Source organism: Haliotis cracherodii, unplaced genomic scaffold (assembly GCF_022045235.1).
Source record: "Haliotis cracherodii isolate W230 unplaced genomic scaffold, xgHalCrac1.p SCAF_11, whole genome shotgun sequence".
Taxonomy (NCBI): Eukaryota; Metazoa; Mollusca; class Gastropoda; order Lepetellida; family Haliotidae; genus Haliotis; species Haliotis cracherodii.
The window spans coordinates 32,886,391-33,352,492 of record NW_027266266.1 but is presented as its reverse complement, the minus strand read 5'-3'; the positions used below and the strand labels follow the sequence as shown (position 1 = coordinate 33,352,492).

Here is a 466,102-nt window from a genome sequence, read left to right as displayed (position 1 = left end):
TTAGTGACTGATTGATATAGGAATTGAGCCTTTCTACACAGCTGTTTGTTTGAGGATGGTATGGGCTGGTATGGGTAAATTTAATTGCCAAAAGTTCACAAATTGCTTTGATAAGTTTGGACATGAAGTTCTGACCTCTGTCTGAAATTAAGGTCCGTGGTGCGCCATACCGACAAAATATTTCTCTGACCAGAACATCTGCTACTTCTTTGGCTTCTTGGGTCCGAAGTGGAAAAGCTTCACACCATCTAGATGATGCATCTGTGATAACCAAAATGTACTTGTACTTATCTGGTGTTGTTGGCAGGGGACCGAGAATGTCAACGTGCCATCGGGTGAAGACCTCTTCTACAGGTAGTGGACGAAGTGGTGCCTTCTTGCCATGGTAGTGCCTCTTGGTCTGTTGACATACCTCACATGTCTGGACATAAGTGGCAATATCGCTGTACATTTTGGGCCAGTAGTACTTAGGTCTCATGGTGTTGTGCATCCTTTCTTTCCCATGGTGGCAACCGCCAAACTCTGAGTCATGATAGGATTGCAGGACTTGATTTCTGAGGGTTCTTGGGACTGCCAGCTGTTTAATGAACTTGTCTGCATGGCCTTTCTGTCTTTGTGGAACGAATCTGTATAGGATGCCTTCATCAATTTCAAAAGTATTGGCTTCGATAAGAATCTTTTGACGATCCTTTTCATTTTGTGGAAGGACATCATCCTCTTTGTAGTCAAAGATTTGGATGAAATCTGGACAAATCCTTTGTAGGTGACGTAAATTTGGATGTTCTTTTACACTTACTTCAACCAATGCGTCTTGGGTAACATCAGCATTTGTAGCATGTAATGCTGCGACAACATTAACTGGTACTGACTGATAATCCTCTTCATATTCAAAGGTGACTGACCAATGTGTTGTCTGTGTGTCTGATTCTAAGTGATTGACAATAGGTGTGCAAATATCCTCAGTCTGAGTTGTCTGTGTGACTTGTGTGGATGAATGGGTGTTTGGCAAGATTGTGGTACTGCTAGTTGATTTGCTTTGCTGAGTTGAAGTTACTGAGAAGACTGTTTTCTCAGCATCTTCTTCTGTCTGATCATTACAGTTAATATTTTCCTCATATTCCCTACGTGAGAGAGCATCGGCATTCCCATTGGCTTTGCCGCTGCGGTGAACAATGTCAAAAGTGTAGGTAGAAAGTTCCAAAGACCATCGCCCTAACCTACCTGTGGCATCCTTGATTGATTTCAGCCATTTCAATGCTATATGATCAGTGTAGACTGTGAATTTGGAATTTGCAAGGTATGGACGAAAGGATCTAATGGCTTCAACTAGAGCTAAGCCTTCCTTTTCTGTAATGCTCCAGTTCTTTTCGCTGCCATGTAGAGCTCTACCACCAAAAGCTATTGGATGTTCATTATTTTTCTCGTCTTTTTGACTCAAAACAAAACCTATGCTCATATCGCTGGCATCAGTTGCGAGAAGAAATTCTTTGTCAAAATTTGGATAAGCCAGAACAGGTGTATTACTCATAGCATGTTTGAGGGTGTTGAATGCCTGATCACACTCAAGTGACCATTGGAACTTTGGTTTCTTTCCTACTTCTGACTCTGAATGCTTTTTTAGCAAGACATTCAGTGGAAGCGCTATGTGAGCGTAATTTTTCACATACTTCCTGTAGAAGTTCGTGAGACCTAAGAAGGAGCGGATCTGCTTTTGTGATTTGGGCACTGGAAAGGTTCTAATTGCTTCAATCTTTTTGTCATCAACTTGAACACCTCCACATGATAAAACATGACCCAGAAAAGAAACTTTGTCCGTTGCAAAATTGCATTTGGATGGCTTTAGTGTCAATTTTGCCTGTTTCAGATAGTAAAATACTTGCTCCAGATGTTGGAGATGCTCTTCAAAATTTTTGCTGTAAATTATCAAATCATCAATGTAGATCAGCGCAACCTTAAAAAGCAATTTTCTTAGCACTTTGCTCATGAGCTGTTGAAAACAAAGTGGAGAATTTGTCAAACCTTGGGGCAAACGTTTGAATTGATAAAGGCCTTGATGGGTGACGAAAGCAGTTTTATGCTTTGAATCTTCATGTAATGGCACTTGGAAGAAGCCATTAGCAAGGTCTAAAGTTGAGAAGATCTTAGCTTGTGCATTGGCTATGTTATCAACAACATCATCAAAAACTGGAATAGGCCATGACATTGGTAAAGTGACAGAATTCAACTTTCTGTAGTCACAAACAAATCTAAATGAGCTATCACGTTTCTTGACTAGGATAATGGGAGCTGAATACATAGAAGTAGACTCCTCGATCAAATCATACTTCAGGAAATCATCTATAAGCTCTTCAGTGACTTTTTGGAGATAAGGGGATTGGCGATATGGTCTACACTTAACGGGTGGGTGGTCGCCAGTGTCAATGATATGCTGGTGCATGTCAGTCTTTCCTAAATCTGCAAGACTCGTTGAAAACATGTCTCTATTTTGTCCCAAGAATCTAAGTAGTCTGTGTCGTTGGTCTGGAGTCAGTTGTGTATTGGTCAAATCAAATCCTAATTCTTGTGCAATTTTAACATAATCCCTGGTGTCATTGTCTCTCTTCTCATTGTCAGTGTTAATGGTACTGATGAATGGTTGGTCAGAGTCGATTGCATAAACAGAGTCTTGGTCAATGTAACTAAATTTGCCTACAACTGTACCCTTGTCAAGAACTTTTTCTTCTTGGGAGGGATTCATAAGCCTAAATGTAGCAGTTTTGCATTTCACTTTGGAAAGAGTTCTACCACCTGCTACTTCAGAATGAGCAGTGAGGGAAGCAATGGGTTCAATGAGGATGAGGGAATCCTCTTTGGTCTCTGACAGTCTGACCTTGAAATGAATTTCACTCTGAGGGGGGATGTAAATCTGATCTATTGTTTTTGCTAATCCACTAATCTCTTGCATTGAATTGGCTATGAAATTGATATATTGCCCATCTGAGGTGCTGTTGTTAAGTATCAAGGAATGACAGCTATAATCTAAGACTGCATCATTGTCATCAAGGAAGTTCTCGCCTAGTATCACTGCTTCTGGTAGTGTAGGCAGAACATAGAATCTTTGAGAAAATTCCTGATCCTCAATGACAAAATCTAACACAACTGAACCTAACACTTTATGCAATTCGCCGCCAACACCTTTAACCTGTGGAAAGGGTGAGTTTCCAAGAGTAAGGTTTTCAAAAGCTGTGCTCAGAAAAGCAGACGAAATACAAGAAATGGATGCCCCTGTATCTACTAAACAATTTGTTGTTTTTGTGCCAAATTTTGCCTGAATTACACTTTTGGCAAGGGGCGTAACTAAAGACACTGTTGGAATTTCACTTTCGAAGTTACTTTCCATACCAGACTCCATATTTGCCATGACACCTATTAGTATGTACCGTACTAAATTAAAGGAAGACAAGTAATCAACAATGTAGTACTTACAATATTTGAAGACTTTTTCTTTCGTTGTTGGTGTCTTTGCAGGAGTTGGTTGTCTTTAATCCAGTGTTGAGGTCAGAGGTAGATGCAGCTTGCTTGTTATTCCATCAGATGATCACGGTTGGACATGTCCTCCAATGGGTTCTTGTAGCTGGTTGTAGGTAGTTCCTGGACTCCGTGGTTCCGAAAACGATGATTCTCCGCCAAATTATCATGGAACTGTTCTAGGTGAACAATACCTTCCAAATGACGTGCTGGTTTTCTTGGGGAATTAGTCAGCAAAGAGCCAGAGTCACAGGAGACTAATCACAATTTTATTTACAAGAACAATTAACAATTTACAATATACTTAGAAATAACTGAGGGTGCCACAGAGAGTCGGTACACACTCTGGGCTGTGGGAGAGAGGTCTGCTTGGTAAGAGAGTCAAACCCCTTCTCTGCTAGAACTTGGCTACAGTATGTATTTAATGAAAGTTTGAACAATAGAAAGGAATGTGATTGGTTGATACACGATTGGTTGTGTCCTATGCTAAATGGATGGCTGGACAGAGGGGAATACTAAATCCTGTTAATCCTGTTGGACTGGCACTAATCTTGTTGACATATTTACTGGATGCTTGAAAGAGATTAGGGTGTCACTATAGATGAGCTTGTGTGGGGCTAATCCTTAATGAGTCTTAATTGAAGTAATGTTATTCTAATATACCCCGGTAGGTGATGACAGATATACTTAAATAAATATCCTTTGTCTGGGAGATGGGATCTTGATACCTTAGTCTAGCAACCATCTAAAAAGCTGTAACTGAAACTACTGATATTTTATATATGCATTTTACCTGATGATAATTATTACTTGCTAAACTATAATTATATGCAATGGTGTATAAATATTACACCATGATAACTCATAAAAGCACTTGATGTAGATCTAATTATTATAAGATAACTTAGTATAAATGTTAACCATGATATAGCTTTCCCAGTGCTGAACCTAATGCTTTTAAATGCTTTTTTATCCACTCTCTTATACCGTTTTTATCATTAGGCGGTGATCCGCCTCCACCTGTGCCACCTGTTAATGAGAGAGTCAAAGTCGATATGATAAATCCCAACGCGGTTAAAATACTGGCAATTGTTATTCCCTGTTCTCTGAACAATGTTTTAATTTTATCGGCCAGTGTAGTGTCATCGTTGAGGACTTGATCGATAGTTTCTCGAATTCGACTGATTTGCGAACGAAGTGCCTTTCTATTACTGGAAGATGCTTCGAGGCGGGCCAATCTTTCCTCTTCTAGGTTACGCAATCTTTCAGCAACGCGGCGTCTACTGAATTCATCGCCCGCCTGTTCGAGTTTTGTTTTCTCTTGAGCTATATGTTTGTCGATTTCGGATAGCTTGGCTATATTATTGATGAGTTCTCCCCGCATAGTTTGCATTGCTTTGTCAAGACCTCGTAATTCCCTAATACTGAACTCTGAATGTGGTACACTGACCAAGGAATTATCGTAATAGGTATCCAAGATTTCTCCGAGTCCGTCCGAGGCCACCATCGAGGCTGCTTCCAAATCATCTGTATTAACGAGTTCTTTCCTCATAGTCTGAAGAGCCTTAGTAGTCTTCGCGGGAAGTCGTCGGTAGTCTACAAAACCTAATTCATCACGAACAAAGCCGATGCCTTTTTTAGCGGCTATCGTAGACAAGGCTAGGGGCTTACGAGTACGAGAATGCATAAGATCAATATCCGGAGCGCCACGCAGTCGCAATATTCCTTTACTATCTAGCATAAACTTTGAATATTCACGACCTATTGGGATAACATAATTTTTATCATCTTTTAATGTATCGTAATAATCATCAACGGCTGATTGTAAAAGTTCATCATTTACAGTTGGGATCATAAAGCTGGTGTCATCAGTACCCTCTTCGATGGTACTAGTATCAGTTATGTTATCTAGATCAAAGTCATTACGTTCAAAATCAGTCATTTTTATATTAAACATAGGGTACATGTTTTCAATATAACAATGTCTTCGCAATACGGACGCAAGTTAAACCCACAACGTAGACTTCGAGATCCATTGGGGGTCAAAGCAATTCGTCAGTCTGTTACTATAACTAATAACCCTAGTACCATCGATCAGAGTCAAACGCTTCTGGTTCGCTTTCCTAATCTCGGCGCACACGATGTGTTAGTTCCGGGAACTGTCCGACTAGCATTTACGATTGTTTTGAATTCTACCGACGTTAACAGGGAGCCGGTTCAGAACTTAGGTCGTGCTATCGTTAAGAAAATCGCTATTAAAATTAGCGGTAATGAGGTTTTGAGTATCGACGATAGCGATGTATACTATTGTTACATGGATCTCTGGAGAACGGATAAAGAGCGGGAAAACTTACAGTACCAAGGTATTTGTAATAAGAACACATTGAGACTGCGCGTAGGTGCTTCTAATGGTGTTGATACCAACGAAAAAGATCAGGCCGTTGCCGACGCATTAGGTAACAGATTCTATATTCCCCTAGACTTTGAATTACTAGATTCCCACATGCCTTTTTATCAAGCATCCCTAGGCGATAGGTTAGAATACGAACTCACTTTTAACGACTACGGTAGAGTAATCAGAGCTGCTGAAGATGCTAGCTATTCCATTGACAATATCTCGCTCGAGTACGATATGATAACGGATCCCGAATTAGCCAGACAAATTCGTAACCAGTATTCGGGAAGTTTAGCCATTTTGTACGATCGCGTGCTGCGACACCGAAAGATCACGAGAGACAAAAAAGATACGATGTGGAATATCAATCTAAACATCCCCACGAGGTCGTTGAAGGGTATTTTAATGTTGTTCGAGGACCCCTCCGATGCGTTTAAAAGAAATACCGAGAAGTTCTACAATCCCAAGATTACAAAAGTAGAATTGACTATTGAGGGCGTTCCTAATCAACTATATAGTCAAGGAATGCTAGCGTATCACCAGTGGGATGAGATTAAAAAACTTCCTTCTATAAAACGTTCCCCGGAAGTTATTGCGGTCGTGAAAGATTTGTCTCTCGGGAGTGTATCGATGGGTGAATACCTCACCTCGAAGTACGCACTATGGCTCGACATGAGAACAACGGACGATGACCAACCACACGGCAGTGGGAGGAGAATAGAAAATGCTAGCGAGGGTGTCACCATACAGATAACGAAGCTCCAGGAATCGGCTGGTAAATTAAACATATATTTGTACGTGATTATGGATGCGCAACTTAATATACAAAATGGGAGATTCGTGCAAGCAATCTATTAATAATCTTTTACCTAAAGATACGCACTGCGCTATCATCTGCGGGCAAACGGGCTGCGGAAAAACAGCTTTTATTCTAGATATTTTACCAAGTCATTATCGGGACGTTTTCGATCATATTATTATTCTGTGCCCGACTATAAGCGTTAATAAAACATACTTATCGAGAGATTGGGTAATGAATGACGACGGAATACACAGAGTCGATCCGGGCGATCGTTTACAAGACTGTCTCCGAGTATGTCACGAAAAATACAAAGGAGAATCAACCCTTTTCGTAATAGACGACTGCAGCGCGAGTAAAGAATTAACAAAAAAGAAGGATAAGCTTTCGTATTTAGCATTCTCCGGACGGCATACTCAACATAGCGTTTGGGTACTTACTCAAAAATACAACTCTGTCCTGAAAGATCTGAGAGAGCAGACCAAATGGGTAGCGCTGTTTCATTGCAAAGATCGAGATTCATTCGAGGAATGTTTACGCGAAAATGACGTCATTTATACCAAGGGTGAACGTGACAAAGTCAGAAAAGTGTTAGCAGCAACGAAGCACTGTAAACTCGTATTAAAAACCGATCAACCAGCTGCTTACGCAATTGCTTAGCAAAATGTAGCAAAAATGTAGCAAAATTTTAGCAAAAATGTAGCAAATTATAGCAAAATTGTAGCAAAATATAGCAAATTGAACATTAGCGGTTAATATTACATAAAATGTGGTTCGAAATCATCATTCTTTCGCAACAGTTCATTATTACGGGATGTATTGGATACGTCATATTATATTATGTTAGACTTAAATATCTCCTTAGGTATTACATTATGGAATGCGACGAACTCATCGAACAAATGCTCAAAGAATCTGATGTAGATCAAAATGTAGATAAATGTTTAGATAAACATAGAGAAAGACTCGCGGCTTTGGTAGCCGGTGGAAAATGTTCCCAATATTTGGGAGAAAATTATACCATCGAAAAAATTGATAACATGACCGACGAAGAGATTAAAAAACTGTACGCGCATTACGAGTCTAGACTTGGAGCTACAATGACTAAAACGATAGGGTCGTCTATATTACAACTATACACAGTCTTAGCTAGTACGTTTCTCCCCATCCCGGCAGAACATCGCATGTATTTATGCGAATCTCTCGAGAAAGACCCATTCATCGAACACGCTATAAGCTCAGTGAGCTGTGAGTTTTATCATAGCTTCGGAATGTTCTTAGCTCCACTCACCACAGCTTTAATAACGGCTAGGTATTGTCAATTTAAACATACGTGCCCACTTAATAATATAAATGGAGACACAACAGGTGACACCACAACAGATTGCGCAACCACAACAGATTGCGGAACAACAAGTGAATGAGGATGCACCACAAGTGAATGAGAAACCCAGAGTTACTAAGAACCCCCAAAAAATAGCTGCAGGAAGAAAGGGAGGGCTGGCGCGCAAAGCAAAATTAATAAATAATTCAAATCCGATTAAAACATGGGCACTATTAGGAGTTGCTGGTATAGCGGCTCTATGGTTCTTTTATAAGACCGGAGAAGAGAAAACGTCACCCCCTATGCAACAACAAGTTCAATTAGAGGTTAGCCCCCATATAATGCTATAAGAAGCATGACTACTCCAGTTACAGACGGTAAAATGTTGGTAAACGCAACTTATCATTCAGCGGTGGTATGGCTAAAATGATTACTAAAGCCACACCTCCCAAGCTAGATTTTAATAGTTATGATATACCAATGATGGTTCTGGATATCGGATTGGCTATGGCAACGAAGGATATGCTCATCAAACAAGGACTTATCCCAGAAGACATAATGAAGTAATTAAACATTTGAATATTTTAAATATTAAACATTTGAATATTTTATATGGCATCAATTGCGATGATGGTCGGTGGAGCTGTTGTTAATGCTCTAGCTTTTTCGGGGAGTAATTATTTATTTTCCAGTATGAGGGAATCAAACGCTAAAGAAGTTGAAGAGGAGCGTAAACGACATAATAAAGCATTAGAACAATACCAAGCAGCTCAGTTACAATATACGCAGCAGAGAATGAAGAGATTAGACTTTATTCATGAACAACTGATTAAGGAAGGACATTCAATTCAAACGTTCAAGGATGTCGAATCCGCCATGCACGAATACTACCTCGTTTATGGGAAAAAACTCGACCCAATACCTAGACCAACAATGAGTCAGTTTTATACACCGTCAGAGGCTCAGAAAGACCGAGAGGTCGCATTTGTTATTATTGGGTTACCCGCAGTATTGATTTTCAGCTATACACTAGTGTAGATGTGATTTGCATTTAGACAAATGATATGATAGATGTATATACCATGAATAACTGCAAGTTTACACTCATGGGGAAGACGACTCTATGTAACCGCCGCTGTGTTGATGTTTACTGCGGTATACACAATTATTACATCAAGCGTGGACACATAAACTATACGTGTTCTGAATGCGGGATAGGGGTCAAAGGTCGTTATTGTTTATGTAAGAAACATGGTGCTGATAGGGTCAGGAATCAGATTATTTATGCTAGGAAGAGAGATTACATCAATGAGAGGAATAGGTTGGGGAGGATACGTATTTAGATATATGAAAACAACCAATTAGACAAATGAATCATTTTGCATATACCATTCAACCACTATGGGTTTTGTCAGAGAGTTGAAGGCTATGGCAAAGCAACGTGGTCTACATGGATATTCTCGAATGAGAAAAGCTGAATTGATTACCTTACTCGGTTTGGAACCACCCCAGACTGTTAGAGAACTCAGAGTTCGAGCGAGAAACAGTGGGCTGAGAGGTTATTCTCGAATGAGAAGAGCTGAATTGATTGCTTTACTAGATAATAATCAACAAGAACAAGACGAGGATGATATTCAACATAATGATGATGATAATGATAATGTTAATCAACAACAACAAGAATTAATATTTGTACCCACATCCGCCGGCGTTGGTAAATATCTAAGAGGTTGGAAGATGGATATTAATTCCAACATGGATGTTAACGATATTAAGCCCATCATATCGAGTAAAATTAACGAGGAATTAGATGATTTACAAAGTATAAAATACCAGCTGACGATTAAAATGACATTGAGTAAAAGTAACGCAGACGATAGCGTCGAATATACCGAACCATATTTCCGTAGCAATCAAGAAGTTATAACCGAATCCGATACTATAAACACATCATTAGATACATCAATTCAGAGGATACAGGAAACTTTAGAACGCTGGACTAATAGAGGTTCGGGTTGGGGTGTGGATAGAATCGATAGTTTATATTTAGATATAGCGAATTATATGCCCTTCAAAGGTGGATCTTATATAGATTTACCCCCGTATTATAAGAAGAAAAAAGCCATAATTAACGTAAAAAATAAATCCGATGACTGTTTAAGAATGATGATAAGATCTGCATTGTTCCCCGTAGACAAGCATCCGGATAGACCTTCTAGCTATCCCCAAAACGATGGACTCAACTTCGATGGTATAGACGAACCTACACCAATATCACAAATTGATAAGGTGGAAAAGCAAAATAATTTAGCTATAAATGTTTTCGGACATTCTAAAGGAATTGTTGTACACAGGATAAGCTCCGCTCCGGAACATATTCCCAGAATCAATTCATTTCTGATCGAAAAAGATGGTAAAAATCATTATACGTGGATAAAGAGTTTAAACAGGGTGCTATACGATCAAACAAAACATAAGGAAAAGAAATATTTCTGCGAAAGATGTCTGCATGGGTACAGCAGACAAGATCTATTAGATTCGCATAAAGAAGACTGTAGAGGTGTTGGACAGACCGCTATCAGGATCGATATGCCTAAAGAGGGAAAAAATATATTAAAATTTGAACATTATTGTAATCAAATGCCAGTACCGTACATAATTTACGCCGACTTCGAAGCGCTTATCAAACCCATAGAAAATACCGAACGCAATACTGATAGTAGTTTTACGTACAAAACTCAAGAACATATTCCTTGTGGGTTTGGATATATAGTTGTAAGGTATGATGGGAAAACAAACACTCCCGTGATTTACAGAGGTCCCGATGCAGCGGGAAAGTTCCTAGAATATCTACAAAATGAAGAGAGAATAATCAGGGAAGAATTATCGTGTAAGAAACCCATGCGTTTGACGATAGATGATTGGAGGGCCCACAAGAAGTCAACGAGTTGTCACGTTTGTAATAAACCCCTGGATGGGGATTCCGTAAGAGATCATTGTCACGTCACGGGTAATTATCGGGGAGCCGCTCATAACGAGTGTAACTTGAAACTAAAAATGAATGCTCAAACAATACCCATCCCCGTTGTGTTTCATAACCTTAGAGGATATGATTCACATCTCATTATGCAAGCTATCTCAAAGACCGACGGCGGTTTAACGTGCATTCCTAACAATATGGAAAAATACATTTCGTTCTCGTTGACTAAACCTATACATTATAGGGACAAGGATGGGAAATCTAGAATAAAGCAAAGTAATGGGCTTAGATTCATAGACTCCGTACAGTTTCTGTTATCTTCCCTGGACAATTTAGCTAAAGCGAACAATCCCGATGACTTCGCTATAACAAATCAATATACAGATAAGATAACTCGTCATTTGCTGCTGAGAAAAGGTGTATATCCTTACGAATATATGGATGATTTGTCTAGATTCGAAGAAACTGAATTACCACCCCTCGAATCATTCTATAGTAACTTAACAGAATCTAGAATAACAGATGCCGATTATGAACACGCTCTGACGGTCTGGGATAAATTAGGTTGTAAGAATTTAGGCGATTATCACGATCTGTACTTAAAAACCGATGTACTGTTACTCGCCGATATATTCGAGATATTTAGAAAGACGTGTTTGAAACAATACGGCATGGTACTATTCCAGTCCCGGACTATCGTGGGATGCATTGTTGAAGAAGACCGGCGTAGAACTAAAATTACTCACAGATTACGATATGCACTTGTTTATTGAGAAAGGATTAAGAGGTGGTATATCGATGGCAGCGAAAAGGTATTCTAAGGCTAATAATAAATTAGTGGAAGGATACGATCCGAATAAACCCGACACGCATATATTATATCTCGACGCTAACAATTTGTACGGATGGGCTATGAGTCAACCTTTACCCACGGGTGGTTTTGAATGGGTCAATGATATCAATAATAATGATGAGAATAAAGGGTACATACTAGAAGTTGACCTAGAATATCCGAGTTCCTTACATAAAGACCATAACAGTTATCCGCTAGCTCCCGAAAGATTAATGGTTAACAAAGACTGGATGTCGGAATATCAACGTTCATGGGTAATAGTAGGTTAGCTAATGTAGAAAAACTCGTACCAAATTTGATGGATAAGACAAAATATATAGTTCACTACAGAAATCTCCAGTTGTATCTATCGTTAGGTATGAAACTTAAGAAAATACACAGAGTTCTTAAGTTTGATCAAAGCCCTTGGATGGAGCCCTATATAAGACTGAACACAGATTTAAGAAAGATAGCCACCAGCGATTTCGAAAAGAATCTGTATAAGCTCATGAATAACTCGGTATTCGGTAAAACTATGGAGAATCTAAGGAAGCGTGTTGATGTTAAATTAGTCAGATCTAATGAGGAAGAAAGACTCAGGAAACTTATAGCCAGTCCGCCTTTTAACAGAAGCAAGATATTCGATAACGACTTAGCCGCGTTGCATATGCAGAAAAGTAATATAAAATTCAACAGACCGGTGTACGTCGGTATGAGTATTCTTGACTTGTCAAAACACTTAATGTATGACTTTTATTACAACGAACTTAAGAAGCAATACGGCGATAGATGTGAGGTGCTATATACCGACACAGATTCTTTGTTGATGGAAATACAAACCGAGGATGTGTATAAAGATATGGCAGAAAAAATAGATATGTATGACACGAGCGATTACCCTAAAGATAATCCACTGCACAGCGTTGTAAATAAAAAGGTGTTAGGTAAGATGAAGGATGAATGTGCTGGGACTCCTATAGCGGAGTATGTAGGATTAAGACCTAAGATGTATTCTATAAAAAAGTCCGATAATGGAGAGATAAGAAAAGCCAAGGGTGTTAAGAAGTATGTTGTAAAAAAGCATATCAAACATGAACAGTATAAAGAATCATTATTCAATGGTAGAACGTTCAAACACGAGATGAACTCTTTAAGAAGTTATGATCATAGGATATATGGATTAAGAATGAACAAGACATCATTATCCCCCTTAGATACAAAGAGATGGATTGATAATGATGGTGTAACTACCTATGCTTATGGTTATGGTGGTAATACCGTACCGTCAGGAACTATGAACAACTCTTCTCGTACAAATGCCCTACCCGGTCCATCTTGAAGATAATAAAGAATAGGCTCACCTTCTTTCGTAACCAATCGACTAATGTTATACGTCTTAAGGGACCATATGGGATCAGTTGCGCGACGTAGGCCTCCTTCGAGTTCACCTGCCTGGTATAAATATCTTACCCTTACTCTATCCGAAAGTTTTTGTTCTTTGCCTCTCCTCGGTGCTGAAGATTCGGAAGTCACGGATTTCATTTTAATCGCATCGGATGGTTTCTTCCCTATTAATCTCGTTACTTCATTATTCAGCGCTGATACAACGGCTGATAATCGTGTCACCCATTCGGTTGATCTCAATCGCTCGGATTTCATTTCGATCCCATACTGATAGCCAAACAAACGTTCCGCTAGAGTCCTGTTAAATCTTTCAACGATGGCTTGACTGCGGTGGGCCTCTCTTTCACCACGGACGATTTTGACGTTGTTCTTTGTTAACAGTTTAGTTACGGATCCCATAAACTCGCGACCGGGATCTGCTTGAAATAGCTTAGGCCATTTTAGTGGTCCGCGTTTATATATGCGACTCAGTGCATTAGCTACTTCTGTTGAATCTTTCGAGGTTAATGGCTCAGCCTCTTTGTATCGACTAGCCACATCCACTACTGTTAAAGCGTATTTATACGTTTTGCGTTTTACCTTATCGTGAGGAAGAAACAAGAGGTCAGCCTGATAAACGTCATTCGTCGTAAAAATATCAAACTTCTTCCTCGGTATATAACGCGGTGCCGGTAAATATATTTGCCACATTGCTTGTTTCTTTAACCAATCCTTGGCCACATCTTTAGATACCTTAGCCGCGGTGGCTAATTTTTTTATTGCTCCTACACCTTTCCAATATCCTCGTGGGCTATAGTAAATTTTATTCATTATTAATTAATATTGATGTTTCGTTTAATACAAATCATGACTATCGTTGAATCTCATAGTCATTTACACATAAAAAATTCCCCTGTAGTAGCAGTATAGGTATATGAATCCCGCTCCAGTGGAAGTGGTCCAGAACCCCCATTACCTATACTACTCATGTAGTAAATATGATGGAAGTCCAAACATGCCACGAGTTTTACCTCACCTAACTGCAGTTTGTAAAGGGGAATGTTCTGTTAAGGGGGCTACTTTGAATTATCACCTTTATTAGACAAATGCACTGCAACTTTCTGTCAACTAAGCTTATGCTCTGGCACATTGTCTGCTGTCTGTCTAAGTCATAAACTCAAACTGAAGCTGAAACTTCGCATGAATAATCCCAGTTGTGCTGTCTCTTAAAGGTGCTCACAGAAATCTTATCCAATTTTTGACATGGCAACCATATTGAAATTGTCATGTATACCTCTGCATTATAAAATTTCGTATGAAGCAAGTATGTCCTGTGCTCAACAACACATTGTGTATCAGGTAGTTGACAAAGCTTCAACCTTTGAAGCTTCCGAACTGAATGAGCTGAAATTTGGCATGCAATTTTCTTCTGATCAGGAAAAGATGGCAATTTTTCCATGTAATACTCTAGTTTAGAGTATATTTCATGATGACACAAACATTAAGAATACAAATACTGACCCTTATGGCTCATTTCCCTATTTCCCTTATTGTGTAGTGGTGAACTACAGCCTTTTGATTGTTTGGGATTTTAAAAAAAAAATTATTTTTCCTGTTTACCTGGCAACAAGTTTCATATAATTATCTACAACAATTATTTACAACAATTATCTATGACTTTGTTCTCTTGATAAGAGTTAAATGTGATGTGATCATTATGGTCATAACTTGGAGATAATATATGAATGTCAACTTATTATTTATGACATTATTTCTGGGAAAAATTTGCCCCTCATTATTTACATGACAAATTAGGAATTGCTTAATCAATATAAAATAATGAAATTTTCCTTGTGTTCGTTGAAAATCCTGCATTCTGATTAGCTGGATTGGTCATGTGTTATTGCATTCATTTCACCATAAATGTAAAATACACACCCACTGAAATGGACTACTTTTATTACTACGGAATGTCAGGGAATCCCAATATTACATTTGAAGAAATTCCCTTTCTGCTCACGTGTATCGTCATGCACAGGACATTTAGTGAAATTCAGGCATATTCATTGTCCAAACAACCCTTTAAGACTGAAGGCCGAGAAGGATTGAAACAGCAAATTTGCAGGCTCGCTCACCGAGGTTCAACAACTCGGTTCAACTGTTTGAATCTGGCGGTAACTGACCATGTCATTCTCCCGGACATATTTGTTCAGGCTCGTGACACTCTGACTGTTGAACTGCTTCTTGCCTTTTGTCTTGATTGACAGGTCCTATGAACATTGTTTTGATCTTACTCTCCATTGATTGGCTACTCACTTTGTAGGTGTGTCATGTTATGTGCATAAATTAAACAATCAACTGATTCATGTCACGCCTCAGTATGTATTCCTACACCTGGAATGTTTATCAATCTTGTCATTTTTGTCTGCTTTGATATACACAACTGTTTTTGGTTAAACTATTGTGGATAAAACATGTTTTAGTTGTGCAAACTGATGTGCAAACTTTTGTTAGAATCCGCTATGCGGATTCATACAGTTTGCACATCAGTTTTTCGATTCATACCTCAATGAACCGAACAAAATACACATTCAATCCTTAAATGTTAAAGATGTTGAAGTACTTCATCATTATGGCTGTACAAAACCCTTATTTTCATGTAGAATTTTGTTCTATTCAATACCAATACATGTTCTTTCTTTTGATAGAAATGGTTCTAGTTTTTTTTCTAACTGTGATAATGTTATGGATCTATCATATTCCGACTTAGGGTATAGCTTAGCCAGGTAGAACAAGAGACATCTAGTACAATATACACAGATGTTTTTACATGAAAAATACATATATATATGTGCCTAACAAGTCTATACAGCAAAGGTGAGCATGCATAGATTTCCTAGGGACAGAGCATGTTCCTTGGAAGGAGGCGAGAACAAGCCTGTAGTAGCCCAAGGAAATTGGGGTGCTCCTTAGACTTATTGAATACAGAGGTAATTAAGTTGTTTTGACAATGTTACCTCAGGGAAATGTTTTTACAGTTAGATTGTTGGTATTAAGTTTTTTTGCATTGATTTCTAGCCACCTGAAATTAAGTCATAGCTTATGTTTCAAAAGAGATAATTCTTAGTAGTATTGGTAATAGGGGTTCTGGCTCACTTCCCCTGGAGCCAGATTTATATACCTATACTGCTACTACAGATGGAATTTTTTTATGTCAAAACGCTGATGCGATTCAACGATCGTCATGAGACTTATTAAAAGAAACATCAATATTAATTAATAATGGATAAAATTTACTATAGCCCACGAGGATATTGGAAAGGTATAGGAGCAATAAAAAAGATTGGCCACCATGGCTAAGGTATCTAAAGATGTGGCCAAGGATTGGTTAAAGAAACAAGCGATGTGGCAAATATACTTACCGGCACCGCGTTATATACCGAGGAAGAAGTTTGATATTTTTACAACGATGTGTAACTTCTTAAAGAGTTCATCTCATGTTTGAATGTTCTACCATTGAATAATGCTTCTTTATACTGTTCGTGTTTGATATGCTTTTTTACAACATACTTTTTAACACCTTTAGCTTTTCTTATCTCTCCATTATCTGACTTCTTTATAGAATACATCTTAGGTCTTAATCCGACATACTCCGCAATAGGGGTCCCAGCACATTCATCCTTCATCTTACCTAACACCTTTTTATTTACTACGCTGTGCAGTGGATTATCTTTTGGGTAATTGCTCGTGTCATACATATCTATTTTTTCTGCCATATCTTTATACACATCCTCGGTTTGTATTTCCATCAACAAAGAATCTGTGTCGGTATATAACAACTCGCATCTATCGCCGTACTGCGTTTTAAGTTCGTTGTAATAAAAGTCATACATTAAGTGTTTTGACAAGTCAAGAATACTCATACCAACGTACACCAGTCTGTTGAATTTTATATTACTCTTCTTCATATGCAACATATGCTAAATTGTTATCGAATATCTTGCTTCTGTTAAAAGCCGGACTGGCTATAAGTTTCCTGAGTCTTTCTTCCTCATTAGATCTGACCAATTTAACATCAACATGCTTCCTCAGATACTCCATAGTTTTACCAAATACTGAGTTACTCATGAGCTTATATAGATTCTTTTCAAAATTGCTGGTAGCCATCTTTCTTAAATCTGTGTTCAGTCTTATATAGGGCTCCATCCAAGGGCTTTGATCAAACTTTAGAACTCTGTGTATTTTCTTTAGTTTCATACCTGACGATAGATATAACTGGAGAGTTCTGTAGTGAACTATATTTTGTCTTATCCATTAGATTTGGTACGAGTTTTTCTATGTTAGCTAACCTAGTATTACCCATCAAGGAGTGTTGATATTCCAACATCCAATCTTTATTCCCCATTAATCTTTTGGGAGCTAGCAGATAACTGTTGTGGTCTTTATTTTACAAATCTGGATATTCCAAGTCAACTTCTAGTATGTACCCTTTATTCACATTGATATTATGGATATTATTCACATCAATATCATTCACATCGACCCACTCAAAACCACCCGTGGGTAAAGGTTGACTCATAGCTCATCCATACAAATTGTTGGCGTCGAGATATGATATATGTCGGTCGGGTTTACTCGGATCATATCCTTCCACTAATTTATTATTAGCTTTAGAATACCTTTTAGCCACCATCGATATACCACCTCTTAATCCTTTCTCAATAAACAAGTGCATATCGTAATCAGTGAGTAGTTTTAGTTCTACACCGGTCTTCTTCAACAATGCATCCCACGATAGTCCGGGACTGGAATAGTACCATGCCGGGTCCAAGCCGTATTGTTTTAAACATGTCTTTCTAAATATCTGGAATATATCGGCGAGTAACATTACATCAGTTTTTAAGTACAGATCGTGATAATCGCCTAAATTCTTACAACCTTATTTATCCCACACCGTCAGAGCATGTTCATAATCGGCATCGGTTATTTTAGATTCTGTTAAGTTATTATAGAATGATTCAAGGGGTGGTAATTTAGTTTCGTCGAATCTAGACCAATCATCCATATATTCGTAAGGATATACACCTTTTCTCACCAACAAATGACAAGTTAACCTATCGGTATATTGATTTGTTATTGCAAAGTCATCGGGATTGTTCGCATTAGCTAAATTGTCCAGGGAAGATAACAGAAACTGTACGGAGTCTATGAATCTAAGCCCATGACTTTGCTTACATTTCGTTTCCGGAGCAGAACACAAAAACCGTGAGAGATATCTCAACCAAACTTGGCACATAGATAGGTCTTGTGGTGAACTGGTGCCTTTTGATAGTTTAGGATTTTTGAAAACATTATTTTTTGAGTTTCCATGGCAACGACTTTGACTTAGACTGAAAATGGTGGTAATCCTCGTTTCCGGAGCAGATCTTGAAAAACGTACAATGTTTGTTCACCAAACTTGGCACATAAATAGGTCTAGTAGTGAACTGGTGCCTTTTGATAATTTGGGATTTTTGAAAAAAATTTTTTTTTCGAGTTTCCATAGCAACGACTTTGACTTAGGCTGAAAAAGGCAGTAGTTCTTGTTTCTGGAGCAGATCTTGAAAACCATGCCTTTTGATAGTTTGGGAGTTTTTACGAATGTTTCCTTAGCAAGAGCATAATTCAGAAACTGTTTACATATTCTACAAAAACATCTACACAGGGTTGCCTGAGAACTGTTACCATAATAACCTAATTGAGATGTATACCACTTGACAAAGGGGCTTTGACAAGGTATATGGTGAATTATTGTGAAAACACAATTTACCCAAACCAGCCTACTTCATCACAGTGCATGGTGGTAACATGAACAGTGGCACCTGAACCAGCCTACTTCCTCACAGTGGGTACCGGTAACATGAACGGGGACACCTGAACCAGCCTATTTCCTCTCAGTGCCGTGATGCAAGAAAGCGAAGTCCTGTCAATTTGAAACATGCAGTACCAATTACTGCTGTAACAGCCTTGTTCTCTGTGTCAGACAATGCTAAATCTGTCATGGTTGAAAGAAAACAGTATCCAGGAACTTTAGCATTGGCCCTCACAATCCACAAGTCACAAGGTAGCACCTATGAGCAGATGATTGGGAACATGACAATTGCACTAGGAAGTAAACTTAAAGCCCAACCTGGTCAAGTGTATACGATGCTGAGTAGGGTCAAATCAAGGAAAGGCCTAAAGCTTGTAGGTTTTGATGAACACAAAATTGTAGTAAACCAAAAAGCATTGGATGAGATGACTAGATTGCGGAATGAAAGACTGTTCACTTGAACGTTCGATCCCTCAGTGCACATTTCAAGATGTGAAGAAGGACAAGTTTGTTGGTGTGCTTGTTGTTTTGTGTTTCACAGAAACACACATCAATGATTACAGTGAAAGAGACCTGCCAGGATATAAAGTCTATCCAGGAAACACTATACACATGGTATTGCTGTGTATGTTTCAACAAGTTTCAAGAACAGTGTCCAGCTATGTGATGTAATGTCAATCTCGCAGTATTGAATACATTTCCTTTTTTGTTGGCAAGTTCTGCATTGCTTGTGTGTATGTTCCTCCAAAAGTGTCATGGACACGGTTGTCGCATTCAGTTGTTACTGGGGATTTCAACTGTGATCTGAGTGAAAAACTCAAACTTGAAGAATTCTTTCATGTGCGGAAAATGACTCAACTCATTCCCTCTTCAATTCACTGTCCAAGAGCTCCACTGGACTTGTTGTTTACTGATCATGCCAGTGCTGTAGAATTCCAGACTCCAGTCTACTACTCAGATCATCAGATAATTGGTGCTGTACTTCTCAGTACACCTCATGGTGACCCCTGCTCTCAATGATCTCTAAGTAAAGCAAGAAGTCCCTTACTTCTTATTGTTTAAGTTATAACACATCTCATTACAAATACAACTGTAAATGCATCTTAAACCTACTCAACTGTATAAACACTGCATTGCAACCTATCCTGTATATATTCTTGTCAACCAAATTCTGTACTTCACTTGCTTGATAACGGTGTTAGAACCTACACCGAAATGTCGCTCCTAATTGTAATAAAGAAGTTGTTCGTCCATATTGCTCATCTTTACTCATTACGAATACAGTTACGTATTCTATCATAAACTGCAGATGGCAAAACAAGACCAGTAATAACTTTTTTAGTGCTGCAATTAGGCCATTACTAAAAAGTCCAGTGAACATAGTTCACAGGAGCTAATGCATTGCACACAACGGACATGTCATATTGGCGGGGGATATGAGTATTTCATGCTTGTTCTAGCTTTCCCATCCTTGTCCCTATTATGTATAGTTTTAGTCAACGAGAATGATATATATTTTTCCATATTATTAGGAATGCACGTTAAGCCGCCGTAGGTCTTTGAGATAGCTTGCATAATGAGATGAGAATCGTATCCTCTAAGGCTATGAAACACAACGGGGATGGGTATTGTTTAAGAATTCATTTTTAGTTTCAAGTTGCACTCATCATCTATTTCCTCGTTAATTTTGCCTGATACGATGGGCTTAACATCTTTAACATCCATGTTGGAATTAATATCCATCTTCCAACCTCTTAGATATTTACCAAAGCCGGCACTGCACTGCAGCGCGGCTCCTCGATTACTCGTGACGTGGCAATGATCTCTTACAGAATCCCCATTCAGGGGTTTATTACAAACATGACAACTAGTCGACTTCTTATAGGCCCTCCAATCACCCCTCGTCATACACATGGGTTTCTTACGCAATAAATTTTCCCTGATTATTCTCTCTTCATTTTGTAGATATTCTGGCATTTGATTACAATAATGTTCAAATTTTAATATATTTTTTCCCTCTTTAGGCATATCGATCCTGATAGCAGTCTGTCCAACACCTCTGCAGTCTTCTTTATGAGCTTCTAATAGATCTTGTCTGCTGTACCCATGCAGGCATCTTTCGCAGAAATATTTCTTTCCCTTATATTTTGTTTGATCGTATAATAGCCTGTTTAAACTCTTTATCCACGTATAATGATATTTACCATCTTTTTCGATCAGAATGAATTGATTCTGGGAATATGTTCCGGAGCAGAGCTTATCCTGTGTATAGCAATTCCTTTAGAATAATGTCTGAAAACATATATAGCTAAATTATTTTGCTTTTCCGCCTTATCTATCTATCTATCTTGTCAGCTGGTATTTTATACTATTTAAATCATCTATTTCCTCGTTAATTTTGCCTGATACGATGGGCTTAACATCTTTAACATCCATGTTGGAATTAATATCCATCTTCCAACCTCTTAGATATTTACCAAAGCCAGCTGTGGGTACAAATTTTAACTCATCAACAGTGGGTTTATCAACATCAACTGATTTATTATTATCTAGTAAAGCGATCAATTCAGCTTTTCTCATTTGAGAATAACCTCTCAGCCCACTGTTTTTTGCTTGAGCTTTGAGTTCTCTAACAGTCTGGGGTTTGTTGTATTCCAAACCGAGTAAATCGATCAATTCAGCTTTTCTCATTCTAGAATAACCACGGAGACCAAGTTGGTTTGCCAAAGCCTCCAACTCTCTGACCAAAACCATTGTGATTTAATAGTATATACAAAATGAATCAAATGTCTAAATGGTTGTTTTTCATATATAAATACGTATTCTCCCCAACCTATTCCTCTCATTGATGTAATGTCTCTTCCTAGCGTAAATAATCTGCTTCCTGACCTTATACCGTGACCTTTACATAAACAGTAACTACATTTGACCCCAATCCCACATACAGAACAAACATAATTTTAAAACCCTTTCTGATGTTATAAGAGTGGGTCCCACAGTAAATACCGACAGATTGCTTCTGACATTGAATCGATTTCCCCATGAGTGTATATTTGCACAGATTCATGGTTATACACATATCATATCATTTGTCTAAAAGGTAAATCACATCTCCACTGGTGAGTCATAGCTGTCATCGTTATTTATAGATTAGCAGTCACGGTTATTTATAGATTAGCAGTAACGGTTATTTATAGATTAGCAGTCAGGGTTACATAGCTGACATAGTGGTTGATAAGACTCACCCTAACTAGTATGTTTACAGGTCATGGTTTATGCGTAGTTATTGTATAACTGAAAATTACAATGACTGATAACCCAAACATTATAAATGCTATCTCTCTGTTTTTTTGTTCCTCTGATGGTGTATAAAACTGACTTATTGTTGGTCTCTGTATTGGGTCAAGTTTCTTTCCATAAACAAGGAAGTATTCGTGCATGGCAGATTCAACATCCTTAAACCTTTGAATTGAATGTCCTTGCTTACGTAGTTCTTCATTAATAAAATCTAATCTTAATATCCTTTTTCTGGTCCATTGTGACTGGGCTGCTTCGAGTTGTTCTAATGCTTTATTATGTCGTTTACGCTCCTCTTCAACTTCTTTAGCGTTTGATTCCCTCAGAGTAGAAAATAAATACTTACTCCCCGAAAAAGCTAGACCATTAACAATAGCTCCACTAACCATCATCACAATTGTTGCCATGTTCAATAATATAAAATATTCAAATGTTTAATTACTTCATTATGTCTTCCGGGATAAGCCCTTGTTTGATGAGCATATCTTTTGTTGCCATAGCCAATCCAATATCGAGAATCATCATTCCGATATCATAACCATTAAAATCTAGCTTGGGTGTTGTGGCTTTTGTAATCATTTTAGCTATACGGGCATAGCCAATGGCCAAGCCGCTGACCACCGCTGAATGATACGTTGCGTTTACCAACATTTTACCTTCTGTAACTGGAGAAGTCATGCTTTTTATAACATTATATGGAGGCTAACCTCTAATTGAACTTCTTCTTGTTGTGTAATCGTGGGTGACTTTTTCTCTTCTCCGGTCTTATGAAATAGGGAGCCCAAGTTTTAATCGGACGACTATGTTCAATCACAGGAGTCCGTATCTAAAAATAGACGCCCTCATGCATATTCATGACCATCTCCACACGCGAGCCCGAAGGCCTAAATCTCCCTGCCGTGTTACGTAGGGATCTATTATTGGGTTTAACCAATAAAATCCAAGTGTATTTGCTATGTTCTTATCAAGAAATATTTGCTTTTCTCCAGCGCTTAAAATCAGCATCCCATTTGACTCATTTTGTGTGAGACTAATTCCTTTAGGTTTAAAAATTTCATCATTGAGTGAGCATACGCTGTAATACCCATCAGATATAACAATGTGAATGTGACCATTATCAAAGCTAATTAGGTCTATCTTTTTATTTTCTCTCGCAGCATTTATATTGGTCCACTGCGGGTAATACGTTACATCACCGATAGGGACTTCAAGTTGACCAGGCGATTTATCGATAGCATGAAGCAATTGAAAAGACTAACCATTTGTGTAACATACATATCAATTATACAAAGATACTCTATCATAACTTAAATATGAAATCAACTTACATTACTAATCAGTCGATTTTAGTAAGTGCCTCTGGTGCTAATTTTTTTGGTTAAATTCACTGATATCTTTGAAAAATACATGGTCACGGCAACTAGCTATAAAATGGTGCATGATTGGTTCCACAATCCGGTGTAATTTTGGCAGAACCAGTTAAACTTTGCCATATGGTGTGCCACAACAGGATGTGGTGTGTCTGTTAATGCCCAAGGATTTGAACTAAATAAGTCTGTTTTATTATTTCACGTGTACTATCGATCAGATGTATTCTTAAAGAAATTAGTGCTCCATTAACGCAGGATCGAACATGGAATTCCACAAACTCATCAACCATTCAATCCATTTAAGTAGTTACAGAAGAACAATCTTTTTGTAAGAATGCATAATCTTTATCATGGCTGGGAACTTTTGAGTAACGATTGGAGAGGAGATCTTATGAGTTTTAAGGATGGTTTAGCTTATATTGTTACAAAATTTGTGCAACTCAACGATACCGCAAACGCTTGGAATGAATTTCTTTATGATAAAACGGAAAATAATTTTACTAACCTAGGAGTTGTAAGAGTTAATGAATCAATAAGAACTTATGTAAGGGCAATTCTTGGTGCACAGTCGCAAACATGAACGGGAATAATTGGTTCTGGGAAGGCGCTCGATGCGCAAAAACAGTTTGTCGCAAACGTAGAGGATGCTATTAATTCAGCCAATGATATTCCATCTTCTATAAAGCGTTATAAAAAAGCTATAATGATAAAATTGTTATTGCTTCCGATCAACAAAAACCAGGTATAAATTCAGATATTAACATTGAATTAATAACGCAAACAAACACAGGCGAAATGGGAATAGTCAAGCCACAGACACCACATGTTTCACAACCATCTACTGACGCACAACCACAAGTGCCACCACATTTTGCCACTAAAAATCAACAACATATCGATGAAAAAACAGCGCTTATAGTAGGTGGAGTCGCGGCTAGTTTACTCATGATTTGGTTAAATACCGTATATGACCGCGTATAAGCCGAATTTTGAGGACCAGAAAAAAGATTCTGTAGAAAGGGGTCGGCTTATCCACGGGATACACTTTCACGATAGTATTTTTCAGATCGTGTTCCGACAGAAACATCGCCTGAATGACGGTCCGATAGATTACAACCCGAAAGTTTGGAATCAAGTTAAAATTATCAATAAAGTTATAATTATACACCAATGTTGTCATTAATAAAGTTATTATTATACACCAATGTTGTCATTATTAAAAAAATGTTATGCATATTACTACTTACGATAATAAGTTTTTAATTGTTTCCAAGTTTATCGTTATTCATAAACTCCACAATCTTTACATTTAACAATATATAATTCACAGATGAAATCGCCATAGCTACTACAGGTACGTACGTTTTGCAAAAATCAAAAATTGATAGTGAACAAGTATCTACCTTTATTGAAAGGGGCAAATAAACAACTGTAGCGGCGAGTTATTCCGTTCGCCATTTGCAAAAACATGTGATCAGCTGTTTCCTGTGACGTCACAGACGGTGACCACTGTGATTGCTTCCTGTTGTTTAAAGCAACACGGTACACAAGGAAATGAGCACTGATAATAACGGGCCGATTGGTATTGTTATGTTGTTTACACAAACACTTTCAAGTTGCGTGTGCTTACCGATCGTGTTGGGAGTAGGGGCTTAATTCTTTTGTTTTCGAGAGATTAGTTTAATAAACTGGAGAAGCCTGTGAGTAAGTGATGGTCATTTAATTTGTTCATAGTTTATTTAATTCAATTGGATTAACATACGATAGTGGCGGCAATGTTTGAAGTTGAATTAAAGTAAATTGGTGAGTTATTGCATAGGTGTATAAAAGTTGGGATATTTTTATTGACTGGCATTCTCATCATGAGTTCAAAACGAAAACGCCACGCTTACGATGCTGCTTTCAAACTGCGAGTCGTCTCTGTTGCTGAGTCGACAAACAACAGTGCGGCTGCCCGACAGTTTGACATTAATGAGAGGCAAGTTAGAAATTGGAGGAAAGAAAAGACGGCACTAACAGAAATGCCGAAAACCAAGAAAGCTAGACGGTTTGCCGTATCACCATACAGTAAACTAGAGGATGTTCTGTATGAGTGGATAACAGAACAAAGACAGTCTGGTTACATGGTAACCAGAAATATGATTCGCCAACGGGCATTGACGGTTTACAAGGCGAAGAAACAGGAATTCGACCTCCCAACAACGTTTAAGGCATCGTCACACTGGTGTTCAAGGTTTATGGACAGGAGACACCTTACTCTCAGACAGAAGACCCACATCGCCCAGAAGCTGCCTGACCAGGTCAACACAAAAGTGGACTTGTTTCATGCCTTTGTCATCAAAGAACGGAAGGCTGTGGCCTATGAACTTGGACAAATCGGCAACATGGACGAGACCCCTTTGAACTTTGATATGCCAGGCTCCAGAACAGTAGACCATCTGGGTGCCAAGACCATATCGGTGAAGACAACGGGGAATGAGAAACAACATTTTACTGTTGTTTTAACGTGTTTGGCAGATGGGACGAAACTAAAACCTGGTTCGGCTTATCTGCGGGTCATATCATTTTCTTTCGTATTTCAATGGTCAAGTTAGCACCTCGGCTTATCTACGGGGTCGGCTTATCCGCGGTCATATACGGTAGTTCTTAACAGATACGTACAACAGCCCTGCAATTGTTACAAATGTGCCCACAAGTTTTGACAAAGCCAAGTGGTGGTTTTAGCTAAAAAATTCAAAAGCCAGGAAACAATACTCCCTATTATACCGGGAAGTGCAGATGCAGCTTTCCCAGCAAGCTTTCCCAGTGTTTCTCCTTATGCTTTTAAATGCTTTTTTATCCACTCTTTTACACCACCCCTATCACTAGGCGGTGTGCCACCTCCTGTACCTCCTGTACCACCTGTACCACCGGTTAACGTGAGAGTCTAAGTCGATATCCGGAAAGAGCCGCTTAGTCGCAATATTCTTTTACTATCTATCGTAAACTTTGAATAGTCACGACCAATTGTAATTTCTTTTAAGGCATCGTAATAATCATTAACGGTTGACTGCAAAAGTTTATCATTAAGATTCATAAAGCTGGTTTCATCCGTACCGTCTTCGATTGTACTCGGATTATCAAAGTTATCTAGATTAAAATCATCCATTTTTATATTGAACATAATTTCAATATAACAATGTCTTCGCAATACGGACGCAAGTTAAACCCACAATGTAGACTTTGGGATCCATTAGGGGTCAAAGCAATTCGCCAGTCTGTAACTATAACTAATAACCCGAGTACCATTGATCAGAATCAAACACTTCTGGTTCGCTTTCCTAATCTCGGCGTACACAGTGTGTTAGTTCGAACTGCCCGACTATCATTTACAATTAATTTAAATTCTACCGACGCTAGCAGAGAGCTCTATCAGAACATAGGTCGTGCGATTGTTAAGAAAATCGCGATTAAAATTAGTGGTTAATGAAGTTTTGAGTATTGACGACAGCGATGTATACTTGTGTTACAAGGATCTCTGGAGAACGGCTAAAGAATGGGAAAACTTACATTACCAAGGTATTTGTAATCAGAACACATTGAGACTGCGTGTAGGTGCTGATAGTGGTGATAATACCGTCGTAGGAGATAAGACTGTTGCTGATGCATTAGTTAACCGATTCTATATTCCGCTCGACTTTGAATTACTAGATAGTCACATGCCCTTCTATCAAGCATCCCTAGGCGATAGGTTAGGATATGAACTCACTTTTAATGACTACGGCAGAGTAATCAAAGCCGTTGAAGATGGTACTAGCTATTCTACTGACAATATCTCACTGGAGTATGATGATAACAGATCCTGGATCAGCCAGACAAATTAGTAACCACTATACCGGAAGTTTAGCTATTTTGTACGATTGCGTGCTTAGACATCAAAAGATCACCAGGAACAAAAGAGATATGACGTGGAATATCAATCTAAATGTCCCCACTAGACCGTTGAAGGGTATTTTAATGTTTTTAGAGTACCCCTCTGATGCCTTTTCAAGAGATAACGAGAAGTTCTACAACCCCAAGATTACAAAAGTAGAATTAACTATCGAGGGTGTACCTAATCAACCATATAGTCAAGGCATGCAAGCATATCAACAGTGGGATGAGATTAAAAAACTCCTTTCTATAAAACGAGGCCCAGAAGTTAACACAGTCGTGAAAGATCTGTCTCTCAGGGATGTGTTGATGACTGAATTCCTTACCACAAAGTATGCGCTATGGCTTGACATGCGAACCACAGATGATGACCAAGTACACGGCAGTGGGCGGAGAATAGAAAATGCTGGCGAGGGTGTTACTATGTAGATAACAAAGCTCCAGGAAGTGGCTGGTAAATTAAACTTACATTTGTTCGTGATTATGGACGAGCAACTTAATATACAGAATGGACGATTCGTGCAACCGATCTATTAATAATCTTTTACCTAAAGAACCGCACTGCGCTATCATCTGTGGGCAAACGGGTTGTGGGAAAACAGCTTTTATTCTAGATATTTTACAAAGTCATTATCGGGATGTTTTCGACCATATTATTATTCTGTGCCTAACTATAAATGTTAATAAAACATATCTATCGAGAGATTGGGTAATGAATGATGCTGGAGTGTACAAAGTTGACCCGGGCGATTGTTTACAAGACTGTTTACGAGTATGTCACGAAAAATACAAAGGAGAATCAACCCTTTTCATAAAAGACGACTGCAGTGCGAGTAAAGAACTTACCAAAAAGAAAGATATGCTTTCATATTTAGCATTCTCCGGTCGGCATACTCAGCATAGTGTTTGGGTACTTATTCCAAAATACAACTCTATCCTGAAAGATCTCAGAGAGCAGACCTAATGGGTAGCCTTGTTTCATTGCAAAGACTGAGATTCCTTTGAGGAATGTCTACGTGAAAATGATGTTTATACCAACCCCGAACGAGATAAAGTCAGAAAACTGTTAGCAGAAACGAAGCATTGTAAACTCGTATTAAAAACCGATCAACCAGCTGCTTATGCAATTGCTTTGCAAAAAATATAGCAAAAATAGCAACTGCTAAGCCAAATAATAGCAACTGCAAAGCAAAAATATAGCAAATTTTAGCAACTATAGCAAAAAATAAAGCAAATATATAGCAAGTATAGCAAAAATATAGCAAAAATAGGATTAATTGAACATTAGCAGTTATTATGAAATAATGTGGTTTGAAATCCTCATTCTTTTACAACAGTTTATTATTTCGGGCTGTATTGGATATACCATATTTTATTGTGTTAGACTTAAATATCTCCTTAGGTATTACATTATGGAATGAGATGAACTCATCGAACAAATGCTCAAAGAACCTTATCAACATGTAGATCAACATACAGATAAACATAGAGATAAACATAGAGAAAGAATCGCAGCTTTGGTAGCCGGTGAAAAAATGTTCCCAATATTTGGGGGAAAATTATACCACTGAAAGTATTGATAACATGACCGACGAGGAAATTAAAAAACTGCACGTGCATTATGAGTCTAGACTGGGAGCTACCATAACTAAAACAATAGGGTCGGCTATGTTACAACTATACACAGTCGTAGCTAGTATGTTTCTCCCTATCCCGGCAGAACATCGCCCGTATTTATGCGAATCTCTCGAGAAAAACCAATTCATCGAGTGAGTGAGTGAGTTTGGTTTAACGCTGCTTTTAACAGTATTCCAGTTATATCACGGCGTGTCAGCTTAATGTGGGAGCAAAGCCCGAAGTGATGCAGGTCTCAGACGTTTACTACTTCGGTGAAACCCACGAGCACGGGTATCGTGCTGACAAACCTAGAAACATGATTGGGGCGAACCGGGATTCGAACCAACAATCATAGGTTTCTGGCGTGCCCAAGGGACGCAACTCTGCACAGCAAATCGTGGCGCCTTGACGACAGTAAGCTGTGAGTTTTATCATAGATACGGGATGTACCGCCGCTTTAATAACGGCTAGGTATTGTCAATTTACACATAAGTGCCCACTTACTAACAATGGAAACTCAAGTGACACCACAGATTGTGGAAACACAATCACAACATGTGAACGAGTATGGATTATGACGAACATTCTCCTCTCCCGGGAGTTACCCACGTTCATTCTGAGGCGGACCTATATGAAGAGGTTAATCAGGCTGACAATTCAACCCAGCGGGATTACACATAAGTATACTGCTTTGTTGAACCCATTGAAGAATTGTGTCACCTTATGCCTGTACTCCAACCTCCAATGACAGAAAATTCACCACCTAAGATGCCAGGATGTCATGCTCCTACATCATTTCAACATATCCACCAGACACAGCCGTGGCAGGCAAGGTGGTAGATCAGGCGTCTGAAAATCTACACAAGCTCAGACATGATGACCGGCTACCCTTACCTCCATTGAAGCAGAAGTTGTATAAAACACATTCCGGAGCATCAAATTTTGGATGAAGATTTTATGAAGCTAGTACGCAACCCTAATACTAACATCAGATTACCTGCTTCCCAGATCAAAGACCTGTCTATGGCGTCCAGACATTCAATGGACATTTGGCGCATATATATCAACTGGTTTGTCGACGGAATCAGTGACATCCTTTCATCGTTGCAGACATCATATGAGGGCATATCCGGAGAGACTCCTATGAATATTACGACGGATCAAGTCGGAGACATCTCAGCCTGCTAGACACCAAAGTCAATATGCTAGAAGACTCCACCGAAGTCGGGTCGGGTAGCCTAGTGGTTAAAGCGTTCACTCATCACACCGAAAACCTGGGTTCGATTCCAGACATGGGTACAATGTGTGAAGCCCATTTCTGGTGTCCCCCGCTGTGATATTGCTGGAATATTGCTAAAAGCGGCGTAAAACAATACTCACTCACTCTTCACAGCTACTCTGGGTTCAGCATTGAGAACTACTAGCTCAGATTCCTTCAAAGGTTGTTTTCAAACAAACGAAGAGGTTGATAATGTCACAACCAATATCTGCTCCCAAGGTGTTCAATGGCAAAGTGGGACATGTAATAGACGAGGTCAGACAAGATACTACAGAACGATTCCAAGTATCAACCATCAACCAAGCTGCCAAGGCACATGGATCTTCCTAAACCCCAAAGCGTTCCTGAGATCAGAAGAACTCATCGCGTAAAGAGCCACCTAAGAAGAAGTTTGTCCCGTCCAGGAAGGATTCGTTCCAACGGGGTATGACAACTGTCAGTCTTATCAGGAGGTTTTTTTGTCAGTCGGACTGCAAGAAAAGAGGTTCCTATTGCCGGGGCAGATCCGGGGGCAGAGATGAACACAAATTCTGACTTCCTTGCCACCCAGTCAACCGTTAAAGACCCTTTCGACCTGGTTATGTCTATGGACTGCGATTTACACCTTCCGTCTTTCAACATAATACTGACTCCCGCGCCCGTGGAAGGGCGTCTTACGCTGACAATTGGAAGCAGATTAAGCCTGACCACTGGGTCCTAGATGTCGTGGCTCATTGATACAAACTGCATTTCAAGAAACATCCCATCTTGAAATCAAAAGCCATCGGATGCTCGTGGCAGCAGATCTGGCTGCCAGGAAGCTACTAAAGAGGTGAGCCATTCAGCAACTATCGGAGACCAACAAAAGCAAAGACTTTTATTCCCTCGTATTCTTAGTTCCGAAAAATATTCACCCAGGATGATAATTGACTTAAAGATCCTCAACCAGCAAATCCTGGTACTTTATCCAAAATTTATCCGACTTTAAGGACAGGAGGTTAGCTCATCAGCCTCGACCTACAAGACGCTTATCTTCACCTTTCTCATCATGTAGACCCTTTAATGTTGGCGATTTAACAATGAAAACTAAGAAAACACATACAATCTATCGTAGTATCGACTCAATCCGAGTCTAGACAACAATGACAGTCTACAGCAATCTATTAATTTACCTTAGTATCTATATGAGACATCTTTGCAATCACCTTTCAATGATGGTCAATTTATAGTGGTGACTAACACAGGTTCATATTATTCAAAAACAATTTCAGATGTGCTGTTATTGTGATCTATGAGGTAGTTCTTAACAGACCTTTCTCATCTAATGAGGATATTATTTGAATATATTTGTTGTAAAGAAACTACAACAGTTGTTCCTGAAGAGCATTGAGCATCTCTCGTTTTGAGGAACGATACAGCTGGTTGTTGTATGTCTGTTAGTGTAAACGGGAAGACACACGCACTAGGCCTAAATATAATTGTGTATAACAATAGGTCTACATCTTTTTGGGTAAAAAATAGTGATATAAAAAAATAATAAGAATTGACTTTTATTTTGTGTTAGTTCTTTTGAGTATGAACCCTTACACAGTGAGGGCCAAACATTGTATGAAGTTTTGTCTAATACATGTATGTCCTTTAAAAATACTGTAACATGGAAAGTAAGTTATGTGTAAAAAGCGAGACTGTGAAGCTTATGCTTGCTGTTTGAACTGAAGGAGGTAATCACCCCTTACATTGCACTGTACTGTACAATGATTCCTGTTAGGCAAAACCGAATAAATCAATGACTTGGATCTGATTATCATCGATTAGTAAATGTATTTCAGACACTTCCGTTTCGGGTGGTGTAACATATAGGAAAATATGTATTTAGTATACAATTAATTAAATTATGTAATATGAGAATAAAATACAACTGGTGTCCAAAACAGAATCCGTTTGTCGCAAAAAACTCAAAGCGGTTAAAATCCTATGAATGAGATCACTGACAATCAGTGATGACGCCATCTGCCCTACCGGTAACACCTGCCGCTCACACAGTTTGCATAAAATGGTAAAGTGTTTGTTGCCTGGCTGCTCCCATATCGCCTACACGCCAAATCGCCTACGCTTCAATGGGCCTACAGCTATTATGTTGGCGATTGGGCACACACCTCTGTTAAAAAAAGACTGTCCCGACATGTCATTAAAACATTTCACAGTAAAAAAGATTAAATTACAGATTGTTTTGTGATCTCAGGTTCTCAGACTTTTAACACAGGTTCAATAGTCATTACATTCAAACATCTTACTGCACAAAAGATTAAAGAAGTGCTTCTGAACACACTGTCAATGACTGTATTACGGTTATTAAGGACTTCAGAATCAAGGCTTATCTGGGATATGTAACATCACAGCATCGTGGTCAACAGGTCCTACATGATGGCTTTCGCTATCGTTTAAACGTATGGCCTCCAACTGGTTGTCCATTTGAAGTGTGTCTTTGGTGGATGGCAAAGGTCGACTTACTACCACTGGAGACAATTAGAGATCAGCAGCAGCCGGTAAGCAAATCAGAGTTTCAAGTGATCAATGGACCAAAAAAGGGAGTGATTCGACAGAGGATTTACTGATTTTGTTGAAACTAAAAACGATACACTAATTTTGAACAGCTCTTCTGAGTCCCAAGTGCAGAAATTCTGCTGCTTCAAAGTAATGAAAAACATTTTAGAAATATACAGATTAAAGAAGTAAACAATGCATAGGGCGCAAAAAGCAAAATTGGCGAAAGGATATGAATGTATCACTGAAAATCAGTGATAATTTCTGCTCCATGATGTAACTTACTGCTGAAGTTGTTCTCTGACAAGCCATGGGAGCACTCCTCAAAGGGCAAGTAAAGTCAACATAGCAACTTTGCCGATTTTAATACTCTAGGGCATTCCTAATCACAAATGCATGATCAAAATAAAATTTTGAAAACGAAAATAGCGCATAAACGACAGGTGAAATCGTCCCCAAGATGAAAAATTACATCAGTGAGGGGATACTCCTTACTGGGGTTCAAACAGGTTCCCGCTGCACAGTTTCAATGATCGGGCTAGCGCCTAGTCTGCCTGGTGGTTGTTGGGGATCTTCCTATTTGTCCAGCACCTATTGTAGTGATTGTCAAGACAATAGAGAATAAGGGGACACAGCTATGTAATTGGGGAATATCTCACGAAACATATTGACACAACTGAGTGGTGAATGATATTCACATACGCTGCACTGAGTGAAAACATCTATAATATATATCAATGAAGCAAAACGTAACTATTGTGCATTTTTTGGGAGCAAATAGTTAGCTATGTGTTACAAGCGTACAGCGTTTGATAGGACACCACCCCACCCCTAGCTGTAACATACACCATGGGAATTATTCTTGGGCCAGCTACTGGTACCCGACATGATGTCAGTAATAAAGTGCCAATTACAGATTGTTAATTGTTAGTTTATTTATTCACAATATTAAGATCAAAGGTGATGTTTCACACGTTCAACAATGAATACAATGTTATTTTTGTTGGATTAACAGAATATAGCAGAAACAGTACATATAGTAATATAGCTGCAAAGGACAACATATCAGCCGATGGAATCATTTTGTCACACAAGTAGTATGCATCGTCACAAGTGGGTCTTTCTCCAAAATGGTGGCACTTCCAGTGCATGCTGGGATGAACTGGAAGTGCCACCATATTGGAAAAGATGCCGTATCCCGGCAAGATGTCGTCATGCCCAGTCACGTGACCTTATGACCCGACATCTTGATGGAATCTCGCGGAAAGTGACGAGATCTTGTGGAATTTCATGAGTGGTTGTGGTTGTTGTTGTTGTTGACCTTGGTTACCTTGTCACTTAAACGTGTGAGTAGGTGATTGTATGCACCCTGGCTTTTAGCAGAGACCATATAATAGATCTATTATATGGTCTCGGCTTTTAGCTACTTTCATGGGAGGCTGACCTGGCAGCTTGACAGCAGTTGTATCCACAGGGGCTGGACGTTTCAATGTCTTGTTCAGGCAGTTCATACTGTGATGATCGTCTTTGTCACAGTAACGGCATGGATGAGGGAAGTCGTAACTTTAATGGGCTTTGTGTTTTCCATCGTTGTAGCAGGTGTTGTTATCATGCTGGCTGCTGCTGTTTGCTGCTTGTTTCTGTGGGTATCTGTGATGACGATGTCCTTGAACCCCACACACTGTGCCGCTAACCACAGGACAATACAGATAACTATGGTCATCTGTTTGGCACAGTCGGCATTGGTAGGAGGAGGAAGAGATGTCTGCATACTTGTAGATTCAGAAAGCAGCTGATGGTGGACACCTGCTACCCCTGTATCTGCACCAATATCTGATGGAACGCCATAATAACACTCAGAGGACAACAATCCTTACAGATGGTCAGGGGACGCCGCATCTTCAAAGATTCACTGAATTTCTTGACCATGGCTCTGAAGCAGTTTCCAAGAAAGGCTACCTCCCTCTTTCAACACGGAAGCTAACCAAGGTTATGTGGGTTCTTATCCTCCTGTCTCTTCTTATGATCCTGGTGGCATGTTTCTTGCTGAACATGAAGCTTTCTTGACCTGTTATGAAGCATGTGTTGCTGAAGGGGCTGTCTTTGATCTTGATGAGGAATTGTTGGCCTTCAGTCAGAGTGATGTGGACATTTTGCATCAAGTTTTGGAACCAAAGACCATTGCCATCTTATGCTTCAAGGCTATGACCGCAGTGTCGCTACTCCCTTCATTGTTTCCTTTAGCTCAACTGGATCATGCATGAAAACGCTGACCTGCACATGCAGCATGTCCATAATGGTGGTGAAGTTGGCTTTAACTGTGCTGGTGGCAGTCAATACATGGTGGACAGCTACGACTCCACAACATGCACTGTGTATGAATTCTTGGGCAGGTTCTGGCATGGATGTCCTTGCTGTTACAGGAAAGTATGTCTAGGAGTTGCGCTCCCATTACCTTAGGCTAGCATCTATCTAAAAAGCTATAACTGAAACTACTGATATTTTATATATGCATTTTACCTGATGATAAGTATTACTTGCTAAATTATAATTATATGAAATGATGTATGAGTATTACACCATGATAAGTCATAAAAGCACTTGATGTGGATCTAATTATTATAGGAAAACTTAGTATAAATGTTATATCATGATAATATCCTGTATCATCTGGCTGTATTACAGCAAAGTGGTGATCAAGTGGGAATTTGATTTTGGGCAAGAACAGAAAGACCAGGCTGACCTGACAGCGTTCCTGACTACACTACAAGGCCCACATGCTTTGGATCCCAAATGTGCCTTCTTTGGAGGACAAATTAATGCCACCAACTTGTTCTTCGAAGACAAACCAGGTGAAACCATTCAATATGTAGATGACTGTTCACACTGTCCTTACATTTGCAAGTATAGTAACATCCCTGTGGGACATCCTGTCATCAAAGATCATCCTCCAGTGTCTGCGCTGTTTGAGCTTCATGAAACACAACACTAGTTTCTGAGAAATGGCATCACATGTCAGTATCTCGTGTGTCCACCATGTGCATTGATGACTGCCGTGCAACGTCGATACATGGTGTGAGTGAGTTGGATTTAACGCCGCTTTTAACAGTATTCCAGTTATATCGCGGCGTGTCAGCTTGATGTGGGAGGAAAGCCTGAAGTGATGCAGGTCTCAGACGTTTACCACTTCAGTGAAACCCACGAGCACGGGTATGGTGCTGACAAATCTAGAAACATAATCGGGGCGAACAGGGATTCGAATCGGGGCGGACAGCGAATTGCGGCGCCTTAGACGACTGGGCCACCCGTGCCCCCTCGATACATGGAATGGGTGAGGTGGCTGATGAAGGGCATAGGCACTCTCTGAGGAACGCCTGACGCAGTTCAGCTACAGTTGTCGGCCTTGGTCGGACGTGATTCAGCCGTCTTTGAATCTCGTCCCACAGGTGCTCAGTCGGATTTATATCGAGACTGAGGGCAGGCCACTGCATGGTTCTGATGCCATTCTGCTGGAGGAAGTCTCTTGTTGCTCTCGCAGTGTGGGCACGTGTGTTATCATGCTGAAACTCATGGTTGCGGTGACGTGCCAAATGAGGTATGGCATGTGGTCTCAAGACTTGATCAATGTACTGAGTTGTTATGACACCATGGACCATGGCCTTACCCTGGACCGATGTTCTGGAAGACCACAGGGCCGACCCTCTGTGCAAGACCAATCCCACCTCACACCATGATGCTTGGACCACCCCACGAGTCTCAACAACACAAGCATCTGAATAATGTTCCCCACGGTGTTGCCATACTCCCTCTCTTCCATCTGCTGTTGAGATACAGTAACGGCTCTCGTCTGAGAACAGGACTCTTCTCCACTGCTGGTGGTGCCAATGCTGGTGCTGTATTGCCCACTGAAGACAGTCCCGGCGATGACGTGGTGTCAGAATGACGTCGGGTGGTGACCCTTGGTCTCCCACTACGTGGTCGGTCATCTGTAGTGTTGGTGGTCTGGTACCGTTGCTAGAGCCTGTCCCTTAAGTGGACTTGAAATGCATTGGCGGTTTGTCCAGCTTGCAATCGTCCAAGGGCTTGGTGTCTCTGATTTCTTGTAATCTTGGAATGTGGTAGCAATTCAATAACAAATGAATGTTATCCGTTCTGGGTGGTGGTGAGGTGAGGTGAGGTGAAATTGGGTTTAACGTCGCGTCCAAGATTATTGCACTTATATAGCGACGTGCATGCACGTGTATGTGTGTGTGTGGCTGCTTGTACTAGTCCGGACTGATGCCGATTTATAGTGCTAGCCCACTGAGATACCATGCCGCAGTTTAACATGAATACCCCACTCAGACACAGTATACTGACTCCGAGCCGACCAGTCCTTGTTTTAGCCCCTTAATGCCGAGCGCCAGACAGGGTAACAACAAGTACAATCTTTTAACGTCTTTTTGTATGACGCGGCCCGGGATCGAACCCTGGACCTTCCGCTCTCCGGGCGGACGCTCTACCACTAGACCACGGAGGCGGTCCCGTTCTGGGTGGATTTTTATAGGGCAAGAAATGGGGGAACGCATGTGCATTTCAATTTGCAAGGAACTCACGTGCATCGGGTTACCATGGCCAATGTCGTGAAGCGTTTGGGCGATCGGTTTTATTGTCATCTGCTTTGTTTTTTTATCATCAAATTTCATTTTCCCGGACAGGGTAAACTTTGACAAAAATTACCCAGATATTTGAATGACAACTTTTCATGCAATGCTACTTGGGGTGATGTTTCTTTTGCGGTTCAGTATATTTCACACTCAATCTGATGGCACCAAGACCATCTGTAAAATCCGTGGAATTACACTCAATTACCAGGGTAGTCAACATGTGAACTTTGATACGGTGAAGAACCTCATCTGCTAGGAGGAATCAGCAAACTCTTCCTGTCCCCTCTCTTCATTGTATTGTTTGTGGAGGTCTGCGCCAAGGTACTCGTTTCCATGGACACTGTCAAAGCCTAGTGCCTCATCTGACGTCAAACAATGAGTTCAGTACGACCCTCAAGGTGTGCCTCTGGAGAGACTTCCCAATGGCTACAAGGAGTGATGTCATGCTGCTAATCACATGTGTTTGACATGTCAATTTAAAGAAGTGACATCCTACCAGAGACATCATTCATGGTGGCTACTTACATGGAAAAAAGACGATTCTTAGAACTGTTTAGACAAGCTGTACAAGATACTCTTCAGAAACAACTCACACTTGATGTCATCAGTTATGTTCCTGTGATGTCATAGCTCAATCATGACCATCTATAAAACACAGGGCTTGGCCAAGGTCAACTACATGCATCCTTCAAGGGCTCCTTCAGGTTTGATTATCTCAAACTAAATTTTGTCGCGGTCCTGATGTCATGGCCTCTGCCAGTCCCTGAATATGTCATAGACAGTATCGAAGATGCCAAGGCAAACAGCTTCACCACGTTAGATTCAGCAAATGGTTTCTTTCAAATTCCTCTGCATGAAGATTCTAAGCACAAAACTACTTTCATCACGCAACAGGGGTTGTACCAGTTCATCAAACTCACCAATGTGCTTTCAGCAGCTAATGAAAAGGTGCTCTATTCAGGTCATGGTCAGCAAGATAGAGGCAGTAAAAAGCTTTCCAATACCTAGATCACAAAAAGATGTCCATTTATTTCTCGGGTATATGCAATTTCTATCACAGGTATTTAAAAAATTATGCTAAGTTATCCCTCTTAAGTCACTTTTGCAAAGTACTGCAAATCTAGATGGTGTAAGTTCATCTGAGGCCAAGATCCACTGGATACCAGAATGTGACAGGGCTTTCAATGCACTAAAAGAGGCTCTGTGCACAACCCCTGTACTTGCTTATCCAAATTTTGAAAAGGAATTTTGTGTGTCAACAGATGCTTCGGATTCATCTATTGGTTTTGTCCTTTCACAAAGAGATCAAAACAATCAAAATCATGCCATAGCATATGGTGGCAGATAAATGAAAAGAAAAGAAAAGAGTATTATAGAAAAAGAATTACAGTTAGCAGTACTTGAGGCTATTAGAACATTTCGACCTTACCTTGCTAATTCAAAATTTACTGTGTTCACAGATATTCTAGCATTGAAATGGATAAAGTCAATCAAAAATGCTACAGGCAGACTAGGTAGATGGTCACTTGAACTGTCATCCTACATTTTTTACATCATTCACAAAAGTGGCAAGTCCCATGGTAACGCAGATGCCTTGTCACATTGTCAGTATGAAGTCAACATCAACTGTCACACAAATCCTGAAACAGAACAAACAATCTACACAGTTTCAGGTGGTACACAAAGTAAGACAAAGCATACCAACATGTCAACTCCTAGAGCCATACCTTACACCAAGTGAACCACCCATATGTGCTTCTTTTGCTTTGCTTTGTTTGTTGTTTAATGGCACACTCGGCAATATTCCAGCTATATGACAGCAGTCTGTCAATAATCGAGTCTGGACCAGACAATCCAGTGATTGATATCATGAGCATCAATCAATGCAATTGGGATACGATGACATGCATCAACCATATATGCTTCTAAGAAGTCTAAACCATGAAGGCTTAACAACTTAAGTCCACTCCAACCATATTCTTTTGACTATGCATTCCTTGTTTTGGACGATGGGTAGATGACTTCCTGAGAAAAATACAAGCAATGAAGAGGTATGTACATGCGCTGGATCTTTAATAATGTTTATGAATCTGTGAAATTTCCTCACAGGAAATGTGCATCCTTTCATTGACAAAAGGGGCATTGGCCTGATCAACCAATGTCTGTACCATGCAGGAAAATACTAATTTAATTAACATGCTGGCATTGGCAAATCATCTCACTGAGAAAAACACTTGCACAAGGCACACTGCAAATTCTGCACTTGTAATTCTTTGATTCATGCGTCATATAAAATGTCTAAGCTCATGTGATACTAATATACACCCTTTTCCAATTATCTAGGTTGTATGCTGCAGTCCATAGCCATAGCCTTGGTCCCAAGAAAATCTCAAGACAGAATTCATTCCCTTGGAAACCAGCATCATTCCCAGATCGAGTGTCGGCCTACAGTTTGACTTCTTTCAAGAACTTGGTTTATGGACTCAAAATCATGCCATGCTGCATTCCATCAAATGACCTGTATCAGTTGTACCTACCTTATATGCACAAGTATAATTTATAACTTTTCAATGATTTTACATCTATGAATTTAATTCCACGTCATGTAACTTTTCAGTTTGGAGGCCAAACTTCTCGGACCGGAGGGTGATATCATGGGCATTAAATATGAACATGAGTTTTGTAATAATGTTTAATGTTTATAAACTAAAATAACTGTTGGAAACTGGTAGTTATTCATTAAATATACGTTAAGGAATAAGGTATTAAAATTTAAATAGCATTGCAATGTTATAAATATGAAAACCATTAATACATTGCCACATGAACCAAAACATTCAATAGTTATCTGTATTGAAACAATGTTTAATCTAAATGCCATGTAAGCTATCACTTAAATTGTGGTGTCTAAGTTTCAACGTAAACAAACCTTAAACCCTATAATCCAACTATAAAAATAAAATCCTAAAATAACATTGTCGACACCACTTGATTACCTCCGTATACAATGAGTCTAGACAGCGCCCTAATTACCTGGTGCTAGTCGCCTAAAGCAATAGTGAGTGAGTTGGGCTTTAACGCCGCTTTTAACAGTATTGCAGTTATAGGAAAGCCCGAAGTGATGCAGGTCTCAGACGTTTACTACTTCGGTGAAACCCACGAGCACGGGTATGGTGCTGACAAACCTAGAAACATAATCGGGGCGAACCGGGATTCGAACTCACAATCATAGGTTTCTGGCGTGCCCAAGGGATGCAACTCTGCACAGGGAATCGTGGCGCCTTAGACGACTGGGCCACCCGTGCCCCCCTGAAGCAATAGATGTCATCCACCACCTAGTTAGTGTCAAAGAATACACATCTTAAGGGATTGGTATCATACCGCCTATACTCCACTTTTCCTACAGTCTTATAACAACAAGTTATGGTCTGATAGTCACAAGTCTACCCTTTGTGAAGAATGGACTGGATCATTTTGTAGACAAACAGTGGGTATTAATGTAAGAGATTTTATCATCTATGATTTATGAAGGTACCTTCCATGTAGATAGCGTCAGAGTCTGAGAGAATGTGCAGCATCTCTGTTGTGGCAAACACAAGTATCTTGTTTACGTCTCCATCATTGACACACAGGCACTGACATCTGTCTTGAGGAGACATGATCTCAAATGATCTCCAGTGGTAGTTAGTTGACCTTTGCATCCACCAAAGACACACTTCCAATGGACAGCCAGTTGACGCTGGACATTCAAATGATAGCCGTCATGTAGGACCTGTTGACCACTACGCTGTGAAGTTATATATTCAATTTTTAAGATAAGCCTCTAATCCGACAGTCCTTATTTACCATAATGCAGTCATTGACAGTGTGTTCAGAAGCACTTCTTTAATCTTTATTCAGTGAGATGTTTGACTGTAATGAATATTGAACCTGTGTTAGGAGTTTGAGAACCTGAGATCACAAAACAATCTGTAATTTAATCTTTTTTACTGTGTGAACAGGCAGTTTCTGTAGTCTTATCTACCGTGAAATGTTTTAATGACATGTCGGGACAGTCTTTTTTTAACATAGGGATCTGCCCAATCACAAAAAACCTGTAGGCAATTTGAAGTGTGGGCGAATTGGCATGTAGGCAATATGGGAGTAACCCATCTTATGGTTCCAAATTGTTTTAAACCCTCATAAAAAGATTCACATAAATGTTAATCCCTATAACTGGTTGGTCCACACAACCTAACCTTGTTGTGATTGTTCAGCTTACCCAAACCAATGATATACCATGTATGCATGTAAGTTTGGATAAATATTGGTCCGGAAGAAGTGTCTATAGACTTGGTCCCTGGAAAGTCTATTGTTGTTCACCATTGTTGTATATATTTGTTAGCTACCTATATATATGATGTTCATCTAAATAAATCTGTGTGTATTGTACTAGTCATCTTCTACCTGGCAAAGACACACACTTCTGTCAGAACAGGCACTCCTGAAGAGCAACCTCCTCGTGGTGAGTGCTGGGTAGCGCTAATAGCTCTTCCCCCGTGTGGAACCGGGGTAGAATATTTCCACAGCGCCCCATTGCTGGTCGTAAAAGGCGACTAAATTGGGCAACCCGTTTGCCGTGGGTTGCGCCCCTGTGTCAGTGGAGGACGGGATTCTGGTGGTTGAGGGCACTGGAGCCAGGAACAGTGTTCCTTTTGCCCAACACACCACTTTGACCCTAACTTCACCTAGACGGGTGGTAGAATGGGCCCGGTTCTATCAATCGGCTGGTCACGCCATGCCCTGTCCATGGATAGGTTGCACTTCCAATTTATTGTTATAACTTTATCTTCAACATGTATTATTATAATAAAAGTCATGTTGTAAATAACTTTGCCTAGAGTCCTATGCCAGAAGGCGGTGGCTCATGGGCCAATCTGGCATTATTGACCTCCAGGTTCTATTGGTCTTCAGGTAACTGTCTTGGGCGGAACCAGCCTGACTTTTACCCTGTTTGACAATTTTAGCTACCTGTGTCCTTTTTGCTGGAGTATAGCACCCTTGTAACCCTGGTGTTTGTAGTCGGTTACCACTACAACACTGTCCTTGTTGACACTCCATGGCGGGTGGGGAGCAGGGGTGTCGAATATCTATCTTTCATCATGGCTACCCCCATGTCCACTGGTTCTCGATCAAAAACAAAAAGACGTCATATTGACACAAATAATGCAACATCTTCTGATGAAGAGTCTGCACACATTGTTGATTCTTGGCCCCGTTTTCTTGTTGTAGAAGGAGTTGATGGTGTACCGCTTAAAATCAACCCCTTTGTAGTTTCCAAATCCATAGAAGGTATCTGTGGAAATGTTACCAATGTTACTCGTCTCCGTTCCGGCTCCTTGCTTGTGGGATGTGCATGGAGACAACAGTCTCTAAATCTACTCCAAGCTCATCACTTTGCAAATACTGAGATTGTTGTCTCAGTGCACAAGACTCAATTCATGTCGAGGTATTGTACGTGATCGTGCAAAATGCCTTTCCGACATGTCTGAGGAGGAGATTGCAACAGAACTGAAAAATCAGGGTGTGACTTCTGTGAAGAGATTCACAAGGAAAGATGGTGACTCCTTCGTAAAAACACATACATATCTTTTCACGATTGCTCTCGCAAAGCTTCCATCGTCTATCAAAGCAGGGTATTTCAACATCGGGGTGGATGTATATATACCAAATCCACTCCGGTGTTTCAAATGCCAACAATTTGGACATGGTGCTAAATCTTGTCGCAACTCAACTGTTTGCTCCCGCTGCAGCCAGTCTCATGACAGCACAGACTGCACAGATGCCATCAAATGTGCAAATTGCAACGGTGCTCACATGTCCTCATTTAAATCATGCCCTTGTTATGTGAGACAAACAAAAATTCTAAAAATCAAATACAATAATGACATTTCCTTCACAGATGCTAAAAAGCTTTTAGACCAAGAGTCACCTACTTCCTCTTCTAGGCTGAATTACTCTGCTGCAGTCTCCTCGTCTCCACTCGAAGTTGATGCTTCATGCCAAACGGCTATTAACTGGGTCTCAGACGAACAGAACATTTTATTTCCAGTTAATGCTGACAAGACCACAGTTTCATCGTCAACAGCTTCACAAACTACAGAACCTCGGCCACGATCTGCACCTGAACCTGCACCTGAACCTGAAACTATCACTGAAATGCTGCATAATGTAAGCATGACAAGAAAAGGAAAAAAACAACAAAAGAATCAAAGGCCCTGAAACACATCGAGGTGCCTTTACCATTGACAGTCCCTCTGGAGGTTCATAACCCCTTTGAACCTCTAGATATGGAAGTCACCCCATCTCCGCCAATTCAACGGAGAGGGTCTTCCTCCCGCTCAAGATCTCCAGTTGAACCCCCATGAGTTGCTCTGCTACCCTCATTCAAGTGAATTGTAGAGGACTTCGGAATAATTTTAATGATCTTCAGCTACTAATTCAAGATTTGAAACCATCAACTATTTGTTTACAGGAAACTTTCCACAAAACCTCTGATAAGTTTGATTTACGACAGTACGACTCCTGCCATTGTTTTCCCCTCCGGGGGATAAGGCAATTGGAGGATCGTCCGTTATAGTGAGGCAGGGCGTCATTCACAGTTCTGTTCCTCTCAAAACCCCTCTTCAGGCTGTTGCGGTACGTGTAACATTAAATATTGTTTTTACATTATGTTCATTGTGTGTACCACCGTCGTTTTCTCTTCGACAGTCTGATATTCAAGCACTATATGACCAACTCCCTAAGCCATGTGTTATCATGGGAGATTTGAATGGCCATAACCCTCTTTGGGGTAGTAGTGACACTAATAATAAAGGAAAAGTACTTGAGGATTTTTTCATAATTAATGATTTGTGCATTTTTAATGATGATACTCACACATATCTACATCCTGCAACGGGCACTTACTCTTGTCTAGACTTGTCAGTTGTAGATTCAAATTTACTTCAGGAATTTGAATGGTCAGTCCACGATGACCTCTGTGGAAGTGACCATTTTCCTACCATTTTAAAATCTGTGACACCATCTGATGTTGCTCCATCATCAAGATGGAATTTTACTAAGGCAAACTGGGCTTTATACGAAGTCCTTTGCACTAATCAACTAAAACCTGATGGTTTTCTTGATGTTACCGATCCTATTAAACCTTTTGCCGATGAACTTAATAAAATAGCTGATGAATGTATTCCGAAGTCCTCCTCAAATCCTCACATACGTAAACCTTGGTTCAGCAATGATTGCAAGCTAGCTAGGAAGGCAAGGAAAAAAGCTGAACACTATTTCCGTCGCCATCCTATGGTCCACAATTTAAATAAATCTAAAATATTAAACGCCAAAACACGGCGTACATTTAAACAAAACAAGCGTCAATCTTGGCACCATTATGTCTCCAAATTAAATTCACGTACACCAATATCCAAGGTATGGAACATGATCCAGAAGATTAAAGGAAAGGGTTCTAAATCTAGTATCCATCACCTTAAAAATGGGAATGAATTACTAATCGATAGTTCTGATATTGCTAATAAAATTGGTGAAACTCTGGCTCAACACTCTTCATCCTCAAACTATGTCCCTAAATTCCAAAAATTTCAAAAGCAGCAAGAAAAGAAACCTGTAAATTTTAGTTCCGATAATGGAGAAGATTACAATGAAACCTTTTCCATTCATGAGCTCAATACTGCCCTTGGGCAAGCTCATGATACTGCTACATGGTCTGATAATATACATTATCAACTCTTAAAACATTTACCGCAATCATGTTTAGAAACCCTCTTGATGATATTTGATAAAATCTGGACGTCAGGAGAATTTCCTTCTTCATGGCGTGATGCTATAATTGTTCCCATACCCAAACCTGGATGTGATCATACTGATCCTTCAAATTATCGACCAATTTCATTAACAAGCTGCGTTTGCAAAACCATGGAACGCATGGTCAATAACAGATTAACATGGTACTTGGAATCAAATGACTTAATCACAAATATCCAATGTGGTTACCGTAAAAATCGCAGTACCATTGACCATTTAGTTCGACTGGAATCATTCGTTAAGAATGCCATTGTAAATAAGCAACATGCAGTGTCTATCTTTTTCGATCTAGAAAAAGCATATGACACTACATGGAAGCACGGTATTTTAAAAAACTTACATGACTTTGGATTGCGAGGCCATTTGCCTCAATTAATATCCAAGTTTTTATCTGACAGACAATTTCAAGTCCGCGAGGGTACTACCCTGTCTGATCATTATAATCGGGATCAGGGTGTCCCACAAGGCAGTATTTTGTCTGTCACATTGTTCAGTATTAAAATAAATAGCCTCTCTAAAGTTTTAAATGACTCCATTGATGGATCTTTATTCGTTGATGATTTTAACATATCATGTCGTGGTAAAAACATGCATACTATCGAAAGACAATTACACATATGTCTAAATAAGATAAATAAATGGTGTTTAGAAAATGGTTTTAAATTTTCAAAATCCAAAACAAATTGTATACACTTTTGTAGGAAATACACACTCCATAAAGACCCTGATTTAATTTTAGATAGCACTCCGATTAAAGTTGTAAAAGAGGCTAAGTTCTTGGGTCTTATTTTTGACCACCATTTAACGTTTTTACCTCACTTAAATTTTTTGAAAAATAAATGCCTGAAGGCCCTTGATCTCCTAAAAGTTGTTTCAAATTCCAAGTGGGGAGGGGATCAGAAAACCCTCCTTCAACTGTACAGAGCACTTACTCGCTCTAAACTTGATTATGGCTCCATCATCTATGGTGGAGCCTGCAAAAGTAATCTTAAACTTTTGGACTCTATCCACCATCAAGGTCTGAGACTCTGTCTTGGATCTTTCCGAACTTCTCCTATTGACAGTTTGTACGTTGAGGCTGATGAACCATCCCTCAAACAACGCCGAATTAAATTATCCTTACAATATGTCACTAAATTACGCTCTAATAACTCGAATCCAGCATGTGACTGTGTTTTTCACCCCCTTTATGAAAATCTCTATAATAAAAAATCATCGGTTCTCCCCCCACTTGGAATAAGACTTCAATCTGATATATCTGCCGCTAAAATTAATCTTGTAGCTATAGCCCCCACGCAGCTTTTGTCTTCTCTACCTTGGCAGTTGGTAAAGCCAGAGGTGGATCTGACATTAACTAAATTAAAGAAATCGGAAACAAATCAACTTTTTTATCAACAAAAATATAATGAATTAAGAAACACATATAATACTTACAAATCTATATTTACTGATGGATCCAAGGATAGTGGCGCTGTTGCCAGCGCCACTGTCATTGGATCCAGGACTATTTCCTCCAGATTACCGATAATAGTTCTATTTCCACAGCTGAGGCCAATGCCATTTTAACAGCTTTACAATATATCAGTAAACAGTCAAAATATCAGAAGTTTATCCTATTTTCCGATTCTCTTTCTTGCCTGCAGGCTATCCATAACATATAATGTCAACATCCACTTTTAATCAAAATTATTGAATTATTTAATGAACTTGCTACTGACCAATACGACATTGTCTTTTGTTGGTTGCCCAGTCATGTGGGCATCAAAAGCAACTCGATGGCTGATGCTGCTGCAAAAGCAGCACTCAACAAATCTGTGACACCACTTCTTATCCCTTACACTGATTATAAACCTGTAATCAGATCTTATATTTGTGATCTGATGCAAAAGAAGTAGGACTCCCAAGTCGGTATCAATAAATTACATGAAATTAAACCAAATATTGGTTACACCTACTTGGGCTGTCAGTCCAGATTTGAAGAGGTCATTATGCGACGTTGTCATATTGGCCATAGCAGGTATACACACGAATATCTCTTAAAAGGTGAGGATCCTCCTTTTTGTATCCCTTGTGATGAAAGAATCACCGTCAAGCATGTCCTGCTTGATTGTGTTGATTTTTCCATCACAAGGGATAAATATTTCAAAGTTTCATCCTTAAAGGATCTTTTTAATATCAGTGTTCATTAAATTATTAACTTTTTAAAAGAAATTGAATTGTTGCTTAAATTTTGATTGATATGTTTTGTATATAGTATAGTTTTTATAATTGGTAAAATAAATTTGTTAACTGAGAGTGTTAGTGGCTGTATCCTCGAAGGGGGTTGAAGTAGTGTAAAATTATTGTCCCCCTGAGAGGGTATGTAAGACCACGTCTTTCAAAGTATATTTATTTCTACCACGTTCTTAATAGTAGTATATATGTTCATTTAACTTTGGCTAAATTTGTCATAATCGCCAACAGCTGAAGGGATGATCCATGCAGGTAGCAAAAGTACTGGAAGTCCCCATGGACCCTAGCATGGTGATCTACCTTCAGCTGCTGGCGATCTATAGCCTGTTTTTATCTTGTATCGTTATGTATAGTGCTATTCTCTTTTATAATTCCGTACTAGTTTTATAACTTTTTCTGTGATGAATCTAGTAATTTTACTGTCCTTCATTGGCAGGTTTTTATACAAGTTTCAATGTATGTATTATATTTAACTATTGATAGTCACGATATGGCTGAAATATTGTTGATGTGACTTAAAATTTAACTCACTCACTCACTGTCAGAACATGATAGATATCCAAAACTGCATTCAAGTGGTTGCAAAAGTTGCACTGGATCATCCTAAGATTGCAGGTATTTGCCCTAAAAGAGAGACACTGTATGTCCTGATGAGTCGCCTCTGAGGCAGACTATTATTAGACTTATCATCAAGAACACCTACAGTAGCTCTTCACCACCACCACCACCTCCAACAAACCCTTGTCATTACGAGGCATGAATAACGTGTGTGCAGAAGAGAATGCAGGAGAGAAATTCCTAACCAAGGTCTTGCATACTGCCTTCAAGCTGAGGAATGGGCACCCCTTGCTGATAGGCAATGACATCTACAGAAAACTATTGGACAAACTGCAGGCGAAAGACTGGACTCGCCCACCCAGCTATGATTATCATCGTGCCACCAGAGCCCTTCCTTTGTTCTCCAAAGCAGTCACCAAGACCCGTCCTTCGAAAAGCAGTGAAGGCTCAAGAGACAAAGGCATCCACAACTACTACGAAAGCAACTTTTAGTCCCCAAAAGCTTGTCAGTGAAGAGACAAAAAGAAGAGAAGAAAGCAACTGCTGCAGTCACCACACCCTATCCCAAAACGCCCAAGACCCACAAGATGTCGAAGACCCCCAAAGCACCTGGGACACCTAAGAAATTATGCCACACAGCACCACCACCCACACCTACTATAATGTTTTCGAAAACTCTGAACGGAGAAACTGAGTATTCATGATGTTTATTTTACAGAATTTCTAATATACAGAAACTCACAGTTGTCCAATTCCCTGAAATCCGTAAAACATCTTGACAGAATGCGGATAAACAAAAGCCTTTCTCACCGGAAAGCATGGTACTCGCTCCATACCCCAAGGGAGCTAAAAAATACTCACCACTAATGAAAAGAAACAATAAATCGTTATTAAAATATCTTATTACCATATCTGATTGACTACCGTTACACTCCCCCCCGAAATTAGTATTAACCTAATTTACATTAAACAATGAGAAATGCTGATGTGGTATAAATATATACACAGTGGTTTGGCTAACAATACAGTATTGCAGATAGGCAAGTGTAATACCCTGACAATGAACAAAGGTTAATGCTTTTTGGCAAAACACATAATCATACAAAATATGCTTTTTGGCAAAACACATAATCATACAAAATAATTAACATGAAAATACACATCATTGTGACAAAGTTTATAGTTCGGATCGGATTCGGAATCATCACTCACAAAGTTTATAGTTCGGATCGGATTCGGAATCATCGGAATCATCACTCACAAAGTTCAATGAACCCAAAAATGAATTTAGCACAGTTCGGGACACCATTCTGCAAATGAATTTACACACATTTGAACACAGTTCTCTTTTTCTAAGAGAAGCACAAGTTTGTGAACTGGTCTCACAAAGTTTGATTCACCACAGTCTACTTTCACAGTTAGACTATCTTTACTAAGGTACACTTCTGAGATGCGCACAAGTTTCAAATGATTCCTTGGAATATTGTCGTCCTTGATTATCACGATGTCATTTACAGAAAGATTTCTACATGGGGCAGTCCACTTCTGCCGCAACTGAAGACTTTGCAGATACTCTTTCCTCCAACGACACCAGAATTCATTAGCGATGTATTGAACTCTGCGCCATCGCTTCCTGGAATACATGTCCTCCTTAATGAATGTTCCAGGTGGCGGAAGGATTACCTTAGACTTCATGGTAAGAAGGTTATTTGGTGTCAGAGGTTCTGGAGAGGACGGATCACACAGAGTGTCAACAGTTAAGGGTCTGCTGTTTACAATGGCGGCAGTTTCACACATCACAGTACGGAGGGATTCATCATCCAGCTGTGATCCAAAGTCATGAAGTAAAGCAGATATGACATTTCTTGCGGTTCTAATCTGCCTCTCCCAGACACCACCCATATGGCTTGCACATGCTGGGTTAAACTTGAACTCAAAGAAATCACAGTCTCTCTGCAATAGGAATTGTCTCAATTTTCTTTGATCAAGATTTGTTAGAACATAATACATTTCTTTCTTTGCCCCTACAAAGTTAGTACCTTGATCGCATAGTAGTTGACGGATCGGACCACACACTGACAATAAAGCGTCTTAGGGCGTTGATAAATGAGTCTTTATGTTCTAATTCACTATGTTCAACCGAACATAAAACATTTACTATGACAACATACTCCACTCATGGGTAATGCCTACCGCTGTTAACAGGCGAGCGGGTTTATTAACAAAATCATACATGTAGACACGCGACTGTCGTGTTCCAAACACCGACACTGCATATTCTCTAAGGTATTCTTTCTGTAACAAAAACGTACATTTTAATATTTTGGCACATAAAACCGTTATGAAATACTGCAATATCCTTGTAATATAGCGCTTGAACACTTTATAAATTACTGCGAAATTAACTTTTTGAAAATATAAAGATAACTTATCTGGACGGTGGGTCTTCTTGTGTATCCGAATCCATGTCCGGACTCCTGAATCACCTCTCTGTGGGATCACTCACTGAAAGAAAGCAACACCCTTCTCCGTGCTAAACAGCACTCAATGCCCTGCGGCAATTTTTCCCATACGGTTTCACCTGCCATTCGGCAACACTGCAATAACAGGCGGTCCAACACAGACAAGCATTACATTAAAAGTCTGATTACCTTTATGTGTATATTTTTCACAAACAAAGAAGACAACAGCTCGCCTGTGTGACGTGAAGGCCTCGAGTGGTGTTTCTTGCCCTCTCCTCTGCACCTTAAGCACGTGACGCCACCGCTTTCACGTGCACAGCCTTCTTCAAATCACATTCGTTACCATATTTACCTCATAGTAAATACATTTATGTTCTAATTCACTATGTTCAACAGAACATAAAACATTTACTATGACAACATACTCCACTCATGGGTAATGCCTACCGCTGCTCGAATTAAAAGAACGGGTCCATGCAGCAGATTTATTTCAACTTATTTACAATCCCAACATTGATGACACACTCAACAGTTCAGAAACATTGTCTTTGATATCACCGTCTTTGGCCTTATCTGACGCCCAGCGTCCATGTCTCTTGAACAGTCTGTCTGTTACTCCGGCGTTAGCTGCAGCAGTCGCTCCGCCTGACCGAAAACTGTGAAGACCCACTTTTTTGACATCTTCACCAATTAGTTTGAATTTCTCAATAAAGATTTCCCTCGCTCTGGTATATGATAAAGGTTTCTGACCTTTAAGTACATACTTTTGTACAGATTTACAGAAGGAAAGTTGACGAAAAATATATTCATTGGAAGTTTCAGCAACATTTCCAGCAATCAGGTACCTGTTTAGCATATTTACTGGACATAGATCTGAGCCTGTAGCAGCGATCAAAACATGACGCCCATCCCTATAAACGTCAGTTTTACTGTTCTCAACAAAAATACTCATGAAGCCATCCTTGAATTTAATGTTTGACCGTCTGATGTTCACTACTTCAGAAAATCTGAAAAACCCAGCAAAAGATAAAAGTGACATTGTTAAAAACCTTAAATCAAGTAGAGAGGGAGTTTTCCCAGATATAACAACCAATTTCTTTAACGTGTCACAAGTAACAGGTTCTTTTTTCTTGACTGGAGTACTACAAGTTCTTAATGCCGCTTCTCTGATGTTCACAATCAAATCATGTTTACAAGGATCTGGCAGACATGCAATCTTGTGCGCCCAACTAATACCGTAAATAGCTTCCATGACAGATGGAGCCTCCTTACCTCCCTGAACAAGTGATGTAAGATACAAAGCAATATGAAATGGATGAGCAGGCAAACATGTAATCTCCTTAAATTTTGAACTCCATTTTTTCCATCTATTATAAGATCTTTCATACTTATAGACTGTCGCTGGGGCCTTAGACTTGAGAACTAAATCTGGCATATGTCCTGCTAGATCAATAAGGTCTGTATGAACTAAATTGTTCTTCAGCTTCCAGATACCGGTGGAGAACATGTCTGAAACAACAACATCGATCTCATGGAATAATCCTTACTGCTAATGCGTAGCCATCGAATTTGTCCGACAAGGATTTTTTGCTGTCGCCTGAAAATGCAATTCTTCCGTTTAATTGCAAACTATCAGCGATATAATGTTTGAACTTTCCGTCATCAAAAAGTGAAGTCCAGAACACAGCTGATTGCCACCTAGGCACTACTAAAGTAATGCTAGCTTTACTTTGAAGAGCATATCTAATAGCCTTTGTCACCAAATGCACAGGGGGGACAACCCAGTTGTTATCATATTGCCATGACTGTGTAAAAGCATCTACTGCTTCTGTGCCAGGGCACCAAGATCTGGAATTGAATCTGCACAACTTAGCATTATAATGACTAGCAAATCTATCAACAGTATGTGGACCCCACTTCTGGTTTAGCAACTTGAAGACAGCATCAGTAACAATCCAGTCGTCAGCATCTTCAAATTTACTTAACGCATCTGCTCTGTCGTTCTCTGAACGTGGAATCCAGCTAAACTTTATCCTGTTGTTATACATCCTAACCACGGTGAACACGGACAAAGCAAGCTCCTGTAAAGATGAATTGAAACTACCAAAAGAAATAATTTGACAGCAAGCCTTGCTATCTGAGAACCACTTAACAGTCTGATTAGACAGAACCTCTCTGAAAACGTTCAAAGATAATTCAACAGCCTTAAATTCCCGCCAAGTTGAACTCTTGCCCACTTGATCCTCGTCCCATAAACACTGAGATACCCGGTCAGCATTCTGTATATAAGCGGCACAGCCCTTGGAACTAGCATCTGAGAAAACGGTCAAAACTGGGACAAAAGTTTCATTAAATCTTCTGCTATTAAAAGTGTAAACATTATCTCTCCAGAATATAAGTTCAAAAACACACAGGGGGTCAACTAGACTTTGCTTTCTATCCCAACTTGAAGCTCTTTGTATTACTGAATACATGCGTCTAGTCAAAAGTCTGCAGACATCCCCATAAACTGGTGAAAGAGAGATAATTTGTCCTGTTAAACTAGCCAGGTTACGTGCTGTTAATTGCGGTAAACCTGCCAAGAATCCTGCGCATGTGTTTCTCACATTATCTAATCTCCTAGAAGAAATAGATATCACACCTATGTCAAGATTCCAATTCAGCCCGAGCCATTCAAGGTGTCTTGTGGGTTCCCAAACTGACTTCTGATCGTTACAAACAAAGCCTGCTCTGCACAAAGAAGATTTAACAAAACCAGGTCGCTCCTTGCCTAAGGCTTCAGACGAAGCAAACCCAAATCCATCATCTAAGTAAACTACAACATCTACAGAATGTTTTTTCCAGTATCTAACTAATGGCCTAAAACACTTAGTAAATATATAAGGGGCCGAGGTTAGACCAAAAGGTAAAACTGTGAAACAATAAAAACGCTGTACACTAAGTTATCTTATAATAATTAGATCTACATCAAGTGCTTTTATGAGTTATCATGGTGTAATATTTATACATCATTTCATATAATTATACTTTAGCAAGTAATAATTATCATCAGGTAAAATGCATATATAAAATATCAGTAGTTTCAGTTATAGCTTTTTAGATAGTTGCTAGCCTAAGGTAATGGGAGCACATCTTCTAGACATACTATTCAATAAAACAAGTGTTACGTCTACATAGTTAATTGATTTGAAGCTTTTAGATAAATGCTAGCCTAAGGTGTCAAGATCCCATCTCCCAGACAAAGGATATGTCTACATAGTCTTATAGATTACCTTACTTACTTACTTTGGAGATTTAACGTGCGCTTTCCGACTGATGCGTATTTCGCACACGGGCCCGGCCAGGCCATTTAATGTGTTTCCGAAAGGGGCGAAGGTGGCGAAGGTGGCCTGTGCAACCCTCAGAGGGGGCTTTAGGGGCTGCTTATATATAATTTGGGAATTTTGAGATTTGGAATAGATGCCGATGGGGTTGGGGAGGAGAACTAAGGGAGCTGGGTATGGTGGATGTTTGTTTATTTATGTGATTTTGATTTGGTAGGTTATTATGTTTTTAGATGCGTTTTATTAGTTCTGTTTTGATTAAGAATACGCCTAAGGCCTTGAAGTTTTCTAGTTTATTTTGTGGGTTTAGTATTGCCTCTCGAGTGAGAGCCTTGTTTAGATTGAGGGTGGTTTGTAATGCGGTTCGATGTGTGAGGTAGTGTGTGCAGTGGATGAGTGCGTGTTCTGGTGTTTCTAGTTGCTTGCAATGTGGGCAGTTACCTGTAGTGTGTTTTTTTATTTTTTTTAGGTGGTTATTTAGGTTGGTGTGTCCTGTTTGGAGTTAAGTGATTACTCTGTCGATTGTTTTTGATGGATGCAGAATTTTTGGTTTGGTTAGTGGTTTGCTGAGCACTTTTTTGATTTGGCTATTTGAGTTTAGATAAAGGTTATGCCATTTTTTGGTGATTTTTTGCTTGTTTACACTTTTAATTTCTGATTTTGAGATGGGTAAGTTTAAGCTTATTTCTGGGATTTTGAGGGATAGTTTAGCTGCTTTATCTGCGTTTTCATTACCGTATATTCCTACGTGGGCGGGGATCCACAAGAAGGTTATTTGTTTGCCTGCCTTAGGTCGTTGGAGCTTTTAAGTATTTGATTTATTAATTTAGGTCGGTTTTTGGTATTTTTGTTTTGGAGGGCTTGCAGTCCACTTAGGGAGTCGGTAAGTATTAGGATTTTTTTTGTGGTTTTTGGATTCTTGATTATGGAGGGCTGAGGCCATGCCCATTAGTTCTGCCGTGAATATTGATTGGTTATTTGGGAGTCGGAAGGATTGTGTGGTTTTAGTTGGTTGTGTGGTATGGACTCCGAAACCTGTGTGTTTGGAGGTCGGATCTGAGGATCCGTCCGTGTAAATGTGACACCAATTTGGCCAATTTTCGTGTATGTATGCTAGTGTGGTAGTTTTAGCTATGTTTGGGTCGGTTTGTTTATTTATTTGGCTAGCTAGTGTTGTGTCTATTTTGGGTATTTTAAGTTTAGGGGTGAAGATATTTGATTGTTTGCAGTTTTGTTTAAGATTTTTAATTTGGTGTTCATTTAGGTAGTTTGTTATTCTTTGGGATATTGGGGTAAGTAAGGGGTGTTTACGAGCTAGAGCTTGGTTTTTAGGGCTGATGTTTTGGTTTATTAAGTTTTGGATGAGAGGGTTTGATTGGGACGCAGCCCAAAAATTTAAGCTTAGCTGTTCCCTGCGTAGACTTAGTGGCATCTCTCCTGTTAAGGACTGAAGTGAGGTGTAGGAGGTGCCATGTTGGGTGCGTGTAATTAGTTTGAGAGCCTGATATTGTATTGAGTCAAGTTTTTTAGATAGGGAGTTGTTAAGGGTGTTGTATATGGCGCAGCCGTAGTCTAGTTTTGATCTAATTAGTGATATGTAGAGAGAGAGGAGAGTATTTTTGGAGGCTCCCCAGTTACAGCCAGTTAGGCATCTTAGGGTGTTTAGGTCTTTACTGCATTTAGTTGTTAGGTTTTGGATGTGAGCATCCCAGGTGAGATGTTCATCGAAAATAAGTCCTAAGAATTTGGTTTGTTTTTGAAATTTGATTGTTTAATTGTTTAGCTGGAGGATTGGGGAGGCGGGTTTCATGTTTTTATGTTTGAATACTGTTCCTGTTGTTTTTTTCTGAGTTAAGGGAGAAGCCCCATTTGTCAGCCCATTGTTTGTATTTTATTAAGAGATTTTTGGAGTAAATTTTGGGCCATTTTCATGCTTTTAGTGCGGATCCAGATGGCTCCATCATCCGCGAATTTTGATGTGTTTACTTTAGGGGATAGGCCCTCGAATAGATCTTTTATCATTATATTGAAGAGGGTGGGGCTGAGGATACTGCCCTGTGGAGTGCCATTTTCTAGGGGACATTGGTCCGATAGATTTTGGTCTATACCCACGGTTATTTTACGATTGTTTAGGAAGTCCTGGATGTAGTTTATTATCTGACCTTTGAGTCCTATTTTTTTAAGTTTTTGTATTAGCCCGTCGTGCCATACCATGTCGAAAGCTTTAGAGAAGTCTAAGAAGATGCCTGTGGTATATTGTTTATTTAGTTGTCCTGTCTTAATATCTTGTTCTAGTCGGGCGAGGTTATCTAGGGTTGAGCGGCCAGGAGTGAAACCGCTTTGATCTGGGTTTATGATGTTATTTTGGGTTAAGTAATGTTGTAATCTATTTTTAGCCATTGATTCCATTACTTTGCATAAGTTTGAAGTTAGGGATATTGGTCTATATGAGTTAGCTTGATTAGCTGGTTTATTAGGTTTAGGGATTGGTATGACTAGGGCCTGTTTCCAAGGAGTAGGAACCTGTCCGTTTAGGCAGATGAGATTGTATAGTTTGAGTAGTGCCTGGAGTAGTTTTAGGGAGAGTTTTTTAATTATTTGGTAAGAGGTTAGGTCTAATCCTGGAGCTGTGCCCTTTTTCCTGTTTTGGATTACGTAGAGGAGCTCCTCCATTGTGTAGGGTTGATTTATTTCTAGATTGTTATTGTTTGATTCTTTTGTGGGTTTGTTTTCTGTTTTAAGTTTATTTTGGATTTTTTGCTGAAGTTGCTGTTACTGCCAACGGCCGAAAAGTGGTTGGCGAGATTATTTGCTTTTTGGGCGGGGTTGGTTGAGTTGTTAATGTTAGGTTGTTTTTTATGTCGTTTTAAGCCTCTAATGGCGTGGATTTTGCGCCAGACCGTTCTGGCATCTGTACGGTTATTTATACCTTCGCAGAATTTTTTCCAGTCTCTACTTTTGGCTATTTGGACTAGTATTTGAACCTGGTGGTTTAGTTCGTAGGCTATGTTTAAATATTTGTAGTCGCGTTTTGCTTTATTGAAGGCTGATTTACGTTTTCGTCTAGTCTGTTCTATTTCCTCATTCCACCATGGTACCGTCGGTTTGCCTGTCTTAGATGTTTTGAAGGGGATGGAGGTTTTGGCTGCGTTTATTATATAGTCTGTTAGGTTTTTACAATAGGTTTCTGGATCCTTATTTGCTATTTCGTTTACGTTAGCTTCGTTGCAGATATCTTGGAATTGGTCCCAGTTAGCTTTATTGTAATGGAATTTTGGTTCTTGGTTTTCTGTTTGGATTGGTACGTTTGTATTTCCTATGGTTATGTTTATGGGGAAGTGGTCACTACCTAGCGGGACGTCGTGCACTTCCCATTGAGTGCTTTGGACTAGATCTGCGGTGCACATGGTTAGGTCGATAGCCGACATTTTTTGGTTTATCTTATCGTACCTCGTGGGTTGGTTGCTATTAAGGAGTACTAGGTCGTTTGTTTCTATCCATTCGGAGATTAATTTGCCATGATTATCTATTTTATCATGTATGCTCCATGTAGGATGGTGAGCGTTAAAGTCTCCTAGGAATATAGTAGATTTATCGCTTATTTGGAGTAGTTTGTTTAGATCCTCAGGTTTGACTTTTTGTTCCGCCCAGTGGTAAATATTTATGATGTTTATTTTTCGGTTATTTAATGTGATTTTAATGCCGTTGGCTTCTAGGTTTGGCGTGTCTATTTTTATTTCTTCGTAATTTATATCTTCCCTGATAAATATGATTAGTCCTCCTGCGGCTCTTCTTGTTTTCGGTTTAGCTCTGTCAGTTCTAACTGAGTTGTAGTTAGGTAGTGTGAATTTGGATTTTTTTGAGAATTTGGTTTCCTGTATACAAGCAATGTGAGGGCCTTTATTTAGTTTAAATTTAGTTTTTAGTTCATGGCCGTGGGAGGTTAGTCCGTTGGCGTTCCACTGAAAAATATTTAGTCCTTCCATTATTGGTTTCGGGTGATTGGTGATTTTATTTTTATTTTTTATTTTATTCGGTGAGTTCTTTTAGATGGAGGTTAAAGAGGAAGAAGGGAAGATCGGTTAGTTTTAGATTGAAAGCTACTTTGTGGAAGGATTTCATACTAGCTTTTGGTGAGATTTGACTATGCATGTATGCTAGGAGTAAGGTGAGGTTATTTTGGTTTGGGGTGTTGGCTGGTTGGGGAGTTTGGTTTGTTTTAGTTGGAATAGTGTCTATTGTTTCGTCAGTAGTGGAGAAATCTTCGTCATCGGTTGGGTTAGGTTTAGCTGATTGAGTTTCCATGGGGGAGGCATGTGATGTGGAGGGTTGTGAAGGTGTTTGCGGGATGGGTGTAGCTGATGTTGTCTTAGTGTTTGTGTTTTGTTGTTGTGCTTGCTTGTGGGAGAGTGTTGTTGCCACATGGGCTGTAGGGTGCTTGGATGAGGGTCGTGTTGTGGTGGTCATTTTGAGGTTTGTTTTGCATGCGGGGGTTGATGTTTTGGCTATATGAGATGTGGGAGGGTTCGTGGTTGGTTGAGTGGCTGCTTGTGTGTGTGAGGTGGGTGCGGTTTCTCGGTAGGGGTCCCAGACAGAGCTGTCGGTTATGGGTGTGGTGTTTGTTTGTGGGATGGTGTTTGGGTGTGGTGTAGGGAGGAGTGGTTTATATGCAGGTGTAGCAAATTTTCGTTTTTTGATTTTAGCCATGTCTATGTTTATGTGTTTGTTGGCCTGCTGGGTGAGTGTGTGTCTGTGTGGGCATTGGTTTGAAAGTGAAGTGTGTTGGGTGGATTTGCAGTGGATGCACCAGGGTGTGCATGTGCCTGGGCAGTCTGTTTGTGCTCATTTTTTACATTTAGTTTTAGGGTATGTGCATTGGGAAGCAGTATTGTTGTATTTGAGGCACTTTGAATATTGCTTAACCTGCTTTATATAGGTTTTGACTTCTAAGTTGGTGTGGGCTCCGAAGGATATGTGTTTGGGAGCTTCAGGGAATTTAGCGGTTTTTGCAAACAAATGTTCATCAGAATAATTGAATTCAGTTAGTTTCCCATGTTCACTACACACAACTGCCATACGGTCTTCTAAACAATCACAAATTGAACGCAGTTCAGATATGTCCACACTGTCAGATACTAACTTCATGACACTACTCGCCTGCCGACGCCATGCAGATAGTGCAGATTTGAAACGTTTCACACATAGTTCAATCTTATAATCAGTGTATTCTTGTGTAGGTTTAGCCGCACTGCTACTTAAATCATCATCACAATTGTTCATATTGTCAATATTCAAATCCATGCAGACACTATTGAAATTCAACTAACTCCCGGTACACATTTTTTCCACTCAATCGATGTTTTACTATAATGTTTTCGAAAACTCTGAACGGAGAAACTGAGTATTCATGATGTTTATTTTACAGAATTTCTAATATACAGAAACTCACAGTTGTCCAATTCCCTGAAATCCATAAAACATCTTGACAGAATGCGGATAAACAAAAGCCTTTCTCGCAGGAAAGCATGGTACTCGCTCCATACCCCAAGGGAGCTAAAAAATACTCACCCCTAATGAAAATAAAAAATAAATCGTTATTAAAATATCTTATTACCATATCTGACTGACTACCGTTACACCTACGGATAAGAAAACCATAGCCGAATTGTAGGAGAGCAATCAGAAAGTCACCAAGACGATTGAAGAATCCAACAGTAACCCCGGTCAGCTGGTAAGCCTTAGTCCTGGCAGCCCAGACATACCCCAAGAAGAGATGCCCCAAGGGGACATGCCCCTGCCACCACCCAGTGCCCATATTCTCATGGAGGCGATGCTAACCTTCAAAGAAACAGAAGAGGTCCAGAGTGTTCTAGAGGAACCCACCCTAATGTTTTAAGATGAAGCACATTTAGACTTTCTTCCACTTGCAATCCCAATGATCACCTGAACTGGTGGTAAAGCCCATTGTAAATACGAATGATGATGTTGTTTAAAATATCAGTAAATGTTTTCTGATGCGAACATAATGTGTTTGCTGTTATCTTTTAGGATCTTAGATCCCTGAGGTCATTTCCAGTGAAACCTGTATCAAGGTCGGACATCTTTCTCTATCAGTGACAATGTCGATGGTAACCTCAGAACTGGTGGAAGCAATGGTCACCCCATTAGCATTAAGTCATCCTTTAACCATGTTGATTGCAGGACCCACACGGCCTGGTAAAACATTGTTTGTCAAAGTCTTCATGGAACATGTGTTCCCATCTCTGGGGATTGTTTGAGTGTATTGTGAATGCCAGCCCATGCATGAGGACTTGGAAGTTCTGACACCCAGGTTAGGTATTCCAATCACATTTGTACAAGCCATAGGCGAAGCCAACACTGAGCGGTTATGATGAGAGAGGTTACAGGAATCTACCTGCCCCACACCGGTTGGTCATTGTTGATTTGCTGGGCAACTATACGCAAGGGGAAGAGGCTAAGGTACTGCAATGGTTTGAGAGAAAAAAGTCATCATTGTAACTCATCTGTGTTGTACTTGTCCAAAAACCTATTTGTCGCTTCACCTCATCATTGGACCATTGGTTTAAATTCCCATTACAGTGTTCCATTTAAAAAAACCTTAGGATGCCTCTCAAATTGATCACTTGGCTAGACAAGTCTTTCTTGCACAGATGGCCTATATTGGGAAGCCTATAAGGATGCCACCTTGGCTCCTTATTCCAACTTATTTTTGGACTTGAAACCCACCATGTTAAAAGAACATCTCTTTACGAGAGACTCATCTTTCCTCCCTCTGAAGGACACCCTTGACAAGCTGAATCCCATAGCTCCTCCACAGCCTTCGTTCCTGTCAGTTTGCATTGTCTGACCCCTCCTTCCTTCACTCCCCCAACCTCTCCCCTGTCTCCTTGACTTCCTTTCGATCCTTGACCTACCTCCCTCCACATCCCACATCCCATCCCAACGTCCCCCAAAAACCCATCTCCATCTCCCAACCACAACACAATGCATTCAACAACGCAAGGAACAGCCCAAATTCCCTCCACAGAGACTGTGGCCATCAAAAGACGCAGTCATTTGTTGCAATGGTTTGTCATTTCCGTGAGAAATCTTTGAGCAGGGCATGTTCCTTTGAAGACTCAGCATAAGTCCTGGTTGTTGAGACACCAAGGTGTGTTGACCAAGATTGTGAATCCTCTTCTCTCTGATGGTGAGTAACCTGATTCGAGGCAGTGGAAGCGGTACCTTAGATGGTGTTTTGACATGCTTTTTTGATGAACTGGCAGTTCTACCTGCAACAACCCTTCCCCTAAAACCTGCTCTGTGATGAAACAAGGCAGCATCAGGTGCTTTACAGGAAAGAAAAAGCAGAGGAAAACTGGAGCATCAACAGCAGCAGCGGCTCCTGGTGCAGCCTTTTACACATATGGTGTCACGAACCGAACCCAGATGAAAATCTCCACATAACCTCCATTCCTTTCAGCTACATTACGATAAACAGAGACATCCAGCCACTTCCTTAATTGTCAGCTGAAGTTGAACAGCAGTACCATCAAACACCCATCATGTCTCGACATTTGACACACCACGCCTGTCAATGGGTGGTTAATCTGTATGCAGGCAACATTCCCATGGCAGCACAGCAACGGCAACATTTACGACAGCATGGCAAACTTATGCATACGTTGATGAAAAAGAAAGTCTCTGTGGCCAAGAAACAAGTTATTACAGCAGAAAGGTGGCGGATTTGGTATGTCTGTACGGTCATCCGCAGTGGATCCACTTTTATCTGGGCTGTTGGGTGGTGTGAGATAAATAGAGAGAGCATCCTAGGTTGTGGTAAGTTGAATCAGCACCACCCACCATGAAGCTTGCACGGAAAATGGGCATGGTCAGAAGATGTATGGCAATGTCTGCAAGAGGAAAAACGCATTTTGGATAATTAGTGATGTAACTATGGTCACCATGGCCATGTAAATAATAACCTCTACTATGATTTTGAATGTACGCAAGGGACGGGGGTGCACTTCCCGGATTTGTGCGTGGCCCATTTAGGATGTGGACGATGCATCCGCCAAGCGACAAAGGAGTTGTGCGAAAACTGTCCATGGAGACAAGAAGGGTATGGTCAGCGAGAAAGTGTTTCAAGGCCCCACCACGCTAGATGATGTGACGCACGCAAGGGGACAGCAGCACGCTTGGCAAAAGAAAACATGACAGAACCCTCTCAAGCAAGCCCCCTTCAAAGCGTCGGCGACGTCCACCGTCCAAGGAGGGGAAGGAGGATGCCATGGAGGTGGATACACCCACCCCGTTTGAGGAGGAGGAGATGTAGGAGGTGAAGAACACCCCCGTCCAGTCGCCTTAGAAGGATGACATGATTTATGCGATTGCTTATAACGCACGAGGGTATGAGGGTACAGATTTTACAGACAACCCTGGGACGGTTGTGTTTCAAAGACAGTTTGAATTTCTTACCCTGGGCGCTGAAAACATTTCCAGAGACCTTTGAACTGATTGAACTGAAGAAAGGGTATTTTCCTCACTTGTTCAATACCGAAGCCAACCAGACCTACAGAGGTCCCTATCCATCAGCCGACATGTACGATCTAAATGGCATGCCTTCCTCCAGTGGCATACCAAGAAAGTTCAAGAAGGAGCCTTGTTTGACTTGCAAGAAGAACTCTTAGCCTACTGCCAGAGCGATGTCGATATTTTGGGATGCACTAACTTCCGACAGAATTTCATCAGGACGGATCACATGGATCCCTTTGTAGAGGCGATGACACTCCCTGCGCTCAGCGCAAAAACCTTCAGAAAACATTATCTGAAACTCAAAACCATGGCCATTCTTCCACCTCAAGGCTACCAACCCAAGGGAAGATATTCCCAGGCCTGTATGAAAAGTTATGTTATCTCATGGAGACCGACCCCGATCTGCACAACCAGCACGCCAAGAATTGAGTTGAAATGTGGATGGCTGCGATCCAGCGACAGGCACCATCTATGAATTCATGGGCTGTTTCTGGCATGGGTGCCGTTCCTGTTATAAGACCAAACGTGGAGAGCCTCATGCCATCCTTGGCACGCCGATAGGAGCACGTTATACCAGCACCCACTATCGCCTGGGCCTCTTGAACCAACACCCTGATGTGAAACGTGTCATCACCCTGTGGAAATGTGACTTTAAGGCTCAGCAGACCCAGTTTTGCACGCTTTCTTGCAGGGACCTCACTCTACCAACTTACTTGGACCGCTAAACCCTCACGACGCCTTCTATGGAGGACGAACCAATGCCCCAGGATTATGCCATGAGGCCCAAGAAGATGAAACCATACAGTATATCGATATCTGTTCGCTTTAGCCCCACATTTGCAAGATTGGAGAGTTTCCCGTGGGACACACAACCAATCTCCATCAACCCCCTGTGGAGACGTTTGATCTGAAAGGTCTTATCCAATGTCGTGTCCTACCCATGACACAGCTCTTCCATCCGGTACTGCCCTACAGATCGGGTGGAAAACTGCTCTTTCCTTTATGCCGCATGTGTGCCGATACCCAGTCAGAGACGCCCTGCGAGCGCACGGACGAAGAGAGGGCCTGGGTGGGCACGTACACCACCGTAGAACTCCATGAAGCCATGGAGAAGTATGGCTACAAAGTGCTTCAGATCTACAAAGTTTGGCATTTCGACACCTTTGAGAAGTATGACCCCAACACCCAGGAAGGAGGACTCTATCCACCGTTTTTTCAAGCTGTAGCTCGAAGCCAGTGGATACCCCGAGGGATGTACCGATCATGATGCTTACATCAAGGAGATCTATCTGAAAGAAGGCAACATCAAGAAGAAGCCAGGACTCCGTGCTCATGCCAAGCTCTTTCTGAATTTGCTCAGGGGCAAGTTCGGACAGCGCTTAGACTATAGTTGAACCATCTATATGAAGGAGCCTGCCCAGTACTTTGCTCTGTTGTGAGATGAACGAAATACCATCGACGATATCACTGTCATCAAAGAACATATGGTGGAGGTGACCTATACCCACAAGGAAGAATTCCAAACACCTCATCCTTATTTCCATGTCGCCGTGGCTGCTTGGGTCGCACAAGCGTGTCTCAAGCTGTACGAGACCCTCAGCCAGTTGGGCAGTGTCATTTACATTCATCAACCCAACGAAAGGAATCCAGAGCTGGGCAATTTGTTGGGTGATTTTGCAGACGAACTGAACGGAAACACCATCAAGACGTTTGTGTCAGGCGGTCCCAAAAACTATGCCTATGAGTGAATGAAGCCAAGACCCGATGGAACACGCAGCATGACCTGCAAAGTGCGAGGGTTCACCTTAAATTACAGAAACCAACACCTCAACTTTGACACCATGAAAGGACTGATTATGGGACAACAGCCTGGGAAGAAGGGGGAGAAAATTGGGATGCATTACCCCCATAAGATCGTCCGTAAAGGACCTCAGCATGGTCACGATCTTGTGACCCAACCAACCAGAAAAGACTACCGCACCATTTACGACAACAGACGCAACGTCAACGACGCATCCACAGGCCTGCCTGTAGACACGCTCCCCTTTGAGTACAGAGACTAGACCATTTATTCATGATGTTCCTCATGCTGTGTTGGCTGTTGGTGTTTTATCTGGAAGACAAACGTGTTCGGAGAGAGTACCATGCCCTGCTCACTATCCGTGAAGCCATGAACCCACGGACCGAACATGGATCGACATACACCACCTCGAGAGATAAAAACAGGATCGAAAATCTGACCAATGAGACACTTGGGTTTTGGACCAATCAGAGACCGCCCCGGCCCTGAGCAGCCCTATGATTGGTCGAAACGCTGTTGTGCTTTCTCTCCCATGGTACAAGCCTGACCCTATGGAAAAGAAACACAACAGGTGTGCCACAATGGGGTGCCATGTGGGACAGAAACCAACCAATGAGAAGGTCGGGTTCTTCACCAATGAGAAGGTTTGATTAGGAAGCAGGGATTCAGTGCCTTTAGATACAACGGACGTTCTCTTGCCATCACTTTTTCACCGAACTGTCCAAGCAACTACAACATGTACCCCCGGGATGACAACATCTACTACCGCATCCTCAAACAGAAGAGGGAGGGGGGCAAGTACGAGGACGTTCTAAACCATGACCAATGCCAACCGTAGTGAAATGGCCGACATCATGGAGGTGCGGTTAGCTTTACATGAACAGATGATGAGATCAAGCTGCTTGTACACAGCTTCCTATGACGAGATACGTGAGATTGTAAAGGTCGTCCTGGAGACATTACCTCCATGGGTATGCCATTTGGATCCCCACCATGGGACTACATATCCAAAAGAAAAGGAAACAGACTGAACAATCCACTCTACCTGATCCCAAAAAACAAAAACAATATCATCCACAACAACAACAGCAACAGCACCCAAAGCAGGAGAGGTAGCAACCACACCCGCAGCAGCATTCATAGTAGCAGCAGCAAAAGCAGCAGGAACAACACCCTCAGCAATATTCTTCGCAGCGGTAGAAGCAGCAGGAACAACACCCTCAGAAACACTCACCGCAGAACTAAACTTAGCGGCAGAATTCTGCTTCTTCGCAGCGACAGACACAGAGAAAGAACTAGCATCAGAAGCAGCAGTAGAACTCGTTTCAGCACTATATGTAGCATCAGTAGCAGCAAAAACAGCAACACCCACAGCAGTAGAAGCAGCAGCAGTAGAATTCGTCGCAGCATAGTGTCGCAGACCTGTGTGATGACTGTGACGAGGGTTGTTGTCCGTTTTTTTCACATTCTTTTGCATTGTTCGCATTGTTCTCCTTGTGTCTAAGTTAAAGTTGTTATTGTTCATCATTAAACAGTGATTGATTGATCTCAACTCCGAGAGTAGAGGCGGAGTTGAGATGTCGTTTATGCTGTCTGTCTGTCTGTCTGTTGGAAAAAAAAATAGATAAAAGAGTCAGCCCATGCTTGCAAGACGCAATTGCCTGGTGTCAGTCACCCCGAACACAGGAGGATGACGTCACATGGTGAGGAGGAAGATGTCATGACCTCCCCTTTGACTCTACGTCACCCTTTTACGATGTTCATTGTGGGACCCACAGGATCTGGAAAAAGTTCCTATGTGAAATCATGTATGGAGCAGATGCATCATCCCGAGGTTTTGGATACGCCATCCCATTGCATCGTGTGGGTGTACAGCGAATGGCAACTGCTCCATCATGAGTTGGAGGAGATGGCAGACCGCTTAGGGGTCGCTCTTGAGTTTGTGCACAGCAAGAGAGAAGCGGAGCGTGCCTTGCCTGAAAAAGGGGTGGCCCCGCATTGGCTTGTCATCAATGATTTGCTGGGCGACAATACGAAAGAAGAAGAAACGGAACAGCTGCGATGGTTCACCAAGAAAAGTCATCACCGAAACACTTCCGTGCTGTATCTCACTCAGAACTTGTTTGCCCACCCACCGCAATATTGCACCATTACTCTGAATGCTCACTACATGATCCTCTTTAAAAACCCGAGAGATGTATCATGGTGTAACATTTATACTAAGTGATCCTATAATAATTAGATCGACATCAAGTGCTTTTATGAGTTATCATGGTATAATATTTATACATCATTTCATATAATTATAGTTTAGCAAGTAATACTTATCATCAGATAAAATGCATATATAAAATATCAGTAGTTTCAGTTATAGCTTTTTAGATAGATGCTAGCCTAAGGTAATGGGAGCACATCTCCTAGACATACCATTCAATAAGACAAAAGTTATGTCTACATAGTTTAATAGATTTGAAGCTTTTAGATAAATACTAGCCTAAGGTATCACGATCCCATCTCCCAGACAAAAGATATGTCTACATAGTCTTATAGATTACCTTGTACTATTTTATTTAAGTAAATCTGTCATCACCTATATTAGAATAACATTCAGCAGTTACTTCAATTTAGACTCATTAAGGAATAGCCCCCATACAAGCTCGTCAATAGTGCATTCAGGATGAGCCCCATACAAGCTTGTCTATAGGGCATTAAGGATTAATCCCCATACAAGCTCGTCTATAGTGCATTAAGCATTAGCCCCAACACAAGCTCGTCTATAGTGACTCCATAATCTCTTTCAAAGCATCCAGTAAATATGTCAACAAGATTAGTGCCAGTCCAACAGGATTAACAGGATTAAGTATTCCCCTCTCTCTAGCCATTCATTTATCATAGGGCACAACCAATCGTGTATCAACCGATCATATTTCTTTTAATTGTTCTAATTTTTGTTAAATACATACTGTAGCAAAGTTTTAGCAGAGAAGGGGTTTGACTCTCTTACCAAGCAGACCTCTCTCCCACAGCCCAGAGTGTTGTACCGACTCTCTGTGGCACCCTCAGTTATTATCTAAGTATATTGTAAATTGTTAATTGTTCTTGTAAATAAAATTGTGATTAGTCTCCTGTGACTCCGGCTCTTTGCTGACTAATTCCCCCAAGAAATCCAGCACGCCATTTGGACGGTTTTGTTCACCCATAACAGTCCATTATAATTTGGCGGAGAATAATCATTTTCGGAACCATGGAGCCCAGGAACTAACTACAACCAGCTACAAGAACCCATTGGAGGACATGTCCAACCGTGATCATCTGATGGAATAACAAGCAAGCTGCATCTACCTCTGACCTCAAAACTGGATGAAAGACAACCAACTCCTCCAAAGACACCAACAAAGGAAGAAAAAGTCTTCAAATATTGTAAGTAGAGCATTACATTGTTGATTACTTGTCTTTCTTTAGTTTATTACGGTACATACTAATAGGTGTCATGGCAAATATGGACTCTGATATGGAAAGTAACTTTGAAAGTGAAATTCCAACAGTGTCTTTAGTTCCGCCCCTTCGTCTGCTTTTCTAAACAGCTTTTGAAAACCTTACTCTTGGAAACTCACCCTTTCCACAGGTTAAAGGTGTTGGCGGCGAATTGCATAAAGTGTTAGGTTCAGTTGTGTTAGATTTTGTCATTGAGGATCAGGAATTTTCTCAAAGATTCCATATTCTGCCTACACTTCCAGAGGCAGTGATACTAGGTGAAAACTTCCTTGATGACAATGATGCAGTCTTAGATTATAGCTGTCATTCCTTAATACTTAACAACAGCACCTCAGATAGGCAATATATTAATTTCATAGCCAATTCAGTGCAAGAGATTAGTGGATTAGCAAAAACAATAGATCAGATTTACATCCCCCCTCAGAGTGAAATTCATTTCAAAGTTAGACTATCAGAGGTCAAAGAGGATTCCCTCATCCTCATTGAACCCATTGCTTCCCTCACTGCTCATTCTGAAGTAGCAGGCGATAGAACTCTTTCTAAAGCAAAAAGCAAAACTGCTACATTTAGGCTTATGAATCCCTCCCAAGAAGAAAAGGTTCTTGACAAGGGTACAGTTGTAGGCAAATTTAGCTTTAGTGTAGACCATATCGCCAATCCCCTCATCTCCAAAAAGTCACTGAAGAGCTTATAGATGATTTTCTGAAGTATGATTTGATCGAGGAGTCTACTTCTATGTATTCAGCTCCCATTATCCTAGTCAAGAAACGTGATAGCTCATATAGATTTGTTTGTGACTACAGAAAGTTGAATTCTGTCACTTTACCAATGTCATGGCCTCTTCCTGTTTTTGATGATGTTGTTGATAACATCGCCAATGCACAAGCTAAGATCTTCTCAACTTTAGACCTTGCTAATGGCTTCTTCCAAGTGCCATTACATGAAGATTCAAAGCATAAAACTGCTTTCGTCACCCATCAAGGCCTTTATCAGTTCAAACGTTTACCCCAAGGTTTGACAAATTCTCCACTTTGTTTTCAACAGCTCATGAGCAAAGTGCTAAGAAAATTGCTTTTTAAGGTTGCGCTGATTTACATTGATGATTTGATAATTTACAGCAAAAACTTGGAAGAGCATCTCCAATATTTGGAGCAAGTATTTTACTATCTGAAACAGGCAAAATTAACACTAAAGCCATCAAAATGCAATTTTGCAACGGACAAACTTTCTTTTCTGGGTCATGTTTTGTCATGTGGAGGTGTTCAAGTTGATGACAAAAAGATTGAAGCAATTAGAACCTTTCCAGTGCCCAAATCACAAAAGCAGATTCGCTCCTTCTTCGGTCTCACAAACTTCTACAGGAAGTATGTGAAAAATTATGCTCACATAGCGCTTCCACTGAATGCTTTGCTAAAGAAGCATTCGGAGGCAGAAGTAGGATGGAAACCAAAGTTCCAATGGTCACTTGAGTGTGATCAGGCATTCAACACACTCAAACATGCTATGAGTAATACACCTGTTCTGGCTTATCCAAATTTTGACAAAGAATTTCTTCTTGCTTCTAGGCTTAGCTCTAGTTGAAGCCATTAGATCCTTTCGTCCATACCTTGCAAATTCCAAATTCACAGTCTACACTGATCATATAGCATTGAAATGGCTGAAATCCATCAAGGATGCCACAGGTAGGTTAGGGCGATGGTCTTTGGAACTTTCTACCTACACTTTTGACATTGTTCACCGCAGCGGCAAAGCCAATGGGAAAGCCGATGCTCTCTCACGTAGGGAATATGAGGAAAATATTAACTGTAATGATCAGACAGAAGAAGATGCTGAGAAAACAGTCTTCTCAGTAACTTCAACTCAGCAAAGCAAATCAACCAGCAGTACCACAATCTTGCCAAACACCCATTCATCCACACGGGTCAAACAGACAACTCAGACTGAGGATATTTGCACACCTATTGTCAATCACTTAGAATCAGACACACAGACAACACATTGGTCTGTCACCTTTGAATATGAAGAGGATTATCAGTCAGTACCAGTTAATGTTGTTGCAGCATTACATGCTACAAATGCTGCTATTACTCAAGACACATTGGTTGAAGTAAGTATAAAAGAACATACAAATTTACGTCACCTACAAAGGATTTGTCCAGATTTCCTCCAAATCTTTGACTACAAAGAGGATGATGTCCTTCCACAAAATGAAAAGGATCGTCAAAAGATTCTTATTGAAGCCAATACTTTTGAAATTGATGAAGGCATCCTATACAGATTCGTTCCACAAAGACAGAAAGGCCATGCAGACAAGTTCATTAAACAGCTGGCAGTCCCAAGAACCCTCAGAAATCAAGTCCTGCAATCCTATCATGACTCAGAGTTTGGCGGTTGCCACCATGGGAAAGAAAGGATGCACAACACCATGAGACCTAAGTACTACTGGCCCAGCGATGTTGCTACTTATGTCCAGACATGTGAGGTATGTCAACAGACCAAGAGGAACTACCATGACAAGAAGGCACCACTTCGTCCACTACCTGTAGAAGAGGTATTCACCCGATGGAAAGTTGACATTCTCGGTCCCCTGCCAACAACACCAGACAAGTACAAATACATTTTGGTCATCACAGATGCATCATCCAGATGGTGTGAAGCCTTTCCACTTCGGACCCAAGAAGCTAAAAGAAGTAGCAGATGTTCTCGTCAGAGAAATATTTTGTCGGTATGGCGCTCCAAGGACTTTAATTTCAGACAGAGGTCAGAACTTCATGTCCAAACTTATCAAAGCAATTTGTGAACTTTTGGCAATTAAATTTACCCATACCAGCCCATACCATCCTCAAACAAACAGCTGTGTAGAAAGTCTCAATTCTTATATCAATCAATCACTAAGAGCCTATTGTAACAAGTCTCAAAATGATTGGCCCCGTTTTATTCCTGGCATCATGATGGCCTATCGGATGGCCCCAAATTCATCAACACAAAAATTCCCAAACGTTATGCTTTTCGGCCGAGAAATGAGAGCTCCACAAGATGTAGCATTAATTCCAAAAGAGAATTTAGGCCACAATAACAAAAGTTATCTTTCAAATTTGCTTGAGGGGCTGGAAATCACTAGAACAATTGCAGCTGAAAACACTGCTCGGGCTAAGGAGGTGTATTCAGAACAATATAATCGAAAGGCTAAAGAACCAGAATTCGCCCCAGGTCAAAGAGTTTGGCTTTATTGTCAAAAAGTTGAAAAAGGCCTTTCCAACAAATTAACCAAAAAGTGGTATGGTAGCTATTATATCATCCATACAGGTCCAAATTATACCTACAAACTACGCCAAAGTTCTGACGACAAAATACACAAACCACTGGTCCATGCCAACCGTCTGAAGCCATATTTTGATCCTGCTGATCGTCCACAGTATCCTCCACAGTATCCTCCAGAACCATACCTCAATGACACAAGTAACATAGATTCAGGAGTCATGGATGACAACGAGGAACCAGTCAATGATACTCAGTTTGACAGCAACAATTCCTCATCAACAAGTTTAACTTTCCAGGCTACTGATCAATCACCTCCACAACAGAAAGGTAAGAAGGTCAATTCCAAAACAAAGGCAGGTACTTCCAGCAGCAAGAGTTCGAAGCCAAAGACCCCAACAAAACAGAAAAACCCTGCTCCAAATACAACAGCAAAACATGCAGGTTCCAGTACGACAACTATGAAGGAAAATCATGCCACACCAGGTCCTAGTGCTCAAACCAAGGTAAATGAAAAGGTAAACAAAGGGAAAAGAGGAGTGAAGAGTAAGCATCACCAGCCAAAATCCAGAAAACAACTTGACGACGGCCAGGTACAACCTCCAAGTCAGAGTCCAACATCAGGTAATCAAACCAAGGATATCCCTCAGGTTTTCAATCCAGAGGACATCCACTCAATTGTAAGTTCTAAGAGAGCAAATGGCAAAATCTACTACAGAGTGAAATGGAAGGATCCAGAAAGAGGAAACACATGGGAGTAATATTTTGTCGGTATGGCGCTCCAAGGACTTTAATTTCAGACAGAGGTCAGAACTTCATGTCCAAACTTATCAAAGCAATTTGTGAACTTTTGGCAATTAAATTTACCCATACCAGCCCATACCATCCTCAAACAAACAGCTGTGTAGAAAGTCTCAATTCTTATATCAATCAATCACTAAGAGCCTATTGTAACAAGTCTCAAAATGATTGGCCCCGTTTTATTCCTGGCATCATGATGGCCTATCGGATGGCCCCAAATTCATCAACACAAAAATTCCCAAACGTTATGCTTTTCGGCCGAGAAATGAGAGCTCCACAAGATGTAGCATTAATTCCAAAAGAGAATTTAGGCCACAATAACAAAAGTTATCTTTCAAATTTGCTTGAGGGGCTGGAAATCACTAGAACAATTGCAGCTGAAAACACTGCTCGGGCTAAGGAGGTGTATTCAGAACAATATAATCGAAAGGCTAAAGAACCAGAATTCGCCCCAGGTCAAAGAGTTTGGCTTTATTGTCAAAAAGTTGAAAAAGGCCTTTCCAACAAATTAACCAAAAAGTGGTATGGTAGCTATTATATCATCCATACAGGTCCAAATTATACCTACAAACTACGCCAAAGTTCTGACGACAAAATACACAAACCACTGGTCCATGCCAACCGTCTGAAGCCATATTTTGATCCTGCTGATCGTCCACAGTATCCTCCACAGTATCCTCCAGAACCATACCTCAATGACACAAGTAACATAGATTCAGGAGTCATGGATGACAACGAGGAACCAGTCAATGATACTCAGTTTGACAGCAACAATTCCTCATCAACAAGTTTAACTTTCCAGGCTACTGATCAATCACCTCCACAACAGAAAGGTAAGAAGGTCAATTCCAAAACAAAGGCAGGTACTTCCAGCAGCAAGAGTTCGAAGCCAAAGACCCCAACAAAACAGAAAAACCCTGCTCCAAATACAACAGCAAAACATGCAGGTTCCAGTACGACAACTATGAAGGAAAATCATGCCACACCAGGTCCTAGTGCTCAAACCAAGGTAAATGAAAAGGTAAACAAAGGGAAAAGAGGAGTGAAGAGTAAGCATCACCAGCCAAAATCCAGAAAACAACTTGACGACGGCCAGGTACAACCTCCAAGTCAGAGTCCAACATCAGGTAATCAAACCAAGGATATCCCTCAGGTTTTCAATCCAGAGGACATCCACTCAATTGTAAGTTCTAAGAGAGCAAATGGCAAAATCTACTACAGAGTGAAATGGAAGGATCCAGAAAGAGGAAACACATGGGAGTAATATTTTGTCGGTATGGCGCTCCAAGGACTTTAATTTCAGACAGAGGTCAGAACTTCATGTCCAAACTTATCAAAGCAATTTGTGAACTTTTGGCAATTAAATTTACCCATACCAGCCCATACCATCCTCAAACAAACAGCTGTGTAGAAAGTCTCAATTCTTATATCAATCAATCACTAAGAGCCTATTGTAACAAGTCTCAAAATGATTGGCCCCGTTTTATTCCTGGCATCATGATGGCCTATCGGATGGCCCCAAATTCATCAACACAAAAATTCCCAAACGTTATGCTTTTCGGCCGAGAAATGAGAGCTCCACAAGATGTAGCATTAATTCCAAAAGAGAATTTAGGCCACAATAACAAAAGTTATCTTTCAAATTTGCTTGAGGGGCTGGAAATCACTAGAACAATTGCAGCTGAAAACACTGCTCGGGCTAAGGAGGTGTATTCAGAACAATATAATCGAAAGGCTAAAGAACCAGAATTCGCCCCAGGTCAAAGAGTTTGGCTTTATTGTCAAAAAGTTGAAAAAGGCCTTTCCAACAAATTAACCAAAAAGTGGTATGGTAGCTATTATATCATCCATACAGGTCCAAATTATACCTACAAACTACGCCAAAGTTCTGACGACAAAATACACAAACCACTGGTCCATGCCAACCGTCTGAAGCCATATTTTGATCCTGCTGATCGTCCACAGTATCCTCCACAGTATCCTCCAGAACCATACCTCAATGACACAAGTAACATAGATTCAGGAGTCATGGATGACAACGAGGAACCAGTCAATGATACTCAGTTTGACAGCAACAATTCCTCATCAACAAGTTTAACTTTCCAGGCTACTGATCAATCACCTCCACAACAGAAAGGTAAGAAGGTCAATTCCAAAACAAAGGCAGGTACTTCCAGCAGCAAGAGTTCGAAGCCAAAGACCCCAACAAAACAGAAAAACCCTGCTCCAAATACAACAGCAAAACATGCAGGTTCCAGTACGACAACTATGAAGGAAAATCATGCCACACCAGGTCCTAGTGCTCAAACCAAGGTAAATGAAAAGGTAAACAAAGGGAAAAGAGGAGTGAAGAGTAAGCATCACCAGCCAAAATCCAGAAAACAACTTGACGACGGCCAGGTACAACCTCCAAGTCAGAGTCCAACATCAGGTAATCAAACCAAGGATATCCCTCAGGTTTTCAATCCAGAGGACATCCACTCAATTGTAAGTTCTAAGAGAGCAAATGGCAAAATCTACTACAGAGTGAAATGGAAGGATCCAGAAAGAGGAAACACATGGGAGTATGGCAGCAGCATTCCAGCCTCCATTCGGAGAGAATTTCACCTCAAAAGAAGTATGTCAGGAAAACGATGAAAAGTTTTTCGACCAAAAGGAATCGGCACAAGACAATAAATCAGTCAATGTTCTGTCAGGGAATACAATGTCAGGGAATGTCGAGCAAGACAACACCAAACCATGCATAGAAATAGATGTCAAACCATATCTGTTTTTTCCAAAACACCTACGAAAAGGCGGTCCGAATCCATGAGATGGGGAGAGGAGACTTTCATAAAAGCAGGCAAACCCACTGACCTTCCTTCAGTGTCACAGCCATCATGGGGTGAAGACGGAAACAGACTCATTCAACGAAGGGAAAGAACAAAGACTAAGAGATGGTCATGAATGATCTCTATGACATGGTCTACACCTCCTCTACACTTCAGAAGAAGACACCTACACCACCAAGACCGTCTCATTCTTTGATGGTACCAGTGAACATGCATCGTCAGCAGCAACCACCACGTCCTTCAACATCATCAGCACCCTCACCACCACCATCTTCAACGCTTTCAACCTCTGCAGCAGCAGCAGCAGAAGAAGGAGGAGGAGAAGGAGGAGGAGAAGAAGTGAAGAAGAAGAAAGACAAGCGACCGTCTATGTTTCCAACAAGGGATGCGACAACCCTTGCCATCAAAGGAAGAAATCGACTTTTGCAGTGGTTTAAGATTGTCGTGTAGAAGCTGAGAGCAGGACGCGTCTCTTGAAAGCTCAACATAAGGTGTGGTTGCAGAGACATAATGATAGCCTGACTAAAATTGTCAATCCACGTATAGCTATGGATGAACGTCTCGGCTACCTGATGCAGTGCAGTGGCAGTGGCAGACTTGCAGGGGTCTTGACACGCATCCTGTTGCAATGGCAAAAGTATCTTCATGCATCCCTCCTAAAAAAACAGGATCGCCGACGTCGACGAAAGGCAAAAAGAAGCCCAAAGGAGTAAAGGCTCATCATCCTTTCATGAAAGTGTATCAAGCTGATGCCCTCATGCGGATGGTGCAAATGCGCACCAAAAGAAAGTCCAAGAAGACAGATCAACAACAGCTCCAACTTCCTCCTGCCACTGTCTGATAAAAGAGAGAGGCTGCAGATCAGGTGCCTCATTCAGGCTAACACCGACATGCAGGAAAGATATATATGTATTTTATGTGCTTTTGGCTTGATTTGATTGTCCTTTGGTGAAAACGAATGTTAAATTGTGAGAGCAAATCCTTTTCCCCTGACCGTTAAAAGACAGGAGACTTTGTCTGAAATATCAACGTTGAAGTCGTTTATACACTAGCCACATAAAGAAACTGTGCACAGAGAAAATATAGATATAAGGGCACACCGTCCACATATGAAATATAGGTTTGAACACAGCAATTATTGGAGACATTCAAACTCTCATGCACATGCCATGCGATATGACGTCATTGATGGGGGCCTATGGACGTGCAATGTGTTACTGCACGTGCATCCTGTGCAGCTGTACACAGCATGTGCAACTCAAAATTCGCTGTCACTTTGGAAAGCATGATCTGTGGTCATTCAAAAATTCAAAACTTCTCAGGCGCAGACACAAGCATATCACAAGCAAATCATGCCAAGATTGACAGCTGCACAGCGTCATGAAGCCATTGGAATGATCCGAGCGGGAATGAGGCAACAACAGGTGGCAACACATTTCCAATGCCATCGTAACACGATATCGGCATTGGTGAGGCGTTATCAGAACACAAATGACGTTGCCGACCACCCACGTTCAGGACGTCCCCGAGTAACGACGCCAAGACAGGACAGATGGATTCGAGTTACACATCTCCGACACAGGTTCCAAACGGCAGTAACGACGTCCCAGACAATTCCTGGACTGCGCCGTATCCATCCCAACACTGTCAGGAATCGTTTACGTCAGTACGGGATTCGACCACGACGCCCTGCCATACATCCCATCCTGACACACCGCCATCGAGTCAACCGTCTAAGATGGTGTCAAAATCATGTTCGCCAACCTCGAATATGGTGGAGAAATGTTGTCTTTACAGATGAATCGAGGTTCAACATTTCCCACAGTGACGGGCGCCAACGTGTCTACCGGCGTTTGGGAGAACGTTATGCACGCAACTGTATTGTGGAGAGGAATCGTTTTGGAGGTGGCTTTGTGATGATTTGGGGTGGGATAACAGCACGGCACCGAACCCCTTTGGTGGTTGTTCAGGACAATCTCACCGGTGTTGGCTACAGAGATCAGATTCCGAGGCCTGTGGTCATTCCTTTCCTGCAACGTCATGGCCCGGGATTGACATTTCAACAGGACTAGAGTCGCAATGGATTTCCTTCACCATAACAATGTCATGTTACTGCCATGGCCTGCAATTTCTCCAGATGGAAAAAATGGAGCGCCATCTGCGTCGTCTTCCACATCCTCCAGATAACGTCCGTGACTTGGCACAGGATTTGAGGAGGATATGGCAGGCCATTCTCCAGGCCTTCCATGCCAATTTGGTGGACTCCATGCATCGCCGATGCACTGCTGTGATTCACGCACAGGGTGGTCATACCCGATATTGACTTTGTCGTTTGACCCCCTACTCCATTTTGATCTTCTGACGTCATCGTAACAGATGTTGTTCAGGTCCCGTTGACATTTTCTAATGGTTTGACCATTCAGCTGCTTCAGCGTCTGCATCTTTTTGTTCTGGCTGTGTTGTATTTCAATCCAGAATAAATTTTCTCCGTGCACAGTTTCTTTATGTGGCTAGTATATATTCGGAAATCCATTTAATAGTAAATATTTATTAAATGCATGTCCTGTTTTGTATATATGTATATATTATTATGTTTAAATGGACAATTCATTATCACAGTTTAAGTACTGTTCACAAATGTATGAAAATCTGCTTCGTGATGAATGAAGCATGGCAATAAATGTATGCATCTGATTCTTCATTTGTTCTGTATTCTTTGATGAGAATGAGTTTCGTTAATGATGATCACTCTCACAGATTATTTGAAAGAGGATAGGACTTTAACTTGAGAATAGTTATGAAAAATAAATATACAAGTATAGGCGGTCTGTGCGAATGTGGTGAAGCTTATACCTCATTGATTTGATAATCGGGACTTGGAAATCACAGTCATTAAATTGATTTTAAAATATATGGATTTGACTGTAGTACGTCCTGACATGATAATATTATGTTGTAAACAACTTATCTTATCTTATGTTAAGTAAAACAATTATTGATAACTTCTTGAATTCCAATAGTTCAATGAACAGAAATATTCAAAGCTAGGGCGTGAGACAACAATAAATTAGATGTTACCAAAGATTGTACATTTTATGATCTTAGGCACATGTCGGCGCACTTACATGTGAGCCGTCTAGACGACTGTCCATTTTGTAATTAAATGGATGCCATCCAGCCAGATACTTAATCTTGAGACCTATTAGTGTCTTGTCGAGTCAAGTGCGGGTCTCCCTCTCACCTTTGGGAGAATGCGACTGTAAAAGCCCCTCGCTAGACAGACAAGTAGTGAATGTTTGAGATAAGTTTATTAATTATTATATATAGTTTAAACTCAGTAAATAATTCATAGTCTTTTGATTGTTCAAATTACTAATAAAACATATTTTAACTTGTCCCTTCTAACCATACATTTCCTGTGTTGGAAATATGTTTGGAAATGTTGCCAATCCAATTTTGGATTTTTCCGTAAAGATCGATCCTTCCAAGCTTTGGAAAGGTTGGAATGAGCGATCTTTCCAAAGCAATCCAACGTTCATTCCAAATTGGAATGGACGATCCTTGGTCTTGTGTTAGTGCGTCACCGGAAAACCAAAGAGGGGTCGGCAAGGTGGTCCCTTTTGAGTCACGTTCCTGAAGAAATGATTGGAAATCCTCAATGATGGCAATGGATGCAGAAGCAGAAGCAGAAGCAGCAGCACCATCCTCACGCCATGCCAAGGACATACCACACCATGTCCCCCTTCCCCAAGCTCTCCCCGCAAAGTCACCCTAAGAGAAGAAGGCAGCGGCGGCAGATGGATCCTCAAGCGGAAGAAGAAGAAGAAAAAGAGGTGATGCCAACCCCATGGGTGATGACCCCACTTCCCTCGGATACCAAACAGGACAGATTCATCAACAGGCGAGGTTCATGGATACCTTTCAGCATCACATAAGAAAACATCTCTCCCCTCTCTAAGACCAACCATGTACCGAGAGGCATCAGTCTGATGAAAGAAAATGACGCCACAGGCCAAGACGCGACAACGTCTTCTTGCCGAAAATCCTGAAATGAAAGCAGTTTGGACAAGCTCTCCAGAGCCCAGTCACCCTCATCTGCTATGAAGAATTCACAATGTTCTTGAAATAGATCGTTTCCGGAATGCGATGATGGTATAAAAATGAGCAGTGATAGACGGTCATGGCACACTTTTTTTACTCCTCCTACCACGGGAAATGATGGATAGCTATGGACTGTATTCATTACCTCTGTTTAAAGAGACTTTGAATCGTATGGGTCAGATGGAACAACGATGGAATACACGTCCCTTACAACATGAATACAGCACGTTGTGTGGGGCGTACTGTCTCTACATGCTGACCTATTGCGTTCATGGATGCCCAGACGCGTAGCCTACATCAAAAGAACCAACCTTTCTGACCATATTGACCTGACACTTGTTGACTGTGTTTTAGGAATTTATACTCACATGCAAAAGAAACGCAAGTCGAGTATGCAGTATACATGTTATTTATTTTCAACAGTAAAGACAAGAAATACTAATAGGGCAAGATTGACAAAAATTTGACTGAGGACAGTTTAATGGATTAAAAGGCAGATGACATAATTGGGTTTTTTCAAATATTAAGGGCTTACACAGTTTCGGGTCAATACCCAAAATCTCAGCCAATACCTGGTGTGACCACCATTAGCATTGATCACTGCCACACATCTCCTGTACATTGATCAGACGATTTGTGAAGGCCCTAGGGATCCTGCACAAATCCAGAGCAGCTGTGCGTAGTTCATCAGCAGTTGTAGGGACTTGGCGCACATTGTGCAGATGCCTTTGAACCTCATCCCACAAGTGTCCGATGGGGTTCAGATCAGGGCTGAGGGCTGGCCACAGTAGAAAACGGATGGCAACATGGGGACGAGCGTTGTCCGGCTGGAAAATGTGTTGTTGATGTGCAAAAAATGGAACAACGTGGGGTCTGATCACTTGGTCGATATAACTCTGAGCAGTGACGCCGTGTTCCCGACCTTGACCAACATTCAGAAAGCACATGGGTCCAAGTCTCTCATAAAGTCCAATTCCTGCCCATATCATGACGCTAGGTTCTGTTGGCGAAACGATCACCTGGACGGTGCCAAATTCTGACTCTTCCATCTGCATGGGAGACACAAAAGTGACTTTCATCAGAGAAGATGACACGCCTCCAGTCACGATGATGCCAATTGTGATGACCCTCTGCCCACTGAAGTCGTGCTTGTCAATGCCATGGTTGGAGAACAGGATGACGCACAGGTCGGCGACATCTGAGGTTGTTGGGTTGTCGACCAATCAGAGGGCTTGTTCGGCCTGCTCTGGTCTCTGATGGGTCAAACCGGGGTTGTGCTTTCTTTCCCATGGTAAAATCCATTTCCTATGGAAAACAAACACAAGGGTCAGGCCGGTTTGGAAAACCAGGGCTCAGGCCCAGCGAACGGACCAATCAGCGCACTGCATTTTGGACCAATCAGCATGCAGCGATGTCGATCCGGTCCCTAGCCTATAAAGAGTTAAGCCACTCGAGTTGAGTCACTTGTGAAAAAAAATCATCACATCGTGAGAATGGCAGAGAGGAAGAGCAGAATGAACCATGGTGACTGAGCTGACGGATGCTTATGGATCCAAGATTTATCTGTGGAGTACGAATGGTTGTGTTGATAGGTCGCCACCGACACCATCGCCGTCGCCACCTTCCAGTAAGCCGACGTTGCCATGTCACCAATCTTTTGAAAGCAGGGTCACTTTGTTTGAGGCGTGGCCAATGCAGATGGCCCATGCGGGCTTCGCGTACACGCAGAGCACGGATAGCATGTTCTGCTTTCATTAGTGGGGTGCGGGAGTGAAGATGGGCGACCCACAACGATCCTTGGCTGGAACACCTCAAGCGGTCCCCTCACTGCCCCTACCTCAAGCTTACAGGGGTGGTGAAACACAAGAAATTGGCAGCTACTTTCTTGCACTATCTGTGTGAGAATCAGATCTACCAGGAGCCTACGAATTGGAGCAACACGAATGGTGTAGCATGGCCACCTTCTTAGGATGACGTTTCCGTTTCCCATTCCTAATTCCCAATTTCCGGTTCCCGTTGCTGTTTTTTCATCTTTCCTCCAAACAGCCCTTTTCAGGGCCACCCATCTCTCCCGAAAAATCGCTTTCATCCTTGCTTTGTCTACCCTCCACCTGCACCACCAAACCAAAACAAAGAACCCTCCTCCTCACGCCTTCCTCCTCCCCGCCTTCCTCCTTCCTGCCTTCCTGCATTCCCGCTGCCACCATCTTGGATGCGCCGAGGCGTCATCTTGGATGGGGAGATGCCCCCTCAGAACCGGACGTGCCGCCATCTTGAAGGCGCACACGCCCCTCCTCTGGAACCGGACGTGCCGCCATCATGGAGGCGCACTCATTACCCACATTACCCTCTTCGTGCATGCGCAGAACCACTTCCAGATACCAAAGAGAGGCCCTCTACTACTTCCAGAACTTCGAAACATGCTCCAGCAAGATATGGACAGATATCCCACAGGAGTTTGTGCGACCCCTGGTCCATTCCATGAGACGAAGATGTGTTGCTAGCATCGCAACCAGAGGTCTGTCCTTCATATCATGAAGCAGTTCCGGTTTCAATGGAGCCCCCAGTGAGGACTATGGCCTAGCAAGACAGAGACAGCTACCTATTGACTTCATCGTCCCTTGTCCACTACATGTGCTATGACGTCATTCTGGGAAACATCGTAACATGCTGTTACACGCGTGTGAGACATTTTTGTGATTTTGAATTATATAGACTCAATATAAACAGTTTATAATGTGCCTCAATCCTGTATTTCATCTGAACTCTGTCAGTGGTTATGCGATGGGACGAGATTTCAGCGTTCAGTAATATGACATTACAGAGACGTTTCCGATCTATGCATAATGCATACTGGATCTAGCAATGTAACCTTGAGTTACATGTACCCGGGTTGTGTTTTGCACATATGCACATAGACCGTTTACCATGTTGTAATCTTTGTCACGTGATATCACTAAAATTATAGTTACAAGTTTATTTTCTGGCTTTATAGAGCTTTATTGTACATATGCTTGTGATATTCCTGTGCCTGCGTGCACATATTATTGAAATGTGTTGTTTCTTTTAGTGAGCGCTCACACATTTGATATTTACTAGTAGTTAGTTTAGATCATATATTTTTGTGTTACCCTGTCATTGCAAGTACAATGGCTGAGAGTACCATGTTGGTATGATGTGTGTGTGAATAAAGTGAGATAGCAAATCTTACATCTAAACTTGAGCAAATAAATAACTAGGCCTTAATACACCTTTCAAATTTCACCATGTAGGGCTGGTGTTGTGTTCCAAGTTCAGTGGTATTTGTATTATTGTTGTTACTTGTCTTGTGGTAGATCAATACCTTGTTGTTTATTCAGCTGCTTCATGTGTGTCAATATGGGTTGTATTTGTTTTTTTGAGGTTTGCTGGGTTTATTGTTAACTTTGGTATATAAGCATTCCCCGAGTCCCATTATATTGTCCCCGCGCACGTAGATATACACTGCATGTGCACATGAGCAAAGCTGTTTGCACAACTTTCAACTTTTTTTCTTGGTATCTTCTACACGTGTGAAGTAATATGATGTTCTTTATCTTCACGTTCTAGCTTTTTAGGCCATTTTCCTCAGGTATTTCTCATACATCTCAGCTTGTTGGTCATTATGCCTTGAGCACACACTCAATTGCATAATGTTTTTCGTTGTTCAGGTTATCCTGAATATACAATCATATATTTGTAGTATCACTTGCTTACACAAGGGTATCCTGCATGTGGTTGTTGACACAACATTTATGTTATCCCCTATAATTTCCTTATCACTTGCTCATGTTACAGCATCATGAGTAAACCACCACCTGAAGAGTTCGAGAAACTTATTTCTTCTTTTCAGGCTCTTGGTACCTGGCCTACTGTTGATAATCCAGAAGACCTGGTACAGTGTATGCGAGCATACACTCAGACCAAGGTCAAGGCTGAGGGTGGTTCGTCCAACCCCGCCTTCTATCCAAGGTACTCTAGCACCTGTTACATTAGCACAGGCACCAAAGGTTCCATCATTTTCTGGTGACAAGAAGGGCGAAACATCTTTTGATGTTTGGAAATATCATGTTGAGTGTTTGTTTCAAAACAAGTCTCTTTTACCACAGGCTGTTGTTAACATAGTCCAACAATCCCTACGTGGTAAGGCAGCAACGGTTGCCATGTGTCTTAGGCCTGAGGCTGATATCAAGCAGCTCATTTCAAAGCTAGAGGCTACTTTTCGAAGTGTAGATAGGGGACAATCACTACTAGCTAACTTTTATAGCTCACATCAAGAGGCCACAGAAGAAGTTGCTTTATGGGCATGCAGGTTGGAGCATTCACTCCTCCAAGCAGAAGCACAAGGACCAGTTCCCCAGGCCACCAGGAATGAGATGCTCCGCACACAGTTATGGTCAGGGTCAAGGCCAGAACATCGGGATCAGACAGCTCATATCTATGACCAAGGAAGCACCGTTGACGACCTTCTCAGAGCCCTGCGGAGAGCTGAAGTAGATTTGCAGCAGAGAGGAGCTGGAGCCAAGAAGAAGATTTCGACTCCTAATATGGCTGCTGTAAGCACACAGGACACTGAGATGAAGGAGATAAAGGGAATGTTGAGACAGCTGTCAAGCGAGGTTGCAGATCTGAAGAAGCAACTCCCGGTTCCCTCTGTTCCTTGGATGAACAGAAACCCAGGACCTATAGGACCATCACCGAATCTGCAGCCTCCACCTGAACAGTATTGGCCACCTCCGCCAGGAACACCATCATGGTACCAGGACGAGAGAGGGAATTCTAGGAATCAGCGACCCTCTAAGGATTCCATTACTGGAGAGCCTATTTGTTTCAGGTGCAACCAGCCAGGACATCTACAGTACGGCTGCCATGTAATTCTGGACCACAGGCGCACTTTACACAGGAAGAAGCCTATGGGACGGGGCAAGCCATAGGCTATAGGAGGAGGCGCCCCATCAATAACCAGCAAGTTGCCAAGCTAGTAGGTCAACCAAATGAAGGCACAGTTTACATTAATGGAGTTAAAGCCACAGCTCTTTTTGATACAGGTTCTACTGTGTCAACTGTTTCCAACAGCTTTTATACAAAGTTTCTCTCAGAACTTCCCATTAAGCCTTTGGATGTATTTTTACAAATTGATTGTGCAGATGGACAGCATCTTCCGTATTATGGCCACATCGAGGTTGAGTTGCAAGATACAGGAGCCCTATCTTCACTGCCATGTATCTTACTAGTTGTTTCAGATACACACACCACTCAGCAGTTCCTGTGTTATTAGGTACAAACATCTTGTCAACTTGTATAGACACCTGCAAAAAACAGTATGGAATTCGTTTTCTCCAAGAGGCAGATATTCATACAGCCTGGTACATGGCTTTCAGGAATATGATGCTGCAGGAGAAACAACTGGCAAGAAACAACTTCTCACTTGGAAGGATTAGAAGCGCTGAGACGGAACGAGTTATAATACCACCCAACACTGAAAGAGTTATTGAAGGTTATATTTTAAAGCCTCTAGGGATACATGTGCCATGGTGCAACCAACTACAGGATCTGCCATACCATCTGACCTTGATATAGCACCAACCATCATCAACTACCATCATGATGACAAGTTTATGGTACAGGTACATGTCGCCAATGTAACAACTAGGACTGTGGCTATTCCAACCCGTTCAGTACTGTGTGAACTCCAGGTCGTTAATGTTGAGGATGTTCCTGAGGGTAAAAGTCAAGGTGAAGGCCAGGATGTTATCAACCTCATGGACTTCAATGAAGCAGCAGTCACACCTGAACAGTTGAAGATTGGCAAGCAGGTTATCTCACAGTACGTGGATGTATTTTCCAATGGTGAGACAGACTTAGGACATGTCCCCAATGTTAAGCATCGGATTGACCTTGAGGATGAATGACCTTTCAAGCAGAGACATTGAAGGATTGCACCATCAATGTACCAAGAAGTCAAGGAACACCTTCAACAACTGCTTGCATGTGGAGTCATCCGTCACTCATACTCTCCATGGTCATCTAATGTGGTTTTAGTCAGGAAAAAGAATGGGAAACTACGGATGTGTGTGGACTTTAGACAGCTGAATCGTCGGACTATCAAAGACTCCTACTCTCTGCCACGGATAGACGAGATGTTCGACGCATTTGCAGGATCAAGATTCTTTAGTACACTGGACATGAAGTCATCCAAGTCGAAATTGAGGAATTGCACAAGGAAAGGACAGCTTTCACCGTAGGTCCTTTGGGGTTCTTTGAATACAACCTTATGCCGTTCAGTCTCTGCAACAGCCCTGCAACATATCAACGGGTGATGAACGAATGCTTTGAAGGACTCCACCTCAAGATTTGTCTTATTTACATGGATGATATCATCGTCTTTTCCAGCTCATTTGAAGAACATTTAGAACAGCTTAGCCAAGTACTGCAACGATCCAGAGAGACAGGAATGAAGCTCAGTGCAGACAAGTGTTCTTTCTTCAAGAACAAGATCAAGTTTTTGGGACACATGGTGTCTGAAGATGGCATCGAGACAGATCCGGACAAGATACAGAGGATTTTGGACTGGCCTACACCTGCAAACCCAGATGAGATACGAAAGTTTCTTGGATTTGCAGGTTATTACAGGAAATTCGTCAAGGACTTCGCCAAGATTTCCAAGCCTCTATCAGCTTTGATGCCAGCCACAAAGACCAGGACACAAGGAAGAAACCATCCAGCCAACAAGCCAGACAAGCCATGTCAATGGGGACCACAACAGGAAACTGCGTTCAAGACAATCAAGACATGCTTATCAACACAGCCAGTTCTTGGGTTTGCGGATTATACCAAGCCATTTGAAGTCCACACTGATGCCAGTAGCCAAGGACTGGGAGCTGTCTTGTACCAAGAACAGAATGGATTGAAGAAGGTCATCAGTTATGCAAGCCGTGGACTGAGCAAGGCTGAGAGTAACTATTCAGCTCACCGTCTAGAATTTCTAGCTTTGAAATGGGCGGTGACTGAAAAGTTCAAGGATTATCTGTATGGCAATACATTCAGTGTATATATAGATAATAACCCTCTGACCTATGTGCTCAGTTCTGCAAAGTTGGATGCTACAGGTCACCGCTGGCTAGCGGCCTTGTCAGCATACAATTTTGATATCATCTACAGGCCAGGGCCCAACAACGCAGATGCTGATGGACTCTCCAGGCTGCCTGGAATAGAAGCTGAAAGACAACAGATAACATCAGAGTCAATAAGAGCTGTTTGTCACACTTTGCAGGAACATCCTTTGGTACACAGCCTCTGTTGTTCAGCAGCACCAGATTTAGAAAGCCTAGAAGATCATGGAGAGAACCTTAATGTGATGACAGACAGGGACTGGAGAAAGGCACAAGCTGCAGATGTCATTCTTAGGCCATGGATTAACTTGGTGAGAAATAACAGGAAGCCAAGACGACAGGATTATCCCCATTGTCAAGCCAATACTTCCATGCACAGGAACTTTGACAGCATGTTTCTTCAAGAAGGAATCCTTTACAGGAAAGTTAATATTCCAAGAACGACATCAGTGTGTTTTACCATCAGCCTTGGTTGAGGATATGCTCAGAGGACTTCATGATGATGTGGGACACCCTGGAGGAGAAAGGACACTGTCACTCCTAAGAGATCGGTTCTTTTGGCCAGGCATGACCAACGACTTGGAAAGATTGGATCCAAAGATGTGACAGATGTTTGAGAAGGAAATCCCCCGCCAGTGCACGTGCTCCTCTGGTCAACATCATCACCACCCAGCCCTTAGAGCTCGTCTGTCTGGATTTTCTAACCTTGGAAGCATCAAAGGGAGGTCACCAGAATATTCTAGTCATCACAGACCACTTTACGAGGTATGCACAAGCAATCCCGACAAGGAATCAGACTGCAAAAACAACAGCAGAAGCCTTCTACAAGAACTTTATAATGCACTATGGGATTCCAAAGTGAATCCACAGTGATCAAGGCACCAACTTTGAGAGCCGCCTTATGAAGGAATTGTGCAGCCTCTTGGGAATGGAGAAAAGCCGGACAACATCTTATCACCCTATGGGCAATGGTATGGTTGAACGCTTCAACCGGACACTGCTTATTATGCTGGGAACACTCCAACCAGACCAGAAAACAGATTGGAAGACCTATGTAGCTCCCTTGTCCACGCCTATAACAGCATCCGGCATGAATCAACAAACCAGTCTCCATTCTTCATAATGTTTGGTCGTGAACCTCGTCTGCCCGTAGATCTTGCTTTTGGGATCGAGACCAACAAGAATCATCGGTCTCTGACAGAGTATGCAAAGTCTCTGAAGAAGAAGCTCCAAGAAGCCTATGACCTGGCATCAAAAGGCATCATAGACTGCCCAAGTCAAACAGAAAGCCAGCTACGAATTGAAGACTAGAGGGGCCACTGTACAGACAGGTGATCGAGTTCTGGTGAAAGCCTTAGCCTTTGATGGTAAGCACAAGTTTGCATATCGCTGGGAGGAAGATCCTTATGTTGTTCTCTTGCAACCAAACCAGGATATCCCTGTGTTTGTAGTGCAGAGAGAATCTGGTGAGGGGAGGAAGAGGACGTTGCATAGAAACCATCTCCTGCCCATTGGATCAGTACCAGCGATCATGGATAACAACAGAGTACCAGCAGCCAAGAAGCCAACTCCAAGACCAAGAAAGACAGTGAAGAAGACTATAGAAGAGGATATCCAGGAGGATAAAGAGTCTGACTATGATGCTCCATTCTATTTTCCAGCAGTTGCTGAGGATGCTACCATCATCAGTGAAGACACTGTGGAAGAGAGTTTGGCTACTTCAGAGACAACAGGTGACGATCTACAGTCTCTTGGAGTAGCAGGTGATGCTTCTGGTGGTGACGACCACATACCTGAAGAAGACAGCAGCACAGAAGCAGATCCTGAAGCAGTGCAACCACCAGAAAACAATGAAGAGGAGCCGGAAGACTCAGTCAGAGAAGAGCTACCTCCTCCTGTACCACCTGATGCTAATCCTCAACCCATACCTGCACCAAGAAGAACTGGTAGACTAACAAGGAAGCCTGCCTGGCAAACCTCAGGAGGTTATGTAATGTGTCAGACTTCTGACCCAGACTGGCAGCAGAGGAGTCGACGCCTGGAACAACTGGCAGCGACCGGCATTTTAGGACACATCAGCACCAGCATCTCCAAGGCATTGCTTTCCGTTGTTGATGAAGAACCGGAATGACGAGGACGCCATTATTCAAGGGAGAGAAGTATGTGACAGGATCAGATAATTGTATATGTTTTCAGAGTTTTTTAGTTTAGATTTTTACTGAATTAAATATTCAGTCAAGTGTGTTTTAAACATTATATACTTCACACTTCAGCTCTCCTAATTTCTCTGTTTCAGCTTACTGCATGAGTACTTTGCCACAGCCTCAATCACCTAGAGCACTATCACACAATAGCCTGCCCAAGCGCGCCCCTCAAAGCCCCTTTGTGTTTAACTTTCTAGCTTACTGTCTCCAGTTTAAAGGGTTTAGTTTTTACTGCAGTTTATATCACATTTGATGTTACTGTCGAACGCACGTATCACGTATATTGGACGTTTTGGAATTCACAATTTGGACTAATTGTGGTGTTTGATCTATGGACTTTGGAATTCACTTCTAAAGGTTGGTCTTTTGATGACATTTTATTGTTTGTGCGTATTCCTAGGGTTTGTAGGTATATTGTGTTTATGCTGTCGATAATTTGGCTGTTTTTGTCATGTTGTAAATATTAGCCAGATCATAGTAATTAGTTGTATTTCTGTATGCATTACAAGTGTTATTATGTGCATAAGGTAAATAATTCAGTAAGCACTAAGATTAGGACTAAAATACTATTTAACTAAATCTTCAATCACTGTGAAGCTGATGTATGAAAGTATGAAGGTAAGAATGTGAAACATATGTGTTGCTAGGTTACATATTGGTATAAATGAATGTGTAATGTATGAATGTATAATGTATGAATGAATCAGGGTTTTACTATTATATTTTAGAAATGTTTTAAGTTACTCTGCATTAACACTATGTTTCGGTTTGTAGTAATATTGCTGCTATCAGATTGGTCTGCACAGTGTGTAGATATATATATATATATTCATTTATTTGTCGTGCAGATGTAGCTGTATTACTTGTGCAGAGGTCTGTGTCTGGACTGATGAACCCAGGTCCACACACTTGGTGGGTTTACTAGGTTTTATATATATTTCTTGTATATTGTATGTACACATCATAGTAAATGTATCATGTCACGTCTATCTTACTCTATTTATATGATACACATATATAAGTATATATGCGGGTTAAGTAAGTTTATAATCTAGGGTTAATTAAATCTTGATAAGATGTAAGTTTATCAATTAGGAGATATAGCATTTTGTATATATCATCGAATGTAATGAACTATTTGATGTCAGCATATGTTTATATTTTGTGTAATGAATGTTTTACAATTGTTTCAGGGTTTAAGAAATTTATCAGTAATAAATAACTGGCTATAACTGCGAACAACACCTGCGTCTGTCCTTCATATCGTGAAGCAGTTCCGGTTTCACTATTGATTTGTAAATTGACATTTTGGCATGTTCATGTTTTTTTCTATGAAATCACGCATTTTCTGAAGTCAGTATGGCAAATTAAACCATTTGAACACTCTTTTATCTGTTGCAAACCGAAATTGTTTCAGATTTGGTAAAAAACATAACTTTGCATTAAATCTTATTCAATGTCACAAGAACGTTTGTTGTCCAGTATAATGGAACTTGGTTCTATTCTGACATTGTAAAACATTCTGTGAGGCTGTGATAGTGAGTGAGTAGGGTTTTACGCCGCTTTTAGCAATATTCCAGCAATATCACGGCGGGGGACACCAGAAATGGGCTTCACACATAGTACCCAAGTCGGGAATCGAACCCGGGTCTTCGGCGTGACGAGCGAACGCTTTAACCACTAGGCTACCCGACCGCCCCATCGAGGTTGTGAGAATCCACATGATATCCATATCCTATGATGGACATAGAGGCAATTATTTTGCCATGTTTATCATTTAACACTACACCCTCAGCTTCAAGCGCCCACGTCAGTAGGAAACATGTTATAAAGTGTGAATCATGTCTGAAGACGTACAAATCTAAATATGGCATAGAACTGCATGTGAGAAGAATTCACTGTAATCAGTATTCAGTAATAGCAATGAAAATGGCTTCTATCGCCATAGAAATAAATATCCTTAACACGACATCATTGTAGGCTGATCGCCAATCTGAATGCAGGAACACGATGTAAATGAGATGTTGCCAAGGTACAACTACCCTGACAGGCAGCTTATATAGAAAATCAACAACCTACACAGTATTGACCCAACTACCATCAACTCGTACTGGTTTGTATTTTTCTTTTAAATATCTCAGAATACATTCGTCATACAAAGGTTATACATTGACACTCGAGTCCGAATGAATCGAGTCCGAAAGGTAGGCCATGATGAATTAATAATGTCGTTTTCTCGCAGAAGAGCACCTAGTTTTCGATTCGTCGCTATCATCAAAAGTAAAGGAAAGTAAATTGAGTGAGTGAGTTGGGTTTTTATTGCCGCTAACGGGATCGGGTGGTCAGGCTCGCTGACTTGGTTGATGCATGTCATCGTGTCCCATTTGCGTGGATCGATGCTCATGATATCAATCGCTGGATTGTCTCGTCCATACTCGATTATTTACAGACCGTCATATAGCTGGAAAATTGCCGAGTGTGGCGTTAAACAACAAATAAATAAATATACAAACAAACAAACAAACCAATGTCCGGTTTGGTATGGACAGCGCTCACCCCTTGTGATAACGATCTGCCGATTATAACATTAAGATAATTGTTACATCTACTTTACAGATGAAGTGATGGGTAAATGCATTCCAAAATGTTCATGGGGACCCGGGGAAGACAAGAACCCCGTTGCTGGTGGTAAAAGGCGACCGAATTGGGCAACCCGTGGGCAACCCGTGGAGGACGGGAGTCTGGTGGTTGAGGGCCTTGGAGCCAGGAACCGGTGTTCCTTTTGCCCCAAACACCACTTCGACCCTTATTTTATCTAGGCGGGTGGTAGAATTGGTCCGATTCTATTCATCGGCTGGTCACGCCATGCCCTGTGCATGAAAATTTGAATTTCACAAGACAATATTACAAATGGCTATGACGCAGGAAACATTATCATCTAAATTATGATATTAAAGACTTACAAACGTCGACATGTGGAGTCTGTTTCTTCTGATGAAGAAGCAGTACCTCAAAATGATGATTCTTAGCCCAGGTCCTTAGATATTTCATCTGCTGATGGTAACCCATTAAAATTTAATCCGTTTGTGATTTCCAAAGGCATTGAAAGCGCCTGTGGAACAGTGAAAAATGTCACTCGCCTCCAAAGCGGTTTACTTCTTGTAGAATGTGCACCGAGGCAGCAATCTGTTAATCTGCTGGGTTTACAGCAGTTTGTTGCCACCAAGGTTGTTGTCTCGGTGCACAGGTACACTGAATTCGCGGCGAGGCATCATCAGAGACTGTGCATGTTGTCTTGCTGACATGAGTGAAGAAGAGATTGTGGCGGAGCTAAAATCTCAAGGTGTCAGTGCTGTAAAGCGTTTCACCAGAAAACAAGATGACTCAATAGTAAAAACTAACACATACCTTGACATTTTTTATCTTCAAAATCTGCCAAAACCAATCAAAGCTGGCTACTTTAACATCGGAGTTTAGCTTTATGTGTTTTACCCACTCTGGTGCTTTAACTTTGGACATGGTGCAAAATCATGCAATCGCAAAACTATATGCGTCCGTTGTGCAGGAATTCATGATAGCTCTGGGCGCATAAATGAAACACCCAAATGTAACTACTGTGGTGGCGAGCATGCTGCTTCCCCATAATTGTGCAAAAGATTCTGAACCAAAAATACACACAAAACTCGCTGGAAGCAAAGAAAATAGTTCAGCCCATGTCTCAAACAACTGTTGCCAAAACTTATTCCGCTACAATCTCTTCTCCAGTTCCAGTTACAAAAGTAAACCATCCGTTTACTAATGTCTGCAAACAAGCTAGGAGGGTAAGGAAAAAAGCTGAACACTATTTCTTTCACCATCCTGTGGTCCATAATTTCTGAATCTTAAATGCTGAAGCCAGACGAACATTTAAACACTATAAACGCCAATCTTGAAAGAACTATGTTAAAATAAATTCACGGACTCCGGATGTCCAAAGTATGGAACATGATCCAAACGATCAAAGGTAAGGATTCTAAATCCATCATCCACCATCTTAAAAATGGGGTTGAAATGCTTACTGATAGTTCAGATATTGCTAATATACTTGCAGAAACTTTGGCAACACATTCTTCCCGGACTAACTGTGTACCTATATTTATAAAATACCAACCGCAGCGGGAAAAGAAAAACATTAATTTCAAATCAGTTAATGGGGAAGTCTACAATGAAATATTTTCCATTAATGAGCTCCATACTGCCGTGAGCTGATAACATACATTACCAACTCCTGAAACATTTACCGGAACCTTGTTTAGAAACTCTTTTGTTACTATTTGATGATATTTGGAGATCTGGTAAGTTTCCTTCATCATGGCGTGATGCTATAGTTGTTCCCATACCAAAACTGATACGGGATCATACCGATCCCTCAAATTATAGACCCATTTCATTGACTAGCTGCGTTTGCAAAACCATGGAATGCATGGTCAATAATAGATTCACATGGTACTTAGAATCCAGTGATTTAATAACAAATATTCAATGTGGTTTTCGTAAAGATTGCAGTGCCATTGATCATTTAGTTCTATTAATGTCATTCGGTTAGAATTCAATTGTAAACAAACAAAATGCGGTGTCTATCTTTTTCGATTTAGAAAAGGCATATGACACTGCATGGAAGCACGGTATTTTAAACGTTTTACACGATTTTGAAATGCGAGGCCGTTTGCCTCAATTTATATCCAACTAACAATTTCAAGTCCGTGTGGGTTCTACCCTGTCTGATCATGATAATCAGGATCAGGGTGTCCCACAAGGCAATATTTTGTCCGTAACTTTGTTTAGTATTAAAATAAATAGTCTCACTAAAGTCTTAAATGATTCACTTGATGGATCACTTTTTGTGGATTATTTTAACATCTTGTCGTGGTAAAAATATGCATACTGTCGAAAGACAATTGCAATTATGTCTATATAAAATACATAAATGGTCTTTAGAAAAAGGTTTAATTTGTCTAAATCTAAAACAAAATGTATTCACATTTGTAGGAAATACAGACCTCAAAGAGACCCAGAACTAGTTTTGGATAGCATCCTATTTAGGTTGTCAACGAGTTCTTGGGTCTAATTTTTGACAGACATTTGACATTTTTACCTCACATCAAACATTTGAAAAATAGATGCCTGACGGCCCTAGAAAGTCGTTTCCAATTCAAAGTGGGGTGGGGATCAGAAAACTCAATTCCACCTGTACCGATCACTGATTCGCTCTGAGTCATCTATGGTGTAGCTTGTAAAAGTAATTCAAAAATACTGGATACCATTCTTTATCAAGGTCTGAGGCTTTGCCTTGATGTCTTCAGAACTTCTCCCATTAATAGTCTGTACGTGGAGGCTGGTGAGCCATCCCTGAAACATCTTCGCTTAAAATTAGTATTGTAACATGTCAAAAAACTGTATCCCAATCCATCTAATCCTGCATATGAATGTGTTTTTCAACCTTCTTATGAGCATTTGTATGACAATAAAAACCAGCACTTATTCCACCACTTGGAATAAGAATAAAACCTACCATTTCTGATGCTAACTTGAATCTTACAGTTATATCTTCCATACAGATAATGTCTTCTCCTCCGTGGCAGTTTATAAAGCCCCAGGTCGATCTGACATTAACCAGCCTAAATAAATCAGATACAAATCAGTTACTTTATCAGCAAGAATATAATGACTTGAGAGGCAACTACAAACTAACACTTACAAATCTATGTTTACAGACGGATCCGAGGACGGTGATGCAGTTGCCGGTGTCACGAAATATATTCGCCGCCAGAATATAATCTCCCCCCGGCGAATTTATACCGGTACAGTTCCGCCCCTCTCGAAATAAACTCTCCCCCACCCTACGAAATAAAATCTCCCCCAAGAATATTTCCTCCCCCGGTCGTTTTATAAATACTTGCCATGCAGTTCAATAGTTGATGTTATTTTGGGTTAGGTAATGTTGTAATCTTTTTTAGCCATTGATTCCATTACTTTGCATAAGTTCGAAGTTAGGGATATTGGTCTATATGAGTTAACTTGATTAGCTGGTTTATTAGGTTTAGGGATTGGTATGACTAGGGCCTGTTTCCAGGGAGTAGGAACCTGTCCGTTTAGGTAGATGAGATTGTATAGTTTGAGTAGTGCCTGGAATAGTCTTAGGGGGAGTTTTTTAATTATTTGTTAAGAAGTTAGGTCTAATCCTGGAGCTGTGCCCTTTTTCCTGTTTGGGATTACGTAGAGGAGCTCCTCCATTGTGTAGGGTTGGTTTATTTCTAGATTGTTATGGTTTGGTTCTTTTGTGTGTGTGTTTGTTTGTTTTTAAGTTTATCTTGGAATTTTTGGCTGAAGTTGGTGTTACTGCTAACGGCCGAAAAGTGGTTGGCGAGATTATTTGCTTTTTGGGCGGGGTTGGTTGAGTTGTTGATGTTAGTTTTTTTTATGTCGTTTTAAGCCTTTAATGGCGTGGATTTTGCGCCAGACCGTTCTGGCATTTGTACGGTTATTTATACCTTCGCAGAATATTTTCCACTCTCTACTTTTGGACTAGTTTTTGAACCTGGTGGTTTAGTTCGTGGGCTATGTTTAGATGTTTGTAGTCGCGTTTTGCTTTATTGAATGAAGGCTGATTTACGTTTTCGTCTAGTCTGTTCTATTTCCTCATTCCACCATGGTACCGTGGGTTTGCCTGATGTTTTGAAGGGGATGGAGGTTTTGGCTGCGTTTATCATATATTAGTGTGTAAGGTCTTTACAATAGGTTTCTGGGTCATTATTTTCTATTTCGTTTAAGTTAGCTTCGTTGCAGATATCTTGGAATTGGTCCCAGTTAGCTTTATTGTAATGGAATTTTGGTTCTTGGTTTTCTGTTTGGATTGGTACGTTTGTATTTCCTATGGTTATGTTTATGGGGAAGTGGTCACTACCTAGCCGGACGTCGTGCACTTCCCATTGAGTACTTTGAGCTAGATCTGCAGTGCATATGGTTAGGTCGATAGCCGACATTTTTGGTTTATCTTATATCGTACCTCGTGGGTTGGTTGTTATCTAGGAGTACTAGGTTGTTTGTTTCTATCCATTCGGAGATAAATTTGCCATGATTATCTATTTTATCATCTATGGACCATGTAGGATGGTGAGCGTTAAAGTTTCCTAGGAATATAGTAGATTTATCGCTTATTTGGAGTAGTTTGTTTAGATCCTCAGGTTAGACTTTCTGTTCCGCCCAGCGGTATATATACTAGCCACATTAAAAATATAGATATAAGGGCACACCGTCCATATATGAAATATAGGTTTGAACACAGCAATTATTGGAGACATTCAAACGCTCATGCACGTGCCATGCGATATGACGTCATTGATGGGGGCCTATGGACGTGCAATGTGTTACTGCACGTGCATCCTGTGCAGCTGTACACAGCACGTGCAACTCAAAATTCGCTGTCACTTTGGAAAGCATAATCTGTGGTCATTCAAAAATTCAAAACTTCTCAAGCGCAGACACAAGCAAATCATGCCAAGATTGACAGCTGCACAGCGTCATGAAGCCATTGGAATGATCCGAGCGGGAATGAGGCAACAACAGGTGGCAACACATTTCCAATGCCATCGTAACACGATATCGGCATTGGTGAGGCGTTATCAGAACACAAATGACGTTGCCGACCACCCACGTTCAGGACGTCCCCGAGTAACGACGCCAAGACAGGACAGATGGATTCGAGTTACACATCTCCGACACAGGTTCCAAACGGCAGTAACGACGTCCCAGACAATTCCTGGACTGCGCCGTATCCATCCCAACACTGTCAGGAATCGTTTACGTCAGTACGGGATTCGACCACGACGCCCTGCCATACATCCCATCCTGACACACCGCCATCGAGTCAACCGTCTAAGATGGTGTCAAAATCATGTTCGCCAACCTCGAATATGGTGGAGAAATGTTGTCTTTACAGATGAATCGAGGTTCAACATTTCCCACAGTGACGGGCGCCAACGTGTCTACCGGCGTTTGGGAGAACGTTATGCACGCAACTGTATTGTGGAGAGGAATCGTTTTGGAGGTGGCTTTGTGATGATTTGGGGTGGGATAACAGCACGGCACCGAACCCCTTTGGTGGTTGTTCAGGGCAATCTCACCGGTGTTGGCTACAGAGATCAGATTCTGAGGCCTGTGGTCATTCCTTTCCTGCAACGTCATGGCCCGGGATTGACATTTCAACAGGACAACGCTCGTCCTCACACGGCTAGGGTCGCAATGGATTTCCTTCCCCATAACAATGTCATGTTACTGCCATGGCCTGCAATTTCTCCAGATCTCTCCCCAATAGAGCATGTGTGGGATGAAATGGAGCGCCGTCTGCGTCGTCTTCCACATCCTCCAGATAACGTCCGTGACTTGGCACAGGATTTGAGGAGGATATGGCAGGCCATTCCCCAGGCCTTCCATGTCCATTTGGTGGACTCCATGCGTCGCCGATGCACTGCTGTGATTCACGCACAGGGTGGTCATACCCGTTATTGACTTTATGACTCTGTCGTTTGACCCCCTACTCCATTTTGATCTTCTGACGTCATCGTAACAGATGTTGTTCAGGTCCCGTTGACATTTTCTTATGGTCCGATCATTCAGCTGCTACAGCGTCTGCATCATTTGGTTCTGGCTGTGTTGTATTTCAATCCAGAATAAATTTTCTCCGTGCACAGTTTCTTTATGTGGCTAGTATATTTATGATGTGTATTTTTCGGGTATTTAATGTTTCCTTTTCCTTTCGTTTTTCATAATATTATTTTTTTAAAGTTGTATATAACGTATGAATCCCTTTTCAGATTACTTTATCTCATTTCTATATGACGTGTTATTTTACTTCTCTGTGTATTTCTTGTTTTCTCTTCAGTGTGAGGTTATACTGTATCATTTTTACTATTTTGATATTTTGCAATATGTTGTGGTCATCAGTTATGCAAATCAGTTTCGGTGTGTCTTTTTAACAAGGTGTTCTTCATTAAGATTCACCGCCAGCCCGATTGTAACAATTACATGTACACTTTGCTTTGACGATACCGGTTGATGTTGTTCAATACAGGCTGGTGGTGGGTGTTTTTGAATCTATTCTACATGCTAATCATTTTGGAAAGATGATACACATTTCTCTATATCTTGGGTTACTTTGCTTATATAATTTCCGATTATCATTCTTAGTTTTACTTTTTTTCTTCGGCTGCGGTGATATCCATCCGAATCCAGGACCTTTGCATAGTCCAGATTTAAAGATTATATATCTTAACGTACGCAGTCTTAAAGACAAAGTAGATTTTATCAGTGCTGAATTAGATAGTTATGATGCTGTATGTTTAACAGAAACCTGCTTGCACCATGATATTCTAGCCACTGATATTACACTGATACCATTTTCAAATCGTAGCCTGTATTAAGGAATATATTTTAGATCTTAAATCAGAGTATAACGAACAGCCTGAGCTGGGGAGGCGCGCGTGGATATGTTGACGGTTTTTACGTAGTTAGTGTTAAAACCGAATGTTTACGAGGATTATTAAGATTTTTAAATTCTGTTACAACAGTAACCGTACATGTATTTGTTACATTAAGTCATTTCTTTCAAATTTGTTTGGTATGATTATGTCTTAAAATTATTTTATGACCATATTTCATAATCTATTTTTCAAAGTAACCCTCCTTACATTAAAGATAACTATTTAAAGAATATAGTACTTAAAGACATTGCAACAAACCGAATAATCAGGGGGAGAATCTGTACCGGTATAAAATCTCCGGGAGGAGAATTTGTACGGGGGAGAGTTTATACCGGGACACCGGTGCCACTGGCATTGGATCCAATTCCGTATCATCAATTTTTACAGCAGAATCAAAGGCAATTTTAAAAGCTCTAAATATATACATACACAATCTAAGCATAAACAGTCCGTCATATTTTTTTATTCCCTTTCCTTTCTTCGGGCCATTCAGAATATTTCCTGTCACCATTCACTTGTATGTGACATCATAGAACTACATAATGATCTTGCTACAGGTCATTATGACATCGTCTTTTGTTTGTTACCCAGCAGTGCTGGTATTATTGGTAACACAATGTCCGATGCTGCTGCAAAGGCAGCGCTCAACAAATCGGTGACACCACTTCTAATCCCATACGGTGATTATATGCCTGCTATTAGATATTGCAGCAGAGATCTAATACAAAAGAAGTGGGGCATCCAAGTAGTTACATGAAATTCAACCAACTTTAGGTTACACCTACTTGGGCTGTCAGTCCAGATTTGAAGAGGTCATTCTACGACGACGTCGTATTAGCCATTCCCGATACACTCATGAGTTTTTGTTGGATGAGGATCCTCCGTGTTGTATCCCTTGAGATGAGAGAATCACGGTCAAGCATGTCCTTGACTATTGATTTTCCATCACAAGGGATAAATGTTATAAATCATCATCTATTGCGGGTCTTTTCACTAACGAAAGTTTTTATTTAATTATCAGATTTAAAAAAAAGAAATTGACCTTATTGATAGTTTTAATTGTAGAATATATGTGTTCTTTTAAATTTCGGCTAACTTTGCCAATAATCACCAACACCTGAAGAGATGATGAAAATCCTGCTTATCTACAAGTTTCAAATAAATCTGTGATAAATCTAGTTATTTTACTGTCCTTTGTTGACAGTTATTTATAAAGTCCAAATGTATAACTTGTTATAGTCACAATATGGCTGAATTACAGCCGATGTGACTTTAAATCTTAACTCACTTACTCACTTTTCATGACCTAGTTTATAGCTTGTGGGCCATGTCCATACGAGATATACTGGAATTTCATTAGAATGTCAGAAACTACAACTATGCCAAGTTACATGCTATTTTTCCCAAAGTTCTGTGTTTACTCAATAAGGCTGGATTAACTAAATACGATGTCAGCTGTCAAGCACAGGCAACAGAGTCTGCTTCATGTGGCGCGAAGAATTAAGAAAGAGTGGCCATAACAATGGCACACGACTACCATCACATTTTCTTTTTTCTACACGTTTTCTACGCAATAATTTATTACCCCAAATAGTTCAACGCCCTCTAAAAATCCGATTACAAATGTTCTTTCAAAACACTAGTCGGTAGTATACCTGACATGGTAAAAATTGTAATTATTTGGGCATTTGTTTCTCATATGAAATATCAACTTTGAAGTCAAAATGATGGTTATGAAATAAGTATTCGTCAGTAGTATATGGTGCTACTTTGTCAACAATATTATGTTATGAATATGAAAAAGCAACACCTATCAAAGTGTTTCATAACAACGCTTCAGAGGAGAGAAGACGACGCACTGAGTTGATACCGACTATCACCAGGAATATGTCTTGTAAAGGCAGTAACAGCGATTGTCTCCCTTTTGTTGTCCCTGTAATCGAGCTTGTCAATTTCCTCAGGTAGTCATATGTGCAGGTGAGTTAAGAAGGTGCGCTATCTGTGACCCACATAAGAAAAAAACCATGTACAATCTATACCTTTACACCAAAAGTCAGTAAAACGGTTCGTATGATAAAGGAGATGCCGTTTTTCGTGTCTACTTGTTGATCGCAGCCTTGTATCACCAAGATATGGATATTGACAACTTTTAGTTCAGTCCACAACAATGTCACTGGATTCAAACATGGCGGACTTCAGAAATTGTCATTGGATAAACGAAGAATGGAAGGAAGCGATTCACTGGAATTACCTGGCTGTTGCTTTTGTTTAGTTTCAGTGATTTTGTGAAACATGGAAAACAATAAACAACGGCGATCCGACAAAAAGGTAAATATGTGATTTAGGTTCAGTCCGAGATACCAATTTAGCCTTTTTCTGACGTTCAATAGAGAACGTGTTTTCAACCGAACACTCTAAAGACGTTTCAAACTAGTATTTGGGTATGATTTCGAATTGGCCGTTTATGATATCGTACTTCTATGGCAAAGAAAGTTGTGTTTATGACGAGAGTGACCGTTCAGAGACTTGTAATTTGCAGAGACATCTTCAGCAGTTCATAGTGTATGTATATATGTGCTGATACCTCCTGAAGTAATTTATTTAGTAGTTGATATATATATATATATAAATATAGTAATAATTAAACAAGTGGATTAAGATTGAACACAGTCTTTATTGGCTAGCGCTTTCAACTCATATATATATACATTAGAATTGGAATAGTAACATGACTATGTGTATGTATTTTGATATTTGTTATGCCTCATAATTGGTTTTGTGAGGGCATAGAAAATCTCTGAGATATTGTCATGACCCTGGCAATCCAGCTTGTCATTCAACTGGACTATATGCTCTAGTTAGCTTATGTCATCCTCAACTTATCCATATGCTGGCAAAAGCTCTCTGTCATTAAACTGCTGTGAGTGAGTTTGGTTTTACACTGCTTTTAGCTATATTCCAGCAATATCATGACGGGGGACACCAGAAATGGGCTTCACACATTGTACCCATGTCGGTAATCGAACCTATGTCGAGAATCGAAACCCAGTTCTTTGGCATGATGAGCGAATGTTTTAACCACTAATCCACCCGACTGCCCATTAAACTGCTGTGAAATGGCTCAACTAATAGCGATGAAGTCAAAATATGTCACAGATGTTCCTACCATCAATTACATCAAACTTTATATAAATGGTTCTAATCAGTGGGGTTGTTGAGTCCAAACGGTCTCATGTCCGAAAGGCCTCAAAAGCAGAAAGTCAAGAGGGCCACAAACCCATTGTCAAAATGGCTCCAAAAATGTTGTAACGCCCACAACAAAAATGTCGTAATGGTCATGGGTAAAATGTCAGAATGGCCATGATAATAATAATGATCATGTTGACTTAATTGCTCTTTTGGGTATTATTATCTGTACAAAGGCTTCATAAAATCCATGAGATATGTGTTTTCAAGCTTGTTGCATTCACATCTTTTAATCCACTTAATAAAGATTTGCATGCAGAATAGGGTCTAAGTTAACAGCATGCACTCTTGAACAATTGTGGAAGGCAGATACAACAAGCCAACCTTAGCGAATTTGCGAGACAATTAGAGATTAAATTTAATCAGTAATTGATAATAGATTTAACAAAACCTTAATCTAAAGCAAAAGATAAATATTTTCACAATTGTATACTTATCCTGCATTACTCCTTAATGCATAATTTTGACCGAAATGAAGCTATGTGACGTTCAGCTCATGAAAAAGTTGTTTCATCCAGTTGTGAAGCGGGCCCCATTGTACAGCACACATGTGACAACGCAAGTGATGACGTCACGTAAACTTTACTGCTTGTCATGTGACATCTGAACATATTTTAGGGAGGTAAGTCTTTTGAGTGGTGGGCCCTTAGATGTACTACGCATTACTCCTTAATGCATTTGAATTGGATGGTATACAGCGGAGGGCATACCTTCAGATGTTTCTTGAGCAAAAATCCCCTAAGTTGATAGCTTCAGCCGTCGAGTATATCACTTTCAAAGATCTGCAACTAATCTACCAATCCTGTCTGTGGAAGAAACGAGAATATGAGGAGGTCCTGGTAAAATGCAGCAAAAGAAAATAGCGTGCACTTGACATGCTAGTGTCTAGAAATTGATGTATAAAGTTGGGCGTGCAAACACTCAGGTCAGGTACAGGGCACAGTAGGAGTTCCTCCTCATCTACAGCGCCCACACTGGAGGAGAGAGGTGGGATGGTAAGGACCTGTGTAGCTGTCCTGGTAGTTGATTCTTGGCAATGAAGTCCCAGCTCAGCCCGAGGTGAACAGCTCTGTGCGTACCACACTGAAAGTGTACAGGTGTAATGAAGTGCATGAAGCTCGATAACCCTTGTTGCCGTGGCCAGTGACAAGAGGAAGGTCATCTTTTCTTGGTGTGGTTTTAAAGAGATGTTGCATGGAGAGACTCGAATCGAGGACCACGCAAACACAGAAGTACCACATTTAAATCCTATATCGGAGGGCGAGGGATGCTGTTTGCATTGACCACTCATGCCATGAGGGAGACATAAGTATGGATCTTGTAGTTCTGACAAGTGGAGAAAAGGCCGAAGTTGTGATGACCAAGGCGCTGACACACAGGATGACCAAGGCGCTGACACACAGGATGAAAAGCCATGGGATGGTGCTTCCATTCTGTGGGCGCCATCCTGTCTTCTCTGGATAGAGCGTCTGCTAAAATGTTCTGATATTTGAGAATGTGCAGGACCAGAATTCAAGGTTGTTGATGTGCCGTCTGTTGGACCACAGCCCAGAAGGCGTCAGGCCCACTAGATGCACACCCCAGGCATCTACTAACAGGTGTGATGTTGTGGATTACTTACTTAAGGAGTTCCCTCCAAAGACATTCAAAGCTACCGTCCACCAGCTGAGATGAGTCCTGAGGTGAGGCAGTAGAGTGAAGGATACGCAAGGATCCAGACATCTGATGTAAGGTGCGAGGACTGTTTTATCGGGTGTAGGTGACCTCAGACGTTAGGTCCTGGGCCGATGTGAGCAATCCCAGGAGCACCTGCCACTGGCGAAGTGTGAGTGGTTGCTGAAGGGTAGGTGACACATGGCGCAGTAACATGAGCAATCTGTCCCATGGTAAGATGGAATGAATGCCGACTTAGCCCTGTTCACCATACATCTCAGTCAATGGAGAAAGCGGCAGGTGAAGTCCCAGTGACGGAACAGGGTGACTGCGTTAGGATGGTTCAGAGGGCAGTTGTCTATGTTTGACTCAAACCAAATGTCCCTCAGGTGCAGGTTGCAGCTATTGGCTTGGTGAAGTGGGTAAATAACCACAGGGCCATTCAAGTGCCAAATGGGAGGTCTGCCCATTGGTAGTGGACACCATTGAATTGGAACCTAAGGAACTTCCAGTTGCTGGGATGGATAGGGACAAGCAGGTAAGCATCCTGTAGGTTGAGACAGATCAGGGAATATTAGGCATGGATTATGGTCCTGAGCAGTGTAAGGCTCCAACTGGTGCACTTTGGACAGGGAGAGATTGTGAATCATCCTCATCATCGGAGTCTTTCTTGAGTATGAGCATGATGAGGAAGATGGGAGAGTAGAACCCTAGTCTTAGGGCTGGGGCATGCACAATCTCTATGGCTTTTTTTTGCAACAGAATGTCTGTGTTGGCCACCAGATGCGGCTGCTGCTTCCTGGGGTAGAGCCATTGTGGAGGTTCTGTTGTCAACGGCGGGTCTGCAGCTAGTTAGAGGCAGTACCTATAGCCTAGTATGTTTTGGATGAATGGATCCAGAAGAGACCCTGTCTCCCACCTACTGAGGAGTTGACTGCTTGGACTGGGTGTGGGAGTTCCCAGTTGTGGTTATCCGAGGGTTCATTGTCTACCCCTCCTCTTTTGGAACTTACCATGACAGGACTGAAAGGAGCACCAAGCGCTGTAGTTATCCGTCCTGGAAGAGCGGGGTGTCAGGTTCTGGGACACATGCTCCAGTGCTTAAAGGGCCATCTCATCTCAAGCACTGCTCGAGACCTTGGTGTGAGTGTCAGATATCTTGTTGAATCATGACATAACAGACCACGACTGATGAGGAAGCTCGTGCTTGAACTCCCAGTTGGACTGCCAGGTATCCCAGATGGCGGATGGCAGTGATTTCATGAATTTGGGCACCTTTACCATGTCCTTGAGCATAGGACCAGGAGAATAGAGGTGGGATGCGACCAAATGGTGTCCCTCTTGTCAATGCCAGTTCCAGGTCAAGGAGCTACCACAGTCAGGCGATCTACCATCAAGTCCAGCATCTGGGCAAGGCTGAGTTGGGTGTCCCACTCAGAAAATGCCTCATAGTCATCTACCAAGGATCCTTCAGAGGAATCTGACTGGTAGTGCTGCGAGCGGCGGATAGGTGAATGGCTCTTGGACCGGGACTTTTGAAGGTGACAATTGCTTGGGGGAAGCACCGGGTCATGCTGACCCATATGGTGACGGGACGCAAGAGGAAGACGGCATACCCAAGCTGACCAAGCATGATGCTGTAGACATATAGCGGTCGGGAATGCAGCAGATGCTTGGTGACCTTGATGAGCTGGCGCCTCCACAGGCGCTGTGGTTGTCAGTTTCGCTGGAGGTGCGTAAGACACAAGAGGTTCACACTGGTAGGCAGGTGCCGGATACAGTTGAGGCGCAAACGACCGCGTGGGACGGTAAGCACAGATGTCATGGTGAAGCCGGAGGTGCAAAAATCACAGAGGTGCACAGGTATCGTAGACGAGTCCGAAGTAGCAGGTCTTGTAGATGAGCCCAGAGGTGCACGGGGAGAGATATCACTACAGTTGCTGTCAGCCGAGCCTTGGAGGTCATAGCAGGTGTAGATGCTCTAACTACCCAAGGCGCCTGGGTAGGCACAGTTGGAAGAGTGACTTTGGACATCCCTGGAGAGGTGGGTAGAACCCAACCCGATGTAGAGGGCTGGGAAGTAATCACAGGGGACTCCTGCTGAAGGAATTCCTGTAAAACCCGACATCCTCCTCGAGTGCTGCAGGGACTGCTGAACAAAGCGCTTACGGGAGACCTGACGATACCCTATAATGCTTGATGGGGAAGCACTTCAAACCCATCGTACAAATCTGCATACAATCAATACCCCGTGGTTGAGGATAGCAAACATGTATAGTTTACATCTCTTCTGAATCATTATCTTGTTCTAGTTTCACATGTTTAATCTTAATGGATTTGCTAACCTGATGTCAAATTTTATAAAGATGTCATATAAAAATCAAACTAAAAATATTATGATAAGTACTTTCGTGATGATCTCTATGTAATCATAATTAAATTTTCGTTATTGTGTCACATGTTATTGCCTCCATTTCCCAATAAATGTAAAATATTCATATTCGCCCACCGAATCAGACTACTTTTACAACAGAAGGTCGGTGAATCAAAATATTACAGTTGAGGGAAATTCCCTTTCTGCTCACGTATAATGTCATGCCAAGGACATTTAGCGAAATTCATGCACCTTTATTGTCCAAACTACCCTTTGAGACCGAAGGCCGAGAAGGAAGGAAACAGCAAACGTGCAAACTCGATTGCCTGTTTTTGTCCGCTCGCCTGGGTTCCACAAATTTCATGTCTTTGGGTTTCATTTCTAACCCGCATTTTACCAACTGTATCTCCCTTTCTCGGGGAACCAATGTTTGCATCTCGCGGTAACTGACCTAGTAATTTGAAACAATCCCCTTCTCCCAGGAAAATTTGTTCCGGTTTGTTACAGTCTGACTGTTGTGGCTCTTCTTGCCTCTTGCCTTGATTGACAGGTTCTATGAACTATGTTTTGATCCTACTCTCCATTGTTGGGCGATAAAATGTTGTGGGCGTGTCAAGTTATGTGCATAAATTGAACAATCATCTGATTCATGTCATGCCTAAGTATGTATTCCTACACCTGGAGGGGGGCACGGGTGGCCCAGTCATCTAAGGCACCACAATTCGCTGTGCAGAGTCGCATCCCTTGGGCACACCAGAAACCTATGATTGTGGGTTCGAATCCCGGTTCACCCAGATTATGTTTCAAGGTTTGTCAGCACCAAACCCGTGCTCGTGGTTTTCACCGAAATGGTAAACATCTGAGACCTGCATCACGTCGGGCTTATCTCCCACATTAAGCTGACACGCTGTGATAACTGGAATACTGTTAAAAGCGGCGTTAAACCCAACTCACTTACTCCTTCACCTGGAATGTTTATCGATCTCATTATTTTAGTCTGCTTTGATATATAAAACTGTTGTTGGTAGAACTATTTCAGATGACACATGTTTTTGTTATCAAATTTAGATATAAGGATTGACTGTGTTTTTATCCGTACGTCTGTCCGTCATGTTTCATTTCCGGAGCATAACTCAGAAACCGTTCAATATTTTTTCATGAAATTTTGCAGGTTTGTCAGGTACATGCTGAACTGGTGCCTTTTGCTTTTTAGAAATATTTGGAGATTTTTATTTTTTACGTTTCCATGGCAACAAGATGGACTTAGGTTCCAAACACTTCTTTTTTTTACAATTTCCATGCCAAGTTCCACCTCGGTTAAAAAAGGTTAGGGTTTGTTTAGATTTAATTATGTCATAAATTCTGCAACAGGGGCGGGATAGCCACGTTAATCGCAAACTCTTGTTTTTTGTTCATTGAGGTATGAATTGAAAAACGATGTGCAAACTTTTGTAAGAATCTGCTATGCTGATTCATATAGAACTGAAAGATATCCACAGTCAATCCTTAAATGTTTGTCATGACCTTTATGATATGAGGTACAAGGTATGCGGGCATCAGTCATTGCCATTTTGCTCAGTCCTCAAGATAATTTGTCTTGGATAAGCAGTATTTTTTAATCCTAGGGTTTCAGTCTGTTTGGTATTGTGAAACTAGTAAGTAGACATATTTTGAAATCTAGATCCTCTCTAAAAGTTGTTTTCATCAGTTTATATTCTTAAGGAACAAGTTATGGAATTACGAATCAGTTACATTGTAATCCTGATTCACTGAACTACGAACACCACAGAATATTATGTGTTTTTGGCATGGACTCTCGTCCCTGGTGATCCTTCAACAGGAAGCCATCTGATCCTCACTTCCAGATTACAACACCACTAAATGTTGCAATAAGTGCCAGTGCTTCGATACATTATTCACTTCTGTAGATTAATTAATTTGTAAATGGTGATATATGTTGTGTATTTTAGGCAGATACAAAACTTATTTTGAACACTGTCATGCATTCTTGTCACTTGGAGGTGGCTCACCTCAATACAATCCATATCATGTTACTTTCACAATGTGTTTCTTTGTGTTAAACGTGTGAAAACATCCTCATCTTAACATAATCAAAGAAAAGAAAAACAGATTTTTTTTGTCACATGTTACCCAGGGTTAATTCGTTATTTTAAGGCAACACCAAAACATCATACATCATGTACATGGTCAGGCAAATTATGTATCAGAAAATAAAACCAAATTGTTACACAATATAAATATTGGTGTATTTTATATGCAATAATACATATTATTACCACATGAACATGATGAAGGCGGCAGTTTGTCATAGTTTTTCCTGTGTTGTTGTTCTGTTCCACCATTTTGAATTGCTAACATGTCATGGTCCTTCATAAATATCATTCTGTATTTCATGGCCAGCTAGGTATTAGCCTTGTGTGTAAATACCTTTAGCACTTTATCCATGGTTATAGTCTTATACTATTCTTATATTACACTTATTATCCACTATTGTAAATTTTAACTTGATTAGTTCTCCATAATTGGAGTTCATATTAATCATATCTATAATAACCTTTGCATAACAGTTGGCACTAGTTACTTGCACTTTAAACCGTTGTACGGTTATTATAGTGTTATACATTAATTTACTTTGACATAAATTCCTTTGTGGGTAATAAAATTTGTTTGGTTTGCTCTTTATTAAAGACAACCAACTTGTTTATTATTTCAATTTAATTTGGCTTGTGTTTTATGCTTGTATGTTGAACTAATTGCTCAGGTAATAAACTGCTCAGGGCAATGCAACGATTCCTACACAACCTGCCAACAAACACTACCTTGGTTGCGTCTACGGGTCAAGTGACTACACCTGAGCTATCCAACCCTCAGGGCCAATTATTACCTGCGCCTCCTCGGTTCCCATCCACGCCTTTCATGGACCTGATGTGGATGCAATCCTTTATGCAAGCCATGTATAGAGCACATACACCACTCTTTGTCAGGCGCCTGCGTCTTCCACTCAGCAATTTACTGTGGCACCTTCAGTGTCTTGCTGACCGCCTCCGTGGTCTAGTGGTAGAGCGTCTGCCCGGAGAGTGGAAGGTCAGGGGTTCGATCCCCGGCCGCGTCATCCCAAAAGATGTTAAAAGATAGTACTTGTTGTTACCCTGCCTGGTGTTCGGCATTGGGAGGCAAAAACAAGGACTGGTTGGCTCAGAGTCAGTATACTGTGTCTGATTGGAGTATTTCATGTTAAACTGCAGCATGGTATCTCAGTGTGCTGGCACAATAAATGGGCATCAGTAGTATAGATGATGGGGGTTCTGGCTCACTTCCCCTGGAGCCAGATTTATATACCTATACTGCTGCTGCAGAGGGAATTTTTTATGCCGAAATGATGATGCGATTCAACTATCATCAGATTAACTAAATTGTAATGAAAATATCTCTATTATTTTTACTCATAAGCATACCATTATTTTGAACAAAGTGATATTCAACATTTTTACTAAGTTCTTTGTTCATTTTACAAGGAGACCAGACTATATACTCTTTTTCGAAATTGGAAAGAAACAATTGAAGACCGTATTTGGTTGGTTTGACATCACTGATATAATATAAACCCTGTGGTTATTCTCGCCATTTGATTGGCTTGTAATTCTCCATTATTATAGATTGTGTAAGCATTTGTTTAAATGTGATCAAACAATCTATTTTCAATCTCCAACCAGTTCTTTGGTTTTGGCACGGAATAATTGACGTGCTTGTTGTCCCCCCTGTTCTATGAACTTTTTTTCCCTCGTCTTCGCTAATACCACTGGTCTTACGAGAATTGGATCGAATCTCCTGTTTCATTACGTTGTATTTGGTGAGTTCTGACAACACTAAACGAAACCATCCTCGGATATCTTACTATCAGCCAGTGCTGTTGAAATATGATCCTCAATGCTGTTCAACTTTGCTTCGGCAAGGATCCAAATATTATCATGTTTTAATACTTTCTTTTGCAACTTACTAGAAAGAAATTTTATCGCTATTCGTGCCAGTCCAGAGACTCTGGCTGCTACTTCCATACAATGTACGATAGGCGCGGCGATTATAGTCGATAATAACTAACACCGGCTACTCCGAATCCCATGCCAGCTGTTACAAGCGCAGTGTCAACTCCATCGAGAGCATTCACAGCTCTGTGGTACTTTTTATACAATCCAAGTCTCAACTCCCTCTCCTTCTCTATTCCATGGTTTATGTCGCTTATTTGATGTAATCGAAATCCATCAACAGTATCCATCTTTTCAGATGCTTCATCGAGTGCGGGATATAAACCCATCATGTATATTATTATATCATATAACAGTCTTTAATGGGCGATCTTTTTGTTCCAAAGGGCAATAACTCTCATTTTGAAATTATATAAGCGACGGTCCACCCTGTCGCTTACGGTCTGGTTCCCGGATCAATGCGCGCTGCGACCATTAGTGACATGTAGAGACCGAGCCAAGCTGAAGAGTTACCCTGTTGCACCTTCATTCAAAAACTGTCGTTTATAACTGAAGTTTTTTAACAAGCAGATATGTTGTAGTGATTATTAGTTAATAATATCAACATTTGTTGAGTCTTCAACTACAAGACGAATTGTCACTATGGAAGATAGCGGGAAAAAACATCATGAAAAGCAGTATATTGCCACGGTATTTTCTACGTCAGAAAACAGCGAGGCATTCTGTCAATCTGGGCTAACATATTGCATCGATGAAATAATGCAGACTCATTGTATTTATCAGCCTTTGTGTTATTTCCCACCACAATTCGAAGCATTCAAATCTCAACAAATACTACCATGGACTTCAATTTAATAAATAATTTCTTACAGAATTCTGATACTCATGCTCTTAAAATAGTAGTAAATTACAGAGATTTGTCCCGACAAACAACAAATCATACTGACTACCCAAACAAAATGTGTATGATACATAAATAGATGTAAACCATTGTTTTATTTTCTTGTTTTAGTAACATTCTATTTATTTTAATCATGTTAATGTTGACAAATTATTTCCAATATAAACCCACACACTATCCTGCTGTAGCTATGTATCCTGATTTTCATTCAACATTACTTCAAGATACCAGTAGTATAAAGTATATTTTGTAGATATTATTTTCATATAGCAAATATGAATTTAGAAAGTTTATCATAAAATCTTCTGATTGTTAAATAAATGCAAATTGAACCCCATGATGTAGATAAATGGATTTTTTTATGTTATTTGTTTTTGCATATAACAGATTATACTTACATATGTTACAGTCAGTGTCTATAATCAGGCCCAATATGTATATTGACTGAAAATTTCAGTCAATATGTACATTGACTGATTCACTCAGGCAAAGTATATTTTTCTTAAATTTTCATTCATTTATCATTGCCTGAAAAATAGGACTGGATTGTAGACAGACTGATTGAAATGAATTAGACTGCATAATTTAATCTCCTCAATTTAATTTGGATCTATTTTGATCTTATGAAGATCAAACTAACTCATGTAAGAAATTAAATATGTTTTCACAATGAAATTGATTTATTCTCCAAACATGAAAGAATAACAGAGTCCTTTTTTTCTGTTACTTATCTTTATTGGCATAATATTCAGTTCAGAAACAGATCACTGCTAAAATTTCATGCAGTGTAATCAAATACTAGTACACATTAACAAGTATGCCAAGATATTGAATAAAATAATAAGAGTCATTGTGCAATGCAGATATCTGTTGGTGTGAAGAGAAAAAAAAAATAACATTAACAATTTGTTATTGTTGGAATTTGAAACATCAGCTTAGAACAAGGAAACATAAAAAGCAAGGCCTGATGAAGTTAAGTGTCATAGCGACTGATTTACGACACCCATTGTCTGAAGAACATTTAATTGCAAAGGCTCATTACCCTGGATCCATGACATCTATATGCCTCGAAACACTTAATTGCTGTTATTTATAAGATGCTAGTCCCAATTGTTAATCCCCTTTTTGTGTACATCGACCGTCTGCCATCCTGCTGATGAATTACTGTTGACATTTATATTTATTACTTACAAAATGTCAGGTGACCTTGGCTATATAAAAGCCTTGGTCCAGAGAGAAAGGAGACCGTGTGTGAAGTACGCTAGAGTCCGAAAGCTCACGTAAAATCTCCAATGTAAGTAAGTAAGAGAAAGGAGAAAAGAAAGGTCTTACCCGTAGCCTAGCTAGGGTTAGGCTGGGTGCTCCGGGGCACCTAGACAACAACCACTACCACTATGTGCTGACTTGGCACTGTATATACCGCAAGCCATCCTCTCCAAGTTGTCACTTCCTACAGGAACCATACGTCACTGACCACACACGTTGTTAATTAATGAGCTTTATCTGTGTTAGAATCATATGATTATTGTCAATGCAAACTGGATGTAGACACTGCAATGTTAACATGGTTAATGCAATCAACATTATAGAGATTGAAAATTAGTATGAATATATTGTTTTATTTTATAAAAATTGTAGTTGGTACAAATACTCTTGAATATGTATTTTAACTAATATATAGGGTCCTCTGTGTCTGAAAATTATTTTTTTTCTACTTTGTAAAATTTAAAAAAGTCCGAAATAATATATATCTTTCATTGATCATATAGAAATATAATCATTGTAGTATTTGGCAACAAACAGCCACCATTCATACATAAATTCCTTTTTTACAACATGCATCAATTAACCCTTAAATATCAGATTTCAGTGATTTCCATTTCCTTTATTTTAACATTGTATTTTGATATCGAGTTGATGAATTTTACAGTGCCTGTTTCTCATACAATTTCTTGAAAACATTTCTCATTGCTCTCAGTTATATATCTGACAAATACTTACATGTGTTGCTGTCAATATTCACAACATTGAGGCTACGGGCAACTTTACGTTGCATTAGACCTTCACATTTTGCGTACCGCTGTAAAAACTGAAATGCATGCATATGATGTAGCCTGCTCGGCAATACTGCAACATAGATATAGGAATGTATACAAAATCTTCTTAATTTTTAAAAGTGTGATATTCATGTATCAAGGGCAACACTTTCAGTACCGATTGCAAAACGTCAACAAAGCGACCTGGAATGAACGATCAGCTGATCTCACCGCATCGCATGGAACGCCTATCTAGTGCTTAACTTACAATATAATCAGTCGTGGTCATCCCTGATGTATCATTAAATCAAGGAACATTTATTTCCGGGCATGACAATAGATAAACCATTGTTTAGGTGAAAAGATATGCTGTCCACACACAAGCGTGACCGTTGCCGTTGCCGATAGAAGTGAAGGTTATACTAGTTGACTGTCTATAGGCGTCATAGTAACATGTAGTGTTCGTATCACGCATACCACATGCGCCGTCAGTTTAAGGTTGGACCGTCCGGGTCAGCACACCTAGTGGGTTAGTGAAGGGAAGATAAATTAAAAAAGATCGCCCATTGATCTTGCTTAAATGTTTTGAGAGTATACATTAACCTTATGAAATGTATATTATGCGGCATAAATATCTTAGTAAGCCAAGCTCTTTCACCTTTATTAACTTGGACCCCCTCAAGGGTTGCAACGGGTGATAATCCCATATAAATAATACTGCAACGTTGATGCTCATGTTTCTTGAGCCATTTAATTATTAACCTGGTAGTATTTAGAAGGCATCTTCTGGTGCATCTCCAAACAAGACTTCAATAATAACATGGTTCCCACTGGCACTGGAAAACCTGGAAAACCTGGAAATGTGTTGGAAAGATTTCCAGTCAGGGAAATATCAGGGAATTCACTAAAAACTTCAAAATCAGGGATTTATCAGGGATTTTTTGCTCTAGGAACTCATACTCTCTAGATATTATTTAATGGTTGTGGCAGCCACTCAAATTTAAGCAATGGAGTTTATTCGTTTGAAAAAGAGGTATTTGTCAAATTTTACTATATCAAGGTCAAGGTCAATGTGGCTGATAGGGATTTGCGCCCCTTACCTCCAGAGCTAACTAAATTCTAAATTTAAAATATTTTGAGTAAAATATTACATTGCCTTGGTATTAGTTTACCATTTGAATTTCAGAAATCAATTTGAATGTAAAATTTCAAATCTCATAAAGTTCTACTGTTCAAGAACAAACAAAATAATGCAATTAGGATTCTATAAAGCTCTTTGTTAATGAAAAGTGTATCAGTGTTAGATAAATCATTGGAAAAACTTAGGGTGACTTCAGTTGTGGTTATAATTATCTATTCCCTGGTGACCTTTTGAAAGTGCAGATGTAGATTTGAATGGTTAGTTTGTGAAATGCTGTGCATGAATGTTGCACTGAAAGTAGTGATGGTATTTACTTTATTATAATGTTACTAATTAGTTCATGTTCATGTTTCTAAAGTTGTGAGATCCTAGTCCTGAAGTCCATTTTCAATAATTGTAATACATGTTTTGATTAGGCAATGATTGATGGAGTTAATTTGTACTTTGAACTCTTTAAATGGTGGCAGATGGATGGCCTTAAGGGGAGGATAATTACTTGGTGACTTAGTTTTCCTTAAACCAAACATAACACACTTTTGTACAGAAATATCTAAAAAAAGACGTTTCCATTGGTCTATTTTATATAATAAAGTTAAAACACCACTCCCAGTTGTTATAATGGAGGCCGTGTAATGCAGTCTGGAAAAGTTCTAAGTTCTCTGGAAATATCAGGGAAATGTCAGGGAATTTTTCGGAAGAAAAAAAGTGGGAACCATGAATAAGTGTAGAAAGATCAGGTATAGCATTCAAGTTCTGTTTTATATCATTGAATTCAGTAACCAAATTTAAACTGACATTTTTTAATGATGGACGACTCAATAACATATGACCTGGGTTTTCTGGCAGGGGAGAGACTTACACACTTTTTCGTTGTGAGTACGACCCCACTATTTATTTTCTTAGCTAATTGATGTGCCTTACCAGTCATCACATATGGTGGGGTAATGATGATATTCAGTAGCCACTTGATTTTTGCTTCGACCATTGTCCATTTATCATCATCATTGTAAGTAAGATTGTGTGAAGTGTTTTTATTGAGTCTACTAATGTTGACATCACTTGAATCTCCTGGATTAGCTGTGAATACAACTTCTTTCCGATTGTACCCATTATCTTGTAAGTGTAAAGCGTATAACTTTCCATCGGTACCAGGTTTACCGAATCCTTCTCCAAGATTGGAAAGCGCAATTGTATAACATTGTCTAAGGCTATGCGTTCCAGAGCCTGATGAAGCAACCATTATTTATAATATGGAGCATTACATTCATGTATCCTATATGTACAGGTTGATGATTTACATCTTATACAGAAATTTTGAGATCTGAAATAATACCCCGCTTTCACTTTTTATCCCGCTGGCATATAATGCGGGGAGATATAGCGATCAGCCCGTCCGTCTGTCCATCTGTCCATCCGTAATCATTTCCTTTTCCGGGGCAGAACTCAAAAAAAATTCAGTGTATTTGATCGAAACTTGGCATATCTATCAGTCACATACTGAAGTTGTGCCTTTTGCTATTTAGAAATTTTTATTTTTTACGTTTCCATGGCAACCAGTTGGAATTAGGTTCTTTAGGGTAGAGTTCGTTTCTGGAGCATAACTCAAAAACCATTCAAAACTTTCTTACAAAACTTTGCATGTCTATCAGACTCATGCTGAACTGGTGCCTTTTGCTACTTAGGAATTTTAGAATTTTTTATTTTTTACCTTTACATGGCAACAAGTAGGACTTGGGTTCTATAAGGGTGGTGTTCGTTTCTGGAGCGTGACTCAAAAACTGTTAAATACTTTCTTACAAAACTTTGCATGTCTACCAGACACATACTGAACTGGTGCCTTTTGCTAGTTAGGAATTTTTTTAAAATTTTTTTTTACGTTTCCATGGCAACAAGTTGGATTGAAGTTCATATAGGGTGGGTTCACTTATGGAGTATAACAAATAAACTGTTAAATATTTCTTTGCCAAACATTGCATGTCCATATATAAAGTACATACTGAACAGTGGCCATTTGATATTAAGGAGTTTTAGAAATGTTTATTTTAGCATTTCCATTGCAGCTATTTTGACATGGGCTAAGAGAAATTTTGAGTCAGTTACCTTGTTTGGGACCATAACGTGTTAAAATGGGTGGGGGATATAGATGACTTCGTTGACTATACGTTTGTTTCTTGTAATTTGTCATTTGTTAGCAGAAACACACATTTTTCTTTCCATTTTATATGGATGCGACCATGGTGGATCTTTTGTTGGTAAACAATGTATGCTTCTTAAGGAACATTCAACTCTTGACTCATTACATACAGAATTGCACATTTACTTGTGGTTACTTTACAGACAGCTGCCGGGGGGATATGTCATCTTTCTGATGACTCTTGTTATATTGTAATGATGAGAAAGATTCCGTTCTACCGCTATTGTATTTTTCAACTTTGACTGGAATAGCTCGTAGCAGAGTTGAAGGACTTTTGAGTTGAATGTTATCCGTTGTACTGATCTGATCAAGATGGATGCACAACTCTCTATAGGGAACTATATCGGGTAATTTAACTCCATGCAATGTTTCGATGGGTAATATATATTCTCTCGGTAATCCAAGCTAAGTTCTTGTAAAGATATACATCCTTTTCTCCAGGGCTTAAAATCAGCATCCATGTCGACTCATTTTGTGTGAGACTTGCTCTCAAAGCTTAAAAATGTCATCATTGAGTGAGCATACGCTGTAATACCCATCAGATATAGTGTGGTGTTTGCCACCTATTGCAAACACATTATTATCTCTCACAGCATTTATTTTGGTCCACCACAGGTAATACGTTACATCACAAAGAGCGACTTCAAGTTGCCCAGCTGAGTTATCGATAGCATGAAGCAGTTGAATAGACTGACCATTTGTTATTCTCGGGAGTGTAACATACATATTAAATATGCAAAGATACTATATCATAACTTAAATATGAAATCAACTTATATTACATATCAGTCGATTTCAGTAAGTGCCTCTGGTGCTAATTTTTTTGTTAAATTCCCTGATATCTTTGAAAAATACTGGGTCACAGCAACTAGCGATAAAATGGTGCATGATTGGTTCCACAATCCAATGCAATTTTGGCAGAACCAGTTAAACTTTGCCATATGGTGTGCCTCAACATAGAGGAGACTACGTTTGGGGGCAGGACTATACATGTCTCCGAGTAATATGGAACTTAAGATCGGTCAAGTGATCGGTTATAATAATAAAATTGTTATTGCTTCCGATCAACAAAAACCATGTATAAATTCAGATATTAACACTGAATTAATAACGCAAACAAACACAAGCGAAACGGGAATAGTAAAACCACAGATATCTTCAAAACCACATGTTTCACAGTCATCTACTGACGCACAACCACAAGTGCCGCCCATCTGAGGACTTACCCCAATTGGTGGACAGTAGAGTTGAACGTCGTAAGAGGTGTCTCCTTAGCATAGCTATCTCCAGCATCACACCTATTTGTAAGACAATAAGTTTGAATTGTTTGACACAGTAAGCAAGTAAGGACATTACTGCAATCATGTATCACCGGAAATAGTATGTCAACAATTCAATACTGTACCCTGGTTAGTTCTGTTATTACGCTATGATGTTACTTAAAGTAGTCAGTGTATTTCTGGCTTTACATATATTATCTATTTCATTCATGTAGGTGAAACTGTGTGAGTGATCCCCATTATTGACAGTAACAACACTCAGATCACTGCGGCTGACACATTGAAATGGACCCCATTTATATCAGAATGAATACATATACAATAACTGCCATACTCACAATGAGTATAAGATTTTGATATTTGACCATTGTATGTAAGTACGATCGATATTGTTTTCATAATTCAAATAAAACCATGGGATTCATTCATGCTGTGATTTCTGATTGGATGATATCAAACTATAACATGTATAATATACATAAAAACTAACTGGTACAATATAACAAAGTGCTATGCTTATGATTTCTTTTTCAATATGTGTGTATGTTATGGGTCTCTGTTTGCTTTGAAACTTAAAATTTCTTTTTCTGCTGAGATACATATCAATATTTTCGCTTTGCATCTTTTACAAGTCCCAAGCTACAATGAAGTAAACTTTTCATTTTGAAGAATTCAAAATGGCTGCTGCAGCTGCTCAATTTAGTGAAAACAACAGGTTTTATGCCAACCACTTCTCAAACTTTCAGTGTATGTGCATATATTTCTTTTCTACAAATAAGGTTTGTCTTTTGGAACACTAAAAAATGTTGTCAGGACATGTTCGAAATAGGGTGTTTGTAATGGGTTGAATATACAAGTTTGTCTACACATACTTACGGAACTTGTCAAATGCGTTTGGGTATGTTAAGAAGACCCTGTTCATGATCACATAAATACATTGTAAACTAAAAATATCATAATATCTGTATTCTGTTGTTCTTTAGAGTGCGACTAAGAAAGGGATGCAACTCTCAACATGTATTTAACTGATACAGACTGAATACTAAGTTATATCCTAAATAGACTGATTCAGTTGCCTTGACAAATTGTGCATATTCAACGTGTATTGACGTTGAGCTTCTTCAAATATATTTCTTTTTCTTTAATTCTTTTTAATTACAAATTTACAGGAAAAAGGCCCGATTTTCATGTCACCCCTACATCCCCTCATGGCTATGTGGTAATGGGGCATTTGAAATCAATGTTGGGGATAAAATAAGCTTCCTTCTGTTACAGGCATCAAACTTTCATTGATGCCTACTTCATTTCTAATTGTATATTGCAGACCGTTGTTGGTGCACTTGGCGGAGAAATGGATACTGTTGGTCGAGACAGCCCAAACAATCAGGCTCTTTTTTTGCAAAAAATAAGGGAAAGTAATGAAGCTGTCAACAATGGGGACTACCACCGTGCAATTCAGCTATATTCAGAAGCAATCCAACTGGACTCTAACAATCACATCCTATACACCAATCGGTCCGCTGCATTTCTCAAAGTTAACCAGTATCAACGAAGTCTTGAAGATGCACAAAAGGCCAGAAGTCTGAATTCAAAGTGGTCTAAGGTAAGAAAATCTATTGTTTACAGGAATGTGAGCTTATTGAGCTAATGGTAGAGCATGACTTCCTTCCTCTGTTGGGAAATAGTGTATGACTTGCATGTTAAACTTCTCCTGCCTTTGATTAGCCGGAAAGTGTTTACATTCCTAATATTTTTTTCCCCCAGCACCAACGTAGTTTCCGGAGCATAACTCAGAAACCGTTAAATATTTCTTTACGAAACTTTGCATGTCTATCAGACGCATGCTGAACTGGTGCCGTTTGCTATTTAGGAATTTTATAAGTTTTTATTTTTTACGTTTCCATGGCAACAAGTAGGACTTAGGTTCTAAAAGGGTGTTGTTCGTTTCCAGAGCGTAACTCAAAAACCGTGAAATAATTTCTTACAAAACTTTGCATGTTTACCAGACACATACTGAACTGGTGCCTTTTGCCATTTAGGAGTTTTATAAATTTTTATGTTTTACTTGACATATGCAGTATATTTGTATTACTAGAGTGAATGTAAGTGAGAAAATCACAAAATCTAAGATGTACTGATAAGTTGTGCTGTATGTCGTGGGTTTTCTGCTACCCTGGGTGGAAGCCCATTTGTGTAACAGGTACTTCTTTTTATTAATAATTATGAAAAAAAAGAAAGAAAAAAAGAACACCAAGTATGCAAAAGGTCAATCATTCAATGTTGACAATACAGAGTGCCAGATTGTGCTGCAATTTGTACAACATTCTGATTTTAATCTGCTTGTTCAGCTGTGTACATAATAAATATTGGCATTAAGCAACAAGACAGCGAGGTGTTCAAAGCATTTGTATTGCGTCATTTCTCATGTACCCACTGTACTGCTACTATTATTGTGTACTTCTGTCCTTTATTTCAACTGATGTATTTGGCCACCCACCCATTGCATCTGAGTAGGCTGGCACTATAAAACAGTCTCTCTCTCTCTCTCTCTCTCTCTCTCTCTCTCTGATGATGTTGATGGAACAAACTCTCTCTCTCTCTCTCTCTCTCTCTCTCTCTGATGATGTTGATGGAACTAAGATATTTTACTATTTTTACTTCATGCTGTTTTGTATAGAGGAAAAATTTAAATGCCAAAAGTAACATACATTCTTCTAAATGATGAAGTTCAAGACAGATATAAACAGGTCAGTTTGACAAGACTTTCTTTTTCATATCAAATGTCAAGACAAACGTTGCTCGTGAAACCATCTAAATTACACCTTGAAAAATATAACATCAAATTGTTTAGAAAAGAGCACACACACAGGTGTGACACATTGTCAAGCTTGTTAATTTTATTTTGTTATTTAAATGTCCAACATATAACATAAGTAATTAAGTGACACAAACCGTTTGCCATATGTTTGGGGAAAAAAATGAGGTAAACCAATTTAAAATTAAAAGGTCTTAGAAGAAGTCCCTTAAATAACCCTAACTTAATTTACATATGTGGCAAGTGCTTCCACAATGTGAATGCTCTGTCAGCTGCATGCTTTTGCTATAACATGGAGCCCAGTCAAGAACAATGCCAACATATTTCACCAACTTCACAATTGAAGATTTTGATCTTTAATCCAAGTCTGTTTACAATGCATTGTGCTAAGCTAAGATTTCAAGTGGAAAAGAAATAGCTGTGGTCATTCTTAAGTTGATGGTAACAAAGGTTGTTGAGTGAAAGCGGACCCCCTGGCTTTGACATTGTTATCCTGAAACTTTCTCATAAAGAAAAGGGACTTTCTGCACCTGACCTCTCTCTTATATGGAAATGGGCAGACCCCATCATATTTGGCCAGTCCATTGTGTGGTTCTCCTCCCATCTTGCACTACTTTCAGGGTTTCATTGTTGTTTCATATTTGCATCAGTTTGTGTTATAGATGTACAATGAAAACAGATGGAATATGTCCCCTGGAAAAAGACTATTGAAACCTATTAAGTATTGGAAGGTTGGAAGACTGTCTGCTTGACTGTTCTATAATTGTAAGTGGTGACAAAAATGTTCTATCCATTTGGAAACCGGGTAGAATGATGAAATGGTCCTATCGATATCGACCTAAAAGAAAAAAGGTTTGTATTATTCTTGAGAAAATCGTACCTATCAGATTTGCAGTTTTAATGGTTTTTTTGTGAGAAAACAAATGTCAGAATATGACATTTATCTCCATCATGTACTGCAAATTACCATTGATTTTTAAGTGAAACATCAATTCCATCAGGATCATCAGTTTCAGAGGGATTCAGGGAAAACTGATCCACTTCTATACAACATAAAGCTTTTGCAGTAGAATCTTAGCCAGCAACAAGTCTGTGAGTGAAAGCATTTCCATTGCATATATTTTTGGCCTTTTGTGTTGTTCTCAGTATGCAAAAAGAAATACAATGTATCTCTGTGCTGCACTTTGGATTTCCAGTTAACTGTTTATTGTCCCCCGCCACGCGAAAGCGCGAAGCGGGGGATATAGTATTCACGACCGTCCGTATGTATGTCCGTTCGTCCGTACGTCCGTCCGTACGTCCGTCCGTACGTCCCAGCTGTTTGTTGCCGCGATATCTCAAGAACTAAACACTGGATTGTCTTCATATTTGGAACTATGGTGTATATACAGACTCTGCAGATACCAGTTGGTTTTGGTGACCTTGACCTCATTTTCAAGGTCACAGCAGGCAAATCTGCTTTTGGAGTTGGAAAACGGTGTTGCTGCGATATCTCAAGAACTAATCGCTGGATTGTCTTCATATTTGGTACTATGGTGTATATACAGGCGGGGGACATTTCGTCACTTTGTGACAAATACTTGTTTAGCTATATTGCCAAAATATTGTGACATGTATGAGTAAAGAAGATTGTGGGCAGATATTGTCAAAGTCTGTTGATTGTATTCCTGTTTGTACATTATTTATATTCTACCTTCTGTAGTGATGGGGGGAGATATTTACATAACTGGTACAAGTTTGTTTGTCTGCAAGGTTACATTTTTGCATAAAAGTCTATGCTCATGATGTCAATCACTTCATTGTCTGGTCCAGACTTGATTGTTTACATAACACCGTCATACAGCTGGAATATTGCCGAGTGTGGCGTTAAACAAACAAACAAACAAACAAACAAACAAACAAACAAACAAACAAACAAACAAACAAACAAACAAACAAAACAAAACAAGCATAAAAGGCAACCATTTTTTAATATATCATTATGAAACATTATTACATACAGTATTTCTACTGATGGTATGTGAATAAGATACATAATACATTTTTCACCCTACTTTGATTTTTTATACTGCTGTGGCCTTTAATCTTTTCATTTTCAGTTCATCTAATTGTACTGTGTTTTTAGACTCCTTAATCCCCATGAAGCTGAAACTTTGCATTATGTCTCTAAAGTGTGCTTCAAAAGTCTTATAATTTCTTTATATGTCTGCTATGATAACATTATTAAATTTGTCATTTTGGCTCATTGCTCATCCATTTGTGCATTGTAAGTTGTAACAGTATCACTGAGGATATGTTATATATTTTAGCAGTATCACAAGGGCTACATCTCGCATTAGGTTTTATACCACGATCAAGAGGGAGTAACCCGAGTAATACTGCTACCCCGAGTGATACTGCCACAACAAATTTATCTTACTGAAAAGATTTAATCTTCCATTGTTAAAGAACACATTCAAAATTGATAGAAAACAGCTGTTAGATTAAACTGAGGAAATTAATATGGTTCCAAATGGCGTGCTGGTTTTCTTGGGGGAATTAGTCAGCAAAGAGCCGGAGTCACAGGAGACTAATCACAATTTTATTTACTATAACAATTAACAATGAACAATATCTTAACTATAGCTGAGGATGCCACAGAGAGTTGGTACAACCCTCTGGGCTGTGGGAGAGAGATCAGCTTGTTTAGAGCGACAAACCCCTTCTGCTTAACATTTTGCTTCTGTATGTATTTAACAAAACTTAGAACAATAAAAAGGAATATGATTGGGGTGTGCCTTATGGTTAATGAATGGCTAGACAGAGGGGAATACTTAATCCTGTTAATCCTGTTGGACTGGCACTAATCTTGTTGACATATTTACTGGATGCTTTGAAAGAGATTATGGTGTCACTGTGTTGCTAGTTTGAAGATTCTGAACTTTTTAATTTTTGCCGTTTCTATGGAAACATTAAGAAACTTAAACTTTTAGGGTGGGTGTTTTGTACGGCCTTTATCTTTTTAACTATACACCCTAGCTTCACCAAACTTTCTACACACATAAACACCTTAATAGACCCGTGCTAGTTTGAAGATTGTGAATTTTTTAATTTTTGCCGTTTCCATGGAAACATTATTAACTAAAACTTTTAGGGTGGGTGTTTTGTACGGCCCATATCTTTTTAACCATGCATCCTAGCTTCACCAAACGTGCTACACCCATTTACCACAATGAGAACTTGTGCCTTTTGCTAGTTTGAAGATTATGAATTTTTTTATTTTTGCTGTTTCCATGGAATGATGGTGAAACATTAATTTTGGGTAGAGTTTTTGTACGATCCATGTTTACAATATTATGTATCCTAGCTTCAGCAAACTTGCTACATTAACCACTATGATTGTTTTTTATCTTTTATAAGATTCTGAAAGTTTTCTCTTCTGCTGTTTTCATGGAAACATGATGGAATTTTGAAATTTTGATGACTGGTTCTGTATAGCTGATATATTTTCCAAAATTGTTTCCACACATGTAGATCATCGTAAGTATCTGTGTTTTGTGTTAGTTCGAATTTATAAATTCTTTACCATGTCTGTTAAGGCTAGATGGAAATTATTAATTTATTGATTTTCTTATATGATATTGTTCCATTTTTTATGTGTTTTTATATCAACAATTTTTGGTCCTTTTGTTAATCAACTTATGTAACTACTCAATCAAATTTTTATTCAAAGATGTTCATGGTGATCTACTTCATCGTAGTGAAAACTGGTAACATGGGAGATTTGTCACTGGAACTCAATCTTAGTTTTTAAAACATTAAAGTTAAAATCAGTTAGAAATATGTAATATTTTATTAATTAACAAACTATTTACTATTTGTTGTTGACCAGCGGGGATAACGGGGGTATGTGAGCTTTGCTCACTTCTTTCTTGTTACTGAATGTTATTCTAATATAGGTGATGACTTAAAAAAAATAGTTCAAGGCAATCTATAAGACTATGTAGACATATCTTTTGTCTTATTGGATATTATGTCTGGGAGATGGGATCTTGATACCTTAGGCTAGTATTTATCTAAAAGCTTTAAATCAATTAAACTATGTAGACATAACTATTGTCTTATTGAATAGTATGTCTAGGAGATGCGTTCTTGTTACCTTAGGCTAGCATCTATCTAAAAAGCTATAACTGAAACTACTGATATTTTATATATGCATTTTACTTGCTTAACTATAAATATTATGAATTGATGTATTAAAATTACACCATGATAGCTCATAAAATCACTTGATGTGGATCTAATTATTATAGGAAAACTTAGTATAAATGTTATATCATGATAATAACTTTTAGCTTTTTGCTTGGAAGTGGAATATGAGGCATTAAACTCCTGCTCAGTAATCCATATGCAGCCTGTTTTCTTTATGGTGGGGTTTTAGCGATTTATTCTTCTGCTCAGAAATCTATTTCCCTTCCAGGTGGAATACATAGTATTTCATCAAGAACACATGAACAAGTCAGATCTCGTCATTCTGACATTGAGTATGATAAGTAGTTTTATGCGTCCTGAGTTACGTTTTATACCATGAGCCAGAGGTGGAGTGAAATTAGCCCTCTCTATCTTTGCAGAAAATATGTGGATATCAATACCAGCAGCATTGTTTGTTTAGTTACTGTCTTTAGTTACATTTTATGCTATTGTGGACACCGACTGAAAGTCAACTGAACTTTTGTTGTGGCCTGTTTGTCTGTGTGGCAAACATTTTCTCCTCAGAGATCACTGGACCAATGAAACTAAAACTTCACATGCTTGTCCCCACCAATGACAACACCCTGGTTTTATCAAGATGTTCAAATCTGACCTTCAATAGTCAGCCACAGCTGCAATGTGTGACCTTTGCACATACACCACACTAGAAGTTTAAAGTTTGAAATTTGTAGTTTCGCTTGTCACGCCGAAGACCCGGGTTCGATTCTCGAAATGGGTACATTGTGTGAAGCCCATTTCTGGTGTCCCCCGCCGTGATATTGCTGGGATATTGCTAAAAGCGGCGTAAAACCATACTCACTGACTCACTAAAATTTGTAGTTCGTCATGGGGCTCAACACATATATTCTTTTTTAAGCAATATTTTGATATTCCTTTGACCGTGCTCTTAAATTCTCTCAAAGCCATAGTGACTCTGAAAATTTCTTCTCCAAGGAAGCTGAACTTTTGCATGAATGTTTCTCCTTATGAGGACATCATGTCTTTTTACAATCAATTGATTCATGTGTTAGTTATTAGTGCTCAGTATGTATGAAGAAAATATATAGATGAATAACAATGGTGACAGCACAGTTTTTTTAGTGTCAGTCTTTTGACTACATATTCAGGTGTGCAACATTATCAGTGGCACTGGTTTTACCAATGCTCTTATGGAATGCAAAACAATCAAACCCAAATATTGGTGATTGGGTTGGGTGGGATTGAGAAATATCATAGTCATGTGGCCTAAAAATAATACACTTCCTTTTGATGTATATAGATATAACTATAAAAAAATAATGATAATACTGAAACAGAGATTGTCTTCTCATGAGATACTTTGTGATTATGTGAATAATCTGCAGGACATAACTACAACAGCACCAGCACCACAGAATAGCCTATTTACAAGCAGGCAGGTCAGTCGGTAGATTACCATGTTGGTTGCTGACACCAAGTTGTTAAGTGCAGTTTGAATTGATTCATTTTAACATTTGATTGATTGATTCTTAGCTGAAAATGTATGATCTTCCTGGCTTGATATCAGTGTAATCTGAACGCTGATGCAGTGAGGGTTTATTCTAACACACCTGTGGGGGAGAAACCTATTTGACATAACTTGTACCAAACATTTGTGTGAAATCGAATTTCAGATCTGTGATTGGCTGCTCCATGGTGATGACCTGAGGTCAGATTATGATGGACAACTTCCCTGATTGTAATTCATTGATATGTTACTGGTGCTTCAGTCAAATTTACCTACATTTGTGTCAAAACTTTGAGTCTATGTGTTAATAATTGTTCTTTGAGCTAATCTGATTTGCATTTTCAGCAGCATCTTGATAATCAACTTATATGGCAGGAATATTTTGTAGAAGGTCAACTAGGTTATGAGTAGTCAGCAGTATTCCGGATGATGTCACTCATGACCCTTGTTTTATTTTAATGTGCTACTGCTGTAATGAGTGTAGACAACATATGCATCGACTTGATGGCAAAATGGATGATTTTAGGGTGTACCTGTCATTTACACTTGTGTAGCACTCTCTGTTCACAGGCTATAACTAACACATTCTAACTCATTTTTCCTTTGAAAGTATTTTGTTATCTGAGGGACATATTGTTAACAGAAGGATAATGAAATGAATTATTTTATCATCTGTATTAACTAAAATGTCAAAGGTTATATTTTGGAGGTATGACTTGAATTCAGGGTCAAAATTCACGGACCAAGAGCACTTTTATATGCATTATAATACAGAGCTATTTGGTTACAGCTTATGGTGTCAGAACATAATGACACTTTCTAAAGACTGGTAGTCAGTTTCTTTTGTGGTTCTGTAGTGGTGTGGTGGTGTTTCTTTACCAGAAACAAAGTTCAAAGTAAGTACAGTGAAAACAAGTAATTCTGTTCCTGGCTAAGACAAGACTATGAAATTATGAGATTAAGATGAATTAGTAAACTGATTGCCATGTTCCTCAAAATTAATCTTTTCAGTTGGTGATTGTCATTTTGCAGTGCTATGGTTTGAACAGCTACATTAGGCCTGCACAATAGTTGTCTATGTATGTTCTGACAGGTCTTTTTCATTTCTGCTCAGATTTGTACATGTCGTTATCATAACCACGCGGTGGGGTGGGGGATATAGGAGTACGTCCTTCCGTCCTTCTGTCAATTTGTTTGCTCCTTAACCTTTAGCCTGCTGAATTGTTTTCACACTTCTTAGCCCAGAGTCAGAGAAATTAAATTTTTCACACTGATTTTACTGGTCATGATCTCAAATGAGTTCGAAAATTGGTCCCTTCAATTATTGTTTTATAGAGTTATGGCCCTTGTTCTGTGCTTTCCAACTTCTGCGTGAAATGGGGACAAGTTTTCTCAGAAACTCTTGAAGTTATATGAATGAAAGTTTGCATGCTTAGGCGACACTTTTTTTATTTCTTGGTTTACGGATTTCAAACTCATTTCAAAAGTGAGGCAGGCCAATTAAAAAAAAAGAAAGAAAAAAAGCCTCTCACATTTTTTTTACCTGAATTTTTTCCTAAAAAGTTACGTAGGTATGAAAAAAAATATCCTGGCGTAATAAAAGTAAAATAACTCAATTTTTCAAGAACATTTTATTATATCCCTGGCACTCAGCTTGTGTAAGGATGGGAACATAACAATATTCATGTCATGGGTGGAAATGCATGAAAGACGCTGCTATTTTGGCAGCATGGGCAACGCTTAACTCTTTCAACACCAGCCAACCAGAAGATTACTGCTGTGACACCAAGTTCCCAGAGACTGTTGTGTGATAGATGAAACCAACATTTATCAAGGAATTATCTGCTGAAATTAACATCTTTGCTACTACATGTTTTGCCATACACTATTTGAAAGGTCTAATTAATCCTATTGTTTATAAATATGAAAGTTATGTGTATTTAATTATTTAAATAATTCATGAACAACTAAATAAAGTTCGTTTTAAATAAATAATAATGTAAGCTAAAACATTCATAACGTCCAAATTAAGAGCAAATCTAACATTTTCTTCGGCAAATATAAGAATTCATAAAATCCACTTACCTATTTCTTTTTAATTTTCATTTGTTTACGTTGTTGGAACATTATTTTAAAAAGAATTACAAATAATACCTGTCATCACCCATTTCCCGATGATAGTGGCTGTCCGCTCACTAACATGAGGAAATACCTCGGTTTTCAAAGCTTCGTATGAATAACACATACGTCCTGCCATGTCAGTATACATTAAAAAAACTTATATTGTTTCACCGACAAAATCTGCTACAAGGTTCGTGATTGGTCAAATTTAAGCATGTGACCTAAGGCAGCTAATCAAATTACAACAACGATAATTTTCAGAATTTGGCGAAAGGTTTGGGTTAAGTCATGTTATTCTGAACATTTTAGCATGAAATCGCGATCTATATTAAAAATATGGAACTTTATGGATGTATAGAGCTAGGTTACGAGCTGTGACAAAGATTTCTTATGCATATATTTTGGCATTAAGACATCGTGTCCGAGCCGAGAAATCGAGATGTCATTTGACTTACGATATGCGATCGCATGAAAAGTTGGAAATAATAACTAAGATGTCAGTTTGGCAACTTTTATAGATATATTTTTGATGATTTTATTACTTTGTAAATAAAGACGTTTCAGCGCGTGAAACATCTTTATTTTGCTATTTGACATGTTCGATGAGGACCCGTTGTCGAAGTGTGTCCGAGAATTTTATTTTCAATAACATTGCGGGAAATAGTGTCAAGTGAATACATTTTTGATCTATAGATAAAAAAATGATAAAATAAAATGGAATACGTATTTCAGATATTGTGAAATGTGATAGATTTAATAAATGAATGATATGACAAGTAGGTTAATATAATTATAAACTATTTTGACGTGGCTTGGACGGTCAACCGTGCGGTGTGACTTGTGGCTTTGAACGGCCAACAGTGTTGAAATAGTTAAACTGGTCACCACTGCGCTTTGCGTTGACAAGCTTTGATGGTATTAGAGAAGGATCCCAGCAAGAAATACCTTTGCTTTACGCTCGACGAGGAAAAGAAATCTTTTTTTGTTTGAACTTTTTGTCGAAAAGATTGGCGGTAATAAAAAAAGGGTAATTTTCATTTTTATTTTTTTTTAACATTAGGACTTTGAAAGAGCGGCGCATCCGTAAACCAAGAAATAAAAAAAATGTCGCCTTATGTAAGAAATACTTGTCAAGACTGAATTCATAAATTGGTCCCGTCAATTCTTTTTATTTTTTTAGAGTTACAGCCCTTCATACATGTTATTTTACTTTGTGCATACTGCGTGAAATGGTTTTGAGTTTTCTCAGAAACTACGGCATGAATGAAGTTTACATGCTTATCTAAGAGGTACTTGTCAAGACTGGTCCCGTAGATTATCTTGAGCCATGTTATTTTACTTGATGCATAGTGTCTGCAATGAGCACAACTTTTAGTCAATGAGCCAGACCCCCTAATTTCTTAAAGCAGTACCACCTGGGGGGCAAAATCTCACTATGATTTTTTGAAAGTCATATATCCATAGATGGAAAAAAACTTTGACTCACAGCTTAGTGGTAGTAATCACCACATAAAGGGGGACTCCTGAGTCGAATCCAAGAGGCCATATTTTGGGGTAGGGGAAACTAAAAAGTGGAATCACTTTACAAGCAAAAGTCATATAGTGAAGTATGACCCCTCAAAATGTTGGAAGCTAGATGCTCTATACACTGGTATGTAATATATGTTCAACACAGTAATTATATAGGTCACCAGAGGTCAAAAGGTAACAATATTTGACCCCTGACTAAAATCTTACCTCTCGCTAGAAAATAGACTAAAAATACCACACCAATGGTACTTTCTCAAACAAAGTGGGTTTATGATTGAAGCCAAGAAGTAGACAAGTCTTTTAAAAGTCTGAAAAGATGGAATTTATTGTCTTTGCTGGTGTTGTGCAGAACCATTTTTGATTCATTTTTAATTACATGTGATTTTGCGCTAAATGCATTCAAAATTTGTATGCAGTTTTACTTCTTGAAATGTATCGTTATATTTTGACAGGAAAACAACTCCCATTGCTAATAGTAATGTCCTTTAAGTATTCAGGTGTTGGTTAAGCTATATTTTTATTATGTAATCAGGTTGCCACTAATCCAAGATGAATGCCATCTAGTATCATATATGAACTTGGTTTTAACCCCAATATATTGCTAAATATTACTCTTTGACAAATATGTTGAGTTAGAAATATGAAAGGAAGAGTGCACATTTATTCTGCAAAAAAGAAATAAAAATGTTTTCTTCTAAAGTTGAATTTTGAGACAATGACTGGTCCCTTTCAATGGCTGCCTAATGAAATCAAGAACAGGGAAGTGATCCAAGAGCATTATGTGAGTATTTGCATTGAACATATTTGTTTAAAGGAAATCATATTCTAATATTTAGCCCTCCTTAATATGTAGAAGGGTTTAAATGATCAAATACACATTTTCCAAGTGAAATTAATAAATGTTTTTAAAAAGAAACTCAAGCAGTTGCGTCTGCTTTTCAAGGAACATAACTCTCATCTACCTTTTTTTTTCCTAAGGGAGCAGTTAATATTTTGATTTTTTTCAATTTTTTTAATGGAAATTTTGGAATAAATTCTTGCTACTATTTGTTAAGCACTCTTGAATAGAACTGGCTATTGAAATTTCAGTGCAATCATGGAGGATGACAGCACAAACATCAACATCAGATGTCTTGACATTCATGATAAAAAAACCTTGTGGCCAGCCAAGTTGAGATGATTGGCATGCATATTTGATAGTGATGACAAAGATCCTGAATTAAATTCATCGAAGGACTGGGAATCATGGGTACGTCTTTTGAAAGCAGCAGAGATCCGGAACCATTCAAGTATTCTCAGGATTGCTGCAACAGTTGCTGATAATGAAGTACCACAAATTCTCTACCACAGAAACTGTAGGAATAATTTTACACTGAAGAGAGACCTCGATGCAATTGACAAGCATACAGAAGCCAAGGACACAACAGGTCAGACTAATAGGAAGCAATTTCAAAGGAGAACATCCTCAATGACATCAGCATCGACAAGGGTTTGTCAACCTGTATGCATCTTCTGTATGAAGAGTAGTAAATATATCAGCAAAAGTAACTCAAGAGAATTCTTGGTACAATGTGTTGATCTGCGCTCAGACCAAACTGTCAGACAGCCTGCGCAAGATAAAAGTGATACCAGAATGATTGCAATTGTCTTCAGAGACTTAGTCGCTGCAGAAGGACATTTCCATCGATCTTGCTATAGACTCTATACTAAGCCTGGAAAGATGCCACAAGCCCACTCTGGTGCTGCTGCAACTGCCACACACTCTGTTTCATGTTATACTCAAATTGAAAAACATTGTCATGAAAAATTGTTCCAATTCATCAGGGATGTTTTTTTTGACACACCTCAAGTGGTAAGACTGTTGGATTTAACCAAAAGACTGGTTGATTGGTTGTTAGAATCTGGTGTAGGCCAAGATGAAGTGAAAACTTCAACCAAAAAGCACATACACAGAAAACCTAAAAGTGAGTTTGGAGAAAGTATCCATGTGATACCAGATGACAAAGGAAAACTTTTGGTTTATCCTGACAACTTATCATTGACCGAGCATGTTAAAGAAAATCAGAAGGAGAAGCTCCTAGATTCCAAGCAAAACACTTCTCACATAGATAAAATGATGATGAATGTATCTATTGTGCTCAGAAATTATGTCAAGGGGCAAGATGTTACAATGTCTTGGCCACCAGTACCAACAGAATTGAAGTATGCATCTGCCTACATTCCTGCATCATTAAACACATTCTTGAAAATACTTTTAACTGGAGAAACTGACACATCAGTAATAGTATCAAACCATGTTCACAGACTAACAGAATCTATAGGGCAGGATATTATTTATGGCATAACATGTGCCAAGGTGAAACCCCAAAAACAAATCCTTTCATATGCTGTGAAATCACTCAATGGGAGTGTGGAACTAATTCACATCCTAAACTGATTTGGACATGGCGTTTCATATTCTCAAATTGAAGAGATTGACACAGCACTTGGTCTTCATAAATTGTCAAGAAGTGAAGAAAGTGTTCTACTACCAGGATGCATACAGCCAAATGTCCAAGTAACATTGGCATTTGATAACATCGATTGACTTGAAGAGACACTAAGTGGAGGAGGAACATCACATAGAGTGAATGGAATCGTCGTGCAGCCAAAGGTGTTTGGTCCTCATAATCTGAAGGATGTCTGGAATGAAGCAAAACAGAAGCACATTATTTTCTAAGAAACTACTGAAGTTCGCTTATCTAAGGAATACTTATCCGTTATTTTTTACAGAGAATGGACCTTTTGTGGATATTGATTTCACATTTAATCATTTTTTCTGATGACGTATCTATCTGGCCTATCTCTTCTGAAGGCTTCAGTTCATCCCGACCCAACATCTCTTTGTTGACCCTTTGTCATAGGCTGCCAAGTTGACGTCCCTCTTGTCACGGACGCTTGACTTGTTCCGGTTGATTGACTCCCTGGACATTCAGGTCCCAAGATCCATCGGTGTTGGGGTAGCCTAGTGGTTGAAGCATTCACTTGTGATGCCAAAGAGACGGGTTCGATTCACATGGGTACATAGTGTGAAGCCCACTCACTCACTCACTCACTCGTGAAGACCCAGCGCAGAATAGGTCTTCAGCAACCCATGCTTGCCGTAAAAGGCGGCTATACTTGTCGTAAAAGGTGACTAACGGGATCGGGTGGTCAGGCTCACTGACTTGGTTGGATCCACGCAATTGGGATTGATGCTCATGTTGTCAATCACTGGATTGTCTGGTCCAGACTTGATTATTTACAGACCACCGTCACATAGCTTGAATATTGCTGAGTGCGGCTTAAAACAACAAACAAAACAACAACAAAACAACAACAAAAACTCACTCACTCACTCACTCACTCACTCACTCACTCACTCACTCACTCACTCACTCACTCACTCACTCACTCACTCACTCACTCACTCACTCACTCACTCACCCACTCACTCACTCACCAATACCCACCCACCCTTCCACCCACTCACACTCACCCTTCCAAACACACCCACCCAAACACCAACCCACTCACACTATTTTGTATTTGCGGAATCGAAGAAGTATCTCAAACAAATCACCTTGAAGTTGAAGTTTTGGACCCTGGTGTTTGATATCATTCATTGAAATACCCTGAGATTTCACTGAAGCATCAAAAACAACCCTGACTTTGGTTGTACTTCTATCTGGTCGTACCACAGGAAAATGTGGTAAGAACCACTGACTGCAAGAGTTACAATCCGAATATAATGCTTCGCAAGGTAGTCTTAAATAGTCTGATCATAAACTTCAGCTTCAGCTTTGTCTCTCCTCTTCAGTACTGTGGACTGATAGTCTTAATTTGCTATGTTGGGTCAAAAATCACAGCTGTTATTTCAAGTCATTTGTAGCCAACTGTGTTGCTTTCATTCAAGAGCATACTGATACCTCTCAATGGAAGCATGTTCCATCAGAACTAAATGCTGCAGATATTATCACCAGAGGAACATCAGTTCAGAAATTATCCTCTGCTTCTTGGAAATATGGACAAAAATTTCTGCAGTGTGATGAAAGCAAATTGCCTGAACAAACAGTGAATGTCAGGACATCACAAAAATCTGAAATGAAAAAGAAAGATACAAAACAATCTGTATCCCTAGTGACTTTTTCTGATACAGTTTGGTTACTGGAACCTACAAGATTTTTAGATTGGAATAGCCTTACACACTTTACAGCATGGGTGTACAGATTTCTGGATGGATGTTTGAATCAATGATTCGGACATTTGCCTGTGGCTGCCTCTGACAGTGTCAAATCAGGGCACAATGTATGTTAATTTATAAAGTCAGGTTTCCATTGTTATCATAGTCAAATAAGGACAAAAAAATTGTGAAATGAGGACAAATCGGGGTAAGTAGTGATTTTAGAAATTGTTTCTGAAATCATGGGTTAATTTAAATATGGTGTAAATTTGAGGTGTTAAAAACATTTCAGTTATTAAACAGACATTTTGTTGAGTTATTTTTGAGACTTCTGCTGCATATCACTTGCTGTGTTTATCGAAGTGCTGCCCTTTTCACGTAAAACCACAACTGGTCATCCATCAATTAATGTTTCTTTGCATATCACACAGTGACAGCTGCAATCCATGGTGTCACATCTGAAGTGAGTGAGTGAGTGAGTTTGGTTTAACGCCGCTTTTAACAATATTCCAGTCATATCATGGCGTGTCAGCTTAATGTGGGAGGAAAGCCCGAAGTGATGCAGGTCTCAGAAGTTTACCACTTCGTTGAAACCCATGAGCACGGGTATGGTGCTGACAAACCTAGAAACGTAATCAGGGCGAACAGGTATTCGAACCCACAATCATAGGTTTCTGGCGTGCCTAAGGGACGCAACTCTGCACAGCGAATCGCGGCGCCTTAGACGACTGGGCCACCCGTGCCCCCTCATCTGAAGAGAAAAATCAGATAGTTAGAAAATAATTTTCATGTTTTGGGTCATATTAATTTTGATATTTAAATATTGGCATAAATACATAAGGTTTTCTACAGTGAAACCACAAATATTCATTCTTTGTTTAATATTAAAATGTGTACACATTTGTTGACATTTATAACTTACTTCAACTATATCAACATACATGTGTTTGTGCCAAGTTTTTAATGGATATAAGTATGAACTTATAAATAGTTTCAAAATGATGAAAGTGAAAATTAAATGGAGATCAAACGTACTGCAGGTTATGATATTCAAGGAAAATGAGTTAGATTGTTAAACAGCATCAACAGGACAGATGGACACTGGGAGACTGAGAACTATTACCAACACCAAGAAACAATCCATGCTACGACATTCTGATTTACATCTGAAATAACATAAATATAAAAATATTACATATGAAATGCTATTAAGAGAAGCAGTTATAAAATGTAATCAATGAGAAATACCTTTGCCTCATAAAACACATCAGGAAAAGACACACCTTATAACATGTTGTGCACAAATTAATAAACTTTCATTTTGGTAGAAAAATGTTTCCATGATATTTTTCTCTAGACAGACGTGTGACAAATAATGTTAAAATAATCGCACCAAATTGTTCAGGTAGCCCTCATTGGTTGATATTTTCGAAAAAGAAGCATACAAAATGCATATAATATGATATTTCACTCAACAAAATGTGCATACATGCATAGCAATGTTTACATTACCATGCTTCATCAACATCAGTGTGAGTTCATGTACATTTTGCTATGATCATTATTTTCCTAGGATTCAGGTTATCGATTTGATAATTTAAATGATTCTATTTATTGAACTCAAAATATATCTATACAATGTTTTTTCTTACCAAGAAAACTGGTATTTGACTGATTATTTGCCAAATGCAGACTGCAAAACGACGTCAACTGGAAACGATCGCGTCAAAATATGCTTAGGGGAGTTATCACCCTTTTCACAAATATTTCAATGTTCTGGCTGTCCTTTATCACGTAATAATTAGGATATTTCCACCAATTAGATTATCCTATACTTTTGATATGTTCATATACAATCATTTCTCTTTTCAATACAGCTTCAATAAATTCTTTTGCAATTTGTTCTAGGTCATATGTTGTAGTGACGGGACTACATTGCATAGAAAGTTGAAGGTTTGTTTGTGTAATATAGACCATGAGAAGTGTCATCATGAATAACATTTAAATTTGGAAGACACAGACAATGGTGCAAAAAAAGTTTTTTTGTTTAGAATACCTTGAACTAAGATATTTTCACAAGTGGCATAACTGGTTAAATAACCAAAATGGTGCTTTGCGAAACGAACAGTCTCGATTGATGAGTTAAATGAGAAATTTACAGTTTAAAATGAAACATTTTCAAGAGAATAACAAACGGCATGAAGCGATATTAACTCCATAAATGACCATCTGTCTGTATTCTGCCTTGCCATGTTGAACCAACGTAAAAAGGAAGTCAACAGTTTGTGTACGGTCCAGACACTTACGATGAAGGGAGACAATGTGAGGGGAGGTAACTTTTGTATGACAATATTTTTGTAAAAGTGCTATATTCACAGCAGTGGAATATCAAGTGTTATGTTCACTGCAATGAAAATATCACTTTTGTCAACTTTGGAAAACTCAGTCTTTCAAACTGAAGAATATATTAAAACTTGTTACTGTTTCAGGCATACCTTCGTGAAGGAGTGGCATTGAAGTACCTGGGGCAGTATGGGGAGGCTCTGGCATCATTTGCTGCAGGACTGGCACAAGAACCAAGCAATATTGTTCTACTTGCTGAATTGTCACAGGCAGCAATAACTTGTCCCCTTAAAGGTATGGATGCCTTGATATATTTTACTCACCTTGACATTATCAATGTCTTTTGGAGTCCCTATTTTACATAGCTATTTTAAGCAGCCCCATAGAAGATGGTCTGAATTAAAGATTTCTTCGAGGGAGCCAGAGTTGGAATCAATACATGAGATGAGTAGTGTTCAATAGTTTATCCATAATAGGGAGAGGCATCCGAAAATTTCAAAGGACATACTGTAAATGATGGCTAAATAATCCAAACAATCCACTAAGTGACATTGCTCAGTATTGGACATGCTTGATATTTCTAAATAATCTACAAGAATTTGAAGGAACACAAAGTGTAGAGTAAGCTATATTTATCCCCCGTCACGAAGTGGAAGGGGGATATAGGAATGGGTGCCGTCCGTCCGTCTTTCCATCCTCCGTCCATCCAAGGTGCCTTTTGATAGATTGGGAGTTTTAACTTTGACTTAGACTGAAAATGGTGGTAGTGCTCTTTTCCGGAACAGATCTTGAAAACCATACATTATATGTTGCGTGGTTCATGGGTACGTTTAATAACAGTTGAAACAAGTCGGGTCTGGTACACAAAGTCAATTCACAAGGCTAAAAAATCTGGTTCACTTGGATCAGGATCAACACATGTGCTCCAAGTGGTGGCTGACACCTTGGATCTAACAAAAGTGGAATTTCAGAAAAATTGGATATAGACTTGGTTAATACTAAAACAATGAATAGCATTAATTAATTGAAGCCCAGGTAAAATATCTCCAAACACATAAACAGCTATCACTGTATAACAGCCGCCCCAAATTTAGGAACTAAATTTTAAACTAAATAAAGATCATGTCAATGTTTCACAATAAATCAAAGTTCATGATTTCTTCAAACTGAAAGAAACTCATTTGAAACAAAACATGGAATCAATGGATATCAAAATGTCATTAATTGTCAACTGGTTCAGGCACATTGTCTTATTCAGTCAATTTTTTAACTTATCCTGCATTACTCCGTAATGTATTTACTGCTGTCTTTGACAGAGAGACGAACTGTGTGAGATCCAGCGGCTGAAGAAAGTTGTCCCAACCAGCTCAGGAGGCAGCGCCCTCTCACAGTTGGCACGTGACCCGGAAGTCATGACGTCACACCAAAACACATAACTGCTTTGTCACCTCCACGGACAGACGTACTTTGTATCCCTTGTGGAAATTAAAGCTTATTGTTTGTTTTTTATATTTTGCGTGTTTCTACATTCATTATATGCTGCTACATTGTTACCTGTTATGGGCCGTGACCTTAGGGTCTTCCCATTCATAAATTGTAATTTAGGGGCGCAATGTTGTTCCCGCCATTTTGTTTTCTTTCATGCCATTTTGGCCATTCACCACGTGGCCACGTAATTTCGTGTTCTGCGTTTTGAATTCTCTCTTTGGCTTGGGTTATACATTACATTTATGTATGTTGTTTTGGTGTGCTTAAAGCCTTGCCTTTTCCCTACCTTTCAGCGTAATTGTTTCCTCTCATAAACTTCAATATAATACGAAGTTTTTGAGTTACATTATGTCTCCCGTACTCTGTGGTTTTGCCACATGGTTACGTGTTTGCTTAAGGCTATGCCTTTCGCTACCTTTTAGCGTAATTGTTTGATCTCATAAACTGCAATAAAATATAATGTTTTTGAGTTACTTTATGCTTCCCATACTATGTGATTTGGCCACATGGGTATGTGTTTGCTTAAAGCTATGCTTTTTTCGCTACCTTTAAGCATCATTGTTTGATCTCATAAACTTCATTGAAATACAAAGTTTCTGAATCACATTATGCTTCCCGCACTTTGTGGTTTTGCCACATAGTTATGTTTTGCTTAAATTCCAGATTTTCTGCCTCGCTGCACTTGTTGCCGCGGGAACAAATCTGGACGGGGCCGCCCCTTTCTGCCGTGATTGTACGACACCCTGTACTTTCACAAGGTAGTGCCGATGTTGCAGTCATTCGTCGCTGTGGTCCTTCAGCTCACGCAAGTATCCAGGACACACCTCGCTCAACGTGCTTGTCGACCCCCTTCTACGTTGACGGCAGCAGCGCTCAGCGGAGCTTCGCAGTGCTCCCAACACCACCTCTGATGTCTCCGGCGCTCCCGGCGCCTCTTATGTCTCGGCACTCCCGGCGCCTCCGGCACCTCTGATGTCTCCGGCGCCTCTGATGTCTCGGGGCGCCTCTCATGTCTCTGGAGCCTCCGCATCCTCTGATGTCTTCGGCGCTCCCGGCGCCTCTGTTGTCTCCGGCACCTCTGATGTCTCTGGCGCTCCCGGCGCCTCTGATGTGTCCGGTGCCTCTGAGGTCTCTGATCACAAGATCTTCGACGCCTCTAATGTCTCTGACACCTCTGACTACACCGGCTCCTCTAGAGTTACGGCGCTCCCGGCGCCTCCATAGTTCTGGCGCCTATGATGTATCCGGCGCCCAAGATGACCTCCGGCGCCCAGATCAACAAGCTTTATCAAGCTCAGATCAACGAGCCGAGTATCTCATCCGATCTTCTGCTTCGGCTTAAGGGGCACCATCGGCAATCGCCTCCCCGGCGCCACTGCCCTCTTCTTCTCTTGCTGCCGTTTCATAGCTCGTCACACGGAGAAGCTTGGTGAAATAACTGTCTCCGTTCCTGTCACTACTCTCCCGTCGGTCTTCGTGATCGTGACTATCGTTCTACTTCCTGGGTGGAATCTTTTCAACCAATAGACAGTTGGTCTGATTCAACTTGCCCACTGAGATGTTATCCTTAATCCCGTCGTTTAAAGCGCTATGATTCCGGAGAGATGACCAGCGGGTTTCCATCGAAACAGAGCGTCATGTGAACAGCGTCTGTATCAGATTCGACGACGACATCCACTTATAAAGAGTTGACTTCGTCGACATCGCCGACACCAACGCTGTTCTACCCTACCCTAGCGCCAGCGTTCCTGAAAGAGACTCTTCCTCGGCGCTCCCCGGGTTTTCCACGATGCCCATGGGGTTCCGTGTTTTATCGCAAAACTCGGGTACACCACTTGTTTGTCTCTCACACAGTTCATTGAGGATTGTCTGTGTGTGGAGTTTGCACCTCAGTTCCGACTCCAATGCGGCTTTCTCGGCTACTGCTCAGAGTGATTTACATGTCACGTGTCAAGTACTCGGACTGTCAACAACTCCGACCGGAATTAGGTCAACTTACCATGGCAAGGGGTGCCATGTATTTCTACAGATTGGTTTCCATGTTTACATGTACGCTTGGTGCAACCACTCAACCAGGCGCCTGTCGCAGTCCATCCATGCACGGATATTGGAAACAATTGACCTCCTCTACCAACACGAGGAACCTTGTTTCATCAACCCTTTGCTATAAGAACGATAGCGCCTATAGGCGTTTAAGGGATGGAAAAGATCGTCTTCCTTCGTCCGGTTTGATCTTTTAGACTACGACACCTTTCTATCTTCCGCCTTGACTACCGGACACAGTGTCGATTTGATACTTACAGTCCCTCGGCCGTCCCACTGACCCCTGTTGCATACCTGCCTCGTATCGTGTTGTAGTCCTCCATCATCACCTCGATATAAGAACAGGAGTACTTATACGCTGCTTCAGGGATGAAAACGATCTCATTACTTCGTGCAATGGTCATAGTGCCTCGACTTCCTACTACCCGGTTACGTCAATGCCCCGGCGGTCGATTGTGAAGCTGGTTTACTTCGTCTACTTGAGGTTGGTTCGCAGGCGATCACACCTTTTTCCGAATCGTACCGACGGTACGCAATCGCAGACCCCTGTTGCTGACTTCTCCATTTTGCAGTTTTGTAGACGACCTCATGTCAGTGGCTAGTGGCCCACACCAGCCCACATTGTGACCACATTGTGACCACCTGTGATCTGGAGATAAGCACCATTGACACAGCAACAGCCTCGAGATAAAGGCTTATCCAGGACGTCACTTGCTGACAGTGCATTCTCTGTCACGCCCTGTTGATCGTGTCCACTGATGACGTCACGGTAGTGTGGTGTTTGAGGTCCGAGGGTACTCGCCCCTCTCCCGGCGCTACAAACTCGACCGGCGCCCCCGAGAATCAACATCTCCGGCGTTCCAGGCGCCTCAAGCTCACGCCTCACGCTCTCCGGCGCCTCTGACCAGACTATGTCAATTGATCGACACCCCAACCCTAGATCTGTTTGCCTCATATCTGAATGTTGCCAGCTGTCGTCTTTCCTTCCACCAGTGCCGGATACGACCGCTGTGGCAGTTGAAGCCTTCCGTCGTACCTGAGAAGGATTACGCGCGTACGCTTTTCCGACTCCAGTTCTCCCTCCCACGGTTCTTCAGAAATCCAGGCCACTCGACCCCTGCCATTGATATCGTCTGCACGCCTGACACAACTGCAGAAAGCCAAGGGCTCTTCGGCTAGAGCGACCAAGGCTATTGCTTCAGCCCACCGTCCATCTACAGGGGGACTGTATGCTGATAAATGATGCTCGTTCCAGGCATTTTGTTCTGACAAACACCAGGATCAGATGACAGCGTCACCGCAGATCCTGGATCAGTTCCTTCTGTACTTCCGCAGCACCCGTCGGTTGAAGGGCTTTACCACCCCCACATACCTGGTCGCCATCTACTCCGTTCTGGCCATCCCGGACGATTGGAGAAAGACGAAAATTCCCGACCTACGGGCCTGGCTGCGCTCGTTCAGTCTTGAAGACCTGACGACCAAGTTCAGACCGTCTGCGTTGGATCTGAATGTGGTCTTCAACGCCCTTCGAACCACTCCCCTCGTCTTCCTTCTACGACCTAAATAAGAAGACGGGTGTTTCTACTGGTTTTGGCTACTGCCGCTCGAGTCCATGTACAGCACGTCCTCGTCGTCTCCTGTGCCCTGTTCGAATGCGGTACCCAGGGCGCTGTTCATCATGGACCGTACTGGGACGTCAGCATAAAGACTCAACTCCCAGGACAGCCTGATAGATCATTCTTTGTCCCCTCCCCCCCTCGTCCATTGTGGGTGCCAAGGATGAGGAAGAGCGTCATTATGCCCAGTAAGGGCACTGAAGGTTATTCTACGACGATCTAAAGCCTGCCGCAAGTCTAGGATACACCTTTTTCTGCCGGTCTCCCCTTCGTCGCAGTCGTTGGTCAGCCGGAATACTTTTCCCTGTGGCTCCGGGCGGTCATCCTTAAAGCTTATGAAGCCGCCGGATTGGACCCTCCCCCCAAAGGCTATCACCTGACACGAGATCAGGGCGATCGTATTTACACTGGTTCTTCACGGTATACTGTTCCATCCAGTCGTTCAGGGAAGCCTGTTCTTGGCGATCGGACACCGCCTTCACCAACCACTCCTTCCGTGATGTAGCCTTGAAAGTTGTCGCCGGCGTTCACAGTTTTGGTCCCTGGTTGTAGCCCAACAGGTCATCTATCACCGACGCCACTGATTCTCCGATACCCTGAGCGGGGCCCGTCGACCTCTCTGGTGTTTATCACCCCAGACGAGACGGCTCTCTTGTGTTCCGCATTCGCTCTTAGGTCAGTTTTAGTTTTGGGTTACCCGACTCATTCTATTTCTGTCACCTATCCGGGTTTTACTTTTTGCATCAACTCTCGTTTCCTGACGACAGGAATGGTAGTAGATGTGGACACCGGCGCCGACGCCAACGCCGCTGCTTCTCCGATACCTGAGCGGTGCCCGTCGACCTCACCGGTGTTCCTTGCCTCCAGCCTAGAGGGCTCTCCTGCGTTTCGCATTCGCTCTTGGGATTGGTCGTAGATTTTGCCGCCTACGCCGCTGATTTTTCGATTCCCCGAGCTGGGCCCGTCGAACTCTCTGGTGTTTATCGCCTCAGATTAGAGGGCTCTACTGTGTTTTGCTTTCGCTCTTCGGTAAGTTCTGTATTTTGGCTACACGCTTCATTGTATTTCGGTTACCTATTCGGGCGTTTCGTTTTTGCATTGACTCTTGTTTCCTGAAGACAGGAATGGTCGTAGATGTTCCGGTCATCACATGTATGCGGTGCGGATTCATCGGACCTTGACAAGGGTTTATCATGGTTCACATCTGCAGGTATGCCCACCGGCCATGCCGTCTGATAAAGATGCAATACGGAGTAATGCAGGATAAGTTAAAAAATTTAGTAAAATCTAAATATTTTTTACATTTGTATACTTATCCTGCATTACGAAGTCTAAGTGCCCTCCCTTTCGCTACGCTACCTCCCCATGAAGTTTCAGATGTTATGTTTAAAGCAGTTATGTGTTTTGGTGTGACGTCATGACTTCCGGGTCACGTGCCGACTGTGAGAGGGCGCTGCCTCCTGAGCTGGTTGGGACAACTTTCTTCAGCAGCTGGATCTCACACAGTTCGTCTCTCTGTCAAAGACAGCAGTAAATGCAATACGGAGTAATGCAGGATAAGTATACAAATGTAAAAAATATTTAGATTTTACTAATATTTTGGCAAATTGATCAATTTTCACACCGGTCGGAGAATCTCATTGTCACTGGTTTTCACTTTAGTCTTTTGCTGATCGTACTCTACCGTTGGACCCTGCATAGGTCTCTATCACTTGTCCAATCTTCCACTCACTGCGAGTGTGAAGAGGGCCAATGATTAGCACAACATCATCAGTTTGTACATTACGCCGTTCATCAGTCCATTTCACACGTGGTTGGAGATTTGGCAAGTACTCCTTGATGAATTTCCTCCAGAAGTGATCAGCTAGTACTTGACTTTGACGAAATTGTTTCTTTGTTAGTCTGTCTTCATTCAGGTAGACAACCTGAGGAAGTGCTGGATCTGATCTCCCGATCAGCAAGGTGTATGGAGTTACAGGATCGGTATCGGAGATGTCAGATGAGGTGTATCCCAGAATGATTTTTGATATTGAAAATTACTGAACAGCATTGTTTTATTCTTCACTGAACTGAAGGTATCTAATGGCAGTGAAGTGGGGTATAAGTAGCCAAACTTCATTTCCAAATTGCAACAGACTGGTAGATATTTCATCACCTGATGACTCTTGTTTAAATATATATATCAATAAGTGAGTGAACATATTACATGTATTAGGCATTTAGTATGATTTGGGTTATAAAAGGAAACTGCGACAAGAAACGGTATTCCTCTAGGGCATATACATCGGTTGATGTTTTGGCTTTGCTGGATTGAAGTTCACAATTAAGACCAGACGTCAAACTTCCATTCATTGGAAATGTTCACTAAGGGGATGTTAAGCCACCATTAACACAATAATATCCATATCATAAGGCTGATAAATCATGAATAACCTTTGATAAGTTCCTGATGAACTATGAGCAACAAATCATTCAAACCTGAAGAGACTTGAACGTGGCCATGCTAATCTGTCCAAATTCAATGAGATACTACAGAACAATACTGAGACCACAACCATCCACCTTCGATCAGGTAGCCTGATGCCACCGAAGAAGAAGTATTGAAACCTAGACCGAAGAGAAATCTTCTTGCCAGCTAGAAATGATCAAAATTCCGTTTCATATCTACATGCACATGTAGGTTGACTGTCAATTATGTTCATGTACATGTTAGATTAAAACTGGACAAAAAATATTAACGATTTTAACTGTGCTCATTCTTTTTATTGATTGGTTATTGTATAATTTGAAGTAAACAAATGATGTTTGTATGTTATGTGATTTTTTAAATGTTGTACATGCTGTTGAATGGTGTATGTATTTCAAAATGTATCAAAACTTGGCACAGGTTAATAGTGTTAGGGATGACATTTATGTTCCATTCTTTGCAATATAATGAATTTTGACCTAGATTCAACCTCAACAGCATGATAGTTAGTTTAATGAAAGTTGTTATGGGCATTAAAAATCAAAGTATTTAAAGTGCATAATTTGAAAAAGATATCTTAGATCATACCATACAACACTCTAGCCTGCCACCATGTTTCATCAAATTGTCTGGAAACATTGGGGAGCAGTGTCTTAAAGTAGATCTTTGCCATAGTGGCCATGGAAACCAAACTTGACTTAAAAGAAAACTGGTTTGAGTGACATTAGGAGAGGCTGTTGGTTGGATGGTCCAGGCAACCTACACCTTTCCATATTGGAGAAAATAGGGAACGCAAGGTGTATGGAGTTACAGGATCGGTATCGGAGATGTCAGATGAGGTGTATCCCAGAATGATTTTTGATATTGAAAATTACTGAACAGCATTGTTTTATTCTTCACTGAATAGAAGGTATCTAATGGCAGTGAAGTGGGGTATAAGTAGCCAAACTTCATTTCCAAATTGCAACAGACTGGTAGATATTTCATCACCTGATGACTCTTGTTTAAATATATATATCAATAAGTGAGTGAACATATTACATGTATTAGGCATTTAGTATGATTTGGGTTATAAAAGGAAACTGCGACAAGAAACGGTATTCCTCTAGGGCATATACATCGGTTGATGTTTTGGCTTTGCTGGATTGAAGTTCACAATTAAGACCAGACGTCAAACTTCCATTCATTGGAAATGTTCACTAAGGGGATGTTAAGCCACCATTAACACAATAATATCCATATCATAAGGCTGATAAATCATGAATAACCTTTGATAAGTTCCTGATGAACTATGAGCAACAAATCATTCAAACCTGAAGAGACTTGAACGTGGCCATGCTAATCTGTCCAAATTCAATGAGATACTACAGAACAATACTGAGACCACAACCATCCACCTTCGATCAGGTAGCCTGATGCCACCGAAGAAGAAGTATTGAAACCTAGACCGAAGAGAAATCTTCTTGCCAGCTAGAAATGATCAAAATTCCGTTTCATATCTACATGCACATGTAGGTTGACTGTCAATTATGTTCATGTACATGTTAGATTAAAACTGGACAAAAAATATTAACGATTTTAACTGTGCTCATTCTTTTTATTGATTGGTTATTGTATAATTTGAAGTAAACAAATGATGTTTGTATGTTATGTGATTTTTTAAATGTTGTACATGCTGTTGAATGGTGTATGTATTTCAAAATGTATCAAAACTTGGCACAGGTTAATAGTGTTAGGGATGACATTTATGTTCCATTCTTTGCAATATAATGAATTTTGACCTAGATTCAACCTCAACAGCATGATAGTTAGTTTAATGAAAGTTGTTATGGGCATTAAAAATCAAAGTATTTAAAGTGCATAATTTGAAAAAGATATCTTAGATCATACCATACAACACTCTAGCCTGCCACCATGTTTCATCAAATTGTCTGGAAACATTGGGGAGCAGTGTCTTAAAGTAGATCTTTGCCATAGTGGCCATGGAAACCAAACTTGACTTAAAAGAAAACTGGTTTGAGTGACATTAGGAGAGGCTGTTGGTTGGATGGTCCAGGCAACCTACACCTTTCCATATTGGAGAAAATAGGGAACGCAAGGTGTATGGAGTTACAGGATCGGTATCGGAGATGTCAGATGAGGTGTATCCCAGAATGATTTTTGATATTGAAAATTACTGAACAGCATTGTTTTATTCTTCACTGAATAGAAGGTATCTAATGGCAGTGAAGTGGGGTATAAGTAGCCAAACTTCATTTCCAAATTGCAACAGACTGGTAGATATTTCATCACCTGATGACTCTTGTTTAAATATATATATCAATAAGTGAGTGAACATATTACATGTATTAGGCATTTAGTATGATTTGGGTTATAAAAGGAAACTGCGACAAGAAACGGTATTCCTCTAGGGCATATACATCGGTTGATGTTTTGGCTTTGCTGGATTGAAGTTCACAATTAAGACCAGACGTCAAACTTCCATTCATTGGAAATGTTCACTAAGGGGATGTTAAGCCACCATTAACACAATAATATCCATATCATAAGGCTGATAAATCATGAATAACCTTTGATAAGTTCCTGATGAACTATGAGCAACAAATCATTCAAACCTGAAGAGACTTGAACGTGGCCATGCTAATCTGTCCAAATTCAATGAGATACTACAGAACAATACTGAGACCACAACCATCCACCTTCGATCAGGTAGCCTGATGCCACCGAAGAAGAAGTATTGAAACCTAGACCGAAGAGAAATCTTCTTGCCAGCTAGAAATGATCAAAATTCCGTTTCATATCTACATGCACATGTAGGTTGACTGTCAATTATGTTCATGTACATGTTAGATTAAAACTGGACAAAAAATATTAACGATTTTAACTGTGCTCATTCTTTTTATTGATTGGTTATTGTATAATTTGAAGTAAACAAATGATGTTTGTATGTTATGTGATTTTTTAAATGTTGTACATGCTGTTGAATGGTGTATGTATTTCAAAATGTATCAAAACTTGGCACAGGTTAATAGTGTTAGGGATGACATTTATGTTCCATTCTTTGCAATATAATGAATTTTGACCTAGATTCAACCTCAACAGCATGATAGTTAGTTTAATGAAAGTTGTTATGGGCATTAAAAATCAAAGTATTTAAAGTGCATAATTTGAAAAAGATATCTTAGATCATACCATACAACACTCTAGCCTGCCACCATGTTTCATCAAATTGTCTGGAAACATTGGGGAGCAGTGTCTTAAAGTAGATCTTCGCCATAGTGGCCATGGAAACCAAACTTGACTTAAAAGAAAACTGGTTTGAGTGACATTAGGAGAGGCTGTTGGTTGGATGGTCCAGGCAACCTACACCTTTCCATATTGGAGAAAATAGGGAACACATTGTAGTAAGTCCAACAAATGGCAAACCATCGTGTTTGCCCTTTTGACTTGTGTGTCAGTTACCTCTTGGCTGGTCAAAGCCAAAACAGCCATTGCAGGGTCTTTTTGTCAGAATCTTTTGCACTAATTTTTCTGTAACTCAATAGATATATGTACCAAAATAAGGTTGAAGTGTAATCATATTTTTGTGTCATAAGTTTATAGGTGAGCTACAGACACTTGTTGCTGTGTTTTTTAGATCTTTGTAATGATATTTCTTCCAACTTATGTGTAAACATTGTATATCCAGTGGTAGATTTCCATCAGTACTTACTGTAGACAGGTGTCCCTGCAAAATACTCTCAAAGAATAATATGAATATTGGTCTACCGCCTTTTATATGCCTTGTACCTTAGGTCTAAATCTCTGCCTATATGGGGCCGATAATATATGGCACTTTTTCAATATTCACCAGATAAAGTGGCAATAAGTAGCCCTGAAACTTTTCTACAATCAATAAAAAGGTTGTTATCCATGTCTTCCTGTTCTCACAACAATGCCAGTCAAAGATTTTCAACTTTTCAAGGTATCTGTGTCTATTGATGGTCTATTGAGGTGATACACAGCGGACATGGATGTTTGGTAGGACTATGGATACGGTGTATTTCCTAATGTAAGGAAGAAAACATGTAGCAATTTTCTTTGTAGGTATTTAGTACATAAAAGCATGAAAGGGGCAGTGTTTGGTTGTGAGGCAGGCGAAGATGAAGAATCCTAGGATGATTATTGTGGCCTTCATGTCACTTCTGAAATATGTGAAGAACATTGTGACTTGAGACTTCATTACAGGATATAGCTATCAAATTTCGTGTGATTTTGGGCGATATCTTTCCAAGTCCATCATAGGATGTGATGTGAATCAAAGGACTGTTTGTTCATCTTTAAGTAATGAGGTGTTGAGACATCTTGGTGACAAGTATCAGTCTCTTTTAACTGGGGACATTTTGTAAAATTGTGAAATAATTACTTTGACAGTCTCACCTGCAAACAAGTCAAGCTCATTTTTTCCTCCAAAGGATCGTTCCATTCAGTCACTGTGTACAGTTAACACCAACAGCTTCAAATGTCCAACAAATATATCTTTTAACAGCTAATATAATTGTTTTCCAATGTCAATAATCAGTGTGTTGATATTTCAGATAAGCTGGCTCCCACCTTCCTGCAGCTGGAGAAGTTAAGACTCCACAGAAGTCCTTTCGTCATCATTTCTGTGATCGGGCAAGAACTCTTGGCAGCCGGAAACTATGAGTCTTCTTTATTGATGCTAGAATCAGCCTTGCACATCGGAACATGCAGTCTCAAATTAAAAGGTTCAGTGTTCTCAGCACTGAGCAGTGCATACTGGGCAATGAACAACATGGACAAGGCCATCTACCATATGCAACAAGACCTGGCTGTATCAAAGTCTTTAGGTAGGATATATTGTTTGTATCTTGCTTTAAAATCAAACCTTTTATGGGGCCTTTACACATGAGGGCGACCTTTGTGCCTCCCGTGTGCGACCATAAAATTTGCCAGGTCGTCTTTGGAGGCTCAAAGGAGGCAGAATGGTTGCCTAGGTTGTTCAAATGTGGTACTCAGGAGGTTCAGGCATCGCCATGAACGCCATGGTCGCCGTCAATTTTTGAATATGTTCAAAACAGTCGCACAAAGGTTGCCGAGGAGGTTGGTTGCTCAAAGGGGGCTCAAAGGAAGCAGAAGGGAGGCACAAGCATTGCTGTTGTTGCAGAATGAAGGCACAGTGGTCGCCCAATGGTCGCCAGGTAATAGATGCGTTCTGGCAATGTTTCTGCCTCCCTTGTGCCTTCTTTGGGCGACAACAGCGTGCATTGAACGATGAGTATGGCGATCGCCGTGCCTCCATTCGGCGACCACGGCAACACTTGGGACACCATGGCAATGTTTCTGCCTCTTTTCTGCCTCTTTTCTGCCTCCTTTGAGCTACCTGTAGTGCCTCCTCAACCTGATTATAAATAGAGGGCCTGTACCTGCAGTGTTTCATTGTGGTTGCAGACGTTGAACAACTGCTGGAGCAGTTACATAAAAACATGATTTTCTGGGTTTAGGCAACCATTGAGCGTCCTGGCCAGTTTTGGATCGCTCGAAGGTGGCACAAAGGTCGCAGCCCTGTGTAATGGGGGCTTTAGCTATCAGCTTATAATTGTCATTTCCTAACACATGTAATATTTAGGATTTCACTTTCTTAGTAAAGTAGAAATTCTGGTACTTCTTTGGGTGGAGCCCCATCAGAGGTGTGAACCCACACTTTTTCAGACAACCTGACTTTGTGTGCTGGCGATCAGGTGGCTTGCTCTGAGAGTGTGATTTTGAATCCTGGATGGGACAGATGTTAGATTTGACAACTTTCTGAAAAGCATTGTCTATTCAATTTTTAACATTATGTTTCAATTTTTTACAGACATTTTGACATTTGTTAAAGCCCCATCCTGACTATAAATAACCAGTAAGGTGACGTTGTTTCAGTTTCAAACAGTGACTGGTAACGTAAACACATACAAGTGTCGAGAGAAGCTTTTTGAGAACTGTACATATACAAGAACACCAAAGACCTTTTTATCGACTTGAATGGCAAGCTTTGGATACCACAAATGGCTCCATATCTTGATATAAGTCAATAAATGTTCTGTAGGTTTTATCATAAAAAATCAAATCGGTTGTGTTTGAGCATCTGCGTCAATCATAGTGGACGGAGCTTATTTAGGGTTGTGCTATAAATAGCAAAGCTCATGGTTGTGTACATGTGACACATCTGATGTATTTGTAGTCAAATTGGATTGTGGTGTATATATTATACGTCAGAACAGCAGCACAACAACAATTTTGGTAAATGTAACAGTAACAATATATAAATACGAAAATGACGTTAGTTACTTAAATATTAGTGACAAGATTCTTTCAGTTCAACCCGAAAATGAAATAGGTATTTGGGTACTTTGTTGACTATACGCTTGTTTAGTTATTGTTTCTTGTAATTTGTCATTTGTTTGCATAAAAAAAACCCCAAAGAAACATACTTGTTTTACTTTCCATTTCATATGGATGCGACCATGGTGGATCTTTTGTGGGTAAACAATGTATGCTTCTTCAAGAACATTCAACTCTTGACTCATTACATACAGAATTGCCCATTTACCTGTGGTTACTTTACAGACAGCTGCTAGGGGGATATGTCATCTTTCTGATGACTCTTGTTTGTTTTGGTGTTTTTGTATACACTTCGCACACAAGTTTCAAAACAGAGTCTGGCATCACTTCCTGTACTGTCCACCCCAATCCTTCATCTGGTGCTATGTTTAATGTCCGTTTCTTCAAGTCCAAGTATCTAGGATCTCTCCAAACACTTTGTCTATTCAGCTCAGTCCAGAAGTATATTTATAGCACTGTGTTTGGATCAACAAATTTCTGCAACTTGGTGAGGCACCATGCCCAAAACCCAATTGCCTGTTGCTGTGGTTGACAGAAGCAGTGTGAACAGACATCTTCGCCTTCATCTGATTCCACAATGAAATCTGACTGTGACACTGATCCCAAGAATTGGCACTGAATTTATCAAAGTTTCTGTTGCACTTGCAAGGGCGAAAAAAGAGGCGCCATCTTGTTGATTCAGATTGACAGCCGGAATGACGTCATCTTGAATTGGAACTTTCTCCATGATAAAGTCATCAATGTCATAATCGAATTGACCAAAGGCTCCCGGTTGATCATCTCGAACAACTCTTCCATCAAATTAAGGGTCACATGAATGTGTGATGTTGCTCACACTGATGACAAGTGAACTTGCAAAGTACTTGACAGATGTTGTAAACTGTAATCCAATTCAGGTGAGCACACAAGGCTTGGTTGCTAGCAGATGGGGGCAAAAGTTTTAGAATTTAAGTTTGAAGAAATCTGCAGTGCAGGCGTAAAATATTGTGTACAGCATGTTTTTTTCATTTTTTGTAGCATTCATGAAACAGTTCTTAACTAAAAAATGCAAATAAATTTATTAATTCATCCCAAAGTCATAACCCTGATCACATTGGGATGTGTGTCGAATGAATCTTGTGATGATGCCGTGAATGAGGCTGTGTGTATCAATTGACCAGGAATATTGTTGAGGCATTGACATTTTGACAGATGCTCGTCATGTATGGAGAAAAAATGCATCTGAGAGCGACATTATTGCTTTGAACTGTGAGACCGAAAAATGTGTTCATGCCGAAGAGAGGATGATCCTCGTAGCCATTGACTTAAATGATCTTGATGAAAATAATGTTGAAATTCATGTTCACCCACATGACAGAATTAGTGTGATCAAATATTTATCTGAACATTGTTTTGAAGTTTTTTAAGGCTGTCCATGTTTTTATCTAAGTTCCCAATCTCCATTCCAACATGAAATGACATAAAGTTTTTTATCATATAATGAGTAGGTTTCTCTGCAGGATAAAACCAACAGATAAAAACGATATCCGTTGGGGTCAAATGCGGATAGAAATGCAAATATTAAAGGTCAAGTAGGAACTACTTTCACTGTTTACAAACAAACATGGCGTCACCCATATCATTCGACGATTAAGTCAGAATTAACCGTGGGGAATCTGGAGAAACTACTGGGATAATTGCTATCATTATCAAAAGAATAGTCTAATATACTGAAAATCAGTGTCTAACTGTAATGTAGCTAAGGCATTTTATTGCAAAACAATTTTGCGAGGGCACTAGTCCTAGCCAAGCGGGTTCAATAGCCATATCTGTGCTCGTAGACCTCTGCAGGTTGGAACCTTTTCCACAAGTTAAAAAAGTTGGATTTGGCCGAAATATGTTTGAATTCTTACCTGCTCTGGCTGCACTTCTTAACGTTATGACATGACAGACTGTCAACAACGTCTGACCGTGGCCGTGACGTCTCATAGACTAGGGTTAGAGTTTCTTCCCTTTGACAAAGGGTAGCTACTCTAGCAGACAGACCAATAGATGGCCGCGAAAGGCAAGTAAAAACAATTTGTGTTGGCAATTGTTGTTCGCCAAGGCTCGCAAAATACAATGTTTATTCCTAATACAGCATATTTACCATCCCAAAACACACTCTCGTGATAACCTTCATGTATCTCAATTTCTTTTGCAAGGTCTACTTTATCTTTCTTCAAATGTTCATTAAATATTCGTTTCCAAAGCAAAGAGACTTGATCTTCATCATAATTTAATTTATAGACCAGTACCAAGTGTTTTAAAATAATGTCATTTTATGACTAACACAATTATTGCACACTATCTCGTTAGTTGAGTTTTAAGATGAGGAACACATACAAATAAAATGTGTGTGGCCTTATGCAAATTATACCTGGCATTTCATATACTGTATTCGACCCATTCGGGCGCTTAAAAAAAGACACAAGGGATGGGCGCTTATTGGTAAAAATTCAGAGTCAAATTGGCGTAAATTCATCGGTAAGCCTTATCGTATTTTCTTGAGAATAGTGCGCACTTTTTTTTCATAAAAAGCACAGCTGTGTAGAAGGGGGTTCGCATTATACACGAAATAATGAGTTTTGATGTTTTTTTCCCCCATGGAAAGACATTACTGTGAGCACGTAACACCGGAAATACCATTTCAACAAATCCATACTGAAGTTCGCATATTATTCATGTAATTACACTGTCTGGCTTTAAAAAGTGTTCTTTGTATATCTGGACTTATATATCTGTTTGTAACTTAATTTATTAATTTTATTCAAAATTCCTTTTAATATTGTTTTAATTAATTTCGGCAAAATCGTGTGTGAAGCGATCGGAAGATCGCACAACTCGCCGTTATTAACAGCAGCCACGGTCAGATTACCGCTATTGACGCCTTGAAACAAACTTTAGTTGACAGAGAATGGATACATATATCATAAATGACATACTTTGATTCGTTAAAAGTCATATTTGTTTTTGTTGGACGATTCTATGTCAACACGTAATTCTCGCGATCACGTGCACGGGAGCTTTGACGGTGACTGGTCAGACTGGTTCCACGTGAAAAATATTACCTGGCAATAACGATCAGCTGCTTCGCTTAGGGTTATTATTATTTTAAATATGTTTAGTAAAAGCTGCATCTAAATTAACAAGATATTGAAATATATTATTCCTGATAAAAAAATAGTTTCCGATACAACTTTTGCCGATTCTTGCATTTAAAATCCTGTAAAGTTATATCATTGGGTGTGTCTTGACCGAATAACCGGTAGATTCCAAGCAAGTGTTTGTACAGCTGATTGCTGTGTCCGGCTTAGTTTACAAGAAAATGCACAAGGTAATCTTAATCCCTGGATATAAAACGATGCCTAGCTGAACAAAAAATACAATTTAAACGGTAAATCAACATGTCTGGTGATTTTTTATCTCAAATTTCGAATTTGTGCTGACGAAGTTTCTCATCACCCGTTCATTTGCCGGACTTCGCTGAAGGGTTACGGTGTAATTTTTCTCTGCGCATGATATTCAAAGTCACAAATATCTAAAATAAACAGAATACAGTCATGCCCCGCTTATGCAGACTTCAAATATCCGGAAACCTCGCGCTTATTGGGGGAGAGTCAGTGATCCCTCGCTACAACGCTACCAATGGGGTCCAAATAATTGGTGGGCGTTATAGACGATGAGCCGTTTAACCGAGGCCGAGGCGGGGGAGCGCGCTCGGCCAATCTCATGATCTTCGCCTTGTCTCGCACATTGCAATGATACAGGTTGTTTAAGGTTGATAGTGTAAAAATAAAGATATTTCCATTGTGTTTTCGCCGTTTGTTATTATTTACAAGCCTTAACTGTCACATTCAACGTGATAGTAGTCTACTTACATGTAAATATCGATCGATAATGGTAGTAACAGACGCTATGAGTGAAGGGCCAATCACAATTCATTATACAAGCACGGAGTGTTTCAGTGGCGTTGATTGGTCATGTTGCTTAAAATACGGAAAACGAGAGTTTTGACCAGCACTAGAATTTATTACATGTGCGCATTCACACACAATCATACAAATATAGATACACACATTTAAACAGACATATATACATTATCAAAACAAAAAATTAGATACACATTCATACAGAAATATATACATTTATATTGCATTTGATACACATTCATACAACAACATTCAATAGATAAGATAAAAACATGTCAGGTTTGTACATTGTAAATATGTACAGTACACTGTATTGTCCGATCGAATTGTTAGCTCTCATTTAAAATAATTCGTAATGCATTGTTGCTTCTTTGATTTCACAACATCCCTCCTCATCATATCCAAGAGGAGTTTTGTGTGCAGCAAGGTCGTGGTGTTGAATGAGCTATTGGGGTTCTGCTGTATATATTGTATGGAAACCTCCAAACCGGCTACCGCTTCTTCCGCTGTACGTCGGGGGACACCGGGAGGCGGCTGTAGAGGTTCAGCATCTTCATCTTCATCATCATCATCATTGTCGTCATCGCTACTTGATCGGGCGTCCTTGATCAGCTAATCATCGGATTTGTTTTCTGAGGTCGGGAGGTCATTGTCGCATGTGGCCCATAGTTCAACCGAAGTCGGATCGACCTCGAGGTCTTCTTCGCCGGCATAGTCATTGTACTTAGCAACAGCCTCGGTTATGTCCGTTTCTGTGAAGCCGAGGAAATCATCATCAAAGGCGCTGCCCAGGCCCTTTTTCCAGCAATTGTCGATGGTGCTTGTTGTAATTTGACCCCATGCGTAATGCGTTGTGAAAATGACATCCTTCATCGTGACCGTCTGTATGTAGTCTGTTGGGGGCATAGCGGAATCAAGCAAATTGGTGATAAGTTTCCTCTTGCAATGCGATTTAAATGCCTTAATTATACCTTGATCCAAGGGCTGTATTATTGACGTTGTGTTTTTCGGCAGGTGAACGGCCTTGATTTTGCCGTCGTGTGAAGACAACGTTGAGGCAGGGGGATGGGCTGGGCAGTTATCCAAAAGCAGGATTGCTTTTTCTTCGAGTTTTTGTTGTCTCAGGTAATGTCGTACGGCGGGGATGAAATTCTTAAAAAAACAGTCTTTGAAGATGTATGCCGTCATCCACGCATTCTTGGAACTCTGGTAGACCACTGGCAACGTAGAGCGGTTCACGTGGTGGAGGGCGTGGGGGTTCTTCGCTGTTCCTATAACAAGTGGCTTCAACTTATGATGTCCAGTCTTGTTACAAGCAAGCAGCACTGTAACACGTTGCTTGGCCTTCTTGAACCCTGTCTTCTGCCTGGGGTCATTTTTCTCGGCGAGAGTCTTGTCTGGGAGCATCCGATAGTACAGGCCGGTCTCATCTGCGTTGTATATCTGCTCGTCTTGCAGGCCTTCCGCGTCAATGATGTCTTGGAGTATTGTTGGATAAGCCGCAGCAGATTCAACATCGGCAGATTTAGATTCCCCGCTGACGGTGATGGACTTGATCCCGTGACGTAGCTGGAACCTCCACAACCAGCCATCACTTGCCTTGAAGGTGTCGTCGTCCCCGTTTATCTGCCTCGACATCTTCTGGGCCTGGACCTTAAGTAAAGTTATATCATTGGGTGTGTCTTGGCCGAATAACCGGTAGATTCCAAGCAAGTGTTTGTACAGCTGATTGCTGTGTCCGGCTTAGTTTACAAGAAAATGCACAAGGTAATCTTAATCCCTGGATATAAAACGATGCCTAGCTGAACAAAAAATACAATTTAAACGGTAAATCAACATGTCTGGTGATTTTTTATCTCAAATTTCGAATTTGTGCTGACGAAGTTTCTCATCACCCGTTCATTTGCCGGACTTCACTGAAGGGTTACGGTGTAATTTTTCTCTGCGCATGATATTCAAAGTCACAAATATCTAAAATAAACAGAATACAGTCATGCCCCGCTTATGCAGACTTCAAATATCCGGAAACCTCGCGCATATTGGGGGAGAGGCGCTTATGGGTCGAATGCGGTAACCACATTCCTGGTATAACAGTTGGATGCTGATACCAACTAATTTAACAGTTGGCTGCTTATGCACGGCAAACAATATCTTGGCAAATGTTGCAGCATGCAATGTCATAGATAAGCATGAAAAACTCCCCACACACATACATAGGCGATGAATAAAATAAAAATAATGGCAAAGCAGTTCAAGACCTGGTCAGACTTGTAGAGCATACAATATCATGGATTGATACTACTTGAATCATTCCGAATACAGCCACTTTACATACTTATTTATATCAGATAGGTGTTGATGCAAGGCAATGCAATAGCTTGGTAAATTTTGCAGCATGAAGTGTCATAAATGATAAAGGATGAGAAACTCCCTACATAAAACGAGTACATTGTGTACCTTGGCGACGAAAAAAAATCCAAAAAATACTGGCAACGCAGTTAAAAACCCTGTCAACCTTTGCATCATGTTTGATAATGCTTGAATAATAAATTCCTCATACAGCAAAACTATATACTAGTTTAATTATATACAGTTGCATGTTGATGCGAGGAAATACTATATCTTGACAAACTTTGCAGTTGCAGCATGAAATGTCATAAAAAAATATTTAAAAAATAATGTTTGAGAAAACACCCTACCTGAGACATGTACAATGTGTGCCAAAGAGACGAAAAAATAAAATAAAAGGCAAGGTAGTTCAAGACTTATTCCAATTTTGCAGAGAATGTACTTTCATGGATAGAATAATTCCTCATCCAGCTAACATGGCATGGGATGGGAGGGTGGGTAACCCACTTTCTGTGGCAAAGCTGAAAATTCACATAAATTCCGGATGTGTACGCAGCCCGCCCGACCAGAAGTTAAACTTATGTTACTATGCAACATGTACCATGAATATACTGCAAATATACCGTCCACCACAGTATACATATTATGATGAATGTTTCAAAAACAAATACTCATATCATCACATCCATATTTTGTTCTCGTCCAGGAAACACAAGGGCAGGACTAATTTGTGTGTGTTGGACTGGAATGAAAACATAAATCGTTGAAATTCCCAAGTAGCATTTTTTAAAGATGTGAAGATGACATGGCATGTAGTTTTTGAAATCCAAGACCTATGGTTTTGTTGAAAAATCTTGGAATTGTTTGATGGATATTTGTTACCATAAAACCTTTCGTCCTTGTTGTCAAAAGTCCCACATGGGTGGGTGTTGACATGTTGTCCTCCATTAACCCACTAACCAATATCTGTATGTTATCATGACGTCCTATTGACCTGTCAGATCATATAATAAGCTCCGCCAACTAGAATGTGGTAGCTCCTACCGCAAATAACGATTTAAACTGATATCAGGGTAAGATAAGGGATCTCTGTTTATTTTTCGGATCTGGTAGAAGTCTTGGCCAAAAATACTTAATGAAGTTCATATTTTATCTCACACTAAGCAATTCATCCTTTCTTTGATCCCTGTATAGAAAAATTCTTAAAACAGGTTTCAACCTTCAAAACATATCTTACACAAACATATCCCTGTCCTTACCATGGTCACCCCACAAACAATGGGTCGAGCACTTCCTGAATCCTGTGCGACCTGAACACATTACTTATCCAGCACACTTATTCTCTTTCTAATCATCTTGGTGTTTGAATTATAGAGCCCCGTGAAGATTCGGTTAGAATTGGTTTTCAGCAACCCATGCTTGTCGTAAGAGGCAACTAACGGTCGGGTGGTCAGGCTCACTGACTTGGTTGATGCATGTCATCGTATCTCAATTGTGTGGATCGATGCTCATGATATCTAGCACTGGATTGTCGGTCCAGACTGGATTATTTAATATCCGATACCATATAGCTGGAATATTGCTGAGTGCAGCATTAAACAACAAGCAAACAAATAAGTATAGAGAATAATATACTTACCACCAAAAGAAACGCGGACCATAATATATAGAGAAGTATATACCGTATTTTCTTGAGTATAGTGCGCACTTTTTTTCGAAAAAACACAGCTGTGTAGAAGGGGGTGCGCATTATACACGAATTATGAGTTTGGATGATTTTTTCCCCATGGAAAGACATTACTGTGAGCACATAACACCAGAAATACCATGTCAACAAATCCATACTGAAGTACGCAAAATAATCATGTAATTACACTGTCTGGCTATAAAAAGTGTTCTTTGTATATCTGGACCTATGTTTGTAACTTATTTCATTAATTTTATTCAAAATTCCTTATAATATTGTTTTTATTAATTTCGGCGAAATCGTGTGTGAAGCGATCGGAAGATCGCACAACTCACCGTTATTAACAGCAGCCACGGTCAGATTACCGCTATTGACGCCTTGAAACGAACTTTAGTTGACAGAGAATGGATACATATATCATAAATGACATACTTTGACTCGTTAAAAGTCATATTTGTTTTTGTTTGACGATTCTATGTCAACATGAAATTCCCGCGATCACGTGATCACGTGCGCGTGAGCCTTGACGTTGACTGGTCAGACTGGTTCAATGTGAAAAATAATACCTGGCAATAACGATCAGCTGCTTCGCTTAGGGTTATTATTATTTTAAATATGTTTAGTAAAGGCTGCATATAATTAAGAAAATAATTGAATATATTATTCCTGATAAAAAAAAATAGTTTCAGATACAATTGTTGCCGATCCTTGCATTAAAAATCGTATAAAGTTATATCATTGGGTGTGTCTTGACCGAATCACCGGTCATTCCAAGAAAACATGTGTACAGCTGATTGCTGTTTCCGGCTTAGTTAATGAGAAAATACACAAGGTAATCTTAATCCCTAGATATAAAACAATGCCCAGCAGAACAATAAATACTATTTAAACGGTAAATAAACATGTCTGGTGATTTTTTATCTCAAATTTCGAATTTGTACTGACGAAGTTTCTCAGCACCCGTTCGTTTGTCGGACTACGCTGAAAGGGTACGGTGTAAATTTTTTCTGCGCATAATATTCAAATTTCTTTTTTTCCAAAATATTGAACCCGCTCTAGGGGGGTGCGCATTATACATGGGTGCGCATTATACATGGGTGCGCACTATACTCAAGAAAATACGGTATGTTTTAGAGATGTTTCCAGTGTGCACTAATAAATGACAAAACTAACAATCAGTCAAGTGTTACAACAGAGTGTCTTTATTGTTATCACGATATACTGCACATGATTTCCAAATTTAAACTCTAATCCTGCTGGTCATAGATCTATAATTTTTTTATTTGAAGTTTACACGATATACGTCTTTCCCATACGTCACATGACTGCGAAATTGACGTTCATAACTGTATGAACGACACAATTTGACGTTCATACGTTTTTCACGAGACCTTGTTCTTGAAATGACGTAAACATTGACGGACTACTTCCACATTCCTGGGGAAACCACTGGGAATTCCCTAGCACGAAAACATGTGTGAGCGTTCTTTCTGATCATTTAGAACCTTTATTCTTGGTCTCAGCGTTTCAGTATACTATCATGGAACTGTTCTGGGTGAACAATACCTTCCAAATGACGTGCTGGTTTTCTTGGGGAATTAGTCAGCAAAGAGCCAGAGTCACAGGAGACTAATCACAATTTTATTTACAAGAACAATTAACAATTTACAATATACTTAGATAATAACTGAGGGTGCCACAGAGAGTCGGTACAACACTCTTGGCTGTGGGAAAGAGGTCTGCTTGGTAAGAGAGTCAAACCCCTTCTCTCCTCTCTGGACCAAGGCTTATATAGCCAAGGTCACCTGACATTTTGTAAGTAATAAATATAAATGTAAACAGTAAATCATCAGTGACATACTTGCACATCCTGTTCAGGATGGCAGAACAACCTGGTCGATGTACACAAAAATGGGGATTAACAAATAGGATTAGCATCTAATAAATAACAGCAATTAAGTGTTTCAAGGCATATAGATGTCATGGCTCCAGGGTAATGAGCCTTTGCAATCAAATGTTCTTCAGACAATGGATGTCGTAAATCAGTCGCTATGACAAATGTCAGAGAGCGTGACTGCATGATTGTTCACGAATATCCTCGCTACGGCCCATCCTAATGAACAAACGAAGAAATGCACATCTAAACTATCGTAGTATCGACTCGATCCGTGCCTAGGCTAACATTGACTGTCTCCAGCAATCTATGAATTTACCTTTGTGTCTGTTTGACGCATTTTTATTCACCTTTCAATGATCGGCCAGATGATCAATGATGACTAACACATATAACCGCCAAAGGTTCATCAACAACTTCGGAAATCTCTCCCGTCACGTTTATCGTGTCAGCCATTTTGACGTCTTGTACTTGATGCAAATGTATTACGACGCACTGTCACTGTGACTGACTTACTACGGCAGTTCTTTACAGACCTTTCTCATCAAATGAGGATATGATTTGAACACATGTGCTGCGTAAGATGTTTCTGGAGAGCAAGTTGTGCATCCATACGCCAATGTCACCTCTCTTTTTGAGGAACTATTTTACACTGCGATATAGCTGGTTGTTGTATGGCTGTCAGTATAAACATGAAGTCACACGTACTAAATAAAATTGTGTTTAGATCTTGACCTACATCCTTTGAGGTAAGAAATTGTGATAAAAAATTATAAGAATTGCGCAAACGGGCATACCTAAAACAATTGTCAATTCGTTGCGTAATGGTTCACATATATTTCCCCATTGCGTGCATGCGTGCCGAAATTGTTTCCGGAGCATAACTCAGAAACCGTTAAATATTTCTCTACGAAACTTAGCATGTCTATAAGACTCATGCTGAACTGGTGCCTTTTGCTATTTAGGAATTTTATAAATTTTTATTTTTTACGTTTCCATGGCAACAAGTTGGACTTAGGTTCTATAAGGGTGGTGTTCGTTTCGGGAGCGTAACTCAAAAACCGTTAAATACTTTCTTACAAAACTTTGCATGTTCACCAGAGACATACTGAACTGGTGCCTTTTGCTATTTAGGAGTTTTATAAATTTTTATTTTTTACGTTTCCTTGGCAACAAGTTGGACTTAGGTATTATAAGGGTGGTGTTCGTTTCCGGAGCGTAACTCAAAAACCATTAAATACTTTCTTACAAAACTTTGCATGTCTACTAGGCACATACTGAACTGGTGCCTTTTGCTATATAGGAATTTTATAAATTTTTATTTTTTACGTTTCCATGGCAACAAGTTGGACTTAGGTTCTATAAGGGTGCTGTTCGTTTCCCGAGCGTAACTAAAAAAACGTTAAATAATTTCTTACAAAACTTTGCATGTCTACTAGGCACATACTGAACTGGTGCCTTTTGCTATTTAGGAATTTTATAAAAAAAATCTTTTACGTTTCCATTGCAACAAGTTGGACTAAGGTTCTATAAGGGTGCTGTTCGTTTCCCGAGCGTAACTCAAAAACCGTTAAATAATTTCTTACAAAACTTTGCATGTCTACTAGGCACATACTGAACTGGTGCCTTTTGCTATTTAGGAATTTTATAAAAAAAATCTTTTACGTTTCCATTGCAACAAGTTGGACTAAGGTTCTATAAGGGTGCTGTTCGTTTCCCGAGCGTAACTCAAAAACCGTTAAATAATTTCTTACAAAACTTTGCATGTCTACTAGGCACATACTGAACTGGTGCCTTTTGCTATTTAGGAATTTTATAAATTTTTATTTTTTAAGTTTCCATTGCAACAAGTTGGACTTAGGTTCTATAGGGTAGAGTTTGTTTCCGGAGCATAACTCAAAACCCATTCAATACTTTCCAACAAAAACTGTGCATGTTTACCAGACACATACTGAACTAGTGCCTCTTGCTATTTAGGAATTTTATAAATTTGTATTTTTTACGTTTCCATGGCAACAAGTTGGATTTAAGTTTTAATATAGGATTGGTTTACTTAAGTAGTATAACAAATAAACTGTTAAATATTTCCTTGCCAAACATTGCATGTCTATATATAAAGCGCATACTGAACTAGTGCCATTTGATATTAAGGAGTTTTAGAAATGTTTATTTTAGAATTTCCATTGCATCTATTTTGAAATGGGCTAACAGAAATGTTGGGTCAGTTACTTTGTTTGGGACCATAACATGTTAAAATGGGCAGGGGATATAGATGACTTTGTCAACTATACGCTTGTATATATTTAAGATGCAATTTAAAGCACATCGGGACGTGTGGAATTATACAGTATGATTGAACACATTTAATCTTGGGTATATTTTTAGATGCAAGACATATGTAAAAACACAAATTATTTCTGAGGGATTCTGTGACGAAGTACTTGAAATCACACGCATTCTGATTGGTTTGTCGTATTTTCGCACATAACATTCATCGATAGGGTGGACGAGTCTTCTTGCAGGTTACGGAAAGGGGCGAGTGGTGACGAATGTGTATGAAATTAACTCCTACATATATACTTACATCAGGACTAATGGCTTCTCCATATATGAACTGTGATATATGTTTTATGCATTTTTATACAGTATGTTACTCTAAGCATTCTAGTATTTGTGCATTACTTGTGATTTGGTAGCTTTTTGTTCAATGATTTTACTATTGATCTTGATCATGGCTAAGTTTGCTCATGATAGGCCCATCAACATGGACAAGTACTATTTAGGTGACTGATTAATGTGCTCGAGTTGGTCAAAAATGAATTGTATACTTGCCCTGGGAAATGCATTTCATAACCCATGAAAGCAAAGTGCGAGGTGCACGTGCTTTACTCAGGGCCGACTCACACAGTGTTCTCACAGTTGATTGAGCTAGAGTTCCTTATTATCTTTCAAAATAACTTTAACAAAACAATGTATTTTAAGGATTTTAGGTTCTATATATATTGGACATGGTTTAAGTATGAAGTCACATTTCCTCCCCAGTACATTATCCGCAATTTACCTTGCATGTAACCACCCCTCTTCGCTCACCTGTGTGCTCACCTTTTGACAAGGATCGACTACTATTGACCATAGGGGCACGTTCCCCTTACCACTCCACAGACAATAGATGCAGTCAAGAGACTGGACAAACTTCGCCTTGGGATTGACATCAACAAGGATCTACCTATCAACATCCATACACCTTTCCTAGATAGAACTCTCATCGGTGATTGATCAATTGACTGGGGTCCACCAATCAGTATCAATACCTCTCTACTATGGAGCGACATGGGTTGACTGATCGACCTGGATCTACCGATCAACATCCATACCGATCAACATCCAAACCTATCTCCGAGGGATTGACATCAACAAGGTTCTTCCTAGGCACAAGTGTCGACTGATGGACATCAACTTGAAGTTAACATTCGTCATCGATACCCTTCTCCTAGGGATTGACATAGTTCTGCCTATCGACATTGACAAGGGTTGCCTGATCAACAGACGATCTATTTATTCAGTAATGGGATTGACTGATCGACAGTTTTGCTCCTCTCCTAGGGCATCAACCACTCCTTCACATCCATCAGAAGATCGCTGGAGCAGCATCAACGTTGATCGGGGACGACGGGGAAGCCTAGTGGTTATATTTTACCTTTTAAGCAGTAGACCCAGGATTCATTCCCCACAGAGGTACAATGTATGAAACCCATTTTTGATGTTTCCAGCCATGGTATTGTTGGAATATTGCTAAAAGTGCTGTAAAATCATACTTACTCACTCCGCTATTCATTGCAAGGATTGAATTAACTAGGCTGGATGAAGATCATGATACACTTCGAAGATCTCATGCACTGATGACAGTTGTGCTATTAGTCAGGCGACCATACAACATTTAGGATGTGGATTTTTTTAATTGCCCACATTCATTGCTCCTATCTGTTTGGAGATGTTACGACAGCCAAGATTGACTTCATTTGCGTTCTCTCAGTTTGATATTTAAGCTATGCTACAGATCATGTCTACCGCAATTAGTGTACATTGACATGTGATGGATTTTTGTGTGTGGAGCTTCGACCACGTGTTCTGCAAGAATGCAATATTTGATGTTCGTGTGCAATGTTGATTTACATATTATGTGTTAATACTTCTCTGCCCTTGGGAGTATGCTGCCCTTGGGAGTGCCATTTTCTAGCAGACATTGGACTATTCGCACGGAGATTTTGTGGTTTGTTAGGAAACTTTGGATGTAGTTTATTTGACCTATTTTTTGTAGTTTTTGTATCAGCCCGTTATGCCAAACCATGTCGAATGCTTTGGAGAAGTCTAGATAGATGCATGTAGTATATTGTTTGTTAAGTTGGCCTGTTTTAATGTCCTGCTCTGGTTGCGCGAGGTTATCTAAGGTTGAGCGTCCGCTTTGGTCTGGATTTATTATGTTCTTTTGTTGTAAGTAGTGTTGTAGCCTGTTTTTTGCCATTGATTCAATTACTTTGCATTAGTTAGAAGTTAGGGAGATTGGTCTGTATGAATTAGCCTGGTCAGCTGGTTTATTTGGTTTTGGGATTGGTATGACCAGGGCTTAAAAATTGTTTCCAAGGTGATGGGACCTGTCCGTTTAGATATATGAGGTTATAGAGTTTTAGAAGAGTTTGGAGTAGTTTGGATGGTAGTTGTTTAATTATCTGGTATGAAGTAAGGTCTAAGCCTGGGGCTGTGCCCTTTTTCCTATTTCGTAGGACGTGGAGTAGTTCTTCAATTGTGAAAGGGAGATTTATTTCTAGGTTATTATCTTTTGGCTCTTCGGTAAAGACACTTCTTCCGGACCGATATTTATACTAACTTATATGTGGTATACCATGGGTTTGGGTAAGTTGACCAATCACAAGGTTAGGTTCTGTTGACCAACCATATTAGGGATTAACATTTATGTGAATGTTATTATAAGGTTTGGAACTATTTGGAACCTTAAGATGTGTATCCTTTGACACTAACTAGCTGGCAGGTTACATCTATTGTTTTAGATGATAAGCCCAAGGTCTGTCTAGACTTATTGAATACAGAGGTAATTAAGTGGTAGAGACAATGTTATTTTTGGGTTATGTTTACTTAGTTGGATTATGGGGATTGAGGTTTGTTTACATTGATACCTAGACACCCAAATTGAGTCATAGCTTACATGGCATTTAGATTAACATTATTTCAATAGGGATAATTATTAAATGTTTTGGTTTACGTGACAAAGTATTTATGGTTTAATATTTAGGTGATTTAGAACATTGCAATGATATTATATTTTGATATTTTGTGCATTAAAGTATATTTTATGAATAACTACCATTATAGGTTTTCTAACAGTTGTTTTTAGTATATAGCATCATAACAAAACCTATGTACATATTTAATGCCCATGATACAACACACCAGAAGACCTAAATCACATATTCAACCACTGTCCTCTCTATCACTCATAACGCATCACTCTATAATCTCTCCCGCCACAATACAAAAACATTACACTTTCATTCAAACCCACAAATACTTCAACGATCTACTCAGTCATCTCAAACTTGATTAAAACCCAAATCTCCAAAATAGATTTTAGAACTGTCCAAAACAAACTACCCTTCATTAATAACTAATGAAGTATTTAAATAAACCCCTGCCTGACCCTGACTGCGAAAGGAGTAAGTATAGTTTACGGACTTTCACTTATATGGAACCTTGGTGGCTGAATAGGTTAGATTGCTGACTTTTGTGTGCTGGCCATTAGGTGCCTCAATTTTGGAAGTGTGGGTTCGAATCCTGGATGGGACTCAACCCAAAAAAGTATGAGAATCTGTACTTTACGAAGAAAGGGTTATCCCAAATATAACATTTTGTCATATATATTGTGTTATTTTATTGATTATCGAAGCAAGGCATTTATGCATTTTTGTTTTATCATTACTTTTTGAGATAGTAATCAACAGAAAAGTACTAAATTTAGTTTAGTTAAAATAACAAACAACATAATATCATTACACAATAACTGTTTGTTAATGGTTAAAGAAAGTATGTGTGTATTAATTGTTACCGTTACTAACTGGTTGTTATGACAGTTATGTTGGCTCTGAAATCTTTGGACAACTGAAGTTGAGTCACTCATTGTTAACTGTCCACCCCCAAACTTTTGACAAATGAATCAGATATTCCTAAACCATTGACTCAATGGTATTTAAAAATAGACAATGAAAACCCATTGTATGCAAGTGTTGGGTAGTATGTGTTTTTAAGCAAAATAGCTAATTTAGCACTTCCTGACCTGAAATTGACATCACTGAATTACGGGGAGTTTCAGTTCAGATTCAAGTTATTTTCATTTTGAATTTTATGTTTTCAGGTGACCAAGATGGTGAGTGCCGTGCATATGGCAACCTGGGGTCTGCATATTTCTCCAAAGGTCATTACAAAGAAGCATTATCAAACCATAGGTACCAGCTTGTCATAGCCATGAAGCTCAAGGACAGGGATACTGCAGCCACCTCCCTCAGTAGCCTTGGTCATGTGTACACAGCAATAGGGGACTACCCAAATGCACTTAACAGTCATAAACAGTGTGTTCTTCTACTGAAACAGAGTGGTGACAAGCTAGCAGAAGCAAGGGAAATTGGTAATGTTGGTGCAGTTTATTTAGCTATGAACAACTTTGACAGTGCAGTAGAGTGCCATCAGGAACACTTGAAAATGGCCAAGGAAATGAACAGTCATGTGGAAGAGGCACGTGCATACAGCAACCTTGGAAGTGCTTATCATTACAACAGAGACTTCCGAAAAGCAATATTGTATCATAACAGTGTTTTAAGAATTGCTGAAGAGCATTCTGATAAGGCACTAGAGGCTCGTGCTTTTGCTGGTTTGGGTCACGCAGCACGGTGTTTAGGTAATACCATACAAGCCAAAAGCTTCCATGAGCAGCAACTTGATAATGCCTTGCAGACCAGAGACAGAGTTGCAGAGAGCAGAGCTTGTTCTAATTTAGGTATCATCTATCATCAGTTGGGTGAATATGAGGCATCACTAAAGCTTCATAATAACAATTTGCGCATTGCCAAAGCTCTGGGTGACAAAGCTGGACAGGGCAGAGCTTATGGTAATATTGGTAATGCATATAGTGCTCTATGTCAGCATGAATTAGCAGTTAAGTACCACAAACTGGAACTTACAATCGCATCAGAAGTAAATGATCGCCACTCAGAAGGATCTACAAATGGCAATCTTGCAGTGGCCTACCAAGCTCTTGGTTTGTATGAAAATGCATTACAGCATTACCTCTCTCACCTGAATATCGCCAGAGAACTTAAAGATTCATCAAGTGAAGCCAGGGCACTCAGTAATCTTGGTAACTTTCATTGTGCACGAGGTGATTTCAGAAGTGCAGTATCTTTTTATGAGCAAAACTTGAGCCTTTCACAGGAGCTCCATGATATGGAAGGTGAGAGCAAAGCTTGTTTTAGTCTTGGGTATGCTCATTATTCATTGTGTAATTATGAGGAAGCTGTTCGCTACTATGAACAAGATTTGTCACTTGCTAGAGAGATGAGAAACAGATTGTCATTAGCAAGGGCTTATTGCAACTTAGGCCTTGCTCATAAGTCTCTTAAACATTTTGATGACTCCTTAGAATGTCAAAAGAAATGTTTAGGTTTGATGGATGCTTTAAGAAACAGTCCTGGCAAATTCCGTGCATTGGGGAATATTGGTGATCTCCTGCTAAAGACTGGAGATACTGAAGAGGCCATAAAGATCTATCAACAACAGTTGCAACTTGCCAAACACTGCCAAGACCAAGATCTACTTGCTACTGCTTATGGCTCGTTAGGTGTTGCTCATCGTATGTTGGGACAGTATGACAAGGCTCTCGCCTTCCACACTCAAGAACTCAACATCAGACAAGAGAACAATAACATGAAAGGAGAGTGTCGAGCTCATGGTAATATGGGCAATGTGCATATGTCCTTAGGAAATTACTTGAGTGCTTTCAAATGCTATGAGGAACAACTGGAGCGCAGTCGTGATCTCCATGACAGTGAATTAGAAGGACAAGCCTGTGGCAACCTTGGCATCACAAAAATGAATATGGGACATTTTGAGGAATCTATTGGTTTGTTTGAACAGCAGTTGGCAATGTTGGAACAATTATATGGAGAAATACCAATGAGGGACAAAGGGAAAGCCTTTGGAAACCTTGGTGATTGTTATGAGGCACTTGGAGACTATGAAGAGGCCATCAAATGTCATGAGCAGTTTCTGGCTCTAGCTCAACAGTCATGTAACCTTCATGAACAGGACAGAGCTTATCGTGGTCTTGGAAATGCACACAGAGCTATTGGCAATTTACAGCAAGCTTTGGTTTGTTTTGAAAAGAGACTTGTTGTTTCACATGAACTTAACAGCCTTGTTGCTAAGGCCTCAGCATATGGTGAACTTGGTTGTCTGCACAGTCTACTTGGGAATTTTGAACAGGCAATCTCATGTTTAGAACATCAACTAAGTATATCCAGAGACATGGGAGATGAACAGTGTGAGGGAGATGCTGCATGTGGGCTTGGTGGAGTGTACCAGCAAATGGGAGAGTATGAAGCAGCTCTCAAATACCACCAGATGGACTTGCAAATTGCAGAGGCAGGCAACAAGACAGCCTGTCAATGTAAGTAGAAAATAAATAAGTAATGCATAACTGATTGATTATTTCTTCATGGACCCAGCACACTAATGCTTGTTTTATTTCTCATGATTCCAAAGTTATGTTACTGTCTATTGTCTTGTAAATGCCTGCCATAAACTTTGCATTAGCTGCCCTGAATCCACAAGGATAAAACTTTGCTTGGACTGTTCTAGTGACTTTGTCTTTACTGAATTCTGTTGTTTTACATCACCTGATGGAAAGCGAAGTTAGTTTATGTTACGTGCTATGTGTGTTGTACACGTCTAGATAGTCATAGACAACTCAGATTAAAACTACACCTTTATTACAACTTGCATGGCAGACAAATGCCAAGGGAAGCAACTCTTATAACAAGACTGCATACCATGTAACAGTTATGTCATAGCTTGCCTGTGTGGCATCCATTGTGGTCTGTAAACATCTATTCAGAAACCATTGGACCGATGAAGCTTCACATGCTATTTCCCCCAATAATGAATTTGGTCAAGAGGTTTGAATCCGATTTTCAATTTGGTTGCTATGGCAGAAATATTGAAAAAGCTGGCCATTAATCAGTCATGTTTTTTATCTAAACTGTCATGAAATTTGGTACATTGATAGACAGTAGTAAGATTAAACTTAGTGAAATTATATATTTTGACTTATTTTGACCATACTCTAAAGATTCTAAAAACTGCATTCATCTATGAAATTCCCAGATTGAGGGAGCTGCACTTTATTTTAGCCTGTATGTTTCCATTTATGGTAACCATGTTTTGCTCAAATCATGATATATTAGTGCCAGTTTCCCTCTGTTTTAGTCTGTTGACTACATATCCAGGTAGCTTCAATGCCATGGCTCTATTTTTTTGTCTCAGGGAATTGTATGTTGTCTACACTCTGTTAACTTTCAACTTCTTCATTGTTGATTTTCAAGTGTTTCAAGTTTTTATTTAAGGGTTAACTGTGTGTTTTTTTCAGTTCATTGAGGTTCATTGAATCCAAAAACCGATGTGCAAACTGTTTGAATCCGCGTAAGGTTATAAACTGAAAAATGTTTAATCCTGTGATTACTCAAACATTGGTCACTGAAAAAAGGAGTTTTTTGGTACATATTTTCCTTCAGGCAAGGCATTGAATTGGTTTGTGAATTCAAAAGCTAGTTCTGCTGCTTTGTGTAGACAACCAATCTTCTGCTTGTATCAGATGTTTGTAAGAGAAGGAACCATATATTGCAATCAGCATGTCTGTCCATCCATCCACCTGTTTTCTGTTTTTCTCCTCAACTGTTGAATATTTCTTGCTGAAACTTGCTTTTCAGATCAGTCTAGTGGTGAACTTGTGCCTTTTTATGATTTGAGATTTTTGTTGTTTTTAAAAAAACATTTCATGAAGACAGGGTAGACTTATACTGAAAATGAGGGCAGTGCTCGTTTCCGGGGCAAAATTCAAAACTGTTGAATATTTCTGGATTATACTTGCTAAACAGATCTATCTTGTGGTGAACTGGTACCTTTTGATGATTTAGGATTTTGAAAAATGTTTGATTTTTGAAGCTCTGCACGCTATTCGACAGAGGTGTCACTTCCCGTGCATCTGATGTCGAACCCATTCGACAGGCGGATAGCATAACAACACCCCAAAATAAAACTCGCCATATCTATTTACCAAGAAGGCTTTGCGTAACATTTAAATTACGTATGACATGCATAAATGCTCAGTTTGCTCAATATCAAAACTTTCAGTAATTTATTTACCTCCAAAAAAAATATATCTCGAGTTAAAAAAGTTTCGGCCAAACTTTCCAGCACACAACTACCAGAAACGGCCATTGTTGACTTTTGGCACTTCACGTTGAGCGGCATGCACTCCGATATTTTCTTTATAATTTCATCATTTTTCCTATTCCATCATAATTGTTTGTTTGCTGACGAAAGGAAAACACTCATGTTCCTTAATTTCTAAAAATTATCAACTTTCGGTGTAACTAATTGTAAACAAAAACAATCTGAATCGTAACATCATCGATTGGATGGAACTTGGACAATCATGGCAACGGCGGTAAACAAACATCTCCACATGCATAGTTATCCCGTTAGACTAGTACAATCATTTTGTTACATCTAACTTAATTTTCTAGAATTATTGACAAGCATGTATAAATCTTTTTTTAATTTTTTATGACACTGACATTTCTGGCACTTACACAAAGAATATTCAAGGAAAGACAGAAATGTTTTTGAATGAAAATATGACTTTCCTTTATAATTCTTTTTTTATGATGACAGGGGAACTTTTATACACACCAGCTGAGGAAGTTGTGATACTGTGATTGCGTACAAAAGGAAAAACAGGTTGGAAGCAGTATAAAATAGACCACATAAGGTGAACAAAAGTAATGGATTGGCTGACTGGAAAAAATACATCTGGCAAGGGTAAACATGTACACAGGCACATTTCTTTTCATTCCAACCAGAAGACTGAGATAGCATTTTCTTAGAAACATGGCTAACTTACCAGCTTATGTGCCACCATGGTTCTTGTGATTAAACAAACAAAAATGTCATGTACTGTTACAAGTACTGTTACTGTAATTAATGGATCATATTCCTATTAAATTATATTTCAGAATTGTTTTATTTGGAAACAAACCACTTAATGCACAAGATTAATGTCCATATGAGTTTAGTATGTATATGTTAAGGATCTGATTTATTCATTAGTCATGGAATACTAAAATTAAAATGATGACATCAGAGAGTTACTAATTCACATACATGTAGTTGATTTTCAGAGTGAAAGATAATGTTTGTTGAAAAAATATGTTTAAACTTAAGATATTATTTGAAGTTTGACCAGTTACACTGTGCTGATGCAAAGACCAATATTTACTGTCCACACACACAATCATTGTGGAAAAAAATAACTACTGAATAGAACATAAAATTTTCAAACCTGTAAACAGCTGTAAATAATTAAACAATTACAAATCTATCATCAATACGCAATCATGGTGGTCTTCATATTTTTGGAATAAATTTAGAAATCCTTCGTGAAACTGTTCTAAAATCATGCTAGAATCTATGAATGTATCCCGAAAGGATAACTATCCCAAATGTAATGTGGAACTAACACCGAAATCATATTCAGCAACGCAGGGATGTTATTTTGAAACACGTTTTGAAATTAAGATAAGTGAATATTTATAAGTCATTAATTGTTTCCTGCAAATTTTATAACATGACACGTCAGATTAACCTCAATATTCGTATTCCTGCAACCGACATTATGACCTCGAAAATTAAGTTATTTTTCTGTTTAACATTCAGATAATAAATTTACTGAAATGGTTTATAATTTACCATCGCGCTGTTATTTGCCAATAAAAAAACCCGAATTTTTACTCAATTAAAATTAAGATATCTGAGATATGATTATTGAAATCAATTTGCACAAATGTTACGATATTTAAAGGTTCCTAGCATGAAATGCAAACCACCTTCACTAACGCAATTCAGGTAAGTTCAAGAAAATTTACAAAGTTTGTGTTCGTTTTGGTCTTTACCTTGGTATGATTGAAAACATTGGGATATTATTATATAGTACTGTGTAGTTTTCTATCAGGAATATAAGTGCAAAATATTTCCTCAATTGGTCCTTGTTTAATGAGGCACCGACTGTTTGAAATCACCCACCCGTCTTTAGAGCGCCTTATGCTAAAACTAATCCAGCAGGCAGGGTAAGAAGTGTGAAAATAATTCAGCAGGCTAAAGGTTAAACTTATCCTATCTCACACTTTGCCTATCTTCTTCAATCCTATGTGGAGACGTGCATGAACCATGTTTCCAGCTTCTGAAACAAATACATTCAACTGAACACACCCCAGCATCTCTATAGTTCAACATCTCTATAGACCAATAATTGGGTCAATAACATGCTTCTGTGCATGGTAACCTTCTACGATCTTAATATGTGTGTGTGTCTCTCAACAAACTCATTCTCTTTCTAATCGCCACCGTGTCTGGAAGTGTTTCTTGGACCTAGAGAATATATTTGTTGTAGTTTTTATTCTTTATTTGTGGACTGAGACAGTTTGCAATATGGGGGAAAAAGGACATGCGTCCGGCATGTTCCAACTGTAGACACACGTGTTTCACGTCTGATCCTCGCACTCTTTGTTGTGATTATCACGGTCAGTACTCCTTTGACTCCATGTGTGCTGAATGCCATTCACTTGAAGACTACATGTGCCTTATCTACGCTGAGAGGTGTCGCAGGAGAATAAGACTACCCATCAGGACGCTCTTGATCGTCCTTCTCAGGATCGCAGAAAAAAGACATCGTCTTCAAAGGATAAGGATAGGTGCTCCCACTCTCAGGATCGGCGTTCGGGATCTGATAAACGCTCTTCTTCTCCAATTAGACGATGTTCAGACAGTGATCATATGAACTGCTCTTACCTTCGGCACTCCCTTGGGTCTTGGAAGTCACCATTCATGCAGCCATTCTCGATTGATCCAGAAGTCTCAGAATCGTGCTCCTCCAATGGATTTCTGAAAGGTTGCAGCTACATCAAACGGCTTTGGCTGTGGATTGGTTTACTTAGTTTGGCGGTACCAATATTAGGCTCCCTCAAAAACCGGTACTATTGGACATCTCAATTAATCTAGATAAGACTTTCGCCTCGTTCATCGGATTACGTGACCGAATTCAAGTTCCTCACTTCACCCTATGCATGGAATGTCGGCGATGGTAAACCTCCCCAGAGTTTGACAGTGATTTATCCACACTTTCCAAGAAACAATTGTGTCACGTTGAGCGGCATGCACTCCGATATTTTCTTTATAATTTCATCATTTTTCCTATTCCATCATAATTGTTTGTTTGCTGACGAAAGGAAAACACTCATGTTCCTTAATTTCTAAAAATTATCAACTTTCGGTGTAACTAATTGTAAACAAAAACAATCTGAATCGTAACATCATCGATTGGATGGAACTTGGACAATCATGGCAACGGCGGTAAACAAACATCTCCACATGCATAGTTATCCCGTTAGACTAGTACAATCATTTTGTTACATCTAACTTAATTTTCTAGAATTATTGACAAGCATGTATAAATCTTTTTTTAATTTTTTATGACACTGACATTTCTGGCACTTACACAAAGAATATTCAAGGAAAGACAGAAATGTTTTTGAATGAAAATATGACTTTCCTTTATAATTCTTTTTTTATGATGACAGGGGAACTTTTATACACACCAGCTGAGGAAGTTGTGATACTGTGATTGCGTACAAAAGGAAAAACAGGTTGGAAGCAGTATAAAATAGACCACATAAGGTGAACAAAAGTAATGGATTGGCTGACTGGAAAAAATACATCTGGCAAGGGTAAACATGTACACAGGCACATTTCTTTTCATTCCAACCAGAAGACTGAGATAGCATTTTCTTAGAAACATGGCTAACTTACCAGCTTATGTGCCACCATGGTTCTTGTGATTAAACAAACAAAAATGTCATGTACTGTTACAAGTACTGTTACTGTAATTAATGGATCATATTCCTATTAAATTATATTTCAGAATTGTTTTATTTGGAAACAAACCACTTAATGCACAAGATTAATGTCCATATGAGTTTAGTATGTATATGTTAAGGATCTGATTTATTCATTAGTCATGGAATACTAAAATTAAAATGATGACATCAGAGAGTTACTAATTCACATACATGTAGTTGATTTTCAGAGTGAAAGATAATGTTTGTTGAAAAAATATGTTTAAACTTAAGATATTATTTGAAGTTTGACCAGTTACACTGTGCTGATGCAAAGACCAATATTTACTGTCCACACACACAATCATTGTGGAAAAAAATAACTACTGAATAGAACATAAAATTTTCAAACCTGTAAACAGCTGTAAATAATTAAACAATTACAAATCTATCATCAATACGCAATCATGGTGGTCTTCATATTTTTGGAATAAATTTAGAAATCCTTCGTGAAACTGTTCTAAAATCATGCTAGAATCTATGAATGTATCCCGAAAGGATAACTATCCCAAATGTAATGTGGAACTAACACCGAAATCATATTCAGCAACGCAGGGATGTTATTTTGAAACACGTTTTGAAATTAAGATAAGTGAATATTTATAAGTCATTAATTGTTTCCTGCAAATTTTATAACATGACACGTCAGATTAACCTCAATATTCGTATTCCTGCAACCGACATTATGACCTCGAAAATTAAGTTATTTTTCTGTTTAACATTCAGATAATAAATTTACTGAAATGGTTTATAATTTACCATCGCGCTGTTATTTGCCAATAAAAAAACCCGAATTTTTACTCAATTAAAATTAAGATATCTGAGATATGATTATTGAAATCAATTTGCACAAATGTTACGATATTTAAAGGTTCCTAGCATGAAATGCAAACCACCTTCACTAACGCAATTCAGGTAAGTTCAAGAAAATTTACAAAGTTTGTGTTCGTTTTGGTCTTTACCTTGGTATGATTGAAAACATTGGGATATTATTATATAGTACTGTGTAGTTTTCTATCAGGAATATAAGTGCAAAATATTTCCTCAATTGGTCCTTGTTTAATGAGGCACCGACTGTTTGAAATCACCCACCCGTCTTTAGAGCGCCTTATGCTAAAACTAATCCAGCAGGCAGGGTAAGAAGTGTGAAAATAATTCAGCAGGCTAAAGGTTAAACTTATCCTATCTCACACTTTGCCTATCTTCTTCAATCCTATGTGGAGACGTGCATGAACCATGTTTCCAGCTTCTGAAACAAATACATTCAACTGAACACACCCCAGCATCTCTATAGTTCAACATCTCTATAGACCAATAATTGGGTCAATAACATGCTTCTGTGCATGGTAACCTTCTACGATCTTAATATGTGTGTGTGTCTCTCAACAAACTCATTCTCTTTCTAATCGCCACCGTGTCTGGAAGTGTTTCTTGGACCTAGAGAATATATTTGTTGTAGTTTTTATTCTTTATTTGTGGACTGAGACAGTTTGCAATATGGGGGAAAAAGGACATGCGTCCGGCATGTTCCAACTGTAGACACACGTGTTTCACGTCTGATCCTCGCACTCTTTGTTGTGATTATCACGGTCAGTACTCCTTTGACTCCATGTGTGCTGAATGCCATTCACTTGAAGACTACATGTGCCTTATCTACGCTGAGAGGTGTCGCAGGAGAATAAGACTACCCATCAGGACGCTCTTGATCGTCCTTCTCAGGATCGCAGAAAAAAGACATCGTCTTCAAAGGATAAGGATAGGTGCTCCCACTCTCAGGATCGGCGTTCGGGATCTGATAAACGCTCTTCTTCTCCAATTAGACGATGTTCAGACAGTGATCATATGAACTGCTCTTACCTTCGGCACTCCCTTGGGTCTTGGAAGTCACCATTCATGCAGCCATTCTCGATTGATCCAGAAGTCTCAGAATCGTGCTCCTCCAATGGATTTCTGAAAGGTTGCAGCTACATCAAACGGCTTTGGCTGTGGATTGGTTTACTTAGTTTGGCGGTACCAATATTAGGCTCCCTCAAAAACCGGTACTATTGGACATCTCAATTAATCTAGATAAGACTTTCGCCTCGTTCATCGGATTACGTGACCGAATTCAAGTTCCTCACTTCACCCTATGCATGGAATGTCGGCGATGGTAAACCTCCCCAGAGTTTGACAGTGATTTATCCACACTTTCCAAGAAACAATTGTGTTCGTCATTCATTATAGAAGATCGAGACCTCACACATTTTGACACCACAGTGCATTCAGTGTTTCCGGTCATATTTTTATCTGCCGGACAGATGAGCCGGCAATGTACCAAAATACCGGTCATTTGTGATTTTTGTCAGTCATTAATAAATTCAATAAAATACATTATAAAACATACTGACTTGTTTATTAAAGTTTGCGTTTCTTTCTACGAAAGATCTTCGTAGCTTGTTTGACAGTATTGTTGACGTCTGCGTGTAGATTCAACAGCATCACGTTGTTTATCCGTTGTTGGGAAAGACGATTGCGACTGGCAGAGTGTATCCTGTTTTGCAAACTGAATCCACGTTCAGCATCAACGCTGCTAACTGGGATAGCAAGTGCTATCGAGCACAGAGTGGAAAAGTCGGGATAAATATCTGAAAGTTCAGAAATCACTGTCTTGCAACTTTGTTCGAACGAGTCGGCTCCTATGTTGTTGACCGCCATCTTGAAAGGTGTGAAATCATGCTGCGCACGGATGCCATTGATGACGTCATTTTCAGCTGGACCAATCGGGAGGCAGAATTTGTCCAATAATTTCTCAAAGGATTCCCTTCCGTGAGCTGTCAGTTCCTCTTGCGTTTGGGAAATCGGCTTGGGTTGAGCACTTTGTCCAGACAAGTAACGATATCAAGCGAGTCATCCGGAAATCTTTTTCTCAGAGAGTTACAGAGTTCCGCAATGAACCCACAACGGGTTTTCACAAACGCACCGATAGATCGCGGGTCCCCATATGTGACCTGAATTCCACGAAATTCCCCGTTGTTCAAATTATCCAAGAAAGTCTGTTCATTTTCACCTGCTGTGTTTTCTAGACGCAAGGGAGTCAATCGTAGAATTCACAATTGGCATAATCATGCCCAAGTTGATATTCTCTCTCTGAAAAAGAGTAACAATTTTGTCCATCACATGGAGCACGTCAGTCATCATGTAAGTAAGTCGGATAAAGGAGTACGTTCGAATTTTCTTCTGAATATTCGTGGCAACAGCGTTGTTTCGCTCGGCAGATTCCTCTTCAATTTCGAGAACAAGAGCTGGCCAGTTAGATTTCACTGCTTTGACCGCCCGTCCCACGGAAAGCCAACGAACACTGCATGGTTGTTTTAAACTTGAAAAGTCAGAATCTTCAAGGACCTCTGAAAGTTCTCGCAATCTGTTGTATCTGCTGAATATTCAAACAGTTTGTAGATATCATTCAATGTCCTTCTATAGTCCGCTACGACCTTCGTAATCTTCGCTGCATCGGCTGAAGCAAGTGCGACACTATGGGCTATGCAATGGACGTGCACAAGATATGAATTATGATCATGCAACCTCTTCCCAACTCCTGAGTGTTTCCCGGTCATAACAGACGCACCATCCGATCCTAGACCGACCACTTTTTCCAAAGGAATGTTCCATTGAGGCAAAATTTCAAGAATTTTTTCCATGATACATTCGGCTGTACCACTATGAACTGAAAAAATTCCTAAAAACACTGTTTCTGCCTTTCCGTCGTTAACGTTTTTCACAAACAATATAAGTTTTTTTTCAACCGTGATATTTACAGTCTCATCGATAATGAGTCCAATAAACTTGCTTTTTTCAAGTTTAGATTTTAAATGTTCATTAGTACTCTCAACAAGTGCATTCTCCATTGCGTCTATCGAGTCCGAATGAGTGTACGTTTCTCCCTGTAAATGTTCACATCCGTTCCGCTGCTGCAGTTCGATTAGTTTAGAAAACTTGGAGGTAGCAATATTTTCTTGAGACATGAATAAAACTGTGTTTAACATTGCTCTTAATTTCTCGTCAGATTTGCCTGTTGCCACCTCCATATGCGCTGCCATTGCATTTTTGTGATACATCGTTGTAACGGCCTGATGATGAGAGGCGCTGTCTCTATGATCTTTCAAAGCAGATTTCTTGAGATTAATACAACCTTTAGTGAAACCGTTACATTTTTTTGCTGCCTCGCAGATTCGGCAAAATATTATGATTTTGTCTCCCTCCTCCTCAAAACGAAGCCACTTGAATTCATTCGACCACTCTGCATTAAACTTTCGCAGTACAGATTTCGTTTTCTTTTTCAAGTCTGGTTCGCTAGACATTGTGTCCGAAGATTTCGAGGTCGAGGGAGTGTTTGATTCAATACATTCGCTCGCGTCAGCCGCATGTTTCCGTTTCAGATTAGCACTAGACGTCTCCACCCCAAAGAAGGTGGAAAGATTCGTCTGCTTCGCCTTCGACATTTTTAATCTCGTGCCACGTCAGATTAGAACGTCATCTATCAAGACAATATTATCCAATCAAAGCGAAGCACCTTAATTGGTGCGGGATAGTCATGCTATTAATAGATGGGGGGTTCCCTGGAATGCGAAACAGACGCTTGCGTTTCTGTGTTTGATGAATAAAGCCTATCAATTTATATGAGGCAAGTAACTGTTGACATGATCATATCTTAAAACAAACAATGTTTTATCGGACATGGTAGCCGACAGCGTTCATATTTATCGGCTTGTTGATATTTTTATCGGTAAAAAGCCGGCAATTAACGGAGAACGGAAACACTGGCATTTTATGCTACCGGTCATTTATACAATCCTGTCAGCTACAGAAGTGCTCTCCACCTCCCACTCCTATCAATCACATGATGATACCTTCTTTAGAGGCACGGTACTCCTTATACATAATAATATTGCGAACATTCTGGATCTTCTATCGCATCACGCTGGTTCAGTGACAGCCCTTCGTTGCCGTGGTGTCCAACAGGACTGTCATAGTCAAATTGTATCAACTCCTTTGGTCATCACATACCCTGTTCGCGGAGGGGATCCAGCAGTTCTTTGAAGTCCAGAAGGACACCAATTAGCTGTCGATCTCCTTTACCTTCAGAAATATAAATTGGAGGATCATGAGAAGGATTGTAACTTTCCACAGTTCATACCCGTTCAACAAGATCTAAGGATGTTGTCTCCCTCCTTTCTACTCCCTTTTGCAGTCGTGGAAGAGGACGTAGGGGACAGCAGGGATCCAAGGCATCTATGACTCCCTTCTTCTACAGCATGACAAGTACATACGCCTCGAGCTGTCCCCGTCACAGACACTCCCGTTGGTGGAAAACTGGGTGGTTGCAGACAATTGGATCGTCCACACAGACCCCTGCATGACACAGTTGCTCCAGAAAGGATATCACATGCCCCTAATCTCCCTACCACCAACTACGTTGTGGCCTCTACAGAGAGTATCAGGCCGCTCAACAACCAACCATGATTGACACTATAGGCACTTTGTTTACAAAGAATGAGATAGAATATCTCGGCCCCCTTCCATTGACCCTGGGGTTTATTCACCATTCTTTCTTGTACCATAAAGGGACAGTTTAAAGCTCCAGTTAATCATCAACATAAAGGTTTTCAATTCTTTGGAAGTTCCCCCTAATTTTTGCATGACATTGATCACCCTCCTTTGCACGCTCATCCATCCCAGTGTTTTTATCTACAGGATGCCTATCTTCACCATCCCATGCATCGGGAACACTGCCATTTCCTTCAGTTCATTTTCAAAGGCAAACACTACCAATGGAAAGTGCTCCCGATTGGAATTCCTTTGGCACCGTGGCCTGTCACATAATTCATACATCTTTGCATGCATCAGCTGTGACGAAGGCAACAGCTCCTGGGTCTCCTGGCATTAGTGCATCTCCCTGCATCTGCGACTGCTTCAATACTTCCTTGTGCCCTTTATCAGGATCGACAATTGTCAGACATGGATTTCCCTACCTATCCATCTCCACTCAAATCTACAGTGGTGGTTAGTCAAGCCAAACGTTTGCGTAGGAGTCTTTTTGGGGCCGTTCGTCCCATCCCTTCATCTGTTCATTGCACTTTCGCTATCTCAAAGTGGCAGGATGACGGGAATCGTTGCCAACACATACGTTCATCTCACCTCATGGTACAGTCTGACAACTAGCTGGTAGTATGGTTCATAAACAGAATGGGGTCCACGGTGTCACTCACTCTCGACCCTTCTTGTCCCGACCTGACAGACCATCAACAACAGAGCGGTTCCTGAATCCAGCCCTGTTCCAGTGAATGCAGGTAGATCTCTATGCCATCCACTTCAACGCTAAGTTCTCGAGTCATCCTCGATCCTCAGGCTTGGGATCTTGATAAGTTGTCGATCCTGTGGGAGGGCCTCAATGTCTATGCTTTCACCCGACTGCGTCCTGCAGAAGGTAGAAGCCACCAGTCACCTGTTTCTGATTGTGATTGTGCCCTATTCGCCAAACACGCAACTGGCTGCCCACCTTGCTAAGGCTCGCCGACAAATGCTTACGTCTCCCGCTCTTTGACGACTTTCCTCTTCAGCCGGGCTCTCAGTGGTCTCCACTGTTGAGCTGTAATCACTCTTCCTCTCTCACAATTTGGCGGACCAATCCTCATATTTTCGAGCCCCCTTCGTGGGACTTCAACGTTACCCTCCAACTTTTAATTTCCAATGATAATGAAAACCGTGTTTCTATTGCAGCTCGAATTAGTGAGATACACGCTTTTGATGTCACCGGGGTCCAGTTTGAGTTATCTAGAGGTGAAAGGACGTACCTAGGCCTGAGTTGGGATTTTCTGGCAAAAAATCAGCTTCCGGCCAACTTGATCGTCTATTTACTATTCCCCTGCCTACATCAATTTCGTAACAACTGTCACATCCCAGTGAACACAGATGTCATATACATGTGCTCCTTGCTTTGTTTTATGAATGTATCTATGTAATAAATCTTTAAACGTTACCTTTGGTGTTGAGTGACTTTTTATTGGTCAGGTTTCCTAGACCGAGTCCCTTTTGAAAGGTGGATTAACACTTCTGTAGAGAATTATTGGTCTTCAACTTGGAAGTCGCCATAAGGCGTGGCATTTGCAAAAAATAGAACAGTGCCCCAAACCTTTATTCCACTCACCTGTCTTGAGTATTTTTGATGTAGGGTTTTGGTTTGAAGATCCTCTCTACAAATGTTGTCGATCGTTTTCCTTCATGTCCTGGTTTGGTTCATACACTCGAATGTGTTTGATAAACCTTTGTACATATCTCAGTAATCTTCACTTCTTAATGTGAGATGCTGCTCTCTCTTGGCTGGTAATGCCTCAGTCACATTTGCTCTACGGCAAGGATACGGATAGACCCCCAAAACTGAGAGATAACTGCGGCGGCCTTACGGTCGCCCTAGGGCGTATCCCTATCTTTTTCAGGCGGTATGGGTCGTGGGATTATAGCACAGAGTTATAACCTTTTTTAGTTTCTAGGTTTGCCGTAGCAATGAGACAATTAGACACGCTATAGCCATGCCGTAGAGCAGCTCCATGGCGACCATACATCGGGCGTACGATGGCCTTGTGTTTGCGGTATGGCTGCCCTATGTAGTGGTAGCATCAGTCTGGTCGCACAGTCGCCGTATGGTCCCCTGTGGCCCCCTTGCGGCTACCTTGCGTATGCCTTGGTATTTGTCAAAAACCTATAGTCGCCGCAGGGACGCCCTAGGGCGACCATGCATCATCATAAATTCAAAATAAACCGTGCAGCTACCCTAACTTATTAGACTGCTACAGTATGTGACCGTGGGAATGCTGCGGCGGCCCTATAATTGCTATTGGCCGTAGATATTTTAGACCCACCATGGCAAATGTGACTGAGGCATAAATACATGCATATTATGTGCAGTCCAAGGATCCATTTACTGTATGTTTGTGATACATAATATGTTGTCCCAATTCTTGGGTTAAAATTTCAGGCAAAATTGCTTTTTGGTATATTGTGTGCATTCAAAAACATTATCACCTCAGTTGGACAAACCTGATCAATGAAAATGTCAATGTTTGCGATAGAAAATCTCAAGGCATAATGATTTATGATGTACATCGTATTTCCTGTTATGATAGGCATTGTTTGATATGCAGAGATTATTGTATGCAATTTTAGAGTAAATTAAGACAGAAATAGCAATCAGCTGTACACTCATTTTCTCCCTTCTACCGGTGATAAAGTTAAGGTATGCCCAATATTATGTAACAGAAAAGAAGTGAGGTGAGGTGAAATGGGGTTTAACATTGCATTCAAGATTATTGCACTTATACAGCAACGTGCATCCACATGTTGCCAATTTATAGTGCTAGCCCACTGAGAAACTATGCCACAGTTTAACATAAATACCCCTACTCAGACACAGTATACTGACTCCAAGCCGACCAGTCCTTGTTTTAATGCCAAGTGCCAGACAGGGTAACAACAAGTACCATCTTTTAACCTCTTTTGATATCACATGGCCAGGGATCAAACACCGGACCTTCCTCTCAGGGCAGACGCTCTACCACTAGACCAGGGACACGGTTTTAACAGAAAAGAATGTTTATGCATAGGTTGTTATTTTTATTGCTATTTTTACTTTGTATATTTAAGATATATTAAGAGCTAATAGGGGAAAGATGCTGGTCATAATATACTTATGGAACAGTTTGGACAAGTCAGTGTTTGAGACTTCCCACAGTATTATTAAACACTAGATATATATATGTCACTGAAAACTGTCCACAAATATTATTGTTTTCATTTTTATCAAACAGACTATGAATAACTTTGACTTGTTTCTGTAAACCACTGTTGTTGATGTAGAACGTTAATAACACAAATACATAACATAAATACATAACATAAATAATTATTCCTTCCTGTTAAAGCCAGGTGACCTCTCGCTGACATGATATAACGATTTATGATGATATGGACTTTAGTTGATTCCAAGTGAAATGTGGATGCTGACCACTTTCAAGAATCTCTTTAGATCTCAGATCCTGATGAAGTAGCTTTAAGTATCATTTTTTACCAAATTTTTCTGATCATTAATACCTCTATATTTTTCTGCAGGTCGGGCCTATGGGAATCTGGGATTGTCCTATGAGTCCCTTGGAAGGTACGAAGAGGCAGTTAAGCATCAAGAACAGCATCTTAGTATTGCAGCACAAATGAATGACCGAGTTGCAAAAACTCTAGCATACAGCAGTTTAGGTATGTTAACATGTGTTCCAAACATAGGCTCAAAGTTACAAGGATGTGCACTAATTTTCAGGGGGTAAAAAATGCAAAGAATACATGGGAAATATGTTATGCTATGATAATGGTTGTTAAGTTTATATATATTGAAAAAATTAATTATGTCTCAGACTTCTTATTATTATCATTATTGTCAAGGCATTCTCTGTTTAGAGAAGCTACTTAAAGTTTATATTATTCGCGTACCAGTAAGTAGTTAGAAAGTATAAGTGTGGCCAGTTTATGTCATTGGAGGATCCTCAATCAACCTGTAAGGAGTGCAGGGATGGAGCCAAATAGGTGCGGCTGGTGCTTCGCTTTGTCACAGCCAAACTTTTTCAAGAAGACCAAGGTCTGGAAGAAAGCAAAACATATGTAAGTGATGAAGAAAACAGTGGACACATTATCTTAACTAGCCATCATCACCTACCACACCCTCTGCCACAGGGTCGTCCCCAGCCAGATGCTCGCCCAGCAATCTCCATTTTTGAACAATTGTTTATGAAACAGAAGACTGACATGGAGACAATGTTTGACAGCAGGCTTAAAGCCATGCCACCTGAAGTAGAATCACTGAGGAAAGAAGCAGACCCAGAAGCATTCTCCAGCCAAGAGGCCAGAAGGGGGACAGACATAAGTAAGGTCATGCTGCAAGGACACATCTGCTAGCATCTCATCTTGACCAAATTGGTACCCACAGAGATGGTTTGAGTGTTCTCAAACTTCACAAGTCTGCTCGAACTGCACAGAGACCATGCGGTAGCCAGGACAGGAGATTTCAGGATCTGTTTTTACCTTGGCTCTTAAGATGTCTGCAGACGGACTATACAGGATCTCCTCTGTCAATGTATGGCCATGGTTTTGAAGAGACATTATTGGGAATCCCTTATTGTAATGACACTGGAGCTGCAGGTTCTACGAAGAAGCATTGGATACCTGCCATGATATCTATAGCAGGGTTTCAGCCAGCCAGCCAATATGATCCTGTAGTTGCTGCAGTATGTGTGAAGACAAGCCAGTGCTTTTCTTCATAGAGAACATTTTTCCAGAGAGTTGGTCCCCATTAGATCTGGAGCTGCATGGATATTTTGGATGACGGTCAACACCATGGTTAAATGTGTGGACTGATCTGACAGATACAGGTTCTGAACATAAGGTAGATAATATGGACTTAGTTTTTAGCTGGATCATTTGTCTGCCAAACTTTTGGGGAGATATTCCATCGCATGCCGTCTTGTGATCTGAAGTCAAGTCAACTACCTCTTCCCTCCATTGATGCACCTTTGCTGGATTCTCCGATGATTATGAAACACAAAGCTCTCCTTCTCTCTGGCCCGGGTCTAGGATATATCAGTCCTTGCTGTATTCCACGTTCGTGGAATATTTTGCAGAAATGACCACTTGATGCAGAAAATCACATTCTGTGCAGAACTTTTGCATTTGTCTGCCTCCGAATTAGTAATTTTAACTTGTGAGTTTAAAGCTGTTTTTAAATATGTAAAATATTGCATGTGTAATATACTGAACTGCAAAGGAAACATCACCATGAATAGATATATGAGAAACCTTATTTGTCCAAACACTGTAAACATACTTTGTGACATATTAAAAAGATGACACTTGGCAAAACTGATCATCAAGGTTGAAATTAAAGTGTCAAATGTTCTTAAAGTGAAACACAACACTAGTCTCTGAGAAAATGGTATCCCAAGTCAGTATCTCATGTATCCGCCATGCACATTAATGATTGCCATGCAACGTCGATACATGGAATGGATGAGGCGATGATGAAGGCCATGTGGTATGGCGTGTGGTACCGAGCTGCTGTGACACCATTGCCTCTCCCTGGGCTGACCCTCTGTGCAAGACCAATTCCACCCCACACCATGATGCTCGAACCACCCCACGAGTCTCTCTCAACAACATAAGTATCCGAAGAACATTGCACACGGCGTCGCCAGACTCTCTCTGCCGTTGAGATACAGTAACAGCTCTCGTCTGAAAAGAGGACTCTTCTCCACTGCTGGTGGCACCAATGCTATTGCTGTGACGCTCCCGGTGATGACGTGGTGTCAGAATGGGTCCTCTGTGTGGCCTGTGACAGTGGAGGTGTCTGCTCATCAATCGTCGACGCACGGTGTCCAAAATAATGTGTCGCTGGTGTGTCCCCATGGTCTGTCAAGCAATTTCCGCAGCAGTAACAAAGAGATCTTGGAGATGCTGTCGACCAATCTGACGATCCTGATGTCGGAGGGTGACCCTTGGTCTTCCACTACATGGTCGGCCATCTGTAGTGTTGGTGGTCTGGTACCGTTGCTGGAGCCGGTCTATGGTCCTTACGTGGACTTGAAATGCATTGGCTTCTTTGTCCAGCTTGCAATCGTCCAAGGGCTTGGTGTCGCTGATTTCTTGTCAATCTTGGCACGTGGTAGCAATTCAATAATGAGTGAATGTTATTTGATCTAGGTGGATTTTTATTGGGCAAGAAATGGGGGAACATATGTGCATTTCAATTTGCACGGAACTCACATGCATCGGGCTACCATGGCCATTGCCGTGATGCGTTTGAGCGATCAGTTTTATTGTCATCTGCTTTGTTTTTTATCATCAACTTTCATTTTTCCAGACAAGGTAATGTTAAATTTTAGAAACTTTGACAAAAATATCCCAGATATTTAAATGACAACTTATCATGCAATGTAACTTGGGGTGATGTTTCTTTTGCAGTTCAGTATATGTTTACTGAAACAAATAATCATTTTTTGAATTGTGCATTGTATTGATGAAAGCATTCCAAATAATTATTGAGGTTTTTGTGTTGCATAGAAAGAAAGAAGATAAACGATTTTCAAACTATATTTTAAACATTTTACGTTTTCAGAAATGGTTAAATGAATAAATTTAATTTTGACTTTTGTATTATTAAAGTGCATGTCTGCATGTTTACACAAGTGATTGCCACAATTACTTCAATAAGCTATTCTAGCAGTTCATCAGACAAAAAGTCTATCACAAGTCAAACAGGTACAGAACTATGAAATTCGTGAAAACTAAACTCAAAGGTTTGCAGGATTGTGTGCAGAATTCTAAACATTTGATTGCAGAATTTACAAAGAATGATCACAGAAGGGACTGATTTATTTATGTCAAGTTAGTGGATATTGATACATACATACACTGATTTGTTGCTGGAATACATCACATTATACCTCTTTTGCAGGACTTGTACAATTGGATTTCAGGAGATTTGGAGATGTCTATCAGGATCTATCAATTGGGATCATCATCCATAATCTGCTTGACACTATTGTTAAAATGCAGGAGAACCTACTTTCCACAGATTTGGATGTTTTCTCAGTATATATGGACGCGTTGCCAACATGTCCTCGCTTAGGTTTTGTCTAGAGCTGTCAAAGAACAGTCGGAGGAATAAGTTGTGACTGAATCTGTCTTGGCGCCACAGGTGTTTAATGACACGCTTGACAAGTTTGTGGTGGTGGTGGGGGGGGGGGGGGAAGTAGGAGGTCTGCCATCACACTATGACGAGATTCCTGCACTCTACCTTCAACTTGGTGGTCAAGGCACATATCTCTTCCTATAAGGCCAATGGACTATGAGAATCAACCGAAGACCATCCTTTTCAAGAGCTTGTGAAAAATACATAGCAGGCAAGTTCAGCGGAACAGGGGATCAAAATCAAAATCAATTAACATGCATCAATCCTATTTACGCAGTTTTGTCTATGGCTTCAGATTCTCAACTACCAGACTATAACCTAAAGCTGACTTATGGCCCAGGGGATTTAACTCTCCAGTGTTCCTGGTCCCAAAGAAAATATCTACAAGTGTGTGAATAAAGATCTCAAGGTTCTCAACAAAGTTTTTTTCTTTCATCCTTCACAGTTCCAGATGCATTCCAGTGCAGTGCCCACAGGATGGGAGATTGGTTGATAAATCTAAATCTTCAAGATGCTTATGTTCATGTGCTGATTCATCTTGGATCTGAATATCTCTCTTTTGCTGTCAGTGGATACCGCTTCAAATTCCTCATTCTACAATTTGAATTATCAGTGGTTCCTAGGCTGTTCACCCAGATCACAGCTCCCATCATAAAGTTTACATACATGCAACTAATCAGCTTCCATGTTTACTTGGACGTTTATTGTTGGCTGATCAGGACAGGAGTCAACTCCAGCGAAATACAATATTTCTGATTCCATTTACATTTGGGTGTCTTAGACAAGTCAGATCGAACCAGTCCAGGACATTGTTTATATTGGCACAAGGTTCCTGCTTACTGAGGGAAGCCTCCATCCTCCAGAATACAGTTACCCCAAGACGCTTTGTGTGATCAATCAGATTGTACCTATCCTCCTCTCGGTGGTGGTTGTCTTTGATGGGGAACTTGACATCACTACAGGATGTCTTTGATTGGAACATCGCTACAGGATATGACATATGAGTAATGGAGGGAGGGAGGGTAAAGTGGAAATTTCATTGCTAACTGATAAAAGCCCCAAAACATTGATGTCAGTGTGACCTGAGAAACATTTTTCCTTCTATGCATGTGATTACTAACGAATTACTCATTACTGTTGACAATGATTCCATAAAGATTGACAAGATTTCAATTGTTTATATGATTAAATTTTGTTGATACTGTAGGTCGAGTACACCATGCACTAGGGCATCATACTAAAGCTGTTCAGTACCTGGAGCAAGGCCTGCACATTGCTGAGCAGTTAGGACGGCGTGAAGATGAGGCAAAAATTAGGCACCGACTTGGGCTGTCTCTATGGGGGGATGGACGGTTGGAAGAGTGTCAAGTCCAGCTGTATAAAGCAGCTGACTTATTTGAGACAATCCGACGAGAATCTCAGTGCAGCAGTGACTACAAACTGTCATTGTTTGACCTCCAATCCGCATGCTACCAAACACTTCAGGTAATGACTGTGATGTGAAGATGATTAGGCCCCACTTCTTGTCTCATTTCTTTTGTTTTAACCAAAGGTATATTGGTCGATACACCTTGTTTTGACTTAAAAGTATAGGTCATAAGAATATTTCAACTATCCTATCTGAAATAGAAACTCTTAATCTTCTTATTTTAATTTGTAATCTGATATTACTGTTCTCTTATCTGGGATGAGTGGTTAAAAAAGATGTTAGAATTTTTTTTCTTTTTGAGGAAATGTTTTGTGATTATTTAATGTATTTTACATTTACTTGGGTCAGCTGCAATTTGGAAACATCACATAAAAAGGCATAGTAAATCATTATTATTATCATGAAATTACTTTGAAAAATTGTATGCATGAATAAAGTTATTAATTTGTTTCTCAACATATTGATGTTGGTGGATACAAAGACATATTTAACAAAGCTCACAATAAACAATGTAATTCTTGTAACTCTACTCCTATTATTTTGGCTGCAATCACACCATACTAAACGTTCAAATTTTCAGCTGGGGTCCTCTTTACTGTCAACTATACGAAGTAGTTGTCCCCACTATAGCACTTCAGCAGCCTACAGCCCCTCTGTGTGTGAAGGCGGAAAAACCTCACTTTCCTGTGTGTGCTAGAGTCAACACATCTTTATATTTGTCAAGCACTTAGCTGTAGTCACTCTATTCTAATACGTTTTAGTATATGTTTCTTAATCCTACTAATGTATTAGTAATTTTATGGGCTTTGAATTCGTAAATATTAGTCCTAAGTGTTATCTTATGATCTTTACATGATAGCGTCCTCTTCTCCTCTGTCAGCTTGTCACAAATGTGACCGATTTATGATTTCGGTGACCCTCATGTAGAGTGTTGGAAGTGCAGAGAATCCACCTGTACAGAGGATAATTGCTGTCCCCTCTGTCTCCCTCTCTCTCTCTAAGAAAGCCTTCACCAAGGTAAGTGATGCTGTCACTAAGGCTAAGAGGAAAGATGCGGCCAAGAGAAAGGTTGATGATATTATCTCCCAGACTGATAAGACCGCCTCCGTGGTCCAGTGGTAGAGCGTCTGCCCAGAGAGTGGAAGCTCTGGGGTTCGATCCCCGGCCGCGTCATACCAAAAGACATTAAAAGATGGTACTTGTTGTTACCCTGTCTGGCGCTTGGCATTAAAACAAGGACTGGTCGGCTTGGAGTCAGTATACTGTATCTGAGTGGGGGTATTCATGTTAAACTGCGGCATGGTATCTCAGTGAGATAGCACCATAAATTGGCATCAGTCACGACTAGTACAAGCAGCCACACAAACACATACACACACATGCCCATCGCTTTATAAGTGCCAGAATCATGGACGCGCTATTAGCTATAATCTTGGATGTGACGTTAAACCACATTTTATCTCACCCACCCAGACTGATAAACAACCTACCCTTAATTTGATCAACCATCTGACACTCAACAGTCATCTGTGCCGCCGGCAAATCCTGAGTTTCCTGTTACCCTGCTGGAGCAATTATTTGCTCAGCAGAAGTCCAATATGACATCACTTTTTGAATCCCATCTTTAGGCACTATCGTTGGAAAAGACTTGATTCCACCCAGGCACAGAAAAATCCCCTTGCCATAGGCCACATGGGGGGCTGTCCTTGACGGACTCACATCAGCCGCCTACCGCCAGCGCTATGGCCACCTGACCACCGGACAGAGCCACTAACCGACTGTTCATCTCCAAACAGCCATCTGCCTTACCCTCACGGGTGCCAAGAGCGTCCAGGTGCCCACAGGGCTCTACCAACTGTCTGACTTAAGCCAGCAGAGAAGCCACTTCGACCTGTGAAGATCGGAAGTAGAATTGGACGGCAGCAACCCATGCTTGCCGTAAAAGGCGGGATTAGGTGGTCAGGCTTGCTAAGTGATGCATGTCATTGATCTCAATTGCTGTGGTCGATGCTCATGATATCAATCACTGGATTGTCCAGACTTGATTATTTACAGACCGCCATCATATAGCAGGAATATTGCTGAGTGCGGCATTAAAGAATAAACAAACAAACAAAGAAGCCATCTCATGGTTCTCTCACAGACCGCACGGGTTATTCAGCCGTACAACCCATTGTTAAGAAGTCAACCTTACCACCGTCTGGCTTCAGTACACACCGCACAGGCTCTCTGGACTTCCAAACTACAATTAAAGGAAGAACTCTGCCACTTTACAGTGCCCGCATGGACTGCACGGACCGCGCGGATTATCAACCAGTAATGGGACTAGCTACTCAACAGCAGAAGTATATTCCTCCTGGCAAAGAATCTTCTCAAACAGTTCGTTCACAGAATCATCCTGACTCTTTTCAAACGATAAATGTCGGAGATCAAACAGAAGGGGCTCCAAGTCTGGATGTTGCAGGGACCGCAGATGACTCGAATCAAACTCTTCCCACACTCACAAACCCTATGGATCTGGCTATGTTTATGGATTACAATCTATGATTGACCCCCCTTCAACATTTTGCCTACTCTGGGTCCAGTGGGTGGATGTCTGTCATCTTACACCACCAACTGTAGATTGATCACCTCTGATGACTGGGTCCAAGATGTAGTCTCTCACGGCTACAAACTACACTTCTACTACTACCTCTTCTCACATCTCAACCCCGAGGCCGCAGATTTCATCTGGAAAGCAAGAAATTAAGGGCAGCCTATCTTGTTATCAACACTCGATTGGCGATAACGCATACAAGGATGTCAGTATTCCCAGTACTAAAAAAGAATACCACAGAAATGAGAATGATCATCGACCTCAAGATCCTGAACAAGGATTTTCTCATATTTCCTCCCAAATTCCAGATGGAATCTGTCCGGAACCTAAGATCTACACTGCATCAGGGAGATTGGGACTTCAGCATTGATCTTCAAGATGCTTATCTTCATGTGCTGTTCCATCCTTTATTTCAGAAATACCTCTGGTTTGCATTGAATGGGCATCTCTACAAGTTCCAGGTCCTTCCTTCGGAATCTTGATTGCTCCATGGCTGTGCTTATGGCACCAGTGATCCGGCTGTGCCCATCTCCATTGAGTTTGCCTACATGGATACCTGGACAAATTTCTGGCGGTCGATTAAGACAAGTCTCAACAGTCTCAAAACTGGATATTTCTGATCCAACTTATGACTTGTCTGGGATTTCTCATTCATTCGTCCAAATCGAAGCTCTCATCTGTCCAGGATCTGAATAACATCGGGGCCTGCTTTCTTCTTCAGAAGGGCTTACTCTGCCCTCTAGAAGATTGACAATGCTCTGACATTACCGACTTGTACAATCAGATGGTGGATGCCCATCCTCAGAAGGTTAACATCTCTGAAGGACTCGTTAGACACCCTGAAGACATTACCAATCACCTTCCAAGACCACCTTCTGTGGCAGATGCATCAACAGCATGTCATGACGGGCTGCTGCTATGGTCTCTGAGCTACATGCACTGGATTACTTGAGTCTCACTCATACCCTTAACTGGTCTTCCATAAGCTTACATTCTCTCCTGGTAGTTGTAGCAAAGAACCAAGCTGTTGCACTTTGCCCCTTGGATCACAGACAATACTCCATTCCTGAGCTAAGACCTACGGTGGGTCATTGCAACTGTCTTCTGTGTCTAATTAGAGCTCTCTAGGTTTATGTAGCAGCTATGGATCCCCATCGCCAACATTGGAAAAGATTATTGCAAGACCACCATAGACTCAAGTTATTGTCAGGCCCAGGACTCTCCTCCTCTCTTAGGATCGTGTTCTGCCCATAAAATCAGAGCTCTAGCCACAAGACTTGCCTCATGGACTTCCGATTCCTTAAAACAAGTGATTTCAAAATACCAGTGGGAATTGCAAAACACTTCCACAACCTCTTACTTACACAATAGGGCGGTCGGGTAGCCTAGTGGTTAAAGCGTTCGCTCGTCACGCCAAAGACCCGGGTTCGATTCCCGACATGGGTACAATGTGTGAAGCCCATTTAAGGTGTCCCCCGCTGTGATATTGCTGGAATATTGCTAAAAGCGCCGTTAAACCATACTCACTCACTCACTCACTCACTCACTACTTACACAATATTCAGGGCATTTACTCACTAGGACCCTATTGTCACAGCACAGACAATTAGTAATCAGTAGTTTTCCCTCCCTTCTACAGGAAAAAAGTTCAGGGGTGAATGAGGAATTTTCACCTACTGCTTCAGAAGGAGAGTACACCTTTCTTCCATAGATGATAGATCCTTAGAGGAACCATATATTATGACTGGATGACCGTAAGTGATGTCACAATCAGAAGAGAAATGAGACCAGAAGTGAGATCATAACCGGAAGTGATAAATGACATCATATGGCCCGGAAATGAGGTCAAAAGGAAGAAAATGACTTTTTAGGGGGACCTGGAAGTGATGTCATTAATGATGTCATAGGAACTGGAAGTGACAGGAAATGACATCATTTAGACTGAAAGTGACATCAGACACCAGTAGAAAAGACCAGAAGTGATGCCAAAAATGTATTAAATTATGTTATCCAAGTATAGGGATAATCATAAATATAGGAATATCAGCAATATATATATAACAATAGTTCTAAAGAAGGTATCACATATTGACTGATTATTCCTCAACATGTTTTTCAAGTGCTCTGGAAATGATTCAAGACATAACATCTCCTGGGGATTTGAAACAGTTATATGATGAAAGCACAAAGATTAAAGGACATTACTGTCAACTGCACAGAGAGTGTACTTGAGGCAGAACCCGCCTTCCCTCTGGTTTATTTTGGCAATAATGTAATAGAGAGTGGTAGAGTATTCGCAAGAATTATCGAACAATTGTTATCATTGTTTATAATTCTTAGAATACTACCTCTATTACATCCTTCCGAAGTACACCTTCCAACCTCCTCAACCTCCTCAATCATCTGTCTCTTTTGGAAAGAATGAGGTTTTCCTGCCTTCAATCCAAGAAAAGCTGATGACTGCTGAAGTGCTATGGTGGGGACAAATTGTTGTACAGTTGACAGTGAAGAGAACCCCAGTTAAAATCTGAAAGATTAGTATAGTTAGATTGCACCCAAAATACAGGATTTATATTAATGATGTTATAGAGATAGTATTCTTAGAATTATAACTATTGTTCGATAACTGAGAACTAGATTTAGATTTTGTTTGGTGTCAAGTGTGGTCAGTTTGTTTATACAAGCTGAATAGGATGACAGTCACTGACCATGAATGGCGGCATCTTTGTTCTCGGTAACCTTGTCAAATAATCTTATTATCACACTGCTCACTTACATTGTTAAAATGTCCATCACTGGCAGTTGTGGTGAATACATCACATTGGCCATTTAGCAAATCAGACATCATAAAATGCCTGTTATGAGAGGTGGACTGCGTGGTCATGCTTGGTGGCTTGATTGTGGGTCAACGTACCCTGATAGAGTTGGACGTTACTCACAATTCTGTGTTAATTAAAAACCAAGCATCTTGCATCAATTCAGGAATTGAGTTTTTCTCTCTATTTTGTTGTACAATTATACAGTTATTTCTTGTTTTGGAAATATTGTATGTAACATTGCTATCACATTGAAAACTCTTTCTATTGGAAGTAGCATTAGTAAATCATGTCATTGGAAGTAATCGAAAATATTTAGAGGGAATCATTTGATTAAGTCAACATTCATAACGTGAGTTGTATTCCCAAGCTTTAGGCAACACTTTCTTTGTTCCTTGGTTTATGGATATCAAGCTCATTTCAAAAGTGAGGTAGGCCAATTTTTTAAAAATAATTTTAAATATGTGTCAGATTTTTTTACTTGAGTTTTGTCCTAAAAAGTTTGGTAGGTATGTAAAAAATATTCTGGAGTAACAAAAGTAAAACAACTAAATTTTGTAAGCACCATTTATTATATCCCTGACACACATTTTGTGCACAAAGGGCAATATAACAATATATAGGTCATTTTTTAAATGCATGAGTGAGTGAGTATGGTTTTGCGCCGCTTTTAGCAATATTCCAGCAATTTCACGGCGGGGGACTCAGGAAATGGACTTCAAACATTGTCTCCATGTTGGGAATTGAACCCGGGTCTTCGGTGGATGAGCGGACACTTTAACCACTAGGCTACACGACCGCCCCTTGAAATGCATGAAAGACCCCCACAATTAACTCTTTCAACACCAGTCAACCAGAAGATTTTACTGCTGTGACACCGAGTTCCCAGAGACTCTCGTGTGATAGATGAAGCCAACATTTATAAAGGAAATTATCTGCTTGTAAAACATCTTTGCTACGACATGTTTGGGTATACACCATTTAAAAGGTCCAATTAATCTTATTGTTTATAAATATGAAAGTTATCTGTATGACATTATTTAGATAATTACAACTTAATTAAGTTCATTATAAATAATAAAAATATGTAAGCTCACACATTCATAACATCCAAATTAAGGACCAAGCAAGCGAAAATTTAACAGTTTTCTGCAAATGAAAGATTTAATAACATCTACCTACCTATTTCATTTTTATTTTCGGAAAATTATTTTAAAAAGAATCACAAATAAGTATCTGTCATCATCTATTTCCCAATAATAGTGGATGTCTGCTCATTAACATAGGAAATACCTCCATTTTCGAAGCTTAGTATGAATAATACCTATGTCGAAGGCTGCCATGTCAGTATCCATTAAAAAGCTTATGTTATTTCACTGACATAATAATAATAATAATAATAATAATATCCACTGGAGTCTTTTCTTAGCTGTAAACATGTGATTTTATTGGATAAAAATTGGTTTCTAGTTACACTTTCTTGCCAAAATCTGCTACAAGGTTCGTGATTGGGCAAGTTTAAGCACGTGCCCTAAGGCAGCCAATCAAATTACAGCAATGGTACCGTACTCGTGTATGATAATTTTCAGATTTTGACGAAAGGTTTTGTTTAAATAAATCATGTGATTCTAAACATTTTAAGCTGGAAATCGCGATCTATGATATTTTGGCATTAAACATTGTATCTCAGTCGAGAAATTGAGGCGACGAAAGCCGAGATGTCATTTGAATAACATTACATGCGAACGCATGAAAAGATGGAAATAATAAAATTAGATGTGAGTTTGACAACTTTTAGACATCTTTTTGTTGATTTAATTTGTTACTTTGTGTAATATATTTAAAGATTTGCTTGAAACATCTTTATTTTGCTGTGTGACATGTTTGATGAGGACCAGTTGTCCAAGAATTTTATTTTTTATAATTACATTGCAGGAAATATTAAATAATAATTTTTCGATCTATTGATAAAAAAATTATAAACTGAAATGGAATACATATTTCAGACCTTGTGATTTAAGGGATAAAACTTATCTTCAAACAGTGAATTATAAAACAAAAGCTTATGCAGATTCATTTATACCAGCTACAACACAACTTTGGAATATGTTACCAGAAAACCTAATGGGGTCAGAGACCTTTACACAATTTAAGAATTTGCTTCACATAAAGGGAGATAATGCTATACACTGGGATTGAAATTATGGAAGCAGATATGTCAAATTATTCACAGTCACCTCAGGCTTGGCTGCTGCAATCTTAACGCAGATCAGTATGATAGATGTATCTTGGATACAAAAACTTGTTCCAGTGGATATCATACTGAAGATGCTTTCCACTCCTTTTTTGTGTGTATAAATAACTATAATTTTTAAATTTGAAGTTTACACGATATACAGCTTTTCCAGTGGACGAGAGGTCGGTCACATGACGTTCATATGTTTTTCACGAGACTGTTCTTGAAATGACGTAAACACTGACGGACTACTTCCACATTCCTGGGGAAACCCCTGGGAATTCCCCAGCACAAAAACATACATAAGCGTTCTTTCTGATCTCTTAGAACCTTTAATCTTGGTCTCAGCATTTCAGTATGCATTGAGAAAAATCAGGGGGCTTGACTGCATGATTGTTCACGAATATCCTCGCTATGGCCCATCCTAATGAGCGAACGAAGAAATGCACATGCAAACCATCGTAGTATCGATCCGTGTCAAGGCTGACAGTGACTGTCTCGAGCAATCTATGAATTTACCTTTGTGTCTGTTTGACGCATCTTTAATCACCTTTCAATGATCGGCCAGTTGTTCAATGATGACTAACACATGTAACCGCCACAGGTTCATTAACAACTTCGGAAATCTCTCCCGTCACGTTTATTGTGTCGGCCATTTTGACGTCTTGTACTTGATGTAGATGTATTACAACGCGCTGTCATTGTGACTGACTTACTTAGGTAGTTCTTTACAGACCTTTCTCATCTAATGATAATATTATTTGAACACATGTGTTGTGTAAGAGGTTTCTGAAGAGCAAGTTATGCATCCATACGCTCATGTCAACTCTCTTTTTGAGGAAATATTTTGTTCCGCGATATAGATGGTTGTTGTATGGCTGTCAGTGTAAACATGAAGTCACACATACTATGCATGTGTGTTGTTCTATTTGGCCATCTTGCAATTTGATAACGTGTCTCATTTTTCTAGAGGCAGTCATTTCTTTTTCATTTTTTTGCTAGGTAGTTAATTTTTATATAATTACCTTTAGCCACTAGTTGGCTTCTGTTTTTCTGATTTAAACTTTTGTTTGTTTCAAGTTTTTTTTCAAATCATATTCCAAAACAATGTCAACTTTTTTGTGTATAATTGATGCTTGCATGTTGTATTATTTGCTGTGGTAAAAAGTCTGCTAAAGATCCTCAACCACAGTGTCTGGATTGTACTCAAGTTTGTACGGCAGATTTTAATTTTGCCCCACTTTTTCCCTGTCAAGATTTACAAGATACAGGCAGGTATCACACAAGTGTATTGCTCAGCAGTCACAAGAAGGAAGTGTGACTCAAAGAATTCATCCCTCATCACGAATCAGTCCTCTACTTCGGGTTGGACCCAGCATCCCGGGAATGTTCGACATTCCTTGCTGCTGCTGCACACCCAAGCGCCAGGCACAGAATTAACTATGACACCTGTCTCTACCTTTCAGGTGCCACTGTCAGCTCCATCGATGGTTCCAGCTTCGCCTTCCCATGGGTCTCATGGCGCTGTTACCAGTCAGGTGCCGGCCAGCACATCTACCTTGTTGACGCCTTTGGTTGCCTCAATGTTGCTGACAACTCCGGCTGCTGGGATGATGACTGCCATGCTGGGCATGTTGATGGTTGCCGTCTTCAGGGTTACCCTCTCCACCTGCACTGGCCACTGCGCACGGCCAGTTGACAACTGTGCCTCCCGGGTTCCTGCCAGCACCTCGATGTATGCACAGTCCATGAGACAGAAATCAGTGATGCACCTATGTGCAATGCCAGCGCCTGTGTACAAGCTGACAGAGCCAGTGCCGCCATCAACCCCAGCACCTGCGACTCATCGAGTGCCTGTAGTCCCACAAAAGCCTGCCTTTCACCAGACTCCTGCAGTATTGTCAACACCATCAATGTCGGCAGCTATGAGGACCTCCTGAGGATGACCTGGCCGACCATATTTAAGATTCCAGATACTCAGTTAGCCTTCTTCCAGACCGAGGTCAGGCGCTTTCTTTAGCCCTTGTCAGCTCTGGCCTCCACATTTCGGAGCATAATACAAGACCTTGCTGAGACCAACGCCCTAGGCCATCTAGAGACACTGGTAGACTTCCAGCAGAGACAAATTGACCACATGAGGGATCACCGCAGGGCAGTTCTCGCTGAGATCAGCCAGCTGGACTACTTGGCTTTGTATAACTGGGATTGCGATATTAAGCACCGGCGCCCTCGTCAATCATGGTTGGCCTCTTCCTAATTTAATCAGGTCACCGAAATCCACCCTAAGGTCTCAAATTACTCAAGGGAGGAGACCGTGCTCAAGGTGTTGAGCATGTCTCTCACAGCCTCTCACAGCGATCCATCAAATTTGTCAATTATCATCTAAGAGGCATCTCCTTCAAGGATCAGACACAGGAGCAGCAGTCTTTTTGTGGCAGAGGATGAGGCATAGGCAGAAGTCAAGGCTCTTTTCAATTCTGCAGTGGCAAATACCTGGGCAGAAGTGGGGAAAAGAGGGGAAAACATTCACCAGGGGATCTCTCACCCCCAGTTATCCCAATCGTTGACACCCCCTTGTGGGAGGCTGGACCTCTTATGGCAGTACTGGATCGGTTTGGCAGACCCATTCGTACTTAATATACTGCACTACGGGTACCGCATAGACCTGTCCATAGACCCATCACTGTCCACGGCTACACTGTCATGGCACAACCTAAGAAAACAACATCAGCCGCTGGGGTCCAACATAGATATCCTGATGAAGAATATTGTCAGAGATACATTGTTGGGCTTCTACTCTCCCATCTTCCTGGTTCCCAAGAATGAATCCGGATGATCCACGGTCGTGTTCAATGGGCGCTACTTGGAACTTCCGCCTAAGATCAGTATTAACGCTCATGATTCCCTGATCAGTCTCGACCTGCAGGATGCTTACCTACATGTGCCCATACATCCCAATGACCAGAGGATCCTCAGGTTCCAGTTCAATGCAGTCCACTACCAATGGACAGTCTTGCCTTTTGGTATTTCAGTGGCCCCTTGCTATTTGCTTGACTCACCAAGCCAGTAGCTGCATTCCTACACCTGAGGGAAATTCAATTCAAGTTGGACATAGATGACTCCTGAACCATCCACACACACAGCTACCCTGGTTCTGGACTTTACAAGGCGCCCACTTTATCAACTGGGATGGGTGGTCAACAAGTGAAGTCGGAAATGATTCCATCCAAAAACTCTAGTTTATAGGGGGATGGTTCCAGACACATCGGGACCTCCTAACAGTGCCATGGGACAGATTGCTCAAGATTCTGTGCCATCTGTCACCTGCCCTTCAACAAGCCCTCACACTTCACCAGTGGAAAGTGCTGCTAGGGTTGCTCACATCAGCCCTTGATTTGACAAGCAGATCGTCTGCACCCATGCTCAATACATCATACATCAGATGTCAGGACCACTACGTAGGCATCATTCTACCGTCTCATCTCAGAACGCATCTCAGTTGGTGGACAATGTAGTAGAACATCTAAGGCTCCAAAGTTACACTTGTTTGTAGATGCCTCTCTTGGTGTAGGGGTGCAGATCTACAGGACAAGATAGCTTTAGGGCTGTATTCCGACACAAAGCATACATGACACATCAACAACCTCGAGTTGGAGACACTCATTCTGGCAATATAACACTGGCAGGTGTGTTTCTGGAACACTCCACCGACAACAGCATGGTGGTTTGGTGCCTGCCCAATCAAGGGACAACAGACTCTCACTCCCTCCTTCAACAATTGTTTCGGTTCTTCCTTCTGGTGGATCATCTTGGTCTACGATTTCTAGTCCAGCACATCCCCGGTTGTCAGAACATTGTGGCAGATGCTTTATCCAGGCCAGAGAGGGTGCCTCAGAGGAAGTGGAAACTCCATCCTGACTCGTTTCAACGGGTGCATCAGCGATTCGGTCAAGCCACACATCTACCGGAAAAGCACTTATGTCTCTCCAACCCCGGATCTACAGGCATAGGTGGTTGGCACATTCAGCATCCCATGGGAAAGACTAAGAGTGAACACTTTTCCGCCGTCTGTAATCCTTTCCTGGGTGATACAAAAGATAAAAGCAACCAAAAATCTCAAGCTGTTTTTGGTTGCGCTCTGGTGGTCGGCGAAGGGCTGGTTTGTAGACCTCAGAAGTCTTGCAGAAAACAACCCACTGCCCCTGCCACAGTGGTCAAACATACTCATCCACCTTCACAGCAAGTTGCCACACCCAACACCAGGTAGGTTTCATCTGCACGCCTTGTTCATATCAAGAGAGCCCTAGGCGCTAAAGTCTATTTGACTCAGGCAGCTAAGGCCATTGCACTGGCGCACCGCCCCTCAACCTGAGGCTTGTATGATGATAAATTGCAATCATACTACAGCGTCACCTCAGTTCCTGGTTGAGTACCTACAAATGTGAAGCATCATTACGACTTACTTGGCGGCCCTTAATTCAGTGTTGGCGATTCGGAGGATCATAAGATGAACAAAGTTCTGTAATTACAGGCCCTCCAACACTTATTTAGAAGGCCAAATTTTGACCTCTGGTTTCTGATTTAAATATGGTAGTTTGTGGGTTGCATGGTCCTCCATTCAAGCCTCTCCATGCAACATCCTTTTATATCCTCACTAAGACAACATTCTTCCCCTTGACACCAGTCACAGCAGCAAGGGTTAGCGAGTTACATGCACTCAGTATCACCCGTGTACGCTTTTATGCGTGGTATGCATGGAGTGATTCACCTCAGGATGTGTTGGAATTTTATGGCTAAGAATCAGCACCCGGGACTGCCAGTTGTTTTTTCACGACTCTGGGACGTCCACGGCGGAAGTCAGCCACAAAGTCATTTTTCTATGGTTACCGGCATCATCCTTCAGGAATATGAGATCGCCAACCATGATCCTCTGAGAGCGAACAATCCTCACAAGATCAGAGCTGTTGCCTCTACGATGGCTCTACAAAACAACTGTTCTATTAGAGCCATCATGGAAGGATGTTTTTTTAGTTCTGACACTGTCTTCGCCAGCCATTATCTGAGAGACGTGGCACTAGAAGATGCTGAAGGCATTAACAGTTCTGGCCCTCTGATTGTACCCAAACAGGTTACCAACCCCCAACGCTCATAATGACTCTTCCTGTCCGGAGTCAGTCTTACCCAACCCTTGCACTGTTTACACGTCCATTCGGACTTGGCAAGTCAGTTTGTAGACTTAAGCGCATGCTAATTTCTTTTACTGCTTTTTACCTGGATGTCCTCAAAATCTTGTGTTTTTATTCCATTGACAGGATTGAGCGAATAGTACCAATCAATGCAGATGTTGCGCTTTTCAGATTCCTCAACCTTTGTGTCTTTAGGTTTTATCTAAATTTACGACTACATTTGAAGATATGCCCGCCACTGTACCGCCTGATACAGATACAATAAGGTATAATGCAGGATAAGTTCAACAGTTTAGTAAGATCTAAATACTTTTTACATTTGTATACTTATCCTGCATTATCCCCAGGATTCCTTCAGGTGAAATTACACGTGACAAGCATTAATATGACATTTCCGTGATGTCATCACTTCTGTTTGGTAACTTGGCAACTGTGTTGGGTCAACTTTATACTTGATTGAAAAAACTTTTTTCTTCAGCCTAGACGTTGCATAGCTTTGTTTCTGTCATAAGGTAAATAGTACATGCATTAAGGAGTAATGCAGGATAAGTATACAAATGTAAAAAATATTTAGACTTTACAAATATTGATACTTCTGCCCACAATTCTGCAAACTTTTAAACTTAGTTTTCTTGAATTTTGTCGCTTTGCACCTGTTTGACATGTGGCAGATATTTTTTTGACAAACTTATCCATGGCTAGAATATCTTATTGAAGTGAATCAGGAGATCACTAGTGTAAACATACAGACATGCACTTTCCGAAAGCAATAATACAGAAGTCAGCTTCACTTAAAAACAAATTAAATATTTCTTTACACATTTAAAAACCAGATTTCGACTCACATGTAAAATTCTGCAGTGTATTTAACCAAAAATACTGCAGATAAAAGCAAAATTTCTGCACAAAATGTGAATTTCTATACAGATCCATCTCACACTATGCATTTCTTCTTTCTTATTTGATACTATGTGGGAATGTGCTCATTTTATACTTATCCTGCATTACTCCTTAATGCATATTACTGCTTACTGCATATTACTGCTTGTTCTTGACAGAGAAAAGAGCTGTGTGAGAGGTCTTTGCTTGAAGAAGTTGTTCCAACCAGCTGAGAGGCCAACCCAGCACGCAGCTCCCACATGACCAAAGGAAGTGAAGTCACGGATCCTCAAATTACTCTTGTCACTTGTTGAGTGAAGACCTGTTGTTGCTGTAGCATAAACTGATTCAAACCCTCAGGTGTTTGCTCTTTGAGTTAATGTTTTTTGTCTTTGTGTTGTGCCTATGGTTTGTATTTTGTACATTCTATGTTTGATAAACATTTGCATAACATTATTAGACACTTACTGAAGTTTTCTCAAAAGAAAACATATGCCAGGTGTCTTATTCCAAGTAGCCATCTTGAATATTTTACGTGACAAGCAGTTAATGAACTGGTTTGTGTTCTATATTCTTTTTGCTTGGTACCCCACGATTGGCATATCCTCGCAAGTATTGTTTGTTTTGTTGTATGTTGTCTTACGTTTGTCGTAATATTTGTTTCATAAACCCACACAGTGGGATAAGCAAATTATAGCATACATAATCTGCTTCATTGCAGATATCATGTCCTCCTGCTCAAAGTGCCAGCGTAAAATGTCGGCGTGGGATCCCCATCCCCTGTACCTTAATTGTACATCTCAATGACTCCAGGGTCACCGATGTAAAGACTGTCTACTGCTTTCACCCACTGCCTTCAGACAGTACCTCCGTGTGTGTAAAAAAGGCAGAACACGGCCAGGAAACACCGGTGCACGATGTCAGATCTCTCCGAGAATTCGCCTACAAGATCGGCCATCTCAGATGACGATCTCCAAACCTCAACTTCTACCTTAATGTCGGACCCCGAGCGTCTATCTTTACGGCGGCGACCACCTTGATGCCTGGCGTGGCGCTCACGTACCAGACGGCACCTATACTATCGCCCTTTCAGCTGGCGCCTATCTACACAGTGCCTCCACTGCCGCCTGCGCCTCTGCCGCCACTGCGTCGGCTGACCTCACAGATGCCTTCTACCTCTCGTCACTCCATGGACTCGGCTTCCCCAAGTCAGAGTGACAGCAGATCTTATTGACAGGGTTATAGATCTAGGAGCCACTCCGCGGTTCGCAGACGCTATATGGCTGTTGATTCGACTCCTCGGAGAGCGCCTTCATCCCTTGTCGACACCCCCATGGACGGCGAGTCCCACCTTTGTTTTGACCAAGTCGAAGACTGGCTGGCAGACAGATTGGATACAATCGCTCTCTCGCTCAGCCTAGAGGTCGATAGCAAGAGGGCTATCTGTGCGGACCCCACTTCGATCCCTTCTGACCCACTGATCAGAGACATGATCTCAGCTCAGGATGAGCTGTCACTGACTCCGTCCTTCAGGCCCTCACGTTATAGACGAGATGACTTCCCAGTCCATTCTCTTCAAGTTGCGGACCACACTCACTCCTTAGATAAGGACATGCACTGCATGACGGGATCAAACCTCTCCACCTCAGTCCGAGTTTCCAACAACAAACTCACCTACGTGGAAACCGAGATTCGCCACACGCTCAAAATCTCTCACTGATGGTGTCGTCCTCCAGGGCTATACTGCAGGACTTTATGGTTGTATCCTACCTCAAACAACAAGTGGAACAGATGCGCTCTCACATGCACGCCACTCTGATCGAACTCACTACCACTAGACGCCTTGGGTACCTTGCCTTGTCGAATTGGGACCCAGAGTTCAAGAGAGACCTTTTGCATCAACCTTCTCTGACCTTTTTAATTTACAGATATCCAAGACACACTCCCGGGTCTCAGCCTTTGCCTTTGATGAGACGTCTCTCAAGGCCCTGGCCAGGGTGTCACAGCCAGCCATTGCTAAGGCGTCCCAGTCTGGCTCCTACCAGCCACGACGCAACACCCTCCACCTTAACCCCTCGGGGCAGAGGCAAGGGGAAAGGAAAGTCCTCAGGCACATACCATTCCCTAGCTACTGAGCCAGAACATCACGGCGCTGCTAGACAAGAAAGCTATAGAGGTTGTACATGCCCCATCCATAACACCTGGCTTCTACTCACCTGTCTTCCTGGTCGCCAAGAAGGACTCGGACAAACACAGGATGATCCACAACCTCGCCCCTTTCAACCGCCCCTTTCAACCAACGCTACCTGGTGCGTCCACCTTATCTCAGGATGACCATGCTCAGGCTACTGTGATCCCGGATCCAGGCACAGGAGGCGCTCATCAGCCTGGATATCGAGGGCACCTACCTAAATGTCCCTATACATCCCGACGACCGAAACCTCAGCGCAGGACTTGACCTACAGAGGAGGGGTCCAAATGCGTCCAGTTCAGATGTTCCTGGCACCCTACATCAGGCGCCAGGACCCCTCCGTATACATCGTCCTCCTGGATCATCTCAAGCAGCATCACCGGTGGTGGAAGGTGGAATCGAATGTCTCAGGCGGCGTCTCCTTGACAGGGCTTACGACCTCACTGCGCCTATTTGTAGACGCGTCTCTACAGGGATGGGGCGCACACCTGGAGGGACAGGTTGCCTCGGGGCTGTGGTCCACCGATCAGCGCCTATGGCGCCTGGAGGCGCTTATCTTGGCCATCGCTCACTGGAAGCAGGACCTCAGACATGTCCAGCTCTCCATCTCGACGGACAACATCACTGTCGTATGGTGCCTTCAGAACCAAGAAACGACTCATTCGACTTCGCTCCTTCAACAGACATTCCGATTGTTTCACCTGGTGGATCATCTGGGGATTCAGTTCCAGGTCCAACACATTCCGGGCTGCCGAAACATCCTAGCGGTTGCCTTATCTCAGCCAGGCAAAGTGGCTGCCACAGAGTGGAAACTTCACCCAGACGCCTTCACTCTTGTTTGTCGAGACAACGGTCTCCTCAACATAGACCTATTCGTCACCAGCCAGAACTACCAGATCCTGACCTACATATCTCGGGTCCCAGATCCACTGGCTGGGGCAGTGGGAAGGACTAAATAGTGTACGCTTTTCCACCACCTGTACTCCTTCCCAAAGTTGTCCAGAAGATCATATCGACACAGAACCTCGATCTGACTTTGGTCGCGCCCTGATGGCCAGCGAAGGTTTGGTTCGTCGACCTCAGAGAGCTGTCCGACGCCAACCCACTGCCACTCCTAGATTGGCCAAATCTGCTGATCCACCCACACAGCAGGCAGCCACACCCAGGACCAGACAGGTTATGTCTTCACGTCAGGTCCATTCACAGAGATCATTGAAAGCCAAAGGCTACTCGGCCAGAGCGGCTAGGGTCATCATGAAGGCACATCACCCAACCAACATTGATGACAAGTGGCAATCCTTCGAGAGCTTTTGCAGGGGCAAGCAACAAGACCCCACATCTGCCTAGCCTCAATTCCTGGCCAAGTTCATGATCCATCTGCGTCACAAGCGTAAGCTCAAGGGCAGTACCATCATACCTTGTGGCGTTCAACTCCATCGTGGCAGTTCCAAACAATTGACGCATGACGAAAATCCTAGAACTCCAGGCACTGCTGCGCTCATTCAGGCTGGAACACCAAAAGGCAAGTTCCGTCCTCCAGCTTGGGACTTGAACGTCATTCTCACCTCGCTGAGAGACGCGCCTTTCGAGACACTCAAAACATTGTCATTCTACAAACTGACGAAAAAGATGGTCTTCCTACTGGCGCTCGCCGCAGCAGCCCGTGTCAGTGAGCTACATGCCCTTGAAGTCACATGGATCCGCTTTGAGCAGGGAGCACACAAAGCCGTGCATCTGGGCTTCTTTGCAAAGAATCAGCTCCCAGGCCAGCCCGATAGATCGAACTTAGAACTCCATCTATGTCCGGTTAGAGTGCTTCGCTACATCCGATGATCCAAGGAACGCCATAGACAACAACGACACCTCTTCGTACCGGTATCTGCAACCTTGCAAGCAGAAGTCAGACGCAACATGATCGCCCTCTGGCTACGAGCCATCGTCCTCCAGGCCTACGAGGCTGCTCCGCATGAGATCTGGGCGGTCGCCTCCACCATGGCGCTATACAGCAACTGCTCTCTACGCGCTATCATGGAGGGATGTTTCTGGCGATCTAACATGGTCCTAGCCAGTCACTACCTGCGTGACGTCGCATTGGAGGATGTGCAAGGCACGCACAGCTTTGGTCCGTTCGTAGTGGCCCAGCAGGTTACCACTACTATACGTGGGAGCTGCGTGATTGAGTGGCCTCTCAGCTAGTTGGAACAACTTCTTCAAGCAAAGACCTTCACACAGCTCTTTTCTCTGTCAAGAACAAGCAGTAATATGCATTAAGGAGTAATGCAGGATAAGTATACAAATATAAAAAAAAAATTTAGTTTTAAACTGATTTCCCTTCCACTTTGTGGTGATTTACATATGACATCTGGAAATATGAGCAAGAAAGATCCTCTTCGCCCAGCCTACTTTTTCTACATCTGGCCCTCACGATTTATACTGCAATTGCTGTGGCCAGTATAGTTCTGACAAGAGGTGCTTTTTAAGAAAATACGGTAGTCATCTTACTGATGAATCACATAGCATATATCTTCACAAGTCATCAATGTGAGGTGGATTGACATTCAAGGACTCCAACAAGTCGTCATCTATCAAGAAGTCATAGAAGTCTAGCAAGCTGACTGTCCCCTCTAGCGCTACAGAGGCAGAGCCACTGGAATCTTTCTTGCCTGCCCTCTCGATGGCCAATGATGGTGTTTCACACAGCTACCTGACAGAAGATGTTGGTACTTCACCTCATCAACAGTCTGTTGCTGAAAACCAAGGATCCACATCTACATCGGCACCGCCGGCTTCTACAGACATCGCCAGGTTCTCTCAGTTGATTTTTCCAAAACTGCATTGTCTACACTTTTGATCAACCCATTTATCACTCATAGAATGTCTGCTACCAGCCGCATCTCCCTCTCCTTTGTGTGTTGTTCCAGGTGTTCCTCCTCACCTAGAGACAATCACGCTCACCCATCGATGGTGACAAACAAAGATTCCCCAGTTACTGGTCATCAGGATTCACATTCTTCAATTTTTCAGAGAAGTAAGGATTGGTCCTGAGCCTCACCCAAGCATTGACATTCCAAGGATAGTTGATCGTATAAACGATGCTTGAAGGACCGCTCGTCTAGGGATCGATTTTCTCAGGATTGGGGCTTAGGGGATCAACTGGCTAAGAACTGACGATCAAACCTTCACATACCACCTCCTGTTCATCCAGATTCTGCAAATGACTAATATTCATAGTCTCCGAGTCTCTCCCGATTTGCTTCTCCCCTTCCAGTTCTGGTTCCTTCTACCTTATCAGTAACAACTGCTCCCTACCTCTTGGGTACCAGTGGCTCCTGGTCTTGATAGCTCAAGTTCTCTCACACAGTCTGCTCTTCCAGGCCCAGCTGTTCCGGATCCACCGATCATGTGCCAGCTGACAAAGATATGGATCATGAACCCTCCCCTGCATCGTCTTCTGAGAGTTTTGAACCTGCAAACCCTGCACTGGTCCTTCACTGGATTGTGGATCAGCTTTGACTTAAACGCTGTACTTCATCAGATGATTGGTTATCATGCTTCGCTGTTCACTCTGCCAGCTCTAAGAACATCACGCTCCCTCCCAGGCATTTTTTTTTTACTTGGATGTTTCAACTAATCTTGACAGTGCTTTTGCATCTTTCCGTTGTTTATGCAAGCCTTTTTATGTGGATGAGACTGTTTCAGCTCCGGAACTTGATGGCAGTCTCTCGACCATTGACTGCATTGACTGTGGAGGATCGTGACCTGGCTCACACTGTAAGGTGGACGCTCCCTGTGATATCCACCATCCTTTTGGCAAAGGAGGACCAACAGAAGAATTTGTTCCCGACTAAAGGAACAGGGACAGCCAGTCCTCCTCCAGACAAACTGTGTTGTTCGCCAGTCCCAAAGACAAATACCACAAATGGCTCCATATCTAGATATAAGTCAATAAATTTTCTGTAGTTTTATCATTAAAAATTGAATCGATCGTGTTTGGCGTCTGCATCAATCACAGTGGGCAGAGCTTATTTATGGTTGTGCTATAAAAAGCAAAGCACATGGTCATATGTACATGTGACACATTCAATGCATTTGTGTTCAAAGTGTATTGTTTTGCATATTTTTACGGCAGAACAGGAGCAGAACAACAGTTTCGGTTAATGTAACAGTAACGATACATAAATACGAAATGACGACACGATTCTTTCAGTGCAATGCGAAAATTACAAATAGGCCTATTTGTTTAGTTTTGGTCATTTGGATTCAACAGTTAGATCTATACCACACAATAATCAGATTATACTTCAACCATACTTTGGGCCTACACTTTTGCTAGATGGCCGCCCCTGTTCTCGTCCAATCCTCACAAGACTTGAGTCGTCACCTCTACCATGGCCTTCCACATTAATTGCACCCTGTCCGCCATTTATGGAAGGGTGCTTTTGGAAGTCAGATATGGCCTTTTCTTTCCACTATCGAAACATCAATTCAGTCCCTTGGTCCTGTCAGCGTATGTCAGCGCAGATAACCAATGCGTGTACCCGCTCCTGTTCTTTCGTACTATGCCTCATGTATTTACAGAATATATCTTGAAACTTTTGCTACTGTGTTTATTTTGTTTTGCTTATTGGGGCTCCCAGACTGAGTATCAAATTGGAGGGTTGACTTGCTCCTAAGTCCTAAGTCTTTTCAGACTCCCAGAATCCTTGGTTCTGGCAATCATGTCGCTTATTCAAATCATAAGTCAGATTTGTTGTTAATTTGTGTCCTTTTGTAGACTGAGAATTCTTTAGTTACAAAAGGTCTTCAGGTGTGTTTCAAAACACATATCTAGATGATTCATTGAAGATCTGGTAGTACTTCATATCAGCAGTGAGTCTCTGAATCCCCGCACCACTTTCGAGCAACTAACAGAATAATATCGATGCTAATTTTAGCTCCTCCCACCAAAATAATGTTTCAGTGAATCATAACCCTCATCTCACTGGTAACTTATTTCCATTCTGTCAATTTCTAAATTCTTTCAGCATTACCAGATTCATCCTTCCTAACACAACTACTAAATTACATCTTGTCATCAAGAATATCAATATTTGGTTAGACTGGTAGACCTTAATCAGACTGTTGATCTAAAAGAAACATCTACTGACCAGTAGTATTCAATTCCCCTTGTTACCTTTTGATCTCTTTTGGGAGATGAGTCCAAGGACTTAATCTTTGCAATTTCCCTCTGCACAATAGTAAAGATTGCCATTTCCCAAGGGGAAAGGAATCAAGGATCATATTGATATTCTCCCAGGTCGAACCTGATCAAAATACAGTCACCCTTCCTGTTTCCATTTCATACATGAGCCTTGAACTTAGTAGAATTTCATAAACAATATATATATATATATATATATATATATATATATATATATATATATATATATATATATATATAAATCACTTTGCATTAAGAGATAATATAACCTGTAAACTCACTTTGTTTCCCTTTTGAACATTACATTATAAAACCTTTTAAGGTGGTGAACCGTCCCTGTGTTAAGTAGGGAGAATTTCAGTTTCAAGGTTTTAGATTTGTCATGAAATAATTGAATTTTCTGGTAGACAACTGCACAAAAAGTATGTAATAAATAGGATATCATGAAATGTCATGTTTCTCTCATCTTGTGATGGGGCAAAAGGAGATATTTTCACTTGTGGCTATGCCACTTGTGAAAATATCTCCTTTTCCCCAGTAACTTGATGAGAGAAACATATTTCACTAAACACGTGAAATATCCTCTTCAGATTCCCTCTTTCTACCCTTCACTCACACCTGATAGGTCCTCACTACCCTTTTGATATAGCCTATTTTCTCAAACTTCCACTGTATATTGCAAGTTCACCTTCTTTACACTTCCCAAGTTATTCAAGTATATGTCTGAAAGGCCATATGAGCTCATGTCATCACAAGTCATAGTCCTTACACTTTTTCACATTTTCAGCTTCTTCTCTGAAATGGTTTGATGGATTTAGCTGAGATGTTGTGTGAATGTTTGTTACTGTAAAGGGGTTCTAGTTTGTTCAAGGCATCACATTTGGAATTTCAATATAGCTGCCAGGTGCCATCTTTGACTTAAATTTAAAAGAATTAATTAAAAAAAATCCTCCAAAATTAAAGAGACAGAGGGCTGAAACTTTGTGGGTCAAATGTCCACCATATGTATTTCCAAGCTTGTTGGGGTCATTTTTACCAGAATATTGAAAAATAAAAATAATTGTGCATCATAAATATCTTCTCTTGATGAAATCCGAGTTCAAGTTCACGAGATTCAAATCTTACTCAGTTTTGAGCTGTTATGTTTGTCGAAATGAGAATGATAATCAGTCTTGATTATCTGCAGACTCCTTTGGATATTAACGGCAAAATAATGGTGAAAATTGTATGAATGGAACACTGAAAATTAGTGATGACACAAGGTGTTTGCGAAAAGGGTAAGCATGTCAAAATGTATCTCACAAAAACACAGCATATATGTTGAACCCAAATAATAACTACTTTCATTACATTTTAAATGGAGAAATGGCCATGAAGGTCTTCAAGATCTTCAAGCACACCTGACTGAAAGTCAAGTGAACTTATGTCACAGCAACCACAGTTCTACATTACTGTGGTACCTCTTCGAACAATAACCCAAACAGCCCAAACAACATGACTGCAGAGTTTATTAAAACAAAAAGTGCAGTTTTGGCTCCACCAGTGTTTAACAAGTTGGGTTTTTTTCTTTCAGAGAGTGTTGGTTGATCTTAGTCGTCCTGAAGAAGCACTTGCTGTGGCTGAAAGGGCATGCACCCGTGCCTTCATTGATTTGCTACTTGAGAGGCAAGCAGGTTCTGCAGGCTTGTTTAATGGAACAACTATGGACTTGTCTCCTATTACCATAGACCAGATCAACACAACTGTTAGTAAGCAGCATGGAGTGGTTTTGTACTTCTCCATTGCTGCTGGATTTCTTTACAGCTGGCTTCTCACACCTAAAAATGGTTAGTCAACTTCATCATTCTTCCAGTTAAATTGCATCAAGGATTGCTTGACAATGGTATTAGGATCTATACCGAAACATCACCTTGAAAGTAAATATAGAAGTTGTTATCCATAAATTGTCTCTACTTTGTCATCCATCAACTTCTTAGTAATGCTTATCAAACAATTCACTGTGAGGGCCATTTCTAATTTTTTGTTTTTCATTGTATATAGCCTTATGCATGTCATGTTTATGTTGTTTAAATAATTATGTATGAAAAATGAGGACAATATTTTGATATTAGAAGTAGGTAATATGTATGTACTGGTATGCTATTTTTGTTTGTTGCATTGAATTCCACCAAGGGTCATCATTTTTTAATTTTATACTGGAATGTTAATTAAATACTTGGCACTATAGTAAAGGTTAATTAACTATCTTTGTTACACACTTACAAAATATTAATGTTCTTGATAACACAAGAACTGATGACTGTTATCAGAGAAAACTGAGGTAGTTCTCTTTCCTCGTGAACTGAACCAACCTCGATATTGAGGTGAGGTAAGGTAATAAGGGTATTAACATCACGTCTGAGATTCTTGCACTTCAGCGACTTGTATGTGGGGAGAGGGTGTGTTTCTATGTGTGTGGGTTGGCGTGTGTGTGTGTGTGTGTGGGGTTTGGTGTATGGGTGGGCCTGCCTGTACCAGTTCGGACTGTTGATGATTTATTGTGCAGTAGTTTAACATGAATATCCCACTCAGATTCTGTAAACTGACTCTGGGCCGACCAGTCCTTGTTTTAGCCCCTTAATGTAGAGCGCCAGACAGGGTAACAACAAGTACCATCTTTTAATGTCTTTTGGTATGGTACATCTATTTAGAATAAAGGTGTCAACATTTATAGATGACTTGAGGTGACTTGTCCTTTCCTGGTGGTCAGAAAAATATACCTAATTTTTAAACTGTGACATCAAGGGTGTTATGATGTCACAAACTGGGGTTATCAGGATGCAAATATTACTCTAGTTCTGTCGAAGTTCATTACATATTTGCACACGTCTTTCGCATTATCCAGAAATTGGGCCTTTTGGGATGATTTTAGTTTTTGTTTTCCTAAATTGGTCAAAAGAACTATGTAAGTTGTCTGAAAAAAATTGGCATTTTTTTCTTGTTTATAGCAATAGACAGTTAACTATCCAGGCTAATACTAGATTCAGAAAACAAATGTTTCCCTGTGGTATATTCTGGTTATGATGTAACAGAGGTTTATGTATATTCAAGTATGATCAGACAATAGTTATCTTTGTAAATAATTCTAGGAATTCTACCTCTATTACCTCAGCAGTACTCCCACCCACCTCCCCAATAATCTGCATCTAGGATGACTTATGTTGGCAAAAAGAAGCTGAAAAAGAAGTTTTTCCAAACTGTTGTGAAGCAGGCCCCATCACACAACACCCACGTGACCACGGAAGTGATGAAGTCACGTATATGTTACATTGCTGCTTGATAAGTTATGTTTGATAAACTGCTCCAACTAACTGTGTCCATCCTTTATGGTTTTCATTATTTCTCCTTCTGGTTGGTGTTTACACGTTCTACTATATTCTTTTGCGATAGCATTTATATCTTGCATGTGTTAGTGGCTTTTTGTTGCTTTAATTTTACATGTGCTTTGTTGTTCCAATCCACCATCTTGAATATATGGGTGGGTCATGTTCATCGTGGCATGTATGTTCCTAATACATTTTCATGGCTTGGTAATTGTTTCTGATACATTCTATCAACCATTTATTGGAGTTTAAGGTTTTTCTCAATTGTAAATTTCATATTTTAACCACCTATTGTTGGGTACATGTGGTGTCTGCAACTTTGAATTAAATTACAGATTTATGCTCGCTCGTTGCTCTGGTTGTTGTGGCAAGAAGCCACTAAAGGACCCTAACCCCTTGTGTTTAACCTATACGACCTTACGCTCAGCGGAGAGAAGGGATCTTTTTGCTTCCCCTGATCCTGGCTTGGTTTTAGCAAGTATCAGCAGGTGTCGTTGATAATGTCTTAGCCAACAGACTCTTTGTCACTGAGGACCCTGACAGTCCAAGTACCTGCACCTGCGCCTTTGGGTCTCCTCCTTCCACCACCTTCCTGCTCCATTAGGTTTTGCGTATGAACCTGCACCTCCTGGATTCTCAGCACCTCCTGGTTTCCCGGCAGATACCTCCTCATCCCCTGCCTAAGCCGTTTATACCTGGATGCATGCTTTTATGCAATCAATACTTCAACAGTCCTTGGCCCTTCGGATCTACCCTCAGTTTATGCCTATGCTTCAGCCAGCATCTGCATACACTTCTTACGCCTCAGGCGCCTTCTAGGTCTCAAGCATTTCAAGCATCTCAAGTGTCTCCTGTGCCTCCTATGCCTCCTATGCCTCCTATGCTTCAGGTGCCTGTAGTGCCTACACCTCATGCGATCATTGCGTCCTCAGCCAATATGTCCTCTTGAGGGTCTCCGTCACCTCGCTTCTCTTCTAGACGAAGCTCCAAGTGTTCTTGATCTAGGCGTACATCATGGAGCTGCTCTCAGGTCCATTGTTCACAGGGCTACCAGGGGTGGATAAGAAGGACACAATCTGGTCTAAGCCGACCTCTATTGTACCTGATCCGATGTTGAGGGATATGATCACGGCGTTTGAAGAGGACTAGGCAAACAAGTCGCTCACTCCTGCTTTCAAGGTGCCTTATTTTAAGAAGGGGGACTTCATGTCCAAGCGTTCCATACTACTCACACCTTGGACAAAGACCTCACACACATGACTGGCTTGTCTAAATCATTAACTCTAAAGGAGATTAATCTATTCTCGCAGAACTGGGTCATCTTGGCAGACAAGTTTCTGACGAACATATTGAGTATTGCCTCTCGTTGATGACAGACCCGCCTCTGACCACCACTCCTTGGCCTTGAGTCTATCCCAGTCATCAACATCGACCACTGACAGACAACATCAACATCCTTTTGTCCAAGAGGGCCATTGAGATTGTGCATGCCCTGGCCATAACACCAGGCTTCTGCTCCACAATTTTCCTCATCCCCTAGGACATGGAAAAGTTGAGGATTATACACATTCCGATTCCCTGATGAGACCAATGATTCCCAGATCAGAATTTCAGCGGCCCTGTGTACTATGTACAAGCATCACTAAGCCAGTGGCCTCCTACCTCCACCTGAGGAACATTCGGTTTGAATCCTACAGAGACGATTGTCCACTGAATCATCCAGATTCAGCGACCCTGCTTTTTCACCGGGACTTTATCAGGCGCCTACTCCATCAGCTGGAATGAATTGTCAAAAGGTCAGACCTCACCCCATAATAGTGACTTCAGTTCACAGGAGGCCTATGTTGCCTTCCAGCTAATGTTGCAGCTGGCCTGGATCTTCCAAGGGCCAACAATCCTCATGAGAATCAGTGTGGTCGCTTCTAGGATGGCTCTACACAGCAAATTCCTCATCAGAGCCATCATGGAAGGATGCTTTTTGAGATCTGACACAGTCTTTGCATGCCTCTACCTGCCAGCAGGTCTCCAATCCCAAACGACACTAAAATTTCCAGCTGGCCTTTCCCAACTCTCACAGTGTTCATGCACCAGACAGGGCTTTATGCTACAAGCCTTGGCTTGGTAAGTCAGTTTTAAGACCTTAGCATACACTTCTTTCTATTGCTGCCTTTCACTGAGATTTTCTCATACTCTCGTTCTTCCTTGGACACTGGTCCTTTAGTTGCCGATCTTCTCTAAAAGCTGAAGTGGATGGTTACTGGGATGTCTTTGAGGGTTCCAAAGGATCACATTTGTGGCTATGCCGACCTCTGATGCATTAAGGAGTAATGCAACAAAATTTGGTAAAATCTAAATATTATTTACTTTTGTGTACTTATCGTTCATTACTATCATATATCACTGTCTATAAAGCGACCCCCGCCTGTAAAACGTTGTCTCCTGTCAGCCTTTAAAATCGATGTTAATTTATATACCCCATCTATAAATTTAATCGGAATGAACACATGATCAGGACATACGCAGTCCCCACATTTCCATAAAAAACGTGTTGAGATAAAACATCACTGGACATAATGATTTACTGATTAAAATGTATTTCCTTTTCTACTGGGCATTGTTTTGTTTGCAGAGATTAAGATTATCATGTGCATTGTCCCGTTAACTAAGCCAGAAGCAGCAATCAGCTGTACACACGTTTTCTCAGAACTACCCGTTATTCGGTTAAAAATAGCCCAATGATATAACTTTTTATAAAATAATTTTTATACAATGATTGGAAGAATTGTATCTGAAACTATTATTTTATCAGGAATAATATATTCCAATAACATGTTATTTTAGTTTCAGCTTTACTATATATGTTTTAGTCTGTTTTCAGTCGTACAAATGGGTATCTCTCATACCCTCACGTCTAGTCGCATGTTTAAGAGGAAGCCAGAAGCTGGAATGTAATTATTAAACTTGTTTCCGTCCGGTTGCGCACGCACCTCCCTATGACATGTCACAAATCTCTCAGCGCGCCTCTGAACTGGTCGCTCGAGAAAGTCTTTCGCGGTAGACTGCTAGTTTGGATTCTGCTAGTGCTTATCGCTTATCTACAGTTGTTCTGATAAAGTAATAATAATATGTCTTACCTGTAGACTCCTGGAATGTAATCTTTGGTAATCCATTGTTGTGTTCAACGCGTGTTTCGCTGTTTGACAGTGATTCTACACGTGGCAATGTGTCGGGCATTTGTGCCTCGTGTCAACGAAAACTGTCTAAAGTGGACCCTCACAAGTATTGTCCTTCCTGCATCATTAAGGACGGGTTTTCAACGTGTTCGTGGGATAAACGTTGTAAAGAATGTGAGAACTTGTCTTCAATAAACTTTAACTTGTATCTTCGTGCGTTGGCGAAGCGGGCCGCTGACCAGCGCTACAAGCAGAGAAGGACATCGGTTGGATCCTTGGACTCTGCACCCTCCACATCAGGCCCTGGGGGTGGCGGGTCGGCCACACCTAAGAAATCAGTTGATAAAGACCCGCCTCAGTCAACTTCTGTTTTCGACAAGTCACGTGACCGTTCGCCTGCTGATGATACAACCGCACGACTGATCTTCGTCAATCGGTTGATCGAGAGCGTCACTCAACCTCCCCTGTTACGACGGGACCGGGTGGTGACGAAGACCATGAGGGGACTACGGTCCCCTGTCGGTCCGTATCTCGTTCTTCCAACGACGATAGGGACGTCGTGCGGGACGACAGTGGACACAGAAGTGGTTCCCGATTAAGTCGTGACGACAGGTCGAGTGCCTCGTCGAGATACAGTACACGACACGAGGGCGTCCATCGCCATCGTGGTCGTCGTAGGTACGATTCGGACGATAACTACGATGGGGATCGTAGTACTTCTACAGTTAGAGATCGTAGCCCTCCTCCCCACGGGGACGTGCGACATTCTCGCAGGGAGTTTTGGGGAGTTCAGCGTTGTAGTGAAGATAGTGACAGAACGACGACCTCGTCTCACTTTCATATCGACCCGGCTTTGATAGCCCAGATTACGGCGGCGGTCCTCGCCTCGACGGCGTCGACCAAGAAGGATTCGACTACGTCGGGGGACAATGGCCCGTCAACTAGTACACCGGCTCCTTCATCTACGCCTCCACAATAGACGTCGACGATGGATTGTGATGACAGCCCTCCTAGGCCTCCAAAAGACATTGAGTTGTTTGCTTGGCTATCTAACTTTCTACCTGAGTTATCACAAGACGACGACAAACCGACGCGTGCGGGCTTTAAGGTCAGAGATACACCGCAGTCTCTTCAGTTTTCTCCTCCCAATGTCTTCAGAGCCATGGCTCACGATATGGACCATAACTTTGCCTCTGCTGTGCCTGGACAGAGCTTCTGCAAGCCGCCTGGTCGATCTCGTTACCCGATCTATGGCATGCCGTTTTCGTCACCCATGACTAGGGATTTGTTTTGGGGGCTACTCTTCAAGAAACCAGCGCCCTCCAAGATTCTAGTAGAAGACAGGCATTTGGAATCCATCGACACTGCTGTTCGTAACCAGCTACAACCGCTTGCTATGCTGTCGACAGCGATCGAGGCCCTCTCAGTGTACTTTGAGGAGAAAGAACCCCAGGACGAGGACGGCAGGACGGTGCCATCGGTCCTCACCTGTATGCAACGGTGGATCTCGGACGTCCTCGCCAGCCATGGTTACATTGACTGCACTGACCTACCTGATCGTCATGGCAGGTCACACGTACGGGCCCCGTGGTCATCGCAACAGTTGTTTGACGGTCGTACCAACGACGTTCTGGACAAGTACTCAAGGGAAGCCAAGCGTGACATCATCATTTCGTCTTCACACAACCTGTCCAGACGGCCACCGGTTTCGAACGCCCCACGACAACGTTACCGAAACGTGAATGTGCAACGGGCCTTCCATAGGGACGTGCCTCGACAGCCGTCCTGCAAGAGAGATTCCGACAGGAAAGGTCGCCAGGTCTCCTTTTCCAAGTATCCCAGAGGGGGAAAGTGCCAGCGGGGGAGGAAATGAGGTCCCTTCCCCCGCCGTCGTCGTGGTTGGAGTCTCCCCCGGTGATACTACCTTTAGACGAGCTACCGGTAGGGGGGAGACTTCATCACTCTGCCCACAAGTGGGTTTTCCTCAACGATCCTTACGTTCAGAACATTTTGACAACAGGCTACGCCCCACGCCTGAGATCGACGCCACCACTGACGTCATCCCCGACCAACGTTCCACCAACGGATCGGCTGACAGAGGCCATCGATTTGTTGGTGGAAAAGGCGGCCGTACTTCGCCTAGGGACATCGGCACCATCGCCGGGGTACTACTCGCCCATCTTTCTAGTACCCAAGAAAAACTCCACAAAGATGCGGCTTATTTTCAATCTCAAAAAGTTCAAAGCAACATACCTCCAACAACCCGACACATTCACCATGATATCCCTCAGCTCTCTGCGTCGGATGATATTACCGAACGACTTCCTCGTCTCGATAGACCTTCAGGACGCGTATCTACATGTCCCAATAGCTTCCGAGTTCCAGAAGTACCTCCGATTCGAATACCAAGGTATTCATTACCAGTGGGCGGCCCTCCTGTTTGGAATTTCTACGGCCCCGTGCATTTTCACACGGATCATGAAGACAGTCGTAGAATGGCTCCATCGGCAGGTGATCAGGGTCGCCTTCTACCTAGACGACGGGCTCCAAGCTCACCAATTCACAGAAGCCCTTCAAGAAGAGTTGGCGACCACCCTGAGTCTACTACGGTACCTCGGGTGGATCGTCAACCTTCAAAAGTCGGACTTGGTACCAACTCGGGATCTACAGTACATTGGGATACGCTTCCAGACGGGAGTCAATCTGGTCATGGTACCTCAAGACCGTTGGGACAAGATTGTCAGCAGCGTTCCGAGACTTCTACATGCCCCAGCGTCGGTGCACACGTGGCAGGAAGTCCTCGGTCTGTTGACATCGGCCCAAGACCTGACTCGCCGAGGTCGTCTTCAACTTCGTCCGCTGCAGAGATTGCTGTACCCCCACCTGGAGTTTCCCAATCTCCTGGTTCCACTTCCAGCGCAGCTACGTTGTCATCTGGAGTGGTGGCTCCAGCCGTCGAACGTTTGCGAAGGCGTCTTAATGAGCGAGCCTCCGTTCATACTACACCTATTCGTAGACGCGTCATTGGAAGGTTGGGGAGCGCACTCCGGGGACGACCAAGCGGCCGGGCTGTGGTCGCCAGTAGAAAAGTTCCTCCACATCAACTGCCTCGAGATGGAAGCAGTGATTCAGGCTGTCGAGTTTTGGAAACTTCGACTCCGTCGGAAACGGCTGATGATACAGTCGGACAACTCCACAGTCGTCCACTGCGTCAACAAACAGGGAACGACTCGGTCGGCGGCCCTTCTGGACCGGACATTCAGGTTCTTCGCCCTCGTCGACGACTATGGACATTGGCGTACGCGCCCGTCACATCCCGGGGGCCAAGAATGTGATAGCTGACGCCCTGTCGAGACCATCGAGGCCGTCTCCCACGGAGTGGATGATCCATCCGACAGTCTTTCATCTGCTGACAGATCGACTCTGGTTGCCCCAAGTAGATCTCTTTGCAACCCGGGACAACTACCGCCTACCTCGATTCGTGTCGCCGGTTCCAGACCCACGGGCATGGGACCACGATGCTCTAGCGATATCGTGGGAGGGTCTAGACGCTTACGTGTTTCCGCCGACGGTGCTGTTACCATCGATACTGGTGAACGGCCAACCTACATCTGCTTTTGGTCGCGCCTTATTGGCCGGCCAGAACGTGGTTCCTGGAACTTCTTCAGATCATCGATCAACCACCGTTCCCGTTGCCAGATCGAGACGACCTCCTTCTTCATCCTCACACCGACGACTTGCATCCGGGGATAAAGAACTTCCAGCTTCACGCCTGGGTTTGCTTAAGACCTCGTCAATGAAGAAAGGCTATTCGGCTAAAGCGGCAGCGCTTGTCTCGTCGGCACATCGAGTTACGACTCGTAAGCTGTACGATGACATTCGGACCACTTTCTCCATTTTCGCAGGTCTCATGGCTTCAACCTGGCGGTAGCGACCCCACCACAGATGGCGGAGTTCCTAGTCTCTCTCCGGTCATCTCGGCATCTGAAAGGGTCGACGATCTCGACATATCTGGCAGCTTTAGCTTCAGTGGTGCCGTCTCCTACGGGCGACAAGCTCACTAAAGTACCGGAGTTGCAGAAGATTCTACGTGCCTTCATGGTTGAAGATCAGTCACGTAAATTCCGACCGCCGGCCTGGGACCTCGATGTCGTTTTGCGCAACCTGTCTAGTCAGGCTTACGAGCCTCTCGATCAGGTCGCGTTCGACTTATTGTCTCAGAAAACGTCTTTCCTTCTCTCTCTGGCTACGGCTGCGAGAATTTCGGAAATACATGCCATTGACGTCGGTCAGATTACGTTCGATCAGCGTAACCAAGGCAACGTCCATCTTGGTCTCAGATGGGATGTTTTAGCGAAAAATCAACTTCCTGGCCAGGATCCGAGAATGTTCCACATTCCTTCCTTGTCTGCCATTATGGGCCCTCATGATCACGCTGATCTCTCCCTGTGCCCAGTTCGTGCGCTTCGTATTTACCTGCAGCGTTCTGAACAGCGACGACAACATTTTCGACGGCTGTTCATACCGCTCTCAACCAATGCAAAGAAAGAGATTACACGAAATACTCTCTCATTTTGGTTGAGAGCGGTAATTCTCCGAGCTTACGAGGCGCAAGGACTCGCACCTCCCACCTCCTCTCATCCGCACGAAGTTCGAGCCATCGCTTCAACATTAGCACTCCACAGTAATTGTTCGCTACAAGCTATTATGGAGGGCTGTTTTTGGAGATCTACTTCAGTGTTTGCTTCGCATTATCTTAGAGATATCTCCACAGAAGATGTTGAAGGACTCAAACAGTTTGGTCCACTCGTGGTGGCACAACAGATCTCTCAGAAAAGACAGTGAATTTGTGTTTTATTCACTTTGGAGTTTTTGCTCGACACTTCGTGACATATAACAGGTTACAATAAAAGCTGTTGGTGAATGTATGCATTCTTATGGTTTTTTGTTGCGTGCAGTACTTCTGCTTTTTATTATGGTTATTCGGTGTATGCATCGTCTTCCCATACTTTATAGTACTGCTCGTATTTTTTAGTTACCTTGTATACTGCGAGTTGCTCTGTAACTAAATTATGCGCTGACCTCACTTCGATCCGGGTTCAACTGACGTGTGCAGTTGTCCTGTCGCTTCGATAATTAGTTGTGTGTCGAAGAGCATTAACCATGCTATTTTAGTTACCTTGACTACGGCGAGTTGTTCTGTAACTAAATAATACGCCGACCACACTTCGATCGCAATTCAACTGACGTGTGCAGTTGTCCTGTCGCTTCGATAATTAGTTGTGAGTCGAGGAGCATTAAACATGCTGTTTTAGTTACCTTGTATACTGCGAGTTGCTCTGTAACTAAACTATTCGTCGACCACACTTCGATCGCAGTTCAACTGACGCGTGCAGTTGACCTGTCGCATCGTTAATTAGTTGTGTGTCGAAGAGCATTAACCATGCTGTGCGTTCGTGATAAACAACTTGTCTCATCCGTGCATCTGGTCGAATGTTCTATTGTCACTACAGGGGTGAGGAACTTGGTACATTCGACGTGAAAGTGGTCACTGCCTGATTACTTTCCCGACCCTCCTTCCAGTGTTCCGTTGAATTCTACCCATTTGTACGACTGAAAACAGACTAAAACATGGGTTTTTCAGATTAAAAACGATGTTTTATTGGTCTGTTTTCAGTCGTACGTTCCCACCCAGCCATCCCCACAGGGAAGTAATCCAGTTGAGTCCTGCTTGATGGCTTATTCTTCGAGATTTGTGACATGTCATAGGGAGGTGCGTGCGCAACCGGACGGAAACCAGTTTAATGTTTACATTCCAGCTTCTGGCTTCCTCTTAAACGTGCGACTAGACGTGAGGGTATGAGAGATACCCATTTGTACGACTGAAAACAGACAAATAAAACATCGTTTTTAATCTGAAAAACCCATATTTGAAATATATTATTTACCATAAACGTATCACTTTGGCACTGATCGCTATTGCCGGATACTTTTTCATGTGGAACAATTTGACCATCACTGTCAATTCTCCCGTGCTTGTGATCAAGAAAACTTCATGTTGACATATTAATCTACAACAAATATGATTTTCAAAGAGTCAAAGTATGGCATTTATGTGACATATGTATCCATTCTCTGTCATTTTAACCATAGATTACTGTAGATGTAGGAAGTCCAGATATACAGTGAACACTTTTTATAAACAGACAGTATATTTACATGATTAATTTGCTTACTTCAGTACGGATTTGTTGACATAGTATTTCCGGTGTTACATGCTGATGATAATGTCTTTGTGTTGGGGGGAAAAAACATCAGAACTCTTCAGCCTTGTGTATAAGACGACTCCTCTGGAAAGCCCCCTAATTCTAAATATGAAAAACTCACCTTATATACAGCGATACATGGTACGTCTAAGGGCCTGCCCATTGCAGAGCTACCTCCCAACGATGTCTTCAAATGTTACGATCAAGCAGTAATGTGAAGATACGTAATGTCATCACTTCCATGGTCATGTGGGTGCTGTGTGATTGTGGTCTGCCTTACAACAGGTTGGGACAATTTCCTTGGCAGCTGGATCTCACACAGCTTCATTTCTGTCAAAAGTAAGCAGTAAATGCATAAGGAGTAATGCACTATAAGTATACAGATGTTACTAAAATTGAATTCTGTATTGTTGTAGGTTTGATCAAGTTCGAAAAGGTGGCATTAAGTGAGCTGGAAGCAGATATGGAGCCCTCAGCAGGTGACAGCCAGAGTGTTTTGAGCTTTACAACAGCCTCCATATTAGAAAACTGTGTAGGACAGATGCGAGAAGCTATTGGGGTTGACAGTCACATACAGCCTGATAGCATCAGCATAAGGTATTTCAAGTTGTTATAAAAATGTAATGTGTATATATGAATGTGGTTACTGTGTTGGAACGAAAAATCTCAAATCCATGACAATTATTCATACAGAGAACCGGTGTTAGTGGAGCAGACTGAATCACATGACTGTTGGCAACAAAAGGACAGCCACAGTAAAAAATAATTTCTAAGAATGGAAAGATTGATCATTCCAACATTTTGAAGGATGGAAAAATGACTTACGAACTTGCTAAATGAAATGTGCTAATTGATACATGGCCCGGGAGGATGGAAAAATGACTTACGAACTTGCTAAATGAAATGTGCTAATTGATACATGGCCCGGGTCCAATAACCTGTGATTAACAAATCTTGATTGCTTCACCAAGACCACATTAATAATATTTGAGTTCATGAGAAAGAGTGTGGATACATTTGAGTACATTTAGCAATGAAATTATCCAACAAAGAAACATCGAAAACATGATTTTTGGTTATCAAAGATAAGAAAAGAACATAATGCTTGTTAGCTTTCCCTGTTTTCTTTCCTTCTTTTCTTTCCTTGTTTTCTTTCCTTGTTTTCTTTAACCAAAGCATGGCTATATAATCATCAATTCATTGTGGTCATTCATTGTCAATGGTCATTCCATTTGCTTTTGATCTTATCAGATTACTGCTACCCCCAAATATTCCTTGATTGCTTCCTTGTAAGAAGACAGTATTGATTATATATATTCCAGACTCGAAACCAAAATACAAACCCTGTTATAAACTATGTAAGTAATATGCCACAACGGTTCAGCTATCACCACTTAACAATTAACAATCAATAATAATGAAATACAGAACTCATATTGTTATGAGGCAGTGTATATTACAACTTTATTTCTGTCGATAGTAACAGGCCTACCAATGAAAATTGACTGACTGCAACAAAAACCTGTCATATAATTACCATACACAAGGAATCGGTAACAGGAAATGATGAGATAGTAACTATAACTAAGAAGCAGTATCATTAATCTGAGAGCACACTGTTGAAAACATTGAAAAATGGTGGCACTAAAACACACAGACCGCAACATTCCATCCTAGGCATGCGCAGAACAAGAGGGAAGTTGATTGCCATGGCACGAGGATCAACAAACAGTAAGTAAAAGTACATATTACAGCGCTTATATAGAATATTCTAGATGTGTATTATCTCAGCGCTGTAAAATGTAAATCTACTTGCTGTTTGTTGATCCTCGTGACATGAATGCAAACCACATTACAAAGACAACATTGCAAAACAGTTATCTGATAATAATCTAATAAGCCTGGAATAACATTAAGACTATCATTTGAGACCACCAAACACAATCGCATAAGGACACATGATGACCGGTCTTTCGTCATTGAGTTGAACTCTTTTTATGCTTGTTTTGAAACTTATTAATTTTCCTCATATGTTGAAAACAAATTACTGTCGCTGCAGCAGAATTATAACTAAGGCATATCAAATGATGATGTTCTTGAATCTTTTAGTGCACTAAACATATGAAAAGACCATATTATTTATATGGTATGGTATTGAAAGAAGGCAGTGAGCAGTTGTGCGTAATATTTCGAAAACCTTTTCAAGCTTCATCACATTCCCATCATGTTCCTCTGTTCTAACATTCTACTTATTCCCCCAAAGTAAAACCCAACTGTACACAATGACAACCACCCTGAGGCTTTGATTTCAATAGCTAGGAAATGCCTTCGTGCACATTATGAAGAGATTGTTATTTTACGAAGTTCAGCATTTTCTGGACCGTTTGCAATTTGCATATTGACCCAACAGGTGTCTAGGACACAATACAGTCTCCTGCATAAAATCTGTAGCCATTTAAAAAATGGTATGTCTTATGTAAGAATATTGTCAATTTTTCATCGGCTTTCAATACCATACAGACCCATGAACTTATGCAAAATTTTAACATGGGTGTTACTTCAAATATTGAATTTTGACATTTGCATTGGTCTTATTCTCCAGGTCAAACTGTTCATGGTGTTATTTGAAACAACAGGCTATATGACTGTACACTTTAGATCTACTGCAGACCAAGATGAGACTAGATCCATAATATGTTTCTAAAACTTAAAATACATCACACACACAAATACTCATCACATTTTGGGATGCTGTGGGAAAGTATCTATTATGTGATGCCATTATCAACTATTTTAGCAAAGCTTAGTACAAAAAACGACATTTCTCACTTTACCAATTCCCTGTTCAAAATAGAATTTTTTATTCTTATAACTTATATAGCTACAATCAAATCTTGCATACACCACGGAGCAGACCTCTGCGTCTATAAAGTCGTTTATAGATTTACCCCTGGGATAGGATAAATGGTGAATTAGACCGAATTCTTCTGCATGCTTACCCAAATGCTGACCATAGCCTGACTGCTTCTTCGGCACCAGGCCTTTTGGGGATAAAAATTATATTACCTACGCCATGGTTATAGTACTGTCCTCGTTGCTTTCCTCGGTGTTTGGTAGGATTGTGCCTAGGTCGACAAACTCACCATGCCAGATTTTTTCTCACCTGTTGTTTGACATTTGCGTCTATTCCATCCGCACGGAAGGATAGGGAATCCCTGTATCGTGTGTTCTGATTGGCTGGCCAAGCTGCGTCACCGTCAGCCTTGTTGTGAGCATCGGGGATCCTCCCTATGTTGGGCAAAATGGCGGGAGAAGAACATCTTCAATTAAAAAAATGTTTATTAAATGTACATATTTTCATTTATGACTTGATGTTGACTGAATAGAATGGCTTTGCTTGTTATAACACCACTCCGGTTAAAACGCCCAAATCTTCCTGGAGTAGCAATTAAGTTATGAAATATAAGGGTTGTTGCTGTTTTGAGAATATGAACTGAACTTCATTGTTGCCAATATAATATGTATACTAAAGTACATTATTGTACATACACATTTACTTTATATTATGCCTTTCCCAAATAAAGTTTTGCAGGGAATGTAGAGACATGGTCTGACCATCATATTTTGTTTCTGGATCATAAACCATTCAATATTTCTTCTTGTAACTTTGTATACACATCAAGCATAAGCTGAACTGGTACAGTGTACCTTTCACAAATTTTTAATTTTTTTGTATGTGTATCCATTGCAATAAATAAATCAAAAGTGTATTTTTGATATTATTGGTCTATTGACATGACATTATTACATGCCATGATTAAGTAAAATATCAAGCTATGAAACACAGAAGTGCGATCTCAGTCACCTTATTCACGCCATCAGAAACAAATAAATACTTGCACTTCAGGGATACTTTTTTTTATCAAACTGTAATCATCCATGGCCCTCACAGAAGGTTGTCCAGTCTCATGTCATGCTCAGTTGCCTCAGCCAGCAAATAGTCTACGGCATCTAAACAGTTTTCGCTGGCAGTGTTAGAGAGAGGGTAGAAGCCCGAGACTAGGGCCCCTTTAAGGTTGGCATACTGTTCAATGACACATCCTTAACTGAGGTTAACATTAAGTTTCAATCAAAACCTACAGAACACAAATTTAGTGAACCTCAGTCAGGGTCATGCAGTAACAGTAGTGAGTCAATACTCATACCAATCAATTCCATAAAGTTCAAAGTGGTTCTTATCTCGGCAATGTCGACCATGATGTAACCTTGTCAGTACTGTTTTTCTAGACAGGTCTTATAAGATACTGACTCAATGAGATTATTTGCATCTTGTCAAATATATAACATCTGTATTTTTCATTGCTTACTGAAAGTAACAAAACATGTATTTTTATTTTCACAGAGGTGCAAGACATAGCATAGAAAACCAGAGTGGATCAGAAAGTGAGAATGATGATGTATTCCAGCTTCAGTTGGAGGAAATTGGTGATCGTCTTATTGCTGAAAATGATCGCACAGGATTCCTACGAATGGTTAACAGAGGACATTCTTTCAATACATCAACATACAGTGTCAACAGTATACTCAGCCTTTCCAGCGGTGCTGGTGGAACTGTCAACACAAACTTCTCATCTTACAGAGGGAATGCAAGACACATTAATGGAGGTCATTCTCCTCTCTCTGCCTTGTATAATTTCCTTTTGGGACCAATGGAAGAAGCACTGGCAAATTTAAGCCAAAACTTTTCAGATCCTATTGATCTTATTCTTGTGCTTCAAGGTGATTTATACCTGATACCATTTCTTATGTTGCGGAAGGAACAAGCTGAAGATTATTTATTTGAACGCTATAATTTGATAATTGTTCCATCTATCAGTGCCCTTTCCAACACACAAAAACTTGACCGCCAGGGGCGACCTATGATAGATTCATCAGGTGCTTTAGTTGTTGGCAATCCAAGACTAAGTTCAACCATAAGTCAGCATTGGCATCTTCATGAGATCCCAGGAGCAGAGTATGAGTCTAGGATTGTTGGAGAGTTGTTGTCATGTCGTCCTCTCATTGGAGTAGAGGCTACAAAGGGCGCCATTTTGCATCAGATAGAGCAAGTTGAGGTGATCCACTTTGCCACTCACATCTCATGGAAGCTTTCATCTATAGTACTGTCGCCTACAGAATTGGTTTCATCAGGAGGCAGGTATCCAACAATCAAGTCTCAAGAAAATAGTGGTGGTGAATTTGACTCATTAGAAGGTCCTCCATTGTCAGAATACCTACTTACAGCAGCAGACATTCTGAATCTAAAACTCCATGCAAAACTAGTTGTGCTAAACTCTGGCTATACTGATGATAGAGCAGGTCGTGTTAACACTGATGGTGTGATTGGCCTGACCCGGGCCTTACTGTCAGCAGGAGCCCAATGTGTGTTATTTTCATTATGGCCAGTACCTGACCAGGCTTCAAAGTTATTGATGCGCATTTTCTACACAGCATTAGAAGACAATCAGAGAGTAACTCAGGCTCTTGCTAAAGCTGTGAAAACGGTACAGTGCACAAAACAGTTCTCTCACCCCTCAAACTGGGGTGGCTGGGTGTTGGTAGGTAGTGATGTGTGTCTCAGTAGCAAGATGGCATTGATGGGACATGCTGTGTGTGAGATTCTGCAGTCTCCAACCCAGTGTCGGGAAGCAATGAGGGTTCTCTTGCACCTGGTAAGTTTATGAATGGTAAAACATTAGCAACAGGAACTCAGTTCATTCAGCAATTTGCAAGTTGCAAAAGCTTGAATAGAAAGTTGGCATGTTTTATATTTTAAACAATAATATTGTAAGGAGAGGTGAAATGGGGTTTTAACATTGCATTCAATAATATGCACTTATATAGTGATCAAACCACTGACCTTCTGCTCTCTGAATGGGCAGACTCTATATCCTAGAGACCACAGAGGCAGTCCAATATTATAACTATGCTGTCCTTCTGTAAGATAATTACTAATATCAGTAGCTCTGCCCTATTAAGTACTGCCCAAATTAACAATACTAACATACAAGCATACAATTTTAACTTATCCTTGCCTCAATGCTTGTCAAAATAACTTATGTCAGCTTAACTGGTCAAAGACCTTTTAAGCTACTATATAGGTGTATTGTCCATTCCTGCAGTCATTTTTTGCTTTCTGGCTGAAAACTTAGATGCCAATGGATATTGACAAATCTCTACCATGACATACTTGATTCTGATTGGTCAAAATAAAACTAAAATCTATTTCCGTTAGATCCTTGAAAATTAGAAGGCCTTTTTCATGACTTGGGTATAAATAGATTAAATGCCTACATATCTATGCATGTAACAATGCATATTACAATGACTGAAAATAACCCATCAGAACTGTGTATGTTCAATATTCGACATGGAACATTATCAGATGTTTTTGCAACGTTGTCCTTAACCTTAATCCCGACTGGTTTGATGATCAACACTGCTCTCTTTCAAAAATCATGAAAAAACACAAACTAATCTTTAGACACTTTTTGGTACACTGCACAAGCACTTGGTCACAACAGTTTTATCAAACATGATGTTATGGATAAAGTCTGTTTCAAAACACATGCAATTAAGTAAAAACTACATAACTACTGTATCATAATCATAACAGTCACACTTCTTCACATGCTGCCGTCAAAAGCTGTGAAATTGTTTTCATCTAAGAAATGGTTGTAGTCAGCCATATTTCTTGATGGTTCTGTTGGCAATGAGGTTGTGCCATTTCGGTTCCCGTGACTTTCCACCAGTAAATAATTACACTTTAGGGTTGTTCCCGGGTTGATGCAGTTTGCAAATGGCACTGTCTCTGTACACAATACTACTCAATTTTCGGGTCAAATGTTGTATTTGGGTCCCCACTTTGGTGGTCTTTTGTAAGGAAACCTCTGCCTTTGGCATATTTGCTTCTGCATTAGCCTGCATGCGCTAGCATGCCAAAAATCATTAAGAGGCATTTTTGAGCCATAGGACCCCAAAAATTAGCTGGGATGTGAAAAGTATGGTCCAAAACTCTGCCCCTTGAGTTTTTTCAGAGAAAGTGAAGCTGTATTCTTGTGTCGACTTTGTGTTGTTTATGGGTGGGACATAATTGATGTAAGACATCATGTCTTATCATGTGACTTTCCTTATATGGACTTGTTACTATGAGTGAGTGAGTGAGTGTGGCTTTACACCGCTTTTAGCAATATTCCAGCAATATCATGGCGGGGGACATGAGAAATGAGCTTCACACATTGTACCCATGTCGGGAATCGAACCAGGGTCTTTGGAGTGACAATCGAACACTTTAACCACTAGGCTACCTGACCGCCCCCGTTACTACGAAAGCAACTACGCTCATTGTGTAGAACTTGTAAATTCAGAAACTGGGGCTTGTACAAATTGACCAGAGTCGACTTTGAGAGAAGTGAAGGAATCTTTGCAAAAATATGGGACGAATAAGGGAATGTATGACAGTTATTTTGTTGAATACATTATCAGAAAAGAAATATTTCAGTTGTTCAGTAGATTCTTTCATTCCGTTACTTAGTTTGTCAGCATGTTTGCAATTTTTGGAACTTACAAGCAAACTGATTGTTTAAAAAAATGATGAATGAAGCAGAAAAAAATTGAACTAGGTCTAGATAGATCCACAGATTTCATCATCTCAAATTATTTGTTTGAATGAGTAAGTATCTGTCAATTCATATGCGCTTGGAAACTTATTCTGTAGTGCGATTTATTTGAGGAAAAGAAGGAATAGACGATGCCCAAGGAATGGTCGATGCCCAAGGATAGTATATATGCACAATGTGAAGGACACATATGAAAAGTTTAAAATGTCTGCTAACAGTATAAACACATTATTTATATGCTCTATTCTGCATAGAGTGTTTTGATTATATATTTTTATATATTTGGCAAATATATTCATTAGGCCACAAATGGAACCTTTACTAAATACAGGGGTAGAAGACATTGGCATTCCAACAGTCACATATGTGTTAAACATGCTACTTCTAGCTTAAATATTCAAACTGCCTTAAACAATTTTATGTTAACCTCCAGCCCACAAGATAGTTCTGAATGTGAAGAACTCATTGGTGCCTTCTCTGATATTTTACAAACCATCAGGCCTGTGAAGGTCCGGGGTAGAATAGGTCTTCAGCAATCCATGCTTGCCGTAAAAGGCGACTATGCTTGTCATAAGAGACGACTAACGGCATTGGATGGTCAGAATCGCTGACTTGGTTGATGCATATCATCGATCCCAATTGCGTTGATAGATACTCATGTTGTCAATCACTGGATTGTCTGGTCCAAACTCGATTATTTAACACCGTCATATAGCTAAAATATTGCTGAGTGCGACGTGAAACAGAAAAGACAAAAAACAAACTTAAATTGGGAATTTAACGGGTGCTTTCCGACAGATGCGTATGTGTAGTTTGCGCACGGGCCTGACATTCCATTAAGTGGTCGGTCGAAAAGGGTATGTCCAAAAGGGTTGCTAACTAAATTTTGGAGAACAAATTTGGAATTTTGAAATATGCCATGCAGAAGGTGGGTCGGGTGTGTGTGTGTGGGGTACTACATGGGAGTTTTTGTGAGGTTGTGTGGCTGTGTGTTTGATAGGTTTGGAATTTTAGGACTATTGACAGCTTGTTTGTTGTAGTTTTAGATGCGGCCGAGTAGGCCTGATTTGATTTAGATAGATGACCAGTTGTTTATAGGTTTGTAAGTCATTTTGTTTTTTTTGTAGCGTTGCTAGTGTCATTTGATTGTTGCAGTTTAGTTTTGATCGGAGTGTTTTTCTTTGTTGCTGGCAATGTGTGCAATCTAGTGTTACGTGTGCAGTGGGGGCATTTACCGGTTTGGTGTTTATTAATTTGGTGTAGGTGGGAGTTTAACTTTGTGTGGCCTGTTTGTAGTTTGATTATTATTTATGACACTGAAAATTTCAAGTTCTAAATCAAAGATTATTCAAAGAAAGACAAATGTGTTTTTTTATTGCAAATACTTTTGTTTTTGTCAATTCTTGTTTCATGATGGCAAGGGAAGTTTTTATACACACCAACTGAGGAACTTGTGACACACCAGCTGATGAAGTTGGATACTGTGATTGCATCAATGTCACACACCTGAGCATACTGCAACAAACCTGGAAAGTCCTGCCAGAGTAATTAAACACATAATTAAAATACATAGGGTAGGATATTTCCATGTACCTTTCTCCAACAGAACAGAAAACAGTACCTATATGTACCCAATTCCTTTTTCAAAAGATAATATTTTCCCTTATAATTACTGTAAAACAGGAAATTAATGCGAGCAGAATATAAATGCGAAAAATGCAAGTGACAGAAGGTCGCATTAATTTTATGCATGTTAATTTTTCAAATAACGAAGTTACCTACACAAAGTGAAGTTGAGTAGTGGTCAGTTCACATCCTGTCAAGCAGCCCAGATTGGCGCCAGCCACGAATTATCCCATCAGTGTCCTTTACAAGCTTGTCAAGAGCAGACACGAGCCAACGCGCTTGAATGGGTTTCATGACACTAATCCGCAGGTCAACAGGAGTGTGAGGATTGTCACCTGATCGAAGATTTGATACACTAATCTGTATTCTACTTCTTTTCATTAAAGGGCCGAACGTATATATTAGTACCAACAGTCTGTCAACTAAAACAACACTAACACAATGATAGCTGCCAGGAAACCTTTCTCACGCTTGGCCATCAAACATACGGGCAATTAGCTTAAATAATATTAAAATAAGGAAGGAATCTCACACTAAAAAAACATGGACAGGGATTTAATGTGCACAGTTATTTTATTTATCTCTGTCTACTCACAGTTCCAGCTCAAAACTTCATTTGAAACAAACGAATCGTTTTCAGGTAAGACTTTTATTTATGTAGGTTACATAAATTAAAATAACACAGAACATAAATCCAGCGCATAAATTTTTAGGAAAGGGTATGGGCACTCGCATTTGTAAAATGCGCATTTATGTCTAAAATCAAGAGCTCGCATTATTTTCATGTCGCATTAAATTCCTGTTTTACAGTATATATGGCTAAATCACCAGTTTAAGTGCCACCCTGGTTCTTGTGGTTAAACAAACAAACATCTCATGTACTGTTACAAGAAATTAATGTACCGTATTCAAAACCAAGTCATACACAAGATTAATGTCCATATGAGTTTATGTATATGTTCATACGGTTGTTATCTATTTCAGTAGCATAGGGAATGGTGATTCTGGACCACTTCCACTGGAACCAGATTTATATTCCTATACTGCTACTACAGGGGGAATTTTTTATGTGTAAATGATGATGCGATTCAACAATCGTCATGAATCGTATTAAAAGAATCATCAATATTAATTAGTAATGGATTAAATTTACTATAGCCCACGAAGATATTGGAAAGGTATAGGAGCAATACAAAAATTAGCCACCGCTGCTAAGGTATCTAAAGATGTGGCCAAGGATTGGTTAAAGAAACAAGCAAAGTGGCAAATATACTTACCGGCACCGCGTTATATACCGAGGAAGAAGTTTGATATTTTTACAATGAATGAAGTTCATCAGGCTGACCTCTTGTTTCTTCCCCATGATAAGGTAAGACGCAAAACGTATAAATACGCTTTAACCGTAGTGGATGTGGCTAGTCTATACAAAGAGGCTGAGCCATTAACCTTGAAAGATTAAACAGAAGTAGCTAATGCACTGAGCCGCATATATAAACACGGACCACTAAAATGGCCTAAGCTATTTCAAGTAGATCCTGGTCGCGAGTTTATTGGATCAGTAACTAAACTGTTTACAAAGCACGATGTCGAAATCAGGCGTAGTGAAAAAGAGGCCCACCGTAGTCAAGCTATCGTTGAAAGATTTAACCGGACATTAGCGAAACGTTTGTTTGGCTATCAGTATGGGATCGAAAATGAAATCGGATCGATTAAGATCAACCGAATGGGTGACACGATTATCATCTGTTGTATTAGTGCTGAATAATGAAGTAACAAGATTAATCGGGAAGAAACCATCCGATGCGATTAAAATGAAATCTGTGACTTCTGAATCTTCAGCACCGAGGAGAGGCAAAGAACAAAAACTCCTGGATAGAGTAAGAGTAAGATATTTATACTAGTAAGAGTAAGATATTACTACTATACTGAACTCGAAGGAGGCCTTCGTTGCGCAACCGATCCGATTTTGGTTGGTTATGAAAGAAGGAGAGCCTATTCTTTATTATCTTAAAGATGGACCGGGCAGGGCATTTGTACGAGAAGAGTTGCTCATAGTTCCCAATGATACAGTATTACAACCATAACCATAAGCATAGGTAGTTACACCATTCTTATCAATCTATCTCTTTGTATCTAAGGGGGATAATGATGTCTTGTTATCAAATATCTTGCTTCTGTTAAAAGCCGGACTGGCTATAAGTTTCCTGAGTCTTTCTTCCTCATTGGATCTGACCAATTTAACATCAACACGCATCCTTAGATTCTCCATAGTTTTACCAAATACTGAGTTATTCATGAGCTTATATGGGTTCTTTTCGAAATCGCTGGTGGCTATCTTTCTTAAATCTGTGTTCAGCCTTTTATAGGGCTTCATCCAAGGGCTTTGATCAAACTTTAGAACTCTGTGTATTTTCTTTAGTTTTATACCTAGTTTCATAGATATAACTGGAGATTTCTGTAGTGAACTATATATTTAGTCTTATCCATCAAATTTGGTACGAGTTTTTCTACGTTAGCTATCCTTGTATTACCCATCAATGGGGTGTTGATATTCCGACATCCAATCTTTATGCACCATTAATCTTTTGGGAGCTAGCGGATAACTGTTATGGTCTTTATGTAACGAATTTGGATATTCCAGGTCAACTTCTAGCATGTATCCTTTATCAGAATCTGATCACTTCGATATCATTCACATCGACCCACTCAAAACCACCTGTGGGTAAAGGTTGACTCATAGCCCATCCGTACAAATTGTTGGCGTCGAGATATAATATGTGCGTGTCGGGTTTACTCGGATCGTTCCTTCCACTAATTTATTATTAGCCTTAGAATACCTTTTCGCTACCATTGATATACCACCCCTCAATCCTTTCTCAATCAACAAGTGCATATCGTAATCAGTGAGTAATTTTAGTTCTACACCGGTCTTCTTCAAAAATGCATCCCACGATAGTTTGGGACTGGAATAGTACCATGCCGGATACAAGCCGTATTACTTTAAACATGTCTTTCTAAATATCTCGAAGGAAGTATTCATGCATGGCAGATTCAACATCCTTAAATGTTTGAATTGAATGTCCTTGCTTATGCAGTTTTTCATTAATAAAATCTAATCTTAAAAACCTATTTCTGGTCCATTGTGACTGGGCTGCTTCGAGTTGTTCTAATGCTTTATTATGTCGTTTACACTCCTCTTAAACTTCTTTAGCGTTTGATTCCCTCAGAGTAGAAAATAAATAATTACTCCCCGAAAAAGCGAGAGCATTAACAATAGCTCCACTGACCATCTTCGCAATTGTTGCCATATTTATATGAACATATAATGTTCAAATGTTCAATAATATAAAATATTCAAATGTTTAATTACTTCATTATGTCTTCTGGGATAAGCCCTTGTTTGATTAGCATATCTTTTGTAGCCATTGCCAATCCAATATTGAGAAGCATCATACCGATATCATAACCATTAAAATCTAGCTTGGGTGGTGTGGCTTTAGTAATCATTTTAGCCATACGGGCATAGCCAATGGCCAAGCCGCTGACCACCGCTGAATGATACGTTGCGTTTACCAACATTTTACCTTCTGTAACTGGAGTAGTCATGCTTTTTATAACATTATATGGGGGCTTACCTCTAATTGAACTTGTTGTGTAATCGGGGGTGACGTTTTCTCTTCTCCGGTCTTATAAAACAACCATACCACCGCTATAGCAACAACTCCTAGTGCATAGGGAGCCCAAGTTTTAATCGGACGACTAAGTTCATTATTTGAATTATGCATTAGTTTCACCTTCCTTGCTAACGCACCCTTTTTACCAGCGGTGACTTTTCTGGGGTTCTTAGTCACTCTGGCTTGTGATTTTCGCAATCACTGGTATTACCTCATTCACTTCTTGTGATTGTGCAATCGGGGTTATTTCCTCGTTCACTTGTTGTGATTGTGTTTCCCCAATCTCTTGTGAATTCACAATCGGGGTTATTTCCTCGTTCACTTGTTGTGATTGTGTCTCCACAATCTGTGGGGTCACTTGAGTCTCAATTATTAGTAAGTGGGCACTTATGTTTAAATTGACAATACCTAGCCGTTATTAAAGCGGTGGATACCGGAGCTAAGAACATTCCGTATCTATGATAAAATCACAGCTTACTGCGCTTATAGCGTGTTCAATTAATGGGTCTTTCTCGAGAGATTCGCATAAATACAGGCGATGTTCTGCCAGGATAGGAAGAAACTTACTAGCTACGACTGTGTATAGTTGCAACATAGCCGAACCTATTGTTTTAGTCATGATAGCTCCCAGTCTAGACTCGTAACGCGCCTACAGTTTTTTTAAATTTCTTCATCGGTCTTGTTATCATTTTTTTCGATGGTATAATTTCCCCAAAAATATTGGGATTGAGTGAGTGAGTGGGTATTGTTTTACGCCGCTTTTAGCAATATTCCTGCAATATCACGGTGGGGGACACCAGGAATGGGCTTCACACATTGTACCCATGTCGGGAATCGAACCCGGGTTGACGAGCTAATGCTTTAACCACTAGGCTACCAAAGCCGCAGGTCTTTCTCTGTGTTTATCTAAAGATTTATCTGTATGTTCTTCTGCATGTTGATCTGGTTCTTTGAGCTTTTGTTGATGAGTTCATCACATTATTATGTAATACCTAAGACGATATTTCAGTCTAACATAATGGAATATAGCATATCCAATACAGCCTAAAATAATAATAAATAAATAAACTGTTGCAAAAGTATGAGGATTTCAAACCACATTATTACATAATTACTGCTAATGTTCAATTTATCATATTTTTGCTATTTTTGCTATTTTTGCTATTTTTGCTATCTTTTTGCTATATTTGCTATATTTATGCTATAATTTTGCTATATTTTTGCTCAGCAGTTGCTATATTTTTGCTTAGCAGTTGCTATATTTTTGCTCAGCAGTTGCTACATTTGCCATATTTTTGCTATATTTTTGCTATTTTTGCCATATTTTTGCTATTTTTGCTTAGCAGTTGCTATATTTTTGCCTAGCAGTTGCTATATTTTTGCTCAGCAGTTGCTACATTTGCTATATATTTGCTATGTTTTTGTTATTTTTGCCATAGTTTTGCTATCTGTACTAAGCAATTGCATAAGCAGCTGGTTGATTGGTTTTTAATACGAGTTTACAATGCTTCATTTCCACTAACAGTTTTCTGACTTTATCTTGCTCGGGCTTGGTATAAATAACATCATTTTCGCGTAGACATTCCTGAAATGAATCTCAGTCTTTGCAATGAAACAGGGCTACCCATTTGGTCTGCTCTCTGAGATCTTTCCGGACAGAGTTGTATTTTTGAGTAAGTACCCGAACGCTATGCTGAGTATGCTGTCCGGATAATGCTAAATATGAAAGCATATCTTTCTTTTTGGTAAGTTCTTTACCAGTGAGAAGTTGGTTCACTATCCCTGTAAACGTTGCAGATCGAAGACATGGTCAACCTCAATTGAAAGACCAAATTCTTCAGTCACTCTCAAGCCAGCTACATCCTTCCCCGGAAAAAGCAAAAGGTGGAAGGCTTTCGATGGTTACTGCAAGATTCAAGACATTCAATCCCCAACTACAGCATCCCTATGGCTGATAAGGACTTTGAACATATCACACATAAAACAGGCTTCCTTTTGGCACAAGCTACAGTAGCGTGTGTCAGTGACATCCATGCACTTGATGTTGACATGGATCCATGGTAAAATCTTCCTGGGCCTGAGATGGGACTTCGTGGCAAAGAACTAATTCTCTGGAGAGGTTATTCACTATTCCTCCGCGCTTCTCGATATTAGGTCCAGAAGACCAAGAAGGTTTTTCACTTTGCCCAGTGAGTGCCTTACGGATCTACCTTTAGGCTTCAGAAGGTCTACAACACTCACGCTGGAGGTTGTTGATCCCCTTGTCAACAGTCATCAGACGATCAGTCATCTGTCAAGCCTGCACATTAGCATGATTAATGCCGCCAGTGGCCTCCAACCCGAACTAAAAAAGATTGCCAGCAGGTTGCCTTCAGGAAAACTGCAGCTTATGTTGTGACAAATAAATCAACACGTAAATTTACTGCAGGCCATAAGGACCAATACAAATATGAAACTACAGGCCTGACACAAGATCTACCTGCCACGGGCCTACATGTACCGATCCATCCCGACGACAGGAAATTCCTCCGCTTCATCTTCATGGAAGTTCACTATCAATGGGCAGTTCTCCCATTTGGAATTACCTTGGCCCCATAGCTATTTACACGTTATGGCTGGGACGAGTCCAATTTACTACCCGGATACCCACCCCTCTATTACTCGACCCTACCCGGGTACCCGCTGTAGGTCTCAAGAAATAGGTACAAATGTCTGATTGGGAATAGTTCGACCGTACCCCTGGCAAAATGTATTCAGATATTCATATAAAACGATCTGGTGAAGTTTTATCTTTATTCAAACATATAAAGTCTGAAGGAATGCGTGCTTAGTCAGAAAGAAATGTGAACATTATTCACTTATAGTGTAACCGTGTAAGTTCTAGATAATTTTTGCCATGAAACTATATATTATGTGACTGACCACAGGTCCAGGTAGTGGCTATCCAGGTCCTATGCAGGAATCACTTAACCTGAGTAGCCGAGTTACCCGTCCCAGCACTTTCTAGCACCTGGTTGTGTTTGAAGAACATATACGAGAAACAATATTTGAGTGAACCCCTGTCATTTCAGCTTTGAGAATGAAATGATCATAGTTCTTGTGAATCCTCTACTTCTATTACATCTTTGCCATAAATCTTGTATTTGGGCTTCAGTCACACTAACTAAATTTTCAGATTGTCAATAGACGTCCCCTTCACTGTCAATTACACACAATTAGTTGTTCCTGAACAGATATATTAAGTCATATTAACAGCTGCTAATTGTCATGACGATCGTACTCACTTAAGTATTGCTCGTGTGAGGTGTTTCTGAGGTCGTCATAGAGTCTCCCCCACCTCCTGCTTATAAGAAGTGTGGCCATTTTATGAACATGGGAGATCCTCACAACAACTGCTGGAAATACGGTGAGGCCAAATGCACTGAAGTGGCAAGGGCGGCCCAGTCTAAGGCGCCACGATTTGCTGTGTGGAGTTGCATCCCTTGGGCAGGCCAGAAACCTATGATTGTGGGTTGGAATCCTGGTTCGCCCCGATTATGTTTCAAGGTTTGTCAGCACCATACCTGTGCTTGTTGGTTTCACCGAAGTCGTATACGTCTGAGGCCTGCATTACTTCGAGCTTTCCTCCCACATTAAGCTGACATGCCGCTATTTAACTGGAATACTGTTAAAAGCGGCGTGATACCCAACTAACTCACTCACTGAAGAGGCAAGATGCGGTCAGTGCTCTATTTTGTCTAAGAAGGCCTTCAACAAACTAGCAGAAGCCTTGACTAAAGCTAGAAGAAGAGAAGCAGACAGTATTGGCAAAGAAGAGTCCTTGCGGGCCAAGAGGCCACATTGGGGACAGCCATCTGTTCAGACCACAGCGTCTCTATCTACTTCTCCATCGAATGAATTTACTTCTGCGTTCTCTCTGAACATGTTGAAACAGGTCTTCAACCAGCAGAAGAAGATGACGGCTCGGAAAGGACCTCACGATAGCCCAGCAGACTGTTACGGAGTGTCACTTAAACCGCATAGTTACAATCAACCGACGGAACCCAAGCCGACCACTCTGACCGCACTGGACCATCCAGGGTTTACCGACTGAGATGGAGATTAATTACATCATGGGACAGTCCAGCGGTTTGATGGAGGACCTGTACGGGCTCCGTTATACACGGTCAGTCGTCACAAGCCCCACAGACCTTTCTCATAGCAGAGTCCTGGACACCAGCGGATGATGAACCGACAGGGAACACGAGTGTATGGACTATGACGAACATCCACCCCTCCCGGGAGTTACCCATGGTCATTCTGAGGCAGGATCGGTCCTATAGGAGGAGGTTAATCAGTCTTACCATTCACCCCAACGGGAGGGAGTGACAGAATACAGAGGATGTCATGCTCCTACATCATCTCAACATATCCACCAGACATTGCCATGGCTGAGTTATGCGGGCAAGGTGGTACATCAGGCTTTTGAAAGTCTGCTCAAGCTCAGACATGATGACCGGCTACCCTTACCTCAATTGAATCGGAAGTTGTATCAAACCCATGATTCTCCACTTCCAGACCATCAAGTTTTGGACAAGGACTTATTGAAGCTAGTACGCAACCCTAATACTAAAGTCATGTTACCTGCCTCCTGGATTATAGACCTGTCTATGAGGTCCAGACATTTAACTCTTTCAACACCGTAGGCCGGTTATCCGGCCAAGAAGCATCGAGTCCCCAGACACCGTAGGCCGGTTATCCGGCCAAGCCGTAGTCACGTCAAAATAGTATATATTTTTATGGACCTACCTGTAATATCATTCATTTATTAAATCTATCACATTTCACAATGTCTGAAATACATAATCCATTTCAATTTAACATTTTTTATCGTTAAATTAAAAATTTATTCACTATTTCCCGCGATGTTATTGAAAATAAAATTCTCGGAGACACATTTCGTCAACGGGTCCATCCACATCGAACACGTCAAAGAGGAAAATAAAGACGTTTTAAACAAATCTTTAAATATATTATACAGAGTAATAAATAAAATCAACAAAAATATATCTAAAAGTAATCAAACTTACATCTAAGTTATTATTTCCATCTTTTTGTGCGATCGCGTGAAATGTAAGTCAAATGACATCTCGGCTTTCGTCGCCTTGAATTCTCGGCAAACACGATGTTTAATGCAAAAATATATGCATGAAAAATCTTTGTCACAGCTCGTAACCTAGCACGATATATTCACGAAGTTCCATATTTTTAATATATATCGTGATTTCCAGCTCAAAACTTTCAGAACAACATGATTTAACAAAAATCTTTCGCAAACTTCAGTAATTTATCGAACACGAGCTTGGTATCACAGCTGTAATTTGATTGGCTGCCTTAGGTCACGTGCTCAAAATTGACCTATCACGAAACTTGTAGCAGATTTCGGCAAGAAAGCGTCATTAGAAACCAATTTTAACCCAATGAAATCGCTTGTTATAACTCTGAACAAAAAACAGGCGATGTTACGAGCGTGTTGATGAAGGAATAAGCTTTCCAGCGATGTCTCATATGCCATTCTTCGACGAACGTGTGATTCATACGAAACCTCGAAAACGGGGGTATTTTTTCATTTTACTGAGCGGACAGTCACTGTTATCGGGAAATGGGTGATGACAGAAACTATTTATAATTCTTTTTAAAATGATTTTCCAATTATGTAAACAATGAAAATAAAACAGAAATAGGTACGTGGATATTATGAAATCATATATTTGCCGAAAATCGTCAAGTTTTCGCTTCCTTGGTCCTTAATCTGGATGTTAACAACGTGTTAGCGTACATTTTTTATTTACAACAAATTTAATTAAGTTGTAAATGCATTATTTTAAATAATGTGAAAAACATAACTTAGTAGTAACATAACATGTAGTAGCAAATATATTTTACAAGCAGGTATTTTCTTTGATAAATGTTGGCTTCATCTATCACACAAGAGTCTCTGGGAACTCGGTGTCCCAGCAGTAAACACGTCTGGTTGACTGGTGTTGAAAGAGTTAATGTACATTGGCGCATAGGTCAACTGGTTTGTCGCCGGAATCTGGAACACCATGGCAGACATCATATGAAGGCATTTCCGGAGAGACTCCTATGACTATTAGGACGGAATGACTCGTCATATAAACAGCCACCTAAGAAGAAGTTTGTTCCCTCTTGGTCGGATTTGTTCCAACCGAGTCGGGGGTATGACAAACATCAGTCTTCACAGGATTCGATTTGTCAGCCCGACTATAGGAAACGAGGATCCTATCACCCGGGCAAGTCCGAGGGCAGAGGTGAACGCAGGTGCTGACTTCCTTGCCACCCATTCCGCCGTTATAGACCCTTTCAACCTGGTCAAGTCTATGGACTGCGATTTACACCAACTGTCTTTCAACTTTATGACTCCTGAGCCAGTTGGAGGGCGTTTTCTGTCATACGCCGAAAATTGTAAGCATGGATACAAAACTGCGTGTGAAGAGGCATCCCATCCTGATATCTCAGGCCATCACACACAGATTCGTCGGAGCCAAGTTAGCGGCAACAGATCTGGCCGTCAGGAAGCTACTAAAGAAGCGAGCCATTCGGAAACTATCGGAGATCAACAAGACCAAGGTTTTTATTCTCCAGTATTCTTAGTTCCGAAGAATTCATCCAACATGAGGATGATAATAGACTTAAAGATCCTCAACAAATCATTCATGGTACCAGATGGCTGTTCACCAGGATTACAGCGCCAGTCATCAGGTTTGCCCACCTCCAGCTAGTACCAATCCATGGGTATCTAGATGATTTCCTGGCAGCAGACCAAGAAGAAGCTCAGTTACACCAGAACATGCTATTTCTGGTTCAGGTTATGACCTACCTACTCCTCCTAGTCAATCCCTCCAAGTCAGAGGCCACTCCGGTTCAAGACATTGTTTACATTGGAGTGCGTTTCCAACTCCACAAGGGATATCTATGTCCACCAGAGGATCGATTTGTCAAGACTATTAGGATGATTCAATCCCCATTAAGTCAACCCAGCAATTCTCTAAGGTGGTAGATGTCTCAACAGGAAGGTTGATGTTAGATCCTCTACAGACATGGATCAACTCATTACGATCCCACACCCTAGAATTCCCAACTTATTACGGGACCTGCATTGGTAGACATTATGAGTGACATTCCTCTGACGTCTCCAACGCCCAAACGCCATCTATTTGCAAACGCATCAGTTTGGGGATGGGGAGCCCATATGGATGATCTTATAGTACAAGGGTCATGGAACACCGGAGAGGGGATCCTATTTTTTAACTGTGGGGAAATAAAGGCCATTTATTATCCATCCTGGCATGGAAGATACGTCTCTTCAAATCGTCCATCCTAATAGCCACAGACAACACCATAGTAGTGGCATACATTCAGAAACAAGGAGGAACCAGATCCAGTTCTCTGATGATGGGGACAACAAAATTGACTCCATCAGTTGCCGGATGGAAGTGAGACATATTCCCAGAAAGCTGAACAACCTTGCCGACAGCCTTTCCCGCGAGGGGAGAATAGTGGCAACAGAATGGACCTTACATCCCCAGATCTTTGCTTGGATAACCATGTTATGGGACACACCACACCTAGATCTCTTTGCCATCTGCCTGAACCATCAACTTTTGGTCCAGTTCCTGATCGATGCGCTATCGATGGATTGGACGGGTCTATTTGCATACCATGGTCTCTCCTAGTCAAGGTCATCCATAAGGTGGAGGAGACGGATTGCATAATAATCTACATAGCACCAGCAGAGTGTGGTTACCCAGATTATAAAGTCTACTAATGGAAGAGCTTCTCCAGTCGAGATCTCCAGACATCCGGGTACTCTGGACTTGCCTCTGAAGCTGTGGCACAGATCATGGAGACCTTCATCCTCCCTTATATTTGACAATAGATGGGATAAGTTCATCCAGTGGAGAAGACGACAAGGGATTATAACTTATACAATTCCCATCCCTATGGTAGCAGACTTTCTACTACATCTACGTCATGACAATAAGTTCCAACATGGGACGATCGTAGGTTACAGATTGGCACTTCACTCTGTACTTCAACATGACAGACTCTCAATTGGAAACCATCCCATTCTAAACATGCTAATGAGATCCTTCCCCAAGTGGAATCTATCTGTTATGCTATCGGCACTTTTAACTTAACAGAACCTTACAAGCCCCTGGCTAAGGACACCTTACTCCAAAAATTCAGGAAAGCCTCTTTTCTCCTACCCATGGCAACAGCAGCAAGAGTTTCATAACTCCATGCTCTGGACTATTCTATCCATGATCAACATTGGACCTCAATTATTTTTATGATCGCTCCCAGATTTTGCAGCCATAAACAGTCTAACGCCATGGGACCTTTGGGCCATAGACACTTACCATTCCTGTTTTTGGGCTGACAGTGGATCACCCAGACCTATTCGAATCCTGCAAGCCTCTTTCCAACAAGGACATGACCAAGCCCATGGTAACGGGCTGGCTTAAGTCTACCGTTGCAGCAAGTTATACACAGGCACAGAATTCCACTCCCCCGTCTTGAATCCTGCTCGGCTCATGAGATCAGAGCCCTAGCCACAAGTCATGCTTTATGAAAATCCGTTTCGGTGGAACAAGTGGTGTCAGTGGGCCTCACAAAACACCGTCACCAGCTTTTACTTTGTTGACGTGCAGCTGGACCTAGAGGGCATATACCCCTTGGGCCCATTGTCATGGTGCAAACTATCATCCAACAATAGTTTCCTCCTCCTATTGAAAAAAGGGGGGAGCTGGTAGGATCTGACACCAGCAACATCAGCACCCTTGATTATCCTGTCTATTATGCATAAAATGGATAAAGAGCATCTTGGGTATCAACTGCCTCAAGAACAAGGTGCAGATGACCGGAAGTGATGTTTTCAAGTCCGCAAGAATTATCATTGTTAATAATTCTAAGAATACTACCTCTATTACATCTTTGCCAAAAATCCTGTATTTTGGCTTCAGTCACACTAACTAAATTTTCAGATTTTCAACAGACATTCTCTTCACTGTCTTACACACAATTAGTTTTTCCCAAATAGCACTATAGCTACCGAAGCTATGACATGTGTAATGGCTGTAAACCTAATTTCTTTCCAACATCTAACCACTAGAGGTAGATGAATTGGGAAGGTGGTTGGGACTACTCCTGATTTTATAGAGGTAGTATTCTTAGAATTATCAACAATGATGGCACGAGACACAGTTACCAAACACGGATAGCAAACTTGCTCAAACTTTGCACATTGCACTTGTAAAACATGCTGTCCACAGTGACTGAAACGTGGTTAATGTTATGTGTCAATAAATGTCACATTCACATGGTTCATTGATAAGTTACAAGAAAATTCCTCCAAATGGGTACATGACAGAACATGAAAACTTGCATGCTATAGACAAGATTGAACCTAGCCAGTCAAAGAATGCAGTTGCCAGACATTTTGGTAAATCTAAAAGTGAGATATCCCAACTGATGGAATGATATTGGCAAACAGGTAGTGTTAAAATTAGGGTGGTTAGAGGAAGGTCTAGAAATTCTACTCCCAGGCAGGATTGATATCTACACATCATTGTGTTGAGGAACAGATTCATTTTTGCACCAGAACTGAGGGACAACTTCAGGGCTGCCATAGGAAGCCAACTTTTAACCATACGAAACAGTTTGAAAACTGTCGGTCATCAAGACGTCCTTTCAGAGGAATGCGTTTGACTGTGGCAAACAGGCACCTCAGACTACAGTCATCACAGCAGTTTGAAGGTTCTCAACAGCGGCATTAGAGGTACACCATGTTTTCTGATAAATCAGGGTTTTGTTTATGCTTTACAGATGGTAGACAATGTTTTTGAAGACAACACAGAGAGAGGTACTATCCGGTAGCAGTCCAAGAACACGATATGTTTTGGCAGCATCATGGTCTCATCTTGCATCACTTACGATAACAGGATAAAACTAATGAATGTGCAAGGAATACTACCAGTAAACATTATGTAGACCAGATGTTATGTCCAGTGGTCATCCCTTTTCGTGTTTCACAGAGGTCATGTTGCAGTCAAATGTCTAAGGCAGCCAGGAGTCATAACATTGTCTTGGTCACCCAAATCTCCATACATGTCACCAATAGAATAAGATTGGGATGATCTGAACTGAAGGATTTGTGAATGACCTCAGTGTTCCCAGAATTTGCCACTTTATCAGGCCTCACAAGAAGAATAGCAAAGAATACCAGGAGAAACAATCCGGCCTTTAATATCCAGTATGCCCAGAACATGTCATGCCTCCATCCTGCATCGATGCTCATTGGTCATGGACCAGATATTGAATTTACTTTGAAGATTGAATTCCACAATGTCATTTCTTCACATATCATTTCTGAATAAATTTGTGTGTTCCCTTTAATATTGTTCCTAGTATATCTGCTGTGGGGGACTTTTTACACCACCAGGAGGAAGTGTTTTACTGCAGGGAGATCCAGGCAGAAATGTGTGGATCTCAGAAGTTGAAAAATGATAAGCAATCAACTCCAGCCGTGCAGTCCATCCTTGTTAGGCTCCTAACTTTGAAGCCACCCCTCGTATTTTCTCCCTTACCAATCAAATGACTAAGGGCGTAATTTAATGTTTATGCTTGTTTCATTTTATAAAGGGATTTTGTTGAAGAATGTGAATGAAGAAAGTTCCAACCTGACCTTTCATGGTTGTCCTTAAAATATAAAAAAATACAATAATTAAAAAAATATGAGTACAACACACCTACATGTACCACCAGTCTCTTCAACCCTTGGCTAATAATGTACATCAGTAAAGATCTCAGTTGACGAGATTAAAATATCAAATGTCAGCAGACCCTTGTTTAAATTGGCTGTTAGTGGCCATATTTTGATCATGCTCTTCTTAAATTGCTCTGTAAACATAATCACTGAAATTGCCCAAAAGAGGAAACTGCATGTACGTCTATTTCTTTTTCTGATGTGTATATGTTGATCAAGGATTTTTGTGTTAGCTTTTGTTGTCAGTGTTTAATGTTAATGCTGACCACTTAACTTTTGCTAAGTTTCTGTCTTTTGTTGATGTGTAAAACATTTGACTGCATGTCCAGGTGAGCTACAGTGCTGTGACACAATCTTTCTGAATTTTAATAGATGCTAAAGTTGTTGCAGGAAAGTGATTAGACATTTGTGTACTGTGAGTGTCAAATGTTCACCTTTTTTTACCTTTGCAGAAAACCATTTACCTTCAAATTCTGCCATTACCTGAAATTTCTGTATACCTGCCCACTCAGCCAGAGGCAACATTTACCCCAAAGGATTTCTTTCTGTTTAATTGATGCATCTTTAATTCTTGTATTATATTCTTTGAATATCCTTATGTATGTTGTGTTATTTTCAGATTGAAAAGTCAATTCAGCGAATAATGCATGGCACAAAGAATTCAATGTACACTACATATCAGAGCATAGAGAACAAAGTTGGGGGAGTCCATGGATGGAAAGATCTACTTCAAGCAGTTGGTTTTCGGTTTGAGCCAGCGGGAAATGGATTACCACCAGCTGTTTTCTTTCCACAGTCAGATACTGGAGACCGACTAGCGCAGGCCAGTGCCAACCTTCAAGCACTGCTAGGTATGAATATTTACTGGCCATCATATATGTTATGTTTTCATCACAAGTGTCATGTTGAAAATGTTATTTCATCGGGGGCAGTCGGGTAGCCAGGTGGTTAAAGCGTTCACTCATCATGCCGAAGACCCGGGTTCGATTCCTGACATGGGTACAATGTGTGAAGCCCATTTCTGGTGTCCCCTGCCGTGATATTGCTGAAATATTGCTAAAAGAGGCGCAAAACCAAACTCACTCACTCAGTCACTGTTATTTCATCTCTTCATTGGCCATATCTGCTTACATCATTATGACCTTGGATATGCATCATAGCAGAATATTATTTGGTTTGCTTACCCTGATGTTATTGATATGAGCTTATGTCCTCAGTTTTCATCCATCTATGTGTCTGTTAGTCCTCAGCTTAAAAACTCCTCTCCTTCAAAGGTTTAATATCACTTCCATGTCCATTTCTACAACAAAGCAGATTTTTCATTAAAAGAAATTATCCTCCTTAGCAATTAAGTTTGGATGTATGCACTCAAAATATTAGGTCTTTTTTTGCTCATACTAAAGTGAAATTGTGTCAAGGCCTTTCTGTTTGTCCATCACCTGCTGTCAATCATAAACATCTTGTCTGTAACCAATGAAGCTTAGATTTTTATAAGATATATATATCTTTTTATACTTATCATATCTCACATTTGGCATTTCTCCCTTTTCAATTGATCCAAGATTGGAAATGATCCTTGATCATGTTTCTAGCTTCTAAACAAACACTTCACCTGAGCACATCCTAGACATAACCATGGTCACCAGTGATACCATTTGTCTGTGCACTGCATGAACATTGTGCTGCCTGACCACGTGAATTGCACTGCCAATTCATTTCCATTCACATTGCTCTAGTGTGGAGGAGAGTAATACTTATTTCTTGAGTATATGTAAAGCTTTTGTTATGGATAGAAAGAAAAGGAAAATGTGGAAGGGTTGCAAGCTGACATTTTCTGTAAAGGATCCGCATATATGAGCTGTTATAGTGACTGTTGAGGAGTGCTTTTCCTTTTGTTCTCTACAGATAGAAATGAGCAAAAAAGGAGAGTGACAGATGATCTAAATCAATGCCTGAGGAACATGGGCCTTTTGCTGCCAAGAAAGAAAAAAGAACAACTTTAAAGGCTGCTCAATTGGGTTTGTCAAATGTGAAGGCTGTAAAGGTAGCATCGATGAATGATCCATCAGTCTCGTTGGAAGAAGGCTCGGACTCATTCTTGACATAAGACATAACCCCAGAAGCATCTGTAGTACCTAGATCAGGAGTCATCTGTGTGTGGAAGCTGTCTACTGTCACTTCTTGGACTTCATATCAAGATATGTACAATGTGTGAAGCCCATTTTTGGTGTCCCCCGCTGTGATATTGCTGGAATATTGTTGAAAGCGGCATAAAACCATACTCACTCACACACTCATTTCGGCATGATTTTCATAGAGCTTTGAAGAACCCTTGCTCAGCAACTTGTTCAACGAAGTATTGATCCAAGGATTGGGTTATGAGTCCCAGGGACATAGATGGGGAATCACAAGGATAGTCAAGAACAGTGAACTTTTCAACATTCTTCAAACCTTCTAGGGGATCAGCAGAGGTTCAACGATCTACACCTTGGATCTTCAGGATCGATGAACCTTTCAATTTTCGGCGAACTTGGATGGGGATCGGCAGAGGTTCGCTGATAGTATGGGATGGACTCAGGGAACCAAGGTTCAACTTGCTGGAGTGCGGCACACATAACATGGAGTTCCAATTTACTGTAACTGGATGTGCACCTGCAGACATTCAACCCCAAGAGAATGTGTAATATGTCGATTGCTGAAGATAGAGAATTTATACATCTAGATACAGCCTAAATCTAGACACAGCCATTCATCCAACCCTACCATCGTTCTCTACTCTACCATTCTATGGGCAACAGAAGCAATTGCGATGTCTTTGGCACATGCGATGAAGTCAGAAGAGGCTCATATTCATGAGGCGATTGTGCTTATACTCGTACATGACAAGTTTCAAGGAGTGATGGATCAACTGTGCCATGTCATTCATAGGAGAGGTAGTCTTCTACTTGTACTTGGGAACAATAGCCTTGGTTCTTCAACACTTTGTTCACCAATGGTATTGAGGCCAGGGAGGTGACAAAGGGATCTCACTTGAGATATCTGTGGACCTTTTACAACTGCTGTCACAGCTTCCGGAGAATCACCGCCTCAGAAGGAAGGCCCAATTCAGTCTGTTGCACCCAGATCTGACTGAAGGCTGAGGATTATGAGTCATCCTATGCAGACAATTCTGCCATCCAAGTGCCAGCTCTACATGACACAATAGTCATGCTGCTAGACAAGCATGCAATAGGATCATTAGGTCCCAATCCCAAGTCCCCAGGGTTTTGCTCTTCAGTGTTCCTCATCCTGAAGAAAAACACCGGCAAGCTGCACATGATTTTCAATTTGAAAACATTCAATGTGCAGTTCTTGGAGACAACACTGCACCTTTGAATGGTTTCAGTCACTCTTCTTCAAACGATTAATCTACCTGGTGACTACATGGTCAGTCTGGTCCTCAAGATATGTTCCTTCACGTGCTTATCCATCTGGAACATCAAAGGTATCTTCGCTTCATCTTCCAGGGAATACACAACCAGCAGCAGGTGCTCCCATTTGGCATTTTCATGGCCCATGTGGAGCACATGCAATGCCGACGCTTGTCAACATTAAAGTGTCATGAAGCCTAAGAAGACTGATGTCTTTATTCAAGAACCCGACATGGTGTCAGAAGTAGGATGTTTTCCCCCCGGATAGCATACTATGAACTCAAATAGTAAAAGTATGTACGTTTGATCACAAAGACAGATCTCGACTCGTATGAACTGAAAGTTTGAAACTGGCTGAGGTTGGCATTAACGAAGGGTAAGCGCTAGCTCAGTTACAAGTTCCTGTAGTGACGTATAGGGTTTCTCCTCCCGAACACTTTGATTTTACTAAACCAGAAACGTGGCCGAAATGGTCAAGAAGCTTCAAGTGTTTCAGACAGTTATCAGCGTTGCACAAAGAACCAGAAGAGGTCCAAGTAAATTCTCTTATCTATCACATGGGGGATGAAGGTGATGACATTTTATCTGCACTTCACTTATCTGTTGAAGAATCTAAGTCATTTTGTAATCTCTCGAAATGTGATTTATGAACGTGCAGTCTTCAATAGAAGAGTTCAAGAAGAAGGTGAAACAGTAGATTACTTTATTAACTCTCTTCATGTATTGGCCCGCCATTGTGAATATGGTGACTTGCATGACAACCTCATCCGAGATCGCATTGTAGTTGGGATCAGGGATACTTCACTAAGTGCTAAATTGCAGAGTGACAATAAACTGACTTTAGCTAAAGCTGTCAGAAAGAAATGATCAATAATCAGTAGTCAGAGCTCAGGAAATCAGAGATATCAAATGCTTCAGTAGATGCAATCAAGTCTCGCAAGTTTTCAAAGCAAAACAAGTCAACTAGATACGAGGTCTCAAAAACTCAGACTTCCTACAAGAAAAGGACAAATGAACAACCGTGGAAGCCTAAGAGACCTTATTGCATGAAATGTGGTGCTAAACCATCTCACAAATGGAATGAATGTCTAGCCCGTGATGCAGAGTGCCATAAGTGCAAGAAAATAGGACACTATAGTTCAGTCTGCCTTAATAGTAAAAAGGTAGATGAATGTGTGAGAGATTTCAACATTGATGGTGATGATGTTGAAGAATTTTTCGTCGGAGAACTGAATGAGCCTGTGTCGGGAAACGACAACAATGGACCATGGATGACAAACATTTCCTTCAACGAAACTTCACTTAGGCTGAAAGTAGATTGCGTGGACGATTTAACTGCCATTCTGGAACAATCGTATTATCAGCTGAAAGGTGCAACCTTGCAACAAACCAACAAACGTTTGTTAGGCCCAGCGAGATCCAGACTGGAAGTGTTAGGAGTTTTCAGCTCGCAGTTGAGGAAATGTCAGAAACTTACCACCCAGGATATCTATGTTGTGAAAGGTCTAGAACGCCCTCTCCTCGGACGACCTGCAATCAACGCATTAGAACTTATCAAGTTCGTTGACACAGTCACATCTGAAGATGTGATTGGACAATTTCCCAAAATATTTGAAGGACTTGGTGAGATCCCTGGGGAGTATGACATCCAGTTGAAAGAGGATGCTGACCCTTTTTCACTTAACGCACCAAGAGGTGTTGCAATTCCGCTACTTGAAAACATTAAACAAGAACTTCAGAAGATGCAGGATGCAGCTGTCATTGAGCCTGTCACAGAACCAACCGACTGGTGCTCGGGAATGGTTGTGGTACCCAAGGGAAAGACTGGTGTGCGCATATGTGTAGACCTTACACAGCTGAATAACAGTGTCAAAAGGGAAATATTTGCAATGCCATCAGTAGATCACATCTTGGGGCAGATTAAGGATGCAAAGTTCTCCTCTTGTCTTGACGCAAATTCCGGATTCTATCAAATCAAGTTGTCTAAAAAATCGTCAGAACTAACAACCTTCGTCGCTCCATTCGGATGCTTTAAATTCCGAAGGATGTCGTTTGGTATATCGAGTGCTCCAGAAATACTCCAACGCAAGATGTCACAAATACTTGAAGGCTTGCCAGGTGTCATCTGCCTGATTGATGATATCTAAGCCACAACACAACAAGAACGTGATGAACGTCTGATCAACATGCTGAAAAGGATCTCTGACAACGGAATCACCCTAAACAAGGCCAAATGTGAATTTGGTAAAACCAAACTTCGTTTCCTCGGACAGATCATCAGTGAAAAAGGTGTCGAAGCAGATCCTCAGAAGGTTAGTGCGATCGACAACATGAAACCACCAAATGATCTAACTGAGTTGAGGAGATTCCTTGGCATGGTAAACCAGATGTCCAAATTCTCATGTTCCCTGGTGGAGAACACAAAACCTCTGAGGGGCCTCCTGCACAAGGACAGTGCTTTCCTGTGGGGAGAAGCTCAACATATATCGTTTGACAGGATTAAGTCACAGCTATGTCAAGCTCCTACAATGGCGATGTATGACCCTGTGAAAGAAACAAGGATTTCAGCAGATGCATCAAGCTGTGGCATAGGAGCTGAGCTAAAGAAGCAACAGGAAGATGAGTCATGGCGACCTGTGATGTTTGCTTCAAGATCGCTGTCGGAAACAGAACAGCGATATGCCCAGATTGAAAAAGAAGCATTGGCCATAACCTGGGCGACAGAACGCTTCAATGACTTCATTCTCGGCAAATACTTTCAAGTGGAAACAGATCACAAGCCATTAGTGGCAATCCTGGGATCCAAGTGCCTCAACGACCTATCTCCTTGACTACAGCAGTTTAGGAAGCGGCTGATGAGATACAGCTACATAGTTTTTCACACTCCTGGGAAGAACTTGACTGTAGCTGACACCCCCTCCAGAGCTCCACTGAGAACAGAAAAGAAACTGGAAGAGGAAACTGAAATGTATGTGGAAATGGTTATCAGTCACTTACCAGCTTCAGATGCAAAACTGCAACAAATCTCAACAAAGCATCATTCTGAATATCCTAGGATCTTCAGTTTCATCCAAAATGGATGGCTTGCATATCACTCTCTTCAGGGGTAAGGAAAAGAGGTTATACAGATTTCGGAACAACCTAACAGTAGTGAACGACTTACTTCTCAAGGACAACAGATTGGTCATCCCCAAAACACTTCGCCCGGAAATGATGGAAAAAATCCATGCAGCTCATCAAGGAATACGAAAGTGCAGGGAACGAGCACAGACATTGTTGTGGTGGCCAGGACTGAGCCCTGATTTAAAGTCGGTCGTTGAGAATTGCAATGTATGTTCGAAATACAGACCAAACCTGAAAGAGCCTCTGATGCCCACACCCTTACCTGAAAGGCCTTGGCAGAAAGTAGGGACCGATTTGTTCGAACTGAACAAAACCATGTATCTGATTGTGGTAGATTACTTCTCCAGATATGCTGAAATAGCTAAGCTGTCCTTGACAACCTCAACCAGCATCATCAACAATCTGAAGTCGATATTCTCATGGAATACCGGAAACAGTTATTTCCGACAACAGGCCTCAGTATGCATCAGCAGACAGTTACAGTTACAGCCGACAAGTGTTAACCTCGAGCGCTTTCGAGACCTCGACACAAAACAGAAGATGGCGACAAAACACAACCATGATCTACATCACAGAGTGAAAACACTCCCTCAGTTGAATCCAGGCGACTCTGTCTGGTTGAACAAATTCGAGAGCAAAGTTGTTTGGAAAGCAGATACCCCCAGATCCTACATCGTGAACACACAAAATGGGGAAGTACGAAGAAACCAATCAGATCTACGCAAGATTCAAACACCGGAAACCTCAAGAAACAAAGTTTGTGACTCTGAGGTCAACCGAAATATGGACTGCAACATCGCACCCCAGTGTTCACCAGGAACACCAAACAGACACTCAGACACTAAAACCAGAGTTGGAAGAATTTCCAGACCTCCCCAGAGACTTGATCTCTGATGAGACTTTTGTAGTGAAATGTTGAGGTGTTGATCAATCCAGTTTTATTGTTTAAGTTTAGTGTTCAACAATGTGAATGTAACAAGGTTAAACAGTTACTTTGAATCTTTGACTTTTATTCATTCGCTCTTGAGAAAAGACTCTTTTGTCAAAAGTATTGTATATGAATTTAATAGCTCAGAAAGGAGGATGTGGAGTTAGCCTATTTGGCGTATATGTATTTAGCGGTATGCAACTGGGTGAGATTGAATTAGCTCCCTTGGCTTGAACACGTGAGATCTGTACATGTGATGCTGACGCTTGTCAACTTTAAAGTATCATGAAGCCTAAGAAGACTGATGTCTTTATTTGAGAACCCGACAGGCCAGTGGTTATTCACTGGAGATTGTCTTTGAGGCAAACAACTGCATTCAAGCTCCTGCTGCCTTTCCAGTCGTAGAGAATCATCTGCAGTTTGCCAGGGAGTTGTTATACCAACTTAGCTGTCTCGTCCATCCTAAGAAATCAGAGATGATGCCCCCACAACGGGTCCAGTTCATCGTAGCAATGTTCAACTCCCAGGAGAGGGCACAGGTGGCAGAGTCGCTGTGCAGAGTTGCATCTCTTTCGCACGCCAGAAACCTATGATTGTGGGTTCGAATCCCAGTTTGCCCAGATTATGTTTCTAGGTTTGTCAGCACCATACCCATGCTCGTGGGTTTCACTTCGGGCTTTCCTCCCACATTAAGCTGACACACCATGATATAACTGGAATACTGTTAAAAGCGGTGTTAAAACCAACTCACTCACTCAACACCCAGGAAGATAAGGTTAGTTCCAAGGGACAGGTGGGTGAAGATTAAGAAACAAGTACCATTGGTACTCAAACTATCTCAGACACTTCGTCAGTGGTTATAGGGTAAACTCGAAACTTTTGACCTTGGCCAATACAGAGCTTTCTGAGATTGTTTCCGCAAAAAGACGTCTGCATGATCAAGACTCGACTCCTGATGTCATTACAAAATCTCCTTCATTGGTGATTTGGGGAGTAGGATGTTTGCAAAGGAATCTCTTTGACACTGTTCATACCAACGCACCACCTTTTTGGTAACACCTCAACAAAGGAATGGGGAGTGCATCTGTTAAATCTCTGAGTGACTAGACAATGGTCTGCAGATGAATAATACTTGCACATACAAATCTGGAGTTCAGAACAGTGGTCTTAGCTGTTACACACTGGGTGGAGGTACTATGTTTATCACGACTGATGATCCAATTGGACAATGCCTCATTCATGCGGTACATGCATAAGATGTGATCAACGAAGTCTGCATTGCATCTACTTACGGTGATCCAATTCTTCGAACTGATTGTTTTGCTGCAGATTCAACTTGTAGCCAGACACATTCTTGGAATTCAGGACACGAAATTAGTGGAGAATCCATCCAGATCTGCCACGTATACAGGAAGCTTGAGTTTGCGACCAGTTGCAAACATGTCATGTCCGAAACCGCTACCTCTAACAGGGTTGCCCAGCCTACTGGTGCATTCACACAGCAGGTGACCACACTCGAGAAAGAGTCCGGGACAGGAAAAGCTATTTGGCACGAGTGGCTAAGGCTATTGCTATGGCACATTGACCCTCGACTCGAGGCTTTTATGATAATAAGTGGTTATCATTTGAGACAAGGCTCAAGATCCCACTAAAGCCTTGCCTCAATTCTTGGCCGAGTTTCTCTTACACTTGTGTACCAAATGACACTTGAAATGCAGCACCATTGCTATGTATTTGGAAGCTTTAAATTCAGTGTTGCCAATACAGGAGGATGGTAAAATTCCGGAACTGCAGTCGAGGGTCTATGTTCCATAGCAATAGCCTTACATGTGACCAACTGTAATGTGGAGACATTCGTTTTCAACCACTTTCAGTATGACATAGCAGCTAGTGATTGCACAGCTTCACTACTGTCAACAAGTAAGCAGTAAATGCATAAAAGAGTAATGAAGGATAAGTGTACAAACATAAAAAATATCTAGATTTTGCAAGTTTTCTGTTTCCATTGTAACAAGTTTGATTTTTACTCTGTTCTTATTGGTGTGTTTGACCGGACCATATCTCTAAAACTAGTAGGTAATCTTTCATGACACTTTATATAGACAAAGACCAGATTGTCAATGCTGCCTTTTGCTATGTAGGGATATTTAAGATTCATAACTTTAACTAATGTGTCATAGCAACCAATTTTGGACAACCATTGTCTGAATTGACATATATTTCCAAAAGCACAATGTAATGCTTAATTGGCTTTACTTTAAGATGCTAATCCCCACTATTAGTCCTTATTGTATTGTACATTGACTGCCTTCCATCCTAAATGAGCTTGTGAAACTATGTCACTGATTAATTACTATTGTTAATATTTATGACTTAATCTATGTCAGGTGAGCTTCGATGTGAGCCTTGGTCATGAGATGAAAATCAACCTTTGCCTAGCTATGGTTGGGCTAAGTGCTTGGGGACACCAACACTATCACTACTATCACTTGTGTGTTGACGTGGCACATGGTGCTTCTTGTATATATACTGAACTACAAAAGAAACATCACCCCAAGTAACATTGCATGAAAAGTTGTCATTTAAATATCTGGGTAATTTTTGTCAAAGTTTCTAAAATAAAACATTACCTTGTCCGAAAAAAGGAAATTTGATGATAAAAAACAAAGCAGATGACAGTGATACGGATCGCCCAAACGCATCACGGCAACGGCAATGGTAACCCGATGTATGTGAGTTCCATGCAAATTGAAATGCACATGCGTTCCCCCATTTCTTGCCCTATAAAAATCCACCCAGATAGGACCCGTGAAGATTCCGTGGTAGAATAGGTCTTCAGCAACCCATGCTTGCTGTAAATGGCGACTATGCTTGTCGTAAAAGGCGACTAACAGGATCGGGTGGTCAGGCTCGCTGACTTGGTTGATGCATGTCATCGATACCAATTGCGTGGATCGATGCTCATGATATCAGTCACTGGATTGTCTGGTCCAGACTCGATTATTTACAGATCGCTGTCATATAGCTGGAATATTGCTGAGTGCGGCGTTAAACAACAAACCAACCAACCAACCAACCACCCAGATAGGATAACATTCATTCCTTATTGAATTGCTACCACATGTCAAGATTGACAAGAAATCAGCAACACCAAGCCCTTTGACGATTGCAAGCTGGACAAACCGCCCCGCAAGTAGCCTATGCATTTCAAGTCCACGTAAGGATCATATGCAGGCTCCAGCAACGGTACCAGACCACCAACACTACAGATGACTGACCACATAGTGGAAGACCAAGGGTCACCACCCGACGTCAGGATTGTCAGATTGTGCGACAGCACCTTCAAGAAACTGCACGATAGACCATGGGGACACACCAGCGACACACAAGTGTGGACACCGTGCGTCGATGATTGACAAGCAGACACCTCCACTGTCAAAGGCCACACCGAGGACCAATTCTAACACCAGGTCATCACCTGGACCGTCATCAGTGAGCAACAAACCACCAGCAGTGGAGAAGAGTCCTCTTCTCAGACGAGAGCCATTACTGAATCTCAACAGCAGATGGCAGGGAGAGAGTCTGGCGATGCCTTGGCCATTATCTGGATGCTTGTGTTGTTGAGAGAGACTCCTGGGATGGTCTGAGCATCCTGGTGTGGGGTGGAATTGGTCTTACACAGAGGGTTGGCCCTGTGGTCTTCCAGAACATTGGTCCAGGGAGAGGCAATGGTGTCACAGCAGCTTGGTACATTGATCAAGTCTTGAGACCACACGCCATACCTCATTTGGCACGTCGCGACAACCACGAGTTTCAGTATGATTACGCCCATGCCCACACTGCGAGAGCAACAAGAGATTTGCTCCTGCAGAATGTCATCAGAACCATGCAGTGGCATGCCCTCAGTCCCGATTTAAATCATATTGAGCACCTGTGGGACGAGATTCAAAGACGGCTGAATCAAATCCAACCAAGGCCGACAACTGCAGCTGAACTGCGTCAGGCGTTCCCCAGAGTGTGGGCTCAAGTGTCTATGGCCTTCATCAGCCACCTCATCCATTCCATGTATCGACGTTGCACGGCAGTCATCAATGCATATGGGGGACACACGAGATACTGACTTGTGATGCCATTTTCTCAGAAACTAGTGTTGTGTTTCACTTTAAGAACATTTGACACTTTAATTTCAACCTTGATAATCACTTTTGCCAAGTTTCATCTTATTAATATGTCTCAAAGTATGTTTACAGTGTTTGGACAAATAAGATTTCTCATATATCTATCCATGGTGACGTTTCTTTTGCAGTTCAGTATATATCTACCTGTATAAAGTAAACTTGTATACATTGCAAGCTATCAGCTCCATGTTGTCACATGCTTCCGAGAACCATACGCCGACCCCTTGCATATATAATAATCATTGGCAATGTCACGTGTGTCTGCAGCGCACGTACAGCCAACATGTTGTTAATTTGGTGGAGAATCCAGGTATGACAGACTTCTAGTCTGTCCTTTCCTGTACCTGTTTGTAGCAATGTGTTTGGTCCACAATATTGTAGGAAGTGAAGTTTCTTTTCAAAAGGATCCAGAAATGCCAATCATTACTGTCAAGTCATGAAGAACAACATCATGTAACAATATTGAAGAAAACACTTTGAACCAGATTTATCATCGGAACTAACTAATTTCTGTGTATTTAATCCAAGATATATATTGTGTGACTGTTAATAAGAGCAACCAGGTATGTTTGATCAAAGACACTATATTATTTCAAAAATGTGTCTTTCAAAATTTCATTTTTTTATGTGTGCAGTATACTCTAAATTATATCTGAAGTCAAGCTAGATCTTTTAAGTTATTGTGTACAGAAGCTTTAAAATGTCTCCAAGCCATACCAGATATATAGATACAACTAAGTCCCAGACAAATCAAAGCTGTAGGGTTACTGAGTCACACCTTTAGGCTAGACTCGTAATTTAAAACAAATACACAACAAAATGTGTCACTTGTTACAAGTCGTCAATGTGCACAGTTTAAAACAATATGTAATGTATTGTTTAGGACTTTGAATACAGATTAAGGATATTCTTGGGTCCAGCCACCCACACAACATATGTATATTGTATGTCAGTATGAAGAAATCAACAGCAAAGCAGTATTCAGCATTTCAGAATTTTGATGTCAGAATAGGATATATTTTTTTCTTTTGGTTGTTTATTATCAAAGTGACCAATTTGGGACAAACATTGTCTGAATGAACATATATTTCCAAAGGCTAATTACCCTGTAGCCTAAACACGTATATGTGTTGCCTTTACTTTAAGATACTAATCATACTTGTTAGTCAACATTGTTATTTTCATTTTTGGTGTTCCCTTCTGTGATATTGTTGGAATATTACTTCGAGCGGCGTAAAACCATACTTACTCGCTCACTCACTCACTCTTTTCGCCTGGATCTGATTAACTGTGATGGGTTCAGAGACATTATGACAATCTAAATTGGCATCTTCTTCACAGAACCACTCTACAATCTGCATTAGTTCAATCTACTGTTCATGAGAATTGCCAAATTATTAAAGATCAAGATTGGAAATCTCAAGATAGCCATTGTCTAGGGAATGAAGATCGACTGGATGTGTGCCAAAGTGTGATAACAGCAAATTTGATGCTATTTGTCATTTTCAGACGTATTTATATGCATCAAATATCACAAAGATAAACTTGCTTATGACCTGGCCACATCTCACATTCTATGGTGAACTGGCTGCATGTACACAGTTATTTCTTCGGAACTCGGAACATTTTGTTCATCTGCTATACAGTTCTCACTGTTTCATCATGTGATTGGTTTTTATGTGTGTGGAGCTTTGACCAAGTGTTAAGCAAGAATGCATTATTCCATGCTCCGTGCAGGGATATTTTGCATATCACATGTCAGGACTTTTTCTGGTCAAGGTCATCTGTACATCGCAGCTATTGATAGATTCAGACAATGCAGCAGTCGTCTGGTATTTTGATAAGATAGTCTCCACCAAGTCAGCGTACCTCCTGTCAACAGGAATAGAGCTCTTCCATCTCCCTTTGCATACACATTCCAGGGATCCAGATAGCATCATAGCAAACACTCTGTCCCGACCAGATCCACCATCCCCGACAGAATGGCATCTCCTTCTGATGATTTTCAGCAGATTTGCCTCCTGTATCAAGCCCAGACATCGACCTCTTTGCAACCTGGTTCAAGACACAGTTACCATGGTTCTTATCACCCAGATCCAAGGCATAGGACAATGTTGCTCCAGTCATCTCAAGGGGGACAAACTTTCTTCCTCGGGTACTTCAGATGGCAGCAGCAATTAAACATCTTTGAATGCTTTTGGTCACACATTATCAGCAGGCCAGAACTACCACGAGATACCATTGTCTACCACTGCAAAGAGATTTATTCCTCTAACCTCAAATCCAACTAGTTGCATTGTAGCCAAAGGGTAATCTTCAAGGGGCACTTCCACTCTGACCTTGCATGACCATTAGTGGAAAGTCTTTGAAGGTTACTTTCATACACACGACATCACAACTCTGACTCTTGCTTCAACCCAACAAGTTGTCAAATATTTACAGCTCTTATGGTCTACATGGAAGCACATTCTGGCAACCTGTCTTGCTGCAATTAATTCTGTGATTGCCACTAAGGCAGGCTCAAAGATCTCAATGTTTGCAGAGTTGCAGGTTCTTATACGTACCTACAAGCTGGCTGTCCAATCGTCCTGCTTTCGACCGCCTACTTTCGACCTTGATGTCATTTTACATCATCCTACTTCACAGGGATATGTATGAACTCCTTAAAGAGAAGGTTTTTGAGCATAACACCCTAAAGACACCTCCTGGTAGTAGCAGGGGCTGCCCGAGTTAGTGAAATTCATTCTCTTGATCTCACCAGAGTCTGGTTTGAGAGGCAACGTCACGAGAAGGCTTACCTGGGAGTTTGTGGGGTTTTGTTTTGAAGCATCAACTCCCAGATTGGTTAATCACCATCCCTCCTCTGGCTTCAGTTTTTAATACAGATTATCATGCAGACATCTCCTTAGGCCTGCTTTGAGCTCTAGACATTTTCCTGAACGCTTCAGCGATGCTACAACTCTCCCAGAATAAACACTTTATACCAGGATTATCCACAGCGGCCAACATGGAAGTCTCCTATACAATGGTTCCCTTTTGGCTACGCTCAGTGATTCTTCAAGCCATCACCTATGCAGGATTGCCTCCCCCGGTGGCATAAATCCACATGAAACAAGGACTGCCCCCTCTATGATGGTGTTGCACAGTAACTGAACGTTACCCGACATTATGGAAGGGTGCTTCTGAAAGTTCAATACAGTTTTCGCTTCCCACTATCTATATGACATCTCAGTCACAGGTGTCCAAAGCCTTCATTAGTTCAGTCCTCTAGTCCTCGCACAACAACTGACGGTAGATCATCAGCACAAATGAAGATATGTAGTACCTACTTCATACACCGTATCTTGTACATACTGAAATAACTATTGCAACATGTTAGACATGCTGCAAGGGCTGCTTCACAAGACCCCTTTGGGCTAGTCAGACAGATACATCATGAGAGCAGGTAACTTGTGTGTTGTGTTTTCGAACAGGATGTTGATCTACTGAACGACATGTAGCTTTGAACTAGGGGAACCTTATTCACCCTAGACTGTAACCTAGCCCATTTACAAGAGGAGTTGGATCTAAGCCCTACAAGACAGGCCAAACAGTGCACGATCCAGAGGACCTAAGGTGAGCCAGCTTGGCATTTATGTTATTCTTCGTCAAAACCGCAGAAATTGAGTATGCTTAGAACAAGAAGAGGAAATGACGGGTCAATACGGGTCTTCAACACAACTACTGAGACATAACATGTACAAGACAGATGTCAGCAGGGAGAAGATCGTGACACAATTTATGTAAATGGTTGCACCTTACAGTGACTTCTATGACATAAACTTAAGCCTCTATTGATTAAGTATGGGTACCCTCTATTGGGACTTGAGAGAATAATAAACAATAATAAACTATTTATAACTGGAAATACAAGATACAACCCAGAGCATGCTGGGTATGTCATGTGATCAAGTCGCACAAGATTTGGGTTGTGTTTGACTCATTGTATAGGGTGGTGACCATGGTAACAACTGGGTTTGGTATTTCTTTACCAAACTTGGCACAAAGATAGGTCTAGTTTTAAACTGGTACCTTTTTATGGTTTGAGATTTTTCAAATAAATATTTTTTTAGTTTCCGTGGCAACAAGTTTCATATATGTATTCACAACCTCTTGTTCTCTTGTTTTATCAAACTGAAGTTGGCATATTCACAACTGGGTGTTTTCTTTGTTGCGGTTTAGGCTTAGCTACTGTGCAATGGTGCTATTTGAGCAAAGCTATTATAGTTTTGCCTCAATTTGTCTTGCTGTACCACAACCTATTTACTCATTTTTCTTAAGTTTGCAGGTCGTTTCAATGCTATAGGGACCTAATGTAGAAATGAATAATTTTCATATAGCAAATGAAAAACTGTTTACATTTGCAGGTCTCCCCCCTAGCTCCCTCACTGCCCTCTCCAAGTTCATCACCAACAGCCAGGTTGGGGAAGCTCTCATCACTGTTGTAAGTGTTTCACTCAATTTAGCTTATTTCATAGTCTGTTGCTTGGTCATGTTAATATTTTATTTTAAATTCTTCTCTGTGACCATATTAAAGGCCTAAAAGCTTAAATATTACATGGATTGCTCACAGAATTGGTCACCCTCACCAAATACTCAGCCATTACTCTGCCATATCATGAATGCTTGTGGAATGAGGAATAGAATATGTCCAGTTTGGGATCATAGATTTGATATACTTCTATGACTTTTCACCTTCACATGATCCTGTTTTACGCCAGTCTTTGCAATGCGAAGCCTTTGAAGCTGAAACATTTTGTCAGTGATCCCAGCAAAGGTGTCTCTAAAATCTGCTCACAAAATCACTTACAGATTCCATATGTTGTAAAATGTGACATGATATATTTCAATATTTCACATAACTTTATTTACTGCTTTGGTTGCCATGGAAATCCTGTAAACAAATTTAACTCTGAATCTCTTCTCTACCAATTTATAAAGCTGAAAGTGTTTTGTTTGTGATTCTTTATTTCAAGTATGAGGTACCATGCTTACCGTAGTTAGCTTACAATGTTGACTAAGGTGGTTGCTGATTACAACCATACACAAATTAAATTTGATATCAGAGATTGAGCAGGAGAGAATAGACTTGGTCCATGCAGCTCCTGAACTTAAATGGACCAAGAATCAAGATGTTGTGTGATTCAAGATTCCTGTAACCACCATATTTTCAAGTCTTTGTTCTCAACATTCTCTCATATCGGACACAATTTATAGATAACTACTACATTTTACTGTTATGGCAACATTTCATTATAGATCCTTAAACAATGTCAAGGCTGAATAATCATCATCATTTGGGTGTTTAACGTCCACTTCTGGGATTCCAATTTCGTGGTGGGGTCAGGTGGCTTTAATATAAATAAAAATATGTACATGATGAAATAATTTTTAAAATATGTAATTGAAGTAACATGTAATTAATAAAAAGTAACAATAAATCCAAAAGAGAAAAAAAAGTAAACTGTTTTGAATAAGTGTAGTCCAGTAAAAAATTAATATCAGATATCTAGATGGGCTGGATGAGCACAGCAGTTAAGTTGATAGTAAATAGGGGCCTATAAATAAAGAAAAAGGTTTTACATTTAGAAACCAACCATATTCGACCCAATAAGCGCCCATGGCGCTTAAAAAAAGACAGAAGGGGTGGGCGCTTATTGGGGACAATTCAGAGTCAAATTGGCGTAAATTCATCACTAAGCCTTACCGTATTTTCTTGAGAATAGTGCGCACTTTTTTTCTCCAAAAAACACAGCTGTGTAGAAGGGGGTGCGCATTATACACGAATTAATGGGTTTTGATGTTTTTTTTTATGGAAAGACATTACTGTGAGCACATAACACCGGAAATACCATGTCAACAAACCATACTGAAGTTTGCAAATTATTCATGTAATTACACTGTCTGGCTATAAAAAGTGTTCTTTGTATATCTGGACTTATGTTTGTAACTTATTTCATTAATTTTATTCAAAATTCCTTTTAATATTGTTTTAATTAATTTCGGTGAAATCGTGTGTGAAGCGATCGGAAGATCGCACAACTCACCGTTATTAACAGCAACCACGGTCTATTGAGGCCTTGAAACTAACTTAATTTGACAGAGAATGGATACACATATCATAAATGCCATACTTTGATTCGTTAAAAGTCATATTTGTTTTTGTTGGACGATTCTATGTCAACACGTAATTCTCGCGATCACACGATCACGTGCACGGGAGCCTTGACGGTGACTGGTCAGACTGGTTCCATGTAAAAAATAATGTCGGGCAATAGCGATCAGCTGCTTCGCTTAGGTTATTATTATTTTAAATATGTTAAGTAGAAGCTGCATCTAAATTAACCAGACATTGGAATATATTATTCCTGATAAAAAAATAGTTTCAGATACAACTTTTGCCGATCCTTGCATTTAAAATCTTGTAGAGCTATATCATTGGGTGTGTCTTGACCGAATCACTGGTAGAATCCAAGAAAACATGTGTAAAGGTGATTGCTGTGTCCGGCTTAGTTTACGAGAAAATGCACAAATTTTGTGTTCGTTTTGGTCTTAACCTTGGTATGATTGAAAACATCGGGATATTTTTATATAGTACTGTGTAGTTTTCTATCATGAATAAATGTGCAAAATATTTTTTCAATTGACCCTTGTTTGATGAGGCACCGACTGTTTGAAATCACCCACCCTCTTTAGAGCGCATTATGCTAAAATTGATCCAGCAGGCAGGGTAAGAAGTGTGAAAATAATTCAGCAGGCTAAAGGTTAATTATTGATTCCTTGATTTTGCATGTATGGGATGTTAAGGAGATGGGGCAATATGAGAGGCTCAGTGGAGGGTTTCCCTGGTTTTAGGGCCCATAGCTGCTTTCCATGATTAGGGGATGGTGCAGGAATCCAGATTTGGTTAAGGAGTTGGAGTAATAATTTTTGGATTTTAGGGGGGATGTGGTTTAATATGATATAGCTGATGTTGTCTAAACCTGTGGCTGATGCTGTATTTTTTATTTTTTTTGACTGTTTGTAGTTTGTGTAAACCTAGTGCTTTGTTGTATACAAGATGAGCTTATCTTGCTAAGGGAGTGTATTTTCAGTGTTTCTTTATTTTCCCCAGGAATCCGGATGTTGGTGGTTTGTGGGGCTACTGATTTTTGCAATATGGGCAGAAATAGCATTAGCTTTTTCTTTGTTTGTGGTTAGGTTCAGAATGTTTGGGGAATTTTTGTTTTGGATTTTCCCTTAATGGCTTTAAAAAATTTCCACAAAGTTCTAGTTCTTTTTGCTGCTGTAATATATTTTTACTTTTTTTTCCTTATTTGTGGTAATTTGGAACGGTCTCTCTTTGATTGGTTGAGAGCCTTTTTTCTCTGACGTTTCGGACGTTTATAACTTCAATGCTCCACCAGGGTACGTGGTTGTGTGCTGAGTGTACTTTTGAAGTTTTTTTTGTGTCTGAAGGATCTGATATGGGAGGAGAGTTTTGTTTAGAGTTAATGTAATTTTGATTGGACAATGGTCGCTTCTCCAGGTGTCATTATGAATACCCCAGCTTAGCTTTTGAGATAGATTTTTAGTTATTAGCGAAATGTCCACTGCAGTTGGATTTTGTGGGTTGGCTGTTGTTTAAGCATATGAGGTTATTGGTCTCGATCCAGTTTATTAGGAGTTTGCCATATTTATCTGAATAGGTTTTTTTGCCCCACACTGGGTGGTGTGCATCTAGGTCTCCTTGAAAAATGTGTTTTGGGTTGTGTGATGAGAGAGTAATTCTTGGTCAGCTTATGTTTATTGTAGTGTTGATGGCCAGGATTAAGTTTTGGGTGGGTATATCAATTTTTATTGCACTTTATGGAATTTTTTTATGAATATATCCAGCCCGCCGTGAGGGGGCCCTGGGATATTTGGTGGCGAGGTCTCTCCCCTTCCAAATTAAATCATATAGACTGGAATTTTGATGGCATACTTTTGGATAAATTCTGGTTTCCTGAACAGCAGTGACAAGTGGTTGAATTTTATTTTGGGCTGTGTATGCCTTTAGCTCATGCCCTTTGAGCTGAGACCATTACAGTTCCACTGTAAAATCACCATGATGTAGGATAATAATAGAAGGAAAATGGAAAAATACATGGTCAGGGGCTTATTTTTCAGTGGCTTTTTAAGTTAGGTTGAGGGCAGATTAGAAGTTGTGAAAGCATTTGTGGCCAAGTGTAGATATGAGAGCCAATGTATGGAGGGTTTTTTTGCAGTGGGATTTTTTTATTATAAGGCAGCTGCAAACAAACTCGATGATTCTTGTAGAGTTTTATTTGTTGGGTGTCTGTGTTTTTCTGTTTGTTTGCATGGAGGGTATGAGAAGGGCTGATTTGAATGGGATTGTTGTTTGGTGGGGGACATTGCTGGGGGAGGGGGGAGAGGTGTTGGTGGTAATGTTTTTGCAGGGTTTGTTGGTGTTTATTTGTGAGTGTTGAGGAGGGAGGATTTTGTGGTGGGGTGGGGGTTTGTTGTACAGTGGGGAGTGAGAGGGTAGGGAGAGGTGTCTTGTAGTGAGTTGGTTGGATGGTCTGTATTGTGGGCGTTTGGGGGTTCAAGAAAAGTTGTTTACAATTGGGTCTCTGTGTTGCTGGGGGATGGGAGTGGGGGTGAGTTATGTTCTGACTTAAAGGGGCACTGATCTAACGCAATTCCCCGGGAATGGTTGTTGCCTTTGTTATTGTTTTTCTCCAGTGAGTACCCGGATGTATAGCAGAAATCTAGACTAGTTCGCGACCTCTGCTGCGCCATTCGTAAGCGCATTAGTCTCTGTCTCTGTAACAATCAAATATTTTATAAGATATATATCGTTTCGTGATATTATAACACGTGTTCGTTTCTCAACTGATCACTTGGATTGTTTCAGGTGTTTCACATAGGTGTCAAGTCTCTAGGGTCGGCTGAGAAAGCCCACGTGACAACTATTTTCATAACGTCCACGGTTCCTAAAAAATCCATTGAGTGATAGATAACAATGATCAATCAATCAACGTATTATCAGTTAACCCTTTGAACAAAGTATGTTGTTTTTACATCGGCACTTCACGCCATGATATGAGTGTATTCCCTTTGTTTTAGTAAACCTAGACATGTAAACACTCACTTTTGACATATCAACTCTGCAAGATAACAGTGATTAATCAATCAACGTATTTTCTGTTAATCCTTTGATGATGACTAGGAACGATCCTTTGATTTACAAAAAAATAGTAAATCAACTGATCATTCACCTCTTGCTGGGCTGCCACGTGCATATTACATAAAACACATTTCAACTCACTTCAAACCTGGATTTAGATTGAATAATTACCCCAGACACAATAAATGCCAAATGGGAACCTTTGTCAGGTCATCTAAGTGGTTCTACCACTAATTGTACCTGTAATAAATTCATTAACTGAGCATCAAGTGAATGACGACAAATACACAAGTGTAGGGTTATACCAGAAAACGTGGATGACAACAAGTGAGTAGTAATCGTATTATCGACGCAATCCGAAATCCGAAAATGCTTTCACTGCATTGATACTTTTTTTTAGCATTAAACTATAACCATCTGGGGTATTTCCAAATGACGACATCAGATGAGCTCCGCCGTTCTTTTTGTCTGTTTGTTTAGGCTGAAGAAATTAATTAACATGCGCCCTTTGTCGAAATCTTTATAGATCACAGTTAACCAATCAGTGTTTATGCAAAAATGCGTAAAACAAATACATGTATTGCCTCCAGCCTCCAAGTTTATTTAGCTGTCCTTGCAGACAGTAGCCCAGTCTCTGTTCACGCTCAGTTGCGTTATGTATCATCCGGGTACTCACGTTGGAAAAAACAATAACAAAAGCAACAACCAGTCCGGGGAATTGCGTTAGATCAGTGCCCCTTTAAGGGGGTAGCTTAGGATAAAGAGACGACTAGTACAAAATACACAGATTTATTTACATGAACATCATATATATAAGTAGCTAACAAATATCTATAACAATGGTGAGCATACATAGACTTCCCAGGGACCGAGCATGTTCCTAGGAAGGCGAGAGGAAGTCTGTCTGTCTGTGGATTTTTGGTTTTTTGAGTGGCTTTGGTAGCAGGTGCTTTAGTTCGCAATCAGAATTCTGATAGTTATTTTGCCACTTTTGGAAGATTGTCTCCTTTGTGATACTTTTAATTTTGTTTTTTGATATTGGTAGGTTTAATTTTAGTGCCGTTTTGTCTGCTTTGTCTGCGTGTTCGTTGCCAAACACTCCAACGTGGGCAGGGATCCAAACTATTTCTATGTCTTTACCTAGTTTACGTAGATTGTGGGCGCTTTTAATTCTCTGTTGTATTGGTTTTGGGCGCTTTTTTGTGTTTTTGTTTTTTATGACCTGAAGCCCACTTAATGAATCTGAAAGGATTAGGTTTTTTTGGTGTCTATTTATTTAATCGCCGTGCAGGGCTGTTACTATCGCCATTAACTTGGCTGTGAAAATTTTATGATTATTTGGGAGCCTATATGATTGTGTTTCTTTTAGGGGTTTGTTGATATGAATGCCGAATCCTGTGCATTTTGAGCACGGGTCAAAGGACCCGTCTGTGTAAATGTGGCCATTTTTTGTGGCCATTTTTTGTAAATGTATGCTATTGTGATGGAGTTAGCGGTATTTGGATCAGTTTCTATATTTAGTCTTGTGGAGAGAGATATGTCGATTTTGGGGGTTTGGAGTTTGGGTGTGAAGGTGTTATTACACATAATAGTACACATAAGGCAATCTGTAGCATCATGAACTGACACAACATCAACAACTGTCTCAGAAAATTCCTTATCAGCATAAACTTCCTGGTTCAACAATTCACTAAAGTGGCTTACCCACATATCTGGCTCTATCTTATTAAAAGTTGCTTGTTTATTGGTGTATTTCTTAATAATTTTCCAAAATGTCTTAATATCTTTATTACCAGCTGCTTCGGTCAGATTATCACTGACCTTTTGTTTGAACAACTTTTGTTTCTTATTACATAAAGCTTTAAAACTTCTCTGAGCTTGCTTATACTGAAGAAAGTCCTCCTTGGTAGATGTTCTTCTTAAATCATTTAACAATCTATACTTAACCTTTTTAGCATTTACACAATCTAAATCAAACCACTCTGGCTGCTTATATAATTTACAAATAAATGCCTTACTCTTCATTTCTGAACCACAACAACTCAATATCGCTACCAAATCACTTACTGCTGCATTAATATCAACATAAACATTTTGAGAAAAATCATTTAGTTTAATATAAACCTGTTCAGATGTCAAATTCTGTATATAACTAGAAGCCAGCTCTGGTTTCCATCTATACCTGACAGGATCAGTACAGACCTTATTGTCCCGGTCATGGGAGGTAAAGGATACAATCGACATGTCTGCTAGGGGAAACTCAACACTGATAGAAAATAACAATGGTAGATGATCTGACTCAGTCCGAGTCAATACCTCAAAATTTCTAATAAATGGAAAAAGCCCATGACTAACACAGAAATAGTCTGGGGTACTACATCCAGTTGGGCCAACAAATGTAAAATCTCCCGAACTTTCTGAAAATCTTCCATTAACTATAATAATATGGTTTTATTGATGTACTATCTTTAGATATGTGTAGTCTCGGGCTCCGTCCGTCCGTCATGTTTCGTTTCCAGAGCATAACTCAGAAACTGTTTAATATTTTTTCATGAAACTTTGCAGGTCTGTCAAGTACATGCTGAACTGGTGCCTTTTGCTATTTAGAAATTTTAGAAAATTTTATTTTTTACGTTTCCATGGCAACAAAATGGACTTAGGTTCTGTGAGGGTAGTGTTTGTTTCCGGAGCATAACTCATAAACCGTTCAATATTTTTTCATGAATTTTGCAGGTTTGTCAAGTACTTGTGGAACTGGCGCCTTTTGTTAATTAGAATGTTTAGAAAATTTTATTTTTTACGTTTCCATTGCAACAAGATGGACTTAGGTTCCAAACTCTTCTTTTTTTACAATTTCCAATTTTCCAATTTCCATTACAAGTTCCACCTCGTTTGAGAAAGGTTAGTGTTTGTTTAGATTTAATTAGGTCATAAATTCTGAATCAGGGGCAGGGGATATAGCTACGTTAGTGGCAAACTGTTGGTGTTGTGAAAGGGATAGGGTTTTTTGCTATGTTGATTATGCATTCTGTTAAGTTTTGGCAGTATTGTTTGGGGTCTTATTTGAGATCTGCTGGTATGATCTGTTTGCATAGTGCTTTGAATTTGTCCCAGTCTGCCTTGTTGTAATTGAATTTTGGTTCTTGTTGTTCATTTGGGGTTTGGATATTTATGTTTCCTATGTTTATGTGGATTGGAAAGTGGTCGCTGCCGAGTGGCTCTCATGCACTTACCACAAAGTTCTTTGGGCGAGATCAGGGGTACAGATTGTTAGGTCTAAAGCCGACATATTTTGATTAATTTTATCATATCTAGTTGGTTGGCTGTTTTTTCATAGTATTAGGTTATTTTGTTCTATCCATTCGGCGATGAGTTTGCCGTTTTGGTCTGTTATATCTTTAACACCCCCGGAAGGATGTGGGCGTTGAAGTCACCTAAAAAGATGGTGGATCCAAGATCAGTAGCCAGGCTTTGAATATTAATGAAGTCATCCATGCTTTCTTGTTTACATACCAGTCGACCATGTTTTATTTGTATAGCTTTTTACATACAGGTTTGAACAGCTTTTCCTGTTAATTGTTAAAGTTAATCTCTGCAGCCAGTGCGTGTCAAAACACGGGGTTGTGTACTCGCGGGCAGATGACCACGGAGTACGCTGTCCATTGTGTCGGATTAACGAGACTGATTAATAAGTGATTTCGGTAATTCGTTGCAAATTAGGTGTGTCGGTGTCGGAGTGCGAGAATCTCAGATTAACGGGACTAAATAGCGCTGAATCAATCGGTTCCCATCATTTGTGTCGGATAAAGCCGAGTGTCGGATTAACGAGACTTGACTATAGTTTAAGTAAAGTTTGGAGTAGTTTGATAGGTAAGTGTTTGATTATTTGGTAAGAGGTGAGGTCTAGGCCAGGGGCTGTTCCTTTTTTTCTATTGTTTAGTACATGATTTAGGTTGGTTTATTTCTAGGTTGTTTTGTCTGTTTTCTTTGGAGAATTTGGTTTCTTTTTTTAGTTTATCTTGGAATTTCTTACTGAAGTTACTGTTGCTACTAACTTTAGAGAAGTGTTTGGCTAGGTTGTTGGCCTTTTGGTGGGGTTAGTTGAGTTGTTTATATCGGGGCTTTTTTGTGCCGTTTGATGCCTCTGATGGTGTGAATTTTGCGCCACACCTTCCCAGCGTCAGTGTGGTGGTTTAGCTCCTCACGGAATTTTTTCCAGTTTTTGGTTTTAGCAGTTTTAACTAGGTTTTGGACTTGGTGGTTAAGTTCATGGGCTGTTTTGAGATGAGAGGGGTCTCGTTTAGCTCTGTTGAAAGCTGATTTGCGTTTTAGTTGATTATGAAGTTAGTTAGGTTTTGACAGAATGTTTCGGGGTCTTTTGTTTCTAAATCGTTTAGATTAGCTTGGTTGCATAAGTGACTGTTGTTGTTGTTGTTGTTGCATTAAGTGTTTAAGAGGTTGCCTTCTGCCTAGGCAATTTCGGCTGACCTGTCCCTCTTTGGGACTCCTGTGTGTGAGAAGGGTACACATATCTATTCAAACATTTTCAATACTCCATAATTTTAAGGTGCTAGATTATGATGGAGTCATGTCTGATGTTCACTGTGGTTTGTGTTTCACACTCTCGTGCACAAGTTATAATAATAATGTTGATACCCACAAGCGCAACAATACCTCAAAATCACCTAAGGTGAAACGATGGATTCCTGAAAAGAGAGATGAATATGTAAATAGTATAAATGATGAATGTGTACATGAGATAAGTCAATGCCTAGATCTTCTAGCAGAAAATAGTACAGTAGATGGTGTAAATATCGCTGTAAATAATATTGCACAAAGTCTTGTTTCTGCAGCACAATCTACCTTTGGCACTACACGTTTAAAGCAATTAAATAAACGTAACAAAGCTTGGTTCAATGCGGACTGTAAGGCGGCCCGTAAAGAATATCACAAACGCAAACGCAAACACAAAGTAAAAATAATTTCAATGTAGCAAGTTAAAACTATTAAAGCGTCTCTTAAAAATTACAAAAATGAATGTAAAATAAAGCTGCGAGAAACAAAGGCCAAAGACCAGAAAACATTTTGGTCACTATTAAAATCATTTGATAAGAAACATAAATGTAACAAATGTATTGATCTGAACAGTTTATATGAACATTTTAAAGGGGCACTGATCTAACGCAATTCCCCGGACTGGTTGTTGCCTTTGATATTGTTTTTTCCCCCGTGAGTACCCGGATGATACGCAACGCAACTGAGCGTGACCAGAGACTGGGCTACCGTCTGCAAAGACAGCTAAATAAACTTGGAGGCTAGAGGCAATATTTGTTTTACGCATTTTTGCATAAACACTGATTGGTTAACTGTGATCTATAAAGATTTCGACAAAGGGCGCATGTTAATTAATTTCTTCAGCCTAAACAAACAGACAAAAAGAACAGCGGAGCTCATCGAATGTCGTCATTTGGAAATACCCCAGATGGTTATAGTTTAATACTAAAAAAAGTATCCATGCAGTGAAAGCATTTTCGGATTTCGGCTTGCGTCGATAATACGATTACTACTCCCTTGTTGTCATCCGGGTTTTCTCATATAACCCTACACTTGTGTATTTGTCATCATTCACTTGATGCTCAGTTAATGAATTTATTACAGGTACAATTAGTGGCAGCACCACTTAGATTACCTGACAAAGATTCCCATTTGGCATTTATTGTGTCTGGGGTAATTATTCAATCTAAATCCAGGTTTGAAGTGAGTTGAAATGTGTTTTATGTAATATGCACGTGGCAGCCCAGGAAGAGGTGAATGATCAGTTGATTTACTTTTTTTGTATATCAACAGATCGTTCCTAGTCATCAAAGGATTAACAGAAAATACGTTGATTGATTAATCACTGTTATCTTGCACAGTGGATATGTCAAAAAGGGAGTGTTTACACGTCTAAGTTTAAACAAAGGGAATACACTCATATCATTGCGTGAAGTGTCTATGTAAAAACAACATACTTTGTTCAAAGGGTTACCTAATAATATGGTGATTGATTGCTCATTGTTATCTATCACTCAATGGATTTTTTAGGAACCGTGGGAATATTTAGGAATAGTTGTCACGTGGTCACCCACAAATATACCTACATTTCCTTATTATCTCGAAAACTGTATTTCATTTTGTTGATCAATGTGACCATACGCCCTTATTACTACCCATTAAAGTGACTAATGCGCTTACGAATGGCGCAGCAGAGGTCGCAAACTAGTCTAGATTTCTGCTACACATCCGGGTACTCACTGGGAAAAAACAATAACAAAGGCAACAACCAGTCCCGGGGAATTGCGTTAGATCAGTGCCCCTTTAAGAACTTGAATGATGTTCCTAATGATGACAATGTAAATTATATTGACACTTCACTAATTCATGCACAATTAGATGTCCAAATAACCGAGGACGAAGTACGCTCTGCTGTTAACAAGCTGAAAAACAACAAGGCCAGTGGATTAGATTGTGTATACAATGAGTATATCAAAGCGTCTGTAGACAAAATGTTACATGTCTATACTAAACTGTTTAATGTAATCCTGGACACCGGATTTGTTCCCGACAGGTGGTTAATTGGTGAAATAAAGCCCATATATAAAAAGAAAGGTGACCCAAGCGACCCTGGCAACTATAGGGGCATAACGATAGTAAGCTGCCTCGGCAAGTTATTCACCTCAATAATCACCGATCGCCTCCAAGCTTTCTCGGACGCAATCAATCTTATAAAGGAAAACCAAGCCGGCTTCAGGAAGAAATACTCAACACTCCACAATATTTTTGTATTAAAACTCTCAATTGAACTGTACTTAAGCCAGAACAAGAAATTATACTGTGCTTTTATTGAATTTAGTAAAGCCTTTGATACCATTGATAGAAACAGTCTATGGTTCAAAATGTTAAACTCAAATCTTGGTGGGAAGTGTTTTAATGTTATATATAATATGTATCATGGTATAAAATCATATGTTTCCCTGAAAGGAAATAACTCTTCTTTATTTTTTTGTAAGATTGGCGTGAGACAGGGTGAAAACTTGTCACCTTTCCTGTTTGCCCTTTTCTAGAAACGTTCCTTGAAAATAAAGATGTATCCGGTTTAAAATACGTCAGCGAAAAAGTCGATTTGCAGTTAAGTTTATATGTAAAGCTCTTTATTTTGTTATATGCTGATGACACAGTATTGCTTGCTGAATCAGCATGTGAATTACAAAGAGCACTTAATGCTTTTGAAGAGTATTGTGAATTATGGAAACTAAAGGTAAATATGTCAAAAACAAAAGTAATAGTCTTTTCCAAACACCACAATACTAGAAATTTACAATTATATTTTCAACTAAGTCTGTTAGATATTGTAAAAGAATTTTTGTATCTTGGTATAACTTTTAGTAACACTGGTGGATTTAGTAAAGCGATGAAGACATTATCAGACCAAGCTTCAAAAGCAATGTACGCTATCTTCAGAAAGACACGATTGCTGGATATTCAAATTGATTGTCAACTTATACTCTTCGACCAGTTAGTACAACCGATTCTTCTATATGCAGCTGAAATTTGGGGATATGAGAGTGTAACAATCATAGAACGTGTTCACTTAAAACTTTGCAAATTTATCTTAAGATTAAAGCAATCCACGCCTGACTACATGGTTTATGGTGAGCTTGGAAGGTATCCTCTAGAAATTCAAATAAAAGTCAGAATGATTGCATTTTGGAGAAAGATCATATTAAATTCTGAAAAACTGTCCAGTAGAATGTATCGACTTCTTTTTCATATGAATTCCACAAATAATATACAATTTGGATGGTTAACCACAGTAAGAGATATTTTGTATAAGGTTGGTTTGAATTGGATTTGGGACACCCAGTCCTTCCCCAGTTTAACTTGGTTAAAGGCAAATACTAAAGTCATATTGTTAGATAACTTTTATCAAAAATGGAATGAATCTGCTACTTTATCCTCCAAGGGTAAATACTACACAATGTTCAAAAATGAGCCTCGCCTTGAGGAATATTTATTATCATTACCATACAACTTAGCGAAGTGGATAGTCAAATTTAGAACAGCTAATCACAGATTACCAATTGGAAAGGGAAGATGGTTCAATGTTAATAAAGATCACAGGTTCTGTATATTATGCAACAGTTATATTGGAGACGAATTCCACTTTCTTCTACAATGTCCATCACTTCATGAATTAAGAAATAAATATCTGCCGAGTTATTATCGTAAGTATCCCACCATTGAAAAATTTAACCAGCATATGGTTTGCTCCTACAAACCTCTTGTTATAAAGCTGGGGAAATACTTAAAGGATGGTTTACAACTTTTTAAGTAATAATTCAATTGCTGTATGTACACTACTGCCTAGAAGTTCATTCCCCTTACACGCATGGGCAACGCGTTACGCAACCAGTGTGCATCGGGTTGGTCACGCGTGTGATACCCGTGTGCAACGCGTTGCACACGGGTGTGCACCCCGTCCGCCACTCGTGTGCAACGCGTGACACACTCATTAGAGGGGGAACAAACTTTTGACCAAAGGAGGACCCGTCTTAAGCTGAACCTGGAGGTGGTAACAAGGAGAGAAAATGTTGTTATCCTGACGAAAAATGATAATACACATGTATTTGCTAATGTCTCCTTTCTTTGTGTGATTTTGTGGGAATAACATGAATACTTTTGTGTTTAAATAGATCTGTCTTGTTTTATACGACCATTGCTTCTAAATCCGATGGTGTTAAGAGAATACATGGTCCTGGAACATGTTATTGCAATTGAAATGCTTTTATAGTGATTTGACATTAACCGTCTGTAGTACGACTTTCAGTGATAATATGTATGAGGTTTGGCGGCGCATTGTTTTTATTGGACCCTAATTAATTTATGATGACTTGGACTCTTTATCTCAGCTCCATAGACGTGAGGCTGGAAAAGAGCAGCATGTAATTAATGAGGGTGGGTTATATCATTGAGGATACACTTGAGGGAGAGAATACTAATTACCGTACTACAGGAAGAGACCTGTAGACGTAAGCGCGGGGTTGTGTTTTAGCTGGCCGTTCGATAATGGCCGTCAGGAGAAGTGAGCTTTGACTGCGTCATCTAAAATAAATAGTAAGATACAGCAGTGTTATTTTCACGGGTCTGTTGAATAAACTCCCAGCGCTACGGTCAATGTATCTTCTACTTGATCCTTGATACATCATTTTGGCATTCACAATATATAGTATTTCAACGTACAAAGGAGCACTGATCTAAAGCAATTCCGCGGGAGTAGTTGTTACCTGTGCATTACTGTATTTTCCCAGTGAGTACCCGGATGATATAGCAGAAATCTAGACTTGTTCGCGACCTGTGCTCGCCATTCGTAAGCGCATTTTTATTGAAAGTAGAAGGACGTATGGTCACATTGATCAACAAAAATAAAATACAGTTTTGGAAATGTAGGTATATTTGTGGGGAGTACCGGTAATGGTGATGCAGTTTTGGTAGGTCACTTGCTTGGTAATTGTGCGATCTTTGTGTACACTATTTTGACTTGCAACACAAAGTAAATATTTCATCTGAATATTGCTTATTTTACCGTGTGTATATGTTTACATTCAAAATGTAAACATATTTCACTAAGGAAATTTATTAAACGCCTAAATATTCAGTTTATTTTACAAATTAACTGAAAAATATGTCCATCTTTATTAATATGATAACGAATTCCAAATATTTGTTTCTGTTTAATATCATCACCAAGTACAGTTCTGTATCGTTTGGCTTCTTTTCTTAGCATAATTAATATATTGTGATGTGTTTAAGCTCTTTTGATCGTCTTTATCATTTTTAGTCAGTCGGTTAAATAAATGAATGGATTATTCAGTCAATTTGTAAAATGACTGAAATATTTAGATATTTAATAAATTGCCTGAGTGAATCATATTTTACACATTGACTGTAACATATACACGCTTACAAAAGAAAATACTTGTGAAAACAACGTCTATCGCGCATCGGAAAACTTCCCAACCAAACGGAAAGGAACAAGAATGATTCTGTTCAAAGCTGCAGCGAATGAATGAAAACAAAATGCAAATATAATTATTACAACCTACCAAAGTTATAATGTATCCGGGAATATCAACATAAAGGAACAATATCCAGTGCGTCTGCAGCTGTACAAAAATACTTATTCGATGTCAAATGTCTATGTGAGAATCAAATACTTTAATAATAATTATTTGGAAACAATATTTGGAATATATATGAAATATATTAAAATATTTAAATATATCGTTTTTAAACGTTCCAAATGTTTAAATGTATCGAATATTATAACCCGTGTTCGTTTCTTAACTGATCACTTAGTTTGTTTCAATTGTTTCACATAGGTGCCAAGTTAGCTGAGAAAGCCCACGTGACAACTATTTTTATAATGTCCTCGGTTCTTAAAAACATACATTGAGTTAGATAACAATGAACAACCAGTCAGTGTATTATCGGTTACCCTTTGAACAAAGTATGTTGTTTTTACATCTGTACTTCCCCCCATGATATGAGTGTATTGCCTAGGTTTAGTAAACCTACCTTCACATGTAAACACTTACTTTTGACATATCCACTGTGGAGGATAACAGTAATTAATCAATCAACGTATTTCCTGTTGATCCTTTGATGTCTGGGAATGATCAGTTGATTTACAAAAAAAGTAAAGCCACTGATCATACATCTCTTGCTGGGCCGCCACGTGCATATCACATAACTCACATTCCACCTCACTTCAAACTTGGATTTAGATTGAATAATTACCCCAGGTACAAGAAAGACCAAATTTGAACCTTTATCGGGATATCTGAGTGGTGCTACAACTAAGTATACATGTTATAAATTCATTAACTGAGCAGCAAGTGAATTACGACAAATACACAAGTGTAGGGTTATACCAGAAAATGTGGATGACAACAAGGGAGTAGTAATTGTATCATCCACGCAATCCGAAATCCGCAAATGCTTTCACTCAGGGATACTTTTTTTATTATTAAACTGTAATAACCATCAGGGGTATTTCCAAATAACGATAGCCGATGAGCTTTCGCCGTTATTTGTCTGTTTGTTTAGGCTGAAGAAATTAATTATCATGCGCCCTTTGTTGAAATCTTCATAGATCACGGGTAACCAATCAGTTTTCAAATATACGTAAGCTTATTTAGCTGTCCTTGCAGACTGGTAGCCCAGTCTCTTGTCACGCTCGGTTGCGTTAACGAGCAAATTGACTCACTGCAGCTAGAAAGCCCAAGCGGAAATCCAAAGGTCGTATTACCTGATGAATCAACCTTCATTTGCGAAATATCTACTGCTCTCAAAATTAAAGTCAGATTTTTCTAACCAAGGATTACCAGTTGAAACAGGTCGATGGCTGAACATTCACAGGAAAGACAGCCAGTGTCCACTCTGTGAATCTATCGCTGTGGGAGATGAATTGCATTATTTATTCAAATGTGAAGCTATTTACCAACGGTGATGTGAACTCTTAAATAAGCAATATCTTAAGTTTCCAAACATTTAAGAAAATTATGACCACTAACAGTGTAAGAAATCTAAAAGGCCTATCTAAATTCCTTAACAATGTGTACAATACAATTGGTAAATTGTATTAGAATCCACGTATCCTATTTTTATTATTTTTGTTAAATTGTACATTGTAAATTGTAGATAATTGTATGTCATGTTATTCTAAGAATAAATGAGTTTGAGTTTGAGTCCGACACCCGAGAAGAAGCCAGAGATTAGTGCCCCTTTTTGAATAGTTTACAATCATGTGTTTTAGGGTTAGCTGTGTTGGCTTAAACGTATTTTTATTTCAAAAGAAATCTGGATCGGTAAACAAGCAAAACTTGCTTATGTAATACCTCTCCAGGTAACAACTTAACAACAGCTGGATATATATAAGAGAGTGATGAACATAGACATACAAAATGCACAAATGAAATACACGAAGCCAATACACTGAAGCAAGTGGTGTCTGTGAAATAAGGTAATGCAGTTTTCCTTTACTACATGCATGAAATTAAGCTACTCAAACTTTTGTTTTTGACAATGATGTCGTGAACTGATTTAAGAAGAGCCATGTTTGTAGAACTGCTTAACTACTGCCACGTAATATCATTTTTAGACCATACCCATGTGTGTAGAAATACACAGTGTTTCTGATATTATCGTATTTTTTGACAGTTATAGAAAAAGTGAATTTCATCTTCAAGGTGATATCCACAAGTGCAGTCTGGTATGTCTGATACATGTCGTCTGAACTTATCAGCGTTTAAGTCACTGCATCCGAGCCTAAGGCGACAGTGGACAATTTGGCATGATCTATGAAAATATTTGAAGTCAAAATTATTAGTAATTGTATCAGAACGATTAATTAATGATTTGATTTCTTGTAATAAGCGAGCATTAGTTACTTCATCGGATAGAGGGTTCCGCAGGTTGATCACATCCAGAAGAAATTATTATTAAGCATAGGTCTGTGTTCTACATTTGATTGTTTGTATGTTGAATCTATTTCTAAGGTTATATTTGCTGTTATCGAAGAATTGAATATACAATTTTCAAATATTTTGGCTGAGCAACTTGTGAGTGCTACAGGTCTATAATTTGAGCATTCATGTTCATCGCTGACACTGACACCGCATCAGCCCGGCAGTGGACTTGACACAGTTATTTGCGCACCGATTACCCCCCCCCCCCCCCCCCCCCCAGGCCCAAACTTTTCCATATTATTGAATATTCTTTTATCTCCCACTCCCACCCAGCCAAACCCCAACCCCTTTAACTTTATTATTAGAATAGGCTGTAAACTTATATTTTTTTTGGGGGGGGGTGCACTTCTTTATTTAATCATTACGCTTTTTTACCCTAATAGTATAAGTGCTTCCCCGTGTGCGAGATGGGCTTAAGTCGGAAAGCGAACGTTAAATCTCCGAGGTACCTATCTACCAGAACTTTATTTGCTGTTCTGGTCATACATAAATATATGTAAGTTACGTACATGGGGAGGCTAGATTATTTACAGCTAACAGCAATATAGTGCAAATATTATGTTCAATAAAAGAAAACGTTGATAGATCTATAACATACTTTTTGTACTATTAAACAAACTGTGGACTTTTAAGACATTTTCGCTTATTGTAATAACATCTAGCTAACACATCATGTCTATCTCTGAAATCCACAAGCATAGTTGCTGTCAAACCCCAAAAAACATATTCAGGGAGATCAGTTTTGACTTGCCAAGCACCTTAAGGTGAGTTTATTTTTAAACTGTCAAAAGCGATTGTCCCTTCAATACTAGTATATGGCTGGAAGCTGTTTCTCGGACTGTTATGAGTTATGATGTATTTTATAATATTACTGGGGAATGTTCAAATTAGTTACTGTCATTTAATCCAACGTTCTAACTGTCAACTGTCTCAACATGACCATAGGTTTGGTTATATATCTCCTCCCTGTCTCTATGTGTTAAGTTGTTAATCGGTAACTGCGGTCCAAATGTATCAACGTATTCATCTACTGTTGCAAACTTGACTGATTTAAACATATCTAATGGATCATGAACTACTCAGTCAGTCAAGCACCTGTATCAGAAATGTAAAACCAGCCATGTTTCATGTAGTCCCAATATCACTGAAAAATGCCGATGAAACGTGACATATAAATTTACTAACAGGCAATATATTTTTCTTGAGAGTGAAGCACAATTTTATTAAAGTTTTATTAACAATTTCATAAACTATAATAATATTAATATTAAAATTCATCATTACTTGCCAAGTTTATGAACATGTCCCCATTTTGGAGATGTCACATATAAACAAGGATTCGAACTAAATTTGATCGTCTTTGACACTGAGGTTTATCCCCACTTTGCCAGCAAACTGCAGAAGATTAACAGTGAGTGAGCATCGTTTCTATGTTTATACAAGAAAAGATGTTATGCCAAAAACGCTCACAGTAGTTAGTGAGTTAACTCACGACCTGTCATGACGTGGTTGAGTGACTTCCTCCAATCAACGTGAAAGGATTACCCACAGAGAAAGAAAGGATTAAAGTCACCCATCAATCTTATCCTAACGTAGTACTCCAACTTCTAAATGCCTCTCAAAGAAGGATTAAAATCCTAAATATATCCTATCTACGCGGTATAGGTACTCACAACCTCTAATAATAAACTGTTACGTTTGGTATCCCCAGCAATACTCACTATGGTCATTGGGCAAATGTAAAAATCACAAACCCTAACGAGATTCTGTCTACATGGTCACACCCGGTGATTGTGAAGATCTCAAATTCTATCAACAGTCAGACAGCATGGCTGTTCATATTCATTTACAACATCCTCTTATAATTAGTATAAAAGTGTCCCACACAAAACCTTCTTTTATTTATTCTTTCAAAATACAAAACAGAAAGTGGGGTGTGGGGAAATGGGACATATTCCTACGTGAAATAATGAGACATTAGTAGTGGTGACGGCTATATCATAATTGTACTGTCTAAAGCATAAATTTGGCGAACGAAAAACGTTATATTTGCAATCAAATGGAATGACTCGTGTGGGCAAATGAATATGTTCGCAATCCACAAACAATCATTTTATTAATGGCGAACATTTACCAACCCGCGACAATTGTGTCAACACGGGGGTTCCCCTAGCAATAAACTCGCATCTAAATTCACTACTGTTCTACTGTCGGCTAGCCACAATGGCTAGACGGAACCCTAGTGGAATGGTTCATGTCATAAAAATCTAGCAACCGAACACTAATTAAGACGGGCCGACCTTGTATTTACGGTCTGGCGAGCACAGCTCAATGGCCGCTCATTAACTCAAATTTCACATCTCACTGTTTTGTTTTATCTCACTATTCATTTGATAATTTTGTCAACTTCAACTGGAACCCAGTCCCGTGTTACACGCGTGGCACACGCGTGTGCAACGGGTTGCACACGCGATGCACACCCGTTGCACACCCGTGTGCAACGGGTGCTCATCCCGTGTGCAACCCGTTGAGCACCCGTGTCACATGCGTGTTACACGCGTTCTCAACGCGTGTTAGGGGAATGAACTTTTAGGCAGTAGTGTACTACTTGTAATTACTTTATGCTTATGCACACTCATACACGCTGTAAATATAAATATGTATATTGTATGCTCTATATCACAATACGTGATTCATGAGTAATAATGTAACCTTAGGTTCCGGGTACTTTACCCTTCTACCTATGGTCACTTCTACTTATCAACTACTCCTTGGTTCTAGGGATGATGTAGCTCTCTTTCAAAATCACAAGTCAGATGGTTTGCTCCAGTCCTTTTTATTTATGATAGAGTTAATCATAAATACACACACATGGTCCTCAGATATATTCTTGTTGTTGCCTGATATAGATACAACACATACCTAGATGATGGTTGAAGAGCCTGATGGTTTTTCTGATGAACGTTAACTCTACTTCTTTTCTGACTCGGGATCCCAAAACCTACAGAGAACCGTTCTGTTCAGCTGTATGCTCCCGACTCCCCGCACCACTCTCGGACAACTAACAAAATACTATCGATGATAATTTTAGCTCCTCCCTCCAAAATCACCTTTGACATCATGAGAAATGAGTCATAATGGTCATTCCCCAATTTCCATAATAATTAGTTTTATCATCAAGCCCTTCGGTCTAACCAATCTGATTACCTCTTCTAGGGTCATTGGTCAACTCGGACATACTCATATAATCAAATACCCTCAAGTACTCTGCTAGACTGGAAGGCGCCGAAAAGATACTTAATCATGTTATTTTGACATTCCAATCAAGCAGTAGTATTCAGAAATATTTGATCACCACCAATCTTAACGATTTTGTTCCATCCATCTATCTCCCTTCTAACATTTTCATTGCAAGACCGAATTCTACTAATCTCACACTAGTGACTAATAAAAGCAAAATCCATAATCACTTGCCCTGGGGTTATGCCCTCACCCTGTTCAATCACTTCTCTCATATGCGTCTATATGTTACCCAAAAGCTTAGTTTAGTAAACTACATTTTAAGTAAATACCAAAAACCCTTTTTCTAAAATACCCTTGTTATACATGCCCTTTCCGTTGTAGAGCATGTCCCATGCGATTGACCAATGATAACAGAATATAAGATGTAAATACAATAGTACAATATCAAGATGTAACAACTTGTGTGTGTATGCATCTGAGGACCAGAAAAATCAATACAATGAAATTTTTACAGGGTAATGTCTCAGATAGGACCTATTTTGGGTTGTACCTATCTGAGAATAATAACATGCCAAGACTTATAAAGGCATAATCAAACAATTCTTCTTTGTAAAATTTACACTTTTTCAGTAGATGCAGATTGGTAATAAAAACATTTCTTAAGATTTCGATCTTATATGTAAAGACATATGAGCTTTTTCCTTCAGGCAAAAATCACAATAGTATCACAACACCAATAAACAACTGATGAACAGTTTCAGAGTTCTACGTGTCCAATATATAATCTTACTATTCTGTATCATCAACATGTTCCATGTCAGAATGTTCTATGACATATTCAACTTACTCTTACGGTCTTGATCCAATGGGAAAAGTTCTCCATATCAAATGATCAAAAATGTCCTGGAAGTTTATTAAAAAATGATTCTCTCCATCATCTTATAGAATGAGGTTGCTCATTCCTACATGTATGACAGTGAAATCTTTGACAGTCCAATCTCTGATGTCCAAAAAGGGTTAATTGTCCAAAAATTCAGTCATTTGTAAATCAAATAGGAAATTACTTTAAATTCATGCAAGAATTTAACTGAAGATTACAACAGTTTGTTCTTATAATTTCTCAAGTAAATGTTGAAATTTAGCTTCAGCATCTATACTCAGTAAACAAACAACATCTCACCTGACTCAACAATCACAATAGTTGTTTTTTTCAACATCAAAACAACATCAACTTATCGTAAGGTCAATGAACATGCCACAACATATATATTCCTAATGGTAAAACTCTTCACAAGTGTTATTGTAGAAGACTGCGGCATCTACCAATACAGTATCCGTTTTCAAACATCAATGAACTCCTGCGGTGCAATGCAATGCACCATATACAACATACTGGTAATATAACAGATAAATTTTCTCTCATGATATTCAACATATGTTTTTCTCATATGGTAGGTGTACCCATTCATATATATTATAAATAAATGCATATAGGTCAGCACAAAAACATAAAATATGTAGTAAAAGTAACATCTTGAATACAGTATAACATCAACATTTATACAAGAGGACACTAGTATGTCTGAGATCACTTAAATTTCTAAAACTGTGACATTTCAATGCTCTCCTTATTTTTGATAGAGTCTGCCTTAAATGTCGGAAAGGTATCAACTCGTTTGATAGTACATTTTCTAACAATTTGTATAATTCTGTGCTCAACCGATTAATCTTCCTTTCAACCATAGTAGCAAAATGTAACTCCTTTGCAACCAGTTTTATCCAATGTGCATAGATGGCCTGAAACCATCGTATCTTACCATCCTCTCTCTACCTTTATCAGTTCAGTCAATTCATTATGCAATTATACCTTGCTTCAAACCATCCATTCTGTCATTGGCCTTAGACATGTACGAACCCATGTAATCCTGTGACACATTAAAAGCTGCTTCTTCCGCTCTCATTCTATTTGATAAGTTGATATGTTGACGTATTGTGTTCACGCCACTGTCATGGCGGTACCAAATAAATTGTGTGAGAATTCACCAATAAAAGGTGGCAATGCTCTCTTGGAGCAAGTCTTCTGAGAACCAACAATTTGACCTTGAAGAATAATGTTTCTGATCAAAGTAACCCCTTCTAACATGTCTTTGAAAGTGTCGTCATGTATGTGATAAGTAAAATTCAATGGAGCCCTCATATTCTCATCACAGGACGTATGATTCACCTGAAGACTAATAGTAATATTCCCTCACATATCTCTAAACAGCATTGGATAGTTAGAGATCTTGGGCAATTCAGTAGTGAATATATGATACCATGACTGTTCGTATGTTAAGTCATCCCATATATCTGAAGGTATTAACCCCAGAGATAGATATCCGGAATGCATGTCGTCAATGGGTTCCACATCATGAGTAGTGTCATCATAGCTTTAAGTGCGAAGCCTAAGGGTCCTTTAGAACGCAAATATCCAAGTTACCTCTCAGATTTTAAATCTGATCTCAGTTCCTACTCTGTTGTCCCTATAAAGCCATATCTTCCCTAAGTGAAAACAATAAACAACAATCCCAATTGATCGTCACCAATGTACCATACAACATATTACTCTCTCATAAATAAAATCTTCCAACATTAAGTAAACCGCAGAACACAGCGCTTATGTTCATACAGTTCAAGTTCATGTGTCAATAATATGCTGTACTTGTGGGTCAGTTGAATATTTTTAAGTTAAAAGGCCTTGTTTTTAAACAACTTCTGATTTCTTACATCTTCAATCCCAGTAATATATAACCGTATGTCCCTTTTCACTCCTATCGTTGTGTCTTTATCTGTGTCAGCATCATAACTCATGAAAAAAACAAAACCTCTTTAATATTCCATCTGTACTCACTTCAAACATTTCCTCTCCTCAACAGGAGGTATACAACAGCGTCCCGAGTGAATTCATCGTTAGTCTTTCGACTGTCCTCAATATACTCAGCAACTTGAGGTAGACACATATCTACCTCACCACTAGAGACTGTCAGGCATCTCTAGACTTGATCTTTCAAGCTTTGAAACAGCATAGGCATGTCCTCATCTATGTGTTTATATTCAAATAACGTAGGCATGTCTCCTCTACGTCCCTGTCGACATTATTACTATGTGGGCATGTCTCCTCCACGGCTTGACAGCGTAGGCATGTGACCTCTACGACTTACTATCATTTCATATCTACGTAGGCATGTTACCTCTACGATGTTGTTCATCATCTCATATCTGCGTAGGCATGTTACCTCTACGACTTTTCATTATCATCCTTGATTTCCTATCTGGGTACCCATTTGCTTTGACACATGACACTATAACTTGGGACTAAAACCAACTTGTTATCATAACCTTGGATCTACATATCCTCCGTATATCATATACCTATATGATTGTCACACTTCCTTACGTGAAGTTCTATTGTTTACTTTTTGTTGTTTTCTTTCTTCACTTTCCCTGTCATTGTTCTTCTGACATGGAAATCCTCCACAATTTCTGAATTGTGGAACTCACTTAGGACCCCTTCGCTTTTCGAGACACCCGGACTTGGTATCGCATTACTCTACGACTTATCAACTCCCATTTCATATTTGGATATCCATATTCCCGTCAATCAATGAGTCCCGTCAATATCAACATGGTTGAATGCTTTGTCACCTGTGGTGATAGGCATGGTATGTGTGTTGTCACTGTCTCCTAACTCTCCATACACATTGGCAATATTGACTTCTTCAATGACACCTATTGCTAACTGAACCTGTGAACTAGCAGGGTTCATCAACCTAAACAATGGTACTTGATTGACAGATGAAGTGAGATATCTAGCACCTCACACATGTAACCATTCTGCAATAGACTCAATTGGCTCAACAACGCCTAACTTAATGTACACAGGCAACAAAGTTTCATGTGTGGTGGTGGTACCACATCACATATACATGTAACAAGGTTGGTATTAATCTGAATAGGCAATGAACTTTGTCTCTGTAAGTCCATCCTACAAAGTCAACCTATTATGACTAATATCAATTTTAGCCTTCTGGCTTCTCAAGAAATCTAAGCCTAACAACACATCAATTGATAAGGCTAAAAGACCTAAGTCCTGTACAACACATAGCTGACCAACTGTAAGAGGAATTTTAGATATGCCAAACACATTTTTCCTTCTGCACCGACCAATGACCTTGCACCTCATTTCGTTATAGGAAAACTACTCTCACCTCCAAAAGATGAGAATACTTTTGAATTCATACAGCTCAAAGTTTCACCTGAGTCCCATAGGGCAGTGTAAGTCTTTCCAGATCTTAACCCTAATACTGCTGTGAGATAAGCCCACACTACAAGTCAAAACAACAACCTCGCTCAATTCACTTATCATTTCTATGATGTGGTTCTGTATTATTTCTCATTGTAAAAGTGTGGCCTATGATGTTACCAACATTATCAAAATCAATATTTGCTATATTGGCGGCAGGCTCAAATCCACATGTAGCACTGCCCTTGTTAACCCTTGCATATGTTTGGCTTAATTAGAAAAGTAGAATCTGCTTAGGTGGCCTATCCTACAGCATTGAAAACATTGCATAGATCTCACAAGACTCTCAGACATACTAAAATGTGTCCTACCTCATTGTCCATAAATGTTCCATAATAGTGGTTGTGACACCTTATGCTCCTCCATGTTCATATTCCTTGGAGCAGGGCTCCAGTTTTGTCCACAGGGCACATCATTGTCACTCATGTCCCTGATATTAACATGTGTTGATGCACAACCACTTCTGTGATGTTGATGGAATGTTTGTGTCCCGTTCTTCACTGGTTGTTGGTCATCAGTACACTCAGTCCCAGTTTTAATGTACTGTTTTCTGTACATAGAGTCATCCTGATGCTCATATGAAAAGTTCCCTCCTGTTCGAGTATTTTCAGCACTGGTCAATAAGGATACTTGTCCAACGAGCTCTTCTATAACAGACACAAGTCTGTCATTCTCTGATGTGGCCAGTCCAAATGCAGCATCTGCTATTCTTGCACTTTCCAGGACTTGATCCTTGGTCTCATGCAATCTTGTCAAAATGAACTGTTTAATGTGAGGTTGAGAATTCCTAATGATGGCATCCATGATAAAGTTGTCGTCCACTCTATCAAGATGTTTTGCCTCATATTGCAATTCTTGAAGAAAGTCCTCAAAATCTTCAGACTGTTTCTGTTTCCTATTATAAAGCTTGTCTAGTCTTTCATATCTTTTTGCTGAACCTATTTTGTACATTGCAAGGAAAGCTGTCTTCACCTCATTCCAGGAATTGTCTCTAAAGTCTTGAGCTTCATGCCACTTTAAAGCATTTTTGTCTAACCATAAACTAAATGCTGTCTTTGTCCATTCTTCTGAATAATGATGTAAAGAATTAAATTTCTCATATCTGCTTAACCATGAACTTGCAATTTCTGGATCACTTCCATTGAATTTCTCAAGAGAAAACTGACTTAGGGAAAAAGCCCTTGCTAAAGCTGCAAAACTGTTGTCTAATTTGTCCTTATTTCCAAGTCCTCTTGAAAATAAACTGCCATTTGTCTCTGTAATATCAGAGGCAGAACAAGTTTCATTGTCATGAAACATTTTGAGTCACTTTGGTTCTTCTCTGACAATATGTCCAAATTCAACATCATAATTTCAAGACTTCTCGTGCTCATTGTTGGTGATGAAAGATAATAACAGTCTTATAATACTGCAGAAAGTTCCTATGCACACAAGCGTGCAGCTAGGGTCCTCCATCAGTGTGACTGTCCCACACTAGAAAATCAATATCACTGTTATGGTAGTAGCCGTACTACCAAAGAAATCAATAACACAGTCTCTTCATGGGAAACTGACCACCCCACGGCTTTCAAACAGTCAACCATAGTCCCGCTGGTGAGCATAGTTCACAAATACAAGGGCAAAACACATCCCTCACAATCAATTCACGCTTTACAGGACATCACCTACCGTGAATGGCAAATAGCATCGACTCGTTTCAGGCTAACAACCAACAAGTGTACATCAACTCAGCTGCAGATGCAAACTGTTCAAACTTGTGATGAGCATGGTACGGTGATCTTAGAGCAACTCCGCCATATGTAACCTTAGGTTCCGGGTACTTTACCCTTCTACCTATGGTCACTTCTACTTATCAACTACTCCTTGGTTCTAGGGATGATGTAGCTCTCTTTCAAAATCACAAGTCAGATGGTTTGCTCCAGTCCTTTTTATTTATGATAGAGTTAATCATAAATACACACACAAGGTCCTCAGATATATTCTTGTTGTTGCCTGATATAGATACAACACATACCTAGATGATGGTTGAAGAGCCTGATGGTTTTTCTGATGAACGTTAACTCTACTTCTTTTCTGACTCGGGATCCCAAAACCTACAGAGAACCGTTCTGTTCAGCTGTATGCTCCCGACTCCCCGCACCACTCTCGGACAACTAACAAAATACTATCGATGATAATTTTAGCTCCTCCCTCCAAAATCACCTTTGACATCATGAGAAATGAGTCATAATGGTCATTCCCCAATTTCCATAGTAATTAGTTTTATCATCAAGCCCTTCGGTCTAACCAATCTGATTACCTCTTCTAGGGTCATTGGTCAACTCGGACATACTCATATAATCAAATACCCTCAAGTACTCTGCTAGACTGGAAGGCGCCGAAAAGATACTTAATCATGTTATTTTGACATTCCAATCAAGCAGTAGTATTCAGAAATATTTGATCACCACCAATCTTAACGATTTTGTTCCATCCATCTATCTCCCTTCTAACATTTTCATTGCAAGACCGAATTCTACTAATCTCACACTAGTGACTAATAAAAGCAAAATCCATAATCACTTGCCCTGGGGTTATGCCCTCACCCTGTTCAATCACTTCTCTCGTATGCGTCTATATGTTACCCAAAAGCTTAGTTTAGTAAACTACATTTTAAGTAAATACCAAAAACCCTTTTTCTAAAATACCCTTGTTATAATAAACTTCTGTTCTGTTCTGTTCTGTTCTGTTCTGTCTAGACTTATTGAATACTGAGGTAATTAGAAATTTTTGTGTAATTGTATGTTTATATACTTATCCAATCTCACACTCGATATGCCCACCTTACCATCTCCACATCTCAGTTCCTCTCGGCTGATAGCTCTACAAAAGAGAATGAGTTGGTAGAGAGATGCACATGGTCAGATCCTGGAAGGGGTTACCGTTCACGGAGCACGTAATTGACCCAGTTGTTGGTCATAACCATAGAAATGCTGGTGTGTTTTCGGGTGACTGTTTTTGTTTAAGAGCCTGGAAACATGGGTTTCCAAATAGGATTGTCAAAGAAGATATGCAAAGTGTGAGATAGGATGAGTATTGAAATATACAATTTATACTCAAATTTCCAATTTTTGGTTCTTTGAATAAATATTTTCTATTAAACTGAAAACCTATGATTGTGGGTTTGAATCCTGTTTTACCCTGATTATGTTTCTCCCAATGCTTGTGGTTTCCACCAAAGTGGTAAATGTCAGAGACCTGCATCACTATTGTTTTTTCTCCCCATTAAGCTTACAAGCCGTGAGATAACTGGAGTACTGTTCAAAGCGGTGTTAAACCCAACTCAATCACTCACTCACATTGCAAACATTGAAGAATACTTATCACTTGTTTCATATTTGTTACTGTATGTCGCCATGACTCCCACCTATAAGGCTGTAGAAAAACTTCTCTGATGCACTCCTTCTACAACACTTCCTAATAGCTGTAAAAAGAAAAAGGGAATTTATTGGATGTCACGTGTTAGATGAGGTGTGCCAAAGATCGGGGATTTCTCAACTTAAGAAAATGTTATTTCATTTGTGGTTACATTTTTGTCTACTTTGCAGATTATTTTTCAATACAACCAAATAATTAAATAGTGATTTAAGGAAACAATGGAACTTCAGTGATTATTTTGATAAAATACATATATAGAGGTTTTCACATGTGTTTGGGGATGGTAATATCCTGTATTAGGAATAAACATTGTATTTATCAAACCTTGGCAACCTAATACATCATGTTTATTCCTAATACAGGATATTTACCATCCCCAAACACACAAGCATGATAACCTCTTAACTATAAATATAAAAGAAAATGTCACTTTTTAATTCTGTGCTCGAAAAATCTCTTCCCATCTCTCAGAAACATTGCCTAAACTTTGCAAGTTTTTCTGGAATGTGCGTATTAATATATCATACGTCAGAAGGTAAGTGATGTGTCAGTCGGACACTGTCAACACTCAGTATATTTCCAGCAGAAACCCGTTTCTTATAAAGTGACATGCCATCATATAGTTGCAAAACAACAACTGCCAACACAAATTGTTTCAACTTGTGTATTGTGGCAGTCCATTGGTCTGTCTGCTCGAGTAACTGCCCTTCATCAAAGGGAAGCTACTCTAACCCTGTCTATGAGATGTCACATTTGTTAAGATTCTGCGCGTCCTGTCATAATGTTAAAAAATCTGGTCAGATACACACACAGCGACAAAAGGGAATAAGGTAACACTTCAGACATATTTCAGCCAGTTTAACCTTTAGCCTGCTGAATTATTTTCACACTTCTTACCCCTGCCTGCTGGATTAATTTCACCATAAGGCGCTCTAAAGAGGGTGGGTGATTTCAAACAGTCTGTGCCTCATCAAACAAGGGCCAATTGAAAAAATATTTTGCACATTTATTCATGATAGTTAACTACATAGTACTATATAAAAATATCCCGATGTTTTCAATCATACCAAGGTTAAGACCAAAACGAACACAAAATTTGTAAATTTTCTTGAACTTACCTGAATTACATTATTGAAGGTGGTTTGCGTTTCATGCTAGGAACCTTTAATATCGTAACATTTGTGCAAATTGATTTCCATAATCACATCTCCGATATCTTATTTTAATTGAGTAAAAATTTGATTTTTTTTTATCGGCAAATAACAACGCGCTGGTAAATTATGAATCATTTCAGTAAATTTATTATCCAAACGTAAATAGAAAAAAACACTTAATTTTCGAGGTCTTCATGTCAGTTGCAGAAATACGAACATTCAGGTTAATCTAACGTGTCATGTTATTAAATTTGCAGGAAACAATAAATGACTTACAAATATTCCTCAATCCTAATTTCAAGTGTTTTGGTTGAATATTGACGGTATACAAATAAGTAAATCCCGTGTCATGATGCTAGCAGACGTATGAAAATCAAACATGGCGTGCTTCGCACGACCTCTGCATAACTTATTGCTATTTTGATATCAACAAAGTTAACATTGCCTTCACATACAGCCTTGGCAAAAGTTGGCGATCTTCTCATTCCATGAACGATTCATTTGTCAGTTTCCGTTTAATATGACGAAAGTAAAACGAAAATAAAGATTGTGAACTCTGATAGCAATATTTCAGTAAGTGCAAAGGTCACCGGATGTGATGTCACAGACAGGGGTAGTCTGCTGGTAATCTTTCGTAACAAAACAATTACAGTAAATTTTGAAATAGTTCGCCTGTCACATACAGAATTAACACAAATCAATACATACTATCAATAATCACCACTAATATGAAATAAAAATATGACTTTGACGATATAATTGATGTATTATTTAATCCGTTTGACCTTGCATGCTCCCGTTACCCGGAAACGGTAGACGATGAATCAACATTCCACATGCATGTTTCACGGTATCTTTTATTTAAACTTTTATTTAAGAATGACCATTCGATGTTACATTTAACATAAATGGATATGATTCATGTTTCTGCGATGTACACGCTGATAAATTTTTGCACAATAATAATTGTGCTCCACGCAATACGTCTCTGGATATAGTGAATCCGCAATGATCACACTCCACAACAGGTGCGCGAAAAAGGGCATGAAAAAATGTTTGTCTCACAATAACATTCATGCTTTTGATTGATATTCTCAACTGCATGATGCATATACTAAAACATGTTCAAAAATATAAACAATTTTAGTTATATATAAAATTGGAGATATTTTACTTATTTTTGCCTTTACTTTATAGACATTATCCAGAATCTATAGCATAACTGAATATAGAACAATTTCACATACCCTCTATAATTAAAATTAGGCTATATCAACATTTAAAATTCCTCCTTGGTTGCAAATTGAAGATAGGTTTATTAATGCTGAATTATTTGCACCTTGTAACATTTTCAGTCACTGTTATATTGCCATTTTTTCTTCTTTAATATGTCAGGCAAGGACTTTCCAGGTATATCATAGTGTATACTCAGGTGTCTCTGCCATTGATGCTCGAAGGGAGCATTTGAATAAGTCAGTATTTAGTACCATTAATTAATATTTTTTCATGAAACAATTTATGTGCAAAAAAAATAATTACTAAATACATAAACAATAGAGAGAAACAGTAACACTATCATTAACATGTATATACATTTGATTGGCATAGAATTATTTTTTTTGTATTATGTTTGCAAAAAAAATGATGGTCTAACAACCATAACTGTAAACAGTAACATGAACATGATAAATAACATATAACAGTACATGTTGGCTTTTAATCATGAAGACCTGGGTTGCATGTTATTCTATAATTTACTAAGGAATGATACCTTTCAAAACATGGAACAGGGCACATGTAAACATTGCAGCTCTTGCAAATGAAGGTGGTCTGATGCCTTCTTGCAGTTCTGTTGGAACACACGACACAATCATTGCATGACATCTTACCTTTGTTTTTGTTTTCCTGTGTCTTACCTGGGAAATGACGAGCTGTAAGTCTGGCAGGACGCTCCAAACTGGCTGCAGGATGCCCAGGCTTTACTACTCCAAGTCGATCATATCCCTCCAGAAACTTTGTTGCAATGACCAATGTAAATTTCTCAGAATTGACCCTCTTACCTGGGTTTGCAGCTTTGAAGATGACAAGTGCATTATTGAAAGAAAGTTCCATGAGGTACAAAAATACCTTTTTCCACCACCTACAACACCTGTGGAGCACCATGTTATACTGCAGCTGCTTGTCTGCCAGGTCCACGCCTCCCATGTGCTGACTGTACAACTGAACTGCTTTGGGCTTTCTTACCTCCCTGAAGCAGTTTGGTGAAGCTTTTGATCTTACTCTTTTAAAAAAACAAGAACCATTATGAATACTGGTCAAGAGGTTGACTTTTCTTTTTTCTGTCCATGTGATGTACAAGAATTCATTATCACGAAATAAATGCGGATCATCACCAGCCTTGGGTCGAGCATCCTTGACAGGCTGCGGTACATCCAGTCGGTAGGCCCTCAGTGTTCCACAAGCACCTGTCTGGTTGTCAGATAATTCCTGGAAGAGAGTGGGAGAAATGAAAAAATTGTCCATGTAGACATGATGACCCTTACCATACAGTGGTTGACACAATGATGTGACAACCTCGTAAGTCAAACCATGTGGTCTCCCTCCCTCCTGTCTCCCAGTATAAACCTGCCAGTTCCACATGTACCCGGTCCTGCTGTCTGCCAAACCCCATGACTTGATCCCCCACTTATGAGGCTTATTTGGCATATATTGCAGCAAACCTGTTTGACTCTTGTATGCTATCATACTTTCATCAACAGATACCTCCCTGTCTGGTTGAAAGTGCCTCTGCCATCCTGAAACAAGAATTGTCATTAGAGGTCTTATTTGAATAATTTGTCATGCCTTGGATCCTCTTTGGGGAAGTCTTGGGCATTGTCATTTAAATGAAAAAACATAAGAATCTGCATAAACCTGTCCCTGGACATGATAGCTTTGAACCCTTTACATTCAATTAGTGGGTCACTTGACCAGTACGATTCATAAGATGGCTTCTTTGACAGGCCCATCACAAACAAGATAGAAATGAAAGCCCTCATTTCGGAGGTGTCAACATTTTTCCAATTATTCACACGTGAATGTAATTTCAACGTGTCGATCTTATTGGCTAAAACTTGAGCCGCATACCTGTTGGTTTCAGTGACAAGTAAATCAAACATTTCATCACTGAAAAAAAGTGAGAAAGCTTCATACTCACTCAAATTTTCACCTATATTTCTAGGCCCCGACCGGTCGACAAATCTCGTAGCCACGGTGTTTCACTTGCTCCGACTGAAGGATCCTCCAAAATTTCTTCTTCAGCGTCTTCAATGTCCAAATTGTCCACTTCCTCCAAATTTAGATCATCGAACCCCAAAAATTCGTCGTCACCCTCGCTATCCGAATTTCCGAAAATTTCACGAAAATCTTCGATCGCAGAAGCCATTATGTAACTTCAAACGTTTTCTTGAGTATGGGCGGAGAGCAAAATAATACAGTAAATGTCAAGATTTCTATCAACCGTAACTACCCAGGTCAAACACAAATAAACAAGTGAAGATGTTCAAAATAGATTATTACGTCATTTCCTTATTATTTGGCGGGAAAACAATATTCTGGAACTTTCTCGATGCCAACTCATATCTCGAGGCGTGTTTGTCCGCTTTTAGAAGGCGTGAATACAATTGCAATTATTTTGATTATTTCTTGTTATGTACATCATATTTTGTTATTGCATCCTTTAGTCTTAATAATATTTCGTTCATCATTTGTGTGTTATCACGTATGTTCATTTATTAACTGAGAAATTAGCTTATTGGTGGTCGTATTTCAATAAAACAAATCATGAGTTATGCCACGCCCATATGGCAAGCCGTTTTCTCATTTATTACGGAATTACAGATATCTTAAATTGTTTTAAAGATATCGGTATTTTATTTAAAGATGTCAATAATGTTTTTAAGATTTAAAAAAATAATCAAAGATATCTTAAATTCATTTCTGATATCCATAATACAATTACTGATATCTTAAAATGTTACGGTGAAATCAACAAACTAGTTTGTGATATCTCTAAATGTATTTAAGATACCATTAAATAATTACCATCCTACAGTATAAAAATATATTAGAAATAAATTAAACATATCTTAAATTCAATTCAAGATATCTTGAAACAAGTTATACATATCCACAAATGCATTACAGATATCTTTAATTCAATTAGAGATATCTTTAATTCAATTCCAGATATCATTAATTCTGACCATTACTGATATCAAACATCCAATTAAAGATATCATTAATACTTTTGATGATATCTTTATATCAATTATTGATATCAGTTATCTAATTTAAGTAACATTATTAATGTAACATCTTTAATAATGGCAGCAACTGAAGATATCAATAATTAATTTTTGATATCTGTATTTAGTTTCAAAATATCAGGAATTGAATTAATGACTTAACAAAAAATGACATTTTGATATCTTCAAATCATATTTTGATATCAATAATCGAATTTAAGATATCAGCAATTCTTTTCAAGATATCTTTAAAACAACTAAAGATATCTCAAATTTTATTGCATATATCTACAATTATCTGCATTTAAGATATCTCCAATTCCATTCAAGATATCTCCAATTCATTTCAAGATATCTTTAAAACAATTGAAGATATCTGTAATTCCGTAATAAATGTGAAAACGGCTTGCCATACGCCCACACGTGTCACCTACGCTCGTCATCAGCTCAGCTGGTCACACGAAAGTTGTCTAACGAAACCATTTACAAACTCGTCTTAATATTAGATAATTTTTAAAAGGACTGATAAATGCATTGTTATTTAGAAAATTAAGTTACATATTAAAAATGGTCTGTTATGTTATTACGGGATCGCGGTTCATGTCAAGTTGTTTGTTTACCACCGTTGCCATGATCGTGTCCGTCTCATCCAATCGATGATGTAACGCCCCAGATTATTTTTGTTTATGATTAATTAAAGCGAAAGTTGCTAATTTTTACAAATTAAGGTACTTAAGTGTTTTTATTTCATAGTAGGACAAAATGTTATGATCAAATGAAAAAAAATATAACATTTAAAGAAAATATCGGATTGCATGCTGTTCAACGTGAAGTGCACAAGTGTCAACAATGGCCGTTACTCATGGTTGTATGTTGAGTAATTTGACCGATACTTTTTTAACTCACAGGATTTTCTATCTTAGGTAAATAAACTACTAAAAGTTTTTATATTTAGCAAGCTGAGCATTTATGCATGTCATATTTAATTTAAATGTTACACAAAGACTTCTTGGTAAATAGATATGGCGAGTTTTATTTTGGGGTGCTATTGGCCTGTCGAATGGGTTCGACATCAGATGCACGGGGATTGACACCTCTGTCGAATGGGTTCGACGTTAGCGTGCAGAGCTTTAAAGAATAGTATTCCAAATTTCATTCAATATTGCTAACATTCATTCACTATTATACAGTCAAGTCCCGTTAATCCGACATGGTTGGTTGCATATGATTATGTCAGATAAACAAAATTAAGTAGTACCAATGTTTGTGACCTAAAACCGGCAACTACAAGATGGATAAGGACACAAACATTTTGTAATAACAAAATGAAAAATGAAATATTCATATTGTCATGTTACATTGTTAGCAGAATATGTCTTCTATACATGCAACCTCTAAAGCTAAAAGCTAAATAGCACTGATTTAATCGGTCCCCATCATTAGGGTCAGATTAATGAGTGTCGAATTAACGAGACTTGACTGTATGTCAACATAAAGTTTTCGCTATTGCGAACACGGGAGCATCGATAGTGATTCGTCAAATTGTTCCATACAAAAAAATGTCCAGCAATAGCGATCAGCTGTACCAAAGTACATATACTTTGTATGCTTCAGGCTTAGTTTACGAGACAATACACATGGTAATCTTAATCTCTGCATATAAAAACAATGCCAAGCAGAACAGGAATTAGAATTTAATTGGTAAATCATCATGTCAATTTTAAATTTGTATTGACCAAGTTTAATTGTTATGATCTGTTTGTTTCCCTGAATTCGCTGATAAGATGTTATGTTTTTCTTCGGAAAACAAACATTTTTTATTGCAAATATAGGGATTGTGTATGCACTGGTGATGTACTTCATTCCGATTCCCTATATAGACAGGGCATATGAATAAGCTTCAATTTTGAAGGCTTGTACAGGGGAGTTGCCTTATAGACAGCAATATATGGTACATTGGTAGTTTACTGTTCTCACATCAAGGACACAATATGGCACAGCAAAGAAACTGCCACACTATCCTTACTTGATGGCTCCTTTCAAAATATATCAATTTCAGCTTCAGCTTTTCCATTATTCTTTTTTTATGTTTTCTGCAGTTTTATGTCAAGTGATATCAGCTTGTTTCTCTTTGTCATTTTAGATGCGTATGATCTTAAACAAGCTTGTTGCCAAGGAAGCAGCAATTGATGTCCTTGTGAATGTTGGACTTTGGCGTACAGCGGGGTGTCATGAATTCCTGGCTTCTTTTGGTAACTACCTATTTGAGATTTTTATATCACTTGTGATGGCTACCTGCCTTTGGGACCTCACCATTTATTTTTATATTTCACCAAGTAAAATAAGGTGTGTGACAACCTGTTTACTATCTTGCTCAAAGACTTGTAAGAAACCATCACCCAGCTTCAGTTCCATCCCTAGATCAAGTTCATGAACTGCCATTGTAGTCTGTAACAACTGTAAACACAAAACATATATGCTAGATGAGGTGTAATGGGGTTTACTGATTTATTGCATTTATATAGGGATATGCATGCACAAGAGTGTGTGTGTGTGTGTTGCTGGTTTCATAATACTAGCCCACTGAGATGCCAATGCCAGTTTAACAAGGATGCCCCAATTTGACGCATTACACTGACTTTGTGCCAACCGGTCCTTGTTTTATCAGCCAAGTGCCAAATACCAGGCATGGTAAGAACAAGTACCATCTTTTAACTTCTGTTGGTGTGATGCAGCCAGGAGATTGGACCACCAAACTTCCACTCTCCAGACTAATGCTCCATCTGCAAGGCCACAGAGGCGATCACCATGAATCAGACGCCAACAAATATAACAGCCTGAAGAGAATTTTGAATGATCAGTCAAAGAGCATTGTAGTGTTTATGACCAAGTAAAAAGGTTACCCTATGTACTACTATTAGTCAGGTCTTTGAAAGGCATTTAGAAGTGATACATATAAGGAAGAGAATATATGGATGTCAACTTCTTTATTATGAGGAATACAATGTTTTGGAGTATATATTCTCTTCCTTACTATTAGTTAAGCTGCAACTAATACACAAAAATTGCTGCACTATAAATTTGCTAATGTGGTGGCACAGGTCTCAAATCTGGTTAAATTGAGCATCACAGGTGGCAGAGAGTAGATTGATTTCATTACTGAGCAAGTTGATTCCTGATAAATTGTTTTATTCTATCAAAACATGGTCACCTCAGTGGCCTTATTTAGGAACCCATTAATGAATATAAATCGGCCACCTTTTTTTAATATCTATTGAAATTTGGCACAGGTGGAGTTTGTAGTGGGGCCTTATATGTGTGTTCCATTTTTGTGATATTATGAATTTTTACCTTGATTCAGCCTTTACAACATTATAGTTGGTGTCACTAGAGTTATATGCTATCATGGTCAATATAAATGAAAGTTGTTAAATATTGGAAGAGCATATCTCAGACCCCACTGTAAACTTGCCTACCATCATGTTCATTGGGCCAAGGCCCAACTCTTTCTTGTGAGGGACTGCTTATTACCGGTAAGTACATGACCAAGTGACCCCCAGTAACCCTGATACTGACCTTTGCAGGACCATTGCGCTTTTACAATCCTATTTTATATTCCTCTCTGCTACTGCTTGACTGACGATTGACGAAGCTGACATTTGACAGGCAGACTTCTTCTCTTAAAGATTTTATGTCAGTGTGATTTGTTGTAAGTTTGTAATTCTTGTGAATAACCTACCTCTGTTACATCATTCTTGTGAATAACCCACCTCTGTTACATCATAGCCATAAATCCTGTATTTTGGCTGTCATCACACTATTAAATTTCAGATTTTCAACAGAAGTGCTCTTTACTGTCGACTATCCAAAATCATTTGTGCAAGTAATTGTATCTTGCTACTCTTACCTCATGTGCATACGTGAGGTGGGAAAATCTTACTTTTTTCCTGTGTGTGCTCGTGGCAACAATGAAATAAATTCTAAGTTGACACAGCACATTACATTTGGTAGCTGTTACATTATTATTAGATCTTAAGTAAAACAAAGGTTATTGTTGTTATTATTCTGAGATCCAGCTGAAGAAAATTATATTTTTGTTTACCTTAGTCACACATAGTTACGTAGCATAGAAGTATGTTGAATCAGCATGGTGATGCTAACCCCTTCTACATCATCTTCCTGCAAGAAGTATGGTCACTTTATGATCACCACAGATCCACACAAGCTTTGCTGGAAGTGCAGTCCTAGGAGATGCACAGATGATATGAGGGGTCATCAGTGCTCATCCCTCTCCCCAGAGGTGTTTGTCAATAAATTGTTTTAGGGGCTTAAAATTTCAGGCAAATTGTTTATGAGCTGGTGAAATTGAATATTTTACAACAAAGCTATACAGAAATATGAGAACCATGATGTCATTACTCGTGATTCAAGCTCGCTGATTGCTTGATTAAACAAGACATGCACTTAAGGAATGATTTGATTGGTGACGTTCATCAGTTGATGAAGACAGTGCCTCATGTGAGCAAATTTACCATGATGCGTAATGACAGATAAATTATAACAAAACAATCCATTAAACATCAAATTTAAACTATTTAAAGCCAACTATATCAACGTGGGGACTCGTGACATCCCTTGGTTTTACAAACTGCAGAAAATGGCAGCTACAGCAATGTCATTTCACTTGAAATAAACGTTGTGCCCAGTAAGAGTTTGAAAGAAAGCCAGACCTGGCTGATGCTGAAAATTGATTGTGAACTTTGGGGTGTGTGTTTGAGTCATAACACAGCTGCTGATGACGGGGTTTACCTCTTAGAGTCTTGCGACGCTGTGGTAAACGTTATTCGGATGCTTGTGTTGGTGAGAGAGACCCCTGGGGTGGTCCGAGCATCATGATGTGGGGTGGAATTGGTCTTGCACAGAAGGTCGGCCCTGTGGTCTTCCAGAACATTGGTCCAGGGAGAGGCAATGGTGTCACAGCAGCTCGGTACATTGATCAAGTCTTGAGACCACACGCCATACCTCATCGCCACAACCACAAGTTTCAGCATGATAACGCCAGCGCCCACACTGAGAGAGCAACAAGAGACTTTCTCCAGCAGAATGTCATCAGAACCATGCAGTGGCCTGCCCTCAGTCCCAATTTTTAATCCCATTGAGCACCTGTGGGACGAGATTCAAAGACGAGAATGATGTCCGACCAAGGCCGACAACTGCAGCTGAACTGCGTTAGGCATTCCTCAGGGTGTGGGCTCAAGTGCCTATGACCTTCATCAACTCCCTCATCCATTCCATGTATCGACGTTGCACGGCAGTCATCAATGCACACGGCGGACACACGAGATACTGACTTGTGATGCCATTTTATCAGAGATTAATGTTGTGTTTCACTTTAAGAACATTTGACACTTTAATTTCAACCTTGATGATCAGTTTTCCCAAGTTTCATCTTTATAATATATCTCAAAGTATGTTTACAGTGTTTGGACAAAAACGGTTTCTCATATATCTTTCCATGGTTATGTTTCTTTTGCAGTTCAGTATATTTATGAACCTCTACTTTTTTGGGAGAGAATATTTTGACAATATATTTCTGACCATGAGTTCTTGATATGCCCAAAATGTCTCAACAGCACAACTTGCATTCCTTTTTCGGGGAAGGAAAACTTGGCCCTTATCATAAGTGACAAATGAGTGATGAAGAGAAAAAGGACCCAAAATGGGAGTATGAAAAAACAGGTGAGGTATGAAAGTTTCTTACAAAATGATCAGTTCAGTTTCTTTGGCTAGTGAAATTTGAAACTGGCTGATAACTTCTGAGGCTAGCTGGCCCACTTTACCAGCAATGTTTGGGACTGTCACACACTGAAAACAGGTATGAAACTAGATTATCTGGATATGGCTTAACTATTGTTCTTTAACTCAGATATATTTCCATTCATTTAACAAGTAACATAATCATAAGTCAATATTAAAAAGACAATGAAACCAACAGTGTACCAACATAACAAAATTTAGCAGGTTTGTTGCTAAATCTTGTGCAGTGAACACAATTAAATTGTAATAGCTGATGTCTATGATGTGGGATCTCAAGACATAGTGAGCAAAATATGCATGATATTTTAAAGCAAGAGTTAACTGTAACAAAAATATACTGTAAATCTTGTAATTAATGTGTCTCCAAATTAATACGACTTCTGACCCCTAGCCAAAACTGCAACTCCATGACTTGACTTGACTTGCACTTAGACTTGGACTTGGACTTGATAAAACACAAATAGCACCGCTTATCAGCACTGAGTAGAGCACTTCTGTAATAACAACACACAGTTTATATGTTTATTCTCTCATCTGGCATTAAGAAAGTTCATAGGCAATAAAATAATTGAACCAACAACAGACAGATGACAAGACAAACACTGTAGATCTGAGGAGTGTGAGGAATCCTCACAGTGCGCATGGGTCATGTCAGCCTCTGATGAAGCATTGCATGGGTGGTGTCTGTCTGGACTGCTGGAGTAGTATAAGTAATGGGGATTCTGGACCACTTCCACTGGAGCCAGATTTATGTACCTATACTGCTACTACAGAGGGAATTTTTTATGCCAAAATGATGATGCGATTCAACGATCGTCATGATTCGTGTTAAAAGAATCATCAATATTGATTAATAATGGATAAAATTTACTATAGCCCACGACGATGTTGAAAAGGTGTAGGAGCATTACAAAAATTAGCCACTGCGGCTAAGGTATCTAAAGATGTGGCCAAGGATTGGCTAAAGAAACAAGCGATGTGGCAAATATACTTACCGGCAACGCCTTATATCCCAAGGAAGAAGTTTGATATTTTTACAGCGAATGAAGTTCATCAGGCTTGATCTCTTTGTTTCTTCCCCATGATAAGGTAAGATGCAAAACATATAAATACGCTTTAACCGTAGTGGATGTGGCTAGTCGATACAAGGAGGCTGAACCATTAACCTCGAAAGATTCAACAGAAGTAGCTAATGCACTGAGCCGCAACACGGACCACTAAAATGGCCCAAGTTATTTCAAGTAGATCCTGGCGTGAGTTTATTGGATCTGTAACTAAACTGTTAACAAAGCACAATGTCACAATCAGGCGGGGTGAAAAAGAGGCCCGCCGTAGTCAAGCTATCGTTGAAAGATTTAACCGGATATTAGTGGAACGTTTGTTTGGTATTGAAATGAAATCCGAAAGATTAAAATCAACCGAATGGGTGACACGATTATCAGCTGTTGTATCAGCGCTGAATAATGAAGTAATGAGATTAATCGGGAAGAAACCATCTGATGCGATTAAAATGAAATCTGTGACTTCCGAATCTTCACCACCGAGGAGAGGTAAAGAACAAAAACTTCCAGATAGAGAGGCCTACGTCGCGCAACCGATCCGATTTGGTCCCTTAAGATATATACCATAAGTCGGTTGGTTATGAAAGAAGGAGAGCCTATTTATTATAAGATGGACCGGGCAGGGCATTTGTACGAGAAGAGTTGTTCATAGTTCCCAACGATACAGTATTGCCGCCCTAAATAACCATAAGCATAGGTAGTTACACCATCCTTATCAATCCATCTCTTTGTATCCAAGGGGGATAATTATGTCTTGTTCATTCTTAATCCATATATCCTGTGATTGTAACTTCTTAAAGATTTCATCTCGTGTTTGAATGTTCTACCATTGAATAATGCTTCTTTATACTGTTCGTGTTTGATATGCTTTTTTACTACATAATTCTTAACGCCCTTAGCTTTTCTCATCTCCCCATTAACAGACTTCTTTATATACACATGCACAAAAGTTAAGCACCACCCACCATATTTGTGAGCTGTTACCTTTGGCACTTAATGATGACTATTATAACGAGATGTACAATTGTTATAAGCCGTATATGTAAACCTCATGTGATGCAAAAGTTGTCCCAAAGCAAGTTTATCTTGTGTTCCAAAAGAATATGAGTAGAAAGGAATTTTACTGAAGACCAGAAATTGAAGGATTAGAAAACATTGAAATTTTTGTTGTTGTCATGTAACTGTCATGATATCAGCAGACCATATCAGGTGTCACATAGACACCCTAGGGAGTGCAGAGTCTATTGCAAGACAGAAACGACAGTAACGTGTGTATGATCCACGGACATTGACCACAGCTTCAACCCTACGCCTAATACTCATTACAAGTCGTTGAATGCTTCTCTGAGGCAAACGGATCCATTCTTCATGAAGTGCGACTTCAAGTCCAGCGAGATTTTGAACTGGGGGATCATGATTTCTGATTTTCCGGCCAAGAATGTCCCAGAGATGCTCAATCGGATTAAGATCTGAACTACAGGCTGGCCAAGGAAGAGTGGCAATAGTTTCTTGACGCCAATAAGCCCAAACTGCCTGAAATCTGTGTGGTCTAGCATTATCGTCCTTGTAAACAGGTCTTGTCTGAAGAGGATGGTTGTCAAAATGAGGGACTACCATTGGATGAAGAATGGCATCTTGGTATTGTTGGCCATTCAGGTTTCCACGAATAGTCACCAGTTGAAGTTTGCAGCCGAAGGAAACACAACCCCATATCATGACAGACCCCCCGCCACATGCTAAGGTCATCTGGATGTTCCTTGGTGTAAAATGAGTGTTACGTTGCCTCCAAACACGTATTCGACCATCAACAGTTCGTAGCAGCATTCGACACTTGTCAGACCAATGGATCCTTCTCCAGTTGGCCAAGTTCCATCGGCTATGGGCACGACACCATATCAGACGATTCCGCATGTGCCTCTCAGTCAGTTGAGGATGTTTTACTGGTCTTCTGGCGTTATAACCAGCCGCTCTGAGGCGACGCCTTACGGTCATCGTCGAGAGTTTTTGATGGGTAATCCACTGCAGTCTTAAATCTGTCTTAAAAGATGTCTATCCTCTCTGTTAGAGGTCTTTCTTGGCCTACCAGACCTATGCCTGTCATTGACATCATTGGTTTGACCATGTTTGACAATCAAACGAGTGATAACACTGTGATGACGACCCATTTGTCTTGCAATGGCCCTGCATGACATGCCAGCATTTTTCATGCCTATCACTTGCCATCTTTCAGCGTTTGTTAACTTTTTCCTTATTTACTGGTAGAGCAAATTGTCAGCAATACAGTATGTTTTACTGAAACAACAAACTGTCTTTGAAACTGTTTAACGTATTTCATGGGTGCATCCCCCCCCTCCCCACCCCTTTTTATTTCGAAAATAATCTTTATTTCTGTATAAATTACCACCAAAGACAATAAATAGATCTTAATTTTGCACCCCCCCTTTTAAAAAAAGCTGTATCCCCCAATGTATTTCATGTATTTTCTTGAGTATAGTGCGCACCAATGTATAATGCGCACGCCCCTCTAGTGGGTTCAATGTTTTGGAAAAAAAGAAATTTGAATAATATGCGCAGAAAAAAATTACACCGTACCCCTTCAGCGAAGTCCGGCAAACGAACGGGTGATGAGAAAATTTGTCAGTACAAATTCAAAATTTGAGATAAAAAATCACCAGACATGTTGATTTACCGTTTAAATTGTATTTTTTGTTCAGCTAGGCATTGTTTTATATCCAGGGATTAAGATTACCTTGTGTATTTTCTCGTGTTCATAATCGGCATCGGTTATTTTAGATTCTGTCAAGTTACTATATAATAATTCAAGGGGTGGTAATTCAGTTTCTAGGTAATCTAGACCAATCATCCATATATTCGTAAGGATATACACCTTTTCTTAGCAACAAATGCTGTGTTAACCGATCAGTATATTGATTTGTTATTGTAAAGTCATCGGGATCGTTCGCATTAGCTAAATTGTCCAGGGAAGATAACAGAAACTGTACAGAGTCTGTGAATCTTTGCTATATTCTGGCTTTCCCATCCTTGTCCCCATGATGTATAGTTTTAGTCAACGAGAATGATATATATTTTTCTATATTATTAGGAATGCATGTTAAGCCGCTGTGTGTCTTTAAGATAGCTTGCTTGATGAGATGAGAATCATATCCTCTAAGGTTATGAAACACAACGGGGATGGGTATTGTTTGAGAATTCATTTTCAGATTCAAGTTACACTCGTTATGCGCGGCTCCCCGATAATTACCCGTGATGTGGCAATGATCTCTTTTGGATCCTCATTCAGGGGTTTATTACAAACATGACAACTCGTTGACTTCTTATAGGCCCTCCAATCATCCCTCGTCATACACATGGGTTTCTTACATGATAAATTTTCCCTGATTATTCTCTCTTGATAGATATTCTATGAACTTTCCTGCTGCATCGGGACCTCTGTAAATCAAACTATATATCCAAACCCACAAGGAATATGTTCTACAGTTTTGTATGTAAAACTACAATCAGTATTGCGTTCGGTATTTTCTATAGGTTTGATAAGTGCTTCGAAGTCAGCTTAAATTACGTACCGTACTGGCATTTGATTACAATAATGTTCAATTTTTAGTATATTTTTTCCCTCTTTAGGCATATCAATCCTGATAGCAGTCCAACACCTCTGCAGTCTTGTCTGCTGTACCCATGCAGGCATCTTTTGCAGAAATATTTCTTTTTTGATTTTTGATCGTATAATACAGACCTGTCAACACTCCCGCATTTTGCGGGAGACTCCCGCAATTTGATGAAATCTCCCAGTCTCCCGCATGATGGGTTATTTCTCCCCCAAACAGAATCTTCATTATTTTAAAAATTCGCCTCCATTGTCCCGTGAGTAAAAACAATGAACGGAAAGTTTGCTTCCTGATCTGTCTGGTAGGCTCCAGACACAGCCACCCGCAGGGGGACCCAGATGGGCCTTTGTCCAGTAATCAACTGGTAATTAAATTCATATGGTGAACGATTGAACAAAGTAAACTGTTAAGAAAACTTGGATAGTCGTAACAGGTGCATGAAGGGTTGAACTTGAAATGAAAAATCAGCCAAGTATTCATCACTTCATGAAATGAACCGTTGTCTTCATGTTCTTAGCATGTTTATTCTTCCATAATTTAAGAACGTAGATACACATGGCCGGTCCAGTTATACATGACTTTATTGGTTATCAGATTTGTCAGAAAACTTTGTTAAAACATCAACATACCTCAAAGTTACATCATTGAACTCTTTGAAATGAAAACAAATTATGTCCTGCAAGTGCCGTCTTCAGAATCAACACTATGAGTGATTGGTTGGTTCGGTAGTCGAAATAACAATGAGTTACATGATCAGGCTTCCGCATAGCTAGGGTTTCAAAGTCAAAGTTTAAAGTGAAACCTATAAATTTCCTTTTGACTGACATTGTGACTTGTGTGCACAGAAAACATCAAAACATAGAACTTTATCAAATTTTGCAAGAATGTATCATGTGATTATTTTACACGATTTGATTGGCTAATAGTTTGCTTGCGTCCCAGATATGCAATCTAATTTGCATACAACAGTTCTAGTCAACCTATGAAATTAATTATCAATTTGCGAGATTGGTGTAGGTTCGTCTATACCATCGAAGTTGAGTCCGTCGTTTTGGGGATAGCTAGAAGGTCTATTTGCAATTTTAGAATCTGCGGGGAACAATGCAGGTCTTATCATCATTCTGAAACAGTCATCGCCTTTATTTTTTACATTAATTATGGCTTTTTACTTTTTATGGTATGGGGGTAAATCTATATAAGATCCACCTTTGAAATTAAGGCATATAATTTGCTATATCGAAATATAAACTATCAATTTTATCCACACCCCAACCTGAACCTCTATTAGTCCAGCGTTCTAAAGTTTCTTGTATCCTCTGAATTGATGTATCTAATGATGTGCTTATAGTATCAGATTCGGTAATAACTTCTGGATTGCTTGGGAAATAAGGTTCGGTATATTCAGTGCTATCGTCTGCGTTACTTTTACTCAATGACATGTTAACTGCCAGCTGGTATTTTATACTATTTAAATCATCTAACTCCTCATTAATTTTGCTTGATACAATGGGCTTAACATCATTAACATCCATGTTGGAATTAATATCCATCTTCCAACCTCTTAGGGGCGGTCGGGCAGCTTAGTGGTTAAAGTGTTCGCTCGTCACGCTGAAGACCCGGGTTCGATTCCCGACATGGGTACAATGTGTGAAGCCCATTTCTGGTGTCCACTGCATTGATATTGCTGGAATATTGCTAAAAGTTGCATAAAACCAAACTCACTCACTCCAACCTCTTAGATATTTACCACGCCAGCTGTGGGTATAAATTTTAACTCATTATTATCAACAACAGTGGGTTTATTAACATCGCCAATTTATTTATTATTATCTAGTAAAGCGATCGATTCAGTTTCTCTCATTCGAGAATAACCTCTCAGCTCACTTTTTTCGCTTGAGCTTTGAGTTCTCTAACAGTCTGGGGTTTGTTGTATTCCATACTGAGTAAATGAATCAATTCAGCTATTCTCATTCGAGAATAACCATGTAGACCACATTGTTTTGCCAAAGCCTTCAACTCTCTGACAAAAACCATTGTGATTTAATGGCATATGCAAAATGAGTCAAATCTCAAACTGGTTGTTTTTCATATATCTAAACACGTATTCTCCCCAACCTATTCCTCTTGTTGATGTAATCTCTCTTCCTAGCATAAATAATCTGGGTCCTGACCCTATCAGCACTGTGTTTCTTACATAAACAATAATGACCTTTGACCCCTATCCCACATACAGAACAAACATAATTTATATTTCCCTGTCTGATGTAATAAGAGTGGATCCCACATTAAACGCCCACACAACGTCGGTTGCATTGAATCGGCTTCCCTATGAGTGTAAATCTGCACAGATTCATGGTTATACATCTATCATATCATTTGTCTAAATGCAAATCACATCTCCACTGGTGAGCCATAGTTGTCATCGCTATTTATAGATTAGTTGATACGTAATAGATCATAGCTTATATGTAGCTAAAAACAGACAACAGTCAGCCCATCATAGCTGAACAGCAATAGTTGATACGCAATAGAACATAGCTAAATATGGACACACTAGTCAACTCAAAAACTATAAACGCTATCTCGCGGTCTTTCTGAGCCTCTGACGGTGTATAAAACTGACTTATTGTTGGTCTCGGTATTGGGTCAAATTTCTCCTCTCCTCTCATACTAGAAAATAAATAATTACTCCTCCAGTAAGCTTAAGCATTAACAATAGCTCCAACGACCATCATCGCAATTGTTGCCATATTCAAATGTTTTATATGAATATAAAATATTCAAATGTTCAATAATATTAAATATTCAAATGTTTAATTACAGTACAACACGGATATAGCGAACAAACGGATACAGCGAACTGATATCTGATCACCGACAAGCCCATTTATCACTTATTAGCGACGTGTATAGCGAACTGAGAAATCTCACTCAGTGTCAAGTGTCACTGACAGTTGGCTGTATGCAATCAGCGGCGAATCAATACAATCAGCGGTGACGGATCAACCTTGTTAAATTTGCATTGTGTTAATCTTACCTGTACATGTAATCTTATATAATCTGACACCCCAAAGAACTCTCCATCTAAAATCTGAGAAATGTAGTGGGGGGAAGAAATCGAAGGACAGAATAACTCTGTTGGTAGCAGCCAATATGACGGGCACAGAAAAACTTAAATTGCTTGTCATTGGAAAATCCCAGAAACCTCGGTGTTTTAAGAATGTGAGAAGCATGCCAGTAACTTACCGTGCCAACACAAAAGCTTGGATGACAGGTGAAATATTCACTGATTGGATGCGAGATCTTGATAAGAGCATGGCCAAACAAAAGCGTAACATTGTTTTGTTTGTAGACAATTGCCCCGCGCACCCTGCTGTTTCCAATCTGACAAACATTAAACTTGTGTTTCTACCACCAAACACAACATCAAAGATCCAGCCGATGGACCAGGGGATTATCGCTAATCTGAAGCAACATTATAAGCGACAGATGATGACGAGCATGATATCTTGTTTTGAGAAGAAACAAGATCACACGATAAGCATCCTGAATGCAATCGAGATGGTACATTGAGCGTGGCGGCATGTTAATGCAACATCGATAAAGAACTGTTTCAGGAAAGGTGGCTTTGTTTAGATGGATGGTGTAGCTGAATTCGACAGTGAATCGGATGACATTCCCTTATCAGACCTCCGGGATGTATGGGCCGAATTAAAGAATGTCACAGACATTCCATCCGAAGAGACACTCCAAGAATTCATAGACGCCGACCGAGATATTCTTGTTGCCGAACGTCCGAGCGATGACGACCTTATCCAGTCAATTGTTGACAAGCGCGATGGCACTAGTCGAATGGATTCTGACGATGAGGAAATGCAAGATGGGATTGACTTCGTGGAACCAGCCCCACCCTCCTTTGCCGATGCAAATAAGGCGCTTGAAACACTAAAGCTCTTCTTGAATACGCAAAAAGCAACAGACATGACCTCTTTTGACAGTTTGGCGGATCTGAACGATGCCGTTTCAAGAATGCAGTCAGCGAAACGAGGCCAAAGTAAAATCACAGACTACACATCTCGTATGTAAATTGAAAAATGATGAATATGTTTAAATTTTGTACATGTATTTGATAACAATCTTCAGAAAATGTTATGAATTTAATGTTATTAAATGAATGTTGTAAATTGATATCAATTGAATGATCACTGCTAATACAATTAATGCTGCAGTTACGTGTGTATTGTGTTTTGTCTTATCCAAGATGGCGGACATTTCCGAGCGAAAATGTGTATAACGATCAACGGATATAACAAACTGATTTCTCTGGTCCCTAGTAGTTCGTTATATCTGTGTTGTACTGTACTTCATTATGTCTTCTGGGATCAGCCCTTGTTTGATGAGCATATCTTTTGTAGCCATTGCCAATCCTATATGAAGAATCATCATACCTGTTTCATAACCATTAAAATCTAGCTTGGATGGTGTGGCTTTAGTAATCATTTTAGCCATATGGGCATAACCAACGGCCAAGCCGCTGACCACCGCTGAATGATACGTTGCGTTTTCCAACATTTTACCATCTGTAACTGGAGTAGTCATTGCTATTGTAACATTATATGAGGGCTTAACTCTAATTGAACCTCATCTTGAGCAATTGCAATCAGTGTTTTCTCTTCTCAGGTCTTATCAAATGACCATACCACCGCTATAGCAACAGGGATGCTCACATCCAAAACCTAACAACTAAATGCAGCAAACACCTAAACACCCTAAGATGCCTAACTGGCTCTAACTGGGGAGCCTCCAAAGATACCCTCCTCTCTCTCTACATATCACTGATTAGATCAAAACTAGACTACGACTGTGCCATATACAACACCCTAAACAACTCTCTATCTAAAAAACGTGACTCAATACAATATCAGGCTCTCAAGCTAATTACACTCACCCAACATGGCACCTCCTACGCTTCACTTCAGGAGAAATGCCACTAAGTCTACTCAGGGAACAGCTAAGCTTAAATTTCTGAGCCGCGTCCCAATCAAACCCTCTCGTCCAAAACTTAATAAACCAAAATATCAGCCCCAAAAACCAAGCTCTAGCTCGTAAACACCCTTTACTTACCCCAATATCCCAAAGAATAACAAACTACCTAAATGAACACCAAATTAAAAATCTTAAACAAAACTGCAAACAATCAAATATCTTCACCCCTAAACTCAAAATACCCAAAATAGACACAACACTAGCTAGCCAAATAAACAAACCGACCCAAACATAGCTAAAACCACCACACTAGCATACATACACGAAAATTGGCCAAATTGGTGTCACATATACACGGATGTAGTGTTTAGCCTTTTGTTTAGCGGTATGTTTACTAGCAGTATTACCGAGGTTATGTCCCTTGTACAATATTATGGGATAGCAAGTAAACAATCAAGCATGGTTACCGCTGTGTTGCGTTTTCTTCAACACGTTGTTCCATCGAACATCGAGTCCATCGACTCATATTAATTGCATACAAGTTTACCAACTTGTAAACATCATATTGGCGACGAGCGATGGCAGATAATCAAGACGGTGAGGTTCGTCAACCGCCTGCGTCCGCGGGACCGGTGACTGTATCGTTACCAAGTTATCCTCCGTTTGACTGCAAGTCGGATGGGAAGTTAGTGAGGTGGAATAAGTGGCGCTCCCGATTGGAAAACAATGTGTTTGTCGGATATAACATCACAGATGACAGGCAAAAGAAAGCGTTGCTATTATCGTTTGCTGGGGACGATTTGAATGACATCGTTGATGCGATACCGGCAGGTGAATTAACCCCTATTGACAATGAGACACATTTTGGAAAGCTTGTCACGGCGATAACGAATCACTTCAATCCACAAGTTAATCTGGAATTCCAGAGATATTGCTTTCGTCAATTAAAACAGAAGTCGGATTCAATTGATGAGTTTTATCATGAACTGAGACAGCATGCAAGCACATGTGATTTTGGTGATAGAATTGAAGCGGAGGTAAAATCTCAACTCATAGCTGGTTGCAAGTCGAACAAAGTTCGTGGGAAAGGCCTGAGTACCCCAGGCATGACATTGGCTGATTTGTTAACTCATGCCAGAACTCTAGAACTTACACATGAACACTCCAAACAAATTCAGTCCTCCACTCAATCCCAAAATGTGAACACTCACCAGGCAAACGCCATGACCCATAAGCACCATAAAAGAAAGCCACAGAAAACTTCTGATAACCATGAGAAGTCACAGAAACAGCAAACTTGTTTTAATTGTGGACATGCTTGGCCTCATAGTGGGGGTCAGAGAAACTGTCCTGCTTTTGGAAAAAAGTGTGTGAAATGTGGAAAATCAAATCATTTTGCCAATGCGTGTAAAGATGGACATACAAATGCACCACGTGGTCGAGGGCATTTGAAGAATGTTCGCATGGTTGATGACTGCGGGGAAGAGACTTCTGATGAAGATGAGTTTGTCTTTCTGTCACAAGGTTCACCATGAAGATTAATGGACAACCTGTTATCATGTTAGCAGATTCAGGTGCATCTATCAACACAATTTCAAAAACTGTGTACCAGTCCCTCCGACCTAAACCCAATCTACAAGAATGCAGAACAAAGGAGTTTCCTTATGGAAAGAAGGAACCAGTGCATGTGCTAGGACGTTTCACAGCCACGATTGCATCGAAGACCGCATCTGCTGAAGCGAAACTATGTGTCGTATCTGACGTTGATGAGTGTTTGTTGAGTTGGCAAATGGCACAGGAACTTCATCTGCTAAAAATACATGAATCCGTGTATTCTTGCAAATCTGAAGATCTGATAACAGAATACAGTGATTTGTTCACGGGACTCGGCAAGCTGAAAGATGTGAAAGTACAGTTGCATATCGACAAAGATGTTCAACCAGTGGCTCAACAGTACAGACGTGTACCATTTCATGTCAGGAAGGACATAGAAACCCAGATCAAATCTGATTTGGGACGTGACGTCATTGAACGAGCTTCAGGTCCAACACCCTGGGTGTCTCCTTTAGTGGTAGTCCCTAAACCAAGTAGTCCTGGCAAGGTGAGAGTTTGTGTTGACATGAGATGTCCAAATACAGCCATAAAGCGAGAAAGACACAACTCACCAACACTGGAAGAACTCACAACTATTCTCACAGGGGCTAAAGTTTTTAGCAAACTTGACCTTAATCAGGGTTATAACCAGCTTGAATTAGTCGAAGAATCCCGGTATATCACCACTTTTGCCACACACCTTGGATTATTCAGGTACAAACGCTTGAATTTTGGAATCAACAGTGCTGCTGAAGTATTCCAAGAAACCATTAGACAAGCTGTCAGTGGTTGGAATGGTGTCATCAATATCAGTGACGACATTCTGGTCCATGGGGGTGATCAACAGTCACATGACACAAATCTACATGCCTTGTTTGAACATCTCCGTGAAATGGGACTAACTTTAAACAGTGACAAGTGTGTTTTCAACAAGCATTCCATTGAGTTTCTTGGACATGTGTTCAGTGCTGACGGCATAACACCAAGCCAGGCAAAACTGTCTGCAATCCTAGATATGCCACCACCCAAGAATGTTTCGGAAGTGAGGAGCTTGCTTGGAATGATGAACTTCTGTGGTGCTCGTCATGTTCCAAATTAAGCGACACTCACCTATGAACTCCGCCAGCTGACTCGCAAGGATGCTCAGTGGGACTGGACAGAGAAACACCAAACAGCCCTTGACAACCTGAAATCTGAACTGTGTAAAGCGACAACACTGAGTTTCTTTGATCCACAAAAACATACAGAGCTGTATGTTGACTCAAGCCCTGTTGGTTTGTGTGCGGTGCTTACTCAACCAGATTCAGATGGAAAACCCAAAGTGATTCAGTTTGCAAGCAGATCACTCACACCCACAGAACAGAGGTACTCTCAAACTGAATGGGAAGCTTTGGCTGTCACTTGGTCTTGTGAACATTTTCACATATATGTGTTTGGATCAGTGTTTACCATATTCACCGATCATAAGCCATTAACTACACTGTTCGGGAACCCAAAGGTATCGTTACCTCCCAGAATTGAAAGATGGGTGATGAGGATTCAGCAATATCAATTCAAGATTGTCTACAGACCAGGAGCAGATAATCCGGCAGATTATCTTAGTAGACATCCAGTCCAGCAATCTGCAAGTCATAGAGAAGAGAAGATTGCTGAAGAATACATTAACTATGTTGTTACCACAGCAATCCCTAAAACCATGACGACAGACCATGTTGCTAAGGCAACAAGGAATGACCCAGTATTACAAGCTGTTATTCAGGCCTTGAACACAGGCAACTGGAAGTCAAGCAATAATGTAGACAAGGTGTATGACTCTTTGTACAAGTGTCGTAATGAACTGTCTGTCACCATGAACAATCAAATACTGTTGAAAGGTGCTCAAATTGTGTTGCCACCAAGCTTACACAGACAAGCTGTTGATCTAGCTCATGCTGGTCACCAGGGCATCGTGAAAACAGTTTCCCTGCTTCGTGAGAAGATATGGTTTCGTGGATTGCACAATATGGTGGAACATGTGGTTAAAAACTGCATGACATGTCAAATCACAACTGATTTGCCAGCACGTGAACCCCTCAAAATGTCAGAATTGCCAGATGGACCCTGGCAAGAGCTTAGTGCTGATTTCGGTCAGATATCAACTGGTGAATATCTGCTGGTGGTGCAAGATGAATATTCACGTTATGTCATTGTAGACATACTTAAGGGCATCTCTGGTCGCAATGTAATTCCAAGACTTGAGAAAATCTTTTCAGAGTTTGGGATACCACATCAGCTCAAGACGGACAACGGCCCACCATTTAATGGCTACAAGTTCAGTACATAGGCAGAACACACTGGATTCAAACATCGGAAAATAACTCCATTATGGCCGCAAGCCAATGCAGAAACTGAACGCTTCATGCGTACCATCAAAAAGTGCATTAAAGGTGCTATTGCACAAGGACAAAACTGGAAACAGGAAATGTATCGATTCCTGTTGTCTTACCGGACAACACCACACACGTCAACAGGTGTTCCTCCAGCAATCGCCATGTTTAACAGAAATCTGCGAAATCGTCTGCCTAGTTTGTCCAAGTCATCAAAATCCAGAAACAGGAAAATGAGACGGAGAGACATGGCAGCTAAACATGCAATGAAGCAGTATGCTGACAGAAAGGCTTATGTCAAGCCACACAGTTTCAAGGAAGGGGATGCAGTTCTCCTGAAAGACACGTCAATGAGGAAGTCCAACACCCCATATGAGCCTGTGCCTTTAACAGTAACATCCACAAAAGGCTCGATGATCAGTGCAGGGTGTGGGGGAAGGAAGGTAACAAGAAACAGCAGTTTCCTTGTGGATGATATGGTGAAGACCTTGTGTGCTTGAAGTAATACTGCTGAGCAAAGTCTTCATATTCTTTGCTGATGAACTGACGTCTATTGTCTGTATGACACACACTCGGAATCCCATAGCGAGAGAAATGAGCCTTTGTTTTGGCTATCACTGTAGCGGAGAGAGTATCATCCAATTCGTCAACCTCAATCCAGTCAGAGAAGTGACTAACTGTGACAAGGTAAGTCTTTTTCTCAAAGGCAAATAAATCTTGACTTATAATTTGCCAGGACATGGTGGGTATTGGCAAAGACTTCATGGGTTCTCTGGGTGCTTCATTTCCATACTGTGCACATATTCCACACGCACTGCACATATCATGAATAGAGTTTCTCATCCCAGGCCAAAAGAGGACCTCTCGAGCCATTTGTATGTTTGATTCAGCTCCAAAGTGATTCAAGTGTATCTTTTCCAGCATCTCTCTGTACATGCTCTTTGGGATCATCACAAGTAAACCTTTGTATATGATCCCATTGCTGATGCTAAGTTCATCTCTATAGCCCCAGTAGGAGGCCAAAGCTGGATCCAGTAGGTTTCTGTCATCTGGCCATCCATGACCTATCAGTGTGTACAACTGAGACATCAATGGATCTTTCGCAGTTTCCTCTCGGGAGTCTGGTTTCAGTTTCTTAATGGAGATGTGGATTGTGCTCATCATATTCGTGTTCTAGTTCCAGACGGAATACTTCAATGTCACCTTGGCATTGATGGGAGTTGGTAGTGCTGCTCGTGACAGTGTGTCTGCAAGATGAAGTGATGTCCCTTTTCTCTACTTGACAGTGAAGTGATAGCGTTGTAGTTTTAACAACATTCTTTGTAGCCTTGCAGGGGCCTTGTTCAGTGGCTTCTTCATGATTGTTTCCAGTGGCTGATGATCAGTATGTACTTCAATGTCTGCCTTTCCGTACAGCCACTGGTCAAACTTGGCAAATGCATTGCCTATCGCAAGACACTCCTTCTCAATTTGGGAATATCTCTGTTCTGATGCATTCATGCTGCAGGATGTGAATGCCGCTGGATGAAGTTTTCCATTAGCATCAGGCTGAAGTAAGGCACCCCAAAGACCTTCCTCACTAGCATCCACTTGCAGTACCACATTCTTTTGCAGGTCATAATAACTTAGTAACTAAGTTGTTTGGCCTGATTGAATGCAGTTTCTTGTGTTGACACCCAAGAGAATGGCACACCTTCCTGTGTGAGCATTGTGAAGGGCGAATTGTTGCACTCAGATTTTCACAGAAGGGTGATAAGTAGTTGACCATCCCTATGAATCTCAGGAGCCCAGCCTTTTTGTGTGGAGGAGCCATTTCTGTGATCTCAGCAACCTTATCTGGGTCCGCTTTCATTCCTTTGTCAGTAATTATGTTGCCGACAAATTTCAGTTCCTTCATTTTGAACTTCAGTTTAGGAGGTTGGCACGACATATTTTTCGTCAAGCGTCCATTAACGCTATAAAGCATTGATCATGATCCTGTTCCGCCTCCTCATATGTGTTTCCTTCACCGTATATGAGTATGTCATCAGTCATTAATATGGTTCCATCAAGACCTTCTAGTGCAGCAGATAGTCTTATTTGGAACTCCTCAGGTGTTCACAGTTTGACTGTGATCTATGCATACCCTGAACTTTTTTGGAGTTTCTCTAATTAGAACATTTGAGCACCATGGTGTTGGCTCATCCGCCTTTGCTAGTATACCAGCTTCTACATATTTATCAATTGCAATCTTTTCCTTTTCCCTTTTCGCTACAGGAACTCTGTGTATTGGCATCTGTATGGGAACAACATCAATTTTCACCTTGAAATGAACTGGAGGTCCCAGGGACCCCACCCCTTCAAAATTTTCTGGGTATTCCTTCAGCACGTTGTGCTTAGTGAGTTGACCAGGTGGAGGTAACATCCTTTTCCTTGGTACTACAATAGGCTCTGATGGTGCTGGAGGTGGCATAGTGCATTGTCCAGGCACCTTGCTGTGTATAGTCTCAAGATGATTGCATGCACATAGACTACTCGGATCTATAATTTCCAATTGTTTCTTTTCCTCCATGCACATGGATTCATTTGAGTCTTGAAGATTTGATGAACAGCAGTCTGGTCTGCGTGCCTGAAACCCAGGTAAGTCTCCACCATCTGTAACATCTGCAACATCATGTACTTTAGAAGTTAAAGTAAATACCTCATCAGCTTCAATCTTCAATCAGTCCAAGTTTTTCACTGTCTTGGCCAGAAAGTAAAGCTGGCTTTCCTTTCAACTGATCATGGGGAAGTACTTGAAATGTCAAAAGTTCAAACTAGTTCTTTCGTTCACATATTAAACTGACCTGTCCCAACAGGTGAAGGGGCTTTGCATCACCATAAGGATGCAAAATGAATGGGGATCTTTGAATAGTTGCCTCTGGAAACATATCTCTAACAGTCTGATCGGAAATGGTATTTCACGTGGCTGCAGAATCTATCTGGTACTTTACTGGTGTAAACTTGTTTCCTGATGTTGATGTTGAGAGGTAGACAAAGTATTTCATGCCCATTTTGTTTGTGGTTACATTATATGCCTGCTGAGTTTCTAGTGAGTATATCTTGTACTCATCCCCCTGTTCATAGTCATCAGTGTAGTGGCATTGTGCATCTAATTGATGAGTTGACTGGTGACTTTTGCTTGTACCTCAACTTTCCTTGTCCTGGTTTTCACGCTAGTTTGTGTCCCTTACGTACCCTGTATTTCTCCTACCACGACCCTGGTTCCCTCTACTTTGTTGTTGCCCCTGTCTTGGATAAGAAGTGGGGTTGTCAGGATTTTGCAAACATACCCTGGCAAAATGGTCATTTAACCCACATCTCACACAGTCTTTTCCTTTTGCTAGGCATACCTTCCATGGATGAGGGCCTCGGCGATCTCCACACCAATGGCATGTACCTGGCTCTCTCTTCAGCTTCATTTCTTTGAGACGAGTCCAGTGTACCTGTTCATCAATATTCTTGGATGATTCACTAATAAGTTTATTTGCCTTCTGTGCAGATTCAAGGGCTTTGGCTTCACTGACAACATCTGACAATAACTTTTTACTATTGTCTGATTTCAAGTGTGTCTTTAAAAGTTCAGTTCTAACGTTGCTGTCATGCAGACCAAATACAAATTTGTCACAACACATTTCATCTCCTACTGCTGCATAGGCACACAAGCTACCTGATTGTCTGACTTTGACCTCCCATTCTTGTACTGTTTCGTGTGGTAGCTGATTAGTATTCCAAAATCTGAATCTATCTGTCATCAGTCAACTACCGACGGTCCCTGTGTAGAAAATACGTAACTTTTCCATCCATACCCATGGTTTATTCCTATCTTCTTCTACTATTTGAGGTTCTATAGTGTATCTCACGACCTGTAGTGCTTCATCTGGCATCGCCGACCTCAGCGACGATATTTCCAATTTTGGCTTCTTGTAGTAGTCTATTTGTTCAGTATTTTGGTTTTATCTAGATTTCTGTAATCCGCCTGAATACAATAGTCATTGAACCTAACTTCAAAGTTCTTGAAGTTTTCAGCCACATTCCCCGAAAGCTTGAGCTCAGGTCCCTTTGGAAGTCCAGCCATTGCATGTGCTCGTAGTTGATTCGAGTTTGAAACAATCTGGCCTACCTCCGCTTCTATAGATTGCGTGATCCCACTTCTGACACCAAGTTTCCAACCTCGTTGGACCAATGATAAAGACACAGTTCAGTTGTCTTGATTTGCAGAGGCTTTATTACGCCTGACGATACACCGGGACTCGATCACAACACATGCAGGCTGCCATCTTTTAGGGATATATCATGGAACTGTTCTGTGAGAACAATCCTTTCCAAATGGCGTGCTGGATTTCTTGGAGAATTAGTCAGCAAAGAGCCGGAGTCACAGGAGACTAATCACAATTTTATTTACAAGAACAATTAACAATTTACAATATACTTAGAAAATAACTGAGGGTGCCACAGAGAGTCGGTACACACTCTGGGCTGTGGGAGAGAGGTCTGCTTGGTAAGAGAGTCAAACCCCTTCTCTGCTTAAAACCTGCCTACAGTATGTATTTAACAAAAATTTGAACAATAAAAAGGAATGTGATTGGTTGATACACGATTGGTGTTATTACTTGCTAAACTATAATTATATGAAATGATGTATAAATATTACACCATGATAACTCATAAAAGCACTTGATGTAGATCTAATTATTATAAGATAACTTAGTATAAATGTTAACCATGATAACTTCCCCTCCGTCTGAAAAAGTTTGGACCCCAAACGTGTAAAATAAAATAATTAAGGCTTAGATGGACAATGTATAAAGTTAAACTGGTAGTAGTGAATAATAATTATTATAGAGTCTCTTTGATATAAGGAAACATAATATAAAAATGCTGTCATCAGGGAATCTGGATGTGGAGCTGGCTTGTCTTGGCACTCTGTACTGGTGGTTTTATGGGTGATGTAGGAGGCCTTGAGTTCCACATCCTGGATTAGGGTTGTAAGATAGTAGGCTGTGTCCATGAAGGTTTTACATGGAAACAAAGAAAAGAGAGTTAGCATGTTCATATAATATGTCATATATAAATACTTCCTCCGTTTGTCTGTAATAACTAGAAAATAAAACAAATATGATAATTACGATGTAAAAGATCAGTACATAAGTATTACTAAATGGTGTCATGGCCAGGAAGAATGTATTGGCGGCAAATTACAAAAGTATATCATGAGAAAAAAATATAATAAAATATCATTCTATTTTTGGATACAGTCATTAGACGCATTATATATACATATATGTGCATGTGCATATAACAAGTGCATTGATTTATTACACTTATAAGGTATACAAAAGGTGTTAGAAACCGGCACGTAGCCGCATGGAATGAAGGTATTTCGCTGTAATAATATTAGTAACTGTGCCAAGCCTAACATAAAGGCATTTAGTTCTAATCACTAAATGCTATTAGATGCTAATCCTATTTGTTAATCCCCATTTTTGTGTACATCGACCGTCTGCCATCCTGAACAGGATGTGCAAGTATGTCACTGATGATTTACTGTTTACATTTATATTTATTACTTACTAAATGTCAGGTGACCTTGGCTATATAAGCCTTGGTCCAGAGAGATTGAGAGAGGAGAAAAGAAAGGAGAAAAGAAAGGTCTTACCCTTAGCCGAGCTAGGGTTAGGCTGGGTGCTCCGGGGTACCAAGACAACAAACACTAGGGGTGTCACGATACACTACCTCACGATACAATACATATCATGATATCTATCTCACGATACGATATGTATCACGATACACTTTTTCGACATTTTTGTCTGAAGAGAGAGATAAGATTAAACAAACAGTTCAACTTTAAGTCTTTTTAATAAATGGTAAGAAAATAAAACAGTCAACTTTAACTGTTCCTTCTCACAACAAATAGAACATTAGAAACATTATAACATGATCAAGTTTTACAGTACTCACACATGTTAAGTTGTTAACATAATACTGACTTATGACTACTGCTTAAGATTCTTTTTTAGAAAAATCAACATGTTTACATGATCACTTGACAATGTGGCTCTCTGAGCAGTGACAATGTCCCCTGCAGTTGAAAAGATTCTTTCACTGGGGACTGATGTTCCGGAATACATAACAGGCTTTTAGCCAATCTGGATAACAAGGGAAACCTATACTGGTTCTCACACCACCATTCCAGAGGATCACATAACAGGGAGATACATTCCTCTCCTTTGTAAACACTGACTTCTTCCTCAAGCAGGTGAAGTGTGGACTTGGCTGGCTGAACATGAGTGACAAATACATCCCCAAAGAGCTCCTCCATGGCAGATGATTCTTGCTTGACTGTGACAGGTGTCACTGCTGGTGCTTTGTCCTGGTTAAGTCTGGTCCTGGCAGTTCAGGCAGCTCGGGCTCCCTAGTAGCAACTCCATCATCTGGCTCCTGTTTCACTTTCATTATCTGATAAGAAAAAGTATTTGAATGATTAAAGTAAAGCATTTAAAAATGTTTAACAGGTACTGAATAAATTAGTAAAAAACATTGAAAGCTCTATTTAGATACTGAAAGAAAAACAAATTAACATATTATATCACAATTATGAACTCTTCCTTTAAATTGATATTTTTAGTGTTTTTCACATTAATTAATTAGGAATGAAATTCACTTAGATTACTAATTTAGTAATTTACTATTGCTCAATGTACCATTGTAAGTTATTATTTTTGTGAACTGTGATCACCAACTGACCAATGAACATGTTAAATTGTTAATAAAGAATAATGCTTGCTGAAGTTTGTTGTTTTCTATAAAAAAATTATTAATAAATAAGGTATTATAATTCACAAACCTTTTCAGAATTAGCAAGTGTAGCAGCCTTTGTGATCAGTGAACTGAATACAGCAAGTTTCCTTTCATCATCTAGCTGAGGCAGTGAGCGAAAGCGTGGGTCAACAGCTGAGGTCAACAACAGATAATCTTCCTCATCAATGTAACGCTTGTTGATGTCTTGAATAATAGCTTCCTTGATGTCACGTACAAATGCAGTGTCACCTTCAATAACCTGCATAAGCTGCAATATCTGATGTTTTAAGGGAAAGATGAGGGAGATGATGGGTTGTTTTTCATCACACAAAATTGTGGTGATTGTCTTCTTGGGCTTCAAAACTACTACCAGATCTTCAGCATTAGAGAGATCAGTCTCAGACAGAACAACATCTTTCTCAGTCTTTCTCACATCCTTGCTCATGAGTACAGACAAGACAAGCTGGTTGTTGTTCAAGATAACATTCAACCATTTCAAAACTGCTGTTCCATCTTGTAGACACATCTTGTGTCAACTTGTGGTCAGGTAGTTGAAGCATTCCCTGTTTTTGTTTGAGTAGGGCATTGGCAACAGTGCTGCGGTGAAAGAAGGCAACAATTGTTCTTAGCTTCTTTAACAGTCTATTCACTCTATCAATCTTAAGGGCACGCTGGGAAGCCAGATTAACAGTGTGGGCAAAACACTTAACATGAGTTAGCCCTGATTCCCTGACTGCCACAATCATATTGGATGCATTGTCTGTCACACATACAACAGGTAATTCCCTCTCTAGTTTCCAATATTTCACTGCACCAGAGAGAATTTCTCCAATATGTTTTCCTGTATGAGATTCGTAAGTCACATTTGTCTGTAGAACATGACTAATGAGTTTCCATTCCTGTGATATGTAGTGAGCTGTAACGGTAATATAGCTATCAACAGCCCGTGATGTCCACCCATCACTAGTAATTGCCACAGCTGAGGCAGTCAAAAGATCTGACTCAAGTTGAGATTTACATTCCAAGTACATTTGTGGAATAACTTTGTCAGCAAAGTGTGTTCTGCCAGGCACTTTGTATCTAGGCTCCAAGTCATTGATCAGGCTGATAAAAGCTGGTTTTTCCACTATAGAAAATGGCCTCAGGTCTGTAACAATATACATTCCAATACGCCATGTGATTTCTTTAGCTCGTTCTTCGTTGACAGGACGTTTTGTGAAATCCGCCAACGTGGTCTGGTTTGTCTGATTACATGCCTTTTTCGGCTTAGCGGCAGATAAAGCTGATTTTCCATCTGTATCAATCAAGAAAGACGCATGATGACGTTTCAAATGTGTACTTAAATTTGTCGTATTCCCGGAATAGTTCATGCGTGTTTTACAGTGATTGCACACGACTTTCTCATAGCATACCATACGCCTGCCATCTTCGGTGTCTGCGTTTTTATAGTAGACAGGAAACTTAAAGTGTCCCCACACTGAACTTTTATACTTTGTTGACGGAGCATCAGCATACTCGTCTGAGAACTCAATGTTTTCCATGGCAGCGGGGACGGGAAGTTAGCCACATGTGAAATTGTGAATGTTACTACTACGGCAGCTGTGATTGGCTGATCTAATAGCCAGTAGCCAATGAACTTGCAGCTTACAGAATGTCTTTGGCTGTAAAGTAAAGCTGGCCAACGCTTTCGGGTCGGTCTCGCATTTCCTTATTTGCAAACATATAGCCTAACAGCTTATTTTAACGTTAATATTGATGTGGAAATTGATTTGAATTGATACAGATACTGATTAGAATCGATACAGAAATATTTATGAATGGATACACTAACTACTGTATCGTGTATTGCATCGTCAGAGAAAATATTGTGATGCATCGATGTATCAGCGTATTGTGACACCACTAACAACCACAACCACTATGTGCTGACCTCGCACAAAGTGTCTTTTGTATGTATATATCTAAATGTATAAAGTAAAACTTGTATATACCGCAAGCCATCGTCTCCAGGTTGTCACTTCCTACTGAGAACTATATGTCGGCCCCTTGCATATACGAGTATGCCAATTGTTCATTAATCAACTGTTGATGGATTTCCATAACATCAAATAAGCGACATAAAACATCGAATAGAGAAGGAGAGGGAGTTGAGACTTGGATGGTATAAAAAGTATAAAAGTGAATGCTCTCGACGAAGTTGACACTTCGCTTGTAACAGCTGGCATGGGACTCAGTGTAGCTGGTGTTGGTTTATTATCAACTATAATCGCCGCGCCTATCGTACTTGGTATGGAAGTAGCAGCCAGAGTCTCAGGACCAGCAGGAATAGCGATAAAATTTATTTCTCGTAAGTTGCAAAAGAAAGCTTTAAAACATGATAATATTCGGATACTTGTCGAAGCAAAGTTGAACAGCATTGAGGATCATATTTCAACAGCACTGGCTGATTGTAAGATATCCGAGGAGGAGTTTTGTTTAGTGTTGTCAGAACTAACCAAATACAACGCAATGAAGCAGGAGTTTCGATCCAATTCTCGTAAGACCAGTGGTATTAGCGAAGACGAGAAAAAAAAGTTCATAGAACAGAGGAGACAACAAGCGTGTCAATTATTCTGTGCCAAAAACAAAGAACTGGTTTGAGATTGAAAATAGATTGTTTGATCACATTTAAACGAATGCTTACATAAGTATATAATATTGTCAACAAAAACATTTATACTCCGGGACAAAATTATAAAATGGCATGAATTACCACAAGGTATATATTATATCAGTGATATCAAACCAACCAAATACAGTCATCAATTGTTTCTTTCCTGTTTCGAAGAAGAGTATATAGTCTGGTCTCCTTGTAAAATGAACGAAGAACTAAGTAAAAATGTTGAATATCACTTTGTTCAAAATAATGGTATGCATATGAGTTAAAATGAGAGAATATTTTCATTACAATTTAGTTTAATCTCATGACGATCGTTTGTGCGCATCGTTTTTGCATAAAAAAATCCCTCTGTAGCAGTTTAGGTATATAAATATGGCTCCAGTGAAACTTGTCCAGAATCCAAATTACTTATACTACTGCTGGAGTTGTCAATTATGCCTAGTAAGGGTTGAACTCTTGACCCCAGAAGTGATAACTCACCGGGTGCCTATGTGTAATTCCGTCTCTTTAAATGACATTGTTATAAACTTGTTACATCTGCTGCTCAGTAAACCATGTTTGTGTTTATTTTCAAGTTGGTATTTCCGCTATCCAAAGTTTGAGTGAGACAGTCTTATTCTTGGTAGTTATTTTGGTGACATAAATGCGGAGTTTCATTTATCTGAACAAAGACAACTCTCTTAAGCTGCATTTATTTACACTCGAGTTAATTTCAAAATTTACAGTAGTTGTCTCAAAGCAGATATTCATAAATCTTGCAAATTCCATATCTTTAACTTGTTATGGTTCTATTCGGATGAACAAAACCTTCCAAATGGTGTGCTGGTTTTCTTGGGGGAATTAGTCAGCAAAGAGCTGGAGTCACAGGAGACTAATCACAATTTTATTTACTAGAACAATTAACAATTAACAATGAACAATTTACAATATCTTAGAATATAGCTGAGGGTGCCACAGAGAGTCGGTACAACCCTCTGGCCTGTGGGGGAGAGGTCTGCTTGGTATGAGCGTCAAACCCCTTCTGCTTAACATTATTACTTCTGTATGTTTTTAACAAAAATTAGAACAATAAAAAGGAATACAATTGGTTGTTTCACGATTGGGTGTCCCCTGTGGTTAATGAATGGGTGAATACTTAATCCTGTTAATCTTTTTGGACTGGCACTGATCTTGTTGACATATTTACTGGGTGCTTGTTAAGAGATTATGGTATCACTATAGACATGATTGTATGGAGGCTAATCCTAAATGAGTTTAAATTGAAGTAATTGTTGAATGTTATTCTAATATAGGTGATGACAGATTTACTTAAATAAAAAGTTCAAGGCAATCTATAAGACTATGTAGACATATCTTTTGTCTTATTAGATATTATGTCTGGGAGATGGGATCTTGATGCATAAGGCTAGTATTTATCTGAAAGCTTTAAATCTATTAAACTATGTAGACATAACTTTTGTCTTATAGAATAGTATGTCTAGGAGATGTGTTCTCGTTACCTTAGACTATCATCTATCTAAAAAAGCTATGACTGAAACTACTGCTATTTTGTGTATGCATTTTACCTGATGATATGTGTTACTTGCTAAACTATAATTATATGAAATGTTGTATAAATGTTACACCATGATAACTCATAAAAGCACTTGCTGTGGATCTAATTATTATATGAAAACTTAGTATAAATGTTATATCATGATAACTTCATCATTTTCATAATCCTGTAATTTGGCTGTACTCACATTGTAACTAATCTTAAGATTTTCAACAGAAGTCCTCTTTTCTGTCAACTATACATGATCATTGTACCAGTACTATCACAGAGCAGGTTACAGCTCTTCCCTATGCAAAGTCTCATTTTCTCTCACACTTTTTGGTAGTGTTTTCACACTGTAAACAAGCTAGTTTTTCAGTATTTTCTAGTTGGGAATTTCAAATAATTTTGGAAGTCGTCTTCAGTAAATTGGTTATTATTATTCACATATAGTTTGGTGATGTGTTGTGAGTCCCGCATGGCATCATTGGAATATCCATTCATATGTATGACATGTGGTCAGTTCAAGATCTCTGGGGATCCACACGCTTCTTGCTGGAAATGCCATTATGTGAGATGTATGGTAGATATGACCAATGTGCCACCCTCTCTAAGTCGGCCAACCCAAGCTGACAGACTCGAACCAGAAGGCTAAATGTAAAGAAGCGGCCAAGAAGACTACTGACACGAACTTGTCACTCTCCACCATCTCTGCATTACCCTTCGCCGAGCCACTTCCTACCTCTGCGACTCTGAAGCCTGAGCCCCTAGCTTCGCCATCAGAATGTTGGAACAATTGTTTTCTTAAAAGAAGTCTTAGTCCCTATTTGATACATGTTTGACTACATTATCGGGTGAGCAGTTGCAGCTGAAACGACATCAAGATGAACAGGGTTAGAAGAATCCCTCTGCCCAAGGGGTTGCATGGGGGACAGGATGAGAATGTAATGTCATTATCCACTGAAACTACATCCACCAAGAAAGCTGCACAGATACCTGAAAGACAAAAACAGTCGCCAGGGTGGCTGCTCCCATGCCTTATCCAGCCAAGACTCCCAACCACCACAGTCTCCATGTGGTACTCAAAGGCATCATGCTATGAGTCTACTGAGCTCGGACACTCTTCCCACCATGATGGGACCATCCCGGCCACTGCACGAATCCTACATGGACACATAAACTGTGTGTACCAAGTCATCAACCGTTCTAGATGCTGGTCCTGCACAGACTTCAAGAAAGCTTCTGGTATTCACTACTGAGACTCTTGCCATCGGCAATCCGAGCAGGTTTATTGACAGCGAACATACCTGTCTGGTCCGCATTGGATAAGCCGCACAGGGACTGCATGGATCTCATGGACCTCCCTACTGGGTCTTACTCACATGGTGACTTCTTTCCCCTGCCTTTTATAGCATTTATAACAGACACAAGACTGCCTAAAGTTGGAAGCAGATAAAGTCTGACTGCTTGATTCTTGATACAAGGTACACTTCCAAAGTAACCCTCTTTTTGTATCACGGCCAGTAGGCTGAATATTGCATCTGGATCAAATTAGAGCCAGCTGATGTTACAAGAAAACATGCCATTTTGAGACTGCACTATACTGATCACAGTTTGTTTTTTTCCTAGGTATTCTTACATTACAGTTTGTTACATTCAACCCTCAGAACAGGTGATAAGTTAATCAGCATTGACCTACAAGACAACTATCTCCATGTATTTCCCATCATCAGTTTTGCCCAGTACAGTTAGTCTGCCTTTATGGTTTTCTGAACGATTTCCTAGAGGCAGGGCCCAGCTCAACTGATGACTCATCTTTGATTCCTTATCCATCCAACCAAGTCAGAGATAGTACCAGTACAGGACACTGTGTCCTTTTGAGACTGATGTCAACTATTAGTTGGATGTCTCTGTCCCCCCGAAGATCGTTTTCTCAAAGCATTGATGACTATCAACACTGTATCAGCTTGTCCCACTCGCTCTCTTCGATGGTGGATGGCTCTTCTAGGGAACCTTACTTCTCCCTAAGATGTGACATACAGATGGAGAGTGAGATTACGTGAACTCCAAAACTGAATCAGCTCACTGAGATCTTGGACTTCAGACTCACTTGTACAACTGCCACACAACCTGATACTGGAGCTCTAATTGGTGGACTCTAATGTCTTGCCAACACCTGAACATTACCTTTTCACTGACACCTCCGATTGGGGTAGGGGAGCCCACAAGGACAATCTCAAGATCCCAGGCTTTTAAAATGCTTCTGAGAAGGAACTAAACATCAACTGCCAAGAGATGAAGGCAATCTTTCATCATGAACAGATGAGATTTCAAAGTTTTGTGGGCATTAAAGTTTCATGCCCACAAAACTTTGAAATCTCATCTGTTCCTCTTCTCAGTCCTTATCACCACGGAAATCCAGCTCGTTGATGATTCTTTGCCTTGGCAGACTCCATCAACTGCCAGATGGAAGCAAGACATATTCTCGGGAAATTCAACTTCCTAGCGGACAGGCTTTCTCATAGAGGGACAATAGTGACAACAGAACAGTCACTTCATCTGGAGGTGTTTGCCCCTGGATAACATCGCAATGGGACACCGCACATATGGACCTGTTTGCAACCAATTTGTACAACTAACTGCCAGTATATGCCAGCCCATTGCAGGAACCGATGGCTATCAAAATAGATGCATTATAAATAGAGTTGACAAGTCTATTTGTCTATGCATTCCCACCATGGTCACTCATAGACAAGGTAATTCAGAAACAAGAGAATACAGATTGTATGACCACCCTGATCGCCCAAATGTGGCCAAGCAGGACATGGCTTGCCAGAATATTCCCACTACTTATGGAGGATCCTTTGTCAAGATTTTCTTTGGCAACCCTGGTCAGACATATTCTACAACAATCTTCCCAATATTCATTTAACCACCTAACAGCTGTTCCAAAATCATGGAGACAATCCTCCTCCCTCTTCTATGACAAGTTCAACCAGTGGAGACGATGACGAGGTTTGTTAAATGAAACAGTAACATATCCTTAGTTGGCAGAGTCCCTTTTACAACTCTGTCCAGTCATAAAGTGTTGCCATGGCACCATAGAGGGCTATATATTATCACTTCATTCTGTTTTACAGCATGATGGACTTTCTAATGGGAATCGGGGGCACGGGTGGCCCAGTCGTCTAAGGCGCCGCGATTTGCTGTGCAGAGTTGCGTCCCTTGGGCATGCCAGAAACCTATGACTGTGGGTTCGAATCCTGGTTCGCCCCGATTATGTTTCTAGGTTTGTCAGCACCATTCCTGTGCTCTTTGGTTTCACCGAAGTGGTAAACGTCTTAGACCTGCATCACTTCGGGCTTTCCTCCCACAATAAGCTGACACGCCGCGATATAACTGGAATACTGTTAAAAGGGGCGTTAAACCCAACTCACTCACTCACTCACTCTAATGGGAATCATCCTATTCATAAGAAACTTAAGTGATCTATTCTTTTGTAGGATTATGATCACCCGATGTTCTTCCCAAAATGGAACCTGTCAGTTGCACTATCTGTTCTACTAGCAGAACCTTATGAACCTCTTGCTAAAGCTACCTTGATTCAGAAGTCATGAACTGAGCTTTTTCTTGCTCTTGCTACAGCAGCTAGAGTTTCAGAAATTCATGTCTTGAACTATTCAAATCTTACTCATGCTTACAACTGGAGTACAATTACTGTCAGATCGCTCAGAGTCCGTGTCAGTGGCACATGTAGTATCCAGCTGCCACATTCACTAGCTTCTGTCTTTGTGATGTACAACCTGATTTACATGGGACATATTCCCTTGGTCCTATAGTAGAAACCCAATACAGTCATCTCCAAATAGTTTTCTTCCAATATTAATAAAAAGGAGAAGAAGCGAGGATCCAACACAAGCAGCTTCAGAAGGTAAGCAGACCTTTTGCTCAGTATTAACTACTGAGTGTAGGATTGACCAAGGGTCCATAACTGCATCAAGCCTGAAGTCACAAGCATTTGTAACACTATGACCAGAAGTGAAGTCATAACCAGAAGGGACATCATTATCAGAAGTAACATCGTAGGCGGAAGTAACGTCATTTGGAATTGGAAATAACGTCACAGTGATGAAGTGACATCATAGACTGTAATAAGAGTTCAGTGAAAGCACAGTACAGTTTTCCTTTGTGCAAAGATAAGTACTTGTAAATAATAGTTAAGTATACTACCTCCATACCGTCGGAAATAATCTCTCCCACCTCCCCAATCATCTGCATCTAGTGAAAGAAGTGAATATTTTACAGCCTTTGCACATGGAAGAGCTATAAACTGCTTTGTGATATTAAGGGTACAGCTTATCATGTCTTTTGCTTTTCAACTGTGCACACAATTTGACGTATTATCTTTTACAGTGGTGATCCTCAGCACATTTGAGTAGTATAATAATTGGTTTGTTTGATACCCACAATAACAATGTTGTAACCGTTTTAAAAGAATTCTATATTTTTCCTCTTAATGTTTTTATTTTTTACCTCTTGAAAATTAATGCACATGCTTGGAACCTTGCTTCAAGTCAGAAATTGTGTGCAGAGACTATAAAAGGAAAGGTTGTCGGTATACAGGAAAATCTGGGAATGAAATTTACTATTTCATCTGCTGGCCAACTAATGAAAGAGACATATAATCTGAACCTCATTCATATTAAGTTATTCTCTCTAATTACATTCATGGTTGCTCATTAAGAAGTATTGTTCAAATTTAGTACATTCATGATTTCATGTACACATTCAGGTGGGTACACTACTGCATTAGTGTTCTGTTTTTTCATCAATGAACTAGCTGCACAAATTAAGGAAAATTGTACGGATGGTATACAGCTGCATCCAGATATTGTGAAGATATTTCTGTTGCTTTTTGCTGATGATATAGTCCTGTTCTCTAGTACGATAAAAGGTTTACAGAATTTGATAGATAAACTGGAGCTGTACTGTTCTAATTGTAAACTCCAAGTGAACACTGAGAAAATGAAAGTGTTACTTTTCAAAAAGGGAAATAAACTATCAAGTAGGGAAAAATGGTTCTTCAACTCACAACCGTTAAAAATTGTCACTTCTTATTAATATCTGGGAGTAACCTTCACAGGCAGATTAACGTGGAATTACCACACCAGTAATGCAGCAATGCAGGCAAAAAAGATACTAATGGGAATCTTACATAGTTTGAAAACCTTCACTGATCTCTCATATCAAACTTTTTTTAAAATATTTGATACAAAAATTACTCCAATTCTTTTATATGGAGCAGAGGTCTGGGGGCATACTGAATACAGAACTATTGAACTGGTCCATCTATATGCTTGTAAACGATTCCTTGGCGTAAAAAACTCTACATCGAGTGTTATAGTATATGGTGAATGTGGACGTGTACCACTTTACATATTTCAACATATTAGAATTCTCAAGTATTGGTTCAAGATTCTTAAAATGCCTATTGATAGATTACCTAGAAAATGTTACAATATGATGTTATTGTATGAAAAACATGGAAGCCGCAATTGGGTATATGATGTAAAGTCGTTATTAAATGATTGCGGCTATGGGTATGTTTGGCGTAATCAATGTGTACCAAACAATCCAGATTCATTTTTAGTATCTTTACGCCAAAGACTTAAGGATATATACTTGCAAAAATGGGCATCGCATGTTTTAAGTTCAGAAAAATGCAATTATTACAAGCTTTTCAAGACAACAATTTCCCCAGAATACTATTTGTTTGACATCAACTTTAAAAGGTTTAGAATAAGTTTAGCACAATTTAGATGCAGCTCTCATAGACTTAGGATCGAAGTAGGCAGGCATAGAAACTTAGACAGAGAATTGAGAATATGTGAGCAATGTGATTTAAATGTGATTGAAGATGAGTTTCATTTTCTGTTAGTTTGTCCAAAATACGACCACCTTAGAAGAAAATATACTACTCAAAATTTGATAAGGATCACTAGGTGATATGTGTGTAAGTTACCACAAACATAACAAAAGACATGACTCTGACTCAGAAACGTGTTTAATCATGTTATGAATGAAAATTCATGAACGGCATGAACTTGTATCAATATGGAATGTTTGAAATCTGCAAACACCAAAAGGCATTTCATTCAAAAATGTTAACAGCAAACAAGAGAAAGAATTACACAGTTATGAGGGATAGTCCATCATTACACTTAGTCGATGAAGTGTCAATATCGAGTATGACCTCCCCTTGCATCAATGACGGCCTGACAACGTCGAGATATGCTGTCAATAAGCACCCGGATGTTCCCAATGGGAAGGTTGTTCCACTCTTCCACGAGGGCATGTCCGAGCTCTGCCAAAGTCGTGGGTTGTGCTCTATGGCGTAAAAAAGGGCAACCTGCAGCATGTTCCAGACATGCTCAATCGGGTTCAAGTCCGGCGAGCGCGCTGGCCAATCCATGCGGACAATTGTCTCCTGCTCAAGGTACTGCTCAACCACCCTGGCGCGATGAGGACGGGCGTTATCATCCATCAGGATGAACTCAGGGCCAACAGCACCAGCGTAGGGTCTGATGTACACATCGAGGATCTCATCCCGGTACCTCACCCCCGTCATTGTTCCTCTCTCCAGGACATGAAGATCTGTCCTTCCGTCTCTGTTGATTCCACCCCAGACCATGATGGAACCACCACCATAATGGTCATGTTCACTGATGTTGGCATCATGGAAACGTTCACGTTGTCGTCGCCACACCCGCTGCCTCCTGTCTGTAAAGTCCAAACAATACCTGGACTCATCGGTGAACAGAACTGGAACCCAATCGTTCCGTGTCCAAGTGACATGATCTTCAGCCCATTCCAATCGCTCCCGCCGGTGTCGAACAGTCAGGGGAATTCGGACACATGCCCTTCTCGAGTAGAGACCTACATTGTGAAGACAATTCCGTATCGTCTGAGTGGACACATTCACCCCAGAGGCGTTCAGGAGGTCGTTACGTAGGCTGGTTGCTGTCCAGAAGGGATGACGTCGTGCCTGAAGTGCCACAAAATGATCTTGGCTTTGGGTTGTCGACCTCTGACGACCACCCCCATGTCGGTGTGCTGCTGTACCAAAATTTTGCTGTCGGGACCAGGCCCTGCTTACAACGCTCTGGCTGACGTTTAGTGCATTGGCAACGTCACGTTGTGAATAGCCAGTTATGCAGTTATTTTGTTTTTTTATTAAGAAAAATATCTACGATCCTTATCAAATTTTGAGTAGTATATATTGATCTGCCTGGTTATGTACATCCCACTATACAAAGATTTACAACGATCATGTCAACAACTGATAAAGATACTCTAAAAAATCTATCAATGTTCATTTATCATGCTATGTTAATTAGAATATGACCTGTTAAACGGATTTGTAACCACTCCTGAAAACAGAATTGTACTATGGGCCTGAGGCCTTTCAGTATGGAATAAAACTTATCCTATCCTATCCTACTGCATTAATGTTATGATTGAACTGAGATATTAGTTTCTACCCAACTTGATATTTCCTCATGATGAGCATTTTGTGCAGGTCTGGACTTGGTGGATGTGGGCCTGGATGATGTTACACTACGTTTGAGCAAGCAAGCAGTCCGAAGACACCTACAGTTTGCATTACAAGCTCTTGTTGCAGTGTTTGGTAAGTAAAGATTTACCATCTGAGTGAAAATGATTTGTTTGTTTGTTGTTTAACGCCGCACTCAGCAATATTCTAGTGATATGACGGCAGTCTGTAAATGATCGAGTCTGAACCAGACAATCCAGTGATTGACATCATGAGCATCGTTCCACGCAATTGGGATCAATGACATGTATCAACCAAGTCAGCGAGCCAGCTGACCACCCAATCCCGTTAGTCCCCTCTTACGACAAGCATAGTGAATAAAAGGCATAAAGTGCCGTAGTCCTGATTGTCATCTGTTTGAAACAAATGTATGTACATTTCATAACTGATTTGGAGGCAATACAGTGTTTCCTGACTATTTCCTCGCCCTTCAATATAAAGCTAAGCTGGTTATAGTGAGTTTAACCCATGACTCCAAACAATTTACATACATTTTTAATAAACTCAAGTTTTATACTGACACAATGTTTATTCACAATGGCAAGTCATTACGAGCTTATTACCAGGAGCATGTAACACATGAAACACCCGTCAACAAATCGAAACAAATGAAAAGTGTTCATTGTATATCTAGACTTGTGTTTGTAATTTATTTTATTAATTATATTATAATTTCATTCACTATTATTTACATTAATCTTGGAGAAATTGTGCACTGACTCACCTTTATTTACAACAACCACGATCAGAATACCGCCATTGGTGCCTTGAAATCAACCTTAGTGGCCAGAGAATAGACACATATATCCTATATGCCATACTTTGACTCGTTAAAAGTCATAAACATAGCGTTTTGCAGGTGAAGAAATGTAGCAAAGGAAACCTCTTCGCTGACTTGTCAAATTGTTCCATGCGTAAAAAATATCAAGCACTATCAGTCAGCTTTTTTTCCAAAGTGCCATGCTTATGGTTACATTTGTTTGAAATATAGTATAAGCTGCGACTACAATTACACGCCTTTAGAATATATTATTCCTGATAAAATAATAGTTTCAGATACAATTTCTATTGTATTAGAAAGTATAAGAAGTTATATTATTATCCCCCGCCAAATGAAGTTGGCGGGGGATATAGAAACGGGCTCTGTCCGTCCCTGTAACTTCTGTACATCCGTCTGTCACGTTTCGTTTTTAGAGCATAACTCAGAAACCGTTCAATATTTTTTCATGCTGAACTGGTGCCTTTTGCTATTTAGAAATTTTTATTTTTTACATTTCCATGGCAACAAGATAGACTTAGGTTCTGTGAAGGTAGGGTTTGTTTCCGGAGCATAACTCATATACCGTTAAATATTTTTTCATGAAACTTTGCAGGTCTGTCAGGTACATGCTCAACTGGTGCCTTTTACTGTTTAGAAATTTAAAAAAATTATATTTTATTTATTTTTCTATGGCAACAAGTTGAACTTTTAGAAATTAATGAATTCTTCTTTTAAATGCAAAAAAAATCAACTTGATACCCATTTAACCTGTTTAAGGAATCTTATAAGTCATAATAAAGTTTTTTTGTGTCCGAGGTATCTCCCATAGTCGGGGAAACCGTGCATGCCTTCTACCAAGTTGTCAGTATGTGTCTCAATAATGGTTGAGTGCAACTTTCGTTTAATGACTTCATTATCAAATCCATCATCCCTACTTGATTATGACAGAGATGAGTGTGCGATAAGATGGCAATCTTCTCTATGAAACTTTTTACAGTTTTCAGCACATGTTGACTTTTGTGCTTTAGAGTTTTAACATACATATTTATAACATTGTCTTGTTTTATTTTTCACTTTATCATATCACATGGTATGACCATATTGTTAAAAAGCCACAGCATAAAATGTGTGTGGCACTCGTGGCAGCCTACTTCCTCGCATTAATGTTTTTTCTTTCTCCCACCCTAATGAATTCAATAGTAAATGTAGTAACTGGTTTTGTCAGTTTGTACTTCCATTATGTGTTTTGTGGAAAAGGTTTCATTTTTTTCTTGAACTTTATAGAAATTGTGTTTTTCAGCATTTTATTTTGTTTCTTCAGGATATTTTGCATTTACATCAAGCAGATGCTCCCCTGCTGCCTTTTACACCTTACAAAATTTTGAATATTTTCAAAAGTATGTGTTAGTGTGATCAAATTTTACTTTTGACATAATATACGCTTCATTTGCTGGGTAGGAGACTTGGCCACGTTAGTGGCAAACTCTTCTTTTCTTTTACAATTTCCATGACAACAAGTTCCACCTTGGTTAAAAAAGGTTAGGGTTTGTTTAGATTTAATTATGTCATAAATTCTGCAACAGGGGCGGGGATTATAGCCATGTAAAGGACAAACTCTTTTTGGTATTTATTACACATGGTGATCTTAATCTTTGCATATAAAATGATGCCAAGCAGAAGAGAAGTACAATTTAAATGTAAATCATCATGTCTTCTGATGTTTCATCTAAAAATTCACATTTTTATTAACCACTTTTGTTATCACCTGTTCGTTCACCAAAATTTGCTTAAGGGATATAATGTAGTTTTTCACTGAGCATAATGCTCGATAATTTCATTTAAGAATACACTATGAATCATATATACACAAAGAAAAAAGTTAAGGACACCCCTATTTCTGAACCATGGCAAAAAGCATGGCATGAGATGACCGACCACAAGAGCTGGGCGATACCAATGTCATCAGATAGAACAAACATTTGACAACAAATAAAGAAGATATTGGTGAGTTGTGATTGAAATTTACTGACGAAAACATCATGGTAACACAGGTGCTGTTTTTGACCTTAGACAATACCTAAAAAATGTATGGAGCTGCAGGATTAAGTAAATGAGTTACGTTTGATTTCATGTGAAAATGTTCCTTAGAGTCTGAAAATGTTCCTTAGAGTCTCTACTTGACATGACACATGAAACAGATCAGTAGCAGGTATAACCGCCAAGTGCCCGGATGACGCATTCCACCCTTCATCTCAGGCCTCCAGTCAGACGTTGGATCTGTTCATGGGTCAACAACAACCACTCCTGATGCAATGCTGCTCCCAATCGGCGTAAATCTTGTACAGGAGGATCTCGTGCCTGTATGAGCCACCCGAGAATATCCCAAACTTATTCATGGGGGTTCAAATCTGGGCTCATTGCTGGCCAGGCCAGCGTTATTGCATTGGTCCTCATGTAATCCACAACTACATGCGAACAATGAGGCCTGGCATTGCCATCCATGTACTGAGGTTGAGTAGCAGTAGGGTTGTTGTCAAAATGAGGAACGACGACTGGCCTCAAAACGTCCCCTGTTAAGTTGGCCATTATGGTGACCAAATCCAACCTGCAATCATAAGAGATACACCCCCAAACCATTATCAAGCCCCTGCCGTATGCAGTAGTCGGTTTAATGTTCCTGAGGGTGTAGGCTGTGTTCAATGCCTCCAAACTCTCGTTCTTCCATCAATGACGTGGAGCAGAAAGCGACTTTCGTCTGACCAATGGATCCGTCTCCACGTTCTTAGATTCCAGTTCTGTTGCGCAATACACCATGCTAAACGAGCAGCTTTGTGGTGATCTCTCAACAAGGGACACTTTATGACTCATCTAGCCCTCAGTCCTGCTGCTTTCAGCCGGTTCCTGACGGTTCTGCTGATGAAATGACAAGTGGGCAACCACAGCTGTATCAGACGAGTACTTGTTAAAAAGGGTTCTTGGCGTATGAGACGAAGAAAGTTTCTGTCCTTGCGATATACATGTACATCAGTGTTCTGAGCATGTTTCTCGACTAAATGGCTTACGACAGTGTGATGATACCCCAAATTCAGACCAATGGCATTACAAGACATTCCTGTGTAATGCATGCCGATTATTTGTCATCTTGTGGTGTTTGATAATTGCCTTCGTGCCATGGTCACACAATGTCATGGAATAACTGTTTAAAACCGAGCTTAAGAAAGCAATTTTAATGTCCGGATATACTGCTTTTAGAGAAACTTGAGGGTAGCATGCAGCACGGTCATACCATGCATGGCACGTGAGCTTTCGTCATGCGTGACTGATTACATCTTCTTGAGAAAACATATTCTTCCAGTAATTATATCTTTCATGACTGTTACAAATATTGGGACCAAACAACAATGAAATATATTAGGGTGTGCTTAACTTTTTTCTTTGTGTTCTTTGTTTCTAATCCGTTTTCAAACTCTGATATATGCAATGTGCAAGGAGAGGCGCTGAGGTTGTAGGTCCTATGTGTTGGTCATCTAACATCTACAACCCTATCTCAGTTTATGGCTGATTGTCTACAGTGTTCATTAAGTATTTGGACCCCAGTAGTAGTGTTTGTCTTTCCTTCTGCCATTGAGGCAAGGAACAGAGACCTCTTGCACTTCAAAGGGTGATCCTGTGACCCCCTTTTTGTTTTGACTTACATCTGACATCACAGTCTCTGGACGGTGCCCAGAGCCAGCAGGCTCCTGATCAATTAGACCCATGGAACCTGGACACACTACCTCCGATCATGGGATCTTCTAGATCACAACATCGTTTCCAAAACCAAGTCTTCACAGAGTGCACATGTACCTACCCAGCTACCGTTAAGGGGTCCTCTCGACCACCATACGGTCCCCACAGAGATTCTGCAAGTTCCCGACTGTAAATAGAGACTCCACACAGATATTATGAGCTATAAATCTACAGACTACAACCCGGCACAGGCTTCACGGAAACATCTGCGATGGTCACAAGTCAGGATGCAGGTCAGATTATTCTCCTCAATGGGATTATTAACAGGAACTGGAACTGATGCCATCAAAAGAGATAGTGTTTACACTAATTCAGGAAGTGACATCAGAACCTGAAGTGATTTATTGCAAGAAGTGATGAAAAAAGTTGTTTCATACAAGTGCGACAACTACTGCTACCAACCTCAGCTGAGAGTTGTCTGTCGATCAACCGCTCACCCATGAGATGATTTAGTACTTGCTGAGGAGGCCGTCCTATCACCTGCAGAAATGAAAAGTCGAGATTAATCACACCCCTTTGACCAGGATGGACATTGACATTCAAGGGATCAATATTAGAGGGATCGACATTGACATCGATACCCCTCCGCTATAGATCAGTCTGTCATAAGTGCTTCTATCCATTTGCAACACCTATCATTACGCATCGATAACCAGCATATCTAGATTACATATCCATATCTGATTATGCAGATTGATGACAACTTCTGTCTCGTCCGCGAGGTTCCTCCCCTGTTGATAGCCGTTCGGATCAACATTCCTGCAGGAGATCAATATTGCTTCCACCCAATGCCCTCTCCTGGCCATTTAGTAGAACGACATTGATATAAATCTTTTAATGATTGACATAGATTCTCATCGCTTACGGATCTACATCGTGATTGACATTGACCCTCTGCTTGGGAAGTGACATTGACACCCTCTCCTCGGGATTGACATCAACCCATTCAACTGACCACCTGCCATACTGTATGATCAAGACTGGTTATTCTATTGCATTGACATTTATATAAGAATAAACGTGTTCTTGTTGGAGTATTGCTTGCGTGATGTATAACAATACTCGCTCTCTCACTCCCTAATTCACCTTTGCATTGCCTTGATGAGATTTACTGTGTTGGTTTGGAGATGTTCTGACAGTCTGGATTGGCATCTCTGTCCCTTACCTACTTCCTGGAATCAACAGAGACTATCATCGGTGTTTGTTCAATCTGTTGCACAAGAAGATAGACATTGTCAAGGAAATGAACATGAACTTGATTGGGTGCCACGGTTTTGCTAGTTCTGACACTTTTACTTTTACTGAGATTTGACAATTTCATCATTTCAGACTTCATATATCACATAGATCAACTTGCTAAGGCAATGGTCATGTCACAAATTCATCCAGGAAGTGGCTGCACGTGCGCTGTTATCTCTCAGGAACTTGGGACACCCTTTGGCTATAGAATTCACTCTGTTTTGTCACATGGTGGTATAGGGAGTTTTTCACCAAGTGTTAGGCAAGAACATAGTCTGGTTTGCCTGCTCAAGGGTACTTACAATCATCGCCACGCTACGCGCTTTGTGCAGCTGCTAGAAGGAAAGGATACTAGATTAGGCAAGGATACAGTATTCAATGCCCCAACGCAGAGATGTTTTGCTTATCACGTGTCAGGACTTTTCTCTGGGTTGTCAAACCAGCTTCTGCTTGATCAGTACAGACAGACCTTTCCAAAGCAAATAGGTGCACTTGACTTTAATACTTTTGTTGATGTGACAGTGAGTAAATCTATATTGATTTTATACATCAAAGTGACTGAATTGCAAATTTTCAGTTGGACCTCAATTACTACATGTTGTAAAAACGTTTGGCAGTGCACAGTTTTGGAAAAAATACCTCACTTCCGCAGGATCAATCTAGCTTTGTACGTTCAGTCCACCGGGGAATTATATGATCAGCCTCGGCCTTCATGATGCAACTCAGATTTTCTGCAACTGTTCCTGCAGAATTACGATTGCAAGACCACAATATGATGTGACATTATTCCCACCATTGCATGACCTCAACGTCGCTGCCTCGACAAATGATTGAGGAGTGCACTCATTACACTATATATGGCTGGCCTCAATTTCCGTGTCAACAACTTGGAGTTAAGCAGAAGTGTTAGTGATGACACATTGGGCATACTCCCAACAGGCATCCTGAGTCTCTTTGTGATAATTCTTCCTGACCTATAAACACTTCATCGACGCCTCAACCGAAGACAGGGGAGCTCCATGATCTACAGATGGCAGGGTGCTGGTCTGTCAATGAAAAGAGACTGTACATCAACAAACTAGAATTCAAGGTGGTCATTCTGGCAGTATCCCACTGGGCAGAAATACTTCCAATTCATGATCCATACCAATAATCTATCACCTATTATCTGCCGGTTAATTGACTCCCTGAATATTCAGGTCCACGAGGAGAACCTCAACACCTTCGCCTTTCCTCCAAACAGCCTTCTACCTCGAGCTCTTCAAAAGGCAGCTTCAGTCAACCAATTTCAACTGCTTTTGGTTGTGCCCTACAGGCCAGTTGAAGTTGGTTCACAGTGCTGGTAAACATTGCAGAAAGAAAGTTCCACCATCTTTCATTGAGGTATGTTCTTATCTTCCAGCCTCATTCCCACCTACTAAATCTGTCTTCTGTAACCCTACATCTTTGCATCTGGCTCATTTTCAGAAGTCACTTGTCGCCAAAAGGTATTCGAAGAGGTGAGCCAAAACCATCACTGAGGCTCACTACACCTCCACAAAGGCCTTATATGACAATAGATGGAAGGCATGCAAACCTTACTGTTGGGCTTGTGACGTCACCAAGCCGACCACTGCTTCTCCTTAACAGGTCACCGAGTATCTGCAACATCTGGGATCAATTCAGAAGCTTAAGCACTTTACTTTGGCAATCAATCTTGCTGCGATCAACACCGTCATTGCCACTACAGCCAGATCTAAGATCTCCACAGTCTAGCCTGGTGACCATGTTTATGCTGGGATATGTTCTTGTGAAATGTTTAGAAGCTGGAAACTTTGTTCAAGCATGTTTCCACATAAGGATCAAAACAAGAAGGAAGAAATGCATAGTGTGAGATAGGATAAGTGTACACATGCACAAAAGTGAAGCGCCACCATATTCATAGTCTCTTAATTTCACGTGTGGGAATCAGAAATACGAAAAAGGATGATCTATGACTGAATTAGGCTTCCATAGTTTCATGAACCCAAATTTGTCCAGATACCACAAGGAAAGCGTGCTTTACGTGTTGCTGCAGTTTCCCTACCCTATAAATAGTGAAATTCAAGTTTCAGATACGTTGTTGCATTTTGCTCCTGTGTGAGATTCCCCTTCCAATAGAGGTTGAAAATCAGTCATGGTGAGGAAAAAGTTAACAAACGCTGAAAGATGGCAAGTGATAGGCATGAAAAATGCTGGCATGTCATGCAGAGCCATTGCAGGACAAATGGGTCGTCATCACTGTGTTATCACTCGTTTGATTGTCAAACATGGTCAAACCAATGATGTCAATGACAGGCATAGGTCTGGTAGGCCAAGAAAGACCTCTAACAGAGAGGATAGACGTCTTTTCAGGATAGTCAGACGAAATCCATTTGCCACTTCAACAGATTTAAGACTGCAGTGGATTACCCATCAGAAACTCTCGACGATGACCGTAAGGCGTCGCCTCAGAGCGGCTGGTTATAATGCCAGAAGACCAGTAAAACATCCTCAACTGACTGAGAGGCACATGCGGAATCGTCTGATATGGTGTCGTGCCAGTAGTCGATGGAACTTGGCCAACTGGAGAAGGATCCATTGGTCTGACCAGTGTCGAATGCTGCTATGAACTGTTGATGGTCGAATATGTGTTTGGAGGCAACGTAACACTCGTTTTGCTTTGTTTTGTTTTGTTTTCAGGAGAGAACATGAACACAGTTATTGAACTTATTTGTTACTGAGGAAGCTAGATGCATGGGACTACATTGAATTAGCATGTGTGTTCCTAAATCTGGTGTTCATTTCATTTAATCATAAGTAAATATAACTTTTTATTAGGTTAGCCATAAACATAAGACTATGTTGTCCTGCATTAGACAATATTTTCCATTAAAAGATTAAAAATGGATACTGGTGAGGTCAACTGTAATTATTCTTGATACAAGTTTCTTGTGGAAAAGCTTTGGGGCATTCTGGAAATTGTGGGGATGGGGCTGCATCTGTTTGCATGTAAAACCCTTTTAAGTTTTGGTTTATATAAGAACTCCCAAATTTATGAAAATGATATGTTCATAACATCTCTTATTCACTGCCTGTGGATTTGGTTGAAAAAGTGAGACTGATCCATAGGACTTTTTGTTATAACATTCTACTTTTTACCCCCCGTCCAACAAAGTTGGCAGGGGATATAGAAATGGGGTCCGTCCGTCATGTTTCGTTTCCAGAGCATAACTCAGAAACTGTTCAATATTTTTTCACGAAAATTTGAAAGTCTGTCAAGTACATGCTGAACTGACGCCTTTTGCTATTTAGAAATTTAAGAAATTTTTATTTTTTAAGTTTCCATGGCAATAAGATGGACTTAGGTTCTGTGAGTGTAGGGTTCGTTTCTGGAGCATAACTCATAAACCGTTCAATATCTTATCATGAAATTTTGCAGGTTTGTCAGGTACATGCTGAATTGGTGCCTTTTGCTATTTAGAAATTTTAGAAATTTTAGAAATTTTTATTTTTTACATTTCCATGGCAACAAGATGGACCTAGGTTCCAAACTCTTCTTTTTTTTTATAATTTCCTTGACAAGTTCCACCTCGGTTAAAAATGGTTAGGGTTTGTTTAGATTTAATTATGTCATAAATTCTGAAACATGGGCGGGGGATATAGCCACGTTAGTGGCAAACTCTTGTTATTCTATTTTTGTAATCATTTTTGCATTCATGGGGCACATATCATGTGCAGTCAATCAATCAAATATTAAGCAATTGCAGAGAATGGTCTTAAGAAAATGTTTTTTATGAAAATATTAATTCAAGATGTTACATAATCACATTTTCTTATAATGAAACTTAAACTTACAGATAAATTTATTTGTCAATAGTTTTTATTATTCTTTGCTCTTCCAGGTAATAATGCTACTGAACGCTTGTTTGTCTTGGTAAGGCAGGTATCCAAGGCCTGTTCCTCTCAATATTTTAGTTTGCAATCCATGTTATTGCCTTTCCACTTTTGTGTAGAAACAACTGTTTCTTTGTTTGCCTTTGAATGTTTGTAATCTAATTTTAATATACAAGAAAAATTCAGGTGAGCTACAGTCTCCATATATGTTATATTATATATCTGCATATTCACAAGGTAACAGTTAATATTTCAGATGCTCAGGAGGCTCTAACAGAGTATTCACTGGATACATCCAGCAGCCTCGAGAGTCTTTCATCATCACCTAGTGGGTCCAGTGCCTCTGTCTTTTCTACCCCGCCACTTTCCCCGTATGGTCGAAGATGTTCACTCTTTAATCCAGCAGAGATGGAGAAAATGAGGTCCTCCAAGGTTCCTTTTGTCAATCAGGTGATATAGAAATAGACATTTGATAAACCATTAACTTACCAAGTAAAGGAAATATTTTTGACTTGTCTTTACAGGGTGTGTTGGTTTAAAGTAGCTGTGAATAGCTGCATTATTGTTTATGCAACTTGATGTACCCGGTACTATTTACACACCCACTCTCAATCTCTTTTAGTTAGTCTAAAAGAACATGCTTATAACACTACATTTTCCACAGTTTCTATGAAACAAAAAAGTGTTAAAAGCACATATTTCCATGGACTTTCTTTGATCTGTTAAGGTTTTGCTGAATAGTAAGCTTATGGCATGGCACATTGTCTGTTGTCCGTCCATTAATTTTCCACTCCTATGAAATGGCTAAAGGGGCTGATATATAGCACCATTATGGGTTAGAATAAGGGAACTGATTTGATTGCTAAAGATGAATCTGAAACATTAATACAATGTGTAGCAACAATTTGGCTTTTGCATCTGTTCATACCAGTAGAATAGGAAAGTAGCTTCCTTTAGGGGACGTTCACACAAAAATAAAAGCAATTCTTTCACACCAGACGATAAGCAATTTAACCTTTTTAAAGTGAATCTGCAATTTTTATATTGTATTAATTTAACTTTTAAAGTAAAGACAACCTCAATGGTTTATCTCCCTTTGATTATTATGCAATCAGTACCGACAGTGTGCTAAAACAGCACATTAACATGTCCATAGTGTCTGCCAGGAGAATCAAAACAAGGGTTCAAGGACTAACATATGCTGTCAGATTACAGCATTATTGTCCACATATCATTCAAGTATAACATGTGTAGGTTTCATGTTGTGAATATGACAGTGGACATCATTCTCAGATTATTTTGAGTTTGGAACAGATAAGGTGATTATAACTTGATTGGTCAAGTGTTTTTGTTTTCAATTGGTTTTCTCAACCACATGCTTATGACCGATGTAGAGACTTCATAACTAATATACCTCCTCTTTTCCCAAAGCCTTAAGTACATTTATAAATATGATCTGCACCTTAAACACCTATCAGCTTCAGCTATGGAAACACAGTTTTACTTCTGCTGCTGATTACTAACTTATGTACACATAAGTTTTACATTTCTGTATGATAATGGAATGATTGTCATGCCTGATAAAGAGGGCCTCCTGGAAGAGACTACAGCCACAGTCAATTTGACACTTCCCTCTACAGCCATGCTGTGATAGGGTTTGATCAAGATTAGTCAAAGGTCATGGTCACCATTTGTGTTATTATGAGACACATTTTAGAGACTGACCCAGTTGTTCATCTTTATCAAATAATAGGTGAAAAGAAATGGTTTGCATCCCATGTCATTAAATGTCATGTCTGCTTAGAATACTTTTGTATATATATGTGAAATGCAAGCTTAGAGGAAACTAATTATGTCACAATGGAATTTTCTTTCTGTCACATGGCCCCATTTTAATAACAACATGTGAAGATATAGGATCTAGATTGACCATATGTTGCCATTTACAAACCACTTATTTAATAAACATTCATGTTATCTCTAACAAAAAGTTCACATACACATAAAACAGGTTGTGGTCAACCGATTCGAGATTCTGGACTTTAATGTGATGTCTTCAATACACAATATTATTTGTCATAGCGGTTTAATTAACAGAGGGCTGCGGTTCCTGCATGGACTGCCCAGGCCACATGTTTTTTTCTAGTCAGTTACAGAAACAGCCAGTCAATTCACAGATCTTACCTAAATCTTGTACACCGAACGATTCTGGTCGTGGATCCACTTAACTGCTTTGTTTCTCACCAGACGGATGACTCCTGGTCAGGGAAATCCCACGTCCCTTCTGACCTGGACAATGAATATGGCTATTATGATGTTGAAAATTAACTGAGAAAGTTATACTGATTGCATGACTCGCCGTTCCCTGATTAATCGGTTTTATATGATGACTTTCTCAAGCTGATTAAAAATCCCAACACAACGAGATTACCCTTACCTGACTAGTCATGTTAATGATCTGACAACTGTCTACAGATATTGCATGGATATTTATGCTTATATCAGTATGTCACACAATACCTCCTTTTGCAACCATTCAATGAAGATGACCCGGCAGATATCCCCCTTATCTATTCGTTTGATCAAGTCTGTCTCTTGGATGCAATTGTTAAGATGCAACAAGGACTACTTAAAATGCAAGTTTAGACGTCTTCTCAATTCATCTGGATGCAACATCAGCAAGCTCCTATCCCAGATCAGATCTAGGGCTGTATCAATTCAGGCCAAGAAGATGGTGATGTGCCAAGCCATCACAGCCGAGAAGGTATTTAATAATCAAATTGGGAAGATTGTTGATGAGGTCAGACAAGAAACAGCTGAGAAACTTCAAGTGTCTTCTGTCAATTGTGATCCAGCTAGGAAGAAATTTCTTCTCTCTGGCAAGGAATCCTTTCAACCTTTTCAAGGAACAGATCTTTCTCATTGCCAATCAGATTCCTTTTGTCAGCCTGACTACAAACATCAGGGATCTAGCAGAAGAGGTTTTCAAAGCAAGAGGTCGCGGGGACCATAGATGACGCTTTCCTCACTCCCTTTTCAGTCAGAAACCCTATCAATTTGGCTATGTCTATGGATTACCATCTACGACTACCACCTTTCAATGTAACACCAACCTCGGGTCCAGTAGGGGACGTCTGTTGTTTTCGCCACCAACTGGTAATTGATTACGTCTGATCACATTGAAGCATGTGCCTTGCAATCAAACATGACCTTGCTGATGAATAATTTGCATACTCATATATGCAAAGGGTCGGTGTATGGTTCTAGGAAGGAAGTGACAACTTGGAGATGATGACTTGCGGTATGTACAATTTTACTTTATACAGATAGATATATACATATAAAAACCACTGTGTGCCAGCTCGGCACATACATAGTGGTAGTGGTTGTTGTCTTGGTGCCCCAGAGCACCTAGCCTAACCCTAGTTCGGCTTAGGGTAAGACCTTTTTTCTCTCTCTCCTTCTCTCTCTCTCTCATTGTTCATCTCTGGACCAAGGCTTATATAGCCAAGGTCACCTGACATTTAGTAAGTCATAAATATAAGCAACAGTAATTCATCAGTGACATACTTGCACATGTTGTTCAGGATGGCAAACAGACAATGTACAATACATAGGGGATTGACAATTGGGACTAGCATCTTATAAATAACAGCAATTAAGTGTTTCAAGGCATATAGATGTCATGGTTCCAGATTAATAAGCCTTTGGAATTAAATGTTCATTCAAAACAATGGTTGTCCTAAATCAGTCGCTATGACAGTGGCATTAAGCAACAGACACACAAACAAACAACCAAACCTTTCTTGTTATATACAGCTTTTCTTTAGGTGTTGCTTCATGCAGTGAGAATAGCGCTGAACCACAAGTCAAAGAAAAAGACCATTTATGTTGTTTCCCTTCAAAGTATTTTGAAAAAATATATATTTCTTACTTATCCTGCATTACTCCTTAATGCATATTACTTGCTTGTTCTTGACAGAGAAAAGAGCTGTGTAAGAGGTCTTTGTTTGAAGAAGTTGTTCCAACCAGCTGAGAGGCCAACCCATCACGCAGCTCCCACATGACCAAAGGAAGTGAAGTCATGGATCCTCAAATTACTCTTGTCACTTGTTGAGTGAAGACCTGTTGTTGCTGTAGCATAAACTGATTCAAACCCTCAGGTGTTTGCTCTTTGAGTTAATATTTTTTGTCTTTGTGTTGTGCCTACGGTTTGTATATTGTACATTCTATGTTTGATAAACATGTAGCATAACGTAATTAGCCACTTACTTGTTATGTTCTCAAAAGAAAACATAATGCCAGGTGCCTTGTTGTTCCAAGTAGCAATCTTGAATATTTTACGTGGCCAGCAGTTAATGAACTGGTTTGTGTTCTATATTCTTTTGCTTGGTGCCCCACGATTGGCGTATCATTGCATGTATTGTTTGTTTTTGTTGTATGTTGTCTTATGTTTGTCGTAATATTTGTTTCATAAACCCACATAGTGGGATAAAAAAATTATAGCATATATAATCGGGTGGGGACGCATTGTGATTTTACACTGCTTCATCGCAGATATCATGCCCTCCTGCTCAAAGTGCTGTAATATGTCGGCGTGGGATCGCCAACCCCTGTGACTTAATTGTACATCTCAATGCCTCCAGGGTCACCGATGTAAAGACTGTATACTGCTATCACCCACAGCTTTCAATCAGTATCTCCGTGTTGCTAAGAAACGCGTAACACAGCAGGCCAGGAAACACCAGCACAGGATGTCAGACCTCTCCGAGAATTCCCCCACAAGATCGGCCATCTCGGATGAATACCTCGACCTCAACTACAACCTTGATGTTGGACCCCATGGTCGCAGTCTCCACCCAGAGCACATTGACGACCACTACAGCTTCTATCTTTATGGCGGCGGCCACCTTGACGCCCGACGGGGTGGTCACTTACCAGACGGCACCTATACTATACTCTGGACAGACGCTCGGTCTCCCACAGACGCCCATGATAGACGCCTCTCTCATTCAGTACATTCAGTACTCATAGACCAGACAGCCGTTGACGCCATCGCCTTTACAGACGCCTGAACTAGCGCCTCCACAGACGCCTCTTCAAGTGCCCTTTCGGACGATGCCTATATATCCTACATCGCCTATACAGACGCTCACGCCTCTGCCTCCGCCTCGGCAGTCGACCACACAGACGTTGTCTACCTCTTGTCACTCCATGGACTTGGGTTCCCCAAGTATGTCTTCACGTCGGAGTGACACCGAATCTTATCATGAGGGTCTTAGATCTAGGAGCCGCTCCCCGGTTTGCAGACGCTCCAGTGGCTAAGGGTCCTACTCCTCGGAGGGAGCCTTCATCCCTTGTTATGACGACACCCCCATGGACGGCAAGTCCCACCTGGGTTTAGACCAAGTCACAGAATGGCTGGTAGACAGATTGGAGGCAATCGCTCCCTCGACCGGCCTAGAGGTCGATAGCAAGACAGCCATTCGTGCAGACCCCACCTCGATCCCTCCTGACCTACTGATCAGAGACATGATCTCAAACTGTCACTGACACCTTCCTTCAGGCCCCCACGCTATAGACGAGATAACTTCCCAGTTCACTCTCTTCAAGTCGCGGATCACATACTGCATACTTATCAGAGGATAACCCCCATAGGATTGACCACCTAACAACGGTTGTATCCAACCTCCAACAACAAGTGGAACAGATGCGCTCTCATATGTGCACCGCTCTGATCAAGCTCACTTCCATCAGATACCTTGGGTACATTGCCTTGTCGAACTGGGACCCAGAGTTTAAAAGAGACCTTTTGTGTCAACCTAGGTCCGGCTTTGACCTCTTTAATCGGCAGATATCCAAGAAACACTCTCGGGTCTCAGCCTTCGCACATGATCAGACAAGCCAGGGTGTCACAGCCAGCCTTTGCTAAGGCGTCCCAGTCTAGCTCCTACCAGCCACGACGCAACACCCTCCAGACTGCAGAGGCAAGGGACGTAGCGCCGACTGCAGGGACTTCAAATGAATCGCCAGACAGGCATGACTGGGACCTCCCACCCCCAGCCGCCCGTAGTTGGGAGACTGAGTCACTTCTGGCAGAATTGGGAGATCCTGGGGGACCCATAAGTCACCAACACATCCGACACAGGTACAAGCTGACACTTATAGACGACCCGCCACTCACGTCGTCCTGCATAGTGGACACATACCCCCCTACTGAACAGCAGCTACTGAGCTGGAACATCACGGCGCTGCTAGACACACCCCAGCCAAAACACTGGGCTTTTATTCACCTGTCTTCCTAGTCCCCAAGAGGGTGTGCTCATCAGCCTCTATATCGAGGATGCCTATCTACATGTCCCTATACATTCCGACTACCGGAAATTCCTCCGCTTCATCTTCATGTACCCAGAGACCAGTGGGAGCGAATGCAGGCGCACCTGACTCCAGCGCTCCACCTACCGAGGTGGCAAGTCCTCCTGGTCCTGCTAACCTCAGCACAGAACTTGACCTATAGTGGAAGGCTCCAACTGCGCCCAGTTTATCCCTACTTCAGGGGCCAGGAATTTCTGTACATCACAATGACTGAAAGGTGAAAACCTGTTGACCACATTTCACAATGATTCATGTTCCTTAAAGGGACATGCATGAGCGTCACTGTCAAACAAACCAGAAAAGTCCTGACAGAATAATTACACATTATTTCATTGGTGAGAACCCTGAAAAGTACACAAGATAGGATATTTTCATGTACCTTTCTCCAACAGAACAAAACTGCAAGAATTGTCAATGCACGTATGTATACGTATGTATATTCTTCTTTGGAAGAAGGAATAGGGCACTTGCATATATATATGTGCCCCATTCCTTCTTCAAAAGATAATATTCTCATATAAATATATGGCTAACTCACTAGCTTAAGTGCCACCCTGGTTCTTGTGATTTAACAAACAATCATTTCATATCCATATTACAATGATACTTAATGATTGTTTTGTTTGATCTTATCTATTTCTTTTCTATATTTTTTATAGAATACTAAACTTAAATAATGACATCAAATAGTTACTTATTCACATAATTGATATTCAGGTGAAAGATTGTAATCGATGAATAAAATATACAAATATATAGTCCATACAAATAATCATTGTGGAAAAAAATAGTTACTCAATATATAACTTCATATTTTAGCTTTGAACAGCTGTAAATTATCAAACCTAACAAATCTATCATCAATAAAACAATCATACCGGCCTCTATATTGATGGAATAAATTTTTAAATGATCCGTGAAAATATTCTAAAATCATGGTGGAATCAATAAATGTATTACAAAAGGAAAAATTATTTAACTATCCCATATTTAATAAGAAACCAACACTGAAAATATGTACGTAGTATTTTGTTGATATATACATCACGCTCTTGCGTATAATTATATCCTATCATATTAGGCATCGCATGAATTCTATTTCGAAACACGTTTTGTCATGCCTATTTTCGCGCATCTCTTGTGGAGGGTGATCATTGCTGATCAACAACATCTATGAACATGTTGACTAGGTCACAATTATTATTGTGAAAACAAGATACATCGCATATGAATCATATCCATTTGAATTCAACGTAACATCGAATGGTCAGCCTTATATATCAACAAAAGTTCAAATAAAAGATACTGAGAAACTTGCATGTGGCATGTTGTTTCATTTTCTACCGTTTCCACGGGAGCATGCAGGGTCAAAGGAATTAAAAGATGCACCAATTATATTGTGAAAATCACTTTGCTTTTCATATTACTGGTGCTTACTGATAATATGTGGTGATTTGTGTTTATTCTGTACGTGACAGGCAAAATATTTCAAAATAAACTAATTGTTTTGTAACAAAAGATTATCAGTTGACTACCTCTGTTTGTGACATCACATCCGGTGACCTTTGCACTAACTGAAATATTGCTGTCAGAATTCATGATCTTTATTTTTCATTTTTCTCTTGTCATACTAAACGGAAAATGTCAAATGAAACATTCTTCGATTGAGAAGATCGTAAACTTTCGCCAAGGCATATAATTCTTGTGAATACCCTACCTCTATTACATCATAGCCATAAATTCCTTTTTATTCTGAGAACCACACTACAAATTTTAATAAATTTTCAACGGATATCTTCTTCACTGCCAACATATCTAATAGTTGTGAGGGAAACCCTATCCCTCGCCAGAGACGCCACTGCGCATTCACAAGGCGGGAGTCACCTCACTTCTTTCCTTTGTGTCCAGATGACAACAAGGAAAATGTTTCGTTGCATACATCTGTACATGTGCTTGCTGTTCCAAAATAACAAGCCACACTAGATCCTCTCAAGCTTCACTGCAGTGACAAGCAGTGACCAGTTCTACAAGCAGAGAACAGGGGTATAAGAAGGCAGAAGGCTTTCGTAAGTAATTAGTTAGAGAACGTGTTGTGGGATGAGGTCTTCATCCCCAAAACAGACGCCCATCTGTTCAGGTTGTGGGCAACATCAAATCTCTGGTGACCCTCACCCTAGATGTCTTTCATGCAAGAAAAGCAATTGAACGCAAAAATCAAGGTGCAGTTATTGCGAACCTTTGTCCAAGGAGAAGTTTGAAAATCTTTCTAAGGCATGGCTCAATGACCCTGATTATAAGAAGAACACTTGAGCATCAGCAAAATATTTATCTGCTTCATGTAAAAAAAGTGTGACACCTAAAGATAATAACGTGGGTGACAAGCGAGTGTCGCGCGAGGACGCCGTCTCGCCTTTTGAGAAGAAGAGATCTCGTCCCTCATCCCACTCTCCCAATATAGTTAAGGAGCCGATGTACCTTTCAGGTTTTATTGTAACCAGTCACGTACATCCAGAAGCGACTGGTAAGGTGGATAATCTATGCTTGGAAGAAGCAACTGATCTCCACTCTATGCCACGTTTCCCCTTTAACTTAAATGAGTTCACGGAGAAAATAACCAATTCCATGTCTGTAATGATTGACAAACGTATGCAATAAATGTCTCATGAAATCTCATATCTAAAAGAATCCGTCGTACAACAAGAATTTCAAAAGAGATCTAAGGCTGTATATGACAGGGCATCCTCACACAGCAGACATGCACACAGACAAGCTGAATCAGAATATGAGGACAGTAGGAGAGTCATAAAAAGAGATCGAGAATCTCATAGATCCACTCCCTACCACACACATCATAGGGTAGATCGTGAATCACGGACATCGCATTGCAGTGTACATAGAAATACACACCAGTCACTTTCTCGCCACAATGATAGACGAACTGACATCAAAACTCATGCAAATCAGGATAGAATTCCCAAGCATGCGCCATCCCATACTGTCACCCAGTCCAGTTATACGGGTGGGGAAAGCAAAGTGGATGTTACGTCACAATCATACAATTACAGAACACGTGATTCCCGCTCCGCTAGCCTTAGATCAGATGACCGGGATTACTCAACCCCCAGCCATATGTCCTACCCCCAGCGCAGCCTGAGCAGGGGGTGCGGTTCTTTCGCTAACACTGGTTCTTCATGCAATGGGGACTCTACTATGGGGGATAATTAACAAACTTTTACTTACGAGACATACAGACCGATCTGCATGGACTATGCACACTGGGACACTTGCTGTGGCAGCCCAGGTGATAGTCTCCAAGTAACCTTGTCACACCCTCTTCTCTCGGGGATTGGGAGAAGGGGGGTTGGGAGATTTCAGAATACCTCATGAACTCAGGGTAAGTTGACCTTTGTACTTAGTTTGCTATTGGATAGTAGACAAGTCAAATGGCAACACTGAAATCATAGATCGAAAGGATGCAAGTGATATACGGTTTCTACATGATAATCTATGATGTATGAAGTACTACCACCGGAAGTGACGTCATGGGAGACCTCACAGCCGGACTAACGTCAAAATACATTAAATATCACTATCTGAAAGCACATAACGGAAGCCACGTCATAAAGTGATATGAAATCATAGAAGACATGTATGGCAAACAAGGTCATTGAATGACAACCGGAAGTGACGTCACAGGTGATGTCATCACCGGAAGTGACATCATAATATGTCTAAGTATCACATTTGTGGCTAAGTATATGTATATTATAACCATAATATGATGGGGTTTTTATCTATGTCTAGCCTTGAAGTTAGGTTATTAGACATTTCCCGTTTGGTCCCTTTTGTATACAATCCTTGTACATGTATTCCCACTTCACAAAGCCAAATATCTAAGGGATGCTAGATACCAGATCCCACCGGTCCCTCTGGTGTATACTGGCTATAATGTAATAGAGGTACGGTATTCACAAGAATTATCTTACAATAGTTATCATTATGTATAATTCTAAGAATACTACCTCTATTACATCAGGAATTAATCCCTCCCACCTCCCAAAATATCTGCATCTAGTTGATGAGGGTCATGGGTTGAAAGAAGTGAGGTGATTGCCGCCTTGCGCATGCGCAGTGGCGTCTCTGGCGAGGGATAGGGTTTCCCTCACAACTATTAGATATGTTGGCAGTGAAGAGGATGTCTGTTGAAAATTTATTAAAATTTGTAGTGTGGTTCACAGCTCACAGCATAAACAGGAATTTATGGCTATGATGTAATAGAGGTAGTATTCTTAAAATTATACACGATGATAACTATTGTTAGATATTTGAAGGCAATGTAAACTTTATTAAAATAGCAATAACTTATGCCGAGGTCGGGCAAAGCGTGCCATGTTTGATTTTCAAATGTCTGCTAGCATCATGACACAGTATTTGTATTTTCGTATATATCGTAAATATTCAACCAAAACACTTTTTTTTTCTTTTTCTTTTTTAAAATTTTTATTCAGTCATATACACAGGATACATATGTAATCGAAAAGCAGTACAGCTTCAAGTATAAAGGTACTTCTCAAAAGGATGTGGTACAGAGGAGGCCTAAGGCATAATCCACAGCATGGTACAGATGTAGGCATATTTATGTATACAATTGAGAAGATGCGGTATTTATGGTACATCAAATTATGTTGCAAGCATTAAGTGAATAAGTTACTTTGCAGTTTGAGTAAACAAAGCCCATTTTCTATTAAAGACAGAGAAGTCGTTATTCCTCGTGCAATATGATATTCAACGTCATAGATACTTCTTATTGTGTTCTTAAAAGCAACAAAGTCAACATTTTCATTCTTAATACACTGGACAAAGATCAATCTTTTAGCAGCTAGAATCAAATGGTTAATTAATACATCAGAGGTGCCAAAGAGGAGCTCGTTGTCAGTTATAAGGATTTTTCTATGCAAGATGTGAGTCAAGTAAATACAGAAATCTGACCAGAAATTCTTAACAATACGACATTCAATATAAACATGAAAAACATTTTCTTTGCAACCAAAACACTTGAAATTAGGATTGGTGAATATTTATGAGTCATTAATTGATTCCTGCAAATCTAATGAAGTGACATATTAGATTAACCCGAATATTCGTATTTCTGCAACTGACATGATGACCTCGAAAATTGACGTTTTTTTCTGTTTAATGCTTATAAAAACTTCATAATTTGCCATCGCACTGCTATTTATCAATATAAAAACCATCAAATTCATACTCAGTTAAAATTTAGATATCAGAGATATGGTTATTGAAATCAATTTGCACTACCTTAAAGATCTAAAAAGGTTCCTAACATGAAACGTAAACCACCTTCAGCTACGTATTTCAGGCAAGTTCACGAAAATTTACAAATTTTGAATTCGCTTTGGTCTTAACCTTGGTATGATTGAAACCATCCGGAAATGTTTACATAGTAATATGTAGTTTTCTATCAGGAATCTATGTGCAAAATACTTCTTCAATTGGCTCTTGTTTAATGAAGCACTGACTGTTTGAAATGGTTCTCCCTCTGAAACAATTCAGCAGGCTGAAGGTTAACACCATCACAAAAGATCACTGTAGAAGCCAACTTCAGGGCAGTAGTGTATGCAATGAAAATGGATTCATGTCATTTGAAGAATTAAAACTAAAATATCTGATAAAAGGTGCTATATTAGATAATGGATAGGTAATTTTCAATATACCAGACTCGTGGAAAGCACCAATCAAGGATAGTAGAAACATATTACATAATTTGTATAACAACAGTTGCATACCGGTAAGTAATGAAACCTGTCAAAGGCTTCAGAATATTTTCTGATAAATTAATATCAAATCTTACTGTTTACTGTTCTTTCAATCCTAAGTGGAAACATGCCCAAACAAAGGTTTCCAGTTTCTAAAAAACAATTCACCTGAACACACCTGGCATTACCATGGTCACCTCCCGACAATCTGGGACATGCATGCTTTTCATGCTGGTCGACCTAATTGTACTGAGCACATTACTACCCCAGCCAACTCATTCTCTTTCTAATCATGTTGTGCTGATGTGTTTTAAACACCAAGTGAATCTGTTTGTTTTTTTGCTCTTTTTCCATTTTCCCTCTTCAATTTGTCAGTCTTCATTTTTCTTCATTGTAAATTTTTCATCATGGACAAACAGACCATGCGTCGCGCTGCGTGTCTTTCTTGAAGACTGGTATTCTCTCCATCCAACCCCTGCATGATGTCTGGCTGTTGTGGTGCTGTAGCACATCTGCGCTCAATGCATTGACTTGCCCAATGAATCCTTCAGGATAGGCTCTTGTAAAAACTTTTGAAAATCGACAAAAACTAAGAGAAATCTGGTGAAGAAGTCTAAATCATCGGCAAAACTATCTGTGCCCTTGATGATTTGTCCAACCCTAAGCTTCCCATATTATCTGTCGAATAATGACGGTGGATCCAATAATTTTTTTATATGTCTTGACCACTCAGCCTATTTAAAAAAATTCTACCTTCATCAGCTTCAGCGGATCAGCCCACAGGTTCGGATGTATGGAAAGTTCTTTCAGTGAATATGGATCTGACCGAATCTGCTGGTCCCCAGCCAACTTATTCAATTTCTAAACACCACCTTGAGGTGACATGTTTATACACCAAGGGGATTCATTTTATATTTTACCTTTTTTGTTCATTTTCCTTCTTTCATTTTACCAGTCATTTTCATCATGGATGAACAGTCCATGTCTCACTTGCAGACAGGTATTTTCCCCATCATACCCACACCATGTCTGTTCCGATTGTCATGCGCATTACAGAACATCGGTGCATTGTGCTCAATGCATGGATTTGCCTGATGAATCCTATGGTATTTACTTGCACAAATGTAACTGCTGTTAGCTCTCCAAGATTTCTTACAAAATTACTAAAACCAAGAAATCTCTGGTGAAAAAGCCAAGAAGATTGGCAGAACTATCAGCACCTTCGACAAATGTGGAATCATCGAACCCAGTGCTTCCTGTTTTATCAGTCAACGATGATGGTGTCTCAGACAGAAGACGTTTCCGTCTCGAATATTCTACCTTCGTCAGCTTTGGCGAACCAGCCTACAGGTTTAGATGTATGGAAAGTTCTTTTTGGCGAATGTGGATCTGACCACATCTGTATCAAAATCAAATGTCAACTTTTACTGCTATGAACTCTGCCGGAGATTGTATTGTTTCTTCATTGTCCTCGTGTTCTGTCACTAAGAATGTCACACTTTTTCCACCTGAAGGAATCCCTAAGACTGCAGCTTCAATTGTACCATCTACAGTCACTTCTCATCGCTCTCTAGTCCTATATGTTCAAGAGTCCCCATTCCCAGACATATTCATTGGACTCTTCTCTTAATCAAGATTTAGATCTCGTTCTGAAGAGTATTCTCATGAGGATCGTCTCTTGTGAAGTCTCTGCATTCGACATCTAAGGATTGACAAACTCAATATTGGGATCAGCAGTCTAGGGTTCATCGATCACGGGATCGACACATCTCAGAAGTGCGACATAACTCTAAGGATCTACATTCTCCCAACATTCCACTAACCACGACGTTTTTTCACTGAACGTTATTCTTCAAAGTATTGACTATCAGGGAATAGGTCATCCACCCATCGTAAGAAAACCAAATATTTTGAAACAACAAATAATCAATAAGTTTCTTATTCGTACAGCTTGCCTAATTTCCGTGTGCATTTTCCTCCTCCAAAAATAAACCTAGCACAATCTACGCATATCACTTTCGTTCAAAGATCATCTCAGATAAACGCAAACAGATATTGAAATTTCACAATCGGCAGCTTGACCAGTTGACTACGTGTTCAATCCAACCAGTTGTTAGGCTTCATTATGATGCAGTTTTTCTGAGTATTTGGTGCGATTTTGGTTACAAAATTCGCCAAAGAAATATCAAATGCATTTATCCTGACGCAACATGATCGCCCCTAATTTCAATAAGATATACTGCTTTTTCTGTCTGCGTAGTCTGCTGACAGTCCCATTACTTCGCTTCTTAAATTTCCAAGAAATGTTCACGTTATTCCATTTCAAGAAATGTATGCCATATTTGGAAGTACTATTACGTTTTACTACAAGTTATGAATGAAATGAGTCTCGTCGTTGTTGACCTTTCTGACCTTGACGTGTATTAATCTCATAGGTTGACTAGTACTGTTGTATGCAAATTAGATTGCACATCTGGGACGCAAGCAAACTATTAGCCAATCAAATCGTGTAAAATAATCACATGATACATTCTTGTGAAATTTGATAAAGTTCTATGTTTTGATGTTTTCTGTGCACACAAGTCACAATGTCAGTCAAAAGGAAATTTATAGGTTTCACTTTAAACTTTGACTTTGAAACCCTAGCTATGCGGAAGCCTGATCGTGTAACTCATTGTTATTTCGACTACCGAATCAACCAATCACTCATAGTGTTGTTTCTGAAGACGGTGCTTGCAGGACATATTTTGTTTTCATTTCCAAGAGTTCAATGACGTAACTTTGAGGTATGTTGATGTTTTAATAAAGTTTTCTGACAAATCTGATGACCAATAAAGTCATGTATAACTGGATCGGCCATATGTATCTACGTTTTTAAATTATGGAAGAATAAACACGCTAAGAACATGAAGACAACGGTTCATTTCATGAAGTGATGAATACTTGGCTGATTTTTCATTTCAAGTTCAACCCTTCATGCACCTGTTACGACTATCCAAGTTTTCTTAACAGTTTACATTGTTCAATCGTTCACCATATGAATTTAATTACCAGTTGATTACTGGACAAAGGCCCATCTGGGTCCCCCTGCGGGTGACTGTGATAAGGGTCCCTAATCTGGGAGCCTACCAGACAGATCAGGACACAAACATTCCGTTCATTGTATTTACTCACGGGACAATGGAGGCGAATTTGAAGATTCTGTTTTGCGGGAGAAATAGCCAATCATGCGGGAGACTAAGAGATTTCATCAAATTGCAGGAGTCTCCCGCAAAATGCGGGAGGGTTGACAGGTCTGACCTACGTCGGACTTATGATTATTGTCATCAACAACAAGACAATTCCTTGCAACCATGCTTCATATAATGCCTATGTACACCCCTCGCATGATTGGGAATACTAACCACAGTATATGGACCCCTTCCCCCCATGGCAAGGGTACTCTGATGACAATGCTAACATGGAATACCGTCCTCAGTCAAGCTACGACCCCTTTCCTTGCCATGAATTTTCCTGTCCTCATCGGCACAGAGACAACCCTCATTGCTCGGCTACTACCAACAAATGCCCTTACCCAAAGCACATACATGGCACAATTTCTTCAATGAGCCGCTTAGGTTTCACATCTCTGCCTCCAGTTAGACGTCCACCTACCATGATTGTACTAGATGCTCAGGTGACACAACAGTCCTCCACACAGATACTTCCTACCTTGTGGAATCCTAATGATTTATCCTCCATCCCAGGTTTTGGATTGGCAATCACAGGATCAGTGATCTTCCTAGACTCACCATACCTCCAAGGATTGTGACTCCTCACCGGATTGGCATGTTGATAAGGTTCGGGGAACCTCCTAGGCAGCTGCTTTCAAGGCTTGACGTACCCCACAGGATCGACGCCCCAGACAGGTTTCAGGGGATAAGGTTATAAATCTGGATAAAGCCTTTTGGTTCTCTCGCTGGTTATGAAATCGATAACAGTCTGCTCTATGGTGGACATTAGAGATTTAATGCGCCTTGACACTACTATGCACCAAATACACTACCGCTTGTTTCCACTATTATATCGGCGATGGATATTACCTTAGATCACGCATCTTCTACCGAAGAAGCATGCTTTCGAGGTACTGTCAGTCTTATCCAGGACAGGGTTATGGTTATTTTGGATCTTCTTGCTGCCTTGATCAACTCCTTCACTGTTTACTGGACGCATTCAAGACACAACACAGGAGATTCAGAATGATACTCTCTAGGTGACAATGGATCTACAAACTTCACAACGTAACCAGCTTGAAGATCAACAACAATAAGACCATAAACAACCTGCCTTTAATCCCACTCTGTTGGACGTTATTACTAGCATATCCAGTTCCTTTCACGGTCGTGCATTCAGACAGTCACTTTCCCTGCATCAATGGCAACAACTTATCTGTCTCCTGATGTCAGCACAGGCTCTCACCAGGAGTGGACAACTTCACCTGTGACTAATTCAGTGTTTTTCTCAAGCCATATATCCAGAATGACGATTGTCAGGTTCTATTTTTCGTTGCCATCTTCACTACAACAACTTCAAGTTCATATTAGTGATATTGGCCGTGTCACACTGGGCGACACTTCTTCGTGCCTCCTACCTAATGGTTTAGTCGGACTCCCTATCCATCGTTTAGTAGATGAACATGATTGGCTACATCGATTCAATGTCACTTCTGTCTCTGGCGCTTAACTCTTTTCAACTAATCGATTCTCTCCACATTCAAGTTCGGGCGAGACACATTCGCGTCGTCTTCTTATCAACAAACTGTCTCCCACGATATGGCACCTACATCCCATGATCTTCCAATAGATTTTTGTCAGTTATAGCTGTGTCCCAAATCAATGTTTTAGCAACCCGCTTCAACACTCAGCTATCCCGATTCGTATATGCCATTCCCAATCCTCAGACTTGGGACCATGATTCATTAACAATCTTGGGGGGGGGGGGGGGGGGGCCTGTACACTGACACCTTTCCCCCAGTCAGTGTTCTACCTTGGGTCCTGCAGAAGATAACGTTCAACAGTCACCTCACACTTCTTTTGGTCGCAACCTACTGGCAAACTTGGACTTGGTTCACCAAGCTCATCCAACTCACAGTGAGATGATTTCAACGTCTACCTCTAAGGGTCAACTTCACTCCTAGCTGCTCCACTCACCCCCCGAAACCCTCAATCTGTGCTTTTGACACATTTACAGAAATCCCTTGTTGCCAAGGGTTATTCCAGAAGGATGGCCATGACCATTTCTGAGTCTCAAAGATCGTCAACCAAGTCACTGTACTACAACGAGCACAAACGTCTCTTTGGTTGCTGAACTGCAATGATGAATTTTGTCTTACATGTTGGCGGATCAGTCATCTCGGTTTTGACAACCGACCTAGGATCTTATAATCATATTTCGTCAACGTTCTTCGGCTGAATATAAACCACTTGCCAAGGAGTTTGAATGCATCACGCTTAAAACTCTAGCTCTCACGATGGCTTCTCGAGTGAGTGAGATTCATGCTTAGACATCAACAGAGTTCGCTTCAATCATAATTTGCATGGGAATCATTCGTCTGTAGAGACTTCAGTCTTCTTCTGGAAGGTGCCATAAGGCGTGCCAGGATCCCAGTGTCCTGATCCTCTGTTCACTCACCTCTGCTTTGGGCATGTGGTGTTGTTACGTATTGGGTCGACGATAGTGGATATGGTCGATCGTTCCTCTTCTCATCTTCACCTATCGATTCAATCATGGAGGCATGATTGAGGTTTTAATGAAGTGTTTAAAGAAATGCCAAGCTGGTTTGTGCTATCGCAGAGATGCCAACCTTAATTGAAGCTTTGGAGTAGCAATTGGGGTAAAAAAGCATAATTTCATGTGAAGAGGGTTGTTAAGAGTGCCATGCCATGATGCTGGTTTTACGCTTCGACATTTTCATGATGTCTATACGTACGTAAAGCATGGGTACATATGCATTGATGCTAGTAGTATAGACACACACGCAAGCCCTACTATTTTGAAAAGGTAAAGCTCAAAATAAGGAGAAAAATAAGATTCCACTTTCATCTGTATGGTTATGACTAAACCTATGAATCCAAACATCAAAACCTCATCAGCAACATACAGTGTTGCCACATTTCAAACAAACACGTTGTATTTTGAATAACTTTGGTAATTAAAGATTATGAATCACTGAGGAAAGCATTTAATTCAAGCTGTTGTTTTGGGCATGCCCTCAAGACATCCTGTTATCTTAGCTAGGCAACAAAAAATGGCGTTGCATTCATGCCAAAACACGTCAAAGCTCCACACATTCATAAAATTGATCATGTGACAATATTAACTGTATTGCAGAAAGACAATGTGGTGTTTCGAGTTCCGAAGAAATATTGGTGTACATGCAATGAGCTCCCTGTAGAATGCTTCATGTGATTGGTGCATTAACAATTTTCTCTCTGTGATATTTTATACATGTAAATAATTTGTCCAAAAAATTTCAAAAACTCATTCTCGTTAAATACCATTTTTACTCGGTCAGATACCATAGAAAGTCCACTCATTTCGTAAAAATGGTATCTAACGAGAAAGAGTGTAGTATTCTCTATGTGCAATTTATTGTAAAATTTACAATCTTCTGTCTACAGAGATAAACTCAAGTATGTAAAACATTTAATTGTTCAATACAGATTTCTTCACAGAATTTTCTGCACAATTGTTTACAATTAATTTTGTAGACAATTATGTATGTGACTTTTGTAATGTTGTCTATGAGAATGTCTGCCATGTCTTTTGGGAATCTGATGACAGTGAAACATTTTGGAATTATCTTGTACTTTGGCTTAATAACTATCTTTTACAAAACTGAAATTGGCAAAATATCTTATTTGGATTGGTTCCAACCACTTAAATACATTAATCAATCATGTACTTGTATTGGGGAAAAGGCATATTCATGTATGTAGAATCAAACTGAAAATAGATATATACTCACATGCAAAAGAAACGCTAGTCAGGTATGCAGTATACATGTTATTTATTTTCAACAGTAAAGACAAGAAATACTAATAGGGCAAGATTGACAAAAATTTGGCTGAAGACAATTTAATGGATTAAAAGGCATGATGGATTAAAAGGCAGATGACATAATTGTTTTTTTCAAATGTTAAGGGCTTACACAGTTTCGGATCAATACCCCAAATGTCAGTCAATGCCTGGTGTGACCACCATTAGCATTGATCACTGCCACACATCTCCTGTACATTGAGTGGATCAGATGTTTTGTGAAGGCCCTAGGGATCCTCCTGAACACATCCAGAGCAGCTGTGCATAGTTTGTCGGCAGTTGTAGGGACTGGGCACTCATTGTGCAGACGCCTTTGAACCTCATCTGACAAGTGATCGATGTGGTTCAGATCAGTGCTGAGGGCTGGCCATGGTAGAACATGGATGTTTTGTTGTTGCAGAAAGGCCATGGTAGCTCTGGCAACATGGGGACGAGCATTGTCCTGCTGGAAAATGTGTTGTTGATGTTGTGCAAAAAATGGAACAACGTGGGGCCTGATCACCCCAACCTTGACCAACATTCAGAAAGCACATGGGTCCAAGTCTCGCATTAAGTCCAATCCCTGCCCATATCATGACGCTAGGTCCATCCCATTGATCCCTTTCCACAACGTTTCTGTCAGCGAAACGATCACCTCGACGCCAGCAAATTCTGACTCTTCTGTCTGCATGGGAGACACAAAAGCGACTTTCAACAGAGAAGATGACACGCCTCCACTCACGATGACGCCAATTGTGATGACCCTGTGCCCACTGAAATCGTGCTTGTTGATGCCGTGGTTGGAGAACAGGACGACCTGCTGGTCAGCGACATTTGAGGTTGTTTGAACGGAGACGTCGGATCACAGTGTCCCGGCTAATGTGTCGATTATGTGTTCCTATGGTCTGTCGAGCACTTTCACTTGCAGTTAGGAACGGATGTCGCTGGTGTTGACGGGTAATCTGCCTATCTTGTCGAGGTGTGGGGACCCTAGGACGACTGCTGCGAGGAAGGTCATCTGTGGTCTGTGTAGCATTGTAATGATGCATGAGACAGTAAATTGTGGTTATGTTAACGTTGAAATGACGGGCAACATCTTGGACAGACTCTCCAGCTTCCAAACATCCGATAGCCTGGTTTCTCTGAATTTGAGCTAGGCGTGGCACTGTTGACCAAGGAGTGGTAGGTCCAAGAATCGGCCATAGTTTTATACCCACTACAGTTTGTGACAGTTCGTGCATTTTCGATTTCGCGAGAAATGGGTGCATGATACCCACATATTCATTGAAATGGTGCGTTTTGGAGATTCGTTTTTTATGTTGTGTTTATACTCGGGGCTTCCAAAATGCAACCAAAACTATTGATAACACCATCAGGCTTCACTACATGCTAAAACTGGTAACAATTTATGGTTCTGTGTTTGTTACCTATTTGCTTAAAACCACTTGCGTTTCTTTTTCATGTGAGTATACTTTTAAGACATATATTCATTTGACAAATTAATTGCTTATAAAATAGGATGACAAGAATAACTTCAATACAAAATGGTCACTTTTATTCTCAGCTTTTGATTCTTTGCTCTTTGTTGTTACATGCTATATTTGCTTCTTATTATGTGTTTCAGTCAAGGACCAACCTGTAGGTCCCGTGACCAAATCATGGAAACAAAGGCTTGAAAGTGTTTTTGAGTTTCCTGATGTATACTGAACAATTTTGATTTGGGCTGCCCGGTTGAAAATCCCGGGCATTTTGGGGAAGGGTCAACAAAGGTCAAACAGGGGTCAAAATTCAAAATTGTGTCGATATGCATATCAAATTACTCGTCCAGTCATAAGGAACCTAGAAATATATAGTTTGTTATACTTCCGACCTTAAATGGGGGAGCTATGGCCAAAAACGTTGAAAGGTCAACGCACTTTTGGCAGTCGGTGAAATTCACAAACACAGTTAACATTGTCCGATAGTCATGATTTTAGTGTCTAATAATATGTTTTCTGACATGACAAATTCAACCAAGCAACTTTTAAAGGTAAAAAGGGTTACCTTGACCTTGAAAATCGAAAATGGTTGCCATGCTTCAGCAAAGTCTTTGGAAACAGGATCCTTGGCCAATAACGCAGCATATTTCAGAATCCATTGTCCAGAAATGCTTACTTGCCGATACGGTATTCACAGCCAGCACTACCTCAACACCTGAGTGATGCCAGAGCAAACTGCTCTGTAGAATCGGACACAGATTCTAGATTCAAGTGATTATGACAGTGATTCCGACTCTGCATCTGATCGGTATGACACAGAGTAGGATGATGAACTGTTCACTAAAGTAAGGTTAGAAAAGCATTACTGGACAATGGATTCTGAAATATGCTGCGTTATTGGCCAAGGATCCTGTGACTTTGCTGAAGCATTACATTTCTTCATGCAGCCAACTATTTTCGATTTTCAAAGCCAAGGTAACCCTTTTTACTTTTAAAAATTGCTTGGTTGAATTTGTCATGTCAGAAAACATATTATTAGACACTAAAATCATGACTATCGGACAATGTTAACTGTGTTTGTGAATTTCACCGACTGCCAAAAGTGCGTTGACCTTTCAACGTTTTTGGCCATAGCTCCCCCATTTAAGGTCGGAAGTATAACAAACTATATATTTCTAGGTTTCTTATGACTGGACGAGTAACTTGATATGCATATCGACACAATTGTGAATTTTGACCCCTGTGTGACCTTTGTTGACCTTTCCCCAAAATGCCCGGGATTTTCAACCGGGCAGCCCAAGTCAAAATTGTTCAGTATACATCAGGAAACTCAAAAACACTTTCAAACCTTTGTTTCCATGATTTGCTCACGGGATCTACAGGTTGGTCTTCTATTTGTAAGTTTGATATATGACACTGTTTGTTTCAAAGGCTTTTGCATTTTGAATTTTTATTGTGATGTGTCATGGCATTGTCATCTGAAATAGGTTTTGACTGAATACTGAGTACTTTAAAACTCTGGGAACAATGAAAATTTATTAAAAAGATTATAAAATTCAGTGAAAATAATACACCCTGTGCTATCTAATTTGTCAACACACAGTAGAACGAGTAGAGGTTTAATATTTATTTGAATGTGTTTAAGTTCATTATAGTTCACATAAAATCAAAAGTCATGCTATTCTGATATGTTTATGATTCTACATTCATAATGTTATGATAATACATTTTAAAATAATAGTTTTAATAAGTTTTAAAATAATAGTTAGATCCACAACAAGTGCTTTTATTAGTTATCTAGGTGTAACATTTATACAAAATTTCAGAACAGCAAGTAATACATATTAACCAAGGTAAAATGCAGATACAAAGTATTAGTAGTTTCAGTTATCGCTTTTTAGATAGATGCTAGCCTAAGGTAACGAGACACATCTCCCAGACATACTATTCAATATGACAAAACTTATGTTTACATAGTTTAATAGATTTGTCAATCAATCAATCAAGTTTATTTCGTAATTCAGGCCACATGGCCCATAGTACAGTTGTAAGATAAATAACATTTTAGGTCACATTTCAAGAGTGTTACATCTCTGTCGATCTCATTTTAAATAATTTACATAAATATAAAGCTGTCAAGCGTAGTACAGTAATATCACATGATTTAAATAAATTTGTAAACGTTTTATAACCTATATAATATTTCTGTAATGAGGTAAAAAAAAGTATTTCTCAAGTGAATTTATTTCTTACATACAAAGACATGGTTTTCATCCTCTACTAAATTTAAGTCACATTCTTTACATTTAGATTCTGTATGAGGTATATTTAACAATGACCTTTTGCGAATAATGTTGACTCGAAAGTTGTGAGGTGATATTCGAAATTTACACATTGCTCTAACTAATCGTTTGTCTCTGAGTACTGTTATGTATAATTCGGGTTGCAGAAGAGATTTTACATTAGCATAATGCACTAAAAAAGTAGAAGACTCCAAACTGTGGTACCATGATTGGAAATATATATCTTTTAAGCGTCTCCTAAATGCAAATAAAAACATGTTCTTATTACCAACATCTTGTAACAACCACTCATACACAAAACCGCAATTACATAACATTTCCCTCACATACGATGCCCAATTGACTTTTCCATTCTCATCTAATACTTTGAGCCTAACATAACATTGGAAGGGGTATTGAATTGCATTCATTCACAAAAGCTTAATCCAGTACTTAATTACCCTTATTTAAGTATTTATAAACATACAATGACGTCCAGTTTCACCCAGAATAGCTTTGTTTCATGCAAATTTACCCACACCAAGAAAACGTTTAAAATAGCATGTTTGTATCTTTTCAATTGTATCATAATATTTAATACCCCATATTTCCGAACCATACATCAATATTGGAGCCATTTTACTGTCAAATATTTTGCAAGCAGTTGAGAAATCTATAAATCTGTTCTTACTAAACAAATGAAAACTGGCCCTATTGCCTTCCGTGCTTGTAAGGCAAGGGTTTCACATGCTTTGGACCATATTAACCGTGAGGAGAAGATTATTCCAAGATATTTATAGTACGTTACTGTCTTTATCTTTACATTATCCAGTGTCCATGCTTCATACTTGGTTATTATCCCTCCATTTCTAAATACAATAACATTTGATTTATCAAGATTTACACACAATCCCCATTTCAAACAATATGTATTTAAAACATCTAGCTGTCTCTGCAAGCCCCGAACAGTATACGAGAAAAGTACAATGTCATCGGCAAATAAGAGTAACGTCAGATCTTCAATATTTTGGGTAACAAATATACCATGATCGCAAGCAGCATACATTTTCCAACACAACCTCATTAATAAAGAATATAAATAAGACAGGGCTCAAAACCCAGCCTTGTCTTACCCCACTAGCGGTGTTAAAAAAAGAAGTTTTAAAGCAACCAATCTTTACACATGCTTTTACAGATGCATACATACTTTTTAACAAATTGTACATTTTACCATGACATTCTTTTTGAAGGAGTAAATATAGCATTTTTTTCCTGTCAACATTATCAAACGCCTTTCTAAAATCAATGAATCCACAATAAAATCTGCCTTTTGTCTTACAGAGATATTTGGAACATAATGCATGCAGCATAATGATATGATCAATGGTAGAATATTGAGAACGGAAACCTGCTTGGGATTCTGAAATAAGCTCATTTATCCCTATCCAGGTTCTAAGGCGTTTTTCTAGAATAGATGTAAAAACCCTCCCTAAGATGTTCAAAAGAGAAATGCCCCTGTAGATGTTAAGATCCGTTTTAAATCCACTTTTGTATGATGGTATTATCATCCCTAGGTTCCATACCTCAGGAAACACTCTGCTATTAATAACTTTGTTAAATAACAAGACTAGAAGTGGTGGAAAATAATTATTAGAAAGTTTTAAGAATTCAGGCGGTATACTGTCTTCACCTGGCGCTTTTCCCCACTTAAAATCTGCAATAGTGTCCTGGATTTCTTTCTCAGTAATACAACTAGATAACAATTCTTCAGTAAATGGCAATTCGTTACAATCGTGACATGAATGGCTGTCACTAAAATCTGGAACAGATTGATCGAACAGCAGATGATCGGTTCATTGATCCGGGTTTAACAAACTCTTAAAGTAGGAATACCACACCTCATGGGGTAACAGATGCATGCCTTTATCACTATAGAGAAGGCGTTTTAATGATTTCCAAAACTGTTCACAGTTACTCTGGGAGGCTGCATCTTTTATATCATCAGCTGTTTTACTGTCATAGAAACTCGTTTTTTGCTTACAGCAATGTTTAAAGTTGGATTTGGCCGATATATAATATTGATGTTCTTTTCACACTTAAATTTCCTTAACTTATAAAGACATTTGTACTTTTCAGCCTTGCGATTATTACATTCTTCATTAAACCAATGTGGCTGTGCTCTGAGCAAAATTGTAGCTGTCATAACCAACTTGTCAGCAACAAAGTCTAAATAATTCAGTTAATTTAACTACTGCAGCATAGACACTCTCAGTTAATAACATAACATATTCTTCCTTCATCAAACTCTAAGAGTTGGTTGAAATTAAGACATCAAACTTCAAGTGAGAATCATCTCACAGTCTAAATCTTGAGATTCTCTCAACAGGGATATTCACTAAATTACAATCCAAATTTTGAAAAGCAAAAATGTTTTCTAACTTATATTCCAGTGGCAAATGATTAGACTCAGTTTACGGCAATACAGTCATATCATGGAGATTAGTTAATAAGGCAGTACTAATGATAACTTAGTCAACAACACTAGTTCCTATATTTGAAATAAAAGTAAAGTTACTTGGAGTGTCGCTGTTTGTACTACCATTAACAATATGCATATTCATGGCTTTGCACAAAGCAAGAAATTGCTTTCCATAATTGTTAACTACATTATCACAAGATAATCTTGGTTTAGCAAACATAATTCTTCATCAACAAGTACATATTTGGGGTCATCATCCAGAATATAATCTGGTTCAGAGGCTGTTCTAGCAATAAAATCTCCACATATGATAAAACGAAGAGTCAACTCCATATTCATGTTTTAACTCTTCAAGTTTATCTTCTAATAGGTCGAGACCACTATCTTCCGAATTGTCATACTCTGTCGACCCCGCTGGGTGTATATAGAAGAATGCAAGAAACGTTGGATAAGGCAAATGAGCATTAAGTTCTTGAAAAATGACATAATTTCCCCAGTTACATTTAATCCGCTTGAAATATGATTTTAATGTTTTGCTTATACAAACAGAAATTCCCCCAGAAAATCGTCCACGGTTCTGCTGACGTTTTGCCTCTGATGTAAAACAAAGATAATCATCAAAAGTTTGACATAATAGATTTTGTGCATCACAACACATTGTCTCTAAGAAACCAAATATATCAAAACTTGTACATAAAGATACAAAATCATTGCAAGAGAGAGTAGATTGGAGCCCATTTACGTTCCAAGTGCAAATTGATAAAATGTTTTTGGGGACAGTAGCAAAAGAAGATACTGGTTGAGGGGCATCACAGCTCTATCACTGGAGCCACGGCCATCCTCCTATGGTGCTTCGCGTTGTCTTCCTTCAGAGGGAGTACTGTCTGAGTTATCTCCCCTTGTCATAGCATGTTGGTTATCTCTATGGGAATGGGTTTGAGGGGACGATCTCTTCACCCAGTTACGGTGCTGCCCAATTTATTGCAGCTCAGACGTCGCTTCGTCTAGAATGTATACACTGCCGTCTATAACTAGCTTGTCGTAGCTAAGAAAGGCGGTACATCCCTCCTTCTGGGTGTTGTCCATAAACAGGAACAACTGGGATCAAAGCCACCTCACCTCCTCCGATATGCGAAAGTTATTATCAACTTTCAGCTGTTTTTTCTGCCTGCCTCTAAAATACTCGATTTGTCTTTGTAAAATGCAAACTTGACAATGACAGGTTGATTTGCTTTCTTACTGTTTAGACTGTGTGCCGTCTCTATTGGTACAGAATCAGCGTTAGGAAGTCCAATTTGATCATGGAGGAAGGCTCTAACTTTCAACTCACTCATATCCCATGATTCTCCACGTTCCACTTTCAGGCCATGAAATATAAGATTTGATCTTCTTGATGAGCCTCAATGTTATCAGTTTTTAATTCTAGATTAATAACCTTTTGTTTTAAATCTTCATTTTCCAATTTCAAATTCACAAGTCTCTCATCGTAATGTTTGACAAACAAATCAAATTTCACGTTCATAGCCGACATCTTACCTTGAATTGCCTTCAACGTTTTCGTGATGTCGGCCATTTCTGATACACCCTGATCTGCTTGCCCATGTTCACCTGGCAAACACTGACCTATAACATTCCTTGCTGCCTCTGTTGGTGTCACTTGGAAAATACCGACCCCCGGTAGCTGGTCCAGGGTTGCTTTCAACATCTCCACATAGCATGATTATTGCCAATGTCAACACAAACAACCTCACACCTGATTTTATGCCCGATGTTAGCGTTATAGTGGGGGTCCTCCATCCACGCTTTTTCACTCGTTGACAAAACCTGCCGATTCGAGTCCTCCAAACATCAACTGACAAGCCCATTTCACACTGGGAGATGCCAAAAACATTGAAACACATGCGATTATAGCAAAAGTTTACCTGTTTGAGTACTTGTGTCACTTTTTTGCACATATTATCATCAGACATCGAACACACGACTGTCAACACTGCTGGTCACGTGACAAATTCCATTTGATTCTTTTAGATAAATACTAGCCTAAGGTAACAACATCCCATCTCCCAGACATGATATGCAATAGGACAAAAGATATGTCTACATTGTTTTATCTATCATATAATGGGTAGGTTTCTCGGCAGGATAAAGCCAACGGGTAAAAACGATATCCGTTGGGGTCATATGCGGATAGAGATGCAAATATCAAAGGTCAAGAAGGGACTACTTTCACTGTTTATAAACAAACATGGCTTTGCCCTCATCATTCAGCGATCGCGTCAGAATTAACCATCGGGAATCTGGATAAACTACAGGGATAATTGCTTTCATTATCAAAAGAACAGTCTAATATTACTGTCTAACTGTGACGTAGCTAAGGCATTTTATAAGTTTTGGCATCCTTGGAGATTTAAATTTGGAAACAATTTTGCGAGGGCACGAGGCCTAGCCAAGCAGGATCAGTAGCCATATTTGTGCTTGTAGACCTCTGCGGCTTGAAACCTTCTCCACCAATGTGTCGCTGTGTGTACATCTGACTACACTTCTTAACGTTATGATAGGACAGACCGACTGTCAGCACCGTCTGACCGTGGCCGTGACGTCTACAAGACTAGGGTTAGAGTAGTTTCCCTTTGACAAATGGCAGTAACTCTAGCGGAAAGACAATTGCCGCGAAAGGCAATTAAAAACAATTGTTGTTTTGCGTATATGTTGCTTCACCACTGTATAAGAAACAGATTTCAGTTGGCTACTGTCACTGTCCGACTGACACATCACTTACCCTGTGACGTAATAAATATTAATGAGCGAATTCCAGGAAGACTCACATTGTTTCGGTAATGTTTATTAGAGAGGGAAAGCGATTTTGAAGCACAGAATTAAAGAATGACGTTATATGATAAAGAGGTTATTACCCTTGTGTGTTTGGGGATGGTAAATATCCTGCATTAGGAATAAACACTATGTATTTAGCTCGCCAAGGCTAAATACAATGTTTATTCCTAATGCAGGATATTTACCATCCCCAAACACACTCGCGTGATAACCTCTATAGATTGCCTTGAACTATTTTATTAAAGTAAATCTGTCATCACATTTATTAGAATAACATTCAGCAAATACTTCAATTTAGGCTCATTAATTTAATTTAGACTCAGGGTTGTACCGACTCACTGTGGCACCCTCAGCTATATTTTGAGATATTGTAAATTGTTAATTGTTCTTGTAAATAAAATTGTAATTATTCTCCTTTGACTGAGGCTCTTTGCTGACTGATTCTCCCAAGAAAACCAGCACACCATTTGGAAGGTTTTGTACATCAGAACAGAACCATAATAATAATACAGATAAAATCAAGATATCAGTTTAGTTACTTTATGACATTTACCTTAATGTACAGCAGTCAAATTCAAGATATTTTACTTTACAAAAAGGACTAGTCTTCAAATACAACTTGCTTAGTATGGAAGTCATTCAAACTCCAACTAGACAAAACCACTGAACAAATAATTTGTGGGAAGAGGGGAGATATACTGAATTATTTATCCAGTAAATGCCAGTAGGATTTGAAGTCCATGTTCTACTTCTGCTACTGCACTATAAGTGCAGAATCAGGTGGTCATGGACATTTGATTTTGAAATCATGACAGGCATGATGACAGCAGAATAATTTGTCAATGATAAAAATGAGATGGTGCAATCTTTCAATAAATTTTGCCCTGATAGTACTGGTAAAGACAAATTATTCCGGTTGCGTGCCTTGTTGACATAGTGATGTCTGCCATGTTCAAACCAGGAAGTGGTGAAGTGTGAAAAACATCAGTAGATCATTGTAAATGAACTTATATCAGTCCTGTTTGTCCATCTTACTTAAGCAGTCTGTAAATATCTTCTCATAGACCACTATACAACTGAAGCTAAAATACAACACGGTTGTTCCATCAAATGATTGCACCCGAATCTTTTCAAGAGGTTAAAATCCAAAATGCACTATGTTAAGATGTAATGAAATTAAGAACATGTGTAGTTTAGCTTTAGGCTGAAAATAACGTAGTCCAGATTTGTTTATGTTGTCGAGACTCCCTGATCACACTAATGTGACAGAAAACATTTAGAGGCATTTTTACTTCATAAGACAATGTTTTTTTACCAGCGTACCCACGATCATGTCAAATTTAAGAATCCTGAGACCTCAACCACCATGTGAGATACTTTATCATTTGAGCATGATACGCAATACATATAACAAACATCAGAAACTGTAATATGAGCAGTATACTGAAACTTAAAATCATGTTTTGTTTCTGAAAGTCTTGTCCATGATTTGTGTACATTGTTTAACCATTTTATGTTGTGTATATAGCAATTTTAGTTTATTATGCCTTAAAGTGAGATTGACTAATCAGAGTGCAGAACTACTAACCCTCTATGAGTCGTATACCCTCAGTAAAAATCCAAATTTTGTATTTTACTTATCCTGCATTACTCCTAAATGCATTCACTGCTTACAACGTATGGCGGTGGTCTTGAGTGAAGAAATAAAGATGTTTCACATTCCACTCCTGATTTTTGCATGGACCATCGCTGCAGTCATGTGACCTTGATGACAAGTCACCTTCTTCACGTGTCTCAGCAGAGCTCTTCAAATTGGATAATTTTAGACCTTCAGCTTCAGCTATAATTCTAAATTTTATCTGAAATGGGTTACGTATTCTTTTCATATAACTTTCACGAATTTGTGCAGTGGGTGATTTTGGCGTAAAAAGACTTTGTCTTTTTCCCGTAACGTGGCTCGTTGATTCCCGCCAATTTGATTTTGTGATACAATTGTTTACAATTCATAGCTATGTATGTATAACATATTCATGTGTTTTTAAATACAAGTAGCTTTGGCGTTACTTAGAGTTTGTGTGTATCAATGCTTGTATACACTTTCAACTCTAAGTATTTGCCGATAGAATATTGTGTAATTCTATGGCAATCTTCCAACTCCGTTTCTATCAACAATTCTTTATTAATAATAACTTATGTACTACTAATTGTACAAAAAAAATCTTCCAAAGATCCTCATGCACATAGTTTGGCTTGGATGCAAATTTGCTCTCCAGAATTCAAATGTAATTTTTATGCAGTTCAATGTGTGAAGCCCAGTTCTGGTGTCCCCAACTGTGATATTGCTGGAATATTGTTAAAAGTGGCATAAAACCAAACTCACTCACACTCACTCACACTAACTCACTCACTCACTCACTCACTCACTCACTCACTCACTCACTTCTGTCATTACTCTCGCATCCGGTATCTTCAATGGGTAATATGGCTCCCGCCAACATTGGCAGTGGCTACTGTGAGTGTGGTACCTGCTCTTAATTTTCAGCACCTGGGACCTCCAGTACTATGATCTCTATGACACCAGCGCTTTTGTCTCAAGATATCTTGACTTATCCAGCGCAGCAGATGCACACTCAGACGCCAGCACCATTCCAGAACATGAATTGGATGCAGAACTTTGTGCAGTCCATGTGGCAGCCTGTATCCTGCGCCTATGCCTATGCCTATGCCTATGCCTATGTACCAAATGCCTGCCCAGCTACAACTATGGCGCAAGTGTTAGCACCTACACTGGTGCCTAACGTATACCAAACCCCTAAAGTGTGTTCCGATACAGCGCATATGCATAAAGCTTTCTGATAGAGGAGGGGCTACACACTGGAGCAGAAGCCGATAGCCATCTACGAGAGTGCATCAACAAGTTCACTCTAGCGGAGATTACCGCCACACTCAGATTTGGTTATTTAGCGCTGTCCAGCTGGGACTGAGTTCAAGCACAGGCTGCTATGTCAGTCTTGGTCATTTCCCTCTCTGTTCAATGAACAGACCGCAGACATGCACGCAAAAGTTTCCAATGACGCTAGGGATGAGATCATGCTTAAGGCTCTCACAGTCTATCCCAGCGGGCTGGCAGGTCAGGCAATTATAAGCATAGACACGCGTCTCTCAAGGAAGGCCAAGACTACGATTTCTTTCATTGGAAAGTGAGTGGCAGAGGGAAACCTCAGGGCTCTTATCAGACCCGTTGTGGTAAATACCAGGGCAGGGGGAGTGAAAAGAGGGGTAAACACTGAAGTGTTGGACAGCCATGACTGGAAACTCCCGCCCCCAATCATCCCAATTGTCGATACACCCGTAGGCAGGAGACTGGTCCAGTTCTTCCAGAACAGATTTATTCTCAAGGACAAATTTGCTCTCAACATACTACGTCATGGCTGCCGTCTAGACATAGATGTAATTCCACCGTTGACCACAGCTGCTCCTACTTGGAAGTAACCAAAAAGCCACATCTGCTTTTATAATCCAACATGACATACTGTTGGTGAAAAGAGCTGTAGAAATTGTACACTCCCCAGAGGTTTTATTCTCACATCTTCCTGGTACCCAAGAAGGACAAGATGAGAATGATCCACAATCTCTCTGTGTTCAACAAACGTTATCTGAAAAGTGCACCTTACTTCTGGCTAACAACTTTGAGACTGCTCAGAACCACCATCAATGCATTAGATTCCTTGATCAGTCTCGACTTGCAGGATGCCTACCTGCATATGCCTATCCATCCCTCTGACCGCAGGTTGAGTGAAGGAGTTCACTCAATGGACAGTTCTCTCATTTGGCATTTCAGTGGTCCCGTGGCTATTTACACGAATAATGAAGCCAATAACTGTGTTTCTACACCTGAGGAACATTTGGTTTGAGTCGTACATAGACAACTGTCTCCCGTGCCATCAACACATACCGTCATTAGTACATCATCAGTAATTTATCAGACAGCTAATATATCAACTGGGATGGATAATGAACAAGGCAAAGTCAGAGTTAACTCCATCTCATCGGCTCCAGTTGATTGGAGGCCTGTTCCAGACGGACCAGGATCTCCTATCGGTACTGAGGGACAGATGGACAGAAGATTTTAACCTCTTGTCACCTGCACTTCACCAATGGCAAGTGTTGCTAGGGTTACTGACTTCAGCACAGGACTGAACCAGCAGAGGCCGATTACAACTGCATCCATTTCAACAATTGCTGAACCCTTACATCTGGTGTCAGGATCCACTCAAGGCCATCACTCTACCAGTCCAACTAAGGCCTTACCTCAATTGGTGGACGGTAGAGTCGAATGTCTTAGGAGGAGTTTCTTTATCCGGGTTCACCCCCAAACTACAACTGTTCATAGACCCCTCCCTACAGGGGAGGGGGTGCTCACCTGCAAGGCCAGACAGCCTCAGGGCTAAGGTCTGGCGCTTATTGAAAATGGCACATAAACAATCTGGAGTTGGAAGCGTTAATTCTGGGCGTTTCTCATTGCCAGAATTAGCTACAGTCCGCCCAACTCGCAATATCCACAGACAACAAGACTGTGGTTGCGGTGCCTGGGAAATCAGGGAACAACGTACTCCCACTCCCACTCCGGACATTCAGGCTTTCCATCTAGTGGGCTGTCTTGAACTACAATTCATAGTTCAGCACATCCTCGGATGTCTGAACACATTGGCTGATGCATTATCACACCCAGACACCAAGTGGAAACTTCACACAGAAGCATTTCTGTTACTGCTTCAGAAGTTTGGGCAACCAAACACCAACCTGTTTGCTACGTGCCAAAACCACCAATTTATGACCTATGTCTCCTTGTTTGGCTTGGGAAGGGCTTAAAGTGTACACTTTTCTGCCACCTGTTTCTTCCCAAGGTGATACAAAAGATCAAGGAGACACGGAATCTTGCTCTGACTTGGTCGCGCCCTGGTGGTTTGTCGAGGTCAGAAGTCTAGCAGAAGACGATCCACTACCCCTCCCACAGTTGTCCAATCTACTCATCCACCCTCACAGCAAATTGCCTCACCCAATGCCAGACAGGTTTCGTCTGCATACTTGGTTCGTCTTAGAAAGGGGTTAAGTGCGAAGGGCTATTCGGCACGGGCAGCTATAGCTTTAGCTCTTCATCCTTCTACGAGAGGACTATACAATGATAAGCAAGGATCGTTTGAGACTTTTTGCAAGGCAAAAAAACAAGACCCCACAACAGCGTCAACACAATTCCTTGCCGAATACGTCCTACATTTGCATACCGAGAAACACTTGACACTTGAAAGGTAGCACCATTACTACATATTTAGTTGCACTTAACTCAGTATTGACCATTCTGGAAAATCGCAAAATGACCAAGGTCCCAGAACTACATGCCCTACTATGCTCATTTAGGCTTGAGGATCAGAAAAGGATCAAGGATCAAGGATCAAGTTCCATCCCCCTGCTTGGTACTTCAACGTGGTACTTCAAGGTTTGCGAGGGCCCCCCCTTCGAGCCCCTCAATGCATCCTCCTTTTATGACCTCACCAAGAAAACAATATTTCTCTTGGCCTAAGCCACAGCGGCATGGGTGAGCGAGCTACATGCAATCACCCAGGTCCGTTTTGAGCATGGTACGCACGGAGCGGTACATCTTGGGTTGTGATGGGATTTTATAGCCAAAACTTTTATAGCACTTCGAGTTTTCAACCCCTGTTCCCAAACTAGGCGTGGTTCGAGGAAATGTTTTTTATACCCGTATCTCCTACGTCCACAACTGAAATTAGTCACAACACAATATCTCTGTGGTTATGCGCAATCATCCTTCAGGCTTATGAGATCGCCAAACTTGGTCCTCTGAGAGCGAATAATCTTCACGAGATCAGGGCGTTACATAGTAACTGTTCTATTAAAACGATCAGGAAGAATGTTTTTGGAGGTTCGACACAGTCATTATCTTCACAATGTGGCTCTCGAGGACATCGAAGGCGTGCGAAGTTTTGGCACCCTCGACGCAAATAATGAACACGCCCTATACAGAACCAGTCTACTTTCCCCGTAAGTCGCTGAGACTCGGCCAGTGGAAGAAATTAAGACAAGCTTTTCTACCAGGCTTTGGCTGGATAACATAGTAGGTAAAGATTTAGCTGTTAAGCTAGCATTCTTTAATTACTAAATATGAACAGGGTATTACCCTTTAATTCCTATGTTCCTTCTCTAAGAAGATTGAACTACTCTGCCGTTATGGCATTTTTCTGAGCTTTTTCCGCCTCACGGATTATTGACAAACATGTGTCGTTGTTTTGGGTGTAAATTATTGAGGTTTTGGACTTTCTGAAAGTTGCCCGCCACCAAACTGTCCGATACAGATGTATTAGGAGTAATGCAGGATAAGTAAAATATTTAGTAAAATCTAAATTTTACTGTCAGTAACAGCCATTTTGGATTTTTCCACTCACACCTCACATATTTCACATGAAAAATGGTTAAAAAAATTGTTATTCGACACTGTTTTGTGTTTTAATATCCTTAATTGTGAAGTGGAAAGACATAATTTTTAAAGAAACCATGTTTGTGACTTTATCTATACAACTTATAGAGAGAAAAATCTCACAATGGAGGTCACTGATTTACAAATAGCGACATCAGAGAACATAATATAAGTTGACATCACAAACGAACCATGACGTTACATAGTAATAAATCTAGAATAGATAGCAGCCCGTCATTGGGGAAAAGCGGACTACTATCAAGTTACGGTGGCCTGCAAATTTGAGATAACATTCAGGCATTTTTATGATAATTCTCTCCATTTTAGCTATAGTACTTGTTTAAACGGTTACATTTAGTGGATTATATATTCCATTGTTAACTTTGGGTTTACATTTAAGTGTTGTATCGTAAACATATGCACTGGTCTGATCATTTCTAAGAGTTGTAAGCGTCAAGTTCTCTATTTGCGATAAAGATAGCATATAGTGTAAACGTTTCAGCATAATAAATTTGTTATGGTGTCTTTAGTTGCCATATACAGTGTCATAATAGGTTAGCTGAAAAGTATACAGTGTCGTATTAGGTAAGCAGAAAAATGTTTTTCTGCTGACCTAATATGACACCGTATACAACAACTAAAGATACCATAACTAATAGTATGTAACTTTGAAATGCTGATACTTTCATTACCCTATTTTTAGTATCTAGTATTATGAAAGAGAAAGAAATAGATGTATTCTCGAAAATATCCACCGCCAGATGGTCTTTTGCATAAAGTGTCTGCCTGGAGAGCATAAGGTCATTTGCTGGATCCCCTGGTCACATCAAACCTAAAGATGGTACTTGTTACCTGACCTGGCTTTTGGCAATAATATGATAGATGATGTCAGTTTTATGTTTCGGAGTGTGGTATCCAGCTTAAACAGCTGCATGATATCTCACTGGGAAGGCACTATAAAAGCAGCATACCAGTACAAGAACATGTGCACAATCACATTATTGCTATATAATTGCAAATAATCTTGAACCTATCATTTAAAGTATATATGTTTTGTTGTTTCAGGGAGATATAGATGGAAAACATCAAAAACAGGAAATAAAATCAGGTCTGCTTGATCCATCCTTGCAGCTGTCCCATCAGAACAGAATTAGAAGTATGTACCCTCCACATGGCCATGAATCTGGGAGCTTGTCTAGTAGTCCAACACTAACAGATACAGGGGACAGCCCAGCTCTCCATCCAACAAGTTCCAGTAATGTTGTGGTAGACCTGAGCATGTCCAGCGACACTGTATCAGTTATGTCAGAATCTGTTGTTTCATCACAATGTGGCACTGAATCAACTTTGCTTGGCAATGAGCAGCTTGCCTTCAAGTTCACTGCAGGCAACTTACAAGACTCATGTAATAATGAAAGGTTGAGGCAACATAGTGTTTCCAGCAATACCTCATGTTCATCCTCAACTTCATTGTCAAAATCATCTTTGTCAAAAGTTAATGATACAACTGTTTATAACCTACAGTCTTCCACAAGTAAGAAAGTGATGGATCCTCAAGAAATTGCAAAAAGGGTTATGGCTGATATGCCAATCATGAGAGAGGTGATTGAAAAAATGCAAGAAATAAGTCTAGTGCAATCAGAAATGAACAGTCATAAAATACGACAAGTATCCTCAAACATTGTTTCAAAACAGCATACTTTGTCAATGGTTAATGAAGAGTCAACAAAGGAACCTTGTATTCATTCACCACTCCTTCAACACACCAAAGAGAGAGTTCCAAATTACGTTCCATTCAGAGTACAAAGCCGTTCTCTGCATCAAAAGATAGGGAGGCAAACAAATTCATCGGAGGTGCCTCATAGGTCTGAAACAGTAAGAAGTTTAGTGCCAAGTGTCATCCAGGTAACAAGTGGTCAAACAGGAGAAAATAGTATATCCTCTGACAACAGTGAGGGTGCAGATTCAAATTTGCAGTCCTCAGTATCTAGTGGCTATCATTCAGAGAAAAATGTGACCAGTGATATGACTTATCATGCAAAGGAAGACAGAAACTCCTACACAAAAGATTTTGTTAACAATGGTCGCAGCTCGTACAGTTCTTCTTCACATGCATTGTCATCTTTCCGACCATACAAGCCTGCTTCTCCAATGGTCAGGACAAATGCAGTTCAGAGTCGACCTGATAGCACAACCAGTACAAGTAGCCAATACTCGACATCTTCCTCAGGTCTCTCAGCCATCTATAGACCCATCAGTGAGATAGTCACAACAGCCTCTTCACCTAATCCTTCACCTTCTGATTTCAGAAAATGGAAAGAACTATCTTCCACTTCCTTGACTCATAAGAAAACAATAGCCCATGATTCAGTGACAAAACCAAAGATGAAAGTGAGTTTTTCTGAATCTGAAACAGATCGGTCTTCCAACACAAGTTGTAAGGACATGTCAGCACACAATATGCCATTTAATTGTGATGTAAATAAAACTCTTTCTTGTCCAAAGGAATATGATAAGTTCTTGGAATGCCATAGTGGTGGCAAATTTTGTAACAGTGACCTGCCAACTCTGGCAAGAGAACATGAAGTCCTAAATTCACCACAAACACATGTTTCAGAAGGACATGGTGGTACACCAGTGACAGACATGGCTAGTAGCTCTAAATCTTCAGCGAAAGTTACATATCTGGACAAGGACAAGTGTGCCCTTCTAAAACGTCACATGCTACAATCATCAAAGTGCTGACTTTACTAAGGAATAATGAATAACAAGCCACAGGCCATGGTACATTGTCACTGTGTGTCATTGTGAAAATAGGGGCGGTCGGGTAGCCTAGTGGTTAAAGCGTTGGCTCGTCATGCCGAAGACCCGGGTTCGATTCCCGACATGGGTACAATGTGTGAAGCCCATTTCTGGTGTCCCCCGCCGTGATATTGCTGGAATACTGCTAAAAGCGGCGTAAAACCATACTCACTCTCACTCTCTCATTGTGAAAACAATTAATAAGAAATGTATAGAACATGCCACATCTCATCCTTGATAAATCCCTGTTGGTGTTTGTGTCATCACCAGTGACTTTCTGTCATTGTCAAAATGTAACCATATGTGGTCTTGGCTGCAGCTGTACATTAGTATATTACATTTTTATCTTGTGTGTCAGTTGCTGTCTGACCATCATTTTCAGTACGTAGCTGTTAATCAGTGAGTGTCTTCTGTACATTAATGTGTGTTAGTGCCAATGAATAATATTTAACTTCTTTGAGAGGCATTTAGAAGTTGGAGTACTAAGTAAGGATAAGATATATGAGGTTGGTGGTGAGGGCTTTCACTTTATGTTGATGGCTTCTTGTCAAAAGAACTCAAAGACTTCAAAATCAGAAAACTACAACAAGCCATCAACATCAAAGGACCCCAACTATCAATCAACTATCAATCAAGGCTATTATATACCCCCTGCTTACCATCAACTCATCAAAGACCCCAGTCAGTTATAATCCTTTTGTTTATATTACTGGCTTCACCCATTCGTTTATATCAATCCCTTCACCTGCCAATATGTTTACCCTTTTGTGTACATATAGCAGGCTTCTCCACCCTAGTGTAACTACATCTGTATAAACACTGCCTCCTTCCTGTATATATACATGTACTTGTCAACCATACTCACCTGCTTGATAACAGTGTTAGAACCTACACCAAAATGTTGCTCCTAATTGTAATTAAGAAGGTGTTCATCCATATATCTTATCCCTACTTGTATAATGTTGTATGGCATGTACATAGACATGTAAGGAATATATATGTATATGTTTAAGATCATGTTTTATTTGATTTTGAGGAATTTTCTATATTCCTGTATGAAGTGAGATTTCAATACATCGCTTATATTCATGGAAATCTGTTTTCATACTTTCCACACACAGAGCCCACATTAGCTTTATCAGATATATTTTTTCTATCTATAATTGAAAATATGTATTGTCATTACCTCAACAAGTGTCAAGTACTGGATGAAATAGTGAGCAAATCAATATATGAGCAATATTCAGCTCAGCTGTCCAGAGACCAGTACAGTTTGACATCTGTAGTCTTGCCCTCTTTTGACTTTTGTCTACCCCCCATATGGTGGGGGTGGGGTGGGGTATAGTCTATGCCTAATCTGTCCATCCATTGTAAACATGCGAAAACTGTTCAATATATTTTAACAGAAATTGGCAGATAAATCAACTGGTCGTGAAGTGGTTTCTTTTGCCATTGACATATTTTTTGCATATGTAATATTCTTGATTTCATAGAAACAATTTGCACTAATTCTCAAAAGGGTGGTGTGAGCTTCGTTTCCGGAGCACAACTTGAAAACCATGCAAGACTTTTCATCTAAACCTGGGACATGTATTAAACAGGGGTAGAAGTGACACCTTTTGCTGTTGAGGAATTTTTCAAAGTTTAATTTTACTTGCTTTCATGGAAACAAGTTAGACTTAGCTGTAACAGAGGGGAGGTGTCGTTTCCGGAGCAGAACTAAAAAAACAACCTGACTCACCATTCTTATCCAAACTTGGTACATGTATAAATCAGGGGATGAAGTTGTGCCTTTTGCCATCATAGAAATACAAAGTTTTCGAATCCAAATTCCATGGTATTGTTTTGATAGCAGCTCAATAACTACCTATTTTCTTGAGTATAGTGCACACTTTTTTTCGAAAAAACACAGCTGTACTCTTGTAGACGGACAGAGAGATTAGATAGAAATTCTCTCATCAAGTTGGACTTGAAGTAACAGCCAGATAATTTGTCCTTTCGAAAATGTTGGGGTGGTGGGGAGAGGGATGTCATCTTCTGATGACTCGTGTTCTAATTCAGCGACTTGCTCCATCTGGTCCGGCTGTAATAATTGATATGGGAAGAGCATAATGCTCAAGTCAAAACCATGTCCAAAACGAAGTAACAGACCAAAATGGACAAGCACCCATGTGATGGGTTGAGGGGGTTCGTTTAACCGAACATAGTTTCACAGTTTGTAATTGCATTAAACAAAGATCAAAAACATATAAAATAAAAATATTTTTTAAACTTATCCTATCTCACACTATGTATTAATCCAATCCAGTCAAATCCTTGAACCCATTTACAAGCTTCAAAAACATGTCACCTGAGCACATCCCAGCTGTAACCATGGTCACCATTACCACCACTACCTGTTGTAAAGCATGGACCTTGTGCTGCCTGACCATGTGACCTGCCCTGCCAACTCATTCTCTTTCTAATTGCTCTTGAGTGGAGACGTGTAATTTAAAAATTAAGAATAAAACTTGTTACTTGACTTTTCATTCTATAGTTTGTTATCATGGACAACAAAAAGAGGAAAGCTTTTAACAGTTACAAATTGGCATTCTCATAAGATGTTGCAGCTGTCATAGGGTTTGTTTATGGTCTAAAAGATGTGATGTATGTACAGATCTCTCCGATGATGACTTTCCCATCTATAGAAAAAGTGTGTGACAACCGAAAGATGGTATAGAATAACATGGGCTCAGCACTGGCCGTCTGCGGCAAGACAGTCTAAGTGAACATCCTTAAAAGGGTATGCCCAGGTCAAGTGAAAGGTTCTGAAGATGCGATGGTTGAAGCTTCTTTAGCACCTACTTTCGCTTCAAACAACGCCTCAATCTCCCCAGATGAGTGTTTTGAATCTTTTCTGATGGCTCACAGCTGGAGGTAGAGTGCACATCCTAATTAAACATCTCATCTTCGCGCAGAAACTAATCCACCATCTCAGTTGGTTAGTAAACATAGAGAATTCAAAAACCATGCCCTCTCGACAATTGCAATTCATCGGAGCACTTTTTTACTCCAATCTCGGAAAAATGTTTGTCCCTCTAGACAGATGGAAGAAGATAGAACGACTCGTTCCACTGGCACTCAAATGTTGCTACATCTTCAACAATGGCAGCAGTTGCTAGGTCTATTGACGTCGGGGCAAGCCCTCACCCAGAGAGGTCAACTACAATTACAGCCAAGTCAGTATTTCCTTCGATCTTCAGATCGACGATTGCCTGGTCCAGATTTAGCTCCCGTTACATCTGTATGGCCATCTACAATGGTGGTTATCCAGAATGAACGTCTACTCCGGAGTTCCTCTAGAACCCTTTTTACCAACACACCACTTGGTCGTGGATGCATCAACAGTTGTTTTGGGAGAGCTTCTGGAGTCTCATCAAACATCAGGACGTTGGTCAGCAACAGAATCGACCCTTCACATCAGCAATCTCGAATTCAAGACGGCCAATTTAGAGATCTCACATTGGGCGAAACTGCTTAGATCATCTCAACTGATGATACAGTCCGACAACGCCTCAGTCGTATGGTACTTCAATAAGATGGGATCCACACAGTCAGCCTCCCTACTGGCTCTAATGATGGACTTTTTTCAAATGATTGATGCATTGATCATCAATGCTCGAGCTCGACATATCCCCAGGAGTAACCAAAGTCATAGCAGACTCCCTGTCTCATCCGGATCGAACATCCTCGACAGAATGGCATTACATCCCAAGACCTTCAAGATTTGCCACCTCTACGACAGCCCAGAGGTTGACCTGTTCGCCACCAGGTTCAACACAACACCCCCCAGATTCATTTCTCTGATTCCGATAGTATGATGCTCTGGCCATGTCATGGGAGAATCTCAATGCTTACGCCTTGCCACCGACAGCGCTTCTACCACGGGTAATCCAGAAGATCGTAGAGACAGAACAGTTACGACTGATTTTGATTGCGCCTAAATGGCCAGCTCGCAGCTGGTTGACCGTGTTGGTGGACCTCACAGGGGGAGGCCATTATCCACTCCCCTTGTGAAAAGATCTTCTCCTTCAACCTCAATCCACTTTACTACATCCATCACTTGGATACCCTAATCTATACATGCCTGGAATCATTTTTTTCCAAATTTTGCATTTCAGTTCAAAAACATTTTTTCTCTCGAAAAGTCACGAAGTCTCATTGGTGAAATTTTTCAAAAGAAATCACACTTTTTTAAAATTTTGCATTTCAGTCCAAAAACAATTAATTCTTGCAAAATACTACACCTCTATCACATCATTGCCATAAATTCCTGTTTATGCTGAGAACCACCCTATAATTTTTTATAAATTTTCAACAGACGTCCACTACACTGCCAACATATCCATAGTTGTAAGGAAAACCCTATCACTTGCCATGGACGCCACGGCGCATGCGCAAGGCGGGAATCTAGTCACTTCCTCTCCTGTGTGTCCTGATGACAAGGAACATTTTTGGGGTTACACATCAGTACGAATGATTGAGTTCCACACTTACAAAGCACATTGATCTTCTCAAGAATCACTGTCTGCAAGCAGTGAACAGTTCTACTAGAACGAGGGTATAAGAAGATCGGACGATCTCATAAGTAATTAGTTTATGGGAAGTGTTGTGGGATGAGATCCTCATCTCAGAAACAGACGCCCGTCTGTTCGGGCTGTGGCCAACACCAGGTCACTGGTGACCCTCAACCCAGATGTCTTGCTTGCAAGAAAAGCAGCTGCACACAGAAGTCTAGATGCACCTACTGCGAGCCTTTATCAAAAGAAAAATTTGCTAAGCTCTCCAAGGCATGGGCCAATAATCCGGACTATTAAAAGTGTACTAGAGCTTCTACTTCGATTAAGAGGAAAGTGATTAAGCCATCGGAGGTTTTTGATCACGTGGGTGACAAGAGAGTGTCGCGAGAGGATGAGGTTAAAAGACTTCGTGCCTCATCCCATGCCACTCACCCAAAGTTGAGGAGCAGATGTATTTTACTGAGTTCGAAAATCTCCCTAACTTACATCCGGCGGCGTTAGGCATGGCCGATCGTCGTAAAAACGACGTTCCCCCTCTGCCGCGTCACCCCTTTTACCTAACTGAGTTCACGGACAAGATAACTAATTCAATGTCTGTTCTGATTGACAATCGAATGCAATCTATGGCTCAGGAAATAGCAGAGCTAAAAGATTCTGTGTCTCAAACCCGGCATGACCAATCAAGGGTTGATAATGAATTTAGACAAAGATCTAAAGCTGTTTATGAGAGCACACCCTCATACAGCAGAAATACACACGGCTACGCTAAATCAGATTATGAGGACAATAGGAGAGTCATTCATGGCGACCGAGTATCAGACATTATATCCCTACCATGAACATCATAGGGCACATCGTGAATCACGGACAATGCATAGAGATAAACACCAATCTCCCTCTAGCTCCTATGACAAAAGATCTGACATAGCCCGTGAATATCAGCATAGAAAGCCTAGGCGTGCGCCTTCCCATACTGTATCAAAATCCAGATCAAGGGACCGAGAAAGCGAGGCAAGGATTACGTCACCTTCCTCCAATTATAGAACATGTGACTCCCACTCAGCTTATCGTAGATCCGACTGTCGGGATTACGCACTCCCCAGCCATTCGTCTCACCCCCAGCGCAATCAGAATAGGGGGTGCGGGTCTTTAGGTCTTACTGACTTTTCAAGCTATGGGGATACTACTATTGATGATGAATTCAGACCTAACAATTATTCTCTTAAAGACATCGTTGCTGAACTTTATGAGCTAATGCCATCATTAAAACCTGAAAAGGATAAGACTACTAAACCCTTGTTAGAACGTACAGGGTATGAGGAGCCCGGCACTAGGACTGAAGAACACCATACCCTTCCCCGTCCATCCTATATGGACGACGTTATCAAGAAAATAGAAAATTCTTTGAATTTTACTACGGGTGCTAGTTCTAAATTGAGGTCTACGTACAACCGATATGCGTACAAAATTCATGATGATCCCTTTGCAGAACAGATTAGCATTGATGATGAATACCATGAGTTGGTTAAGAGACCTAACCCCATGATGCGCCCAGAAATGTCCAAAATCAAGTACTTAGACAAAGTCAACAAACAGATGATTAATGTCAGTCCTTACATTAACTGGTTAGCAGCTGGTATTCGCCACTCTTTACCCTCGTACAACCAGAGCACTGATCTACCATCAGACGCTCCCTTGGAGATGTCACATCACAAGGCTGGTTTCATACACAGCTCATTGGACCACATACTGAGGATGCAGGAGGAACTGCAAACTTCACAGGTCTGGATGTCAGCACAGTTTCTGACCATGCAAAGAAAACACTTAATACATCAAATTAATCATGCTATACCAGAACCGTTAAAGAATTCATTGATGGCACAGTCTATTACTCCACCTAAGATGTTCAACGGTAGATTGGAATGAGTGAAGGAAGCTATTGCCTCTTCTACTAGTCAGAAGTTTCAAGAATCCACCATATCGTTAGCCTCCAGTTGGCATAGACGGCCCACAGAGATTCGTCACCAACAGAATCCTAGACGTCGACGTGTCCAGTCTGGCCGGGATTCTTTTCGTCCCTCTACGCAGAAGTACAGATCATATCAACCAAGGTACAGGAACTCCAAAGAGGATCATCCCACTTCACAGAGAGGTGTTAGCAAAGGAAGAGGCAGTCGCGGAAGGGGCTCCCTCCGGAGATGACTCAACCAAGAATCTACAGACACGTCCAGACCCTATCGACATCGCCTGCCCAATGGACAACGATTAAGAATTACGGAAGATCAAAGACATGACCACTTTAGATCCAGTCGAGCTAGCCGGTCTCACAGACATCGACCCAAGACTGCCCAAGTTCAGCATTCATCCTCCGAGTACAGTAGGAGGCCGTCTCATGAAGTACGCAGAAAACTGGAAGGCCATCACAGACGACTCATGGTTACTCGAAGTTGTAAGAAGAGGCTACAAACTTCACTTCTTAAAAAGACCAAGGCTAGTCATCCATCCTACCGGACCCAGATTCCACCTATCAGGACCGAAGTTAATTGCAGCAGAAGTGGCCATAGAAAAAACTTCTTGCAAAAGGAGCTATCAGCATCACCACTCTCGGATTCTACTCCCCAGTATTCCTGGTAGCAAAGAAAAATACTACAGAGATGCGACTTATCAAAGACCTAAAAGTCCTGAACAAAGAATATCTGGAAAGATCACCCAAGTTTCAGATGGAGTCTATAAAGAAGTTGAAGAGCTCTTTAAGACAAGCATATTGAATGACAAGTATAGATCTCCAAGACGCGTATCTTCACATATCTATCCATCCAAGTCATTGTCGGTACCTACACTTTGCTGTCAACGGTCAGAGATACCAATTCAGGGTACTACCATTCGGCATATCCATCGCCCCATGGCTATTCACCATGATCACCAATCCCGTCATCGGGTTCGCACATCTAAAACTCATAAGACTTCACGGATACATAGACGATTTCCTATCGGAAATCGGACAAATCGCAAATCAGTTTAAACACAGTGTGCATCATCCAACTTCTCACACACTTAGGATTCCTGGTTCATCCTAAAAAATCAGAGCTAGTACCCACTCAAGACATCACCTAAATAGGCGCAAGATTTATACCCAACAAGGGCATAGTAGCACCCCCAGAGGACAGATAAGCAAGAGTAGAACACATGATAACAAGCGCTCTCGATCAGCCCATCAAGTCAAGACGCTGGTGGATGTCATGTCTAGGCACGCTCACATCTATCCAAGATCTAACCTACAGAGGCAGACTACATACAGTTACGACCTCTACAGAGTTGGATGAACACCACCAACAACCTAGAGCTGGAAGCATTAATCCATCCTCCACAAGTTTGAATCACCAAGTTTGAACTCCATTGGTGGCTAAATCGTTAAAATGTCATGCCAGGCATTCCACTCTAATACCCCACCCCTCTACATCAACTCTACACAGATGCGTCAGGAGAAAGTTGGGGTGCCCATATGGACGATGTTACCATTCAGGGAAAATGGTCCTCCCAAGAGAAAGAGTTACACATCAATTGTCTAGAAATGAGAGCGATTTATCTAGCATTAACAGCATGGCTAGATCGACTACAACATTCGTCAGTAAAAATCGTCACAGACAACTCGACCGTGGTCGCTTACATTCAGCACCTAGGAGGCACAAGATCTCCGCTTTTACTGAAGGAGGTTACACGTTTATATGCCTTGGTAGACTCAGTGAGTTGCAAGATCTAAGCAAGACACATACCGGGAAAGCTAAACATCCTAGCAGATTATCTATCCCGGCAGAACAAGATAGTACCCACGGAATGGTCACTACATCCCGAGGTGGATAACCCATCTATGGGATACTCCGAACCTAGATCTATTCGCCACATGTCTCAACAACAAACTACCAGTCTACGTCAGCCCAGTACCAGATCCACTAGCACTCCAGGTCGATACGCTCTCCATGGAATGGGAGGGGATGTTCGCGTACGCATTTCCCCCTTGGGCTCTCCTAGACAGTGTACTGAAGAAAATAGAGGAAACGGACTGTGTCATTATCCTCATAGCCCCGGCATGTCCGAACAGGACTTGGTTTCCGAGATTACTACAACTACTGGGAGGGGGAGAGGGGGGGGGGGGGGGGGGGGGGGAGGAGGTCTAACGTCAGGATCCGTTAATATCACTATCCAAAAAGGGAATAACGGTAAATTACATCATTGTGATACGTTGGTTGGTTGGTCGCACTCAGCAATATTCCAGCTATATGACGGGTGTCTGTAAATAATCGAGTATGGACCAGACAATCCAGTGATTAATATCATGAGCATCGATCCACGCAATTGGGATCGATGACATGCATCAACCAAGTCAGCGAGCCTGACCACCCGATCCCGTTAGTCGCCTTTTACGACAAGCATAGTCACCCTTTACGGCAAGCATGGGTTGCTGAAGACCTATTCTACCCCGGAATCTTCACGGGTCCATTGTGATAGGAGAATGGAAGACACATACCAAAAGAACTTGGTATGACACCGGAAGTGACGTCACAGATGACGTCATCAACGGAAGTGACGTCACAGATGACGTCATCACAGGGAATTACGTCATTATATGTCTAAGTATCACAAGGGAGTATATATTTATACCCTTCATGTGACGAAATTTGAAAATTATATATGTCTAGTCCTGTAAGTAGACCATTAGACACAGCCATTTACCCCTTTTTGGCATATAATCCTTAAGTTTTACCACTTCACTAGCCTAATATCTAAGGGATGCTAGATACCAGAACCCACCGGTCCCTCTGGTGTATACTGGCAATGATGTGATAGAAGTGTAGTATTTTGCAAGAATTATCAAACAATAGTTATGATTGTGAATAATTCTAAGAAATACCACCTCCATCACATCAGGAATAATCCCTCCCACCTCCCCAAATATCTGCATCTAGTTGATGAGAGCAATGGATTGAAAAGAAGTGACTAGATTCCCGCCTTGCGCATGCGCCGTGGCGTCCATGGCAAGTGATATGGTTTTCCTCACAACTATGGATATGTTGGCAGTGTAGTGGACGTCTGTTGAAAATTTATAAAAATTCATAGTGTGGTTCTCAGCATTAACAGGAATTTATGGCAATGATGTGATAGAAGTGGTATTTCTTAGAAATATTCACAATGATAACTATTGTTTGATTTTTGTCAAAAAAGTCACAAAATCTCATGAATGAAATTTTTCCATGAGAAATCACAAAATCTTCAGGACTTGTATAGATAATGGGGGTTCTGGCTCACTTCCACTGGAGCCAGATTTATATACTTATACCACTACTACAGAGGGATTATTCTATGCAAAAACGCTGATGTGACCATTTGTTTTTTCCTGGGAGTGTAACATACATATTAAATATACAAAGATCCTATCTAATAACTTAAATATGAAATCAACTTACATTTTTATAGTTCGGCCTCAAGTCAAGAAGTTTTATGCAATTGCGCCATTATTTTTCATGAGGGTCGACCATGTAAGAATGCATCCACAAACCAAATGTTTTAGTTCTGAAACTAATACTTTGGAGAATAGCTCTCATGGCGTAAAAGTCATGCATGTGAAAAGATTCGAATCGCTGATGTATTTATAGTTGGAACTCAAGTCATGAATTTTGATGCAATTGCGCCAATATTTTTCATGAGGGTCGACCATGTAAGAATGCATCCACACACCAAATGTTTTAGTTCTGAAACTAATACTTTGGAGAATAGCTCTCATGGCGTCAAAGTCATGCATGTGAAAAAATTCGAATCGCTGATGTATTTATAGTTCGGCGTCAAGTCATGATTTTTTATGCAATTGCCCCAATATTTTTCATGAGGGTCTACCATGTAAAAATGCATCCACACACCAAATGTTTTAGTTCTGAAAATAATACTTTGGAGAATAGCTCTCATGGCGTAAAAGTCAAGCATTTGAAAAAAATCGAATCGCTGATGTATTTATAGCTCGGCCTCAAGTCATGATTTTTGATACAATTGCGCCAATATTTTCAATGAGGGTCGACCATGTAAGAATGCATCCACACACCAAATGTTTAAGTTCTGAAACTAATACTTTGGAGAATAGCTCTCATGGCGTAAAAGTGAAGCATGTGAAAAGATTCGAATCGCTGATGTATTTATAGTTGGACTTCAAGTCAAAAGGTTTTATGCAATTGCGCCAATATTTTTCATGAGGGTCGACCATGTAAGAATGCATCCACACACCGAATGTTTTCGTTCTGAAACTAATACTTTGGAGAATAGCTCTCATGGCGTCAAGTCATGCATGTGAAACAGTTCGAATCGCTGATGTATTTATAGTTCGACCTCAAGTCAAAAGGTTTTATGCAATTGCGCCAATATTTTTCATGAGGGTCGACCATGTAAAAATGCATCCACACACCAAATGTTTTAGTTCTGAAACTAATTCTTTGGAGAATAGCTCTCATGGCGTAAAAGTCAAGCATGTGAAAAAGTTCGAATCGCTGATGTATTTATAGTTGGAACTCAAATCATGATTTTTAATGCAATTGCGCCAATATTTTTCATGAGGGTCGACCATGTAAAAATGCATCCACAACCAAATGTTTTAGTTCTGAAACTAATACTTTGGAGAATAGCTCTCATGGCGTAAAAGTCATGCATGTGAAAAAGTTCGAATCGCTGATGTATTTATAGTTGGAACTCAAGTCATGATTTTTAATGCAATTACGCCAATATGTTTCATGAGGGTCGACCATGTAAGAATGCATACACACACTAAATGTTTTAGTTCTGAAACTAACACTTTGGAGAATAGCTCTCATGGCGTAAAAGTCATGCATGTGAAAAAATTCGAATCGCTGATGTATTTATAGTTCGGCCTCAAGTCATGATTTTTGATGCATTTGCGCCAATATTTTTCATGAGGGTCGACCATGTAAAAATGCATCCACACACCAAATGTTTTAGTTCTGAAAATAATACTTTGGAGAATAGCTCTCATGGCGTAAAAGTCATGCATGTGAAGAGATTCGAATCGCTGATGTATTTATAGTTCGGCCTCAAGTCAAGAAATGTTATGCAATTGCGCCAATATTTTTCATGAGGGTCGACCATGTAAGAATGCATCCACACACCGAATGTTTTAGTTCTGAAACTAATACTTTGGAGAATAGCTCTCATGGCGTCAAGTCATGCATGTGAAACAGTTCGAATCGCTGATGTATTTATAGTTCGACCTCAAGTCAAAAGGTTTTATGCAATTGCGCCAATATTTTTCATGAGGGTCGACCATGTAAAAATGCATCCACACACCAAATGTTTTAGTTCTGAAACTAATTCTTTGGAGAATAGCTCTCATGGCGTAAAAGTCAAGCATGTGAAAAAGTTCGAATCGCTGATGTATTTATAGTTGGAACTCAAATCATGATTTTTGATGCAATTGCGCCAATATTTTTCATGAGGGTCGACCATGTAAAAATGCATCCACAACCAAATGTTTTAGTTCTGAAACTAATACTTTGGAGAATAGCTCTCATGGCGTAAAAGTCATGCATGTGAAAAAGTTCGAATCGCTGATGTATTTATAGTTGGAACTCAAGTCATGATTTTTAATGCAATTACGCCAATATGTTTCATGAGGGTCGACCATGTAAGAATGCATACACACACTAAATGTTTTAGTTCTGAAACTAACACTTTGGAGAATAGCTCTCATGGCGTAAAAGTCATGCATGTGAAAAAGTTCGAATCGCTGATGTATTTATAGTTCGGCCTCAAGTCATGATTTTTGATGCATTTGCGCCAATATTTTTCATGAGGGTCGACCATGTAAAAATGCATCCACACACCAAATGTTTTAGTTCTGAAAATAATACTTTGGAGAATAGCTCTCATGGCGTAAAAGTCATGCATGTGAAAAGATTCGAATCGCTGATGTATTTATAGTTCGGCCTCAAGTCAAGAAATGTTATGCAATTGCGCCAATATTTTTCATGAGAGTCGACCATGTAAGAATGCATCCACACACCAAATGTTTTAGTTCTGAAACTAATACTTTGGAGAATAGCTCTGATGGCGTCAAAGTCAAGCATTTTGAAAAATTCGAATCGCTGATGTATTTATAGCTTGGCCTCAAGTCATGATTTTTGATGGAATTGCGCCAATATTTTTCATGAGGGTCGACCATGTAAAAATGCATCCACATACTAAATGTTTTAGTTCTGAAACTAATACTTTGGAGAATAGCTCTCATGGCGAAAAAGTCATGGATGTGAAAAAATTCGAATCGCTGATGTATTTATAGTTCGGCCTCAAATCATGATTTTTGATGCAATTACGCCAATATTTTTCATGAGGGTCGACCATGTAAAAATGCATCCACACACCAAATGTTTTAGTTCTGAAACTAATACTTTGGAGAATAGCTCTCATGGCGTAAAAGTCAAGCATGTGAAAAAATTCGAATCGCTGATGTATTTATAGTTCGGCCTCAAGTCAAGAAGTTTTATGCAATTGCGCCAATATTTTTCATGAGGGTCGACCATGTAAGAATGCATCCACACACTAAATGTGTTAGTTCTGAAACTAATACTTTGGAGAATAGCTCTCATGGCGTCAAAGTCATGCATGTGAAAAAGTTCGAATCGCTGATGTATTTATAGTTGGAACTCAAATCATGATTTTCGATGCAATTGCGCCAATATTTTTCATGAGGGTCGACCATGTAAAAATGCATCCACACACCAAATGTTTTAGTTCTGAAACTAATACTTTGGAGAATAGCTCTCATGGCGTCAAAGTCATGCATGTGACAAATCTCGAATCGCTGATGTATTTATAGTTGGAACTCAAGTCATGACTTTTGAAGCAATTGCGCCATTATTTTTCATCAGGGTCGACCATGTAAGAATGCATCCACAAACCAAATGTTTTAGTTCTGAAACTAATACTTTGGAGAATAGCTCTCATGGCGTCAAAGTCATGCATGTGAAAAAGTTCGAATCGCTGATGTATTTATAGTTCGGCCTCAAGTCATGATTTTTAATGCAATTGCGCCAATAGTTTACATGAGGGTCGACCATGTAAGAATGCATCCACACACCAAATGTTTTAGTTCTGAAACTAATACTTTGGAGAATAGCTCTCATGGGGTAAAAGTCATGCATGTGAAAAAGTTCGAATCGCTGATGTATTTATAGTTCGGCCTCAAGTCATGATTTTTGATGCAATTGCGCCAATATTTTTCATGAGGGTCGACCATGTAAAAATGCATCCACACACCAAATGTTTTAGTTCTGAAACTAATACTTTGGAGAATAGCTCTCATGGCGTAAAAGTGAAGCATGTGAAAAGATTCAAATCGCTGATGTATTTATAGTTCGACCTCAAGTCAAAAGGTTTTATGCAATTGCGCCAATATTTTTCATGAGGGTCAACCATGTAAGAATGCATCCACACACCAAATGTTTTAGTTCTGAAACTAATACTTTGGAGAATAGCTCTCATGGCGTAAAAGTCAAGCATGTGAAAACATTCGAATCGCTGATGTATTTATAGTTCGGCCTCAAGTCATGATTTTTTATGCAATTGCGCCAATATTTTTCATGAGGGTCGACCATGTAAGAATGCATCCACACACCAAATGTTTTAGTTCTGAAACTAATACTTTGGAGAATAGCTCTCATGGCGTAAAAGTGAAGCATGTGAAAAGATTCGAATCGCTGATGTATTTATAGTTCGAACTCAAGTCATGATTTTTAATGCAATTGCGCCAATATTTTTCATGAGGGTCGACCATGTAAGAATGCATCCACACACCAAATGTTTTAGTTCTGAAACTAATACTTTGGAGAATAGCTCACATGGCGTCAAAGTCATGCATGTGAAAAAATTCGAATCGCTGATGTATTTATAGTTCGGCGTCAAGTCAAGATTTTTTATGCAATTGCCCCAATATTTTTCATGAGGGTCGACCATGTAAAAATGCATCCACACACCAAATGTTTTAGTTCTGAAACTAATACTTTGGAGAATAGCTCTCATGGCGTAGAAGTCAAGCATTTGAAAAAATTCGAATCGCTGATGTATTTATAGCTCGGCCTCAAGTCATGATTTTTGATACAATTGCGCCAATATTTTACATGAGGGTCGACCATGTAAGAATGCATCCACACACCAAATGTTTTAGTTCTGAAACTAATACTTTGGAGAATAGCTCTCATGGCGTCAAAGTCAAGCATATGAAAAAATTCGAATCGCTGATGTATTTATAGCTCGGCCTCAAGTCATGATTTTTGATACAATTGCGCCAATATTTTACATGAGGGTCGACCATGTAAGAATGCATCCACACACCAAATGTTTTAGTTCTGAAACTAATACTTTGGAGAATAGCTCTCATGGCGTAAAAGTGAAGCATGTGAAAAGATTCGAATCGCTGATGTATTTATAGTTCGACTTCAAGTCAAAAGGTTTTATGCAATTGTGCCAATATTTTTCATGAGGGTCGACCATGTAAGAATGCATCCACACACCAAATGTTTTAGTTCTGAAACTAATACTTTGGAGAATAGCTCTCATGGCGTAAAAGTGGAGCATGTGAAAAAGATCGAATCGCTGATGTATTTATAGTTCGACCTCAAGTCAAAAGGTTTTATGCAATTGCGCCAATATTTTTCATGAGGGTCGACCATGTAAAAATGCATCCACACACCAAATGTTTTAGTTCTGAAACTAATACTTTGGAGAATAGCTCTCATGGCGTCAAAGTCAAGCATGTGAAAAAGTTCGAATCGCTGATGTATTTATAGTTGGAACTCAAGTCATGATTTTTGATGCAATTGCGCCAATATTTTTCATGAGGGTCGACAATGTAAGAATGCATCCACACACCAAATGTTTTAGTTCTGAAACTAATACTTTGGAGAATAGCTCTCATGGCGTAAAAGTCATGCATGTGAAAAAATTCGATTCGCTGATGTATTTATAGTTCGGCCTCAAGTCATGATTTTTGATGCAATTGCGCCAATATTTTTCATGAGGGTCGACCCTGTAAAAATGCATCCACACACCAAATGTTTTAGTTCTGAAACTAATACTTTGGAGAATAGCTCTCATGGCGTAAAAGTCAAGCATTTTGAAAAATTCGAATCGCTGATGTATTTATAGCTTGGCCTCAAGTCATGATTTTTGATGCAATTGCGCCAATACTTTTCATGAGGGTCGACCATGTAAGAATGCATCCACACACCAAATGTTTTAGTTCTGAAACTAATACTTTGGAGAATAGCTCTCATGGCGTCAAAGTTATTCATTGAAAAAGTTCGAATCGCTGATGTATTTATAGTTCGGCCTCAAGTCATGATTTTTTATGCAATTGCGCCAATATTTTTCATGAGCGTCGACCATGTAAAATTGCACCCACACACCAAATGTTTTAGTTCTGAAACTAATACTTTGGAGAATAGCTCTCATGTCGTCAAAGTCATGTATGTAAAAAAAATCGAATCGCTGATGTATTTATAGTTGGAACTCAAGTCATGATTTTTTATGCATTTGCGCCAATATTTTACATGAGGGTCGACCATGTAAAAATGCATCCACACACCAAATGTTTTAGTTCTGAAACTAATACTTTGGAGAATAGCTCTCATGGCGTCAAAGTCAAGCATTTTGAAAAATTCGAATCGCTGATGTATTTATAGCTTGGCCTCAAGTCATGATTTTTTATGCAATTGCGCCAATATTTTTCATGAGGGTCGACCATGTAAAAATGCATCCACACACCAAATGTTTTAGTTCTGAAACTAATACTTTGGAGAATAGCTCTCATGGCGTAAAAGTGAAGCATGTGAAAAGATTCGAATCGCTGATGTATTTATAGTTCGACCTCAAGTCAAAAGGTTTTATGCAATTGCGCCAATATTTTTCATGAGGGTCGACCATGTAAAAATGCATACACACACCAAATGTTTTAGTTCTGAAACTAATACTTTGGAGAATAGCTCTCATGGCGTAAAAGTCATGCATGTGAAAAAATTCGAATCGCTGATGTATTTATAGTTCGGCCTCAAGTCATGATTTTTGATGCAATTGCGCCAATTCTTTTCATGAGGGTCGACCATGTAAGAATGCATCCACACACCAAATGTTTTAGTTCTGAAACTAATACTTTGGAGAATAGCTCTCATGGCGTCAAAGTCATGCATGTGAAAAGATTCGAATCGCTGATGTATTTATAGTTCGACCTCAAGTCAAAAGGTTTTATGCAATTGCGCCAATATTTTTCATGAGGGTCGACCATGTAAAAATGCATACACATACCAAATGTTTTAGTTCTGAAACTAATACTTTGGAGAATAGCTCTCATGGCGTAAAAGTCATGCATGTGAAAAAATTCGAATCGCTGATGTATTTATGGTTCGGCCTTAAGTCATGATTTTTTATGCAATTGCGCCAATATTTTTCATGAGGGTCGACCATGTAAGAATGCATCCACACACCAAATGTTTTAGTTCTGAAACTAATACTTTGGAGAATAGCTCTCATGGCGTCAAAGTGAAGCATGTGAAAAAATTCGAATCGCTGATGTATTTATAGTTCGGCCTCAAGTCAAGAAGTTTTATGCAATTGCGCCAATATTTTTCATGAGGGTCGACCATGTAAGAATGCATCCACACACCAAATGTTTTAGTTCTGAAACTAATACTTTGGAGAATAGCTCTCATGGCGTCAAAGTCATGCATGTGAAAAAGTTCGAATCGCTGATGTATTTATAGTTGGAACTCAAATCATGATTTTTGATGCAATTGCGCCAATATTTTTCATGAGGGTCGACCATGTAAAAATGCATCCACACACCAAATGTTTTAGTTCTGAAACTAATACTTTGGAGAATAGCTCTCATGGCGTCAAAGTCATGCATGTGAAAAAGTTCGAATCGCTGATGTATTTATAGTTGGAACTCAAGTCATGATTTTTGATGCAATTGCGCCATTATTTTTCATGAGGGTCGACCATGTAAGAATGCATCCACACACCAAATGTTTTAGTTCTGAAACTAATACTTTGGAGAATAGCTCTCATGGCGTCAAAGTCATGCATGTGAAAAAATTCGATTTGTTGATGTATTTATAGTTCGGCCTCAAGTCATGATTTTTTATGCAATTGCGCCAATATTTTTCATGAGGGTCGACCCTGTAAGAATGCATCCACACACCAAATGTTTTAGTTCTGAAACTAATAGTTTGGAGAATAGCTCTCATGGCGTAAAAGTCAAGCATTTTGAAAAATTCGAATCGCTGATGTATTTATAGCTTGGCCTCAAGTCATGATTTTTGATGCAATTGCGCCAATATTTTTCATGAGGGTCGACCATGTAAGAATGCATCCACACACCAAATGTTTTAGTTCTGAAACTAATACTTTGGAGAATAGCTCTCATGGCGTCAAAGTTATTCATTGAAAAAGTTCGAATCGCTGATGTATTTATAGTTCGGCCTCAAGTCATGATTTTTTATGCAATTGCGCCAATATTTTTCATGAGCGTCGACCATGTAAAATTGCACCCACACACCAAATGTTTTAGTTCTGAAACTAATACTTTGGAGAATAGCTCTCATGGCGTCAAAGTCATGTATGTAAAAAAAATCGAATCGCTGATGTATTTATAGTTGGAACTCAAGTCATGATTTTTTATGCATTTGCGCCAATATTTTACATGAGGGTCGACCATGTAAAAATGCATCCACACACCAAATGTTTTAGTTCTGAAACTAATACTTTGGAGAATAGCTCTCATGGCGTAAAAGTCATGCATTTGAAAAAAATCGAATCGCTGATGTATTTATAGTTCGGCCTCAAGTCATGATTTTTGATGCAATTGCGCCAATATTTTTCATGAGGGTTGACCATGAAAGAATGCATAGACACACCGAATGTTTTAGTTCTGAAACTAATACTTTGGAGAATAGCTCTCATGGCGTAAAAGTCATTCATTGAAAAAGTTCGAATCGCTGATGTATTTATAGTTCGGCCTCAAGGCAAGAACTTTTATGCAATTGTGCTATTATTTTTTATGAGCGTCGACCATGTAAAATTGCACCCACACACCAAATGTTTTAGTTCTGAAACTAATACTTTGGAGAATAGCTCTCATGGCGTCAAAGTCAAGCATTTTCAAAAATTCGAATCGCTGATGTATTTATAGCTTGGCCTCAAGTCATGCTTTTTGATGCAATTGCGCCAATATTGTTCATGAGGGCCGACCATGTAAGAATGCATCCACACACCAAATGTTTTAGTTCTGAAACTAATACTTTGGAGAATAGCTCTCATGGCGTAAAAGTGAAGTATGTGAAAAGATTCGAATCGCTGATGTATTTATAGTTCGACTTCAAGTCAAAAGGTTTTATGCAATTGCGCCAATATTTTTCATGAGGGTCGACCATGTAAGAATGCATCCACACACCAAATGTTTTAGTTCTGAAACTAATACTTTGGAGAATAGCTCTCATGGCGTAAAAGTCATGCATGTGAAAAAGTTCCAATCGCTGATGTATTTATAGTTCGACCTCAAGTCAAAAGGTTTTATGCAATTGCGCCAATATTTTTCATGAGGGTCTACCATGTAAGAATGCATCCACACACCAAATGTTTTAGTTCTGAAACTAATACTTTGGAGAATAGCTCTCATGGCGTCAAAGTCATGCATGTGAAAAAGTTCGAATCGCTGATGTATTTATAGTTGGAACTCAAATCATGATTTTGGATGCAATTGCGCCAATATTTTTCATGAGAGTCGACCATGTAAAAATGCATCCACAACCAAATGTTTTCGTTCTGAAACTAATACTTTGGAGAATAGCTCTCATGGCGTAAAAGTCATGCATGTGAAGATATTCGAATCGCTGATGTAATTATAGTTCGGCCTCAAGTCATGATTTTTAATGCAATTGCGCCAATATGTTTCATGAGGGTCGACCATGTAAGAATGCATCCACACACTAAATGTTTTAGTTCTGAAACTAACACTTTGGAGAATAGCTCTCATGGCGTAAAAGTCATGCATGTGAAAAAGTTCGAATCGCTGATGTATTTATAGTTCGGCCTCAAGTCATGATTTTTAATGCAATTGCGCCAATATGTTTCATGAGGGTCGACCATGTAAAAATGCATCCACACACCAAATGTTTTAGTTCTGAAAATAATGCTTTGGAGAATAGCTCTCATGGCGTAAAAGTCATGCATGTGAAGAGATTCGAATCGCTGATGTATTTATAGTTCGGCCTCAAGTCAAGAAATGTTATGCAATTGCGCCAATATTTTTCATGAGAGTCGACCATGTAAGAATGCATCCACACACCAAATGTTTTAGTTCTGAAACTAATACTTTGGAGAATAGCTCTCATGGCGTAAAAGTCATGCATGTGAAAAAGTTCGAATCGCTGATGTATTTATAGTTCGACCTCAAGTCAAAAGGTTTTATGCAATTGCGCCAATATTTTTCATGAGGGTCGACCATGTAAAAATGCATACACACACCAAATGTTTTAGTTCTGAAACTAATACTTTGGAGAATAGCTCTCATGGCGTAAAAGTCAAGCATGTGAAAAAGTTCGAATCGCTGATGTATTTATAGTTGGAACTCAAATCATGATTTTTGATGCATTTGCGCCAATATGTTTCATGAGGGTCGACCATGTAAAAATGCATCCACACACCAAATGTTTTAGTTCTGAAAATAATGCTTTGGAGAATAGCTCTCATGGCGTAAAAATCATGCATGTGAAAAGATTCGAATCGCTGATGTATTTATAGTTCGGCCTCAAGTTAAGAAATGTTATGCAATTGCGCCAATATTTTTCATGAGAGTCGACCATGTAAGAATGCATCCACACACCAAATGTTTTAGTTCTGAAACTAATACTTTGGAGAATAGCTCTCATGGCGTCAAAGTCATGCATGTGAAAAAGTTCGAATCGCTGATGTATTTATAGTTCGAACTCAAGTTATGATTTTTGATGCAATTGCGCCAATATTTTTCATGAGGGTCGACCATGTAAGAATGCATCCACACACCAAATGTTTTAGTTCTGAAACTAATACTTTGGAGAATAGCTCTCATGGCGTAAAAGTCATGCATTTGAAAAAAATCGAATCTCTGATGTATTTATAGTTCGGCCTCAAGTCATGATTTTTTATGCAATTGCGCCAATATTTTTCATGAGGGTCGACCATGAAAGAATGCATAGACACATAAAATGTTTTAGTTCTGAAACTAATACTTTGGAGAATAGCTCTCATGGCGTCAAAGTCATTCATTGAAAAAGTTCGAATCGCTGATCTATTTATAGTTCGGCCTCAAGGCAAGAATTTTTATGCAATTGTGCTATTATTTTTTATGAGCGTCGACCATGTAAAATTGCACCCACACACCAAATGTTTTAGTTCTGAAACTAATACTTTGGAGAATAGCTCTCATGGCGTCAAAGTCAAGCATTTTCAAAAATTCGAATCGCTGATGTATTTATAGCTTGGCCTCAAGTCATGCTTTTTGATGCAATTGCGCCAATATTGTTCATGAGGGCCGACCATGTAAGAATGCATCCACACACCAAATGTTTTAGTTCTGAAACTAATACTTTGGAGAATAGCTCTCATGGCGTAAAAGTGAAGTATGTGAAAAGATTCGAATCGCTGATGTATTTATAGTTCGACTTCAAGTCAAAAGGTTTTATGCAATTGCGCCAATATTTTTCATGAGGGTTGACCATGTAAGAATGCATCCACACACCAAATGTTTTAGTTCTGAAACTAATACTTTGGAGAATAGCTCTCATGGCGTAAAAGTCATGCATGTGAAAAAGTTCCAATCGCTGATGTATTTATAGTTCGACCTCAAGTCAAAAGGTTTTATGCAATTGCGCCAATATTTTTCATGAGGGTCTACCATGTAAGAATGCATCCACACACCAAATGTTTTAGTTCTGAAACTAATACTTTGGAGAATAGCTCTCATGGCGTCAAAGTCATGCATGTGAAAAAGTTCGAATCGCTGATGTATTTATAGTTGGAACTCAAATCATGATTTTGGATGCAATTGCGCCAATATTTTTCATGAGAGTCGACCATGTAAAAATGCATCCACAACCAAATGTTTTCGTTCTGAAACTAATACTTTGGAGAATAGCTCTCATGGCGTAAAAGTCATGCATGTGAAGATATTCGAATCGCTGATGTAATTATAGTTCGGCCTCAAGTCATGATTTTTAATGCAATTGCGCCAATATGTTTCATAAAGGTCGACCATGTAAGAATGCATCCACACACTAAATGTTTTAGTTCTGAAACTAACACTTTGGAGAATAGCTCTCATGGCGTAAAAGTCATGCATGTGAAAAAGTTCGAATCGCTGATGTATTTATAGCTTGGCCTCAAGTCATGATTTTTAATGCAATTGCGCCAATATGTTTCATGAGGGTCGACCATGTAAGAATGCATCCACACACCAAATGTTTTAGTTCTGAAACTAATACTTTGGAGAATAGCTCTCATGGCGTAAAAGTGAAGTATGTGAAAAGATTCGAATCGCTGATGTATTTATAGTTCGACTTCAAGTCAAAAGGTTTTATGCAATTGCGCCAATATTTTTCATGAGAGTCGACCATGTAAGAATGCATCCACACACCAAATGTTTTAGTTCTGAAACTAATACTTTGGAGAATAGCTCTCATGGCGTAAAAGTCATGCATGTGAAAAAGTTCGAATCGCTGATGTAGTTATAGTTCGGCCTCAAGTCATGATTTTTAATGCAATTGCGCCAATATGTTTCATGAGGGTCGACCATGTAAGAATGCATCCACACACTAAATGTTTTAGTTCTGAAACTAACACTTTGGAGAATAGCTCTCATGGCGTAAAAGTCATGCATTTGAAAAAGTTCGAATCGCTGATGTATTTATAGTTCGGCCTCAAGTCATGATTTTTGATGCAATTGCGCCAATATGTTTCATGAGGGTCGACCATGTAAAAATGCATCCACACACCAAATGTTTTAGTTCTGAAAATAATGCTTTGGAGAATAGCTCTCATGGCGTAAAAGTCATGCATGTGAAGAGATTCGAATCGCTGATGTATTTATAGTTCGGCCTCAAGTCAAGAAATGTTATGCAATTGCGCCAATATTTTTCATGAGAGTCGACCATGTAAGAATGCATCCACACACCAAATGTTTTAGTTCTGAAACTAATACTTTGGAGAATAGCTCTCATGGCGTAAAAGTCATGCATGTGAAAAAGTTCGAATCGCTGATGTATTTACAACTCGGCCTCAAGTCATGATTTTTAATGCAATTGCGCCAATATGTTTCATGAGGGTCGACCATGTAAGAATGCATCCACACACCAAATGTTTTAGTTCTGAAACTAATACTTTGGAGAATAGCTCTCATGGCGTAAAAGTCATGCATGTGAAAAAGTTCCAATCGCTGATGTATTTATAGTTCGACCTCAAGTCAAAAGGTTTTATGCAATTGCGCCAATATTTTTCATGAGGGTCTACCATGTAAGAATGCATCCACACACCAAATGTTTTAGTTCTGAAACTAATACTTTGGAGAATAGCTCTCATGGCGTCAAAGTCATGCATGTGAAAAAGTTCGAATCGCTGATGTATTTATAGTTGGAACTCAAATCATGATTTTGGATGCAATTGCGCCAATATTTTTCATGAGAGTCGACCATGTAAAAATGCATCCACAACCAAATGTTTTCGTTCTGAAACTAATACTTTGGAGAATAGCTCTCATGGCGTAAAAGTCATGCATGTGAAGATATTCGAATCGCTGATGTAATTATAGTTCGGCCTCAAGTCATGATTTTTAATGCAATTGCGCCAATATGTTTCATAAAGGTCGACCATGTAAGAATGCATCCACACACTAAATGTTTTAGTTCTGAAACTAACACTTTGGAGAATAGCTCTCATGGCGTAAAAGTCATGCATGTGAAAAAGTTCGAATCGCTGATGTATTTATAGCTTGGCCTCAAGTCATGATTTTTAATGCAATTGCGCCAATATGTTTCATGAGGGTCGACCATGTAAGAATGCATCCACACACCAAATGTTTTAGTTCTGAAACTAATACTTTGGAGAATAGCTCTCATGGCGTAAAAGTGAAGTATGTGAAAAGATTCGAATCGCTGATGTATTTATAGTTCGACTTCAAGTCAAAAGGTTTTATGCAATTGCGCCAATATTTTTCATGAGAGTCGACCATGTAAGAATGCATCCACACACCAAATGTTTTAGTTCTGAAACTAATACTTTGGAGAATAGCTCTCATGGCGTAAAAGTCATGCATGTGAAAAAGTTCGAATCGCTGATGTAGTTATAGTTCGGCCTCAAGTCATGATTTTTAATGCAATTGCGCCAATATGTTTCATGAGGGTCGACCATGTAAGAATGCATCCACACACTAAATGTTTTAGTTCTGAAACTAACACTTTGGAGAATAGCTCTCATGGCGTAAAAGTCATGCATTTGAAAAAGTTCGAATCGCTGATGTATTTATAGTTCGGCCTCAAGTCATGATTTTTGATGCAATTGCGCCAATATGTTTCATGAGGGTCGACCATGTAAAAATGCATCCACACACCAAATGTTTTAGTTCTGAAAATAATGCTTTGGAGAATAGCTCTCATGGCGTAAAAGTCATGCATGTGAAGAGATTCGAATCGCTGATGTATTTATAGTTCGGCCTCAAGTCAAGAAATGTTATGCAATTGCGCCAATATTTTTCATGAGAGTCGACCATGTAAGAATGCATCCACACACCAAATGTTTTAGTTCTGAAACTAATACTTTGGAGAATAGCTCTCATGGCGTAAAAGTCATGCATGTGAAAAAGTTCGAATCGCTGATGTATTTACAACTCGGCCTCAAGTCATGATTTTTAATGCAATTGCGCCAATAGTTTACATGAGGGCCGACCATGTAGAAATGCATCCACACACCAAATGTTTTAGTTCTGAAACTAATACTTTGGAGAATAGCTCTCATGGCGTCAAAGTCATGCATGTGAAAAAGTTCGAATCGCTGATGTATTTATAGTTCGGCCTCAAGTCAAGAAATGTTATGCAATTGCGCCAATATTTTTCATGAGAGTCGACCATGTAAGAATGCATCCACACACCAAATGTTTTAGTTCTGAAACTAATACTTTGGAGAATAGCTCTCATGGCGTCAAAGTCATGCATGTGAAAAAGTTCGAATCGCTGATGTATTTATAGTTCGAACTCAAGTTATGATTTTTGATGCAATTGCGCCAATATTTTTCATGAGGGTCGACCATGTAAGAATGCATCCACACACCAAATGTTTTAGTTCTGAAACTAATACTTTGGAGAATAGCTCTCATGGCGTAAAAGTCATGCATTTGAAAAAAATCGAATCTCTGATGTATTTATAGTTCGGCCTCAAGTCATGATTTTTTATGCAATTGCGCCAATATTTTTCATGAGGGTCGACCATGAAAGAATGCATAGACACATAAAATGTTTTAGTTCTGAAACTAATACTTTGGAGAATAGCTCTCATGGCGTCAAAGTCATTCATTGAAAAAGTTCGAATCGCTGATCTATTTATAGTTCGGCCTCAAGGCAAGAATTTTTATGCAATTGTGCTATTATTTTTTATGAGCGTCGACCATGTAAAATTGCACCCACACACCAAATGTTTTAGTTCTGAAACTAATACTTTGGAGAATAGCTCTCATGGCGTCAAAGTCAAGCATTTTCAAAAATTCGAATCGCTGATGTATTTATAGCTTGGCCTCAAGTCATGCTTTTTGATGCAATTGCGCCAATATTGTTCATGAGGGCCGACCATGTAAGAATGCATCCACACACCAAATGTTTTAGTTCTGAAACTAATACTTTGGAGAATAGCTCTCATGGCGTAAAAGTGAAGTATGTGAAAAGATTCGAATCGCTGATGTATTTATAGTTCGACTTCAAGTCAAAAGGTTTTATGCAATTGCGCCAATATTTTTCATGAGGGTTGACCATGTAAGAATGCATCCACACACCAAATGTTTTAGTTCTGAAACTAATACTTTGGAGAATAGCTCTCATGGCGTAAAAGTCATGCATGTGAAAAAGTTCCAATCGCTGATGTATTTATAGTTCGACCTCAAGTCAAAAGGTTTTATGCAATTGCGCCAATATTTTTCATGAGGGTCTACCATGTAAGAATGCATCCACACACCAAATGTTTTAGTTCTGAAACTAATACTTTGGAGAATAGCTCTCATGGCGTCAAAGTCATGCATGTGAAAAAGTTCGAATCGCTGATGTATTTATAGTTGGAACTCAAATCATGATTTTGGATGCAATTGCGCCAATATTTTTCATGAGAGTCGACCATGTAAAAATGCATCCACAACCAAATGTTTTCGTTCTGAAACTAATACTTTGGAGAATAGCTCTCATGGCGTAAAAGTCATGCATGTGAAGATATTCGAATCGCTGATGTAATTATAGTTCGGCCTCAAGTCATGATTTTTAATGCAATTGCGCCAATATGTTTCATAAAGGTCGACCATGTAAGAATGCATCCACACACTAAATGTTTTAGTTCTGAAACTAACACTTTGGAGAATAGCTCTCATGGCGTAAAAGTCATGCATGTGAAAAAGTTCGAATCGCTGATGTATTTATAGCTTGGCCTCAAGTCATGATTTTTAATGCAATTGCGCCAATATGTTTCATGAGGGTCGACCATGTAAGAATGCATCCACACACCAAATGTTTTAGTTCTGAAACTAATACTTTGGAGAATAGCTCTCATGGCGTAAAAGTGAAGTATGTGAAAAGATTCGAATCGCTGATGTATTTATAGTTCGACTTCAAGTCAAAAGGTTTTATGCAATTGCGCCAATATTTTTCATGAGAGTCGACCATGTAAGAATGCATCCACACACCAAATGTTTTAGTTCTGAAACTAATACTTTGGAGAATAGCTCTCATGGCGTAAAAGTCATGCATGTGAAAAAGTTCGAATCGCTGATGTAGTTATAGTTCGGCCTCAAGTCATGATTTTTAATGCAATTGCGCCAATATGTTTCATGAGGGTCGACCATGTAAGAATGCATCCACACACTAAATGTTTTAGTTCTGAAACTAACACTTTGGAGAATAGCTCTCATGGCGTAAAAGTCATGCATTTGAAAAAGTTCGAATCGCTGATGTATTTATAGTTCGGCCTCAAGTCATGATTTTTGATGCAATTGCGCCAATATGTTTCATGAGGGTCGACCATGTAAAAATGCATCCACACACCAAATGTTTTAGTTCTGAAAATAATGCTTTGGAGAATAGCTCTCATGGCGTAAAAGTCATGCATGTGAAGAGATTCGAATCGCTGATGTATTTATAGTTCGGCCTCAAGTCAAGAAATGTTATGCAATTGCGCCAATATTTTTCATGAGAGTCGACCATGTAAGAATGCATCCACACACCAAATGTTTTAGTTCTGAAACTAATACTTTGGAGAATAGCTCTCATGGCGTAAAAGTCATGCATGTGAAAAAGTTCGAATCGCTGATGTATTTACAACTCGGCCTCAAGTCATGATTTTTAATGCAATTGCGCCAATAGTTTACATGAGGGCCGACCATGTAGAAATGCATCCACACACCAAATGTTTTAGTTCTGAAACTAATACTTTGGAGAATAGCTCTCATGGCGTCAAAGTCATGCATGTGAAAAAGTTCGAATCGCTGATGTATTTATAGTTCGGCCTCAAGTCATGATTTTTGATGCAATTGCGCCAATATTTTTCATGAGGGTCTACCATGTAAAAATGCATCCACACACCAAATGTTTTAGTTCTGAAACTAATACTTTGGAGAATAGCTCTCATGGCGTAAAAGTGAAGCATGTGAAAAGATTCGAATCGCTGATGTATTTATAGTTCGACCTCAAGTCAAAAGGTTTTATGCAATTGCGCCAATATTTTTCATGAGGGTCTACCATGTAAAAATGCATACACACACCAAATGTTTTAGTTCTGAAACTAATACTTTGGAGAATAGCTCTCATGGCGTCAAAGTCAAGAATGTGAAAAAGTTCGAATCGCTGATGTATTTATAGTTGGAACTCAAATCATGATTTTTGATGCATTTGCACCAATATGTTTCATGAGGGTCGACCATGTAAAAATGCATCCACACACCAAATGTTTTAGTTCTGAAAATAATGCTTTGGAGAATAGCTCTCATGGCGTAAAAATCATGCATGTGAAGAGATTCGAATCGCTGATGTATTTATAGTTCGGCCTCAAGTCAAGAAATGTTATGCAATTGCGCCAATATTTTTCATGAGAGTCGACCATGTAAGAATGCATCCACACACCAAATGTTTTAGTTCTGAAACTAATACTTTGGAGAATAGCTCTCATGGCGTAAAAGTCATGCATGTGAAAAAAATTCGAATCGCTGATGTATTTATAGTTGGAACTCAAATCATGATTTTTGATGCAATTGCGCCAATATGTTTCATGAGGGTCGACCATGTAAAAATGCATCCACACACCAAATGTTTTAGTTCTGAAACTAATACTTTGGAGAATAGCTCTCATGGCGTCAAAGTCATGCATGTGAAAAAGTTCGAATCGCTGATGTATTTATAGTTCGGCCTCAAGTCAAAATGTTTCATGCAATTGCGCCAATATTTTTCATGAGGGTCGACCATGTAAGAATGCATAGACACATAAAATGTTTTAGTTCTGAAACTAATACTTTGGAGAATAGCACTCATGGCGTCAAAGTCATTCATTGAAAAAGTTCGAATCGCTGATGTATTTATAGTTCGGCCTCAAGTCAAGAATTTTTATGCAATTGTGCTATTATTTTTTATGAGCGTCGACCATGTAAAATTGCACCCACACACCAAATGTTTTAGTTCTGAAACTAATACTTTGGAGAATAGCTCTCATGGCGTAAAAGTCATGCATTTGAAAAAAATCGAATCGCTGATGTATTTATAGTTGGAACTCAAGTCATGATTTTGGATGCAATTGCGCCATTATTTTTCATGAGGGTCGACCATGTAAGAATGCATCCACAAACCAAATGTTTTCGTTCTGAAACTAATACTTTGGAGAAAAGCTCTCATGGCGTCAAAATCATTTATGTGAAAAAGTTCGAATCGCTGATGTATTTATAGTTGGAACTCAAATCATGATTTTGGATCCAATTGCGCCAATATGTTTCATGAGGGTCGACCATGTAAGAATGCATCCACACACCAAATGTTTTAGTTCTAAAACTAATACTTTGGAGAATAGCTCTCATGGCGTCAAAGTCAAGCATTTTCAAAAATTCGAATCGCTGATGTATTTATAGCTCGGCCTCAAGTCATGATTTTTTATGCAATTGCGCCAATATGTTTCATGAGGGTCGACCATGTAAGAATGCATCCACACACCAAATGTTTTAGTTTTGAAACTAATACTTTGGAGAATAGCTCTCATGGCGTCAAAGTGATGCATGTGAAAAGATTCGAATCGCTGATGTATTTATAGTTGGACCTCAAGTCAAAAGGTTTTATGCAATTGCGCCAATATTTTTCATGAGGGTCGACCATGTAAAAATGCATCCACACACCAAATGTTTTAGTTCTGAAACTAATACTTTGGAGAATAGCTCTCATGGCGTAAAAGTCATGCATGTGAAAAAGTTCGAATCGCTGATGTATTTATAGTTCGAACTCAAATCATGATTTTGGATGCAATTGCGCCAATATTTTTCATGAGAGTCGACCATGTAAAAATGCATCCACAACCAAATGTTTTCGTTCTGAAACTAATACTTTGGAGAATAGCTCTCATGGCGTAAAAGTCATGCATGTGAAGATATTCGAATCGCTGATGTAATTATAGTTCGGCCTCAAGTCATGATTTTTAATGCAATTGCGCCAATATGTTTCATGAGGGTCGACCATGTAAGAATGCATCCACACACTAAATGTTTTAGTTCTGAAACTAACACTTTGGAGAATAGCTCTCATGGCGTAAAAGTCATGCATGTGAAAAAGTTCGAATCGCTGATGTATTTATAGTTCGGCCTCAAGTCATGATTTTTAATGCAATTGCGCCAATATGTTTCATGAGGGTCGACCATGTAAAAATGCATCCACACACCAAATGTTTTAGTTCTGAAAATAATGCTTTGGAGAATAGCTCTCATGGCGTAAAAGTCATGCATGTGAAGAGATTCGAATCGCTGATGTATTTATAGTTCGGCCTCAAGTCAAGAAATGTTATGCAATTGCGCCAATATTTTTCATGAGAGTCGACCATGTAAGAATGCATCCACACACCAAATGTTTTAGTTCTGAAACTAATACTTTGGAGAATAGCTCTCATGGCGTAAAAGTCATGCATGTGAAAAAGTTCGAATCGCTGATGTATTTATAGTTCGACCTCAAGTCAAAAGGTTTTATGCAATTGCGCCAATATTTTTCATGAGGGTCGACCATGTAAAAATGCATACACACACCAAATGTTTTAGTTCTGAAACTAATACTTTGGAGAATAGCTCTCATGGCGTAAAAGTCAAGCATGTGAAAAAGTTCGAATCGCTGATGTATTTATAGTTGGAACTCAAATCATGATTTTTGATGCATTTGCGCCAATATGTTTCATGAGGGTCGACCATGTAAAAATGCATCCACACACCAAATGTTTTAGTTCTGAAAATAATGCTTTGGAGAATAGCTCTCATGGCGTAAAAATCATGCATGTGAAAAGATTCGAATCGCTGATGTATTTATAGTTCGGCCTCAAGTCAAGAAATGTTATGCAATTGCGCCAATATTTTTCATGAGAGTCGACCATGTAAGAATGCATCCACACACCAAATGTTTTAGTTCTGAAACTAATACTTTGGAGAATAGCTCTCATGGCGTCAAAGTCATGCATGTGAAAAAGTTCGAATCGCTGATGTATTTATAGTTCGAACTCAAGTTATGATTTTTGATGCAATTGCGCCAATATTTTTCATGAGGGTCGACCATGTAAGAATGCATCCACACACCAAATGTTTTAGTTCTGAAACTAATACTTTGGAGAATAGCTCTCATGGCGTAAAAGTCATGCATTTGAAAAAAATCGAATCTCTGATGTATTTATAGTTCGGCCTCAAGTCATGATTTTTTATGCAATTGCGCCAATATTTTTCATGAGGGTCGACCATGAAAGAATGCATAGACACATAAAATGTTTTAGTTCTGAAACTAATACTTTGGAGAATAGCTCTCATGGCGTCAAAGTCATTCATTGAAAAAGTTCGAATCGCTGATCTATTTATAGTTCGGCCTCAAGGCAAGAATTTTTATGCAATTGTGCTATTATTTTTTATGAGCGTCGACCATGTAAAATTGCACCCACACACCAAATGTTTTAGTTCTGAAACTAATACTTTGGAGAATAGCTCTCATGGCGTCAAAGTCAAGCATTTTCAAAAATTCGAATCGCTCATGTATTTATAGCTTGGCCTCAAGTCATGCTTTTTGATGCAATTGCGCCAATATTGTTCATGAGGGCCGACCATGTAAGAATGCATCCACACACCAAATGTTTTAGTTCTGAAACTAATACTTTGGAGAATAGCTCTCATGGCGTCAAAGTGAAGTATGTGAAAAGATTCGAATCGCTGATGTATTTATAGTTCGACTTCAAGTCAAAAGGTTTTATGCAATTGCGCCAATATTTTTCATGAGGGTTGACCATGTAAGAATGCATCCACACACCAAATGTTTTAGTTCTGAAACTAATACTTTGGAGAATAGCTCTCATGGCGTAAAAGTCATGCATGTGAAAAAGTTCCAATCGCTGATGTATTTATAGTTCGACCTCAAGTCAAAAGGTTTTATGCAATTGCGCCAATATTTTTCATGAGGGTCTACCATGTAAGAATGCATCCACACACCAAATGTTTTAGTTCTGAAACTAATACTTTGGAGAATAGCTCTCATGGCGTCAAAGTCATGCATGTGAAAAAGTTCGAATCGCTGATGTATTTATAGTTGGAACTCAAATCATGATTTTGGATGCAATTGCGCCAATATTTTTCATGAGAGTCGACCATGTAAAAATGCATCCACAACCAAATGTTTTCGTTCTGAAACTAATACTTTGGAGAATAGCTCTCATGGCGTAAAAGTCATGCATGTGAAGATATTCGAATCGCTGATGTAATTATAGTTCGGCCTCAAGTCATGATTTTTAATGCAATTGCGCCAATATGTTTCATAAAGGTCGACCATGTAAGAATGCATCCACACACTAAATGTTTTAGTTCTGAAACTAACACTTTGGAGAATAGCTCTCATGGCGTAAAAGTCATGCATGTGAAAAAGTTCGAATCGCTGATGTATTTATAGCTTGGCCTCAAGTCATGATTTTTAATGCAATTGCGCCAATATGTTTCATGAGGGTCGACCATGTAAGAATGCATCCACACACCAAATGTTTTAGTTCTGAAACTAATACTTTGGAGAATAGCTCTCATGGCGTAAAAGTGAAGTATGTGAAAAGATTCGAATCGCTGATGTATTTATAGTTCGACTTCAAGTCAAAAGGTTTTATGCAATTGCGCCAATATTTTTCATGAGAGTCGACCATGTAAGAATGCATCCACACACCAAATGTTTTAGTTCTGAAACTAATACTTTGGAGAATAGCTCTCATGGCGTCAAAGTCATGCATGTGAAAAAGTTCGAATCGCTGATGTAGTTATAGTTCGGCCTCAAGTCATGATTTTTAATGCAATTGCGCCAATATGTTTCATGAGGGTCGACCATGTAAGAATGCATCCACACACTAAATGTTTTAGTTCTGAAACTAACACTTTGGAGAATAGCTCTCATGGCGTAAAAGTCATGCATTTGAAAAAGTTCGAATCGCTGATGTATTTATAGTTCGGCCTCAAGTCATGATTTTTGATGCAATTGCGCCAATATGTTTCATGAGGGTCGACCATGTAAAAATGCATCCACACACCAAATGTTTTAGTTCTGAAAATAATGCTTTGGAGAATAGCTCTCATGGCGTAAAAGTCATGCATGTGAAGAGATTCGAATCGCTGATGTATTTATAGTTCGGCCTCAAGTCAAGAAATGTTATGCAATTGCGCCAATATTTTTCATGAGAGTCGACCATGTAAGAATGCATCCACACACCAAATGTTTTAGTTCTGAAACTAATACTTTGGAGAATAGCTCTCATGGCGTAAAAGTCATGCATGTGAAAAAGTTCGAATCGCTGATGTATTTACAACTCGGCCTCAAGTCATGATTTTTAATGCAATTGCGCCAATAGTTTACATGAGGGCCGACCATGTAGAAATGCATCCACACACCAAATGTTTTAGTTCTGAAACTAATACTTTGGAGAATAGCTCTCATGGCGTCAAAGTCATGCATGTGAAAAAGTTCGAATCGCTGATGTATTTATAGTTCGGCCTCAAGTCATGATTTTTGATGCAATTGCGCCAATATTTTTCATGAGGGTCTACCATGTAAAAATGCATCCACACACCAAATGTTTTAGTTCTGAAACTAATACTTTGGAGAATAGCTCTCATGGCGTAAAAGTGAAGCATGTGAAAAGATTCGAATCGCTGATGTATTTATAGTTCGACCTCAAGTCAAAAGGTTTTATGCAATTGCGCCAATATTTTTCATGAGGGTCTACCATGTAAAAATGCATACACACACCAAATGTTTTAGTTCTGAAACTAATACTTTGGAGAATAGCTCTCATGGCGTCAAAGTCAAGAATGTGAAAAAGTTCGAATCGCTGATGTATTTATAGTTGGAACTCAAATCATGATTTTTGATGCATTTGCACCAATATGTTTCATGAGGGTCGACCATGTAAAAATGCATCCACACACCAAATGTTTTAGTTCTGAAAATAATGCTTTGGAGAATAGCTCTCATGGCGTAAAAATCATGCATGTGAAGAGATTCGAATCGCTGATGTATTTATAGTTCGGCCTCAAGTCAAGAAATGTTATGCAATTGCGCCAATATTTTTCATGAGAGTCGACCATGTAAGAATGCATCCACACACCAAATGTTTTAGTTCTGAAACTAATACTTTGGAGAATAGCTCTCATGGCGTAAAAGTCATGCATGTGAAAAAAATTCGAATCGCTGATGTATTTATAGTTGGAACTCAAATCATGATTTTTGATGCAATTGCGCCAATATGTTTCATGAGGGTCGACCATGTAAAAATGCATCCACACACCAAATGTTTTAGTTCTGAAACTAATACTTTGGAGAATAGCTCTCATGGCGTCAAAGTCATGCATGTGAAAAAGTTCGAATCGCTGATGTATTTATAGTTCGGCTTCAAGTCAAAATGTTTCATGCAATTGCGCCAATATTTTTCATGAGGGTCGACCATGTAAGAATGCATAGACACATAAAATGTTTTAGTTCTGAAACTAATACTTTGGAGAATAGCACTCTTGGCGTCAAAGTCATTCATTGAAAAAGTTCGAATCGCTGATGTATTTATAGTTCGGCCTCAAGTCAAGAATTTTTATGCAATTGTGCTATTATTTTTTATGAGCGTCGACCATGTAAAATTGCACCCACACACCAAATGTTTTAGTTCTGAAACTAATACTTTGGAGAATAGCTCTCATGGCGTAAAAGTCATGCATTTGAAAAAAATCGAATCGCTGATGTATTTATAGTTGGAACTCAAGTCATGATTTTGGATGCAATTGCGCCATTATTTTTCATGAGGGTCGACCATGTAAGAATGCATCCACAAACCAAATGTTTTCGTTCTGAAACTAATACTTTGGAGAAAAGCTCTCATGGCGTCAAAATCATTTATGTGAAAAAGTTCGAATCGCTGATGTATTTATAGTTGGAACTCAAATCATGATTTTGGATCCAATTGCGCCAATATGTTTCATGAGGGTCGACCATGTAAGAATGCATCCACACACCAAATGTTTTAGTTCTAAAACTAATACTTTGGAGAATAGCTCTCATGGCGTCAAAGTCAAGCATTTTCAAAAATTCGAATCGCTGATGTATTTATAGCTCGGCCTCAAGTCATGATTTTTTATGCAATTGCGCCAATATGTTTCATGAGGGTCGACCATGTAAGAATGCATCCACACACCAAATGTTTTAGTTTTGAAACTAATACTTTGGAGAATAGCTCTCATGGCGTCAAAGTGATGCATGTGAAAAGATTCGAATCGCTGATGTATTTATAGTTGGACCTCAAGTCAAAAGGTTTTATGCAATTGCGCCAATATTTTTCATGAGGGTCGACCATGTAAAAATGCATCCACACACCAAATGTTTTAGTTCTGAAACTAATACTTTGGAGAATAGCTCTCATGGCGTCAAAGTCATGCATGTGAAAAAGTTCGAATCGCTGATGTATTTATAGTTGGAACTCAAGTCATGATTTTTGATGCAATTGCGCCAATATTTTTCATGAGGGTCGACCAAAAAAATGCATCCACACACCAAATGTTTTAGTTCTGAAACTAATACTTTGGAGAATAGCTCTCATGGCGTCAAAGTCATGCATGTGAAAAAGTTCGAATCGCTGATGTATTTATAGTTCGGCATCAAGTCATGATTTTTGATGCAATTGCGCCAATATTTTTCATGACGGTCGACCATGTAAGAATGCATAGACACATAAAATGTTTTAGTTCTGAAACTAATACTTTGGAGAATAGCACTCATGGCGTCAAAGTCATTCATTGAAAAAGTTCGAATCGCTGATGTATTTATAGTTCGGCCTCAAGTCAAGAAGTTTTATGCAATTGTGCTATTATTTTTTATGAGCGTCGACCATGTAAAATTGCACCCAAACACCAAATGTTTTTTTGTTCTGAAACTAATACTTTGGAGAATAGCTCTCATGGCGTCAAAGTCATGCATTTGAAAAAAATCGAATCGCTGATGTATTTATAGTTCGAACTCAAGTCATGATTTTTGATGCAATTGCGCCATTATTTTTCATGATGGTCGACCATGTAAGAATGCATCCACACACCAAATGTTTTAGTTCTGAAACTAATACTTTGGAGAATAGCTCTCATGGCGTAAAAGTCATGCATGTGAAAAAATTCGAATCGCTGATGTATTTATAGTTCGACCTCAAGTCAAAAGGTTTGATGCAATTGCGCCAATATTTTTCATGAGGGTCGACCATGTAAAAATGCATCCACACACCAAATGTTTTCGTTCTGAAACTAATACTTTGGAGAATAGCTCTCATGGCGTCAAAGTCAAGCATGTGAAAAAGTTCGAATCGCTGATGTATTTATAGTTGGAACTCAAATCATGATTTTTGATGCAATTGCGCCAATATTTTTCATGAGGGTCGACCATGTAAAAATGCATCCACAACCAAATGTTTTAGTTCTGAAACTAATACTTTGGAGAATAGCTCTGATGGCGTAAAAGTCATGCATGTGAAGAAATTCGAATCGCTGATGTAATTATAGTTCGGCCTCAAGTCATGATTTTTAATGCAATTGCGCCAATATGTTTCATGAGGGTCGACCATGTAAGAATGCATCCACACACCAAATGTTTTAGTTCTGAAACTAACACTTTGGAGAATAGCTCTCATGGCGTAAAAGTCATGCATGTGAAAAAGTTCGAATCGCTGATGTATTTATAACTCGGCCTCAAGTCATGATTTTTAATGCAATTGCGCCAATAGTTTACATGAGGGCCGACCATGTAGAAATGCATCCACACACCAAATGTTTTAGTTCTGAAACTAATACTTTGGAGAATAGCTCTCATGGCGTCAAAGTCATGCATGTGAAAAAGTTCGAATCGCTGATGTATTTATAGTTCGACCTCAAGTCATGATTTTTGATGCAATTGCGCCAATATTTTTCATGAGGGTCGACCATGTAAAAATGCATCCACACACCAAATGTTTTAGTTCTGAAACTAATACTTTGGAGAATAGCTCTCATGGCGTCAAAGTGAAGTATGTGAAAAGATTCGAATCGCTGATGTATTTATAGTTCGACTTCAAGTCAAAAGGTTTTATGCAATTGCGCCAATATTTTTCATGAGGGTCGACCATGTAAGAATGCATCCACACACCAAATGTTTTAGTTCTGAAACTAATACTTTGGAGAATAGCTCTCATGGCGTCAAGTCATGCATGTGAAAAAGTTCGAATCGCTGATGTATTTATAGTTCGACCTCAAGTCAAAAGGTTTTATGCAATTGCGCCAATATTTTTCATGAGGGTCGACCATGTAAAAATGCATACACACACCAAATGTTTTAGTTCTGAAACTAATACTTTGGAGAATAGCTCTCATGGCGTCAAAGTCAAGAATGTGAAAAAGTTCGAATCGCTGATGTATTTATAGTTGGAACTCAAATCATGATTTTTGATGCAATTGCGCCAATATGTTTCATGAGGGTCGACCATGTAAAAATGCATCCACACACCAAATGTTTTAGTTCTGAAAATAATGCTTTGGAGAATAGCTCTCATGGCGTAAAAATCATGCATGTGAAGAGATTCGAATCGCTGATGTATTTATAGTTCGGCCTCAAGTCAAGAAATGGTAAGCAATTGCGCCAATATTTTTCATGAGAGTCGACCATGTAAGAATGCATCCACACACCAAATGTTTTAGTTCTGAAACTAATACTTTGGAGAATAGCTCTCATGGCGTAAAAGTCATGCATGTGAAAAAGTTCGAATCGCTGATGTGTTTATAGTTGGAACTCAAGTCATGATTTTTGATGCAATTGCGCCAATAATTTTCATGAGGGTCGACCATGTAAGAATGCAATCACACACCAAATGTTTTAGTTCTGAAACTAATACTTTGGAGAATAGCTCTCATGGCGTAAAAGTCAAGCATTTTGAAAAATTCGAATCGCTGATGTATTTATAGCTTGGCCTCAAGTCATGATGTTTTATGCAATTGCGCCAATATTTTTCATGAGGGTCTACCATGTAAGAATGCATCCACACACCAAATGTTTTAGTTCTGAAACTAATACTTTGGAGAAAAGCTCTCATGGCGTAAAAGTCATGTATGTGAAAAAGTTCGAATCGCTGATGTATTTATAGTTGGAACTCAAATCATGATTTTTGATGCAATTGCGCCAATATGTTTCATGAGGGTCGACCATGTAAAAATGCATCCACACACCAAATGTTTTAGTTCTGAAACTAATACTTTGGAGAATAGCTCTCATGGCGTCAAAGTCATGCATGTGAAAAAGTTCGAATCGCTGATGTATTTATAGTTCGGCCTCAAGTCAAAAGGTTTTATGCAATTGCGCCAATATTTTTCATGAGGGTCGACCATGTAAGAATGCATAGACACATAAAATGTTTTAGTTCTGAAACTAATACTTTGGAGAATAGCACTCATGGCGTCAAAGTCATTCATTGAAAAAGTTCGAATCGCAGATGTATTTATAGCTTGGCCTCAAGTCAAGAATTTTTATGCAATTGTGCTATTATTTTTTATGAGCGTCGACCATGTAAAATTGCACCCACACACCAAATGTTTTAGTTCTGAAACTAATACTTTGGAGAATAGCTCTCATGGCGTCAAAGTCATGCATTTGAAAAAAATCGAATCGCTGATGTATTTATAGTTGGAACTCAAGTCATGATTTTTGATGCAATTGCGCCATTATTTTTCATGAGGGTCGACCATGTAAGAATGCATCCACAAACCAAATGTTTTCGTTCTGAAACTAATACTTTGGAGAAAAGCTCTCATGGCGTCAAAGTCATGCATGTGAAAAAGTTCGAATCGCTGATGTATTTATAGTTCGAACTCAAATCATGATTTTTGATGCAATTGCGCCAATATGTTTCATGAGGGTCGACCATGTAAGAATGCATCCACACACCAAATGTTTTAGTTCTGAAACTAATACTTTGGAGAATAGCTCTCATGGCGTAAAAGTCATGCATTTGAAAAAATTCGAATCGCTGATGTATTTATATCTTGGCCTCAAGTCATGATTTTTTATGCAATTGCGCCAATATGTTTCATGAGGGTCTACCATGTAAGAATGCATCCACACACCAAATGTTTTAGTTCTGAAACTAATACTTTGGAGAATAGCTCTCATGGCGTAAAAGTGAAGTATGTGAAAAGATTCGAATCGCTGATGTATTTATAGTTGGACCTCAAGTCAAAAGGTTTTATGCAATTGCGCCAATATTTTTCATGAGGGTCGACCAGGTAAAAATGCATCCACACACCAAATGTTTTAGTTCTGAAACTAATACTTTGGAGAATAGCTCTCATGGCGTCAAAGTCATGCATGTGAAAAAGTTCGAATCGCTGATATATTTATAGTTGGAACTCAAATCATGATTTTTTATGCAATTGCGCCAATATTTTTCATGAGGGTCGACCATGTAAAAATGCATCCACACACCAAATGTTTTAGTTCTGAAACTAATACTTTGGAGAATAGCTCTCATGGCGTAAAAGTGAAGCATGTGAAAAAATTCGAATCGCTGATGTATTTATAGTTCGACCTCAAGTCAAAAGGTTTTATGCAATTGCGCCAATATTTTTCATGAGGGTCGACCATGTAAAAATGCATCCACACACCAAATGTTTTAGTTCTGAAACTAATACTTTGGAGAATAGCTCTCATGGCGTAAAAGTGAAGCATGTGAAAAGATTCGAATCGCTGATGTATTTATAGTTGGACCTCAAGTCAAAAGGTTTTATGCAATTGCGCCAATATTTTTCATGAGGGTCGACCATGTAAAAATGCATCCACACACCAAATGTTTTAGTTCTGAAACTAATACTTTGGAGAATAGCTCTCATGGCGTCAAAGTCATGCATGTGAAAAAGTTCGAATCGCTGATATATTTATAGTTGGAACTCAAATCATGATTTTTTATGCAATTGCGCCAATATTTTTCATGAGGGTCGACCATGTAAAAATGCATCCACACACCAAATGTTTTAGTTCTGAAACTAATACTTTGGAGAATAGCTCTCATGGCGTAAAAGTGAAGCATGTGAAAAAATTCGAATCGCTGATGTATTTATAGTTCGACCTCAAGTCAAAAGGTTTCATGCAATTGCGCCAATATTTTTCATGAGGGTCGACCATGTAAAAATGCATCCACACACCAAATGTTTTAGTTCTGAAAATAATGCTTTGGAGAATAGCTCTCATGGCGTAAAAATCATGCATGTGAAGAGATTCGAATCGCTGATGTATTTATAGTTCGGCCTCAAGTCAAGAAATGTTATGCAATTGCGCCAATATTTTTCATGAGAGTCGACCATGTAAGAATGCATCCACACACCAAATGTTTTAGTTCTGAAACTAATACTTTGGAGAATAGCTCTCATGGCGTAAAAGTCATGCATGTGAAAAAGTTCGAATCGCTGATGTATTTATAGTTGGAACTCAAGTCATGATTTTTGATGCAATTGCGCCAATAATTTTCATAAGGGTCGACCATGTAAGAATGCATCCACAAACCAAATGTTTTAGTTCTGAAACTAATACTTTAGGGAATAGCTCTCATGGCGTAAAAGTCATGCATGTAAAAAAGTTCGAATCGCTGATGTATTTATAGCTTGGCCTCAAGTCATGATTTTTGATGCAATTGCGCCAATATTTTTCATGAGGGTCGACAATGTAAAAATGCATCCACACACCAAATGTTTTAGTTCTGAAACTAATACTTTGGAGAATAGCTCTCATGGTGTCAAAGTCATGCATGTGAAAAAGTTCGAATCGCTGATGTATTTATAGTTCGGCCTCAAGTCAAAAGGTTTTATGCAATTGCGCCAATATTTTTCATGAGGGTCGACCATGTAAGAATGCATAGACACATAAAATGTTTTAGTTCTGAAACTAATACTTTGGAGAATAGCACTCATGGCGTCAAAGTCATTCATTGAAAAAGTTCGAATCGCTGATGTATTTATAGTTCGGCCTCAAGTCAAGAATTTTTATGCAATTGTGCTATTATTTTTTATGAGCGTCGACCATGTAAAATTGCACCCACACACCAAATGTTTTAGTTCTGAAACTAATACTTTGGAGAATAGCTCTCATGGCGTAAAAGTGAAGCATGTGAAAAGATTCAAATCGCTGATGTATTTATAGTTTGACCTCAAGTCAAAAGGTTTCATGCAATTGCGCCAATATTTTTCATGAGGGTCGACCATGTAAAAATGCATCCACACACCAAATGTTTTAGTTCTGAAACTAACACTTTGGAGAATAGCTCTCATGGCGTCAAAGTCATGCATGTGAAAAAGTTCGAATCGCTGATGCATTTATAGTTGGAACTCAAATCATGATTTTTGATGCAATTGCGCCAATATTTTTCATGAGGGTCGACCATGTAAGAATGCATCCACACACCAAATGTTTTAGTTCTGAAACTAATACTTTGGAGAATAGCTCTCATGGCGTCAAAGTCATGCATGTGAAAAAGCTCGAATCGCTGATGTATTTATAGTTCGGCCTCAAGTCATGATTTTTGATGCAATTGCGCCAATATTTTTCATGAGGGTCGACCATGTAAGAATGCATAGACACATAAAATGTTTTAGTTCTGAAACTAATACTTTGGAGAATAGCACTCATGGCGTCAAAGTCATTCATTGAAAAAGTTCGAATCGCTGATGTATTTATAGTTCGGCCTCAAGTCAAGAATTTTTATGCAATTGTGCTATTATTTTTTATGAGCGTCGACCATGTAAAATTGCACCCACACACCAAATGTTTTAGTTCTGAAACTAATACTTTGGAGAATAGCTCTCATGGCGTCAAAGTCATGCATTTGAAAAAAATCGAATCGCTGATGTATTTATAGTTGGAACTCAAGTCATGATTTTTGATGCAATTGCGCCATTATTTTTCATGAGGGTCGACCATGTAAGAATGCATCCACACACCAAATGTTTTAGTTCTGAAACTAATACTTTGGAGAATAGCTCTCATGGCGTAAAAGTCATGCATGTGAAAAAACTCGAATCGCTGATGTATTTATAGTTCGAACTCAAGTCATGATTTTGATGCAATTGCGCCAATATTTTTCATGAGGGTCGACCATGTAAGAATGCATCCACACACCAAATGTTTTCGTTCTGAAACTAATACTTTGGAGAATAGCTCTCATGGCGTAAAAGTCATGCATGTGAAAAAATTCGAATCGCTGATGTATATAAGGTTCGAACTCAAGTCATGATTTTTGATGCAATTGCGCCAATATTTTACATGAGGGTCGACCATGTAAGAATGCATCCACACACCAAATGTTTTCGTTCTTAAACTAATGCTTTGGAGAATAGCTCTCATGGCGTAAAAGTCATGCATGTGAAAAAACTGGAATCGCTGATGTATTTATAGTTGGAACTCAAGTCATGATTTTTGATGCAATTGCGCCAATATTTTTCATGAGGGTCGACCATGTAAGAATGCATCCACACACCAAATGGTTTTCGTTCTGAAACTAATACTTTGGAGAATAGCTCTCATGGCGTAAAAGTCATGCATGTGAAAAAATTCGAATCGCTGATGTATATAAGGTTCGAACTCAAGTCATGATTTTTGATGCAATTGCGCCAATATTTTACATGAGGGTCGACCATGTAAGAATGCATCCACACACCAAATGTTTTCGTTCTGAAACTAATACTTTGGAGAATAGCTCTCATGGCGTAAAAGTCATGCATATGAAAAAATTCGAATCGCTGATGTATTTATAGTTCGAACTCAAGTCATGATTTTTGATGCAATTGCGCCAATATTTTTCATGAGGGTCGACCATGTAAGAATGCATCCACACACCAAATGTTTTCGTTCTGAAACTAATACTTTGGAGAATAGCTCTCATGGCGAAAAAGTCATGCATGTGAAAAAATTCGAATCACGGATGTATATAAGGTTCGAACTCAAGTCATGATTTTTGATGCAATTGCGCCAATATTTTACATGAGGGTCGACCATGTAAGAATGCATCCACACACCAGATGTTTTAGTTCTGAAACTAATACTTTGGAGAATAGCTCTCATGGCGTCAAAGTCATGCATATGAAAAAATTCGAATCACGGATGTATATAAGGTTCGAACTCAAGTCATGATTTTTGATGCAATTGCGCCAATATTTTACATGAGGGTCGACCATGTAAGAATGCATCCACACACTAAATGTTTTAGTTCTGAGACTAATACTTGTTAGAATAGCTCTCATGGCGTAAAAGTCATCATATGAAAAAATTCGAATCGCTGATGTATTTATAGTTCGAACTCAAGTCATGATTTTTGATGCAATTGCGCCAATATTTTTCATGAGGGTCGACCATGTAAGAATGCATCCACACACCAAATGTTTTCGTTCTGAAACTAATACTTTGGAGAATAGCTCTCATGGCGTAAAAGTCATGCATGTGAAAAAATTCGAATCACTGATGTATATAAGGTTCGAACTCAAGTGATGATTTTTGATGGAATTGCGCCAATGTTTTACATGAGGGTCGACCATGTAAGAATGCATCCACACCAAATGTTTTCGTTCTGAAACTAATACTTTGGAGAATAGCTCTCATGGCGTAAAAGTCATGCATGTGAAAAAATTCGAATCACTGATGTATATAAGGTTCGAACTCAAGTCATGATTTTTGATGCAATTGCGCCAATATTTTACATGAGGGTCGACCATGTAAGAATGCATCCACACACCAAATGTTTTAGTTCTGAAACTAATACTTTGGAGAATAGCTCTCATGGCGTAAAAGTCATGCATATGAAAAAATTCGAATCGCTGATGTATTTATACATGAAGTTCGAACTCAAGTCATGATTTTTGATGCAATTGCACCAATATTTTACATGAGGGTCGACCATGTAAGAATGCATCTACACACCAAATGTTTTAGTTCTGAAACTAATACTTTGGAGAATAGCTCTCATGGCGTAAAAGTCATGCATGTGAAAAAACTCGAATCGCTGATGTATTTATAGTTCGAACTCAAGTCATGATTTTTGATGCAATTGCGCCAATATTTTTCATGAGGGTCGACCATGTAAGAATGCATCCACACACCAAATGTTTTCGTTCTGAAACTAATACTTTGGAGAATAGCTCTCATGGCGTAAAAGTCATGCATGTGAAAAAATTCGAATCGCTGATGTATATAAGGTTCGAACTCAAGTAATTATTTTTGATGCAATTGCGCCAATATTTTACATGAGGGTCGACCATGTAAGAATGCATCCACACACCAAATGTTTTAGTTCTGAAACTAATACTTTGGAGAATAGCTCTCATGGCGTAAAAGTCATGCATATGAAAAAATTCGAATCGCTGATGTATTTATAGTTCGAACTCAAGTCATGATTTTTGATGCAATTGCGCCAATATTTTACATGAGGATCGACCATGTTAGAATGCATCCATACACCAAATGGTTTCGTTCTGAAACTAATACTTTGGAGAATAGCAATCATGGCGTAAAAGTCATGCATGTGAAAAAAATTCGAAACGCTGATGTATTTATAGTTCGAACTCAAGTCATGATATTTTATGCAATTACACCAATATTTTACATGAGGGTCGACCATGTAAGAATGCATCCACACACCAAATGTTTTCGTTCTGAAACTAATACTTTGGAGAATAGCTCTCATGGCGTAAAAGTCATGCATGTGAAAAAATTCGAATCACTGATGTATATAAGGTTCAAACTCAAGTCATGATTTTTGATGCAATTGCGCCAATATTTTGCATGAGGGTCGACCATGTAAGAATGCATCCACACACCAAATGTTTTCGTTCTGAAACTAATACTTTGGAGAATAGCTCTAATGGCGTAAAAGTCATGCATATGAAAAAATTCGAATCGCTGATGTATTTATAGTTCGAACTCAAGTCATGATTTTTGATGCAATTGCGCCAATATTTTTCATGAGGGTCGACCATGTAAGAATGCATCCACACACTAAATGTTTTCGTTCTGAAACTAATACTTTGGAGAATAGCTCTCATGGCGTAAAAGTCATGCATGTGAAAAAAATTCGAAACGCTGATGTATTTATAGTTCGAACTCAAGTCATGATTTTTGATGCAATTGCGCCAATATTTTTCATGAGGGTCGACCATGTAAGAATGCATCAACACACTAAATGTTTTCGTTCTGAAACTAATACTTTGGAGAATAGCTCTCATGGCGTAAAAGTCATGCATGTGGAAAAATTCGAATCACTGATGTATATAAGGTTTAAACTTAAGTGATGATTTTTGATGCAATTGCGCCAATATTTTACATGAGGGTCGACCATGTAAGAATGCATCCACACACCAAATGTTTTCGTTCTGAAACTAATACTTTGGAGAATAGCTCTCATGGCGTAAAAGTCATGCATTCTAAAAAAATTCGAATCGCTGATGTATTTATAGTTCGGCCTTAAGTGAAGAATTTTTATGGAAATGCGCCAATAATTTACATGATGGTCGACCATGTAAGAATGAATCCACACACCAAATGTTTTAGTTCTGAAACTAATACTTTGGAGAATAGCTCTCATGGCGTAAAAGTCATGCATGTGAAAAAATTCGAATCACGGATGTATATAAGGTTCAAACTCAAGTCATGATTTTTGATGCAATTGCGCCAATATTTTTCATGAGGGTCGACCATGTAAGAATGCATCCAGACACCAAATGTTTTCGTTCTGAAGCTAATACTTTGGAGAATAGCTCTCATGGCGTAAAAGTCATTCATATGAAAAAATTCGAATCGCTGATGTATTTATAGTTCGAACTCAATCCATGATTTTTGATGCAATTGCGCCAATATTTTTCATGAGGGTCGACCATGTAAGAATGCATCCACACACTAAATGTTTTCGTTCTGAAACTAATACTTTGGAGAATAGCTCTCATGGCGTAAAAGTCATGCATGTGAAAAAAATTCGAAACGCTGATGTATTTATAGTTCGAACTCAAGTCAAGAAATTTTATGGAATTGTGCCAATATTTTCAATGAGGGTCGACCATGTAAGAATGCATCCACACACCAAATGTTTTCGTTCTGAAACTAATACTTTGGAGAATAGCTCTCATGGCGTAAAAGTCATGCATATGAAAAAATTCGAATCACTGATGTATATAAGGTTCGAACTCAAGTCATGATTTTTGATCCAATTGCGCCAATATTTTACATGAGGGTCGACCATGTAAGAATGCATCCACACACCAAATGTTTTCGTTCTGAAACTAATACTTTGGAGAATAGCTCTCATGGCGTAAAAGTCATGCATATGAAAAAATTCGAATCACTGATGTATATAAGGTTCAAACTTAAGTGATGATTTTTGATGCAATTGCGCCAATATTTTTCATGAGGGTCGACCATGTAAGAATGCATCCACACACCAAATGTTTTCGTTCTGAAACTAATACTTTGGAGAATAGCTCTCATGGCGTAAAAGTCATGCATGTGAAAAAAAATCGAAACGCTGATGTATTTATAGTTCAAACTCAAGTCATGATTTTTGATGCAATTGCACCAATATTTTACATGAGGATCGACCATGTAAGAATGCATCCACACACCAAATGTTTTCGTTCTGAAACTAATACTTTGGAGAATAGCTCTAATGGCGTAAAAGTCATTCATATGAAAAAAATCGAAACGCTGATGTATTTATAGTTCGAACTCAAGTCATGATTTTTGATGCAATTGCGCCAATATTTTTCATGAGGGTCGACCATGTAAGAATGCATCCACACACCAAATGTTTTAGTTCTGAAACTAATACTTTGGAGAATAGCTCTCATGGCGTAAAAGTCATGCATGTGAAAAAATTCGAATCGCTGATGTATTTATAGTTCGAACTCAAGTCATGATTTTTGATGCAATTGCGCCAATATTTTTCATGAGGGTCGACCATGTAAGAATGCATCCACACACCAAATGTTTTCGTTCTGAAACTAATACTTTGGAGAATAGCTCTCATGGCGTAAAAGTCATGCATGTGAAAAAAAATCGAATCGCTGATGTATTTATAGTTCGGCCTCAAGTCAAGAATTTTTATGGAATTGCGCCAATATTTTGCATGAGGGTCGACCATGTAAGAATGCATCCACACACCAAATATTTTCGTTCTGAAACTAATACTTTGGAGAATAGCTCTCATGGCGTAAAAGTCATGCATGTGAAAAAATTCGAATCGCTGATGTATATAAGGTTCAAACTTAAGTGACGATTTTTTATGCAATTGCGCCAATATTTTACATGAGGGTCGACCATGTAAGAATGCATCCACACACCAAATGTTTTAGTTCTGAAACTAATACTTTGGAGAATAGCTCTCATGGCGTAAAAGTCATGGATGTGAAAAAAATTTGAATCGCTGATGTATTTATAGTTCTGCCTCAAGTCAACAATTTTTATGGAATTGCGCCAATAATTTACATGATGGTCGAACATGTAAGAATGCATCCACACACCAAATGTTTTCGTTCTGAAACTAATACTTTGGAGAATAGCTCTCATGGCGTAAAAGTCATGCATGTGAAAAAATTCGAATCACTGATGTATATAAGGTTCGAACTCAAGTCATGATTTTTGATGCAATTGCGCCAATATTTTTCATGAGGGTCGACCATGTAAGAATGCATCCACACACCAAATGTTTTCGTTCTGAAACTAATACTTTGGAGAATAGCTCTCATGGAGTAAAAGTCATGCATATGAAAAAATTCGAATCACTGATGTATATAAGGTTTGAACTCAAGTCATGATTGTTGATGCAATTGCGCCAATATTTTACATGAGGGTCGACCATGTAAGAATGCATCCACACACCGAATGTTTTAGTTCTGAAACTAATACTTTGGAGAATAGCTCTCATGGCGTAAAAGTCATGCATATGAAAAAATTCGAATCGCTGATGTATTTATAGTTCGAACTCAAGTCATGATTTTTGATGCAATTGCGCCAATATTTTACATGAGGGTCGACCATGTAAGAATGCATCCACACACCAAATGTTTTAGTTCTGAAACTAATACTTTGGAGAATAGCTCTCATGGCGTAAAAGTCATGCATGTGAAAAAAATTTGAATCGCTGATGTATTTATAGTTCGGCCTCAAGTCAAGAATTTTTATGGAATTGCGCCAATAATTTACATGATGGTCGAACATGTAAGAATGCATCCACACACCAAATGTTTTAGTTCTGAAACTAATACTTTGGAGAATAGCTCTCATGGCGTAAAAGTCATGCATGTGAAAAAATTCGAATCACTGATGTATATAAGGTTCGAACTCAAGTCATGATTGTTGATGCAATTGCGCCAATATTTTTCATGAGGGTCGACCATGTAAGAATGCATCCACACAACAAATGTTTTTGTTCTGAAACTAATACTTTGGAGAATAGCTCTCATGGCGTAAAAGTCATGCATATGAAAAAATTCGAATCGCTGATGTATTTATAGTTCGAACTCAAGTCATGATTTTTGATGCAATTGCGCCAATATTTTTCATGATGGTCGACCATGTAAGAATGCATCCACACACCAAATGTTTTCGTTCTGAAACTAATACTTTGGAGAATAGCTCTCATGGCGTAAAAGTCATGTATGTGAAAAAAAATCGAATCGCTGATGTATTTATAGTTCGGCCTCAAGTCAAGAATTTTTATGGAATTGCGCCAATATTTTTCATGACGGTCGACCATGTAAGAATGCATCCACACACCAAATATTTTCGTTCTGAAACTAATACTTTAGAGAATAGCTCTCATGGCGTAAAAGTCATGCATGTGAAAAAATTCGAATCACTGATGTATATAAGGTTCAAACTTAAGTGACGATTTTTGATGCAATTGCGCCAATATTTTACATGAGGGTCGACCATGTAAGAATGCATCCACACACCAAATGTTTTAGTTCTGAAACTAATACTTTGGAGAATAGCTCTCATGGCGTAAAAGTCATGCATGTGAAAAAAAATTGAATCGCTGATGTATTTATAGTTCGGCCTCAAGTCAAGAATTTTTATGGAATTGCGCCAATAATTTACATGATGGTCGAACATGTAAGAATGCATCCACACACCAAATGTTTTAGTTCTGAAACTAATACTTTGGAGAATAGCTCTCATGGCGTAAAAGTCATGCATGTGAAAAAATTCGAATCACTGATGTATATAAGGTTCGAACTCAAGTCATGATTTTTGATGCAATTGCGCCAATATTTTTCATGAGGGTCGACCATGTAAGAATGCATCCACACACCAAATGTTTTAGTTCTGAAACTAATACTTTGGAGAATAGCTCTCATGGCATAAAAGTCATGCATATGAAAAAATTCGAATCACTGATGTATATAAGGTTCAAACTTAAGTGATGATTTTTGATGCAATTGCGCCAATATTTTTCATGAGGGTCGACCATGTAAGAATGCATCCACAAACCAAATGTTTTAGTTCTGAAACTAATACTTTGGAGAATAGCTCTCATGGCATAAAAGTCATGCATGTGAAAAAAATTCGAATCGCTGATGTATTTATAGTTCGGCCTTAAGTCAAGAATTTTTATGGAATTGCGCCAATATTTTACATGATGGTCGAACATGTAAGAATGAATCCACACACCAAATGTTTTAGTTCTGAAACTAATACTTTGGAGAATAGCTCTCATGGCGTAAAAGTCATGCATGTGAAAAAATTCGAATCACTGATGTATATAAGGTTTGAACTCAAGTCATGATTTTTGATGCAATTGCGCCAATATTTTTCATGAGGGTCGACCATGTAAGAATGCATCCACACACCAAATGTTTTAGTTCTGAAACTAATACTTTGGAGAATAGCTCTCATGGCGTAAAAGTCATGCATATGAAAAAATTCGAATCGCTGATGTATTTATAGTTCGAACTCAAGTCATGATTTTTGATGTAATTGCGCCAATATTTTTCATGAGGGTCGACCATGTAAGAATGCATCCACACACCAAATGTTTTCGTTCTGAAACTAATACTTTGGAGAATAGCTCTCATGGCGTAAAAGTCATGCATGTGAAAAAATTCGAATCACTGATGTATATAAGGTTCAAACTTAAGTGATGATTTTTGATGCAATTGCGCCAATATTTTACATGAGGGTCGACCATGTAAGAATGCATCCACACACCAAATGTTTTCGTTCTGAAACTAATACTTTGGAGAATAGCTCTCATGGCGTAAAAGTCATGCATGTGAAAAAAATTCGAATCGCTGATGTATTTATAGTTCGGCCTCAAGTCAAGAATTTTTATGGAATTGCGCCAATAATTTACATGATGGTCGAACATGTAAGAATGCATCCACACACCAAATGTTTTCGTTCTGAAACTAATACTTTGGAGAATAGCTCTCATGGCGTAAAAGTCATGCATATGAAAAAATTCGAATCGCTGATGTATTTATAGTTCGAACTCAAGTCATGATTTTTGATGCAATTGCGCCAATATTTTTCATGAGGGTCGACCATGTAAGAATGCATCCACACACCAAATGTTTTCGTTCTGAAACTAATACTTTGGAGAATAGCTCTCATGGCGTAAAAGTCATGCATTTGAAAAAAATTCGAATCGCTGATGTATTTATAGTTCGGCCTTAAGTCAAGAATTTTTATGGAAATGCGCCAATAATTTACATGATGGTGGACCATGTAAGAATGAATCCACACACCAAATGTTTTAGTTCTGAAACTAATACTTTGGAGAATAGCTCTCATGGCGTAAAAGTCATGCATGTGAAAAAATTCGAATCACGGATGTATATAAGGTTCAAACTCAAGTCATGATTTTTGATGCAATTGCGCCAATATTTTTCATGAGGGTCGACCATGTAAGAATGCATCCAGACACCAAATGTTTTCGTTCTGAAGCTAATACTTTGGAGAATAGCTCTCATGGCGTAAAAGTCATTCATATGAAAAAATTCGAATCGCTGATGTATTTATAGTTCGAACTCAATCCATGATTTTTGATGCAATTGCGCCAATATTTTTCATGAGGGTCGACCATGTAAGAATGCATCCACACACCAAATGTTTTCGTTCTGAAACTAATACTTTGGAGAATAGCTCTCATGGCGTAAAAGTCATGCATGTGAAAAAAATTCGAAACGCTGATGTATTTATAGTTCGAACTCAAGTCAAGAAATTTTATGGAATTGTGCCAATATTTTCAATGAGGGTCGACCATGTAAGAATGCATCCACACACCAAATGTTTTCGTTCTGAAACTAATACTTTGGAGAATAGCTCTCATGGCGTAAAAGTCATGGATATGAAAAAATTCGAATCACTGATGTATATAAGGTTCAAACTTAAGTGATGATTTTTGATGCAATTGCGCCAATATTTTACATGAGGGTCGACCATGTAAGAATGCATCCACACACCAAATGTTTTAGTTCTGAAACTAATACTTTGGAGAATAGCTCTCATGGCGTAAAAGTCATGCATATGAAAAAATTCGAATCACTGATGTATATAAGGTTCAAACTTAAGGGATGATTTTTTATGCAATTGCGCCAATATTTTTCATGAGGGTCGACCATGTAAGAATGCATCCACACACCAAATGTTTTCGTTCTGAAACTAATACTTTGGAGAATAGCTCTCATGGCGTAAAAGTCATGCATGTGAAAAAAAATCGAAACGCTGATGTATTTATAGTTCGAACTCAAGTCATGATTTTTGATGCAATTGCACCAATATTTTACATGAGGATCGACCATGTAAGAATGCATCCACACACCAAATGTTTTAGTTCTGAAACTAATACTTTGGAGAATAGCTCTCATGGCGTAAAAGTCATGCATGTGAAAAAATTCGAATCGCTGATGTATTTATAGTTCGAACTCAAGTCATGATTTTTGATGCAATTGCGCCAATATTTTTCATGAGGGTCGACCATGTAAGAATGCATCCACACACCAAATGTTTTCGTTCTGAAACTAATACTTTGGAGAATAGCTCTCATGGCGTAAAAGTCATGCATGTGAAAAAAAATCGAATCGCTGATGTATTTATAGTTCGGCCTCAAGTCAAGAATTTTTATGGAATTGCGCCAATATTTTGCATGAGGGTCGACCATGTAAGAATGCATCCACACACCAAATATTTTCGTTCTGAAACTAATACTTTGGAGAATAGCTCTCATAGCGTAAAAGTCATGCATGTGAAAAAATTCGAATCGCTGATGTATATAAGGTTCAAACTTAAGTGACGATTTTTTATGCAATTGCGCCAATATTTTACATGAGGGTCGACCATGTAAGAATGCATCCACACACCAAATGTTTTAGTTCTGAAACTAATACTTTGGAGAATAGCTCTCATGGCGTAAAAGTCATGGATGTGAAAAAAATTTGAATCGCTGATGTATTTATAGTTCGGCCTCAAGTCAACAATTTTTATGGAATTGCGCCAATAATTTACATGATGGTCGAACATGTAAGAATGCATCCACACACCAAATGTTTTAGTTCTGAAACTAATACTTTGGAGAATAGCTCTCATGGCGTAAAAGTCATGCATATGAAAAAATTCGAATCGCTGATGTATTTATAGTTTGAACTCAAGTCATGATTTTTGATGCATTTGGGCCAATATTTTTCATGATGGTCGACCATGTAAGAATGCATCCACACACCAAATGTTTTCGTTCTGAAACTAATACTTTGGAGAATAGCTCTCATGGCGTAAAGGTCATGTATGTGAAAAAAAATCGAATCGCTGATGTATTTATAGTTCGGCCTCAAGTCAAGAATTTTTAAGGAATTGCGCCAATATTTTTCATGAGGGTCGACCATGTAAGAATGCATCCACACACCAAATATTTTCGTTCTGAAACTAATACTTTAGAGAATAGCTCTCATGGCGTAAAAGTCATGCATGTGAAAAAATTCGAATCACTGATGTATATAAGGTTCAAATTTAAGTGACGATTTTTGATGCAATTGCGCCAATATTTTACATGAGGGTCGACCATGTAAGAATGCATCCACACACCAAATGTTTTAGTTCTGAAACTAATACTTTGGAGAATAGCTCTCATGGCGTAAAAGTCATGCATGTGAAAAAAATTTGAATCGCTGATGTATTTATAGTTCGGCCTCAAGTCAACAATTTTTATGGAATTGCGCCAATAATTTACATGATGGTCGAACATGTAAGAATGCATCCACACACTAAATGTTTTAGTTCTGAAACTAATACTTTGGAGAATAGCTCTCATGGCGTAAAAGTCATGCATGTGAAAAAATTCGAATCACTGATGTATATAAGGTTCGAACTCAAGTCATGATTTTTGATGCAATTGCGCCAATATTTTTCATGAGGGTCGACCATGTAAGAATACATCCACACACCAAATGTTTTAGTTCTGAAACTAATACTTTGGAGAATAGCTCTCATGGCATAAAAGTCATGCATATGAAAAAATTCGAATCACTGATGTATATAAGGTTCAAACTTAAGTGATGATTTTTGATGCAATTGCGCCAATATTTTACATGAGGGTCGACCATGTAAGAATGCATCCACACACCAAATGTTTTCGTTCTGAAACTAATACTTTGGAGAATAGCTCTCATGGCGTAAAAGTCATGCATGTGAAAAAAATTCGAATCGCTGATGTATTTATAGTTCGGCCTCAAGTCAAGAATTTTTATGGAATTGCGCCAATAATTTACATGATGGTCGAACATGTAAGAATGCATCCACACACCAAATGTTTTCGTTCTGAAACTAATACTTTGGAGAATAGCTCTCATGGCGTAAAAGTCATGCATATGAAAAAATTCGAATCGCTGATGTATTTATAGTTCGAACTCAAGTCATGATTTTTGATGCAATTGCGCCAATATTTTTCATGAGGGTCGACCATGTAAGAATGCATCCACACACCAAATGTTTTCGTTCTGAAACTAATACTTTGGAGAATAGCTCTCATGGCGTAAAAGTCATGCATTTGAAAAAAATTCGAATCGCTGATGTATTTATAGTTCGGCCTTAAGTCAAGAATTTTTATGGAAATGCGCCAATAATTTACATGATGGTGGACCATGTAAGAATGAATCCACACACCAAATGTTTTAGTTCTGAAACTAATACTTTGGAGAATAGCTCTCATGGCGTAAAAGTCATGCATGTGAAAAAATTCGAATCACGAATGTGTATAAGGTTCAAACTCAAGTCATGATTTTTGATGCAATTGCGCCAATATTTTTCATGAGGGTCGACCATGTAAGAATGCATCCAGACACCAAATGTTTTCGTTCTGAAGCTAATACTTTGGAGAATAGCTCTCATGGCGTAAAAGTCATTCATATGAAAAAATTCGAATCGCTGATGTATTTATAGTTCGAACTCAATCCATGATTTTTGATGTAATTGTGCCAATATTTTTCATGAGGGTCGACCATGTAAGAATGCATCCACACACTAAATGTTTTCGTTCTGAAACTAATACTTTGGAGAATAGCTCTCATGGCGTAAAAGTCATGCATGTGAAAAAAATTCGAAACGCTGATGTATTTATAGTTCGAACTCAAGTCAAGAAATTTTATGGAATTGTGCCAATATTTTCAATGAGGGTCGACCATGTAAGAATGCATCCACACACCAAATGTTTTCGTTCTGAAACTAATACTTTGGAGAATAGCTCTCATGGCGTAAAAGTCATGCATGTGAAAAAAAATCGAATCGCTGATGTATTTATAGTTCGGCCTCAAGTCAAGAATTTTTATGGAATTGCGCCAATATTTTGCATGAGGGTCGACCATGTAAGAATGCATCCACACACCAAATATTTTCGTTCTGAAACTAATACTTTGGAGAATAGCTCTCATGGCGTAAAAGTCATGCATGTGAAAAAATTCGAATCGCTGATGTATATAAGGTTCAAACTTAAGTGACGATTTTTTATGCAATTGCGCCAATATTTTACATGAGGGTCGACCATGTAAGAATGCATCCACACACCAAATGTTTTAGTTCTGAAACTAATACTTTGGAGAATAGCTCTCATGGCGTAAAAGTCATGGATGTGAAAAAAATTTGAATCGCTGATGTATTTATAGTTCGGCCTCAAGTCAACAATTTTTATGGAATTGCGCCAATAATTTACATGATGGTCGAACATGTAAGAATGCATCCACACACCAAATGTTTTAGTTCTGAAACTAATACTTTGGAGAATAGCTCTCATGGCGTAAAAGTCATGCATATGAAAAAATTCGAATCGCTGATGTATTTATAGTTCGAACTCAAGTCATGATTTTTGATGCATTTGGGCCAATATTTTTCATGATGGTCGACCATGTAAGAATGCATCCACACACCAAATGTTTTCGTTCTGAAACTAATACTTTGGAGAATAGCTCTCATGGCGTAAAGGTCATGTATGTGAAAAAAAATCGAATCGCTGATGTATTTATAGTTCGGCCTCAAGTCAAGAATTTTTATGGAATTGCGCCAATATTTTTCATGAGGGTCGACCATGTAAGAATGCATCCACACACCAAATATTTTCGTTCTGAAACTAATACTTTAGAGAATAGCTCTCATGGCGTAAAAGTCATGCATGTGAAAAAATTCGAATCACTGATGTATATAAGGTTCAAACTTAAGTGACGATTTTTGATGCAATTGCGCCAATATTTTACATGAGGGTCGACCATGTAAGAATGCATCCACACACCAAATGTTTTAGTTCTGAAACTAATACTTTGGAGAATAGCTCTCATGGCGTAAAAGTCATGCATGTGAAAAAAATTTGAATCGCTGATGTATTTATAGTTCGGCCTCAAGTCAACAATTTTTATGGAATTGCGCCAATAATTTACATGATGGTCGAACATGTAAGAATGCATCCACACACTAAATGTTTTAGTTCTGAAACTAATACTTTGGAGAATAGCTCTCATGGCGTAAAAGTCATGCATGTGAAAAAATTCGAATCACTGATGTATATAAGGTTCGAACTCAAGTCATGATTTTTGATGCAATTGCGCCAATATTTTTCATGAGGGTCGACCATGTAAGAATACATCCACACACCAAATGTTTTAGTTCTGAAACTAATACTTTGGAGAATAGCTCTCATGGCATAAAAGTCATGCATATGAAAAAATTCGAATCACTGATGTATATAAGGTTCAAACTTAAGTGATGATTTTTGATGCAATTGCGCCAATATTTTACATGAGGGTCGACCATGTAAGAATGCATCCACACACCAAATGTTTTCGTTCTGAAACTAATACTTTGGAGAATAGCTCTCATGGCGTAAAAGTCATGCATGTGAAAAAAATTCGAATCGCTGATGTATTTATAGTTCGGCCTCAAGTCAAGAATTTTTATGGAATTGCGCCAATAATTTTTATGATGGTCGAACATGTAAGAATGCATCCACACACCAAATGTTTTCGTTCTGAAACTAATACTTTGGAGAATAGCTCTCATGGCGTAAAAGTCATGCATATGAAAAAATTCGAATCGCTGATGTATTTATAGTTCGAACTCAAGTCATGATTTTTGATGCAATTGCGCCAATATTTTTCATGAGGGTCGACCATGTAAGAATGCATCCACACACCAAATGTTTTCGTTCTGAAACTAATACTTTGGAGAATAGCTCTCATGGCGTAAAAGTCATGCATTTGAAAAAAATTCGAATCGCTGATGTATTTATAGTTCGGCCTTAAGTCAAGAATTTTTATGGAAATGCGCCAATAATTTACATGATGGTGCACCATGTAAGAATGAATCCACACACCAAATGTTTTAGTTCTGAAACTAATACTTTGGAGAATAGCTCTCATGGCGTAAAAGTCATGCATGTGAAAAAATTCGAATCACGAATGTATATAAGGTTCAAACTCAAGTCATGATTTTTGATGCAATTGCGCCAATATTTTTCATGAGGGTCGACCATGTAAGAATGCATCCAGACACCAAATGTTTTCGTTCTGAAGCTAATACTTTGGAGAATAGCTCTCATGGCGTAAAAGTCATTCATATGAAAAAATTCGAATCGCTGATGTATTTATAGTTCGAACTCAATCCATGATTTTTGATGCAATTGCGCCAATATTTTTCATGAGGGTCGACCATGTAAGAATGCATCCACACACTAAATGTTTTCGTTCTGAAACTAATACTTTGGAGAATAGCTCTCATGGCGTAAAAGTCATGCATGTGAAAAAAATTCGAAACGCTGATGTATTTATAGTTCGAACTCAAGTCAAGAAATTTTATGGAATTGTGCCAATATTTTCAATGAGGGTCGACCATGTAAGAATGCATCCACACACCAAATGTTTTCGTTCTGAAACTAATACTTTGGAGAATAGCTCTCATGGCGTAAAAGTCATGCATATGAAAAAATTCGAATCACTGATGTATATAAGGTTCAAACTTAAGTGATGATTTTTGATGCAATTGCGCCAATATTTTACATGAGGGTCGACCATGTAAGAATGCATCCACACACCAAATGTTTTAGTTCTGAAACTAATACTTTGGAGAATAGCTCTCATGGCGTAAAAGTCATGCATATGAAAAAATTCGAATCACTGATGTATATAAGGTTCAAACTTAAGGGATGATTTTTGATGCAATTGCGCCAATATTTTTCATGAGGGTCGACCATGTAAGAATGCATCCACACACCAAATGTTTTCGTTCTGAAACTAATACTTTGGAGAATAGCTCTCATGGCGTAAAAGTCATGCATGTGAAAAAAAATCGAAACGCTGATGTATTTATAGTTCGAACTCAAGTCATGATTTTTGATGCAATTGCACCAATATTTTACATGAGGATCGACCATGTAAGAATGCATCCACACACCAAATGTTTTAGTTCTGAAACTAATACTTTGGAGAATAGCTCTCATGGCGTAAAAGTCATGCATGTGAAAAAATTCGAATCGCTGATGTATTTATAGTTCGAACTCAAGTCATGATTTTTGATGCAATTGCGCCAATATTTTTCATGAGGGTCGACCATGTAAGAATGCATCCACACACCAAATGTTTTCGTTCTGAAACTAATACTTTGGAGAATAGCTCTCATGGCGTAAAAGTCATGCATGTGAAAAAAAATCGAATCGCTGATGTATTTATAGTTCGGCCTCAAGTCAAGAATTTTTATGGAATTGCGCCAATATTTTGCATGAGGGTCGACCATGTAAGAATGCATCCACACACCAAATATTTTCGTTCTGAAACTAATACTTTGGAGAATAGCTCTCATGGCGTAAAAGTCATGCATGTGAAAAAATTCGAATCGCTGATGTATATAAGGTTCAAACTTAAGTGACGATTTTTTATGCAATTGCGCCAATATTTTACATGAGGGTCGACCATGTAAGAATGCATCCACACACCAAATGTTTTAGTTCTGAAACTAATACTTTGGAGAATAGCTCTCATGGCGTAAAAGTCATGGATGTGAAAAAAATTTGAATCGCTGATGTATTTATAGTTCGGCCTCAAGTCAACAATTTTTATGGAATTGCGCCAATAATTTACATGATGGTCGAACATGTAAGAATGCATCCACACACCAAATGTTTTAGTTCTGAAACTAATACTTTGGAGAATAGCTCTCATGGCGTAAAAGTCATGCATATGAAAAAATTCGAATCGCTGATGTATTTATAGTTCGAACTCAAGTCATGATTTTTGATGCATTTGGGCCAATATTTTTCATGATGGTCGACCATGTAAGAATGCATCCACACACCAAATGTTTTCGTTCTGAAACTAATACTTTGGAGAATAGCTCTCATGGCGTAAAGGTCATGTATGTGAAAAAAAATCGAATCGCTGATGTATTTATAGTTCGGCCTCAAGTCAAGAATTTTTATGGAATTGCGCCAATATTTTTCATGAGGGTCGACCATGTAAGAATGCATCCACACACCAAATATTTTCGTTCTGAAACTAATACTTTAGAGAATAGCTCTCATGGCGTAAAAGTCATGCATGTGAAAAAATTCGAATCACTGATGTATATAAGGTTCAAACTTAAGTGACGATTTTTGATGCAATTGCGCCAATATTTTACATGAGGGTCGACCATGTAAGAATGCATCCACACACCAAATGTTTTAGTTCTGAAACTAATACTTTGGAGAATAGCTCTCATGGCGTAAAAGTCATGCATGTGAAAAAAATTTGAATCGCTGATGTATTTATAGTTCGGCCTCAAGTCAACAATTTTTATGGAATTGCGCCAATAATTTACATGATGGTCGAACATGTAAGAATGCATCCACACACTAAATGTTTTAGTTCTGAAACTAATACTTTGGAGAATAGCTCTCATGGCGTAAAAGTCATGCATGTGAAAAAATTCGAATCACTGATGTATATAAGGTTCGAACTCAAGTCATGATTTTTGATGCAATTGCGCCAATATTTTTCATGAGGGTCGACCATGTAAGAATACATCCACACACCAAATGTTTTAGTTCTGAAACTAATACTTTGGAGAATAGCTCTCATGGCATAAAAGTCATGCATATGAAAAAATTCGAATCACTGATGTATATAAGGTTCAAACTTAAGTGATGATTTTTGATGCAATTGCGCCAATATTTACATGAGGGTCGACCATGTAAGAATGCATCCACACACCAAATGTTTTAGTTCTGAAACTAATACTTTGGAGAATAGCTCTCATGGCATAAAAGTCATGCATGTGAAAAAAATTCGAATCGCTGATGTATTTATAGTTCGGCCTTAAGTCAAGAATTTTTATGGAATTGCGCCAATATTTTACATGATGGTCGAACATGTAAGAATGCATCCACACACCAAATGTTTTCGTTCTGAAACTAATACTTTGGAGAATAGCTCTCATGGCGTAGAAGTCATGCATATGAAAAAATTCGAATCACTGATGTATATAAGGTTTGAACTCAAGTCATGATTTTTGATGCAATTGCGCCAATATTTTTCATGAGGGTCGACCATGTAAGAATGCATCCACACACCAAATGTTTTAGTTCTGAAACTAATACTTTGGAGAATAGCTCTCATGGCGTAAAAGTCATGCATATGAAAAAATTCGAATCGCTGATGTATTTATAGTTCGAACTCAAGTCATGATTTTTGATGTAATTGCGCCAATATTTTTCATGAGGGTCGACCATGTAAGAATGCATCCACACACCAAATGTTTTCGTTCTGAAACTAATACTTTGGAGAATAGCTCTCATGGCGTAAAAGTCATGCATGTGAAAAAATTCGAATCACTGATGTATATAAGGTTCAAACTTAAGTGATTATTTTTGATGCAATTGCGCCAATATTTTACATGAGGGTCGACCATGTAAGAATGCATCCACACACCAAATGTTTTAGTTCTGAAACTAATACTTTGGAGAATAGCTCTCATGGCGTAAAAGTCATGCATGTGAAAAAAATTCGAATCGCTGATGTATTTATAGTTCGGCCTCAAGTCAAGAATTTTTATGGAATTGCGCCAATAATTTACATGATGGTCGAACATGTAAGAATGCATCCACACACCAAATGTTTTCGTTCTGAAACTAATACTTTGGAGAATAGCTCTCATGGCGTAAAAGTCATGCATATGAAAAAATTCGAATCGCTGATGTATTTATAGTTCGAACTCAAGTCATGATTTTTGATGCAATTGCGCCAATATTTTTCATGAGGGTCGACCATGTAAGAATGCATCCACACACCAAATGTTTTCGTTCTGAAACTAATACTTTGGAGAATAGCTCTCATGGCGTAAAAGTCATGCATGTGAAAAAATTCGAATCACTGATGTATATAAGGTTCAAACTTAAGTGATGATTTTTGATGCAATTGCGCCAATATTTTACATGAGGGTCGACCATGTAAGAATGCATCCACACACCAAATGTTTTAGTTCTGAAACTAATACTTTGGAGAATAGCTCTCATGGCGTAAAAGTCATGCATGTGAAAAAAATTCGAATCGCTGATGTATTTATAGTTCGGCCTCAAGTCAAGAATTTTTATGGAATTGCGCCAATAATTTACATGAGGGTCGAACATGTAAGAATGCATCCACACACCAAATGTTTTCGTTCTGAAACTAATACTTTGGAGAATAGCTCTCATGGCGTAAAAGTCATGCATATGAAAAAATTCGAATCGCTGATGTATTTATAGTTCGAACTAAAGTCATGATTTTTGATGCAATTGCGCCAATATTTTTCATGAGGGTCGATCATGTAAGAATGCATCCACACACCAAATGTTTTCGTTCTGAAACTAATACTTTGGAGAATAGCTCTCATGGCGTAAAAGTCATGCATGTGAAAAAAATTCGAATCGCTGATGTATTTATAGTTCGGCCTCAAGTCAAGAATTTTTATGGAATTGCGCCCATATTTTGCATGATGGTCGACAATGTAAGAATGCATCCACACACCAAATGTTTTCGTTCTGAAACTAATACTTTGGAGAATAGCTCTCATGGCGTAAAAGTCATGAATGTGAAAAAAATCGAATCACTGATGTATATAAGGTTCGAACTCAAGTCTTGATTTTTGATGCAATTGCGCCAATATTTTACATGAGGGTCGACCATGTAAGAATACATCCACACACCAAATGTTTTAGTTCTGAAACTAATACTTTGGAGAATAGCTCTCATGGCGTAAAAGTCATGCATATGAAAAAATTCGAATCGCTGATGTATTTATAGTTCGAACTCAAGTCATGATTGTTGATGCAATTGCGCCAATATTTTTCATGAGAGTCGACCATGTAAGAATGCATCCACACACCAAATGTTTTAGTTCTGAAACTAATACTTTGGAGAATAGCAATCATGGCGTAAAAGTCATGCATGTGAAAAAAATTCGAATCGCTGATGTATTTATAGTTCGAACTCAAGTCAAGAATTTTTATGGAATTGCGCCAATATTTTCAATGAGGGTCGACCATGTAAGAATGCATCCACACACCAAATGTTTTAGTTCTGAAACTAATACTTTGGAGAATAGCTCTCATGGCGTAAAAGTCATGCATGTGAAAAAAATTCGAATCGCTGATGTATTTATAGTTCGGCCTCAAGTCAAGAACTTCTATGGAATTGCGCCAATAATTTACATGAGGGTCAACCATGTAAGAATGCATCCACACACCAAATGTTTTCGTTCTGAAACTAATACTTTGGAGAATAGCTCTCATGGCGTAAAAGTCATGCATATGAAAAAATTCGAATCGCTGATGTATTTATAGTTCGAACTCAAGTCATGATTTTTGATGCAATTGCGCCAATATTTTTCATGAGGGTCGACCATGTAAGAATGCATCCACACACCAAATGTTTTCGTTCTGAAACTAATACTTTGGAGAATAGCTCTCATGGCGTAAAAGTCATGCATGTGAAAAAAAATCGAATCGCTGATGTATTTATAGTTCGGCCTCAAGTCAAGAATTTTTATGGAATTGCGCCAATATTTTTCATGATGGTCGACCATGTAAGAATGCATCCACACACTATATGTTTTAGTTCTGAAACTAATACTTTGGAGAATAGCTCTCATGGCGTAAAAGTCATGAATGTGAAAAAATTCGAATCACTGATGTATATAAGGTTCGAACTCAAGTCTTGATTTTTGATGCAATTGCGCCAATATTTTACATGAGGGTCGACCATGTAAGAATACATCCACACACCAAATGTTTTAGTTCTGAAACTAATACTTTGGAGAATAGCTCCCATGGCGTAAAAGTCATGCATATGAAAAAATCCGAATCGCTGATGTATTTATAGTTTAAACTGAAGTCATAATTTTTTATGCAATTGCACCAATATTTTTCATGAGGGTCGACCATGTAAGTAACCATCCACACACCAAATGTTTTAGTTCTGAAACTAATACTTTGGAGAATAGCTCTCATGGCATAAAAGTCATGGATGTGAAAAAAATTCGAAACGCTGATGTATTTATAGTTCGAGCTCAAGTCAAGAATTTTAATACAATTGCGCCAGTATTTTACATGAGGGTCGACCATTTAAGAATGCATCCACACAATAAATGTTTTAGTTCTGAAACTAATACTTTGGAGAATAGCTCTCATTGCGTAAAAGTCATGCATGTGAAAAAATTCGAATCGCTGATGTATATAAGGTTCGAGCTCAAGTCATGATTTTTGATGCAATTGCGCCAATATTTTACATGATGGTCGACCATGTAAGAATGCATCCACACACCAAATGTTTTCGTTCTGAAACTAATACTTTGGAGAATAGCTCTCATGGCGTAAAAGTCATTCATATGAAAAAATTCGAATCGCTGATGTATTTATAGTTCGGCCTCAAGTCAAGAATTTTTATGGAATTGCGCCAATATTTTTCATGATGGTCGACCATGTAAGAATGCATCCACACACTATATGTTTTAGTTCTGAAACTAATACTTTGGAGAATAGCTCTCATGGCGTAAAAGTCATGAATGTGAAAAAATTCGAATCACTGATGTATATAAGGTTCGAACTCAAGTCTTGATTTTTGATGCAATTGCGCCAATATTTTACATGAGGGTCGACCATGTAAGAATACATCCACACACCAAATGTTTTAGTTCTGAAACTAATACTTTGGAGAATAGCTCCCATGGCGTAAAAGTCATGCATATGAAAAAATCCGAATCGCTGATGTATTTATAGTTTAAACTGAAGTCATAATTTTTTATGCAATTGCACCAATATTTTTCATGAGGGTCGACCATGTAAGTAACCATCCACACACCAAATGTTTTAGTTCTGAAACTAATACTTTGGAGAATAGCTCTCATGGCATAAAAGTCATGGATGTGAAAAAAATTCGAAACGCTGATGTATTTATAGTTCGAGCTCAAGTCAAGAATTTTAATACAATTGCGCCAGTATTTTACATGAGGGTCGACCATTTAAGAATGCATCCACACAATAAATGTTTTAGTTCTGAAACTAATACTTTGGAGAATAGCTCTCATTGCGTAAAAGTCATGCATGTGAAAAAATTCGAATCGCTGATGTATATAAGGTTCGAGCTCAAGTCATGATTTTTGATGCAATTGCGCCAATATTTTACATGATGGTCGACCATGTAAGAATGCATCCACACACCAAATGTTTTCGTTCTGAAACTAATACTTTGGAGAATAGCTCTCATGGCGTAAAAGTCATTCATATGAAAAAATTCGAATCGCTGATGCATACATAGTTGGAAATCAAGTCATGATTTTTGATGCAATTGCGCCAATATTTTTCATGAGGGTCGACCATGTAAGAATGCATCCACACACCAAATGTTTTCGTTCTGAAACTAATACTTTGGAGAATAGCTCTCATGGCGTCAAAGTCATGCATGTGAAAAAATTCGAATCGCTGATGTATTTATAGTTCGAACTCAAGTCATTTTTTTTTATGCAATTACGCCAATATGTTTCATGAGGGTCGACCATGTAAGTAAGCATCCACACACCAAATGTTTTAGTTCTGAAACTAATACTTTGGAGAATAGCTCTCATGGCGTAAAAGTCATGCATGTGAAAAAAAATCGAATCGCTGATGTATTTATAGTTCGGCCTCAAGTCAAGAATTTTTATGGAATTGCGCCAATATTTTGCATGAGGGTCGACCATGTAAGAATGCATCCACACACCAAATGTTTTCGTTCTGAAACTAATACTTTGGAGAATAGCTCTCATGGCGTAAAAGTCATGCATGTGAAAAAATTCGAATCACTGATGTATATAAGGTTCGAACTTAAGTGATGATTTTTGATGCAATTGCGCCAATATTTTACATGAGGGTCGACCATGTAAGAATGCAACCACACACCAAATGTTTTAGTTCTGAAACTAATACTTTGGAGAATAGCTCTCATGGCGTAAAAGTCATGCATATGAAAAAAATTTGAATCGCTGATGTATTTATAGTTCGGCCTCAAGTCAAGAATTTTTATGGAATTGCGCCAATAATTTACATGATGGTCGAACATGTAAGAATGCATCCACACACCAAATGTTTTAGTTCTGAAACTAATACTTTGGAGAATAGCTCTCATGGCGTAAAAGTCATGCATGTGAAAAAATTCGAATCACTGATGTATATAAGGTTCGAACTCAAGTCATGATTTTTGATGCAATTGCGCCAATATTTTTCATGAGGGTCGACCATGTAAGAATGCATCCACACACCAAATGTTTTCGTTCTGAAACTAATACTTTGGAGAATAGCAATCATGGCGTAAAAGTCATGCATATGAAAAAATTCGAATCACTGATGTATATAAGGTTCAAACTTAAGTGATGATTTTTGATGCAATTTCGCCAATATTTTACATGAGTGTCGACCATGTAAGAATGCATCCACACACCAAATGTTTTCGTTCTGAAACTAATACTTTGGAGAATAGCTCTCATGGCGTAAAAGTCATGCATGTGAAAAAATTCGAATCACTGATGTATATAAGGTTCAAACTTAAGTGATGATTTTTGATGCAATTGCGCCAATATTTTACATGAGGGTCGACCATGTAAGAATGCATCCACACACCAAATGTTATAGTTCTGAAACTAATACTTTGGAGAATAGCTCTCATGGCGTAAAAGTCATGCATGTGAAAAAAATTCGAATCGCTGATATATTTATATTTCGGCCTCAAGTCAAGAATTTTTATGGAATTGCGCCAATAATTTACATGATGGTCGAACATATAAGAATGCATCCACACACCAAATGTTTTAGTTCTGAAACTAATACTTTGGAGAATAGCTCTCATGGCGTAAAAGTCATGCATGTGAAAAAATTCGAATCACTGATGTATATAAGGTTCGAACTCAAGTCATGATTTTTGATGCAATTGCGCCAATATTTTACATGAGGGTCGACCATGTAAGAATGCATCCACACACCAAATATTTTCGTTCTGAAACTAATACTTTGTAGAATAGCTCTCATGGCGTAAAAGTCATGCATGTGAAAAAATTCGAATCGTTGATGTATTTATAGTTCGAACTCAAGTCAAGAATTTTTGATGCAATTGCGCCAATATTTTGCATGATGGTCGACAATGTAAGAATGCATCCACACACCAAATGTTTTAGTTCTGAAACTAATACTTTGGAGAATAGCTCTCATGGCGTAAAAGTCATGAATGTGAAAAAATTCGAATCACTGATGTATATAAGGTTCGAACTCAAGTCTTGATTTTTGATGCAATTGCGCCAATATTTTACATGAGGGTCGACCATGTAAGAATACATCCACACACCAAATGTTTTAGTTCTGAAACTAACGCTTTGGAGAATAGCTCTCATGGCGTAAAAGTCATGCATATGAAAAAATTCGAATCGCTGATGTATTTATAGTTCAAACTCAAGTCATGATTTTTGATGCAATTGCGCCAATATTTTTCATGAGGGTCGACCATGTAAGAATGCATCCACACACCAAATGTTTTCGTTCTGAAACTAATACTTTGGAGAATAGCAATCATGGCGTAAAAGTCATGCATGTGAAAAAAATTCGAATCGCTGATGTATTTATAGTTCGAACTCAAGTCAAGAATTTTTATGGAATTGCGCCAATATTTTACATGAGGGTCGACCATGTAAGAATGCATCCACACACCAAATGTTTTCGTTCTGAAACTAATACTTTGGAGAATAGCTCTCATGGCGTAAAAGTCATGCATTTGAAAAAAAATCGAATCGCTGATGTATTTATAGTTCGGCCTCAAGTCAAGAATTTTTATGGAATTGCGCCAATATTTTTCATGAAAGTCGACCATGTAAGAATGCATCCACACACCAAATGTTTTAGTTCTGAAACTAATACTTTGGAGAATAGCTCTCATGGCGTAAAAGTCATGAATGTGAAAAAATTCGAATCAGTGATGTATATAAGGTTCGAACTCAAGTCTTGATTTTTGATGCAATTGCGCCAATATTTTACATGAGGGTCGACCATGTAAGAATACATCCACACACCAAATGTTTTAGTTTTGAAACTAACGCTTTGGATAATAGCTCTCATGGCGTAAAAGTCATACGTATGAAAAAATTCGAATCGCTGATGTATTTATAGTTCAAACTGAAGTCATGATTTTTTATGCAATTGCACCAATATTTTCAATGAGGGTCGACCATGTAAGTAAGCAACCACACACCAAATGTTTTAGTTCTGAAACTAATACTTTGGAGAATAGCTCTCATGGCGTAAAAGTCATGCATGTGAAAAAATTCGAATCACTGATGTATATAAGGTTCGAACTCAAGTCATGATTTTTGATGCAATTGCGCCAATATTTTACAAGAGGGTCGACCATGTAAGAATGCATCCACACACCAAATGTTTTAGCTCTAAAACTAATACTTTGGAGAATAGATCTCATGGCGTAAAAGTCATGCATATGAAAAAATTCGAATCACTGATGTATATAAGGTTCGAACTCAAGTCATGATTTTTGATGCAATTGCACCAATATTTTACATGAGGGTCGACCATGTAAGAATGCATCCACACACCAAATGTTTTCGTTCTGAAACTAATACTTTGGAGAATAGCTCTCATGGCGTAAAAGTCATTCATATGAAAAAATTCGAATCGCAGATGTATATATAGTTCGAACTCAAGTGATGATTTTTGATGCAATTGCGCCAATATTTTACATGAGGGTCGACCATGTAAGAATGCATCCACACACCAAATGTTTTCGTTCTGAAACTAATACTTTGGAGAATAGCTCTCATGGCGTAAAAGTCATGCATGTGAAAAAATTCGAATCGCTGATGTATTTATAGTTCGAACTCAAGTCATTTTTTTTACGCAATTACGCCAATATGTTTCATGAGGGTCGACCATGTAAGAATGCATCCACACACCAAATGTTTTCGTTCTGAAACTAATACTTTGGAGAATAGCTCTCATGGCGTAAAAGTCATGCATGTGAAAAAAATTCGAATCGCTTATGTATTTATAGTTTGGCCTGAAAGCAAGAATTTTTATGGAATTGCGCCAATAATTTACATGAGGGTCGACCATGTAAGAATGCATCCACACACCAAATGTTTTCGTTCTGAAACTAATACTTTGGAGAATAGCTCTCATGGCGTAAAAGTCATGCATATGAAAAAAATCGAATCACTGATGTATATAAGGTTCGAACTCAAGTCATGATTTTTGATGCAATTGCGCCAATATTTTTCATGAGGGTCGACCATGTAAGAATGCATCCACACACCAAATGTTTTCGTTCTGAAACTAATACTTTGGAGAATAGCTCTCATGGCGTAAAAGTCATGCATATTAAAAAATTCGAATCGCTGATGTATTTATAGTTCGAACTCAAGTCATGATTTTTGATGCAATTGCGCCAATATTTTACATGAGGGTCGACCATGTAAGAATGCATCCACACACCAAATGTTTTCGTTCTGAAACTAATACTTTGGAGAATAGCTCTCATGGCGTAAAAGTCATGCATATTAAAAAATTCGAATCGCTGATGTATTTATAGTTCAAACTAAAGTCAAGAATGTTTATGGAATTGCACCAATAATTTACATGAGGGTCGACCATGTAAGAATGCATCCACACACCAAATGTTTTCGTTCTGAAACTAATACTTTGGAGAATAGCTCTCATGGCGTAAAAGTCATGCATGTGAAAAAATTCGAATCACTGATGTATATAAGGTTCGAGCTCAAGTCATGATTTTTGATGCAATTGCGCCAATAATTTACATGAGGGTCGACCATGTAAGAATGCATCCACACACCAAATGTTTTCGTTCTGAAACTAATACTTTGGAGAATAGCTCTCATGGCGTAAAAGTCATGCAAATGAAAAAAATCGAATCGCTGATGTATTTATAGTTCGAGCTGAAGTCAAGAATGTTTAAGGAATTGCGCCAATAATTTACATGATGGTCGACCATGTAAAAATGCGTCCACACACTAAATGTTTTCGTTCTGAAACTAATACTTTGGAGAACAGCTCTCATGGTGTAAAAGTCATGCATATGAAAAAATTCGAATCGCTGATGTATTCACAGTTCGAGGTCAAGTCATGATTTTTGATGCAATTGCGCCAATATTTTTCATGAGGGTCGACCATGTAAGAATGCATCCACACACCAAATGTTTTCGTTCTGAAACTAATACTTTGGAGAATAGCTCTCATGGCGTAAAAGTCATGCATGTGAAAAAATTCGAATCGCTGATGTATATAAGGTTCGAACTCAAGTCATGATTTTTGATGTAATTACGCCAATATTTTACATGAGGGTCGACCATGTAAGAATGCATCCACACACCAAATGTTTTCGTTCTGAAACTAATACTTTGGAGAATAGCTCTCATGGCGTAAAAGTCATGCATGTGAAAAAATTCGAATCACTGATGTGTATAAGGTTCAAACTTAAGTGATGATTTTTGATGCAATTGCGCCAATATTTTACATGAGGGTCGACCATGTAAGAATGCATCCACACACCAAATGTTTTAGTTCTGAAACTAATACTTTGGAGAATAACTCTCATGGCGAAAAAGTCATGCATGTGAAAAAATTCGAATCACTGATGTATATAAGGTTCGAACTCAAGTCATGATTTTTTTATGGAATTGCGCCAATAATTTACATGAGGGTCGACCATGTAAGAATGCATCCACACACCAAATGTTTTAGTTCTGAAACTAATACTTTGGAGAATAGCTTTCATGGCGTAAAAGTCATGCATGTGAAAAAATTCGAATCACTGATGTATATAAGGTTCGAACTCAAGTCATGATTTTTGATGCATTTGCGCCAATATTTTACATGAGGGTCGACCATGTAAGAATGCATCCACACACCAAATGTTTTCGTTCTGAAACTAATACTTTGGAGAATAGCTCTCATGGCGTAAAAGTCATGCATATGAAAAAATTCGAATCACTGATATATTTATATTTCGAACTCAAGTCATGATTTTTGATGCAATTGCGCCAATATTTTTCATGAGGGTCGACCATGTAAGAATGCATCCACACACCAAATGTTTTCGTTCTGAAACTAATACTTTGGAGAATAGCTCTCATGGCGTAAAAGTCATGGATGTGAAAAAAATTCGAATCACTGATGTATTTATAATTCGAACTCAAGTCAAGAATGTTTATGGAATTGCGCCAATAATTTACATGAGGGTCGACCATGTAAGAATGCATCCACACACCAAATGTTTTCGTTCTGAAATTAATACTTTGGAGAATAGCTTTCATGGCGTAAAAGTCATGCATGTGAAAAAATTCGAATCACTGATGTATATAAGGTTCGAACTCAAGTCATGATTTTTGATGCAATTGCGCCAATATTTTACATGAGGGTCGACCATGTAAGAATGCATCCACACACCAAATGTTTTCGTTCTGAAACTAATACTTTGGAGAATAGCTCTCATGGCGTAAAAGTCATGCATATGAAAAAATTCGAATCGCTGATGTATTTATAGTTCGAACTCAAGTCATGATTTTTTATGGAATTTCGCCAATAATTTACATGAGGGTCGACCATGTAAGAATGCATCCACACACCAAATGTTTTCGTTCTGAAACTAATACTTTGGAGAATAGCTCTCATGGCGTAAAAGTCATGCATGTGAAAAAATTCGAATCACTGATGTATATAAGGTTCGAGCTCAAGTCATGATTTTTGATGTAATTGCGCCAATATTTTACATGAGGGTCGACCATGTAAGAATGCATCCACACACCAAATGTTTTCGTTCTGAAACTAATACTTTGGAGAATAGCTCTCATGGCGTAAAAGTCATGCATGTGAAAAAATTCGAATCACTGATGTATATAAGGTTCGAACTCAAGTCATGATTTTTGATGCATTTGCGCCAATATTTTTCATGAGGGTCGACCATGTAAGAATGCATCCACACACCAAATGTTTTAGTTCTGAAACTAATACTTTGGAGAATAGCTCTCATGGCGTAAAAGTCATGCAAATGAAAAAAATTCGAATCGCTGATGTATTTATAGTTCGAGCTGAAGTCAAGAATTTTTAAGGAATTGCGCTAATAATTTGCATGATGGTCGACCATGTAAAAATGCATCCACACACCAAATGTTTTAGTTCTGAAACTAATACTTTGGAGAACAGCTCTCATGGTGTAAAAGTCATCCACATGAAAAAATTCGAATCGCTGATGTATTCACAGTTCGAGCTCAAGTCATGATTTTTGATGCAATTGCGCCAATATTTTTCATGAGGGTCGACCATGTAAGAATGCATCCACACACTAAATGTTTTCGTTCTGAAATTAATACTTTGGAGAATAGCTCTCATGGCGTAAAAGTCATGCATGTGAAAAAATTCGAATCGCTGATGTATATAAGGTTCGAACTCAAGTCATGATTTTTGATGTAATTACGCCAATATTTTACATGAGGGTCGACCATGTAAGAATGCATCCACACACCAAATGTTTTCGTTCTGAAACTAATACTTTGGAGAATAGCTCTCATGGCGTAAAAGACATGCATGTGAAAAAATTCGAATCACTGATGTGTATAAGGTTCAAACTTAAGTGATGATTTTTGATGCAATTGCGCCAATATTTTACATGAGGGTCGACCATGTAAGAATGCATCCACACACCAAATGTTTTAGTTCTGAAACTAATACTTTGGAGAATAACTCTCATGGCGAAAAAGTCATGCATATGAAAAAATTCGAATCACTGATGTATATAAGGTTCGAGCTCAAGTCATGATTTTTTATGGAATTGCGCCAATAATTTACATGAGGGTCGACCATGTAAGAATGCATCCACACACCAAATGTTTTAGTTCTGAAACTAATACTTTGGAGAATAGCTCTCATGGCGTAAAAGTCATGCATATGAAAAAATTTGAATCGCTGATGTATTTATATTTCGAACTCAAGTCATGATTTTTGATGCAATTGCGCCAATATTTTTCATGAGGGTCGACCATGTAAGAATGCATCCACACACCAAATGTTTTCGTTCTGAAACTAATACTTTGGAGAATAGCTCTCATGGCGTAAAAGTCATGCATGTGAAAAAATTCGAATCACTGATGTAGATAAGGTTCGAACTCAAGTCATGATTTTTGATGCATTTGCGCCAATATTTTTCATGAGGGTCGACCATGTAAGAATGCATCCACACACCAAATGTTTTAGTTCTGAAACTAATACTTTGGAGAATAGCACTCATGGCGTAAAAGTCATGCATATGAAAAAATTCGAATCGCTGATGTATTTATATTTCGAGCTGAAGTCAAGAATTTTTATGGAATTTCGCCAATAATTTACATGATGGTCGACCATGTAAAAATGCGTCCACACACCAAATGTTTTCGTTCTGAAACTAATACTTTGGAGAACAGCTCTCATGGTGTAAAAGTCATGCATATGAAAAAATTCGAATCGCTGATGTATTTATAGTTCGGCCTCAAGTCAAGAATATTGATGGAATTGGCGTAAAAGTCATGCATGTGAAAAAAATTCGAATCGCTGATGTATTTATAGTTCGAACTCAAGTCAAGAATGTTTATGGAATTGCGCTAATAATTTACATGAGGGTCGACCATGTAAGAATGCATCCACACACCAAATGTTTTAGCTCTGAAACTAATACTTTGGAGAATAGCTCTCATGGCGTAAAAGTCATGCATCTGAAAAAATTCGAATCGCTGATGTATTTATATTTCGAACTGAAGTCAAGAATGTTTATGGAATTGCGCCAATAATTTACATGAGGGTCGACCATATAAGAATGCATCCACACACCAAATGTTTTCGTTCTGAAACTAATACTTTGGAGAATAGCTCTCATGGCGTAAAAGTCATGCATGTGAAAAAATTCGAATCACTGATGTATATAAGGTTCGAGCTCAAGTCATGATTTTTGATGCAATTGCGCCAATATTTTACATGAGGGTCGACCATGTAAGAATGCATCCACACACCAAATGTTTTCGTTCTGAAACTAATACTTTGGAGAATAGCTCTCATGGCGTAAAAGTCATGCATGTGAAAAAATTCGAATCACTGATGTATATAAGGTTCGAACTCAAGTCATGATTTTTGATGCATTTGCGCCAATATTTTTCATGAGGGTCGACCATGTAAGAATGCATCCACACACCAAATGTTTTAGTTCTGAAACTAATACTTTGGAGAATAGCACTCATGGCGTAAAAGTCATGCATATGAAAAAATTCGAATCGCTGATGTATTTAGAGTTCGAACTCAAGTCATGATTTTTTATGGAATTTCGCCAATAATTTACATGAGGGTCGACCATGTAAGAATGCATCCACACACCAAATGTTTTAGTTCTGAAACTAATACTTTGGAGAATAGCTCTCATGGCGTAAAAGTCATGCAAATGAAAAAATTCGAATCGCTGATGTATTTATAGTTCGAGCTGAAGTCAAGAATTTTTAAGGAATTGCGCCAATAATTTACATGATGGTCGATGATGTAAAAATGCGTCCACACACCAAATGTTTTCGTTCTGAAACTAATACTTTGGAGAACAGCTCTCATGGTGTAAAAGTCATCCACATGAAAAAATTCGAATCGCTGATGTATTCACAGTTCGAGCTCAAGTCATGATTTTTGATGCAATTGCGCCAATATTTTTCATGAGGGTCGACCATGTAAGAATGCATCCACACACCAAATGTTTTAGTTCTGAAACTAATACTTTGGAGAATAGCTCTCATGGCGTAAAAGTCATGCATATTAAAAAATTCGAATCGCTAATGTATTTATAGTTCGAACTGAAGTCAAGAATGTTTATGGAATTGCGCCAATAATTTACATGAGGGTCGACCATGTAAGAATGCATCCACACACCAAATGTTTTCGTTCTGAAACTAATACTTTGGAGAATAGCTCTCATGGCGTAAAAGTCATGCATGTGAAAAAATTCGAATCACTGATGTATATAAGGTTCGAGCTCAAGTCATGATTTTTGATGCAATTGCGCCAATAATTTACATGAGGGTCGACCATGTAAGAATGCATCCACACACCAAATGTTTTAGTTCTGAAAAAAATACTTTGGAGAATAGCTCTCATGGCGTAAAAGTCATGCAAATGAAAAAATTCGAATCGCTGATGTATTTATAGTTCGAGCTGAAGTCAAGAATTTTTAAGGAATTGCGCCAATAATTTGCATGACGGTCGACCATGTAAAAATGCATCCACACACCAAATGTTTTCGTTCTGAAACTAATACTTTGGAGAACAGCTCTCATGGTGTAAAAGTCATCCACATGAAAAAATTCGAATCGCTGATGTATTCACAGTTCGAGCTCAAGTCATGATTTTTGATGTAATTACGCCAATATTTTACATGAGGGTCGACCATGTAAGAATGCATCCACACACCAAATGTTTTCGTTCTGAAACTAATACTTTGGAGAATAGCTCTCATGGCGTAAAAGTCATGCATGTGAAAAAATTCAAATCACTGATGTATATAAGGTTCGAACTCAAGTCATGATTTTTGATGTAATTACGCCAATATTTTACATGAGGGTCGTCCATGTAAGAATGCATCCACACACCAAATGTTTTCGTTCTGAAACTAATACTTTGGAGAATAGCTCTCATGGCGTAAAAGACATACATGTGAAAAAATTCGAATCACTGATGTGTATAAGGTTCAAACTTAAGTGATGATTTTTGATGCAATTGCGCCAATATTTTACATGAGGGTCGACCATGTAAGAATGCATCCACACACCAAATGTTTTAGTTCTGAAACTAATACTTTGGAGAATAACTCTCATGGCGAAAAAGTCATGCATATGAAAAAATTCGAATCACTGATGTATATAAGGTTCGAACTCAAGTCATGATTTTTTATGGAATTGCGCCAATAATTTACATGAGGGTCGACCATGTAAGAATGCATCCACACACCAAATGTTTTAGTTCTGAAACTAATACTTTGGAGAATAGCTCTCATGGCGTAAAAGTCATGCATGTGAAAAAATTCGAATCACTGATGTATATAAGGTTCGAACTCAAGTCATGATTTTTGATGCAATTGCGCCAATATTTTACATGAGGGTCGACCATGTAAGAATGCATCCACACACCAAATGTTTTAGTTCTGAAACTAATACTTTGGAGAATAGCTCTCATGGCGTAAAGGTCATGCATATGAAAAAATTTGAATCGCTGATGTATTTATATTTCGAACTCAAGTCATGATTTTTGATGCAATTGCGCCAATATTTTTCATGAGGGTCGACCATGTAAGAATGCATCCACACACCAAATGTTTTCGTTCTGAAACTAATACTTTGGAGAATAGCTCTCATGGCGTAAAAGTCATGCATGTGAAAAAAATTCGAATCGCTGATGTATTTATAGTTCGGCCTCAAGTCAAGAATATTGATGGAATTGGCGTAAAAGTCATGCATGTGAAAAAAATTCGAATCGCTGATGTATTTATAGTTCGAACTCAAGTCAAGAATGTTTATGGAATTGCACCAATAATTTACATGAGGGTCGACCATGTAAGAATGCATCCACACACCAAATGTTTTAGCTCTGAAACTAATACTTTGGAGAATAGCTCTCATGGCGTAAAAGTCATGCATGTGAAAAAATTCGAATCGCTGATGTATTTATAGTTCGAACTGAAGTCAAGAATGTTTATGGAATGCGCCAATAATTTACATGAGGGTCGACCATATAAGAATGCATCCACACACCAAATGTTTTCGTTCTGAAACTAATACTTTGGAGAATAGCTCTCATGGCGTAAAAGTCATGCATGTGAAAAAATTCGAATCACTGATGTATATAAGGTTCGAGCTCAAGTCATGATTTTTGATGCAATTGCGCCAATATTTTACATGAGGGTCGACCATGTAAGAATGCATCCACACACCAAATGTTTTCGTTCTGAAACTAATACTTTGGAGAATAGCTCTCATGGCGTAAAAGTCATGCATGTGAAAAAATTCGAATCACTGATGTAGATAAGGTTCGAACTCAAGTCATGATTTTTGATGCATTTGCGCCAATATTTTTCATGAGGGTCGACCATGTAAGAATGCATCCACACACCAAATGTTTTAGTTCTGAAACTAATACTTTGGAGAATAGCACTCATGGCGTAAAAGTCATGCATATGAAAAAATTCGAATCGCTGATGTATTTATAGTTCGAGCTGAAGTCAAGAATTTTTATGGAATTTCGCCAATAATTTACATGATGGTCGACCATGTAAAAATGCGTCCACACACCAAATGTTTTCGTTCTGAAACTAATACTTTGGAGAACAGCTCTCATGGTGTAAAAGTCATGCATATGAAAAAATTCGAATCGCTGATGTATTTATAGTTCGGCCTCAAGTCAAGAATATTGATGGAATTGGCGTAAAAGTCATGCATGTGAAAAAAATTCGAATCGCTGATGTATTTATAGTTCGAACTCAAGTCAAGAATGTTTATGGAATTGCGCTAATAATTTACATGAGGGTCGACCATGTAAGAATGCATCCACACACCAAATGTTTTAGCTCTGAAACTAATACTTGGGAGAATAGCTCTCATGGCGTAAAAGTCATGCATCTGAAAAAATTCGAATCGCTGATGTATTTATATTTCGAACTGAAGTCAAGAATGTTTATGGAATTGCGCCAATAATTTACATGAGGGTCGACCATATAAGAATGCATCCACACACCAAATGTTTTCGTTCTGAAACTAATACTTTGGAGAATAGCTCTCATGGCGTAAAAGTCATGCATGTGAAAAAATTCGAATCACTGATGTATATAAGGTTCGAGCTCAAGTCATGATTTTTGATGCAATTGCGCCAATATTTTACATGAGGGTCGACCATGTAAGAATGCATCCACACACCAAATGTTTTCGTTCTGAAACTAATACTTTGGAGAATAGCTCTCATGGCGTAAAAGTCATGCATGTGAAAAAATTCGAATCACTGATGTATATAAGGTTCGAACTCAAGTCATGATTTTTGATGCATTTGCGCCAATATTTTTCATGAGGGTCGACCATGTAAGAATGCATCCACACACCAAATGTTTTAGTTCTGAAACTAATACTTTGGAGAATAGCACTCATGGCGTAAAAGTCATGCATATGAAAAAATTCGAATCGCTGATGTATTTAGAGTTCGAACTCAAGTCATGATTTTTTATGGAATTTCGCCAATAATTTACATGAGGGTCGACCATGTAAGAATGCATCCACACACCAAATGTTTTAGTTCTGAAACTAATACTTTGGAGAATAGCTCTCATGGCGTAAAAGTCATGCAAATGAAAAAATTCGAATCGCTGATGTATTTATAGTTCGAGCTGAAGTCAAGAATTTTTAAGGAATTGCGCCAATAATTTACATGATGGTCGATGATGTAAAAATGCGTCCACACACCAAATGTTTTCGTTCTGAAACTAATACTTTGGAGAACAGCTCTCATGGTGTAAAAGTCATCCACATGAAAAAATTCGAATCGCTGATGTATTCACAGTTCGAGCTCAAGTCATGATTTTTGATGCAATTGCGCCAATATTTTTCATGAGGGTCGACCATGTAAGAATGCATCCACACACCAAATGTTTTAGTTCTGAAACTAATACTTTGGAGAATAGCTCTCATGGCGTAAAAGTCATGCATATTAAAAAATTCGAATCGCTAATGTATTTATAGTTCGAACTGAAGTCAAGAATGTTTATGGAATTGCGCCAATAATTTACATGAGGGTCGACCATGTAAGAATGCATCCACACACCAAATGTTTTCGTTCTGAAACTAATACTTTGGAGAATAGCTCTCATGGCGTAAAAGTCATGCATGTGAAAAAATTCGAATCACTGATGTATATAAGGTTCGAGCTCAAGTCATGATTTTTGATGCAATTGCGCCAATAATTTACATGAGGGTCGACCATGTAAGAATGCATCCACACACCAAATGTTTTAGTTCTGAAAAAAATACTTTGGAGAATAGCTCTCATGGCGTAAAAGTCATGCAAATGAAAAAATTCGAATCGCTGATGTATTTATAGTTCGAGCTGAAGTCAAGAATTTTTAAGGAATTGCGCCAATAATTTGCATGACGGTCGACCATGTAAAAATGCATCCACACACCATATGTTTTCGTTCTGAAACTAATACTTTGGAGAACAGCTCTCATGGTGTAAAAGTCATCCACATGAAAAAATTCGAATCGCTGATGTATTCACAGTTCGAGCTCAAGTCATGATTTTTGATGTAATTACGCCAATATTTTACATGAGGGTCGACCATGTAAGAATGCATCCACACACCAAATGTTTTCGTTCTGAAACTAATACTTTGGAGAATAGCTCTCATGGCGTAAAAGTCATGCATGTGAAAAAATTCAAATCACTGATGTATATAAGGTTCGAACTCAAGTCATGATTTTTGATGTAATTACGCCAATATTTTACATGAGGGTCGACCATGTAAGAATGCATCCACACACCAAATGTTTTCGTTCTGAAACTAATACTTTGGAGAATAGCTCTCATGGCGTAAAAGACATACATGTGAAAAAATTCGAATCACTGATGTGTATAAGGTTCAAACTTAAGTGATGATTTTTGATGCAATTGCGCCAATATTTTACATGAGGGTCGACCATGTAAGAATGCATCCACACACCAAATGTTTTAGTTCTGAAACTAATACTTTGGAGAATAACTCTCATGGCGAAAAAGTCATGCATATGAAAAAATTCGAATCACTGATGTATATAAGGTTCGAACTCAAGTCATGATTTTTTATGGAATTGCGCCAATAATTTACATGAGGGTCGACCATGTAAGAATGCATCCACACACCAAATGTTTTAGTTCTGAAACTAATACTTTGGAGAATAGCTCTCATGGCGTAAAAGTCATGCATGTGAAAAAATTCGAATCACTGATGTATATAAGGTTCGAACTCAAGTCATGATTTTTGATGCAATTGCGCCAATATTTTACATGAGGGTCGACCATGTAAGAATGCATCCACACACCAAATGTTTTAGTTCTGAAACTAATACTTTGGAGAATAGCTCTCATGGCGTAAAAGTCATGCATATGAAAAAATTTGAATCGCTGATGTATTTATATTTCGAACTCAAGTCATGATTTTTGATGCAATTGCGCCAATATTTTTCATGAGGGTCGACCATGTAAGAATGCATCCACACACCAAATGTTTTCGTTCTGAAACTAATACTTTGGAGAATAGCTCTCATGGCGTAAAAGTCATGCATGTGAAAAAAATTCGAATCGCTGATGTATTTATAGTTCGGCCTCAAGTCAAGAATATTGATGGAATTGGCGTAAAAGTCATGCATGTGAAAAAAATTCGAATCGCTGATGTATTTATAGTTCGAACTCAAGTCAAGAATGTTTATGGAATTGCGCTAATAATTTACATGAGGGTCGACCATGTAAGAATGCATCCACACACCAAATGTTTTAGCTCTGAAACTAATACTTTGGAGAATAGCACTCATGGCGTAAAAGTCATGCATATGAAAAAATTCGAATCGCTGATGTATTTATAGTTCGAACTCAAGTCAAGAATTTTTATGGAATTGCGCCAATAATTTACATGAGGGTCGACCATATAAGAATGCATCCACACACCAAATGTTTTCGTTCTGAAACTAATACTTTGGAGAATAGCTCTCATGGCGTAAAAGTCATGCATGTGAAAAAATTCGAATCACTGATGTATATAAGGTTCGAGCTCAAGTCATGATTTTTGATGTAATTGCGCCAATATTTTACATGAGGGTCGACCATGTAAGAATGCATCCACACACCAAATGTTTTCGTTCTGAAACTAATACTTTGGAGAATAGCTCTCATGGCGTAAAAGTCATGCATGTGAAAAAATTCGAATCACTGATGTATATAAGGTTCGAACTCAAGTCATGATTTTTGATGCATTTGCGCCAATATTTTTCATGAGGGTCGACCATGTAAGAATGCATCCACACACCAAATGTTTTAGTTCTGAAACTAATACTTTGGAGAATAGCTCTCATGGCGTAAAAGTCATGCATGTGAAAAAAATTCGAATCGCTGATGTATTTATAGTTCGAGCTGAAGTCAAGAATTTTTAAGGAATTGCGCTAATAATTTGCATGATGGTCGACCATGTAAAAATGCATCCACACACCAAATGTTTTAGTTCTGAAACTAATACTTTGGAGAACAGCTCTCATGGTGTAAAAGTCATCCACATGAAAAAATTCGAATCGCTGATGTATTCACAGTTCGAGCTCAAGTCATGATTTTTGATGCAATTGCGCCAATATTTTTCATGAGGGTCGACCATGTAAGAATGCATCCACACACCAAATGTTTTCGTTCTGAAATTAATACTTTGGAGAATAGCTCTCATGGCGTAAAAGTCATGCATGTGAAAAAATTCGAATCGCTGATGTATATAAGGTTCGAACTCAAGTCATGATTTTTGATGTAATTACGCCAATATTTTACATGAGGGTCGACCATGTAAGAATGCATCCACACACCAAATGTTTTCGTTCTGAAACTAATACTTTGGAGAATAGCTCTCATGGCGTAAAAGACATGCATGTGAAAAAATTCGAATCACTGATGTGTATAAGGTTCAAACTTAAGTGATGATTTTTGATGCAATTGCGCCAATATTTTACATGAGGGTCGACCATGTAAGAATGCATCCACACACCAAATGTTTTAGTTCTGAAACTAATACTTTGGAGAATAACTCTCATGGCGAAAAAGTCATGCATATGAAAAAATTCGAATCACTGATGTATATAAGGTTCGAACTCAAGTCATGATTTTTTATGGAATTGCGCCAATAATTTACATGAGGGTCAACCATGTAAGAATGCATCCACACACCAAATGTTTTAGTTCTGAAACTAATACTTTGGAGAATAGCTCTCATGGCGTAAAAGTCATGCATGTGAAAAAATTCGAATCACTGATGTATATAAGGTTCGAACTCAAGTCATGATTTTTGATGCAATTGCGCCAACATTTTACATAAGGGTCGACCATGTAAGAATGCATCCACACACCAAATGTTTTAGTTCTGAAACTAATACTTTGGAGAATAGCTCTCATGGCGTAAAAGTCATGCATATGAAAAAATTTGAATCGCTGATGTATTTATATTTCGAACTCAAGTCATGATTTTTGATGCAATTGCGCCAATATTTTTCATGAGGGTCGACCATGTAAGAATGCATCCACACACCAAATGTTTTCGTTCTGAAACTAATACTTTGGAGAATAGCTCTCATGGCGTAAAAGTCATGCATGTGAAAAAAATTCGAATCGCTGATGTATTTATAGTTCGGCCTCAAGTCAAGAATTTTTATGGAATTGCGCCAATAATTTACATGAGGGTCGACCATATAAGAATGCATCCACACACCAAATGTTTTCGTTCTGAAACTAATACTTTGGAGAATAGCTCTCATGGCGTAAAAGTCATGCATGTGAAAAAATTCGAATCACTGATGTATATAAGGTTCGAGCTCAAGTCATGATTTTTGATGTAATTGCGCCAATATTTTACATGAGGGTCGACCATGTAAGAATGCATCCACACACCAAATGTTTTCGTTCTGAAACTAATACTTTGGAGAATAGCTCTCATGGCGTAAAAGTCATGCATGTGAAAAAATTCGAATCACTGATGTATATAAGGTTCGAACTCAAGTCATGATTTTTGATGCATTTGCGCCAATATTTTTCATGAGGGTCGACCATGTAAGAATGCATCCACACACCAAATGTTTTAGTTCTGAAACTAATACTTTGGAGAATAGCTCTCATGGCGTAAAAGTCATGCATGTGAAAAAAATTCGAATCGCTGATGTATTTATAGTTCGAGCTGAAGTCAAGAATTTTTAAGGAATTGCGCTAATAATTTGCATGATGGTCGACCATGTAAAAATGCATCCACACACCAAATGTTTTAGTTCTGAAACTAATACTTTGGAGAACAGCTCTCATGGTGTAAAAGTCATCCACATGAAAAAATTCGAATCGCTGATGTATTCACAGTTCGAGCTCAAGTCATGATTTTTGATGCAATTGCGCCAATATTTTTCATGAGGGTCGACCATGTAAGAATGCATCCACACACCAAATGTTTTCGTTCTGAAATTAATACTTTGGAGAATAGCTCTCATGGCGTAAAAGTCATGCATGTGAAAAAATTCGAATCGCTGATGTATATAAGGTTCGAACTCAAGTCATGATTTTTGATGTAATTACGCCAATATTTTACATGAGGGTCGACCATGTAAGAATGCATCCACACACCAAATGTTTTCGTTCTGAAACTAATACTTTGGAGAATAGCTCTCATGGCGTAAAAGACATGCATGTGAAAAAATTCGAATCACTGATGTGTATAAGGTTCAAACTTAAGTGATGATTTTTGATGCAATTGCGCCAATATTTTACATGAGGGTCGACCATGTAAGAATGCATCCACACACCAAATGTTTTAGTTCTGAAACTAATACTTTGGAGAATAACTCTCATGGCGAAAAAGTCATGCATATGAAAAAATTCGAATCACTGATGTATATAAGGTTCGAACTCAAGTCATGATTTTTTATGGAATTGCGCCAATAATTTACATGAGGGTCGACCATGTAAGAATGCATCCACACACCAAATGTTTTAGTTCTGAAACTAATACTTTGGAGAATAGCTCTCATGGCGTAAAAGTCATGCATGTGAAAAAATTCGAATCACTGATGTATATAAGGTTCGAACTCAAGTCATGATTTTTGATGCAATTGCGCCAACATTTTACATAAGGGTCGACCATGTAAGAATGCATCCACACACCAAATGTTTTAGTTCTGAAACTAATACTTTGGAGAATAGCTCTCATGGCGTAAAAGTCATGCATATGAAAAAATTTGAATCGCTGATGTATTTATATTTCGAACTCAAGTCATGATTTTTGATGCAATTGCGCCAATATTTTTCATGAGGGTCGACCATGTAAGAATGCATCCACACACCAAATGTTTTCGTTCTGAAACTAATACTTTGGAGAATAGCTCTCATGGCGTAAAAGTCATGCATGTGAAAAAAATTCGAATCGCTGATGTATTTATAGTTCGGCCTCAAGTCAAGAATATTGATGGAATTGGCGTAAAAGTCATGCATGTGAAAAAAATTCGAATCGCTGATGTATTTATAGTTCGAACTCAAGTCAAGAATGTTTATGGAATTGCACCAATAATTTACATGAGGGTCGACCATGTAAGAATGCATCCACACACCAAATGTTTTAGCTCTGAAACTAATACTTTGGAGAATAGCTCTCATGGCGTAAAAGTCATGCATATGAAAAAATTCGAATCGCTGATGTATTTATAGTTCGAACTGAAGTCAAGAATGTTTATGGAATTGCGCCAATAATTTACATGAGGGTCGACCATATAAGAATGCATCCACACACCAAATGTTTTCGTTCTGAAACTAATACTTTGGAGAATAGCTCTCATGGCGTAAAAGTCATGCATGTGAAAAAATTCGAATCACTGATGTATATAAGGTTCGAGCTCAAGTCATGATTTTTGATGCAATTGCGCCAATATTTTACATGAGGGTCGACCATGTAAGAATGCATCCACACACCAAATGTTTTCGTTCTGAAACTAATACTTTGGAGAATAGCTCTCATGGCGTAAAAGTCATGCATGTGAAAAAATTCGAATCACTGATGTAGATAAGGTTCGAACTCAAGTCATGATTTTTGATGCATTTGCGCCAATATTTTTCATGAGGGTCGACCATGTAAGAATGCATCCACACACCAAATGTTTTAGTTCTGAAACTAATACTTTGGAGAATAGCACTCATGGCGTAAAAGTCATGCATATGAAAAAATTCGAATCGCTGATGTATTTATAGTTCGAGCTGAAGTCAAGAATTTTTATGGAATTTCGCCAATAATTTACATGATGGTCGACCATGTAAAAATGCGTCCACACACCAAATGTTTTCGTTCTGAAACTAATACTTTGGAGAACAGCTCTCATGGTGTAAAAGTCATGCATATGAAAAAATTCGAATCGCTGATGTATTTATAGTTCGGCCTCAAGTCAAGAATATTGATGGAATTGGCGTAAAAGTCATGCATGTGAAAAAAATTCGAATCGCTGATGTATTTATAGTTCGAACTCAAGTCAAGAATGTTTATGGAATTGCGCTAATAATTTACATGAGGGTCGACCATGTAAGAATGCATCCACACACCAAATGTTTTAGCTCTGAAACTAATACTTTGGAGAATAGCTCTCATGGCGTAAAAGTCATGCATCTGAAAAAATTCGAATCGCTGATGTATTTATATTTCGAACTGAAGTCAAGAATGTTTATGGAATTGCGCCAATAATTTACATGAGGGTCGACCATATAAGAATGCATCCACACACCAAATGTTTTCGTTCTGAAACTAATACTTTGGAGAATAGCTCTCATGGCGTAAAAGTCATGCATGTGAAAAAATTCGAATCACTGATGTATATAAGGTTCGAGCTCAAGTCATGATTTTTGATGCAATTGCGCCAATATTTTACATGAGGGTCGACCATGTAAGAATGCATCCACACACCAAATGTTTTCGTTCTGAAACTAATACTTTGGAGAATAGCTCTCATGGCGTAAAAGTCATGCATGTGAAAAAATTCGAATCACTGATGTATATAAGGTTCGAACTCAAGTCATGATTTTTGATGCATTTGCGCCAATATTTTTCATGAGGGTCGACCATGTAAGAATGCATCCACACACCAAATGTTTTAGTTCTGAAACTAATACTTTGGAGAATAGCACTCATGGCGTAAAAGTCATGCATATGAAAAAATTCGAATCGCTGATGTATTTAGAGTTCGAGCTGAAGTCAAGAATTTTTATGGAATTTCGCCAATAATTTACATGATGGTCGACCATGTAAAAATGCGTCCACACACCAAATGTTTTCGTTCTGAAACTAATACTTTGGAGAACAGCTCTCATGGTGTAAAAGTCATGCATATGAAAAAATTCGAATCGCTGATGTATTCACAGTTCGAGCTCAAGTCAAGATTTTTGATGCAATTGCGCCAATATTTTTCATGAGGGTCGACCATGTAAGAATGCATCCACACACCAAATGTTTTCGTTCTGAAACTAATACTTTGGAGAATAGCTCTCATGGCGTAAAAGTCATGCATATGAAAAAAATCGAATCACTGATGTATATAAGGTTCGAACTCAAGTCATGATTTTTGATGCAATTGCGCCAATATTTTACATGACGGTCGACCATGTAAGAATGCATCCACACACCAAATGTTTTCGTTCTGAAACTAATACTTTGGAGAATAGCTCTCATGGCGTAAAAGTCATGCATGTGAAAAAATTCGAATCACTGATGTGTATAAGGTTCAAACTTAAGTGATGATTTTTGATGCAATTGCGCCAATATTTTACATGAGGGTCGACCATGTAAGAATGCATCCACACACCAAATGTTTTAGTTCTGAAACTAATACTTTGGAGAATAACTCTCATGGCGTAAAAGTCATGCATGTGAAAAATATTCGAATCGCTGATGTATTTATAGTTCGAACTCAAGTCATGATTTTTGATGCAATTGCGCCAATATTTTTCATGAGGGTCGACCATGTAAGAATGCATCCACACACCAAATGTTTT

General features: G+C 39.5%; 6 protein-coding genes and 3 pseudogenes across 6 annotated transcripts; 5 read left to right on the top strand and 4 right to left on the bottom strand.

Annotated features, from left to right (window-relative positions):
• Positions 1-51,320: 51,320 nt before the first annotated feature.
• Positions 51,321-51,860, bottom strand: LOC139455687 (integrase/recombinase xerD homolog). The gene has a single exon (XM_071237237.1). The coding sequence runs from the start codon at positions 51,858-51,860 to the stop codon at positions 51,321-51,323; it is 540 nt and encodes a 179-aa protein (XP_071093338.1).
• Positions 51,861-87,218: 35,358 nt separating this feature from the next.
• On the top strand, positions 87,219-88,227 carry LOC139455949 (uncharacterized; annotated as a pseudogene).
• An 11,561-nt stretch (positions 88,228-99,788) lies between these two features.
• On the top strand, positions 99,789-383,122 carry LOC139456417 (tetratricopeptide repeat protein 28-like). The gene is made up of 16 exons (XM_071238117.1): positions 99,789-100,146; positions 117,972-118,250; positions 135,520-135,667; positions 147,565-147,837; positions 165,676-167,982; positions 182,684-182,824; positions 187,513-187,790; positions 210,412-210,664; positions 222,056-222,236; positions 226,042-227,350; positions 246,045-246,276; positions 261,471-261,547; positions 297,424-297,532; positions 333,324-333,431; positions 343,295-343,488; positions 378,879-383,122. The coding sequence occupies exons 1-16, from the start codon at positions 100,111-100,113 to the stop codon at positions 380,556-380,558; spliced, it is 7,605 nt and encodes a 2,534-aa protein (XP_071094218.1). The 5' UTR covers positions 99,789-100,110; the 3' UTR covers positions 380,559-383,122.
• LOC139455975 (jerky protein homolog-like) lies at positions 153,934-156,990 on the bottom strand. The gene is made up of 2 exons (XM_071237502.1): positions 156,930-156,990; positions 153,934-155,063 (listed from the first exon to the last, which is right to left on the bottom strand). Exons 1-2 carry the CDS (start codon positions 156,988-156,990, stop codon positions 153,934-153,936), a joined length of 1,191 nt encoding a protein of 396 aa, XP_071093603.1.
• LOC139455686 (uncharacterized) lies at positions 286,736-287,722 on the bottom strand. Its single transcript, XM_071237236.1, has one exon. It carries the CDS (start codon positions 287,720-287,722, stop codon positions 286,736-286,738), a length of 987 nt encoding a protein of 328 aa, XP_071093337.1.
• Positions 292,711-294,152, bottom strand: LOC139455974 (piggyBac transposable element-derived protein 4-like). The gene is made up of 2 exons (XM_071237501.1): positions 293,960-294,152; positions 292,711-293,789 (listed from the first exon to the last, which is right to left on the bottom strand). The coding sequence occupies exons 1-2, from the start codon at positions 294,150-294,152 to the stop codon at positions 292,711-292,713; spliced, it is 1,272 nt and encodes a 423-aa protein (XP_071093602.1).
• On the top strand, positions 309,240-309,870 carry LOC139455685 (tigger transposable element-derived protein 4-like; annotated as a pseudogene).
• LOC139455973 (uncharacterized) lies at positions 326,629-331,711 on the top strand (annotated as a pseudogene).
• An 807-nt stretch (positions 383,123-383,929) lies between the features above and the next one.
• LOC139455021 (uncharacterized) lies at positions 383,930-384,475 on the top strand. Its single transcript, XM_071236608.1, has one exon. It carries the CDS (start codon positions 383,930-383,932, stop codon positions 384,473-384,475), a length of 546 nt encoding a protein of 181 aa, XP_071092709.1.
• Positions 384,476-466,102: the final 81,627 nt, after the last annotated feature.

What these genes read in the sequence shown, in the direction of transcription:
- LOC139455687 (XM_071237237.1), bottom strand. Translation starts at nt 51,860, where the DNA reads ATGTCACTTTTATCTTTTGCTGGGTTTTTCAGATTTTCTGAAGTAGTG.
- LOC139456417 (XM_071238117.1), top strand. Translation starts at nt 100,111, where the DNA reads ATGGAAAACAATAAACAACGGCGATCCGACAAAAAG. An exon ending in TGAGGGTTCTCTTGCACCTG is followed by an intron (nt 227,351 to 246,044) that starts GTAAGTTTATGA and finishes TGTTATTTTCAG; the next exon opens with ATTGAAAAGTCAATTCAGCG. An exon ending in AGGTTCCTTTTGTCAATCAG is followed by an intron (nt 343,489 to 378,878) that starts GTGATATAGAAA and finishes TTGTTGTTTCAG; the next exon opens with GGAGATATAGATGGAAAACA.
- LOC139455975 (XM_071237502.1), bottom strand. Translation starts at nt 156,990, where the DNA reads ATGTGTTCAGGTCGCACAGGATTCAGGAAGTGCTCGACCCATTGTTTG. An exon ending in TTGTTTGTGGGGTGACCATG is followed by an intron (nt 155,064 to 156,929) that starts GTAAGGACAGGG and finishes TTGTAAACTAAG; the next exon opens with CCGGACACAGCAATCAGCTG.
- LOC139455686 (XM_071237236.1), bottom strand. Translation starts at nt 287,722, where the DNA reads ATGTTTCATGACAATGAAACTTGTTCTGCCTCTGATATTACAGAGACA.
- LOC139455974 (XM_071237501.1), bottom strand. Translation starts at nt 294,152, where the DNA reads ATGTTTGATTTACTTGTCACTGAAACCAACAGGTATGCGGCTCAAGTT. An exon ending in TTATGAATCGTACTGGTCAA is followed by an intron (nt 293,790 to 293,959) that starts GTGACCCACTAA and finishes TTCTTGTTTCAG; the next exon opens with GATGGCAGAGGCACTTTCAA.
- LOC139455021 (XM_071236608.1), top strand. Translation starts at nt 383,930, where the DNA reads ATGAACGTCTACTCCGGAGTTCCTCTAGAACCCTTTTTACCAACACAC.